The sequence below is a fragment of the Danio rerio genome, chromosome 10, assembly GCF_052040795.2.
Source record: "Danio rerio strain M-AB ecotype USA chromosome 10, GRCz13ab, whole genome shotgun sequence".
Classification (NCBI taxonomy): domain Eukaryota; kingdom Metazoa; phylum Chordata; class Actinopteri; order Cypriniformes; family Danionidae; genus Danio; species Danio rerio.
This window is the reverse complement of record NC_141030.1, coordinates 35,773,990-36,310,000: the sequence shown is the minus strand read 5'-3', so window position 1 is coordinate 36,310,000 and position 536,011 is coordinate 35,773,990. Positions and strand designations below refer to the sequence as shown.

The 536,011-nt window shown below is 35.5% G+C and overlaps 10 protein-coding genes and 2 long non-coding RNA genes across 28 annotated transcripts in view; 3 read left to right on the top strand and 9 right to left on the bottom strand.

Annotated features, from left to right (window-relative positions):
* Nucleotides 1–11,012, bottom strand: part of map6a (microtubule-associated protein 6a) — a 44,790-nt gene extending 33,778 nt beyond the window's left edge. For all 3 annotated transcript variants that reach the window (XM_087271018.1, XM_087271019.1, XM_087271020.1), the window contains exon 1: nt 10,056–11,012. In XM_087271018.1, coding sequence (XP_087127144.1) covers nt 10,056–10,741 — 686 coding nt within the window. In that variant the 5' untranslated portion in view covers nt 10,742–11,012. The remainder of the gene's footprint in view (nt 1–10,055) is intronic.
* The window catches only part of mogat2 (monoacylglycerol O-acyltransferase 2), an 83,096-nt gene extending 45,031 nt beyond the window's left edge, over nt 1–38,065 (top strand). Inside the window, 6 exon segments of one of the 4 annotated variants that reach the window (NM_001326700.1) lie at nt 13,463–13,680; nt 21,789–21,967; nt 30,699–30,903; nt 31,635–31,809; nt 33,881–34,080; nt 37,404–38,065. In NM_001326700.1, the coding sequence (NP_001313629.1) occupies nt 13,488–13,680; nt 21,789–21,967; nt 30,699–30,903; nt 31,635–31,809; nt 33,881–34,080; nt 37,404–37,558 (1,107 nt within the window). In that variant the 5' untranslated portion in view covers nt 13,463–13,487 and the 3' untranslated portion in view covers nt 37,559–38,065. 4 annotated transcript variants of the gene reach the window in all.
* A 10,591-nt stretch (nt 38,066–48,656) lies between these two features.
* dgat2 (diacylglycerol O-acyltransferase 2) lies at nt 48,657–73,658 on the top strand. Of its 6 annotated transcripts, none has more exons than XR_015500485.1 (9): nt 48,657–48,995; nt 50,789–50,917; nt 53,315–53,422; nt 53,507–53,577; nt 60,308–60,512; nt 62,502–62,676; nt 65,838–66,040; nt 68,527–72,190; nt 72,722–73,658. XR_015500485.1 is itself a non-coding variant. In NM_001030196.1 (8 exon segments), coding segments are annotated over 8 exon segments (1,086 nt in total). In that variant the 5' UTR covers nt 48,859–48,955; the 3' UTR covers nt 68,682–69,065.
* A 2,705-nt stretch (nt 73,659–76,363) lies between these two features.
* uvrag (UV radiation resistance associated gene) lies at nt 76,364–301,955 on the top strand. Of its 3 annotated transcripts, none has more exon segments than NM_201069.1 (15): nt 76,364–76,707; nt 90,401–90,518; nt 92,840–92,874; nt 108,441–108,602; nt 110,158–110,232; nt 110,404–110,439; nt 140,081–140,149; nt 155,832–155,958; nt 170,979–171,063; nt 175,856–175,943; nt 176,267–176,327; nt 183,393–183,558; nt 223,756–223,831; nt 284,767–284,858; nt 301,052–301,955. In NM_201069.1, coding segments are annotated over 15 exon segments (1,995 nt in total). In that variant the 5' UTR covers nt 76,364–76,599; the 3' UTR covers nt 301,749–301,955.
* On the bottom strand, nt 93,066–95,929 carry LOC147842131 (uncharacterized). Its single transcript, XR_015501322.1, has 2 exons — nt 94,475–95,929; nt 93,066–94,122 (listed from the first exon to the last, which is right to left on the bottom strand). It is a non-coding gene; the product is annotated as an uncharacterized LOC147842131 (long non-coding RNA).
* LOC137496547 (uncharacterized) lies at nt 101,168–106,169 on the bottom strand. Its single transcript, XM_087271024.1, has 3 exons — nt 104,091–106,169; nt 103,309–103,476; nt 101,168–103,175 (listed from the first exon to the last, which is right to left on the bottom strand). The coding sequence occupies exons 1-3, from the start codon at nt 104,173–104,175 to the stop codon at nt 102,694–102,696; spliced, it is 735 nt and encodes a 244-aa protein (XP_087127150.1). The 5' UTR covers nt 104,176–106,169; the 3' UTR covers nt 101,168–102,693.
* A 1,761-nt stretch (nt 301,956–303,716) lies between the features above and the next one.
* Nucleotides 303,717–305,474, bottom strand: LOC147835116 (uncharacterized). Its single transcript, XR_015501319.1, has 2 exons — nt 305,140–305,474; nt 303,717–305,071 (listed from the first exon to the last, which is right to left on the bottom strand). It is a non-coding gene; the product is annotated as an uncharacterized LOC147835116 (long non-coding RNA).
* A 65,843-nt stretch (nt 305,475–371,317) lies between these two features.
* The window catches only part of lhfpl6 (LHFPL tetraspan subfamily member 6), a 244,718-nt gene continuing 80,024 nt past the window's right edge, over nt 371,318–536,011 (bottom strand). Inside the window, exons 3-4 of one of the 2 annotated variants that reach the window (XM_087269397.1) lie at nt 532,845–532,998; nt 371,318–371,446 (exon numbers count right to left, since the gene is read on the bottom strand). In XM_087269397.1, the coding sequence (XP_087125523.1) occupies nt 371,344–371,446; nt 532,845–532,998 (257 nt within the window). In that variant the 3' untranslated portion in view covers nt 371,318–371,343. Of the gene's footprint in view, nt 371,447–529,027; nt 530,352–532,844; nt 532,999–536,011 lie in introns of those variants that run through there. The other variant, NM_001008653.2, reaches the window with a different exon arrangement.
* wnt11 (wingless-type MMTV integration site family, member 11) lies at nt 443,834–462,692 on the bottom strand. The gene is given in 6 exon segments (NM_131076.2): nt 443,834–444,760; nt 449,991–450,283; nt 454,398–454,678; nt 459,335–459,561; nt 460,690–460,891; nt 462,490–462,692. Coding segments are annotated over 5 exon segments (1,059 nt in total). The 5' UTR covers nt 460,773–460,891; nt 462,490–462,692; the 3' UTR covers nt 443,834–444,585.
* On the bottom strand, nt 483,720–500,961 carry si:dkey-250d21.1. 3 transcript variants are annotated; one of them, XM_087270706.1, is made up of 14 exons: nt 500,670–500,961; nt 499,981–500,101; nt 497,564–497,671; nt 496,412–496,448; nt 494,488–496,316; nt 494,359–494,386; nt 492,484–494,246; nt 492,343–492,391; nt 491,965–492,008; nt 491,720–491,768; nt 489,779–491,628; nt 489,564–489,600; nt 489,298–489,381; nt 483,720–489,211 (listed from the first exon to the last, which is right to left on the bottom strand). In XM_087270706.1, the coding sequence occupies exons 1-14, from the start codon at nt 500,756–500,758 to the stop codon at nt 484,455–484,457; spliced, it is 10,845 nt and encodes a 3,614-aa protein (XP_087126832.1). In that variant the 5' UTR covers nt 500,759–500,961; the 3' UTR covers nt 483,720–484,454. The 3 variants fall into 3 exon arrangements, with proteins under 3 accessions (XP_087126832.1, XP_087126833.1, XP_087126834.1); XM_087270707.1 differs by having other exon boundaries at nt 489,779–491,625; XM_087270708.1 differs by having other exon boundaries at nt 489,779–491,622.
* thap12a (THAP domain containing 12a) lies at nt 502,890–508,476 on the bottom strand. Of its 2 annotated transcripts, none has more exon segments than NM_213081.1 (5): nt 502,890–505,074; nt 506,110–506,146; nt 506,820–506,897; nt 507,374–507,494; nt 508,331–508,476. In NM_213081.1, coding segments are annotated over 5 exon segments (2,247 nt in total). In that variant the 5' UTR covers nt 508,420–508,476; the 3' UTR covers nt 502,890–503,152.
* Nucleotides 508,997–516,356, bottom strand: si:ch211-266i6.3. Its single transcript, XM_087270881.1, has 7 exons — nt 516,232–516,356; nt 515,029–515,101; nt 514,072–514,895; nt 512,261–512,591; nt 511,348–511,408; nt 510,956–511,253; nt 508,997–509,920 (listed from the first exon to the last, which is right to left on the bottom strand). The coding sequence occupies exons 2-7, from the start codon at nt 515,056–515,058 to the stop codon at nt 509,632–509,634; spliced, it is 1,833 nt and encodes a 610-aa protein (XP_087127007.1). The 5' UTR covers nt 515,059–515,101; nt 516,232–516,356; the 3' UTR covers nt 508,997–509,631.

Genomic DNA, 536,011 nt, shown 5'->3' with positions numbered 1-536,011 from the left:
ATAGGGCTACGTTTTCAGATTGAGCCTATGTCAGATATTTCAATTAACAAACAAGTTAGTTGTTGCTAACGGTAAGTAAGAGAAAGTTTCTATTCATTCATTCATTCGGTTTTTTTTTCGGCTTAGTCCTTTCATTAGTCTGGGGTTGCCACTATGGAATGAATCGCCAACTTATCCAACACGTTTTTACGCAGCAGATGCCCTTCCAGCCACAACCCATCACTGGGAAACATTCATTCACACTCATTCACACACATACACTACAGACAATTTAGCTTACCCAATTCACCTATACCGCATGTCTTTGGACTTGTGGGGTAAACCGGAGCACCCGTAGGAAACCCAGGCAAATGCTGGGAGAACATGCAAACTCCACACAGAAATGCCAACTGACCCAGCCGAGGCTCGAACCAGCGACCTTCTTGCAGTGAGGCGACAACTCTACCTACTGCGCCACCACATCGCCCACTTTCTATTCAATGCATACATAATTTAGGATGTGTTAGTTTCATCAATGAACTAATACACATCACTTGATGAATTGTACTTTGTGAAACATGCACTGAGAACCGAGCAGTAATATTACAGTGTTTTGATTTAGCTTCTCGGTTCTCTCCCTGCTGAGAGCACAGGGGAGTGAAGAGAAAGAACTGAAAGTTGTTACGTAAGACAAACGAAGCCCGGTCAGAAAGCTTGAAACAGCAGTACAAAGGAGCCAGAAGTCCAAGGCCACAGGCAGCAAACACTCACAGGACAAACGTGAAAGAACGAGAGGGAGGAGAGAGAGTTTGCACAGCATAAGAAAAAGACAGACAGAGAATGAGAAAAGCATAAAGACAGAGAGAGAGAGAGAGAGAGAGAGAGAGAGAGAGAGAGAAGTTGTTACGCACATACAATAGGACTGCAAACAATGAGCTTACTGTGCTTATTGTAAACCAGTGCTTGGTACCAGCTGTCAAATCATTCATTTGATAAATGGCATCAACACTTTTACAATTCAGTGTGTTGGTAGAAAAACACATTATTTATTTAAATGAGCTCACATTTAATCAACTGTTGTCTTCAAATGTCATCAGTTCACGGTGCCCTCTACTAATATTGGCGCCCTTGGTAAATATGATCACAGATGTCTGTTTAAAGGGGTCCTATTATGCTCTTTTACAAAATGTTGATCCAATCAGAGTATCATCTCCCATTCCCTTTAAGAGCCAGTTGGGTCGTGCCATGGTGCATTTGCTATGGTGGACTTTTAGTAGAAAAACTGAACACTTCACTTGCGAGAAAACTGTTTAACAGAGCATCTGCAGCGCGAGGATAAAGAATGAGCCTCCTCCATTCGACCTCTTTACTTTCTCTTTACTTTTACGCTTTACTTTACTCCTTTACTTTCATGAAGTAAGGAAGCAGTGGAAACTCACTCCGCTGAAGACATCTATTAGTCTACATATTTAATGTTGTTTGTTAAGTGCAAAGATTTGTTTCAAAACTATTTCTAAATTCAGTTCTAATTTACTGCAAACAAATAAATAAACAATAATAACAAAGTGTGGTCAAAAAACTGAGTTATATCTAAACACACATCCTATTCTTATGCCCCATATAGTGATGCATACTTCTCATAACGCGAGAGATCTAATTTTGTACCATTTTAATCATTTAATTTTTTTCATATGTAAAGATATGTGTGTATTGCTGTACATCCTGTGTATATTAAGCACAGTGTAAGCGTTAACTAACGCGCTTCACTGGACTTTAGACCAGCTTTCAATTGGTCAATGGCGCAGTCAATTTCAGTTCCTCAAAATAGCAACATGCCAACAATGCACCTCAACACACCTCCTTTTTAGACCGGCACACTCATAAGTCCACAAAGTGGCGCAAATGGATTTGCTATTTAAACAACGTGGTGCAAAACATGAAAATTAGTGTTGCTCTGGTCTCAAAATAGCAACAAATCGTGATGTACACGTCTTGCACCTTATTGTGCAGGGTGTATGATAACTTTCTGCATTTAATAAAGGCCTTCCTTATAAAAAACAAAATGTGTTGTGATTGGTTTGCTGTCCCAATGCATTGTGATTGGAGAACAGCTTAGAGCAAGATTACTACTCAAAGATCAAATTTTGGGTTGCAGATATTTGAATGCATACAGTATATGTAGTAGCAAATCAAAACATTTATGGCTGATGTCTATGGAAATGGCAAGGATTATCATTTTACACATCTGATAAACAGTTTGTAACCATGATTCTGGATAACTCTGTATACATCTGTTTTCCCGTTTTGACCATTGCCTGCCTGACTAATCTCGCAAATAAACTGCACCTGGATCCTCAACTCCGTTGTCCAGCACCCTTGTGTGACACTGACTAACATTCATAAAGTGAAAAGGCATAATAGGAGTCCTTTAATCATTCCTATATGTTTCTAAACATTACCCTAAATATTAAATTCCTAAATATTAACCAAAAAATGTTTAAAATTTTTTTTTATTATTAAATACTAAGCAAATATATTTTTAAATTCATACAGTCAGAATTATTAGCCCCCCTGTTTATTTTTTTTCCCCAATTTCTGTCTAACACAATTTCTGTCTTTTCAACACATTTCCAAACATAATAGTTTTAATAACTAATTTCTAAAAACTGATTTATTTTATCTTTGCCATAATGACAGTAAATAATATTTTACTACATATTTCATGACACCTCTATACAGCTTAAAGTGACATTTAAAGGCTTAACTATGTTAATTAAGTTAACTAGGCAGGTTAGGGTAATTAGGCAAGTTATTGTATAACGATGGTTTGTTCTGTAGATTATCGCAAAAAAAAAAAAAAAATAGCTCAAAGGGGCTAATAATTTTGACCTTAAAATGGTGTTTAAAAAATTAAAAACAGCTTTTTATTCTAGCCGAAATAAAAAAAATAAGACTTTCTCTAGAAGAAAAAACATTATCAGACACACTGTAAAAATGTCCTTGCTCTGTTAAAAATAATTTGGGAAATATTTTTAAAAGAAAAAAAATTCAAAGGGGGGCTAATAATTCTGGTTTCAACTGTATGTGCATCATTTTTTGCACCACTATGAATTAATAATTGTTATTAAATATTTTTGAAGTATATTTCCATTGAAATGTTCCTATTTTAGTACACAGTAGTATAAATATAAAGTAACGTACTGTACTGTAGGTCAAAATCACTCATTCATCTCAGTGGGTATGATAAAAAGCATAGCAGTGTGTTTAATGTGTGTATAGTGTGTTTATACTTTAGAATTGGTCTATGTTGAATCGTATTTAATGCATGTTTGATTTCTCTGTTGTGTTTTAGATTATAAATTATTATAAATAAAATGTATTATTATTAGCAGTGATTTGAATCGTAAGGATGTTGAGCCTCACAAAATGGGAACCGGCTTTAAGAAAATAGCAGAAGCACTGAAAACCATTAAGAGCAATCATTAAGAAATTCCAGTCAACTGTAAGTGTCAGTCAGGAAGAGAGCCCATGTCTGTCTGTTAGGATGACAGTTCGAGTGGGCAAGCAAATCTCCAAAAATCTCAGCTTTAGAATTAGAGATTTTAGTTGGATCTTGTGTTTATCGAAGCTATAATCCTTCATCACAAAAAACTGATTGAAATGGTTACAAGAAAAAGCCTCGACTATCACACAAAAACAAACTCAAGCATTATCCGTTTGTTGGCAAAATTTTGAGAAAAATGAATAAACAATGAAGCCTTCTTAGCTTATATTTATCAAGAGTGCCAATATTATGGGAGGGTACTGTATGTGAGGTTGGTACCTCTTCTTCTCCCCAGGCATTGAGCTTTTGTGAACAGCCTTGTCACTATGGTGATATTCTGCCACTAGAGAATTGTGTGCTGAGGCGCCAGAGCAGTGCATTATGGGTAGAGTAACATGTTGTTTAACACAAGCATGTAAAGCAGTTTTTTTTTTACCCTGATCCAAAAACAACATCCTCCTGATTGTTTTGATGTATCTAGACCTGTCAGAGGACAACATATTGCATTGAAAATAAAAGTTTCAAATGATTTACTAAATTATTTTAAGGTAAGTGGTTGCAAATACTTTTTATGGGCTGAATTTAAACAAATTAATGAACATTACTTTTAATTTGTTTGTTTAAATTCAGCCTGTATAAATTATTTGTAACCTCTTACCTTAAATAATTAAGTAAATCCAATTAATAATTATTTTTCAGTGTGTTGTGCCTGATGATCAGCTGGATGTGCAATTGCTCATTTTTGACTTCCATTTCTTTCTTTTCCTGGAAACAGACTTCCTCTCGAATGGGACCAGATCAATAGGTTTCCTCCAGCATCTTTTTTACTGTACGTACAGCATGACATATTCCTCCTGACATTCACTTTGGACTTGGAATGAATCTCAATAAGATTAGTGGTGTAATTCTGCCCTGTAAGGCAAAACTCCCTCTCATTTCTCTCTCTCTCTTTGCTGCTTCTTATCGATTCTAGTGCTTGAATGGTTACAGTGCCTTCAATTACAGCAGCACTAAACTTAAAAAGGGAGGAAAGACATAACAGTATGTTAATTCAATGCGTTACACTGTACATTCTGTATTGCACGCATTATATTGTGCCAATCAAGCTGTCATCACATGAGAAATTGCGAAAAGAATACAAAAAAATCTAATATTTGTTACTGTTTGCAGTTATTTTGTCCTTTAAACTCATGTTGAACGATATTGGAAAGATATGGCAAGGTGATATATATGTTTTTTTGTTATATACATTTACCGGCCACTTTATTAGGTACACCTGTCTAACTGCTCATTAATGCAAATTTCTAATCAGCCAATCACATAGCAGAACTCGATGCATTTAGGCATGTAGACATGGTCAAGATGATCTGCTGCAGTTCAAACCGGGCATTGAAAGGTGATTTAAATGACATTAAATGTGGCATGGTTGTTGGTGCCAGAAGAGCTGGTCTGAGTGTTTCAGAAACTGCTGATCTACTGGGATTTTCTTGCACAACCATCTCTAGGGTTTACAGAGAATGGTCTGAAAAAGAGAAAATATCCAGTGTGCGGCAGTTGTTTGGGTGCAAATGCCTTGTTGATGCCAGAGGCATAAGTTTTAATAGCACAATAATTGTTAGTTTTAATAGCACAATTCAACACTTTTCTGGGAAGTCTAACAGTATTGAGGTACAGAAATTGAATAATCACAATGCAAAAAATGCTTTTCTTACTTAGTTTGGTCTCGTTTCTAGTCCAAATATCGAAACATTCTTAAATCAAGTAAAAATATTGCTTTGCTTTCAGCTTCAGAAGAAATATTTAGGAGTCAAAATTAAGAGTTTTTTTCCTCAAAACATGTAAAATAAGGAAATTACCCCGAAAGTGCTGAAACGATAGAGTGTGCAGCTCTAGATCACATTGTGAAATTCATTATATAATTATCTTCCTTTTCAATAAAAAATGTTATTTTTGTGCGTGATTGTGATTGTGTTTGTGTGTGTTGGCTTTAGTAGGTTTAATGTTGACAATGTTCTTTTATTTCAATTAGTAGCATTAGTTTTCATCCAATTATTATATTTTATTTTATTCTTAATCTTATCCTAAACTATTTTAATATGAATACTTTGAATTAGATTTTATAGATCTCATTTATTTTGTTATTAATACATTGGAAACATTACCGTTTTTAAACCTTTCCGCTTTTTAAACTACACAGATTTTCTGCACAGATATACCCCAAAGATAGAAACTGCAGACCAAAACATATTGATCTGAGAGAGAGAGAGAGAGAGAACGAACGAACGAAGGAAGGAAGCAGCTTTTTCTCCACTGCATCCTGATAAGACACACCTGTGATTCCTCCAGCTCTAAATAAAACACCACCAAATGCTTTTTACAGTAAGAAGATCATTTTTTAAATATTATTTTTTCATCAGCTTGTCATACAGCTTAAACCCAGTCACTGCCTTTGAGCTTGACAAGTCAAAAGGCAAAACCAAGGACTAAACATGAGATTAAGTCAAACTAATCCTGCATTTTAAACGTTTTACATGTTGCAGAAAGCTGAAATGATGATGACTATGCATTTTATTCTTGTTTTTTATCAAAATGCTCCATAGTGCTTGAAAAGAATTTAAGGTAGGGCTTCTTGATGTTGCAAAAATCTGACATTGAGATATATTGTTCTGCTGCGATATATATGAGCAATATCACACGAGGAGCAGTGCAATATGGCTGTATGTCGGCACTGGTGGGAGGCCATATACAACCATATCGCACTGTTATGAGTGTGATATTGTGTTTATACTACAGTTTAAAGACATAAGTATATAAAAAGGAAAATCAAACAGGCAGAGTCTAAAATTCTTTTGTAAGAGAATCTACTTACTTCAGCCATTCCTTCACATCTGCAGCTGGTAGGAACAGCAGAAGCTGTTACTTAATCACCAACATCACTTTTTGAATGATTTTCTAGCGTAATGTCAAATGTGATGACAAAACAGGAGATATTGACCACATTTTAAGATTATAAAGCTGAACAGCATGAAATGCCATTAGTCTACAGAGATTTCCCAGTATTTCTTGGGATTTCACAATAATAAACCCTGATAAAGCAATGAAAAGCAAAAGCTACGAGAGTACTATGGCATAAATAGAGCGCTACAACATACAAAAGAGCGAGATCGACACTTATCTGTTTTGTAATTATTTGTTCAGCTCTAGTTTGAAACTAATGCTTAGAAAATGCAGTTTTTTTCCCCTAAGGACTTATTATGCGGTCTCTATCGCCATCTTGTGGTAAAACGTCAACCCTCTTTGCTCTGCTATGACAGGCTGATAGCTGCCGAAGCGCTTTATCTCCGAAATTATAAACATTTGAATTAAAATAGGCATTATCCTTATAAAAAAACTACATAGCTGCAATCTAAACAACTACATTCTTGACTAAAAAGCCTCAAAAGTACATTATGTTGTCCAACAGCTGCAATATTTGTCAAACAGTGGTGAGTTTACTGATCTGCTGTCACTCTATGGCAGAGTAACACACAATGTGAGGAGGCTGTATGAGTTCTGATATTGGAGAATATCCCAATCAGCCAGTCAGATTGGAGAACCAGACAGAACTGTTGTATAAATTGTCATATGAACATAATTTCACCAGGTGATTTGAATAGCTCTATTTGGAAAGATTTTATCAATTTAGATAAACCGAGATCAAGTCTGGGATGATCAAGTGCATCTGCATAAAATATAATAAACTACAAGCATATATAAATACAGCAGAGCAAAAATAAAAGTTAAATAAACAGTGCTTTTTCTGCGGAGTATAACAGTATTCAAGTACAGAAATGAAATCAAGCACAAAATAACATGGCCATCATATATATATTCATACATTTTTCTTTGGCTCAGTCCTTTTATTTATCAGGGGTCGCCACAGTGGAATGAACCACCAACTTTAAAGCATATGTTTTACATAGCGAATGTCTTTAAACTGTGGGGGAAACCGGAGCGCTCGGAGGAAACCCACAGGGAGAACATGCAAACTCCACACAAAAATGGCAACTGACCCAGCCGGGGCTCAAATCAGCAACCTTCTTGCTGTGAGGCCATTGTGCTAACCACTGAGCCACCATGTCGCCTTGTATAAATACATTCATTCATTCATTTTCTTTTCGGCTTTGTCCCTTCATTAATCTGGGATCGCCACAGCAGAATGAACCACCAACTTATCAGCATATGTTAATTCAAGGTGAATGTAATGAGGTAATTTTAACACCATATACTGTGTATATTTTCAAGAAGATTCATCCAAAGTAACTGCAAAATAAATTTTTCATAACTCCACAGTAAAAATAAATAAATAAATCTTGCCTTCAGCTGAACAATTAAGTGATTTGCAAGCACACATGACCGAGTGGGCAAATTAATTGCTACATCTCAATTAAACACAAATACTCCACAATGACGAAGACAGACTTTTGAATAGAGATCCATTAGCCAAATCTGAAAATAGGGAGAACATTTTTCCGTTGATTGATGGAGAACTGAATAGAAAACAAGCACATCAGAGCACCATACAAACTTCAGCTCCATCTGTTTTACACAAAAACAAGCAAATAAACTCAAACAGAAAAGCAGTGTTTTATATGAGAGCTGAAAAAACTCATTTTTAGGGCCCTAAAAAAGGACTATTTCACAAACCTGCCAATTTCACAGCACTTTCCACAGCAGATGGTTTATCTGGAGTTGGGACTATAAATGCATTTGACCAAAGCTACGCATTTGTTATCAGTAACCACTTTTATGACTTGCAACACTAATAAAAACAAAACATCTGAAATCTTGCGACTGCTGAGCACTAATAAGTCTCACACCCGTTTTGCCCTCACTTTGCCCTAAAACTCACTCTGAAAAAAAGTAAGTGATTTCCAAAAACAGCTTCTGCTCCAGTGCTCTCTCCAGCCCCCTGCATGTCCCGCCATCTGTAGGTGTTTGTGCAGCAGTATATGCAAGATTTAACCCACAGCTGACCTGCTTTATACAGCCTTTTCCACTCCAATATACACTCGCAAATTGGTACTTGATATTTTTTTTCATGCAGCGGATGCCCTTCCAGCCGCAACCCAGTACTGGGAAACACCAATACACACTCATTCACACAAAATACACTACTGCCAATTTAGTTTATTCAATTCACCTATAGTGTATATCTTTGGACTGTGAGGGAAACCGGAGCACCCGGAGGAAACCCATGCAAACATGGGGAGAACATGCCAAATCTACACAGAAATGCCAATTGCCCCAGCTCGAGACTCGAACCAGCTACCTTCTTGCTGTGAGGTGACAGAGCTAACCACTGAGCCACCGTGCCGCATGATATTTTTTTAATACCGAGTTATACCGAGTAACGACCCTAACATTAACCCCCATCAAATGATTACTCTTATAGTTTCATCAAGACAGGTGTCATTGAGCAATTTTGGAAACAGCGATCACTAACTGTATTTTAAAATGAAAAAGAAAAAAATAGAACTAATTTAAATAATTACAGATAATAGGGTTTAGTTTTTATTAATACTATAACTATTGTTATTGATGCCTGTAATTAAATTATAATATATTTTATGTAATATGTTTTTATTTCTGTTACTGTAAATATTTAAAAATTAGTGATCCCAGTTACTGCAATTATCATTATTATTATTATTATTATCATAAATGCTACTACTAATAATAATTCATTCATGCATTAATTGTCTTTTCGGCTTAGTCCCTTTATTAATCAGGGGTCACCACAGTGGATTGAACCACCAATGAATGAATGTAACATATTTTATTACTGTAAATATTCAATATAGAGTGATCCCAGTTTCTGCAACTATAGTTATTATTATTACTGTTTTTATTTTAAATGCTACTGCTACTATTACTACTAATAATAATACTTCTAATACAAAATACATAATAATAGTAAATTGCTGAATTAATAATAATAATAGCCAAATGTTTATTGCACCAGATAACCTTTTTTTTTGTTTACAGATAGCAAATATATAATATCTAATAAATATTTGTCCAATAAAACATTACAACAACAAAAATCCATCAGTTCTTAACATTATCTGCTAATTATTGCTATGAACATTTTATGTTTAAAAATCACACTAGAAGCATTAGCAACTATTCTAAAAGAATCAAAATGATTGTCAATGAGAAATTATTATTATATTATTAATAAATTCCATACTTTTTATACAGCTTGGCATACGTATAAAATAATTTAAAATAATAATGATGTGACTTCTTAACATTTCATTATCATACAGTACCATTCAAGGGCTAAATTACAATCAAACTTCCATGGTTGTGGGAGTTCTAGTTGCTAAAATGATTGAAGAATAGGAATTTAAAGTAAGATAAAAAGCTAACAAATGGTTTTAGCTTATTTCAAATAAGTTTAATTCATTGAGATCTCCCTGACATGTCCCGGACCCCAATTAAGAACCAGCTACTGTACAATATTACATTAATTCTCATGCAGCCATACCTGTAGGAGCTTCCAGAGGAGACTTCTCGTTTGATCTGCCGATTAAGGGCATCCACAGCCGCCCTTCCTTTCCCCTCCACAGCGCTGGCATCCCTATCCAACTTCACCCCTGCGTTGTTTTCAGAAACCACTGCCACTTTCTTCACCTGCCTCTTTTTCCTTTCACTGGACAGAATCTCCTTCTCTGGCACCTTATCAGCAATCTCACTCTTCTCCACGCCACTGTCCATCATCATCTCCGGGCTGCTGTGTTTGCCCGCTGAGATGCTTGGAGAGGGTTTGGGTATCCATGGGTGATCTCCCTTCTTTGGGATAGGCCAGGGCTTGTAGTCCTTCTGATACTGGGTCTCGGTGTTAAAGGGGATCTCAGGGCCGTGGTACTCGTTCTTGGGCTTGCAGCTGGGCTCCGGACGAACTTTCCAGTGTTTAAAGTCCTGGCGCATCACAGAGCCGAAGGAGTGCTCGTCGTGGCCGGCATGAGGTGCTCTGGTCACCGGCTCGTGATCATGATGAAGCGGCTGTGTTTCAATCGCGATCTTCTGCACGGGCTGCTGCAGGTGGAGATGCTGCATTTCGGACACGTCTGAGTATTTGGTGAAAACCAACGGCACCGCAATGTCGGCCTTGTCCAGCTGGCTCCAGAACCGAGCCATGCAGCAGGCTCTGGAGATACAGGGCCAAGCCATGGTGGTTTTGCCGACGTCTTACCTTTACTTATTCCAACCTCGTCCCTTCCCAGAAGCCGTTTTATATTCAGTTTGTAGGACTAAGCGCGCTCGCGAGCCGAGAAATACAAGATGTCCGATTCGCACGGTTTTTTTCCTCTCAAAACGATGCTATCAAAGATGACGGGACACAAATCCACCGTATAGGAGGCATTACGGGGTTTGGGGTGTTTTGTTAGCCAGGGAAATGTTCTGGTTTAGCTCCTCTTGCGCTCGTTACAGCGCGAGATTTAGTGAAGATCCAGCAGCCCCTTCTGCGCGCCTCCTCCGCTCAGCATCATCCATCCAGAGGAGCTGAATCACCTGCCGCGCGCATCATCACGCAGCGTCTGCAGTGGGCGGGGCCAACACGCACGCACACACACACACACACACACACACACACACACACACACACAAACACACTCGCACTCGCACGCACACGCCTAATACAGTAGATAGAGTCCCTGTGGACAAATGATGTGAGGGAGAGATGTTCCAAAAATAGTTCAAAGCGTTGTACTCTGCATATGTATTTAAGCGTGCGTGCGCGTGTGTGTGTGGCATTGGAAAGTTTTGACTTTGTGATAAATTTTTTTGTCCCAATGGGAAAAAGGAACTCATAAATCATACAGAATTAAGTATTTTGTAAAAATTCAGTGAGAGTTGGGGTAAAAGGACAGAGCAGGCCTAGTCTACTGTATAAAAATCATTATGTCTGTATTAAGTTCCCATATAATATGAAATCCCAAGTTGTGTGTGATAATTTGATTTCAAAAGTTGGAAGTATTTGTTATTCTGAACAATGTCATTTTCTGAAGAATTTTTGAAGAGTATTTATTTATTGTCTTTGCCATGATAACCCTATGCCATACTTGTTATTTTACCAGTTTAATTAGGTTAACTGAAAGTTTGGTTATTAGGCACAGACAAACTGCTTATGGTGGCACAGTTGCTCAGCGGTTAGCACTGTTGTCTTACAGCAAGAAGGTCGCTGGTTCAAGTCCCAGCTGGACCAGTTTGCATGTTCTCCTCGTGTTCAGGTGGGTTTCCTCCGGGTGCTCCGGTTTCCCCCACAGTCCAAAGACATGCGCTATAGAGGAATTGATGAACTAAATTGGCCATTGTGTGTGTGTGTGTGTGTGTGTGTGTGTGTGTGTGTGTGTGTGTGTGTGTGTGTGTGTGTGTGTGTGTGTGTGCGAATGTGTGAGAAATACATCTGCTGCATAAAACATATGCTGGAATAGTTGATGGTTTATTTCACCGTGGCAGCTCCTGATTAAAAAAGGGACTAAGACAAAGGAAAATGAATGAATGAGTGATTATTATCCCCCCTGTTTATTTTTTTGTGTTCTGCTCTGAACACAATGGAGCTGTTTTTGTTGCCTGTGCCTTTAATGCTAGTTCTAACCACCCGCCGTTCCCAAATGCCTGTCAGAGTATTTCCATCTCTGTCAGATAAACAGCACAGTGACAGACATGAAAGAAGCAGATCTCACAAAACATTTGTGAGAAATACTACAGTAAAAACTTTCCCAATGAATGTTTGATGTACTTTTAGAATTAATGAGTCGATGAGAATGATGAGTCACACACAATGTTGTTACAAAGTTCACGCACATACACACACACACACACACACACACACAGATTTAACGTTGCACTGTTTTTGCATGCAAATGTGACAGGATACACGTTAATATTCACGTTAATATGGATATCCGTTATGTTAATGTACAAAATAAACCTGATTTAATGTCCACAAACCAGGATTGAAGCATCTTCTTTTATAATTGAATTGATATGAGGCTGGGGTGATAAAGACGGTAAAATCGTTGTAATTCATTACACACATGCACTGATTTAAAAACCTTTTAAACTTGTAAAACTCATTCTTGATCACATTTGATGATGATTAATGATCACGGTGAGCTTAACAGATCTTTTAATGCCAGTTGTTTTGTGCATGTCCTGTCTTGTTGATATGATTATATGTGTTACTATGAAGACATGTTAATATACAGCTGTCAATCAATTCGATGGGCGGGGAAACCGCACTCCTACGTCACATTCGGTCAGCCTCAAAACGGGAGGGATTTGCATCCTATTTTAACATCAGGAAATTTAAAAAAGAGACTCATTGTGTTACTATCTCAACAATATGACTGTGAACACACTATACCTACACACAGTTCTGGCCAAACAGATGATTTTCCTCATAGGTGCTCTTTAAATAATAAAACTTTTTTTTTAATTACAAGCAAAACTAAAAGAAATAAGACTTCTCCATAAGAAAAAAAATAGGAAGTACTTTGAAAAATTTTCTTTGGTCTGTTAAACTTCACATGAAATATTTGAAAACGAATATATGCCTTCAACAGCATATATTATCTGCTTAACAAATCAGTAATTTGTGGACAATCTTATTTTAATGTATTTACTATATTTAGATTTATTTTAAAAAATTGATTGTAAACGTGGCATTTCTCAATTATTCCAAAGTATCATCAGAATAAATATGACAATTTAAAATGACATCATGAGCTTGGCAGATCTCATTTACGGTATATGCAGATTTTTGCGTTCATCTTTTCATGTAAGGTCTGCTTCTGCACAGCCCTTTGCCTCTGGGGTCAAAAGTCTCAGTGGTGTAAAATCAAGTTACTCTCAGGCTATAATCCTATCAGCCGCAGTGTATGAGCAGATAAGGATAGGATCAGATCAAGACATGGTGTCAGACTTTGACCGTAGCCGCGAGCATGAGAGTGGGAAGCGCGACGCTGATCCCTCGGCCTCTCGCCGGCTCTTGTCCTCTTCTGGTTTAGACATGAAGATTGAGTTTGCTCCAGCTGATGTGCCTCTGGTTCGGAGGCTCCAGACAGCTTCCGTGCTGCAATGGGTCTTCTCATTCCTGGCTCTTGGTAAGCTCAAAGGGCTTTTATTATATATTTTAAGCTGCCCTGCAAAGCCTTTAACTGTTGACCTTGAATGGCATGCAATTAGAATATGAATTGTATGTGTTAAGTGAAATGTATCTATAAAGTGTCTTAATATTTTATATGATCTTATTTTACCAAAATTGTCAAATTGAGATACAATATGTTCTTCCAGGGAGTCCTGGCCAACGTATTTGACATAATAACAGATATAAACATATAAAACCAACACATTTGTTCTGCTTTAATTCTCATACAACAAATTTATAAGAAAAAAAAATAATTTGGAAGTTAATGGTAACACTTTAGTTCAGCCCACAATTCATGCGATTACCTACTGGCTTACTACCTGCCTATTATTAAGATAAGAACTATTCATTAGTTGCTATAAAGTATGATCAATTCTACATCCCTAATCCTACCCAAAACCTAAACCCATCTTCTACCTTACAAACTATTAATAAACTGTTAATTAGTAGTTTATTAAGCTTGTAGTGTTGGTTAACGGTTTATTAATACAGTGAATTGTGACCTAAACTATAGTATAACAAAAAATATCAAACAATTATTTCATACTTTTAAAAGAAGTCTCTTCTGTTCACCAGTACTGCTTTTTAAAAATGAAAAATCCCCCTAAAATGAGCACTTTGAGTTTTAAAAGTCAGTCATGTCACAAATCTCATGCCAAATTAGTTTCTTAAATATTATAATAAGATCACTATACTCAAAACTCGGTCTATAAAGTACCTTTTGAATGTACTTAAATTAAGGCTGTGCAATATATCAAAATACATATTTATGGCAATTGTAGTATAATAATATTCATAAATGCACTGTTTTAATATTGTAATAAATTCACAAAATTCATTTGCTTGATTACATTTGAAACATATTCTAATAGGAATGCTAATTGAAGTGTGTAGGTGAGAGCGGAGCACACAGTAACACTTCTTGATTTTGGCCAAATAATGAAGAAAGTAATGGAGTTAGAAAAACCATATTTTTTTTTTTTACCAATAACACACAAGCCTCTCCTACAAATAAGCACTGATTGTATGATCGCTAGACCTATGGTTTCTGTTTAGTATTGCCAAAAGTGCCATGCAGAAGTAAAAATTGTGTGATTTACCCCACCTGCCGGGGAGTTTGTAACAGACAGAGGGTTAGTTGTAACACATGTGTTTAAAGTCAGATTTCACACAGTGAATTTAAATTCAGTTTACTTTAAATAGTGTATGTCCTCATGACTTAACTGATTTATTTTTCTTCTACATAGCACAGCATGTTTATTTATTTATCTACTGGATAAGCACATTTAGATTTATTTGCATTATTATCGATTATTGTACAATGCATTTATGTGCATTATTAGCAATATTTTATTTTAAAAGTTCTCAACATTACACTCAAAATTCAACAGTTATTTTGTTTGTTTAATTGGTGTCCAACAGTGTGTGGCTTATTAGTCGCACTGTTGTTACAACTAACCAGGCTGTGTTGTTTTCCTCAACTGGCTAGGAACCACTGTTTTTTTGCATCTTTAAAAATGGTTTCATTTTTTAGCCTAGAAGACGGTAAACACAACAATTGAAAATTTTAAGTACATATTTTCTCAGATTTTAAAAAATAAAACGTATAGAGATAATACAAAATACATTTATTCTGCAATTATCGTTTCTGTGTCTCGGAAGCATGCTATGGTAAACCCTGAGCAAATACCTTAACTCTGTTACATTTTACCCTGCATTACTTTGGGTTACTTTTGTTTTTGCATTACTTTGTGTCCCTTATTTTGATGGTCCATTTGAGTATTCTGTTGATACTGCTGCTAAACAGACATTTAACTGATTATAAGAAACTTATAGTGCATGTCAACTTACATTAACCCCAACTCTAACCCCAACCTAACAGTCTACTTACAACCTAATGAGAATTAGTTGGCATGCAGATGCAAATGTAACTTAAATTTAACAAACCAACCATCAAAATAAAGTGACCTAAAGTTTTTACAGTGAACTTGGTAGGCATGAAATACTCTCTTAAAAGATTATTATTCCAAATGTTTGACCACCAGTGTGTCTTGCATAAAATCTTGTACTTTAATACTGTCAAAGCATTAGCTTGCAATAATCTGCAATAATGCAGCCTATAAACTGATTTGTGATTGGCTAATTGCTTCTCATGAGTTCAATGTAATAAAAGCTGAAAGTAAGAAGATAAACTCGTAAAAATGGCTCTTTCTTGAAAACAAATTACTGTATTTGGGAAAAAAAATCATTATAAATTTTATTAGTGAGTGAGTTCTGTATGAGACTGTGATCAAATCACTGAGATCAAGGTCAAAACCTTCAGGTCAAAGTCTTTGATTCAAAAGATCCTGGTTATAAATGCATTTGTTCTGATGTGTTTCTTTTATCTTGTGCATGCACTCCAAAAACCAATTAGTTACTTAAAAAAGTGATAACACGTTGCCTTAAAACCAACAAGATTATTTTACATAAAGTCAGTAAACCCACTGACTAAATTCAACTTTTATAATTATGCACATAGTGTATTCAACCCTTGTAAAGGTGCACCCCTTGAAAAAAATATTTTTGGCCCACGCTGACATTGAATAAAATACTGAACCAACTCTGATAAATAGTAATAAGCAATTAAAATAATAATGATTTCCTATGGATAAAAGGTCGACCAGGTGGTTACGATGCTTGTTAAAGGGGTAATAACTATAGGGCAACAGGTTTATTGTCTTTTTTTTAGGTAAAGCCAACCAATTGGTTTTACAGTGTAAGTCTACAGCTCAAACGTTTTGTATATACAGTACACTTTGCATGACATGAATTTTATCACTATCAGTACAGTCTTGTGTGATTTTTCTAACCACATACATTACAAGCAAGCAGCTCATACATGCAGTTTGATTTGTTTTTTTATATTAATAGTATGTATACAACTATGTATATAACTATGTATACATTTGGGGTGTCAAAATATAGTTCCTGGGGGGCCACAGGTCTGTACAGTTTACTGTAGTTCCAACTCCAAACACACTTGACACTTATTGAGTACTTGACCTATTGAACTAAACTTTGTAGGGCTGCAGCCCTCCAGGAACTGAGTTTGATCACAGATCACAAGTCACAGGTGTCAATTCCAGTTCTTGGAGGGCCGCAGCTCTGCACTGTTTAGTTTCAACCCTAATTAAACACCTGATCAAACTAATTGTGCACTTCAGATTTGTTCGAGACCTACAGGTAAGTGTGTCGGAGCAGGTTTGGAACTAAATTGTGTTGGGCTGGTGCCCTCCAGGAACTAAGTTTGACACCTCTGGTTTACATGATGACCTATGTCACAAGTCTCCAAACTACGGTGTCCTGCAATGTTTAGTTTCAATACCAATCAGACACACCTGGGCTAGCTAATCAAGCTCTTACTAGGCTTTCTAGAAACTTCCTTGCAGGTGTTTTTTTGAGGCAAGTTGGAGCTAAACTCTGCAGGACACAGGCCCTCCAGGACAGAGTTTGGACACCTCTGATCTGTACATTGTTAGTTTATGTCACAGGTGTAAATTCCAGGTCTGGAGGGCCGCAGCTCTGCACAGTTTAGTTTCAACCCAAATTAAACACACCTGATTAAACTAATTGAGTCCTTCAGACTTGTTTGAGTCCTACAAGTAGGTAGGTAAGTGTTTTGAAGCAGGGTTGGCACTAAACTGTGCAGGGCTGTGGCTCGCAGGAACTGAGTTTTACATGATGACCTAAGTCAGGGGTGTCCAAAGTTGGTCCTGGAGGGCCGGTGTCCTGCAAAGTTTAGTTTCAACCCCAATCAGACACACCTGGGCTAGCTAATCAAGCTTTCTAGAAACTTCCTTGCAGGTGTTTTGAGGCAAGTTGGAGCTAAGCGCTGCAGGACACCGGCCCTCCAAGACAGAGATTGTAAACCCCTGACCTATGTACATTATTAGTTTGTCACAGGTGTCAATTCCAGTTCCTGGAGGGCCGCAGCTCTGCACAGTTTAGATAGAGTTGGAATTAAACTGCAGAGCTGCAGCCCTCCAGGAACTAGAATTGACACCTGTGTATGTACATTGGACTGTGTCTCATAGTGAGAAAATAGCTGGAGGAACAAGAGCGGCATCCAAAATCCCATACTGTAATTTCTAAAAGATCCATTCTATGTTAATATGAATACTACATTTACAACATTGTCACTGTCACGTGACACCTACTGGCATCAGTTACAGGTGTAATGTTGTATTTTTTGTAATTACACTATTTTAATAAAGTGTTTATCAGATTAACTCATAATTACAAACTTGTAGGTTAGAGAGCTATGACGTGTACCATGTGACCATTGAACCATCCAACTGCTGAAGATTACAGTGCATTGGGTGTTAATAGTATTGTCATAGAAGTGCACAGCTTCAACACACCTCAGAATAGAGTATCACGTTTTGCTATCTTGATATTATAATTACAACACACAATGCACTATGCACTCAATAGTGAAATGTTTGAAGTTATCTAGTCCTTAATCTAAAAGTTCCGCCCTCTCTGATGCATAAATAAAGCTGTGAAAGTTGAGTACATGAAGTGTCCCAACTGCACTACACGATAGGGAATCATTAGATTGTGATACTAATGGTTGGTAAACTTTTTAAACCACTAACGATTTCCACCATTTTGTGCTTTAGCTCAAGATGCTAACATTAAACCAGACACCATGGCATGTCTAAAACGGAATTTTATGCGTTTTCATCATATTATTGTGTTTAAAAAATGATTTCGAAGTTTAATTAAATATCACAATAACAGAGTTGAGAAATAATGAATCTATTGTTAGTGTGTTCCAAATATTTCTTATAAATTATAAAGAAAATAAAGAAAAATTTTCCACCGGGCCAATGTTATAGACAGGCAGGGCCGGCACGTCCATAGAGGCGACCTAGGCGGCCGCCTAGGGCGGCAGAATACAGAGGGTGGTTATATCCGTATATCCGATATATCAGTTATATCCGCGTCTAGGGCGGCGTCCGCGACACTACCCTCACCACCCGCGCCCTCAGTTATATCCACGTCTAGGACGGCGTCTGCGACACTACCCTCACCACCCGGGTCCCCTTAGTTATATCCGCGTCTAGGGCGGCGTCTGCGACACTACCCTCACCACCCGTGCCCTCAGTTATATCCGCGTCTAGGGCGTCAAAATAGAGAGGGCGGCGGCGTCCGCGACAGCTCCCTCGACACCCCCCCTCGCTTTTTACTTTAGGGTTGAGGGCATAACCGTCCTTTGCCTAGAGCGGCAGTTCAGCTTGCTCCAGCCCTGCAGACAGGTCACATCTGATAAGATCTAGAAATTGAAGACCGGGGTGTAGACTGACGTTGGGGTTGTTGTGCACGGCAGGCTAGAGTCATGCTGCCAGGCCACATCCAATGCGATCTAGAAAGTGAAGAGCGGGGTGGTGGGGGGTTAATGGGGGCACGGCAGGCCAGACTCTCTGTGGCAGGCTTGATTGACCCCTCAGGCCTTCGGGAAAAGTCCCGGTGCTTCCTATGGCCAGTCCACTCCTGCTCTCCACACTGCACACTACTCCTACAACTCCTACCCACCCGGAGTGAGGGTTTGGGAGCCATTTTATATCATTGACCCTGCTCATGGATTATACCATTTTAGAGTTTGGAATGGTAACATATAGGTGAATATACATAAAAAACACATTGAACAAAATATAAATTAGTAGAAGTAAATACGTATGCATAAATAACCTAAATTACAACACAAAAAACAACCATTATGAATATACACAAGAGAATAATGAGACATCTGATGATATCACTCCAAAATGGCTGCTCTGAATGGAAAGTGGGAAAATATTGTATAAATGTCCTGGGTTGCAATCTAAAGGGTTTGCTTCTGAGGAGTGGATACCTGTGATTGTGTGTAATCTTTCTATGTTTTGTTTTTAATAAATGGTGTTTAAAGGAACATGTGTATGTGGTTATTTCAGTGTGTATGGAACGATAATATGGGATATTGTTTCAATTGGTTTTAAATAAAAATGGTACATAAACAGTGAAAACCTTAGACAGCAGACAAAAAACTCACATTAAATAAACACACATGCACATTATACTGACAGTACTACACAGATCCGTGTAAACATATTTGTTTGCCGGCAATCTGACCATGTTTGAAAATGTATGCATGTTATGGGTGCAATACGTGTTTGCAACATTCATTTATTTATTTTCTTTTCAGCTTAGTCCCTTTATTAACCTAGGGTCGCCACAGCGCAATGAACCGCCAACTATCCAGCATATGTTTTACGCAGCAGATGTCCTTCAAGCTGCAACCCATCACTTGGAAACATCCATACACTCTCACACTTGAACTTTCTCTTTTGTTTTTTGTTTGAGTACTGTGGATTCAGATATACCACACTTGACTGTTTTTCACCTGCTATACTGTGTGTATTCAATTCCTGATGCAGCAGCTGTTGTTGTTGTTTTCTTTACAACACAGCTTGTTATTTCCTAAGTATGTGCAAATCAAAATTGCATACATTTTTTACTGTATATGGTGTAAAAAAAGTATAGTAAATGAGCCAAGTGCATGCATATTTATTTTAATGTACTTTATTCTCTCAATAGAGCTTCATCAGGCAATGTAGAACATTTCTGAATGGAGTTGCATGTTCTTGAATTTGTAACTAAAAAGAGAATGAATGTAGGAAAGTCAGACATATAGTACTGGATTGACCTGGCCCACAACAGTATAGCCAGGTGCATCAGGGAGATCAGGAGATGGTTTAGAGTTGTTTTATGCGTTATACTGGTTAAATGCCTGGGTTGTTTTGTTATAAACTTGATCTGTGTTTGTGTTTAAGTTGGCTTCTGTGTTTTAAGCCCAATATTTCTTTGGTTTATAAAAAAATATTGGCTGTCACCATTAATGAGAATGATGTGTAAAGGAAGCACCCTACTGGTTCGATCTTTATAATGTTTTGGAGCTCAGAATAATAGGAGAATTGTCTTTGCTGTCTCCTTCCTGCTTATTTTGCCAGATTGCTGCAAACAAAGACACTTAGAGTCGTGGGGTGTATGGTGCATGAGTGTAATTTTCTCCAACATGTGAGGAAACTAAGTTTTGCGCCTTAGATGCTAGCACCCTGCTAGCCGTTTTAGATTAAACAGTTTAGCTATGTTATGTTAGCTCCAGTTGCCCACATACAGCAATTGTTACAATACTTTCACCAGTACTTGTGTTGTGAAATCATTTAATCTAGAATAATAAAGCCTCTCCTACTATGTGGAAAATATTATAGTAACTTATAGTAAACACTATAATATATTTATAATACAATACATATAGGCTACTGTCGTTTTCTGCAGTTACTGTGCATATTATACTACATTACCATACAATTTTTCATTCATTCATTCATTTTCTTTTCGGCTTAGTCCCTTTATTAATCCGGGGTCGCCACAGCGGATTAAACCGCCAACTTATCCCAGCACGTTTTTACGCAGCGGCTGCCCTTCCAGCTGCAACCCATCTCTGGGAAACATCCACACACACTCATTCACACACACACACACTCATACACTACGGAAAATTTTGCCTACCCAATTCACCTGTACCGCATGTCTTTGGACTGTGGGGGAAATGAGCACACCCAGACCAACACAGAGAGAACATGCAAACTTCACACAGAAGCGCCAACTGAGCCGAGGCTCGAACTAGCGACCCAGCGACCCTCTTGCTGTAAGGCGACAGCACTACCTACTGCGCCACTGCGTCACCACTTTACATTTTACCATAGTAAAAACTAAAGTATGCAGTGTTTATAACCATTTATTCCTTCACTATAGTTTTATATAGTCTTTTACTATAAAATACTATGTAAATACTGCAGCATTTTTTCATGTACGTTATGTCATTTTGTCTTCTTCTGTGGTACTTACAGTGTTGTTTACCTTGCACTTTGCACTTTGAAAGGTTGCACATTGAGCTGTGCTTGTACACTAACGCATCTAAATGACATATAAGATAATTTTTATTCACTTGTTTATGATCTGTGCTATTTCTTTCAGCGCCCTGCTGTATTGTCCTGTTCTTCATCCTGCTCTTCACTCGTTTCTGGCTCATCAGTGTGCTTTATGCCACCTGGTGGTACATCGACTGGGACACACCTTCACGAGGAGGGAGAAAAGTGCCATATCTCTGCAAACTGCGTGTGTGGGAGTACATGAGAGATTATTTCCCCATCAGGGTGAGTGACCAGATTTACTGAAGCACAGCAAAATTCCTCTTGGCTGTTGACATTTTGAACATCCTCAGCAGCTTCACTTTTCTTTTTTTTTTACAGAAATTGTTTAAAATAAACTACTGTATCAGAGATTGACGAGTTGATTAGGAGAGTCGTCAGATTTAAGAATGTGATTTACAGGCGGAAAGAATGAGATTGCAACCCTATACTGCCATCTAGTGTTCATTCATAATGTGTATCATATATTCAAATTGATAAATAATATCTTATCACTTTGAAGTTGCTCATCAAGGACTATGGAATACTAATTTACATCATTTAATTTAAACTTTAATTTCAGTGAGCTTTTAACTTAGACAAACAAACATACAAACAAATAAACAGGGTTACATTAGATTTGAAATGACAATCTCTAAACCATGCCCATCTTTCTAACTCTCTTCTCAGATGGAATGGTGGGCCAAATCAAAGGTTACTGTGGGCCAACTTTGGCCCGTGGGCCTTAGTTTGGGCATCCCTCCCTGCTATAGAAAGTATTCGTTTAAAAGAGAGAAATGGTGTGCTGTAACTGTTGCGCTGTAGGATGAGGGAACATTATTTCACCTGTGTATTGACCTTCTACAGCAGGGGTGGCCAACCCTGTTCCTGGAGAACCACCTTCCTGCAAATTTCAGTTGCAACCCATATCAAACACACCTGCCTGTAATTATCACGTGCTGTTCAGGTCCTAATTAATTGGTTCAGGTGTGTTTGATATGGGTAGCAACTGAAATCTGCAGGAAGGTGGCTCTCCGGGAACAGGGTTGGCCACCCCTGTTCTACAGTATCACACTATATGCCAGTGGTCACCAAACTTGTTCCTGGAGGGCCGGTGTCCTGGAGATTTTAGCTCCGACCCTAATCAAACACACCTGAACAAGCTAATCAAGGTCTTGGTTTACTTGAAACATCCAGGCAGGTGTGTTGAGGCAAGTTGGAGCTAAATCCTGCAGGGACACCGGCCCTCCAGGACCGAAATTGGTGGCCCCTGCTATATGCTATAATGTTATGCAGAGACTAAAATAGGACGTCTTTAACTCAAATACAGCTTTTGTGAAATTAATGTGTCTATTTTGCTTATAAAAGATGGTGGTCTGTCTATCTACAGCCGTTAAGTTCATTTAAGTAAATACTGCTCCATTACCGGGCAGCGTGGTGGTGCAGTGGGTAGCGCTGTTGCCTCACAGAAAAAAAGGTCACTGGTTTGAGCCTCCGCTGGGTCAGTTGGCATTTCTGTATGGACTTTGCATGTTCTCCCCGTGTTCGCGTAGGTTTCTCCATGTGCTTTCCTCCACAAGTCCAAAGACGTGATATTGGTAAATTGAGTAAGCTAAATTGTCTGTAGTGTATGTGTGTGAATGAGTCTGTAAGGGTGTTTCCCAGTGATGGGTTGCAGCTGGAAGGGCCTCCTCTGTTTAAAACATATGCTGGACAAGTTGGCTTTTCATTCCGCTGTGGCGACCCCTGATTAATAAAGGGATAAATCCGAAAAGAAAATGAATGAATGTTCAATACTAACTCTTTATTAACACTGTAGATGTGCTCCCTCACAAAGATAGTGTTTTCTCGATTGTTAACCGTGCACATTTTCACAGCTAACAAAAACTAATCAGATTAAGCAGTTGAAAATACTGTATGTATACAATCACCGACCACTTTATTAGGTACACCTGTCCAACTGCTTGTTAACGCAAATTTCTAGTCAGCCAATCACATGGCAGCAACTCAGTGCATTTAGGCATGTAGACATGGTCAATCTGCTGCAGTTCAAACCGAGCATCAGAATGGGGAGAAAAGGTGATTTAAGGGTCTTTGAATGTAGCATGGTTGTTGTCGCCATAAGGTGCCTTGTTGATGTCAGAGGTCAGAGGAGAATGGCCAGACTGGTTCGAGCTGATAGAAAGGCAACAGTAACTCAAATAACCACTAGTTACAACCGAGGTATGCAGAAGAGCATCTCTGATCAAGTCCAACCTTGAGTCAGATTGGCTACAGCAGCAGAAGACCACACCGGGTGCCTCTCCTGTCAGCTAAGAACAGGAAATTGAGGCTGCAATTCACACAGGCTCACCAAAATTGGACAAAAGAAGATTGGAAAAACGCTGCCTGATCTGATGAGTCTCGATTTATATAAAATATGCATATATTTTTAAAGTAGAGTAAGTTTTCATAGCACAGATGGCGTTTATGGTCTTGTCAGGATAGGCGTGTAAATGATTGATATCCCTAAACCCTGGTTTGATAATGTATGAGTACACCTACTGTACACACACACACGGATGTTTCACTGTAAGGTGTTTCATCCAAATTTATTTAACACACTGTTTAACATTTTAGTTTTACAGTCTAATAGTAATTCATTTATAAATGATCTATTCATTCATTTATTCATTTTCCTTCACCTTAGTCCCTTTATTCATCAGGGGTCGCCACAGTGGAATGAACCGCCAACTTATCCGGCGTATGTTTTACGCAGCGGATGCCCTTCCAGCTGCAACCAAATACTGGGAAACATCCATGCACACTCATTCACACACATGCACTACTGCCAATTTAGTTTATTCAATTCACCTATAGCGCATGTCTTTGGACTGGGGGAAACCAGGGCACCCGGAGGAAACCCACTTGAACATGAGGAGAACATGGAAACTCCACACAGGAATGCTAACAGGTCGGTGCAATAGCCCAGTGGTTAGTGCACCAACATATGGTGCAGTAGCACATCAGGGCATCCAGGGTTTAAATCCTGACTCGAGGACATTTCCCATAATAATATATATTTTGAAGGACAAAAAAAAACTACTTACTGAAATATTCCTCATCTTGTTGAATCAGGAATTTCAGATTGAATGACAGCGCTCAGACTTGTTTAACAGAAAAACAGAGTTTGTATTAATCATTTAATCAAACAACTTCTGTTTCCTTCAACAAAATTCATGAGCAAAATTGTGTTTACTCCGAGATCTGAGCTCTGCTTTCAAATTTATAGTCTGCTTAAGGAGATGAGGAGAAATATTTCACCGGTGGTTGACGCAAAATTTCATCTTAATCAATTACTCACTTTGAATACAAATGCTCCATTTAGCCAACAGCAAGAGCCCTTTAATACAAATGACGCATTCAGTCATATGTTTTGTCTCCTTGAGAATCCTTGGACAAACCCAGATTTTGTACGGTGAATTTACAAAAATGGAATTTCCTCAGGAAAAAACCCCATTGTAAGTAAATTCTTGAGCTCTTGAAGGCCTTGAATCTATCACTAACCTAAGTGAAATTTAAATTAGGTGCAAAATCTATGCAGCAATCGCATCTCTTCAGTTGTTTTCATAGAGATGTCTATTTTTGCTTTTCTTCATAATCACGGCCATGACGTGGTTTAAAGCCCCCAAACTGTTCACAGTTACTGATTGACTCTGTGTCTTCTGAGGCCACATGTCCTCACTGTTGTTCAGTAGGTGAAAATACTGTCATTATGGATTGATATGAACAGATAATACACTAACGTTTCAAAGGTCTGAGTGATAATGTTTCCCCTGCTAATCAAATGAGAGTGTTTTTGATGTAGCCGATGCACTACACACTACACTACCTGACAAAAGTCTTGTCGGCAATCCCACTTGTAAGAGCAACAAATAATAGCTTCTAGTTGATCATTTGGAAAGGTGGCAGAAGGTAGATTTTAGTCTGTTGAACTGCATCCCAATCAAAAATGGCAGAAGACCTATTGGAACCCGCATGGACCCAAGACTCTCACAGAATCAGTCAAGCTTGGTGAAGGAAAAATCATGGTTTGTGGTTACATTCAGTATGGGGGCGTGCAAGAGATCTGCAGAGTGGATGGTAACATCAACAGCCTGAAGTATCAAGATATTTGTGCTGCTCATTACATTACAAACCACGGGAGAGGGCAAATTCTTCAACAGGACAGCGCTCCTTCTCATACCTGAGCCTCCGAGTTAGTTCCTGAAAGCAAAAAAGGTCAATGTGCTCCAGGATTGGCCAGCCCAGTCACCAGACATGAACATTATTAAGCTGGGCTGGGTCCTTCTCAGCCCTGGAGTTTCAAGCCTTAGACCGGCCCACCTCAGTTCACGACTGACTATATTAAAATAACGTCATTTCCAATTTAGTTCCTAATGACACTATCACGTCTTTTACTAGGAAACAGCTGCTTTAGAACTTCTAATGTTTGTCATAAATATGAAAAGATTAAAAGGTAGGTAAATCTCCAACACTATTCTTTAAAACATCACAACGTCCTTTCCTGTAATATCAGATTGTTTTGTGCAAAATTCTTAATAGATATCCAGTCCTTTGTAACAGTGGTCACACAAATCAAATATAAATGAAATATGTGCACCTACATAAATAACCCAAACAGTATTTTATGTCATAACACAAAAAAAAAAAAAAAAAAAAAAAAAAAAAATATATATATATATATATATATATATATATATATATATATATATATATATATATATATATATATATATATATATATATATGTATGTATGTATGTATGTATGTATGTATATATATATATATGTATGTATGTATGTATATATATATGTATGTATATATGTGTATATATGTATGTATATATGTATGTATATATATATATATATATATATTTATATATATATATATATGTGTATATATATATATATATATATATATGTATATGTGTGTGTGTGTGTGTGTGTGTGTGTGTGTAGAACTAATTATTAAAACTAATTATCACACAAATAAAATATAAATGAAATATGTACACCTACATAAATAACCCAAACAGTATTTTAGGTCATAACACTAAAAATGAAAAAAAATTTATATACATACATATATACATACATATATATATATATATATATATATATATATATATATATATATATATATATATATATATATATATATATGTATGGGTGTGTGTGTGTGTGTGTGTAGAACTAATTATTAAAACTAATTATTCCATCTTTACCAATTTACAAATAAACTGCAAGAAATGAGTACTCTAAATATATCCTTTGTTTCATTCACAACTCTCCAGCTTTAATGAGAGTTACCCAATGAACAATCAATGACAGTTTGACTTGATGTTCGTGAGAAGCGGAGCCACGGCAGAGTCTCTGAGGGCCATTGTGATTTTGAACGGACATTTGTCATGTTTTTAAAATGGCACGAACAGACTCTTAGTCACAGCCAGTGATTTGGGTTTATGTTATAGGTTGAATGGATATTACGATAGAAAGATCACTGAATGTCTATGAAAGCGTGTTTCACACTGGTGGTTGATTTTTTTTCATGGAAAATCTGCTGGAAATTCTTACACTGGTTCTCAGAATTGTCTGGTTTTCTGAATGTCAGTCCGAAGCTTTAACATCTAACCACAAAGAAACCAGTCTGTTGAGTGCTGTTGGTTTAGGGCTGAATCTGTTGAAGCTCTTATTAGTATTAACTGATCCTAGATCAGTGTGAAAGGTCAAAATAGAGCCTTTGCACTGCACATGAACAACACATGATCATTGACCTTTAACAACTGCCTTTTTTGTTTTCTGAAAATTTTTGCTTATTTGAAAACACAATCACCATGAGATCAGAAGATCATTTTTAATAGATTATCATAGTTTATTTGATCATTTTATTATTATTATTATTATTAATATTTGTATTATTATTATTATTATTATTATTATTATTCATTCATTCATCTTCCTTCGGCTTAGTCTCTATTTCAGAGGTCGCCACAGCGGAATGAACCGCCAACTATTCTAGCATATTCCTTTTACACAGCGAATGCAGTTCCAGCCGCAACCAAGTACTGGGAAACTTCACACACACACACACACACACACACACACACACACACACACACACACACACTCATACGGCCAATTTAGTTTATTCAATTTCATCTAAAGCACATGTCTTTGGACTCTAGGGGAAACTGGAGTACCCAGAGGAAACCCACATGAACACGGGGAGAACATGCAAACTCCACACAGAAATGCCAACTGGCCTAGCCTGGACTCGAGCCAGCGACCTTCTTGCTGTGAGGCGACAATGCTAACCACTGAGCCATCGCGCTACCCAATATTATTATTATTATTATTATTATTATTATTATTATTATTATTATTATCGTAAAACACTTTACCATAAGTTTGATTAAATAATGTATTTATTTACATGAACTAACAATGAACAATACACTTATTACAATATATATTCGTCTTTGTTAACATTAGTTAATGGATTGCAATGCAATCTCCACATTTTAGTTGATGATTAGTTTAATTTACAGATAAAGATTATAAATATATATATATATATATATATATATATATATATATATATATATATATATATATATATATATATACATATAAATGAGCTTGACTGCTCCATGATTTGGGGGTAATGGACAAATTTTTGCAGATGTATAATATTTTATTTTATAATATTATTACATAACAGGGCAACGTAGTGTCGCAGTAGGTAGCGATGTCGCCTCACAGAAAGAAGGTCGCTGGTTCGAGCCTCGGCTGGGTCAATTGGCAATTCTTTGTTGAGTTTGCGTGTTCTCCCCATGTTCATGTGGGTTTCCTCCAGGTGCTCTGGTTTCCCCCAAACGTCCAAAGATATGCGGGACCGGTGAGTTGGGTAGGCTAAATTGTACTGTATGAGTGTGAATGAATGTTTACCAGTCATGAATTGCGGCTGGAAGGGCATCCGCTGCGTAAAAATGTGCTGGATAAATTGGCGGGTTGTACCACTGTGGCAACCCCAGATTAATAAAGGGACTAGGCCGAAAATGAATGAATGAATGTTATTACATAACATTACTATAATAATATTATATTTTATTGTAAATTTTACTGAAAATGTATTTGTTTGACTATCACCGTACAATATATGATAAAAACGTGGCTAATTCGTATGAATTTGTACAATCTCATTCAATTTAGTACGATTTGCTCATATAGGCATATGTTTTACAGTTGCAATCAGAATTATCAAACCCCCTGAATTATATATATATATATATATATATATATATATATATATAGGTAGGTATATAGGTACAAGTTATACTTCTAGATATTTTTTGGGGCCCCCGAGATTTCCTGGGGCCCTAAGCAGCCGCTTACCTCGTTTATTGGTTAAATGCGCTTCTGGTATGGTTGTATGCTAATGTTTGCCTGAATTTAATCTGCGAATATTGGAGTTATTAAAATCAATAAAACCTTGCTAGATTTGACATCCCGCTGCTTTGTTTACTTTAGTAACCAGGGAAACAGTGCTATTTCTGCAGTTCTTTAGGCGCCACCTGCTGGATTAGCTTTTTTTATCAAAGTCCCTTTAAGGCAAGTCATTTCACTCGGTGGCTATCTTTGAAATGCCTCTTGGGCAGTATGCTCAGGCATTCTGTTTGAATAGGGAAACTACATTCTACAAAATTTCTTGCCAAGCTTACATTTAAATTTCATATTAGGAAACACCAATAAAATTAAACAGCAACTGTCTCTTTAGTTTAATTTCTAAATTCTAGTCATTCTAGTCACTAATCACAAAATCTGCTGAAACTTATGTCTGGTCCGAGTTCCTGAAGAATCATCAGTCTATAGCAATCCCTGATTGACTCTTGCACTCGTAGGCAGGACTTCTTTCACCACCCTGAAAAATCCAGCTTAAACCAGCCTAGGATGAGTGCCTGGTTTTAGCTGATCGACCAGCCTGGTTTTAGAGGGGTTTTGGCCACTTCCAGGCTGGTTTCCAGCCATTTCCAGGCTGGTTTCCAACCATTTCCAGCCTGGTTTTAGCTGGAGAGGATAAAATGGAAATGACCAGCTAAAACCAGCTTGACCAGTCCAGCTTAAACCAGGATGGTCAAGCTGGTTTTAGATGGTTTTAGCTGGTCACTTTCCAGCCTGACCAGCTAAGACCAGGCTGGAAATGGCTGGAAACCAGCCTGAAAATGGCCAAAACCCCTCTAAAACCAGGCTGGTCAACCATCTAAAACTAGCCTACCATCCTAGGCTGGTTTAAGCTGGATTTTTCAGCAGGGCATATCGATCGTTACACTTCTTCCCATTTAAAACTATACGAGTGACATGTCTTGTGTATTCTATAGTCTTTGTTTTTATACAGTATATGAATAATGTTTTAGTTTAGGATTAGTTTCTTACAAATTAATATTTAGTAAATATACTGTTGAGTTAAAATGTCACCAATGTTACCAGTGGAAACCTACAGTGGATATGAGGTCCTAAACTGTATGGAAAGAGTCTTAAAAATGTCTTAGGAGGTAATTGATTTTCACTCTCTCATTCCTGTTACATACTTTGTTCGTGGTTAACTCACATTGCATTTACTAATACTAACAAGCATGAATTTGAATTTGAATTGATCAAGCATTGGATTTGACGTAAATGTTGAACTGTGATTAGTAAATAGTGGACAAGTTCATTATTAGTTCATGTTTGTAAATACATTAATATTTACTATTATGTGACATGTGTAATGTGTGAATATTATTATTATTATTATCATTCAAAATCAAATTGACATGTCTAAAAATTATGCCGAAAACATCCAACATCTATTCTTGTCCATGAAGCCGTTTCATATGTCACAATAGGAAAGAGAACTTCTGTTTGATGACATTTATTTGTCTTTGTTGTTTTATTAGCTGATAAAGACGGCTGACTTGGACACTAGGAAGAACTATGTGATGGGTTTCCATCCTCATGGTATTCTCGTGGCTGGTGCTTTTACAAATTTCTGCACGGAGGCGACTGGATTTAGCAAACTCTTCCCTGGGATAAAGAGCAACCTTCTCATGCTGCCTCTCTGGTTCAGAGCCCCCTTCTTCAGAGATTACATCATGTCAGCAGGTCAGTAGTTTGATGCACTGTAAGATAAACAAATTTACAACTAACTTTATAATTAAAAAACTCTATTTGAGGTAAAGTGCCTCGAAGATGTTAACATTAGGACTTGAAAATGTAAAGATATTCACATCCCAGTAGGCACAAATGGCATTAAAGACTGATTTCAGATGACTGCCTTGATGTAAATTGACCTCATATTCAGTTGGTGCCAAAAATATCCTAATTCACTGCAGTTTTATTACATGTTTTTGATGTAAAAAAAGCTGGCCAAAAATTTACAAAATTCAGCGTACAGTACATTTTTCATTAGGAATTGAAGCTTTTAGATATGATAAAACCTTCCTTATATTATAAACCTTTTTGTGTCATTATTTTGGTGGTCAAAAGGACCCGGGGGTCGACACAGCGGAATGAACCACCAACTTATCCAGCAGGTTTTTACGAAGCGGATGCCCTTCCAGCTGCAACCCATCTCTGGGAAAAGAGCAGTTCAATCTCTTATGTAGTTTGCTGTATAAAAATATAACATTTTGAATTATTTATAATTATCGGCCTATACATATCAGCTATACGGCCTCCAAGTCTAAAGAGTTATCGGTATCGGCCAAAAAAATCCATGTCGATGCATCCCTAGGTAAAGGCATTAGAAAATACAGTTTTACCAGTATAAAATCAATGGAAACCTATGTAACATCCCTACTGCTCACAAAAACAAACACGTGTGTGTATTCCAGGGCTGGTTCCATCAGACAAGGAGAGTGCCAGTTATCTGCTCCGGAGGAAGGGTGGAGGGAATGCGGTGGTCATTGCAGTCGGTGGAGCTCCTGAAGCTTTGGATGCACATCCTGGTGACTACACCGTTCACCTGGCCAATAAGAAAGGCTTTATTAAGCTTGCAATAGAGCACGGGTAAGCAAGAGCTTTCTCCTGATCACTTAATAGTTTAACAGGTTGTCTCTTGTTGACACAAGAGTTTGTCTTTTGTGTTTGTGCCAGTTATTTGTTGCCATATTGCCAAAGTTGCTCATTTATGAAATGCAAACTTGTGCAACTTGCATTGGAACGTAATAGTTCTACATTTACATAACGCTCTGTGGCAAAAACTAAAGAGTTTGAAGGGTTAGTTCACCCAGAAATGAACATTTATCATTCATTCTCATGTCATTCCAAACCCCTGAGACCATCATTCACTTTCAAAACACAAATGTGACCCTGGATTTGAATTGGGTTTATTTTTGGCAGTAACCATAAATACATTATTGTATGGGTCAAACTTATAATTTTTTATTTTATGGCAAAAATCATTTGAATTTAAAGATAGGATCAAGTTGTATAAATACATGTAGCAAATTCCCTACAGTAATTTTATCAAAAGTCAATTTGCATTAGTTGATGTGCATTGCTGGGGGTGACACAGTGGTGCAGTGGGTAGCGCTATCGCCTCACAGCAAGAAGGTTGCTGGTTCGAGCACTGTCTGAGTCAGTTCATGTGGTGTAGGTGAATTGGGTAAGCTAAATTGTCCGTAGTGTATGTGTGTATGTCCTGGGCCTCCATGTTGAGGGTTGAGCGTTGGGCTGACAACCCACATCAGAAAAGTAGATTTTACGTAACACCAATATGATGCGACTAAATATCAACTTCGAAATAAATGACCTTGAGAGTAAGTAGATAAGTAATGTGCATTGCTAAGAATTTAATTTGGACAACTTCAAATGTGATTTGCTCAGTATTTTGGATTTTTTAAACACTTAGTTGTATACAAAAAGGTGTGTCTCTGCAAAATATCGTCCAAATCTAACAAATTATATATATCGTTTGTCATTTTCAGACGTTTTATTAAAAAAAAAAAATGGTCCCACTTTATATTAAGTGGCCTTAACTAATATGTACTTACACAGGAATTAATAGTTTGCTACAATGTACTTATTATGTAAATACATGTATTTACTGTATACTTATGCTTGATTAAATACCGGTATGTAATTACATTTGTAAATACACTGCTGACCATTCCCTACACCTTAACCCAACCATAAACCTACCCACACCACCAAACCTGTCCCTAACCCAACCCCTATCCCAACTCAAGAGCACCTTTATGAACAAAGTATGTACATTGTATTTATTTTTTGATGTAAGTACATAGTAGTTAAGGACACTTAATATAAAGTGGGACCAAAAAAACAAATGTTACACACATACTGTTGGCTATATGGAATGCAAATACTTTGAAGCTCAATATCTCAAAATCGTTCAGAACGCAGATAGAACCTTATAATTCCAAGGTGAGGATATATCAATGAAACGCTTATACAATATATTTTAATAAAATGTATAAATCTCTGTGGTCCAAGTTCAGAAATTGAGATCTTTTAAATGAAATCCAGGAGCTCTCTCTTCCTCCATTGACTTCAGTGGTCCAGAGAACCAAAGCATTCCATGTAACTTCGGTAGTTCAGCTGTGATCTTATATAGCTCCAAAAAATGTGTGTGACAAAATTCTGTAAACAAGACTGTGTTTGCTGAAGAGATTAACAGTTTTTCTTTATTTTGCCATGAAAAAGTGTTCTTGGAGTTTAGTATCATTCAGAAATCACATTGTTTTAATGAAGGGTTTGGTTCCTTTTCTGGACTTTGAACATCTCTAGAACTTTACCGTCTATGGAGGGTCATCTAAAATAAGCATTTTGTTTAAATTATATTGATTTGAGTAATTAAGAACAGAACTTTCAATTTTGGGTTAACTAATCATTTAGCAATCTGTACATTCTACCAATGACATAATTTCAATGTCAAGATTCACATCTGCATTAGATTTTTGTCTGCAAATTTGATTCTGACATTCTACTTTCAGATAGTTTATATGTTAAATCTGCACATGAATGTTTCATGTCTCTTTATTTATTTCATTTGTAGACATTATTTTCCTCTCTCGCTTCTGTTTTTAATCAAAACTATCTTATTTTATTCTTACTGTAGTGCAGATTTGGTTCCTATATATTCGTTTGGAGAGAACGAGGTGTTTGACCAGGTGCAGAATCCTCGTGGCACATGGCTGCGATACATTCAAGAGCGTCTGCAGCGCATCATGGGTGTTTCTCTTCCTCTCTTTCATGCGCGAGGAGTTTTCCAGTACACCTTCGGCCTGATGCCTTACAGAAAGCCCATCAACACTGTTGGTGAGTACAAGCAAATATTACTGAAACTTTATTAAGACTAATTTCAAACGACCCTTTGTCATGCTATACAGATGAAATGACCTCTCTCAGTTTTCTGAGTCATGTATTTTTGTATTTGTTCATGTATTTCATTGTAGTGTAGAAATGCTTAATCTTATCTATCTATCTATCTATCTATCTATCTATCTATCTATCTATCTATCTATCTATCTATCTATCTATCTATCTATCTATCTATCTATCTATCTATCTATCTATCTATCTATCTGTCTGTCTGTCTGTCTGTCTGTCTGTCTGTCTGTCCATCTGTATGCCAATTCATCTATCCATCCATCCATCCATTCATCCATCTATCCATCCATCCATCCATCCATTCATCCATCTATCCATCCATCTATCCATTCATCCATCCATCCATCTATCCATCCGTTTACCCATCCATCCATCCATCCATCCATCCATCCATCCATCTATTTACTCATCCACCAATTCATCCATCCATCCACTATATCCACTCCATCCATCCATCCATCTACTCTATCTTTCCATCCATCCATCCATCCATTCATCCATCCATCTATCCATCCGTCTGTCAGTCTGTCTGTGTCTTTTGGTCCGTCCATCCATCCGTCCGTCTGTCCGTTTGTACGTCCTTCTGTCTGTCCCTCCATCCATCCATCCATCCATCCATCCATCCATCCGTCTGTCAGTCTGTCTGTGTCTTTTGGTCCGTCCATCCATCCGTCCGTCTGTCCGTTTGTACGTCCTTCTGTCTGTCCCTCCATCCATCCATCCATCCATCCATCCTCTATATCCATCCATCCATTCATTTATCCATCCATTCATTTATCATCCATCCATCCATTCATCCATCTAACTAACAAACCAAAGCAATCTCACAGCAATTTATTACTTTTTGATTTATTTGATTTAAAAAATTCATATTAAACTGAAAGACTGAGACAGTCCTAACATCCTCTAAACTGTGAGTGTAACTGTCAAAACGATTTACTGGAGCTTCAGAACTTTATTGCATGTCTGCAAAATCTAGTTCATCACCCAAAACATTGAATTCATGCTTCAAAACCTAGTTATCCTGTCAGTGATTTGGCCAAGGCCACCAAAACATAAACTGTAGTTGTCATTGTGTGAGCCACACTGCTCAAAATGATCAGTTGTTTTTTCACCATGACAGTCAATCATGGAAAATAAGGTTTAAAAATAGCTGATATTTATTGAGAAGAGTGAATAGTACATAGAAAATCTAAAAAACAAATGAACACTTGTATTTATACAGTACTTCATTTGTGTACAAATGTATTACATGCAAAGTGCAATCTTGCTTGTCCAATTACTCTATTGCATATTTCTTATGGTAACACAAATACAGACAATAAACTACAAAATATCATCCATGAAAAAAAATCATTCTTGGTGGACATCCTGTCACTCTTGTTGACCTTGCCAGAGATGACACTACTTCCAATTGCTCTTCCATGTGGTACTGCAGTTCAGGATTGTGAATGTAGTGATTGTATGTCTGTACTGTAAAACCCAAAAAGTTAAGGTAACTCAAACCATTTGACGAAACCGATTGCAACAAACCATTTAAGTTCAAAAACTAATCCTAATGAGTACTGTGAACTTAATCCATTTGAGTAAACAAAGCAATTAAGGCACAGTAAAACCCAATAAATGAAGAGAACCTAAACCAACTGAGTACTCTATAACCCAATAAGTTAAGGCAACTCAAACCATTTGAGCAAAGCGATTGCTACAAACCATTTGAGTTAAAAAACTAATCTGTATGAGTACTGTGAACTTACTCCATTTAAGTTGAAGTAATAAGGTATTTAGAGTTCAAAACTCTTTTCAAGTGAGTAGAATTAACTTTCAGTCAATTTTGAGTTAACTTTACTCATTTCAATTGGTAAAGTTGACTGTTGGGTTTTACAGTGCATATATAGTTTGTATAAATAGTTTGGTATACTATATGATAAATATATGGTACAAATTGTATTGACTAGAGGTCATTTACCAATTTAGCAGACATTACAAACAACTTCAATATCAGATATTAATGGTGTAAACGTGCACATACAGTACATATGACTTAATATTTAAATAAACAGTTTTGAGTTGGCTTCCACAATGAGCAATGATTGAGAAGTTGTGAAGAGTTTGAGCGTTTAAAGAAGAATCGACTCATCAGTTTTGATCAACAAGCCATATGCAATTAGTTTTTGTCCAAACTACAGACAATTGACCTTACTGTTTCCACACATGGCAAAAAGATTTGCAATTTGCTTAAATCAGTAAGAAATACCAATCTGATGTAAAGAATAAGCTAGATATTCTGAGATCTAAACGTATTGTTTTGAAAAATAAAAATTACAATTGAGAATTGAGCCAAAGCAATTGAGGAAAAACTGTAGTAGGATTTGCTCATCCTTTAATACAGTGTTTCTCAACTGGTGGGTCGCAACCCAAAAGTGGGTTGTGGGAACATTTTCAGTGGGTGGCGGAGAAAAACAACAACAAAAGTTTAACTTTTTACTTATTTTGCTTGTACTGGACTTTTATTTTGAAATGCATACGCGACAACTCTACCGTTTGACATGTGAAATTTCATTTAATTATAGAAACAAAAATGTTGAAGCGCAAGTGCGACCCCGATTATGTAAAGTATGGAATTACATATTTTGACGACAAAAACAGACTTAAAGCCTTAGTGTCATATGTAGTGAGGTGCTCTCACAAGAGAGCATGAAACCTTCTGAATTAAAACGACATTTAGAAACCAGACATGTTTTATTAACAGTTCAGTTTAGTTCATGGTAACTGAACCTGTCCTTACCCTAACCACTGTTTACAGTATTTGTCGTTTTTACTGTGTAATATTTTTATAATTTGATACATTTTTGTTAAATGACAGCAATAAAATATTGTTTATTTGTAAGTCTTGGTGAATTTCTTATGATTTATCTGTCACTACTTGTGTATGATAACAAATGAATTATAATTCCTTTTATAGTTCCTAAAAATTTGGGTCGCGGCCTGATGAACATGTAAAAATGTGGGTCCTATGGCCAAACCATTTGAGAACCCCTGCTTTAGTAAATAGTTAGGTTTTCATATGTATATAATAGTTATTACTAGTTTGCTTTTTGTAGGAAAGATGGCTAATTTCTGGCGCTTTTCTGACAATACGTAAACTAGTTACATTTCATCATGAAGTTGATCTATCTCCGTCTGTCTTTCCACTTATTTTTGTGTTTCAGCTCTAAAGCTCATATTTAAATGGTCTCCTTTGTATTTTTCAGTGGGTAGGCCAATTCCAGTGGAGAAAAATGAGAAACCAACAGCAGAAGAATTGGACGTCTATCATCAGCGCTATATGGATGAACTGGCACGGCTGTTCGAGGACCACAAGGGAAATTATGGAGTACCTGAAGACACTCATCTGGTGTTCCAGTGAGATGATCACTTATGTTGACGATGAGTTTGTGTGTTTGTACCTTGTATTTCTTACATTGTAGGAACCAAATGTCTTCACATATATAGCAATACCACTACATTTGACCTTGTGGGGACATTTGTTTGGTTCTAATGTTCAAAATGGCTCATGAATCACACTGAATTTAATATTTAGAAAATGTAAAAATGCCGATTGTTTTCTGTGAGGGTTGGGTTTAGGGGTAGGGGGATAGAATATACAGTTTGTACAGTATAACAATCATTACATCTATGGGAAGTCCTCATAAAGATAGCTGTACAAGTTTGTGCATGTGTGCGTTGTTTATTGCTGACTTTTAAACCGTCATTATTTTGGTAGATATAACAACTGTTGAATGTACCATCAACATTTTATTTCCTGATAAATGACTGAATTACAGTTACAGTCATACTTTAGATACACTTCAACTTGTGGATATTGCAAAATGTTACTTTACAAGTAAATTAAAACCCACTTGCTTCAAGTTTATCATTGAATTAACTGATTTATTCACGTCAATCTGATGCTGTCTGCCTTCTTCTAAGGGATAGTTCATCCCAAAATCTAAATTTGGTCATCATTTACTCACGTTTACCTTTTCCCATGGATATATATACACTAGATATCGCATACGGACCCTGAGCATGCGTCAATACCTCAGCCATATTTGTACAGTGCTCCCAGCACAAACGTCATTCAGTTGCACTAGTCAAGACAACACTCAAAAAAAAAATTGTTGAATGAACATGATTTAATCGTGGCACCCTTTATGCATCTAATCCAATCAAGTAAACCTAAACTGCTTTGAACATGTTGTATGAACACAAAGCACATTTGTAGATAAAACATGTTTTCAATATGTCAGTCTAACTTCTTTGCAACTAATTGACTCAAAATATTTGTATTGTGTTATTCTAATTAAAATGATTCTAATTTATTCAATGTAACACTAAAGCTTTACTTTAACGAAATTATGTCTCGTTAAATCAGCTAGTAATCAGCAATATTGTTGTTTAAATTTATTCATTCATTCATTCATTCATTTTCTTGTCGGCTTAGTCCCTTTATTAATCCGGTGTCGCCACAGCGGAAGGAACCGCCAACTTATCCAGCAAGTTTTTTACGCAGCGGATGCCCTTCCAGCCGCGACCCATCTGGGAAACATTCACACACACTCATACACTACGGACAATTTAGCTTACCCAATTCACCTGTACCACATGTCTTTGGACTGTGGGGGAAACCGGAGCACCCGGAGGAAACCCACGCGAAGGCAGGGAGAACATGCAAACTCCACACAGAAACGCCAACTGAGCTATATTTTTTTTTTATTATAGCCTTTAGCAGGCACCAATCACATTTAAACAAATTTCTTCTTTAATATTCTGATACAAAATGTTATATAATATCCAAAATTGTAATATGTAATATAAAATGTATAAGAAACATTAAGCCAACAACATAACATGCATAACATTCAAGCTCTTGGGAAAACCAATTCCCAAACTGTGCCGAAAACACGCGGTGATACTTCTTCTTGTTGTTTTCGTATGGTGACATCCAAACGCACTACCGCCACCTACTGATATGCGCGAAGTGACTCTCCAGAGTGAGAGTTGTCGATTTGAAGCGTCTCAGTCTCATTGAATCAACATGTTCTGATCAAATTCATTTGATTATTTCTTGATTCAGTTTCAAATAACATGAATTAATCATTTAACATACGTAAACCTGATTTGTTCTTTTCAATCTGACAAATTTTTATTTTGTAAATCCAATACATGCCTAGTTGATTTTTTTGAGTGTAAAGCCAGTGTGAAGATGCTGGACTTTAGTGCTGCGTACAGATGTAGTAACTCCCGATCATAGATATATTTTTAAATGTTAGCATATGTTGGGCTCGGGATGGCCAGTCCTCCACTACACCTTGGTCCCGCATTCATTTCAAGGGAGCGCTACCCTGTACTAAAATGGCGGCTCTATTGATGCATTCCTTCCAATAGACAACAACAACATAGGCGACATCTAATGTAAATATCTGTAATTTTCCATGCCAGTTTGAGTTTATATTACTTCAATAGTGTTTGTTTTTCCTACGGAAGTCAATGCTTGCAGGTTTCCAGCATTCTTTAATACATCTGTAAAAGGAAAAACTCCAACTGGTTTGGAACAAGTAAAGGGTGAGTAAACGATGACATAATTTTCCTTTTTTTGTTTGTTTTCGCCAAACAAAAGTAATCCATTTTAGCATATTTTTCTTTATATATGTGCTTTAAAACTCCACAAATGTCTAAAATAAATCTTCTCCACTTACTACTACTCTCCCCCTGTCTGTTTGAATGACTCTGAACACACAGATCTGCTAGTTTCTCCACTGAATCCCAGAAGACAGTTTCAACACGTAGTGAGCCGAAGTTAAGATGAAGCTCATTGTAAAACATGAATGTCTTGACGTCAGATGGATAGGCAGACAGTTGCATCCCTCTCCCCTGAGGCCATTTCTGTTCTCTGGTTTGAAGCTTGCACCATGACAGTGGTGTTTCACAATGCATGCTGGTTTAAAGACTTTATCATGCCAAACAGCAGAAATTTCTTCACAACTAACAGTTGCCACAGGCTGTGCACTTAATCAAGCTTTGACCATTGCACTTGGACAGAGTAAGGGACAGACGTGCAGAGAGAAGTGCCAGAAACAGACTTTATTTCTGAAGGTCATATATTGAAGACATGGAAATTGCTGTATCATTGGTTCAGTAATGCAGATATGAAGTGCATGTGAATATCGTCAGTAAGTACTCAGTTGATGTGACTCAGAAGTGGGTTATTATAGTACAAAATAAAGCAGGACTTTGGGAATGGTGGGTTTAACAGGGCGGTAAGGGGGTATTTCACTAACCTGGCACTGGCAGCTTTTGGCTCTCAGACTGACAAGGTGGACAAGCATTAAATAATACGTCTCATGCCCTGTCATAACACACCGAAGGCTATTTAAAGATGGACAAAAGTTCAACTTGTCCAAGACAAATAGTGTTGTGTGGTTAGATTTTCCAAATGTCCCAGGAGTCAAGTATGTGTACGTTTATATACAAATGAGATTATTTGAATCCTTTAAATTTACCAATGCATCAAATAGTTTTCTTTTCCATTTGAGATTGAATTGCTGAACTCCATATAAGGAAGCTAGTTGTCAATTGAATGAGAATTGCTGATTTTTTTTTTTTAATCTCTTATTTTTTTCTTTTCGGAAATGCGAGTTTTAGTTATTATTTATTAAATTAATAACTATATTTCGTTTTTAGTTATTATTTATAAAATTATTTTGAAATAGAAAATCAGAATTGTGACATTGAATCGAGAATATAACTTAGGCGTACAAATTTACTTCTTGCAATTTAAAAATAAACCTTACGGATTTCGGAGAACTGAGATTTAAACTTGCAATTTTTAAAATTTTAATGTACAATTGAAGTCAGAATTATCAGCCCCCCTATTTTTACTCCAATTTCTGTTTAACAGAGAGCAGAACACATTTCTTAACATAGTAGTTTTAATAAATCATTTCTAATAACTGATTAATTTTATCTTTGTCATGCTGACAATAAATAATATTTTACTATATATTTTTCTAGACGCTTCTGCAAAGTGACATTTAATGGCTTAACTAGGTTAATTAGGTTAGGGTAATTAGGCAAGTTATTGTATGACGATGGTTTGTTCTGTAGACTGTCGAAAAAATATAGCGTAAAGGGGCTAATAATTCTGACCTTAAAATGTTTTTTAAAAGCAGCTTTTATTCTAGCCGAAATAAAACAAATAAGACTTTCTCCAGAAGAAAAAATATCAGACATACTGTGAAAATGTCCTTGCTCTGTTAAACATCATTTGGGAAATATTTAAAAAAAGAAAAATAAATTAAAAGGGGGGCTAATAATTCCGACTTCAACTGTATATTAAAGGAAACATGGCGATAAAAAAGCCAACATTGTACACTCAAAAAATGACTTGCTGCTTGTTCAAACTACTTAATTAAAATCAGTTAAAACAACACAATTCTGGAGTTTTTTTTGGGGGGGGGATAACTGTAGCCTGAGTCAGATCACACTATTTTATTTGTCGATTATGAAAGTCCAGCCTGATCTTACGAGAAAACGTAAGTATTTTACATTTTGCCAGTTTAGTGGCTAATGTGTACGAATTCGTACGAGTTCAGTCGCAAGAAATTGTACGATTTTAAAAAGGAGGCATGGCACCTAACCCCACCCCAAAACCCAACTGTCATTGGGGGATGAGCAAATCGTACTAAAATGTACGAATTAGATCGTACGAATTCGTACGAATTAGCCACTAAATGAAAAAGTTACGAATTGCCGTGAGATTGTGTTGGAAAGTCACTATGTCAGATTATGGGATTTTTGTCTTAATAAAATCTTGACTTTTCGTGGGTAACAAATGTGCCAGACTACACATCCCTTCACGATCAGTCATCCCGTGACGTCTACGACGAGCGTTATTTCCCAAAGCAGTCACAAGTGTTGCTATAACGATATTTCTCAATTTAAATTTATTATCTTATTTCAATCTCAATAAGCAATGACGCTTGCTGACAACCTAACTACATTATTTAAGAGCATTCATTACGACATAGATAGGATCAAACTTATGATTCCTTATTATTATTAAGATATTTTCTTTGAAATCTAAATGTATATTTTCCTTCCAGGGTTGCTTATTAAACACCCCCCACCTGAACTTGCCACGAGTGAGACGGAGAAAATAAAAGCACATCAGAAGCAAGGAAAAATCCAACGAAAAATCAGATGCTCAAGACATGATCTTTAAAGTAATAACATAATAAAAAAGCAAATATATGACAGAGGTTTGTGATGCAACAACTGCAGTTAAGCATTAATTAAATCCTTATTTTCCACAGAGTGAAACAAATCATCCACCCGCACAGTTGAGTAGTGGACGTAGTGAATCTACTTCAGTTTGTAAAAACAATTAAAACAAGTTAGCTTAATCAATTTGTGTTGAGACAACATGAAGGAATTGTATGGAACTCTGCAGTTTTTTTAAATTGTTTTTTGATGATTTTCAGTTTGTACCTTGAAAGAATTGGTCCGTTAACAAACATTTTTGTTCTCATACAAAACTAAATCATTTCCCCAAGAAACTGTTCCCGTGCACTCGACTTTTCTCCAATCTTTTGTTTACAATCTTTTTGTTTTGATAGTAAAAGCAAAGTTCCACAGGTATTTGTAGCTTTTTTATGAGACCACTTAAGCATTAACATACAGATTTTCATACAATCTTATCTTCGCTATCTGCATGTCCCTTTTTGAGCTGTAGTTGTCAGAACATTGGTCGAATAGCAAAGACAGCGTTGTTCAAGGACAAAATTCCTGATAGGAACTGCATGTGGTTTATCTTGATCTGTGTGTGTACTGAATGTAGGGTAGGGGACATGTACTGTATGTATAGCTACATGCGTGTTTATGTCAGGGTGTGGATGTCTACAAACAAGTTGGTGTTTTGAGAATGGGAGATTTCTGTACTTTGAGCCTGTTATGATCCTTATTTTGATCTTCAAGAAAAACTGTTGTGTAACATCTGGTATAGAACTGATTTATTTAGGTGTACAAGTCTCTCATATTACATACTATGGATATTTTTTTAAATGCCAACAATACTGTGTTATTTATGCTACTTATGAGACTGAAACATGTCATAAACATGATAGTAATGTGCTAAGACATGCTAGAAGCATACTATTTACATAATGCTAGCAATTATGAGAAAGGCCAACAACAGGCAAGAAGCATGTTAGAAATGTGCTAAACATACTTGAAAATGTTTTACTGACATGATGAAATACGCTATCAATGCGCTAAAACATTTTTACAATGTACTAAAACATGCTACTTTAAAGTTAGCAACAATGAACAAATGCTAACAAAGGGCTATTAATGTGAGGAAAATAACAAGAATGCGTCAACAGGCTATAAACATAAAACATAAACATGCTAGCAAAGTGCTATTAATTTGATGAAACATGCTAGCAATTATGATAAAGTGCCATAAACAGGCACAAAAACATGCTAGCAGTGTGTTAAAACATAATAGAAAGGTTTTACTGAAATGAAATGCTAACAATGTGCTAAAATATCCTTACAGTGTACTAAAACATGCTACTTACATGTTACAAACTAGAAAACAATATGCTAACAAAGTGCTGTCATTGTGATGAAACATTGGTAATGAAGATAACATTCCAACAGGCTAGAAACATGCTAGCATTTTCATATTGTACTACTACTACTACTACCACTAATAATTATAATAATTCCTTACATTTATATAGTGTATTTCTGGGCACTCAAAGTGCTTTACGCATAAATAGGAAACTCCTGATCCACCACCAGTGTGCAGCATCCACCTGGATGACGGCAGACATTTTGCGCCAGACCGCACGTCACACACCAGCTGATTGGTGGAGATGAGCCAGAGTGATGAAGCCAATTATGTTATGGGGATTGTTAGGAAGCCACGATCGACAGAGGCCAGTGGGCAAATTTGGCCAGGATACTGGGGTGAAACCCCCTACTCTTACTCTACTAAAACATGCACACCAAAACATGCTTTTAACACACTAGCAAAAGTACTGAAACAAGCTAGCAATTACGAGAAAGTGCTAACAACAGGCTAGAAACATCCTAGCAATGTGTTTCAACATTTTAACAATGTACTAAAAGAGGCACAATAAAACAAACTGTTAACATGCTAGCAAAAAAGAAAAAAGCATGCTAGCAAAGTGCTATTAATTTGATGAAACACGCTAGCAATTATGAGAAAGTGCCATCGACAGGCTAGAAACATGCTAGCAGCATGTAAACATGCTACAAACATGCTAGAAACAAGATAAAACTTGCTAGCTCTAGGAAATTAATAATACTACGTTAACAATTTGCTAAAGCAACCTTACACTATTACAAAAATTGATAGCTACACGCTAAAACAGGCTACTAACATGGTAACAGCGGGAAAAAACATAGTGACTATACTAGCGATCCTACTACATAACACTGGCCACTTTATTAGGTACACCTTATTAGTACCGGGTTGGACCCTCTTTTGCCTTCCGAACTGCCCTAATCCTTCGTGGTACAGATTCAACGAGGTACTGGAAATATTGATTTTGGTCCATATTGATATGATAGCATCACACAGTTGCTGCAGATTTGTCAGCTGCACATCCATGATGCGAACCTCCTGTTCCACCATATTCCAAAGGTGCTCTATTGGATTGAGATCTGGTCACTGTGGAGGCCATTTGAGTACAGTGAACTCATTGTCATGTTAAAGATACCAGTCTGAGATGATATATGCTTTATGACATGGTGCATTATCCTGCTGGAAGTAGCCATTAGAAGATCGGTACACTGTGGTCATAAAGGGATAGACATGGTCAGCAACTATACTCAGGTAGGCTGTGGCGTTGACACGATGCTCAATTGGGACTAATGGACCTAAAGTGTGCCAAGATAATATCCTCCACACCATTACACCACCACCACCAGCAGTTGATACAAGGCAGGATGGATTCATTCTTTCATATTGTTGATGCCAAATTCTGACCCTACCATCCAAATGTTGCAGCAGAAATCAAGACTCATCAGACCAGGCAACAATTTTTCAATCTTTATTGTCCAATTTTGATGAGCCTGTGTGAATTGTAGCCTCAGTGTCCTGTTCTTAGCTGACAGGAGTGGCACCCAGTGTGGTCTTCTTCTGCTGTAGCCCATCCGCCTCAAGGTTGGACGTGTTGTGCATTCAGGGATGCTCTTCTGCATACCTCGGTTGTAACGAGTGGTTATTTGACTTACTGTTGCCTTTCTATTAGCTGGAACCAGTCTGGCCATTCTCCTCTTACCTCTGTCATTAACAAGGCAAATGCATTGAGTTGCTGACATGTTATTGGCTGATTAGAAATCTGCGTTAATAAGCAGTTGGACAGGTGTACCTAATAAAGTGGCCGGTGAATGTATATTTTAGACTTTAAAAACTTCTTCAAACAGTCAAGATTTCTCAAACCAACATGAAGTCCGTCTTCACAAACATTTAGTTTTGTTCTTCATGCAGTTTTTGAGGTGTTTCCTATCCAGAGCAGAGCATTGTTGCATATTTAGGCAACAATATCATGTTTTTGTAGCTCAATCAAAATCTAGATACGAGATGTCTGATAGTATCAGACATATTTTTAAGACCGAGGAGCAAAGTACAAAACAAACCAGATACTTAGTAGACCTTTTATCAATTCAAAAACACCTTATCTCTACCTGACAGCAGTGGGTTAAGCATGCAGTGTGGATGACTGTTGCATATAGGACACAAACAATATCTACACACTTCTAAGTATACTTGTGTTATTTATATTTGTGCTGATGAAGCGCACCCTGAAGGAAAAAAAGAAAAACATTTACACTGGCAAACACATTATCTTTATATTATCTTCACTTTACCTTCAGATTATGACTGGCATGCTACATTAAAAGGGTTTATTATAATCAAAACGATCAATAGGTAATGCCAACAAATGAGCATTTGTCTAATGTAGACCAAAGTACAAAGGCCAGCTGAATTATTTCAGCCAAATGAACCTTTGATTTTGATACTGTACAAATTACAGTCAGCTTGTGCAACTCACAGTCTAGACTGAATTTATTTCCTCATTTAAGTTGGATGGGTGTCAAATAAAATGCTCATCATCCGTTTTTATCTATTTATCTATGAAAGCTGAAAGAACTCAAGTGAATATATGGTAAACTATTCAAAACTATCTGGCACAAGACTATTTCATTAAGTTGCTCGAATGATACACATGAACATAATGTCAGCTAATAATATTAGATGAGTTTTCTCATGAAAATTGTCCTTGGAGAAGGAAAAAAAAGTGCGAGGGGTGTGTGGTAATATTTGTATTAACTGTTTTTTTAAACTATGTGTAGGAGGACATGGAAAGATGACGGTGGACATGGATGTGGGTGGAAGAAAAAACAATTGTTTTTCGACCTCTCCAACAAATTTGTGGTTTTCAGAGCATCACTACGGTGTTTTGTTGCTATATTAATTTGTTTCTGAATGGAAAATGACAAAAGGACTGTCACACGCTTCATTTCTAAAAAAAAAACATCTGCAATATTCAACACATCGAATGTAAAGCAGGGACATGTCGCCACCTACTGGCAGTTTCAATGAAATTTATGCTGAACTAGCCTAAAAAGCATGCCAAAGTGTCAGCACAAAAACATGCAGCACTTTGTAAAAGACATAATCATTAGAATTTTTAATAAATAAAATTAAACTATTGAAACGGTGGCTAATTGTTACTGTCACCTCACAGCAAGAAGGTTGCTGGCTCAAGTCCCAGTTAAGCTGCGGTCACACTAGAGTTTGAGCTTGCGAAATTCTATTGTACTGTGCTGTGAAAAGGGGCGGGATTAAAGGAGATTATTAGACATTAAAAAAGCGAGCGATTGCTTCATATTTTACATTTTTGTCCAGAAAGGTCATGTTTTGACTCTCAATTAATATCACATACTCAAGCGATGCAATTTCGCAGGTCAGAGTTCATCAAGCTTGAACTTTGCAACCCAGCGAACTGCGAAACTTGACGCCCAAGCTTAAGTTTCCAATCTGAAGAATTCGTGTGTGTATGAATAGAAGCCTATGGAGAGAAAAGTCCAGTGTGACCGCAGCTTGAGACGAGGTCTTTGTGGAGTTTGCATGTTCTGTCCATGTGGTTTTCCTCCAGGTTCTCCAGTTTCCCTCACAGTCCACATGCGGCATAGGTGAACTGGATAAACTAAATTGACTGTAGTGTGTGAAAGGAAAAGTGTGTGGGAGTTTCCCCAGCACTGAGGGTTGCACATCCTAAAGGTAACCCATTCCAGAGTAATTGCTGGTTCATTTCGCGTTGGTGACACCTGATAAAGCAAGAATTAAGCCAAGTGAGTAATAAGGGAAGTGCGGTGGCGTAGTGAATTGCACTGTCGCCTCACAGCAAGAAGGTCACTGATTTAAGTCTCGGCTGGGTTAGTTGGCATGTTATCCCCTTGTTCGTGTGAGTTTCCTCCGGGTTCTCCGGTTTCCCCTACAGTCCAAAGACATGCACTATAGACGAATTGGGTAAGCTAAATTGTCCGTAGTGTATGAGTTTGAATGAGAGTGTATGGGTGTTTCACAGTATTGGTTTGCAGCTGGAAGGGCATCTGCTGCTTAAAACATATGCTGAATAAGTTGGTGGTTCATTCCGCTGTGGCGACCCCTGGTTAAGAAAGGGAAATGAATGAATGACTGAATAAGTAATAATAATAATAATAATTGTGTTAGGTCCAAAAAAAGGTTCATATTAGAACCCAAACAGGCTACAAATTTAAAAATTAACTTAAGGTACCATTAAGGAACCAATATGGACCTACATATTTTGTACAAAAGAGTTCTTTTTGAAAAGGTACTGCCCCAGTGACGCTATCTTGGCTTTATTTGTGAGAGGGTATAGCATATAAATAGCACATTATATTTAATATAGGCTATTGTTAATAAATAACAAAGCTGAAGACCGGACAGCAGCAAAGGTGAACGTTGTCTCTGCCATCTGACCGCTGGCCAAGCCTGGCATGAAGAACAGGGTAACGAAGGTCACTGCAGTAGCAACACTGGCCTTGACTTTGGGAAAAAGAGAAATAGGGACATTATGAAACAGCTAATGTCCCTAAAGGATATTCAATATCACTTTTTGCCCTTCATTTCTCAACTCTGGAACTGCTCTTAAGACTGCTGAAATTATGAAGGACGTGCAAATTATTATTTATTAATTTAAATGATTTAATTCTAGACTACATAAATCTGAAATAAGTTAACAAACTGAGGAAGCAATGCTTGTTTTTTTTAAAGTGAACACAGATAATTAGTGTTTGTCAAAAAAATCCCGTGGGAGGGGCTAAAGTATCCTCCATCTGATTGGCAGAGCGCCCAGTTTACCTTCACAAACCTTTAAAACCTCCTGATCAGATGAAGCGATAAGCAGTCAGAGCCCACAGCGTAACGCGTAACCGTGACCCCATCCAGTCAGCTGCTGCAGACAGAAATCTATAAGACAGAATAGTCTATTTTAATAAAGCTTGACAATAGCTCTTTTAACAGGCGGTTGCGGTTTTACTGACAGCGTGTTTTACGCTCCTCCCCCTGAGGTGCTTAAATGACAGGCGCGCGCCTGTGAGCTCGCGGCCGACGCCAGTACAGAGAGAGATGCTGTAGAGCAGCTCAACCTTCAGCTCACATTTCTTTACTTTACCTTAATTTATTCCTCTAGCCTCAACCATGAAGACCATACTTGCTGCATATTCCGGTGTCAAAAAGGGTAAGAAAAAATATTTGTGTTCTAAGTAATCATTGGCACAGTTGATTAAAAAGTAATATATTACAAGTTTAGGTAACACTATGGTCCATTTGAGTAGACTGTCTGCTTGATATCTGTTGATACTGTTCACTCAACAGACATTTAACTGACTATAAGAAACTTTGCAAGTACATGTCAACTTACATTAACCCTTGCCCCAACCTAACAGTCTACTTATAATCTAATGACAATTAGTTGGCATGTAGGTAACTTAAATTTAACAAACGGACCATCAAAAAATGTGTGACCCCAGTTTAAGCCTATCTTACTGCTTAATAAATGTTTAGTTATTTAAAAAAGTTATTTAAAATTGTAATATATTACTTTTTCCCCCAACACTCATCATTAGCATTGTATTGTCTATTTTTTTTCGTACATCATGTGTTTGTGTACATTTGTAATATGTGATTTATTATATCTAATAAATATAGGATGAAACAATCAATTATATGGAGTAAATGAGGAGACCACTTGAATATATATATCTGCAAAAAGTTAATTACTTTTAGTCTATTTGTCTGATCAGACTTTTTTTTTTCAATTTAAATGACAAAAATTGTCATTTAGAGGATTTGTTTTTGACTAAAAGTTAATTGGTCAGAATTGCAATTGTTTATATTTGGGATTTTAAAAATAACCAGCTTTACTCCACCAAATATTGCATTTTTTACTCTTCTGAAAAAAAAAAAAAAAAATATATATATATATATATATATATATATATATATATATATATATATATATATATATATATATATATATATATATATATATTTATATATATGTTGATAAAAAATAGAAAAGTTTGTAATTGGAGTTTAAAATCATTATAGTACAGAAAAAATATATATATATATATATATATATATTTTACTCAAGGAGTTTAGAGTCCAGAGATATTTGCGTGTTTATGTGTGCATTTGTAATATTTGATTTAATATATTTAATAATATCATATAAAATAATCAATCATATGGAATAAATGAGGATTTATTTTTGACTAAAATTCAAATGCTCAGAGTAACAAATGTTTATATGATAATTTTTTCCTTAGAAATCTCCATTATTCCATCAAATATTAAAATTTTTTTATGAAGTAAAAAAAAAAAACTATTATTCTGATTAAAGCGAGACAAAAAAGTGTGAAATTGGAGTTTAAATTCGAATCAATATACAGAATAAAACAAAAAATATCTTTTATCAAAGAGTTTAGGTTTTGCCTTTCCTTTTTTATTTAAAAGAACTTCTTCAGACTTGAGTGAGAATCAGAGAAGTGTTACGGTTACTGCTCAATCCTGATCGAATGAATGAGGGAGATAATAGCGTTACATGAACATCAGCTTCTGACTTTGCAGCGATGTTTGTTGTTATTTTGAGTCAGTTAAGATGGGATTAGGTTTGTCTTGTGATCTGAAGTCTTTCTGCTTCAGTACTTCATGCCTTATCTTTTCTGATCTGTAAATTATGCTTGGGCTTTATGAATAATGAATTTGAGGTATCACGTTAGACGTGGTTCCTGATTAAGCCTAGATCTTTTCTGTCAAAAATGCATGCTCAAAATTGTTTGTTGTTGTTCCGTCTTACGTGTACGTCAAAGGGTCACATTATTAAAGACATAACTCTCTGATAGACATCGATATAGTCACAGTATGCATGATATTATTTCTAGTTTCAGACAGACCTTAGTGTTAAGGAACAAGCATTCCTGTAACATTAAGCTGGCTAATTCCAGTTCTCCTTTAAATCCTGTGTAGGCTCGGGCTCCAGCATCCTCTCTGCCTTACACGACCTGCCCACCGTCCCGTGGCTGACCCGATCCAAAATGGTGAAGCATCTGCAGGTGATCTCCGTGCTGCAGTTTATCATGACATTTCTTACCATGGGTGAGTGGACGAGTGACGGAGGCTCTAAGAATTTACAGTGCGGGACATTCTGCTGCCTTATTCAATACGCTCCACTTGATTTCAGCGGTTATGATTGTTAAAGGATTAGTTCATCCCAAAATGAAATGTCATCATTTACTCAATCCCATATCAGACCCATAAGGCTTTCATTCATCTTATTTGCTACATCAAAAATGAAGATAAATGCTTTAAGATAAATCAAGGCTTCTATTATCACTCCGATAAAAGGCTTTAATTGGTGTATGAGCATTAGATTTTTTCTCCTTAGTTAAAGTTAGTCTTTTTAAACTTTGCAAAAAAGAAAAGAAATGTGATTTAGGTGCATTTCCAGCAAGTTATTAGAGCAGCCGTCTGTAGTATTGGTAACTTAGCAACCAAAAATAAACAAGACAAGTACACTGTAAAAAAATATTGGGTTCCACACAATTTCTTCACGCTGTCCCAACACAAATCAAATTAACTAAAGTTAACTTAATAGTTTTTACAAATTTAAGCGAATTAAACATAAAACAATTAAGTTGTCCCCCAAAATAACTTAAAGTGCACCTATGATGAAAATCATCTTTTGTAAGCTGTTTAGACAGAACTGTGTGTAGGTGTAGTGTGTCCACAGTCATATTGTGGTTATATAAACACAATGAGTCTTATTTTTAAAAATTTCCTGACGTAAAATAGGATCCAAATCTCTCCCATTTTGAGGCCGACCGCAACTTAACGTAGGAGTGCGGTTTCCCCGCCCACCAAATTGATTGACAGCTGCATAGTAACATGTCTCAGTAGTAACGCATACAATTTTATCAATAAGACAGGACATGCACAAAGCAACTGGGATCAAAAGATCTGTTCAGCTCTCTGTGATCATCAATGATCATCAAATATGATAAAAAAATGAGTTTTACGAGTTTAAAACTTTTTTAAATCAGTGCATGTTTGTAATGAAATACAGCTATTTTACCATCTTTACCACCACATCGTCACTTTGTCACCTTAATTATTCTAATTCTTTGTTTTAGGCATGATGATAGGTCACTGCGGAAATTAACAGCAGATTCAGTGAGCTAATCTGCGCATCTCTGATAGTACAATAATAGCCTAGGTTAATCGTAAATGTAAAAATTTATATTTATTTATAAAAACAAAAGTATGTCTTTGGACAGCATTTTCTTCATTTTCAAATACAGACAGTAAAAATAAGACATTTGAGCTTTTACAGATACAGGAACAAGATAACAAAAAAGGTGCCACTTCAGCCTAAGCGGCAGCTTAGTTGTGCTTACTTGGCCTTTTTCTTCGCACTGTGCAAAAAAAAAAAGTATAGCTTCTACTGTGTCTAAATTTGGACGATTCCTCCTCGCCTCCAAAACGCAGCCAGCTGCATTGAGTGAGTGTTCTTCAACCGCTTGTTGAAGAAATCTACAAGATTCTCCTCACAAGGTGCTGCAGTCGTGTAAATAAGCGATCTTGTTTCTCCCAGAAGGATAGCAGATTTTCCTCTGATGACTCCTCTAGCTTAAAGTTTGACCAGTACTCTTGCACTTCATCCATTATTTTGGGCGTCTCATCTTCCCATTCTGCAAAGCCCACTCTCTGCTTTTTCGCTGGTCCACTGCCATGTCCCACTACATCCCTCCGCAACCAATTAATCATAATGTATTTTTTTTTATCCAACCAGCCTGACCAGTGAATTATCCACAGCAGCCGCGGATATAACCGCCATCCGCGCATCACTAATACTTAATTTTTAAGGTCTCATGGAGTGCTTTGAAATGTACATTTTTATTTGATGTTTGACAAAATCTTAGCTAATCGTAGCTCCTCCCCTTTAAAAAAAGCAGCCAATAGTGTTTATCTTTATCACAGCTATGCCAGTGAGAGTGGTCTTGAAGGGGGTGGGGCATGTCAGAAACTAGAGAGCATTTGATTGGTTAATATTTGATAAGAAACTGAAGGTATGAGGTGACGCGAATAAAAACGTTGATCCATTTAGGTGTAGGTGACAAACTACAAGCTTTACATGTTGATATCAGTTGAATATCTTCTAAACGTGAATTGTGTCACTGTTTTGGAGCACACTAGTAACTTATAGACATCCTAAAAACTAAGAATACAGATACTAACATCTAAAAACTTCATTTTAATTTCATGGGATCTTTAAATCTCCTTAAATCTTCATTGGAGATTCACAGCAATAGTCTTTGAGTTGAGGGAATAACATCTCACTCTCTGATTTATATAAAAATGTCTTCATTAATGTTCAAAAGATGAACCCACGACACTTTTTGGATTGAGTAAATGAGGACAATATTCATTTTTGGATAAACCTGTCCCATTCATCATCATCTTCATTCTTCTAAATCCTCTATTTTGCTCTTCTAGGCATTGCTTGCTCTTTGCTGCTGATGTACATGTTTTGCACAGACTTCTGGGTCATTTCTGTGCTTTACGTTGCCTGGCTTATCTATGACTGGAACACCCCTGGACAAGGTAACTCTTCTCTTCATCTAGGGTGCGTGTTGTTTCTGTGTTTGCATGTGCATTAGTGTTAATATTCAGACATCTTTATCTCAGGAGGCCGCAGATCGACCTGGGTGAGAGACTGGACTGTGTGGAAATACATGAGAGACTATTTTCCCATAAGAGTGAGTGACTTACAGCTTATACAACAGTTTAAGGAGATACAAACACTGAAGGCTTAGTCACCGAATAGCTAATAGTTATGTAAATATGAAGATTATCCTCAATATAGAATTATGAAATGTATGGACTTTGCTAATCTGAAAGTGCAGAGTCCTACAGTGTTTATGTATAGATTTAAAGGGACATGCACTTTTAGAGCTATCTTTATGGGGACTTCCCATAGATGTAATGATTTTTATAGAGTATAGAGGCTGTATATTCTATTTTTCTACCCATAAACCCAATCATAACATGAACTAATCTGCATTTTACTGAAAAATACTGGAATACTTACAAACATACGTACAAAATACTTACATTCTCTGTGATTTTATGAGCCGTGGGACAAAAAAATGTCCATTTTGGTCACATTTGGTAACAATGTAAGGAATAAAAGGCACACACACATATTACACACACACACACACAATTATTCTGTGAATAATCCCATAATAATTTTATGTGTATGTACTAGGGATGGGCGATGTCGACCAATTTGGCAACGTGGCCTCTTCACTGTAGGCGGCGGTGAATTAATTATTTATGAATAATTAATTAATTTATAATGAATTAATTATTTGTAGCCTACCGTTTCAACTACTTTTTAGCCATAAACAAATCAAAAATAAATAAAGATAAGTTACACACAAATTACCACCTGTCAATCACTTTTTCAGCGGGACTCTGGCATGAATAGGCAGTGATCTGTGTCGTCATAATGCTGTCAACAAACTTAGTTGGTAAAAAAAGGAGCACAACCAACAGAAACCAATCAACAGTATCTAAGGTTTTGACTCAAATTAATTAATACAAACATGAAAGTGAAAGATTGAAGCAGTGTACTGACGTTGTGATATGTTACCTGATAGATTCAAAAGACTGAAGAGTCGTTAGATAGAGACAAGATTAAAAAACATCACCATCAACAACTATAGTGATACGTGATCCAGCGGTACATCCTTGATAAACTGTCCGAAGTGCACTGCTCTCAGGGGTTGTTTAAAGCACCGACTGACTGCCTGGAGCTCAGACGTGTGCATATGCTGCAGCGCATTCCAGAGTGTGTATATGTGTGTGTGTGTGTGTGTGTGTGTGTGTGTGTCTGTGGTCAAGTGATGTGCATTTTCCGTGGTATAGTGTGGAAGGAGGGCTTTTCAGAAAAGCTGGATGAAACGCCTGTGTTGACGTTTTCATTCTAAAACACCATTTCAAAACGAAGACGTATTAGTGCAAACAGGGTCTAAGTGTGTATTTTTCATGAGCGGGTTGCTGCTGCAATGGGGGTGGGGCAGAGGATTGCGTTGCCGGCTCAGCATCCGGATGTCTATCGGCCATCAGCGATGGACGATGGCATTGCTTATCGACCCAACCCTAGTGTGTACCTTGTATTCCTTACGTTATGGGAACCAAATTTGACTAAAATAATAAAAACAAAACAATAAAATAAAACATTAAAAAATTTATAAACTAATAGGTTTATATTAATATTTTTTATGTTTTAGGACATTTCTTTTGTAAAAATACAGAAAAAAACTGAAATGTTCTGAAATACAGTTTACAATTTAAAACCTATTTCTTATTTCTAAATATTTTAAAATGGAATTAATTTGTATTATTACTCAATATTGATTATAAAACTCTTATTTAGCTAAAGAAACAAATTCTTGTGATTATCTATGTATTATTTTACTAGGTAACACATTACATTCATTCATTCATTTTCTTTTCGGCTTGGTCCCTTTATAAATCAGGGGTCACCAAAGCAAAATCAATCGCCAACTTATCCAACATGTGTTTTACACAGCCACTGCCCTTCCAGCTGCAACCCATCACTGGGAAACACCTATACACTCTCATTCACACATAAATACTACAGCCAATATAGCTTCCCCAATTCACCTATAGCACATGTCTTTGGGCTGTAAACCGGAGCACCCGGAGGAAACCCACACGAACACGAGGTGAACATGCAAACTCCACACAGAAATGCCAACTGACCCCTTTACAATAAGGTTATATTATTTAATGTTAGTTGATGCATTTAGTTAGTTAACATTAGGTAATAGGATAGCACTTTAGTTTAGGTCACAATTCATGCTATTAACTTCCGGCTTACTACAGCACCTGCCTATTATTAGGTTATTCACTGTCCATTAGTAGTTATAAAGTATGATCTTATTCTGCATCCCTAATCCTACCCAAAACCTAAACCCAACTTATACCTTACTAACTAATAACAAACAGCGAATCAGTTGTTTATTAAGCTAGGATTGTTAGGTAATGGTTTGTTAATATCGTGAATTGTGTCCTAAACTAAAGTGTCACCATTAATAGAAATACAGTTATCAGTTTTAGTTCATGTTAACTCACAGTGCATTAATAATGTTAACTTGCATGACTTTGGATTTTAATAAGCCATTAGTAAATGTTGAACTATGATTAATAAATTCTGTGAGTATTGTTAACTAACTAATGAAACCTTATTGTAAATTGTGACCTTTTACTATAAACATTACGTCATTCATTTGACTTTTTATTATATCAATAATAAAGTCTTTACTTTCACTTTGGATTAATTCAATTCATCTATTTATCTGAATAACGATTTTTATGAATAAAAATCTTTCTGACCCCAAACATTAAGACTTTAAATATTCCATCTGATATAAAAATGTGTTAATAAGCATCGATAATGTTCCTGTTGGGTTGGGTGGATCTCGGTGTGTGTTGTACGTGAACTAGTAGACTTTGCTCGTCCTAATCAGCAGACGGTTAATCTCAGAGCACTGTTCTGTTTTCTGTTTATCTTGGGTCTTTTCTGTGATATTTATCCAGAGTACAACATCTAAGTGAAACAGGAGCTTCATGAGCACATTACTATCATATGCAGATTAGAATAGAATTAATATCTGCATGATAAAACAGTGGATTTTCACGAAGGAATTGTCTGTGTTTGCATGTTGGCTTGGACATTTACCTTACAGTACACGTAGTACATTTAGTCACATGATAAGATCAACACTTTGCCTAGTGATCCAGTGTATGATGTGCCAGCTGTGTTCTGATAAGTGTGAAGAGAACTATAAGGTCAATCTGATTAATTGTCTAATTGTCTTGTTGAAGAGTTAGAAGTTGTAAGAGTAAGAAAACAATCAGGCTTGTTTATAGATAAGCAAAGAAGAACATCATACAGTTTGAACCAGATAATTAATTTAAAAAATATTATAGTTAAAAATGTATATTTAGGGAAACACCTAGCAACAGTTTAACCACATAGTAATGCTCTAAATATCATTGAGGATGTCCTGCAATATAAACTCCCATAATTGTATTTATTAACCCTTTATTAGGATATGAAACGTACACACAGTATATTGTAACCTATTTAACACTCATACCAATATAAACAATATATAAAATAAAGTTAAAATAAATCGAAATAAATGTTAAAAAGTCATGTAATATCCTCAAATATCACTCTAAGTTCTTTCTAACGAGTGTTTCAATGAGTGCCCTATAAAGGGTTAATTTTAATAACCCATAATCTTTTAAAGACAGACCCAAAGGTTGATAATTGATTGTGCATGCTTTGGTTGAATCCATCGGTTTACATAATCTAACTTGTCATTGTTTATTAGCAGAATTTGTGCAGAAGAACTACATTGCCCATCATGCTGCACAGAAAATTCCACCAATCAGAAAGCTGCAGCAAGAAAATTCCCCAAAAATAGATCTTTAGCTCCACCCACTCCAATGAAGCATGGCGCATAATGTAATCAAATTGGCCACACTAATGTGATTGGCTGTGTAATATTCAATGCTTTATTCAATTGTATTTCTCTAAATCATTGGTATCAAACTCAATTCCTGGAGAGACGCAGCTCTGCACGGTTTTGGTCTAACGCCATTCAAACACAGCTGATCCATCTAATCAAGGGGTTCAAGTCTACTCGAGACTATTAAGCAGATGTGAGTTGGAGGTGGTTGGAGCTAAACTGTGCAGAGCTGCGGCTTGAGACCATTGCTCTGAATAAAGTTGAAAACTAACTGCTGTTTCTTATACTTTATATGCTTCAAATCAAAGTTGGCAAAATTTGAATCTACTCGTAGCTTGATCTATATCTTATAACACTTTATCAAAGACTTAAATAGTATTCCTATTGGGAATATTGATATTCTGCTGCAGTTTGTTATTTCATGCTGACTTCACTCAATTATCAACACATTTTTTTCACTACACTACCTGACAAAAGTCATGTAGAAAAAAAGTCTTGTCTTTTATCCTAGTTGTAAGAGCAACAAATAATAACTAAACTTCTAGTTGGAAAAGTGGCAGATTTTTCTCATGAATCATCTGTTGAACTGCATCTCAGTCATCACAAATACTGCAGAAAAACTATTGGCACCTATATGGACCTAAGATTCACAGAAATCAGTCAAGTTTGGTGAAGGAAAAATCGGGTTTGGGGTTACATTCAGTATTGGGGCGTGCGAGAGATCCGCAGAGTTAATGTCAACATCATCAGCCTGAGGTATCAAGACATTTGTGCTGCCCATTACATTACAAACCCCAGGAGAGGGCAAATTCTTCAGCAGGATAGCGCTCCTTCTCATACTTCAGCCTCCACATCAAAGTTCCTGAAAGCAAAGAAGGTCAAAGTGCTCCAGGGTTAGCCAGCCCAGTCACCAGACATGAACATTATCGAGCATGTCTGGGGTAAAATGAAACAGAAGGCATTGAAGATGAATCCAAAAAATCTTGATGATCTCTGGGAGTCCTGCAAGAACGCTTTCTTTGCCATTCCAGATGACTTTATTAATAAGTGATTTAAGTCATTGTAGAGATGTATGGATGCAGTCCTCCAAGCTCATGGGAGTCATACACAAATTTCATTCTTTTTCCACTGCACCATGACTTTATATTCTATACTGTACATTATTTCTAAGCAATGTCAGACTTTACTGTCCAAATTAAATAAATAATGGAGGCATGATTTTATTTTGGTAAAATAAGCGTAATCTAGAGGCCTTTGCCTTTCATATAAGCTTGTGATACCAAATGATCAACTATTAGTCAAGTAATTATTTGTTGTTCCTAAAACTTGGGTAAGCAACAAGACTTTTGTCAGGTAGTTTACTTGTTCAATTTTGTTATGAATTTTGGTCGTGTTGACTAACAAAATCTACATTTTGAAGAAGCTTTTATCTGTTCACCCTACACATGAAGAATCACACTACTTGCTGTAGATTACCAATGCAATCTCACGGCAATTCGTAACTTTTTGATTTAGTGGCTAATTCTTATGAATTTGTACAATCTAATTTGTACAATTTAGTACGATTTACTCATCACTCAATGACGGTTGGGGTTAAGGGTGGGGTTGGGTGCCATGCCTTCTTTTTGAAATCGTACATTTTCATACAAGTGAACTCGTATGAATTAGCCACTAATAAATAAAATACTTACGTTTCCTTGTGAGATCAGGCTGAGATTACTCACGTGATATTTTTCTGCCAAAAAAAGAGTCTCTGTTCAAGTAAATATTTTTTACTTGTATGTGCACAAGACAAGATTGAGGCAAATTAATTTCTGACATTAACACCTGCCATTAATTTGCCTGTATCCATGCATTAGTATTACATTAGGATGTAATATACTTGCCCGGATTTCCCATTGTTGGGTTGCAGCTGGAAAGACATCCACTGCGTAAAACATGCCCTGGATAAGTTGGTGTTTCCTACATTTAAACTTGTGTTATATAGTGTAAACCCAGCACAATGACAATGACACCATTGACTTATTTTTTTTTTTTTACCTTAAAAATTCCCCTAATGTGACCACAATGTCCCGGCAACCACTAACTACACCTCAGAGGGTTATGTCATCCCAGCTGATGCAGCATCTGTCTTAAACCCTTTGTTTTCCATCCATCAATGTAATTATGCAACACCGGCTGTTTGATTAGCTGCTCTTATGTACACAGGATACTCTCAGTGCATCTGCTTCCTTTTAAGCTGCTAACTGTTGCCCCATTGTAACATCTTCTTCCAGCCTTTTTCTCACCTTAATTATCTGCTGGAAAGAATACTGTATACGGATAGCAGATAAGTGCTTAATGAATTAATGTATTCACAGGTTTATTGACTTTACTTTGTAGTAAAACAATGCAATGACTGTTTAATAAGGGAATTCATGTTATATGATAATGCAAAATTGGAATACTATGGCTGTTTTATTGTTTAAATTAAAGAGATAGTTCATCCAAAAATGAACATTTGCTCACTATTTACTCTCCCACAAGTGGTTCCAAACATTTTTTCAAACATTTCAAACAGAGATTTTTTTTTGTTTTACAAAAAAGAAGATATTTTGAAGAATGTTGATATTTGGGAGACATTGACATCAAGTGTAGAAATAAAAAAAAAGATTTTTTTTTCCATTTTCATTCATTTTCAACATTTTTTTGAAACATCTTATTATTTTGTGTTCCACTTAAGAAAAAAAAAAATAATAAAAGAACAAGTGGAGAGTGAACAAACGAGGAAATAATTTACATTTTTTTGCTAAATAGTTCCTTTAAGTTGTTTGATTTTGCACTACATCCTATATGATTACACAGAAAAAAATATTTTATTCATTTATTTATTAATTGTACAGTTAAAATAATCTCCTCTCTGTTTGCTTATTTGCAGCTCATCAAGACGCATAACCTGCTTCCCAGCCGAAACTACATTTTTGGCTACCACCCTCATGGCATCTTGTGTTTTGGGGCTTTTTGTAACTTCGGGACAGAAGCCACAGGATTCACCAAGGTGTTCCCAGGAATCAAGCCATCTCTGGCCACATTGGCTGGAAATTTTCGCCTGCCCATGTTCAGGGAATACCTGATGTGCGGAGGTACCTATAACTTCATATTTGTTCCTTTTTACAAAGTAAATCTTTCAGGTATTCATTGCCTGCAGTTGCATCATTTAGTGAAGAGCAAACCGACTCATTGCATGAAGTTCAGTTTTGGCTGATTTAAAAAAAAGGAGCAAGCTTGTCCTCTGTGTGGTGTAGATAAGAATCCTATCAAAGACCTCTGAGCTTTGTCCTGTTGTGCAGAAGAGAGACACAGCCCTGCATGTGCTGATGTCAATATTTTGTGAAGAACTTGTGTTGAAACCTGCCCTTTGTACCTGCTGATCGAGAGACTCAATTGATAGGCTTTTCTTTGAGTCTCTTATAAGAAACAAACGTCAATATTTTTTTTTCAAAAGCAATCAAAAAATATTTTCCACAAAATAAGATAAAATAAAAATTGTTAAAATAAAATAAAGTAAATAAAAAAATAAAACGCAACAAAATAAAAGTAAATAAAACAAAACAAAAATAAAACAAAACAAAGTAAAGAAAATAAAATAAAATTAAAAAATTATAAAAATAAAATAAAACAATATAAAATAAAAGTAAATAAAATAAAGCAAAATAAAATAAAAAACTAAATAAAATAAAACTAAAAAATAAAGTAAAATAAAATAAAATGAAATACAAAATATATATATAAAAAAAAAACAAAATAAAAGTAAATAAAAGTAAAGTAAATAAAGTGAAATAAAAAAAATAAAAAAATAAAACAAAATAAAATAAAAGCAAATAAAATAAATAAATAAATTGAAGTAAAGGAAATTAAAATAAAAAGTAAATTAAATAAAACTAAATAAAATAAATAAAAATTAAATATGTATAGTAAATTTTATGTTAAGTAAAATTTTACTTAAAATCTGTATTTTTAAACTTGAATTTTGCTTGAAATTTGATTGCAGCAACACATCAATAATCCTCTTTTACAAGAAAAAAACTACCTTTTACAAGAGTTTTGTCTATTTTTATTTACAGCAAAATACCAAAATTTAATTAAATCATGTCATAAGGTTTTAATAAAGCTGTCACAAATTCAGTCATTTTAGGCAGACATTTATAAATAAAAAGATTCCCCTGCATAATCTTGGAGGGACTACTGTGTTTTTCATTTTCCAAAAGGAAAGCTCAAAACTCTGAGAATCCCACTTCAATGGCTCTGGTGGTGGTATTTGATTCACTACAAACATTGGTGATAAAATGATTGTATCTGTCATTTGATCTGGAAAACATCTGCTGTGTACAAAGATCTGATAAACAGCTTTAAATGGCCTGTTATTTTTTACATTTTAAATTATAAACATCTTTATAATTATAAACGCCCCAAAGAGAGATGTAAACAGAAACATCAAACAGACGTCCATGCGGTGTACATGTATAATCAAAATACAGTTTTTTCCCAAATCCCTGATGAGATTGTAAACTAAAATTTGCTAATTATATCCGCATATTTGCATGTTAATACATATCTTATGTCAATCATAGTCACATGACATGCTGTACATTTTATGTTGTTTGTTCTTTTTTTTAAAAAACTTTTTATTTTAAATGTAGAAATTTCTAAATTATTGTTTTAAATTATTTTTATATTTATGTCTTATATATTTTGAAATATTGCAAAAATCAATGCTTAAAAAAAAAAAAAAAAAAAAAAAAAATATATATATATATATATATATATATATATATATATATATATATATATTAATTAAAATTATTTTAAACATTTTTATTAATATCTAATTTATTTGATCATATAATAAATACATATTAGTAATTCCAAAAAATAAAATATAAAAAAGTAACAAAATAAATTTAAACAAAAATAACATTTATTTTATATACTGTATGTAAAACCCAAATATGAACTTGTATGTCATATGTAATTTGCATATATTGCCATATACTCTGATTTCTAGGACCTATTTTTAGACTTCATCACAACTATTGATCAAATCTCTGACCCTGTGGCCTTCTGTTTTTCAGGAATCTGCCCAGTAAACCGAAACTCTATCGACTACCTCCTGTCCAGTAACGGCACAGGCAACGCTGTGGTCATCGTGATCGGAGGAGCCGCAGAATCCCTGGACTGTGCACCAGGAAGAAACTCTGTCATGCTGAAAAAACGCAAAGGCTTTGTGAAACTGGCTCTAAAGCAAGGGTGAGAAGAACCGTGATGATTACAGTGTTTCCCTGACCACTTCACCAGCACTGTTTACTTGAGCGCTCTTGCTTTACTCCACTAAGCCAATCAATGAAGTTCAGTGCTGTAATGTTAAATTGTCTTTCCTGAAGGTCTTTAGTTCTGTCAAGGTTTTCTTGGCCTGCAGTAAAGTGGGACTTTTGCAAGTGAAGCAACACAAAGCCTTAAGAAATAAGACTGTGTTGGTGTATTAAGCCAGTATGTTGTGAGAAACAAAGTGATGTGGAGAAACAACACAAATTCTGCCCATAGCTTTGCTCAGAGTAGAGCTGCATCATGACAAAAGCAATTGTAATACACAGAAAATCCTCAACTATTCTAATCTCAAAGAAGCTTACAGGATAAAGGAACACATTCTTTAAGTGTGACCTGCCTCTCACAAGATTTACGCTGTTAAAAACCAGAAAAAAAACAGTGTTTACATTTACATCACAGTTTGTCTGGCTGCATATATATTTTCAGTATTGTATATTGTTACTGTAAAATGTACAGTAATTTTCGCATGCAACTTTAAAATACACTAACACTGCATTTGTTTATTTATTTTGTTTATTTATTTCACAACAAGGGACAGTGTACATTAATCAACGTTCCATAGAAGGAAAATGTACCCAAATAAGTTTTCATTGGTGGTCCCTAAGCCTGGTTTATACTCGATGCGTACGATATTTCGCTTGAGTGCGCGCAGCAAATGTGACGTCCTCGCTGTATTTCGCTTTGGGTGCAGGCGACCTGATTTCGGCTGGTGGAGCGTATAATTTTTTTGAGACACAAGTTAACAGTTTGTGTAGCGCTGCGTTTGATTTGAGTTGAATATGAACCACTTTGAAGAGATTTTGTGTGAAACAGTACGACTGTACACACATCTTTATGATCCGTGATCATAGAGATAACCAGATGATCAATAATTCTTGTCTAGAAATTGCAACAGCAGTGGGAAAGGAGGAAAGTTTTTGTTAAAATGTTTTGAAAAACCTGAGGGATATGTTTGTTAAAGCCAAAAGAGGCCATGGCAAAAGTGGAGCTCCGGGTACACAATTACAGAAATAGGTTTTATGTCATAGGTTTTACACTGATGTACGTACAATTGAAGTCAGAATTATTAGCCCCTCTTTGATTTTTTTTCTTTTTTAAATATTTCCCAAATGATGTTTAACAGAGCAAGGAAATTTTCACTGTACGTCTGATAATACTTTTTCTTCTAAAGAAATTTGTTTTATTTCAGCTAGAATAAAAGCAGTTTTTAATTTTTTAAACACAATTTTAAGGTAACAATTATTAGTAAATAGTTAAAAATAAATAATTTTTTTCGATAGTCTACAGAACAAGCCATCTTTATACAATAACTTGCCTAATTACTGTAACCTGCCTAGTTAAACTAATTAACCTAGTAAAGCCTTTAAATGTCACTTTAAGCTGTATAGAAGTGTCTCGATAAATATCTTGTAAAATATTATTTACTGTCATGAGGCCAAAGATAAAAAAATCCGTTATTAGAAATGAGTTAGTAAAACTATTATGTTTGGAAATGTGTTGAAAAGATCTTCTCTCCTTTAAACAGAAATTGGGGAAAAAAATAAACCGGGGGGCTAATAATTCTGACTTGAACTGTGTATTGCAATTTGAGTTTAAAACAATTGAATAGTTACAAAACTATAATTAAGGAACAAATTATTTCTTTGATAACTGGAACGAATATTTGAACCAATCAGTTTACAATATACTGATGGCCTGTTTTTCTAGGCTGTATACACCAATAAGGAGATAATAGTCCAGAATGTTGGACCATTATTGCCTTTTTAGCATATGTATAGGACAGAAACTAGCCAGACAATAATGTGTGGATTGTGGAGTGGGCTAAATCTAAAAAAAAAAAAAAACGGTAAAACGGTCTAAGACATAAACAAAAGCTACTGTTGCATCAAAGTTTGATTAAAAAAACTTGAATGGTAATAAAGATATTTATAATCAATTAAATAATTAAAATAAATAATACCAATAACTTATTAAAAAATCTTGAATGATATTAATGATATGGATGTAGTTCCAGAAACTTTGTACTTCTCTGTTTATCCGTCTGACTTTACAGTCAGTTTCTTTAGACCACCCCCTGTCGTTTTAAAGAATAACATGAATGCGGCAAGTATAAAAGCCTGGTCCGTTTCGTAAGGTGTGTGTGCAGTCAGCGGAGGAGCGCGATGCGGCGCCAGGCAAAAGTATAAATCCAGCTTTAGTCAGATGTTAAAGGCCATACCATTAAAAACACTAATCCAAACTAAAAACAATCCTCAAATGAACCAAAACAGAAACAATATCAAAAAATCTAGTGTTCACAATGATGATTACGAGCAGGCCTGTGCAGAGACTGTCCAAAGGGCATGTGCAGGATAAATGTGCAGGAGGACCAGTGGGGGGGTGGGGGGTTATTGTTGTCGTTGTCGTCGTCGCCGCCACCACCACCGCTGCGCGCGTACTGAAGAGTGGTGTTGTCGCACACGTTCTGATCAGTGGTGTTGTCGTGCGCGTACTGTAATGGGGGGGGGGGGGGCATGTGCACTGCACAGGTTGAGCCCTATCCTATGTGTGCACGTGCCTGATTACGAGGCCTTAATATATAAGTATGCAATATATACTTAATTATATTGCATAATAGTCCTACAGTAAAATACAGTTCATATTACAGTTAAATACACAAAATTCATTTTCCTTCGGCTTAGTCCCTTTATTCATCTAGGGTTGCCACAGCGGAATGAACCGCCAACTTATCCAGCAAATGTTTTACGCAGCAGATACCCTTCCAGCCGCAACTGAGTACTTGTTCATTCTGCTGTGGCGACCCCTGATGAATAAAGGGACTAAGCTGAGGGAAACCGAATGAATGTCAAAAATAAAATAATTTTGAATCTGTCTTTATGCAATATTTAGATTTTTGTGCTAGAAGTGTACGCAAATGTTCACTTATTTAAAGAAATAAGACCTCATTTGCATATTTAAACAACTTTTTTTGAAAACGTATTAAACAAAAATGGCTTAATTTAACTGGGGCAGTGTGGTGGTGACTGTTTTTATTCAAATGCTTGTTGTTTTATTAACTTCTGAATGTCTTGTTTCCCTCTCAGTGCGGATCTGGTGCCAGTTTACTCCTTTGGGGAGAATGAGGTTTACAAACAGCTGATTTTTGAAGAAGGGTCTTGGTGGCGTACAATTCAGAGGAAACTTCAGAAGTTTTTAGGCTTTGCCCCTTGTTTGTTTCATGGCTGTGGACTGTTTTTCCCAGAGTCCTGGGGTCTGGTGCCTTACTGCAAACCTATCACTACAGTTGGTGAGTACCTGCATATTTGCCACCAAACTGATCTGTTGTGGCCATGTTTGTTTTTTCTTAATCTTTTTTTGTTAACCATTTATTAAAAGACAAACAAAAGATTAAAAAAAACATCAAAATGAATAAAATATATAGCAAAATAAATTATATAACTAAATAGTTTGTATGTAGTATGTCTAAATAAATACTATATATATATATATATATATATATATATATATATATATATATACACACACACACACACACTGTAAAACCCAACAGTCAACTTTATCAAATTAAATGAGTGTAATTCACTCAAAATTGACTGAAAATTAATTCTACTCATTTGAAAAGAGTTTTGACGAGTGTTGAAGGTTATGAGATAATTAAATACATTATTACTTCAACTTAAATGGAGTAAGTTCACAGTACTTAGATTAATTTAGCTCAAATGGTTTGTAGCAATCGGTTTCCTCAAAGGGTTTGAGTTCTCTTCATTTATTGGGTTTTACTGTGCTCTAATTGCTTTGTTTACTCAAATGGAGTTCACAATACTGATTAGGATTAGTTTTTGAACTTAAATGGTTTGTTGCAATGTTTCCTCAAATGATTTGAGTTACCTTAACATTTTGGGTTTTACAGTGTATTAGGGCTGCACAATAAATTGTTTTAGCATCGAAATCGCAATGTGTGAAGTCACATCACAGGACGTGCAATGTGGAGTCAGGATTGTAGTTGACCAGGTACAACCCTTTACAAGACATGATCATTTTGGAGTCTGTTCAGTTTAACATGAACTATAAAGTGAAGGTCTATCAATTGTGATTAAGGCCTCTGTAAACATTTCGAGTGAGTTCAAAGCATTTTTAAAACAGATAAACTATCATGTTTGCAGCTTTAACAACGAATAATTGCACTTAATTATTTGAACAAGGAAGAATATACAGCTTTATTGTACATTTAACTTTTTTATTTATGTACTTATATAGTTGAATAATTTCTCCTTCATCTGTATATTTGCTCTATTTAATCTCTGCTTAAAGATTGTTTATTGTCACTTATGCAAATGCACTCCCTTACAAAATCATCAAAATCAATCTAAAATTATTAAGTTTATTAAATTAAGTTAAATAAAAGTTATCTTGTGAAATATCGCAATATAAATCACAGCGAAAGTGAAACGTTTTTTCCAGTATCGTGCAGCCATAATACACATATGTAATACATTTAAAAAAATACATGTTATAACTGAAATATTAATATCATATTCTCTTTATAAGGGATTATAAAGACATTTTTCCTGAAATAAATTGTCTTTATTTCAAAAAAATATATAATGTACATATAAATAATTCCATAATAATGATCTTTAAAAAAAAAAAAAAAAAATTATATATATATATATATATATATATATATATATATATATATATATATTGCTGTTATTAGTTTGTGTATGCATGATGTCAACAATTTGTATGTATTTCAATTTTAAAACCTTTACACTTAATTACATCCAGTCCTCCTAGCCTAAAACTGTCTGAAAACAGAAAGGGTAAATCCGTTCAAGGACAGGGTCTGTGTTTATAGAGCAGCTCTTTCAGTATACGTTCGATATCTGCTGACATCAAAACCACATCAATGGTTAAAATTTAGTCTTTTGTTGACATGATCTTTGTTTAAGTAGTGTTTAGTGTTCTGAGATGGACTTTTTTCTCTTTTTTAATGTTTCTGTGTTTTTTTCTTCTCTTTATCACTACATTATACGCTGTTTCACCAAGTTTAATGCTTCTGTTACAGTTCTTTGTTAGAATTTTTTTATTAATGAATTAGATATATGCATTCAGTTTTTTACAGCTAAAAACAATAAAAAATACATACAATATTGAATATATTACATTATTAATAATAAATCAATAAATATATAATAATAATCATAATATTTAATAAACATATATGTAAAAATATAGTATTTTTCAGTTTTCTTCTCCTGTTTCACCATGTGTAATGCTGATGTTACAGTTTTTTTAATGGAATTATTTTCCTAATGACTTAGATTTATACATTTTGGGTTTTTTTACAGCTAAAGATCTGCCATTGTTATTATTTTTATTTCATATTATTATTATTGTTATTACTATATTTTTAAACAATATATTAATATTAATAATACATATTTATATGAATAATAATAATATATTGGTTAAAATAATAATAATAATAATAATAATAATATTGGCGGTTCATTCCGCTGTGGCGACCCCTGATTGATAAAGGAACTAAGCTGAAAAGAAAATGAATGAATAATAATAATATCAATAATAATAATAATAATAATCCTCATTCATTCATTTTCCTTTAGCTTAGTCTTTGATTTATCAGAGGTCACCACAGCGGAATGAACCGCCGACTATTCCGGCAATTGTTTTACACAGCACATGCACTTCCAGCCACAACCCAGTACTGAAAAAATAATAATAATATTATTTTTCTCTATTCTTCAGTTGGTGAACCTATCACTGTGCCAAAGATAGAGGAGCCGACTCAGGACGTCATAGACATGTACCACGCCATGTACATCAGGTCCCTAAAGTCTCTCTTTGACAATTACAAGACCCGCTTCGGTCTGAATGAGAGCGATACCCTTATCATTCACTGAGGAATGATGATAACTGTCCAAACGAACACTCTGGAATATCATTCAGCCAACGTAAATGCCCATTCAGAGAAGGTGCTGTTTCTCTTCATTCAATACTGTATATCTACTGAAATCCGCTGCAGTGATTTCAGCTTACGATACTTCTGCTACTTCTGCTGATTTTTGCACAGACTGATGCCAAATATTCACCTTTTTCTTACGCCCCATGATGCTTTGCATGAATTATGGGAGGATCTTCTGCTAAACTGTAAATAATCAGCTATTTTTAAGTATTTTCTTTTATTTAAACCGTTTACAATGAGGTGTCCTCACATTACACCCATTAAATAGTAACCTTATCAAACCACTTTCAGCAGACCACAAATGACCCCAAAAACTCAACAGTAAAAAAAACTTTCCACAGAAATAGTATTGACGTCTACTGAGTATTACTGTACTGGAGGGAATACAAAGAGAAAATAACCTTGAAGAACAAAACACCGTGAATCATGAGAGCTTTGGCCACAGATATGCTTGTGATGCTAATGTTACTTTAAAATACCAAGCCTAACATTATTTTCATGAAGCATAAAAATAAAGCACAGATCTAATCTCACTCAGTTTTACTATTAATGTAGATTCTTTGTAGCACAATTTTATTATTTAAATTGAAAATTATTTATTTAGTATTATTTTTCAGTTGATTTGAAAGGAAGTTCCTGGAACCGGGAAGTACAACCCATAATCTGAAATGGAATATTAATGTCTGGAAAAAGGAGGATAGTCTTGATTTCACCGCTGGTGGATAATGTACAGTTGAAACCTGAAGTTTACATACAGTATAAAAAGGCACAGAACCATCTAAAAACAAAAGTCAGATGTTAATGTGACTAAACTTTTCTCTTTTAGGTAAGTTAGGATTAACAAATTTGTTTCTGTTGGCTTAATAGCAGAATAATGAGAGATATTTTTTGTTTGATTTTTTTTTTGAAGTCAAGTTTACATACAATAAGATAGTTATGCCTCTGAAAAAGCTCAGATGATGGTGTCAAGGTTTTGAAAGTTTCTGATTGGCTAATTGACAACATTTGAGTTAATTAAAGACACAACTGTAGAATAGTATTTAAGGAAAACCTCAAACACACTGCTTCCTTGTGTGACAACATGGAAAAAATCAACAAGCCAGAATCAACAAAAAAAGCCTGATTATAATTTGCTAAATTTCACTGGGGAAAAAAAAATGGAGACATGTCCTGTGGTCTGATGGAAATAAGATTGAACTGTTTGGCCATAATGACCAGTGTTACATTTGAAGGACAACAGGGAAAACTTACAATCCTAGGAACACCATCCCAACTGTAAAGTATGGGGGCAGCAGCATCATGTTGTGGAGCTGTTTTACTGCAGGAGGGACTGGTCCACTTCACAGCATAGATGGCATCATGAGGAAAGAACATTATGTGAAAATACTGAAGCAACATCTCAAGACATCAGCCAGGAAATTAAAACTTGGCCACAAATGGGTCTTCCAAACAGATCATGACCCTACGCATACTGCCAAATTGGTTAAAATGTGCTTTAAGGACAACAGAATGAATGTTTTGGAGTGGCCATCACAAAGCCCTGACCTCAATCCTATAGAAAATTTGTGGGCAGAGTTGAAAAAGCTTGTGCGAGCAAGACAGCCAACAAATCTGACTCATTCATTCATTCATTTTCTTGTCGGCTTAGTCCCTTTATTAATCCGGGGTCGCCACAGCGGAATGAACCGCCAACTTATCCAGCAAGTTTTTACGCAGCGGATGCCCTTCCAGCCGCAACCCATCTCTGGGAAACATCCACACAAATATTCACACACTATGGACAATTTAGCCTACCCTATTCACTTGTACCGCAAACTGCACACAGAAACGCCAACTGAACCGAGGTTCGAACCAGCGACCTTCTTGCCTTGAGGCAACAGCACTACCTACTGCGCCACTGCCTTGAACAAATCTGACTCAGTTACACCAATTCTGTCAGGAGGAATGGGCCAAAATAGTTGCAAACTATTGCGAGAAGCTTGTGAAAACCCACAACATTTGACCAAAGTTATACAGTTTAAAAGCTAAAAAATACCAAGGATATGTATGTAAACTTTTGACTCTCTAGAAATTATATATTAAAAAAAATACTCAAATCTCTCATTATTCTGGCATTTAGTAAATGTAAATCATTTAGGTAATCATAACGGACCTAAAATAGTAAATGTTTAGTATTTAACACCAGACATTTAAAAAAAAATGTTTATGTTCCTTTTTTTAGAGTGTATGTAAACTTCTGGTTGTATATTCTTTAATATTAAGGGTGTGTGATATTTATCATTGATGAAAATATCTTTGTTATTTTCCAGTTCGAATGACCCCATGATGAAGTTAATGAGAGCAGAAAAGCTCCATGTATGGGTTTTAATGTTTATGACACCGTAATGTGACATCACATAAGCAGGAGTGCCATTATTACAAACATCTGCATTTAAATATTAGCATACACATGTGATATTATACAACAGTTCAACAAACAAGTTCATATTGAGTTACAATTTATACACAAATTGAGTCAGAGCAACACCATTTTGTTTTCGAATTAATTTGTTTGTAAAGTCAGGGATGCAATGATTGTCCAAAATTGCACACTACTCAAGTAGGTGCTACATTTGTATTTCAATTTACTTCAGTACCATTTGAAAAGAATTTCTATATAGTATGAATATGAGTAGTATGGATGGAATTTGGACGTAGTACATGGACCATTTATCATTTACACTATTTTGATTGAATCAATTGTATCAGAGATTTAGTGAATCACTTATTAGGAAATTGTCGCCATCTACTGGCCGGTTTTGTTGTGATATTTATTTATTCACTAAACCATCCAAAGTACCAATACAAAAACATCATCTGCTAAATATTTCTTATGTATCATTATTGATAACACAGGAGAGGAATTTTTAAATACTATGAATTGCGATATACTGCTTGACTCAAATACTATATAGAAGGTGAAGTATGTGATTTTGGATGCACCTTTGCTTTGAGTCTTTAGGAATCAGTTGTATTGAATGAATCATTTGAATCAGTGATTTAGTGAGTCATTCATTAGGAACTTGTCGCCATCTACTGGCAGTTTTATTGTAATATTTAGTGATCCACACAAGATGCCTAAACCATCCATAATACCAATACAAAAACAAACTCTGCAAAATAATGTTCAATAATTATTACTCACAATAATTCCCCGAAAATATGAAACAATTTTTATTGTCAATATTGAAAATGGTTTGAATCTGAGAAGTGTGAATGGAAATTGAAAATTTTATCACATGAGCTACTACTGCGTTGCTTCACTCCATTTATGAATTTTCCCCTGTGGCTTTCTTAGATATTATAATGTCCATTTGATGCGCATTTCAGAATTTTAGAAGTAGAAGGTGATCTGCAAACTTTTCACCTACGACATTTCGAATACTATGAATCGCGATATACAGGGAAGTATGCGATTTTGGATGCGCTGTTGCTTTGAGTCTTTATGATTCAGATGTTTTGAATGAATCATTTGAATCAGTGATTTAATAAATCACTCAGTAAAATAGGAGCTTGTCGCCACCTACTGGCGTTTTTTTACTGTGATATTTATTGATCCACAAAATGCCTAAACCAGGCAAACTAACAGCACAATAAACATTCTCTGCTAAATATTGTTTAATAAATCCTCTCCTGTGACCTCATGAAATAGTAGTGTCCATTGGATGCGTACTTTAGATTCTTGCCGGAATCATTTGTTTTGAATGAATCACTTGAATCAATGATTTAGTGAATCACTCATTAGGAACTTGTCGCAACCCACTGGCGGTTGTATTGTGATATTAATTGATCCACAAGATGCCTAAACCTGTCACAACCACCTCTGGTGGTTAGAGGTCGCTGAAAAACATTCTCACTCGTACAAACTACAAATCTGCCAGTTTATGGACTGCAACTTCATACATGCACTAATGTTTTTCAGCGACCTCTGGTGGTTAGTTGTGACAAAACCTGCCATAGTACATAAAACAAAAACACTCTGCTAAATATTAAGCAATTGTAATTATTAAATATATATTTTATTCTCAAAATCACACACCCCTACATAATATGTATTTACAAGTAATGTATTTAGGATTTAAATTAAATCGTTGTAGATAAAAATAAATTTTTGTTTGCCCCATTATATATTTTGAAACGCACAAGCAATGCAATTGTTGTGTTTTGCCTCACTGCAAAGTGGAACCAAAGAGTGAATTTTGGCCTTCTAAAAACAAAGCGTGATTCAGCTGTTGTAAAAAGCCAAAGTGATTTTGACTGGGTGTTTAGTTTTTAGGAAAATGATCCAATTTGATCATAACTCGAAGGTAAAAGAGCAGGTGAAATGAAGATTATTAGTGGTATTATCAGAATGTTAATGAATGCTGGTCATTTTTTTTTCTTTAAGTGTATTGATAATTTACCACAGAAGTATTAATTTTGTGTCTGTAAGTTGCACATGCAGGCTTTGTTCAGCTACTGTTAAATAATATTTCATTTTTTTCCACAGTATTTCCTTACATGACATTCGGTTCAGGCCTTATTTTTTAACGAAATGCCAAATCAAACAAGCCTTTTTGGGTTAAATAACAAATAACCCGAAGTGAAGTGCCAAAATGTACAGTATATATGCGATCTTATGTTAAACCTGAGAGAATCAAGTGTTGATATGTTGAATGTGTATTTAGGAGGATTCAGGAGGTCTGCAGCTCTTGAATGGTGGATCATAAGCAATTACATGCTGATGTTTAACTGTGGACTATGACTTTCTGCCTTTAATGTTGTGTGAATATGCAATAAATGCCTCAGTGTGTCTCTGATATCAGCCTTCTTTCAAATCCTGATTCTTTAAATCAAACTTTTATATATTTTGTGAATAAATGTTTATGGAAAAGTATGATGCGCTTGTCTTTTGTTAAACCACACCACTGTCCTTGACACAACAGCAAATGTTTGCTTACTCTGTATATTTAAATCCAGTCATAGTTTTTGATTACACTGAAAATTAGACATAGATTTATGCAACAGTTACAGATTATTAGTCCAAAGTTCATGGGTCATGTAAGATATGTGTTACAATTGATCAATAGATAAGACTATAAAATCAAATGGCGGCTATATAATTTAAATATGTTCAAATATACCTTTGAGTTTCCAAATAATGTGCCTTTAAGACACATTATAAGATTTATTACAGATTTATGTAGCTTTATTCTTAGGCCTATTAACAAATCAACATGTGCTCATAGTGTGTGTGTGTGTGTGTGTGTGTGTGTGTGTGTGTGTGTGTGTGTGTGTGTGTGTACAGGAATCAATATCTGGGGCCCAGAAATAGAGGTGTAACGGAAAGCTCTTATTTCATTGGCTTATATCGGTGAGGTGGTTAAAACAGACATGAATGAAAGATGTGGGTCACTGACTTCTGCTAAGATATTTCTTTTACATATATCAAATTCTGTAAAGAAAATTAATGTGTAATATGTATATTTAAAGATTTAATTATTTGCAGATTTCATACTGATATACAGTACATATGAAGATGAGCGTTTTTCTCTGCCTCTTATGTTTATGTTCAGTTATTTTATGTTAAAAATCGATGAAAAAAAAAACATTCTTTGCCATAAACGTGAAATTACAGAATCAAGACATAGGAGCCTGAGAAGAATGCTAATTTTAGAGGAAAATTTCAGATGGTTTTTTGCATCTGAACTCTTCATATACAGTAGTGTGCAGTTTTGTGATGTGTGGTTGGGGGGTTAAGCATTTATTAGGGGGTCAATCCCCCCCCAAACCCCCCATCAATTCTTAACCTGAATACATGAATAAAACCTAATGTTTATAGTATATCCATCTGTAAATATCACTATAGTTTTTCTATAACTGCACTATATAACTTATACTTGTATCCTGCATTTGCTGCTATTGTACTCCTGGTTAGACCTAAACTGCATTTTGGTGCCTTGTACTTGTACATTTGTAATGATAATAAAGTTGAATCTAATCTAACCCTCTATGTCATGGTGTTGCCCTCAGGCAAAAGAAAATGTTTTTTAGCCCACAAAACCCTTCCTTTACATTTTTAAAAATAAAATATCACAAAAAAAGTGGAATAATAAGTTTGTGACCAATGAAATTTGAGGTGGATGTGTATTTAACCTTCCTTCTCGAGGCAAAAGAGCCTGCTTGAGCACACTGCCAGCAGAACATAAGATAGATTTACATTTTTAACATAAATTAAAATTTAATTATCTTTATATTAACAATATGTGTGTTGTGCATGGATATGTGGAGCATATTTGATTAAGAAAAGATACTTTTTGTTATCTATGTACTAAAACTGTAGTTTTTCATTTGTTGCCTCAGGGCAACATTGTGCAGTTAGACCACTTTTGTTAAAACAATAACATCCTATGGAAGGGAATGTGCAGAAATGTATAGTTATCACCATAATATATATATATATATATATATATATATATATATATATATATATATATATATATATATATATATATAGTCACCTTCCTTGGAATTATAAGGTTCTATCTGTTTTCTGAATGATTTTGAGATATTAAGCTTCAAAGTTTTTTGCATTCAATAGCAAACAATGTGTAACATTTGTTTTTTTTTAAATAAAACGTCTTAAAATGTAAATATCATTTAATGAGAATATGTAAAAAAACTCAATTCTGACAAAAATGTCAGCTAGAACCTTATTATATATATATATAGCAGAAAACAAAACTCTGCAGGGCTGCAGCCCTTTGATGTGCATCTGGACTCAGCCCACTTGATGGTCATGGATACACAGAAAGGGAGATACAGAGTCCATCTAAAGGAGGGGGAACAAATTCTGTCCTGGAGGGCCGGTGTCCTGCAAAGTTTAGTTTCAGAGTTTAATAGCCAAGCTGCCAATATGTTTCTAGTATGCTAGCTTGAGTAGCTGGTTGAGGTGTCTAATTGGGGTTGGAGCTATACTCTCAGAGGAGCACATTCTATGATTGATTTAATTTAATAGACCCACAAGGACCCAAATATTAGGGTGAAATATATATTATTTGCACTTAAAACAAAAATTCATGCTAAAGACTGCTAATCTAAAAAAGCTTAGGCAATGGCGCCCTCTTGTGGTTTAGATATTATTTTTTATTTTGAATTAATATTTTATTTATTTATTTAACTACTATTACTACTACTAATAACGTAATATAAAATAATATACTCACCAATTAGCCTGGTTATGATAATTAAAACTACTTTCTTTGTTCAGCGAACCATGCTGCTTTCGTTATTATTATAAAGTAACTCACAGTCTTATATCACGTCACACATTTTACGCTCGTATCAATAACATGCTTATCATCCCCAAAATAATACTAAAACTAAAATAATAAAAAACGGTTAAATTCAACAACCCGCCCGTTGAGATTACGTCCCCCTCACTTCCTCATATTTGTACGAACACAGCGCAGCGTGAGTTTCTAAAGGCCTCCTCCCGCCCTTTTCCCTGTGATCGACAAGCCCAACACCAATCGACCTAGATTATTCTTCAACGTCACCAAACATCTCTTTTATTGACAGCTTCCTCAGCCAATGGGCGTCACGCGAGGGTTTGCCGATCAAGGTCGCGGTAATGGCTTCCTCCTAGGCAGGACTTACTTTGTTTATATCGCCGCTGGGACCCAAGCAGTCGTGTTAAAGCGTGCTTATAGTGCTTTTTAGTATACGTCTGCACGTTTTGGGAAGCATATTCGGACTGGGACAGTATCCAATTTAGTCGCCTATTGGGCTGAGCTGTGTTGACTGAATGACGGGATAGCTTGTAGTACCGTAAAAGGATGAACTCCATCGCCGGTCGGGATCTCTCGGTGTCCGCGGGATCTGTCAGCGGCAACCCCGGAGCGACATCTTCCAGAGTCCTGCATGTGGAGCTCACATCACAACAGGTACACCTGCAGCATCATGTCATATAATCAGCATCATGTCTATAATGTGTAAATGTGTAGCGGCTCTGCGCGTGCATGTGTCACATGTCACCGGATGATGATCATCATAACACTGGGCCTCCATGTCCAGTCCAGCTCAGGTCAGCTTTTATGAGGTTTATAATATACATTTTCGAAGCGCTGTGTATAAAGCGCTGGTTTGTTTGTTTGATATGCTGGTATGGGTTTACAGAAGCTAATGTGTGGCTTGTTATTGCTTGGTCTTGTTATTATGGGTGCAAAAATAAACATACATGCATACATTAGACAACAGAGCTTAGTGATGTTTATTATTCATCTTTAAAACTGTTGGGAAAGGTGTTAGTGATGCTGTCCTATGGAGTGAAGTGCAGTTTTTCTGACAGCATTGAGGTGAATGGCGGTATATGATGTCATTGATCGAGGTAAAGTTTATAATATTATTAATTCATTAATTTTCCTTCTGCTTGGTCTTTTATTCGTCAAGGGTCGCCACAGTGGAATGAACCGCCAACTTATCCAGCATATGTTTTACATAGCGGATGCCCTTTCAGCTGCAACCCAGTAGTGGGAAACCCCCATACACACTCATTCACACACTCATATACAGACAATTTAGTTTATTCAACCTATACTGCATGTCTTTGGACACTGGGGGGGAAACAGGAGCACATGAAGGAAACCCAAGTCAACACGGGGAGAATATGCAAACTTCACATAGAATTGCCATCTGACCCAGGCGGGACTCGAACCAGTGACCTTCTTGGTGTGAAGCGACAGTGCTAACCACTGAGCCACTGTGTTGCCCTTTCATAATAATATAATTTCAGAATATTCAGCTAATTCTAAATAGTGAAATCATATTAGCACATTAGCCAATGACTATCAAACATGGGGAACTAGTGGCTGTGATGCCCATGAAAAGAAACCAAAAAGCCACTCTGCCGACCTTCTTACATGCTTTTTTTATTTACAATCTCCTCACTGCTGCTATACGCCACATATTTTTGCATGTGTTGTTATTCTGACCTGAAGTGACAAGTGCTAGCGCGTGATTTCCTTTACCGCTTTCAATGCACAAAAAAAGTAAAAAGCATTGTAGTGCTTGGATGCTCTGTGTTTGCCTCAGGTAATTAGTGTAATTTTACTGATATGTGTGTATTCCACAAAGTGTGAAGCAGATTGGTTAGTTCTACTTGTTGCAAGCGCACTGCGATTCATGCATTCGGAAAAGAGGTTTTTCATCTGGGTGTGCCTGGAAAATGTGCGTCACATGTGTGCCCTTGCACATCATATGAGCGTCGCTCCTATTCGCTTGTCGTGAAGTAGCGTGCCTCCATTGGAACCTGCACCCTAAGCTTATTGCCATTCCTTCCAAGGCACGCTTAGCAACCACATTTTAATAAAACTATAGTGCTTCATACTGAAACTTCATACCAAACCTTTTTTACTGTTATTGACATTGGTGTTTGGTCAATAAATTAGAGCCCTGCATTTGAGCACAAGCTTGTTGGGGCCCGACCTTTTTATGCCCCTAGGGCTAAGCTTCGGGCTAATTTTCACATTCTAGCTAGCATGCATATCGGGCCTGCATTTTAAAAAAACGTAAAAAAAAAAAAGTTTAATGACGTGTTATGCGTGTAGTCCAGAAGTGCCAGTGATGTCTTGCACATAGAGATTTCGAGCCACGTGGAACTGTGAAAAACACTGGAGGAAAGGCAAACTTCTGGTCAACTTTTCAAATAGTGACAACTTTAAATGATGAGCCAACTGGTTATGCACAATACACAACTTGTAAGTCCAGGGGAGCCTGCAGGATCTTATTCCAAGGTACGCACAGGGGTAAATTGAGTAAACTCACTTTGGACAACAGACCGTTTGAATATCGATGTCACTTAAACTAAAACTTACATTTTAAAAGGCAAACCAAAAAAAAAAAACCCTCTAAAACATTATTATCAACAAATTATTCTGATTAAAAAACTATTTTAATGGTTGTAACAGTATTTGATGTTTGCCGTAAAAACAAAAAAACAAAAAAGGGCTTCGAGTCGGACTCGGGCCAAAAATCAAGCCAGGGCTGGGCTAGGGCTCTACAATAAAGACTGATACGGATTTTATCGCCCTACCCTAGTCACATCTATAACGGAGAGGTGAAACATGCGTAATAAAGCTTTTTCCTCATAAACGCAAAAATATGAAATTTAATAAAGAGAGCCGACTCTTATTCGTTTGATTAGAATTGTTTATTTTGGGTTGTACTGTTTAATTCACAGATTTTTTTTTGTTGTATATTGTAAACTCTCAACCTTTTTTGGTCACATCCATAATGCATGTTTTATTGTCTTGTAATATAATATATTGTCTTTAATATATCAAAAATGTTTATAGATTAATATTATTCTGATCTTATAACTCTTGGTTAGTTGTTTTGGCAAATATAACAGATGTTTAATATAATGTTTACATAATCTTTCTTTGTGAATTTATATTCTATGTTTTTACTGCAAATCTCACATCCATAATACACAAATTTATTTATTTATTTATTTATTTATTTATTTATTCATTCATTCATTTATTTGTTTATTTTTTACTTTATTAAAAATCTTTGCAAGTTCAGCTTTTGAAACGTAGCATTTTAGGCAGACATTGCATGTACTGTAGCTGATGTAATACTTGAGATTGGCGTTAGAGAGTGGATGTGATTTTGTGTGTTGTAACAATTGCACTGTTGCAATGCACACATGCATGCCCTAAATCTGTCCTAACCGAAAGTGTAGACCTCAGTTATGTGGAAAGATAGTCATGTCCTGCAGCAGTCGTCTGTTAAATCACATCACTGCTTTCTGGAAAGTGTTTTGGGGATCCCAGGTTTTCCTGTTAAGCAGTGTCTGTTGATGACTGGGCATTCTCTGTAGAGAAGTGTTAGCTAACTTAATGTTGCAAACATTATGCTGGAGATGTGTTGTGTCATGGCTTTTTGTAAACAGCAGAAACGCACCTTGAATTTCCAAGAAAATCTATAGATATAAGTAGGGCTGCACAATAGATCACAACATTATTGTTATCGCGATAATAGTATATGCAATTTATGTATTGTAAATTACCTTTATTTTATGCATCTGTCTAAATGATCTATACTAGATCATGTTGGCCTTAATATGTTCATCCCCACCTCAATGTTTCTGCACAAAATAGTGTTTTAAAGACTAAATGTTTGCAAAATGTTTTTTTTAGTCTGAGTTAATCTTAGTATTTAGTCTTAGAATTAATTAAATCTGAAAATATATTTTACCTCTTTATTTTAATGTCATTAAATAAATGTTTTGAAGACATAGCTAGTATTTTCAAGAGAAATGTTATATTGTAATAAATCACAATACCCATCAGCAATATTGCATATTGCATGTCTTTCCAGTACCGTGCTGCCTTGTATACAAGTTATTTTATTTATAATGAAATAATTTTATGTACATGTCATTCTTTAAATGTTTATTATTTAACATAATGTTTAAAATACAGTTAATACATTATGTATTGTTGTTTTATATACAATGTTTACTGGAATAAACTGCAGTAGTTTATATTATATTGTGTGCTATGTGGGCCTGGCGATATGATATGTCATTTCATATTATGAAAAAAAAAAAAAAAAAAAAAAAAATATATATATATATATATTAGGGCTGTGCAATTAATCAAAAATCCGATTTGGATTTTGGCTTCTAACGATTATAAAAAAACAATAATCGAGATAAAAAATTATTGCATCATATACCGCCCCCTTTCCAGTTGTCACATTTGTTGCACTAAACAGTGCAAAAGACTGCATGCTTATTTGTGTGTGTGTGTGGCGCGCAGACACAATCAAAAGCATGCGGTCAGCATTTGGTCTCATTCACACACCGAGACGAGCAGATCGTAGACATCTAAAGTCATCTTAATGTGAGCGCTTTGATGGTCAAATAGGTGTCTAAACGCGGAGTTTAGTGATTATTTATATTAACCCTCATTTGTTTAATAAACAAACGAGTTGGGAATCTAAAGACATGTGAAAGAGAAACCACTAAAGCAATGGCGCGCAATTCCTATTGCCGCCTTTTTATGCTTATTGATCAGAAAATCCCTCACTGCTCTTGACTGAAGGACTGCTGGAGCTAAAGTGTTTTTCTTACAGTGAAGATGCTTAAAGCACAGTCTGTTTCATATTTTTATTATATTGTATTTATTTCTCTTTTCTTTGCAGAGTGGAGAATAACTGTATATATGCAGTTAAGGTCAGAATTATTAGCCCTCCTGAATATTAGCAACCATTTTCCCCCAATTTCTGTTTAATGAAAAGATTTTTAAAACTTTTTTATGAACATAATAGTTTTAATCACTCATTTCTAATAACCGATTTCTTTTATCTTTGCTCTGATGACAGTAAATAATATATGACTAGATATTTTTCAAAATACAAGCATTCAGATTCAAAAGCTTAATTAGGGTAATTAGGCAAGTCATTGTATAACAGTAGTTTCTTCTGCAGACAATAAAAAAAAATATTGCTTAAGCGGGCTAATAACATTGACCTTAAAATAGGTTTAAAAATATTTAAACCTGCTTTTATTCTAGCCTAAATAAAACAAATACGCCTTTCTCCAGAAGAAAAAAAATATTATAGGAAATACTGTGAAAAATCCTTGCTCTGTTAAACATAATTTGGGAAATATTTATAAAAAAAAAATTCTCAGGAGTGCTAATAATTTTGACTTCAACAGTAATCGTTTTGAATAATCGTGATTACAACTATGACCAAAATAATCATGATTAGGATTTTTCCCAAAATCGAGCAGCCCTAATATATAAAATGATAGAGTACCGTTTCTGTTAGCGATGTAATGATTCACCTGAAACACGATTTGATACGATTCACTATAATAATCTTACGATTCACGATTTAGTCATATTTATTTAACAAAATAATTTGAAACTAATTTTTGGTTCAATTTTTTTTTCTTAAATGCTGCACATTTTTTTTCCAAAATATTATATATTTTTTCTGCCACAACTAAATTGCTATTTTAAAAACAAATACCAATATTAATACAAACAAACTAAAACTGTGACTGTGTTGAGATTTTACATATTTTTAAGAAATAACGGTATTTCTCTCTTTTTTGGCATAAGCTGAGGTCTTTGCACATATACAACGAAAAAACGGTTTCACTGGAGTCTGAGATGGCTGGTGTGGAGAGAAAAGCCTTTCCTAAACCAGAGAGCAGTGTGTACAGAGTTGGTGAATAGGCCCTCCGATCCCGGTAAATGATCTAATACCTGGTTCTGTAACAGAACAACTTTCTCTTTTAGTCTGAAAACATTCTCACTTTCACTGAAACTGCAGTGTGTGTGATCTCTGTAGCACTATAGGAGAAAGCGGAGCTGCAAATCATCCGGTCAGTGTGGCTGGCTTATTAATCGTTTTTTACGTATATTCAATTAAATTCAATTTATCTTTATTTTTATACAAGCACTTTTACAATGTGGATTGTGTCAAAGCAGCCTCACATAGAAGATTATGGTGAATTGAAAGTGTCAGTTAAATTTTCAGTTTCAGTTCAGCTCAGTTCAGTTCAGCTCAGTTCAGTTCAGTTCAGTTCAGTTCAATTTTTAGTTTAAGTTCAGATCAGTTCAGGTCAGGTCAGTGTGGTTTATTATTCACTACTGAGAGTCCAAACACTGAAAAGCAAATCCTTTGATGCACAGCACTACAAGTTCCAAACCATGTAAGCCAGTGACTACAGCGCATGGAAAAAAACTTCACCAATTGGCAAAAGTGAAGGATAAAAACCTAGAGAGAAACCAGGCTCAGTTGGGCACGACCATTTCTCCTTTGTCCAAATGCCTTGTGCAGAGCTGCAGTCTAGGCGCTGGAGAATGGAGAACGCAGGATGTCATCGAAGCCTCGGCTGTCCGTGGAGTCTCACAGGAATCAGACGCATGTTCTCTACTACTCCAAGGCCATCACAGCAGCTGCTCAGGATACGGCCTGGTCCGGGATTGTGGAGACCTTGGGATCATCTCTTCACAGGTCTTGGATCGCATCAGTGGCACTGCATAATCTCTGGGGGCCTCGGGATGAGTATCCCCAAATGGAAATAGAGAATAAAGAAAATATTTAGCGTAGCTGCTGTTCAAAGTGTATATAAACGAGATGCGTGGGGCACATTCATGTATCATACCGCTATGTGATTCATTAAAGTGTATGCTTTACTAAATAGATAGGTCTTTAATCTAGTTTTGAACTGCGAGAGTGTGTCTGAGCCTCAGACATTATCAGGAAGGCTATTCCAGAGTTTAGGAGCCATAAATGAGAAGGCTCAACCTCCTTTACTCGACTTTGCTATTCTAGGCACTACCAGCAGCCCTTAGTTTTGAGATCTTAAAGAGCAGGTTGGATTGTTGCGAGACAGAAGGTTGGTTAGATAAACCGGAGCTAGATTATTTAAAACTTTATAGGTAAGAAGTAATATTTTAAAATCAATACGAAACTTAACAGGCAGCCAGTGTAAGGAGGATAAAATTGACATCTCTGACAGTAGTTTTTCCACTGTGTTTCATCATATTCGTTGTTCTGTTCTGTAAGTACACCTCTTTATTTACTATTTGCACACAGCTTGTTGTTTTTGTCTGGCGCACTTTGCTTGCCTCTGATGTGCAGGTAAAGCGAGCTTGCGCCTGTATGCACAGCGCCCCCTCTCTTCAAAAAATGTATCGGGATCCATTCAACATTTCAACTGGCTTTAATCTTCACATATTTGAATAAATTTAATCCAACTCGCGGTGAATCGTGAACTAGGGAATAGATCTCTAGTTTCTGTACATTTAATCAGTTAATAGTGAATGTATAAATATTGACCACTTAAAAAAAGTATTATTTTTGTTTTAAAGTATATAGTCAGAGAATAAGTCATTCATTCATATGTGATAATATTTCTTACTTTTGTTTAGAACTTTGTCAAATGTTTGATTTAAAAATGTAAAAATATAAAATAAATATGACTAAAATATATAACACTTTTCAAAAACAAATGAATACCGGCCCTGCATAAACATAACAAATATTGGTAAATAAAATATAACTTTCTCATGATGCTGTTATTCATGTTTCCCTCTGCATCCATGTAATGGCGTGTAATATTGCGCTTCTCTAAATTCTGAAAAGTATTATCAAAAACAATGTTTTTTGTGACACTACCAAATAAATGATAAAGCATAATATAAATTATGAAATGATAGGCATTGGTCGGTATAAGATTCTGACTGTATGATAACCATGGATACATTTTTTTTAATGTTTGTGTAAAAAACTAAAACTTGTTTTCCCTTTAAAACACAATATACTTTATTTTGAGAAACATTTAAAACATTTTGGAGCAGTATAGGTGTCAGGCTGAATAATGAAAATGAATCATTGACTTCTGCTGTGTTCATTAGTTTTTAAAAACACTGATTTCTTTACAATTTAAAACGACATCTTTGGATATCTTTTCGGCTAGAGATACTGTTGTCCTTAAAAAAAAAAAAAAAAAAAGTAAATAAACAAATCTTACACATACCTTATGAATGGTATTACAGAAAATGTTGGCGGTTTTAAAACCTTGACTTTTCCAAACCGTGGTATACATTAAATGGTTATCGTCCTATGCCTAAATGATAGTCTTTTAATGTTGTCTATATTGCACAGCCCTACTATGTACTGTATTTTGACAAAATAGCCATGTACTTCTGCAGTTTATTATCGTAACACAGGTGCTGTCAAAATGCTTGGAATATCCGTATGCTAAGCTGGTTTCATGTGGTTTTATGCTAAATGGAAAATAAAACAAAATTGTGATATAGTTTCAGGGCGATTGTTAAATGTCAGATCCTGTGGTGGAATTGGGGTTCAATAAGTATACACTGTAAAAAAAATAAGCTTCCACTTCCACACAATTCATTCATTCAAACAAAAATTGATTAAGTTAACTTAAATGTTCTGACAAATTTAAGTGGATTGAACATAAAACAATTAAGTTGTCCCAAAAACTTGCAAATATTGTGATTTATCCAGCTCATTATAAATAAGTACTTTGACCAAGCAGCACATTTTTTGAGTGTATGACAAACTTTCATTTGTAATGGTTAATCTTTGCAGTCTATCCTAAGGTCACATGCCTACCTAACTGTGTGGCCAATGGATCAGCTCCGATCTTACGCTGCAGATTAACTACAGTCTGTTTCAAACCTTGAGCTAGACTTGAGCTGAAAGCCATCAAAGCTCCACTTTAGATTTTATAGATGTGATTTTTTTTTTTTTTTTAGCTGTCATGATGCTAATATTCTGTTCTGCTTCTGGTAAAAATAGAAGGTGCCATTACCAAAAAAAAAAAAAAAAAAAGCTGAGATGTGAAACCAAATGTGAAGTCCCCATCATCACATGACATGTGCTTGACGGAGCTTGTAACACCTGTCTGAATTATTTTACTGGAAATGATTATGACAGCGGTTTTTTTGGCAGTCACTTGTGACACTCTACTTTTATGAGTCTGAATGGAGGATTATGGACCATAGATGACCTCTAGCTAACCAATAAATGCCATTCATTTGCATTAAAGAAAGAAGAAATATTTTGTTTTTAGTTCAGAGTGATCTGATTCATTGACTTAAGGGTGAATTCATGCTTGATTTGGTGTTTTGGCTTCATTTAGTTGTTTGAAATGTCTAATGAGGGATAATTTATCATGTGTTATCTGTGCTTTGTTCCTGTGCTAGTTAAGTAGCCTGTTAACCTACTAAACTTCACTACTCAATCTCTGTGGGACTGAATTATACTCTGAATGTTCCACTGAGTGGTTTTGTTTGCCTGAAACGAGACAGAAGTGGGGGGAAAACTGAACAAAGTGTGGTGTTGTTTCTGCTTCTTCAATAATCCTGTGGGGCATCCCATGACTTAGATTTAGTATTTAATTAATGCCTCACGGGCGGCGCTGGAAACTCTGTGGCTGGTCGTGATGAAAGCTGGTCAGGTGAAGACTTTAGTGTGGTGAAGTCTTGTAGATGAAGTGTTTTATTGAAACGGCGGTGGCTTTGTACCTTAAATCTGGCTTCTCCATCCCATGTTCTAGAGAGTTGCTATTTCTGCATTTATTTATTTCAATAAGTCAATGGGTTTCTTGCACAGGCTTTGGTTTCTTTCTCTTTATAAGACCTCAGTGTATCTTCAGGAGCCACAAGAAGCCATTGATAGTAAATGTATTTACTGTGATTGTTTGTATTCTGACTTAAAACAATTGCGATTAATTTAAGGTAATTCTTGTGCATTTTGGTGGCACGGTGGCTCAGTGGTTAGCACTGTCGCCTCACAGCAAGAATGTCGCTGGTTTGAGTCCCGGCTGGGCCAGTTGACATTTCTGTGTGGAGTTTGCATGTTCTTCCTGTGTCCAAAGACATGCAGTATAGGTGAATTGGATAAACTAAATTTACCATAGTGTATAAGTTGTGTAAAAGTGAGAGTGTACCCAGTACTGGGTTGCGGCTGGAAGGGTATCCACAGCTTAAAACAATTGCATAGTTGGTGGTTCATTACGCTGTGGTGACCCATGATTAATAGGGACTAAGCCGAAAGAAAATTAATGAATGTTGCGCATTTTGTCAGTAAATCCAGTTCTGTTATCAGCAGGAAGTCGCTAGCACTTTCTTCCAAATGGAGCCTCATTTGCTACAAGGATTCGTAGTTTAATGACAAGCTTTGCAGTATTGTATTCATAATTGCAGCTTATTTAATCAGTCTATGATGAAATATAAATTTTTTTGCAATCATGACAGCTGTTTCCAAAGATTCTTCGTTAACTAAGAGTCTGTTTTGCTGCTACATCTGAAAGCATGTGAAAACACCACATTTAAAACATGTTTTTACTTTATTATTTTAGTTTAGTGTTTGAAATATATATTTTTTCATAGTTGTGTGATTTAGTAGTCAAGCTGAATCAATAAAAGCAGTTAAATCTTAGGTTTATTCAACAATCGCTATGGGTGTTTCCTGTGTTTCTTTTTGGTTGTTTGGAGTTTCTGCAAATAAGAGCATCCTTTGGATATTTACTACTGATCACACAACCATATACTTCTCAGATGTGCATGGCAATTGCAGGTTTTGATTAATCGTTTTGTGATTTAATTTGGATTGCTCACGTAGTCACTTTCAAAGTCCTGCTAATCCATAATCTTACGTGTAGGTGCTGTAAGTTTTTGACTCTTCTAAATAGGGCTGCACGAGTTGGAGAAACAAAATCAAATTGTGATTTATCTGATCAAAATTGCGAGATGCGATTTAATATAATACATTTTATAAGAGTTGCAGATTTGATGTGGTGGTTTTATTAACATCAAAGAAAGACTAAGCATAAATGGTTTTAAATAAACAATTCATGCTTGGCCTTTCTTTCCAATAAAGTTGTGAGTTGTCATGACAAATTAAGAAAATAACTTTTTTTTTTCTTCAAATATATTTTTATTGAACATATTTAATGCAAAAACATGTCAGAAAATTACATTAGGAAGATAATATCTGTCATACATGTAATTTGAATTCTGACCCTCACATGAGAAATAAAAAAAGTAAATAAGATTAAATTATAATTAAATAAACAAAAACAATATTGACAAAAATACAAAATTATATTGCAAAATGGCATGCTACATTTCTTTTGTCCAACTACAGTATTTTAAACTCGATCAATTTTTCAAGATTTTATAAATTTCATTTATTTGATTGAATAAATAAAACCTTTACATTTAGATTGGGTTGCATTTTTCATATTGATTTCATGACATTCACGGTGCATTGACAATGCTTTTTATATACAATTTTAGATTTCACAGCACACAAATTATTGTATTAAATGCATAATTTGAAAAATATATTTATATATTATTTGTAATACACTTTTAAATGGCTACGGTTATGGTCTTTAATGTGTGGTAAACATGGCTGAACCTTGATAGATACGGTGGAAAAAAATTCGCTTCTGATGTAACAGTTTAATTAAGTTTTTTGGTTTAAAACTGATCAATCGTGCAGGCCTACTTCTAAATAATAGAAATACCATGATGTTTGGCGATTATTTAAGAAGCATCTTAAGTGAACATATTTGTTTATCTGGATCAGTTTTGGAATGTCAGTCTTTGTTTTGGTCTATATAACCCGCACACTGCCAGTTTACCCCTTTATAATTTATCATGCTGGGTTGCCTTGGTGGAAAAAACACTGCGTTTTAGGGCTGCTCGATTATGGGAAAAATCATAATCACGATTATTTTGGTCATAATTGTAATCCACTAATAATCGTTTTGAATAATCGTGAAGTCAAAATTATTCGCCCTTCTGTGAATTTATTTTTATATGTAAATATTTCCCAAATGATGTTTAACAGAGGATTTTTTTTTACAGTATTTCCTATAATATTTTTTCTTCTGGAGAAAGGCTTATTTGTTTTATTTCAGCTATAATAAAAGCAGGTTTAAATATTTGAAACCTATTTTAATAGCTCGATATTATTAGCCCCCTTAAGCAATATATATTTTTGATTGTCTGCAGATGAAACTACTGTTATACAATGACTTGCCTATTTACCCTAATTAAGCCTTTGAATGTCACTTTAAGCTAAATACTAATATCTTGAAAAATATCTAGTAAAATATAACGTACTGTCATCATAGCAAAAATAAAATAAATAAGTTATTAGAAATGAGTTATTAAAACTATTATGTTTAAACTGTGCTTTAAGCATCTTTACTGTATTTTTGATTTTATTATTGATTAATAATTAAAAAACAGTCGGCAGCAGCAGGGATATTGCGCGCTGTCACTTTAAGAATAGAGCGGTTCTGATATGGTTTCTCTTTCATGTGTCTTTTAATTCTCAGCTTGTGTGTTTATTAAACAAATGAGGGTTAATATGAATAATCACTAAACACCGCGCTCTGACACAAATGTGCATGTATTTGACCATTAAAGCGCTCGCATTAAGATGGCGTTAGATGTGCGAGTGCTCTGCTGTCCGAGGCCAACACACACACACACACACAGACACACACACACACGCTACCTGTCCGAGGCTGAGCACGGCACACACACACACAACAGCACGTGCTCTTTCGCGCTTTTAAAAATATGAATGATGCGCATACCGTGCTGCAAAAGTTACATTACAGCACATGCTTTTAGTCATTACAACGTGGAACTGAGCTTTGCAGAGCAACACATGAACAACTGGAAAGGGGGCGGTATGTGATAGAATAATCATTTATCTCGATTAATGGTTTTTCATAATCGTTACAAGCCAAAATCAAAATCGGATTTTCGATTAATTGCACAGCCCTACTGCGTTTCATTTCAGTTGTAAAGGCATGACTGCATCAATATAAAAACAAAATCCTTTATTGTGTGTCATCGCTTGTAGTAAAATACGGTGTAGGCTGTATAGTCAGGCACGCTCACTCTTGTTGGTGTCGTCAATCTGGCAACCTGCATTTGAGAAGGCTGGTTGAAAAAGTGTTTTGATTTTGCAGTGCAATACCTAGTTTGATCACTGGGTGTCAATCGTATCTACTGCACCATTTAAAAATCTTCTTTAATAGTATGTTTAAGATGACCTGACTGAGGATGATGGATTAACTACACATTTACCTTTTATGGTGAACTGTCGTCTTAAAGACCTGCAAAAGCATTTGCCTAAAACTCTGTGTGAAATCTAAATGAACAACTTTTATTTTTCTAGCGCTCATTGTTATTCTTTAGGTAAACAATCTAACCTTAAAGTGACTAAATCCACTGAAATACAATGTTTGTTATTGGTAATCTTCAATCTGACCATGTCCTTTTGCATTTGTAGTAGTGATCTTTTCCTGCTGACATCAGTTTGACTGCTTCAGCCACTATTTTCTGAACAACGCTTCTCTTACTGTTAGTTTGCTATGAGGGAATGATGTGCAAAAAGAAAGCCCCTCCCAGTAGGCAATATTCCATTTCAATTGGACATCAACATACTGAAAGTTTTAGCAACTTTTGGTTCATCCAGACTGTATAGAAAGTTTTAGGTCAAGTGCACTCCATGTGACGTGGTCAGCGATGTAAATGCTAAACCAATTCATTTGTGAAATATCTTTGCATGATAATGAATGAAGACTAACTAATAAACATGAAAACAGTAAACATTTCCACCCTATTCCAGCAACTATTTTCTCTGGGCTTCTTCAGAGTGGTGGATTTGTGCCCGATGTGCAGCATGTGTGATGTCATGTTTCAGTCAGGAGGACTTGGCTTTATAATGATGTGAGACTCACAATAATGTTTTGTGTCTGCTCTCGTTCACTGTCAGTTGTAAAGTAGAGAACTACAAAACACTCTTTCTGATTTTATGATGTGCATGATCTCATAATTTGAAAAAAAATCTAAAATAAAACATCCTAAACGCATTGCTTCTGAATATAAAATTTTACTTGAGGTTTTTCTTACATAGGATTGGCTGAAAGTGCCTGATTTGCATATGTAGGCCTGTTCTTACTCTGCTTTTAAGAGCAAATGTTTAAAGCATTAAATCATCTTTTTTACCATCTCTCACTAATCCTCTTTCTTTCTTTTGTCCCAACAGAGGCGTTTGCGTCACTTGCGGAGCATAGCAGCCCGTAACATTGTGAACAAGAATGGCTCTCCTCTGCTTGACACTTACTTCACCCTCCACCTCTGCCAGGATGATCAGATATCACGAGGTGACTGATGCCACTCTCTGATTGTTCCAATAATTTAGTGCTTAACGTTTCAGTGTCAGTGATCTGTGACCTCATGCAAAAGTAACTGAATATTTTTAAACACTGTCTTCCATTAATCATTCAAGGAAATGGCTCCGCCTCCAAACTCACCCTACCAACCTGTAGTTTGGAGGTGGAGCCATTTTCTTGAATGACCAATGGAAGACAGCATTGAAAAATATTCAGTTACTTTTGCATGGTAACATAGCTGTTGTTGGGCTGGTAGATTCACTCAAACAAACAGTGCAGTGTTTTGATTCTGCCTTAGTGTTTACATTTTACAAGACAACAAACCCGCTATATTTAATTGGTCAACAGCAGCCAGTGCTGTATTGTTGGTTTGCATTAATAGTTGGCTTGCGTCATGAGTATGTTCATGTTGTGTTTGCGAGAATGCCATGCCAGTATACCGATAAGTAGGTCATGATATCTAGATATATTGCACCAAAAAATATTGAGATAAATTATATTTTCTTTTTAGAGTCATTTTATGCCACCCAGGGATGTGATTCTCAATGGGGTGACCCCTGTAATTTGCGTAAATAAAAAGTTTTTTTTTTTGAGGGGTGGGGGTGGAGGGGAATGTCAGAAAGAGACCTCATTGATGGTTGGCATCTGCATTGGTTATCATTGTGCACAAGAAGGAGCATTAACTGCTTCATTCCAGTCGTCATTTAGGTATAATGATATTGTGTAGTCCTATAATGTGCGCATATGATGAAGCCGCAGACAATATGCAAGTATATGAAATCGATTTAAATGCGATCGCTTTGCATGTCACGACCACGTGTGCTCTATGTACTTTATAAATAAAGCCAGGGCGCACTTTTGTTATTATCCTCTGCAAGTCACCTGTTCTGTTTTCTTCATTTATTCAATAAACCCGAACACCTGAAATGTGATATCTGAAATTGTCATGAAATTGTAATACCAATTTATAAAATTCTATTTTATAATTAAACCTATTAAATAGCAGGGACTACGCTAAAGGAAAAGGAAAGTGATAAACTCTTTAACGATGCATGATATATTTTTCAGGGTGGAATGTTAAAGCATTTTAGGCTGCTCAATTCAACTGGACTTTCTATATTTACAGTTCGAATTGTTGACTGACTAGTAATTTATTTATCACGTGGAATAAAGAGTCGACTAAATTACCGGGAAATGTATATTTTTTGGACACAAGAGAACTAACAAAGTTAGTGACGCCATCTAGTGGCGGTGTGGATCTGTCCTGACATTCAGGTCTCGTCTTCCTTCTTTTTTGTCCTCGGCTGTTCACATGCCTGTATTTTTTTTTCTGAAAAAATATTTCATTTAATTATAGTCATTTTAATAATTTAATAATTAGGGATTCAGAATGTAAAAACGCATATCCTAAATAAATAAATAATAATAAATGTTAACAAAAAAGTGAAAGGTAAAAAGTAACAGAAGCTGCGATATCTGCAGCTAGATCAATTTTCAGTTGTCAGGCACCCACATGAAAATATACTTGAGTAATTTATAGTAAATACTATAGTGTTTTTTTAACCGTACTGACACTGATACCTCCAATAGAGATAGAGATAGAGATGTTGCACAATCATCTTAAGTGTTGCAATATTTATCGTCCATACATAAACACTAATTCTAGCTTCATCAAAAAGGATTGAGGTCATGTCTATGTGTTGTGCGATAAATCGATATATTATTTATTATGAGATAGGCCTACCGATAATCCCACCTACAGTATTATAAGCAGTACTGAACAGCTATTGAAATGCAAACTGAGCCCAGCAAAACTGAACTGAAGTGAGCTGTGCCTAATCATTCTGTACCTTTCAGTAGAGAAGTTTTAAAATGGGGGGCATTCGAGTTTATTCCATTTTTTTAAAGTAACTTTAAACTTTAAAAAAAAAACTAACCATGAGATGTTTGCAAACTCTTTTAAAATACATTTCCTGAATTTAGACTTCACGTTATTTATTTCACTTTCCATTATGAAAGGGGTAACTGCAGGTTGGAGTTTTTGAGGTTTTTGAATTATTTATTATTTTAGACTTTTACAGCTATTAAATAAATTGTAATAGTATATTCATTTAATGGTGCACAGAAAACAGTTTACTTTATAATACAGTACTGATTTATATTTAGTGGATTTCACTGTACATGTTTTTGCAGTTTTCTTTAAGTATAAAGTTAGAATGACGTTTTGTGGGGCTTTATGCTGTGCCTTTAACTTTTGAAGAAACAAAAATCAGAACCATAATATTTAACAGTGTTCTTTTTTCCTCATTCAGATTTTTACAAGAGTGAAGTCATCCGAGACTCATTGGTGAGTGCTTTTGCTTTCATCTGTGATTTACTGCTTTTGTTATATTCCACAATGTGAAATGAAAGACTGAACACAGTAAATCAATAGCATAATAGCATGGTGTAGAACAGAATGTATGTTAAAGCACATGTTATTGTTATTGTGGAGCATCAATATTGTCTCCTCTTCATTTTCTGCTGTAATAAAAGATATTTTTAGTTTTTTTTTGTTAATACATGTGGGTGATATTAGCAGAAACAACAGTGATTTAAGAAAAGGCCTGTTATCTGGTTTTACAATTGAGTTTAAATCTGATCACAACAGGAGGACAATCCTGAACATTGGTGTACTTTTTTGAGCTTTTTGACTTAAAAACACATTTGAATGGATTGCTTCATGAGTCATTGAAAGTATTTGATTAACCACAAACAATATCTCTTCCCCTAATGACTAAACTTTGCTGCCTAAAATCTGATGTTTGGTTTCAAAGCAAAAACAATTTTCGATGTTTTCTCCCTTAATTTTAACACAAACTCACTTCGTTTGTTGTAGATTTTAAATTATTTTGAGTGTTTGTAGTTCAGAAATGACACATTTCAAATTAAGATGTTGATGCCAACCTCAAAAGGCACTATTTTAATATCCTCTATAGCCGGAATATGATTGTTAGTTGTGTTAAATGGATGACTTGCACAATAAAAAACAACTGTAAATTAACATTTTTCAATATTTTGTGATTTATGTTTTTATTTTATTTTTCCCTGCTTATTTACACTTTTGCTTTTTGCACTACAGGATCTTGATCTTTGTTTCAACAACTTTTAACATTGAAGGGTTTGAAAAAATTACTTTTGTAATAGGTTAAATCAGTGTTTCTCAACCATGTCCCTGAAGGGCCACCAACACTTCATGTTTTGGATGTCTTCTTTGTCTGTCACACACATTACAGAACTTTTAGTCTTCACTAATGAGCTGATAATCTGAATCAGGTGTGTTTGGTTAAGGAGGCATGGAAAATGTGCATAGCAGAGCTGGTGGTGCTCTGAGAACGTGGTTGAGAAACGCTACTTGGAAGGGATATATTGGCTGTTTCTCAGTATGCGTTCTTTATTTGTCATTTTGTCTTTGTGTAATGTCATCATTAACTGGCAAAGTTCAGTTCCAATGCTCAAGAGCGCAAGAACAGAGGACTATTGAAGGTTCCTGCATGTGTTCTTGATATCGAGGATGCTTAGATGCAGACTTGAGCACCAAACTCGCTTTAGAAGTCTGTTACGACCCCCTCGTTTGAGTCGCAACATAAAAGAGTTCGGACAACAAAAGAATGTATATGCAACTTATTTATTATACATAAAACTAAATAGAACAACAAATCAACAAACAAACAAATGTCTAGGGGAAAATAAAAAAATAACTACTTTAACTACACAAATAATTAATGCTAAACAAAACCATAAGGTTGCAGAAATGAAGAGATGATCTTGACACGAGGACAGCCCGTAGCCACACCTTCCTCCAGAAGCTAGCAGACAAATCACTTTTATATGGTTTGAGCCAATTAGTGAACAACCAGGCACCCAATCAGGATCTGCCACATCCATACCTGTCCTGGGGTCGTCACAAGTCCCAGAAGTCGTTGTGACTGGAGGTGGGAAGCGCAGCATTTTATATAAATTTATTATTTATTATCTACCTCAGGAGTTTCCCTAAATGAAACGGTGAAAGTTACCACCAGAATCTTAATAAAGGCATAAACACATTTAGGGTGTTTATTTGCTGATTCGTATTAAAATTGTTTTATTTGTATTGTGCAAACTATATTTGTAAAGTCTTTATGCAAAGTATATATTGGGAAAAGGGGAAAACAATAAATCGTTGTATGAATGCTGTAATGTTGAAATAATTTGTGTGAAGGTCACTTGACTATCAAGAAGAACGCAGCATCTCATTTTGCACAGGACGTGTTCTCTGTTCTCGCGGTCTCCTGAGTTCGTTCTTCTGAGGTGACATGGCAAGACCGATCTTCACAAGAACACTAGTCCATTCATTCTCTGCGTTATTGGAATTGAGAAACAGCCGTTGTCTGTGTTGGTGTTATAAATTACGCTACAAAAACCTTGTAATAAACTGTCAGTACATTTTCTGTTATTTTACACACTTCTTTCTCTCTATATTATATATACATTATATTATTTCAAACCACTTAAATGTCAATAAAAATCCCTTGGTTAAACCAAAGAGATGAATTTTCAACATCAAAAGTCTTTAGCACAGATATCCCAAAATGCAATTCACAATGTGTGAACCACAATATACAGAAACTGTTAATAAACAGACATGTTTTAGTGTATGAAGGAACAGACCTGTTAATGTATGTCAAAATGAAATACTTTTTCCGTTTTTTTCTTTCAACCGGAAGCATCAGGGGCCAGTTCCATAAACCAAGCTTAGAGGAAAAAGCCAGGCTTATTTTAGTCAGTCAGGTTTATTAATAGCGGATTTGGTTTCATAAATTAAATTTACTATAGTTCAAACTCAGTTAATCTGGCAATTTATGCTGGGAAACTAGCCTGGCCCAGGGCAGGTTAACTCTCAAGCTTAGTCAAGATAATGTTAACATTCACCTGCCGTAATTTGATGTCATTTTATTCACTTAACCTTTTAATAATGAGTAAAATTTAATAGTCATTCAAAAGTTATTGCAAACAAAACAATTACAACATTTCAGCTATATTTTAAAGTTTTTTTAATCTTTCTGTTGATTTTTTTTTTCTTGTTTATTAAAATGTTATGTAATATTTTCTCTCAACATATTAATTTGAGTGTACAAATTTTTGGACTATGATCTTAAGTTTATTTTTTGTTAGATTTGTTCCAAATTTTTATTTGGTACTGAATAATCTAATGTATATGCACAAACATATTATTATAAGGCATCCTGTAGAAAATATTTATTTAAAAGAGAGATTTGTGAGAGGTGTTCTTAGCTATATGTGTGGTAATATGAATAACAAAATTTAATAAAGGAAATAATATTAAGAAAGCACTGACTAGTATAAGGAAGTAGGCTACATTTCTTAAAGAGCCCATATTATACATGAAATAGGGTCATATCTTGATTGTAAGGGTCTCCAACACTTGAAAATACAGACGACTAACTATTTTATTGAGGAAAAACTCCAAAAACAGTTGAGGAGATCTCCTAGCTTCTCACTCTGCTCTTTTCACAGACACACACACACACACACACACACACACACACACACACACACACACAAACACACACACCTCCGGACGACAGCCCACGCACACGCACACACAGACACACACACTACTCCTCGTCCACGGAGCTCCGTAAACAAAGCAGCACGCGTCATGTTTTTAACGTGACTTTGCATGCGATAAGAGAATATAGCGAGTTAACCTGATACAGTACACGCGGTTACAAGTAACAAATCCCAACTAAATACATTTGCAAGCTAGAGTCAACGAGGCAACTTTAATCGCACGTACTTACACTTGAGAAATGGAGGAAGAAACCCATCCTGACGTCCATCAGTAGGTTACTCTTTACTGATCCTTCCTTTAACAAACGCAGATGAAGTATTCTTTGTAGCATGTAGCTTCCAGAAGTTTCCAGTAGTTTCCAACTGCTTGGCTATAATGCTGAGGTTTCATCTTTGGGTAGAGACTCAATATATCCATCTGCAGTGTGACTTCAATCGACCGGCATGTTTGTGTGTGTGTGTGTGTGTTTGTGGGTGTGTGTGTGTGTCTGGGTTTCTATGTCAGAGGGCGGAGCCGCAGGTTTGAAATCTCCCGGGTTTGCGCGTGCACGTGAATAACTTGGTTTCGTTCGTACGTCATGGCGAAACACCTAATGACTCAGTATCAATGCGACTCGTTTGAAGCACTATGAGTCGACTCTTTTATAGATGAATCAACAGTTTTAAACACTGTACTCTTACAGATTTAAGCCTTAGCTGGATACTTCACTTCACTTAGAGCTGTGTTACACACTACATAGAGGGGAATTTTCAAAAACCCATAATATGGGCTCTTTAAAGATTGACTTTAAAGCATCAAACCCTGAGTGGACTAATCGGGAGATAGGTGTTGGCCGAGCTGTAGCCTCACTTTAATATTAAATATACATATTTTCCCATGCGGTGCAGGAAACGCAAGTGTCAAAGGTTTCACGACAGTAACGTGCACGAGCAGTTATCTAGATTATTTAAACTGAATTTAACTTGCTGTTTTGGAACCAATTTAAGCGTGGACGTTTAGTTCGGCTCATTCTTGTCAAGCTTTAAACTTTAATCTCCACTTTTTCTATCAATCTAAATGAAAAAGCCCCCAGGTGTTCATCTGCAGCACATATGGCTAAAAAATGCACTTTGTGTCATATACTGATACAAAACAGCTTTCTTGAATGGTATGTTTGGAGTCATATTGTCAAACTTATACTTTTTTATTTGAAACAATCCTGTCATTTGAGGAAGGCCTCGGAGGCGCTTAAACAGATGTCGTCATTGACTGCTGGAAAAGGATTTAATGAGCGTGTGGTCACTCTGTCCAAGCCTGTAATTCTGCTGAAAAACATTGACACTTTGCTCAAGTGTGAAGAGAATAAACATAACACATAAAAGAATATGATCATCATCAGTAATGAGATTTGTATAGGCACAATTAAAGGCTTCATTATAGTCTGCTGTTCAGCCGTTTTAATGATGACAGTGATGACTTGTAAATGTCATTGGCAATGAATACTATGTCTTTTGGTGTGTTTGCACATGAAATGACGCACCCTCAAAGACACTTTTATAGCTGGGGGACTGTGTGTGTTCTGTGTGTGTGTTTACCGAGTAGGAAGGGCTGCATAGAGTGCAGTTGTTGAATGCAGTATTATTCAATTGACAAATCAATGATTATTTAATTCAGCATAATAGCATAGCTGGTGGTCTGTTTCTTTGTTTATATACAGTCCCTGCTTGTCCTCAAGGTCATTAGAGCAAAACGGATCATAGTTGTACAAACAGCCTATTTGTGAGGTTTTACACTGTACCTTAGAGTTTGAGTCAATTTAAAGGTATAGTTCAACCAAAAATGAAAGTTGCTTCACCATTACTTTGAGAATATTGGAACGTTTTCGTTTTTTTATACATACGTGTAAACATACTCAATGTAAACCAAATTTTTTATTTTTAAGCGAGAATTGGAACTGTACTTTAATAACATTTGAGTACCATAACAAGAAAGCGGTGACAACTTATAAAACATCTGCTTTATTTAATATTCTGCATTAATCGTTATTTTTTTATTTGCCCTCTCTCTATTTATTTATTTATTTATTTATTTATTTATTTATTTATTTATTTATTTATTTATTTATTTATTTATTTATTTATATTTATAATAATAATAATAATAATAATAATAATGATAATTATTATTTTTTATGGTTTATTTTTTCTTTCTCATTGTTCTCATTGTACTTTAAAACTGTCAAAAGAAATATCTGTATTATTTGTACTATACTCACTTATTGTTATTGCAATTAAATATAACATTATGTAGATTTAAACAAAAGAAGATCTTTTAAAAATTGCTGGTTTAGTAAAAAGTACTGCAAAAAGTTGTCTTCAACCAGCATTCTTCAAAGTAGCTTCTTTTGTGTTCAGCAGAATAAAGAAACTATGGAACAAGTAAAGGATGCATAAATGATGGCAGAATCTATATTTTTATGTGAACTATTCCTTTAAAGTTTTGATTTATTTGCACCATCATCACTCAAAATGGCTTATTGCGAAAGTTCAGTGTGAAATCAAAATGCACAAGGTTTCAAGAGTTCATGCTTAACAGATGATTGATTATAAAACTTGTTTGTATTGCTGTACCAGCAGAGAGCCCTGAGCTCATTAGATCCTCGACCCTGGGGCTCTTTCCCAATGCAAGGCAAGAGGGGAGTTTGAGCTCAGGTAGAACTCAGGAACTTCTTTGCTGTAGGAATGAACAGATAGTTATTGCTCTTAAGAGATAACTACTTACCAAGTGCATGTCTATGGTGCCGACCTGGATTAGTCAGTTAACTTAAGTTGCATGTTTTTGGATGGTGGGTAGAAACCGGGGGAAACCTATGCGAGCACGAGGGAGAACGTGGAAACTCCTCACTGAAACGTTGGCTGGCTTGGTAATGACTAGAACCAAAGAGGTTCTTGCTGTGAGGCAACAGTGCTGACCTCTGGGGACCGTGCCACCCATCTAGGAAAGGAGGAGGAGTAGGGTTGGAAAGGGGGAATTCTTCAAAACGAAGATGACTGTGGGATGAAACCTAGGGCAGTGGTTCTCAAAGTGGGGGTCGGGACCCCCCGAGGGGTCGCAGGACAATGGATGGGGGGTCTCCTGGTGATTTCCAAAAATCTATTTATTTTTATTAAACCCAAGTTGATTATAGTTATACTATATAGTTACTATATACTAGTTCTATTGGACTGCAACCCCTGGGGTAAATACATTACATTAAAGACACAGCAATAGCGTCAGATGCAGCAGATTGATTTTATAATACCAGGTTAAACTTTCTGGCACATTTACAGCACTGACTGAAAATTAAACAAAGAATAGACTTCGGTCTGTTGGTGTGTGCGCGCGCCATTGCATGCAAGGTTTCTATATTTATAACCACCTCAGAGGATATTGGGGGTCGCGATTTACTGCCATTGTCATTTGAGGGGTCGCAGGCTGAAAAGTTTGGGAACCCCTGACCTAGGGCATTTATAGTGGCTTAGGAATCGTTTGATTGGTAAATCATCGATTGCATAATGTGGAGCCAGATGCAAACAATCATAAGCACATGATCCTCTCTAAATTAGTTTAGAAATAAACTTCACTTATTTTACTAGCTTACATTGTTGTTGTTATTTAGGTAAAATAAAACTTTTTTTTTTTGGTAATCTTCAACAAAAATCTTTCACATTTGGATTAGTGGTCCTTCTCTGTTGACGTTATTTTGAAAATTCCCTTAACTGAGCCCCTCTTACCTTTTAGTTTGCTGATTTATACTTCTGCGTCAAGCGCACACCGTTGTTCCGACGCAGCATTCACGCGGTCACATACCCTCACTGTGGCTGATGCCAATGCTGACAGTCACCTCTCAAACGTAACTACACTTCGCAATGACGTGTAGTGCAAGCTCTGTTATTGGTTGGCTTGGTAGCGATTACAAGCGTGGCTGGTGCTGAGAGAAGCATGCTTTATGGAGCGAGTGTTTACAAGTGTTGAGTACTGTGAAGGAGCTTTATGATTAAAGTTGCTGCACGTCCGCCGGTTCCTGCCTCTACATGAGCAAGTTTTAACTACATGTAGCATTCAGAAAAAACAAAACACCCATGAGTTAACTTGACAAAGAGGAACATTAAAACCTACTGCCAATTAGCGTTTTGGAAGTGTTATTGCAGAGCTACACAAACACGCGCAAGGCCGGCACCGTGAGTCACGACTGGGTAAAAAACAAAACCTTTTTTCCCCTTTGAACACAATATATTTTATTTTGAGAAACATTTAAAAGATTTTGGAGCAGTAAAAATGTCAGGCTAAATAATTCATTTGAATGATTGACTTCTGCCATCTTCATTTATTTCAAAAACACAGATTTATTTATTTATTTCAAATGGCATTTTTGGATTTTGTTGTCCTAAAAAATGAAAAAAAAAAAAAAAACCTTTAATAAAAAATCTTACACGTAACTTAGTAACGGTATAGCTGAAAATGTTGACTGTTTTAAAACCTTGACTTTTCCATACCACGGTATACTTTGAAAATGGTTATCATCCCATGCCTATTCTTAAGTGATGTGTAATCTAGCAATTTTCCCCCCCAGTATTAGCTATTATATTTTCATTGTGGAGAAAAGATTATTTCTCTTAGTTTAGCTGGTATAAAAAGTACATGTATAATATATTAGTATCTTTATATTAAATTGCACTTTCAGCTGAATACTAGAATCTTACAAAGTAACTAAAATATTTTTATATACTATCATCATGTGAAAGGCGAAAGAAAATGGTTATTAGAAGTTATTTATTCAAACTATATTTTGTTTAAAAGTGTTCAATCTTTTCTCCATTAAATGGCACTAAGGACATAAATACAATTTCTAATATTTTTTGTTAGTTGATTTAAAATACATGTTGTTTTTTGATATTCTCAAATTAGAAACTTTTTGACTTTGCATTATATTACATCCCATTACAGTTCTGTCAAAAAAATTTATTTAACCTCAGTCTTTCCCCCTTCCACGGCTTCCTGTCCATCTATACCTTTTGTGTGTGTGTGTGTGTGTGTGTGTGTGTGTGTGTGTGTGTGTGTGTGTGTGTGTGTGTGTGTGTGTGTGTGTGTGTGTGTGTGTGTGTGTGTGTGTGTGTGTGTCTGTCTGTCATGTGATCATTCCTTCATTTATTCTCTTGGTGGTCATGTTTTGTATGTATTTTCTGCTGACCTAGTCGCTGTGATAATAGTTTTGTCAGCTGCACATCCTTTTGGAGGAAGAGCCTCTTTAGCCTCCAGACTGCTTCTGCTGACAGAAATTTTAAAAGCTTGGCTTGGTTTTGCTGCATCATTGACAATGCTTACAGGCCACGCTCGTGGATTATTAATAAAACCGATATGTTTCCCTGCTGTCATGATTGTCAGAATTTGTGGGTTTTGATACATTTTAGTGCTAAAAGATCTTCACTTAGTATTGCTTACAAAGTAGGGTGAGGAAAAATATTAATACACCAGTGATGGGATGATTTCTGCAGCAATGTAATATCGATACAGTGATGCCAATATTGTATTATACAGTATTACAGTAAATGATGTTGATTTTATTTTTTGTCCTTTTAGTGAGCAGATCACTTTCAGCATTGAGAAAGTTATAAAATAAAGATGGCAGCATTGTGAATACAACATTTAAGATTGGTTTTCAAAATTCACAGCGGTAATAGTTTAATACATTGTGTTTACATGTCTCTACTTCCACTCCCAACACAGAGCTATAAAAAACATCAGTGAAAAATCATTTTCAGATGTTTAATAGGAAATTAAAAGACATTGAATTAGAGAAAGGCATGGAGTATATGTTGGCCTTTTAGTTAATGAAGTATACATCCTATAAAAATTTATTCGTCTATAGGAGGGGTCACCAACCCTGTTCCTGGAGAGATACCTACCTGCAGAATTCAGCTCCAACCCAGGTCAAACACACCCACGTGTAAATTTAAGTAAATTGAGTAAATTTAAGGCCTAATCCCCTATAGTGAAGGGGACACTACTGCTCAGTGAGTCCTGTCTTTGGGTGAGACGTTAAACCGAGGTCCTGACTCTTTTTGCTCATTAAAAATTCCAAATTTTAAATGATTGTTTTCTGGCATGATCAGTTTGCTTGGTAGCTCACCTGGTAAGGTGTTGTACTTGAGATGCAGAGCTCTCAAGTTTCGAGTCTAGTGAAGTATGGTTCCACAAAACGGCAAAGCAATGCAAAATCATGGTCAAACTATATTGCTGTGATGCAGTTTTCTCTAGCATTTGCTTTTGAAAACACTTTGTTTAGCCTTTAAATTTAAGGTCTAATCTTCAGTATCTAATGTAATATTAATCAGATACTAAAGATTCAACCTTAAATTTAGACACACTGCGTTTTTTCACAATTTTCAACACCAGACACAAAAGAGTACATATTTAAACAGATGTTCAAGCAGATAAACAAAACAAACAGGCAAAAATATTTTTTTTGTTTTTTTTATTGTTTTTCTTTGTTCTCCTCCATCATCACATCATCCTTCTCCTTCTCATCATCCATCATCTCATCCTGCTGCTTGTTTTCTTTTTTCTGTTTCTTTTATCGCCTCCTCCTTTTTCCATCTCAGTCATTTTTATGTCCTTCTCCTCATTTTTCTTCTCTTTCCTCCTGCTCCTTCTCCTTTTCCTTTGCTTCTTTTCCCCCTCCTTTAACTTGCCATTATCCTCCTCCTTCTCCATCATTGTCTCCTCCATCTTCTCCTCTATTTTTATTGTCCCTTTCCTTTCATCGTCCTCTTTAATCCTTTCCTCCTCCATAATCTTGTCTTCCACCTCCTCCTTTTTCATCAGTGTCTCCTCCATTTTCTCCTCCTCTTTCTCTCTTTTCCTTCTCCTTCTTCTCTTCTTCTTCTCTTTCAACCCCTCTTCTTTAATCTCCTCCTCCTCCTCTCGATCTCCATCCTCTTTCACACTAGGCTCTCTATGAATCATGGCAGTTACTATGATGAGATGAGGCTCACTTGTTGAGTGCAGGAAGTCATCTGTTAAAAGAGAAATGAAGTGGTTACACATTTTACTTAGTCATTATGTTAAATGTGTGTTAGGGGAATGCAAAAAATACAATTTATTAATATTATAATAGACTGATATATTGATGTTAATATGTTCATTTACCATCAGAGTCAATGTCTAGTAAGATAGGGAGCCGTTTCGGCTCTTCCTCTTTTACATCATCCATCTTCTCCACTTTATTGGGGGTGAGGCAGGAGATCCTGAGGTGTTTTTTTAGAGATTTGAGGAAAGACCCCAGCCGGCTCCTTTTCTTAGCCTTCTCCTCAATAACTGTTAAAAGAGAAATGATTGTAATTGAAACATTTTTCCACACATTTGATACTTCAGTTAGAACAAAAAAGCATTTAAATATTACAAAAAAACAAGAAATAAAGAAAAAGAAAATGTTTTTTGTTGAATCTGTACCATGATCATCACAAATGCACCATGGTTTCACTACACTGTCAAAAGTTTAACCGGTTAGTGTATTCCCTCACATGAAATAAGAGAGAAGAGTACATTTACAGCATTTATTAATCATAGTTCTACATTTACTAATACATTATTAATAGTTGTCCTTGTTAATATTAGCAGATGCACTGATTTTTTTTTAAACTTCTCATGACTGAACCAGGGAGAATTACATCTTGAATTCTAAAATAAAATTAATAAAATATCTTAATTTGTGGCTAGAAGATTAACGAAAGTCCCAGGGGATTTGAACTACACAAGGGAGAATAATTAATAACAAAATTAAACTTTTTGGGTGAACTAATCCTTTAAGGTCTGTCAATTTTAGGTCTACCATGAGCTTACACAGCCCAAAACTGGACAGAAGTGGGCTTAAATAATCTTAAATCAGGGAAACCCCTAAATAATCAAATTCCAGTGTAAATATGACTCACCTCTGCAGTTGTACGGGATTTGCACTCTTTTAGATTTCAGGGAAAAGGGTAATTTAAATGACTTCTTTTCCCTAATTTCCCCCATTCTTGGGCTATCCTTCTCCAGTTGAAAACTTTGTGCTGGCAGTCTTGGTCTTACAATATTGACAATCTCGGTCTTGCACCGTGGATTGCTAAACAAGTTTGACAATCTCGGTCTTGCACCGTGGATTGCTAAACAAGTTGCGATTTAACGTTAATATCAGTCAAAACCACAACTACAACCATTAAATACCAATACCACAAACGCACTGAGCTCTACACAATAGGGTGTGGCTTTGCATACAGCTTGGAACGCGTTCTAAATGATGCGATAAACAATCTACTGTAACCATGGTTACAAGACACTTCTCTGAAATGTTTTCTTTTAAAGAGAAATGACTGAGAATGCATGAAAAGTACATAAAAGCAGAAATCAGCTGAATAAATTCCTGTATGAGCAACAAAAACTGTTTTATTTTGGGTTTTATAACAAATACTTAATTGGAATTGATATATTTGACCAAAAAAAAGACAAAAAAAAAAGGTTTTGTGAAACCCAGATCCAATTTTCAATACAACACTTTGAAAGTTAGGGTCAGCAATACTTGAATTATTTGAATAATACTTTAAGTATTATTGCTATTAAAAACAACATATTATTATCGTTATTCTTGTTTTTGCACCACATGATGCTTGATTTGCTCTTCAGTGTTTGGATTTTCAGCAGTGAAATTTAAACCACATTGAACTAAACTAAACTGAACTCTGAAAACTGGACTGACACAGTTTCAATTTACTAGAACTTGTATGTTAAGTTGCTTTGGCAAAATGTACATTGTAAAAGCGCTATAGAAATAAACTTGTAAATAAAATTTAATTTTAATAAAAATGTTGCTCAGTTTTTCTGCTTAAATGATTTGCAGTTGCAAATCGTCCATTTATTTGCAGTGCTTCCCACAGGTAGAAAATATACTTGCGGTGGTAGATGGATTGAAACGCATTTACCCACGTCACAAAAATAGTTAACTATATGCGACAAATAAAACAATTTATTTTGAACAATAATTTCATTTGTTAGGAAATTATTAACTGTGTTTTCAATATTAAAGTAAAAAAAGACAGGTGAAATAAAAAAAGACATCCACTATTTCTCTTATGCTATTCAGGAGCCATGTGCACCCACTGACAGGTACAATCTGCTTCTTTTTCTCTCTCTCAAGTTCAAAGCAAACTTGAATGCATAATATTTATATAAAAGAGCCTATGTAACATAGGCTAATGACATCATCAACTTAATAAAATATGCAGCAAATAAGAAATAAATGACAGAAAAAGGAATAAAAACGGACAATATGTCAAAATTATAATATTTACAAGATTATAACGTGTAGATTATTTAAATAAGGTGAATGCATTGATTAACCATTACTAATGGTGTACATATATTTTTGCATCCAGTTTAGATCAGTCATTTTGTTCTATGAATATCTAGAAAAGAGTAGTTTAGATCAAAGAATGAATTGTTAAATGTTTCTCTTGCTCTTGCGTCCGCAGTCAGCTGCAAAGCCAAGCTAAAGTAAAAAGGTAATGCAAAAATGCATATGACTAACAACAGCTCTAGAAAGCAAAGGCTGAATCCTTTTAGGATTTTAGGAAACCTTTTAGGAGATTTAAAAACCCGGCTGGACTAATTTTTTAAGTGCCAGAAAGGTGCGTTTTTGTGTGTCTGTAAAGCACGCTGTCTGTGGGTGTGCTGACAGGTCTGGCACACACTCAACAAAACGGGAAAACAAGACAAGAATTTCCACTTAATCGATCGTGGATGTTTAGTTTTGTCAGGTGGGTACAAAATAGTGTAAAAGGATGATAATAATAGTAAAAAAAGTTTCAATTCCGGAAATGGGAATCCAAACTTAATAAAAAAAAATTGAGAATGATATTTAGGAACACATTTGTTCAGAATCTCATAAGGAGATCAATAGCCATAATTGGAAAGAGTTTGAATGGAAAACAAAAGATAGTTTTTTTTTAGAACACCATTGATGGTGTCAAAATATGAGTGCTGGAGGGGTTGCAGGAATGTAGGTAATCACGCACATATATTTTATGAATGTCTTAAGATACTTGCATTTTGGCGAGGGGCAAAGATTGAGATAATAAAAATTATGCAGTTAGATCTACCTTTTACTCTCCTGTTTTTCTTGCTTGAAGGGATAGAGAATGTGCCGTATATTGTAAAAACCAGAGATATATATTACATATACTTTTACTGAGCGCAAGAAAGACTATAACTATTAATTGGATGAAACCACAACCTCCAACAATAGTACAGTGCACAGAAAACTTGAATCAATATATAGAATGGAGTATATGACTGCTCAACTTCAATTGAAATTGGATATTTTCAAACATAGATGGGCACCTGTTACTATGTATGTGAACAGGACATAGTATTCCCAGCTCCTTTGAAATTTAAAATAATGTATGCATGTATGCATGTATGCATGTATGCATGTATGCATGTATGTATGTATGTATGTATGTATGTATGTATGTATGTATGTATGTATGTATGTATGTTTTTTTTTTAAATTTGTTATTATTTATATCTAGTGTTACTTTTTTTTTCTCTGTCGTTTTTTTAAGAATTGCTGCTGTCATTGAATGTTTTGTTCTGTAAAATGTTTTAATTTATAGAAATAAAGTAAAAAAATTATATGTATGTATGTATGTATGTATGTATGTATGTATGTATACTCGAGTGGCATGCCAATGTAAAGTTTTATGTGTGGGAACTATTGATTTGCACACATTTTATCATTTGCTGCAATAAAATTGGAGTGAGATGCAACTAAAATGTAAAAGATGTTTGCAAAGATGTCATTTGGGGACATAAAGTTAAAAAAAGTAATAAATTCAATACAGGTTCTTTTTGTGAAACCGCAAAAACGTATTTTAAAATAATATACGCTTGACTATAGTTTTCAGGCAAAATTATCATTATGGAGCATTTAACACTAACAACTTTTGTTCCTTTTCACACCACTGACAATTTCAGAGACATATCAACGGATAAATAATTCCATTCATGCAGTTCTTTGCACAATACCAAATAAATAGTACAAAACTGCTTTAAAATGTTTATGATTTGTAATGTAATACGTTTGCCTCAGCTGTAAATCTCCGTATGGATAACCTTTCTTAAAATAGAAGTTCTAGTAAATTTAGCTGGTTGCTAGCTCTCTGCAGCTCTCACATGGTCGTTCACTGAAGCTAAACAAGGCTGCGCCCGGCCAGTACCTGGATGGGAGACCTCATGAAAAATCTAGGTTGCTGTCAGAAGTGGTGTTAGTGAGACCATCAGGGGGCGCTCAACCTGCAGTCTGTGTTGGTAATAACGTTCCAGTATAGTGAAGGGGACTCTCCACTGCTCAGTGAGCGCTGTCTTTGGGTGAAACGTTAAACCGAGTTCCTGACTCTCTGTGGTTGTTAAAAATCCCAGCATGTCCTTCGAAAAAGAGTAGGGGTTTAACCCCGGCATCCTGGCCAAATTTGCCCACTGGCCCCTGTCTGTCATGGCCTCCTAACCATCCCCGTATTATAATTGGCTTCATCACGTTGTCTCCTCTCCACCAATCAGCTGGTGTGTGGTGTGCAGTCTGGCGCAATATGGTTGCCGTCGTGTCAGTGCTGCACATTGGTGGTGGATGAGTAGATTTCCCCAAAAATGTGTAAAGAGCTTTGTGTGTCCAGAAAAGCGTAATATAAATGTTTTAAATGATTGTTTTCTGGCATGATCAGTTTGCTTGGTAGCTCACCTTGTAAGGTGTTGTACTTGAGATGTAGTGCTCTCAGTTTCGAGTCTAATGAAATATGGTTCGGCAAAACGGCAAAGCAATGCAAAATCATGGTAAAACTATATGGCTGTGATGCAGTTTTCTCATGCGTTTGCTTTTGAAAACACTTTGTTTAGGGTTTAGATTAGTCCGTTCAAATGCAATATGTATGAAGAGCTCCACCTTTACATGGAAATGTACAAGAATGTCATATTAATTACACGTATAACAAAAGTAACATGTTTTAGATTCTCTAGTGCCCTCTAGAGCATTTGTCATTAGAAGCTTCAACAAAGCATAACTGGAGCAACATATTTTCACAAAACTGTAGCATGAGGCACATATTTCCAATGAGGCTGGCTTGAATTAGTTGCAATATTTTCCAGAATATTGCGATAATATTATATCGTAACACAAGTATCGCGATAATATTGTATCACCAAGGACAAGTACCCATATTCATAATGTTTGTTTGTTATTTGTGTGTTTTTAGAATCCAACATGGCGGAGCTTAGATTTTGCCATGCTGCCAGACCTCCTGGACACGTCGGTTTCGTGTTTTGTGGTGAGAATATGGGGTGGGAGAGAAGAACACTACCAACTGCTTATTGAGTGGAAAGTCAACCTAGATGGTCTCCGATTCACAGGACAGCAGGTATATATGCAGTCGAATATTCAGCATTAAGGCTGCACGATTCTGGCAGAAATGTGAATCACTTTTTTTTTTTTGTTTAATCAAGATCACGATTTTCTCACGATTCTGTAAATGTAAAATAAAAGTTAATATGATTAGCCTATTATTGTTATTTCTCAAACATATGGTAAAACAACTATAATAGTATTAGGGCTATGTGTAGGTCTACTGTTGCTTAAAATGCAAAATTTTGTACAGTCATTATGGTGTACTTGAACAGACTTTCAATATGTCCTATGTTTGAGACATGTGCTTGTCATCTGCCATCAACAACATTATTAGACCATTTGTTTTCACTGGTAAAATTAAAATTTTGACTTCTATAGTATTGGTTTTTCCTACTATGGATGTCAATAGTGACAGGTTTTTAAAAAACAGTTTTCAGTTTTGGTGTGAACTTTCCCTTTTAGTAGTTGCAGTGAAACTACACAGAGTCTGTGTTAACATCAGAATGGTTATATATTCCATCTAGAGGAGGAACAGAGTAATTGAAAAAGTCACCTGTGTCATTCAGATCACATGTATTGGAGCATTTTGTCCTCTCTTTAAGAAATAATGATGACGAAAGCATGGAAATTCACAATTTGTGCTTTTATTTACTTTTAAAATATCTTAATTTGGCCTAAACAAAGAGCTTAGAATCACCAAGAGACGACACTCAATAGAACGTTCCATTGCAACAGCAGCGCCCAGCAACAGCCCCGGATTCCACCATATTGGAGGGAAAGTGATCAGCTGTCCATTGGATCTTATTGCTGTTGCGATGGCAAGCAGCTGCTTTGTTTTTTGTTTATTTATTTAAAAAGCGCATTAGAGCTGAGATACAACCTGAAAAACGACAATACAACAATTACTAACACAATCATCAGCACTTTTTTTTGTTTTTTTTTTACAGACTTATAATATGCTGTTGTTCTATTGGAGTTTTCATTCCAAAATGGCCACCACGACATCTAGTGGCTGTTTCCCAAATCACACTAGAGTGTCGCCTCTTGGTGATTCTAGGCTCTTTGATCTGGATTGAGTTCAGCCCAGCACTTTCATAATGCACTCTGAAATATAAACAACATTTTTTATGGCTTTATTACGGTAATTAAAAATAGTTTTTCGATTTTGGTCTTGCAATTATTCTGCTACCTTTCTTTTTAAAGAGACGGTTCTCCTAAAAATGAAAATTTCCTCAACATTTATTCGCACTCAGTTTGTTCTAAACATTTATGGATTTATTTTCTTCTTCTCTTGAACACAAAACTAGATAATCAGAAACTAGCAGCCATTGACTTCCACAGAGTCTTCTTTTTCCTTGCTATGGAAGTCAATGGCTGCTGCTTTTCAGCATTTTTCAAAGTATCTTCTTTTGTGTTCCGCAGAAGAAAGAAAATCAGACTTGTTAGATACAAGTGGATGAATTTACATTTTTGGGTGAACTATCCCTTTAACACTAAATCAAGATAAAATTCAGGTTCAAACTCATCATTCGACATTTTCTCTTTTCTCTCTGTGTCTTTGCCTTCAGATTCGCTCCAGAAATCCGAATGAGATCATCTTTGGACTGAACGATGGCTACTATGCAGCTGAGTTCGATCAGAAGGTATTGTTCAGACTCTTGGGATGAGCTCCAATATAAATTCCAAGCCATCTTCTAAACCTTGTCATCTATCAGAGCTCGAATTCGCTCGCATCTCCTGGGTTTCCTGTGGAATCCTTTATGTTGTAAGAAGAGACACTTTGTGGAGCTCATGGCCTGTTTTCTTTCCCACAGGAGAGTTCAGACCGGAGGAAGAACAGTTTGCTTCAGGTGGACCAAAGCTCTGTCAGAAACTCCTACAGCGTTTTCTCTTTGCTGAGGTGAGACAGACTCCATTTAAACAGAACATTCTGTAGAGATCAGGGGCCTCATGTATCAATGCTGCGTACGCACAAAAACTTGAGACGGTAGCTGTATGAGACGGGTTCATCTAGTAGGTATGTAAGGTTTCCATACCATACAGTTGACCAGCTAAACATTAAAGCACAATTTGCAGCAGTCGCCTGTTTTCCCAATGTAATCTGAGCTATCTACTGCACGCACATTGCTATAAAGACACTATCTGAAGATGAATTTGCATGCGTGAATCAGAAACATTACCATTCAATAAATGTGCAAATAAAATATGATGCACAAACTTATTGATGATTCCTACTTGTCTTTCTCGTGATAAATAGTTGGCAAAATCTGATATGTAGCGGGGAAAAAGAGAAGAAAGAGTTCATCAGACGCTGGATTCGAGCCGAGTTTATGCTCGAACGTGTCAATACATGTTGACATGCGTCTTACGAGGTGTGCCACAGAGACTGCTAAGGGTACTGCAACATTTTACAGAAATAAACCACATTATTTATTTTTTTAATGCACTCAGTGCGATGTTCAGACCCAACTGTGTTAACCGCATCAGCTAAACTCTCCCACTCTATTTTTTTCTTTTGTTGTTAATTCCGGAGAACAAACTTGCAAATAACACCGCTTTTCTCCGGTCTACCTCCGAAAGCAGCACCTCCAATTGACATTCTGTTCAAAGTTTCTCTTTTTGCTTGCTTTTGCCATTGCTTTTTCGTTGGATTTTGCCATTAGCATAGTCATTAGCATATTCATACGGGGGAGGAGGCAGGGAGAGGTTTTGTGCTCGTGCATGTTGCGCTCAGTTTCACGTTCATTCGGATGTACAAAAGAATATGCGTAAGATTCGGCGTACGCAGTGTTTCATACATATGAATTTTTTTCTGCGTACGCACATTTACAACTTTGTGCGTACGCAATGTTTTAGTAAGATTTCCACGCAAGTTATCGTACATGAGGCCCCAGGACTTTTTGTTCTTATTTTTTACATTTAGTTTGAGGTCTACAGATGTAGTCTTTTATTAGGGTTGTAACGGTTCACAAAATTTAGTTTGGTTCAGTATGGTGTCAGTTTGGGGCTGTACATTTTCGATACAGCAAAACTAAGGTCATGTAGCATGATCTTTACTTTGTTTATTCATTATTTATTTATTTTTTACATTTACAACACAAATGCTACTTCCATAGTACTGATTAACTGCATTTTTTCTGTCATTTACTCACCATCATTTTGATCGATACTCGTAAGAATGTGGATTGTCTTTGTACCAGAAATGAAAATATTAGTATCTTCATCAAACTTAAATATTTCTGTTCTTCCATTGAAGGTCTGTGCACCCATAACTCTGACACGTCACAATATTTTCAAGAAGATAACAAATAAATCAATAAGAAATAGATCAATACAAATCAAGTAGTCTTTTGAATAGATGTGCTGTCTTTGAGAGATTTCATTCAGAAAGTTGCGCAAACCTGCTGGAGCGCATGTTTTCAGGTATCAAGTCCCTTGAAGGAGCTCCAGTTTTGTGTTTACCCTATGATTAAAGTTGTTGCACATCTGCCAGTTCCTGCATCAGATTGAGCGAGTTTGAGCTACTTTAAAGTAGCATTCAGAAAACTCTACACAGAGGAACATAAAATTTTTTTTGCCGGCCAGCGTTTCGGAAGTGTTATTGCAGAGCAACACAAACATCACACAGTAATATAAATGTACGACTATGTGGGTTCAAAACTGTAGAGCTGCAGCCCTCCAGGAATCCAATTTGAGACCTATGTGCTAGAGAAAGGGGGGGGATGAGTGTTTTTTTTTTTTTATAGAGAGAGAAGAGTGTTCTGTTTGTCAGGCCCACTCACCTGTGTAAAGCACGCTTCATAAATTCGCTATTGTTTTTAGGTGGCTCCAAGCAGTTTTTCTGATGAGCATATATGTGTGTTTGAATAATAGCTGAAATTATCACAGTTTGTCAGATAGAAATCGCGTCTAGGATTAGTTCACCCAAATCTGTCAAACTATTCTGCATCATTTACTCGTCCTTCATTTGTCACAAACTTGTTTGAGTTTCTTTATCCTGTTAAAGGCCAAAGAAGTTGTTAAAGGGCCATGAAACCCCCTCGTTTCAGCAGGGTGTTTTCACACCTCTACTTTGGAAAAAGTCAGAAAAGTGAGCGTGTCCAGGTCTGTTTAGGGGGGAGTGTCAGAGGAACTAAAGTGGGAGGGTGTGGGAGTGTCTATTTGGGCTTGCGCGAGTTTCAGAGTCAAAATAAACACAAAGGAGAAAGTGATGGCGTTTAACCTACATGGACATCTGTAGTCGAATTATTTGCCAAATTATTAAATGTTGGACTTTAACTGCAGTTTGGCTCTTTCATTCAGGGAAATCATTCATGCCCCTCGCGACAAACAAGGTATTTGATTCGAACTGCTCTAAGCGTGTATTTTTCATGCAATGTTTGATACCGCACATTGCATTTCATGCAATGTTGTATTTCCCGGAAACTTAGATGCACATGGCAGGTAGCGTCAGAAAGCCGCATGTGTTATTCCGGTCACAAAATGCGGTAAAAACCCTACACGAGGTTAAAGTTTGGTTGTGGTGCTAACATGTTTGCACTCAGTGCAATAGTTAACTTAGTTCGATACGAACTGAAAAAAACAAAGAGCACTGGTCGCTCACTTACCAAATCTGTAGAGACAGGACAATCACCAGCAACTAGAGCCGCGTCTTTATTAAGAGAAGACTACAAGCGAATCCGGATCTCTGCGTTTGCAGATGAGAACAGCTCTCAGGTAAACAATAATCCTCCTTAAGGCTGATTTATACTTCTGCGTCAAACGTCGGCGTATGCTACGGCGCTGACGCATAGCTCTTCGCCGTGGACATCGCAGTCACTGACGTGCACCTCTCAAAAAATGTAACTGCATACCGCAACGACGCGTAGCGTAAGCTCTGTGATTGGTCGGCTTGGTAGCGCTGACGAGTCTGGGCGGGACCGAGAGCCGCGCGAATGGCACGAGCGATTGTTTACAAGTGTGGAGTCCCGTGGAGGAGCTCCGGCTGGAAAGTTTTGTTCTGTGTTTACCTCATTGTTAAAGTTGTTGCACGTCCGCCGGTTCCTGCCTCAAAATGAGCGAGTTTGTCACTGGAAGTGTTCAGGAAAAGCAAGAAAGCAGCGAAGAAACTCGACACAGAGGAACATTTACACCACACTGCCCACTAGCATTTCAGAAGTGTTAATGCAGACCAACAGAGACAGCGCGCAGAAGTATAAATGCACAGCCAAGCGCGTTGCCTGCGCTGTGGGTTACACCGGTGACTTGACGCAGAAGTATAAATCAGGCTTCAGACACGTAAGTTATTGTTGTCGAGCGTCGCGTACACTGTTAATCCTCACGTGACTCCAGATGAGCTCTCACAGAGAGAAAATGAAAACAAAACTTAACGGCAGCAAACAATAAAAGCACCACTTCACGCTTGTTTTGCCAACACAATGTGGCGTCTCTGTCCTGAAAACACGGTGAAAGTAATGAATATTAATGAAGTTGCACAATAGAGCGCGCTGATTGGTTTGAACCAAGCCTTACTCATGCATTAATGTATCACACTGTAAGACGTAATAAGACACACTCTGGCACAGACGCCCAGTCTGCACGCTGGAATACAATACTATTATGTCATGACCGTGACGCAGCTTCAAAAATTTGTTTCAAACCGGAAATACGAATTTGCTTGAAATAACGCAAAAACAACCAATTTACACTTTTTAGTGAAATATAGGTGTCCTAAAAGTGTTTTTAGCAGTGTGTGACACATATACGACTGTCAACAGCTCAAAAAATGTGTTTTGATGTTTCGTGACCCTTTAAGAAAGATGTTGGGCACCATTGACTTTCATAGTATTTGTTTTTTCTACTGCGGAAGTCAATGGTTACAGATATCTAACGTTGTTCAAAATATCTTATTTTTAATAGTATGTAAATAGTGAGTGAATTTTAATTTTGAGGTGAACTATCCCTTTAAGAAGAGTTACAGAAAGAAGTCACTGAGTGACTATGTTTTCATGTTTTGAATCATCAAAGCTTAAAGATTAAGCTTAAGAATTCATTTGCGTCTGGTTTAATGATAAAATAAGTAAAATTATGAGGAAAACTATCACTGTAAATGAGTTATAAACAATATTATACTACGTATGACTTAAATATGGCCATTTCAAAGACTAATGCCTGAATGGAATTAGAAATATGATCCTTTTTTTTTTTTTATTAATGATGCATCATTATTAGGGATTCGACACTATGCAGACTATTGAGAAACAAACAGGAGGTTTTAAATTCCTTCAGGAATAGCCTTTGCTCTAAACACACGTCCAGCTCAGTTGCTTTCCTGATTTTTATTTCCTCCCATTTGAGACCCCAGAACAATTCTAATCTTGAGAGTCAAGAAAAGTTCCCTTTCTTGTCCGCCAGATAGCGCTCCGTGTTGCGCTTGTTTTTATTTTTTCCAAATTGGACCCCTGCTGCAGGGTGGCGTCTCATTCTTCAGCCAAAGATGACTGATGTTTTTGCAGTCTTGGATAACTGTAATCCTTGGATAAAAAACATGATGGATGAGGAGAGCAGGAAATCAAGGAAGAAAAATTAGTCCACCTTGTCATGGTGTTGGCAGACCCTTCCTGAAACTGGAAAATCCAATATTGGCTTGATTTTCAGCTGTAGCTTCTCCACACCACTAGATGGCAGCATCTCCCTTCTAAAACAAACTTTCAAACGCAACACAACCTATAAGAGGCACTTTATAGAGGAGTGTTAAGCCATTTTGATGCACCTAAATCTACAGAAACAGACCACACAGATGTTGTTAGAAAACACACATGCTGCTCTCCAAAGTGACTAGTTTTCCAGAAGGGTCATTCACAAAGTGGTGTGCATATTTTTGTGGTGTGGAATGCAGGGCTGTGATGTATAGATGTAACTGCAGGCTGCTGCTCTGTATGTGTGATGGTGTTTGTGAGTCTCTTGGTAGTCTTGATTGGGAGTCTGTGCAATATCTTGGCTTGGACCTGAGGTGGGCTCATGTCTTGGAAGAGATTGCGAAATCTCACGCATAGGTCGCATATTTGTACACACGCCGGCTGACAGAAACGTGCATGGAGTGCATTACTTTAGCTTTTGTAACTCGTATGGACTTTTTTGGGGCAATATCTGTTTGAACATGAACAATGGCTGAAAAAAAACGTGTTTAGTTCTGGCTAACTTCATTCCAGTTCTGCTTTAGAGTTATTATTTGCACTTCATTTTGTCATATTAATTTAGACGTTCTGTAAGTAAGGTTGCAAACACCTATGAGCCAACTCTTATTAGAGTATTAATAAAATATGTTCTATACTTATGTCTGTTGAGGGAGCAATCAAAATAAAGTGTTGGCAGATATTAAGCAAACAGACTGCTAACGCTTTAAGGGATAGTTCACCCAAAATTGAAAATTCTGTCATCATTTACTCACCCTTCACTTGATTAAATCCTATTTAAGCTTTTTTTTTGTGTTAAACACAAAAGAAGATATTTAGAAATATGCTAGTCCTGGCACTTATTGATTTTCATAATACATATTTTTTTCGTATTTGGAAGTCAATGCATAAATCAGCATTTTTCTAAATATCTTCTTTTGTGTCCAGATGAAGAAAGAAACTCAAAAAGATTTAAAACCACATGAGGGAGAATAAATGATGAGGTAGTATTCATTATTAGGTGAACTGTCCTTTTAAGGACTGATAGTTGAATGCTATTTCAAAAGTGAAACATCAAAATGAAGTTACACAATTTTTTTTTAGATCTTTTACGGTTACGTTTTGCGATATGAAAAATGAAATTCTACTACCTCTACTAAACATTTTCGTTTTATTGCAACACTTTACATTTGCTTTGGAGATGGCATGCTATCCAGTCACCCAAAATAAAAATCAGCTTGTTTGTTTACTTTTTTTCTTCTTTGAAAATTAAAGAAGATTTTATCTGAAACTGTCAGTGCAGGGTCATTCTAAATGTTGCCTCGGCCTACATTTTTACAAAATTTGTAAAATTTGTCAAACTTGGGTAAGTTCTATGTAGCACAGGATCATTAGGAAAATGTACCCTGGTGTTCATTTTTGAGAACTGACAAATATGTGCTCGCGGGTACATATTGTTGCATTTTTTTTATGTAAGCCAAACACTATACTCGCCGTTAATTGCTTACCTCAGTATGGGTGGCTTTTTGGGCGTGAGTGATTTGCTCTGTAGTTCATCGAGAATGGCACTAGATTCGAGAAGCAAAATGAAACAGACCAGGGTTCGAGTACAACACCTTACAATTACAAAACCAGGATATACAAAACTCCCAAAAAGCAGCATGAGGTCGCAGTAGAAGCACTCGGCTGTGGTGGCTTTTCTCTTGCTTTTGAAAACACTATCAGTTGTGTTTAGGGAAGGGGGTGTGTGGGTCAGTTAGATATCAAGCTGATATTATAATGGACAATGACAATATTGCACCAATATTATGCACAGCGACAAGCCGACCTTTTTCTCTCACAGATGCACACGAGAAGTACGTAATATGCACAGAAATGTACACAGCGGGCTCTGATGGATTTATGAGATGAAAATGTGCCTGAGGAACATAATTGAGATTGTCAAATTGGTACACGGCGGCCTCTAGTGGATTTGTGAAAACAAAAACTGCAAGAATACGTAGTCCAGGGTACATATTTGTCAGTTCTCAAATATATATCCTGGGCACATATTTAGATTGATGTTTTTGATGACAAATCTGCTGGAGGACGTGGTCTACATTTTTTCAGATCTGAAAAACAGTACTTATGGTACATTTCGCTGTACGGTTTGTTGCCTGATGCTCCTTAGCCAAAAGCAATGTATATTTTTGGTTCACATTGTCAAATTTTGACAATTTTTCTCTTTGTATGCAAGTAAAACGGATAGTAATACAGAGAGAAGAAAAAGTGTGTGTGTCTTTGTAGCCTGTTGGCAAAATCTCCTGGTTGTCGTATTCTGTGTTGAATGGACGGATGGCGGCGGGTTGTTATCAGCATTGAGGAAACATTTGCTTTTGATTCTCTGCGATTAACTCAACCTGACAAACTTAGAGTAGGAATAACACAGAAGAGCAAAGAGGAAAACTGAAAAAATCCAAGTAGTTGGTCTTGTAATAAAATGAATCATTAATCAGAAGAGAAATGTTTCCTCTGCATGTGCGATTTATGCTGCTCCAGAGTGAACAGGCCGTCCGTCATGTTAGAACAGGCCACTGGTGGGAAAATAGTGGCCATTCTGTGATCTAAATCAGTCAAAGGGCCGTTGTATGCAGTGTTTTCTTTTGCATTTTGCTTTATGTTTGTGTTATAGGCTTCTGTCTATGGAGAAAGGTGTTTGCAGTTTGTGGCCTCACTGGTTCTTTGGTTCCTAGTTCCTTCCTGTACTTTCTAATACAGGAAATGTTCTCAGCAAGGCTTGAGCAGGCCAAAGGAAATTCCTGCTTGCGTATGAATTCAACTTTTTATCTCCCATCAACCCCTCACTGCTGGTTCACACTGGGAATAATCAACACTTGCTTTCTAAAGTCTTTTTTGAGGTCAGAGAGCTGTCATAACTAGACGAGGATTCCATGTATCATGGCTAAATACACTGCTTTTTACATTTTTTTTTCCATCAGATTTTGTTTTGAAGGGCTTGTTCACTCAAACATGAAGACTCATGCCATTATTTTTTTGTTCTGTGGATTATTTTTGGTTAATAATTCTTTTTAAAGGTTAAATATGCAAGGTTAAATTTATATTTTTATGTCAAAAACCCATAAAAATTTAATTATTTCAAGTGTTCAGCTCAGGAACATAAATTATTTTTTTAAATAAAAATTTGCCCCTGGTATTAATTTCTGAGATGTTTTTTTTCCTTTTATACGTGCAATTTTTTGAATTAGCTGATTAATTTTATTTTTATTAGTTTTTTTTTGTAGTTGGTAAAATTTAGACCTTAGACATAAATCAATCAGTCCAATGGTTGTAGCGCTTCACTTTTTCCACATTTTTCTGTTACATCCTTATTCCAAAATGGATCAAATACACTTATTTCCTCAAAATTCTACACATGAATTATGAGGAAATAGATGAATTTAATCCATTTTGGAATAAGGATGTAACAAAAACGTGTCAAAAGTGAAGCGCTATGAATACTTTCCAAATGCACAAACTAACAAACCAGCAAAAAGTCATAATTAATAACGATTAATAGAATCTATAAAATGTATGTAGTTTGTTTAGAATTTAGTCAGAAAGTATTGTTGTTTCTATTATTATCATCACATAGTCATTATATCATCATCATTCGGCTCAAAATGTGCAAAGCTTTTTCTTGACGGGTTATTTTTTATTTTTGTCACTTATTGCTTCTGAAAATGTTATAATAAAGAAATAAAACAAACAAAGCAAAAGTAATAATTAATAATGATTAATAGAATCCATAAAATTATGCAAATTTATTCTTAAGAAAATGGTCATTGTTATTATTATTTTTGTCATTATCATATTATTAGTTATTCATTCATTTTCCTTTGGCTTACTCCCTTTATTCATCAGGGGTTGCCACAGCGGAATAAGCCAACTTATCTAGCATATGTTTTACACAGCGGATGCCCTTCCGGCTGCAACCCAGTACTGGGAAACACCCATACACACTCATTCACACACACATACACTATATAGCGCATGTCTTTAGACTGTGGGTGAAACAAGAGCACCCGGAGGAAACCCACGGTATCTCGGGAAGAACATACAAACTCTGCACAGAAATGCTAACTGGCCCAGCCGGAAGTCAAACCTACGACATTCTTGCTGTGAGCCGACAGTGCTAACCACTGAGCCACTGTGTTATATATTAATATTATTAATAATAATAATAATAATGAATAATATTATTATTACCATTTGCAGTTGTTAATGAAAATATTTTTATTTATATAATTCCACCAGATAACATCATTGACGCGGGCACAGCACAGATCACCCTCAAGCTTACCTTACAGATTTTTCCATTATTTTAGAAATTTGGACTTGTACTGAAGCAGCAAACACAGAACAGAGACGGTGTTGTAGAACAAAGCTCAGCGGCTACAGTCTGACCCCGTGGTTTCGGCGGTGATTATAAGGCCTTCCTGATTTTAGCAGCTTTCAGCAGGTCGACGGGTCGTTCGCTTCCCCACTGAAGGACATGGTTCTGGACCAGATTATCGGGTATGGCTTTAACAGCTGGGTTCACGCTGGACTCCCAAAACCCTAAAGAAGCAACCCAGAGCACCGGTAACGCCTGCCATGCCTCGCGGAAAAACAAACACAGCCTTAATCTCCGCATCGCCCTCTGAAAATGGATGTTGGTGTTTTGGTCTGTCGGGGCTTTGTGGGAGACTGTGGTAATAATAGTGTTGAGAAGGCATAGGGGGATATTGGAGAACCGCTTGTAGAGGAGCTTTATATCAAGGGATAAATTGAATCTCTTCAACACCTTCTATGAGGACTGCGGGTTTCTTAGTTTTTTGAGGGAAAATCTGAATGCTGCTTTTATTCAGCAAGAAAACATTCAGTTGATCAAAATTGCACATTTGTAGTATTAGAAAGGTTTAGGTTTCAAAATAAATGCTGCTTTTTTCCATACTGTTCAATAAAAGTCCTGAAAACAAATCAAAAATCAGTTGTTAAAAACTGAAATTTAATATTGAAATTTGTTGTGTTAATTGTTTTTTACATGCACTTGTAAAAGTTAGTTACAATTATGTTTTGAATGCATTGTAATGTTGAATTTATTTTTATTATTATTATTATTATTATTATTATTATTATTACTATTATTACTAGAGGTGTCAAATTGAATTGTTTCTTCGGTGCATCGCAATGCAGAGGTGGACAGTAATAGAGCCTAATTGGTTTTTATGGACTGACGTCATTTAATTTATACTGTATGTGCTATGGCGCGGTTGAATACTATAGCGAGGGAGGCAAGCACGAGTTATTAAAACGCAGAAACTCTGAACAATTCTCTGCATGTGTTTGCTGGACAGTCTGTCACTTACATTGAAGTTACAGCAGAAGCCCCTATTTCACTGCTGAGGCGATAATAAAAGTACTCTAATTCTCTTGGCGTGATGTTTGCTCTCTTGTCGGCTGTTATAGCGATACTTGTGGATCCAGACACGAGCGTTTAAATGATACATTTTAATACAAGACTTCTTGTGCATTATTGTGTATGGAATGCACAATGGAATGTGTGTGTGTGTGTGTGTGTGTGTGTGTACGTGTTTTTGTAACATCAGGACACAAAACTGTATATTGACATGGGTATGACACAGGTATTACAATAAGGAGGTGAAATATGAGGACATTGGTGACACACATATTTTGTGCATATAATTTAAATTTAACATTATTTAAGATATTTGAAACTCCCCTTGAAACTAAAAAAAAAAAAAACATTTCTAATTTGCCTAAATTCTAAGCACATTATAATCAACAGTGCAGAAACTACACATGCCTTTAATTTAAGTGTTCAATATTTTATTCTGAAAGGGGGCATAAATCTAGACTGCCTATTTTATGTAATAATTACACTTAAAGTACTGTGTTTAAAAAATAACATAATAAATTCATAATTTTATCAATACATGAAATAATATACTTTTTGTTGAACTTTTTATATAACTTTATAATAAAATTTGATATAACTTTTTATATTTTTCTATATTTCATTTTTGCATTTTGTAAATAGAACTAATTATAGAATTCAAATCTTAAATCTGAAATTCAGATCAATTCTAAAAAAAATAAGTGTGAATAAAATGCTGTTTTTATTGACATTAGTCTACATGAAACGTTGACGTAGACCATGTTCATTTAGTACTCCACATTCAATTCTCCGTTGGCATGTGCTGTAGAGGTGAACGTGCGCTTAATGTTTTTCCCTGTCTGTTGCTTTGGATGGTCGTAATGTTTTAATACAAATTTATGTAAAGCTCATAATGTAGCTCGGTCCCGAAGCTGTAGTAATGTCTGGTCAGCTGGATTTGAGTAACTCCTCGCTGTGAGTTGGAGGAACTGGACTTTTTGCGGGCCTAAAAAACAGCAAATCTGCAGCTTACATCTAGACCTCCTGTAGCTGGCTTTTCCAGAAAGAATTTCCCTGTTTGGTCCAGTTACAGGATACATGAATAACTGAATGCTTTTTGGCTCACATTAAGAAATTATATGTTTTCGTTGATTAATCAGCATGCTTGTGATTTGTCACACAATATGTAAAATTTGAAAAAACGATGAAAAAAATACTCTTTTTTATTTATTTATTTATTTTTTTATCGAGATTAACATATGAAAATGTTTATATTTGACAATAACTAGCATAAATGTTTGTTTTTGAAAATAAATTACTATAAATCACTGTAATTTGAAAGTGCCCATGTTAACAATATCATTATGGCCAGTAGTGCACAAATGGATCAGCCAGTGGAAAAAATACATTCATTGGCTGGTAATTAAATCTTTTTATTTATTAATAATGCTGATACAGATGTTGCAGACCTAAACTGAATAAAAAACAGAGAGAAACAGAGAGTTGGTCTTAAGCTGTGCTGTCCTCCTTGTTGACTTTAATCACACATGGCATTAAAAGCCATGACATCTCAGATATCACATTTATAGAAAGATGTATAATATATACAAATATATGTGTCAAATGCAGGATCATCAAACAATAACAATATCACATGCTAACAGCCGATTATCATTTAAAAATCAATTAACAAACCAGAACCAGAAACAAGAATAGTTTAGTTTTTTTTTTTTATTAAGTAGTTTAAACAAACAATATGCTGTATATTAATATCTTTTCTTCTAATCCCAACACACAAGAATGCTACAGAGTTTGTGCTATTGTTTAAGACATCTCTTAGTTCTATTTCCATTTAGTGTCAAAAACACTTATATATATTTTTTCAGTATTCACTTGAGCATCATCTCTGTTCTCAGTGTCTGCTATGCTTTGTTTAACAATCCAATCCCTCTTAACCCCACCTTTTTGTGAGCCTACTAAACTCTGTTTGGTCAGTTGGCCCAGTCTGTTTTGTAAGCGGCCCACTTATAGTGAGTTGGAATATAAATGGTCTTTACCATATCAGAGCTTCTCCAGACACCTCATCGGTACTTGATATGAACCGTAACAATGACGTCGGTTTTACTGTATCAAGTCAAGCCAATGCCCTAATCCTGCTGGCCTCTTCTTTCTTTCGAGAGACAGTAACTCTGTAATATTTATTGTTCAACTTACGCCTTGCAAATATGACAAACCAATATGCCAGGATGCATTCAACGATTTCAAGATGAGTTTTTTTGGGGGGGTTATGGCTATAACAATGCATTGAACATAGATTACAATATGCAGACACGAGAATATGCAATGAAATATTAATACAAATACAATAATCAAAATGAAAGAAAGAAACTAAAAGAAAAAGGTCATCATACTAATAGCTTAAGATTCATGTATAAACCTAGTGTATTTTGCTTAGCTATTTTTCAATCCAAGTAACAAATCAAATATAATGTTTCATAACAAAGGATTTGGTCAAGATGAAACTAGGGCTGGGCCAATAAACAATATTTTATCGAAGCGCGATAAAATTTATGTCAATACCAATGATAAACAATGATTTTGTTTACTCTTTATTGATCTAAAAGCTATTCACACAGTAGAAACGTGTAACAATGGAAATCTTAAAAGTGTGTTTTTTTTTTTTTGTTTTTTTTTGTTTTTTTGGTCACCGAAAATTTATCATCTGAATATGTAATGCCATTTAATGGACTCTCTAATTTTTGTGGCTTCAGTCATTGTTGCGGTATTCTTTTAAATCTGGAAGTATTAACAACTTATATTGAGATATACAGTTCAAGTCAGAATTATTAACCCCCCCCTGAATTATTAGCGCCCCTGTTTATTTTTTTCCCCCAATTTCTGTTCTGGGAAGATTGTTTCAGCACATTTCTAAGCATAATAGTTTTAAAAAATTATTTCAACTGATTAAATTTATCTTTTCCATAATGACAGTAAATAATATTTTCATTCATTCATTCATTCATTAATTTTCTTGTCGGCTTAGTCCCTTTATTAATCCTGGGTCGCCACAGTGGAATGAACCGCCAACTTATCCAGCAAGTTTTTACGCAGCGGATGCCCTTCCTGCCGCAACCCATCTCTGGGAAATATTTACACACACATTCACACACACACTCATACACTACGGACAATTTAGCCTACCCAATTCACCTGTACCACATGTCTTTGGACTGTGGGGGAAACCGGAGCACCCGGAGGAAACCTATGCGAAGGCAGGGAGAACATGCAAACTCCACACAGAAACGCCAACTGAGCCGAGGTTCGAACCAGCGACCCACCGACCTTCTTGTGGTGAGGCGACAGCACTACCTACTGTGCCACTGCCTCACCCCGTAAATAATAATATACTAGATATTTTTCAGCTAAGCCTAACCCTAACTTTTACAGTTACAGTTTTAACTGTAGATCTCCAACACCTGCATTAGACTATTTATGTAAGCACTGCTATTTTGCTTTTAACCACTTTTTAAGTACTCTAATCGATAGTATTTTCTAATTTTACCTGATAAATTCATGCTTATTGTCATTCTTTTGACTTGACACATTGACAGAACAAATCAACTCAACCACAGAGTTACAACTAAAGTACAAATCTATTCACATTTCAGACAGAACCCCTTCTTTCTAATTGGAGACAATAACTCTACTTATCATCCACCTTGATCTTTGCTGCTTTTTAAAAACAGCTACGCCAAAAATGTATTTTTAAATGCGACTCTTATTGAGCAGAAATGATCACGGATGATGTAAGGGCGAAGTGTGCAAAGGGATCGTTCGTACTTGGCAAACACCAGGCAGGAATGTCAGAGCTCAAAATATTTCCATTGAGCACAATCTTATCAGCTCCTCTAGTGCTGGAGACAATGGCGATCTCTGAGGTGTGTGGAGACGGAGGCGTGTGTTGACATTCTCCTGCTCTCAGCAGCAGGTACGGGTTCACTGTCCATTACAGGCCTGTTTGTTTGCTTTTCCGTTCAGGCTCACATCCCTACCAGTTGTTTGTGCTCTGGATTTTTTCTGTATAGTGTCACTTGCTCATTGTGCAGCAAAACACTTTTTGTTTCTTTTCTTCTTTTTTTGTTGATGGATGTAGGTGAACTGATGTGGTGTGTTTTTTTGTGAGCACCACCCAATATATATACGTATATACATATGTATATATGTATATATACATATGTATGTATATATATATATATATATATATATATATATATATATATATATATATATATATATATATGTATGTATGTATGTATGTATGTATGTATGTATGTATGTATGTATGTATGTATGTATGTATGTATGTATGTATGTATGTATGTATGTATGTATGTATGTATGTATGTATGTATGTATGTATGTATGTATGTATGTATATATGTATATATATATATGTATGTATGTATGTATGTATGTATATATGTATATATATATGTATGTATGTATGTATGTATGTATATATGTATATATATATGTATGTATGTATGTATATATGTATATATATATGTATGTATGTATGTATGTATGTATGTATGTATATATGTATATATGTATATATATATGTATGTATGTATGTATGTATGTATATATGTATATATATGTATGTATGTATGTATGTATGTATGTATGTATGTATGTATGTATGTATGTATGTATGTATGTATGTATGTATGTATGTATGTATGTATATATGTATATATATATATGTATGTATGTATGTATGTATGTATATATGTATATATATATGTATGTATGTATGTATGTATGTATATATGTATATATATATATATGTATGTATATATATATATATATATATATATATATATATATATATATATATATATATATATATATATATATAAATATATAAATATGTGTATGTGTGTGTGTGTGTGTGTGTGTGTGTATATTGGGTGATGCTCACCAAAATGCACGCATCTACATCTATAGCAGAGGAATGCGCTGACTGCTTGACAGCTCGCAACTTCATCTGGCACTTCATTTACATGGACACCAATACCCTGATTTTAATATGATTAAGATAATACTCTTATTAAGAGTCGACCATGTAAGCAGTGATTTTTGATTATCTCAAAGGACCACTGAGTCAAGAAATGCGGAGGTTTTTCTTTCCGCTTGCCATGCAGTATCAAACTTCATTAAAACAGAAGTCGAAAGTTAAAAATGAAACACCCGAAATTGCATGAAACTCTGGAGAAAACGCTGGAGAGCCTGGTGATGCGACAGTAATTGTTTTATACTGAAACTTGCCTTAAAAATGCGCTTCCTTGGTCTCCTTATCCATATTTGTTTGCATGTTGAACACACGTCAACCACAACAGGAAATAAAAAAACTGCAGCTGCGTTAATTGCATGCGTTAACACACTAATTTTGACAGCACTAATATATATATATATATATATATATATATATATATATATATATATATATATATATATATATATATATATATATATATATATATATATATATGTATATATATATATATATATATATATATATATGTATATATATATGTATATATATATGTGTGTGGTTTTTTTTGTAAATTTTATTAAATTTTTTTATTTATTTAAATTTTTTTTTGAGCAAGTTGTTAATGGTCCAATCCGATTCAGTGATCTATGCTAAGCTAAGCTCAAAGTATACCGCCAGACCCGGAGATCGGCTAAATGGATTCAAAAATGGTAAAACTCAACTGTGTAACTCTGGGTGACTTGTAAAATGATCCTATTTCTTGAAAAGAGTTATTGTTTCTTCAAATATTTTAACTAATAATTCAATAATGATTATAAAATACTCAGCAGAGCAAAGACTTTTTTTTTAACAAATAGGTTTTTTTTTTTTTTTCCAAGTTCCTTGCACTCTGCATTTTAGAAAATAGCAACTTTTCTTTTCCCGTAGGTCTTAGTACACGATGTAACTACAGAAAAGTCAAGCTTTAAATAGGAAAAAGTATCAAAATAACATTTTTTTAGCATTGAGATGCTAATGGTCTAATCCCATTCAATGATTTATGCTAAGCTAAAAGTGCTTCTGCCAGACCCGGAGATCGGCGGAATGGATTACAAAATGGTAAAACTCAACTGTCTAACTCTGGTTGACTTGAAAAATGAGCCTATTTCCAAAAGAGTGGAGTGTTTCTTTACATAATAAACAAATAATCCAAAATAATGAGCAGAATTGCTTGCTCTCTGGATTTTTTCGTGTCACATAACTTTCTCACTTTGTATTTTAGTTTCTTTTTTGTGAAGGATATTTGGATGCAGGTGAACAGATGTGCTGTATTTTTGTGAGCACCACCCAATATATCGCATTTTTAGCGTGTGTTATCTCTGATTTATGTACTGTGATTGTAATTATTAGCCTGTGGTGAAAAGTGTATCAATCAGTGACACAGGTATAATCATACCAGTGCAGTGCTTTTTGGCAGGTTAATTGTAAAGTTACTTTCGACTTTTAAGTAATTTAGACATGATATGTTAGCAGATCTTTGGCTTTTTGACTGTGTGTGACCTGTGTCTCCAGGAGGGGAAAGAGGATGTGTAGGAATGGCAAAAACAACAGAGGACTGGCTGTCACCTGATATGAGGGCATTTATCAGCATTTGTGCAAACAGAAAAAGAGACAGAAAACATTTTTCATCCCTTAGTTTTGCAGATACCAGCGAGACAGACTGTATTTCATTTCCTTTCTTTGTCTTTACACACACACTCATAGACACACAACGGGATCCATGGAATGTTCCGTAGAAGCAGCTGCTTGAAGGGACAGTTTAGCTAAAACTGAAAATGCTGTCATCATTTAGTCACTCGTCACTTTTTTTTTTTTTTTACTATTAATGTTAATGGTTACAGTTTTTTTTTTTTTTTTTTTGCATTCTTCAAACTATCGTTTTTTGTTTTTCAGCAGAATGTAGAAACACATAAAATGGATAAATAGTGAGTAAATGAGTAAATTTTCATTTTTGGGTAAACTATTAAAAAACAGGTGAAAGAATGAGATGTATTTAATTTAATTTAATTTAATTTAATTTAATTTAATTTAATTTAATTTAATTTAATTTAATTTAATTTAATTTAATTTAATTTAAAAAATAATTAATTTAATGAACTCAATAAAATAAAATGGAATTAACTTAATTAAAAAACATATTTAAATAAAATAAAATGTAATTTAATTTAGTGTAGTTTAGTTTATTAAATTTATAAAATTTTTAAAAAATAGTTTAATTAAATTTTAAATAAAACAATAATTTTATTTTGTTTTGATTTTTGTCTTTTTGTTTTGTTTTATTATTATTTTATAATTTTTATTTTATTAATATTTTGTACTTTTTTCATTTGAGCAATTAAGTTAGATAAGTTAACTCTTAATTACGGTTGGATGATGATGCCATCGTCCATCGCGATGTTTCACATTAGACATCATATGATACTAAATTGGTCGACATCGTCCAAACCTACTATTAATATACTGGTTTATGTTGTGCTTTCTGAAATAACATTCTTATGTATTAACAAAAATGTAATGTAAAAATGTTAAAATTAATAGGATAATTGGTTATTTTTTTCTGATATTTAAGCATTTTTCTATAATCTGTTTTGCCCATATCAAATTAACAATTTTATTTCATAAATGTAAAAAATATCATTAATTATTAATTTATATTATTATAATAATATTAGTTATACTATGAAATATTATAATAACTACTTGGTTTAGTTCAATTTTATTTTAGTTTTCATATTAGTTAACAGAAACAAATTATTTTTCTTTTATTTTGCTTTTTATGCTTTTAGAAACTGCTCAAAAATACAAAATTAAGTAAAATAAAGTTTTAGTTTAGGACTATGTAGAAAACAAAAAATAACTGCTACAAATAACTAATGCAACACACATATATATATAATACAAATATATATATATTTGTATATATACAAATACTTCAACATTATGAATAATTCAGTAAGATATAGCTAGGACAATATGTATAAAATGTAAACTAATTCATAAAATAAAATGAAAATGTTTTGCTTTTGCAACGTGTAATAATATTATATAATATTATAACAGCTAAAGGTAAAAACACTGACAAAAATTCCTACTAACTATAGTAAGATAAATTATATTAAACAAAATAAAAAAGTAAGCATAAGAACGACATCTAGGAGTTTTTGAGAAGGCACATCGAGAAGGAAAGGCAGCAACAAATGAACAGCAGTATGTTCTAATGTGTGTTTGTATCTTGCAGTTGGCTGTTCAAGATGTTCGTTTTTACCAGCAGCAAACAATGCAACATTTGGGCAGCAGAATGTAGCAGAATGGTTTGACAAGCTTCATTCTTTCTAGGACATTCAGGATATGACATAAGGTGGCCGTCAAAACCTCCCACAGCGCATCTTTGTTCTTGTCATAATGCATCTGTGCCTCTTTGTTTTCATTTGCTGTTGTATTTTCCGCCTGGCTTTACAAGGCTGCACTGCTGTCTTGCAAACAAACACTAGTGGAGATTTATTTGGTTGTCATTGAACGGTAAATACATAAACACACCGCCAGAGGTAAATGTGGGAGAGAAAAATAAAAAAAAGAAGAAGAAAAAAACAAAGTGTACTGTTTAAACTAACGTGTATCTGTTCTCATTCCAGCGACTCTGCGATAAATTAATGTGTGTCTCAGGTCATGAGTTAATGCTTTTCTAAATGTTAATGAAAAATTTCGTGAGAGATGAAAAAAAACTTTAGGATGTTGTCATGTATAGTTGCTTTTTTCATTTTTATTTATTTTTTCGCATACATTGTAATCTCAAAAGTCACAAGAAAAGCAAAAAGCTAGCAAAAACACCCCCCAAAAACAAGTTCCTTAGTCACTTATAAATGGCAATAATATTCTCTTCCCCCCCCCCCCCCCCCAAAAAAATCCAAAACAAATAAACTTGACTAAACTAAACTCAATTTTGGTTTTTGTTTTGTTTCATTTTTGTTTTATTGTTAAAACAGTCTGTTGCAGTATTAAATTAAATTAAATTAAATATAATTTAGTATTAAATTAAATTAAATTAAATGTAATTATTTTATTTTATTTTCACATACTTTCTAATCTCATTAGTATCAAGACCAACAAAAAGCTAGTAAAAACATCCCCCAAAGCAAGTTAAGTCATACTGAATCGCGTTAGAAAGCGTTAGAAAGTGTGCAATAGGCTACTCTAAAAGGCGTGAAGTCTACACAGTTTTGCGACCTTAAAGGGCTCCACAGACTTATAAAATAAGATGGTTTATTGTTGCACAAACGTGTCTGTGCATTTTCAAGACTTTTCCACATGCAACATTATCTATTGTTGATAAATCATTAATGACAATACTATCGTTTATCAACTAGTGGGACTGCCAGTAATTTGGACACATATCACGGTACTACCATAGTAATGGTAAACCTTGCAACCCACCATGTGAAAAGTAGTAAGAATAATACCTGACTTCAACAAAACTAGTAATCTATTTCTGCACTTAATTTTCTTCCGATGCCAATTTCAATTCTTTACCCCATTTTTTAAAGTATCCCTCACCAGAAAATAAAGTAGTTTTGATTGTTTATGTTTGTGTTCTTGCGTGTGTTTGAAGTCTGAGGTGAAGTTGTCCTTCTCTGAATGCCTTTCTCTGATTGGCTGAGGGAGATAGGTGTTGACTGGCAGATGGATGATAAGAGTTGGACCTGCATGAAATCCGATTGGACGATAACTGCTCACCTGGGGGAAGTGGCCTATCTGATTTTTTGATCTCAATCGTGGCCATGATAAATCTGTCAAATCAGCTTTGGCTTGACTTATCGATGTGCCATATCACCCTGCATATAACAAGAGAGAGAGACACGGCTGATAAAAAAAATAATAATAATATTTTTCCTGCCGCTGTGTGAACTTGTCACAGGGCAGGTTTTAAAGGCCTGCTGATTTATGCCCTGGTCAGCACATGCCGATGCTTCTGGGAAAAGTGTGTGAGGCCCCAAAATATGAACAAGAAGTTTGTCGTTTTTCAGGTTTTTTTCAAGAAACATAGATGCATGCATATATGCAAACATAGACTGCATGATCTTTGAAGGATCTGATTTTGTGAAAATTGAATAATTGCAATGCAAAAAAGCTTTTGTCTCGTTTCTAGTAAAAATGTCTAAAAATTCTTAATCAAGTAAAAATATTGTTTTGTTTTCATCTTAAAATGAATTAAGTCAAAATTAAGATTTTTTCCCTTTAAAACAAGCTCAATAATCTGCCAAAGTTCCACATTTTGAAAAAATAATTTTATACAATTGTATAAAATTTTTTATACAATTCATCTTTGTTACACCTGCGAACAATAGTGGAGTAACGGATCACAAATCTCATGGTTCGGTTTAATATTATACTTTTTTAGTCATGGATCTTACCATTTTTCGGATCAGTGAAAAAGGGCAACAGATGTAATTTGCTTTCCATTTATTACAAAAACAGTACTGAAAGACACTTTTGGTTTTAACAAACAGAACTTAGAACCTGTAATTTTATTAAGAATAAAATAAAGAAATAATCAGCTGAATTAAAATAAATAGTAAAATATTTAGGACTGTGAAAAATTCAATGTTACTACTACTGTTGCTGATAAATGTAGAAATCAAACATAATTTGTACAACCCATATTTATTTTTAGTCTTATTTTCAATAAAAGATTCAGTTATTCACTCATAAAACTTCATGTTTTATTGTTAGATGTGCCATTTTTAAAGAATATTTCAGTGGCATATTTTTGATGGCTGGTTGTCGCCACCTATTGGTTGAATAATGTAACTGCTGCCTACAACTTTCATTTTTGAGCGTCAAGTTTAAGGCATATGACGGTGATTAAAATTGTGTTGTTAGACTGTTTGTAACTAACTAACTAACTAACTCAGACTAAAGACTGAATCTCTTTCTTTATTTGTGTTTTCAAACACAGATTTAAATGCTGCGATTCAAAGGATTAATTAACGTATGCAAATCAGCATCATTTATAATGCATGTTGCGTAGGTGTTGAGATCTTTTAATGATGCAGCTTACAATGAATGCATAAATGCAGGCTAAACACATAGTAAATGAAAACACCTTTAATAACCAAAGAAACCCAGCACATCCCGAATAGCCAACCACAACTTGTTCTGTCATCATTATATTTTACAGGAAAGCCTAAACACTTTCGTTCATGTGAATTAAATGACACTAGAGGAGATCTCTCTGTGATCATTACAAATTTAGGACTAATCTACTAGTAAAAATAATAATAATAATCCGCAGGACACGTGTGTTCCACATTTGCTGTTTTGTGCCCAAATGTGTTAATCTCTTAAAATGATCAGTCACAAGCCTTATAAACACATGCAAAAAATAAACTTTCATTTTATTATGATTAAACTTAGCAGTGACTCTGTAAACTCTAAATGTCTTTTGTGGATCCTGGTCAACTATGATTCAGACTAAACACTACATATCTTGCTATGTGACTATCCAGGATGCACACAATGCGATATCGATGCTAAAACTAAATATTACGCAGCCCTAGAGGAATACATGCATTTATAGAAATGCTAGCTTTCATTATGTAGCATTATATACAAGTTATCACAATAGATGTGGTGTAGACAAGCATAAAACCCTTTCTTTTCCTAAACTTTATTCTGATTTAAATGGTGTTTCTTAACAATAAATCAGTCAGAATTATAAGCTCTCCTGAATTTTTAGCTCCCCTGTATATGTTTTTTCCCTTAATTTCTGTTTAACAGAAATAAGATTTTTTGTCAACAAATTTTTAAACATAATAGTTTTAAAAACTGATTTCTATTAAATTTTTTATTGTATCTCCGGCATGATAACAGTAACTAATATTGTTCAGGATACCAGTATTCAGTGCAATTTAAAGGCTCTAATAAAGTTCTATAAATCACTGTTTCTTTGGGGTTTGCGCATGCTCAGGTTGGTATCAGATTTTACAATATTGAGCCAGCAAGTTCTTGGGCGGCCTTTCCTCCTTCTTCCACTGACAATTCCCAGCATGACTGCCTTCTCAAGTGAATTGCTGCTCATGACGTGGCCAAAATAAGATCATTTCTGTTTGGTAATCTTCCAGCGAGGTCTTTGGCTTGATGCACCCCAGCACTTCCTTGTTGGTAATTCTCGCTGTCCACTGTCTGTGCAACAGTCTCCTCCAGCATCACAACTTGAACGCGTCGATCTTTCTTCTGTCTGCCTTCTTGATCATCTAGGTTTTGCAGCCATAGGTTGCTATGGAGAAGACGGTCCCATTGACTAGCCTTGCCTTAGTTGCTGATATCCTTAGTTTTCCAGATGACAGTCATGCTCATCATTATTAAACATAATTTGGGAAAAATTTGAAAAAACAAAATAAAATTCACAGGACGGCTAATAATTCTGACTTCACATTTTTGCAATTATAGAAATGCTAGCTTTTGTTATGTTGTGTTCTATACAAGTTATCACAATAAATGTTGTGTAGACGATCATAAAACCGCTCCATTTCCCAAACTCTATTCTCTTTTAGATGGTGTTTGTTAACAATAAATCACCTTTGTTTGAGCTCTGTGTAGAAATGACAGGTCTTTGCAGATGTAGAGCAGTTAAGCGTGTAGTTTTGGGCTTGTGTGGTCACAGGAGGGCCGAAACGTAACCCAGATGAATTGCTGAGGGAGTATTAGTCTGCATTGTTTCGCTTTGCTGATATTGGCGCTTAACCTTTGTCAACAAACTCTTTGAATTCTTTAACGCTAGTCATAGGAGAATCTCGATGGCGTGGATCAGAAGCTGGCCATCTCTCGGCTCATTCTTGGACGTCTAATTGGATCATTGCAGTTTGACGATTGTTAACGAATGATGTGTGCGGTAATGAAGTCATCAGACTGAGAGCTTTTGGGAAGAATGTGTGGTAGAAACTGCATAAAACTCTGTCACGAAGGAATCGCAGCCTCCACCAGCGGATTCAAAAAGGCCACACAGATGAGAAGATGCAATACATGGTTTCTTTCAGCATTTGGGAGGAAAATCTCTGTCTATTATATTCAATGTAGCATTTTCTGTTTCCCCAGGATTGATCAGAATCGAGAAACCTGGTGAAATTAGGGATTTTCTAGTACTTTAAAAAAATTACTATTCTATGAACAAATCCATCAAATTGAAGGCAAAATAATTTTTTTTTTTATCGATTTTATCTGCTTTTAACATTTTTCAAATCTGTGCCATTATGCTTTTTAGACATTCAACTTCTTTTAGGATGCCTTTCACATTTGTGGGTTCGGTTCATTTGATCAGGATCAAGGGCAAAAAATTATACATTGTAGCATTTTCCTGACGTTTTTGGGTCCTTTTCACACCACACTGATTGCTTTGGTCCAAACCAGTTGAAAAGAACCAAAATGCAGTCATCTGACAAAATCCACATCACTCATTGGCCAGATGATATTGAATGTATTTCCTAAACTGCTTTTTTTTACCATGAAGCGACGACTGTGCTGGCGGATTGTATCCCTGGTCATAGTATACTATATAGTTTATATACATCACTTTAGACCAGGGGTCACCAATCCTGTCCCTTCAGGGTTTTGCTCCAACTTGCCTCAACACACCTGCCTGGATGTTTCAAGTATACCTAGTAAGACCTTGATTAGCTTGTTTAGGTGTGTTTGACTTTGGGTTGGAGCTAAAATCTGCAGGACACCGGCCCTCCAGGAACAAGTTTGGTGACCACTGCTTTGGACAAACAATACATTTCGGGAATAAAGTGCGACTGTGGCTAAAAACAATGTTTTAATGCATTGCAAATGGCTAAGGCGCATCACAAGTCACTTCAGGAGGAGACGCGAATTAATTTAGCTAAAATTAAATAATCCAACGATCCATCAGGTAATGTTGCCCTCCCCCACCCCCTCTGTTTAAAATTGTTGGTAAAGCGATGTCAACAAATATTCTTCCTCTGTTCTAGTTCGCATCATGTTCTCACCACAAAACAAACTGCTTCAGGGTTTCGTTTGAAAGCGTACCAAGACCATCTCTTCAAGGAGGGCTCGGTGCACTTTTTTTGGTCCGCTTTTGGTGCGCACTCGAGTGCGATTGCTACATTCACACCTGCCCAAACGAACCGCACCAAGATTGAAAACAAACTCTAGTGTGATTCAACCGAATTAAATAAGGCAGGTGTGATAACACCCTTATTGTTACAACCTAAAAAAATATTTGTAAAGCACAAAGTTGGCCCAAATATTCTCTCTTGCAGTAAGCACTTAGTGTTCTTGATAAAAGAAACTTCGTAGGGTTTAATATATCAATACACACTTTAGTTTCTTCTTTAACTGTTTGTATTAGCAGACAAAAAACGAAAAAGGAAACAATGCGACAAAACAAAATAAAAAGGCCCCCTATGCAGCAGCCACAAAAAGGTCTATAAAGTCTCCTCCCCTACTGTAAAGTGGGCGTGGCACTGCAGCTCATTTACATTTAAAGAAAATCATGTCTTTTTTTTTTTTTTCCTGCTAACAGATTTTTAGCATTTATACATGTGATATTTGTAGTATTTTAGGCTGACACATACTAGGGAAGCTTGAGAGTTGGAAATTGTATAACAGGACTCCCTTAATGTGATGAAAGAAGTATATTTTGGTGCATTTATTTAATCAAATTACCCTAAAACAGTAATAGTGATAGATGCCAACCATCGAAGACTTTGGATGAATACTCTTCATTGAGCCTGTAGACATACACATCACCTATATACTAAATAACTGCAGGTTATATATAATAACTTTAACTGTAAAAGCTATTCATTACTAGTTAATTAGTTACAGTTATTAGTACCTAATAAAGTTATGGTAACTAATAACCTTAACCTTTCTGAATTTGATTGTAAGGCAATAATGTGCACATTTTGTAAAGCTGCTTTGAAACGATATTTTTTGTGAAAAGAGTTATACAAATAAACTTTAATTATTAGTTCATGTCCCCAAATATAAAATGTAGTTACAACATCGTCCAGCAGGGGCTTAACAGGCTAGCCCTCACTCCTTTGCTAAATCCTGGAATCTGAAGCCCTCATGAATGCATATTCTGCTATATTTTACTGCACAACAGCTGTGGTCTGTGTGCTTATTAACATCGGCATTGTTTCTAGTTTGTTTTCAAACCCGGCCATGTGCACTTCTGCTTCTCCTCGAGGGATTTCAGTGAGAATGTGCTAATCCTACTGTTCAGAAACACAGTGGAGGAACCATTAGCTGAGGTCGAGCAAGTGGAAAATGAGTGGGGAAAGTATGAAGCAAAGTAAATTGCACACCATCGCTGAAAGGTCATGTGGTTGAGCTCTCAGCCGCCATTCCTGAAAGGCTTTTGATTGGGAATATGATTGGCAAATATAGACATGGCAACCATTTTTAGCCAATCAAAAAACAGCAGCTATCCTAAAGTGTAAAAGTGAACAAAAATAAAGCCTTTTATAAATATTCTTATATTCTTTTCCTCAAGAGTTTTATTGGTGCTGAAAGCTCATATGAACACAATTTAGTCTTGATTGATGGCTCCTGTAGTTCACAGATTGTTGTCTTATACTGCTTTTATTGTTCTAGGAAAATATATTGTAATGTAAAAACAATGCTCTCCTTCACCGTAGGTTCATGCAGAGATGGTGTGTCATTTTTTTGTGTTCTTCGTGTCACAAAAATGGAATTCTGTTTTGATGTAACACTTCCAAACGGCTGCAGTTTTTGGAAGAAAGAAAATGAAATTGGCATTAGTTGAGTCGGTGTTGCTATGCTGAAATTCTCAAACAATAACAATGACTATTTTTTAATAGGATTGTGTGAGATTTATTGTCTGCAATGTTGTTTTTATGATGTGAGAGCTGCTGTTATCGAATATGTCACTCACTTTGCAAACATACAAAAAAAAAAAAGGAGAATGTTTTGAGAGTCCTCAAGTGTTTACTGCTCAATGAAGCCTACCTGAATGATGTTTGAATATCATTATAATTTAAGTTAGGGGACAAATACTACGTATATAAGGACTATTGAGGATGTGATGAGTTTTTACTACAGTTCAGCTAACAAGAAATAGTAAATCAGTCGCATTTCAGACTAGGACTAGGAGCAATTTAGCCTAAAATCTAAAGCTTGATTAATTGAACATTTTAACTCGATTATGATTAAGGAACACATGTTTTATGTATTCATTTAATTTTTTCGCCCTCATAGTTCGGACAGGTTTTGTACAGTAAATATGCTCCCAGAGATTTTTGAAAGAAGGGTGCATTACTTGTTTTTAAAAGAACTGAAAAAAACACACACTACTATCTGCCATCTATGATTATTTATTGAACATTAATGTTGAACAACTAAAACACACATTGAATAAAACCAGTAGTCGCTTATTTTTTTATAAAAAGTGAAATTAAATAACTTGCACTTGGAAAATAAAAGTAGAAGAAAAGCAGTAACTTTTCTAAATAAAATAACTCTTGTATATTCTGTTAATAATATTTTAAACAGTGCATTTCTTGCATCTTTTGTAAGCTGACCAATCACAGAGCTTGCACTATGCATTGTCGCAATATGTAGTTACATTTTTGAGAGGTGTGTGTCAGCGTCGGTGTCAGCCATGGTGAGGGGTCTCTGACCATGTGAGGGCTGTGGAACATATGCATGTGCTCAACGCAGAAGTATAAACAGAGCGGGGTCACGTGACTCCACACGTGGTAGGGAAAGTAATTGGAAAAATCGAACTGGAAAAAATGTTTTATTATAAGTTCTGAATGTCGACTTTGATTACTTTTTTATTAATTGGCCAGGCTTATTTCAGACACAGTTCTGACTTTTTGTTTTCCGGCATAAAGATGGTAACTTGCTTAGCTCTAAAGTTAACAGTTTGGAGTGAATTATTCCACAAATCACAGATTTAGACAGAAGCTTGATGCTACCAACTGATGGTTTTTGTGCCATTTTTATTATTATTCATTACAAAACTGGTCTTAACCAGTCAATTATCATTTTAAAAAATCCCAAATATATTATGATTTTATTTTATTGTCAATATTGCAGACATTATATTAAACGCACCAATATGTACACTTTTCTGTAAGAACTTTTTCTGTAAAATATGTTGAACTGAGCTAAAATCGCATCGGATTACATTACATAGTATTCCTTTTTTGATTGACATTCAAATTTTAGTTGCTTTGGATGTATAAGTTGCAACAAATTCATACACGACTCAAATTCTGGAAAATATTATGCTTTTTTTATTTGAAAATCATTATTATTATTATTTATTAAAATATAACATTTTTATAATTTTCCTCAAAAAAAATTCTGTTGCTTGTTTAAACGACTTATTTAAAATGAGCTGAATCAACGAAATTTATCCGTTTTTTTTCCCCATTAAACTTAATTGTTTTGTGTTTTTAAATGCAGTTAACTTAATAAATTTGTGTTGGGACAACATGAAGGCATTGTGTGCGACCCAGTATTTTTTACAGTGCTGATTTGACAGAATTATAAAACCTACATGCCCTACAATGCCCTTTAGGTGAATTTAGAATTTCACCATACCACTGTGATTAAAACAATGTAATATTAAAACCATTTGGTGTAGTTGTAAAACCAGATGATTCAGAAAACGAGGCACCAAATGAGAACCATGGTGCTCAATAAGAAGATCCATCTGCTGTGTTATTAATCTCCTAGCAATGCTGTTATTTATTAGAGTTTATCTTAACAAGCTCATTGCCTTTGGGCAGTAAACAAACAATGCAAAAACAACGTCTGACCTACCTTCAGTCCAGCGGTTCTTTCACAAGCTCTGGGTTTATTTGTTCTCTGTTTAATGCAAATATAAATATAAAATCGGTCACCACGTGAGATCATCTGCTCTTCACGCGCAAGTTCTGTTTCCATTACATCTGAGTGTGGGTTTGCACTTTTGTCCACTGTCGTCCTTCATTTGATTGCTGTATGTACCTTTTTTGACTCTCCTAAAGCATAAAATTATCAATATTATTATTAAACTTTTAAATATTTCCCAAATGATGTTTAACAAAGCAAGGACATTTTCACAGTGTGTATGATGATATTTTTTCTTCTGGAGAAACTCTTATTTGTTTTATTTTGGCTAAAAGGTCAATTATTAGCCCCTTTAAGTTATTTTTTTTCGATAGTCTGCAGAACAAACGTCGACATGGTTATTCAGTAACTTACCTAATTACACTAACCTGCCTAGTTAACCTAATTAACCTAGTTAAGCCTTTAAATGTCACTTTAAGCTGTATAGAAGTGTCTTAAAAAATACCTAGTCAAATGTTATTTACTGTTATCATGGCAGAGATAAAATAAATCAGTTATTTAAAATGAGTTATTAAAACTATTATGTTCAGAAATGTGTTAAAATCTTCTCTCCATTAAACAGAAATCGGGGAAAAAATAAACAGTGGGGCTAATAATTCTGACTTCAACTGTTTCTAAAATGTTTCTTTGTTTTTATATCATATTATAACCCTCTTATCATATTATAACTCTGCATGTGTAAAATAGAATTTAAAATTTGCAATTAGAATTTTCAATGTCATTATTCTGAAGCATGTACTGTAAGTAGAAAATCACAATATTAACAAGATAATCATTTCCAAAGGTTTATGTCAAATGTAAATCTTTTTTGCTCCCTGAAATAAAATAAATGTGTCCTGAATTTCTTTTTTTCTAAAAATAAACTGTAAAATCTATATTATTTTACATAAAATTTCGATATTATGTATCAAGTTTGTATGTAAATATTACGATATGTAAAATAATAACACTTGATATTTATAATATTTATGATATTGATGACTTGATATTTATAAAGACTTGATATTATAACTTAATATCATGATATATAAAATATAATGACGATGTTATCTGTCATATGATGATTTATGACCATAATCTTTTGTTTTGTAGTCTTTAAAATGTCATTATATTTTATATATATATTTTTTGTGCTAGCATTAGTTATTTTTTCTTTAAGTTTACCTAAATGAAAATAATAGACATTTGCATGATTTTATGTAGATAGATCAGCAGTGAGATGAACACAACAGAACATTCATTTTGTCTTGGTTTTGTATTCGTAGTGTTTTTCCTCATGCTCTGAAAGTATTTTATTACATACTTCAGTCTTCATTAATGTCATGAAGTCATTGGGCTCCAGACCTTAAAGTCAGTTCTGTCTCAGATTCTCATTAGTGTTTTTGTGTGTTTCCTTCCACAGGCTGCGCATGGCCCAGAGAGCCATCAAGCAGACTCAGGTGACTGTTCAGAAGATTGGGAAGGAAATTGAAGAGAAACTGAGGACAACAGCGTCCTGCACGGAAAAGGTGAGAGCCAGCAAATCAAACCAGTGAGCTGTATCATAAAACCGTACTACTTCTCTCATTCACTTAGCCCTTCTTAGTGCATGTCCCAAGGTGCTTTACATGAGTTAGTCTTTTTTCATTCATCGAATATTAAATAGCAGGTTATTAGAATTAACAATAAACTTTCAGCAGATTATAAATAACCACACCATCTTAAGACAAGTGATTCCACGACAGTATTAAAGACTAGAATATTACTCTAATATATGGGACGCAAAGAGAAAATACTTTGTAAAACATTAAACACAAAAGAGCTTTGCAAATAATCTTGCGTTAAAATACATATTTTCCCAACAGATAAAAAATAAAACACAAAGCCAAACATACCTTTCATTCAGTTTGCACTATACAGTATCTATGGATTATTTTTAGCGCAGTCTTATTCTTTAAAATTATTTGATTGATTACTTTTGAATAGAAGTTCTTCAAATCTGAAGTGCAACCATAATTTGAAAGACAGTAGTCACGTGTGTAAAAGCTGAAATGAGTGAGTGAATTCTGAATGAGTGAGTGAATTAGTGTGAGCCAGAGAACAGTCTGTCATCCACATTTTTCCAGTCCTTTTTTTGCTTCATAAATTAAAATGTTATTTTGGTTTCTTATTTAATGTATTATTGGATAATATAGATTTTTTTTCTTCTTTTGTATCATTAGTATCATGTTTTTTTTCATTTAAACTTGTTAAAGCTTTAATTTTTTTTGTCAATTTTTTTTGTCCTAATTTTATTTTTATATTAATTTAAAATAAAAGGTTTGTGTTAAACTAAATTGTATTCTAAATTTTTTTTGGGCAGCTAGGTTAGATAAAATATTTATTTATTTATTTATTTTCATTTTTAATCTGTTTATTAAACTTTTACAGATATAACAAAGCTTTTTTTACAGAGAAATTTAAACAAATATTATTCCCAACCCTACCATCTAAACAAGTAGAAATTACATTGGGGAAAAGAAAAAAAGAAAAGAAAAAACAAACAAAAACAAATTAAATAAATAAATTGCAAAAATAAAAAAAAACAAAAATCAATAAATTAAAAAAAAAAAAAACTGTACAGAACACAAATACTGTTTACCTTGATTACCCAAAATTACAAACATTAATCCTCAGGTATTTATACAAAGTACCTAATTACATTTGCACTTAAAAGGCCATAAGATTTAGTTTGACATATTGTAGAGATACTGACATGCTCAGAAAATAAAATTCTAAATGGGTCCCATGTTTCAGAAAAAGCCTTAATATTGCCATTTATTGTAAACCTGATTTTTACCAAAATGGATGAAGCTAATTGAATTCCAACCAGTTGTCCAACCTCGGGGGAAATCTTAGTGTCCATAATAAAAAATACACGGACTTGCTAACATTGTCAAAAATGCATGGGAATTTGCTGTACAACTCTTGATAACCCTGCTATATTCAGAGAAAGTCAAAAGTTTTTTTTATTTTATCAGTTTTTTTTTTTATTTTACGCGGGACTTTAAAGTCTCAATGTCTTAAATTTCAGAAATAAAATTTTAGGCCTTAAAAAGACTTTAGTGTTTAAAAAAAATTTAGTGTTGTAGGACTTAAATCATTTTAAACAGGTCTTAATTTTCCTATGTGCAAATAAAACTACCCAATTGGGCTGATGACTAGGGCTGGGTATCGAGTTCCATACTTTTTAAGCACTGACAGAATTGTCTCGATACTATCGAGTATCGAAAAAATCATTTTCGTTCGGTACCAAATTTCGATACCCAAGGGTATAATCTTGTCGACGTCAGTAAGCTAGAAAACCTGCGGCATCCTTAACGTGCCCGGATCAAATGCTGGTGATTAGCAGCAGCGAGGCTGTCTTGAAAATCTATAGTTTAAGCCCACTCGCTCAGAGCTCTTCAAATGTGAGGCTGTCATGTGTACACTACACTTTAAAACATTTTTGCATTGTTGACTGCAAGATCACGCCGGCGCAGTCATCATAACAACGTGCCCACCACAAGCGTCATTCCCCGTGACTGATGAGGATGACTGCGCGATGGCTGGGGCTCCGAAAGGTAAACAGACATGACGGCCCTTTCCCACCTCCTCCGCCTCAAAATCATTTTAAAATTGGGCGAACTTCGTGTTGTAACTTTTGCTTTTTGACGCTATTAGTACAAGCACTGCGAGCTACACATAGAACAACTTATTTTCTCTAACACCAGTGCGCACACATCTTCAACTACACACACACATCAGGGCTATACCATTACATAAACTGCGTGGGGGTAAATCAGGACTGAACCATTTACTGCTTATACTACTCTTTGCATATTTCGCAGTGACTAGTGTGGCACAGATGGCAGAACTCGCCCAACAGGTCTGCCACTTTTCACGCTCATAAACAGTCATAAAGTCCTCGTGCTGCAGGAATTATGAGGTTGCTGAAGGTGCGCAGCTGTCGTGCAGTGAGGGGTTTGCATCTTTAATAAACTATGACAGTTTGCGTTCACTGAACAGTATGAATGATTAATAAATCCATATGAAACAGCCCCTTAAAAGTCATGTCTCGCTTTCAGTTTCGAGGTTAGGTGCGTTTTGCACTGACACACTAGTGTACCACGCCAAAGCCCAAGTAAACCACGCTCAGGCCCACTGTTAGTGTGAGTACACCCTAAAAGAACGTGTAACGGACAAGCAAAAAAATTTGATATAGGCAACAAATCGGAATTGAGCATCAAGACCTGACAGTGTAAACGGGGTTTGTGCTGGGTACATTTATTAATCCCTTTTTTTTGGACCTAATGTACGCTGTGTTACCTAGCTAAGTTGATACTAAAATGCTTTAAGGTTAACAGTAAATGATGAAATTTACCTTCCATTAAACTTATCTTATTTAAATGTCCTTATCCTTGGCTGCATTAACAGTTTAGCTTTCATGTTTTTTCCAAATTAATGTTATAGTCTCTGCTCCTGCTGAAAGATGAAAGACACAGGACCGTTACAATTTTATTGTTAAAGGTTTGCTGCCGTTTTCTACTGTGGAGAAAGATTAGATTTACTGGATATGCATTTTTCAATGCCCAGAAAGGAACCAAAAACATAGCATAGTCAAAATAAGTCCATGTGATATAAGTGGTTCAATCATAATTATATGAAGCTGCGAGAATACTCCTGTGTGCAAAGTACACAAAAACAACTTTATTCAACGATTTATCTATGAGAGGATCCGAAAGCTCTTAGATTAAATCCAAAATATGACATTTGAAAATAATTAATGACAGGATTTAAATTTTTGGGTGAACTAAACCTTTAAACAGCAGTAAGCCTCACAAATACTTAAAATGGATTGACTGAAAACTGCTTGAACTTTATTAAAACTGTTTGCACTTATATATTGTGTGAACTACACTTTGTTCATTTTGTGCTTTTGTTCCTTTGTTTATTGGTCTTAGAGATAAGCCTGCTGTGAAAAGTGTCACAAACATCCTGAAAAAATAAAACCAAAGCTTCTCTGAGATTATGTGTTATGTAATCTTGTTAAAATATATTTCTTAAAATAAAAGTATTGAAAAACGTATCGTTCGGAACCGGTATCGAATGCAGGGTATCGGTATCGACAATTTGATGACCAATAACCAATAATCAATGTCAAAACTTATTTTTTTTATATACTGAATAATTTTTTATTGCAAAGAGATACAAAAACATCTGTTCTCAGAATTCAGATTAGAGAAAAATTCTCTAATCAGGGAAAGAAAACTAAAGCAACACATCCCTTTACATCAGGGGTCACCAATCTCAGTCCTGGAGGGCCGGTGTCCCTTCAGAGTTTAGCTCCAACTTGCCTCAACACACCTGCTTGGGTGTTTCAAGTATACCTAGTAAGATCTTGATTAGCTTGATCAGGTGCGTTAGATTAGGGTTGGAGCTAAAATCTGCAGGACTCCAGAAACAAGTTTGGTGACCACTGCTTTACATGATCTTCCATTAAGAACCTATTACAGAAGTAACTGGGCCATTAGAAAAAATCCTTAGGGCTTACTCACACTATGCTATCCGAACCATGCCCGGGTGCATTTCCCAGTTTGTTTCACAAGTGTAAGTGCCCCAAATCGCCTGAGCCCGAAACTAAAGCTGCGACATCACTTTTAACAGTCACATCATCGATGACGTAGGGCTCTATTTTGACAGTCCGTGTGCAAAGTGCAGGGCGCAAGCGCTTTCAGGGCATGTCAGAATCCACTTTTGCTAATATTAGGATGGAAAAATCCGCTTTGCACCATGGCACATGATCTAAAAGGGTTGAGCTTATTTTCCTAATTAGTTATAGGTGTTTTGAGAATAAACCAATCAGAGTCTCATCTCCCATTCCGTTTAAGAGCCAGTTACGGCGCACCATAAGCGCATTTGCTATTTACATGACGTAAAGTAAGTGTGTATGCTGAGAAAATATTATATACTTTTCCTTCTATGCTAATGAAGGACTACTGAGACATTCGAAGCATGGGATGGGTCCTCCTGGTGAGGCAGAGTTCCTCACAGCTCCGATACACATCTTTGCCATTTGCTTAGAGTAACCATGTGCTCTTCACCATACACAATTCATCTACTTGTGTTCTTCTTTCAGATAACTTAGTCATGTTTGGTGTCATTTGACAGTTTATGACTTCAGTGTTGTAGTGATGAATTCAACAGAGACATTGATTAATTGTATTTCAATCTACAATATATTTACTATTGTTGAGTCATGACCTGAGGAGAGTGTGTTAATGTTCTTCTCCCCCACTTTATCTCCTCAACTTTGCTCTCATGTTCAGCTGGTTTTGGGGGGTTGGTTTTCACTCATGTTTGACAATGCTTTGCTCAGGGTATAATAAGGAGAGGTAAGTGTTGATCTGGGAGAATGGCTTTTACTCTGCATCTCCCGCACACCAGTGCGTAGCCTCATATGCTAACAAAGGCAGTTTCACTGTCTTTGTTGCTCAGCAGTGCATACGTTACAGCTAATTTCTTTATACAGTATGTTAGTTTGTTTCATTCTTATGTCTGTATATTTGATCATGTAACTTAAACGACTTTTCCTGCTTTAAGCTTTGAGATTCTTTCTCTTTATCAATGATGATAACTTTAATGGAGTCAGATTAATTACAATGGAGTCAGATAAATATTTGATTTAAACATGCCATCCTTCAACTGCTTTCTGTTTCCGATTATTGGTTCAGAAAAGCAGCGTAAGCTTCAAGCCTTAAAGGTGTAATAATGAATGATATTTGCAAGTGTTTCTTCTCTTTTTGCTTTTTTCTCTTTGACTCTTCAACAGCAGATGTACACTTAAAATCTGAGTGAATTGTCTATAAAATATTGTGAACGAATGTCAAGAATGAAGTTGTTTGCAGAATTCGGACATTTGATATATGGTGCGTAGACAGTTTTGGACACAGCTCAGCTCTGCCCCTGTGCTCATATTCCGTCAGGATTATTTTTATATATTCTGAATACTTTCTGTGTTCTCTGACTTCATAAATCCTGTTGGGTTTTCTCTCTCATTTTTTTTTTCTGCACCTGGCACATAGGGCTGATGCTAAGATTCTGTAAAGCACCTCTGCAAGTATAAACGGCTAAATTTACAGTTGCTGTATGCTTGACAGAATTTTATAGCAGATTGTCAAACTCAATTTAAAATGAAATCCTTCACTCTGTAGTGGGGATATTGTCTTTCCAGGCCCACAAAACGACTCTTTCATGAGAGATGGCAGTATAAACCAGCCTTTGATAAGCTATCTAGACTAGCATTTCTTTATAGTTGAAAGGAAACGCAGTATTAAAAGGTTTAAAAAACAGTTAAACTATAAAGAAGTGAAGAGTTTGCTAGAAAATGGATTTTTATGATACATAGACCTTACTCACATTAAGTGTTTTAATTAGAATATATAAAGAATTAAAAGGAATCAGGTTTTTGTGTGTGTCATTTTGTAATATCATTAGTATATAGAGTAGTATACAGTTATTTGGTCAATTAATTAGTGAAATATGACTTTCTTTTTTATATTTTCTAATATATTTTTATATTTTATTTTTATATTTATTTTATTTAAAGAGTTTTATGTTAAACTAAGTGTAATATATTTTCTCATCAAGTAGATGAAATAAAATAAGTTTAAAAGTCTTTAGTCTTTTTTTAAATTTGAGTGAAAATTTGTAGAATTCTTTCTGTTTTCATTTCAGCTTTAGTTAAACCTTTAGTCTTTTTGTCAATTTGTAAGTTAAATATGACTTTCTTTTTTTATAATTTCTAATATGTTTGTCATTTTATTTGTATTGTTATTTAAACAAGGTTTGTGAAATTTAATGATCTTGTAAAATATTTTCTCAGCAACTAGGTGAAATAAAATAATTTTAAAAGTTTATATATATATATATATATATATATATATATATATATATATATATATATATATATATATATATATATATATATCGTACAACCAAAATCCATAATCTATAATTGTTGCTTACCTAATTGTTATGCAGTTTAAAATATAACATATGAATGTGTCTAAATGTAGAAGAAGTTTTTTTTTTCTGTTTTCATTTCAGCTTTAGTTAAAGCTTTAGTTTTTTGGTCAACTCAAGTTGATCAAGTATCAACTCAAGTTGGTCAAGTATGACTATTGCTTTTATTTTTTCTAATATGTTTGTCCTTTTATTTTTTTTGTATAATTTCTTTTTTTAAAAGGTTTATGATAAACTAATTGATCTTGTAGAATATTTTCTCAGCAACCAGGTGAAATAACATAAGTTTGAAACTCTTTTTTTTAAAATTCTTATTTTTTAATTGAATTATAATTTGTATAATACTTTTCTGTTTTCATTTCAATTTTGTTTTCAAAAATGTTGTCATTTTGTTAGTTAAATATGACTTTCTTTTTTAAAAATAATTTCTAATATGTTTGTTATTTTATTTGTATCATTATTTAAAAAAGCCTTTTGGCACATCCCATACTTTTTCTCTCACGTTCTACCCTTTGGCATGACCCATTATTTTGGCCACACCCCCTACCCTTTGATAGGACCCATACGTTTTGCTTTGCGTCCCACCCTTTGGCACGATTCATAATTTTGGCCACACCTCTACGCTTTGGCAGGACCCATACATTTTGGCTCACCTTCTACTCTTTGAAATTACCCATTATTTTGGCCACACCCCCTAGCCTTTGGTAGGACCCATACATTTTGGCTCACCTTCTACTCTTTGGCATGACCCAATATTTTGGCCACACCCCCTAGCCTTTGGTAGGACCCATACATTTTGGCTTTCATCCTACCCTTTGGCAGGACCCATCATTTTGGCCAAACCTCTACCCTTTGGCAGGACCCATAAATTTCGCAGCACCACCTACCTTTTGGCACGACCCATACATTTTGCATCATCTTCTACCCTTTGGCGCGATCCAAACTTTTTGAAGCGACTCCTACCCTTTGGCAGGACCCATACATTTTGCAGCACCTCCTGTTCTTTGACATGACCCATACATTGTGCAGCCCTCCTACCCTTTGGCATGCCAATTACTGACCTGCAGAGACCCACACTTGGCATTGTGAAAATCACAGAGCCCTACCAATGCAAAAGCACAAATCAATCTCTTGCTCAACTGCAAATAAGCCAGTGATTATAAATGTAAAAGTTGCCAATGCATTATGGAGAAGCACATGTTATGAACAAACACACCAAACACTATATGACATGCAGGAAATACAAGTTAATTTGAGTTACAATCTCCATCTGAAGGCCACATATGTTGGGAATGCTATTGCACGTCTACCTCAGGCAGTTTGTCACGTCTTTCTGAATGAATCTGAAGTCTGTTCCTCTCCAAAAAACCAACTGGCAAAGTTTCGGGAGTTCTCCACGAGTCAGACCTCAGTATCCGCTTACACTAATAGCTGACACTCTTCCTCAATCACACAAGCTCTACCTGGATCACAATAAAGGTCAGCGAGTTTCTGAAACTCCTGCAAAGTGGATCAGTTACTGCGCTTAATGAGCCAGAATCTGTTTCCAGTTTACCTTCAGGCTTAAGGTGGTTGAAGCTGATTGCAGATCAGGTTGTTCGCCTCTCCAACAGCCGTGGTGTCAATTCTCTCTGGCCTCGGGTCAGTTTTGTGCCTGTTAGCGTCTTTCCAGCAATCAATCAGCTGGCTATACTGTAATATAGCTAATTGAATTATTCAAGACTTTCTTATTAGTGGCGAGTAAAGCAAGCTGTGATGTGAATTGTGTGCTTTGGAGATTTGGGGCTTTTAGTCGATGTGTTTGAAGCCAAAATATATTCTAAACACTGGTAAACTGTGGAGTATTGAATGGTTTAATTGGACAGATTTATGTTCAGTCAGTTTTTTTAAGAGGTGTAATACAGAGAGGTTAGTTGATATAAATTAAGCCAAAAAATTACTTATTACTACTATTAATATTTTTTAGCATTATGTAAATATACATCAATAAATAAATGGTCAAATACAATAAAAGAAATATACAATTGTAATTTTATGGTAATTTGATACAATCTTTACACATTGTAAACTATTGACTTAACAGTATTAAATTACACTCACAGGTCACTTAATTAAGTACACCTGTCCAACTGCTCGTTAACGCAAATCAGGCAATCACATGGCAGCAACTCAATGCATTTAGGCATGTAGACATGGTCAAGACGATCTGCTGCAGTTCAAACCGAGCAACAGAATCTTCGAACATGGGATTGTTGTTGGTGCCAGACTGTCTGGTCTGAGTATTTCAGAAACTGCTGATGTACAGGGATTTTCACGCACAACCATCTCTAGGGTTTTCTGAGAATGGTCCGAAAAAGAGAAAATATACAGTGAACGGCAGTTCTGTATACACAAATGCCTTGTTGATGCCAAAGATCAGAGGAGAATGGCCAGACTGGTTTGAGCTGATAGAAAAGCAAAAGTAACCCAAATAACCACTTGTTACTACCGAGGTATGCAGAAAAGACTCACTAAACACACAACATGTTTAACCTTGAGGCAGATGGGCTACAGCAGCAGAAAAACACACTGGGTGCCACTCCTGTCAGCTAACAACAGGAAACTGAGGCTACAATTTGCACAGGCTGACCAAAATTGGACAGTAGAAGATTGGTATAATGTTGTCTGGTCTGATGAGTTTCAATTTCTGCTGCGGCATCAACAACAGGAAAGCATGGATCCGACCTCCCTATTATCAACATGTCAGGCTGGTGGTATAGTGGTGGAACGGTGTGGGGGATGTTTTCTTGGCACACTTTGGGCCCATTAGTACCTATAAAGCATCGTGTCAACGCCACAGCCTACCTTAGTATTGTTGCTGACCATGTCTATCCCTTTATGAGCACAGTGTACCCATCTTCTGATGGCTGCAGGATAATGCGCCAGCAGGATAACACGTCATGTCATAAAGCCTGAATCATCTCAGACTGGTTTCTTGAACATGACAATGGGTTCACTGTACTCAAATGGCCTCCACAGTCACCAGAACTCAATCCAATAGAGCAACTTTGGGATGTGGTGGAACGGGAGACAAATCTGCAGCAACTACTTGATGCTATCATGTCAATATGGACCAAAATCTCTGAGGAATATTTCCAGTACCTTGTTGAATTTATGCCACAAAGGATTAAGTCTGTTCTGAAGGCAAATTGGGGTCCAACTTGGTACTAGTAAGGTGTACTTAATAAAGAGGCCGGTGAGTCTATGTGCCCATAGTTTTGGTTCTCAGAAACATCTTGTGACATGCATGTGTGCAGTTTTGGAGCATTGCAGAGTGTGCTATGTGTGAAAAGTGGTGTTTTTCGTGCCAGTGGTATTGATAGTAAACACGCAAACTCTTGCTCTTCACCTGCTGTATGAGGGCTCAAGCTATCTGGAGATACAGGTGCAATCTTCCCAATCTCTGAGTGACACTTCCTCAGCTGCCAACTGCAAGAATACAAGATCCTGAGATGTTGCTCAAAGCAGATTTCAGAGATTTCAATCATGACACTTCACATTTTCTGTATAATATGAAACCAAATGCAGATCTTTTCAGTAAGTCTGTTTAATTGCATTTCTGAGTGTTTGTATATAGTTTATTGTGTTAATGATAATGAGCAAGCGGACACCGGCAAAGAAAAGAATCAGGGAGCGGCAAGTTCCCTACCCTCTGGCATTATTTAATCAATCTATATTAAAAAAAATGTCCATCGGAATGGGTACAGTGTCAATATAACCTATTATCTGAAGCAAATTCATAAAATGCATTTACTCTTTTATATCAAGACTCTAATAGGCCATATAAACGGTGTCATATAGGCCATATAGTCTGAAAAAGCTCCAAAATGGCAGTACTAGATCTGCAACTAGACTGTAAAAAACATTTATCTGGACTGCTAATTTTTTTTATGTTATGAATCAGTTTATTATCTGGACAAACTTTTAAAGATATAAATATAAATTATTTTACAATATTTATCAAAATTGATGGAATGTCTATACTGTTTTTCATTCTATTTATTATATGTTTTAAATGTTCTTCATGTGAAACAGGAATGTCAATATATCTGCCATTTGAAAGTCAATGAAGCTGATATAGCAATAAACATACACTGTTGGCCAATTATTAGCACACCTAACATATCTGAAAATGAAAACTTTTTTGCCCCCAAAACACAATAAAATTGTACTAATTCATAAATCATGCAGATGGTTGCTTTGAGCACAGCAATTCTATCAGATGAGGTGAACTGTACTTCTTTTATTTACTTATCAACATTGTAGATAAACAAAGTTATGATTGCAATACTGCATTTTGTAGAATAAAAAGTAAATGTGATTTATTTTAAATGTGTGTTTATTATTTGGATGCCACTATAAAAAAAAGGTGCTGTGATTGTGGTGAGGCAGGCTACAAGTTTTCTATGTTTATAATATTTAAGCAAATTATGCAGTCATATAGTGTAAACAAATGTGGCATTTACACATAGTAGAATAACTTATAAATATACATATCAAATATACTGTAAACACATTAAATATGTTCAATCAAATTGGTTTGGGTGTTGAAATACTTTTCTAAGAGGTGTGCATTTTTTTTTTTTGTGGGCAGTTTATGTCTGAGCACACTTTTATATGAAAAATGACTTAAATTTCATTCCTTCATTCATTCATTCATTTTCCTTCTTTCTTTGGTCGCCACAGCGGAATGAACCGCCAATTTATCCGACATAATTTTTATGTGGATGCCCTTCCAGCTGCAACCCAGCACTGGGAAACACCCACACACTCTCATACACTACAGGCAATTTAGTTAATTCAATTCACCTGTACCACGTGTCTGTGGACTTTTGGGGGAAATCAGAGCACCAGAAGGAAACCCACGCCAACATGTGGAGAACATGCAGACTCCACACAAATGCCAACTAGCCCAGCCAGGACTGAAACCAGCGACCTTCTTGCAGTGAGGCGAACATGCTAACCACTGAGCCACCAAGTCACCCTTAAATTTCTTTATGATTGCTCCATTTTATGGTCCATTCATAATGATGGCTATATTATACTATAATATATAAAACTATAATACAACTGAAGCCTCTCTTAAAGGGGTAGTTCACACAAAAATTAATTTTCAGAAATTTCACTTGTCACAAAGTAGTTTACGTTTCTATCCCCTGTTAAACACAAAATAAGTTATTTAGAAAAAATGTTGGAAAGTCAATGGTTACTGGTTTCTAACATTCTTCCATTTTATGGCCTATTCATATTAGCCCCTTTCACACAGTGATACCGGTAAATATCCGGAAAATTTCCGGAACGACTTTACCGGTATATCCAAAAAAATGCTGTTCACACAGGCGAGGACGTTACGGAAATTTTCCGGAAAAGAGCATTCACACATCCATTCCAAAATACCGGTTAATTCTGACATCATTCACCACAAATGAGCTTTAAACGGCTGCGCTTGTATTTGTAAACATTTGACTAAATTACAAACTCTGTGGATGATCAATATTGTGAACAACTTTCGCAGGATCACTTTCGCATGTCGAGATGTTCATAATATGTGCGTGTGCTGGCGCTCACAGGCTGTTTCACAGGCACACGAACGTAAACAAACAACGGCTTATCATAAGCATCTCATCGATGATTATTTACACAGTTGGCATTAAGAAGAACATATAAACGTGATCTGACTAACTTCTATCAGCTAAATGTGTCTGGAAAAATATTCAAAGGCTTTTATCCTCACAAACCGCGCGGACGTAAATGCGTCTGACTGTTGGGATTGGCTAAAGCAGACGTCTCACGTCAGCACATTCTAGACGTGCATGCGCTTATTACGGGAATCTTCCTTCTGCATTCACACAGCGCAGCATGTGTTTTTCAGAATTTACCGGTATTTTCAAAAAGGACCTGTTCACACATACAACCTTTCCGGAAAATTGCCGGCAATTTTCCGGAAAGGTCTGTATGTGTGAAAGGGGCTAATGATGGCTGTACACCTCCAGCAGGATAACGTGCCATGTCATAAAGATGACAGACTGGTTTCTTGAACATGACAATGAGAGTACTCCAATGGCCTCCACAGTCACCAGATCTCAATCCAATAGAGCACCTTTGAGATGTGGTGGAATGGGAGATCCACACCATGGGTGTGCAGCCAAGAAATCTGCAACTAATACTTTCGGCTACCAATGTATATATACTACTACTATTTCGAGTAATTCTATGATCTACTACTGTTTCTCCATGCAGATCGAACATTTGGAGCTGCTCTGCTCCTCATTAAACTTTGCAGTTAGTTTTCTGCTTATGATAGACATCACCAGCATAGTCACAATCATAGAGTTAAAAGATGTGGTGAACTTTCTCTTCATTTTATCTCTCTTTCTCTCTCTCTCTCTCTCTCTCTCTCTCTCTCTCTCTCTCTCTCTCTCTTTGTCTCTTTCTTCTCCTATCTGCTCTCGATTCCACTTTAACTCTCGTCAGATCACTGGTCCTCATTAGTGCGTTTGGCTCACTAACAGTCCAGAAAGCCGCAGGGCTGTAGATGTAGATTAGATAGATGTGATGGACTCATCCGTGCTGCACTGGGTGCTGGAGAAGCTGAGGGAAGATCTGGCACTGATGTCTGCCGTAATCTGCTTAAAAAATCAGCCCTTGCTGTTTTATTGCATTAATGTCGGTGTTTCTGGCTTGTGCTCTCCTTCTTAAGTGTTTTACAGGGCAGTGAAAAGTTATGTTAATGTCTGTTTTTGGGGATGTCTTCTATGCTCACTGAGACTGTACATTTGTGTTGTTAAATATTTTGCATCCAAGTTTACTCTCAGTGCTGGAAGGGTATTTGCCGAGTAAAGCGTATTCCAGAGTAATTGGCGGTTCATTCTGCTGTGGTGACTCATTATAAATTGAAGAGTAATCTGATCGAAAGTGAGGAGTTTGGATTTTTGTGCTTGACTGTGTTTAAAAATGTATTCAATTCTTGTGATGGCGAAAATGAATTTTTCATTGTAATTTCTTTTATGTTTCTTTTATTTAGTTAAATATACAATTTTAACAATGCAGATAAAGAAAAACAATAACAAAGAACAATAATATGAGATATTGTACATAGGCATATCAAATGTATAGTAGATAGAAGGATAATTGATGCATTATACTTGCATACAATATACACATTTCTCAGTGCATTCATTCATTCATTCATTTTTTTTTTCCGGCTTAGTACCATTATTAATCCGGGGTCACCACAGCGGAATGACCCGCCAACTTATCCAGCACATTTTTTACACAGCGGATGCCCTTCCAGCTGCAACCCATCTCTGGGAAACATCCATACATACTGATTCATACTCATACACTACGGACAATTTAGCCTACCCAATTCACCTGTACCACATGTCTTAGGACTGTGGGGGAAACCGGAGCACCCGGAGGAAACCCACGCAATCGCAGAGAGAACATGCAAACTCAACACAGAAATTCCAACTGACCCAGCCGAGGCTCGAACCAGCGACTTTCTTGCTGTGAGGCGACAGCACTACCTACTGTGTCACTGCGTCGCCCTATCTCAGTGCATAGAATTATAAATAAAAACAAACAAAATACTAATTAAATAAAATCTAACATGCACAACTTGGCAACAACGCCAAATTGGTTACAATTTTTTTTTTTAATTGCAGTTTACTTAACTGGGATGAATTTATTTTCTTTATTTATCAGCCACTTTTTTATTTATCACGTCCATTTTAAATGCGCGTTTTTCACCTTTAGCAGTAATTGTAAGCTCTTCTATCAGCAGGATTTCATCAATAATCTCATACCACTGTTTGCAATTCAGAGTAGCATCTTTAAGCCAATTCTTAATTACAGTTAAAGTTAGAATTATTAGCTCCCGTTTAGTTTTCCTCTAATTTCTGTTTAACGGAGAGAGTTTTTTTAAACACATTTCTAAACATAATAGTTTTAATAACTCATTTCTAAAAACTGATTTATTTTATTTTTGCCATGATGACAGTAAATAATATTTTATTAGATATTTTTCAAGACACTTCTATACAGCTAAAGTGACATTTAAAGTCTAACTATGTTAATTAGGTTAACTAGGCAGGTTAGGGTAATTAGGCAAGTTATTGTATGACGATGGTTTGTTCTGTAGAATATTGAGAAAAAAAAAAGAGCTTAAAGGGGCTTTATAATATTGACCTTCAAATGGTTTTTAAAAAAGTAAAAACTGCTTTTATTCTTGCCGAAATAAAACAAATAAGACTTTCTCCAGAAGAAAAAAAACGTTATAAGACATACTATGAACATTTCCTTGCTCTATTAAACACCATTTGGAAAATATAAAAAAAAACTCAATGGGGGGGCTAATAATTATGACTTTAACTGTACATGCTAGAAGGAAAATCTTACATAAATATTGACATATTGAATATCTACCCTTAATGTTTCTATTGAAAAAGTATTTATTTCTTTAATTGGCCATGTTTGCTTTTAAATAAATATGCTTTTTATAAAATATAAAAAAGTATATAAAAATGTTTTGCTGATATCTAATGAAATAAAAGTTTTGTTACACACATGTTCTTAATAAGTTTACAAAGCAAACAAAATTATGTTGTCAGAATGATGCAAAATTAACTGAAAATACATGCCAGGCCTCCCAGTGATGGGTTGTAGCTGGAAGGGCATCCGTTGCATAAAACATATGCTAGATAAGTTGGCGGTTCATTCCACTGTGGCGACACCAGATTAATAAAATGACCACCTAAAAATAAAATGAATTAATTATTTTATGCATGCCAGGCCAGTAGGGGGTGATAATACTCTGTTATGAAACATTGTGTTTGCATAATTGCTCATGCATATAGATTTCACAATATGCCATTTGTGTAGTTTGCATGGTCGTGACTATAGTAAATGGTAAATTAATGTATTTAAATAATTCATGCTTTTATGCTTTTTTGAAAACTAACAGATCAAAACACTTTCTATTTTGCAAAAGAGACTTAAATGCTTTGATATGAATGTAATATTTTTGTAGTTGTCTTTAAAATAAGCTAGTAAATAAAAAAAATGTTATTAAACAGAAATTCTTAATCCATAACATTGACATACCCTTCACTTTTTATCCATCTGCAGAAGAAGGAAAGGGAGTGCATGCAGCTGCGCATTGGGATTCTGAGGTGTGAGTTGGAGAGACAGAAGAAGGCGCTGACGAGAGAAATGGACGTGATGCAGAAAGAGAGAGCACAGCTTGTTAAGAAAGGTAATCAAATTCACCATTCAACTTCACACTTTGGTCTAAAACATCACTGTGTCTACTTAAATGACCTCATTAGTAGATACAAAACCTGCTAATTCAGCGGCTCATTAAAGGGATAGTTCACCCAAAAGTTAAAATTTACACTAGTTTCCGATTATTTGCAAGATGACGTGTTATCCTGCTGAAAGTTGTCATCATTTGCTACAACTAAAATTAGTGTCTTAAACGTGACATTGAATTCACTGTACTCAAATGGGCTCCAAAGTAGTGTTGTCAAGATACTGGAGTTTATAACTATGAAACTTTGATACCAATAAAAATAGAAAAATATCAATATTTGCTACCATTTTCAAAACTGCCAGGAAACCACGCCACATATAATATATAATTACTCAAAATAATTAAGTTATAAAAACGTATTTTCCGATTAAAACAAACATGATTTAGCAATACCGCACAAATGACAAGCCAACTGCAGAGAAAAAAGCAACCAAAGAAATTGCGTAAACTGCAATGATTACTTTTTCTGAAGTTATGCCTTTCTTTTTTGCACTTATAATTGCGTATTAAATGTTAAATAAATAATAACAGATAGGCCTACAAGAGTGTTTCGAGTGTGTGTGTTTTTTTCCACCAACTATTTGTGTTGAGTGTTTTAACACTGAACGCGCTTTTTTTCCAAAACTGAAAGTTGCATCATCTGACTGGCACCATTCCAGTTTCAATTGAGATAATGGTCAATTTAGATGAGCCAATATTCAAACATTTTTCAGAAATGCGGTCATACTTCATCTCACTCTCACTGTCATCCAGTCATCCAATCGCAGACGCCACACAAGCGTCAAGTCACAGCATTCATTCATTTATTCATTTTCTTTTCAGCTTAGACACTGGGTCGCCACAGCGGAATGAACCGGCAACTTATCCAGCATATGTTTCCAGCTGCATACGCTCTCATTCACACACATACTCTATGGACAATTTTAGCTTACCCAATTCACCTGTACCACATGTCTTTGGACTTGTGGGGGAAACCAGAGCACCAGGAGGAAACCCACTCAAACACGTGAAGAACATGCAAACTCCACACAGAAATGACAACTGACCTAGCTGAGACTCGAAACAGCTGTTGTTCACAAACCAAAGGCCTTCTCAACTAAAACTGGTAAAACAGCCCTTGCTGTCTTTTCACTGAATACCGAGGAGTTTGTGTTGTGGCGAGAGCGTGAGATAGCAAAGTCGGGACTGAAACTATCCAACTGAAAGATTGTATTGTTTTTAATATTCCAGTATCGATACTTATCGAAGTATCAATGTTTTTGACAACACCACTCCACAGTCACCAGATCTCAATCCAGCTTTGGGATGTGCTGGAATGGGAAATTGGTGTCATGAATATGCTGCCAATCAAAATCCAGTACCTTACTGAATCAAACCGCAAAAATTTAACAGAGTTTTGTGGGTAAAACCCAGTTGTAGCTAAATATACATTTCCGAACTTCTTTCTCTATAGTGTTGTTACACCAATGGTTAATATCCCCACACATCTGCAATCGGGCAGCGTTCTCTTCCAGAAGTGTGTGTCAGAATGAATGTGTTGCGAAACTCTTCATCTTGTTTTTCACTGATGTAAGTTCATGTGCACTTTAGGGAACCATATAGAGTTCCATCTGCTAAAATGTATTTCCATATCTAAAACGCCGGCTGTCCACATTCTCATGTAAATGGGATTCCGTGCCTAGAATTGAGCAAGGCAGTTGTTTTACGTCTAACCTGCCTTCATACAACATGAGTCCAGATTCAAGACATTTTTCTGTTCTTGCATAAATGGAAGAAGTTGTAGGAAACGACACAATTGCAGCCAATCAGAACATATGGATAGTCGTGGATTTGATTATTACTGAATGTCATTGCAACTTGATATCCATCTCTGCTGACCAAGAAATGATGTGTACTGTATGGCATTACTAGCATTTGTTTTGCAGATGAAAAATTTTTGTTGAAAAAATCTTTGCCAAGTTTTACACACCTATCTTGGCAAACATTTGATTTTACGGTTTTGTAATTGATTCAAGTACGCTGTAAAAATGAAGAGTTCCACTCAATTCCTTCATAATGTCTCAACACAAATCGATTAAGTTAACTTAATCAAGCATATTATGCTTTAGGAGACTCAAACACATACAGCAGATGTATAGTAACGAAGTAGAACTACTTCACTACTGTTCTTAAGTACGAAAAGGCAGTATCTGTACTCTACTGGAGTATTGTTTTTTCCTCTTAATTTCTACTTTAACTTCAGAACATATTTTTAATGAGTTTAATACTTTTACTCTTATAGATTTTTTTATGTGCTGCATCTCTACTTGTTACTAGGGGTGTCAAAATTATTGATATTGGTACAGTAATAGATCATAACCGGTTATTACGTACTGACGTCATTTATCTCCTATGCGTGATGTTGCAGTAGAATAGTATGGCAAAGGAGGCGAGGGTGAGTAAATAACGCTCTTACTACAATAAAGGCGGCACCGCACACAAGCCGCTATTTCACTATTACAGAGAAATGCTGTAAAACTCAATCTTTACATCTCTCTCACTTTGGACATTTGACCTGGCCTGGCCTGTTTTTGAGGTAACTTTTTCTCTCCTCTTGGCTGTTAAAGTGATACTTATGGATTCAGACACAAGCGTGCCAGAGGTGCAAGTTTTCTTCACTGTGTCTATTGTGGATAACCTGTGATTACTGTGTATTATGCGCATATAGACTGTAACCGTGGCTGTTCTTCTCTCCATCGGTGAACAGTGCTTTAATTTCTAAAGCCGATGGCAGCCCTTTCTGTTGAGCAGGTAAAGACAATGACCAATCTGTTGTGAAGAAAAATCTAATTGTGTATGGAAAGCATGATCAGTGCACCGAGATATTAAAATGAAACAAATCAATGGCATGATAATCGTGACCAAACCGAACAGTGAGACCAGTGTAGATTCACACCTCTACTCGTTACAATTATAGACCTTTTTCTTGGTTACTGCATGGAGGGTGCCATTGCGACCAGCATCTTCCAGTAGAATCTTTAGATCTCCGTTTACAACTGGTAGTTTGCTCACCGAAAATGGGTTTCAATAGTGTTTTGAGTGTTTTTGTGACATACAACTTTCAAAGGTGTGTGTTAAAGCTGTTATAATCTTTCAGATCTGTGGTTCAAGCGTGAGAGAAAAACGTTTTCATAAGCCATGTTTTTTTTTTGTTTTGCTTAATCACGTGCCCCAAAAAAGATGTTTAAAATAAACAACAAAATATGATGTCTTTTGACTGCTTTCTTTAATAACTACGTTACACAATAATTTTACTTTTAATACTTGAGTAGTAAATTTTAAAATAAACTAACTGCAATACTTAAGTACAAACAATGTTGAATACTTTAGTACGTCCACTTTAGTATGATGCTTAAAGAGCACTTTAACTTCTACTCAAGTCACTTTTTTTGATAGAGCACTTGTACTTATACTTAAGTCTGGGTCTCTAGTACTTTATAAAGAACATTACTAAATTTAATTAGGTTGTTTATATTCAGCCTATATAAGTTGCTTGCATTAAAAAAAAAAATAACAATGTAGTAAATCCAATGAATCTTTTTTTTTTTCCAGTGCATGCCGCTCACATTTCGCTCGAAAAAATGTTTAGTTGCTACAATGATAAATCTTTTTGCATGAAAAAGGCACTTCTGGCTGCTCCAGACCACCACCAGCAGCACCAGCAGCAGTCGTGTTTGTTGTGATTTAGTGCTCTCATTATTCTCTTCTGTTACTCTACACTGCTTCCATCAAAGATCCAGACTGTGCAGGCGGACATTGAACATTCTGCGTTTATCCGGAGCTTAAGTTCCTTACCGCCCCATTCGTCACTGCCCCCCGCCATTCATGTTTGATTTCTGCTCTTTATATTTGCCCAGTGTTGTGTATGGTGCGAAGAGGTGAGCTTGACTGATGTGCTGGCCGCTTGTTTGGCTTGAAGGCTGGGCTGCGTATTGTGGCTTCATAAAGAATACATAACGCACATGCTTGCTCAACCCCAGGATGATTGAGTGGCCTGGCACTTGGCATCCCACAATGCATTGTGTTGGTGACCTCCTAGTGTGTGGAAACAAACAACGGATTTGGGGTTCAGGAAAAGGTCTGTTGTAGATGGATGACGTGGAGAAGGATCTTGGCCTGTCCTGACTGGAGCTGAAGGGAGTGGCATGTTCATATTCACATTTACAGTCATATACAGGGACAGATTTTTGTAGAGCAGATGAAAAACTGTGTGTTTAAACTGGAGAGAGAGGAAGAGATGTTGATGGCACACCGCTTAACCCCCTGCTTCACTCACTGCTGGAGTTATTGGTCCTTTTTTTCTTTTTTTTTCTCTTTTCTTTTCTCTCGTTTCTTTCTTTCTCTCATTTCCCTTTCTTTCTTTTTTTCTTTCTTTCAATCTTTCTTTCTTTCTTTTTTTCTTTCTTTCAATCTTTCTTTCTTTCTTTTTTTCTTTCTTTCTTTCTTTCTTTCTTTCTTTCTTTCTTTCTTTCTTTCTTTCTTTCTTTCTTTCTTTCTTTGTCTCTGACTTTGTCTTTTTTTGACTAGATGTCTAAGAAATAAGAACGCAAACATTCCAGACCACAGTGTTTGACAAAAACACACTCACACCAACAGTTGGTCACTGTGGTAATACAGTAATACATACATGACACACACACACACATACACACACACAAAATTGAGTTTACCTACTCTCACGCTCTCTCTCTCTCTCTCTCTCTCTCTCTCTCTCTCTCTCTCTCTCTCTCTCTCTCTCTCTCTCTCTCTCTCTCTCTCTCTCACGCTCTCTCTCTGTCTGTCTCTCTCTCTCTCTTATTTCTTTGTTGTTTCTTTTTGGCTTTCTTTCTTTTTTTCTGTCTTTCTTTCATTAAATTTATTGTATTTCTAATATCCTTTTAACTACCTCACCAAGAAAGCAATTGTTTAGATTGCACTTCTTATAATGTCTCTAGTTAACATGTTATGCTTGTTAGATTTTTTTGTAAACCAACAATGCTGTGTTTGTAAACCATTATTTAAAACCGTCAAAGAGCTGGCAGTCAAAGGGTTAAACTGTTAAACTACTATTTTTTAAATAAAATATATAATTATATACATTATAAAATATGTGATATATATATATATAATTTTTATAAATATGTAGTTATTATTTTAATGATGTTTTATTCATTTTTTCATTGTTATTTTTCATAATCGGTTTCACTTTAATGTATTTATATATATATATATATATATATATATATATATATATATATATATATATATATATATATATATATATATATATATATATATATATATATATATATTTATATACATATATACATGTGTGTGTGTGTGTGTGTGTGTGTGTGTGTGTGTGTGTGTATATATATATATAGTACTTGATACAATAATTTTAGTTAACAATAACACTGTTGGAAAAAACATACAGTTTTTAATAATTTATGCACAGTTTTTGGTTTTGTCCAAAACAAATACTTACAAAGACTGGAACAAGGACCTTTATGTTCAAATTAAATTAAGTGAACTTTTATATTCCATTTCTACAGGGCAATGAAATTAATTTGAGGTACCAACCAACTAACCAACTAACTAACTATTCTAATGCTTTAAAGCAGTGGTTCTCAAACTGTGGTACAAGAACCACTAGTGATACACAGACTTACCTCTAGCGATACGTGGAGGAATGAAACATGTCATGTACATGCTACACACCTTTCAAAATTTATCAAAAATGATGTTTATAATATGCCATATATGACATATTGCCTATATTTCTGAGGTAATCTGCCATGTATTTTAACTGTGCTGAGTTGTAGCTGCTTTACTGGGCCTACTACACTACTGTATTTCAATACTGTTTATTTTGATGGTACTTGGAGAGACATTTTGTTTCTGAGGTGTACTTGATGAAAAAAGTTTGAGAACCACTGCTTTAAAGTACATGTATTTTAGTTAGTGTAATGATTATATTTGGGCATGTGTGAGGTTTGATTGTTAACAGTTAACGTAATATCCTGTAATGAATGTAATGTTTTGTGTTTCCTTTTATTACGAATGTCTGTTTGCAAGAAAACAGAGAAAATCTCTGTCTTCCGGGAGAGAAACAAGAGATCCCAATTTTTTCTTTTTTTTTGGTCCTGTCCCCCTCAGTTAATTCCTGCCTTTCCCATTCCTGCTAACAAATCCCCCACACCCAAATTTCATTTAAACACTAATGGTCCTTTAAGCTATTGTCAGTCAGCACTTATTTACTGTGATACAAACCTTGCCAGCATTCGGGAGAAAACTGCATGAAAGCCTCCCTCCCAAAACTACCGTAGTTTATCCCACTTACAAAGGGGAGATTGCCAGAAATTGCAGAAAATGACTTAAGTGTAACCACGTCTCATCTCTGTTTAATGTACAGAGCTGCAGTCATGCGCTCTCGTTCTGGTCACTGAGCGCTTCCTCATTTCCATTGAAGCCCGGAATAAAGCTTTACAGGGTCGAGCCTCCTGTCACCGTTTCCCTCGCTCTAATTTCTCCCCACGTTCGTGCACATGTTGTAAATTATGCCCATAAAGGCGGATTTGACATTGTTATGATCGGTAGTTGTGCTAGGGACCATGGAGCTGTAAACGTCAGATGTGGAGGCGCTCCAAAAATTAAGATGAAAAAAAAGTGTAACAGAGTGAGAGGACAGGCTTTTATGAGACTTTTTGGCCATTAGAACAAAAACACCTGCAAAACACCTGCTTGCTCATTTAGATTTCCTGTTGTTTAGATTGAATAATAATCACTGAGGCATTTTATTTTAGTCTTGTAATTATTGGTGAAAAGCAAAATCTTCACTAGTCAATGAAATTAGCTGGCTGTGTGCTAATTTGAATTTGATTATTTTATTACCGCGCTGTAAGCAAAAAGCGCATTTACTTACTACATGTACTATCACCACATAAATAGTTAAGATTTGATTGATTTGAGATGAATTTGTTTGAAAGACTATTACAAAAAGATGATTACCAATTTGGTGAGTTGATTCATTTCTGATTTTAATGGTTAATGGTTTCTTTCTTTCTTTTTTTTTTTTTTTTTTACTTATTGCAGTTTCCAAATTTACATAGAGATGTATGGTATATAGGGTTTTCCACAATGGGTACACAAAACAACCAAACATTAGAATCCAGAATTTGTAGAAATAGAATAAATATAAAATACAAAACAATTCCACAAGTAAATAAATACAAAATTGACGTTAATGATTCAAAAATAAACTATATAAAAAAATAATAATAATATCCATTTTCTCCATGTCTCATGAAACTCCTCAGTCTGTAAACAACGATTCATTGTTAGCCTCTCCATCTTCTAGATTTTATAAATTATGTCAAACAAGTCACTAATTTGAGTTATTTCAAGCTGTAACCTTTTTTTGGTTATGGCTTTTTTTTTTTTTACAGGATATCAGCAAAATTTTCATATATTTTTTGTCAGATTTTTCTTCAAACATAGGATATGTGAGGCCTACGTTTAGCGTTGTGAAAGAAAAATCAATGGAGATTTGAAAAACATTCTCTAAACATTTATGAATTTCTTGCTGATATGCCTGATTTTTTTAAACATTTCCAGAATATACAGTTGAAGTACGAATTATTAGCCCTCCTGAATTAATGGCCCCCCTTTATATTTCTAAACATAATTGTTTAAATAATTTATTTCTAATAAAACATTTATTTACTTTGCCATAATGACAGTTAATAATATTTCATTAGATATTTTTCAAGACACTTCTATACAGCTTAAAGTGACATTTAAAGGCTTAACTAGGTTTATTAGGTTAACTAGGCAGGTTAGGGTAATTAGGCAAGTTATTGTATAACGATGGTTTGTTTTGTAGACTATCGAAAAAACTGTAAAAATGTCCTTGCGCTGTTAAACATCATTTGGAAAATATTTCAAATTCAAAAGAAATTCAAAGGGGGGCTATTTATTCTGACTTCAACTGTATGTGTATGATTGGCTTCTTAGCGACGTGACCATTTGAGTCACATAGTCTCCAGCAGGCTGCATTTTGTAAGTATCTCTTTGGCTCAGGGGTGACCAAAAAAATAAATGATTTTTTCCAAACAAATTCCCTCCAGACTGAAGAGAAAACTGCTGATTTCAAGTAAATTTTTATATTTATATATAATTATAAATTATATATAATTATAATTGTAAATTTTATTTATATATATATATATATATATATATATATATATATATATATATATATATATATATATATATATATATATATATACATATATATATATATATATATATATATATATATATATATATATATACATATATATATATATACATATATATATATATATATATATATATATATATATATATATATATATATACATATATATATATATATATATATATATATATATATATATATATATATATATATATATATATATATATATATATATATATATATATATATATATACATAATTTACTTTTCTTAGGGAGTTAGTTTGCATTAAAGGTTTTTTTAAAGGGAGGAGCTACTAGGTCCCACCTTCTGTTTATTTTTCATTTGAGATTACATCAAACATTAAATAAAAAATGCACTTCCAAAGCACTTCACATGATCTTTAAGGCAAATCGAATAAACAAGTTTATTATTAGAAACCGTAATTTTTTACTTAACCCAATATAAAAATGTACTTTTTTTTCCTATACTGATCCGAACAAGCCGGTGGTTCAGATTTTACTTGCCTTGCCAACATTTTCACTCACCAAAAAAAAGAAGTTCGTAGCTATTTCTTAGCCACATGTTTTAAATAATGTGTCAAAAGCCAAACAAAATTGTACACAAACTGTACACTTTTTACAGTATTCAGCATAATAAAAAAATACAATTGTAACTAAATTTAAAAATCTATTTGAAATCTAAAAAAAACGTTGGCTGGAATTATGAATTATAGGCTTAAATTATAGAGGAAGAACAAATGAACTGAGACTGCAGTCTGATCATGAAGCAGATCAATGTTGATCTTTCTTTCGAGGTGTCAGTGCAGAAATGAACAAGACAATAGGTCTAATACAAAATATTATAAGATAAAAAATATGGAAAAATTATCAGATGGTAATTTCTGTCAATTGTCCTAAAGGATAAACAGCACTAGTGTGACATCGCGCCCCATCATAAATGACATCCCGCCCTATCATAATTCTCTCTTCATATAGCCGTATATATTACCTATCCATAATACACCGTGATAAAGCCTGGTTTGTTAGTCTTTTGGATCATTTTACTTTCTCACTACAATTGATCTGTTTTAATCAAGCTGGGACCACCTTATTCTGGCGATCTCAGACCATTTGATTTGGCACGGATCCGAGCGCCATTGTTGGATTCACATATGCCAAATGAACCGCGCTAACTGCGCAAACGAGACCGAAACAAACGTCAAAGTGTGAAAGCACCCAAAGCCTGTATTTGCGCTCAATTGACAAACAGTTGCAGCCAAATTAACCGTTAGTGACAAGGCCGCACTGACACGATTGGGCTAGTAACCATTCTGTCTACTGTCCTGAGCATCTTGGACGCTAGCCTCGGGCCATCGGGCAGTCCTTATTGTCGAGCCCTGATTTTGATTGAAAGACACTGTAGTTTCACTCTTTCAGTGTATAGTATTTTTTTTTCTTTCTGACTAATCTCAAATGTCTAGCAATTTCCAACAAAATATCTTTGAAATGTTTGGAACCACTTGAAGTTGAGTAAATAATGACAGTATTGTTTTTATGATCCCCAATAATTCCATCCTATGACTTCATACAACTGCTGAAACTTCAAAACATCAATTTTTCACGTTTCACCCCAGAACGAAGAGCGAGGGCAAGTAAACGCTGACAGAATTGATATTATTGGATGAACTCTTTCTTTAACCTCCGTTGAAGTCTTCCTGCCAGTAGTGTTTAGGAAAAGGTGCGGGCAGCGCAGAGGAGGCCTAAACCTGGTGCTGACAACTCTGATGGCCGACGGAGGCGATATTACTAAAGCAGAGCGCGTCATAGGGGATCGTTTAAACGGAACAAAAGCATTTAGGCCGCTCCGTCTTTTCTCCAAGCCTCTGGCACTTTCTTTTTTTCTCCTGCCGACTCGTCCTAATGAGAGGTTCAAGGCTTTGCATATGGGACCGCTTTGCTCGAGCGACAATGATCTCTCTTCCAATTTTCCTGGTTCACACCTCCCATGTCTTCCGAAAGACAGCACGAGGGTCTGGGACGTCCCGCCAAGCGTGGCTTTAGGACAGAAAGATCCCACAGAGTTGTAAAAAGAGAAGAGAATGTGAGGCATATTATAAAGCAGACGCGCTCTGTTTTTACAAGTGCGGGTCAGAACAAAGCTGTTTTATTTTTTTTAACCAGACAGTCTTGCTTTGATTTTTCTCTCTTTCCACTCATCTTCCCTCATCTTCCCTATTTTATTTAACTGAAGTGGAAAAGAACAGACAAGAATCAGCTCTTTAAAGAAACCGTTCACCCAAAAATCCTCATTGTTTACTCCTCCCTCATGAGGACAATCTGAAACAGTTTCTTCAATTTTCAGCCGTGGAATAAAAAGAAAATATCATTTTTTGATGTCAGTGTGCGTGCGTGCGTGTGTCTGTGTCTGTACAGTTTATGAGTAAGTATTTCAAAAAACCATTACACCAGCTTTTATTGTCACATAATCTGTCAGATATAATACTAATGGGATGATTTGATGATAATTTTTTGTTTATTTTAATATTGTTCATGCTGTAACAGTTGTTCTGCTTCTGAGCATAATGACAGTGGTCGTTAGAATAAATTAAACTTAATTCTGTACTATTTTTTATCATTTATCTTATTGTGCTACAAGTTCTCACACAATCATTACAACATTAAAAGCATTGAATATTATTATTTATAAACAAACTAAGTATTGTAGCTAAAAAGCCAAGGAGCTATCATTACCTTAACTGTATTGAACAACATAAAATACTAACATTTGACAATTTCTTAATTTATGCTGATGTGTGTTTAATGCATAACATATTTAATGATCTTGCGCCACCACCTCTCAAACAATGTGTGATTTTCTGCAAGGACAATATACAGTAAGACTGACTAGGTCATCAGTAGGCGGACTTGGAATCTGCGCATGCTGAAATCAGCAGATTTCCACAGATTTTTAGCTCATCGTTGAGTCTATTTCTTTACTTGTGTAAATGTGTGTACATTCATATTTATTCAGTTTTTAAATTAATGTCGGCAATATTATTGACTATTATGAAAATGTTTATATAATAATATGCATAAGATACAGTAACATTGAAAAATACAGTACAAAACATACAGAAATACTAAATCAGGGTGTTCTGCATACTATAATGTCTTTCCAGAATTCTTTCATAATTTAGAAGTTACCTAAAATATATATATATGTGGGCGCGACGGAGGCTCAGTGGTTAGCAATATCCCCTTAGAGCAAGAAAATCGATAGTTCGAGGTCCGACTGGTCCAGTTGGCATTTTTGTGTGGAGTTTGCATGTTTTTCCGTGTTTGCGTGGGTTTCCTCCACAACCCAAAGACTGTGGATGTTTCCCAGTACTGGATTGTGGCTGAAAGGGCATCCTCTGTGTAAATCATATGCTGGATGAGTTGGCAGTTCATTCCACTGTGGGAACCCCTGATGAATAAAGGGACTAAGCTGAAGGAAAAATGAATGAAAGAATGAATAAATGAATGATTGAAAATTGACCGTAGTGTTTGAGTGTGTGTTTGAATTCACTGCGTGAAATGTATGTTGGAATAGTTGGTGGTTCAATTCGCTGTGGCGACCCTATCAGGGACTAAGCTGAAGGAAAATTAATAAATAAATATATTTTTATACATTTTTATATTTTATTTTTTGCCATTATTCAACTTTTTAAATTATGACAGTAGCTGGACAGTCGGAAATAATTAAAAACAGGATCAGGAATGGTCCATGAGCCAGGACTCAAACTCAAGACAAAGTGCAATGGTGTAATACTGTGTGTCAGCAGATAGCCCGTGAGGCTATATGCACAACTGTTCAAAACAAATCAATGCCTTTACCGTCACTTTTAATCTTATGGTCTTGCTAAATAAAACTTTAATCTTTCCAACCCCAAACCCTTGAACGTTAGATATTTTCAGTATATATATATATATATTAATATTTATAGGTGCCATTTTTAAGACAGAGACCTGAGGCACACCACACTTTCTGTCTGTTCTTCTTTTGATCCGTCTACAGAGGGAATTTAAAATCTCCTCCTCTCTTTATTTCTCTCGCATTGATCTCTCAAGCTTTCAGGCTATTTTTAATCTTTTCTCTTTCCTATGGATATTATGTCTGAAACAAAAAGGTAGACAGCAGTGTTGCATAGAAGTGGGGCTGACATATGCATTCCTCTGCAGCTGGTACACATTCATACCTTCTGTGAAAAAATGGCTTTGATGACATGGAGGTGGTGTGGCCATGCAGGCTTGTATTGTTGAAAAATGTCTGAACACCATCAGCAAAACCCTTCGAGCCTGTTAATCTAGGCGGAGTGTATCTCTTTCCAGCAAATCAGATGGAGATTTACTGTTCCGTTTCCACTGAATGTGCACAAACATGCAGTGCCAGATTTCTGCACGTCAGTCCGAGACCATATTATTTTAAAACCTTCATAATTTAACGGTTTTAATATGCATTTTTTTGAGCTGTTTCAGGGTGTGTGTTCAATCCGGTACACTTTTAGCTTACTTTTGATTTCAGCGTTTTCATTTTATTCATACATAGCTTAGTCTCTTTATTTATCAGTGGTCACCACAGAGGAATAAACCGCCAACTTATCCAGCATATGTTTTGTGCAGCAGATGCCTTTCCAACTACATACATCCATCCATACACACTCAATTACACACATACACTACGGCCAACTTAGTTTATTCAATTTGCCTGTAGCGCATGTTTTTTGACTTGTGGGGGAAACCGTAGCACGAACACAGGGAGAACATGCAAACTCAGAAATGCCAAATGACCCAGCCGAGGCTCGAACCAGCGACTTTCTTGCTGTAAAGCGACAGTGCTAACCAATGAGCTTATAAGTTGATACGTATAAGTATAATGCAAGATTATTAATGCAATATTTCCATATAACAAAAGCGTGTGCATTATGTGTAATATGTTTGTTATTTAGTTAGTTATAATGTTTAAATTTTGTCATATTATATATTGCTTATTTTATTGTTGCAGACCCGGAATTATGATTATTATTATATGTTGAATGTGCATTTGCGCGCGTGCGTGTGTGTGTGTGTGTGTGTGTGTGTGTGTGTGTGTGTGTGTGTGTGTGTGTGTGTGTGTGTGTGTGTGTGTGTGTGTGTGTGTGTGTGTGTGTGTGTGTGTGTGTGTGTGTGTGTGTGTGTGTGTGTGTGTGTGTGTGTGTGTGTGTGTGTGTATATATAAATGTGTGTGTGTGTGTGTGTGTGTGTGTGTGTGTGTGTGTGTTTGTGGACAGATAGATGGATGGATGGATGGATGCATGATAGATAGATCGATCGATCGATCCAGGGTGTCCACGTGGTCTTAAAAAGTTTAAAATGTCCTCAATTTCAAAAACAACATTTTAGGGCTTAAAAGGGTCTTAAAGGACTTAAATCATTTTTAACATCTTAATCTTTCTTTGTTCATGTAAAGCTACACAATCTGTACAACTAAAAATAAAAAGTAACCATTTAACCAAAGTTTTTTTTTTTTTTACTTTATTTACCAATTTGGTTTAATTATTTTTCTTACAAAAAAATGTTGATGTGTTTGAAAAAAATGTGCTTGAATTTTAATGGGGCAGGTAAAAACATGTTCCATTGGCCATTAGAAAAAACCCTTATGAACCTAAACTTGAATTCATAATGATTTTAAGAGGTCTTAATTTTGTCTTTGTGAAATCTGCAGAAACCCTGATATATAATATAAAAAATATTTATCATTATAGAAAAAAATTATAGAATATTTATTGACAAATATGAAATGACAAGTCAATGAAAATATGGCTATAAAATATTATATAGATGTACATATTTATAGCCTGCAGGTATTGTTTTACCTTTGTTCCAGATCCATAAATTCTCTCTAAAAATATAATAAATGAAATCATTAATAAAATGCTGTTTTATTGTTTTATTGACTCTTGTGTTCTTACCATCATATGTGTTTTATTGTGTAATTTTGTTTTAATATTATAACGCACTTTTGGACAGCCTCCTGGTTGTAAAACGGTGCTATATAAATAAGGTTGTTGATAGATTAATTTAATTGATAAATTTTTAGGTCAAAGCAAACAACCAAATGTGCAAATCATTTAAGCATTAGTGTGAAAATGATTCTACATTGCAACTGTCGTTTGTTAAAATATTACAATTCTAAACTTCCATATTCATGTACAAATGTTAAATGTGAACACTATTTTATGCGTGTGTGAGCTTTTATACAGGTTCATAGGGCCACATGTCCAACAAACATGCTCAAGTCCAATTATAAACAAGTATGACATCATAAAAATACATCTTTATACACATTTTGTAATCTAAGCATGCCTTATCTTGCTTACCAATCATACAGAATTCAAGTTTCAAGGAGTGTTTTTGATTATACAGTCTTGTCTCTTTTTATTATTACACTGAGCAGTTACATTCACTTAAAAAAACCCTACAAGCATTTTTCGGTTCTCAATTAGTTTTATTTCGCCTGTAGAGGAAATGTTCTTCCAATGATGAAAGACTATGTTTTGCGGCAGTACGATTTAATAGACTGCCATCAAAACGAGACACACCTTCGCACCTGTACAAACACACACACACACATCTACCTGTTCATTCACCTCCTCCTTCTCTTCTCTCCACCTGTCTCTCCAGAAGAGGCGTCATCCACCAAACAGCAGGATCTGGAGTCTGAACGCACCACTTTGACCGACCTGCAGAAGGAATGCACCGCCAAAAGGTGAGCTTTTGTCAACCTGCAATTATGCATCCCACTCTTCTCTCGTTTTCATCCCTCGTTCTCCCTCGCCTCCAGTCCAGTGGTCTCACATCTGTCTGGCATTAAAGATGATGGGCCGCAGAACGGGCTTCTTTTTCATCCTGATGCTTTTTCTGAGCATTTTTGAGGCCATGCGGGATGTATTTTTCGATCAGTGTGACATTAGGCAGATGGTGTTGTGCCAGTGCTGATGGGTTTGACAGGACCTGAGGGTCACACACAGTGGGTTGACCTGTGAAATAATGCTTTTTGAATGTCTGACGGTGTTTCTTGATCTTGTCTACTGCAACAGACTTTGGTAATGCTGACTTATAGATTGATATTAGTCTTTTTAAGAATAGTTGCTAGTATTTTTTTCTCCTCCAAAATTGTGAATTTATTTTAAAACTGTTAGCCACGGTAGGAAAAAAATACTATAGAAGTTGCCAACTTCCAACGTTCATCAAATAATTCTACTTTTATGTTCAACAGAAGAAAGAAGTTTGAATTATCCCTTAAATGCTAATGTTGTCATCTGCAAAGTTGCAGATTAACTTTGTAGAATATTCAATTATTTATAAAATATTCATGAATTTCCGTTTTGTGTGTTCAAAATATAATAAATTTTGGTTTTCAACAATGATTGTTTCTGCAACCTTAAAAAACACTTGATCTTTTTTTTCCTCCATGGTAAATAAATTGCATCTTAATAAATGTCAGCAGATTGCATTTACATATGCATACAAATACATAATAATACAATAAAATTAAAATATTTGTCATTTAATTTATTTGGTATCATTTTTCATCGAGGCTCCATTAGTTCACTGTGAGTTGATTGAAAATCGATTCAAATATGGGACAATTCAAACCGGTAGAAATGTTGATCGAGTCGAGATACATGTTTTGAACAAAGGGGGCGCTGTGTTTACAGGCTCAAACTCGCTTTACCTGCATCCGTGGCGAGTAAGAGGTGGGGTGGCAGAGTAAAATGACCAGACAAGCACAAACTGTGTGCAAATACTGCAAAACGAAGTTTACTTACACTAACAGAACGACAAATATGATAACAAATATGATAACACATAGTGGAAAAACTACTGTCACAGACGTCTATATGCCAAAAAACTATTAATAAACCAAACCACGAAAACCAGGATGTGCAGCTCCGCTTGCTCCGACGAGTGCTATGGAGATCACACGGTGCTTCAGTGTTTTCATAGTGAAAGTGTGAAGATGTTTTTCAGACTGAAAGAGAAAGTTATTCTGTTGCAGAAGCAGGTATTAGATTATTTTGTCCTCTCAATTTTCAAATTAGTTTATGTATATTTTAATAAGTTTCTTCTTATTATTGAATATTTAAAAATGTTCAAGATTTTCTCTTCTTAAGTGTATCACACTGATACTTATACTAATTAATTATACAAGTAATATTAATCTTTCACCTTCACAATCATGTTTAACTCCTGTTTTTACAGTTCAGTTTTAGTGATCTTCATATTGACGATGGTTTTCGGAAACACACACAGACCATTAAAAAGTTCTTGCCATATAGCCCTGTATAAGTCTGAAATTTAACTCTTAATAGTCTTAAATTTGACATGGTGAAACCTGCTGAAACCCTCACATAAATAAAATAGCGACTAAATAGATTTGACAAAATAGTCTTTACAACACTATTTACAAAGTTGAAAGCGTACAAAGCTGAATCACAATCCCCAACATAGTCGAGGGGGGGTTCTCTCCACACCACCTCCAGTGTGCAGCATCCACTTGGATGATGCGACGGCAGCCACAGGACAACGGCGCCAGTGCGCTTACCACACACCAGCTATTGGTGGAGTGGAGAGACAGTGATAGAGCCAATTCGGTGGAAGAGGATGATTGGGAGGCCCTGATCGTAAGGGCCGATAGAGGGACTTTGGCCAGGACACTGAGGTTACACCCCTGCTCTTTCACTAGAAGTGCCATGGGATTTTTAATGACCACAGAGAGTCAGGACCTCGGTTTAACATCTCATCCGAAAGACGGTGCCCACTGACAGTGTAGTGTCCCCTTCACTTTTACTGGGGCATTAGGACTCACACAGACCACAGGTTGAGCGCCCCCTGCTGGCCTCACTAACACCACTTCCAACAGCAACCTAGTGTTCCCTAGTGTTCTCCCATCCAGGTACTGACCAGGCTCAGCCCTGCTTAGCTTCAGTGAGTAACCGGTCTTGGGCTGCAGCGTGACATGGCCACTTTTTAGTCATATCACTCATTAAAGTAAATTTTATATAAAATCTTGGTGTATACATCGGCCTCTGGACTTACTGCATCACAGACACCAATATTTGAACAATTTATATTAAAAAAAATCACTTTCTGGCCATCGGACATTAGGCATGGACATATATATTGCAAACATTATTTTGGAAAGTATTACATCGCTTTCTAAATGTTTATTATTACCATTTGAAGAGTCTCCCCATACAGTTTGATATAGCACTTACACCTGGAAGCCGCTTCGCGTGACGTCACACTTAACAAGGTCAGATAAACTGGAAGTAGAAAAAATTGATGTTACAGTAATATTGAAAACCAGTACCCATGGTAGGAAAAAATAGAAGTTCCACATTCAACATTTTTGTGTTCAACAGAAGACAGAAATGTAATATTGTCTGAAATTATCCTTTAAATGTGGAATACATTTCAAAAATCTAAATAAATACACATTTTAATTAATCCCTTTTAAACGACCGCCACCGGAACCACACACATTCAGACAGCTGTCTCTGGGTGTAGATTCGCATCTCCTGCTTTTTTTGGCTCATTAGAGAGCCACTTCCAGTAAAGACGGCTCCAGTTATGTTCACAGTTTAGCAGTGGTGGGATGGGGATTTGGGTGGTGGCGTAGAGCAGGCCTGCTGGACCCACATGGAAGGTCGATCCTTCAAACCTCATCATTATTTCCTTCCTGTTGGAGACTGTAAATGAACACCACATTACGCTCCATCATTACTCTTCATCTTCCTCCTGGAGTCGCGGAGCGCAGTAGCTGAACGCTCAACATGAAAAGTCAACATTTTCTCAACCCCTGGCACTTGCAGACCCAGACAGATCTTGGGTTTATTGTGGCCATTCTGAGGTAATGATGTGCTGCCCGCCTGACAAATGTGCCTGGACCACTGGAGGACTGATGATGATGATGATGATAAAGAAAATTATGAATATGATTAAGATGATGATGAAGAATATTAATTTCATGATAATGATGATGATTATTATAATGAATAAGAAGATGATGAAGATGATGACTATGAATAAGATGATGATGATGATGAAGATTATGATGATTAATAATTAGTTGATGAAGAAGAAGATGGAGATGAAATGAAAATGGGGAATATGAATAATAATAATATTATTATGAAGATGATTATGAATAAGATGATGATGATAATGAATAATAAGATGACGAAGAAGTTGATGATGATAAAATGTTGAATAATAATAATAATGAATAATAAGATGCTGATGATGAAAAATACAAAGATGAAGATGATGATGAATAAGGTCAAGAGGATAATGACAATGATGAAGTAGATGATGATGAAGAAGAGGATGATGATGATGAAAATAATAATTATAATATGATGAAGATGATGACTTTAAGAATGACGACCATGATGAAGAAGAGGATGATTAAAAAGAGGATGATGATGATAAAGTAGAAGATGATGATTTAGGATGATGATAATGATAATGAATAAAATGATGACGAAGAAGTTGATGATGATAATAATATAAAATTTAATGAAGAAGACAAAGATGATTATGAGTAATAATAAGGTGAAGAAGATGATAATGAAGAAGGTGATGATGGGGTCAGAGCAGAGGAAGTTCATGGTGATTTGGCAGTCATGATATTGAGCGGCTCTTACTAATACTAGATTACAGATGGTGCAGTGCTTCATTAGCAAAAAGAACATCCTGTAGCTAAACTAATGTAAACATTGCAGTCAATTCCTCTGCCTCTTCTTTTTCTCCCTTCTCTCTTTCTAACTTTCTTTGGCTTCAAAGCGTATTTAACTGAAGTCACATTTGAAGTCAGATTATTATTTTTTTAAATTTAGATAAATGTAATTATCAAAGCAAGCTACATCAAATACACACAAATGCCATTGGAGTTTTTTTTAATGGTTAGCTTCAAGTTTCTGAATCATTGTTTTTGAAACAATGATCCCAAGTTTGTGAGCACACAGGTTTCCTTAAATATTATGTGCACTTACTACTTTATAATTATATAAAGTAATTACTTTATAATTACTTTATAATTATGTACTGTATGTCTCCATTAATATTGTAAAGTGATTTTTTTGGAATAATTATTTGGTGTAAAATAAAAAAAATATATATGCAATTTTTAGATTAATCTTACATTTTTCTGACATTATTATTATTATTATTATTATTATTAATATTTAACATTGTATGCCTGTTATACCTAATATAAATATACAGTAAATTATGTCACATAAAGTGTATGAAATAAATATTTAACACATGATTTTTAATTTAATTTGTTATATAAACGTAGAGTTGGTTTTATGCCATAAACAATCTTGAATAAAGATAATATCAAATAAAGGCTGTCAAATACAGATTATTTAATATTATTGTTGTTTTTTGTATAATAACATTTTGTATAAATTTCTCTGTTTACAGCTGATTAAAGTACTTTGTAAAAAAAAAAAAAAAAAATTGAATTTCTTGTGTTTGTTCTTCAACAGAGAGCTGTTTCTGAAGTCTAAAGCCCAGCTCACCTTCCGCTGCCGGCAGCTCATATCAGAGCTTTCCTACATTTATCCCATTGATGTGGTGAGTCTTCAACTCCATACACACACACACAACTTCAAGCCATCTCGTGTTGTGCTGATGGCTGGAACGCGAGGCATGCTGGGAATGTTCGTGGTCAGAGATCTTTGTGGACTCTGGCGTTACTGGCTTTCATGCCGATCTAGAACTACTGTTCAGTGCCTGCTGCCAGTCAAATCAGTTTACAAAATAAAGCCACAGAAAATGAGCAGAAAACCGCAGTCAGACCAGAATGTCCTCAGCCAAACAAATGAAGGATCTGATGCTTGTTTCCAGAATGCTGTGCTCACCGCTGCTCTTCTGCTCTTTTTTTTTTTTTTTTGCAGAACAATCAGAACGATTATGTGATTTGTGGCGTCAAATTGCCCAATTCTGAAGACTTTCAAGGTAAGTTTGGAGCTTGGCAGTTTAATATAAGTTCTGCATTAATGAGAAGCTTCTGCTTCTGTTTGTATATTTGTTTCTGGTCATCTTATTTTTTAGGGCTAGGTGATATGGCAAAGATGTAACCTTGATAATTACTTTCCATATTGTGCGATAACGATATATATGTTTTGATATAAGTTGTTAATGCTTCCAGATTTAAAAGAGGACCCCAACAACGACTGTAGCCACAAAAATTGGAGCGTCCATTTAATGGCATGACATATTTTCGGCCGATAAATTTTCAGTGTGCGAAAATTTGATAAATCTCGAAATGTATCGTGTTCGATACATCTTGTAAATTCGATACATCTTGAATCTCTTCATCTTGGTGGCCGAAAATTAGATATGAACACACTTTTAGATTCCCATTGTTGCACATTTCGGCTGTGTAATTGGCTCTTAGATCAATATGGAGTAAAAAAGTCTAGAGCTTATCATTTTTATTAACATACATTTTATTGCGATTCAATATAATTTATCAGCCCAGCCCTAGTATTTTGTTCTTTTAATGTCTGTGTAGTTTTTATATATTTATATTCTTAATGAAACAATGTTATATATAATAATAGTTTACGTTATTTTTGTTTTGAGGTAAACTAATTGAAAATGAGAAATATTTTCTTGACATGTAACCAAAATAATGTTCGACTAAATCTACATGTCACATAGGTAACTTATTTTGCAAATATTTTTTTTTAATTGTTCTTTTAGAGTGTGTGTTTTTTATAAATAGTAAATGTATGTGTTAATTGTATTGAAGTTTAAAAGTTTGAATTGCATAATTGTAGTTTATGAGCTTGTCTATGTCTGTGTTTGTGTGTGAGATTTCATATCAGGGCTGGAAATGAAACTTTTTACTTGGTAGCACAGGTGGTCCCAACTTAAAAAATTTAGGAGCACCAGAAAAAATGTAGGAGCACCCACAAAAAAATAAATGAGTACCACTGCAAATTGTATAATAACTAAATTACCGCAGTCAAGCTTCTTTGGCGATGGTGTATATAGTGTTAGATTTTACATCGATTTTCCATCCATGCATCCATTCATGAATCCATCCATGAATCGATATCACTGATATCATTATTTGTAACTTGAGGTGGGTTTGAAAACCTGTCTAGCCTACTTTTCATTGCATCTTCCTCCATCAATCCATCCACCAATCCATCCATACATGCATTCATCAATGCATTAATCAATGCATCGATATCACTGGCACCATTATTTGTAACTTGAGGTGGGTTTGCAAACCTGTGTAGCTCACATTTGATTGCATCTTCCTCCCTCCATCCATCCATCCACCCATCCATCCATCCATGCATCCATCTATCCATGCATCCATCCATCCATTCATGCATCCATCCATGCATCAATATCATCAACACCATTATTTGTAACTTGAGGTGGGTTTGCAAACTTGTGTAGCCTACTTTTCAGTGCGTCTTCCTCCTTGCATCTATGCATCCATCCATGCATCAATATCATCGGCGCCATTATTTAAAACTTTAGGTTGGTTTGCAAACCTGTGTAGACTACTTTTCATTGCGTCTTCCTCCATCAATTCATCCATCCATCCATGCATCCATCCATTAATGCATCTATTCATGCATCCATCCATGCATCGATACCCTCGGCACCATTATTTGTAACTTTAGGTAGGTTTGCAAACCTGTGTAGCCTACTTTTCATTGCGTCTTTCTCCATCCATGCATCCATTCATCCATGCATCAATATCATTGGTGCAGTTATTTGTAACTTTAGTTAGGTTTGCAAACCCGTGTAGCCTACTTTTCAGTGCGTCTTCCTCAAAATTCAGCCGTTTGCATATCCCACGGTCATAAAAGCTCCCTGTCTTCTCACAGCAGAAAGCATTGAGTGATTGACAGCTAATATGAACCAATATAAGATCTACGCATCAGGGAAGAGCAATTCAGTATGTTTTTAGAAAAAAAAAATTAAACGGCACAATTGCTCAAAATGGTCGCAATTCAAGCCATCCATATAAATATTTACTGTCCTATATCAATGTTATTTTAATGGCACTAAGTAACTGTTTTGGTTTTTAATGATAGTTTAAATTGATGTTTATTTTGAGATTTTCTGTTTTAGGTTGAATTTTCTGTCATTTTTTTCTTTTGTTCTTTTCTATTTAAACAAATGTAAATAATGTTACTTTCATTTAATCAAAGTGAAAATAAGAAAAATAAAATAAGGAAAAATGTTTTGGTTACTTATAAAAAAATCTTTCAATTAGCATCTAAATAAAAAAACAAACAAACTTAAAAGGTTATGCTTTTAGATTCAGCTAACTAGATTAACCCTGAGTTGCAATACAATGATGTATATCAGCAAAAAACAAATAGTCAAATAAAAATGACCAAGTAACTTTAAAGTGCCAGTTGATCAAAAATTGTATTTGTGCAGAGCCATAAATATTAGAAAAAAGTAATAAATAAAAAATATTTTTAAAAAGTGTCTGCTTTTACGATGCTGATTACCGTGGTTTGCTGTCACTCTCTGAATTGACCAAAACCCCCATCAACAATCTGATCTAGACTCATCTTGAACCTTTGGTCGGTTCCGCTCGACTGGCTGAAATTCCCTTCATTTCTGGCCTTCTTCAGTCTGGCTGTAGATCACAGGCTCCAGGCCATCAATCAATCATGCTGTTCTGATCAGGAAAGCCTTCAGCTTGTGGTTGTGAGCAAGCCAGTTATTCAGCACAAACCCGTGGTTGGACCTTCTGACTTCTCACATTGTAGAAGAGAAAAGGATTTTATTAGGGCATTCATCTCCCACATCCCTATAGTTAGGCTTATGGGTTTTTTAATAGGGGGAGTGAATTGTGTTTGATGCCCACAAGTGATGTCCTTTGTTGTGCTGGCTGTTATTCATCTCATTTCCCATGTGTCCTTTAGGCAACACTGTATGTGTCGCAGGGAATCAGGTTTGGCTTTTTTCAGGCAGGGAGGTTTGACTTCAAAGGAAGCAAGAGGTTAATGGGAGCCAGGTTGAACCATGCACGCAAGGACACACATATTCACATACATGCATGTGCCGGCGTTCACATATTCATGTGGCTTTAACTTGGCATATTTAAAAAACACAAACAAAAAAACTATTTGTACACATGAAAGTTGCTTTATTATTACAGTGCCTGCATAAACTTATGACTAAATTATTTGCTGAACCTCTATGTTGTTTAATTGATCTATCCATCTATTATCCATCTGTCAATCATTTTTGCATCCATCCATCCTTCCATCCATTCATCCATCATCCATCAATCCATCCATTCATCCATTCATTTAGCACTCTGTAATTATTTTTTTAAATTTCTTCTATCAGTTGTTATATTGTTCTATGCATCATTTGTCATACAATCTATACATCCAATCAATCCATCCATCCATCCATCCATCCATCCATCCATCCACCCATTTAATCCATCCACTCATTAAATTCAATCCAATCTAATCTATCCTATCCATCCGCCAATTTACCCATCCTATCCATCCTATCCATCCATCCATCCATCCATCCATCCATCCATCCATCCATCCATCCATCCATCCATCCATCCATCCATCTAATCTAATCTAATCTATCCATCCATCCATCCATCCATCCATCCATCCATCCATCCATCCATCCATCCATCCATCCATCCATCCATCCAATCTATCCATCCATCCATCCATCCATCCATCCATCCATCCATCCATCCATCCATCCATCCATCCATCCATCCATCCATCCATCCATTCATCCATTCATCCATCCATCCATCCATCCATCCATCCATCCATCCATCCATCCATCCATACAATCCGATACATCCATTCAATCTATCCAGCCTACCCATGCATCCAATCCATAAATGCAATCCATCCATTCATCCATCCATCCATCCATCCATCCATCCATCCATCCATCCATCCATCCATCCATCCATCCATCCATCCATCCATCCATCCAAATTCGTCCATTCATCTATTCAAATCCATCCATCCATCCATCCATCCATCCATCCATCCACTCACTCCAATCCATCCACCCTAATTCAGTAAATCCATCCAATCCATCCATTTATGCATCCAATCAATTACATCCATCCAATCCATCTTGTCAACCCATCCATCCAACCAATACATCCAACCATCCAAATGCATCCACATCCATCCATCCATCCTTCCATCCATCCATCCATCCATCCATCCATCCATCCATCCATCCATTCATCCATCTACCTATCCATCTATTCCAACCTATCCATTCATTTACTTCAATCCACTCTAATCCATCCATCCATCCACCCACCCATCCCAATCAAATCCAATTAAATCCAGTACATCCATCCAATCCATCAATCCAATCCAATCCAATACATTCAATCCGTCCAATCCATTCAGTCTGCTCCATTCACTTCATCCAATCCCCGATCTAATACGATCCAAGTCAATCACACAATCCAATCACCCAATCCTATCCATCTCTTGTTCTTTTATAGTATGTTTTATTTTTCTTTTGTTCTGTCTATCATTCTGTCAATCTATCAATGCTATATCTGTTTTTTATGGTTTGTTCTCTCATTTGTTTTGTTGTTTTGTCTGTCATTCGTTTCATCCGTTTGTCCACCATTAAATGACTTGTTAAAAATGCTGATTCATACAGTAATAAAAAACTAGTGACTTAATGAGTCATTGAATCATTAATTCAGTCCATTAAAAAAAATATTATATCCAAATTAAATATTTTTGTAAATAAAGTTAAACAATTAACATATTAAAAAATTATTTATTTTCTATTCAGAATCATTGCAGAACTATGATAATTTTTAAGCCTATTTAGTGAGTTTGTGATTCAGAATACAGAACAGTCTGTTCTAAGCTGAAAACCTTTTGTAAGCTAAAGTTTGTTAAGGATTGTGTCTCAACCATGAACACACATTAATAACAAAGCACAAGAAGTGTTTTTTACAGCCACATTTTAGTAAAAAAATCTTTTTACAACATGTAATAACAGGTTGACCCGTTGTCCTTCCAGCTGCTTGGCAACCAAATGTTTTTTACTTGGAATTTGGGGGTTTTATTTGAATTTGCCTAAAATGCATAGAAAGGTTGTCGTTCAGACAGTAATGGGGCCCATCAGAGTGATTTAAGATTGCATATAATTATTTAGGAAATGTACACGTTGGAGTGTTATTATACACATTTAAAGACCAAACACTAACATTAGCCGATCCTTGTTTTCAGGGTAGGTTTTAGCCTCTGGTGATGCCTTTGACCCCATCAGGAAAGGGTATCGCTGAGGTGAACTTAAGTTTTGCGTGGTATTAGGTTATTATGCAGCTCCCTGTAACTTAAGGGCCCTCAGGAGACCTTCATCAACTACCATTGACTTAACAAACAGTCAATGATTTATAACTTCAGATTGGAGAGAATTAACTTAAATTGTTGTGACTCATCCTTTAAACCAGAACGTACAAATTATGACCTCATCTGAAATGAATGTTGTAGTTGTAGTGTATAAACAAAATGATTTTTGAACTAATACATTTATTAAAAATTTTTTTTTTCTAATTGTACAAATCTTCTGTCTGTCTTTTATTTGTTGTGGTTCATTTTGTTATTCATGTTCTGCCATTCAATTTGTCCGCTCATCCATCCTTCCATCCGTCCGTTCATCCGTCCCATCCATTTGTTTGTTCCATTCATCCATCCCTTTGTTTCATTTGTTTCTTCCATTCATCCCTTTGTTTGTTCCATCTGTTTGTTCCATTCATCCACCCATTTGTTCCATTCATCCACCCGTTTGTTTCATCCATCCATCTGTTTGTTCCATTGTTCCATCCGGTTGTTTCATTCATCCACCAGTTTGTTCCATTTATCCATCTATTCCATCCATCGGTTTGTTCCATCCAGTCCACCCATTCGTTTGTTCCATCCATCCATCCATCCATCCATCCATCCATCCATCCATCCATCCATCCATTCATCCATCCATCCATCCATCCATCCATCCACCCATCCATCCATCTATCCATCCATCCATTAATCCATTTTTTGTTCCATTAATCCATCCTTTTTCTATCCCTCCCTACTTTTACTACTTGTTTCTTCCATCCATCCATTTATTATTTGTTCTATTCATCTGTTTATCATTTGTTCCATTCCTCTATCTGTTTATCATTTCTTCCCTCCCTTCGTTTATCATTTGTTCCATCCCTCTCCGTTTATCATTTGTTCCGTCCATCTATTTATCATTCGTTTCATACCTCCCTTTGTTTATCTTTTGTTCTATCCATCCATCAATCTATCTTTTGATCCATCCATCCATCCATCCATCTTTTTGTCCATCCATCCATCCATCCATGCTAACTTTTGTCTTACCGTCCGTCCATCCATCCACTCATCCATCCATCCGTTTATCATTTGTTCCATGGCTCCCTACATATATTATTTGTTTTATTCATCCGTTTATCATTTTGTTCTGTCCTTCCATCTATCAGTCTATCTCTCTGTCCATTTCGTTTGTTCCATTCATCCATTTATCTTTTGTTCTGTCCGTCCATCCATCTACCTATCCATCTATCAATTGTTCTATCTATCCATTTATCATTTGTTTCATCCCTCCCTAAGTTTATCATTTGTTCTATCCATGCATCCGTTTATCATGTTCCATCAGTTTCTCAGTTTTTCCATCTATCCATTTATTATTTGTTCCATCCAACCATCCATCCATTTATCATTTGTTCCATCCTTCCAACCATCTTGTTCCATTTGTCACTCTTTCTGTATTGGTAATAGAAGCGATGTCACACTGAAAATTTAAATCTCAATATAAGTATTTGGTTGGAAAATGAAGTTTTATTCCTTCTTCATTCTTATGGTTAAATTTAACTCAGTGTTTTCTTCATATCATTTAGCATTGAATTATTTTAATGAGTTCTATTTGCAGTGCAGTCAAGTTTTCTATACAGAACATGTTCACATTTTCCCCCTCCGTCTTTTTCTCTGTTCTCTGCAGCAAAGGATGATGGGAGTATTGCAGTGGCTCTTGGCTACACGGCACACCTGGTGTTGATGATTTCATGCTTCCTGCAGATTCCGCTCAGGTATCCAGTCATCCACAAGGGTTCCCGCTCCACTATTAAAGACACCATCACTGACAAACTCACAGAGAAGGAGAGAGAGTAAGAAAGCTTTTATGACATTCTTTGTGCTTTTATTAATGACCGAGTGTTTACATACACGTTCATAACTCAATCATGCTTTACTTGCATTGCTGGGTTATTTGTTTGGATATAAACCAGGACAAGTTATCTTCAATGGAACAAATTATATGATATCATGCATTTTGATTTTAATTATAACTTTTTTAACCAAGTTAATTATGTTTCTAACTTAATTATTTAGGTTTGGAAGCTGTTTTTGTCAGTTTAATATATTTTATATTATAAGTTTAACCATAACGTTTATTTGAATTTACAAAAAAAAAAAAAAAAAAAAAAAAAATTAGCCAAGCAGGAGTTTTATGGGAAGTTTTTGTAAGTTATCGGCAAAGTTGGACATATATTTAAATATTGTTTACTCTTGTGCACTGTTTGTTTACTACCCTTTTGTAATGTTCGGGATGAAAACATCCACTGAATTAAACCGCTGTAAAAATGCATCAGATAAATAATTTGCTTCATTTTTTTTGTTTGCATAAATCTGTTAATCAACCTCAGTCCTGATAAAAAATACTAGATTGTTTATAAAATTACAGTATTTTAACTCTTTAAATGCCAAATTCACAAATGATGTCACTCATTTAGTGAAAAACACACACACAAAATCTATTTAAAAAGTAATTGTGGAATGGATTTATTTTTCCTTTTATCACAGTCTTGGACATGTGAATGATTAGTAACAACATTGGCTTCGATGCATTGTTAGATTTTCATTTGTTCTCCCTAATTTACTGTTGGTGGCCTTATTTTTATTTATTTATTTATTTTTATTTTGCACCATTGACGTCCATTATAACCACATTTGATGGTACATAAATAGTCTTAGTTTTTGTTTACTCCATGTAGTTCTGAAAGCTGAGATGCATATTTTGATTTTGTCAGATACATCAAGGTAAGTGTGTAAAGGTCACTCTCACACTCTTACACGCTCACAGACAAACACACACACTTTAATTAGCTGTTATACTCCATATAAAATCCAGAAACTAAGCTTTTTTTCAACTGTAAAAATTGCAAATTTTACCTCTTTCCCATAGAGAAAACCTCCAACAATGAAAAATGCATGATTATATAGTGTCATGGTTTTATAATAAAAAATGTGGTTATAATGGAATTCAATGGGGCAAAAACAGCCAACAACAGTAAATTAGGAAGAAAAAAATTTAAGTTTAAAAAAAAAAACAGTGCATCAAAGGCAATGTTGTTTCACGTCCAAGACTTTGATAAAAGATTTAAAAAATCCAGTCCACAATTACTTTTTATATTGAAATTTTGTCATTTTGTGTGTTTTTTTCACCAATTCGATGACATCATTTGTAAATTTGGCAATTAAAGAGTTTTAAATCTTGTAATTTTCTATGCAATTTAGAGGTTTTGATCAGGACTGAGGTTGATTAACAAATTTATGCAAAAAAAAAAAAAAAAAAAAAAAAATATATATATATATATATATATATATATATACACACATACATGTCTGATGCATTTTTACAGCAGTTTAATTCAGTCAAAGTATTACTCCCGAACAGAACAAAAGGGTAGTAAATTTGCCCAGAGAGTATCATTGGGGCTTTTTTTTTTTCCCAAAGCATTTTCTCAAAATTTGTGTCAAAATAAGATTTGTCACCAAAAATCGTTCCACTAGCTGAAAAGTAGAAATAATGTTATGGCCATCCCCCTAGAATGGATGAAAACATCCTCAACAGTACATAAGGGTTCATAATTTAAAATAGAAAACCAGCTAAAGCGAACCAATATACCTCCTGCACTTTCTAAAGAGGAATATTTCCACATATTTTTGCATTTGTGGTTTATGTGCGTAATTTGTGCACCTGTCTGGTTCAATATGTGTGTTCAGGCCTTCAGGGGTGGTTTAAAGGCCCTCTTGAATTAAACGCTACTCAAACGCAACAGGGTTCCAGCTTTCATGTGCCTGTCCTGTCGGGCCTGAGCCCTTCACCTAGCTTTCATCCATTCCTCTTTAACTCGCAGTCCTTTCATCTTTTTATCTCACCCTCCCTCTCTGTAGATTCAGCACATCTGCTTATGGGAGATAAATAGCATCCTCAAAAGAGAGGGTCATTGCATGCTTAGGTTTTTATTTACTGTAAGCATATTTGCGCATCGTACTACTTGATACATTCTGTTACATAAGTGGAACTGCAATACTTATGGGAGATAAGGTAGATCTACAGCTTTGATTACTTTAATTCTTTATGTTCCAGTTTTTTTTAATTGTTTTTTTATATATATATATATTTTTAAATCGTGACAACAGGAGTGATGGATACATTTGTTTACTGAGCTGTGAACATCATAAACACCATACATTTTTTAAATTTCTCTCTCTCTCTCTCTCTCTCTCTCTCTCTCTCTCTCTCTCTCTCTCTCTCTCTCTCTCTCTCTCTCTATATATATATATATATATATATATATATATGTATGTATATATATATATATATATATATATATATATATTTTTTTTTTATATATAATAATGAGACACTTTTTTCCTAAATTACCTTGCACATTCATTCATTTGTTCGTTCATTGGTTTATTTCTTTCTTTCCTTTCTCCGTTCCCTCCTCCCTTTTTTCTTTCCTTCCTTGCTTTTTTGTTCTTTCTTTTCTTTCTTTCTTTCTGCCTTCGTTCATTCCTTCCTTCCTCGCTTGCTCTTTCTTTCTTTCTTTCCTTCCTTTATTGTTTCTTTTATTCTTTTTTCTTTCCTTTGTTATTTTTTGTTATTTCTTTTTTCCTTCCCTCTTTCTTTCTTTCTTTCTTTCTTTCTTTCTTTCTTTCTTTCTTTCTTTCTTTCTTTCTTTCTTTCTTTCTTTCTTTCTTTCTCTCTTTCTTTCTTTCTTTCTTTCTTCATTCGTTTGTTCCTTTTTCCATTCCTTCCGTTCTTCATTGTTACGTTCATTGTTTTGTTTGTTAATTTGTTTCTTATTTTGTTGTTTCGTTTGTTTATTCGTTCCTTCCTTCCTTCATTTATTGTTTCGTTCCTTCATTGTTTTGTTCATTCGCTCACTTATTTCTTCATTGTTTTGTTTGTTTGTTTCTTCCTTTATTGTTTCGTTCGTTCATTGTTTCATTCCTTCCTCCCTTCCTACCTTCCTTCGTTGTTTCATTCCTTCTTTTCTTCCTTCCTTTGTTGTTTCATTCATTTGTTGTTTCGTTCGTTTGTTGTTTCGTTCCTTCCTTCCTTTCTTTTACAATTTTTGCAAAATGCTCAGTTTCTCTGGAATTACAGTTGTAAGTGTTTAAGTAAAGCAAGTTTTTTTTATTTTGTAAACTACTAAAAACATTTATTCTGATAATGCATTATATTACAATTAGTAAAAAAAAAAAGGTGGCATGTTTTCATGCTTGTTTATATTCAGTTTTAGAGGGCACACCAGGGTGTCCACGGGGTCTTAAAATCTTACATTTCTAAAACAAATAAATGGTTTTGTTGGTCTTAAATTATTTTAAACAGGTCTTAATTTTCCTTTGTTCACTGAAAGCTTCCCACTCAGGCCAACAACACCCATCTAATCACCAACAATTCATATTAATAAAACAAAAGTTGCATTTATTAACTCTATCTACCAATATGGTTTAATTGTCTTGCTTACATCCTTACAATAGCATTTGTGTAAAAGGTCTCCATTTATTTATTTATTTATTCATTTATTTATTTATTTATTTATTTATTTATTTAGCTCTCCGGGTGAGGACACTAACCTGGACAGACTGCTGTCCTTACGTTTTTATTATAGTTTTTAAAAAATTCATTCATTTTCTTGTCGGCTTAGTCCCTTTATTAATCCTTTATTAATTATTCAGCAAGTTTTTATGCAGCAGATGCCCTTCCAGCCGCAACCCATCTCTGGGAAACATCCACACACACATTCACACACACACACACACTTATACACTACAGAAAATTTAGCCTACCCAATTCACCTTTACCGCATGTCTTTGGACTGTGGGGGAAACCAGAGAGCCTGGAGGAAACCTACACGAATGCAGGGAGAACATGCAAACTCCACACAGAAACGCCAACTGAGCTGAGGCTCGAACCAGCGACTTTCTTGCTGTGAGGCGACAGCACTACCTACTGCGTCACTGCTTCACCCCTTTTAAAAACTTGTCTTTAAAATAATGCTAAATAAAATATACTGTATGTATATAACTAGAATTTGCTTGTCAAGACACATTATTTGAAATATGTGGCTAAATTGTTATTATTATTTTTAAATGGGACAAGTAAAAATATTTTCCACTGGACATTAGAAAAAAATCTGGCACACTACTACTGTTTTGACTTTGATTGAATAACGTTGATTTTCAAATTTCATCACAACAAATTAAAACAGTATTTCTATGCCAGTGCTTTATTGGCTAGTCAAAAGAAATGTAGAAAATATAAATTAAAATTAGTAATTTAATTTCAATAAATATGTATAGAATGTTTTTTCTTAAATATTACAATTTCACATTTCTCATCTGTTATAAAATTCAGAAAATCCAGATAAACTGAGAGTTTTCAAATGATTTCTTAATTTTTGTATGCATCACTCAATAGTGTGGGTGGCATTAAGATTTTAGCCCACAGTATATTGGTGCAAAGCTGTTTTAAACTTGAAACCAAGAACAAAAAGAAGTGCTTGAAGGACATCAGAGCCATAAACGTTATATGACTAGATTATTATTCGTAAGACTCATTCTATTCCTCCAGGTCTGTTTGTAAACAATTCTAACCTTTGAAATCCATGTTTACAACTGTTTATAAATGTTTATAACATTTCCTCATCTAATGAGATTCTTACGCAACCCTTGAAACCACCACGTTTGCCTGCTCTGCCACAAATGCAGGTCTTTTCCCCCCCATAATCTTCATAGTTTCATGTTAAATTGCATCCTTGGGGTGTGATGTTGTCGATCCGTGTTTAAGGTGCTTGTAATTTGACTTTTTTTTGTGTGTGCTTGCCATGGTAACGGATACATACTCTTCGGGCTTGGCCTGTGGGGTCCGAAGACCCTGGCATTTTGATGGCAGAATGTGTGGGCACTGCAATTACAGCGCCGGCTACCTCATTCAAATTATTGTTTTTGCTGTGTTTTGGTGCCGTAACTAAGCAGGAGCGATCCAAGAAATGAGGCTGCTGGTGTGTGCTGATTACATGTCTGTGGTGCACATGCCCAGAGAGGTATCACATTCCTGCATTCCGCACATGGCGAAAAGCCCCTTAATGAAACTCGCAATAAAATTGGATTGTTATAATCAGATGGGCCCCTTTTGAATGACGGCCTCAAAATGCCTTTCTCTGCTTTTGATGTAGGATTAATGGCTGATTTCAACAGCTTATAAATGAGGAGGAAGATGATGGGGAGGTAAGAGAGAGGGCGGCTGAGAGAATAATCCTGCATTGGGACAGCTCTTATCCTTGTGGTTTATAATGGCATGATGAAATACTCGGATTCAGATGCGTGATTTAGATCGATGTTAAACAATAAATTAAACTTTAATTCATACGGTCTACTGCATTGGCTCATATTTGTTTAACTTTTTATTGTTTATTTGTTGTATTGTTTATTCTACTGGAACCTTGTGGTCTGATTTGGGTGCTCTTAAAAGCAGGTGGTGGGACACACTATAATAAACATGCCAAACAGACACACAAAATATGTCCTTATAATAGTGTTAATCATAACTATTATAAGAAATATACAAAATAAATGCTGTTCATTTTTAAGTGTACACGCATTCAAATCTGTATACAGCAGGGAAAATAAGTATTGAACGTATGTAATGTTTTTTTTTACCTGGAAATAATATTTTTAAAAGAGCTGTTAACATGGAATTGAAACAGATTTTTTGGTGATGGCAGCTTAAAGACGCCTCTCATATGGCGAATAAAATCACATGCCATGATCAGGTGTGACTTTAACAAAGTGTAAAAATCTTGATGGTTTTGTGGGTGTCGTCTATCAAATCTGAGCTATAATTTGTATTTTCTATTGGATTCAAGTCAGGTGACTGGCTTGGCCATTCTACAGCTTTATTTTCTTTCTCTGATAGCATTTAAGCGTTTTCTTGGCTGTGTTTTGGATCATTGTCTTGCTGAAATGTCCACCCTGGGTTTTTTTTCATCCTGATACTTTAGATGTCGGACTGAAGCAGCGAACATTAATATATACTGACGAAGGGGAGAGGGTTGCTGAAGAACTACTGAGAGACTGAAAGTCTGGGCTTTTACTGCCTTTCTACACCTCCCTTTCTTCATGTGCTCAATATTTTTCTCCTTCATGTTTTCATTTTATTACACATAACTTCATTTGTAAACTAATTTGATTTGTTTTCTTCTCATATATGAATTTCTTTGGTTTTTATCCACATCTGGGGAAAAATTCAAGTCAACAGTACCTTTAGAAATAGGTTTTCTGGGAAACATAGTGATTTGTTTAATACTTCCCCGCTGTAAACACGTTTAAAATTAATCCAAACTAATGTAAAAAACAAAATCAAAAGTAAAATAAATAAAGGAATACAAAGATACAAACTTATTTAAACTGTTAATTTAAATTGCCCAAGTATCACTATATAGTTATTTTTTATTTAATTGATCATTGAAGAAGGCAATAACTCAGATAGGGTGTTATTATTAAAATGAATGAAATGAAGAAATATTTTAAAGGAAATTGCTTACCTGAAAACAAAAAGTCTGTATTTTTTAATTTATTTTTTCCAAGTCAAAATACAGGGTGGGCCATTTATATGCATACACCTATATAAAATGGGAATGGTTGGTGATATTAACGTCCTGTTTGGGGCACATTAGTATATGTGAGGGGGCTTGTAAATAACTCATGAAAGAATAAAGTTACGTTTAAAACAAAGCACACCAATGTTTTTCTTGTGAAAGTCCCAATAAGTTTATTAAGGTGTATCCAAAAAAAAAAAAAAAAACATGTATATGAACAGAAACATGATATATGATGGTTCTCCTTGTGTTTTCCATTAAAAAAACTAAGATAAATCATACAGATTTTAAGTAACATAAGTGAATACACACATTCTTGTCCATCCATCAGTCCATTGGCCCATCCATCCATTGGTCTATCCATCCATCCATCCATCCATCCATCCATCCATCCATCCATCCATCCATCCATCCATCCATCCATCCATCCGTCCATTGGTCCAACCTACCAACCGTCCAACCAACCAACCGTCCATCCAACCAACCAACCAACCAACCGGTTATCCAACCAACCAATAAAAACAAAACTTGATTTTAATAAGCTTGCACATACTTAAATCAGATATCTAGATAAATAATGTGCCTTTCGCATTTAAAAATGCTTTTTACATTTAAAAGCAAATTAGGAACAAAACTCTACCAGAGGTAGGTGAAAAATATGTGTAAGAATAAGTAATATGTGTTAGAGCAGTCTAATATAAGAAATGGCACTGTCTGATTCCATCAGTGGACTAAACGTTTGTTTCTATATGCATTTTCCACTCTTCAAAAACTCCAACTGTCTCATTATTAATAAAACAGTTTTGTGCTGGATTGAAGCACGATGAATGGTTATCTTTCTGTTTTTTTTTTATTTTTTTTATAATAAAATAAAAGCTATTTAGAAAAGTTTTAAAGGAAATTTCTTACCTGAAAACAAAAATTCTGTATTTTTTGTGCAAGCCAAAATAGTTTAAAAACATGTTATGCTTCCTAAATGACTTTTTCTCCTTCTGTATTCCATTATTAACTAAGCTGAATTATACAGATTTGGAATAACACAGGGGAATACACGTTCATTTCTGGTCGATCTATACCTTTAAATGAACAGCGTCAGTGCTTTTAGTTGGCTCGGACCTCAACTCCTCCACATAGACCAAATATTTAAAAAAAGGCGTCTAATTTATCTGAGCAGAAATGACCACATCCTTGGCTGCGGCTGGACTAGATTAAGCCGTGCACGTTTCCCATTTGAAGCTATATCAATTTGTTGCGTTCAATATGGCCGCTGAGACATTCTAGCCACACAACCATAACACAACAAGCCATCTTTCTCCGAGCACCAGCAAATCCTTTTCAAGGTTCACAGACAGCACATTCGTCCGCCAGTCAACAGCAACTCCCCGGAGACGGTGCTGTTATGAAAGTCAAACACCGATCAGGACACACTCTTGCTGACCCTCGGATTGTATGTTTGTGAATGTATGCTTGTTTGCCATTAGCTGCAGCTGAGCAGGGGGTGAAGCCGCTCAGCTGTTTAAACGGCCCCCAAATATGTGTGTATGCCGATGAATCAGGTGCCGCTGAGAAGATGAAGGTCTGACCCTTCAGAAGTCTTGACTCCAAAGCTCATTTAAGTATGAGTTACAAGGAGAAGGAGAACAGAGGGTCCTATGTGGCCCTCGTAATTAACTCCGCACGAGACCAGATCCTATTATCCGCGCTCCTTCCGTGACCCCTGTGACCTCCGCACACCATAACTTACAGCAATAAGAGCTGTAATCAGCCCCAATGTGTCATTGTTTAACATTGTGTCAGCTTTAGACTTGACAAATACTGTTTAAATCTTCCTCTCTATCTATGGGTTGGCGTCTATCTCTGTGTCTTGGGTTTTGTGTGGGTGTTCTCCGAGCTGCAGCCTATTAATCTCCTCCAGTTTGGGAAGATGCACCGGAGGTCCTCATAACTGCACTTAGTGTATGACTTTGCTTTGTAGCCTGTGGTCTGCAGCCAGACAGAGCGAATCAAGCTGTCATTTCCGAGCTCTAGTATGCAAGTAGTTATTTGAAAAAAAAAAAAAGCTTTTATCCAAAGCGACTTCAAGTGCTTTTATTACAGACGCTCACTCAAGGCCGGGCTGTGCTACAAATCTGAAAGTTGGATCTGGAAGACTGATTTCCTACATGTATTTGTAAGGAATAAACTACAATGAACAAGAATTTCAGAAAATCTAAATTAAATCATGTATTGTTTTCTGAAATATTTCAATCTGTTCAATCCATTATCTCTGTTCTATCATTCTGTTTGTATCTCAGTTAATGATGATCCATTTTGTGTATTGATCCATTTTTTCATCCGTTACTTTCGAATGCTTGAATGTTCCATTTATATATCCACCCATTGTTGATGTGTATAAAATGTTCAGTCAATTAATCCATTTGTCCGTCCATTGGCCCATCCATCTATCCATCAGTCCATCTGCCCATCGGTCCTTTCATCTATCTATCTGTCCTTCTGTCTATTCATCCATCCATTGGTCCATCTGTCCATCCGTCCATTCATCAATTGGTCCATTAATCGATCGTTTCATCCATCGGTCCATCCATCTGTCCCTCGGCCCATCCCTCGTCCATCCATCGGTCCATTCATCAGTCCATTATTCCATCTGTGCATCCATCAGTTCATTCGTCCATCCATCCATCCATCCATCCATCCATCCATCCTTCCTTCCTTTCCAATCAATCCCAATCATCCATCATCTATCCATTTTTATATCCATTCCTCTATTTATCTATTGGTCCATACATCCGACCATCCGTCCATTGGTCTATCCATCTGACCATCCGTCCTTTGGTCCATCCATCCAACCATTTGTCCATTGGTCCATCCATCTGAACATCCATCCATCCATCCATCCATCCATCCATCCATCCATCCATCCATCCATCCATCCATCCATCCTTCCTTTATTTCCAATCAATCCCAATCATCCATCATCTATCCATTTTTATATCCATTCCTCTATTTATCTATTGGTCCATACATCCGACCATCCGTCCATTGGTCTATCCATCTGACCATCCGTCCTTTGGTCCATCCATCCAACCATTTGTCCATTGGTCCATCCATCTGAACATCCATCCATCCATCCATCCATCCATCCATCCATCCATCCATCCATCCTTCCTTTATTTCCAATCAATCCCAATCATCCATCATCTATCCATTTTTATATCCATTCCTCTATTTATCTATTGGTCCATACATCCGACCATCCGTCCATTGGTCTATCCATCTGACCATCCGTCCTTTGGTCCATCCATCCAACCATTTGTCCATTGGTCCATCCATCTGAACATCCATCCATCCATCCATCCATCCATCCATCCATCCATCCATCCATCCATCCATCCATCCATCCATCCATCCATCCATCCATCCATCCGTCCATCCGTCCATCCGTCCATCTGTCCATTGGTCAATCCATCCGGCCATTCGTCCTTTGGTCAATCCATCTGACCATCCGTTCATTGGTCAATCCATCTGACCATCCGTCCATTGGTCCATCCATTCGACCATCCGTCCCTCCGTTCATTGGTCAATCCATCTGACCATTCTTCCATCGGTCCATTTATTCGTCCATTGGTCAGTCAGTCCAATCAGTCAATCGATTGAAGCACAATGAATGGATATCGCTCTGTCCAATCATCTTTGATTCAAGCGTGTCACCCGATTCTGGCAAATGTCATAAACTGACTGGATGTCATGATAACAGCATGACACAGTAAAACTATCACCTTCAGTTGCATTTCAGACCATCGCCAAAAGACATTAAATGCTAAAAAGATTGCAAGTTTAACATGGTTTTATAAAATTAGTAATCCCATAATTATTATTCTCTCACACACTATTAGTCTTCTAGTATTTCAAAGTAAAGCTGGGTCTGGATTGAAATCTCTGTATGTCTGGAATTCAGATGTTGAGAAGCCCTATAAAAAGTCATTCACGATTCATATCTTAATTCAAAACAGTAGATTTTTAGCTATATGGAGCAATATTTGGATTACATGCTATGAACATTAACCACTATGAACCCCAGATCTCTTGGTTTTAGCCATTTCTTACTATTATAAATAATAGGACCATTGCTGTTCCCACAATCTGTACATCATCTTAACTTTATCCAGTCTCTGTATACTAGGTGTCAGTGAGGTGGCCCATGAGCTGAAAAAACCTCTGACCTCACCTCCCTCATTTTGTTTAGAGCTCCATCCCATTACCCACTATGTGTATACACAGATCAAAATGACAATTTATCTAATTTATCTAATGGCAAAGCTGTCAAGACAGTGATTATGAATGAAGATGAGTGAAGTGTGAGCACTGTGGTTTGTTGAAAATCTCAGTAGATGGACTTCACCTTTGATAAACCAGTTAGCTGGACTCAAATGAACAATTATTCTGCAGTTTTCCATAACCATTCACTATTGACCTATTTCTGTAGGACCAGGCTTTTAACGGTTTGTGATAAATGAGATGCCGGAGCGATGTTATTAGGAGTTCGAGTTGTTATTCTGTGCGTTCACTTACTGAAATGATAATGTTATCTTCGGAGCTTTACTGTTGGTATCAACATTCTTGAATTTCCAGCCTACTGTGTACATAAATTGAGATCTCCAATTGTCAGGCCAAATTCCCAGTGTCATAACTGTGAAGCACTTGGAGATCTTGTTTTTCTTTGCTGTCACTTTTTGAAGTTATAATGGCTATGTTTCAAACCCTCGTTAGCTGAACACTTAGCCATGTCATGTTATGGCTTTATATGTGCTTTCTAAATAGTAAGCAGCCTAGAAGAGCCCCTTTTATGGGTTTTTGAAAATGACCTTCCATACAGTGTGTAGCACAGCACTAAGTGAATAAAAACATCCAGCTGAGGTTTAAATCTGTAAGTGCACCGTGTTCAAAATGACTAATTCTTTAATGAAACAGTTTACTCAGTATCGAATGAATGATTTGAGTTGGGTTCGGATCTTCAGCTTGAACGCATAGACGTCAATACGGTAGAATACCAAATATGTAGTTTCAGATCCAGTAAAATGTGAACACGCTTTTCCTTCAGACAATAACAGAGCGCAGGGGGGGCGGGTCACATGACTTATCATGATGCGAAGATGATGATCACTAATAGAGGGAGATTCAGCTGTGGAGAAAAAATGGTTAATTTTCTCAACAACACCACAGTATAGCTAACCGTGTGCTGTGTTTGCTCCTGTCATTTTTCTGATAATTGATACAATAACCTACGCTGCAACGTGGGAATTTCTGGCCATTTGCTATTAGAGGAAGGAGCAGCAGAGACTATAATGTATGGAACTTTTTCAGACTTTGACAGGGACTTTGTCAGTAACGGTTACAGTTCATATAGAACAGTTTCTCCCTCCTCCTTATCAAAACATGTTAGTGTCATTAAAATTGTTGCCTTGTTTTGTGTAGTATGCAAAATATGTGTTTAATTGCGTGTTATAAGTTGTAATCGCTCCATGTGGCTTGTAATTACTTATCTATTATAGATTAGGGCATGTAATGTATGTCTCAGGTTAAATCTGTACCAATTTAAGTGCGTTTCTAAACTTGTGATCTTCTGCCATTTGCCTTTGTTATGGCCACTATCAGCTGTTCCTACACACGCGTGGTCAATTTTGAAAATAGTTCAACTTTTGCCACTGTGTGGATTAATAGTGAATGTGTGTCGTTATTAATTGGGGTTAGTGTTAAGAGTCAATGAATATGCTCGTGTTTAACTGCATTGCTTTATTGCATTCCTGCATTGGGCTCTCATATACTCTGCTACTTCATACTGTAGCCATGGTGGGTATTTCTGTCTGTCTCGCACTGAACGCAGTCGACCAATCACAACAGACTGTCATCAGTCCAATCATCGCAGATTAGCTTCGCACTAAGGAGAGGTTTAGGACAAATGAATGGCTGAACAAATCAAATGGGAGTTGTCGGTATATTTAGGTAAAAATAGTTATTTTTGACCTTGCATGCATATCAGCATGTTGTTGGAGACCCCTAAAACCAAAACATGACCTTTTATAAGGCAAAAAAGTGGCTGTTTAATAATTTTAAACAACACAGTGCTCTATTATCCTTAATAATGCTTGAAGAATGCTTAAAAACTCTAAACAGTGATCATGTACCAAGAAAACTGGCAAATATTTCTAAATCTATTGCTATAAATCGAAAGCAATCCCTTTTGCAGTTCCTCACGAGGGAATATAGCATGTGGCTTTTTATATATATTTTTTTCTTTCTTCTCTATATGGGTAAATAGCACTCCATATCGCTTTAGGTGTAAAATCGTTTGACTTTTAGTGTCAGGTCACAGTCTGAAGCCACATTCCAAGTCATTTCCGTGTTTACGTCGTTTTACAGCTTCTTAAATTGAGCAGCGCTTGTCTGTTAAACCTGAACATTTGCTATAATATCGACCCGCTGGTCTCTTAAATGAAATCCGATAATCCCCATTCGGTTGTAAAAACCATAATTTTTCGACATGCTTCTTGTTAAATTTGTTCTTTTTACCATTGTTGTAATATAGCCAGATCTCAAACTTAAAATACACTAATTGAATTGACAGGAAAAGGATTTCCATAACTTTCCAGATCTAAGGTGAGGCCTACATGGGATTAGACTTAAACTTAGGGTTAGCAGTAATCACCATTATGTTACCACCATCTCAGATTTTTGCTTTCTTGCATATCTTTTACTTTTTTTTAGCCAAACCTTTAATAACACCCCCAAAAGTGATTCACAATGCAATAATAAAATAATGAGCCATGGGATTTCAGAAAAAGTTGTCCAAATCTAAGTTCAGCTCTACATACTGTAGAATTGGAGCTCATTGAAGACCACCACAGACCATTGTTTTGTTTTTCTTTTCTATCGCTTCATATCTATTACTTGTTATTCAGCCAAAACTCAAGTCTTAAGTGACTTGAAATGCATTAATTGGATGAACAGGAAAAGGATCTCCATAACTCTTGAATTAAGGCCAGTCCTATATGGGATTGAAGCAGCTCTGACCATTAAATTACCATCACCCCTAACCATTCCTTTTCCTTTCTTACTTGCATATATTTTACTTGTTATCGGCCAAACTGCCCTATTCATATGAAGTGTGATGACTATTAATATACATATCATTCATTTATTCATTTTCTTTTTGGCTTAGTCCCTTTATTAATCCGGGGTCACCACAGCAGAATGAACCACCAACTTATCCAGCATGTTTTTTGGCAGCCGCAACCCATCACTGGGAAATAATATATATATATATATTAGGGCTGCATGATATTGGAAAAAATGGACATTGCGATATTGTTTTACAGCAATATATATTGCGATATGAATTTAGTTTTACTAGATGACTTAATTAGCTCTATTTGGAAAGATTTCATAAATTTTGACTGACCAGGGTTATCGCTCTGTCGAATATGCCGTACATCTGCATATAATTAATTACAAGTAATAAAAGTAAACAGTGTTTATGGTTTCCTGGGGAGTCTAACAGTATTCAGATCTAAAAATTAAAATAACATTATTGTGTAAATAATTTTATTCAATAATATTTATTAATATCTTTTAATCTTTAATAAATAATCTAATCCTGCGATTTGACTATTGCGAATACACACATTGCGATATCGATGCTCAAATTATATTTTGTTTAACCTTAATATAATAATAAATATTTTTTCGTCCACACTAACGAACAATAAATATCTGTTTATTTTTAGTTTATGCTTTTCATTTGGCATTAGTTCCTTGTAACCAGCAGTTATCTAATAAAGCACATATGACCAGTGAATAAAATATATGTATATTAATCTAATCAAAGGAATTAGCAATCATAGTCAGTGTAGTCAAGTCAAAACAAACAAACTACTTTCTCCAGCTTTTTTAAAGGACGCAGGATTTGCTATCCTGGCTTGCATAACTTCTATGTATTTTATAATTTTCCCCATGTTATAACACCAATTGTCTTTCTAAATAGCATTATCTTTAAATAATCTTTGAAAAGAAGGCTTAACATCAAGCAGTGCTTCTGTTCAATGTCGTCTGTAGATTTAAATTGCGCAAACCCTTATAACAATGGCTTCTGGCTGGCGGTCAGTGATTTATTGTTTATTAGCTGAGAATAATCATTCTAAAAGTGGTCCCAGTGAAATGGCTTCTCTACATCTTTATCATTATAGCTGTGGTCTGAACTTGTTTTTTTACTTGAACTTGTTTTATGATCAGAGTTTTTTTTAGAACCCTGTCTTATTTATTTATTTCAGTTATCATGCTTGGTGTAAAAGGGCCTTTAATATGCCCTAATTAGATGAAGAGGAAGGGAATAATCAAAACATTCTAAATCAAGATCAGCACCAATGGGATTGAAGGTTTGTAAATTTAGGATCGACAGCTTTGACCATTACGCTTTCACCAGCACACGCCATTGCTTTGTTACCTTTCCTTCCTTGCATTTTTGAGCAATTGGGTCCCAATGAGACAGTCTTGGAGTGCAGTTCCTTCCTAATTTCCCCTCCACCTGGGATGCCTCATCTGTGACCAAAAGATGTGGTTTTTGACTTTTCTTCACTTCAGAAATACAAAACCCTTATTAATTTAACCCTCCTGTTGTCTTAGAAAGACAGGCTCTCTCTTTCTAAATTTTGGTTTAGAAAACCAAAGTATGGTATTTTTCAATGCTTAACGTAGCTACATTAGAGTACAATGCTTTTAAAAATGAGTTTTTATAAGAGTTTAAGCAGCAAATTCTTATTGTGTGTGTGTGTGCGTGCGTGCGTGCGTGCGTGCGTGTGTGTGTGTGTGAAAATTAAATTATTAATGAAAGTTTTAAAATTGAATCTAATGTTTGGGTCATTTTAGAAAAAGTCACCAAATTTCTAGCACAATATTGGAAAAAAACGACATTGTGATATTTGGAATTTTTCTATATAAATTGTATTATGAATATAATTTCACAGACATTTGCAAGCATAGATAAATTCAATAGAACAAAGTTTTATTTAAATATTTAATCTTTTAAAAACTCCACAAGTCACGTTCTGAAATATGGTTCCTGGTCATTATAATCACAACTCACCATTGCTGATTGTGCAATGTGGCTATTGCAGATTCACACTTACCAATGTTGATGCTGAAACGATATACAGTATTGTGCAGCCCTAGGTTAGTTTTTTTTTTTTCTAAATGGTGCTCATCTTTGACCCTTAATAAACCGTTTTGACTGAGTGGTATGGTACAGTATGGTTTAGTGCGCTTTTTTTGGCCGTTTGCACTGTCAAAAAGTACCAAAAAGTGAACCGTACCATACCACTTTTTGGTCAGGGTACCTAGCATGACAAAAGGGTACCAAAAGGCGCAGCTGAACGCTATTGGTAGAATCAATCCACTATTGGAAGAACAAAATAAAGCTTGTGCTGTTTTGTTTTATGAGGCCGTCTAAAAGTGAGAGCGGTTTCACTTTCTTAAGAGAGCTTGTGTGTGCGTCTATATTTGAAATGACAAACTTCTTGAGCTGATAATAAAAACATGCGTTGATTATTGAAGTGCTTCTGATCCTTTTAGAAATACACAAATGCGGGAGTGAAGTGCGGAAAAAAAAAGGAGAAGCCAGAAAATACACTGAGAAAATGATTCTTTCAGCAACCTGAAACATGAACAAACTGCCATGATTAACTATTATCATCACCTTTTCTAACAGAGGTTACATGTGCTGCTGAAGAATAAAGGTACAGATGAGAGGTTAGCACTGACTGGGATATATATTGTGTGTTTTTGAAGCCAAATATTGCCTAAATGTATGCTGTGTGTAGTTTTTCTGTAATTGATAACATATCGGAGACTGTAAAGATATATATGTTGCATTTATTTAATTTATTTTAAATAATTGCAGACAATACAGTTGGCTATTTCACTCTGCCATTGATCTGCAGTTATAATCATATAATTTTTATAGAAAGGTTAGTCATGAACATTTATACACAAGTATTTATGTGTATAAAGCATCTGTTTTGTGAGAAGTGCTTCTCATATGATATGTGAACCCGTACAGCTTTACTGAGACATTTGCTCGAGCAAGAATGCTGTTGACTGCAACTTTCTGTCGTTCATTGGTACCCTTTTGGCAGTGAAAACGCAAGCCTGATAAAGGTGACCCATACCGACCCGTACCGTACCACTCAGTGGAAACGGGCCATAAGTCAACAGAATAGTCAGTCTCCTGCTTCTTGTTCGTCCTCCATCCTTAATGTAGCAATAAAAACACACACGATTTCTTTTCGGAGTTGTTCTTTGCAATCGTAGAAGCTTCTTATTATCCCTCCTGCATGCATTCTCGAAATTCAATGGACTCGAACAGTGCGCTGCAGCCACATTTCTTCACTTCCAACCCATCGCAGCATGGCTGAATGCCGCAGAGCTTAGAGTGAGATGCGATCCAGATGTACTCTGGGTGATGGAGTCCAGAGATTGGCCCGTTAAACCCAAGCCCCCCTGCTCTCATTGGCTTTTATTGAGAACCGTATGATGCCGCTGTCCACTTTCAAAAAGTCTTTATGACAAGCGTAAAAAATGGAAGTAGGGATTGACAATGTCGCTTCACGAGTTGAAGAGTTTCCAGGTTGGCCATGAGGAACCATGAGCTCAAAGGAAAGAAAAATTATTATAGGATCTTTTGATGATGACTGCTAAGAAGGGCTGTTCTTCATTTTTAGGGTCGAACGGTTGTATTTTATTTCCTTCTCAGACAGGTTCTTCCTTGTCTGAAACCATTTCCTAAACAAAGACATGTCAACAAATTAGACGGTCAACAATTACGCCGTTGATTTTTAGTGATTTAGTAGTGAGATTGATAACAAGACGAGCTCTTTAAGGGCTGATATCATGTGAAGACAGTGGAAAGACTCTTCAGTCTTTTATTTGGCCCTCAGGGATGAAGTCTGGGTCTGCCAGAATCTGTTTGATGGGGCTGAAAGTTGATAAAAGCGCACATGAAGACAAAAGTCTGGAGCCAGGCTGTACCCGGCAGCTGAATACATCATTCCCTCTGGCTGTTTTCTCTTCGTTTCCATCATTTCATCTTCTCTAAACGTTCTCGATCTGCTGATTTTGCCATGTTTCCGTCATTCTTTATATCATACGGCTTTTGTTAACATCTTCAGCTGCAAGTAGTCTCCATCATTGACCATGTTTTGAGTAGCTGGATTAAACTTTTAATTAAATGTATGATTCAGGATACCTGTTTATAATGTCTGGAAAGTCTTCCTAGTTGAAATGCCTTTGTTTTGATTGGTAAGTTTATTTTCTCAATGTAAAAGAAGAGCTTGGAGATGTGCACAGTCTCTATTATTACTTTTCAGTCTTATTAAGGATTATGCCCTTTACAGCAATACATTATCTGTTATTATCGAATTCATATGCATGAATAAAATAATGATATAGTTTAATACTGTGCATAATATTTATGTGGTATAGAATAATATTAATTTTGATTATAAGGGCTGCGCATACTTGAATGTATATGGGTTGTAAATTAAATTTATATTATTATGACTTTTTAAAATTACTCTTGGGCTGCATGCCAGTGTGATATTTGTTGCTGCTGATTTATTTGCATTAATCTTTGTGCGTCATTATGGCCCATCTAAAACAGCTGTCATTACAAGCAAACAGTAATTTAATTGGTTAATATTTTTTCACTTATCATCAGGACTATGTTAATACAGAACTCCATGCTGGTGAAAGCATAACTTTTATTAATATATGATACGTTTATGACTATTTATGAGATATTTTTATCCTCTGATCCATATACACTTTTTTTTTAAAAATGATAAAAGGTTAATGAGGTAATAATTAAATTTCATTTATTCATTCATTTATTTTCTTTTTGGCTTAGTCCCTGTATTAATCTGGGGTCGCCACAGCGGAATGAACCGCCAACTTATCCAGTACACATTTTACCCAGCGGATGCCCTTCAGCTGCTACCCATCTCTGGGAAACATCCATACACACCCATTCACACTCATACACTACAAAAATTTTCACCTGTACCGCATGTCTTTGGACTGTGGGTTAAATCGGAGCACTTAGACGATACCCACACGAACGCAGGGAGAACATGCAAACTCCACACAGAAACTCCAACTGACACAGCCGAGGCTTAAACCAGCGACCTTTTTGCTGTGAGGCGATAGCACTACCTACTGCGCCACTGCTTCGCCAATTTCATTTATATGAATATTTATTTAAATGTTATTGTATTTGTTTATTTTAATTAAAGAATAATTGTTTTATTAAATACTTTTTAAAAATTTGTTGTAAATGATATATTTTGGTATTATAGTTAATATTAATACTGCTACTACTAGTACTACTAACATTAATAATAATAATAATAATAATAATAATAATAATCATTATTATTATTATTATTATTATTATTATTATTATTATTATTATCATTGTTATCATTATATTATTATTTTATTATTGTATCATTATTATTATTTTATAATATGATTTTCATTTGGTTTCCTTGTTTTTAGGGCTGTGTGATACAATAATTTTATATTAATATAATGATTATTAATATTCTATTCTATATATTATAACTGTCTCATATATTATTTGTAATGTTGATTATTTAAAGTATCAAACATTCAATTTTATTGTTGCTCATTTATATACAAGCTATTTAGCATGTTATTGGTATACTAAGATCTTGCATGTTATCTAGTCGTGATAGAGGATGGCATCGTCATTGTAGGCAGCGGTGAATTTCTTATTCATGAATAATTAATTAATTAATAACGAATTAATTATTTGTAGCTTTCCGTTTCAACTACCTGTCCTGCATGGTCTTTGTTTTACCCATAACCAGATCATAAATAAATAAGCATGAGTTACACACAAATGAACACCTGTCAATTTCTTTTTCTGCGGGACTTTGGCATGAATAGGCAAAGTGATGTGTATTTTCAGTGGTATAGTGTTGAAGGGAGGGCTGTTTTTCAAAAATGCCAGATGAAATACCAATGTGGATGTATTGTAGATCGTTTTCGTTCTAAAATGCCATTTCAAAACTAATGGGGCCTAACTGTGTATTTTTTCCTAGCGGGTTGCTGCTGCGACGGGGGCAGGTGCATGTTCACGATGCGGGCTCAAAATTGTGATGTCTATCGGCCATCATCTATCAACTCAATCCTATTATTTAGTAGCACATTTTAAAATTTTTTTATTTGCATTTTGATCAGAGGTGTTTGCAATGTAACTTTTCTTCAGGTCTTTCTTTGTCCTTAAGTCTGCACAAACTTCAGCTTTCCAAACTAGCTCTAATCATCGATATGAAGCCTCAGTCTTTAGTGTCTGCGTGTGACTGGGCTTCAATGAGTGTTAAGGGAACTCTGCAAAAGCCTGCCATTTGGTGGGTGGTCGGAGCAGATCTTGCAGACATCCAGAAACTGTTGAAAGTCTTCCCAGCTACTCTAAATGACCTGCGCAAATGTATATTCTCCACAAGCCATGGCACATGTGTTCTGTCTGCCTGTTTACACATAATAATTGATACCCCAAATGCACATAACAAAGGCATCCTAACACTGTTGTGTGCTTGTGCATTTCTCTCTCCATTAGTAAGCCTGTATTTATGTATTAACACACTTGCATGCACATGTACATTTTTATCCACATGCATGCTTGTTACTAATATCCCCTGCTTTTCTGAAAACACCTACGCTGGTGTAAATAAATACTATTAAATGTGTATGTATTTATTGATAAGTCATGAATAATTTGCAAGTAACAAACTTTGTTTAAAGATTCTTTACCTCTTGAAATGTTTTACACCAAAGACTCTGAAATACACAAAAAATGTCCAAACTTGATTGAGGGTGGAGGGCTGAATGTAGAGCTGCACAATCCAATTCGACCCCCTAGACAATCTTAATTCAGCATTTCTACGATTCTGTCAGTCATATTTTCAAGTTCAAGAAAGAAGCAATGGTGGCCACACATTGTTTTACATACGTTGTTCAGCAACATGGACACCTCCAAATGGTATTGAAAGAGTCACATGCTGTATTTATAAGATATAATTAACCTCAAAAATGCCATTTCTGTCTTCATGTAATGTATTTGCGACCGCAAAATCACACGTGACGTGAGCTGTTGACCGTCAGCTGTTACCACAGAGAGAGCGGGAGCCGTGCGCGTCTCTATGAACTAACAAAGTTGACTTTAGGGAAGAGAACCTGCATAGGCTGTGAATTACAGGTAATATAGTTGTAAATAACATTCTGTTTGTGGCACAGAGTGATCGTTTGGGGGCCGTGCGGGAAATGAACCGCTCTTAGCAGTGAAAATGAAACCGAAAGCGCGCACAGTGTTGCCAGATATAGCTGACTGATTCCAATCCAAAAATTATCCAAAACCCGCCGAAATGCAAAAATACCCACCCAGTCTTCTGTATTCACGAAAATCACATCAGTGACAGATTTTAAGCAGAAAATGACACGTCTCCAACACAATAATTCAACATCAGAATTATTATCAGCATTAGTGACCAGGACAAATCTAAGATCTGTTCAAGTCCACCATTCCAAGTCTATAAAAAATTTAGCATTTTAACCAACAGTACAGCTAAACAAAGCCTATTGCTGTTTTACCAAATGTTTGAGAATACCAATAATAATAGCTCACTCATATTAACCTTTATTTAACATCTACAGAATCATGAGAAAATCGTCATCTTTATTTTAGGATAAAAAAATCCCAATTCTCATTTTAGCCGGAATCATGCAGCTCTAGTAGAGATGCGCGGTTGCCGGTTATAGCCGCGGATCGGGCGGATGACGTTACGAAAAAATAATATTTTAATTAAATTCGGGCGGGTGGCGGGCGGTTGTACTGTTTTAATAGGCATAGCTGGCGCACCAACGAAAAAGCCTAGGACTGACTTCACAGAATGGGAGGAGGAATCGGATACACTAATTCTGGATGAAGTACAGAAGTATTCCTCTACAAACTTCCGTATAGACGGATCAGCAGAGGAAAATCTACTTCCTTTTGGGAGAAATAAGGCCAGTCATTCCCACGACTGCAGCACCTTTCCAAGAGAATTATATGCATTTCAGCAACAAGTGCTGCGAGCGAGCGCTCCTTCAGTGCAGCAGGAAACATTATAGTGGCTATGCAGGCGCTCCCGTCTGAATCCTGACACTGTCATACATGCACTTAGCCTGGTCAGACTTTATGTTCGCTCAAAGAGGGATGGCATATCTATTTTTCTAATTTAATTTCTAATTGTGGGGGTGACTGAGCCTACAAGGCTTAGGCACGATATGACGTTTTTATTAAAAAAATTTTCAACTGTTTGCCAAAGCATGCGACTATAGCCTATGCCTACATTAAGATATTTATGTTAATATTTTTTTACTGCCTGTTGTTTCTTTTGGCATATAAAATAGGTATTGTCTGATAGAGATATAAATAAAGGTTCATCTGTGTCGCAGAACTGGTGTTGTTTCCGATTTCAACAAGCTCAATAACATCCACAGCAAAAAATAAAAAATAATAAATAAAAAAATAGTCGAAAAACTGTGCCCATTAATTAGATGTGCAAGGCAATCAGGTACGTTTTGGGGGTTGCTATGGACAACTACAAATGTAAACATTATTAGGCTATAATGTAGCCTAAATGACTTATTATTCTATCTATTTACTAAAAAATAAAGTGAAATAGGCATTTAGTAGTAGGCTAAATAGCAGCATGTTGAATGATGTGTCAATGCGTTTTCTATTAGACTACAATAAAAAAAGTTGTACAGTACAGTGCGTTTAATTTAGGCTATTTATTTACTTTTGTCCCTGTGCGCTGATTGGAGACGGAGTTCACTGCTGATATTCTGAGAGCTCGGGTGCTTCTCATTTCTTATTTGTGCATCCTCGTTTCCTTTCATTGCTTTCTTTCCTCGTGTTTCCACCCCACCGGGATACGAGGGAAGGACGCAAGGAAAAGACTCAAGGACCGAGGAATCGAATCAAGTGAAAAGACACGTCCTCGTATCTTTAGCGTCACTTTAAAGCGTCGTCAATTAATGACTTGCACGTTTGGATTAACTGCATGTCTACATTAAAGTCATTCTCTATTCTATAATGATCAATAAAGAAACATTAATTTAATAATAAAAAGGAATAAGCCATTCAAATAAAGAGCCCAATCAGCAGATGGCGGGCGGGTGCGGTTTTAAAAATTGGTCAAAAATGTTACTGCGGATGGATGGCGGACGGATAATGAATTTTGTCATGCGGTTGCGGATGAAATAATAGCCCATCCGCGCATCTCCAAGCTCTAGCTAAATGTAAACATACCAAAATATTACATTAAAGTTGCCATGATAAGTACCTAAGTTAGTAAAATATTAAAATAAAGAGAAAAAATATTTAACCTTATTAATAATTATATATATATTTTTACATTTTATACGGAAGTTCTTAAAATAAAAACATAAACAATTCCATTTATAACACTATGGTGTTCAGTGCTGAATGTACAAGTAAAGATGCACCTGCCTTTGCCTTGATTTGCTCATTGATAATCCTCTGAGTGACAGTATTTACATAAAAAAATCGGATTAATGCATAACAATTTTTACTTTACAGATTTAATTTTAGTTTGCTTTTTGTAGCTTAACAATTAAGCAAACAAACAAACAAAAAGGTTACGTTAAAAGGCATTCACCCTCAACCTTCCCATTATGCTCCCTTTCTTCTCAGATGGTGGACCAATTCAGAAATTACCATGGGCCAACTTTGGCCTGCAGGCCATGGTTTGGGTATCTCTGCTGTAGACCAATGGTCTCAAGCTCCAACCACCATAAACGCACACCTGCTTAATAGTCTCTAGTCTTGAACTTGATTAGTTGGATCAAGCTGTGTTTGATTAAGGTTGAAGCAAAACTGTGCAGAGCTGCGGACCTCCAGGAATAGAGTATGAGTCCTATGCTGTAGATTGGTCATTCTCCAGGAGAAGGGCTCAGTACAGGCATGTGTTCTATTGGCAAGTTCTTGCAGCTTCATTTTTATAAAGCCTCTGGGGTCGACAAAGGGGCTGTCATCTCACTGAATACTTGAATACTTTAAAAATATATCTACTGTACAAAAAGCTTGAAATCTCCCTTGTACTAATTACACTATACAAACAAACAACTACACGCTACACTACACAAACAAATGTTCCCTGGTTTTGTTATCTGTATGAAACAGATTTGAGATACAGTCTGTCCCACCTGACTTTAAAAACATTATTTTAACTGAATTCCTGTTTCTACCATTCAAAAGCAAATCACACAATGAGAACTGCTTTAGCGTTCACAAACTTGTAAACAAAAAAGTTGTTATTTTGGAAGAAGATTCACTGTCAGGAATAAGTTGGAAATAACCTCAGAAGACCAGCGCGCATTGATAAAGTTACTGATTATTATGAGAGTTATGTAGTTTGATTGACAGGATGGGGTCTAATTGAAATAGCTAAAAAGAAAGTGTCTGAAAATAGTCTGTTCCCGTTGTATTAGCTTGGAAAAATATTGAAGTCAGAATTATTAGCCCCCCTTTGTTTTTTTTTCCTTTTTTAAATATTTCCCAAATGATGTTTAACAGATTCAGGAAATTTTACAGTATGTCTGATAATATTTTTCTTCTGGAAAAAGTTTTATTTGTTTTATTTTGGCAAGAATAAAATCAGTTTTTTATTTTTTACAGACCATTTTAGGGTCAAAATTATTAGCCCCTTTAAGCTATTTTTTATGTATTAAATAAATACATAATATATATACATATCCTGATTTGAACATTTAAAATAAAAATTTATGAGCAAACTGGATAAATGTCATTGGTGATTCCAAATATAAAATTAAATCGTAAAGTTGGCAAACATTTTTTTGAGAATTTGATGTTTTACCATTAAAGACTTGAGAAGCATTACCAAGATGTCTACCAAGTGACTTGACATGCCTTACCAGGACTTTGTTCACTTTTGTTCACTTAAGTCTTTTGCAGTTAATAGATTTTCATCTGAGTTTTTCAGTCATGCAGCTGCCCCAGAGAACATTTCTTGATCATTGCTTTTGCAAAAATGAAGCAGTTTCTATAATATTGCATTTTTATATAATAATTAATTTTATGATTTGACTTTCAACGTGAGAAACAAATCACTGTTTTAGCTGTAAACTAAAACCTGCTTAATAATTTATATAAAGATATGAGGCATTATTGACTTACTCTCCTTTTAAAAAAAAATTAATCGCTTGTTGGAATACAAAATGAATAGTAGTTATTAACATTTGCTTTGTAATTGCTACAGTGTGCTTTGGGGGGGAAATGTAATCAGAATATTGACTTGCATAATTATGCACACACTATATATGCAGCATACCTCTCAGCATTCCCTCTACACAAATTTTCCATTCATTCACTCAGGAAAAAGAGAACATTCCCCAAATACAGTGTTTTGGAGTAATAAATCATTCGTTCTGCTTTTAAACAAACACCTGCCTCTAAACTGTCGCAGCTAATGGCAGCACTTGCTGTATAAATCAGCCATAGCTGTAACTCTCAATATCACTGAAAGCATTACACTGAGCATCTGCCACACAATGCTCTTTTATTGGGCCCTTTTTAACATTTTCAGGGCTCTCTTAAAGAATGCGTGCGTCTTGAAAAGGTCCAAAAAAGATTTGTGGGTCACTTACTCTGTCGTCTTAGTTTCTTTATGAGCTGGTGTAAGAGAACAAGGTGCATTTTTTTCCCTCTCAGCTGTTTAATGAAGAACAGAAATGGGGCTGGAGGACAGGATGGGAACAATTTTTTTTATTGTTTTTTTTTATGCTCTTTGCTATAGTTATTTATTTGGATGTCCTTGTCAGAGACTGTGGGCTTGCATAATACTGTTTTAGATGTGTTCTAAGATGATCAAAGGAGGATTGAATAAAGTGTAGTGGAAGTTATGCCTAGTTTCCTTCCACTGAGTGGTAAAGTACAGTATGGTATGGTTCCGTACACGTCAGCTTTATCAGGGTTGTGTCTCCACTGGCAAATGGTACCAGTGGTAACCTTTTGGTAGGCGCCTACCATAACGTCTGCATTTATAAAATAAATAAATAAATAAATAAATAAAACATATATGAACACTGCGCTGAATGTATGTATGCATGAATGTATGTGTGTGTGTGTTATATATATACATACACATTTAGGCCTTTACATTTAGGTGACGAAACACAGTCACTACAAACCTCTTATTTTTATTCTTCACCAAACATGTAAGATTAACATCTTGTTAGAAAGTAATTCCTTCATTCTAATCTCATAATTGTCCAAAAGGTGGTAGTTTGTTCATGTTTTAGGTTGCTGAAAGAATCAATTGGTCCTTTGTTTTTTTTTTGTTGTTTTTTTTTCTGGCTTCTTCTTTGGTTTTTCAAGCTTCCCTCTCAAGTTTGTCTATTTCTGAAAAGATGTGAGAATCCACACTTTGATATGTTGAGCAATATAGACACATGGCGAGTGATTGCAAATGGAGAAAGTGAAACCACTCACGCTTAGACGGCCTCATCAACAACAACAGGACACATTTCAGATTTTGTTCCTCGTCTTGGCTTTGTGGCTGTTTATCAAGATGACGACAAGGTTTGTTTGAGCTCGGGTCGACCATAGCTTGTTATTGTAGGTATATATTATTACAATGTAATGTCTCGGCTGTGATTTGAAACTGACGCCTTTGGAAAGGGTACCCGAAAAGTGGTACGGTACTCTTTTAGTACCTTTTTACAGTGAAAACTGACCCGTACCGTACTACTTAGTGGAAACTGTTTGGACACTTTTGTATTGTCTTATGTGTTTTTGCATTGTATAATGTTGTTTAGTATATACTATTTATCTTAAGCAAAGACAGCAGAATCACGCTAACTATCATTTTATTTTAAAGTTATTATTATTGTAATTATTATTATTATTATTATATTAATAATAATAATTATTATTATTTATTAATAGTAATAGTAGTAGTAGCATTGTTATTGTTATTATTATCATTATTGTTGTCATTGTGTTACTATTATTGTTTTTGTTATTATTATTATTATTATTATCATCATCATTATTATGCCATTTTGCTATTAAAAGGTTAGATGTAGGAAAAATTTAGACATTTGCGTTTTACGTAATAATTTGTTTGCATTATACGGTGTACCTCAGCAAATAATGTTTGCTTCACTATTAAAGTATTACTATTGTAAGTATTTAATCAATGTTGAATTATATATCATTTTTAACCAAGTTTGTGTGAGAAAGATGTCTTGTTTTTTGATGTGCATAATTATCAAAAAATATGACTTTTATAATGCTATGCATCTTATTTTCTTTATATATGCTGCAAAATTCAAATAAAACTGAAACGCAGGAATGTTAGCTTGCATACTGTTCCAGATGTGTTTAAGATGATCAAAGCAGGATTAAGTGAAGTGTAGTGTAAATTACAGAGGCCCTGGAAGTGTTTGGACACTTGAGTCTCCCTTATGTGTTTGCATTATATAATGTAGCTCAACAAGTAGTACGTATTTTAAACAAAGTCAGCAGAAGCACACTTTCAAAGCAAAACATGCCACAGAAATATTTTTTGTTTGCTCAAACGCAAGATATATTGTTAGTAAGTGCTTGTAGAAGCATTATTTAATTATGACTTCACTCATTTACTAAAAAGCACTCCAATGGCAGTTTTATTATAATATCAAGAAATGCAGTTTTTTATTAATAGCTTGAAATGTTTTTTGTTGTTGTTGTTGTTGTTTAAAATGTATTTTCTGTATTTGTTTGATAACATATCTTTGAAATTATAGTTATTTGTTTATATAAACAAAAAATGAATAGTTATTATCATCATATTTTATTGTTGATTTGATAATGAATTGCAAACTTTTTTTTTATTACATGTTTTCTAATTGAGGGAATATTTAGCTAAGTATGTGTTGATTTGAGAACACATTTTGCCCAAAAGTCAGTGCTAAATAGTTGTTCAAATGTTTTTGACATTAGAGTTGGAGTTTTTACAAAGGGAATATGGAGCATTTCTAAAATCATTTCATAATTCAGAAAATTGTCTAATTTGTGGTAAAATAACGTTGCATGAAAATATACATTATAAATGTTGTCAAATAATGTATGAAGATGATGTGCACTCAAAAGTAGATTTTTGCTGCTTGTTCAAACTAGTTGTTTAAAATGAGCTGAACCAACACAATTCTTGATTGTTTTGGGGGACAACTTAATAGTTTGTGTTCAAATCACTTAAATTTGTTAAGTTAACTTAATTGATTTTGGTTGGGACAACATTAATGAATAGTGTGGAACCCTACATGTTTTACAGTGTATTTGTCTGTTAAAAATAAAAAAGAAATATAGTGCTATAAAAGTAATACTTTAAAGGGGATCTACACTGTATAGTCATAACAACATATGTTTTTAGTTACTTTAACTAAGTTTTAAGCTATTAAACTAATTTGATCATGTTCTAACTTAATTTTATGAGCTACACAAGCTGTCAGTTAATATTATAGTATAATAATAGTTCAAATTACTCATAAGGTTAATTTCATAAAGCTTAAAAATTAAGGCAACCTAGTTTTTTTTTTTATTGTATAATGCCACTTAATTTTTTTTGTTTTAAAGATTTAAAATATGTCTCTGGTGTCTTTAGAGTGTGTAAGTGAAGTTTCAGCTCAAAATACCCCACAAATAATGTTTCATAACTCTTTGAAACTGCCCGTTTCAGACTTTAATCCTAATTGTGCTATTTTGGTGACTGTTGCTTTAAATTTAAATGAAGTTGTGCTGTTTTTAAAAGAGGGTGGTGATACAAATGCCTGTGTCAGCATAGTGGCAGATTCAAAAACAAGACTAACGTCCAATACTATGAGGGTGAGATGGGCAGGGCTTTCTCCATCTGATGACGCCTGCAAAGGAAGAATGTCAGTCAAAGTGTTTCTGCAGACGGATTTTATCAAGTGTGATCATAAAAACTCTAATTAATACATTTTATTATTAGAAGCTGGTTATATTCACGCATTGCTGCCACACAACTATGTTTAAACCCCTTATAAAAGTGATTTTTGCACAATAGGTCCCATTAAAGTGCATGTTAAATGTTTCTTTCCATTTGACTGAAAAAAATCTAACATGTCCAAACTGTCAATTTTAGTGTGCTAAAGTACTTTTACTGTATATTTGCATCAAAAGATGTGCTCTCGAATGTAGTTGGTTTCCTGTTTGTGACTTTGTGAATATGCCATAAATTCGAAATTGAGCTCATTTATTCTGTTGAGTTCCCTTTAAAATGGTCAAAGCTTGGCTGAGCACCTTTACTTCATCTAAACACAGACCGTTGAGCTCATGTGCTAATATGAGGTCATGAAGTGATTATGAGGTGACACACGCAATAACATACACAGTGCAAACATCCGGCCTCATAAAAATACCTCTTTATATTCGCACAAGCCCATTACGGTCTCTATTCTCCTCTTGTGTGCTTACCTGATGATGTCACAGAGTTAAAGCAGGAAAGAAAATGAATGTGAGTGTGTTTAAGTTTACACACACTACAATATTCCAAAATGAACACGATTAAGACAATACTCTGGTTAAGATTCTACCATAGAAACAGTTTTTTGATTAACTTAATTCGTATAGTCCAGGGGTGCCCCAACTTTTTGTTTTGACGGGCCAAAAACCAAATTTTTTCTTATGATGGGCCAACATATTTCAAACTGTATTACATTAAAGTTTCCATGAGTAATTTCCTATTTTATTTCCTAATATTTTAAAATGACTACAAATTATTGCTTTAATGCAGTATATTTATGCATTGTATTGCCCTTTATCCATCAAGTGACAGTATTTACATTTTAAAATATCAGAATTATTTACAAAACAAAATGAATTTTAAAACAAACAAACAAAATATTACAATATATTTTCGAAATTTCGATCTCTGTCAAAGATAATTGCCCATATGTCCTCTCTTTTCAAATGGTATGGTTGGCCAAATCAAACTGTTAGCATGGGCCAACTTTGGCCCGTGGGTCCTAGTTTTGGCCATTTCTGCTTGTCATAACCTAAATAGACAAAAAGAAGCTTTCATCAAAAAAATAAAAATAAATAAACAACCAGGCGACACGGTGTTCACAGCAAGAAGGTCGCTGGTTCGAGCCTTGGCTGGGTCAGTTGGCCTTTCTGTGTGGAGTTTGCATGTTCTCCCCGTGTTCATGTGGGTTTCCTGTGTAGAAGCAGGTATTAGATTATTTTGCCCTCTCCTTTTCAAATTAGTATGTATATTTTAATAATTTTCTTCTTATTATGAAATATTTAAAAAATGTTCAAGTTTATCTCTTAAGTGTATCACACTGATACTTATACTAATTAATTATACATATTAATTATTCACCTTCAGAATTATGTTTAACTCCTGTCTCTATCCTACTATGTAATTAGTCATTTTATAATCAGTATTTTATGGCAGTGGTCAGTCCCTTGGAGCAGGAGGCTTATTGACCACCTCTGTACACACTGCTCTCTGGTTTAGGAAAGCCTTTCCTCTCCACACCAACCATCTCAGTCACCAGTTGAAGAGTTTTTTCATCAGTAGGGGACATTGTAAATGTGCAAAGACCTCAGCTTTTGCCAGAAAACACAGATATGATGATATTCCCTTAACATAAATATGTTAAATCCAAGCACAGTCACAGTTTTAGTTTGTTTATATTAATGGGTCTTTATTTTGTATTCTTCTTTTTTCTTTTGGAATTAGTTTTTTAATAGCACTTTGGTTTTGGCGGAAAATAAATTGTTTTGCAAAAACCTGCAGCATTTAAGAAAATTTGTTTCAGATAATTTTGTTAAATAATCGAGACTAAATTGAATTGTGAGATTAGTATGGTGAATCATATCGAATCGTGAGTCAGGTGAATCTCTATCTTTTATTATTTTAATTATAAAATCAGTCACTTTTTTTTAGTTTAAAGCATCAAAAGTGAATAGTAAAAAAGTGTGTGTGTGTTTGTGCGTGCGTGCGTGCGTGCGCCAGTCTGTGTTAGATGTTTGGGTGGGTTACTGTGCTTGTTTCAATGGCATGTTGTAAGATGTGTCTTTTGAGAATATTATTGGGACCAAATGATGTTTGCTTTGGGTTCTCTGACTGAATATCATACTAAAATATTCGGACAGTTTCTTGTGACACTTATTCAGTCACAGCAGAACAATGCTACTAAATGGACGGCCCACAGTTACTAAATATCGCCTTATGCTATCACATAATTTTAATCCTGAAATAGTAAAATATAAAATACTAGTATATTCAACTTGTGATTTTTGATGAAGTAAACATCTCATGTGCACGCATGCACGCACACACGCGCACACACACAGAGGCAAACACACCATCACCTACCAGTGATTAATGAGTGCTGTCCAGTATGTGTGTGTGCGAGAAAGTATGTATGTGTGTGTGAGATCATACTGCTGTGACTTTGGTTCACAGAGCACCAGGAATTCCTCAAGGGAACGTCCAGTCAAATATATTATAACACAGCAACAGGGGGCAGGAAGTGTGTGTATGTATGTGTGTACGTGTGTGTGAGAGGGAGAGCATGTGCATGTACATATGTGAAAAAGTGTGTTGGAGTGACCGGACAGAAAAGGAGAGAAATGGAGAGGAAATGAGAGTGTTTTTTATCACTATAGTAAATGTGAAGGATTACAGTGAGGCCTGGAGAAATGCTCACTTTCACATGGCAGAATAACACTGACGCTCACCCCACACCTCACAAAACACACACTTACACATCAGGGATGGAGAAATTGAGCTCGACATCAGTAGGCCTTAATGAAATCTGTTTCAGTGTTGCTCAAATTGCGCCGTTTCCTTTAAAAATGTATTTAGTTTTGATCACATTTTTTAGTTCAGATTATTTTTAGCAATCAAAAAGCATTTTGCTGTTAACAATGAACTCAATTTAGCAACATACATTCTAATAAACCCATACTTTTAATTTGACAGGGTGTCCTGAAGAGTGTGTAGTACATGATATGACAACAAAATCTCGCAGCAATTCGTAACTTTTTGATATAGTGGCTAATTCGTATGAATATGTACGATCTAATTCGTACAATTTGGTTCGATTTGCTCATCCCCCAATGACAGTTGGGTTTAGGGGTGGGGTTAGGTGCCACGCCTCCTTTTTAAAATCGTACAATTTTGTACGACTTAACTCGTACGAATTAGCCACTAAACTGGCAAAACGTAAAATACTTATGTTTTCTCATGAGATCAGGCTGGATATGAAGGTCGATATGGCATCATTTCTCACATAACATGTTAAATTAATGGCTGATAGTGATTTTCATAATGGCGTGCACAGAAGCTGATCTAGGTATTGTACGGAGCGGTTCTGTCAGTCTACGCTTATACATTCATTCACTGGTTCAGGGGTAGCATATGAAAGGTGACGATCGATGCACAGCTTTAATGTAAAGAAAGTGAATGCAGACATTTTAATATTTATATCAGTGGGCTTTCAAGATTAAAAATATATCAGAAATATGGGAAAATACCTAATGATGGGATGATAGTCGAATAGAATGGTAAAATATGGGAGAATTTCGGCAAAACGTGAGAGTTTACATGAATGAAGTGAACAGCAAGTGTTTGTGGAGAAATAGTTTTGTGAGATAACGCAAAACATCTTTGCGAGGAAACGCAAAAAATCTTTGCAAGGAAACGCAAAACTTAATAATATGTTTTCCAATCACTCCGTTTTTTTTTTTCCCGCTATCACGTCCCTTCCGGGTCTCCGTAGACCTTATATTAGTGTTTATACAACAGTTCTGTGTGGTTCTTGAATCTGATTCGCTGATAGGCGTGTTATATTTAAGTAATATCAGCACCCGTAAAGCCTCTTTACCCTTTGTGTATTACTCCGCCCATATACAACCAGCAAAAAACGGACACTACAGATCCAAATTTTGAAAGATGCTTGCTCAACTGTTTAACTGTCAGCTTATGGTTTGAATCCAAGGCGGAAGAAAGTAGTTCCTCATACAAAAGGGTTTTTGAAATTCTCCATGTTTAATTTTGTTTTTATATACATAATTATGCCGTCAAACTGTTGTATAAACGCAGTATCGCACTGCTACTCGTGTGATATTGCTCATATATATATTATCAGTGCTTAGATGCCAAAAGCACAATACATATAGAGAACACACATGCTAGAAAAGTGATTGCAACCTTATTCATGCAGTGTTTATTTCTGCATAACTCCTCTTGCGTTGTGCATATTTGCCCTTTTTGTCTCCAAAATAATCCAGGACACATTTAACAGGCTGTTGTCTCAATAGTAAAGGAGCTCAATAGGTTTGGGTATGTGTGTGTTCAGTCTATTGAGGGATTTAAGTGTGCACCTGCATTCAGATTATGCCCTCTCGCTGCTCAGACAGGAAGTGTGTAAGTATGTGTTTGTGTGTGTGTTTGAGACGCAGGATTGTTAAGACAGGAAGTGAAGGGAATTGCTGCCTCTGTCTCCACTCTCCTGCCATTAAAGCTCAAGCTCCAGGTGCTACTGACAAAAAAAGGCCTCCCGGATTACAGAGGAAACATCCGGAAGTTCACTCACACCTCGGGCTCCTATGGGTGTCTGTCGCCTGCGGGCTAAAGTTTGTGCCCCCCTGACCGGTTACAGTCCGTGACCTCTCCTACTGAGCGAATTTTGGGGAAATAATAGATGAAGGATTGTTCACATAATTGTGAAATACTACTACAATTTAAAAATGAATATTTAAATTAATCCTGGGATTTAAAGCTGAATGTTCAGCTTTAAATTGTTTATTGTCACAGGATTCTTCAGATGTCATTATGATGTGATGATCTGATGCTCAAGAAACATTTATTATTATTATAAACGTTGAAAATTGTTGAGCTGCTTCTTATTTTTGTGAGATCAAAATAACCATTAAAATAGTGCTTTACTAACATATATAAATTCTCAATATACATTCTGTTTATTGAGCACACATTAAGTTGGGTTAAGGGGAAAATATTTATATTGTAAAAAAGTTTAAAAACAAATTAAAATGTTTTTGTTTTGTTTATCGTTTTTCTTTTTTTTCGTTTAGTTTTTTTTGTTTTGTTCATTGTTTTTTTGTTTCGTTTTTCATTTAGTTATTTTTGTTTAATTTCATATTTAATTTTGTTTTTAGTTTTTGTTTAATTTAGTTTTTTGTTTTGTTTTTAATTTTGTTTTGTTTATCATTTTTCATTTTGTTTTTGGTTTGTCTTTTATATCATTTTTCATTTTTTTTTGTTTTGATTATCCTTTTTCGTCAGATTTGTTTGGTTTTGTTTTGTTTTGTGTTTAGTGTAGTTTAATTTTTGGTTTTGTTTTAGCTTTGTTTTGTTTTTCATTTAGTAATTTTTTTGGTTTAGTTTAGTTTAAAAAATCAATTAATAAATTTTTTTCTTAGTTTTGTTGTTTATTGTTTTTGTTTTGTTTTTAGTTTAGTTGACTTTTTAGTTTCATTTTGCTTCACTTTTCGTTTCATCAAAATACGAAATAAATGCAAACAAATTCTTATTTTCTCTATTAAGTTTTAATTAAAGAATCCTAAATAGTAAAATCAATCTATTTCACAATACTAACAAGCAAAAAAAAAAAAACTTTTAACATTGACAATTATCAATAGTAATTAGTTGGAAGCTGCGCACGCTGAAATCCCCAGATTTCAGCAGATTTTTATTCCACCGTTGAGTCTATTTATTTACTTGTGTACATTTATATTTATTCAGTTTTTAAATTAATTTATGTTTTATTATTGACAAATATGAAAATGTTTATATGATTGATTTACAATACAGTTTGTAAAGTAGTATTTTAGTAGATATATTATATTAGAGTCTTGCTTTGTTTACCAAATAAGAAGATTTGCATTGTAAACATTAAACAAACATTTAAAAGGTATTTTTTTTATTTAATATATTGAATATTTAATATAAATACTTCTAAAAATCATTTCACATAAATCTGCAGAATTATATATATATATATATATATATATATATATATATATATATATATATATATATATACATACATACATACGTATACATATATATATATTCAAACATATATATATATATATAATTTTTTTTTTTTCCTGCGCAGAATTATTAAAAAAATGCCTGCAGATTCTGTCTAGCCCTAGTTATAAAATAATTAATAATAATTAATCAGCAAATCAGCATGTTATAATGATTTCTAAAATATCGCGTGACAATAAAAACTTCATTAATCATACTAATATTTGAGCTTTAAATTGCAGAATTAATTAATAATAAATTTTGAACCTACACTCAATAATAAAGTAGTTACTAACCCAAAGACCTCCCGGATTACAGAGGACACATCCGGAAGTTCACTTACACCTTAAGCTCCTATGTGTGTTTGTCGCCTGCAGGCTAAAGTTTATGCCCCTCGACCCGTTACAGTCGTTGACCTCTCCTACTGAGCAGAATCTGTGGAAAATAAAAGACAAATGACTCTGCGTCTCACATTCACACTCACACGACTCTTATAAGCACATTCCATAGGTAGAGAGTCTTGAAAACACACAAACGCAGTGTTTTAACAAGCCTGACAGCGCTGTCACTGAAGCTTTGTGGTTAAAGTGGTGATGTTTTTGTTGATCACAGGTGCTTAATCTGAAGGCTTTGCTCTTTTTTTCCCCCTCTCGCTTGACTGTAAGCTTCTAATAACAGGGCAGTGGTGTTGTGCACTGATATTAGCGGGATGCAGTTTTGTCAGGTGGTGTGCGAGAAGAATTTTCAAGAGATGTCTTTCTGTGTTTATCGAGCCTTTCCCATCCTAGGTTTTTCTCAGAGGGACTTTCCAAATGGGTTTTTCAGGCCCTGTTCTGCAATAAAACTGAAGGATGTTTGGTTCAGGAAGTCTGCATGGGATTCAAACATGTCCATTGCTGCTAAACTTGTAATGCAGTTTGATATGAGATTCTTAGAAAAGTCTCCTGATGAATTTCGCTTGTCAGTCGCTATTAAAAATCAAACCGGTTCACTTCATCTGTGGTCCTGAATTTTTGATGTTCTTCACAGATGACTCTTTATTTTATTTTATTTTATTTTATTTTTTATTTTATTTTATTTTACTTTATTTTATTTTATTTTATTTTATTTTATTTTATTTTATTTTATTTTCGCCTTAGTCACTTTATTATTCTGGGGTCACCACAGCGGAATGACCTGCCAACTTATCCAGCATTTATTTTACATTGCAGATGCCCTTCCAGCTGCAACCCATCACTGGGGAAACACCCATACACTTCCATCCTCATACATACACTACGTACAATTTAGCTTACCCAAGTTATACCACGTTTTTGGACTTGTGGTGGAAACCGAAGCACCCAGAGGAAACCCACGCGAACACAGGGAAAACATGCAAACTCCACACAAAATTACCAACTGACCCAGCAAGGGCTCAAACCAGCAACCTTCTTGCTTTGAGGCGAGAGTGCTACCCACTCCACCACCATGCTGTACTTTTATTTTAATTTATTTTACTTTATTATTTTATTTAATTTTTTATTTTACTTAATTTTTTTTTTATAATTTTGTAGTTCCTTTTTTTATTTAATTGCATTTTAAAAAATATAATTTTATTTTAAAGAATTTTATTTGATTAGAATTTTTTTTATTTATTTTTATAAATGTATTAATATTTTTTGATATTTAATATTATAATGATATATACTGTTTTTATATAATATGAAATTTTATATTATTTGTTTATATGTTTTTATGTATGATTGTGTAAACTTACACTACTTTAATACTATTAAAGTTTAATTCTATTTTAATTCTTCAGACTTTTCCTTAACCTTTACTCTTTACATTTTTATAGTAAAAAAAGTATATACTGTATATGCACAGTTGAAGTCATAATTATTATCCCCCTGAATTATTAGCCCCCCTGTTTATTTTTTTCTCTAATTTCTGTTTAACGGAGAGAAGATTTTTTCACACATTTTCAACAAATTTCTAAATATAATAGTTTAATAACTAATTTCTAATCACTGATTTATTTTATCTGTGCCATGATGACAGAAAATAATATTTGACTAGATATTTTTCATGACACTTCTATACAGCTTAAAGTGACATTTAAATACTTGACTTGGTTAATTAGGTTAACCAGGCAGGTTAGGGTAGTTAGGCAAGTTATTGTTTAATGATGGTTTGTTCAGTAGACTATCCAAAGACAATATAGCTTAAAGGGGCTAATAATTTTGTCTTTAAAATTCTGTTTAAAAAATGTAAAACTGCTTTTATTCTAGCAAAAAAAAAAAAAAAAGCCTTTCTCCAGAAGAAAAAAATATTATCACACATACTGTGAAAATTGCCTTGATCTGTTAAACATCATTTGGAAAATATTTAAAAAAGAAAAATAAATCATGGGGGTATATATATATATATATATAACTTTCAAAAACAGTTACATCTCCATTTTGAAATGCAACTCTATTTTACTAAAACAAATGCATGAATAATTTATTTATCTTAAATCTAAAAAACCCAAAACCCCTTTAACACTATTAAACTTCTAGTTATTAAGCACTTATATTTTTAAGTAGCTCACATGTAGTTCTTCTTTATATGTTGTTCTCAAGTGATGAGTATTGACACTGGTGATGAACTGATCAGCTAACGATGAGTGTTATTTCCACATCAACAGTGATCTCTGGAGCAGGACGCCTGTTGTATTGCAATAATTCTGAAGTCTTACATTCTCAGTAAACGCTTCAGTGTGCAGCCTTCAGAAGTGCATTAACGGTCCAGCATGTCCATCTGTTGTGCATCTTGACCGGTTCCTTCATTATCTGCTGCTCTGATGTAGACATTGATATTGTATGCCGCTCGGCTATTTCTGAATCATGATTACGCCTGTGGTTTAAATGAGAACTGACCGAGAGAAACAAGCCAGAATGATGATTTGAATGGATAATAGATTGTGTTTCAGACATGCATTTGAGGAGCGGATCAGAACCAGACCTCCAGAGCTCCAGGCACTCGCTTCACATCTACACAAAGCTCTTACATCAGAAACACACAGTTTTTGAAAAGTTTGGCAGTCTGACATACACAGATATATTATAGATTGGACATATACAGTCGAAGTCAGATTCATTAGCCCCCCTGTATGTATGTATGTATGTATGTATATATATATATATATATGTATATATATATATATATATATATATATATATATATATATATATATATATATGTATATATATATATATATATATATATATATATATATATATATATATATATATATATATATATATATATATATATATATATATATATTTTTTTTTTTTTTTCCCCAATTTCTGTTTAGCAGAGAGATTTTTAGAACACATTTCCAAACATAATAGTTTTAATAACTCATTTCTATTAACTGATTTGTTTTTTCTTTGCTATGAAGACAGTACATAACATTTTAATAGATATTTTTCAAGATACTAGTATTCAGCTTTAAGTGCAATTTAAAGACTTAACTAGGTTAATTAGGCAAGGGTAATTAGGCAAATCATTGTATAACAGTAATTTGTTCTGTAGACAATCGAAAATATAATATTCCCTTATGGGCTAATAATATTGACCTTAAAATAGATTTGTAAAAAAAATCAAAACTGTTTTTATTCTAGCCGAAATAAATAAAAAAGACTTTCTCTAGAAGAAAAAATATTATTGGAAACACTGTTAAAACTATATATATATTTTTTTCCAAAGCAACTTACAATTGAGGAGGCATTCAGCTATTCAAATAGAAGAGGCAATACACGCAAGAAGGGTTCATTATACAAAAGAAGTGTTGTGTTCAGAGAATTAAGTGCTAGATTTAGGAGGAGAGTGTGTTATTTTCTTGTTTATTTTAAAAGAGAGAGAAAGAGAAAGTGATTCTACCGGTGGTAAAGCACACTATAAATGTTTTTTTTTTATCATATGTAGTGATTACATTCCAAATCATACATTTTGAAATGTTTTTTTTTAAAGAAGCTAATTTTGTATACTGTATTGATTTTAAAAACAGTAAAATTGTAGAAATATTATTACATAACAATTTTTATTGAACATAGTTGAAACTGTAATTTATTCTTTGATTTCAATCCAATTTGATAATCCAATTTGTCCAAATTTTTGTTTTGACATAAAAAATGTGCGTGCGTGCGTGCGTGCGTGCGTGCGTGCGTGCGTGCGTGCGTGTGTGTGTGTGTGTGTGCGTGTTCGCGTGTGCGTGTGTGTGTGTGTGTGTGATGCAAATTACATATGAATTTAAATATCTTTGTAACATAATGCTTTTGAATAGATTTGTTTTTATGTTTGTGTGTATATCACATATACATAGTAAATATAAATAACATAAACATATTATCTCAAAAACAAACATTTAATTTGGATGTGATTAATCTTTGCCCAGCACTAACTATAATATGAGGATTTGCTGCTGTTTCAAATGTCATATTATTTGTTAAAACCAATACAGTTACATCCAAACGAATCATTTAAATTGTGTTTACTGTCATTATTAAAGGACATATTAAAATAAAACATAACAAATAAATACTATAAGTAAATACTAATACTTTGTAAATACTGTTTTGTTTAATATTACACTATTATTATTTTTAACTTTTTTTTTTTTTCATAAAAAAATCCTAAAAGTTCAAATGGATCAGTTTCCTCAGAACTGTGAAGCAGAATTTTTTATTTTAATATTTGATCGTAGATTTGTGAAGGATCATGTGAGACTGATTACAGGAGCAATAACACTAAAAATTCCACTTTAAGTTGCAAGAATAAATAAAAATTAAACTACATTTAATATGAAAACAGCTATTTTAAATTTTAATATTATTTACAGTTTAAACAAAAAAAAAATTGTACTGATCTCAGACTATTATATCAGCGTTAGAGTAAATGCACTAGGACAATTGACTCTCTGTTGATTTATCAGTATAGTTGTTAGTTTCAGGCTTTGGTCCTTTGGTTAGCTGTTTATCCAGATGAACTGCTGTTTTTCTTGTTTTCAGTGAGGCTGTCCTGTGCACAGTTATGAACTGATTACAAGCTCATAAAAATGTTCTTGGTTTTCTTTATTATGGGAACCATGTGTTGTGGTGGCGAGGTGAGCGCTAAGGCGATTTCTCATGATGTCTGTTGTGTTTTTTTGCAGGTTCCCTCTTTACCCCAGAGGAGAGCGCTTCCAGTTTGAATATGGTGTCTATTTGCTCAACAAGAACATCGCCCAGGTAAGAGTCTCACTGTCAAAGTCAAGGGTGGATGTTAAAGCAAGTTTTTGACACAGTAGGTCCTTATATTGTAGCCTCATTAAATCAATGTTTTAAAACTGGTGATGCACCTGATGTTTTAAAACTTGCCACTGTAAATCCTTTGCTGAAGCAACCTAACTTAGATCCATCTGTTATAGCCAATTATAGACCCATTTCAAATCTGTCCTTCATCACAAAGATCTCAGAAAAAGTAGTATTGCAGCAGCTGCAAAGATTTGAAGATGATCACAAAATCTTTGAGGTTTTTCTGTCAGGTTTCAAAAAGTATCATTCAACCTAGACTGCACTTGTTAAAGTTTTAAATTATATTTTGCTTACTTGTGGTGCTGGCGATTGTGCTGTGCTTGTGCTATTAGATCTGAGTGCTACATTTGACACAGTAGACCATGCCATCTTGTTTGCCTGCTTAGAGCATTGTGTAGGGATAAAAGGAAGTGCCCTGGAATGGTTTAAATCCTATCTGTCCAATCACAGTTTAAAAGTCACTATTTGAGAACATTCATCTAAGGGAGCACATTTTTTTTATGTGGTGTTCCCATGTTATATTTTTGTGATGTGTACTGTGCAGCATATTGGTCAACCTCTGGTTGTGTTTAATAGTGCTATAAATAAAATTGACATTGGCGTTAAAATAGAAAAACTTGACTGCTACTCTTTATTTATTATTCAATTTAATTTAATTTTTATTAATTTATTTGTTTTTTAATTTTTTTTTCAATTTTTTACTTATATTTTTAATTTAATTTAATTTTTCACTATTTATTTTTCTTATTTATTTTTTTCTTATTTTTATTTTATGTATATTTTATTTAATGTTTTATTTCATTTAATTTAATTAATTAATTTATTTAATTATATTTTTATTTTAAAGTCAGAGATCACATATGTCCTTAATTAGACAGTTTTCTGACAGCATTTATTAAGTCAATTGAAAGTTTTATTAAAGTATTTTTTAAAAACAGTAAATAAATATAATCAATTACTTATTAAAACCACCTACTGATGGTTTAGTAGCATATTTAATGGAACAGTTTAATTGTTTTTTTTATTATTTAATATGTGTCTGTCTCCCTCCTGCCTGCTTTTTTTAACCCCCCCCCACCCTCCTTGAATGCAAAAAAAGATATTTTGAAAATAGTTGGTAAACATTGACTTCCAGAGTATTTGTTTTTCCTACTATGGAATCAATGGTTACAGGTTTCTAGGGTATCTTTTTGTGCTCAACAGTAGAAAGAAACTAATAAATGTTGAGAACCACTTGAGGGTGAGTAAATAATGGGTCAATTTTTGTTTTGGGGGGAACAATCCCTGTGCATGTAAAAATTGTGGTTTTGCTATCAAAAGTTGTCTGGAAGTGATGTTTACATCATGACTTTTACGAGCCACCACTCTAATCTAATTTCAATTTTAAGCCTTGCTCTGAATTATACAGCTCCTATTTAATCAGTTTGAGTGTAATATTAACACTCCTCCAAGTCTCTGAGAGAGAAATCCAAACCCCCTGTGCTCCAGCTGTTGCCCAAACTGAAGAAAACTGCAGAAAGAACAGAGAGATCGAGCGGATCGGTCCGTCTTTGACCCACACAAGCCGCATACGTGTTGCTAAAACGTTAGCGTAACTGTGCGAGGTATGGAGCGATATGTAAACCCAGCCAACTCTGAGGGGAAAACGTATATATCTGTCATGTTTGATCTACGCCTCCATTTGTAGCCTGACTGCGAGATCTCCGCAGCATGTTCTTCATACTGCCTGTCGCCCACCATTTCCATTCCTCATCCCCTTAATCAGAAGCAATGTAAAGCTTTGCACCTTTGCCAGAAATCTTCATTAACCCTGTCAGTGTTTCTCTGTAGGGCAGGCTGATTGAGCCTATCTTGAAATGCTGACCGCCAATTCAAGCACTTTTTATGCTCATTGTTTGTGAAACCAGTCAAGGCGATCCATATGAGCTCAGCGAAGTCAATATTTTGAGGCTTTCCAGTTGCGGGAACTCTACCAACTGGGCTTTTAATGTTAGCTAATGTTAGGTAATGTGGCTATGTGGCGAAACAGATGAGCTGTAACCCACTGCATTTCTCAGGGCTCTGTCTTAGGCCTGCACTCATTCTGTACACAATGTTTACATTTTTTGGGTTAAAATTTTTTTAACCCATCATGGAGTCTGTTTATGGAAATGTGTGTAAATATTTATTCAGTTTTATGTTCATGTCCATAATATTATGTGAACGTTTATAGAATTTTTTTACAGTACCATTTGCAAAGCAATAATTTCTTTCTTTTAGTCGATATATTATTTGAAAGACACTGTAAACCTTAAATTCAAGTTAAAAAGTTGATATTTTGATTTCATGTGTAGACGTTTTAGCTACTGTACTCTGAAATACTCTCAAATGAGTCTCCAGTTAATGATTTACTGACACAGTCAGTGTGAGTCTGCAGTTAACTATAGATTTAAAAGCTCCATACAGAAAGATTCCCCAGTAAATGGTTCACTGATTCAGTTGATACAGTCAGATTGCACCTGCAGTCAGCTTTTTATCGATTCAAAAGATCCATACAGAATGATTCCCCAGTTAATGATTTGCTGATTCAATTGATAAGTCCTGAGTGAGTCTGTAGTTGAATCATTCATTGATTCAAAACATCCATTAAGAATGATTCCCAAGTTACAGATTTTCTGATTCAAATTATAGTCAAATGGTATCTGCAGTTATTTATTTATTGATTCAAAAGATCCATACTGAATGATTCCCCAGTTAATGGTTCACTGATTAAATTGATAAGGACAGAGTGAGTCTGCAGTTGGACCATTCATTGATTCAAAACATCCAATCAAAATGATTCCAAAGTTTCCGATTCACTGATTCAATTAGTACAGTCAGATCATTTCTGCAGTTAACTATACATCAATTCTAAAGATCCATACAGAATGATTCTTCAGTTAATGATTCACTGAATCAATTAATGACGCCAGAGTGAGTCAGCAGTAAGACCATTAACTGATTTAAAACTCCATTCAGAATGATTGTCAAGTTAATGATTCAGTTGATACAGTCAGATCATGTCTGCAGTAACTATTCATCAATTCCAAAGCTCCATAAAGAATGATTCTCAGTTAATGATTCACTAAATCAATTGATGAGGCCAGAGTGAGTCTGCAGTTGTACCATTCATTGATTCAAAACATCCATTCAGAATGATTCTCAAAGTACCGATTCATTGACAATTGATACAGTCAGATCACGTCTGCAGTTAACTATTCATCGATTCAAGCGATCTATACAGAATGATTCTGCAGTTAAAGATTCACCTAAACAATTGATGAGGTCAGAGTGAGTCTAAATATAGTCAGATTCATAATTTATTTCCTGCAAAATACAAAAACAGTATGTACTTTTACTTCCAATATGAACATTAAATATCTTAAAGTACATCAAAATTTATTTAGCATTTTGAAAAAGGGCTTTATACATTTACTGCAGGGATATTTTAGTAGGTGATCTGTACTTTTGCTGAAGTCTCGCATCGCTAACCCTAAATATAGTAAAATCGACTTTTTCCTACCTAATGTGATTTGCGAATAACTGACAAATGAAATTCTGTTTGTTTTTATTTTTCCGCTTTTTTTATGCGTTCCGTTGGTTCGCCGTAGCCGCAGTGGCTCTGTATGTCCGGCTGCTGAATCTAAGCAGAGATCGGGTTTCACAGGCGCTCTTGTTCTGGAATGGAGGAGATTAAGCGTCTATCTTTTATTAAATTGTGTGTGTTTGAAAGCGATCCAAGCAGGCAGGAGGGAGAGCGAAAGGGGGGTGTATGAGTTTGCTTTGAAGCAGCGCTGACTGGATGTTGTTTTTATTTAGTCCTCGTGTCATGAGAGGAAGGCAGAAGAATGTCAGGTGGCCAGCGGGGGTTTGGCCACGCACTTTCAGCTGTGATGGATGAGTTGTTGTTGTTTTATTAATTATACACTGTTTCTTAATGTTGCAGATATATGGATGAGTCGGAATGGACATTAGGTCATCTGTTTGTTTTATTTTTAATATTTAACTTGAATGTTTTGTAACCTCTGATGGATTAGTTTTTAGAAGTATTTCAGCATGCTGTGAGACTGTCAGCATGCTTAAGATTTCTCAGAGATGTTTAGTTTTAATATCCATCATTTTTAAAGCACTGTTGCTGTTAAAGCTGGGCTTTATTACATTTTCACCAATATTAACTGTATATTTTAAGGAAAGTTTTGCATATTTTTTTTAGTATCAGTAAGATTTTTTTTTTCGTATTAGTAAGATGTATTTAGTATCATTAATACTAGTAAAATTCTGTGAATACTGACTTTCAATGAAAAGTGTATTGCAAAGCTTTATTTACTTTGAATGACATACATGCGTCTTGCATAACACATTTTTTATAAAAAGAGGTACATGGGGGATGGAATAAAACCAAAATGTAAACCTGACTAAAATTTGTTTGTAACTACATTATTATTTTAGAAGTACAACAAAGAAATAATGTATGGATTAAAGAAATAATTAATCCATAAAATGTTAATTACCTCATCATTTACTCTCTTTTATGTTTGTTTGTTTGTTTTTATACGTTATTGTCCCTCAAGGGGGAATTTTCTTGGATTCACACAGATCTTCTGACACAATAACAATTAAAAATAAGCAAACATGCAAAAGAATTACATACACCATCCATCAGTGTTCAACAGTCTGATTGACACTGGGGAAAAAAAAAGAGTTCTTAAGTCGGTTCCGCTTCCAGCCGAAGGTTCTGTATCTTCTACCCGAAGGTAAAAGATCGCAATGTGGTTTTAAACCTTTATGACTTATGAACTCTAACACTAAGATGATCGTAGCTGTAATATTTATTTGATTAATAGTAACTTTGTAAAGGGATAGCTCACCCAAAAATGAAAATTCTGCCATCATTTACTCATCCTTTGTCTATTCAAAATCTAATTAAGTCTTTTTTTCTTTTGTTCAACACAAAAGAAGATATTTTGAAGATGTTGGTTGCTAATACATCCATAGTTTTTTTTTTTTTTCTGACTATGAAAGTCAATGGGTGCCAGCTACCAGCATTTTTTTAAATATCTTCTTCTGTGTTCAACAGAAGAAAGAAAAAATTAAATAGATTTTGAATAAGCGAATGGTGAGTAAATAATGGCAGAATTTTTATTTTTAGGTGTGCTATCTCTTTAAGAATAAATTTTGATCAAACCATCATTATACTTTGCTACAGCTATCTTAAAATGTTGCTAAAATATGCAGAAATATGAAAGTTATTTACCAAAATGTAAACTTTATAGTAATAATACACTTTTTGAACGGGAACTTCTTCAGAATTAAACTTAAAGCCCTTTTTCCAAATAAAAGAATAAAATGTCAATCAAATGATAAAAGGAATGCATAAGATCATATAACACACTGTAAAAGATTTAATGACAAAAAGTCAAGACAACACATATTTTTATGTTCCTTTCAAACATTTTTTTTAAGTCATACAGAGTTTAACCTAATATTTTTAAGTCACTTTGATTTTGAAGAAATTAAGGCAGTAAGGATTGTTTTACATTGCAGGATTCAATTTGACCCTGTAGAAGCATGTCCATATCACATGATAAAGTAGAAAAAGCCTACTTGAGCAATGCACTGATTTTGCTATGCTTCGAAATACAAGATTTGAATATGTTTTTAAAAAATGCCTAGTGTATAATGTAGGGCTGCACAATATATCGTTTCGACATCGATATCGCAATGTGAGCATTCGCAATAGTCACATCGCAGGATATAAAATGTTGAGTTTGTATTATAATTCATCATTTTCATGTGTTTCTGATGTTGTGATTGTGTAATGATTTTATAAACATTCAGGTATAAAAAATGTACCGTTTGTGACCTTAACTACGATTAATTTATTGAATTATTTTTATGTTTATTATTCAGTTACTGTACTAGAATATTGTTAGTTAGACTAACGATAAAACACTTTTTCAGTTGCATTTTTTTTCTTGATTGTATTTCTAGATTGTCATGCATGAAAATACAACACTTGCAAATACTGAAATGCACTGCAAATAGCACCGACTCAAACAAAAAAGTGTCAATGGAAACCCAAAATAGTTATAGATTGTTTATAAGATTTTATGGCGATGCAAATAGTAAACATCGATTTATCTGACTAAACACGTGCATGAAAATACTCACAACACATGCGAATACAGAAACACACTGCTAGTAGCAAAGACAGCAACGGAAATGTGTTGGTGGACCCCTAAAAATGTATAAAATGTTATTAGATTTCATGGAGATGCACTCCCACTGCAGAATCATGCCATTTGATCTAACATTATTAACTATTTCCAAATACAGATATTAAGTAATCTGGGGAAATTGTATTCATATCTAAATGTAAATCGCACAATAAAAAATATTGCAATGTTAGATTTTTTTAATATTTTGCAGCTCTAGTTCAATGCACTGATGTTATATAGTTTCAGAATACAACATATTAACGTTTTAAGGTAGAAAAAAAAGCCAACGTAGGTGTCTTAAGGAACATAGGGGCTCTTATATTGCTGTTGTGTCATCACTTATATTGCAAGTCAGATCTCTCCGACCCCTCATTTTGGATACTTTTCATGAACTGGCCCCCATAACAAACTAGTTGAATAGCCCTGCTGTAGGATTAAAGCATTTATTGAATCCACAGACACAGCATTCGGTGTAAATATCTTCTTAGAAAACGTCTTATTGCCGTCTCATGACCCTACACTAGGCCTACATAATTATAAGGGCTTCCTTAGACTTGTTGTTCCAACAACCCTCAGACAAGCCGACCATGAAATTACTCTTAAATCCCAACCTTACGTGACTTATTTTAACATTTCAAAGCGGTGATTATGCCAAAAGGTAGTTTCCTAGTGTCATATTTGCGCGGTTTCTGTAGCATTATAGAGCATGTTTGCCAATACGCTCTTCAAACTCTTTTAATTTTCAACTTTGGCTCGTGTAATTCCTTTTGGCTTCAATGAAAACACACGAAAGACAAGCTAAACACACCGTAAGGAAAAACACAAGTCCATTTGTGTTAAATAACAAGAGTATTTAATCCATTACGCCGCTGCTGAGACTTCCTCCCACTGTCACAACAACATCTGGAATGTTGTGAATTTGCCTTTTAATGCTCATTATGTTTTACATTTTGCTCTTTTTGGCATCGCAACAAACACTTTCGCGCTGCTGTTGTTTAATATCTTTCAGATGGACCGTCCAGAACGTTGGTTTGATTTGGACACAGCATCACAGGGGTCAAAGCCTGTGTGAAATCCTTCCCAATCTTTCCAAACAGGAGACTTTTTTTTAACATGACTTTCTCCCTGTGTGTGACTTTCTAAGCGGTTCATCTTCCCCTAGAGGGCAGAAGTACTGAAGTTGTGTCAGTCCAGACTCTGAGGATGGATTAGCTGTATAAAGACGCTGCATAAACGTAACGTTGACAGAAATATTACAATTAGCAGTTCGGTTGCCAGGCTATCTTATTTGGCAAGAGGTTGAGCAGGAAGGGCTGTGCTGGGATTTGAGATTATTAGGGAATTTGGAGTGTGTGTCCTGTTCTCTGCAAAGCCCGGAGAGCTGGCAGTATTAGTACTGTTGGATGACCGGATTTACATATCTTTCTAATGCTAATACGCATATTTGGCTCACTGGTGATTGTGTGTTTGATAAGGAGGCATTGGTTGCACTTGTTCATTCAGGGATTTGAGGGGAAGTCTGTGTGTCTGGTTAAGAACCAAGCAGTGATGTTACTCTTTTTTTACTATATGAACTGTACATTCCTCTTATTTTTAGTATGTACTTTATAAGATAAATGTTTTTAGGCATGTTTGCATTCATTTTCAGACAACACAATAGCAGTGTTTTAACTTGAGAAGAGTTATAGCTGTGATTTTGAATGACAACCAATGATTATTTTGTCTAAAAATAAGTTGAAGTCAAATTAAAATTTTCTATGGCTTGAAATACAGTGCATCTGGAAAGTATTCATAGCGCTTCACTTTTTCCACATGTTTTTATGTTACAGCCTTATTCCAAAATGGATTAAATTCATTTATTTCCTTAAAGTTCTACACACAATACCCCATAATGACAATGTGAAAAAATATATCTTTTAAATTGTTGCAAAATTCATTAATTCATTCATTTACTTGTTGTCTTAGTCCCTTTATTAATCTGGGGTCGCCACAGCGGAATGAACCGCCAACTTATCCAGCAAGTTTTTACACAGCGGATGCCCTTCCAGCCTCAACCCATCTCTGGGAAATGTTGCAAATTTATTACAAATAAAAAATCTTAAACACATGTACATAAGTATTCACAGCCTTTGCTCAATACTTTGTTGATGCACCTTTGGCAGCAATTACAGCCCCGAGTCTTGTAAAATTTGAAGCCACAAGCTTGGCACATCTCTCTTTGGGAATTTTTGCCCATTTCTCTTTGCAGTACCTCTCAAGCTCTATCAGGTTGGATGGGAAGTGACGGTGTACTGCCATTTTCAGATCTCTCCAGAAATGTTCAATAGGATTTAAGTCTGGGCTCTGGCTGGGCCACTCAAGGACATTCACAGAGTTGTTGTGAAGCCACTCTATTGATATTTTGGCTAGTCTTCCAGTTCCTGCTGCTGAAAAACATCCCCACAGCATGATGCTGCCACTGCCATGCTTCACTGTAGGGATGTATTAGCGTGGTGATGAGCGGTGCCTTGTTTTCTCCAAACGTAACGCCTGGCATTCACTCTAAAGAGGTTAATTTTAGTCTCATCAGACCAGAGAGTTTTGGTTCTTATGTTCTGAGAGTGCTTCAGATGCCTTTTGGCAAATTGCAGACGGGGAGTGGCTTTAGTCTGGCCACTCTACCATGCAGGCCTGATTGGTGGATTGCTGCACAGATGGTTGTCCTTCTGTAATGTTCTCCTCTCTCCACAGAAGAACGCTAGCGCTCAGAGAGAGTGACCATGGGGTTAATTATCACCTCCCTGACTAATACATTATTATCTGTTTTTATTTATATTTTTAGTTTAGTGAGATGGAATTTAAATTGTTAACAATGTTAATGATGTTGACCAACAATTTCAGCTCTAGTTTCATTATTAACTCATTATTAATTATTTTTATTGATATTTTTAGTTACATTCATTTATTTTGTTTATTGATTATTGTTTTAAAAAATCATTTCAAGGATTATATTTCGTGGCAAATATTTCTTCCAAATAATAAGATACATTACCATTTACTGCATTCCTGTGATATAATTAGGTAAAATTCTACATTTATGCATTTTTGATTCTTGACACAAACGGAGCCGAAATTATAAATACCCAGATTACTGAAAATACAATTATTTTAAATGGTTCTTTCCAAACCTTTGAATACAGTACATGTGATTCTACCATACAAAAAAGGGATATTTGTTCCCCAAAGTTTTACAGGTGCGCATGAACTAGCTATAAAGAGGCTAGAGATTCTTGGTTGCAATTAGTGTCATCTAAAATGACTTCTCATGAATGGAAAGCACATTAACTTTAGTTTAGAGAGCTGATATACATACAAACACTCAAACGCTCATTTTCATTTGCTGTAGTAAAAGGCCACCGGCTCCTGAATGAGAAGTTAACTACTACTATTACATTCCTGACTCCCTATGTGAGTGTTTTTCCCCCCAATGCAAGAGTTAGCAAGGCCACAACGGCGCTTTGTGAAGGGAATCACCTCCCTATGATTAATCACTCAAGCTAAGTGGCTTTATTTGTGTATATTAAGCAGGAATTTCCATATGTCACATTCAACATTTACCTCCATAAGACTGTGTGCTTAACCTCCGAGTGTGAGTCGGGAATGACTTTTCGTTAGATGTGGCATAAATTCCCCGTATGTGTTCATACATCTAGTTTTTTTTCTTTTTGACTTTTAATTCCTTTTTCATATGTTCTCTTCATTCATGTTTCTTCCAGCACTCAACTTGCAGATTTCCTCATGACTGCGCTTTTATCTTATTTGATTTACTTTGGTCTGTGAAAGGAAGATCAACACAGTGTTGAATGCGATTGCCATCAAGGGTTGCTAAACTCAAGATGAATCCAAACACATGGAGAATTCGGGAATAAGGCATCCTTTTAGCCCTGAAAATGAAGATCTTGAAAAACATACTTAAGCCCTGCTTTGTGTATACACCTAGGTGTTTATGCATTGTGAGTTGTTTTTAGGTCTAATTTTGCACAATATAATCTGGTTTTAAAATTTTGACCACATAAAGAATCATTTAGAATGATGATGTGAAGTACAGATAAACATTTTCAGAGATCACAATCAGAAAGAGCTTCATTGCCAGGTATGTTTACACACATTCAAGACATTTGTTTTCATGACAGAAGTATACAGTAAAACAAAATGACAGTGACAGGACAAAAACACAGATAACAAAAGAGTTAAAAAAAAATAAGTAAATAGAGAATACAAAGTATACAAATTGACAGATTTATGTACAGGTATATTACTATATTCATTAATGTATTTATAGCTTAATTACACACAAATTATACAGTGGGGGAAATAAGTATTGAACATGTAATGTTTTGTCCTTGGCATAATATTTCAAACAAGCTGTAACATGGAATTAAACCAGATTTTGGTTAAAACCCAAACAATACAAGCGTAAGAATAAAACGAAACAAAGCAACCTGAAAAATGAGTTATGTGTAATAACAATGAAATGACACAAGGAGAAAATGCTGAACTACTGAAATGTATTTATTACTTTAAATAAAAGGCTTTTTTGGGGATGGCAGCTTAAAGACGCCTCTCATATGGAGAATAAATACACATGCATTTGACTCAGGTGTGACTTCAACAGTGTGTAAAAATCTTGATGGTTCTGTGGGTCTCGTTTATCAAGTCTGATCTTTATTTTGTAATTCTATTGGATTTAAGGCAAGTGATTGGCTAGGCCATTCTACAGATTGATTTTATTATTATTTTTTTGTCTGAAAGCATTTGATAGATTCCTAGACTGTGTTTTGAATCATTGTCTTGCTGAAATGTCCACCCTGGTTTCATTTTGATCATCCTACTAATGTAGATGCAGGACTGAAGCAGCTGATATTAATTTACAATGATGAAGGGCAGAGGATTGCTGAAGTACAAATGTGAGTTTTTAGCTGCTACACTTCCTTTTCTTCATGTGTTCAATACTTTTTCCCTGTGTCATTTAATTTTATTACACATAACTTTATTCTAATTCATTTGTTTTATTTGCATATATGAAGTTCTTTGGTTGCTACAAACATATGGTGAAAATCAACAGCACCTTTAGAAATATGTTTTCTGAGAAAATGGTGACGTGTTCAATACTTATTTTCCCTGTTGTATTATGATTTTTAAAACCAGGCTAAATATAATTATTTTTATAAGTGTAATGTTTATTGTGCATATTTTCCTATAAAACTTTTTATAAAATTATGCGGGTGAAAAAATGATCTTTTCTCTTATGAAAATGATGTATTTTTTATGTATTCATCATATGCAAAATTGGCAAGGCAGAAAAGCATCCATTTTAACCCAGAAATGTTTAACAATAAAAACAATTTCCACACATTACTTTTATGTAATATTTGATCAAAATGCTTAGAACTTTTAGAACAAATTGTGATGTTTACACACAGGCAATCATAGATATTTGTTAGTAGACAATTTTAATAACCTTATACGAGTATAAAAGCTGTTTTGTTTTCTAATGTAACAGTCCACAGGGCCAGAAGTGGTCACAGAAACGCCCACGTCTCCATTCCTAAATCCGCTATATCCATTGAAGGCGCCCTATTGAGTCAGAAAAGGCTGACTGCTCATATTCACCTATTTACTCTCCCACCTTTTAATTAACATCAGACAAGTAAATAAAAGTGGGAGTTGACAAGTGTGAAAGAGAACTCCCAAGAGAATGGCGCATTTAGCACAAACTATTCCCGGGCTATCCCAGAGTCCTTCCTCCTCGTCCAGCAGACCTGCCTGCGGTGAGTGATTCAGTCCATCGCGGTCAGCTGGACCCTCCAGAAAAAGCCGCCGTATTGCGTATGCGCCGTCACTCTCACAATGAGAGCCCTTCTCCTGTCGCTCTTCCATAAAAAGCCCCATCTTCACAAACCAGGCTCAGTGAGTCTGTCCAAACCAGCGCTAAGACGTGTTTGTTTGCGTAGCCATGAACCCTGGTCCTCCTAGCTTCACTGCCAAGCCAACATCACTAGGGACGAGAGAAGACCTGGAACTGATCAACTCTTTAACCAGCTCTCCTTCTCTTCCAAGCCAAACGGCATCCGCTTTCCATTTAAAGGAAGTTTGCTTTGGTAACTTGCGTAATGAATCTTGTTTTCTGTCCTTTAGCTTTATGAACGTTCACTTGCTGCACTGGTAGTTTTCATTTTTCTATAGAGGAAATCGGAATTCTAGTAAACATGTGTTGGTTATTACTGTTCTAAGAGCCACACTGTATGTGCAGCAGTCGTCTGTGTTATTGTGCAAAATGTGGTTTATATTTAAATACATTCAAGTGTTAAGGTTACATTTAGCCGTTATATTAGTTGCCCCCATGCTGTTTTAAACCCAAAAGACTTCATCTGTCTTCAGAACACAAATTTAAAGCATCTGAAAGATTTGTTCCTTCATTGAAAGTCTGTTCACACTAAACTAAACTCTCGAATAACTAACGTCAGTTTTGCTGTTCTCGCATCTCGATCAAGCATGTTTGAGTGTCTGTGAGCAAATCAAAAGGGTTGTTCACCCAGAATTTAAAATTCTGCCAGAAATTTCTCTGAGCTGGTGACAACTGTTGGTTGCCGTTGATTTCACAATCACTACACTAAAAAAAGCTAGTTTTACAACTCCCCTAGTTTAGTGTTACCATTTTTAATCCATTTGGCCAATCGCCAGGTCTGGCGGAAGCACTTAGCTTAGCATAGATCATTAAATTGGATTAGACCAATAGCTTCTTTAAGTACAAATCGTAGACTGTAAAAAATATGGACGTAGTATCCGTGATGTTACCTATAGTTTTCTGAAGAGCGCAAATGAAGCTAAAAGTGGGCGCGGCCAACCAGCATCATTTTTTTCAAGCGTCATCACTCCAACCAGGGTAACCAAATAAGGGCAAATTAGACAGAGATGCTAGCATTTTGCTTAGGCTGGCTTTTCTTTGGGAGAAATGCTTAATACTTCATTACCTGCGACTCGTTTGTGTTCTGACCACTTGTGCTTGATTGGTACTATATCGATAAAGTGTTTGGTCCTTTAAAAACACTGTACATTGAGCCCCTAAGCATTGTTCTTATGATGCTTTTCTACAGGAGGAAAATGTGAATAATTTCCAAATAGTTCAAATATAGTCTGTGTTAGTAAATGCAAGGCTATTGATGAAATCCAGGCATAACACTGTATGACAGTGTTTCAGATGACTATTCTATTGCCTGCAGTTAATCAATCTGTCAGATTCTGTAGTGCTTTACAGGTCTAAAGAAAATTACAAATGATAAATGATCTTAAATAAAACAAATACATTAATTGATATTCTATATAAGTTAATAACATCCTTTACCTGAGAAATGGAGGCCACGTGAATAGTTTGTGAGCACAATTAAGTGCACACAGCATGCCATATCATCTGATAATTGTAAGAAATAATTTCATAAAGCAACTGTGTGTGAAAAGCCACATAAAACAAAACAAAAATACGATGTATATGCTGAGTTCAGCGGCTAATTAGCCGGAATCAGCTGAGGTGAAGTGACAGGTACCAGTGAGACCTAGCTGTCAATCAAGTGGCCACGCCCTTAGTTATGCAGACTTAATAAAACCTAATATAAACGGAATGAATGAGTTATAAAAAAGATTAACCCCCCTCACAGTTGTCATGAAGGGTAATATTAGCTATACACACAAAAATAGTTCTTTGTACCAGGCTGTAAACACCGTTTTTCCTGCTGTAAAGTTGGCCATTTTAACAGTGCTAAATAGAAATTTGCTTTATTATGGAGCCAGGACTAGTGGAATTTCGATGAATTGCATTTTCAGTTACTTCCGTATTTGCTTCACGAGGGAGAGCAGGAGGTTGCCGCTTGGTACAAATGCATGGACTGTAAAATCAAATGTAACCAACTACTGTTACAAAATCAGAGAAAATCATATCGGATCATTTAAAGGCACAGTATGTAAATTTTGCTACTAGAGGCGCATGTTCACAACAAACAAATGCAAAGATTAATGAAATCATGGGATCATGGAAGTTGTGGTCTTCATTACATCCTATGGGATATTGGACCTTCATGGATCAGCTAAAGTACCTATCGGTAAAACTTATTGTCATGGTAGAACTAAGCAGATAGGGGGTGAGAAGAGACAAACACAGCCAACCCAAAGCAGTTTTTATCATGTCACAGTCATTATCATTTGCTTGAACACACAGGGCACAGTCCATATCACTAGTTGACGCTAAGTAACATTTCTCTGGATATTTAAATATTTCTGAAACATGTAAATACATAAGTCAGCAAAATATTTAACATTGTGCTAGTGTTTTTGTATATTTTACTTAAATGCATTTAAATACTGGGCAAAGTAAGGTAAAATTGTACATTTAATCATCCTTCACTTCATTATGTCTTTAATTAAACGTAATAAACTTTCATGAACAGAAATTTAAAGATTAAACTTACTGGGCATCCAAAACAATTCTGTGTGCCGGGCTTAATGTGCTTGTTTTATGTGCACACTGTACTTGTGATGATGTTTTTATTAGCTGAGAACTTGTGAAGAGCTCATAAAATGAGTAAAGACGTCAATAGAAATTCGTCCGTCACACATGAAAATGAAGATCTACTAAAAGGAGGTGCATTTTAAATACCCGTATTGAATTATAATAGGCTAAAATTGCAACTATGAAGAGTTTTATGGTCACATTTTTTACCATCACATGCTGTTATTTGTTTATTAGTTATCTTTGACCTTTGTTGCATTTATATTAGTCGAGCCATGCTAGAGTTCATCTGGACACATTAAAACTTGCCTCGTTTATCTCATCTTAGCTTCAGAATTGTTTTCGAGATAGTGTAAATAAGCTACACTAACATGAGACCACCCTATCCTCTCAAAGGTATGGGAACGAAGCCTACGGACTCGCCGTCTCCATATTCAGAATTGATTTATGGACTAGGGAGGGGAAAAAACGGATTAACAGACTACTGGACTCAACTAGTTTAGATGAAGAGATTACATCCCATTACACCCCACCGCTGCACCTGACTTGGGGAATTTCTGAGAAAAAGGCTGATTGTTTGGTTTGTCTCAACAGCTTCATGTAATAGAGCTCAACGTAATTGCATCGCAGCGCGGGTGCACATTTTCGCTGTTATCTTAGGAGCGATTTGTTTTCCATAAGTCATCAGGCTTAATAAGCTGAATTTCCTTCAGGCCTGGGAAGTGTGTTACACCTCATCCATTAGGGCTGTACATGCCCACCCAGTCAGTAATAAAACCTTCGCCAGTTATTCTAAGATAACAGATGGCTGCTGTATTTCAAACCCAATGAAATTATTGATATTAATGCAGCCAGTGATGAATGAATCCAACACTGGAAAAGAACAAGCTAAATTCTTTCTATTTATTTTTGTCCTCTGTTCTGTTTTATCTTTCTTTTAATTCTTTTTTAGGGAGGAACATTACAGTTCAAAAAGCTTGGGATGAGCTATTATTGTTAACTAAAACTTTTAAACCTAAATGTTTTAAATATTCATTAATTAAGATTTACCTTAAAAAGAATAAAAAATAAAGCATACTTTAATATAGGGATGCACCGATTTTTTTTCTCCAATTTTTAGAACCGATCCTGATACTGTGCCTTTTTTTTATACATACAGTTTCTTGTAATAAACTCAAATAATATATCTTCTTCAGTAAAAAAATAACAGGCCTATAGAGGAATTACCAACCTACGTCACACATGACGTCCCACAGATTCCCGGTTGCAAAAAGAGACTGCAATAGCAAACATGTTGTGCGGTAGGATGCCGTATTCGAAATCTTTTACCGTAAACCACACTGCTTTTAATGCCAACCGCAGACGTCTTTGGCTAAAAGGGAGCTGAATGGATTGAGGACCTAATTAAAAATGCTGGACTCTGCAGTTCTCATTTCATATCAGGTAAGTTCACGCTTTGCTGAATCATTTTTGATTCTCGTTTGATCAAAATGAAATGTAAAAATTTAAGTTTCCATACCCTGCCGTACAGGTGCAGTTCGCTGTCAGGATGCAGAAGTTTTCTTTGGCTAGGCAGAACCTCTGTTTTTAGCACTAAAAAGTTTTGAATCTGGTAATTATGGAACATTATTTCTTGCACATGACCACACAGAACAAATTTTTTGGCATCCAAAGACTTGTAGGCCTTGAACTTCTCTCTTGTTAAATCACTTGGAGTTTAAATGAGATAGTTGTATATTTGGGGCTGGATGCTTGGCCATTTCATTTTATTCAATATCCATTGGCAGGGTGCTATCGCAATTGGACCTGTCAGACAAACGCCACTCTCTTTACCATTCATTTTGCTGATTCACTGCGCTTATCCCTGAGTGACCAGCTGTTATAATACGCTGAAAGCATATTGTAAATAATACATTTATATAGTATGTAATCAATATATCTTATTTCTAAGACAACAACAAACTCTGTCCTGCATTGAATGTCATTCCCTCGCTGTAAATGTTAGTGCTCATGATAATGAAACATGATAATTTGTCTATAGGCCTACTGTATATGACGGATAATATATAATATATATATATTTTTTAAATCTTTAATAGGCTACCACTGTTGACACTAATCAAAACACAAACTGGCCTGTTAAATAAAAACGAATATAAATAAAATTACAGTGAAATATTCAGTTCCAGAGTAGTCTATATTAGGCTGAATCATTTTCCGTTAATGACAATCCATATTGCACCCGTCAGTTTTACTTTTGTTAATTTAATCAACTAATTTGACCACAATGAGCCAGGCTTTACAAACTTTTTCACAGCACTGAAAGTATTACCCTCGGAAGAACAAACTCAGTTGGAAGGATGAGAGAAAAGAAACTTTTAATATCACAGAATAATGTAACGGAGTGGTGCACATCGCGTCTACGCACCCGGTGTGTGAATGAAGCGATGGATACATCACTGAGAAATTGCTCGCAGCCCTCCAGTTTCTGTGGACACTCCCAAAACTTAGCAGCACAAATAGAAGACATCAGTGCATTGAGGATCTGTCCAATGTATTATTGTGCCTTGTCTAATGTAAAATTTCAGATAGGCCTACTTTGTGTGTGAAGTGCACGTAATAACCACCTCTCCTCCCATGTTGCAAATTCTGCTGATAACGGACACAGCGTAACATGATTTTGAAACGGCAATGAACCCCTTGTTGCAGGTCAAAATGAACTCATTAATAAAGCAAAACTAAATGCATTTCTCCACTGATTACTTAAACTAACATGAACAAATAGTCTTGAAGAAAGTTTTTTTAATTGTCATGAATGCGACACGCAGTTTGAACTGTAAATGAATGGAAAATGATTGACAGGCACAGCGGCAGGAAGCGTTGAACTGAACATGAATTTAACCACTTGAATATTCAACTGTACTTCACATTTAACTATTAAATGGGTTCAGAACATTTGAGATATAGTAGGCCTACATGACAAATTTCTAGTGCCTTATAATAGGCTACCTTCATGGCTTTTGGTGGCTTATGAATTACACAGAATATAGCCCAAACGCAAGATCAGATTTAGATCTGTATCAACTGGTCGAAACCAATCCAGCAAAAATATGCGGTATAAAACCGATATGCGATACAAGTATTGGGATCGATGCTTTCCTAATTTGATATTATCAATTGCAAAAATTTCAATTAAAGGAAATTTAAGAAATTTAAATCCATTTGAAATATTAAGATAGGAAATAAAAAAATATATATATAACATTTAAATTGAAGTAAATATACAATAGTTACTGTTTTGTTGTATTAATTTTGTCAATATGCAGTCAATTGTTCAGCGTTGGTTTACTGTTAATGAATATTTTATTATACGCATTACTACGGAGACATGTTAAAACGCGGCTTTTAATCAATTTGGTGGGCATGGAAAACTGCAGTCCTACATCATGTTGCGGTCGGCCTCAAAATGTGAGGGATTTGGATCCTTTTTTAACGTCAGGAAATTTAAATAAAGAGACTTATTGCGTTTCTGTCACCCCAGTATGACTGTGGACACACTATACCTGCACACAGTGCTGTCCAAACAGCTTACAAAAGATGATTTTCATCATAGGTGCACTTTAAAATATTTAGCTGCATAGCTGTTTTCAATTATAGTAATAAGAGGAAATGCTAAAATATAGTTTTATATTTAGTCCAGTGTTTAAAATGATATTTATAACCCTATGAGGGTACGGATTTATGTCTGGTGCACCTCAAGGCTATATCTTAGGGCCAGTTGAATCCTTTAATGAAATGTGTCTTTTTTTTCTACTTTTTTTAACTTTCGCAACCTTTTTTACCATTATTTCCGCTTTAGCTCCTCTCCTACTCCATCTTTCCTTCTTCTCTTTCAAGTCATTGACTATAGATGAAGTTTTGAGATCAGCTCTGATGCTGTGCCCGGTGTTTCTGTAATGTTTATTTTTTAATATGTCTGTGTCATGTCACTGGAGGAAGCCCTGTGCTCTCTTTGGCCAGAGTTTGTTCCTCTTAACTGTGATATTAGGTTCATGGATGCAAGATGCAGATGTCCTAAGAGATTCTCAGCTTTCTTCCCTCTCGTAGCTTTATATATGATCCCAGTTTCTTCTGGCTGATCTCTTGGCAGAACAACTCATTTTTATTAGACTTCACTCTTTAATGTAACCTTCTCATACAACACGTCTGTAGAGGTTTTCGCTGTTGGGAGAGATCTCATAAGTTCACATTTATCTTTTTTGTTTTGTAGACTTTTAGTTTAATCCACATCTGAAGCTTTATCCCTTATATATTTTATTTTATTTTGATCAAATTGACTTGACTTCCAATTTACACCTTGCATTTGGGCTGGTTATAAACTGCTTGAGCATGTGCTGTTGTGGTTGTTAGTCTGTCTGGTAACATTATGTGTTTTAGCACACACTCCTTCCTTGCTTTTACTACTCCCACTAGTTTTAGCTTTGTGTGGTCTTGCTTCCCCTCATAGGTTGTTTCTGTAGCACCTACAGCAGCATGTGGAGCGAGCTGGAAACCTCTCGGGGATGCCTTCCAGTACTCATAAAAGCTGCATCTCACCACAAGAAATTACCAAGCATGTCACCACAAGGAGTTGCCCACTTCATGCCTATTAATTTAGCACCCAGCAGCCAACTGTTGCCCAGATTGACGCTCTCTTGACTGTTTTCCCTTTCAAACGATGCTATCATTTACTCTTCTTCATGCCTTCCCAAAGATTCCTGGCTTTTATTTTGTAAAATGCAAATAGATAAATCTTCAATTACACAAAAACTTGAAATGGAGTTGAAATGGAGTTGTCCATGTAATGCACTATAGTTCAAGACGTTTGCAAAAAGTTGCAATTTCTTGAAAAGAGAAATAAACCGATTCGTTTTTGCATTAAGAGACAAAATAAGAAAGCTAAAGCTGGGATTGTTAGAGAGCTCAATAATATTTAAAAGTCTCCACAACATTGTGAGAGGAGCTTCTACCTTTAATAAACCCTGTCTGAATTTTTTTAATAATAAAAGGTAAAACTTTCTGTTATCTCAGTGCTATTTTTTTTTGTCTGAATTAAGCAACACTATAGGTGTGTGAGAGTTTTTTTTTTTTTAAACAATAAGAGATATATTCAGCCAATTCATTAAAAAGATCTATATTTTCTGTGAATATAATGACTAGCCTTCTGCTCTGTTTTTCACTCAAAGCTAATTAATGGCTTTAGAAAAGTGTCTTAAAGTATTTTAAAAAATTAATTTTGAAAATGACCTTATTCTCTCAGTAACATCTCAAGATTTATACTTTTGTGTCAAGTGTACGTGTAAGCTCTGCTGCAGCCTTCGCGCGGTTGCATAAAAAAAAGTATTTACACATCACAATGAAGTGTAGCGCAAGCTCTGTGATTGGCTGGCTTGGTAGCGCTGAAAAGTGTTGGCGGAATCAAGAGACGCACGAACCCGTTGGAGCGATGGTTTACAAACGTTAAGTCCTGTGAAGGAGCTTCAGATGGAAAGTTTTATTTTGTGTTTACCTTATGAATAAAGTTGTTGCACGTCCGCCGGTTCCCACCTCAGAATTAGCGAGTTTTACCTACTTGTACATTAAGGTAGCGTTGAGAAAAAGCAAAACACCAGTAAAGAAACTCGACACAGGAACATAAAAACCTCACTGCCAGCTAGCGTTTTGAAAGTGTTATTGCAAAGCAACACAAACAGCACTTGGAAGTATAAATGCACGTGGTTCACGCTGATCACTCAACACTAAAGTATAAACCAGCCTTCAGTCATTTAAGTAGCAAAATTTAACCCATAAGCTAGCAAAATGAGTAGGAAACAGACATCTTTGGAAAATTTCTTTATGAAGGGAAAAAGGCCTAGTGAAAGGCCTACGAATTGCCAAGGAATGGATCCGCAACCCATTGTGGCGTCTTTTTCGTGTGTAAGTTCACTATTTCAAATGGAGGTGCGTGGCTTGTGTTCGCATATTAGGAACGACTTTATCACGTTTTCCAGGCGCACCCAGTTGAAAACATCTCAAATTTTCGGAATGCTACGAATCACATGACAAGAATTGACCAATCAGCTTCGTACTTTGTATGGAATATACATATTACGGTAGATTACGTCACACTGTTTACCTCAGACAAACACAGAACACCCAAACACCGCAGTGCCTTTTAATTTTCTCCGTAAATAAAACTTAAAGTTGCATCAATGTTTTGTCAGCTTGTCGTCCTATGAGAAAACGGTTGATGGTTGCCTAGCATCTATGTCAATCCAACTTTCTTCTAACCCTCACCCCCCTTGTGTTGACCGATTCGTGGTGATAAAAAGCTTGGGGACATCTGCTTTAAAAGATTTTAAATATTGTACACAGGTTTTTTGATCCGCAAGCATATCATTTTGATGCTCAAAAGCCTCAGTCCACATTGGTACAAAAAGCAAGGAATAGTTTGATGGAAAACAATTATCTAATATTTTCTTAGTGCTCCAAGTAAGAATAACAGCTTTCTAACAGAGAAGTAACAGCTTTGGAAAGAGATTAGAGCGAGTAAACACTGACAGGACAAAAATACATAAATTGGCCTTAAGACAGAGCCCTGAGGCACACCAGATTTTTCCTCCAGCTTTAGATAAATTTTTAACTCTCTTCCTCTCTCCATTTCTTGCACATTTGTCTGTCAATGGATTCTGAAATGGCTAGTGTTTCCTGGATGTCCATGTGGGTCTTCCATATGAGCTTTTGGATGCGCGTAAAGCTCAGAAACAGCGGCCTACTCTTAGTACCGGGACTTCAGCCAACCCGCCGTGATTTACGAGTATATCTGGGGCTGTTGTTTTGTCTGTCATTGTCCTCCTGGTAACCCATTCAGTGTTTCTAAGCGAGGAAAGGGGGACAGATGGAAAGAGGGAGTATAAACTGAGAGCTACAGGGAGAGCGCAGGACCGTTAGCACTCGCCACCTTCACTTGCTCCTGGTTTTATAAGCATACCTCTGGCTAGCCTCCTATGGCTTTATGAAACACTTAAATGGCTGTAATTGAATTTCCACGGTTTTAGGTCGGCAGCAAGGGGTTCGCCTCACACCGCAAAAAGGAGAGAGAGCCACTAAATATATATGTGCCAGAAAAGGTAGTCCCCAGTCTCCAGTGGCCCACTAACGATGCGGGTGTGTCTGCATGTGTTTGTATGTTTGTTTACTGCTCTATGGAAAAAGGGAAAGCCTACAAACAGATGAAGGGTTTCCCTTGAGCCTCGAGTCTAACCAAGAGCCAGAAATTTGTTCCAAGAAGAGCCAATTCTATATCATCTGGTAGTTTGGTATTCCCTGCACCTTTTTTGGAAGCATAACTTGAATTTATGATCTTTTTGGTGAAAAAGCTAGACGTCTAAATCTGAAAATATATGATCTTGGGGTGAATACATATCATACCTTAAGCTTCCTACACTAGACTCCAGGTTTTTCAGGAACATGTTCTTTTGAAACCATCCAGTCTACGCCTGCCAAGTCCTTAGCTCCGCTGACAAGAGCTCTTTACCAAATAAAAATGAAAAAATGTTCTCACAGATGCAAAAAAGAGAGTTGGCGGACAATCATCGTCAATGACTTAATAGGTGGGCTACTGTTTCCAGCTGCTTTTAAATTTAGAGTTGTTTTCTGTGGTGTAAAGTCTCCATTGGCTCTCTTTGCACTTTTCCAACGAAGCGTTCCTTTTTCATATAATCGATAACCTCTGCAGCCTCTTAAAAATCATGTTTTTAACAAAGTTTTCATAATGACTGACAAATGGCGTGCTGGAATAAAGAAAACAAGACATAAGTGGAGAAGTCGTCATGTAGTCTGCGAGGGGTTTATTAAGTTCCTGTTATTCTCCAACTGTGTTTTGAGTTGTCATCTTATCAAGACAGTGTGGTGACGTAAAGCTGGCTGCCATTTTTCAGAGCTGTCATTTGTCTCGCTGCATGAACAAAGAGACTGCGGCAAAGCTGGGGCCTCTGTTTCACAAGGATTTTACAATGAAAATCTGTTTCAAAACTAATGTTTATTGATTCACATAACAAAATCGAGTTTATTCACACTCAGTGGTACAACTGACCCCACAAACACACTACTGAGTTTACAAATTGCCATCTTGTGGCCTGGCCAGTGTATTTCACATGTTTGGTTCCATTGTACATAAATAAAAAGGATTTTGTTAGCATTTCTTCACTCTCATGTTGTGCCAATCCTGTTTTTCTTTCTTACTGAACAGAAAGAAATGAAGAGTGCATGTTGTCCATCCACTCAGTGGGATTCTGTCAGTGGATAAAAGCTGTCCTTCAATATATGTTCTATTGATTTCCACAGATTAAAGGCTCCTACACACCGGGACGCTTTTCATTTACGTTTATCGGCAACGTTTTACGAGACGTTTCTCCGCATTCAAACTCAAGCAATTTTCACTGGCGTCAAGCAGAAGAGTATGCAAAACCACTCCTTGACGTTAGATGGCGCTACACAACTTTAAACTTCCGACACCCGCTTGTAACCCAAAAGAAGAGGAAGTTCAAACGCTTGTTGTTGAGGTTACTGGGGACTCGAACAAGCATAGATGGTTCATGTAGCAGCTCCAGCTCTAGCGATGACGAAATGATTATTGTTCACAGAGCTAAACGTTCATATCGCCTCTGGGCATCTTCTTCAATGTGCGTTAGCATTGACAGTTTTGAGCTTGAGCGCCTCTAAGTGCTGCTTACTGTAACTTTAGCAGCTCCGTGCACGTGAACAAAATTGCCAACCTTATTGGTGGAGAAGGTTTTAATGTGGTGCGTCAAATAAAAAAAATGAGCATGAGGCATTTTTTTTAAAAGACGCTTTTGCGCCTGCCATTTTGCTATTTGGTGTGTGTGATCATATTGACGGCCTTTATATAGTCTCGAGGTGTTAAACGTTGACGGAAAATGAGAGCAAAAAAAGTCTCGGTGTGCACGGGCCTTAAAAGTCATACAAGTTTGGAATAACATAAAGATAAGCAAATGCTGACAAAATGTTTTGATTTTATGGAAGTAAGAAACTACTTATGGAAGTAGTTTCTATCATAGGACTGCACATCTAAGCTTTATAGGTTGTTATTAAGTTCGCTAACTACACTGTGAAAATCCAACAGTCAGATTTATCGAATTTAATGAGTGTAGTTAACTACCCATTGAAAAGAGTTTTGAACTCGGTGTTGAAGGTAATGAGTTAATTGAACACTTCCTTACTTCAATTTAAATAGAGAAAGTTTACAGTACTCATACAGTATAGATTTGTTTCTTACCTCAAATGGTTTGAAGCAATCGGTTTCCTCAAACAGTTGGAGTTGCTGTAACATATTGGCTTTTACAGTACAGGTTTGAGTTCTCTTCATTTATTGGCTTTTACTGTGTTCAAATTGCTTTGTTTACTCAAATGGTGTAAGTTCACAGTACTCATTAGGATACGTTTTTGAACGTATATGGTTTGTTGCAATCAGTTTTCCTAAATGGTTTGAGTTACCTTAACATTTTGGGTTTTACAGTGTATGATCATGCTGATAATTTGACTAATTTTGCTGTTCTCTTAAAAACCCTTTTCCACTTTAGATTATTAGTTTTTATGGAAAATTGACCATAGAAGACATTATAAATTGATTTTGTGTAACAGTTTCGGGTGTAACAAAACAAAAACAAAGTTAAGCCCTAAGTATAATCACAAACTTATTTTTTCATTGTCCGCTTTAAACTAAAAAGAGGATTGAAATATCAAAGCATTTTTTAGTTATTTATTTATTTGTTAGAGGTAATGCTGAGAGCAACTTTAGATGAATATATTACTACATGTTTCCTTTTAGAAAACATCTGATAATAGCCAATTGACACTGAAGTCAAGACATTGAACATGAAAAGCAATGTCAGTGTTGATTTCAGTTAGTATTGAAATTCAGTTAGTACTCTGAAATTTCCAGTTTAAAGCTGATCTTCAATGTTGTTTTTACTCTGGGATGTCTGACCTCCAAACTGAAAATAAGTTAACAAGTGAAGGTTTTCTACTTTTAAGTTTGCTTGAACAAAAAATACTTTTGTTCAAAATGTGGTTTTCGATTAATTTAGTTTATGGCTGTTTCGATTCCGATATTGGTAAGGGTGGCATTTCCTAGCCTCAAGATTCTAGCATTGGTATCGGTACTTCAACCCATAATCTGATCTGTTACCATTTTCACTTAAATTTCTCTTCGACATTCAGAAGCAAACATAGGACAACGTGCTGTAAGGCTACAGGCATACACCGTTTACAGCAGCGCCAAGTCTGTTGTAAAGTTTAGTTTTAGTTTTGTAAACCATTAAATTTGTCCTCTTGTACTTTTATTTTAAAAGCAAAATTTGTTATGGACTATATATATATATATATATATATATATATATATATATATATATATATATATATATATATATATATATATATAATTTTTCGATTACTTTCCTGTTAAATTCATACTGATTTGTTTTATGTTCCCATATTTATTCATTGTAGTTTTTATAAAGTTATCCTGTAAAACTAAAATGTACTTTTCAGTTTACAGATTTGTCTCTGCATTTGAAGTTATTACTTTAATAAGGAACCGTAAATACTATTACTGTTTGGTAAAACTGTGTCAGATAAAAAGAAAATACTCTAGTTTATTGTATGCGTTTGTTCATGATATATGTCTGAAGCACATCATCAGTTAAACTAAGTCAGTCATTTCATACAGGCCTAGTTAACTTTACCTACACACCCAGATATCGGACCAATACTCTGTTACATTTAATACCATAAGCCCAGGTATCAGGAAGGAAAACAGTGTATTGGAACATCTCTAATTTCATTATTAAATATTGGCTCCTTATGCTATAGTGTTCTCATTTTGATGTAAAAAAAGCTGAATTTTTAAAGTCATTCAGATTTGTCATCGCCGTGGTCCCAGAACACATGCTTACAAAAAGGAAATTCGATTGGTTTCGAGATTTGAAACCGCCACGTTCGGCTCTTCTTTGTCCCAGCTGCAGATTGCCATCATGTTGTATTCGTTCTCATTGCAGGAAGGAAGACTTGTTGTTCTTCTTAATTCACACCAAAGCTTTGCGGGTTGTTTTAACGCGTCACGCTTTCCTTGCTTTACACATCTGTTGGCTAATTCTCCCTTGATGAAGTTAAATCGTCTCCCAGAAGAAGAAGAAAAAAATAGACTTCCATGTAACTTCCATCTGGTGGAGATTTGATGAGGATGAGGGGAAGAAAAAGGGAAAAAAAAACAGCAAAAGCCTGATGCTCTGGTAGTTTTCAGGCCTGTTCTGACCATTTTCTGAAGCATCTGGACTTTATTACTACAGATCTGCAGCTTTTCCATCTCATTTGGGCACAACGGATGAGCTGATACACTTTGAAGAAGTTCGTCGGAAGAAATGGACAAGCAGCTCGCTTATAATCTGGCTTTCTTTTTCCATCATAATTTATCCTTCAGTTTGATCCCTTTTATTCAGACTTTCTCCGTCCACATTCATCCCAATTGTCACATGCTTCTCTCTTGGGACTCATAAAGAATCACTCCATTAAGACGGATCATCTTCACCTTGCGTTTGTCCTGTCAGCCTGGAAGGGGAATGAATATTTATCAAGGATTTCGAAAAAAAAAAAGCCATCAGTCATGAACTTGACCCGGAGAGATTATGGAAATCTGTGTGGAGCGAATGAAGTGTTTGGTGATGGGGTGAGGCCTACCGGTTCCCTCTTCTCCCTGGGCCCCAGTAATGGTTTCACAGCTGATGAAAAAGAGTTAACTGGCCAGTGAAAGTGGCTGTTAAATAAACACCAGTGGAAGTTTAACAGTCTGGAATGGCTTAATTGGAGTCTCTCCCATGCAGACGCTCACAGGCCAACATGACTCCCTGACACCTCCGTATCGCCACTAATTGGTGTTAGATGTCATTCGGTAGTTGAGATGTCGTCTCTTATGCTCAGATGTGTGATGATTGGCATGGAAATGACCATCGAGAAATGAATTGGCGTTAGCTATAGGTACCTGCATAGAGGATGGTTGTGAAGCATTCGGGGCTGAACATATAAGGTTCCCACTTTGAATTTTGGGATGGATTATTTTGAGATATCAAATGTTTCCCAAATGATATATAATGGAGATTTTATTCCAACACTTTCTTTTACATATACATTAGGGCTGAGAAGTATATCATTTCACCATCGATATTACAACATGCGCATCTGCAATAGTCACATTGCAGGATCAGCAATGTCAAACTGGTTTTATAATTGACCCAGAGCTACATTTCAAAACATTGTCATTGCAATGTTTAACCATGAAGTTGTCAAAACATTAATTATATATGAGTGTTTTTAGGCCCTGTGACTGTGTAAACATTTATTAAAGTCAGTTCAAAGTATTTAGGCAAGTTTTTAACTTTAAGAAAGATTAATTGTATTTCTGTATATATGCAATCAGTTAAAGTTAGAATTATTAGCTCCTTTGATTATTATAATTTATTTTTTATATTTCCCAAATTATGTTTAACAGAGCTAGGAAATTTTCACAGTATGTCTGATAATATTTTCTTCTGGTGAAAGTCTTGTTTGTTTTGTTTTGGCTAGAATAAAATAGTTCTGAATTCAACTGTATATATCTATATAAATGCTAATCCAAGAAAAATTTACTTGACCTAAATATCACAGAGGATTCATAATTTTATTCTCAATCACTTTTGAGTATGAATTATCCAACTAGACTTCACATAATGCATCATAAAGTCTGTGTGAACCTGAAGTTGCTGAGACTTCCAGTATGCTGACATACCTTCAACTGAACAGAATATATTTACATTTACATTAAGTAATTTAGCAGACGCTTTTATCCAAAGCGACTTACAAATGAGGACAAGGAAGCAATTTACACTACTATAAGAGCAACAATGAATAAGTGCTGTAGGCAAGTTTCAGGTGTGTAAAGTCTAATAAGGAAAGCATTAGTAATTTTTTTTTTTTTGTAGTTAGTGGAGGAGTCAGAGAGGGAGTTTCATATATATATAAAAAAAAATAATATACATATATATATATATATATATATATATATATATATATATATATATATATATATATATATATATATATATATATATATATATATAATATCTTAAAATATATACATTTTTTGTTATATATAATTTGGGAAATATTTGAAAATTGAAGAATATAGATTTTAAAGGAACATTGAGAAGCATTCAGGGGTTAACATCAGGTTCTGAACATTATTTGTTCTAGTGTATGTATGATTGCAATGAGCAATGGTAGTTTTGGTCAAGTTTGTGCTTGTTGACCCTGTTTACACCTGCTATTAAAGTGTGTGTGTAAAATTTAAATTTACAATGTTTATTTCCTAGCGTGAAATGGAATTCTTTAGGCGTACAGTTAATCCACGAAATGATGTGGAAAAAGGAAGCCCCGCCCTTACTCAGTATTCTGTTTCAGTCGAAGCATGTCCGCATATTGAAAGTCTCAGCAATTTCAGGTTCACACTGACTTAATGATGCCTTATATTAAGGAAAGTAGGAGAATTCTTGATCATTTTCATTAGGTTTCATACAATAATTTATACTAAAAAAATTATTGAGAATTTGTTACATCTTTTTATTTTATTTTATTTGTTTACTTAAAATTATACATTTGGGGGCCTAATAATTTGCCTTCCCAAGCAATTTGAATTCTTTTTTGAATATTTCCCAAGTGATGGTTAATTTAACATAGTAAAGGCATTCTTTATTTTAATTTCCAATTATATATTTTCTTCTGGAGAAAATATGATTTCTTTTTAGTTTGGCAGAATTAATATAGATTTTTTAAGATCGATATTATTAGCTCTCCAAGAAATATTTTGCCTAAATTGACCTTGCCCTGTTAACCCAGTTTACCTAGTTAATCCATTTAATTTAAGCTAAGTACTAATATCTTGCAAAATGACTAGTAAACTATTACGTGCTGTCATCATGGCAAAGACAAAAAAAATATATATATATTTAAACTATTATGTTTAAAAATGTGTTAAAATTAATATATACATTGTTTGGGAAATATTTTAAAAAAATAAAAATAAAAGACATTTTAAACAAATCGACTTGGACTTACTCTTTTTAAAGAAAAAAACATATGCAACCACATTTTTTACATTTGTTTTTAGAATCTTAGCCTTAAATTTGTCAAATTTAAAGCAAAACATTATTATATTTCTTACTTTTCTGAAATAACAATGACTGAATAACTTTAGACAATGATGTGCTACAGATTTATCCCTATGCACTTATGTTGTATACTCAAAAATCAAATCTAATGCAAATACTTGCAGTGGACATTGGCCAAAAAGTATAATTCCATCCCCATTTCGAACTCGATTGTTACTCGCTCACGGTCTTGTAACAGTGTTTTTAAAAACTGGAGGAATATGTAGTCATTACACACATTCACTTCGGCCTCATTAGTCTGTTCCTGCTCAGAGCTGCCAGCCAAAGTCCTGTTTCCACCAATGGCCATTAACCAAATCACCATTAGCGTTACACGCTGTGGGTTTTGGCCTGAGCAAATAGGTGTGAGAAGCGGAAAAATGCAGGACGTTATTCATAATGTGGCTCTTTATAGCAGTCGGCTCTGCTTTAGTTTGCGCAGCTAACCATATTCGCATGGTCTCCTGTCGAACCGCTCGCTGAAAAGAGAATAATGCCCGACTGTTTCAGACGGCGAGTCGATCGAAAGGTTTAATCTCAATCTTACTGCTTTTTTCCTTTCTTGTTTTTCAGGAAGGGGAGAATGGGAACTTTGTGTGTAGTCTTTGCCATCTCTAGGTCTGCCCATGAAAATGCCCACATCTTGCGGTGTGTTGGATCAGGATGTAGTAGCATTAGGAAAAGCGATATCGGCTTGGCATTTATCTCAGTCTCTCAGGGATTAGTCTGTGTATTGGAAAGATCACAGAGTCTTAGGCTGGTATAATTTACTTTCTGTTTGATGTTAACCTGTACAAGCTTTTAACTAAGCTTTTAAGAGAGATTATGAGCTGGAATCAGGGCAAGAAGCCAAGATACAGTAGGAGTAGGTCCTCATTGAAGCTCTTAATTATAATAAAAACAATAATTATTTATTTTCAATTGTTGATGTATATTTCACATTACAATTTTGTTGGATATAGCCAGTGTTAAGTAATTTACTTCAAAAAAAGTCATTCATTGCTAGCTACTAATTACATCATTAAATATTTAATTTACTTTTCTAATTGCTGTGTGAAAGTAACTTTTAATCTGTAAAAACTAGCAATAAGTGTATTCTGGAGTATTTTTAAATCACTTTTGTACCAAACTTGTATTTTGACACGTCTCATGTATCTTTAAGTATCTGTGCATAGATGATATTGTGATCTTTTTTCTTAAATCACACAGAATATAATTTAGGAACACAGTTAAACTAATGGGGCTCTGCTTTGCTACAATGAATTTCCACAACTTTTAACGTTCGTTCAATTGACCCCCTCCCCCTCCTCTTCCTATAATTTTCCCTTCAAATCAGCTTAACAAAATACCCACATTATTAAATCATAATCAGAAAGCGTTCATATGTTGAGTATACTTCAAAAAATAGCTTTTGCTGGCCTAGTCACAATATCTTCAAAAACCTTAAATCGAGAAACATTTTCTAGACTAAGAAAAGATATTGGCTGCGTCCGAAACCGCATACTTCCATACTACATAGTACGCTAAAATCAGTATTCGAGCCGAGAAGTATGTCAAAACTCATAGAATTCGAAAATCAGTAGGCTAGAAGTACCCGTATGACTTCCTACTTCCAGCGAGATTCTGAAGTGCGCATTCCATGCACGCGGCGCTATCCCATAATGCCCCGTGAAAGAATTCATGAATGGAATTGAGGCGACGCAACTGACGCAGGTAGGTCACGTGACCATGACAAAATGGCGGATGTAGTACGTCCGAGTTCCCTTCATACTTTTCACATTCATACTGTATAGAACATACTTTTCTAACGGCCGAGTAGTACGTTTAAATTCAAATGCAGTACTTACTGAGTAGTAGGCGGTTTTGGACGCAGCCATTATCTTGTTTTCAGACATGATTTGTCAAGAATTGGTCAGCTTTCCTTAAAAATAAGTTTTCCTTTAAACAAAGAAAAAATAAGGGATTTTTAGGGAAAAATTAAAGGTTCAAAACAAACAAAATAATCTTCCAATGGGAAATGCAAAATAACCTTATTTCAATGCGAAAACATGATCATTTAGCTTCCCCTTTTGGCAGACTGTTTTGCTTGTTTTAAGGGAAAAACTCACTCACTTTTGACCTAAAATTTCTAAAAACTAATAATAATAATGCTTTTTTTAAAAGGCAATAATTTTTACTTGTCAAGAAAATGCTCCTTATTTTAGTATTTTTTTAAGATATTAGGACTAGAACAAGTCAAAATCTCTAAGTAGGAAAAGTGATTTATTGCAGTTTATAGTGGACAGTAGGTATTTAGTATTTCCAAAGTGTTCTACGTTTAATTTACTTACTTTCTTAAAGTACAGTAGTGTTGTTTGCCAGCGATCTCCATCTGAAGGCAAACATAAATTGTGGATGCTTATCAAAATCTCCCACTTTTGTTCACGTATAACTGACTCTTGTCTGGGCACTTTTCATTTTACAAAAGGAAAATAAATTGCTTTATCTTCAAAGATTATGCCAAAACCTAGCTGGACAAATCCTGGGAGTGTTTTCTGTTTTGTTGGAAATCACAAAAGGCTCTGGAAGAGATAAAGTCCTGTAGCGGGTGATGGTTTTGTATGGGAATGTGCATATTGATGGATATTCAATATTTGTGTAAAAATGCTGAACGACTGCTCTCTTTTTTTACTCCTCCGTTATGAAAACAACTTGGTTGGATATTTGTTCCTGTTTGTAATTTTTTTCTTCTTTGAGGTCTGATACAGGAGCTCTTGCTGGAGTGTTGTTCTTTTGGGAGGTATAATGTGGACTTTGTGCTGCGGCTGTTGTGAAGTAGACCACAATCCCCTGCTTCAGATATTTTAGCATATCAGCCTTCACTTTATCTCATTGTTAGCTTAGCGCTGGAAAGTCTGCATATCAGTAATACAGTACGCCCAGTTCTTATACTACTGTAAATATCACAGGCAAACACAGTTCTGTTTACCTAGTTACAGCAAGGTGCATGTGTAAAAGCTTCTTTTTTGCATTTAACAAATTTAAACTAATTTTACTCATTGTAAATCAGCAATTTTGTTTTATGTGTTACATTTTATTTATAATTTAAGCTGAAATGTTCTGTTGTTTTGTTAAAATGCATAATAAGAGCTAGAACTGAATTATTATACACTTTTAGAAATAAAGGTACGCAAGCTGTCACTGGTGTGGTACCTTTTCAAATGATACAAATTTATACCTAAAAGGTATATATTAATACATCAAGGGTACATATTAGTACCTAAACAGTACAAAAGTGTTCCTCCCTAAATTTTTAGGTACTAATATATACTTTTGAGGTACCAATACGGATCCTTCAGAAATCACTCTAATATTAATTCTTATAATTACATTATTATGTTTTTATGGTAATATTAATAAAAGTAATAACTGACTGGAGTAACATTTCTTTTTAAACTACAAACAACAATAAATCAATGATTTAATGATTTTAATGATTTTAATCAATATTTAACAATTTAAAATTTTTTTTACATTTAGTAAATGTTGATGAACTGAATAATTTTCTTTAAAAAATCTACATTAAAAAACTGACTCCAAACTTTGAATCAGTATTTTATATACTGTCAAGATTTTATTATATATATATATAAACCAGCCACTCACATGGCAGCAACTCAGTGCATTTAGGCATGTAGACATGGTCAATCGATCTGCTGCAGTTCAAACCGAGCAACAGAATGTGGAAGAAAGGGGATTTAAGTGACTTTAAATGTGGCATGGCTGTTGGTGCCAGACAAGCTGGTCTGAGTATTTCATAAGAAGCTGATCGATTGGGATTTTCACAAACAACCATCTCTAGGGTCTACAGAGAATGGTTTGAAAAAAATATCCAGCGGCATTTCTGTGGGCGCAAATGCCTTGTTTATGCCAGAGGTCAGAGTAGAATGGCTAGACTGGTTCGGACTGATAGAAAGGCAACAGTAACTCAAATAACCACTCGCTACAATCGAGGTATGCAGAAGAGCATCTCTGAATGCACAACATGTCCAACCTTGAGGCGGATGGGCTACAGCAGCTGAAGACCACTCCTGTCAGCTAAGAACAGGAAACTGAGGCTACAATTTGCACAGGCTGACCAAAATTGGACAAAACGATGCCTGGTCTGGTGTGTCTCTATTTCTGCTGTGACATTCGGATGGTAGAGTCAGAATTTGGCGTCAACAACATGAAAGCATGGTTCCATCCTGCCTTGTATCAATGGTTCAGGCTAGCTGGTAGCCGTGTAATTGTGTGGGGGATATTTTCTTAGCACACTTTGGGCCCATTAGTACCAATTGAGCATCGTGTCATTGCCAAAGCCTACCTGAGTATTGTTGCTGAACATGTCCATCTCTTTTTGACCACAGTGTACCCATCTCCTAATGGCTACTTCCAGAAGGATAACACTCCATGTCATAAAGCACGAATCATGTCAGACTGGTTTATTGAACATGGCAATGAGTTCACTGTACTCAAATGGCCTCCACAGTCACCAGACCTCAATCCAATAGGGCACCTTTAGAATGTGGTGGAAAGAGAGATTTGCATCATTGTTGTGCAGCCAATAAATCTGCTGCAACTGCATGATGCTATCATGTCAATATGAACCAAAATCTCTGAGGAATATTTCCAGTATCGTGTTAAATCTATGCCACAAAGGATTAAGGCAGTTATGAAGGTCAATAGGGATGCAACCCGGTACCAGTAAGGTATACCTCAATAAAGTAGCCTGTGTGTGTAAAAATACGTTCAAAACCTTTATAAAAAATGTAACATAAAATAAATGAATAGCTATAAATACATTTTATGTATTAATCGTTTTTGGTTTTGTCAGTTTTTTGTATTTATGTTTTATAACTTTTTTTAAATATCATAAGAATGAACTTTCTTACTAACCTTGTCTTTTCTTCTTACTGTACCTACCTCTTACTATCTATTGTCACGTGCAGTTTATTTTTTTGAAATCTCTGTTGACCCATTTTAATTTACAGTACTATGTACAGTATTTTTTTTTTTACAGTGTCTTTGATTTACAACCAAAGACCACCCAGCATTAGAAATGCGATTAGAAAACAATCACAAAGGGCCTTACAGAGTTCCATAAAGAATCTGTGTTTGTTTTGTCTCTGAAGAGGCACAGGCTGTCATACCTGCGTTGAGAGATTACACTTTGAGCAACACAGATTCAGGAACGCACAACCTACTGTTCAACTCCAAAAAAACAGATCTATCATCGTCTCCAAACAGGAGGTTGTCAGCACCCTTTAGCCTCAACTGCAATTACAATGATAAACCTTGCAATGCAACTTATCATTGGTGTAAAATACATTAAAATTTCCGGTTTGAAGTGTTTACTGTAAAATTCCCTCATCTCAGACTTTGTTTGATCCTTTGTCTATTGTTTTTAAGTTGTTTTAAAGGGGTTATTCATTTACACTCAGGCCAACCAAGATGTAGAGTAGGTGATATTTATTTTTCAATAGAACATTTAATAAGGCATAAAGAAGTAAATATATGTGGCTCCTGATGATTCATTGAGGCTTTTGCACAGATTTCAGTGTGTTTTTGTTTGTTTGTTTAATTTACTCCTACAGTGCCGATAGCAAAATAAAATGCTGTTCTTACTTCAAGTTTTTGTATTGTTTCTAGTCCAAATACCTAAAAATTCTTCTGTCAGTTCACTGTAAAATCCAACAGTCAACTTTATTAAAGAACATGAGTGTAGTTAACTCAATTTACTAAAAAGTTAATTCTACTCATTTCGAAAGGGTTTTGAACTTGGTGTTGAAGGTAATGAGTTAATGAAATACCTCATTACTTCAACTTAAATGGAGTAAGCTCACAGTACTCATATAGATGAGTTTTTTACTCAAGTTCTTTGTTGCAATTGCTTTGCTCAAACGGTTTGACTCATCTTAACTTTTTGGGTTTTACAGTGTTGTTTTGACAAGTAAAAAATGTCATTTTGTTTTAGAAAATAAGTTAAAACTCATTGAGTTTATTTTACTTACACCATTGGCAGATTATTTATCTTGTTTTTAGGATAAACTCACTTAATTTCTTAAATGCTATTTCAACAAAATGTGATTTACATTTCTATAAAATACTTCTTATTTGAAGAATTTTGTGATGTTTGGGCTAGAAACAAGACAAACTTGAAGTAAGATTTTTTTATTTTATTGTTAACCTTCATTATAGTAACCCAAGGGACCAAGGTTTCAGCTTAAAATCTTTAATATTCTACAAAATAAAAGTCACCTCCATCTTGTATGCCCTGAGGTTATGTAAACGAACATCACATTTTAATTTCTGGTTCAACTACCTCTTTCAACTGTTTATCCTAGCAACCGCCTCTAACATAACCGTAAATTATGTCAGTGCAGCAAGGCTTCATTTCAACAGATCCTTTTTTTTTTGTCTTGTATATCTTTACAGCCCCTTTAATAATGCTCAAGAATCTCTTAGTTGACACCGAAAGTGTTTATTTTACCTCTTATAGCACTAAAGATCCAGGAGGTGTCATCACCAAGAGAGATGGACAGGAATGTTCTCCATTCAGAGCTTCAGCACTAACCTTTGACCTTTGCTGAGTGGCTTTTTAAGCAATCCTTTGCTATAAAGTCCCTCTCTAAAAGCACAGAGCACAATTGAATTGGAGAATGGAGGTTTTATTGCAATAAGCAGTGATTGTGTTTGGCTCAGTGAAGGTTGGGCAACTTACATGTTTTTTTTTTTGTGCCCTTTATGGAACCCTAGAATAACAGGCCCAATAAAGAAACCCTCAACAAGTTCTTCTATTCCAAATTATATGACTGCGCCAGACTTTTTGGCTGAAATGAAAACAATGTTTTAATGGCTTTATTTGGCACTTGCGCACCAAATGAGGTTTTTTTTAAATGCTGTGTGGGTTTCCGGAATGAATCCATCTTTCCATATTGGGTTCTAAAAACAGAACGCAGTTAACGTCAGAGACACTGTACTGTTAATCCTCTTTTTTTCACAAATCTTTACAGTAAATACATTAAAAAACATTTTGTCGACAGTCAAAGAAAGGCGTCCTGTACACCCTCAGACTTGCAGGCCCCTCCATCCACTCTTGATGGGATGAATAGCCATCTTAATTTGTCACATGGTGTTAACAGGTTAGGCTGACCCCTGCAATTGGAGTGTTAGTTTAGTGTTACACCACCTTGGGTTAACATGGGCTGATGTTACTCTCTTCATTCAAGTTTACGACTCTGGTAAGGGCCCTGGGAGCGCCTTAGGGGAACTTTTCTTGCAGGTGTCTCTGCACCCCATGAGCATTTCTAAAGTGTTTATACTCTTTTAGCCTTCATGTAGATGACAGCAGAGACATGAGACTAGTTTCAGGTCATCGGGCACTATTATGGTCATCAGTAGTGGGTCTGATTATTGTCTTTTGTTTTCATCCACCTATTTTTATGCACCTTTTGGATATGAAATGCTGTGTTGGTCATTCTAAAACGCCTTAACCGTTTCAGGATTAGTGTTATTATATTATTAATTACCCCCAGAATTGTTAAGAGTCTTTGTGCTTCGTGTTTCTGCATTCAAACACTACTACACGTTTATTGCGTGTCGGCAGTCTCTTCTGAGGAGCAAGTCATTTATTAAATAAGGAAAATATTCACACAGCATCTCCTACCGCAGTAAAATCTGTTTTTACTTTTGATATTTGGCGCCAGTTACTCAGGAAGTGACGATTTTGTTGTCTTTGACCCACTGGATGGAAACGCTGCTATATTCACAAGTCTTTTATGCAATGTTCCATTTTTGTGGATGAATTTAATTCACGTCTTTGGATGGAAAACATAGCTGTTGACTGGATGGATGAATGGATTGATATAGATGAACGAATGAAAGGAATTTGAGTTGATTGACAGATGGATGGATGGAGTAATCAATGGATGGATGGATAGGTGGATGGATGCTCTTACAGAAAAAAAAGCATGTGAACATGTGGAATACATGTGAAATGTACATAAAACATATTATTTTATATCATGGTTTTTGGATCATCATGGTTTCCTAATAGTATTGAAAACTATATCAAATATCAATATTTTTCTTGGTATTGTATCGAAGTTTTAAATTCCAATATCATGACAACCATAACCAACGAGAGATAGTGAAGGACGTTATGTTAAATGTGATATGGTTGGAAGTTTGCGTACACCAGTGCAAAACGTTAGTCTAGAGCCCTGTGGATGGATGAGTGGGTAGTTGGACTGAAAAATTGATTGATGAATAGACGGATGAATAGAAATATAGAATGATGGATAGGGTCTATAGATGGGAGGTGGATGGACTTACCAATGGATAGTTGGAATAATAGATGAATAGCAATATAGATGGATCGATGAATGCATAGATGGGTGTTGGATGGAGGTATTGGTGAATGGATTGTTGAATGAATGAATGTAGAATAGAAATCTACATGAATTGATGGGATACATTGATAGAAGATGGATCGGTGGATGGATTCACATATGGATGGTTGGAAAAATAGATGAATAGAAATATAGATGGATTGATGAATGCATAAATGAGGGATGGTAGGAGGTATAGATGGATGGTTGTATAGAATTTTGGATGGTTGAATGAAAAGAGAGATAAATAGAAATCTAGATTGATGGATGGGATTCATGGAAGGGTGGATGGACTGATAAATGGATGGATAAAAAATAGATTAATAGAAATATAAATGGATTAATGAATGCATAGATGGGATGGATGGAGGTATAAATGGATGGGTGAATGGATTGTTGAATTGTTGGATGGAAAGACAGAAGCATAGAAATCTAGATTGATGGATGAGGTGCATAGATGGCAGATAGATGGGTGGATGCACTGATAAATGGATGGGTGGAAAAATAGATAAGTGGAAATAAAGATGAATGCATGGAAATGGATGGAGGTATAATGGATGGGTGGATGGGCTGATAAATAGATGGATGGAAAGGCAGATAAATAGAAATCTAGATTGATGGATTTGATGCATACATGGCATATGGATGGGTGGATAGACTGATGGATGGATGGATGGATGGATGGATGGATGGAAAAATAGATAGAAAGATGGATTGATGAATGCATCAATAGAGGATGGATGGGTGAATGGATTGATGAAAGATATATAAATATAGATAAAGATGAATAGATGTAAGGAAGGACAGGCACTGTAGATGGATGGATTTTCGGATTTTTTCACATACCGTGTCTCGTGATTGGCTGTTTGTGTCAAATTACTGAGTTAATTTAGAACATTTGCAGATGTAATGAGTATAATAGCTTTTTTATGGAAAGTTTGATTATTTTTTTTTAATGCTTTAATTTGGCATAATACTATAATTACTATTAGTTAAAAGTTGAAAGGAACAAAATTCAAAATGTTGGCTGTGTAAAATGTTCCTTTTAGCATCCAGTTTTCATTTTCTCGACATGTGCGATTAATTTGCACCATATGTAAGTGCCTATAATATTGCAAACCATAGAATATTGCTTTGCCATTATATTTTGTGACTCACCACTCAGTTATTCTCTTATAATGTTATGAGCCCAAATTTGAAAAGTTGTCGTCTTTCTGACGGCCTCTAATGAATAGGCACTCTCTCTGTACTTTTGATATAACCACTTGTACACCATAAAATAGCCTATAATAATATAATAAACGACTTTTTCCACCAAAAGATTTGTTATTACCATCTTTCACACCACAGATTTGGAGTAAAAAAAATCACCCCAAAAGTTTAAATGTTACATAAAATAACTTATTTGTTAAATTAAATGTGCAAAACTGTACTTATTAGGATTGTGTTTGTGTTTTTTTGCCCAAATCTCTGACCATTGACAATACATTTCGCACTTTCTTTCTCTAAATAATTTTTTCACACATTTATTTAGTCATTTTCCTCTGCTTTTCCGGGGTCGGGTCGTGGGGGCAGCAGTCTTAGGAGAGAATTCCAGACTTCCCTCTTCCCAGACACTTCCTCCAGCTCCTCTGGGAGATCCTGGGGTGTTCCCAGGCCAACCGAGAGACAAAGTCCCTCCATCGTATCCTGGGTCTTCCCTGAGGCCTTCTCCTGGTGGGACATGCCTGGAACACCTCCATAGGTAGGCATCCAGGAGGCCTCCGAAACAGATGCCTGAGCCACCTCAGCTGACTTCTATCGATGTGGATGAGCAGTGGCTCTACTTCAAGGGTGGCAGAGCTCCTCACCTTATTTATAAGGGTGCGCCTTGCCACTCGAAGCAAACTCATTTCTGCCGCCTGTATCCAAGATCTTGTCCTTTCGGTCGTGACCCAGAGCTCATAATCATAGGTGAAAGTAGGAACATAGATTGACTGGTAAATAGAGAGCTTTGCCTTTCGGCTCAGCTCCTTCTTCACCACAAGGGACTGGTACATCAACCACATTACTTCTGCCGCTGCACCAATACAACTGTCAGTCTCATGTTCCATCCTTCCCTCACTCGTGAACAAAACCCCAAGATATTTGAAATCCTCCACCTGAGGTAAGGACTTTCCTCCAATTTGGAGAGGGCAATTCACCTTTTTCTGGTGGAGCACCATGGCCTTGGACTTGGAGGTGCTGATTCCATTCCTAGCCCCGTCACACTTGGCAGCAAACCGCCACGAACCAATTTTTTTTAACCGGTGTTTCTCAATTTTAAGTTTTAGGTTACACTATTTTCAGTGGTTTTTCTTAATTCTTCATCATTTCAAATAATTTTATTCATATTAAAACTTGAATTGCAAATACATTTCTGCAACTCCCCACAATGCCAAAGTTGTAAATGCCCAGTCTATGACATCACATAATGATTGCCATCGTTTCCAGATATCTACACCTTTAACCACACGTGAGCAGATGCCCTAGCAAAACCTTTATCGGACAACCCTTTATTACATTATCACATGAAAGAACGAAAAGTATGCGCTTGTCTGAAAGTCAACCGTGTCAGTCTAATTATAGTTCTGTTATACAGCCGCATTAACGTGTGTGTGTCTGTCTTGTGACGACCTGAAAACACAGTGGGGCCCTTGTTACCGTTGGTCTCCAAATGAAATTTCCCATTCGTCTCAGTAAGCCTTTCCCATAATTATGTAAATATGTTGTCTCTATAACGTGTCCATATGATACTCAATAAAGTGTGAGGTTGGGTAACGCAATAGCTGGAAATGTTTTGAATTAAGCTTGTTGGCATCTGGCTACTTTCGACCGGAACGCATAAGCACACCTGTGTTTTATTATTATGGGATTGAGAAGGGAAGAATGGAGAAAGGAAAATAAGTAGTTTTGGAGAGGAAAAGAAGTGGTAGAAAGTGTTGCAGAGGACTTGATATATCAGGGGCAAAAGGACTGCGAAACCTGAGGTGACATTAAGGGCTTTTTTTTCTCCCTGAGCTCTCAAAGATAGAATTGTGAATTGGCATGCGCTTATTTGTCAATCAATAAAACAATTTTAGCATAATAACTCTAAATCCAATACTAAGTCCTTGTTAAAAAATTCTGTCAACAGTCAGTTATATGTTTGGGGAAACTATGCTTAAAAATAACCACGAGAAATTGTTAAACCTTGAGGCATTTGGACTTTGTGTTGACTGGAAATGGATTGCTTCTATTTTCGTGTACTTCGTACTGTGTATAAATGCTAATAATGTTCACATGATAATCTGAACTTTTGATTGGCTTAAAAACTGGTGAGATATCTGGACGGAGAATAGCTCAGAGGTATCTTCATGGCCACAGTCCACTGAAAGTTTTCATGGCTAATTTTGTTAGCGTTGCAGCCAGAGCACCTAGCATGTGTTTCCAAGCAGTCGCTGTGGTTTACAAAAGCCTGCTTCATTGTGTATTGGAGCCTTCAGCAGCTCAAAGGTCTGCATTAAACAAGTGGCCAATCTGAAAGTCCATTAAAGGATGGTTGCTTAGACGTTTGGTGATGGCTTGGGTGTTTTGTTGCATATATTTACACTCACGTTTTGGCTCATAGATGCAATAGGGAAAATTTCAAGAGCGCTTTCGGTTTCTTTTGATGTTTGATTCAAGGCAAGTTCCACTGAAGCCAAGACCTCAAATATCTCCAGGCCACTTTTACCTTCAAACCCTTATGAACATGTACTTGGCATGTGCATTAGCCTTTATAGGTAATATATGCATGCATTTCTACTGAATGTACTTTTTTTCCCCATACTATTTATTATTTATACTATTTAGATATGGGTGTAAAAAAAAAAAAATATATATATATATATATATATATATATATATATATATATATATATATATATATATATATATATATATATATATATACAGTTGAAGTGAGAATTATTAATTAGTTATTTATTAATTAATTCCTTTCACAGCATTTCCTATTTTTTTCTTCTGGAGAAAGTCTTATTTGTTTTATTTTGGCTACAATAAAAGCAGTGTTTAATTTTTTAAAAGCCATTTTAAGGTCAAAATTATCAGCCCCTTTAAGCTATTTTTTTTTCCTGATAGTCTACAGAATAAATCAGCGTTATACAATAACTTCCAAAATTACCCTTACCTGCCTAGTTAACTAAATTAACCTAGTTAGGACTTTAAGTGTAACTTTACGCTGTATAGAAGTATCTTGAAACTGTAGATATATAATGAATCTGAATGATTGATAGATAGTTTTAAATGTGTACCTATATATATAAATACATCACAAATAGTTTAATTAATGTGATCCTGAAATCAAAAAGAATCATTTTGTGATTTGACAGCTGTTTGAGTCGCCTCACAGTGAACTATAGCTCTTTGTTGCTCCCGATCTGAAAGCATGTTAAAATACCACATTTAATAACATATTTTTACACTAAACTCACCTCATAACTTCAGTCGAGCATTTGCAATAAGTCATTCTGTGAGGTGCTTATGTCATTGTGTATTTATTACTCTCATTTAATCAACAAATGCAGTTCAGTCTTCTGCCATGTTAGATATCCTGTGTCTCTTTTTTTGATGTTTTTGTGGTTTTTACATGAGAGAGTTCTCTTGGCTTTGGAAGAGATTTACTACTGATCACAGTGTCATGTTTCCCTACTAAGATGTGCTTGAGAATAGCGTTTTTTCCTGAGTCGTGATCACAATAAGATTTCAGTTAATTGTGCAGGCCTAATTAGTATAAACAAGTACCAAGTGGTTAGAAACAAGGCTTGTCCTAAAAGTCTTTCCTATACAGTACTTGTGCTGTATAATACCCTTTAAGCAGTCAAATTTGATGATATATGCTGTACTGTATGCAAGATTTTAGTATTACAGCAAGGCCAGTTTTACCTCAATTATCATACCCACAGACCATTGTTCTCTATGGGATCTGTATTTATGGGTGATGTACTGTAGGTTCTTTTAGGGTCTACCTGGAAACAAGGCCATTGTGATAGTGAATCACCTCATGAAAGAGCAAGGACATCGTGTTTTTAATTGCCATGATAAATAATTACATGAACAATTACAATGACTCATCTGATGATCGCATTCTTGAATGAATTATGTATTGGTTACACACTTGTCTGTTATAGTACTGACCTAGACTTGACATGTTCATGCCCAAACTGTGATTGGTTGCTTAACATGATGTCCAGGGGACCTCTTGTGCAACCCTTTTCCAATAAAAGCTGCAAAGGAGTCCAGAACTTCTGCCATCAATCTGAAGGTGTAGCTACAGAATATAGAGTTAGGCTACTATTTTATTCACTTACCATCTCTTTCTTTTTCAAACAAGAAGTCAATATTTGCGATCTGTATACCTTGCATATGACAAAAGAAAATGAAGTTAGACAGCAAGCAGAACCCTGATTGAGAACATTCAAAAGGTGATCGTTGATTGCGGTTTGTGGACCACTTTGAGAGATGTCTTTATGTGCGTCAGCGCCCTTAGTTTGGTTCTGGCCTCTTTGTATCTCTGACCTGGGCGGGTAACATAAGGACAACACCTGTGCTGGCTCCTCCTTTGCAAGCTAATAGGGGACCATCCGGGGCCCCTGATTACCGTCCCTTGGGGGGTCAAGAACTCGGCCAACCAACAAAACCATTCCCCGTGTCTATTTTTTATGAAACAGGGTAAGAAGGGAATGTTCTCATCTATACCTAAAGGACTCGGTTTGTGTTTTAATTTACTGCAATAGCTCACCGCGTTGGTCCACGGGTCCCTGGGTCTGGAGTTTGGATCCAGAGTTGCTGCGCAGCCATCTACGTTTGTAAAATTACTCCGCTGATGAAAAGTTATGGCTTTGCAGATATCCATGCTCCCCAAGCATCTGCTTCGCTGTGTTATCTAGAGATTCTCAGAGCCCCCTTCGCATTGAACTGTTTTGACTTTTTCGATGACAAGCCCTCATCAACTCAACCTCTGGTGGAATAAAAGAGGCTTCTTTTGGGATGCCTTTTCATATCCTGTGTCGCTTCTCATTTCCCTCAGAAAAGTTAGACCCACTTTAAGCTGTTAGTATGTAAGAAAATTGACCATGGCAGAAATGGGAAAAAAATGACACGGAAAGAAGAGGGAATGAAAAGTTACTTTCAATTAAGATGGTGGAACAAAAATACATCAGCAGAACCTTATTTTCTGTTAATTGTTTTTGTTATTTTGGAAATCTATGTATACATGGTGGTTTTCAAAAGTCACATTTTGGTTGTTAAATTAGGAACAACTGCCTCATACAGGATTCTATAAGATTGAAGTCATAAGCAGAGTTGGGTGTAACACTTTCCATAGTAATGCATTACTGTATTCTAATTACGTTGTTGAGGAACGCAGTAATGTAACTAATTATTTTTCAATTTGTGTAACTTGATTACAGTTATTAAAGTCAATGTAATTGCGTTACTTGCATTACAAATATTGTTTTTAGAAGGAAAAAAGGCTTCTTTTAGATCATGTTTTTCGCTTCAACGTCCGTTAATAAGTATGAGCTTTAAAAAGTGCTGAAGGAAGCGAACTGAAATTGTTGCTGATGAGAGTGCCTAATACTTCAAGTGGAAATAAAGAGAGTTCTTTGATTTGCTGTGAAATGCAGTCTATGTCCAGCCTCTAAAGAACTTTCGACTTCTTTTAACTCGACCAGCAACTAACATAGTAGGCATTCTATGACAATACACCAAGAAGAACACTGGTGCCCCAAAACACAAAGGTCCAACTCAGTCTAAGAGTGAATGAATCTTCTGAATGTGAAGAGAAGCATAGCTGCCTATCGAGCTGTTCACAGATTTATCCTTTGTGCGTGCAAGTTTGTTATTTTCAATGGAGGTGCACACACTTGGAAGGAGAGAGTAGGTAAGATACGACATCTCAGCCGTTGAAGGTTTGCTTTTTGTTTAATTTTGTAGTTCTAGAGAACGAGTTGAATAGGTTAGTTAGTTGATTTTTTATTTTCTTTTATTTGGCACAGTCCCTTCCCTTTGTCCTCATGTCTGTTAAACTTGGTTTATATATATGTATTTTTTGTGAAATCCTGGTCTTATTTCTAACTATTTTTGTGTGAAACTTTATTTTTCTAAGGCATTTAAATATACACAGCTTATTTATAGTGAACAAGTTCACTTAAATAGCACTTTCATGTGTTGTTGTTCCTTATAAATTATAAAAGCAGCAATAATTACAACTGGCTTAATGTTTTTTTTTTCATTCCACCTAGACCATTAAAAAGTTAAGGAAGGTATGTAACACTTGCACACACATATTCGGAGCACATACTGCTTGCGCTCGCATTTTGCAGCAATACCAGTTGAAAACCGCAAGTCACTCGACAAACACTGACCGATTAGCTTCATGCTATGTATGGGATATACACATTTCAGTAGACTAATTACCTCAGACAAAAAAAGAACACCCAAACACTGCAGTGCATGCTTTTGCATACCATGGATGTCAATGATTACAGGTATACAGTTTTCTTGTCTTCTTTTGTGTTAAAAAAAAAGGTTTGGAACAAGGGAATGATGAGAGAAAGTCTTTTGAATATGTCAGGCTGCTGTGATCAACCAATTGAAATGTTTTCCAGTGAATATTAAAGTACTGAAGGAGCTGCAGCTTATTTTTATAGGTATAATTTATATATTTCAAAAGTAACTTGAAATAAAGTAATTAGTAATCTGATTACTTTTTACATTAAGTAATTAGTAATGTAATCAGATTACAATTTTCCAGTAGGAGTGAGTATTTTGTAATCTATTACTTTTTTTTAAGTTACCAGCTATGGTGATAAGCATCTCAATTTTTTATTTTTATTTTTTTGGTCTATTTGTCACATTTTGATGGAAAATTGGAAAAGATCCTGCCGTTTAAATTTACTCTAGCGCCACATTTGTATGCTATTAAATTTGACCAGTATGTTAGAAATGTTCAAGTCTTGACCTAACTCATTCCAGAGCTTCTCATGTTACTGAGACACCAAGACACATTCATTTGCTGTAGTATCCTGTGCACCTTTGCAGTTGGAAAACCACCTGTCTTTTATCCACAACCAATCTGGACATTTCATTTATGTGGCTTTTCTCTTCCATTGAAGAAATTCAAGAACCTTGGTATAGTTGAGTCTGGAGAATGTGTGGTACGAGTCTGGAGCACTTGGGTCAAGATGGAGTCTCAGCAGAGGAAAGTTTCTTTATATATCGCTTTCATCCATACACAGCATACATTCACTGTTTTATCATGACCTGAGTCTAATACGACCTTTGAGAAGAAATCGTAAACCTCAGACAAACAACAACTGAGAAAATCCGGAGGAAAAGAAGATGAAGAAAAGCTTGTGTAGAATTAGCATTTTCAAGAGTTAGACTGTGCTCACAGTGTTTTTTCTGTCAAATTTTCCAAATAACTATCCAATATCATAATCGAGCAACACATCTCAACAAAAGTCACTTTCAAATGAAGCAGCATTCAGTTTTCAGCTTTGTAAATGTGAATTGCCAACTTGAACACTAACAAAATCCTTGATATTAGCCCAGTCTTTTAGATTCCTATTGGAATGACTGGGAACTATCTGTGCAATTTCACAGAGCATTAATAATTCTGACCTTAACTTTAGGGAGTCGAGATAATCTGTTTTATATACAATAGTGGCCATTTCAGGATGTCCTGGAAAGACAAACATGTTTAACATTATTTCAATACAAAATACACGTGTCTTTCAAGTCACTGGTTCCGCCTTCTTGATGACTTGACACATGCTGTTAGTAAAAACAAGTGACGTTTGGTCAGTGAGCAATCTTAAAACTAATTGTTAATTATTATACAAGAATTTAGTGTGGAATTTGCACAATGCTATAGGAACAAACTAGCATTAGTTATTTGTGTGTAGAAGTTTGTGTCACACTTTATATTGAAGTACAACTCTTGGTATTAACAAACTATTAAAGGTCCTGTGAAATTAAAGTTTTTTAGATGTTATCAATATGATTGGCAGCGCATTGGGTAGCACTATCGCCTCACAGCAGGAAGGTTGCTGGTTCGAGCCTTGGCTGGGTCATTTCTGTGTGGAGTTTGCATGTTCTCCCCATGTTCGCATGGGTTTCCTCCAGGTGCTCCAGTTTCCCCTCACAAGTCCAATAACATGCGCTATAGGTGAATTGGGTAAGCTAAATTGTCCCTAGTGTATATGTGTGTGAATGGGAGTGTATGGATGTTTCCCAGTGATGGGTTGCTGCTGGATAGGTTGGCTGTTCATTCCGCTGTGGCACTAAACAGAAAAGAAAATGAATGACTGATAGTTTAAAGAGTATCTATAACCTAGTGTGCTCTAAAACAGTGACAAAATTTTAGCTCAAACTACTAAGTTGTTGCTTTTTAATAGTTAGTAAGGTAGTATTTGGGTTTAGGTTTTAGGCTTGGGTAGGATTTGAGATTTTATAAGTGCTATTAAACAGCCAATATATTAATAATCGGCAATTCATAATCCAGCTGTTAATAGTGGCAATTGGAACTTGGAACCAAAGTATTACAGAACTCTCATATCCAACAATTCAGTGTGTGTTTTTTTAAATCCTCGTTATTCAGTAGCTTCCACATACTTTCACATGCCCCTTCGCTGCTATAATGTTTATCGAAATCCTCAGCAAGATTTGAAATCGCAGCAGATACCTCCGACGTTACACCAACAACACATTACTCACCCACAGTTCACTTTGCTCTACGTCTGTCATCACCCGCTTTGATTTAGCGCTGTCTGCGGTGCGAACGAGAAACCGAATATACTGTTGTGTTGCTCTCTCTCTGCTCTTTCCTACATTTCCAAATCTCCGTTTGCGAGACCCCCGGTGCCACCAGCTGCTCTGTTTGTTGCTTCAACTTGTCAGCAGGTCAGGCTGTCTCTTTTAATTAAAACCGATGTGCCAATCCACGCAGGGCCAACTTCCTCGGGACTCTCCTACTGTCTTCACCCATAGCACGTTTACAGTGGTCGGGATATTTATTTGTTTGTCCTTGAGCTCGGGGAGAGTTGTTTGCTTAAAAATCCAGGTTTATTGTATAATCTATCCCAGTACTGTTTGCCAAAAGCAATTCGCGAATGCTGCTGGTGTAATGCAAAGCACACAGGGGGAAAGAGGAGCATGCATACCTCCGTCATGCAGCACGCCAACGAGGGGCTCACGGGCCAGATGTGCTCGCCTCTTAAACACATGTAGCAAAAATCGTAAGGATGAACAAAGGAAGTAATGAAATCAAATGTGCATGCCAAATGCCTTTGACTTGCGAGATTGCGGGAGCAGATTTCGTCCCATAATGCATTGCTTTGTAGGGGTAATCTGCTCCAGGGAATGGGTGGGTGACTATTAATGACTACTAGATGAATTATTGACATGCTACTTGAGCTTTTGTGTGTGTGCGGGCGTGCTGGCTGGCGTGCAGGTTGGCGGGTGTGCAGGTGAGCGTGCGGGTGTGCAGGTAAACTTACGTGCGGCCATGCGTGTGTCTGTCCATCCGTATATCCCTGCGTCCGTCAAGTCCATCCTATCTTGCAGACGTGTGTGTGTGTTGAACATGGGTGGGTGATTATTAATGGCTACTAGCTGAATTATTGACATGCTGCTTCAGTTTTTGTGTTAAACTTTTGGGCGTGCAGGCTGGTGTGCGTAGTGAAGGCGAGCGTGAGGGTATGCAGGTTGATGTGCATTCGTGTGCGCGTGCAGGCATGCAGGTGAGCATGCGTGTGTCTGTCCATCCATCTATCTCTGCGTCCGTCTGTCCATCCATCCCTGAATCAGTGTATGTGTGCGTGCATGTTAGTGTTGAACATGTTAGTGTTATATAATAGTGTATTATTAATGACTGCAAGTTTATACCGTTATTTCACTGACAAATTACATGAGAGCAGTATTACAAGTCAAGAGCTCTCAATTATACACTGCTTGCCTGCAAATTTTCACACGCTCTCTTAAATATGCACTGCTCACGCACAAATTTTCTCGGAGTTCTCAGTACACTGCTCGCTCAGTGAGATTATATGCAGACTCACAATTTGTGTCTTGTGTTCCCTCTTATAAAGTGAACTAGTCTCTGTTGTCTTCCACATTGCTGATGACATTTTAGAGGGCATTTCCTAGTCATCCTCTTTATTTTAAGGAAAAGCTGTTCCACAGGGTCCCTGAACACATATATTGGCATGTACAGTGTTTTTAACAACACTATGGTAAAGTACTTCAATTAATCTGTTGTGGTAATACTATTGCTATGGTAACACAACAAGTGTAATATAAACAAATTACCCAGTGCTGTAGATTTATTTATTTTTTTTACAATATAGGGTGTATTATACTACAATTCACCACACTTTACTGTAGTAAAACTACACTTTCATGGCTTCCGCTACATTCATTCTTCCATGGCAGCCCGCCACTCCAAAATTCATCCCGCCACGGCTACAGCTTCTTATTAATTCAAAACATTCAGTCATTGTTGTTGTTGTTTTTAATAGCGGGTTATAATCAAACCAAAACGCATTCAAAGGTTGGTGAATTATAACAGCACAAACTTTTCTGTTACCGTAGTAGGGCTGTGCGCTGTTTGTTTAACCCTTTAAGATGACGTGCTGACAGACTGACTGACTTATTAACAGGTGCGCGATGCGTGAGGCCACGACGTAGCTTTCGGTTAAGATAAACACAGTTTCCATAATTCTACTTTATTTATAGATAAAGGGGTGTGATTCTGCATACAAAGACTTTAACATTATCTTGCTGGAGTTTCTTGCCGTTTCACTTACTCCAGGACTCATTAATACCAATCTGTAGGTTGGAGACATTGAAGACATTCATAAGTATTCCTAGCAAATCTAATAAATGTTGGAGACATACTCACTACATAAACGCACTAAATCGCACTTCAGCAGTGTTTATTTGAGAGCGCACAAAAAGATCTGCACTTGAGCAGCGTGTTTGAGGGCGCGCTAGAAGTTTTGAGCACGAGCAGAGGAAATTGGCGCGCAAGCAGAGATTGGCATGCTCGTATTAACATTACATAAATGCGATCCCGACGTGTAATATTGCGCTTACCACATTTTTCCATTTGTCTTTGAAATAACGCCATAGGTATTTGGTAGATTAGTGTGAAAGACCTGCCACCACAGCTGGAAAAAATCCTAGAGGAAACACTGACTTTGTATTTCATTTTATCAGTTAACTGTTCTTAATACTACAGTATGCTAAAGCCAATGAATGAATACAGGCTGAAGTATTCATTAACAAGTTGTAAATAATACAAGCCTAAAACATAGGCAGTATACTCAACACTCAAAAACACTTTATCATAGAATTTACCTTTTAGTTTTTTGTGTGTTGTTAATAAATAGTGTACCAATATATAAACCATATCAACATTCTTGGGATAACCAATTTAACAGGAGGATTTCGGGAGAGCACGAAAGGACGAGGAAAAACAAAGCACAAATTGTGAGTCTGCATCATCTGACGGAGCGAGAGCAGATCATTCGCACATGAGCAGCCAGTGCTTTTAGTGTGCACGAGAAGTTTTGCATGCGAGCAGCATATATTTGAGAGCTCGCGAGCAGTTTTGTCCATGAACAAAGGAAATCGGCGCGTGAGCAAAGAGTTTCACTCGCTTGTATTACATGAATGCGCTCTCGACTTGTAATACTGTGCTTATTTGTCAGTGAAATAACACCATGCAAGTTGAGTTATTGACAGGCTACTTGAGTTTTTGTGTGTGTGTGTGTGCGGGCGTGCAGGCAGGTGTGCGTGCGTCCGTCTGTCTGTCCATGTGTGTGCTGAACAAGGGTGGGTAATTATTAATGACCACTTGTTGAATTATTGACGTGCTACTTGAGTTTTTGTCTACGTGCGTCTGTCTGTCCGTCCATGCCTGCGTGTTTCTGTGTTGAACATGGGTGGGTGATTATTAATGACTACCAGTTGAATATTGACATGTTTTTGCGTGCATGTGTCCGTCCATCCATCTGTCTGTGCTTCAGTGGGTGCTAGTGTGTTGAACATATCTGTTCATACACTTGGGCTTAGGGATTTTGTCGTTGTGTGACATGGTGATTGTGTTTATTTGGTCTTAAAGGGTTAGTTCACCCAAAATTGAAAATGACCATTTCTTTCCTAGTGGTTTAAAACTTTTGAGTTTATGTTCTGTTGTACACAAAAGAAGATATTTTGAAAAAGGCTGCTTGATGGTCCCCGTTGACTTCCATAGTAGGAAAAACAAATGCCAGTGGCATATAACGTACTTGAAATTCACACTTGAGTCCATGGGTGGGGGATTATTGATGTCTACTAGTTGAATTATTGACATGCTTCACAAGTTTTTGCGTCTATCCATTTGTCCGTGCATATGTGTGTGTTTGTTCAACATATATACGTTCATATACTTGGGCTTAGGGGTTTTGTTGTTGTGCGATATGGTGATTGTGTTTATATAGTCTTACTGTGTTTATTAGGTTTATTTGGGTTTTGTTGATCACAAAAGAAGATTATTTGAAAAACGCATATTGATGGTACCCTTCCATAGTAAGAAAAACAAATGCCAGTGGTGTATAAAGTACTTGAAATTTACACTTTGGTGTAAAACATGGGTGGGTGATTATTGACTACTAGTTATGATACTTGAGTGTTCTTTGTATGTGTGTCAAACACATTCATTTATATGCTTAGGGATTTTGTTGTGTGATATGAGAAGGGTTGGCGTGCAGATAGAGGAGATGCTTACAATAGTGCTCTACAACACACACACGCGCTGACGCAAGCCTGCAGTCGAAACAATTGCGATTGTACCCCTTTCAATCCAAATGATGTCACCATTCCACTCTTCCTTTAGCTTCCTATCAGGTTTCAGATCAGCACCTTTGGCTGCGTTTCAGTTCTTGGTTTTGGAAGAATTACAATCCTTGAATGGATACACACAAATGCTTTGTTCCTGAGCTAGTAAGGCTGCATGTAAAGGCATTATGGGCATGTTCCCAAAACAAAGTCAAAAGGTAGGAAAGTTAATAGTGCCAATATATCATTCACTGGAAAAAAAAACGATCGCATTAGTTCTATTGTGGGTTCGGGGGAAAAATATGAAAATAGCAGACAGTTGTATTGAAAATAATATTATTAAAAAGATTTCCCACTTCCCACTTAACTTTGTAGTTTATTTTTGTGTATTAAACATATAAACTCTATATATTAAAAATAACCATTTACTTTCCCTCGGTTTAAAACCTTTTATTAATAATTTGTTTTTATAAAAAAAAAAAAAAAAGATATTTGTAAACATGCTGGTTGTTGGTACCCTTTGACTTCCATAGTAGAAAAAAAAAACAAATGCCAGTGGTGTATAAAGTACTTGAAATCCACACTTGTGTAAAAGTACAGATATTTAAAAAATGACTTTGGTAATAAAAGTTAAAGACGCTGTTTAGAATATTACTTGAGTAAACATTTTAAAGGGGCTGATATTTATTGTACTTAAGTATGAACAGTAACGGAAGTAAAAGTACAAGTAAACCTTTAAATAAAAACTTATTATTTTTTTAAAGTCAATAAATAATTAAAACTGTTCTATACAGTACTATAATTGTTCAATTTTAACTTTGTTTTTCTGCTTTGAAATAAAAAAGGCTAAACTTTTAGCTAAAATAATAATAAAAAAGGGATTTTATTGCTTTATTTAGTTGTTGTTGCTGTCTTGATAAGCTCTTGCGTTTTCTTTCATTTTTCTGTCTCATTTGTTTTTTATTCTTTATACTTGTTGACAATCTTTGGATTTTCAGAAAAGAAATACAAAAGAAAGTTTTGGTGTTAGAAGGTTTGAGCAATTTTTGTAAATAAAACCAATTGATTGAAATTCATGAGATTTATATTAACATTTCACTAAGCTAACATTGACTGCATTTACATAGACATCAGTAATCGAATGATTTGCCTTAATCTGAATAAGACAATAATACTGTATTATTTAAGGTGTTTACAGGAGTTGCTTTTTAAATGTTCCTTACGTGAACCTATTTTACATGTTATAGCACATTATTCGATTAGAATCGTTGCGTCACCACGCTATCCACATTTCTTCAGGAGTTTCGTGTAATTTCGGGTGTTTCATTTTATTTTTTTAAATTATGACCTAAGTTGATCTAATTGCTGTAAATAGGAGTACTAAAGACAGAGAAGAAAGCCGAATACTAAAGAAACATTTAACATATAAAAAAAAAAGAAAACAGTGATCAAGGAGTATTAAAAGTGAGAGAAAATAGAAAGATCTTCAAGACGGACTTAAACACAGAGATGGAAGGGAAAAGTTTAATGTGAATTGGTAGAGTGTTCCACAGTTTAGGGCCAGCAACTGCAAATGCTTGATCACCTCATTTTTTAAGGTGTGTTTTAGGCACTGTAAGTAAATTGAGATCAAAAGATCTCAGTAAACGAGAGGGGGTATACGGACTGAGCAAGACTGTCAAGATTATTGTCAAGTTTTAAGTTTTCATCAAACACAGCACAGAGACTTCTTGCACACTGGATAATATGTGGGGCCAAAGATCCCACATTTACATTTAACAAAGAGTTTTCTTTGTGCCCAAATAAAATTGCTTCATTTAAATTGTAAAAATTGTTTGAGAGACAAAGTGTAAGCTCATCTAAACAAGCCAGAAGTGGTTGTTAGGCATTTACATTTTTTTTTTAGGGAAAAGAGATCTGATTTAAAATAATCAAGAATCACTGTTTAATATATCCCATCTCATTTTCGTCCGCTTATCCGGTGCCGGGTCACAGTGGCAGCAGTCTTAGGAGAGAACTCCAGACTTCCCTCTCCCCGACACTTCCTCCAGCTCTCCGGGGAGATCCCGAGGGGTTCCCAGGCCAGCCGAGAGACAGCTAGTGTGTCCTGGGTCTTCCCCAAGCCCTCCTCCATCGACCACATTACTGCTGCCGCTGCACCAATCCGCCAGTTTATCTCACGTTCCATCTCTTCCTCACTTGTAAACAAAAACCCCAAGATCTCATGAACTCCTACACCTGGGGTAAGGACTTTCCTTCAACCTGGAGATGGCAAACCATCTTTTTCCGGTGGAGCACAATTGGCTTGGACTTGGAGGTGCCGATTCTCATCCCAGCCGAGTAACACTTCATTAAACCGCATGCTAAAGGTCCATGTTCGATCAACCCAACAGAACAACATCATCTGCGAATAACAGATATAAATATATAAATTAGGTTGTTTGAATGTCCATCCTATGATTGTCTTTACTGTGAAACGTATGAAGCGCCATTAAATAAAAGGTATTTTATCCTCCTGCAAAGCTTGCAATTTTTAGGTTTTGGAAGAGAGCACAGGACTCATCAGGGAAGCTCATCAGACAAACCGATAATGATCGTCTTCATCACCACAGAGCAAAAGCCACATTTCCCAGCATTAGAGACGCTTCGTAAAAAAACATTGACGCTTTACAAGGGGGTCGGATCGGATTGTGTGTTTGGCCGCTCAACCGTGTCCGTCCTACTTCATTTTCAGTTTCACTTTTCTGGAAACTCTCACTGACTTCGGGCTTTAATCTAATCAGTATCTTTGTCAGAGAAACACTGAACAAATATGGATTTAGGCTGTGGGCCAGGCGTAAGTGGTACACCCCGTTCTGAGTCTAATAGGAATGCTGTTGCTGTTGGCACGTACTTCCAAAAGTTCTTTTTTTTCCCCTTTTGGTCCGCATGAGGATCCCAGCACATGGTCATCTGGTTGGAGCCAGAGGTGTACTTTTATCCGTGAATGAATAAGGCTTTTGGTTCTGACCATTTCATCACCATTGGAGACTTGGAGCGGTGCCTTCTGTAAAGAAACAAAACGTTGATCCGGGGGGCTTTTATTGAAAAGAAACGACACATTCACAGTGATGTCAGGTTGCTGGAGGGAGGAAACGGAAATAGCATGATGAACACAAAGACTGGGGTTTTGAAATGATTGTTATGTTATATTTGCATGATATAGAAAAAAGAAAAAGGCCTAAATGTAATGTTTTATTATAATAAATATACTGATAATTGTTTTCTAGACAGGTTGGTTTTTGTGCTGTTTTATTTAAGCATGACTGGCAAATCATTTAAGGTGTATTAGTTTATTTATTGCTGAAACGCATTTATTTTTACTCATTTACTTAATTTTCAATTTTCATTTAGTTAATATTTATATTTTATTTCAGCATTATTTATAAGCAACATAAACAAAAAAACTGGTTAGAAACTGTGTCTTGTAACTGTATTTATTTATTTATAATTTTTTTATTCATCTATTAATTAGAATTTCTAATTTTTATTTAATGTTTTTTGATGTTGTTTTTATCTCTGCTTTATTTATATTAGATATACAGTATATGCATACACATCCTGACAAAAGTCTTGTCGTCGATAAGAGCAACAAATAATAACTTCTAGTTGATCATTTGGAAAAGTGGCAGAAGGTATATTTTTTTAGATGAATCATCTGCTGAACTGCATCCCAATATTCACAAATACTGCAGAAAACCTAATTGAACCTGCATTGACCCACGATTTTCACAGAAATCAGTCAAGTTTGGTGAAGGAAATATGGTTTGGGCATGCATTCAGTATGGGGGTGTGCAAGAGATCTGCAGAGTGGATGGCAACATCAACAGCTGAGGTATCAAGACATTTGTGCTGCCCATTACATTACAAACCACTGGAGAAGGCAAATTCTTCAGCAGGATAGCGCTCCTTACACTTCAGCCTTACAGGTGCTCCAGGATTGGCCAGTCCAGTCACCAGATATGAACATCATTGAGCATGTCTGGGGTAAGATGAAGGAGGAGGCATTAAAGATGAATCCAAAGAATCGTGATGAACTCTGGGAGTCCTGCAAGAACTGCCTTTCATACAAGCCACTTCTGATTCCAAATAACCAACTAGAAGTCAAGTTATTATTTATGGTTTTCAAAATTTGGGATTATTAAACTAACAACTATTAAAACTTCAGTTAACTTTTAAGATTTAACATTTTTGTTTTGATAAATGTTCTCCATCTAATAGGTTTATTAAATTTCAGCTTTAAATTTAACAAAAAATTAAATACTAATAGAACTTCTTTTCACCGCTTCACCATTTAAAGGAAATGGCTTTTGCTCCATTTTGTCATTAGTTATCACCTCCTCCTCCGTTTTCCAGAGTATTAATCTCTCAGCGCTGGCATCTCTGCTGAATTCCTGGCCTGTAGGAGTGTCATCGTGGCAGCGGGATCAGTGTAATTGAAATCACATGCGGCTCATCCGTCGCTGCTCTGATGATTGATCAGGTTTTATGAAGACATGCGTCGGGCGCTGCCATGCGGTCAGATAAACCAGATGTTCGTCACGAAACCCCCTTGATACATTAGTTGCCCTTCAGACCTCATGCACTTGCTCTTCTTTGAAAGTAAACAGAATGGTATTGTTGCATTTCACCTCAGGCGCTGTTTTGTCTTAAATTGTTGTTAGAATAGATTGTTACTGATTGAATTTTTGGTTATGGTTTAAATTGTCTTTGTAGTTGGCATTTCGGTTATTTGGAATGGTTGGCTGATATAATTGGATGGTTTTATTACCAAAGTTTTTGAAAAGTGCCTTAAAGTGCATGAAATGCGCAGCTTTGTTTAACGGCAGAGGCGTATAGATAAACTTTTGCCTTTTTTTTAGATATAGATAAGTAACGTTTTGTTTTATCGCAGTTCTGCCAGACAGAGTTGTTCTGTCTAATAAAAGCCAGTCTATAGCAACGCTGAGTCTAACTGTTTGCCCACTTTACTGTTATGTCCTTAAAAAAAATTAAAAATCCGATTTTTGCATCTAATTTGACTATTTTTGCACATTTTTCTGCATTTAAAAAAATCGTATAAAAATATACACATTTACTCAATTAAGAACAATTGATCTTTGTAATTCAAATAAAGAAAACACTGCGAGAAACGGAAAGAGTTTACACCTAAAGCTTTCTTGATCATATTTGTTTGAAAGTCGTCCATGTTGTTTTACTGCCATATGAACATGCTGATAGAAGTGATGCAGAGCGTCTTTGCTTTTGTATGTGTGTTATATCAAGAGAGTGAGAAAGAAGGCTACGCTTATGACGACAGATGCATATATACAATAAATAGTAGCTTTTTATGATTGATACTCATGCTGCCTAATTCATACAGGGTTTGAATGTGAATTGCGATAACGTCACATGACGCGGATATCACACCAGACGAAAAGTGTGTATTGACAACTTGAGGCTTTGCACATCGGACGAGCACATTCTGTTCGCGCATAATATAAAGTTTTTGAATGTGAAATTATGCAGTTGACATGGCAGGAATTTTTATAGTCCCGGCTGCCCAAAATATGCAGGAAATCTGAATATCACATACTATTTGCTTTTATTTGACGTTAAATTCAGCGATCGCCACATCCTTGAAGGTCTGACTTTATAATATAGCATTTAGCGTGATTCAAGTTTATCTGTAAATTCCACTACAACCGCTCAGTAAACTGTATGTAAATAATTGACCAATTTCAGCTGCTTCTTGTAAGGAGTGGAACATTCCAGATACTAGAAAGCATTTGATTGGTCAACAGATCTAACGAAAAGTTGAAGTGCTCAGTGATGTCATAAAAATCATTTAATATTTTAAAACTGCATATTTATCATGCTTATGTCTTGTAAAGCAAATTTTGATATAACATGGAAAATATGGATGTAGTATCCTTGACGTCACCCATAGGTATCTGAGGAGCACAAATGAAGCTACAAGTAGGCGTGGCCAACCGTTGCCATTTTGTTCGACATCATCGCACCAACCGTGGAATACCAAACAAGGGCAAAGAGGCAGAGCTTGAGCGAAGATGCTTAGACTGGCTTTTCTTTGGGAGAAACACTTCATACTTCATTATCTGCGACTCGTTTGTGTTCTGACCACATGTGCTTGGCTGTGTACTATACCAATTAAGTGTTTTGTTTTTTTTAAAAGCACTGTTGTAATACATTAACCAACTAAACATTGTTCTAATGATGTTTTTCTACATGAGGAAAACGTGAAGGGCTTCCAAACACTTAAAATGTTGTGTGTGTGAGTAAATGCAAGGCTATTTATTAAACCCAGGCATAATACTGTATGATAACATTTCAGATGGATATTTTATAACCTACAGCTAATCAATCTGTCAGATTCTGGAGTGCATTACAGCTATAAAGAAAATTATAAATGATAATTTATGTTAAATAAAACAAATACATTTTTTATGGTATATAAGTATATAATATCACTCACCTGGTAAATGGAGGCCACGTGAATGGTTTGTTAGCCCATTTAAGTGCACAACATGCCATATCATCTGATAATTGTAGGAAATAATTCCAAAAGGCAAAACAAAACAAAAATACGATGTATATGCCAAGTTCAGCACCTTATCAGCCAGAATGACATGACGGCGAGCAGCGAGACCTAGCTGTCACTCAAGTGGCCACGCCCTTAATTATGCAGACTTAATACAACTTAATAAAAACGAAACGGATGAGTTATAAAAAACTTCATCCCCCACACAGTTGTCATGAAGGGTAATCATAGCTATATGCACCAAAGCCATCTTTTGTACCAGTCTGTAAACATGTTTTTATCAGCTGTAAAATTGGCTATTGCAGTCAGTGAACATCTGGACTTCCTGAAGCCAGCCCCCAAAGGCGAGTCGAGGAATTGCAGTTTCAGTTACTTCTGTATTGGCTTCACGAGGGAGAGCGGGATGTTGCCGCTTGATTATGCCCCTTTTTACAAAATGTAAAACAACTCTCTAATGTCCCTTTTTGTGTTTGTGAAGTTTCAGCTCAAAATACTACACAAATAATGCTTTATAACTCTTTGAAATGGACACTATGCAGGCGTTTTGGTAACTGTCGCTTTAAATTCAAATGAGATTGTGCTGTTTTCAAAAGAGGGTGGGGCTGCAAATACCTGTGTGTGGCAAATTCAAGTGGCAAATTCAAAAACAAGACTAATGTTGTTTGCTAATGAGGGATCTCTTGTGGGCGGGGCTTTTCCCCTCTGATGACACATGCAAAGGGAGAATGTCAATCAAAGTGTTTCTGCAGTCTTATCAAGTCTGATTATAATAAATAAAATTAATTTGTTTTTACCATTAGAAGCTGTTTATGTTCACACAATGTTACCACAACTGTTTTTAAACCCTTTATAAAAGTGATTTTTGCTTAATAGGTCCCCTTTAAGACATAAAATATTGATGCTATTTTTAATACTGTTTTGAGTGGGACTTTAAGGAGAGCAAGAGAAAATCTCGCTTGTTGGGAAGAGATATGTGTGTGTGTGGTTTTTTTTTTTTTCATTTCGCGTCTTTCATTGATTCCAGATGTGTGCCATTTCTTACTCCTGCACTTCCTTATTTCTTATCTTTGTCTTCTCCCCTCCTACATCCCACTCCATCTCTACACACACAGATACACACACACACACGGTGTATTATTGTAGTTGTGTGATGGTGTTACCATGTCATTGAGCATTGATGGCCAATGTATTAGACTGAGTGATTGTACAAAAGGGGGAAATAAAATGCTCAAGCTTGTTGAGTCTTCGATCACATACTGTAGATCAGTCTCATATTTTCTTCCACACAAACCTCCTCTTCTTGTGCTCTCTTTCCTTTTTACATTTGGTGAGTGTGTCTTTTCTGTAAGGGTTGTGTTGCTGCATAAAAGTAAGAGTTTTTGCTGCTGCTTTTTTCTTTTTGTTACAGAGGTCAGCGTTTTTACGAGGCCGTAAATGTCTGAGATTGTCATGTGAAGACAGCTTGACTTTTTTATATCTGGTATCTGTCTGATCTTCCTAACTGGGATTTTGATCATACCACAATAATAATTTTTATTTTATTTGATTACATTTAATTTAAATTTTATTTATTTTATGTAATTTTATTACATACAATATTACTTTATATTTATTGTATTCATTTTGTTTTATTTTATATATTTATTTTATTAAATTTTAATTTATCTTTAATTATTTTACTTTAATTACATTTTCTTTAATTAATAATTTTTATTCATTTTTTTGTTACCTTATTTTATTTTGTTACATTTTATTTTAGATCTGTTTATTTGTAATTATTTTATTTAATTACATTTTTTTATATTTTTATTTTATTACATTGTATATTATTTTTACTTATTTCTTTATTTTATTTTATTACATTCTATTTATTTTATTTTATTACATTTTATTTTATTACATTTTCATTTTATATATTTTATTACATTTTATTTTACTTTTATTTAGTTTATTTTATTCATTTTATTTTATTTTATTACTTTATTCTTTTTTATTCTATTTATTTTGTTTAGTTTTATTTATTTATTTTATTACATTGTATTTTATTTTTATTTATTTTACTTTAATTACATTTTATTTTATTTATTTTATTTTTATTACATTTTATTTTATATCTGTTTATTTTATTTAAAAAAATTATTTTATTTATTTTATTACTTTTTGGATAGACTATAGAGACAACTAAATATAAAATAAAAGTTAAATGAAACTATTAATAATTAATAAAATGATATAATTATTTTATTGTACATATTTACTATGTAGTCATATAATAAAAAAAATATTTGTTATTCTTTTTATAGAGTTTTATAGAGTTAAAGTATTTTCACGAGACGCTTTACATGAAAATAAATGAAAACAGGGTTTATACATACAATAAGCTTTAAAAATGAATCAAATCTGTGTATAGGAATCATGTACATTGTGTTTTTTATTCAAAGGTTCTTGTCAGCTCTAAAGTTGTGAAAATCTTGAGTGTTTTTGGCCTTGTAAACATGCCTAAAAAGCTCTGGGAGTGCTTTCAGTCTTTGAAAAGTAATTTTTTTTATGCTCCCATCTTTATTAAATATTAATTTGAAACTTCAGGGAACCAGGAGCTGGTTAATGTCTTCTGTCAGAGACTCTGCAGTATGCAGACTAAATAACTTAAACATCTGCAGATGGAAAAATCCTTGTGTGTGTGTGTGTGTGTGTGTGTGTGTGTGTGTGTGTGTGTGTGTGTGTGTGTGTGTGTGTGTGTGTGTGTGTGTGTGTAGTGTGTAGTGTGTGTGTAGTGTGTGTGTAGTGTGTGTGTAGTGTGTGTGTGTGCGTGTACTAATGCATTAACCTGCTGATGGCATGATGCCCGGCTGATGCCATACGGTGATCAAACACTCATCGTTCAGAAAGGTGATGATGGTTGTAACAAACACATTTGCTGTGTGTGTTTTTCTTCTGCAGTTGAGGTATCAGCATGGACTCTCCACACCGGACCTGCGGCAGACTTTACCCAACTTGAAGAACTTCCTAGAGCATGGGCTGCTCGTACGATGGTAAGTTACAGCATTAATACTGCTCTATGTGAAGGTATGGATGTACATATTCAAAATCCCAAAGACTTCCTATAGACAGGGATCTTTGTAACGACACACCAACCGCCTGGAACATTATAACAACTCCTTAGTAACATTATGGCAAGTGCTTTACATTTTTGAAGACAATTTTAGAAACATGTTATGCATTTTTCTCATACTTCCCTCATTTGTTCACATATCGATAATGTTTTTACAGAAGTGTTAACATTATTTTTACTCTGTATTTTTAGGACAATGTTAAAATAGTAGCATTTTTAATAAGTTGAATTTTTATTTGCCGTTTTTATTTCCACAGAAAATGTGGAAATATTTTAATTATTTATGCCTATATTTTAACTCAGATTTTTCATTTGGATTTGTGTTTTTTATAATTCCGTAGTTGATTCATGTGTATTTATAATCTCCATTGAAATATGAATGAGCATAATTAATGTTTATATTAGTGGTGGGTAACCAATATTTACATTTACATTGATATTCAATTTCGCAATTCATTCATATTTGTAGCCATGTTTGTCAGAGGAAATAATAAGAAAGTAACAGTTTGTAGATATTTTTATATTTTCTTTTTATATTTGTCCACAATATTTTTCAGTGGATGTTGAAATGTTATCTATCTATCCATCCATCTTTCTCTGTCTGTCTGTCTGTCTGTCTGTCTGTCTGTCTGTCTGTCTGTCTGTCTGTCTGTCTGTCTGTCTGTCTGTCTGTGTATGTATGTATGTATGTATGTATGTCTGTTTGTTTGTCTGTCTGTCTGTCTGTCTGTCTGTCTGTCTGTCTGTCTGTCTGTCTGTCTGTCTGTGTATGTATGTATGTATGTATGTATGTATGTATGTCTGTTTGTTTGTCTGTCTGTCTGTCTGTCTGTCTGTGTCTATCTATCCATTCTTTTGTCCATCTATCTATCCATCCATGCATACTTTTATCCATTCATCCACCCATCCACCTATCCATCCATTCATGCTTTTGTCCATCTATCCATCCATCCATCCTTTTATCCATGCATCCATACATCCATCCTTCCTTTTGTCCATTCATCCATCCATCCATGCATACTTTTTCCAGTCATTCATCCATCCATCATCCATCCATCCATCCATCCATCCATCCATTCTTTCCTCCATCCATTCATTCCTCCATCCATTCGTCCATCCATTCGTCCATCCATCCATCCATCCATCCATCCATCCATCCATCCATCCACCTTTCCATCCATCCATCTATCCATCCAGCCATGCAAACATTTGTACCATCATCCATCCATCCATTCATACCTTTGTCCATCTATCAATTTATCCATCGATGCATACTTTTGTCCAGCCATCCATCTATTCATCCATACATACTTTTGTCCATCCATCCATCCATTCATCCATCCATCCATACATGCATACTTTTGTCCATTCATCCTTCCATGCTAATTTTTGTCCATCTATCCATCCATGCATGCATTTGTCTGTCCATCCATCTATTTATTCTTGTCAATCTATCCATCCATGCATATTTTTGTCCATCCTACGTCCATCCGTCCATCCATGCATACTTTTGTCCGTCCGTTCATCCATGCACACTTTTGTCTGTCCATCCATCTATTCATTTTTTTATTCATCTATCTATCCATTTTGTCCATCTATCCGTCCATCCATCCATCCATCCATCCATCCATCCATCCATCCATCCATCCATCCATCCAATTTTCTAAGAAAATTAAAATATGAAATATCTTGTTATGGATTTTTCAGAAAATTGTAAATGATGGTCCTACAGCACATTGTATGTGCACGTTTCATTTTCATTTAGTTTAGGGGTTAACAGGTTTATTAACAGTCCATTTGCTTTTTAAATCTAGCATTTGTTGATATGCACTGATAAACCACTCTAGTAACCAAGCCAGGTTTAGAAAACAACAAAAAAGCAATCTCACATAAGCCATGGTAAAAACCCACAACTGTATCCCTCTAAAAACCAATGGCAATGTTGAAGAAAGCCTGCTTTTGATCTCTCGGTTCAGCGATAGGCAAACCATCTATCCGTATGTTAATTTAATAATCTGTGTTTTGAAAGGACGGAGGCCAGCATAAGTGAAACGCTTCAGCGTCATCGTCTTTTCTTCCCCAAGTAATGTTTAATGGATTGTGGAAATGCTTAAGATGGAACAGATGAAAGTGTGACCTTTTGACCTCTTGAACCGTACAGAGTGGCAGGAAATAAAGAAGGAAGTGGAAGTCCGGTTGCGCCGCGTGGCTAAACGCAGCCGGAGGGCAGTCGTATTGAGTCAACCTTAAAACCATGAAAGAGCGGTTTCCGTCTCTCATGGGGAAGAGGAACTGTATACACAAACACAAAACTGCAGAACATTCCTCTCGACATCTTCCTTATAAAACCAACCCTGCAGACATAAACGATAACTTACAGCACATTGAGGCTCTCCAAAAGTCCAGAGCAGTGCATCTGCTAGCGTCCAGTCTCGTTCCCCAACACGGGAAGCAACATTCTGGATCCAGAGCTGAAGTATGAAATATAGAGTGAATGGATTCTCTTTTTTTTTCCTTTAGTTGCAGACTGCTTTTATTACTCTTGCATCCACTTCCTCTCATGCACTCCTTCCCCTTTGAGTTTAGATAATGTTTCCAGGGCAGGGGCCAGAGATGTGAATTATCTGCGCATAAAAGTCTGCATCAGGGCAGCTGCAAGCGTTCCTCAATGAAAAGAAGTGGAGGGGAATGGCAGAGAAGTGGGAGTGTTGCACAGGTGTACCTTGGGAACTTCTGCAGATCCTGAGAAGCACATTTGGAGAAAATTTTGGATTACAGTTCTTCTGTAATCCCAGCGGATGTTTATGTGGGAAAAGGGAGATGGCGGAGTTTTTCGTGGCTTAATGAAATTGTTTGATCCGTTCAGATTTTTTATAATAGTTGACAGAGTCTGAACAGACACAGTCCCGTCCCACAATGTGTGTGTATGTGTGTGTTCAGAGGTTTTTGCATATGTCTGCATTTCTGAACAGGGGTTACTAATATTTGATCGTTTAGCAGAACATTTGGCTCTGATTGATGGACTCAGCATGACTTTCGGCTCGATTTACAGACTGGACGATAAAGTAAAGATCTTTTTTTCATGGGATAACGACCTGATTCCAAGTTTTTTAGGATCATTTCAGACATGCAAAAGTTGAAATACTAAGTCAGAATATTAGCAGCTTTCCAAGATAATTTCTGTTATGATATTGGTTGTCACATACCTCTTTTTCAAATCCGTTCCTTGTTTTTCGACACCCAACGCACAAGGATAAGTAGCTCTTAAGTAGCACCAAAACACTGCTGGGCAATAAGTAAGAAGGGACCAAGGCGATGAACAGAAACTCACACAATCCAATCAGGTTGTTCCAATCTCCTAAAATCTTCATTTGTCTCCTGTACACAAATTAAGATATTTTAGATCAAATCAGAGCTCTCTCTCATCTTCCATAGACCGCAAGAGTCCCGAGATATTCAGAGTCCAGGTAAATCACCAAAAACATTTTGTCAGAACATTCCATGCAACTTCAGTGCTTCAACTGTAATCGAATGAAGCTCTAAGACAAGGTTACCCAAACTCGGTCCTGAAGGGTTGGTGTCCTGCATGGTTTAGCTCCAACATCTTTTAACACACCTGACTGGAAGTTTTTATTATGAATAGAAAAAGCTTGATTAGCTGGTTCAGCTGTGTCTAATTGGGGTTGGAATTAAACTGCAGCACACTGGCTCTCCAAGGCAGGGTTTGGCGACCACTGCTCTAAGAACTTGTGAGCCAGAACAACTGTAACTATATGTCGTTTACTGTATTTCAGACAGTATGATGTATTGCCATAAGAGCCTGCAGCACAACACTCAAGCGTGGTATTGCCCATTGAAAATGCACATCATGATCTGATATAGAAGACACAGGCAAATAAAATACAAAGTTGCTGTCAATAGTCAGAGAGCTCTCGGATTTCTTCAAAAATATCTTAATTTGAGTTCTGATGATAAATGAAGGCCTCGGGGGGGTTATAACAAATCAATAACAGAACTAACCCTTTAAAGCCCAAAGTATGTTTAAGTCATTGTGTCAAAGCAGCTTAACATAAAAGTTCTAATAGATTGAACCTGTCAGTCTTGATGTTTAGTTCAGTTCAGTGTGGTTTAATTTTCACTGCTGAAAGTCCAAACCTTAAAGAGCAAATTCATAGATGTGCAGCTCCACAAGTCCCCAGCCAAGCAAGCCAGTGACGACAGTGGTGAGGAACAAAACTTCACCAATTGACTAAAGTGCAGGAAAAAATACATTGAGGATAAACCAGGCTCAGTTGGGCACGACCATTTCTCCTCTGGCCAAACTTTCTGTGCAGAGCTGCAGTCTTGGCATCGGGGGCTGGAGAACGTCCAATGTGGAGAAGCGGCAGGTATGAGAAGGCCACCGGCTGGCGTACAGGCTGGCCCATGGGATCAGTGCGGAGGCTTGTCTATAGTGCAGAGACTGTCAGTAGTAATGAAGCTCAAATTTTTCTGTTCATGTAAATGTTCTGGGTCAATAGCGTAGACACAAGTTGAATGTTAAGAATAAAAAGGTTCATTAGGCGCTATTCGGATTTGACTCCATTTCACCCATAATCTCTTAACCCTGGGTACATGCAGAAAGAAAGGTCGTCTCAGTGTTAAAATATCTTTTTATATGCACTAGGCACAGAATAGTAAGTCATTCTAGGTTGTATTCTCCAAAAACAAAAGTAAATGGACATAAGTAGACACAAGGTGAATGTTGAGGTTGAGCGGGTCCATTAACTACTCTCATTTGACTCTGGTTCACCCATAATCTCTTAGTCCTGGGTAAATGTAAAAAGAAAGGTCCTTTCTTTGTTAAAATACCTTCTCATATGCATGTTAATAGCAGAGAATTGTAAGCCATTCTTAGTTGTTTTCTCCAAAATTAAAAGTAAATAGACAAGTACACAAAAGGTGAATGGTGAGGTTGAACGTGTCCATTAGGTAGTATTCTGATTTGACTACACACTTAGAGAAGACAGGCAGAGAGTGCATGGACCGAGGCTTGAAGTGGATAACTGGAAATATTTTGGTATGGTGGGGATGTCCACGGATTTTCTGCATTGATTTTGATAAATTTTTTTTTTTTTTTTTTAGAAAACAATCATGACAGACTTTCTGAATCAGCTTAACTGCCTGTGTGTCCAAATTGTATGCAGATTGCGCCATATGTTTTAGTTGCAATTAAATTGTTAACATGGCAGCGTCCTGTCGAACAAAATCAGCCTGCTTATCACACATCTCCAAGCAAGCCTTTCACCATCCTGTTGCTTTTTTCCCCTTTCAAACACTGATTGGCAGCGAGATTCAGTCTTCACCTCCTTCATCTGGAGCCATAATCACTCTCGTGCATTCTGGCGGTTTCCTCTGCGCGTCAGTCCAATTGGAGCGGGAACCGTCGGAGATGCCAAGTGGGGAAGAAGAGCAGAACGATGAGAGAAAAGTCACAATTTAGAGCCGAGGATGGATTGTAAAAAGAAACCGAGAGTGAAGATGGTGAAAGGCAGACGGGGGGTGCAAGACATGGTGCCGCTGTGTTAATGACGTGTCCTGCCGAGTTCAAACCGAATATGCGAAGCATTCTCTTATTTATGGCACAGGACTCTGGCAGCAGTTTAGACGTCCTGCAGCCCCACTGTGGAGCTCTTGAGAGCGGGTAAAGACGGGCAGGCGTAGGGGGTGAATGTGGAGTTAAAGGGGCTGATGTGACTCAACACCCCAGGATGGAAACTCTAGGGTGGGGTTGGAAGATCTAAAGAACCTCTTGGAACCTCGGTGAACGCAAAACACTAACAAACCATAAATTTTCATCTTTTTATAGCTTATTTTGAACTTTTGTTGTTTGCTTTATTTGGTTGGGTTTAAATCAGAACCCACCCAACCGATTGGCTGGCCCAGATTTCCAAACTCTGCCCATTCTATAACTTGGCACCATATTTGGAATTTTTTTCCATCTATTTGGGAACATGATTCATCAGGCAACTACTTTATAATACATCTTCATAACAAGCTTCTGCTAATCCGATTTATTAATGGCTGTCAAATAGTTTTGAAGGAAGGCCTGATTCATAACAAACAATGTGTCTGGATGTTCACCCATATGGTAATCCCTTAATCCTGGGTACACGTTGAAAGAAAGGTTCTTTCGGTGTTAAAATACCTTCTCATATGCAAGGATAATGTGAGAAGGCATAGAATCGTAAGTCAATCTTTGTTGTTTTCTTGAAAAAATAAGAAAATAATTTAACAGTTTCATTTTTTTAATTACATAATAATGAAATAAAATAAACATTTTCTGTGAAAATAAACTATTTATGGTTTAAATATATACACTTTAAAGCAATAATAACAAAAAATAAACAAAAATAAAAAGTGTAATATTATAGTAATTCAAATAACAGTATTTATAATACATATATTAATGTATAATATACAATAAATTGTGTATCACTTTAGTTTAAGTAACAATTCACACTATCAACTACTTATTACCTGCTTGTTGCAAAGATATTAAGTGTTTATTAGTAGTTTTAAAGTATCTTATTCTGCAGAAGGATTTTATTCTGCATCCCTAATTCTACCCATAATCAGACCCCCTAGTTTTTCACGATTCCGTGATCACTCTGAATCCAATGCAAAATTTAAAAAAAAGGTCGCAAATTTTTTAGATCCTACAAAACTTTTAACTTAAACGCCAAATAATCACAATCTAAATAATTTCATAAAGCATCCAATTCCAAACCATATAACCAAATTGTATTTATTTCAGTTTGCAATTAATTGTTTTACGTGACTTATAGTCGTTGCATACACAGCACATGTGATGCATTTGAGTGTCTCTTGAAAAATTACGTCTCACCTGCGCCCTCACAATCATAACATAACATGGAATAAGTTTTCAGCCTGTGCAGTAAGCAGACATCGATAAAGCTTGAGTGATTTACATGTGAAGTCAAAGCAACGTTGGGATTAGACGTCATGTTGCGTGAAGTGTTTTTTGCGTTTGACGGAAGCATCTAACAAACCAAGCAGTGGAACAAACAGATGGGGATTGGTTCATGGATGATGGCCGCTGGACGTGACCGAATCGAAGGGCATTATTTTTTACTTTACATCTATGGCTGGTATTATGATATGCGTCAAATCGATCAATTGTTTTAATTATTTTATTTATTAACTCTTTCCCTAAATTTAACAAAAGAAAACGCTTCTCTGCCGCTGACAAGTTTTACAGCAATCTGTGTTTTAGATGTTTTACTGTAGGGGAAGCCCTAACGCATGTCCTAGATCAGGTACATGATGTCAGATGCTCCTGTAAGTGAAATCTGAGAGAAAGATCATGCATAAAAATAAGAGTTATACAACCTTCCTTTGGGTTGATCACTGCCGTTTCAGATCTGTTTTAGATCTTGTATTGACGAGATCAAAATAAAGAAGCTTTATTTTTATGATTTGTAACATTGTTTCAGATTGCACACCTAACATAGTAGGCTATCTATTATGGTAAATAATATATGTATATTTTAATCACAAAATTGTCCACAAATTTCTGGGAATAACCACCACAAAATCAGTCATCTTTATCTCAAAAAAACACAAACATTTTTTGGGAAAAACTAGGGATACTGTATAATATCCATAATATTTTCTCAATGTTATTCTTTTCATTTGTAGCTCTAAAATGACATTTTATTTGTTTTTTGTTTTTTTTATAAGAAATAAAAATGTATACGCACATAAAACTTTTTGTTGTCAGAAAGACCTAATACAATGTTATAGAGCTGCACAATTAATCCAAAAAAGATTGCAATCTCGATTCGACCCCCTAGACCAGGGGTGGCCAACCCTGTTCCTGGAGAGCCACCGTCCTGCAGATTTTAGTTTCCACCCATATCAAACACACCTGCCTGTAATTATCACGTGGTGTTCAGGTCCTAATAAATTGTTTCAGGTGTGTTTGATATGGGTAGCAACTGAAATCTGCAGGAAGGTGGCTCTCCAGGAACAGGGTTGGCCACCCCTGCCCTAGACGATCTTAATCCAGCATTTCTACCAACTGCCAATCATATTTTCAAGTTCAGGAGAGAAGAAAAGGCAGCTGCACGAGTCTTTTCATTGTTTCACACACGTTGATTAGTGACATGGACACCTCCAAATCATGTTAAAAGAGTCACATACTGTATTTATAAGGTATAATTCACCTGAAAATGACATTTTTGTCTTCATATAATGATGTATTCGCAGCTGGGAAATCACACGTGAGCTGCTGACTGTGTGGGCGCGCGCCCTACTTAGTGATAGATGCATGCGCCTCTACTTTAGTGAACAGAACCCGCATATGCTGTAAGTAACAGGCAATAAAGTTGTAAATAATAGTCAGTTTGTGGAGAAGAGTGATCGTTTAAGAGCCGGGCGCGAAGTATGAACAGCACTTAGCAGTGAAAATGAAACCGAAAGCGAGAACATCATTTAAATAATCATATCACATTTTATAGTTATGACTGCGACAGGCATGTTTTTTTTTTCTTTCATAGCAAACACACAGTTTGCATGAAAATAATGTTTACAGTGTCAGTATAACTACTCTAAGCCTATATAATGTTGATTTTACTAGTGAATCAAATGGTCTAATAATGTTCTCAATTACAGATTTCAAGTATAGGCCTATATCTGATGCATAATTTAACCTCAGAAATATTATTAGTAGAATAGCATTATTTATAGAAACTAGTTGACCTACACACAATATTAATATTGTTGTATTACCATTTGTTTGAGAAAAACAATAATGTCATATTAAGCTGTATTTTACATCTACAGAATCGTGAGAGAATCATGATCTTTATTTTAAGCAAAAAATTGCGATTCTCATTTTAGCCAGAATCGTGCAGCTCTACAGTGTTATGCAGAATATTTGTTCATTTGTATCAGTATTTTCTCAATTCGTTTCGCATTCTTTCAGCTGCAGTTCACAAATAATGGAGTTGGCATTGATAGATTTGCACCGTGGGCTGAATCTGTCTCTCTGGATAACATATCGATAGGTGTTTGTTCTCACATCTGGTGGAGTGTTCCTCCAAAATTCCATCTTTATTCTTTACAATCACGCAGCCAGTCCGCCAGGAAAACGTTCCTATTACAGAACCCAGTGCCATGAAACCTGGGCCATGACGGCTTGCGCTTAGTTGCCGGAAACAGTCCCATATGTGTGATCATTCCTGTCGTTGTACATTTTATGAAGGTTGTCAGTGGGATATAAACACTGTACGGCTTTGAAGCGTCATTATTACTGGTGCATATCCAGAGCGGGAATACAGGAAACAATTTGTCACCCTCATAAACAATGCATTTTTATGTCAATAGGTAAATTAGTGCACAGGCATTTTTCAAAATGCAGGCCAGTCCTTCTATAATCTGAAAAAGATGCTTCGCTCATTTTTCGTGAGTGCTAAAAGAACAATGGATAATGTCATATTTTATTTTCTTTGTCATGTTCTCAAATAAAGAAGACAGGGAAAAACACTGCTCTACTTGCTGGCAAATGTTGCAAGATTTCTCTCTCTTCTTTTAAAAATCTTTCTTTAAAGTATCTAGGAAAATACCTAATGCACTGTAGAAAATACTGGCTTCCACACAATCGATTAGTGTTGGGACAACATGAAGGAATTAAGTGAGCTTTTTAGTTTTTGCTAATTTAAGTTAATTGGACATACTCGGTTGCAAAATAACATTCATAAACTGAATGTTGGTTTATAAAAAAATTACACTAATTATTGTGTCAGTCTTGTTAGTCCATTAAATAATAATAACAGACTTAGTAACAGATTAGTAATTGTTAAAATGATGTTAAATGCATTTTTAGCTTTCATTGATATGTCAAGTTAACTTAACCCTCAGTTTTAGGACACATAAAACAGAATAAAATGCATGTGATGTGACACAATCATCACTCATGCTTACAGTATATGTGTGTGTGTAATAAACAAAACTGTGGCATTCATTCAGCAGAACATGCAACTGCAGTTTTACACATTGAATTTTGATTGAGTACTATAAAAATTGACAAATTCACAGGTGTTTTTCATTTTATTCATGGATATGAATATGGATATGAATTGCATCATGAGAACTTGATCATGAGAAGGTTTGATGTCAAATCAAAGTGACTTTTATTGTCTTTTTAGTAGTTTGAAATGGCATATTGTATAATAAATAAGTCATAAATTAAATTTATATGAAGTCTGTACAATAACAGAATGAGTACTGGCAGTTTATTACCAGGTTTTATTACCATAGTTTATAACTCCAACGCAGACATTATTCCACTTCAAACTATTATTACATTATTATAGTGTTATAGCATCATGTAGTTGTTGAAGGAAATATTGAATTTCCATAATGGAATTGAAAACCATCAATACTGTAAATGATAAAACATGAATCAAATATTTCAGGTCAAACAAATAATTATTGAAAAGGATGTCTAACATTGTGACTAATATTTAAACAGCACGGTTTTCTACTAAAAATGGGAAATATTTTGTGTATCAGATATTCATGTAGATGACATCAGCATTTCAAAGGCGTGGAAATTATTGAGAGGGATTTAACATGCTCATTTTTCCCAATCTCATAATAATCTTAAGTACTGTATGGGGTAGTATTACATACATTTTTTTTTCTAAAAAGTCTTCAGTTTTTAAATCAATTTTAAATACAGCTACAGCTCTCTGATTTTCTCTGGGAAAAAAACAACAACAAATGCTATGAGCAGTCAATTTAAATCAAGTCTGTAACATAACAAAACGAGTACTGGCAGTTTATTACCAGGTTTTTGAACCATACTTTACAACACCAACCAGTAATTCTCTTTAAACTATTATTACAACATTATTTTAACATCAAACGTTTTTGGAGGAAAACGTAAATTCCCATAATGCAGTTGAAATCTAAGACAAAACATTAATAATAAAAATGGTGAAAGCTGCTTGTTTACGGATATACACACTAAGGAATTCTTGGTTATTTAAATCCATATTGGGTAAAATATAGACTAACTTCAAACATTTTGTTAAATCTGGTGCTATTAATTTAATTAAAAAAATTAACCCAGCAGTTGGTTTAGTCCATGTTACACCCATAAATGGGTTGACATAACCCAGCATTTTTTTTTTTAAATGGGAACTAGTTTGCAGTTTACATAATTCATTCATTCATTAGTTTTCCTTAGGCATAGTCCATTTATTCATCAGGGGTCACCACGGCGAAATGAACCACCAACTTATCCAGCATAAGTTTTACACAGTGAATGCCCTTCCAGCTGCAATCCAGTACTAAAAAACCTAAAAACATCCGCACACTCATTCACACACATACACTGCGGCCAATTTAGTTTATTCAATTCACCTATAGAGCATGTGTTTGGACTGTGGGGGGAAACCTGAGCACCTGGAGGAAACCCTGCCAACACAAGAAGAACATGCAAACTCCACACAGAAATGTCAACTGTCCCAGCTGGGACTCAAACCAGCGACCTTCTTGCTGTGAGACAACAGTGGTAACTACTGAGCCACCCTGTGGCCCAAAATTACAGTTTGCAGTGCTTGTTTATTTATTAATTAATTAATTAATTTATTTATTTATTTATTTTCAGGCAGGAATTTGCGAAATTATGCATCTAAATTCCATTTTCATTGACCGGATTCTGCAATTCTGTCCACGTTTTCCACATGGCGGAAGACATGGAGCCCTAAAGTATGCTGTTTATTTGCAGTGCCCCGTTAATGTAATTAAGTACATCCACGTCTACAGGAGAGGTGTAAGCTCTTAAGCAAACATTATTCAAACTATCTTTTTTTATTTACCGTCATCCTGCATTTATTTTTGCTTCTCACCCAACCGAGGAGAATTTGTGGTTTGCCTAAAATTCCTCCCGAGTCTGTTTCTCGTTCCAGAGTCTGTCTCACAAGACTACACACCTCAGCCTCGCCGTCATTCCTCCTCTCTCCCGGACCACCATCTCTATTTCCTCAAGGGACGTCCGTAGATGGGCTCCCTCTTCCTGCCAGCGAGGGAGGTGCGACGGCGGCCTAATTGGCCCATATTAAGAGCCAAGTTTAAGAAAATGTGCGGCGTGAAAAATATTATGACGGTTCTGGGAGATCAGTCTGGCATGCTTGAGCGCAAATAGCCCCTTTTTCAAATCTCCAGCACACACCGGCCCCTTGCTCTTGATTAAGGGCTGTGGTTTGACACATGTTTAGAGGAACTCATTTATAACGGAAAGCACGGTGTAACAAATAGCCTCCCGCTCCAAACAATAAATGCTTTATTTTTTCCCTGCAAGGGGTGTGACGTCTAAACACTTGGCTAGATGGAGCCCATATGTTTTGCATATCTACATAACACGTGCGTAAATGGACAATTTTTGAAGTGCCGATAGGACATTTTTTATAATCCGTAATCATATGTATTAGCCTGAGAGATGTAGCGCTGTAACTCACATAATCAGCAACTGTCATTAGTCAACATGTTTTTATAATGCTTTGCAGGAACATCTGACTGCTGTTTTTGAAACACTACGGTTTTGTTTCGGAGCAGCATTTAATTTGGAAACGTCTCTCCCAATTTCACATCTGAAAACTGGATCTGATTATGTGCCGGAGCGCTAGAAGAATCATTTGGGAAATGGAATACACAATACACGCTACGCATTAGATGTTTGTTTTCAGTGAACTGATGAGGAATTTGGGAGCATGTTTCTTTGCTTATTCTGGGTAATGAAATTCGTGGCTGTGGTCGGGGGACATTAACGCAGCGGCTATGTTGCATCGCAGCCTGTTCAGACACGCAGGAATTAAACCGCATATATCTCACTGCCACACATACTGTATTTGAAGGTTCATAGAAAACACATGGATAATGTGTATAGCGTACATTTGCATTCTGTGTAGTACTTTTTATTTAATATGTGACTTGTTACACATATTGATGTGAATTGTCACATGACTTCAATGCAGTGCAAATTTTGCAGGTCAAACAAATAATGATTGAAAAGGATGTCTAACATTGTGAATAATATTTAAACTGCACTGTTTTTTTTACTAAAAATGGGTATATCTGGGTTAATGTTTCAGTATATTAATGGGTATGATATGGGAATATTATAAATAATTAGTGTGGGTATAATATGGGCATGTTAAATGGGTATATTCTAAATATTTTGCGTCACACTTTATTTGATGGTCTGTTTGTTCAATTTAAGTTACATTGCATCTGCATGCCAACTAATTCTCATTAGATTATAAGTAGACTGTTTGGTTGCGGTTAGAGTTGGGGTTAGTGTAAGCTGACATGTACCTGCAAAGTTTCTTATAGTCAGTTAAATGTCTGTTTAACAGCAGTATCAACAGATATTAAGCTAATACACACACAGCTAATACTCTATTAATGCTCAAATGGACCATCAAAATAAATTGTTACCATATTTTGTGAATTAGATGTTAATTTACGTGTCAACAGCATTTTTAAGGCCTGAAAGTCATTGAAAGAGGTGTATCATGCTCATTTTGCCAAATCTCATATTAATGAATTACAGTACGTACTGTATGGGGTAGTATTGCATCAGTCTTTACTCTGAAAAGTCTACAGTTTTTAAATACATTTATGAAAAAGTTAAAGCTTTCTGATTTTTCTCTGGAAAAAAATGAATGCTTGGAGGCACACAGTGGGTGGATCAAGTCAACAGTGCTCAAAAATAAAACTTTGTGAAACTGACCCGGAAGTAGATTTTTGAAAAATAACTACTCTTTTGCATTCAAATACACAGTTGAAGTCAGAATTATTAGCCCTCATTTGAATTTTTCTTTTTTATTATTTTATTTTTATTTTAATGTTTAACAGGGCAAGGAAATTTTCACAGTATGTCTGCTAATATTTTTTTTTCTGGAGAAAGTTTTATTTGTTGTAATTCGGCTCGAATTAAAGCAGTTTTTTTAATTCCTTTTAAAGTCAATATTATTAGCCCCTTTAAGCAATTTTTTCCCGATAGTCTACAGAACAAACCATCGTTATTCAATAACTTGCCTAATTACCCTAACCTGCCTAGTTAACCTAATTAACCTAGTTAAGCCTTTAAATGTCAATTTAGCTGTATAGAAGTGTCTTAAAAATATTTAGTCAAATATTATTTACTGTCATCATGGCAAAGATAAATTATTCAGTTATTAGAAATGAGTTATTGAAACTATTATGTTTAGAATTGTGTTGAAAAAATCTTCTCAGTTACACAGAAATTGGGGAAAAAAATAAACAGAGGGGCTAATAACTCAGGGGGATAAAAATTCTGACTTCAACTGTATATATATTTTGAATCTGACCCATGCTTGACCACGAGAGTCTCTCATAACTTAACATTGTAAATTACTCTGAATGGATGAAACAGCATTACGTTCAATTTATACTGTAAATAAACTTTAATGAATTAATCTTTACATTTTTCGCCTGAAGTAAAACATTTTTGTGTGTGTGTGTTTTTTTTTTTAAAGTCTTCTCACCCTTTATCTCCATAGTAAGTAATATAATAAAATATTATCAACCCTTGGACTGCCCCTCTACCAAATGGTTGACCATGTTTATACTGTTAGAAGGAATGGCTGTTAAAGTCATTTAAAGAATGATGTTTTAAATAATGGCTTACACACACAGCATTGTTGGTATACAGAAAATTAAACAGACCATCCTGTTGTGCTATTACACTTATTTTTAGTTCTATTGTAAAAAAAAAAAAAAAAGAAATGTTAAATGAGAATCGGATATATTTTATGGCATACTTTAAAAGGTAAAGATGATTTAGTATTCAAAAATGTTTTGTTTTGAATATTTTTTTAAACAAATTAGTCTTACACTTTATATTTTCAGATTTTGCATTGTCTGGTACTTTTACCATTAACTGACATATCAACCATTAGCTAGAGGCTGATATTTTAGAGATTATTGGAAAAATGCATTGAGTGTGTTAACTAGCGACATTAGGAGTTAAGAAATGCAATGCAAACATTATTTTTCTTGATAGGGTAGTTAAAGGGTTAAAAAGAAATATATCAGTAATATAGGTTTAACTTCTTACCCATTTTTTAAACATTTTTGTATTAACCAATAGATTATATCAAAAAGAACACGACACGGTGAAGAAGGACTCTGATATAGTCTCAGAAAACCTAACACAGAAGTCTTTTTTTGCACGCTATCTTCATCTCAAATTTGAAATATAATGAGACACTTGGCTTTCAAGGTATATTTTTGCTAGGTTATTACATTCATGTTTTCCAGTGTTTGTATATAGAAAAACAAATATTGAACACAGTACAAAGTTTTCCTCATTACTTCATAATGCATAAGTTTTTATATGTTTGAGATTTCCAGATGGACCACAGTAAAGCTTAACTAGTCTTCTTAATACCCAATGATACCTAATGTTTGTTTGTAATTTTCAATTCAATAATTTTCAATAATTGTCACTATTTAAAGTTAAGTAGGTGTAAAATCCCCAAAAGTGAGGGCTGACTAACAGGTTTAAGAAATTGTTAAGTATAATGGCAAAGCTCTTTTGCTCTCAGCATTAGTACATCCAAGTAAAATCTAGTGAAATGTGTCTATCCTTCCCTCAAGTTTAACATGCTGTCATTTTTCCATGTAAGAGAACCTGGTTTTTGCATGTGCATGATGTTACTTTTATAACTGCACCTTGTTTCATCTCTCCGTGAAGGATGACGAATCCTATACAATTGTTTTACTTTCTAGCAGTCATATTTCAGATGATGTATGTAGTCCAACAGCTGTGTGTGTTTTAGGAGGGGGGGAGCGGAGCGAGTGTATTTGTCTGAGTGCGTGTGTGAGGTTGAGGATCAGAGCGCTCTCCCAGGCTCTCGGTGTGTGTAAATGAATTATGAGACGATCCATCAGCAACAAAGAAGCTCCACTGACATCAGCATCTTCACACTTTGAGTTCCTTTCCCATCTCAACACTGAAGATGATTGCAAGTTATAACCATGTGCCTCCGTTTTTCTCTTTCTTCTCTCTCCCAGCGACAGGCACCATGCCTCCATGTCCATCCCCGTCCCTCTGAAGTCTCATCTCAGCGTTTCCACCGCATCCGAAGTGGGATTTCCGGCTCTCTCCAGTTCTCCTGAACAGGATGTCCGGAGGCGGGCTGCTTCAGATGCGGATAAACAGAAATGCCGAACACCTCCGCCTAGTTACAACACCGCCATGGCTCAACCTGATCCCATGACCACTCCGGAGCTTCAGTCAGAGCCATCTGTTGAGGTATTGGAAGTAGGTAAGGCTGTGGAAACACTTGAGGATGGAGAAACTGTGTCAGAGGAACATCCAGAGAAACCTTTGGATGTTCCTACTGATATAGTTAGTACATTACCATCCGACTCCATCCCTCAGCACCCAGGGGCGATGAATGGTTCTGCTGTGCCCACCAGTGGGGGTGTGGGATTGGGCGTTGCGAGTGGAGGAGAGGTATGCTGCTCAGTGGAGCAAGCGGAGGAGATTATGGGCACTGAAGCTACAGGATTGGGATTGGGGTTGGGAGGTGGCGCCAGACTGGACGATTACCCCTGCATCCCAGTGGAGCACGCAGTAGCGGTTGAGTGTGATGAACAGGTTTTGGGAGAGTTTGACGCCGCTGGGATTGAAGAGGTCTCACGGCGCATCTATGCACTAGAAAACATGTCGAGCTTTCGACGACCACGGAAGAACTCGGAAAAGTGATGTGGATGTAGAGCGCGGAGCAACTGGTTGAGCTGCAGGATATTTCACCTCAACCACAAGTATAGATATTGCATAAAGAAATATATGATTAATGTTGTTATAATTATTAACGTTATTAGGAAAAATCCAGATTATTGACCAATTTGCACTTCTCAAAGCATTTCTATAATCCTTTCAAGTCAAATAAAGAGAATGTTTGTGGTTAAATTACTTGCTGGATCTCTTTCTGGGTGCATGGATGAGCAGTAGTAATGAGATCGCTCATTAAATACTGAAAGTTCTGTCATTATTTCCTCATTCTTCTCTTGCTTGTTTGAGTTTTTTTTTTCGTCTTCTATTTAACACAAAAGATGATATTATAAAGAAAGCTGAAAACCTGTAAACATTGACTTCATAGCAGGAAAAAAAATACTGTGGATGCTAATGGTTACAGGTTTCCAACATTTTCTAAATAACTTGTTTTGTGTTCAACAGAAGAATTTTATGAAAGTTTGGAACCACTTCACAGTGAATAAATAGTGAGTTAATTTTTAGGTGAACTATCCCTTTAATTGAATAGTTCACACCAAAAAATAAACCTTTTGTTTTCATTAAGTCAGCATCATGATGTTTTAAACCTGCATGACTTTTTATCTTCTGTACATCTCAAAAGAAGAGCTGCAGAAGAACTGTTTTTATCCCAAAACGGCTGGATCCCACATAAAGTCGTGCTGGCTGCAATAGCGGTATTATATATCGGCCGATAATTAATTATTTACAATGTTATTTTAACCAAGCTGATAAGAAAATTAACCTTCTTTTATGTGTAATCAGGCATAGAAAAATTCATATCAAGATTTGTATGTATTATATTTATATTTATCAATGATCCGTTTATTAGTAGATATTGGTATTGATCCAAATTTCCATATCATTACATCTAAATCTTTTTATTGTATGATTTAATAATTAATTTTAAATCATGGTTTGACCTTGTCCAAATGGCCATACCCATGTCTAAATGTCTGAATGTGTACAGTTACTTTATTTACTTCAGGGGTCTAAAACTCCAATTGGCAGGGGGCCATATCAGTGGCTGAACATAATAGCACATGACAAAGGTGGATGATGTACTGATGTAATTGATGCACTCAGACATTTTTCCCCTGAGTATCAATGCTCCTTCTTTTTGTTTCTTGTAGGGGTAGTTTAAATTGCTATATGAAAATACTACAATTAAATTATAGGAATAATAATAATGATAATTATTATATCCCAATCAGTTGTTGCTTAACCAAAAGTTTAACAGAAAACGTAAGATAGCAGAAAGCAATTTGGGTAACTTTATTGACTCTACTGACAATTGTTCTTCTCAATCTCTTAATTTTTTGTAAAACTACAACAAAGAGGGGAAAACATTTACTTTAACATGTTCAATTCAGCCAGCAGTAAAACTTTACCAATGTCCATTTTTTATACAAATCTTAATATGCTTATGAGGAAAATCTATTAATTGAGACCATTTAAATCTAATATTAGCAAAATGATCATATTTATACCACCAGCATAACGTGTAAGCCATGAAGAGATGTTTGTACAACAAAATGCAGGTGGTGTAGAACTGATTATAATCAAATGACCCTTAAATATTTTTAAAAATAGAGCTTTATTAATAAAAATAAAACACTTACAGACATATTTCAATGTTTAAATCGGGCTTTATGTGACTGCACAACAAATTTAGTGATTCAAAAATATATGTTTTGGTGGGCCAAATCTCCATAGAGAGAAGGAGGCAGTTTAAGACCCCTGATTTACTTGCTCTCGACACAAAAGAAGATGTTTTGAAGAATGTTGAAAACTTGTTACCATTGACATCAGTATTAGGATAAATAAATACTATGGATGTCAGTGGTTACGGATTTCCAACATTCTTAAAAATATCTTCTTTCATGTTCAATAGAACGGGAAAAAAAATCTTAAACTAGTTGTAACAAGTGAAGGGTGAGGAAATGATGGCAGAATTTTCATTTTAGGTGAATTCTTTCATTCAATACAATTTGCAGTGTTATGATTGTGAGTAAATGAAAACAGAACTGTCAAACTGTTCTTTTAAATGCCACACAGTATTACAACAGGAGCTTTGATGCACCAGGAACAACCTGAGAACAAATCCATACATTAGGCTCCAAACTATTAGTCAGAGTGGCCAGAAAGGGCGAGGAACACTCATGTGCCAATGATACCCTTTCTGAATCTGCACACACAAATGCTGCTTTCAGAAGATGAAAAACACACGCTCACCCATTACACAAAAACCTCAGCTATTTACAGCCTGACCCTTGGGAGACCTTGTATTCTCTCTGATTTATTCAGCCAGAATTATAAAATCCTGACAGCTGTGCTTCACAGTTTGACGCTGTGTCAACACCGGATGTGAGCAGCACGTCACCGCATTACAAACCTCCACAATTCTGTCTACACTCGAAGCGTTCATTACGTCGCATTGTTGACAGCCTGTTTCAGCTTTTACAACAGCTTTTATTTCTTTTAAAATAACTTTTTTATGACATTCTTGGCCATTGATCACTATATAGCCACTATTGCTTTTTTTCTGTTAAAATAAAATTACAATTCACCTTTTCTTGTCAGTTTTGAAAAAGTTAGAGATACTTCCACACAGGACAAATAATATCAAAGAAACAACCATCATATAAGTGTTATACTTTAATGTTTTTTTTTTTTTTTGTACAATTTTTTTATTATTAATGCAATTCAATTCAATGGTTAAAATATAAAATATGTTGTTTTCCTTATACTAAGTAGATTTGTGTTTTTGGATGATATATATTTGGATAGCCACACAATATACATCCACAAAATTAAATTAAATGATTTAATTTTATTTTCCAGTTTGTTTAAAAGCAGAACATAGAGAAAAGGCTATTTTTACTCCAAGATTTATGCAAAATATAATAAAAATCCACATAAAAAATAGCATTTTTGAAAGAATTGCCAATTTTTTTTTTTAAGCCTGTTAGCAAATAATGAGACTTTGCTTAAATGGCACTGAATTATTTTTGTTTCACAGGTTTTTACTAGGAATATTGGGTCTCACTTTATATTAAGTGGCCTTAACTAATATGTACTTACATAAAAATGAATAACTTGTTATATTGTACTTATTGTGTAAATACATGTTTAAACATTGTACTTAAGATTGAGTAAATACCTGCATGTAAGTACATCTGTAATCAATTTGTGTTATTACATATTATGTTAATACATCGTTTACACCTTCACCCACCCTTAAACCTTCCCACATCACAAAACCTGTCCACAGCCTTACTAGTATCTCACCTCAATGGCACAAAAAATACATTCTGCAATACATCATGAACACATTAAGTACATTGTATTTATATGTTGATGTAAGTACAAAGTAGTTAGGGACACCTAATAAAAAGCGGGACCCTAAATGTTATGCCTTGTGCAATATTGTGGAGATTTTTGTCTAATTTTATTGTCACATTTGGCTGCTTTTTCCACAAGATGTGCATCTACAGTATATTGAAAATTTCATATTTCAACATTTCCTTTCATATATCTATTTTAAGCTTTGTACAAATAAATGATAAACTCTACGTACACGATACCGGGTCCAAAATGTCATTTACTTTCGCAATTTAAAAATTTTAAAGGTCCTAATTTTACTGACCCAAAACCCCGATAAGTGGTTCTGTTCTCTCATCAGTTGGAATAGAATAACTTTTGCATAGATAAGGATAGAAGCATTTTTCTTTTTTCTTATGATTACTGACATGTGCAGGAACCACCAAAATTAATTACAGCAATCTAGACCACACAGAACCTGAAAGGTACACTTTCAAATTTGAGTTTCCAAAAAATAAAAAAGCGCCTCTTTTTTTAGAACAGTTTATTATAACACCGGCACCATATGCAATTATTTTACACACTTTCAATAGTGTTTTATGAAAATTTAAAGGGTTTTCTTTAAATGATACCAAACTTTTGCATTTACATCTCTGCATGTGGATTTCGGAAGCTTTTGAATTAGGCAAAATCTAGGCGGAAAAGCCCTAATAGCACTTGACTTTAAGAGGATAAATTCAGTATATTCAGCGCAACAATATTCGGTTGAGCTTTATATTAAGTGTCCTTAACTACTCTGCACTTGCTTCAAAATATCAATACAGTGTACTTTATGTGTTTATAGTGTATTGCAGATCATTTATGTGCCATTGAGGTGGGATAGGGGTAAGGTTATGGGCATGTTTTGTGATGTCGGAAGGTTTAAGGGTAATTAATGACCCTTAAGGTGTAATGGATGACATAATGGATAACATAATATGTCATAACAATTTAATTACAGATGTATTTACATGCAGGTATTTACTCAATCTTAAGTGCAATGTAAAAACATGTATTTACACAATAAGTACATTGTAAAAAATTATTAATTTCAATGTAAGTACATATTATTTAAGGCCACTTAATATAAAGTGGGACCAAATTGAGAATCTGTACGTTTATTATAAATTGTTTTCCTACATTTAAATTGAATCTGACTTTTACATTCATGATCTCAAGCTAACTTTTAAACCTTAAAATCATCATTTGCAGATAACCAATATTAACACGCACTAACATTTCTTCTTTCATCTTAAAATACCCAATGCATATCAAAATATTACGCCACTTTGCTTTTAAAATGGGAACCGTGCAACATCAGTCATTTCCAGTGTAGACATGGCATAAATGTTCTTAATGTACAGTTATTCCGAAATCAGAAAAACCAAAACACACATGATGTGCACTGTATACTGTTGAGGAGGAGAAGGTTTTCCAGTCTCTCTTTGTTTTTACGTCTTACACCATTCATATGTGTTGTTTTATTCTCTACAATTTCCAATTACCATGGCCTTGCACTGTTTTTAAGAGCCATTTTGTGTGTGTGTGTTATCCCCATACAGTATTCAGCACTTATTTTTGGATGACTTAGCTCCTCTTCCATAGGGATACCATCATGAATGTAACGATCACCTCTAAGAAAAGATCACAGTGTTGTCAGGAAAGACTGGTAATGATTGGATTGTACATGATCCTGACCTGAAACTCTTGGTTGATTTTCTGCCTCTTGTAGATATTGCTTGATTGACTGTTGATGTATTTAAGATGATAAATAAAAATGAATTGTTTCCATAAATTGCTGTGACACTGTACATATACTTTTGTATGAAAGGTGTTTTATTATTAAAGACTGCAATTTAATGACATGGCTTTTTGTGTGTACGTGTGCTTGTTTATGTGGTTATGAGGACACAACATTGTATAGTAACCCGGTGGATGACCAAGTTGTACTCTTTTAGATTAATTATGAAGACATCCCTTGTTTCTTCACAATGCATCCCACACATAGACTTTATTTGGGCGGGCCGCCCTGATATATCAGCCCAAGTATATTTGGTGACACTCCTTTTTTTATTATTATTGTCATCCTTTTACACTTATTTTGTATTTGCCCGAGATAACCAAACATTCGTGATCAGTTCGATCAGTTTTATTTTGACCTCGAAAACAGCAACTTTTCATTTTCCTTCCTTGCTTAAATAGTCAAGCTTTAAATAAAAAAATGATCAAAAAACTTTTTTAATTTTTTTGAGAGAAATGCTAATGGCCTAATCCGATTAAATGATTAATGCTAAGCTAAAGTAAAGTAGTTTTAGGCACTGTGGTTGATAACCACCAGATTGAACTAGTGTAAAGTTATAAGTACCTAGGTACTATTATTGATAATAAATTGAATTTAATGAGAATACGGAAAAAATATGTGGGGCAGGCCAACAGAGACTTTATCATCTGCAGAAATTAGCGAAGTTTAATATTGATAGGACTCTGATGGTGGCATTTTTATAGCCTACATGGAATCCATTTGAACATTTTCATTGATATGTTGGTTTGCTACATTAAAAGTAAAACAGAAAAACTCACTGTTTAAGAGTTTAAATACCTGCAGCAAAATAATCGGGCTAAAAGTGCCGGGGTTTGTATGAAAGCCAGGTGTTAAAGGAAGCCCATAGGATTACATCTGATAAAGCCCATCTTATTTTTGATTAATTTCAAATACTTCACCCAGGATCTCAGTATAGGGTCCCTTTCATTTGTACCTTGTGCTATTGGCTTGCTGAATTTTAATGGGAAGAGGCAATTGCTCATTTCTAGTACTATTAATGTCGTTTAATGTTCTCTTAAGTGTGTGGTATGATATACTGTATGTTGTAAATCTAGTGTGATGCAGAACAAATCGCCCCAAAAGGGGACAATAAAGTTTACAAACAAGTTTGCAGTAACCTTAAAAGTACATCTGCCAGACCCGGAGATCAGCTGAATGTATTTAAAACATGGTAAAACTTAAGTGTTTAGCTATAAGGTGACTTGAAATGGCTATTTCCAAAATGAAAAAGTGGAGTGTTCTTTTAAGGCTGTATATAGGAAATATCAGTTTAAGATTCTGATCCCATTTTATCATTAGTTTAAAATTGTTTACTTGTACCTCATAAATGTCCTGCATGTTTCTGTGATGGATGTAATCATTGTGCTGAAGTCTACAGATAAGAGCGAAGTGAAGTGAGGACTCTCTAATCCACTGCAGCTGCGAGGAACTCTGGGATTGAAGGCAGATCCAGCAGTTGGTTTCGCTGGACAGTCGCGTCGCTCGTCTTGGAAGACAGCAGAGAAGCAGGTGACGGCACTGCCATATTAACACAATCGCTGGAATGTGTGAATGTGTCTGATGTGGTATTATGGAACGGGGAGGCCGTATTATAAAAACCTTCAGAGCTTTTCATGCTGTCATAACAGGGCCACTGATACGGCACAGCTGAAACTAACAGAAACTGGCATTTGATGGATTACACTCATCTATTTTTAAAGAATGGACAGTTAAAGGTGCAGTCGGGGATTTTGTTTGGGTGGAAAAATGCTGTTGAAAGTCTCTTCACATCCTGATAGCAATAATTATGAAGTAGTCCAAATTTATTTACAGTTGATGTCAGAATTATTAGCGCCCTGAATTATCTGATTTATTTTATCTTTGCCATGATGATGACTAAATAATATTTGACTAGATTTTTTTCAGGACACTTCTATAAAGCTCAAAGTGACATTTAAAGGCTTAATTAGGTTGGTTTGGGGTAATTAGGCAAGTTATCGGATAATGATGGTTTGTTTTGTAGGCTATCAAAAATATATAGCTAAAGGGGCTAATAATTTTGACCTTAAAATGGGTTTTAAAAAATTAAAAATTGCTTTTATTCTAGCCGAAATAAAACAAATAAAACTTTCTCCAGAAGAAAAAAATGTCATCAGACATATCGTGGAAATTTCCTTGCTCTGTTAAACATAATTTGGGAAATATTTAAAAAAGAAATTTAAAGGTGGGCTAATAATTCTGACTTCAACTGTATATATATTTTAATATTCTGTGGAAGGTGTTTTACCAAGAAAAATGTGGCCAATCAAAACATACGGTCTGAACATTACCATATGCTGTTACCTCCCTGTCAAGATATAGAGTTAAAATCAGTATTATTAAACCCTGTTTCAATTTTTTTTCTCTTTTAAATATTTCCCAAATGATGTTTAACAGAGAAAGGAAATTTTCACAGTATGTCTGATAATATTTTTTCCATCAATTATATTGATTGTACGTTATAACAGTTTGCCTTACAGCTGTCATGTTATCATATACTTTAATTCTCCTTGTTAAATTATTTGTTTTTAAATCTGTATGTTCAGTTATGCTGGAGGTCAGTGTGTGCGTCTGCTCTTCTGTTCCTCATCAACAACACCTCACTAAAAGCGTCCAGCACCCAGCATGCTCAGACTGCACACCGTACAGTTAATCCTATATTTGGATTACAAGAGAACAAGAACCCTTCAGACTCCCCACAATGTGAGTGCAGCGTCAGGAGATCTGCATTTTTGACTTTTCTGAACAACTGTTAATATTCATGCAGTTGACTTTTTTCTTCTTCAGTAGTACATTAAAGAAGATTTGAAAGATCTCGTGAATTGATTTAAAATGTGCATTTTTTATTTTAATGTTTGACGTAATCTCAACTGAATCCTGAAAATTTGGCGGGACATCTCCTCCTTTTAAAAAACAGCCTGAATGCAAATTACCGGTTTGTAAACCGGCATTGAGGTTGCCGAAAAAGTCGGGAGAGCTAACATTTATAGCGAGGGAATGACATCTGATACGGTACGATAAGTTATATTGATTACATATTAAATATATTATTTACATTATGCTTTCAGCGTATTATAATAGCTGCTTACTCAGAGATAAGCACAGTTATTTGGCAAAACTAACGGTAAAGTGAGCGGAGATCGTCTGACAGGTCTATTTGCGATAGCACTCTCCCAATGGATATTGGATGAGACAAAATGGTCAAGCATCCAGCCTGAAATATACAATTTCATTGAAACTCCAAGTGATTTTACAAGAGAGAAGTTAAAGGCCTACAAGTCTTTGGATGTCTACAATTTTGTTCTGTATGATCATGGGCAAGAAATAATCTTCCATGATAACCAAATTTAAAACTTTGTAGTGCTTAAAACCGAGGTCCTGCCTTGCCAAATACAAGGAAAAAAGACGGAGCTATACAAGGCCTGGGTAATCATCAACAAGCAAAACTACAGCATTCTGACAGCGAACTGCACCTGTACGGCAGGGTATGTGAACTTAAATTTTTACTTTTCATTCTTAGCATTCAGTGCCCGCAGTTTAATCCACCATATTTAACTGTTTTTGCTGAAATTATTGCTGCAGTCAAAAACGAGAATCAAAAATGATCCAGCATTGCATGGACTTGTATATGAAATGTGAACTGTACAACATTTTTAATTAGGTCCTCACTCCATTCAGCTCTTATGATGGCTGTTAGCCAAAGACGTCTGCAGTTGGCATTAAAAGCTGTGTGGTGTGCGATAAAATTAAAATGTTATATTTTTAGACTTTAAATTTTGGCATTCTACCGCACTACATGACATGTTTGCTCTTACGACCAGTTTTTTTTGTAACCTGTATGCACGGTTGAACCCAAGTAACATGATGTGTTGGTAATTCCCCTATCGTCTGGTTTTTAATCGCAGCTCTGCCAGTGAGAGCGGTTGAGCTCGAGCGCATCAAGTGAAAAGCCAATGAGAAGTGTTTTGAAGTGGGGCGGGGCTTGTCAGATGACATACATCATTTGATTGGTCATAAGATATGAGGAGAAGCTAAAGTTTGAGATGATTAAAATATGAGGTAAAAAAAAGGTAATTCATTTCTGCTGAAGTGACAAGCTGCAAGCTTTGTATGTTGATATCTTCTAAATACATTTTCAAAATTGCATTTTCAAAATTGATATGCATTTCAGCGTTTCCATCACCCGATTTTTTATGTGCATATCCAAAATGTGCTTAAAATAGGTGGATGGAAATGTAGCTAATGTGTGGATCTCAAATAGACCTCCATGTTCAAATGATCAAATCAATTTTGGCATCAAAATGCTCACCAGAATAAAAACAGCCAACTTCAGAAAAAGCTCATAAATACAGCAGTCCCTCAGTTCCCTCAAAAATATTCAAAACAAATGTATAAAAGGTATCTAAAATAAACACTGTAATGTGACTTGCTTGTCTACATTTGATCCGATCACCTAAAACTCACCTTAAAACATCTGAAAAACCCACTGTAACCTTCAAGCCATTAGTCAAGCCAAACAGCTGAAAACCTGACATCAGACTCGCTGATCTTGAAAAAGGACGACTGCAATGGATCATGACGTTTGAAAGAAATCCATTTCATATAAACCACATTTTTCTCATCGACAAAGCAGCTGCTATTTTCACGAACCCTCTTCCATCTACTCAATCTATTAATAAATTTGTCCATTTAGCAACTACAACAAGTGACTCAAAGTCTTCGTTTAAGGCCAGTCCGTCTTACCATCCAATCAGCTGTCACCGACTCCCAGCAGAACAAATCGCTTCTCGAAAGCTCTTGGCATGCTGGACGTGTTGCTCAGTTAAGCCTCATTGCTTAAAATCACATCATGTTTTTATTCAAAAGCCATAATGTGACTGAACTTTGCTTGTTCTCCAGTCTCTTGTTTGGCCTCTTGAAACGCATCGGAGCGGAACAGATAGTATTGGATCGATAGCACTATTTAAATTGGACCGATTCAGGGCTCATAAACTCCGGAAAGAATAACAATCAGGTGACCGTAAGCGCTACTCAGTGACCTCTAAGACTGACATCACCTCACAAGCTGGTTAAATAAACACGTTTGCACAATGCAGGATTTCTATAATTATCTTTAGCAGGTGCCGATGATGTAACTGACACCCGATGTGTGAATGGACAACATGGAAAACTCCCCTCAGTTACAAAAGGCTAACCTTTGTTGAACAATAGGTAACAAAATCACTGTAATCCCTCTCAAAGGTGGATCACATTGGCAGCGTACGCTTTTGTGTTTGATTTTTTTTTTGGATGTGTATGTCATCTCAGACCATGCATGGATGATTCTTTGTCTGTTTCCGACATTATTTATGACTTTGCGATACATCTGTCATCTTGTTTCTTCCGTTCTCTTTTTATTCTTTTTTTGTTGTTGTTTTTGCTCTTCTCTCATTTCTTTACATTGTCATCTAGGGCGGTCATAGGTGCAATTTCTGTTCATTAAAAATTCATAATAAATGCTAGATTGTTTCTGAATCCTATTATAATAAAACATATTCTGTACTGTATACATCATGGTATTTAGAATTAACACAACATATCATTTAAAATACTTTGCTATAGGCAAAGTCTCTTTAAGGCAAGTCATTTCACTCGGTGGCCATCTTTGAAACTCCCCAGGCAGTGGCTGTTTCTCAATTCCAAGAACGCAGAGAACGGACTTGTGTTCTTGTGCAGACCGGTCTTGCCAGGTGTCCTCGGAAGAATGAACTCAGGAGACCGCGAGGGCAAAGAACGCGTCCTTTGAGAATTGAGATGCTGCGTTCTTCCTGATGGTCACATGACCTTCACGTGTTTTAAATGGTAAATTATTTAAATATTACAGCCTTCATACAACGATTTATTGTTTTTCCCCTCTTCAAAATATATACTAATATAAAAACATTATAAATATATGTTGCACACTATAAATAAAACAGATTTTAATACGAATTTCAGCAAACAAACACCCTTAATGTGTTTATTCCTTTATTAAGATGTCCATGGTAATGTTTACTTTCACCGTTTCATTTAGGGAAACTCCTGAGGTAAATAATTCATATCTCTGAACTTTTTTAATAAATCTAAATAAAATGCAGCGCTTCCCACCTCCAGTCGCAATGACTTCTGGGACTTCCAGAGCGAGTTCGGTGCTCAAGTCTGCATCGGTGCGTCCTCGATATCAAGATCACATCCGGGAAGTTTCACGCGTCCTCAGTTCTTGCGGTCTTGAGTATTGGAACTGAACTTAGGCAGCTGATGATGACGTTGCACGAGGACGCAAGACCGATGAAGAACGCATATTGAGAAAACAGCCCGTATGTTTGGAAATTCTATCTGAATGGGGAAACATCAAATTCTCCAAAACTGTTTGCCTTGCTTAAGATTACATTACATATTTAAAATCACCAATAAAATGAAACAAAACCATCTCATAAGTTTAGTTTCTAAACATTTGAATTAAAGGAAATCGTAATTTTTTTCAGGTTGCCAGAGATAATGTGCATTTGCAACTGAAAAGAACGAGATCACCTCATTTATGGCCGTTCCACACATTGGCTGCGTTCGAAATCGCATACTTCCATACTATATAGTACGCTAAAAACTGTATTTAAGGTCAAGTAGTATGTCCAAATTGATAGAAATTAAAATACAGTATGCGAGAAATACCTGGGTGGCCTACTACTTCCGGCAAGATTCTGAAATGTGCATCTGAAGCACTCTACTCTATCCTAAGATGCACCGTGAGAGAATTCATGAATGGGAGTGAAGCGACGCAACTGACGCGGATAGGTCACGTGATCATGACAAAATGAAGGATGTAGTACATCCGAATTCCATTCAGAATATTCACAGTCATACTGTATGGAACATACTTTTCTAGTGGTCAAGTAGTACATTTAAATTCAAATGCAGTACCTACTGAGTAGTAGGCAATTTCGGGCCAGCCATTATCATCCTTTGAATAATGTCTCATCTGATCGAGCGGCTCTTCTAAAGTAATTCACAACTACTCTTGATGGCGAATCTCCACCAGAAATGAAAGTAGCTGCATCCCAAATGGCACACTATAAACTTATGCAAAACGGACTTATGCACTACTTACTCAACAGCATAGTATATGTGTGTAGTATCGTCCCAAATGGAACACTAATGTTTTTTTTTACTGATCAAAAAATTCAAATCGTTTCTCTGATGACATTTGACGTGTGGTTAGTCCTGTCTTATATGTAATCTGAGCTTTTTTCCCCTTTTTTTTTCTCTCAATTTTTTGTGTTATATAATATTTAGTATATTTGTGTTATATATTATTTTATGTTTTATTTCATTTTTCTTTGCGTGCCTTTTGAAGATGCATTATGTTGTTAAGGATTTATTTTTCATTACTAAATACAGTGTTGCATTATTTTCAAACCCTTTGTATTTAAGAGTAGTTGGTGATTTTTAAGATCATTCAGAATGAGTTAGTAAATGATTAAACTATTGAAATCAACGTTTATATATCTTAATATTCAGGCATATATCAATGGTTAATTTGTATGTTAATAAATGCTTTTTTAACTCAACTTTATCCAGTTTCTAAAGTGAGGACTATGCTTTATAAATCCCTTACAAACAACTATTAAAGGTTTGGTATAAAATGAACAATTATCATTGCAATCTTAAACAATGCTGAATAACAGGAGTGTCGAAATACAACATAAAATTTAATAAAACAACAACAATATAAAAATTTAACAATATAAAAAGATGCAACGTTCAAACTGTACAGTAATTTTATTTTAGATAAGGTTGCAAAGATTTATTTTTTTCATTCAATTTTCATTTGTTTATCTTCATACGAATAGGAATGATTAATTTAGCGTGCCTTTAATTGTCATTTATAAGGGATTTATAAAGCATAAATAGTCCTCACTAGATTAGGTCACAAAACTGGAAGAAGTTGAGTTAATAAAGCATTTATTAACATGCAAATTAACTATTACTATGTGCCTGAATAATTAGAATTATAAATGGTCATTTGAATAGTTTATTAATCATTTACTAACTCATTATCTTTAAAAAAAAAAAACAACAACAACCAGCTATGCTTAAATAACTAGTTTGTAAGTAATGCAATACTTAATTTAGTCACGACAATAAATCATTACCAAGTATGAAAATACAATCATGAAGCACATTATAAATGTGGTTATAAGTCATAAAATCGAGCATTTGTAGCTGCAGTTAAACTGCTTACTAACGCCTATTAATGTAAAGTTAATGCTTAACAAATAATGAATTTACTAGATGCTAATACTTAACAAATGGGTCATAGTGGGTAGATATTATAATGTTACCGTTATGTCTGTATTATTGTGAAAATCCAATAAACATAATTATAAAAAATTGTTAAAGTAAAATACCTTAGTAAATCTTTTTTTTTCAAGTGTATGACAAGTGTGTTATATATTATATTATATTATATTATATTATATTATATTATATTATATTATATTATATTATATTATATTATATTATATTGTAATAATGTACACATTTTGCTTTAACCTTAATTTTAATATTTGAACTGCTTAAATTGAGTTGCAAAAGTTTCAAAATAAGATAAGATCAATAATAAGATAAATCAATAAACTGGGTGCTGAATATTTACCATTAGCAATAATAATCATATAATTATATTATAAAACCATTCTGAGAATTCGTAATTCTGTGTAAAATTGAAATTGTATAAACTTAACATTGTTATGTTCTCTTTACTTTGGCCCTGTTTTTTTCATCTTGTGAGTGATGATTTCCTCCCTGATCGATTGCCGAAACTACTAGATGTGCCCAGATTAAGATCACAGTTGAACGCTGTTTCCACATAACTGATCCTGATCTGATGATGCATTGCGGGAGTGAATTAGACGTTGAATTAATTGTCTATTGTTCTTTCCCCTCTAACTCACAGGCGCCGTCGCTTTCCAAAAGACCTCCTTAAAACTGACTGGAAAGCTCATGAAGGGCTGCTTGCTCATCTGTTTGGCCCACGCCGACACATCTGCAGCTCTGAATGATGGAGGACAGGAAAAACGGGGAGAACGTGTAGGAATGACGGATGGAGGTGAGAACTGATGAAGCTCAGAAGAGAAGATAGTGTTGGAGGAGAATGATCTACTTCATATTTAGGTTTCAGATCAGGAGGGTGGAAATCAAGCTTTGACACAAGATCAACTAAAGGTTATCTGGACTTCATGTGGGGTTTCTGTGGAGGTCTTTTACTCCACTACCATTGTCAAAAGTACTGATATTTCAATACCTTTCTTAGGAGTATTTGCTCATGTTTTGTTTCATGGTTTAATTCTGGCTATTAATGAATTATTAACTAAGACTATAACTATAAACTCCCAATTTGCTGCTCATTAAAGAGCCCCATTATGCAGTATAAAAGGTCTTATTTTCATTTTGAGTGTCTCCAACAACAGGCGTGCAAGGTCAAAAAACCCTAATTATTTTTACCTCTTGTTCATTTGTTCCCAAAACTTTCCTTGGCGCGATGCTAATCTGTGGTGATTGGTCTGATGACCCAATCTGTTGTGTTCAATCAACTGGGTTACGCAAAGACGGCTTGGCTTATCAACATTGGTAAAGTAGCCAGATATATGTGTGAGCCCAATGCACTAAACACCAGCATATTACTCTATTCTTTACCATAAGTAATATCAATGACACGCATTCAGTATTAATCCAATCAGTGGCAAATGCTGAACTATTTTTCTACTTGTGTAGAAACAGCTCATGGTGGCCATCGCAACGACAAACAATAGCGAGTAATAGAGAGCTCAAATGCAATTAATCAGGTAAAGATCGGACCAACGATGAGTCATTTAAATGACTCTGATTCGACTCTTTTTTTTTCCAATATTTTTAATCAAGGAGCACATTCAGATTTAATCCTCAGCTTGATGTTTTCATTCACTGAGAGCTGTGTTACACTCTGCACTGAAGGTCATTTTCAAAAAAACATAATTATTTAAAACACATTTTAAGGTCAAAATTATTAGCCTCCTTAAGTTATATACTGTATTTCTATGGTAGTTTACAGAACTACCCATCTGTCACCGACTCGGTCCCAGTCATTCCCCTCGCTGTCCAGCAGAGATCACCATCCCCGGAGTATTGACATTACGCCATCCACATACACTGATTGCCGACACACCTGAAGCACATCCAGTAATCACTTTCCACACACATATAAGCAGCACTCACACACAGCCTCATTGCGAAGTCTTGTTCTGCCCCGGCTAACACTACTGAGCGTTCTCTACCTTGCCTGCTTTCCCGTTGTCATCCTGCTTCGTTTACTGACCCAGTCTTGCCTGCCGCCTGCCTTGTACTCCAGCCTGAATCCCGACTTTGATCCTAGCCACCTGCCTTTGAACTCTAGCCTGCTTACCGACTCTGAGACTAGCCGCCTGCCTCTGACCCATGCCTGCATACTCATCCTGTGTTTACCAGCCGCCAGCCCAACGACTACATACTACTGTGTTTGATGTGAGTTTGCGCACGCACAACATCTGTGTTCTATTGTTTATTAATCTGTGTTTGATAAAAATACTGCAAATGGATCCCTCTGTTTCAGCCACTTCGTTACACCATCGTTATACAATAATCTTGCCTAACTACCCTAACATGCCTAGTTAACCTAATTAACCTAGTTAAGCCTTTAAATGTCACTTTAAGCTGTATAGAAGTATCTTAAAAAATATCTAGTCAAATATTATGTACTGTCATAATGGCAAAGATAAAATAAATCAGTTAGTAGGGATGAGTTATTCAAACTATTATGTTTGGAAATGTGTTGAAAAAATATTCTGTCCGTTAAACAAAAAATGGGGAATATATAAACAGGAGGGGCTACTGTAATAATTCAGGGGGTTTAATAATTCTGATGTCCACTGTATATTTGTTATTAAGGTAGTATTTACAGTATGTTTAGGTAGCATTAAAAAAGATCTTGCAGAATTTGAAAGGTAAGCACTTATAAACATCCATTATCTTAATAATTCAGGGTTTCCACGGTCATAGAATTTAAAAGATCCATTCCAGACTATGAAAGTCAGGGAGATTTTTTTATTCTACTTACTTTTATCCCATTTATTAAAATGCACTTTTTCTTTACTGTTTTTTTATCATGATGTTCTGCCTGCTGTTAAGGTTAGGCTATTTTTCTCTGCCATTTTATTCCTTTTCCCGATTACCAACCGGCATTCAAATGATGAACGAAATTTCAATTTTAGAAAAAACAACATGAATTACTGAAAATAATTCAATTCAATTGAGCTTTATTTGTATAGCGCTTTTACAATGTAGATTGTGTCAAAGCAGCTTCACATTAATGGTCATAGTAACTGGAACAGTGTAGTTCAGATTTTAGTGTTTAAGTTCAGTTCAGTTCAGTGTGATGTAAAATCATTACTGAGAGTTCAAACACTGCAAATTCATCGATGCGTAGCTCTACCAATCCTGAACCATGCGAGCCAGTGGCGACAACGATCACCTCAGGTTCACTTTTGTGCTTTATTCAGTGTTAAATGCTACCAATGTCTGTTTAAATGCCACTTTACATGACATTTATTGCCATACTACTGAAAGCAGCAGCAGATAGCTTACATCAGATCTTGAAAACAAAATAAGTAGCAAGTGGTTTAAAAACGAAAGTTGAATTGTAACCGCAAATCAACAACATCAATGTACTTTTAATAACGCTAAATAGGTTAAATACGTATTAATTAGATTATAACCTTTACTATTTCTTTGGGAGTGCAGTGGCTGATGTTTAAATTAATGGCTGATATTTAAATGTTTTTGTCATGTCGTGTTTGGTACAGAAAGCCAACTTTCTTCTTGGTGGAATCTTGTCAAGTCTTGTTATTTACAATATTTGCAAAATATCTCTGTGGTATCAACAGTGGTATTGAATATCAATATATAATTTAAGGTATCGTATCGAAGAAGAAATTCCAGCATCAAGACAACACTATTCTATACACACACACACACACACACACATTGAGTGTAATTGCTTCAGTGTGCTGAAACGCTTCACTATCTGTGGAAACGCTGGGCTTGGTTTTATTTTTAATATTTTTTTAACCTCCTGTTTCCAGCCAAACCATTCAAAATTTATTTGATGGGTCGGTCTTGACAGCTTCAACTTGAAAATACCAATTTATATACATATATATTTAAAACATTAGACCGCTCTGTCCTTGCCAAACCCGAAAGTTGGTTTTGTGTGTCTGGGAAATGGAGTTTTAGCCAGCCTTTTATAGATATTTCACCTTAAATAGAGTATAACAAAGTTTGATGAGTTTTTCTAAGCTGACAGTTATTAAATGAATAAACATATACATTCATTCCAAACTTTTTAGAAGGTGCATATATAAATAATTTCCTTGCTAACATGCCTGTAGTAGTAGTAGTAGTAGTAGTAAGAATAATAATAAAAAAATAAATTATTATTATTAATAATAATAATAATAATAATAATAATATTATTATTATTAATATTATTATTAATTATTTTATTTATAAGTGTAAGCGTATTGTTATAATATTAATATTATAACCATAAATAAAATAATAAATAATAATAGAAAATGAGTACACCTCTTGTGGATCTCTCTTTTAAATGAATACTTTCTATAGGATGCTATAAAATAATATATTCATGTATAAACATTAGATTAATGAGTTTCAATGCCAAAACTGGAACTAATCTAACAAAATAACTTTAGTACAACTCAAAGAATAAGTTATAGTAAATGAATAAGAAAAATATTAAATAAAATTTTAATTAAGAGGAAAAGTCAAAAGAACCATAAAATTAGATTTTTTTTTCATTTGAATTTAAATGAGTTATTTCTCCTAAGATGATAGGTGGCTAAACTTTATTTTGTTTAATAAAATTGTTTTATATATATATATATATATATATATATATATATATATATATATATATATATATATATATATATATATATATATATATATATATAAATATACCAACGTACACTACCTGGCAAAAGTCTTGTCTTTGTTGCCTTGTTCCTAAAAGCAAAGAAAGTCAAGGTGCTCCAGGATTGACCAGCCCAGTCACAACACATGAACATTATTGAGCATGTCTGGGGTAAAATAAAGGAGGAGGCGCTGAAGTTGATTTTAAAGTCATACACAATATTCATTCTTTATTCACTGCAGCATGACTTTATAAGCCACTTCTAATACCAAATGATCAACTAAGTCAAGTTATTTGTTGCTCCTAAAACTTGGATGGGCTACAAAACTTTTGTCAGGTGGTGTATATTGTCTATATTTACTGGGAAATAGATAATAACAATAATAATAATTATTATTATTATTGTTATTATTATTATTAATAATGATTTATTATTATTATTACTACTATTATCATTATTATTATTATTATTATTATTATCATTGTTATTGTTATTAATATATTTTATGTTTATATTTTCTGAGCTACATTTGAGCTTCTAGTTATGAGGCATTACATTTTCCCCTACCCTTGATGCAGCGGTACCAAGTCTTATGAGGAAACATAACCCTGATTTGTTCTTGATGGTGAGCAAGACCACCACATTCATTTGTTTTCATATTTCACTAACATGGCAGGATGTCTGGACGGCGATGAGCATCATTTCTCCAGGCTCTCATTGTTTTTGATTGCCTTTTCTCGTGTGTGCTTTAATACAAGCCTTCATTCCATCATCACAGGCACACATAATATATGATTTATACACAGACATATGGAAGATTTTGTTAATTTCTTCTTGCCAAGTTTGCGTTCTTGGCATTGGGACACAAGAGTTATCCGTGTCATTGGCAGGGGTGTAAAAAGTGCTTAGAAATGATACTCGAGTACAGAGACAGAGTGAGAATTTCCCTCAGTTGAACATACTGTATTTGGTTGAATTTATACTTGAGTGTATTAAAAATTATGTATTAATATGAACTTAAAATAGTCTGGCAAAGATTTAAAAAAAGACTAGGAAGTTTTGTTTCAAAATTTAGTAAAAATTACAGCATAAATTTATTTATTAGAGAGCAAATAGAATTATAATAAAATTTTAATATTATACACCAAATTATTAATGGAATGATAATTATTGAGAATTATTTAATGCTTCTGAATGAAAGCACTAGTATTAATAGTGTGCTGTCTTATAATAAACATAAACGTCTAAAAATAAGGGACGGCACGGTGGTTCAGTGTTTAGCACTGTCGCCTCACAACAGGAAGGTTGCTGGTTTTAGGCTCAGCTGGGCTATTTGGCATTTTTGGACTTTGCAGTCGTGTTGGCATGGGTTTCCTCTAGGTCAAGGATGTCAAACTCGATTCCTGGAGGGCCGCAGCTCTGCACAGTGTAGTTCCAACTGTAATTAAACACACCTGATCAAACTAATTAAGTCCTTCAGGCTTGTTTGAAACCTACAGGTAAGTGTGTTGGAGCAGGGTTGGAACTAAACTGTGCAGGGCCGCGGCTCTCCAGGAATTGAGTTTGACATCCCTGCACTAGGAGAAACGGTTTCCCTCACAGTACAAACACATGTGGTATGAGTGGATTGGGTAAAATAAATTGGCTGTAGTGTATAAATGTGTGTGAATGAGAGTGTATGGATGTTTTCCAGTACTGGGTTGCAGCTGGAAGGGCATCTGCTGCATAAAACATGCAAAAAAATTCTGGAATAGTTTGTGGTTCATTCCGCTGTGGCGACTCTTGATGAATAAAGGGACCGAAGGAAAAGGAAAAGCCGAAGGAAAATAAATGAATGTCTGAAAATAGCACTTTTTTGTTAATTTATGATATTTTAGGAATAAATAATAATTTCTTAAATCTGTATTCTATAGATTAAAGCAAAATAGTTATAATATATTAAATATTTTTTCATTTATTTATAATCATTATTAAAAAAAAATAAAAAATAAAATTTTTGATTCTTGCACATTAAGGCTCAATCCCAATTCTACCCCTTAGCCCTTCCCCTTACCCCTACCCCTTGTTTTGCGCGTTTATGTGAAGGGGTAGGAGTGTCCCAATTCTCTTTAGATTGAAAGCGTAGGGCTTAAGGGAAGGGATAGATAGCCCTCACAAGAGAGATTTTTCAGGACCACTCTCGAAACCAAGGGGTAATAAAATTTTCCAGAATACACCTGCCACAATGGCTGCATAGCTGCACCCGGAGATAAGCAGATTTACAAATTAGTATTTTTTGTCATTATTACGAATCTTTACAACAAATAAGCACATGTTTTAATATATTCTTAACCGTCTTGCTTTAAAAAAAAAACATAAAATAAAAAACGCTGAATTTCTCTATCTATAATCCTTAATCATAACTCCTATACAGCAGTCCCACATTATTCTGACCCTCGAGTACCCTGTCAGAAAAGTCTAGAGGCTGGGAACGAGCTTTTTACAGTGTCTGCTATATTGTATATTGTTAATGTTGTTTTTGGTGAGTTTACATTGATGAATATGGTCATTGTCTACATGTAAGGTATAGTTACGATCTTATTGCCACATTATATCATTATGATAACATGATATATGCCTTCAGTGATTTCCTGAAGACAAATACCAAAAAATAACACAACTGGAATTACTACCGCAGTCGCGATCGCCAATCTCACTATGACATATGATGATGTGTGCAGGTACTGTAGTGGTGTCCCATTTCTTAGGGGTAAATTTTGAAGTCCTTCCCCCTCACACTCTGTTTGAAGGGCCAAAGGGAAGGGGTACAGAAATAGAATTTAGATTAGGCCTAAGTGTTTAACGGGCACTTTTTTTAGCTAGTGCAATTGTTCTTCAGAAATAGACTCAAATATAAGAAGTTGTTTTAAATTGTGTGTGAATAAATTGTAAGTCCCCACCCCATAAAGAAAACAGGCCAAAACACTGATTTGCATGATGTAATTTTAGGATTCTGAACAGTTTGGATTCTCATGAAGTTTTTTTTTTTCCAGTCTAATGTAAGGAAATTGTTTTTGCACAGTATCAGTTGTTTTCTCAGTGCCACTTCATATTAAGTGGTCTCAAGTTCAACAACATGTATTTTATTCATTCATTCATTCATTAGTTTACGCCCCGGATGCCCTTCAAGCTATAACCCAGTACTGGGAAACACCCAACTCGGCCAATTTAGTGTATCCAATTCACCTAAAGCACATGTCTTTGAACTATGGGGGAAACCGGAGCACCTGGAGGAAACCTACGCCAACATTGGTAAAACATGCAAACTCCACACAGAAATACCAGCTGGACTCGAACCAGCGACCTTCTCGCTGTGAGGTGACAGTGCTAACCACTGAGCCACCATGCATTTTTCCTCCACTTCTGCATCACTTACTCTATATTCACCAAACTTCACACTCAAAATATCTTCTTTTGTGTTCAGCAGAAGAAAGAAACTCATAAAGATTTGAAACAAGTAAAGGGTGAGTAAATGATGACAGAATATTCATTTTTGACTATATTGTGCTTAATGTAATTATTTAACCGCGGAGGTGTGCTATTTGTTTACTTTATTCACTTGCAGTTTCTTGCCTTAAAGCGACAGTTCACTCAAAAATAAAAGTTCTGTCATTATTTTTACTTGTTCAAAACCTGTTTGAGTTTCTGTTGAACACAAAAGAAGATATTTTGAAGAATGCTGGTTGCTGGCATACATTGACTTTAATAGTATTTAATATTTCTACTATGGACGCCAATAAGTGTCAGCTAATACATGAGGGAGAGTTTATAATTTTGTAACTTTGATTTTTGTGTGAACTATCCCTTTAAGATCAGTAATCAAGTCCAGTTTTGCATCTCTGGTCAAAGTGGGTTTTGGCTCTGATGGTCTGTCTGGTGCACTCTGTGTTGTGTTTTTTCTCTGTGGAGATGAAGAGCACATCAGATGTTGTGAGCATCCAGCGCTGCGGCTGTTCTGGCAGGAAAAGCTCATTCCTCACTTCCTGCTCTGCTCTTTTTTTCTCGGCCCAAAACTCTCGCGCTCTGCGAATGATAGTTATTCAGGCTCTTCTGAAATCCATCATTGCGTTAGCGAGATACTTGATGATGTTTTTTTCTTCGCTTTTTTTAGAGGCTGCTTTCTTCTCTTTTCTTCTTTTCCTCTCACACATTATAGAAACAAACATTTGGTCTTGGCTGTGTGAATGTTTGCAGCTGTGGTTTATTATGGTGTCGATTTGAGAGGAGAACAGAGAGCCGTGACCTTGATGCCATTCAGGCTGGTTTGAGCTTTTTTGGTTTGATCCCGGGGGTCTGGAAGCTTCTCGATTGTGGAAATATTTTCAGTTCTGCTTTTGCTTTGGTTCTAGAAAGATAAAAAGGATAAATGCTGTTCTAAATTTGTGTGTTTATGTTATTATTGTTTTATTAGGTTTGACTGGCAATGATAGCAAGATAGAGTACATATACTATGTTTGCTATTAAATTATATTGTAAAATATATAGCATCTGTATTTTCATTTTTATTTAATAGAATTTTACCAATGTGCATGTAACTTATATAGAATATCAAATATTATGATATATTTGGTTTGTGTACAATATTGTAAAATATTAAATGTACTATTAATATCGATCCAGATCAGTCTCAAAAGTAATACATTTACAAAATATGATTTATACATCCACAACACAATTCATATTTACAAAATCCAATTTTTAACTTCAAAACACAATTCGCAAATCCAATTCGTAATTTTAAAACACGATTCAAAAATACACAAATCCAATTTGTAAATTCAAAAGGCGATTCAAAAATACACAAATCAAGTTTGTAAATACAATATACAATTTATAAATGCACAGATTCAATTCATAAATTCAAAAGACGATTCAAAAATACACTGTTACAATTTTTTGATTTCAAAATATGATTCAAAAATACACAAATCTAATTCATAAATTCAAAACACGATTCAAAAATACACAAATCCAGTTCATAATTTTAAAACATGATTCAATAATACACAAATTCAGTTCATAAATTCAAAACACGATTAAAAAAATAGACAAATCCAGTTTGTAAATTCAAAAGATGATTAAAAATACACAAATCCAATTCATAAAATCAATACATGATTCAAAAATACACAAATCCAATTCGTAAATTTAAAACACGATTCAAAAATACACAAATCCAATTCGTAAATTCAAAACACGATTCAAAAATACACAAATCCAATTCGTCAATTTAAAACACGATTCAAAAATACACAAATCCAATTCGTCAATTCAAAACACGATTCAAAAATACACAAATCCAATTCCTCAATTCAAAACACGATTCAAAAATACAATTAGTAATTTCAAATGACGATTCGAAAATATGCAAATCCAATTTGTAAATTTTAAAAGGATTCGTATGTACACAAATTTAATTAGTAATTTCAAAACATGATTAAAAGATGCACAAATCCAATTCATTAATTCAAAACATGATTAAAAAATATGCAAATCAAATTTGTAATTTAAAAAAAGGATTCATATATACACAAATACAATTAGTAATTTCAAAACATGATTAAAAAATACACTAATCCAGTTCATAAATTCTAAACACGATTTAAAAAATATGCAAATCCAATTAGTAAATAAAAAAATTATTTGCATATACACAAATTCAATTTGACAATTCAAAACGCTATTCAAAAATATGCAAATCCAATTCATAATGTCAAAAAATTATTCGTATATACACAAATCCAATTCGTCAATTCAAAACGCGATTCAAAAATATGCAAATCCAATTCATAATGTCAAAAAATTATTCGTATATACACAAATCTAATTCGTCAATTCAAAACACGATTAAAAATATGCAAATCCAATTCATAATGTCAAAAAGTTTTTCGTGTATATACACAAATCTAATTCGTCAATTTAAAACACGATTAAAAATATGCAAATCCAATTCTTAATGTCAAAAAGTTTTTCGTGTATATACACAAATCTAATTCGTCAATTTAAAACACGATTAAAAATATGCAAATCCAATTCGTAAATAAAAAAAATATTCGTATATACACAAATTTAATTTGTAATGTCAAAACACGATTCAAAAATACACAAATTCAATTCCTGAATTCTAAACACGATTAAAAAAAATTAGCAAATCCAATTCGTGAATTCAAAACAGGAATTGTATATACACAAATTCAATTCGTCAATTCAAAACACGATTCAAAAATATGCAAGTCCAGTTCGTAATTTCAAAAAATTATTCGTATTTACACAAATACAATTCGTAATTTTAAAACATAATAAAAAAATACACAAATCTAATTCGTAAATTTAAAACACAATTCAAAAATATGCAAATACAATTCGTAAATTTTGAACAATGATTCGTATATACACAAATCCAATTCGTAATTTCAAACAGGATTCAAAAATACACAAAAGAAATGTTAAATTACATTTAAATTGAATAAAATAAAAACACTATTAAAGCATATATTTATTTTTTATCATATATTTCACATCTTAGGACATTTTTGAAAAACTTTTTCTGTCCACTTCAAATGTTGAATACATTATATGATTAATTATATATAGTATTTGTGTGTACAATTTCTTATAGTATACATTTCACTGATTTCCTAATAATATCATGTCAATGAACTGAGAGAAAATATTGAACTTCTGTACTTTCATCTATTGAAAACAACATTAATGCTCCGGGCTCTTATACAGTATAATGAATTGAAAACACTGCCAGAGTCTAATCTTCAGCCCTGTCTTTATTCTGGAATGTTCTTATTTGTGCGTATTATAGCCGTCCTGCAGTGGACGTGACCTTATAATCCCTCGTCCTGATATGAAACATGATCACGCTTGAGCTCTTGAAGATAATGATCATGTGAAGACTGAAGCCTCTCATCTCTGAAGCAGCAGAAAAAACAACAACATTTAGCTAACCTGTTACAGATAAACAGCGTACCTTCATTATGAGGGATTTTCAGCCTTTAGCAGATGAAAGATGAAAGTTGTTTGGTGATAGAGTCAACAGTGGAAATGAGGATCTCTTTTGGAAAAACACGCAGCGTGTCGGGTTTCTCTGTAAAACTGGTAATAACTGTAATCCTAATGTTGTAATGAGGCTTTTCCAGACTTTAGGAAACGGGATACGAGGGATCTGTTTTCAAGGACTCCTAATGCACTGTCTTTCTGTGTTGTTTTGATGACCGGTCAGCTTTTATTATAACTCCTGTGGAAAGTTTTCTTTAAGATCATGCTGTTATATGTTCTTGCCCTTCACCTTAATGTCAGTCTGTGAAATCTAAATGTTTTTCAACAGTTCTGCTACTGTATGTGTTATAAAAGGTCTAAATAAATAAAAACAGTTATAATAATATATACAGTTGAAGTCAGAATTATTAGCCCCCTTTGAATTTTTTTTTCCTTTTTATATATTTTTCAAAAGATGTTTAACAGAGCAAGGAAATTTTCAAAGTATGTCTGATAATATTTTTTATTCTGGAGAAAGGCAGTTTTTTTTTTTTCAGCTAGAATAAAAACCGTTTTTAATTTTTTAAACACTATTTTAGGGATAATATTATTAGCCCCTTTAAGCTATATTTTTTATCGATAATCTACAGAACAAACCATCGTTATACAATAACTGCCTAATTACCCTAACCTGCATAGTTAACCTAATTAACCTAGTTAAGCCTTTAAATGTCACTTTAAGCTGTATAGAAGTGTCTTGAAAAATATCTAGTCAAATATTATTTACTGTCATCATGGCAAAGATAAAATAAATCAATTATTAGAAATGATTTATTAAAAGTATTATGTTTAGAAATGTGTTGAAAAAAATCTGCTCTCCATTAAACAGAAATTGTGGAAAAATAAACAGGGGGTCTAATAATTCAGGGGGGCTCATAATTCTGACTTCAACTATATATTTAAGTTATAGGCTAAATTATTAAGCTCCTTTGAAGTTGTGATATGAGTGCTTTAGGAAAGAAGATTTTTGCAACACACTTTTAAATATATTCAATGACTAATTTGTCTTTGATATTATGTCAGTACATAATTTTACTAGGTTTTTATTATTTTATTTTTATTTTTTTTTTATTTAAAAACATGTTCAAATTAACCAGGAAGGCAAATAATTTTGATTTTAAAAAGTAACAAGTTGGCTACTTGTGAGTAAACCCATAATTTGAATGTTAAGTAGACTTAACTTATTTTTTTTTAATTATGCAAATAGTGATTTACTTAACCTGAAGGCAAATTGTGAGTGTCAACTTATGTCAATTAAAGTCAACTAATTGCTTTTAAATGAACAGATTATGAAGTTTTTTTTAAAGTAATCACTTTTAAACCTAGTTTACTTACTTTTTTTAAGTGAAGTCAGCTAATTGCTTTAAAAGCAACAGGTTTACTCTTGTTTTTAATTCAACTAATTAGCTTAAAAGCAACAGGTTTACTCACTTTAATAATTAAAGTCAACCAATCTATTTAAATGCACTAGGTTTGGTCATTTTTTATGTAAACTCAACAAATCGCCTTAAAAGCATCAGGTTAACAATTAAAAAAAAAAGTAAAGTCAACTACTCGCTTTTAAACCAACAGGTGACTTACTTTTTTTTTAAAGTAAAGTCAACTAATCAAGTTAAATGCATCAAGTTTGCTCACTTTTTAAAAGTAAAGTCAACTAATCGATTTAAAAGCAACAGCTTTACTGATTGTTTAAAATGTAAAGTCAACAAATCGTTTTAAACACATCAGGTCTACACACTTTTTTTAATAGTAAAGTCAACTAATCGATTTAAAGGCATCAGGTTTATTCACTTTTTTATAGTAAAGCCAACTAATTGTTTTAAATGCATCAGGTACACACTTTTTTTTTAAAGTAAAGTCAACTAATCGTTGTAAATGCATCAGGTTTACTCACTTTTTTAATAGTAAAGTCAACTAATCGATTTAAATGCATCAGGTTTACTCAATTTTTAAAAGTAAAGTCGGTAACACTTTAGAACAACTATCCGTTATAACTAGTTAATAGACCATTAATAAACTGTTTAGTAACAAGTTTTAAATTACTTATTAAATAAAAGTTAATAGTTTGTTAATTATTTATAACTGTTCCTTATAGATGGCTAATGGATAACTTACAAGCGGTTAGTTAACAAGTTATAAATGACTTCTTAACTGTATTTTAATGATTTATAACTATACCTAATAAATTAGTAATAGATTATGAACAAGCGGTTAGTAAATAACTTAATAAAGACTTGTTAAGTATCAATTAATAGTGTGTATATGTTATTGGGACGTTATTCTAAAGTTGCCGCTTTTTTAAATTTATTAACAGTTAGTAAATGAGGAATAGTTGCAACTAGAATAACGTCCCAATAACATACATAAGCTGATAACTAACGCTTAACTAATATATTTACTCACACTTTACAGATCAGTTGTTCACCATCTAACAACACCAGTGAAACTTTGTAGAACTTTAATAAAATACATCTTTATTTATTTTTTTTCATGCTTAGCACTTCATGGGTTTGTATTCTTGTATACTGCTGTACTGCCATGTGATGGTTCAGTATGTGTGTTTCTATACATTAAACACAACGTTCAACATTTTATCTGTGGAGTTTCTTTGGTAAAACACAGCACACAGAAAAGCCTATAAGTGGAACAAGGTTAAGATACAAACATTTTATATTTTAATTATCACATCAAATTTCTGTAGCTTGAACTTGTTCCATCCGTTTGCTATTCTACAAAGTTTCACTGGTATTAGTAGATGGTTAACAAACGATGAACAACTGATCTGTAAAGTGTGAGTAAACATATTAGTTGAGCGTTAGTTATTAGCTTATGTATGTTATTGGGATGTTATTCTAAAGTTACAACTATTCATTTACTAACAGTTAATGAATGAAAAATATCTGCAACTTTAGAATAACATCCTAATAACATATACACTATTAACTGATACTTAACAAGTCTTTATTAAGTTATTTACAAACCGCTTGCTCATGATCTATTACTAATTTATTAGGTATAGTTATAAATCATTAAAATACAGTTAAGAAGTCATTTACAACTTGTTAACTAACAGCTTGTAAGTTATCCATTAGCCATCTATAAGGAACAGTTATAAATAATTAACAAACTATTAACTTTTATTTAACAAGTCATTTATAACTTGTTAACTACCAGTTTATTAATGGTCTATTAACTAGTTATAACGGATAGTTATAAAGTGTTATCATAAAGTCAAATAATTGCTATGAAAGCAACAGCTTTACTCTTGTTTTTTTTTTAAAAAAGGTCAACTAATCGCGTTCATTGCATCAGGTCTACGCACTTTTTTATTTTTTAGAAGAAAAGTCAACTAGTTGGTTTAAATGCATCAGTTTTACTTGCTTTTTTAATGTAAAGTCAACTAATTAGCTTAAATGCTTCAAGTTTACTCACTTTTTAATAGGGGAGACAAAATTTTTTCTTCGGTGCACCACGATGCAGATGCAGGACAATTCGATATCGGTTTAGTAATAATCATAACTGGTTATTAAGTACTGACGTCATTTATCTCATATGTGGTATGTCGACGTTGCTTACTATGGAGAGGGAGGCGAGAGTGAGTATGAACGACACTCCAACTACTTAAAAACACAGAAACTGTGCACAATTTCACAGCATGTGTGTTTGCTGGACAGTCTTTCACTGACACTTACAGCAGAAGCCCCTATTTCACTGTGATTGAGATAATGAAAGTAAACTCCTTTTCTCTCTCTCTTTCAATGTGGCCCATTTGACCTGCTGCCGTGACTTTTCCTCTCCCCTGTCGGCTGTTACAGCAATACTTCTGGATAGAGGTCTGCATTCCTGCGGCGGCACAGACCAGATTTCTTGGAGCGCGGGAATAAATTTCCAAATAAAGCGCGGGTAAGGTCGGTAACTCCAACTAATCAATTTAAAAACAAGAGTTACTCACATTTTTACGTAAACTAATCGCTTTGAACGCAACAGCTTTACTCACTTTTTAAAGTCAACTAATCACTTTATAAGCAACGAGTGACTCAGTTTTCTAAGTAAACTCAAGTAAACACTTTAAAAGCAACAGGTCTACTTACTTTTAAAAGTAAAGTTAACTAATTGCTTTTTACAGTACACAGAGGTAGAAAAAAAACATAATTGAAGATGCATTGAAAAGAGAAAACCTTTAGCAAAAAAAAAATTAAAAATGTAACTGCAAAACTCAAACTCATCCATTTTAAATCATTTATTTCAAATATAAAATATACGTCTTTTTAAGATTATAATTTCAAATGATCTACTTTAACTCAATTACTACATTTTCCTAAATCTATTTGCATCCTGTTCAGAGGAGATATCGGCGATCTCAGTGAAGGGCTCTTAGAGCGAGGTGAGGAAAGTTAAAAAGTTTGGTCCAGTGTTTCAAAACACTTGTGCTTCTGGATCTCAACAGTTTCATGTCAGCCATCCCTACACAATGGCCTCTGGTGGATTCATGAAAAAAAAAAAAAACTGCAAAAAAAACCTGCATACCTTCTGGGGCGTATTTTGTGATCTCCAGAAATGTATATAGGGGTACGTTTCAATAATGAGCCTGGCTTGGGCCAATTTTTATCTACGATTTTTTTATATTATATATTTTATTGGTGGATTTCTAAGGTTTATGTGTTATTTAAAAATTTGCCTCACATGTGTTTATGTAATTATGTGTTGCTTGTGCTCATGGAGGTTTGAATCTTCCTTGAAGGATTAATAAAGTATTATTTTATGTTATTCTATTCTATATTTTCTCACCGAACACATCCCAGTGCTTTTTAAGAAATGGTTTCTTTATTGACATCCAGCTTCAACTTTCAATAATTCTTGCACATCGTCACAGTTTCAGATACTGTAAGACAAAGCATAGAAAGATTGATTTAAACTAGAAAAAAGGGTCATACTTTTCATTAAGGTTCTACTGTATTAAAAAACATAATTGAAGATGCATTGAAAAGGGAAAACCTTTAGCAAAAAAAAAAAAAAATGTAACTGCAAAAGTCAAACTCATCAATTTTAAATCATTTATTTCAAATATAAAATATACGTCTTTTTAAGATTATAATTTTTTTTAAATGATCTCCTTTAACTCAATTACTACATTTTCCTAAATCTATTTGCATCCTGTTCAGAGGAGATATCGGCGATCTCAGTAAAGGGCTCTTAGAGCGAGGTGAGGAAAGTTAAAAAGACAGAAAGCAGGGCTCAGTGATTGTGTAAACAACAGCAGGGATGAATCTACACCGCATGAAAGCCTCTCTCAACCTTTACCTCTGACCCTTTCACCTCTATCTGCAGGAAACATGAGCTATTTACAGTGTCCTCTGAACACACACATCTGCCGCGGTTTAGCAGAAGGTGTATAGACCGCAATCAAGCCCACCGAAGACCCCGCGTCCATATAGTACGCACTGCAGGCTTTAATCATATTTCTGGCTCTTGGTCTGGTTTTGCTGTAGTTAATCAGGCTGATGTGAATGAGTCAACAAACTATTTGGTTTTATTGCTGGAATTCTTTCTGACAGCCTTCAGGAATCTGTTTATGGAAAAGATGAGTGATGAATTGAAGAAGACTCGACTTGTCGTTTGCAGACAGCGATAATGGTTTTAGACAAGACTATTTACGGGAAGAATTTGTATTCGGTCCAGCTGCAGATCAAGTTTTTTTTTTGGGAACAAAACATGATCATTTCTGATGTTCTGGTTGGATGTTTCAGTGATTTACAACAGCATTATATAATTAAGCGCTGTTTTAAAACTTAGTGAACTGCCTCACTGCTTCCTGTCTATAGTCAGATTTCTTCTAAAACAGCCCTCTTTTCATTTTTATAAAATGATTGTTTTATTGGCGGTTAAACTCAGCTTTGGCCAAGATGGTTGCAACTCGTTGCAGCTCATTGTAAAAAAGTACTCTTGTATACATATCTGGAGAGCGCAAAGTATGTGACAATATGATAAATAAAGCATCATAAAGATATGATGCCGCCGACGGCTTCTGTTTTTTTTTTTTTTTGCACTACCAACTGACTGCCTACCTCAGTGTAAACGGCTTTTCTGCTGTTACCAGTTTGCCCAGTAACACACCATGTACTTTGGCAGACTTCAGATGGAGAGAGAAGTTGACCGGGACAACAAGGTTCAAGTCGAACGATTATAGAAAGCAGGTAAAACAAAAACAGAAGTCAAAAAATTAAATAAACATGGTGAGAACGTGATAAGATCTGAAAGTGTGGTAAAAATCAGGCGGCCGCACATGGTTTTCTTTTTCTGGATTGCTTTTGAAAACACTGTCGGCTTGTTTTAGTATAGGCGGTGGGCTGGTAAATCGATACTTTTGAAAACACTATTGGTTAGGTTAAGGGAAGGGGGTGGGTTGGGGAATCGGTTGTTCAGTCGATCGGTCAGTCAGGCAAACAGTGGGCTCTGGTGGATTTACATGAGAACAGCAGGCGCGAATGCCGCTCGCAAGAAAAAAAATGAGATTTAACTGTACATAGCGGTAGTGGTGGGCAAAGTGAGTCTTCATGAAACACTGGAACAGTCGAAGCACATGTGTCAAAGCTTCGAAACGTTTTGAAACTCATCTCTACAGTGACATCTAGTGGTAATTTTTTATGTATTCCTCTGGAACAGCTTTAGCAAGGAAACAGTTAAGCAAATTGAGGAATTATACCCCACATTGTCGAGTTTTAAGTGATTTAGTGAAGTGGTGAGAGTTCCAGAGTTGCATGCCGAGATAATGGCTTTAAATCCAGGGAGATGCAGTTATAGATGTTAGTTCTTAAAGGGTCTGTTCTTGTAACGTGATTTGTTTTAACAATGGTCAGACATTCGAATGAACACACTGAAAAAATATGTCTTGTTTTTGTCATAAAAAACATTAATTGGAATATTATTAAATAAAAATACATATTATTTAATTGATTATTAAAGTGCATTAAGTCATAACTTTAGAGTGTTTGTACAACTTCGGAGTCAAATTCGGGCCATTTACAGTACAGTTACTGTGTACATACACACACAGTCTATTAGGCTACATTATATATATTTTTTGACTGTCATTTAAATGCAGATTTGCCAGGTCTCGAAATGCTTTGAAGCACTTTAAACATGTAACCTAGCCTTTTTTAATGCTTTAGTCGCGTCACCTGGTGTTTCAAAACTTTTCTGTCATGTGACTGTGTTTCGAATTATCTTTGTTACGCAACCTGGATGTTTCAGATTATGCTTTGGTCCAGTGTTTCAAAACACTTGTGCTTCTGGATCTCAACAGTTTCATGTCAGCCATCCCTACACAGTAGCCTCTGGCGGATTCATAAAAAAAAAAAAACTGCAAAAAAAACCTGCATACCTTCTGGGGCGTATTTTGTGATCTCCAGAAATGTATATAGGGGTACGTTTCAATAATGAGCCTGGCTTGGGCCAATTTTTCTGTATGATTTTTTTATATTATATATTTTATTGGTGGATTTCTAAGGTTTATGTGTTGTTTAAAAATTTGCCTCACATGTGTTTATGTAATTATGTGTTGCTTGTGCTCATGGAGGTTTGAATCTTCCTTGAAGGATTAATAAAGTATTATTTTATGTTATTCTATTCTATATTTTCTTACCGAACACATCACAGTGCTTTTTGAAAAAATGGTTTCTTTATTGACATCCAGCTTCAACTTTCAATAATTCTTGCACATAGTCACAGTTTCAGATACTGTAAGACAAAGCATAGAAAGATTGATTTAAACTAGAAAAAAAGGTCAAACTTTTCATTAAGGTTCTACTGTATTAGTTAATGTAATGTATTTGCTAACAAGAACCAGTAATGATCTTATTCTAGTTTGCAAGAACTTATAACAGTATTTATAGGGTATATGCAGAAGGACATTTAATTTTCAGTAACCTGGTTCAAATGCTTTTGCTGAATTGTTTGGCGTTACAAAAGCACTGCGTTTAAGGTCTGTTTTCTTTGAAATCATTGATGAATGAAACTGATTGATATAAGATATAAAGTAGGTCTCAGAATGTACAAAAAGCACTGCATAATTTTTTTTTTTTTTAAATATGAACTTTTATTTTGACCAGTATTTTCAATTAATTTTCTGCCCTAGCCTGCTGAACCTGACAGTGAGTACATATCAACGGCTTCTCTTATTTTACACTTTTACAACTGAATGAATACTGAATTATAATTGGCTGATTATATTTGTATTATATTATAACATTGATGCTGTAAAAAGATTTTTTTTTGTCACATTAACCGTTGACCTGAAGTTATAAGAAGTTATCGTATGAAAAGAAACACTAGCTATGCACATACCCCATTAAACTATGTCAATCGAAGCAAATGTAAATTCATTTTTACATGCAATTATTGTCATTTACTTTGAGTCACATACTGTCTACTTCACATTAGGAATTTATGAAAATAGTTTATGGAAATGCAAACAACCATGCCTAATTCATAAACTAAAATCCATATTTACTTTTGAAGAACATCAGAAACTCAAATCATTCTGGAAATGTGATGAAACTATACAACAGAAAATAAGATTAAGGTCCATATATCACCTCTCAAGATAAAAATTCAACACATGGACTCTTTTTTTTTTTGTTTATTAGTATGCAACAATTATATAGTAATAGCTAAGCTTCCTTTCTCTGAACATTACAATAGAATAATATTGCTCATTGCATTTCTCTTTCATAGTTGACTAGGGCAATTAGGTAAAAAAAACACCCTTTTTATTGCGTTTTGTGGAATCGTTTTGTATTATTTACAGGTAAGTTATATGGTGCTTTTATGATGTATATTATAATAATACAATGTTTTAATGTACTTAATATTTAATGTACTTGCATTAAAATGTATACTGAGAAGAAGCACACTTTTTTTCTTCTTTTTTATAGGACAGTCTATTGGGGGCAGCAGTGGGATCCGCTTTCATCCCTCCGGGTAAAGAATCATGGTAAATCTCTAAAGAGACTGTCAGGTTACACATTCACCCGAACAGTAGCGCAACATCTGTCTGTGGAGTGTGAGTCCAGCAATTATTTACAGCATCCCAGGTGGTCTGTGAGTGACCTGAGCTCCATCACGAACTGAAGAGTGACTGCAGGGTCACCGCAAACTGCTTCCACCTTTGCACTTTAGATTGAGCATTGGTCGCCACATCTAACTGGATTCAGAAGGCTGTCAGTCTTTTCCTGCTGTGCAAAAGTAGCCCGAGCTTCTGCGTTCAGTCTGCCATGGCCAGCGGGCACCTTGATGTCCAAACCACATCAAATTGGCATTGACGTTGACGTAAAAAACATGTCAAAAATGCTAATCGATTTGACATCCGTTTGACATCCACACATTGATGCCCCTTTGACCACCAAAATAACAACATAAAATATATAAAGAATTAATATTACCATGACAAATTTACACTGGATGTTTGTGTCCCTACAATGCATGTAAACTACCTTGATGTCAACATGAAAACTGTAAAAAAATTTTAGATTTTTTAATGTTTTTCCCCCATGTGTTAATGTCAATTTGATCAATTTTTTATGTGTTTTGGTGTGTTTTTAGATGTGGTTTTGACCTCAAGCTGCCCACTGTGTACATCTGTACAGGGTGGTTTACAAAAGCTGATTCCTTTACTATTAAATAGGACACTTGAAATGCTATTTACTTCCATCTATTTATTATTATGACTTCAGTACTACTGCAAGTTCTACGCCCAGTACTGCCGCTCCCTATACGCAGAGTATGCAGGATGCGCAGAGCACCAACTCAGGAGGGGGCATCATCTCGGTTGCTCAGAAATGAGAATGCATGTTCTTAGGAAGCTGAACTCTTTCTGTGTAGATATAAATATATACTCAGAACTTGATATACTACCTTTACTGAGAGTATATTAAGCTTAATTCCTTTTTATACTGGTTCTCCTCACTTTTCGTTAGAGACAAAAATCGCCTTCAAAGCTTAATCAAGACTTGCTCCAAGATTATTGGTTTGCCTCTGCGGAGTCTAGCAGAGTTACATGAACAGCAAATGACAAGGAAAATTCAAACATGTGATAGGAGATGATTCCCATCCTCTGAAGCCTTTTTTTTTTTTTGGTATTGTTGCCCTCTGGAAGAAGGTTCAGCTTTTAATGCTCTTCTAATAGATATAAATTCATTTTGTTCCTGAGACCATGAGGCTTTATAACAGAGGTCACCAATCTCGGTCTTGGAGGGCCGTTGTCCTGCAGATTTTAACTCCAACCTTAATCAAACACACCTGAACAAGCTAATCAAGGTCTTACTAGGTATACTTCAAACAATCAGGCAGGTGTGTTGAGGCAAGTTGGAGCTAAATCCTGCAGGGACACCGGCCCTCCAGGACCGAGATTGGTGACCCCTGCTTTATAACCTTACATTTTAGCAAGTTTTAGGTTTTTAAGTGAATGGGTCTGTTACGACCCCCTCGTTCGAGTCGCAACGTAAAAGAGTTCGGACAACAAAAGAATGCATATGCAACTTGTTTATTATAGATAAAACTAATTAGAACAACAAAATCAACAAACAAACAAATGTCTAGGGGGAAAAAAAGGAAATAACTACTTGAACTACACAAGTAAATAATGCTAAACAAAACCATAAGGTTGGAGAAATCAAGAGATGGTCTTGACTCAAGGACGGCCCGTAGCCACACCGTTCCCAGAAGCTAGCACACGCTTGCTTTTATATGGTTTGAGCCAATTAGTGAACAACCAGGCATCCAATCAGGATCTGCCACATCCGTACTGAAATCCTGGGGTCGTCACAGGGTCTTTTTTGTATTACTTATGAAGTTTTTTTTTTATGCAGCATGCTGGATTGTGTTTTTTAACATTGTTTGTAAGTGATTTGTCTCTTTATGTGTTTGTTGTATCATAATGTTACCGCCCTAATTTAAATGCCCCTGGTTAAAAAATAATAAAGTTGTTAAACAAACTAAATAATGACAGAGATTGTCATGTGCTTTGAAGCTGATATGAGGATGTTTTTGGGGTCACACTTTATTTTGATGGTCCGTTTGTTGAATTTAAGTTGCATTGCAACTAAATCTTATTAGATTAGATTATAAACAGTTAGGTTGGAATTAGGGTTAGGGTTGGGATTAGTGTAAGTTGACATGTACTTGCAAAAGTTCTTAGTAATTAGTTATCAGTATGAACAGATAGTAAGCAGACAGTCTACTAATACTCAAATTCAGTTCAATTCAGCTTTATTTGTATAGCGCTTTTACAATGTAGATTGTGTCAAAGCAGCTTAAAATAAATGGTCATAGTAACTAGATCAGGCTAGTTCAGTTTTTAGTGTTTAAGTTCAGTTCAGTTTAGCTCAGTTCAGTGTGGTTTGAAATCATTACTGAGAGTCCAAACACTGAAGAGCAAATTCATCGATGCGTAGCTTTACAGATCCTGAACCATGCAAGCCAGTGGCGACAGCGGAGAGGAAAACAAAGCTTCACCAATAGGAGAGTGAAGAAAAAAAAATTGAGATAAAAAGACTCAGTTCGGCATGACCATTTTAACTTCTCCGCTGGCCAAAAGTCTTGTGCAGAGCTGCAGTCTCAGCGGTGGAGGCTGGAAGCTGACCTCAGTGAAGACTCGTCTGTCCCTGGAGCGTCACTGGAATCAAATGAACCATCAAAATAAAGTGTTACCATTTTTTTTTGTACTGGAAGTACCTAAAAAGTACACAAGTTTACCTCTTAAAACTTATTGTTACTAATTCATACCTTTAAGGTATCAATATGGTACACATTTATAGTACTCTGAGTGAAAATATTCCATCACTGACAATTTAAAAAAAGTTAAAGATTTCTCCTCTTGTTCTTATGAACTCTTGGTTTATCTTATATTGCAGGATTTCACAGGTTACTTGTGACATTGTTTAGTGACATTGTAAAGATTTAATATTGTAAAAATCAGAGATTTTGAATTACCAAATTTTCTCCCTTTATTTTTCATTTGTTTAAGCTGCTGTCGGAGGCTCTCAGCTAGTCTAACAGCTCACCATCTTGCAAAATCAGTCAAAAACCTCCCTCCTTCTTTTCCACACCTGCCTTTTTTGTCTCCTGTTTTCCAGGAGCCGTATGAAATTAAACGGACAGATAGGGCAATAAATGTGCTCCGTTCAGCCATGGCCTGGTCTGTGTTAAGACCCAGCGTGGCCTGCAAGATCTGCCATCTCTCTGAATTCAGGACCCCTGCTGGCACAGAACATGTGCTAAATCCAAACCGGCCCGTTTTTCTGCATAGCGTCACAGAAGAAGCTGGATGAATATGCTCTTAAATCCTGCTAGGGGGGAATTGTATTTTATTTACTGTGTGTTTTCTGTGGAGCACGACCCGCCACTCGGGCGTCTACATGGAGATTGATGGACTTAATCAAAGCCTCCCATGGCTGATGTCTTTAATATGGTCCGCTTCTAAAACTCACTTCAAAGACTGGCTTTGGAGAGACCCGAATATGGAGGTTGTAATATTTCATTTGTGGTGGATGTCCATGAGCTACCTAATGGATTCCTACCTGACACAGATTCATAAATTTCCTTCGTTCTTGATCTCTTTTGGAGATCTTCAGGGAAATTAGCCTCTTTTTTTAAGATCTGTTAAACGTGTCAACATTGTTCTGCAGAACCTGTGTGTACTACCGACTACATTTTCCAAAGGGAGTCTCTTACGGTCATTAAGGCTGCATTAAAACGTGTAAAGCTCTTTGAGTGTCTTAAAATGCGCTATATACATGTAAGGAATTATTATTATTATTATTATTATTATTATTATTATTATTATTATTATATTATTATTTATTTATTTATTTATTTATTTATTTATTTATTTATTTATTTAATCAGAAATGCAGATAATGTAATATTTATAAATATTCTAATAAAAAATAACTTTTTCTGTTTTAGCATATTTTTATTGTATTGTAGTTTATTTTTCTCATGGTAAAGCTGACTTTTTAGCAGTACTTAATTCGGTCTTCAGTGTCACATGAGTTGGTGGTCAAGAAACATTTCTAGTTATTATTGTTGAAATCTGCAGCTTATTATTATTTTTTTGTTTAAGCCATAATACACTTTTGTATAATAAATACATTCTGTATAAATAAATTCTGTATAAATAAATGTCTTTGTTGTTTATTTTTTTTTAAATCAGAGCTTCCTCTTAATAGTACAAATCTTTGTTACATTATTCATTTTTGCAATGTATACATGAGAAACAATTGGGGACAAGAGTCGAGCAGGCAAAGTAGGCCTAAAAAAAGAGTTTTTCCTGCATTTATCAATTGGAGTTCACATATTTTCAAAACTGTTATCAGTATTGGAGGTAACGTTTTCATAGGTGTATTTGCGTTCAAGTGTGTGCCTTTGTGTACGAGGGAGGGTCAATATCCCATTATTTTGGTTGAAGAGCGCCACCCCTTCACTGCTGTATACTGTTTTCACAAATGTCGGTGACTTTCAAATTGAGCAAATTTAGTTTTTTGTAAATTTCCAGCCTGATCTCACGAGGACATTTAACTATTTTACGTTTTGCCAGTTTGGTGGCTAATTCGTAGAAGTCTGTATGAGTATATTCATATGAAAATACAGTATATAATTTTTAAAAGGAGGTGTGGTATTAAACCCCACCCCTAAACCCAACCGTCATCGTGGTATAAGCAGATCATACTCAATTGTACGATTAAGATCATTCAAATTCATACGATTTAGCCACTAAATAAAACAGTTACGAATTGCCATGAGATAGTGTTGAAATGTCACATTCCTTTCTTATGGTTGGTCACTTTTGAATAAAAGGGTACAAGTGTGACTTTTTGATGGCCACTTTGCCTGTTCAAATCTTGTCCCCAATGTATCTTATGTATACATTGAAAAAAATAAATGTTACAAAGTTTTGTACTATTCTTGTGTGTACATTCGAAAACAACAAAAGTATTATTGATAATAACAGATTTTTAGAAAAAAGTTACAATTATTTGATAGTAATTAAAATTCAGCTTTGCTAACACCAAAACTTTTATTAAGTACATTTTTTTAATTTAATTCAATTCTAATTTTTATGTTTTCATTTTTATTTTAGTTTTATTTTATTGAATTTTAATTAAATTAAAATAAATTAAAATATATTTTATTTTATTCAAAGTTTATTTCATAACTTTTTAAAATTAATTTAATTTAATTAATTTAATTTTAGTGTTGCATAAAAGACTACATATTAATTAGGTCTAGGAACATATGCTGTACACCAGATTATATATTTTGCTTACATATAGTTTTTTTTCTCCTTCAGTTTGCATCCTATTTGTGTTTTTGGGGTATGGTCGCCTCACTGCAAGAAGGTCACTGATTCAAGTCCCGGCTGGGCCAGTTGGCATTTCTATGTGGAGTTTGTATGTTCTCCCCGTGTTCACGTGAGTTTCCCCCACAGTCCAAAGACATGCGCTGTTGGTGAATTGAGTAAACTAAATTGACCATAGTGTTTGTATGCATGAGTGAATGCAAGGGTGTATGGGTGTTTCCCAGTACTGGGTTATGACTGGAAGGGCATCTGCTGTGTAAAACAGATGCTTGATTAGTTGGCGGTTCATTCCGCTGTGGTGACCCCTGATAAATCAGAGACCAAGCCGAAGGAAATTGACATGAAATGTCATATAGTAACGCTGCAGTTTTTCTTACATTTGTTGTGCAATGTGTGAATTGAAGCACTTGTACTAATGCAAACTATTAAGAAGCATGTTTAATTACTTTCACCGGTGAAAATGAACAAAAATGACAATTTTACCTAATTTTAAGCTGAAGATACTTGATTTTTTCAGATTTCCATGCTTATCATGTAGTTGAAACGTAATGTTGAGCAAATAATTTGATGAGATTTCCTGTCTCGCTCCATTCTATCAGAGCTGTGTTAGCGTGACTAGCTGTCGGCAGGCATCACCACAATGCGAATCAACTGTTTTTAAGGAGCTTCGACTCCATCTGGCCACAAAGATGTGTAGCATTACACAATTTTAGCGAATATATTTTCTGTCATGAACAAAAGGCCCTGCAGATCATCATAACTACACATACAAATCAGATAAAGCTAATGTAATCCAGCCCAACAGTCTTTGTAGGAGCTTTTCTTTATGACCTGCGTGTGTAAAAGTGACTTGTTGTGATCTTAAGTGGATTTTCATTTGTAGCCTGGAATGAATTAATTACAGAGGCTTTCAGTTCATATATTCAAACGATTTATGCGTCACAAAACATTTGCGTATTTTATGGGCTTTAATATTTATATCCCTGTCCTCGGTTTATTTATCAGCGCACGCTAACTCTATATGGATTTCTCACATTATTGGAGGATAAAGGCTTTTTTCCTTTAAAAAACAAATCTAAGCTATAAAATATAAAGTGAGACATAAAGGATCGAGCCTGTCATTTTCGTCAAGCTGCTTTCAGTAAGGCGATATTTTGATTGATTCTCGGTGTAATATACATTTGAACTTTCTGCTGAAATGTGACAAATTGTGTTTTGTTTCATTTTGGAGAGATTGACTGTCAGCCGCAAGGAGACGAATGTGGGATGTGATTCTGGGATTCTGGCTTCAGGAGGTGCGAGGATTCTTGTGGAAAGTTTTGGGTTGAGAACAGAGGCGAGAAGCTGGATATGTCTTAATGAGATGAATGAGATATATGGGTAAGATGAGCCAGATTGTAAAACACAGAAATCACAAATGCAGATTTGTTTTCGTTTGTTTGTTGTTTTTGAACATTCATTTTATTGAGATGTCATAGAAAATATGTTAATATATTAATTCATTTATTTTCCTTCGGCTTAGTGTCCTTTATTTATCAGGGGCCGCAACAGCTGAAAGAACCGCCAACTTATACAGCATATGTTTTACGCAGCGGATGCCCTTCCAGTTGCAGCCCTGTACTGAGAAACACCCATACACTATCGCATTCCCACACATAGATACGGCCAATTTAGCTTATTAAATTCACCCATAGCACATGTGTTTGGACTGTGAGGGAAACTGAAGCATCCGAAGGAAACCCACTCCAACATGCAAATTCCACACAGAAACGCCAACTAACCCAACCGGGGCTCAAACCATTGGCCTTCTTGCTGCGAGGCGACAGTGCTAACCACTGAGCCATCATGTCACTTATATTAAGATAATACAACACAATTGATTTACATCTTTCCATTTTGGTCTTGGATATTCTAGATATTAAAGTAGTAGATAAATTGTAAATATTTCTTTATTATTATTTATTTAATCATAATTTAATAGTAAAATTAATTATTAATAGTATATAATTGGAAATTATATCATATATACTACCGGTCAAAGGTTTGGGGTCAGTTTTTTTTTTCATGTTTTATTTTTGTAAAAAATTATTCTGTTCATCAAGGCAGCATTTATTAAATGTAAAAAAAAAATTAATTATTAAATATTTATTTATTAATTTTTTTATTACTTATTCTTTGTAATTTCATATGAAATGATTACTTCAGTCATTATTGCTTTTATTACTATTACCAATAATAACAAATAATAATAATAATAATAATAATAATAATAACAATAATAAATAATATTAATATTATAAGTGATTTCTGAAGGATTATGTGACTTTGAAGATTGGAGTAATGAAGCTGAAACATCATCTTTAAAATCACTGGAATAAATTATTTATTTAAATGATAAACTACTTTAGAGCAGTTACTTTATAGTGCAAAAACAATTCGCAACTGTTCTGTATTTTTGATGAAATAAATGCAGCCTTAGTGAGCAAGAGAAGCCCAATTTAAAACATTAAAAAATCCTGCTGACCCCAAACTTTTGACTGGTAGTTTATTTGCAGAAATTTGTCAAAGATTCTGTTCTGTTTCCAATTGGTTCCATTTACAATTTCATTCAGTTTCCATTGCAAACAATGTGCTTGAATGTAAAAAAAAATTATAGTAATAAACTTAATTTTTTGAGAAACATTTTAGGAAGTTTACATACTCTAAACATTAAGAGTTAGAACTCAAACTATTTCCCTATTTTTATTATTTTAATATCTAAAAATCCCATTATGAAAGGAAACTTTACAAAAAGACTTCATTTTAAATTCCATTTTGTTGTATTTACAATTCTATAGTTGCTATTGCAAGAACTGTAATGCTCGAGTTAGTGCCTTTTTATCTCGTTCCAACTGCATGAAATGAAGACTACATTATGAATTCATTTTTATTTCCATTTGATCCATTTATTTATTTATTTTTTACATTTTATTTTATTTCCGTTTATTTTGTTTCCATGTATTAAAGTCTGCGTTTTAAATTTCTTTCAAATTCCAGTTCATACTGCAGGCATGTGAATAAATCTACACTTCAAATGCCATTCTAAATTCACTTCCAATCCCACTTTGTTTCTTTTGCAAAGTTCAAACGGCTTTAGTGTAATTAAATTAACTTTGATTAAGTAAGTTGACAGACTAAAAGTAAAACTAGCTTTCCATTTTCTAGATCCCTATATACCCTACCGTTCAAAAGTTTGGGGTCAGTTTTTTTTTTTCATGTTTTTTTTTTTTTAAGAAATTATTCTGTTCAGTAAGACAGCATTTCATAAATGTTTATGTGTTAAATTTAAGTTAAATTAATAAATATTTATTAAAATTATTTATTATTGTATGTAGTTTTAAATGAAATTTTTACTCCAGTCATTTATTACTTTTATTACTATTAGCATTAATAATAATAAATTTCATAATAGAAGTAATAATAATAATAGTGATAACAGTAATGATTAATATTAGAGTGATTTCTGAAGTATCATCTGACTTTGAAGAGTGGAGTAATGAAGCTGAAACATCTTCTTTAAAATCACTGGAAAAAATTATTAAATTAAATGATAAACTTTACAGTGCAAAAACATTTCACAATTTTACAATTTGTTCTGTATTTTTGATTAAATAAATGTAGCCTTTGTGACCAGGAGAAGCCCACTTTAAAACATTAAAAAATCCTGCTGACCCCAAACTTTTGACCGGTAGTGTATATGCAGAAAAATAGTGCCACCCCCAATAGTCTAAAATATATAGATTTTTTTCAGTTACAGTAATTCTTTCATCAGTTTTTGCTACACATTTCAGTACGACACATTTCTTATATTATATTATTAAGCCACAAACTCTCTTCGAATCTTTCCACAGTAACAGGCCTTAAAATCACACAAAAAATATAAACTTTCAAATTATATGCATTCTGAATGGTTTCCTGATTAAATATAGCTCTTAGTCAACATCACACATCTGAGAGTGTCACTAAAGCGTACATGCACATTGCAAATGCAGTGTAAAATGTGAAGTGAAATTGTAAAGGGTTTGATTGAGTCCATCAAACCATGTGGGATGTAGTAAAATGAATGGGAGATATTAAGCACAGGGCTGAAATCATAGGAGAATCACACTAATTTGATGAATTAGATGAAGCCATTTGTTCCTTAATTCACTTGAGCAGTGCCGCTGGTTAGATGTATCCACCTATCCTCTGATGTTTAGTTAGTTTTAGAGGCTTGAACTCTGCCACTCTTTATCCCACCTTGGATACGCTCTTATTAAAATCACATGGAGTCATAGATGAGATCCTGTACGTTTATCATGCCTATTTTGAAAAAAGGCCTTGGAAAGGATATTGTGACATGGTGGTTTGGTGATTTCAGATGAACTTTAAACCGGTTTAGTTCCGTCTAGCCACAACATCCGCCTGTCTCCCTTATCACTGCATCTTTGACCCTAAAGGCCATTGAGCAAAGCGTCTGGACCGCTATAGGGCACAGCTCTTTTGTAATAGCATGTAATTTTGCAGCTAAGTGTAGGCGGTTTCACGCTTCCAAAGGGGTTCCATATCCTGTCCGGAGATTAGCATGCTTAACGTGGAATTTCTGCACACTGTTTCCATTCAGTTTGTGTGGAAAGTCTGATATTTGACCCCAAAAATGTCCCCTTGCTGCTGCTTTTGTGGCGGTTTGTATGTAGATGAGTTGTTGAGTACCAAAACTGATACATCATTGGGTAAGACACCAAGGGCAAATACACAGTTTTTCACACACCTGTCAATTATAGGATTGTGGGCTTTTCTTGAAGTGATATTTATTTTTATTTTTTTTCTGTCTAATGTAAAATACACCTTTAAAAGTTTTTTGTACTTTATTATTTTTTTTTTTATGTGTAGATTTTAGTTACATTATTTTAGGCCAAGACTCAATCTCGACTTAAGCAACACTTGCATACAGCAAACTTCAGTTTTATTCATATCTATATTCTGAAGATTTTTACAAAGGCCTATTGCCTGATTATATATACATTATATTCTACACAATACTGTTTCTGAAATATGGAAGGATAAAATTCCCAAAATCATCCAACTCTAATATATAAAAACTGTGACAAAAAATCTCATCCAGTGTGCAGATTTGTGTCCAAAGTAGTGCATATTTAAAGATGTGGTACCTTCTTTACATATTTAAACATTACATTTTAGAAAACTTACAACATACAAGATCGTTTACCTCACTGTCAGACCCTGTCTCTATGGGTGTGCCCTAGGGCTCTGTTCTGGGTCCCCTGCTGTTTAGCATTTACCTACTCCCCTTGGGTTACATCAAACGTCATATTGGCTTTCATTGTTATGCAGATGACACCCTGCTATACCTGTCAACCAAACACAACTACAAACTCATTAAATTCTGTTTTACTTTAAACTTCCTGAAATTAGATGACAATAAAACAGAACTTATTCTCATAGGCTCAATATCAATATTAAACTGAGGCTACAATTTGCGCAGGCTCACCAAAATTGGATAATAGAAGATTGTAAGACGTTGCCTAGTCTGATGAGTTTAGAGTTTTGCTGCCACATTCGGATGATAGGGTCAGAATTTGGCATCAACAACATGAAACCATAAATCCATCCTCCCTTGTATCAATGGTTCAGGCTGCTGCTGGTGGTGTAATGGTGTAGGGGATATTTTCTTGGCATACTTTGGGCCCATTAGTACCAATTGAGCATCGACCACTGACCATGTCCATCCCTTTATGACCACAGTGTGCCCATCTTCTGATGGCTACTTCCAGCAGGGTAACGCACCATGTCATAAAGCACAAATTATCTCAGACTGGTTTCTTGAACATGACAATGAGTTCACTGTACTCAAATGACCTCCATAATAACCAGATTTCAATCCAATAGAGCACCTTTGGGATGTTATGGAACAAGAGATTTGCATCATGGATCTGCAGCCGAAAAATCTGTAGCTACTGCTGGATGCTATCTTGTCAATATGGACCAAAATCTCAGAGGAATATTTCCAGTACCTTGTTGAAATTATGCCATGAAATAATTATGGCAGTTCTTAAGGTTAAAGTGGGTCCAACCCGGTACTAAGGTGTACCTAATAAAGTGGCCGTTGAGTGTATATTTGTAATTCTTATTGTAATAAATCAATTCAAGAAAAATGGTAATAACTATAAGTTTGCTTTTAACCTTATTCTCTGCTCCCTATTCTGCAGTGTCTAAATTGAAGACGCTGCTAACCCGAAGCTAATGAAAGAAGAAACGGCCTGACGACAATAAGAACTCCTAAAAATAACACCTGATACTCAGCTGCATCATAGCTAATGCTATTTTTGGAAAGGTGGGAAATCCGTGTACATCCCTGCAATGATCTCCGTCCTTTTATTTGACACAAAAAAACATGTGTAACACCCATTGAGCCTGAACCGTACTATCAAAGAGAAACCCAAGACTAGCACAGGCCTCCAAGTCATTCTGCTTCTCAATGACATGCTGGATAATACGTTTTACCTTTTGCTATCAGAAAAGCAGCTTGTCATGATCGGTTTTCATTGTGATTGTGTGAAACTGATGCCGTCATCTCTGTTTAACTGTACCTGTCAGGAGCTGTAAACTTGGTCAGGTGAAGAGGTGCCGTCGCTGTCCGTGAGCGGATGTGAAAGTGACCCCGTGTGATTTTAAAGGAAAGGAAGTAGCATGTGTTTTATTTTAAAAGCTCGGGAATAAATCTCAGTATATGAGCAGAATTCACATTGACCCCACAATGTCTTGCACACACTTTTGTCATGACATCATGTATGGATAGAAACGATGAAAGCGGAGCCCTTAAAGCTCGCTTTATATATGAGAAACACAGTTTTGAGCACATTTTATATAATTGATATCATATCTTATTCTAGGTATTCAAATATGATATTGTAATACCTTATCCATAATATAAAAATAATAAAAAATAATAATAATTCGCCTCACAGCAAAAAAGTTGCTAATTTGAGCTCCGGTTGGGTCAGTTGGCATTTCTATGTGGAGTTTGCGTGTTCACCTCATGTTGGCGTGGGTTTCCTCTGGGTGCTCCGCTTTCCCCCACAATCCAAAAACATGCGCTATAGGTGAATTGAATAAACTAAATTCTCTGTAGTGTATGAGTGTGTATGGGTGTAACCTGGATAGTGACTGGAAGGGCATCTACTGTGTAAAACAAATATTGAAATAGTTGGCGGTTCATTCCGCAGTGGCGACCTTTGAAATGGAGACTAAGTTGAAGGAAAATGAATAAATTAATGTATGATAATGATCATTTTATTATTAATTGTTTATTAATTATGTTTTAATAATGAATACACACATATGTAATCCACAAAAGTCTTATGTTGCATGAGTTTAATTGTGAGAATAGCAAAAAAAAATTATTATACACCAAAAATCATTAGATTAGATTATTGATTTTTGTACATTTTCTACTGAAAATTCAAATCACATTTTTGATTAGTAATGTGTGTAGCTAGGAACCTAGTTTAGTCAAATTTAAAGGTGTTTTTCTCAACATTATCTTTTCTTTTTACCATCTGGTTTCATATTTTTGTTTTAATTTAATTGGTAAAATAAATAAATCTAATAATTTCTTTGTAAAACATTGTTTTATCCAAACATACAAACCATATATCCAACCCAGGCTCATTCTAAAAGTGTGCCACTGTATACATTTCTGAAGAGCATCAAATACGTCCCAGGAGCAACGTTTTTAAGCACTTTTTATTTTCGCAAATCCGCCAGAGGCCGATGTGTATACTTTTTGACATCTCAAATTTCTCTCGCAAGGGCCATTCGCAACTGTTCTTCTCACACAAATCCACCAGAGGCCGCTATCGACTGACTGTTTCACTGACTGAATGACTGACCCACCCTCCTCCTTCCCTAAACCCAACCAATAGTGTTTTCAAAAGCACAGATTGACCCGCCTGCCACTTCCCTTAACCTAATTGACAGTTTTAAAAAGCAATCCAGAAAAAAAAGCCCTCGCCTGATTTTTACCACATTATACCACATTGCTAACTTGTTATTTACTTGTTTGTTTTGTTTTTTTGGCTTCTGTTTTTGTCTTACCCTATTTCTAGAGCCATTCTTTACTGGATTCAAACCCCATTGTTGTGGTCAACTCCTCTCTGTGTCTCAAGTCCGCTGACGTACATGGCGAGCTAACTGGACAAACTGGTAACAGTGGGAAAGCCGTCTATACGGAGGTAAGCGGTCAGCTGGTAAGCGTGATAAGGAATAGCGTCATATCGCCCTGTATTGTTAGATAAAATGCAGTCATGCAACCTATGGCCACATTATTCGCGATCTCCAGAAATCTATATAGGGCTACATTTTCAGAATAAGCTTACCTTATTTATTCAGCTTTTATATAATGTATTAATCTCACTTTCCAAAAAAAAAAAATACCCTTGTGACTGGTTTTGTGGCCCAGGGTCACATATATAATATGCATAACAGAATGAATGCAATACATGTATCACAACCAGGCCAGGTTCTCCCCACTTCCAATCACCGCTCTCAGTCATCCCAATCAGCATGATCTCCTTGACTTGAGTACTAATCACTCCCATGCATGTCATCCCCAGTTATCACTCCATACCCTAAAAACCCTGCACTCCGTTTACCCAGTGTCCGGCCTTGCTGCGTCAAGAAGGACGAACTCTCACGGTCAGTGATACCATTAGCAATTAGTTATACTTACCTGTCTGATACTGTTAATCTCCAGTGTCTGCGTCTCTGCTCCTTCCAAATGTCATTCCTACTGGTAGTGTGTTTCCCAATCTCCTCTGTGTCTATATCCATCATCTTTCTCAGGTTCAATTCCATCCTGGTTCATTGCTCATCCTATCAAGATAAAAACTTTACCTGTTAGCCAGTCATTCATACTCACAGTTTCATGGCCTCAGTCCTATTTCTGTGACAACATAAAAACGTTCTTATAAACTCTTATTTTATGAAATATTACACTGATTGTATTTTAATTATTCATAAATATAAAACAGTATATATAAATATTTTCGGTACAGTTTCAAATTTGATAGTAAATGCCTAAAATATTAATTATTTATTTTAAATAATTAATTAGATTCATTGAAAAAATCTCTGAAATATAGTTTTATAAATAGAAAATGTTGGAGGTCAATGGGGTTGTTTTTAAGATGCTAAAGGTGACTGGAGTGATGTCATTTTAGCTGACAATAATGATAACATACTTTGTCACGACATGAAGCAACACAAAGCTGATGATTCACCTGCACAAACTATTGTAATTGAACACTGATGTAGCCTACGTGTGTGTGCTCGTATTAGTTTGTTTTTGTACATTTTGTGTTAAGTTAAAAGCAGGTAAACGGAGACGATGGATATCCTCAGTGAAGCAGCTCTCGGCTCCCGTCCCGAGGGTGAAAGTAAGCTGGTTTTTGAGTGTGTGGTAATGACGATTCGGAAGTGTCAAAAATGCCAGAGAGAGAGAGAGAGTTATATTAGAGCTTGAGTTGAGGCTTGTCAACAAGGTGTGTGTTAGGAAATGAATACTGTGAGGATGCCAGCAGAAAAGGAATTCAAAACACTCATGAATATGCATATGGCCACACACACGACGTATGTTACATTTTTGTTTGTAATTGGGGTCCAAAGCTTTTAATAACCTTCTGGTTACTGATGTGTACTGCTTAGAAAGTTCACTAATTCTGTGTTTAGTTTAAGTAACTATTTAGTACTGACTTATTACCTGCATATTATTACTATATTAACAGTTTATTAGCACTTTGAGAGTATGATCTTATTTTACATCCTAAATCCTACCAATACCAAAACCCAACTACCCTACTAACTAAAATTAAGCAGCTAATACGTAGTTAGTTGAGCTAAAAGTCTTAGTTAATGGTTTGTTAATAGCATGAAATGTACATTAAAATTATTAATTTATTATTTAAATATATATATATATATGTCTGTCTGTCTATCTATCTGCCTTTTTTTCTATCTGCCTGTCCATCCCTCTGCTTAACAGTGTTGAAACATGCTAGCCAACCAACACATCATAGCACATAGCTAAAACATGCTAGAAAGTGATAAAACAAGTAACATACTAGCAATGTGCTAATGCATTTTACAACCACAACCAACAATTTTAGAAACTGTTAGCCGCATGTGATGTTGAAAATTGCTAGCTTTGTATTACAGGTACATTCTAACAACAATATTCAGCTAAAACTCTCTATACAGGCTATTTATTTATCTTGTGTATATCGAGCAGTCAGCTAAAGCATGCTAGCAGTTTGCTAAAACATGGGAAAACTATACAAATGTGCTAAAACATCACTAAAGCATAATGTTAATACATGTTAGATATCTTACTGTAAGGCATGGGGTTTAGCTGCTCATGGGTAGGTTCGAATAAGGATGATGGACTTATGATTCTGATGGCTAACAACTTTTGCTAGCGAAGGGGAGACCACATCAAAACGAAGAACAGCAACTTCTCAACTGAGCGGGAGGGTCACACTTGTATTTCCTCCTCTCTTTCTCACGTCAACAACAAAGTAATAGTTCTTCACATAAAAGTCTGTCACATAACCATCCCAAAACCAGAATGTAACTAATTATAATCATATATCTTCACATTACCAATATGCTAAACATGTCTATTATTTATGACTATATATTTGTTTGTGTGCTAAAACATGCTAGCAACTTTCTAAAACGGGGTAACAAAGTGTAATCGTGTGAAACCTTTTCTTTTGACAACATACTTGTATTGTAAGTCACTCTCTAAAACCCCTAGAAGCAATACCGATATGCCGTTTAATAAAACCTTCAGTGTTTCTGTTCACCTGCAGTCTCTCAGGTTTCTTCCCTCTGTAGTGCAGTAATGGAGCAGAGGAGACATTACTCTCCAGCAACTTTATGACAGATGTCTCTGCTGTCCTGATGCCGTCATCGTGGGAGCGTTTGCAGGGTCTGAATACAGCTTTATGATGGAGACGAGATGAATTGTTGTGTTGCTCTTAGGCTGTCACTGTGGGACCTGTTGCTCATTTTGATTTAATCGCCTCGCTCAGACTGAATAGTCTCAGATGACTGAAGCACAAGTGCTGCTTAATCAGATCTGTACTAATAATGCTGATGATGGAGGAGTACGGGGACTGCGTTTATAAAATTTTATTTGATTCAGTGCAAGAACAATTCTCTTATTAGATTTTTTTTTTGTATTCAATTTGTTTTTACACTTGTTTTTAATTATTTTGACCTACATATTTATATGCTAGTTCTGAGTTCAGTTTTGAGCCTTATGACAGTTGATGTTTTTAATGCAATGGGTGCCCTTTCCAATCAAGTTTCTGCATGTTTTAACCATTAACCATATAAAATAAAGAATGTTTATAATTGTTTGTAAGTTGCATAACGTCCACTCAAGATTAATGTTTATGCTTAAAAAAAATGATTACAAATATTCTACATCCCTAATCCTACCTAATGCATAAACACAACAAATAGTTAATAACCAGAGATAGAATCAGAATTAGTTTTATTGCCAAGTGTGCTTCATACACACAAGGAATTTGTTTTTGGCTACAGAAGCTTTCAGTGTACATAAAGTGACAAGTGACAACACAAAATAAATATGAAAAAAAAAATCCGATAAACATTAAACAGAGATGCAGTTAGTCAAAAAAATCTGGATGTTGAATTGTATGTACAGATTTGTTGTAAATATACAGGTTATATGGTGATGTGTACAAATACGAATGGAGAAAGTATTGCATTGTATATTGATAAAAGGTGCTGTGTACAAGTGCGTATTAGAAAGTATTGCGCATGTTTATTGCATAGTAGGGGAATATTTAACAGTTCATGAGGCAGATAGCCTGAGGAAAGAAACTTTTCTTGTGTCTGGCTGTTTTTGTGCTTGGTGCTCTGAAGCGCTGACCAGATGGTAACAGTTCGAACAGGTAGTGTGCTGGGTGCGAAGCGTCCAGAGGGATTTTGCTAGCCCTTTTACTCACTCTGGAAGAGTACAGTTCTTGAAGTGTAGGAAGGGTAGAGCCAGTGATACTTTCAGCAGTCCAGACTATTCGCTGTAGACTACGGAGGTCAGTTTTGGCAGCTGAGCCGAACCAGACGGTGATTGAAGTGCAGAGGATGGATTGAATGACAGCTTAGTAGAACTGTACGAGCAGCTCCTGTGGCAGGTTAAACTTTCTCAGCTGACAAAGGAAGTGCAGTCTCTGCTGGGCTTTCTTTACAATAGAGTCTATGTAAATGTCCCTCTTCAGATCCTGAAAGATGGTGGTGCCCAGGAACCTGAATAACTCTACTGCAGCCACAGTGCTGTTCATGATAGGGAGTGGGGGAGTACAGTGGGGTTTCTCCTAAAGTCCATCAAATAGGCAGCAAATTAGGTGTTTGCGAAAGCAAAAGTCAAATGTAATGCTAGTTGTGAGAATTGTACATTGACCTTTGTGTATTGTTGAAATATAGTACCCTTTCGTTATGTTCAGGATGAAAACATCTACTACATTAAACATTAAAATGTATCAGATAAATGTTTTTGCTTAAATTAGTTAATTAATCTCAATCCTGATCAAAACTAAATGTTTTTTTTTCCATGATGTCACTGATTTTGGGGAAAAACACACAAAATGACTTGTTATTTACAATATAAAAGGTAATTGTGGACTGGATATATTTGTACCTATTATCACAGTCTTGGACATGTGCAAAATTAGTAACAACATCGGCTTTGATGCATTGGTAGTTTTTGGGCAGCATAAGATTTTATGTTTTTCTCCCTCATTTACTGTTCATTGCTGTTTTTGCCCCAATTGACTTCCATTATAACAACATTTTTTTCATTGCTAAGCCATGACACCATATAATCATGATTTCTTGATTGTTATTGGCTAAACCAATTGGCAAGAGGTACATTTGTACATTTTACTGTTGATCATCAGTTGGCACCAATAACCCTTCAGACTTCTGCCTTTAATATGGAGTTCTATTGGGTATAAGAGCAAATTATTGTGTGGGTGTGTTAATACACTTACTTTGTTTTTGTTTACTCCATATAGTTCCAAGAGGTGAGGTGTTTATTTGGATTTTATCAGATGTATCAACATTAAAAAAAATGCAGGGTTCCACAAAATTCACTGATGTTGTCCCAACACAAATTGATTAAGTTAACTTAACACTTTTAAAAAATTTATGTAGCTTGAACATAAAAAATTAAGTTGTCTCAATGACTTCTTAATAATTGTGCTGTTTCAGCTTATTTTAAATAAGTAGTTTAAACGAGCAGAAAAAAAATTCTTTTGAGTGAAGATAAGTGTGCGGTGGTCTCTTTCTCACACACATACTATAAATATATCTCCATTTACCTGTGTGCTTTCGCAATGAGTGTTTGTGATTTGTGTCCGCTATGCCTGTAGATTCTTGCAGAATCCTGCTCTTTTTAAATTTTTTGAAGGTGACCATGCAGCTCAAGACAGATTTCAGGTTTGTCCCAGACAGAGAGCAGCTGTTACAATAACATATTTTGGTCCCGTTTACTTTGTCAGATCTTGATGCCCAATTTTAAATAGTTGTCTATGTCTGATATTTTTGCCTGTCCGTTTACACATTCTTTTAATTATGACCCATATTGTGTTTACACTTGCCATACAATTTACATCACACATGCGTAAAGGCAGGTTCTAGCATCTGCGCCACACTAGCCACGATGGAAGAAATGGTTTTGCTTTTAGCTTTGCGAAACATGCAAAGTTTGCCCAAATTAGGCCAAGGGAAAGGGCCATCATCGCAGATTGTGCCTATGGTTTATATATGGCAGGGGTGGCCAACCCTGTTCCTGGAGAGCCACCTTCCTGCATATTTCAGTTGCTACCCATATCAAACACACCTGAGCCAATTAATTAGGACCTGAACACCAAGTGATAATTACAGGCAGGTGTGTTTAATATGGGTAGCAACTAAAATCTGCAGGAAGGTGGCTCTCCAGGAACAGGGTTGGCCACCCCTGATATATGGTGTTCTCCACCATTCAAAGGAATTTCGGGGTACGAGAGAGATCTTAGGTCTGGTGGGAATAAATTGTGGCTACTGACCACTTTCCTCCTCCATGTTTCCTCTGTTCTTGTTGTTTACCATGTCGGCGTCTCCACATACGCTCCTCCTTCTACGTCATTAAACCACAGAGAAATACCCAAATTGTCACAAGTTTAATGACATACAAAATCAAATGCCTTAATAAATTCATTCTGCCTGGTTAGATGATAGTCACACTGTCACATATCTGATTTAAATCTGATTTATTTCCACATATGAAGGAGGCCTAAAATCGATCTTTGAATATCCGAATGCATGTGTTTTTTTTTAGAACAGATCCGATCTGTGTCACATATGAGCAAAATATCAACATTGGGTCACAATTAACTGGCAGTGCAAAGCCATAACACCACATAATAATGCTTTCTTAATTGTTATTGGCTTACCGAGTTGGCAAGAAGTACAATTTGTAAATTTTACTGTTGATCATCAGTTGGCACCAATAGCCATTTAGATAGGTCTGAAAAAAAAAAAACGTTTATATGGAGTTCTATTGAGTACAACAGCAAATTACAGTGTGCGTGTGTTAATGTACTTTGTTTTTGTTTACTCTGTCTAGTTCCAAGAGGTAAGGAGCTTATTTGGACTTTCTCTGATGTATTAGGGTAAGTTTCTCTCTCACACACACCCACTATAATCAATATAACTACATTTAAAAGTGATACAGAGATGCCTGTCTGCCTCAGCATTGAATGTAATAAGTGTTTATGATTTGTGTCCACCATGCCTGTAGATGCTCATGGATTCCCGCTCTTTTTTTTTTTTTTTTTTTTTTGAAGGTGACCATGCAGCTCAAGACAGATTTTCAGGTTTGTCCCAGATGGAGAGCAGCTGTTGAGTGAGTCTCTCTATAAATAAAAACACTGTCGTCTGCACCAGAATCAGCGAATTAATGATCCCATGCGACGGTATTGAAGTATTTGTCTAGCGAGGCTTTTCCTCCCCGCTATTTCCTCAGCTGCAGTCATTGCTGTAGTTCTTTTCTAAATGCTCCAAGCTGTCCTAAAACATGGCCTGTTTTCGGCTCTGACCTCTGCAGAGCCTCTGATCATGTGACGGAAGGGTGTGATGATGATGATGATGACGGCAAACTCGAGCAAGAACAGGCCTTTCTCCAGAGCAGCTGATTATCCATCTTATCCATCAGCGCTTTAGGGAGGAAACACATTGACAGGCTGATCTAGAAACGACACGCTAGATTACAACAGCTAGTCAACTAGAGGCCCTGAATGAGGTGTTAGTGATGTTTTGTGTTATTATTAATATTATTATTTATTTATTTATTTATTTATTTATTTATTTATTTATTTATTTATTTATTTATTTATTTATTTATTTTAATTTTGACTAGTTTTAGAATTAGTTTTTTTTCCCGCAGTTTGTCATCATAATTAGGAGCTCTTTAATGTTTAATTCAAGAAATAATTCACACACAAATGTCTCTATCGTCAGTGGGTCAATGATTGCTGTATTTTGAAAGTTTGTTTAGTTTTGATTTTCATTCTCTCCTTTCTTTTTCCCCCCATGTATTTTCAGTTTAATTTTAAAACAACAAATCAGTTAGTTTAATTAAAGTAAAATCTATTTATCTCAATTAAGCTTTTATTAAGTGAGGAATCATAAGTTTTAACTTCAATGACATAGAAAGCAATATAATTTTTCAAAAGACTTCCACCTCCAGTAACACTCAACCCCAGGGTCTTTATGATGTGTATTTCAATGAGTGCCCTATGAAGTAGAATAGCCATAAATAAAATGAATTGTGAACTGACATAATAAACATGTAGGTATTTCCCTAACCTCCACAATAAATTCTTTAAATCATATGCTCTTGAAACAAAAAAGGAAAGAAGAATAAGCATAAAATAAGCAGAAATTATAGTCACATTCGTTTATGTACACCAGTTAATATGACTGTCAACTGCGAATTGATTGAAAATAAAACTAACAGCATGACATGCTCTAATTCTACACTAATCCAAATTATATAATCTAATTTAAAGTTTAAGTCACTGCCAGTGTTTGGTTTAATGAGTTTAAACTAACTCATTACTGTAATTTAATTACTTTTCCACTAAAAAAGTAAAGTAAGGGATAACTGTTCATGTAATTCACAGTTATTTATAATATATTTCCCTTTAATAATACCAAAAATGCAACAGGTCTGTATACTGTAAATTAATTCAGAGAAGCAGAATAAGTGTATTTTTCATTTTCTGAAAAAAATATTTTGCAGAATAATTCTATTTTTTAACTATAGGAAGGAGGTTCAATTTATCAAGACGATTACACAAATTTAAATTTAAAGTTTATAATATATGGTATGTACAAAATGTTGTGTAATTGCTTTGACACATTTTGTGTTTTGATACATTTAATATTTAACTTTTAATTCTGTTTGTTTGTTAACTCGATTAATGTTATCTTTGCTATTAAAATATTATATTGCTAAAATAAAAATATTATCAGAAAAAATGTGAAAATTTCCTTGTTCTGTTAGACATTATTTGGAATATATATATATATATATATATATATATATATATATATATATATATATATATATATATATATTTCAAATAATGTCTAACAGAACAAGGAAATTTTCACATTTTATCTGATAATATTTTTTCTTTTAGAGAAAGTCTTATTTGTTTTATTTCAGCTAGAATAAAAGCAGTTTTTAATTGTTCAAAAAACATTATATGGTCAAAATTATTTGCCCCTTTAAGCTATATTTTTTCGATAGTCTAAAGAACAAACCATCATTATACAATAACTTGCCTAATTACCCTAACCTGCCTATGTCACTTTCAGCTGTATATAAGTGTCTTGAAAAATATATAGTCAAATATGATGTACGAAAAAAAATTCATAAAGGGCTAAAAATTCTGACTTCAACTGTACATTTAAAGTCTGATGATATTTGGCAGCTATGGACACCTTTTTTGCATTGCATTATTAATTTCTCTTGATTTTCTTTTCTATGGTGCATCTTTAACTCCTAAATACATAAATACATTAAATACACTGGTCACAACAGTGCAGTTTCACTGCAATCGTAACTTTTTGGTTAGTGGCTAAACTGTATCAAACTGTACGATCTCTTTCATGGTAATAAGATTTACATTTACATTTTTACATTTACATTTAGTCATTTAGCAGACGCTTTTATCCAAAGCGACTTACAAATGAGGAAAGCGACGTACAAATGGCTTACAAATTTACTCATCCCTCATTGAGGAGTAGGGTTAGGGGTGAGGTTTGGGGACACGCCTCCTTTAAAAATCCTAAATGTTGATCCAAATTAAATTATATGAATTTTTATTTTTCATTCAAATTAGCTGCTTTTGGACAGTGCAGTGGGTAGCGTTGTCGCCTCACAGCAAGAAGGTTGCTAGAGCCTCAGCTGGGTTAGTTGGCATTTCTGTGTGGAGTTTGCATGTTCTCCCTGTGTTTGTGTGTGTTTCCTCTGGGTGCTCCTGTTTCCCCCACAGTCCAAAGACATGCAGTATAGATGAATTGGGTAAGATAAATTGTCCGTAGTTTATAAGTGTGAATGGGAGTGTATGGGTGTTTCCCAGTGATGGGTTGCAGCTGGAAGGCCATCCGCTGCATAAACCACATGCTAAGAAAGTGGGCGGTTTATTCCACAGTGGCAACCCCAGATTAATAAAGGGACTAAGTCAAAAAGAGAATAATTGAAGTTGGCGCTTTTCTGACAGTACGTAAAATAGTTATGTTTCCTCATGAGATCAGGCTTGTCACAACACATTTCAGCACAAGTATCAGTGCCTTCAAACGCCTCCTGTTCATTCATGACCTTTGTGTAATCATTTAGGTTTGGTTTGGTTTGGTTGGTGCCTTTGCACTCAGTCACCCTGAAAGAAGTGTGTTTGTGGAGCCCTTGAGTGGGCCGATGTAGACAACACGTTCTAGGTTTACTGGAACACTGACTTCACAAGCTCAAATGAGGTTGAGGAAAAGCGATCCCTCAGAACCACCTTCAACGCCGCCATCCAGACCTCGCTCCTCTTGTACTGCCGTAAACACAAATAGCCTTGTGTTTTTATGTGCCAAGGGCGTTTGCTTGAATAGTTCGGCATACAGAATCCCAGCCAAAGCCCTGTGGCTGCCCCCTGCTCATAAACTCTGCTGTGTGTCCAGAGGTGTTTACATGGTCAGGTAAAGAGTCAACGAGTGCCTGGAGACGCTTGCTGACACGTTATAACCCCACACACACTGTATGTGTTAGTGACCTGTAACCACACAGGGCCGAATAACTCAAGGTCATGTTTATATGGTCAGCGCTGGACCCTTCAGCACAGGGCAGGCGCTTATCACAGAGACCTGACTGCTGCCGGACAAACATGAGGACGCTGAAATTCATAAGTGGGGTTTTTTTATTAGGAGAAGTCATGCAAAGATGAAAATTTGCTGGTAATTTAATAACCCTTGTGGCATCCAAGATGTAAGTGACTCAGTAGAGCATTAAAGAAGATTTTCAGCTAAAAGTTTGATCCTTGGTGATTCATAAAAAGCCAAAGTCAATATACTGACACTTTCGGAGTTAAAAAAAGACTGACTATGGATGCCTGTAGAGCTATTCTTACAATTAATAATGTTTTATTTACTGTCTGCGCATAATTTTGTAAAAAAAAAAAAACTAAAAAAAAAAGAATTTTGAGAGTGTACGAGCTGAAATCTTCACAAATAAAATAAATAACTTTTAGCTTGGCTTAGCATAAATCATTGAATCGGATTAGACCATTAGCAACTACTTAACAGTGAAAATTGGTCTCTGTTCAGAAGTGCTGCCTATCATCCCACTGAGTCATTAAAGTCATGAATAAAGGGGGGGAGGTACTATGTGTGCACGTGCCTGAATGTGGCTAAGAACTATACTCTCATTCTTTTTTCTAGTAATAATCAAGAAACTTTGCTGCTGAACCAGGCGTAAGGAGAAATATCTAAATTCTTTTTTTGAGCACGATGCTTAGTAACATGCCTATTTTTAAAATATTGACTGTTTATTAGTACTTATAAAACTCATTTTCTTTATGATCTATTCTACATTCCTAATCCTATCCAATAACTAAATCCAACTACATTAATAACTATTAATAAGCAGAAAATAAGAACTGTATTGAAGCTAAATTCATGGTAAAGCATTTATTAAGAGCAATAAGTGTATTTCAAATTAATGTGTGTGCGGATGATAGCTGTTGACTTCCCAGGCTCATTCTGAAAATATACCGCTATAAACATTTCTGGAGAGCAGCTAATACATCCCAGTATTAAGTTTTTTTTGCAGTTTTGTTATTGTGAATACACCAGAGGCCACTGTGTATGCTTTATCAGATCTTAAATTTCTCTGGCGAGTGGCATTACATCCTGCTGTTCTCGTGTAAATCCACCCTAGGCCGCTGTAGACTGACTGACTGACTGACTGAATGACTGACTGAATGATCGACTGACCCACCCTCCTACTTCCCTAATCCCAACCAATAGTGTTTCATAAGCACCGACTGACCCCCCTACCCACTTCCCTAAACCCAACTGACAGTTTTAAAAAGCAATCCTGAAAAAGAAAAGCCCTTGCCTGATTTTTACCATGTTTTCAGATTTTACCACAATCTCACCCTTTTATTTGCTTCTTTATTTTATTTATTTCTCTTTTGCTTTTGTCTTACTTGCTTGCTGAAACTTTACTTCACCAGACTCAAACCTCATCATCGTGGTAAACTCCTCTCTGCTGTTCGTTTTAAAGACAAAATGCAGCCATACATACTTCTGGCTACACAATTTGTGATCTCCAGAATTTTTTATAGGGCTAAGTTTTCAGAATAAGCCTATTTATGAATCACCCATGGCCACGTTTTCAACTGAAATCATTTAATAAAAAGGAAAATAAAGTCACCAACATAATGAATGGCCTGAGGGGGGGGTTCACTAAACAGAAAATTTCACTTTGGAGTGAACTGTCTCTTAAAAAATTTCCCTTGAACCCCAAATTTAGTCCACCTTGAAATAAAGAAGAACCCTTCTGCTGAGAGGGAAAGCAAGAAGTGAAGATTCACTTTTGGTTCTTTTCAAACACAGGCTTATGAGATGAGAAATGCTTGTCATTACCGAGAATAAACTTCCTCAGAGGATAAACACAATTGTCCTCAAGTGGAAACAATCTCAGCATGGTATCATGGGAAAATCATACCAGCCAAAATGTTTCCAGCACCATCGAATGCTTCTTTTTTTTCGCATGACACAAAGAAAAACCGCAAGACGACAGACATGGAGGCATAGGTAAAAGCTCTTCCGTTTTTCTTCAGAGATGCTCGGTCGCTGGTTTAAATCATAGCTGGCGTTAACAGAATTCTTCCAGTCCCTCGTGACAATTAAACTGGGGGAAAGTAATAACTCTTTGATCGCAAACTGTTGCCAGACACTTCTCCAGCATGCCCTCGTTCATGAATCTCCCGTTTTACCATCCGTCAGGGACGCGACAGTAAACCGATCCACCAACCTCAAGGTTTGGACTCGGCCAAGCAAATTTGACTGCTACACGCTCTCAACAGCAGAGCCTTTCGGGTGAAATATTGGAGATGTTTTTAATCAGTAGTTTGCCGTTTGTAAAATCGCGCTGTATTATGTTTTGAAGTGTAGTGGAGGAAGCAATATATGTTCTGGCCAGCAATCATCCAGTTTCTTTCAGAGTTGAATTGTGTGTATTTGCACCGTCTGCTCAGGTTCAATTCGGTTTGATATCGTGTTAAAACTTTGAGTTAAATGTTTAAGGCAAGTGTGTAGATTAATAACTCAATTGTTGTTATTTTGAACAGACACATGGGCTCAGCACTGTCGCCTCACAGCAAGAAGCTTGCTGGTTCAAGTCTCGGCTGAGTCAGTTGGCATTTCTGCATGGAGTTTGCATCACTGTGGGTTTCCTCCGGGTGCTCCGGTTTTCACCATTGTCCAAAGACATGCGCTATAAGTGAGTTGAATAAACTAAAGTGGCCGTAGTGTATGAGTGTGAATAGATGTTTCCCATTTGTGAGTTGCAGCTGAAAGGGCATCCGCTGTGTAAAACATATTCTGGATAAGTTGGCGGTTCAATCTGCTGTGGCCACCCCTGAAGAACAAAGAGATTAGCCGAAGGAAAATGAATGAATGAAATTTTACACCTGTTTCATGCACACACACACAAACACACACACACACAGACACACACACACACAGACACACACACAAACAAAGACAACATGCAAGCACATGAATAATATGTGTGTTTAGGCAATGTATAGTGTAAATAATATAATGGAAAATAATAATTACAATTCATATTTATTTTATATTTTATAATTATTTATTTATTAAAAATCTTTAAATCTTTATAAAAAAAACACTAGAAAAAAGAACCACCATCAAAGGTTGATCTAAATAAAACTAAATGTGGTCATCTTGTGAAATCTAAATCCATTCAAGTGAATCAGTCTGATTCTGATCCCACTGGCTTGTTGTTAAACCTGAAAATAATGATAATGATGATGATGATGATGATGGTCTTGATCTTCAACTTCAAAGCTGATCTGTGGAAAGCCTGTTGTTTGCATCAGAGCAGAGTTATGTTACGACACTGAGTACTTTGCAAGCTTTTGAGTGTTTTCTTTAAAACGAAATGTCCACACTGCAGCGGGATGTGTGTTTCAGGTGGCCTGTGTGAGTCTCTATCTCTCCCTGGAGGATTTCAGCTTGCGAGCCGAGAGGCCCCGACACAGAAAACATATTAGACAGACCAGTCCCAAAAGTCAACCCTCCTTCTTTCTCTTCCTCCCTCTCTCTTTCATTCCTCACCTCTTTTACGCCGTCGCTCTTCTCTCCTGAGAGTTGTATATACAAGCTGTGATGTTACTGAGGCTGTTACCCGACACACTCCTTTAAAAACACAAAAAAGTGATAGAGACGCAGCACTTTTTGTCGTCACTTAGAACTTGACCTTTGGCCCTTGCTCAGAATCCAAACGTTTTCCACACTAATGCTTCCCTGCTTTTATTATTGCTTGTTAAAATGTCCCTATTTCTGCAGAAAGAGGTATCAGCTGACACCTGACATCGCCTTCGCAAAACCAGCTACAGGAGAAAAGAAAGAGGTCATGATTGTGACCTCACAGAGATGCTGAGAAAATCCAGACCTGCGAAGGATGAAGAGGGAGAAAGTCATTTCCTTTTTCTTATGTGCAGAAAAAGAAATGATGCTTTCCGTCTGCATGCATTACAATAGTACAGGTATATTTTTCATTTGACTAACGATAAGCCAGATTAGATGTGCCTTCTTATTTTGTCTTTAATTGACTTTGAGTTGCATCCAAATGCTCTATTATAATCCAATCTAATGTTCCAAAGTCCCAGTTCTAGTTCCAGTATAGGTAGTAAATACTCAAATATCTAATTTAATTGTTTTTATGCATCTAAATTAAATTGTGAAATGTAAAAGAAAGTGGAAAATATTCATAAACACTTAATATTCATAAACACATACTAGATTTTAAATAGTATGGTTAAAATACATTAAAGAAATTAAAAATACATTTTGGATAGATTTAAGAGGGATATGGTTGTACTGGATGGGTTTACTTAGTTGTTAGCTGTTATAACTACAGACGTTATGTATGTATATCCAGAATTATTAAATGAAATTTAAAATAAATGTTTAATGAAAAACAAAAATTATCAAAATTGTAAACCTATTTCATTTGAGCTTTTTAAAGACTAAATTTAAATCTAAAAAAATGTAAAACAATTAAAATTTCCAAAACTTTCCAAATATCAAAATAAAGCTAAAAACAAACAAAAAATAAATAAATTAATAAATATATAAATTGGATTAATTGGATAAAATTATGGTATTGCATGCTATTCTTAAGCTGTATCTCTTTCACCAACACTCGTCTTTTGTGTAACAATGTATTTATCCCCATAGTAATTGCTGTTAATACTGTAGTTCATGTGTCTGTATGAATTGAGTGGAGATGCTGAGGGAGGAGAGAGGGGCAGTTTGCATTTAAATCATTCTGATACATCAGGTCAAGCCTCCTGGTTTTCCTCCTGCAACCTCGAGAACTCTTGGACTGGGATGAATTAAGTCATTATTAATTACCCTTCAAGAGCTCCATCCCAATCATAAATAATGTGGAAGAAACAGACCACCACCTACAGCACAGTAAAAGGGAAATATTTACTGCAATAATCAAAATACTTTCATCATCCTGTTTAAATGTCCACTTACACCTTGCATGTTTTCTGTTTATTTTGTTATTTATCTCAGAAGATGTGGATGAAACCGACTGCAGATTTCACAGATATTCATACCTTTTGGAGAAATTCAAAATATGCAGATCTACACACGGTTTGCTGCAGTTTTCAGCTGAAATGAAGAACTAGAGGTAATTAAAAAATAAAGTCACACAGATTATGATTACGGAGAAGACTCTTAATGATTAAACTCTGACTTCTGACTGGTTAAATATTTTTTTCAGCTAGTTTTCAAGTACAAGAAATAAGATTTTTACCAGAAGAAAAATTATTATAGCAAATGCTGTAAAAGGGCCCTTGGTCTGGTAAACAAAACTTATATTAAATATATTGGAAATATATTTAAAATATATAGAAAATATATTTAAAAAAATAAAAATAAAAAAAATTTCAGAGGAGGGCTATTAATTTTGACCTCTACTGTTTTTGTATGTGTTTGGAAAAAAAGTAATATATTACAATCTTTAGGCAGTTTTTTTTAGGAAACAAAAAGTTTTCAAAGTTACTAAAAGTAATGTTAAAAAGTATGTTTACTGTTATTTATGCACTTTTTAAAAGAGTTAGATAAACCTAATCTTAACCTTAACTCAACACTGTTGCCTCGTGTACATGGTATTTTGAAATGAGTGTTTCCATCGCATATGAAAATACAGATTATAGTTACATCATTAAAGAAATAACGGAAAAACAAAGAGAAATTTTAATAACATATTAATTTTTTTATTTGTATTATTTTATTATTTATTTTGCTTCGGCTTAGTCCCTTTATTCATCAGAGGTCGCCTTATCAGGATGAACTGCCGACTTATCCAGCATATGTTTTACACAGCGCATGCCCTTCCAGCTGCAACAACCTTCTTGCCGTAAGGCAACAGTGTTAACCACTGAGCCATCGTGTCGCCCAACATAAATACAATGCAGTTTTAAAAATGTAAGCAGGAAATATATGTATTAATAATTATAATGATTACAAATATCAGTCATACTTTGACTGATCAACGATTATTGTAATTTTTTCCTGGCATCAGGCATTTTCATTCCTTTCATTGCTCTACACTGTAAATAATGCAGGGTTCCACACAATTCATTCATGTTGTCTCAACACAAATCGATAAAGTTAACTTAACACTTTTAACAAATTTATATGGATTGAACATAAAAAAATTAAGTTGTCCCAATGAAATCTCAAAAATTGTGTTGTTTCAGCTCATTTTAAATCTGAAATTGAACAAGCAAAAAAATGTTTATGTAAATGTAATCATATTTCATGTTTTGTTTAAAGATTTTGGCTCCGACTGCCTTCAATTATTCCACAGTCAAGTTGATATGCTTATGAGAAGAATCAACAAGCTACATAATTTTTGCCAAAATTATGAAACGCATTTTTCATTAGCCTGGGTTGTTCATGTTTATTCTTATGTACATTATTTATGAATGCTTATATTTAATTATACGTGACAGCAAATGCTGAAATATATAAAAATATGTTTTATCTGAAAGCCCCTTATACACTGTAAAACTGTAAAAAATGTTTCACACAATTCATTAATTTTGTCTCAACACAAATTGATTAAGTTAACATAACAAATTGAAATGAATTGAACAAAAAAATTAAGTTGTCCCAAATAAATCTCTAGAATTGTGTTCTTCAAGCTCATTTTACATATGTCGTTTGACCAAGCAGCAAATCTTTTTTGTGTGTATTCTTAATTTTCAAACTTGATTTTATTTCACTTAATTTAAAGGTGGAGAATATCTTTTAACATCTATTGAACCATTTTATTCCACAAAAAGTATAAAAGAAAAGTTCTTTAGATCATTGAAATGTTTAAGAAATACAGTAATTGTTCCACCACAGCAAAAACCCTCTTTTAGAGCCTTTATTTTGTTGAGTGCATTCCAAGTTTTTGTCAGATTTTATTCAAAACGACAATACATCATTTCATTCATCGATTTTTTTTTCTTGAGGTACATCAGGGCCTCAAGCAATGCAGTAGCGGATATTAGGTTTTTAAAGCAGAACTTGTGCATTCAAACAAACATGCACATGTTTTACCACAGTTAACAAAGTTTTTCCTGCAATTTTCTGCATCTACTCTTGGCTGCTTCTAGCAAAACATGAGGTCGATTTATTTAAAAACCCATCCACCTCCATTTTCAGCTGTCATAAGGCTTGGCTCCACAACGTTTAGCCTTGGTTCCTGGACAAACAAATAACATTCCTCCTTTTAGTTTTTTCCCAATCGAAGCCAGAGGTTGTTCCCTATTTAAATACCGACCTGTTTACCGAAGGCTGTTCGCTTTAAAATCTATGAGAAGGTGAGAGCTGTGAAGTATAAACATTTGTTCTGTCCTGGCTGGTTTTAGGAAAGGTATTTTGTGTATTTTTATCTATTCCGTAAGCTCAACATACAGTCAGACGTTTGGTATTAGGAAGTTTTTCAATGCTTTTAAAAGAAGACCTTTCTGCTCATTAAGGCAGCTTTTTTTTTTTTTTTTTTTGAAGAAAAATACAGTAAAAACGTAAAAAAAAAAAATGTTTTTTCCCTGTGATTCAGAGCTGAACTTTCAGCATCATTCCTCCAGTCTTCAGTGTCACATGATCATTTAGAAATAATAATAATGTGAAGTTCTGATTAGGATTAATGGCAGCATGGTGGCTTAGTTGTTAGCACTGTTGCCTCACAGCAAGAAGGTCGTTGGTTCAAGTCCCAGCTGGGCCAGTTGGCAATTCTGTGTAGAGTTTGCATGTTCTCCACGTGTCGGCGTGGGTTTCCTCCGTATGCAAGAGTGTATGAGTGTTTCCCAGTACTGGGTTGTGGCTAGAAGGGCATCTGCTGCATAAGACATATGCTGGAATAGTTGCCATTAATTCCACCTTGGTGACTCCAAATAAATAAGGCAATAAGCCGATGGAAAATTTATAAATGAATGAACGAATGAATGATTATGGTTAATCGATACTGGAACTAAATCATTATTGATGGTTCTTATGATTATTTTCCTACTTCATAGTTGAATAAATAAATGCCTTTAGTTTTATTCTTGAACAATTTAGCATACTTGATGAATAAAAGTAATTACGTATTTAATGGGATTTTGGAATGTTTCTTTATCATAGTTTCCACCATATAAAACAGCCTAACAGTTTTTACCCTACTACTACTACTACTACTACTACTACTACTACTACTACTACTACTACTACTACCAGTAATAATAATAATAATAATAATAATAATAATAATAATAATAATAATAATACATTTTATTATCATTATTATTTATTATTATAGAGCAGCAGATCATCATATTATAATGATTTCTGAATGATTATGTAAATGAAAACTGGAGTAATCTTTAAATGCAGCTTTGAATCACAAAAATAAATCACATTTTAAAAGCAACATTAAACAAAATACCAAATATTTTATATTATAATAATATTTCCTAATTTTACTGTATTTTTATATTGTTTTTTTTATTAAAGAAATGCAGCCTTGGAAAGCAAAATATGCTTATTTTAAACAATTTTTTTTTTTAATGGTACTGCTCCAAACCTGACATAGTGTCTCCATGTGAACTTTCTCTCTCTCTCAATTCAATTTAATTCTATTTAATATATATATATATATATATATATATATATATATATATATATATATATATATATATATATATATATATATATATATATATATATATATTTTTTTTTTTTTTTTTGGCATGGCAAATGTTACAAATGTATTGCAAAAGCAATTATAAAGCATTTATAAAGTTCACATAAAAAAGAACATACACATATAATAAAAAACACAGTAAATAGTTGTAGTAGTAGTATGAATATAATATATCATATTATTCAATATATTATATATAAACAGTTTATATTCATTCATTTATTTTCTTTTTAACTTAGTCCCTTTAATCATCAGGGGTCGCCACAGCGTAATGAACCGCCAAATATTCTGGCATATGTTTTACGCAGCAGATGCCTTTCTAGCCGCAACCCAGTTCTAGAAAACACCTACAAACTCTCGCCATCGCACTCATTCATACACTATGGCCAATTTAGTTTATTCAGTTCACCTATCCTGCATGTGTTTGGACTGTGGGGGAAACCCATGTGAACACAGGGAGAACATGCAAACTCCACACAGAATGACAGCTGACCCAGCCGGGACTCGAACCAGCGATCTTCTTGCTGTAAGGCAACAGCGCTAACCAATGAACCACCTCGTTGCCTTGTTTGTTTTTTATATAGTAATATTTCATTATGCCATTAAAATAGTTCAGGGTTACATGTAAACCATAGACAGTTTCACTAACCTGATATAAGACAATGGAAGCCTATGTAATGTCTTTGCTAAAATAGACAAACCTGTGTTTCTGTATGTGTGTGTGTGTGTGAGAGAGACTGAATCACCTGCACAATGATGCCGCTGTGTGTCTTTACTGGATGCATAAAAGCACTCTGGCCTCCTCAAAGCTTTAGTCCTTATCTCTGTAAAACAGCGTGAGGTCAGAGAGGGACAAGCCTCTCACATTCCCTCTCACACACAGACAATGCAAAAGTACCACGGCCTTTGCCTGATCCGACAGATCTGGGGTCAGTGTGAAATAAAGGGAGGTCTGGCAATCCATCACAGTCGACGTCTCTTTAAAACATATAGCATTACTGTCCTGTTGAGGAGGGTGAGCCATCAGATAGACAAGATCAGTGCATCTGTATTACATTAGACTTGTCACGATGATTTCTAGACGTTCATTGCTAATTGGCGTGAAACTGTAAATATTTTAGCTTGAGTTACGTACTGTAGTGTGACCAAAAACATCAGGTTTCAGGGGAATTAAAGCTGTATTTCATGGTAAGAAATAAATAAAGAATATGAAAAAGTATAAGGGAAAAAAATAGAGGGGGAAATATTTATAGACAAATTATAGAAAAATTATATTTATTTTTTAATGCTTTTGTTAAATAAAAAACTTTTTTATTGATATTTATTTATTATTAAGGAATGATGATAGTGTTTAACACTGGCTAAAACATTGAATATTTTAGAATTATTAATAGTTATGCAGTACAAAATAACAAACTGATATGGAAAGTATAATATTTCAAATGTTTATTTATTTATTTTGCCTATTTAATAAGCAGACAAAATAGGTTAAAAACGACAAGTATTGATATTACAAAAATAAAATTCAGTCAATTTAGTCGTTTTAGTCATTTGGGATGCAGTGACACACACAGTCAGATATTTTGCTGAAAAGATCCACCACTTTTGATGCTCATAAACTATCATAAAAGTCCTCGTGCTGTACATATTAGGGGGTTTGCTGAAGGTGCAGCTGATGTGTAGCGAGGTATTTGCGTCTTTGCGTTCATTGAACAGTAAAAATGATTAGCAAATCCATAAAACAGTCCCTAAAAAAGTGACGTTGGATTTTCAGTTTCGGGCTCAGGCACAATTTGCAGTCAAGCATGCCGCGCCAAAGCCAAACCAAACTGCGCTCTGTGGGGGAAATAACCCAGAGGAAACCCAGGCCAACACAGGGAGAACATGCAAACTCCACACAGAAATGTCAACTGAACCAGTCAGGGCTCGAACCAACGACTTTCTTGCTGTGAGGCAACAGTGCTAACAACTAAGCCACCATGCTGCCATTAATCCTAATCAGAACTTCATATTATTGCTGTGAGGCAACAGTGCTAACCACTGAGTCACCGTGTACATATGTAAATTTACAACAAAAATAAAATAAAATAAAATTATGGGTTAAATATTGACAAACCCTAAGAGATTGTTTTAAATTACAAATGTAATTTAAAGAAATGACAAAAAATTAATTAAAGTAACTCATGTCCATATTTGATCCAGCATTGAGAACAACCAAGCAGTTTTTCAGTGTACTAATGCAGGTTTTTTTGGTATTTCTTGTTATATTAGATTTCATATTGCAATAGCATTAGTAAAACATTAGGATGTTATAACCCAATGCTGGGTCATACTGTACATGGACATCCCTAACAGTTGGGTTTAGAAATGTATTTAAATTAGATGCACTGTAAAACTGTAATTATTTATAATATTTTATTTTATGTATTCTTTTTATGAATAGAATTTTTTCATTCATTCAATTATTCATTTTCTTTTCGGCTTAGTCATTTACATTTACATTTACATTTACATTTAGTCATTTAGCAGACGCTTTTATCCAAAGCGACTTACAAATGAGGACAAGGAAGCAATTTACAAAACTAAGAGCAACAATGAATAAGTACTAAAGGCAAGTTTCAGGTCTGTAAAGTCTAAGAAGGGAAGTGTTAGTAGTTTTTTTTTTTTTTTTTTTTTTTTTGTACAATTAGTGTGATATTCAAAGAGGCAATTGCAGATTAGGAAGTGAAGTGGAGACTAAATTGTTGAGTTTTTAGTCGTTTCTTGAAAATAGCGAGTGACTCTGCTGTTCTGATGCAGTTAGGGAGTTCATTCCACCAACTGGGCAGATTGAGCGTGAGCGTTCGCGAAAGTGATTTTTTCCCTCTTTGGGATGGAACCACGAGGCGACGTTCATTCACAAGTCCTCTTTATTATTCTGGGGTCGCCATAGCGGAATGAACTTATCCAGCACTTTTTTTTTTTTTTTACGTCCTTTTACGCCCTTCCAGCCGCAACCCATCACTAGGAAAACATCCATTCCTACTCATTCACACACATACACTACGAACAATTTAGCCTACCCAATTCACCTGTACAGCATGTTTTTGGACACTGCGTCTATACATTATTTATTACTATTTTATTTTTTGTATGTGTGCTTTCTTAATTAATTGACTTTTTATTTATATTTACTGATTAATTTATTGAGTTTTACATGTATAATTTTTTATATTATTTATCTGTGTTTATTGGATTTATGTTAGCAACATCTAATTACTGAATCTGCCGCTATTAAAGAGGGGAGGAGAAAGGGAATGTGAAAAGGATGTGAAAATGTGTAAACTAATGGTACTGTTAAAATATTGAAGAAATTAAAAACTTGAATCATAAAAGTATTCAAATTTAATTCAAGAAAATTAACCCAACTTTGGCCTAGTTCATATTTTACCCAGCATTCAGTTAAAACAACCAAGCATCCTTTCGAGTTCATACACAAGTATTCATTTTTTTCTCTTGGAAGTTGTGAAGCTGTGATAAATATACATATAAAAAGGAAAATGTGTGCTCTATGCATCTTTAATGCTTTCAATATGAATCAATAAAATAGTCACTTTTAATAGAAGCTGAAAGTGATAAAAAGCCTCATTGAATTACGTTGTTAAGATAATTACAGTTACTATAAAAGAGCCAATTGTATGGCGATGCCATTCAAACCAATTGTTTTGCACAACAAGATACCAGAAAAATTGACTTAATAGCTGCTTTTCTAACAAAAAAGCCTGACTTCAAATCAGCATTGTGTTTTGAAATACACTGAAAAATCTGTTCGTCATAAGCTTAATTCATTCCACAGATTTCCATAAAATCAAAATAAATGTTCAAAGACTTCAGACCACATAGTGAAAATGGAATGACGACAACACTGGGCAATTAGATAAAGGCGGAAAGCTCTTTATTTATTTTTAAATCAAATTTAAAACACTTGTGCCCAGAATGTCTTTGTAAGTTGGGTTCATATTAACATTATTTTGATGGTCCCTGTTTTGCTTCAGTTCATTTTGCAGTCTTAGAGGTGCCATAGAGTGCATTAAATTGTTAAATTTTAAATCCTGTTAAATTGTTCTCTGATATCTTAATAGTAGATATGTTAAGTGTTCTGCGGAAACGTTTTTATATGCCTGTTTATAATCACAGAAAAGTGATATGACTCAATGCATAAATCACTTTACATGTATTTGTTGCCTCAATACAAACATGAGCAGCAAATTCAGCCAACTCGAATGTTATCACTCAATTGAATGGGCGTTATCAGTGGTTATCAGCTGATATATATGGGCCATTAGGGGCCTTCTGCACCCACTGTTAGGCTCTGAAAGCTGTTATCATCCATAATTGTCCTGTAACTAATCGTTCATTCAAACTTTATGAAATCAGTTTAGTTCCTAAATGGTGTTCTCATATTTTGAGTTTTATTGTACAGCCTCTCCTGACTGATGGTGTACTTGTCAGTGAGTGGTTTTTGAGTGATTATGAACAAGTTAAGAGCAAGATTTGTGTCATAATCCAACGTCAAGAACATTTAAAACAAAATAAGGGGAAAAGTATGTGCGCACGTGTGAAATGGAGTCAGGAAGCATGTCTGGGGATGTGGAATGCTAGCAGTGGTGGTGAAAAGTGCTGCTGGAAGGTTTTCCATGAGAGGTGAAGTTTATAAGGGAAACGGGCAGGTTGGAGTAGGTCACAGGAATAATAAAATAATGTTTGGGTGTGTGTGTTCTGGTGTAGTGGGTTTCCACTTTAAATTGTTGTGACACTGCTTTAAATCATCGCTCCAGTGCGACCATTTCTCCCTGAAAAAAAGTCCTTACACACACACACACACACACACACACACAAAAAGCCATTTGGCATACAGTTTGATTGAAAATATATAAATAAGTAATATCAGGGTAAAGAAATAAATGGTATTCAAGCATCAAAAAAGGGTTAATAAGCTTTATATATTGCTATTTTCAGACCAGTTCAACTTTAATTTTTATTTTTTGCATCATGTTGTTTAAATAGCAAATCTATTTGTGCCACTTTGTGGTCTCATGGGCATGCTGGACTAAAACAGAGGTTTAAGGCGCATTTTTGGCGCATTGCTATTTTGTGGAACTGAAATAGCACCATTGACCAACTGAAAGCTGGTCTAAAGACCAGCTCATAGTGTGTTAAGCTCGTATGTGGGTTTAAACACTTATACATTGCTTAATACACAGGATGTACAGCAATACACATATATCTTTATTATAACGATAAAAATCAAGTATTTATTATTATTTAAATACTTGTAAATAATTTATTATTATTAAGTATTTAAATTTATTATTTTACACATAAATATAAAAACCACAACCTCTATGCCTTCTTCATCCCTCCATGCATTTATTCAGTTCATTTATGACTTTGCATTTGTTTATTGTTATTATTATTATTATTATTATTATTATTATTATTATCAGTATTATTTTTTATATGCATATTTATATTTGTTTTAATAAAAACAAGTTTAGACTTGTCCAACTGTCGGGTTTGGAGATGTATGCATCACCATATGGGGAATAAGAAATGGATGTGTGTTTTGATCTAACTTTTTTGACCACACTTTGTTAATGTTGTTCATTTGTTCGTTTGCTGCAAATTAGAACTGAATTTAGAAATAGTTTTGAAACAAATCTTTGCGCTTAACAAGCAACATTAAATATGTAGGCTAATGGATGTGTTTAGTGGAGTGCACCGTTTCCTTATCCACATTAGTAAAGGAGTAAACAGGAAAGAGAAAGTAAAGAGGCTGAATGGAGGAAGCTCATTCTTAATCATCACGCTTGTTTTCTCGCTAGTTTTCTCGTTTAGTTATTTCGCTTACAGTAAGTCCGCCATGTAAAAAGCAAATGCACCTTGGCGTGGTGCAACTGACTCTTAAAGGGAATGGGAGATGAGACTCTGATTGGTTTAATGCACGTTATGCTCAAAACACACCCAATAACCCATTAAGAGAATAAGCACAACCCTGTTAGACCAGGGCGCAGAGCCTATTTTTTCATCCTTAAAATAGCAAACGTGCATTCAGACACGACCTTAATACTTTTGCGCCATGCACTTTAGACTGCACCTAGATTGTTAAAATAGAGCCCAATGTGTTTAAGATCACATGTGAATTATAGTGAGAAAGACATCAAAATTGGACATCTTTTATTTGCCTCATATATTAAATAAAAAACAAATGCAAACAATTAAAAATCATCCCATTTGTGGTTTCATACAGAGCATTGTCATTTTATTCATGCGGGCCTTCATCATCTAAGCATTCTCTCAATGGTTACACGCTCATGCAAAAATCCGCAATATAATTTAGAAATGAATCCAATCTACTTCTATAAAAATTCAAAACTGGCATGGTTTTGAAATTCAATGCCCCTATCTACCCCATCAAAGAACACTATGGTTTCATAGTGGTGCATTCTTGCTTTGGTGATTTATTTCAGCTTTCTGTCAATGATTAGCAGGCTGAGGGAGAGAGAGAGAGAGTTGAAGGAGCTTGATGATGAGGAAGATTTGTGTAAAGCTAAGTGAGAACAAAGAGGCTTCATCTTGAGGTCGTACCAAAGCATGAATGCCTGCCTTTTTGGAGAAAAAAAAAATACGAGACACGTGGAACGTTTCGTAATATGCAGCCACGGATTCTTTTCCGGACAGTTTGTCTTTTGTTTCAGATTAAATTGGGTTTAGAGGTGGACAGCAAATGTCTTATTTGGCTGTAATGGGAAACGTAAGTGTAAAATATGACATTCTGAGCTGGAGCTAAACTAAAAAAAAAAGCATCTCAAGCTGTGATCTTTTTGCTTCTCTACCGTAAGAAGCTCTCAAATATGTTTCAAATGTTCTGAGTGAAATTCCCTGAAGTGCCGCCGTTTTGTTTAAAAGCAATCGCCTCTAAATGGCAATTGTAAGGCCACTTTGCCTCAATTGATCACTTACACATTTTGTTATGAATTGCAGAAAAGCACAAAACGAAGCCTAACAGCCTCAGGACTCACAGCCCTCTTGAGTAATTCAATGCAATCTCTGGCCCTCTGCTAACACTTTGCCACGGACAGGGATCGTGTGTGAGGTTCGGGCTCATCGCAATATTCGAGTCGCTCTATGCTTTTCCACCACAGGTTCCAAGTCAGAAAGATCAGTTCAGGTCTTATCCTAAAAAATTCAAACCAGTTTCATTGGAAATGCTTCCACAACATGAAATACATTGCTCTTGGTACATTTCGTTGCACGTTTCAGATGACAAATCCAATTGAAATGCCAATGAATAGGGTAGATTCTGTTATACCTTTCATTTACACATCCTTTTTTACATTCCCACAAGAAGGTGGGCCTTAGCATACAGATCACCTAGTGAACCACTGACCTAAACCCATCCTTAAAGAGCCCCTGTTTTGCATTATGAAAGGTCATATTTTGGTTCCATTTCCAACAACAGGCTGATATGCATGCAAGGTCAAAAAACACTTCAATTGTCTTATACTATGCATTTATTTTTACCTAATTATCCCAACGTCTCCCATATGATTTCCTGAGTGGTTCATTTGTTCCCAGACCCCTTCTGTGCATGATGCTAATCTTTGCTGATTGGTCCAATGACCCAGTCTGGTGTGATTGGTCGACTGTGTTCAGACTGAGATTGAGAGAAGCACCCAGCACAGTTAAGAAGGACTCAGAACACAGAGTATATGTGAGAGCCCAATGCAGGAATGCATTGAAGCAATTAAACACCAGCTAATTCCTCTATTATTAACCAGAACCAAAAGTAATAACAACAAAGCCCATTTAGTTCTGATCCGAACAGTGGCAAATTTTAACTATTTAGAAAATTGACCGTGTATAAGGAACAGCTGATGGCGTTTTTAATGTGGTTTTGGGTGTGTTATGTGAAATAGCCCATATAGATTTAACCTGAAAGATACATTACAAGCACTGGTCTATAATAGATTTATGAATACAAGCCACATGGAGTCATTACAAGTTACAACACATTTAAAAACAAACATACAAACAGCAGAAAACAAGGCAACCATTATAATCAGACTTCACGTTGTGTAGGAAGGACAAAAATGTTACAGGATCTAGAGGAAGAAGAAACTGCTCCATTAGTACACTTCAGCACATTAGTTGTCTTTGCTTATCCTTTAATAAAAAACAACCGGCAGGGTAGGCTATTGTATCAATCATCAGAAGAATAACAGGAAAAAACACAGCACATGGTTGGTTGTGAAAATTAACTTTACTCCCTTTATTCCTCACAGCCGCATCTCTGACCATCTCTCAGTGATAGTAATCTTCACGTCATGATCAATCTCATGATCCCTCGCACTAGTGTCTGAAGTGAAAGGCATGTTTTACCGGATCCGGCAGTTAATATTTGGCGATGTCTCGTATTGACTTCGACGCATGCAGGCAAAAGATCTGCACAAAGAACAAATCATTCATTTGACTCTTAGTCGACAAAATAGAATCAATAGCTTTATACACGATGCATGGTGCACTTTCAGATTTAAGGGTGCTTTCACACCTGTGAATCGATTAAGTTGTTCCGAAACAGAGATTAAAATTGTTACATTGTTGCTCTTTGCTCTTGGAGCGGTTCGCTTTCACACTGCAAAGTTTCTAATCGGACCAAAAGAGCTAAAACAAGTCACGTGCGAGTAAACTCTCCTTACATTGGTCAGTGTCAGGGTTTATTTTGCAGCGTCCCGCTCAGCTGTTAGGAGAGGTGGTTTGGTTGTGATTGACAGGGTGCGCGCTTGACGTGTCTGAGGAGAGACACGGTGGGGAGGGGTGAGAAGGGTGCGCGACGATGCCTATTTGAGGACCGGGAGAGAGACGCGAGAGTACCAGGAGATCATCACTCGTTTGCGGGCATCCGGAGACTCGCGAAACTTCCCGCCCTACTTATAATTCTCTCTTCATATAGCCGTAAGCCTATTACATATCCAAAAAACACTGTAATATAACCGCGCTCGGATAGGATCGCTTTCTCACTGCAATCGAACCGCTCCAGGGTTCGTTTTAATCGAGCCGAGACCACCTCATTCAAGCGATCTCGGAGCGATTACTTTGGCGCGGAACAGAGCGCAATTGCCCTGTTCACATATGCCAATCGAACCGCGCTAACTGGGCAAACGAGATACGTTCCGAAACAAAAGTGTAGGTGTGAAAGCACCCTAAATCTCTGCTGGATGTTTCCATTAACTTAGAACTGTGTTACACACTGCATGGATGGTAATTTTCAAAAACACAAAATAGGGGCTCTTTAAATACAACCAATAGTGTTGTCAAAAACAAACAATTGCAACCCTTTGCTTTTATGTCTTTTTTTTAACCATGATTCACATTTACACTACACTGTTTTCAACTAAAATAGATAACCTTTTAAGGTTTTTGTCTATTCGTTTGTGTTTGTGAATTTTGGGGGCACAGAAATGTGTTGCAAAATTATAATTTTTTTTCTAAATGTTGCTATACTCTCTTCCTTAAACTACTTTTGATTGTATATATACTTTGTTTTTTACAATTTGACAGGTCATCCACTGTCCTGGCATGCATATTACAGATTTTTAAAGTTTGAATTGATGATTTTGACTGTTTTTAATTGTACACAAAACTTTTCAAAAAAAAATCTGTTGTGGATGATTCAAACGTAACTTTAAACGGTTATAAGTGAAGTTTCATAAACTAATTTCAAGAGGAGCATGTGATAGGATTGAACATGACTGCCTTCTCATTTGTAATCAGTAATAATCAAATCAGAGTGATCCAAGCTTACTATAAATGGATGGTTTTCTCCCTACTGCTCTATCTTTAATTTGGAAGAATCCCCCCTTCCACCCCATCTCCTTCTTTTCCTCCCTTTTCTAAAAGGGAGCTCTCGAGACCTACCTGATCTCGGATCCCCTTATATGCTTATTGACCGGGCGGGTGCCTTGGGCTGAAGTATCTCCAAGCTCAGGGTTCTTCTCCGGGACAGCAAACCTGCTATAAACCCTAAGCATATCTAAGTGGGAACTCTTGAAATCTATGTGCAATTATATGTTCTGTATTTACGTTTTTTAGTTTTTAATTTTTCCATCAAAGACCGAAGAGAGTACCAACACTGTATATAAGTGCCTAGGAATCATTCCTGGTAACAAAATGTAAAATAAAAAAAATTACAACTAAAATATTCTTTTTAAAAGTTACATAAAATATAAGCACAGAACAGTGTTTTTTTTAAACTATCATAGTTGTAGTAAGGTAAACAACACACAATATCACCAAGTCTGTGGATTAATGATCAACTGTCCAGTCCGCCTGTCTAAGAATGCACCATTATAATGGAAAAAGCAAGGTATTTGACAAACTCATCTTGCTTTTCTAAGACTCGGTTAAACATGAAGAAAGTGGCTCCTTAGATTTAATCCGCGGAGTCTGGTATAGAGATAAGAATGACTCAACAGGTCTCCACAGGCACCTGACCCATCTCATTCCCCTGCACTAAAATATAGCTTAGGAGCCGGGCCCCAAGGGCTTCAAAGCTCCTGTGAGCCCCAGGAGGGTGAGGGTCAGTGGTACTTTAGCGAGATGATTTCTCGGGACAGTGAGACCTATTTTACCAGCATGGACCGAAGTGAAGCGAATCAGTGCTGCTCTTTGGTGACAAAGACACAAAGTAGAGCAAAGTCATCCCAGGGGTCAATGTTTGGGTCATAGGGTGGCCTTGATGTCTATGACCTTTAACATGAAGCTCGTAGGGTGGCCAGGGTTGTGTTTCAGCTCCCGGGTGCATATGCCCAAATTCTGACCTGAAAGGAAAGCCAGGGAATGGCGAAGAGGCTTGACTTTAAGACCTACGGTTCATGCACTGGGGTTGACTAGACACTCGAGGGCCTCGGTAGAGTCGTAACCACCTGCCCCGGATTATTGAAACCATTCAGCACTGACACAACACGCTTAATGAGTTTCTGGAAAATGTAGAGCAGATGAATAGGACCACTAAAAAAAAAAAAAAAAGAAAAGTGTAGGCGGTGTGTTATGAAAAATGGAGTGCGAATATTTCCTCTTGGAGTGAATAGAAAGGCACACATCAGCGGCTCCTAGTTGGCTCTCGGAGAAATGGCATCTGAGTTGTGGCCGTGACCTGAGCTTGCTTTATTTTGCTACTTCTGTGGGTTTGCTCTTAGAACCGTCAGAGTTTCTGGAGGCTTGCGTTAAAAAGCTGTGGTACCTGGCAGAGAGTAGCATGCACACAAATGTATATCCCAAAAACACGCAGACTCAAATGGAGAAACAATATGGAAGGAATGTCTCTGTTTTATCCATTTATATCATCACTGGTTGGTATTAAAGTCTGAAGGATATTTTTCTAACCTGTGCAGGCCTATTTCTATAGGAAATCGGGGCAGGACATGTCTTTTCATATCACATTTCTTTAATCTATTTTGTAAAAGGTTGTTGTTTATCTTATTGCAATTTGTTGATTCATCAATCATCAGTAAATGTTTCTCTGGTCATTAACCCCATTTAAACTGCATTTCTATTGTTGCTAGTGATATTAGTAGGGCGGAAATTCCAATACAATCTCACGACAATTCACACATGTTTTGGTTTAGTGGCTGATTCGTATGAAATTGTGCAATCTCAGTCGTAACAATTTAGTACGATTTGCTCATCCTCTAATGATGGTTGGGTTTACGGGCGGGGTTGGGTGCCACACCCCCTTTTTAAAATCTTACATTTCCGTATGGCTGAACTCATATAATAAGCCACTAAACTGACAAAACGTACAATAGTTACGTTTACTCATGAGATCAGGCTGGGCATTGTCATTTTAGACAACATTTGATTGGACAAAAACCTGTGTTGCACAGGATGTGTCATCAGTATTTCATTTTTCATTCCTTCATTTTCTTTTTGGCTTAGTCCCTTTTTTAATCAGGGGTTGCCACAACAGAATGAACTGTCAAAATATGCAGCATATGTTTTATGCAGTGGATGCCCTTTCGTCTGCAACCCATCACTGGGAAACACCCATACACTCTCGTTCACACACATACTCTTCGGACAATTTAGATTGCCCAATTCACCTATCCCGCTTGTCTTTGAACTTGTGGTGGTCATTTCCACACAGAGATGCCAACTGACCTAGCTGGGGCTCAAACCAGCGACTATCTTGCTGTGAGGTGATCGTGCTACCCACTGCGCCACCCTGACACCCTATGTAATTTTCAGTTTCGGTTTTAAACTCACAGGCCATTTTATTAGGCATACCTGTTATAATTGTTCAGTGATTCAAATATTTAGACCACTTTGGTGCCAGTCCTACTAGAACAGGTGTGACCAACCCTGTTCCTGGAAATCGACCTCCCTGCAGATTTCAGTTGCAACCCATTTCAAATACACCTGCCTGTAATTATCAAGTGCTGTTCAGGTCCTAATTAATTGGTTCAGGTGTGTTTGATCAGGGTTGGAGCTGAACTTTGCAGGAAGGTCGATCTCCAGGAACAGGGTTGAGCACCACTGCACTAGAGGCTATAATTCACATGAGCTCACTAAAATTAGACGATAGAGGATTTGAAAATGTTGCCCGATCTGCCACATTTAGATATAAGGGTCTGAATTTTAAATAAATATCATGCAAACATAGATCCATCCAGCCTTGAGTCAGTTGTTTGGTTTAATGGTGTGTACTTTGGGCCTGAGCAGTGTTTAAATTATCTCCACAGTCACGAGATCTCTGTTCAGTAGAAAACAAGGCCGCATTTACACTGCATGGTTTAAGACCCTGTTTACATTGCCAGGTCTTGATGCCCAATTTCGTATATCTGATATTTCCTGTCCGTTTACACGTTCTTTTAATTGTGACCCAAATCTGATTCATGTGTTTACACTTGTCATACAATTTACGATGTTGCGCATGCTTAAAGGCAAGTTCTAGCATCTGCGCCACACTAGCCACAATTGAAGAAATTGTCTTGCTTTTAGCTCTGCGAAATATGCAAAGTTCGCCCAACTTTAAAATGATTTTAAGGTGGAGGAGGATGGAAAGGACCACCATCGCAGCTTGCGCCTACTGTATGGTTTATATATGGTGTCCTCCACCATTCAGAGGAATTTGTGGGTACGAGAGAGATCTCAGTTCCCTCTGTTGGTGTTTACCGCATCTCCACACTTGCTCTTTCTTCTACATCAATTAACCGTGGAGAAGTACCACATTGTAGTTAAATGCCTCAATGAATACGATCTGCCTGTTGACATGATAGTCACATTGTCACATATCCGATTTATATCTGATTTATTTTCACATGCGAAGGAGGCCTGAAACCGATCTCTGAATATCCGATTGGATGCGTTTTTTTCGTGTTTCCACAGTCATAGAACATAGCTGATCTGTGTCACATATGAGCAAAAAATGCGGCACAGATCCAATATTGCACATGAATGTGTAAGCCGGAAAAAATCACATGTATTCCGATTTACTTAAATCAGATTCAGGCCTTGTTCATATGTGGAAATTTTTCTGATATGAATCGGATCTGTGCCCTCATGTCTGTCACGCATCATTAAAAACAAATGACGTCAACTCTGATGCTTTCATTTCTGAACGTACTTCAGCAGAAGGTCAAAAACCTTACATTTCATAAAGTATGGCAAAAGGCTTTTATATTGTCATGTAATACAAAAGAGGCAGAGAAAGAGAGAGAGAGAGAGAGAGATGGGTATATAAACTAATAACTTATATAAACTAATTTAAAACTATTGCAAAATGTGCATAAAACTGCACTGCTTTAAAAAAAAAAGAAAACTAGATTAAAAGAAGATGGCCAAATGAGAACTTTTCTGTCATAAACGATAGTAAAACAACCCGTCAAAAATAATTTAAAATTAAACCCTGCAAACAGATTAAATTCAGGAATGGAGAAAAGAGCGTTTTTTTTATTACCGTCTGTCAGCACCCGCTCTTTTTTTCTGGTCATTGTGTCTTGTCATTGTGTGCCGTGTAAACATCGGATACGAGTCACTTTTAAAAGACGATGCAAGCAGGTCCTCAAAAAAATCGGATACTGTCACAAAACCAGAATTGATCATCACGATCTGCATTGTAAATGTCATGCCTTAATGGATCAACATTTTCAGAAATACTTCCAACAATTTGTTAAATAAATGCCAAAAAAAGAACTAGTAAAAACAATTAAAACGAGGGGATTAGCCTTGTACTAGCTGGATGTATCTAATAAAGTGTCCAAATAGGTGTATGGTGTATGTGTCATTCAAATAACAGAAATCAACTTAAAGCCACAAATTATCAATTCAATTTTTTTAGCATCTGTGAGCCTAAATAAACAGCCAGTTTACAAAATGCAAACTTCTTTTCGTTTCTAACAGTTTTCTTTTTCTAATGCTCTAAAAGAAGCTCTCGCCCACAAACACCCTTTAAAAAGAGCCCATTCTGAAAAAACAGTTCCCTGTGAACTGCACTTGGTCAAACAAACGTCATACCGGTTAACAGTAAAATGATATCATTCAGGTTGTGGTTCCAAAGTTCCTTTCCAAAACTTGTGAAAAATCTGTACGGTTGCCATGTTAGCTTTTTATTTTTTTCTTCCTCAGTGATTTAGGGAGCATAATTTATACCATACCATCAGGACCCATATAGATTTGGCTGTGAATGATACCTTATTGTATTTGCAAAGTTTGACTTACAGTTATGGTCTTATACTGGAGAATTCACTCTGGCTAAATCTAACTTACCTTCATAAAGTGAGACATTACACACTTTAGTTTTTGGTTAAGATTTAAGGTCTGACGCATGGCTGTGCATGGTCTCAGGCCAGCGCTGGTGCTGAACATGAAAGCAGTCGCCACTATGGACTTTGTGGTCTCTTATATTTTATGAGGTGGTAGTTTGAGTCATTATAGCCACACAAACAATAGCTCCACACAAACTCTAATGTGCTTCAGTATGCAGTGTAGTATAAGACATGTTAGTTTTACAGAGAGACACTCCATTGGGACATTTTCTGAACTTGAGTTTCTTTCATATACTGAACACTGAAGTTCGTTCATTCATTCATTTTCTTTTCAGCTTTGTCCCTTTATTATTCCGGGGTTGACACAGCATATGTATATGGGGTTGCATATGTTTTACGCAGCAGATGCCTGTTTAGCTTACCTAATTCACCTATACCACATTCTTTTGGACTGTGGGGGAAACCGGAGCACCCGGAAGAAACCCATGCGAACCCGGGGAGAACATGCAAACTCCACACAGAAACGCAAACTGACCCAGCCGAGGCTTGAACCAGCAACCTACTTGCTGTAAGGCGAACATGCTACCCACTGCGCCACCGTGCAGCCCATATATATACAACAGTTCTGTCTGGTTCTCGAATCTGATTGGCTGGTAGCCGTGCGATATTCTGCAATATCAGAACTCGTACAGCCTCCTCACCCTTCTGTATTACTCCACCCACATAGAGTGACAGTAGATCAATTAATGAAAATATTGTAGCTGTTGGACAACATAATGCACTTCTGATGCTTTTTTAGTCGAGAATGTAGTTGTTTAGATTGCAACTATGCAGTTTATTTATAAGGATAGTGCCTATTTTAAATATTTATAGTTTCGGAGACACAGAATGTCAGCATCTATCAGCCTGTCATTGAGCAGAACAAAGACGGGTGATGTTGTCCATCCACAAGATGGCGACTGAGACCGCATAATAAACCCTTAGATGAGTAAAGATTAGCATATTTTCAAACTACAGCTAATCAAAACATTATAAAATTAGTGAGTTTATCTCTCTCTTTTTTATCTTGCAGTGCTGTATTTATACCATAGCAATCGTAGTGGATTGAGTGTGAGATGGGTCTTGCAAATCAGGAATGTATGTATTTTGTGTTGACCACTCTTTGTATAAACCTCAGTTTGTTTCTAATGAGTCTCCTGTTTTCGTTACTGCAGACTAGTTCAGTAAAAAAAGAAGGAAGGAATACCTGCATGTTTAGCATTTTTCCTTATTGCAAACACAACAGTAACCCGGTAGTGAATAGTGACTGCACTGCTTTGGCTTTTTCTGGGTTAATTATTGTGATATCCGATTTCCCTCTCGGTAGACTGATGACATTTCATGACCTTCAGCCTTATAATCTTGAAATGTGATCTGTTCACCTGTTTTGTCATAATTTTAGACATTACACTAGAGAATCATTCAAATTTAGTTCTAAAGTGACGTTGGTGAATGAGCAATGGTTTCTGCTGACATCAGCTACAGGTGTGTATGAATGGCAGAAGAAAGTAGTTCCTCTTACAAAAGGATTTTTTAAACTCTTTGTGATTGATTTTCTTTTTTATATACACAATTATGCTGTCGAACTGTTGTATAAACGCAATATCAAACGACTAGCAGTGCAATATGGCTGTATATCGTCGTCACTGTTGGAACATAATGGCACGAGGCCACAACATACGCCTCTCACCACTGCTTATATACAGCCAAATCGGACTGCTACTCGTGTAATATTGCTCATATATAATAAATGTAATAATAGAAAAATTAATTATTACATATTACTAAATAATTTAAGTATATTATTTTTAAAATTGTGTTGAATAAATTTTTTTGTATATTTATTATTTTATTTATATTTTTTTGGTAACACTTTATTTTGATGGTCAATTTAAGTATTAGTAGACTGTCCGCTTAATATCTGTTGATACAGCTGCTACAACAGACATTTAACTGACTATGAGAAACTTTGCAAGTATGTCAACTTACACTAACCCTAACCCAAACCCCAATCTAACAGTCTACTTCTAATCTAATGAGAATTAGTTGGCATGTAGATACAATGTAACTTAAATTTAACAAACGGACCATTAAAATAAAGTGTGACCTTTTTAAAAAACATATTTTTGCATTTATTTTTAATTCATTTTAGAACTTGTATTTATTTTTATTTATTTTTTATATTTATATTTTATTTATTTATTCATGCATTTATTTACTTTTATTTATATCCATTTATACTTACAAAGCAAAATGATCAGTTTCTGCAACAACAACAACAAAAAAACTGTCTGAAAATAATTTACTACAACCCTGTTTTAAAACATTTTCCTCAGCATAACATTTGTTCTGTCTTAATTTCCAAAAAATTCTAAATATCTGTTTATTTCCACATCTAAACTAGATTTTGAATCTCTCTGCACAAACATTTCCTTTTCCATAACATTCATACTGATCCACTATACCTTAAACCAAAAAAGAACTAGAGCATGAGAACTGTCGAGTTAGGACATTTGATTTTATTGTATAATGAACCACAGATATAAATAATACCATCCAGGCACAGTTTACATAAATTCTTGATATGCAGCGAATAATGGATGCTCGAAAAGCAAATAATCTCCTCAAGAAGGAGTGCTGTGTACTCGACATGTCTAGAACTTGGTGCGGGACAAAAACAAAAGGAAAGCATGTAAGCACAGGTGCTCGGCAGATCTACTTTTGTTTGTCGATGTTTATATACAGTTTTTCGGTAAAACATTTCTGCAGATCGTGGCCATCCACCAAACGAATGGCCTCATTGCTTGTGGCCTGATGGTCAAAATCTGCTTCTGAGAAAATAAAGTTCCCACAGAAAGCGAGACAAAAAGCAAACACATGCTGTTACTTTTAAGCGAAGATGTTGCAGTGGTGTGAAGGCGACAGGCTTGGTTCATGTTTATTTTGGACACGTTGCCCTGACCCTGCCCATGGCCTGTTGTGTGCCACGGACAGCTCCAATGATTGGCCTTTACTTTGATCTGGAGCATGAGATATAGCTTATTACCTTCCAACCTCAGGACAATAATCCCCCATATGTCTCCCCCTACTGGGCTACATAGCGGGGCTTGACCTTTAGCTGTTATTCCCCAGCGATTCCAGTAACCCTAGAAAACAACAGGATTTGTCTATTTCTCTTACATCCATCTATAACAATAAAACGAATGCTGGTGGTTCTGCAGAGAGAGGCTAATAAACTCTTTTGTTGTTGCTTTGAGCGGCATATAGCAAACTGCTTTTAAAGGCTAATACAATACCATTGAGGATGCTTAGCCTTGTGTTTGTGCAAACAGCTGTATAGTTATCAGAGGTGCAGTTTTATAATTTCAAACTTTTTATTTGCCTGATTATGTGTTTTTTAAATCTCAAAGTACCGGTTTGCCATTTACTTTTATGAATTACGGTAAAATCTGACCCCCTAGTTTTTCACACACACACATACACACACACACACACACACACACACACACACACACACACACACACACACACACACACACACACACACACACACACACACACATATTCATATTTTATTATTTACCATTTTAGGTAGCCTACTATGTTAGGTGTGCAATCTGACACAATGACATTGCCACAAATTCTAAAAATAAAGCTACTTTATTTTTTATCTCTTGTCAAGACAAGATCTAAAACGGTAGGGATTAAGCCAAAGGCAGGTTGTTTAACTCTTATTTTTATCCACGATTTTACTTTCTCACTCAGAGGAGCATCTGAAATCATGTACCTCACTCAGGACATGCGTTAGGGTTTTCCCTACCATAAAACACCTAAAACACAAATTGCCACAAAATTAATTGAGATCTACCTGAGCTCAAACTCCCCTTTCGCCTTGCAAACGGGAGGGAGCCCTGGCTTGAGGATCTTATGAGCTCAGGGCTCTCTCCTAGGACAGCATACCAAACAAGCTTTATAATCAATCATCAGCCAAGTGTGAACTCTTAAAATGTAAAACACCTATCACTGGGGTGGTACTTTTTCAAAAGGTATAATTTTGTAGCTTAAATGTGCACATTGGTACTTGAAAAGTACAATTATGTACCTTTAAGGTACACTTTTGAGGTATGTGAATGAGTCTGAATGTTTTGATTGACTGGAGTAGACGTCTCACGTCATCGCGTTTTAATCGTGAAGGCACTCGTTCCGGCAATTTTCCTTCTGCGTTCACACAGTAATTTGAATAACTTGAGTAACTTGAATAACACCATGAACTTTCATGAACTCTCAGGTTTGCAGGAAGAACAAATACACCACGTAATTTCAGAAAGCTAATGTAGTAAACAATGCTAAGCTTTTGGGGTTTGACAAATAAAAGTGCGAGAGAGAGTAAACATAATAGAAAACGCAGTTTTTTTCTTGAATCAATGTTGGAAACGTCTCTCTGATTCAGACGGCATGAATTGAAATGTAACAGTTCAGGACATTGAGAGTTTCCTGCAAGGGTTATAAAAGTACAAAATCCAGACGTTATCTATTAGGCCGGAGAACAGAGGAGAACCCAAGGTTAGTTCTCAGGTCGCAGATGAAGTATGTCTGTTTTGACTAGAAGAGCGACTCTCGTTGTCTCTGTCATATCTTTGTTTCTCTTTGTCTTTTTATGTGTAATGATGCCACATGGGGAACTCTAAATAATGAGCAGTGAACACCAGAGCTGCATTGATTTGAGTTGCTAAAGAAACAGATGGGTGTTTATACTTCCAGTGGTCCGGTATGACCAGAAAAGAGAGAGAGAGGGAGAGTGAGAGTGAATGAGTGTCCCTTGAGTTCTCATTCAGGAAGGTATGTCGGGCAGATGGTTGGCCTCTGTAAAGATAGATTTACTCTTCTCTTTTTGTCCATATATAGTGGCTACATAGGCTTATAGTAAAGTGACGCATAAAAAATCACATACAAAATATACCAAACCAAACTACAAATAAATTACAGCTGAGGTTACAGTTATTGCAAGTCATTAGCCCTTCTGTGAATGGTTTTTTCAATTTTCAAATCTTTCCCAAATGATGTTTAACAGAGCAAGGAATTTTTAATAGTATTTCCTGTAGGGATGTCCAGATCTAATCACATGACCGGAAATCGGGCCCGATCACGCGGTTTCAGACTTAATCGGAATCGGAAGTTACCTTCCAAAAAGGACTCGAATATATATGTATATTATATATATATATATATATATATATATATATATATATATATATATTTATTCACCTTATTTTTATAATTACTTTTTTAGGGTTTTCTTCACCTTTATTAAGATAGTACAGTAGAGATTTCAGACAGGAAAGCATTGGGAACAGAGAGAGGGGAAGCATAGGCAAAGGACCTTGAGCCAGGAATCAAACTCAGGTCACCATGAACACATCAGTGCTATATGTCAGCACACAGTACCATTAGGCTATTAGTCCCAACCATATTCTCATTATTTTTTAACACATCTTTAGTTATACAGTGGCACAGACCTCTTTCTTGACTTCACACAGAAACAGCAACACATGTGGCATTAAGTCACATTGTTGCAGAGCCTCGATTGGTTAAATACCGGCAAAGCAGAACACGAAAGCAGCTTAAAGAGGAAAGCTTGAGTATATCTGCAGTCTGCACTGCAATCGGTGCCATTTGGTTTTATATTAGTTTTTTTATATTTATTGTTGCACTAAAGTCCAAAAGTGAAGAATTTATAATTTTTATTACTTAATTGTTCAAGCTATCTCCCAGAAGTGAACGGTTTGTTATCAGAGTTGTTGAATGTTAAAACAAGGTGAATTAAATAAAAAAATAGGGAACATTCTGGATGTTTCTTTGCTCATTTTTTTATGTATTATAAAAGTATTGTATCGTGTTTCGGTATCGCAAATATTCAGCTAGAAAAAAGGTTTTTTTTTTAAACATTTTAAGGTCAACATTATTAGCCCCTTTAAGAAATGTATATTTTTTCATTGTCTACAGAACAAACCATCATTATACAATGACTTGCCTAATTACCCTATCTTGCACAATTAGCCTAATTAATCTAGTTGAGCTTTTAAATGTCACTTTAAGCTGAATACTAGTATCTTGAAAAATATCTAGTAAAATATTATGTCCTGTCATCATAACAAAGGTTAAAGAAATCAGTTATTATAAATGAGTTATCAAAACTATTATGTTTAGAAATCTGTTGGGGGGAAAAATCCTTCTTCGTTAAACAGAGATTGGGGGGGAAATATACAGGGGGGGGGGGGGTAATAATTCAGGAGGGTTAATAATTCTGACTTCTGACTGTATGCTTGAGCTTTTCTCAGAGCTCTAGTCATTTTTAGTGATTTTTTGAATATTCCCGAGGTGATTCTGAGTGGCAGTTCTCCTCAAGTGTCCTGCAGGTGTTGTTCATCATATTAACTATGGACATGTTTTACTAAATCTTGACAACCAGATCCAATAGAGAGCATTAGTTTCTTCCGACTTTTTTCCTGGTGGTTCCGGAAGTGTTTTTCCTTTTAATTTTTCCCATAGGGGTTAAAAAAAAAAAAACATGAACCAACTTAACCAGCTATGAGGAGAATCACAGTGCTACAAACTTTGACTTCATATTGTGACGCAGTTCCTAGAGAAACAGAATATTAAATGTTTTTCAGGCTTGTTTTGTTAGCAAGCATTTCATTCTAAAAGATCGGGAAATGTGTTTTAGAAGAGTTATTACAACCTAACAGAAACCTCCTTCACTCCATTTCTGTTTGTTGTCAAAACTGGAGGTTGGAGGGGTGTGGTTAAGTATCTTAACCACGCCCAATACCTCAGACAGATGTAATCTGAGAATTTAATTGCAAACAATCAGGAAGTGCATTTTCAGATTTTAATTTTAAATGACAACGGCAGAAGGGAAATTCTTTGCCAGGGTACTGGGGAGGAAGATCCGGCCGATGGTTGAACCTATAGGAGGAACAAGGCGGTTTTTGTCAAGGCTGTAGTACACTGGACCAGCTCTAAACCCTCACCTGGGTGCTCGAGGGAGTATGCCCAACCAGTCCGCATGTGTTTTATGGCCCCGTGCATAGACTGTCCAAAGTGCATGTGCAGGATAAAATTTTTAAAGAGCACAGGGGTGTTGGGGGGAAGGGGGGGTGGTTGTCGCGCGAGAACTGAAAAAAAAAGGGGGGGGGGGGGTCGCTGGGGCACTTCAAATCATTTTGGAAGGGCACCTTCTATCCAAGACTAAAAAGGGCATGTGCACTGCACAGGTTGAGCCCTGTGTGTGCATGTGCCTGGGAGAAGGCATTCGACTGTGTCCTTCGTGGCATTTTGTGGAGGGTGCTCTGGGACTATGGGGTCAGAGGCACTCTGTTAAGGGCCGTCTCGTCTCTGTATGAACAGAGTAGGAGTTTGGATCGCATTGCTGGCAATAAGTCAGACTTGTTTCCAGTGCATGTTGGACTCTTGCAGGACTGCCCTTAATCACCAATTCTGTTAATAATTTATATGGACAGAATTTCAAAGCGCAGTCTTGGGCTAGAGGGAGTCTGGTTCGGGGACCACAGGAATTCATCAAAAATTGGTCATTATTCGCAGACAATGTTGTTCTGTTGGCTTCATCGAACATGGACCTTCAGCATGCACTGGGGCAGTTTGTTGCAGATGGTGATGTGGCTGGGATGAGAATCAGCACCTCCAAGTCTGAGGCTATGGTGCCCAACCAGAAAAAGGTGGTTTGCCATCTCCAGGTTAGAGGAAAGTCCTTACCCCAGGTGGAGGAGTTTAAGTATCTCTGGGTTTTGTTTACGAGTGAAGGAAGGATTAAATGTGAGATTGACAGGCTGATTGGTGCAGCGGCAGCAGTAATGTGGTCAATGTAACTGTCCATTGTGGTAAAGAAGGAGCTGAGCTGAAAAGCAAAGCTCTCGATTTACCGGTCAATCCATGTTTCGTCTCTCACCTATTGTCATGAGCTTTGGGTCATGACTGAAAGGACAAGATCTCGGATACAAGCATATGAAATGAGTTTCCTTCACAGGGTGGCAGGGCGCACCCTTATAGATTGGGTGGTAAGTTCTGTCACCCAGGAGGAGCTCGAAGTAGAGCTGCTTTTCCTCCACATCAAGAAAAGTCAGCTAAGGTGACTCGGGCATCTGTTTCAGATGCCTCCTGGACGCCTACCTAGGGAGGTGTTCCAGGCATGTCCCACTCGGAAGAGGCCTCGAGGAAGATCCAGGGCATGCTGGAGGGACTATGTCTCTCGGCTGGCTTGGGAATACCTCAGTATCCCCCCGGAGGAGCTGGAGGAAGTATCTGAGGCAAGGGAAGTCTGGGGTTCTCTCCTAAGACTATGGCCCCAGCGACCTGGCCCTGGAAAAGCTGTAGAAAATGAATGAATGAATGAAATACAAGGGCAAACTATTTTTCTTTTTTTTGTGGGTAATGACATTAAAACGGTCATTAAAAAATGTAACCGCTGTAAAAATTTTATTCAGTGGATGTTTTCATCCCTAACATGACAAAAGGGTAGTCAATTTGAACAGTGCACAAGAGTTTAAGTAAAGTCAGCTTGTCACTTTTAAGGCAACAAGTTAACTCTCTTTTTAATCATAAAGTAACTAATCACTTATTACAGTGAGGGCAAATACATACAAGACCACTGTATGAAAGAATAAAAAGGCAGGAATAGGCAGACTATTAATTCACCAAATGGGAATATAGTAAACACACAGACTTGCACCTGCGAGAAGAAAAGAAGCAATTAGTGTATTTTTATGTGTACTTTTGAGGGAAACAGATGAAAGTAGATCTAGCTAACCTCATTAAGGTGATGAAAGCTGTGTTTAATCAAAAGCTACGTTTGTTTTATAACAACGTAAAACACTTTCAAATAGAACCAAGTTGGAAACGTGCATGCGAGCGCCAAGGAAAGTGTGTTAGGACGGTTTTGCCAGATGACCTGGGCGAAGGAGTGTTTCAAGACGTGGTTAAAAGAGAGGAGAGAATGAGGGATGAAGGACGGAGGAGAGAATGGGAGGAACAATGAAGGAATGTAAATATTTGCGGTGTCTTTGTTTGCAGTTAAATCCACCTGTCAGAGCAGATGGATGACGTCGAATGAGGCTGTTTTTGCTCGGCGTTCGGGTTTGAATCTGCAAACAGGCCTCATTACATGAGCTGAATTTAATTGCAGTGTAAATATTTAGAGGTTAATTGCAGATATCTTTAAATGTATTTATACTGTTGCTAAAGGTTTTGTTGTTTTTCCTATTGAAATGCTTTACTGGAAAGAGCATTAACAGAAATGTGGTCAAGATTTCTTGACATGCATCATGCTACTACTATGCTTTTGCTGTAAATACCATGGTAAATGAATAGTAATCAGCAAAAATACATGTTTACTTTTAATATAATGATTTTTAAAATAGTGATTGCTTTTTAAAAATATAATATAATATAATATAATATAATATAATATAATATAATATAATATAATATAATATAATATAATATAATATAATATAATTTAATATAATATAATATAATATAATATAATATAATATAATATAATTTAATATAATATAATATGATATAATGTAATATAATATAATATAATATAATATAATATAATATAATTTAATATAATATAATTTGATATAATGTAATATAATATAATTTATTATAATAAAATATAATATAGTATAATATAATATAATGTAATACAATATAATATAATGTAATATAATATAATATAATGTAATATAATATAATATAATATAATATAATATAATGTAATATAATATAATATAATGTATTTTAATATAATATAATAAAATAAAATATAATATAATATAATATAATATAATATAATATAATATGATATAATATAATATAATATAATATAATATAATATAATATAATATAATATAATATAATATAATATAATATGATATAATGTAATATAATATAATGTGTAGGGTCCAGCCAGTTGGTCCAATGACGGTATCCAATGGTGGATGAAGGTTCACTGCATGTTCGGTCTTTCCAGTGCACAATGTTGATCTATATTAAACTTAACTCATATCTGACTCCAATTTTAGTATGAGGTGGTTTAGAATATTAATATGTTTATCCTCGTTTTATCTGACTCCAATTATAAAACATTGAGAAGGTTATTTTGTTTCCTTTCACATTATTTTAGATTATGATTGAATATTTTTTTGATTTGTTATTATACCTTATTCTCATTTACTCAGATTCCGATAGCATCTCGAGTCTTGCACCGGCCGGGTATACAATCTCTTAATACAAGCTTGTCAGTCTTGGTCATTAAACAGAGGCGATTAACCACTCTCCTAAAAAGGCAGAACCCTACTTACTCAATTTAGGAGATTTTTATGTGGTCCCCATAGATCTGTTATCTACTTAATCAAGACAAAGTATTTTAATAATAATCGCACAGGATTATAAATTTGTAGATGAAGGCCTAAATATCCACATTTAAAGTAGTTTCAACAATATTTTGTTGTTCTAAATAGAAAACCCATAGTTGGCCTTTTGCAGTCTACGTATACATGAAATAATGCCAATTTGCTAGTCGGATCTCTAACAACATTGTTTAGCGTGCCACGCTGCTCCGTCTAACATGTTTTAGTCCGTTACTAACCTGTACAGTGGCTTGCAGTGCTATGGACAACAACATTTATCAGTGATAATAACACGAGGTTTGAATAGTTCAAAACATAACAATTTATTAGTCAGGTAAATGTATTATGCCAATTCAATCAGTCAATTCATAAACGATCAATACAAAACATCAAATTATCAAAGATAAATCCAAGATTAAAAGATGCATTCCTGACTTTTTACATAACGTGTAAATTTTACATAACGTGGAGCCTAAGCTCCACGTTATGGGCTGATCTGGGTAGGCAGAATCGCGCTGAGTTTTTCTCAAACCTTGCCTTAAGTAATCCAAGAATTCCCTCAAGGAAGGGGGTGTGAACAAAAGGCATTCACACTTAGTGGCACACCCCTCTCAGTGGTTCAAAAGATGCCTGAAGTTATATATTTGTTGTTCTGATTATGTCTAATTCTGAGAGAATGAGACCATTGTACCAATCGCACTGAGACATTTCAAATGATATCAAACATGATAATTAAAGTCAGTTTGGTTAATCTAAAACATTCAAACATTGAAATGACCATATGTGTGAGTTGGGGGGATGAAGCAGACTCAGATGCAAATGCAGCAGGAACTGGTTTTTCCCGCATTCCTCCCTGGTGGGTTGTGAAGTCACCAGCCTCTGTTTTCAGCTCATGTTTTGAATTGTCAAAGACATCAGAATATTTGCAATATTTCAATTCTTACAAATGTATTTTAATATAATATAATATAATGTAATTTAATATAATATAATATAATATAATATAATATAATATAATGTAATGTAATGTAATGTAATGTAATATAATATAATATAATGTATTTTAATATAATATAATATAATATAATGTAATGTAATGTAATTTAATATAATATAATATAATATAATATAATATAATATAATATAATATAATATAATATAATATAATGTAATGTAATGTAATATAATATAATATAATATAATATAATATAATGTAATATAATATAATATAATATAATGTAATATAATATAATATAATATAATATTATATTATATTATATTATATTATATAATATAATATAATATAATATATGATATGATATGATATATTGTAATATAATATAATATATAATGTAATATCATTTAATATAAGGCGACCCCGTAGGTAGTGCTGTCACCTCACAGCAAGAAGGTCACTGTTTCAAGCCCCGGCTGGGTCAGTTGAGGTTTCTGTGTGGAGTTTGCATGTTATATTATTCTAAGCTTCTGCATAAGATTTGATGGCTTATAATAAGCCATTTTATGGTTTTGTAATAAGTTACTTTATGTAATTTATTATATTTATGTATATTATATAATACATACCGAAATTTGACATTGATCTGGAGTTGAGATTATTATTAATATTTAAACTAATATTATATTAATATTATTTTAATATTTATTAATATTTTATCCTTCTAAAACTGACACATTAACTATTATTGTTAAATCATCTTCATCATCAACATCACCATCATCAACAACAACAACAATATTAATTATAAAATAATAATATTACTAATAATAATAATAATAATAGTAATAATATAATTAAAACTTAGAGTATAAATAAATTATATATATATATATATATATATATATATATATATATATATATATATATATATATATATATATATATATATATATATGTGTATATGTATATATATATATATATATATATATATATATATATTAATATAATAAATTACATTAAGTAACTTATTACAAAACCATAACATAGCTTTTATAAGCCATTAAATCTTAAGCAGAAACTTAGAAAGCTTACCAGTTGTGCACATTATGTTCATTTACTCAATATACTTCATAAGGCGATTAAGCATAAGCCTTTTAAATGATCATGAGAGAGCTAAAATCAGTCATGTGTGTTCAAACATTTGCGCAGTAGTGTATGGTCATGTGTGACTGTTGAAATGTGTTTGTGCAGCGCTCTCTGTCTTGGTGAGTCCTGCTTTAATTGAACACTTAAATAAATCAGCTGTAGAGTAACTCGCTGCTGTCTGACGGCACACAGAGGAGCGGATGGATGTGGCATTGCTGTGTCAGATATGATTACTGATCACCCAGCCGGTCACATGGAAGTTTTTGGCCTTGTGTGAGGTATAGAACTGGGTTTTGATACAGATGATGATTTTGACCATTTTAGGGTCAAAATTATTTGCCCCTTTAGGCAATATATATATATATAATTTTTTTTTTTTCTACATCTATTACTAAAGCTATAAAAGATATTTAGACAAGAACACTGAATGTTTTTGTTCTTTGATTAATAATAACGGAACAAACGGTGTATTGTTAGACTTTTGTTGCTTTAAGAACTTATACACGGACATTTTTAATGTCTTGAAATTACTGTCATTTAAGACAAAATTGACTGTTTGATGAATACAAGATGGTCATTTCAACACTTAAGCATGTGTTTGTCTGTTCAAGCTGTAATAAGCCTCAAACGTGGAGTTAATTGTGCTCTTGCATGCTGAGGTGTCTATTTTTTTTATTAAACGCTTCCTGCTGTTTTCTCATTCTTCCATGTTTATTTTGCTGATCTAATGTATATACATGAACTGTACAGTGTCTCAATACCTCACCACACTGTAAAACCACACTGTTTTGTTTTTGTTTTAGTATGACGTGTGTTCAGAAAAGGCCTTTCAGTGACATGCAAAAGCGCAAAAAATGGTTTCAGCTGTAGCCGGAGCACTGATTTGTGTGGTGGATGGAGATGGACGTTGCATCCTGTAGAGATTAAGTGGAACGTAGCAGTTAAACAGGCATGTAAAGCTATACAGATCCATGTTTACACACAGAATTAAACTGATTTGAACTCTGCTGTGTAGTTTCAGGAAAGCGGCTTCCTGACGATTACTGCCTCAAAAAGCTGCATGTCATGTTTACCAAACTTTTCATCTATGTTGATGCCATTATCAGACTGATTTCAGAATAACAGCACACTGAATGTGGCCACACGGAACTGTAACAATGAGAAAATCTGACTCTCTAAATGTCTGAAAGCTATGACTGACCAAATTACTTAAGATCTGCAATATAACAATGTGTAAAAGTGTAATAAAGTGAACAGCAGACTCTAAATAATCACTGAAGGTACAGGTTATTTTGTTAGTTTCTAGGTTTTTGATTTTCACCACATTAATTTATTCATATTTGATAGTCAAGTGGTAATTTTGGACAGTGGTGGTGTAGTGAACTACATATGTACTGGCTCATAAGAATAAAATCACTGTTTTAATTTAAAACAATACATACATTTTTATCAAAACCCATTTCCTTTTTTTTAATAATTTCATCCTTCACCATAAATATTCAACCACACATACAGTGCATCACAGCGCTTCACTTTTTCCACAGTTTTTCATGTTACAGCCTTATTCCAAAATGGATTAAGGTCTGAGGTCAAGAGCACTCTGAAGCAGGTTTTCATTCAGGATGTCTTTGTACATAGCTGCATTCATCTTTCCCTCTATCCTGACTAGTCTTCCAGTTCCTGCTGCTGAAAAATACCCCCACAGCATGATGCTGCCACCACCATGCTTCATTGTAGGGATGGTATTAGCCTAATGATGAGCGGTGGTGCCTGTTTTTCTTCACATGTAACGCCTGGAATTCACTCAAAAGAGGGAATAGTCTCATCAGACCAGAGCAATTTTTTTCGTATGGTCTGAGAGTCCTACAGATGCCTTTTGGCAAATTCCAGGCGGGGAGCCGTTTCCGTCTGGCCATTCTACCATACAGGCCTGATTGGTGGATAGCTGCACAGATGGTTGTCCTTCTGTAAGATTCTCCTTTTTCCACCGAAGAACGCTGGAGCTCAGACAGAGTGACCATCAGGTTATTGATCATCTCCCTGACTAAGGCGCTTCTCCCCCGATCACTCAGCTTAGATGGCTGACCAGCTTTAAGAAGAGACCTGGTGGTTCCAAACATCTTTCACTTACGGATGATGGAGGCCACTGTGCTCATTGGAACTTTCAGAGCAGCTTTTCTGTGACCTTCCCCAGCTTTGTGCTTTGAGACAATTCTGTCTCGGAGGTCTACAGACAATTGCTTTGTCTTCATGCTTGGTTTGTGCTTTGACATGCACTGTCAACACTGGGGCGTTATATAGGCAGGTGTAAGCCTTTCAAAATCAACTTAATTTACCACAGGTGAACTCCAGTTAAGCTGCTGAAACATCTCAAGAATGATCAGTGGAAACAGAAAGTACCTGAGCTCAATTTAGAGCTTCATAGTAAAGGTTGTGAATACTTATGTACATGTGGTTTTCAGGTTTTTTATTTTTATAAATTTGCAACAATTTAAAAAATATTTTTTTTCACATTGTCATTATGGGGTATTGTGTGTAGATTCTTGGGGAAATAAATTAATTTAATCCATTTTGGAATAAGGCTGTAACATAAATAAATGCGGAAAAGGTGAAGCGCTATGAATAATAAAACTTTCCGCATGTACTGTATACTGTACTAAACTAAACCTAGATATACTAAACACACACACTTAAAAAAATCATTTAGGTTGTCGCAAGCCAGAACTGGGTCAAACATGGACAAACTCAACTCTAGGGATAAAAAGTGTCATTTAAATTTAATTGAGAACTTAACCCAACATTGGGTTTGTTTATATTTGACCCAATGCTACGTGAATTATAAAAACCCAAGTTTTTTTTTTTTTTTGAATATATACTGTATATTGTATCATAGTTTTGTAATTTTTATCCAATATTTTTTCCCTGTTATTATTGTTCTATTATTTTAACCATACAGTCCCTCTTACATTAACATTTAGCAGACACTTTTGTCCAAAGTGACTTACAATTGAGGAGGCATTCAGCAATTCAACAAGAGGAGGCAATATACACAAGAAGTGTTACGCTGTAAAAAATTATATGATTAATCAGTCATGACAGCATATGTTTTTATTTCACTAGAGTTTACCTAAACTAAGTTTTAAACTAAGTTAATCATGTTCTAACATAATTGTATAAGTTACGCAAACTGTTTTAAGTCAGTTTAATGTACTATAAGTTCAATGGACAAAAATCTAAGGCAACCTGGATTTATTTACAGTATATTTATTCAAAGGAACTTGTTTGTCCTCTGAGAAATTAGAGGAAGGAGAAAGTACTTTTTTTAAAAATGGTTTGTCAAGCCCACTCACCTGTATGAAACACACTCAGATTTTTTTTAATTAAGGGACTAAATCGACAAGAAAATGAATGAATAAATGTTGTTTGGTGAGGTGGCGGAGAGAAGAGGGGTCTTGGTTTTATCAACAAGTGATCTAGGAAAAGATGCGGTTTTGGTTGTCATTTGAAGGGAATGGGAAGATTATTCCACCAGCTTGGGACATTAAAAGAAAAGGTTTTATTTATACTTATATACATATATATATATATATACATTTTATAAACTTTAAATGAATATATAAGATTTATTAATACCTTATTTATACTGTCACTGTGTGTTTTGATGCCACCGAGAACATTAGCAGGCCCAAGTGCTTTGTCTCCTAATTCCCTTCAAATCAGGGCAGTGAAAGCCGGCTCAGGATGAGGAAATGAGGATGCGCTGCTGGCTATGGACATAAGCCGGTGCCATCCTCAACAGAAGCAAAGTATGCCTGATGGGGGCCGTGATAGCTCCCATATGGCCTTATCTCCTGCCGCAGGAATGCTCCTTCTGAAGTCCTGTCTGTGTTTATATTTTGATAACACGTGTTTGTTTGCGCGTTTTTGTTTATTTCTATGCTGATTTTGATAGCTCTGTTTGCTTTCCCGTTCACTTCACTCTGATACGCATTAGGATGTTTTGCGAAGCGTATTGGCGAGGACATTTATTGAAGCCCTTTTTTCAGCCCAGCAAAACAGCATTGATTTCTACGTAAACAACGTGAGAGGCAATCAACAGTCATAATTATCTCGCGTTGTGGTATGATAACAAACACTTCGCACTTTAAAAGAAATTATAATCAGACTTTGATCAGAATCAAAGGGATATTTCTTTGTAGACATTATTACAAATAACGTGCGAGTTCTTTCCGACTGCGAGACATATAGGGAATGATGTGGATAAATAAATGTCCAAACGCAGAAATAAATACTCTTAAAGTGACGTGCGAGGGTAAATCGGTGTTTAGCGATGTGGTCGCAAATGTAAGCAAGTCGTGAGAGATTTTTCTTTCGCATCTAAACTTAAACAACCAAACAATTGAGGCTGAACACCATTAGCGGCTGATTAATGCTAATGCTCGGACAGATGCTGAGCCGGTGGCTTTTCTTAATATCGTTCTGGAGCAACGCTTGCCCAAGAGAAATGATGTTGATGAAGCCTCAAAAATGGCCAGAATAGTAAAACACAGCAAAAAAAGAAGAAAGAAGGATGCAAACAATTACTCCTATTGTTTTTCCACTGTCTGCCATGTTTTCACAAACACACAAGCTTCACACTGGTTGGCTTTGTGTCTAAAGAATAAAATAATTTTTATGAATCTTTAGGAATAAGTCTGACATTTTAAATTGTGACATAAAATGTCTTTATTATGTTATAAAATGCCAAATGCACGACATATTCAGTCATAAATATGACTGTTTTTAACTGTTTTGTGGCATGAGCTAGTTTTATTGTATAACAATGGCATAAAATTTTACTATGAGACAAAATGCCAAAAGGGTGACATCCTAAATTATAAAATTAGCCCTGCCATTTCTTGAGCCTTGTTATACACCTGTTCTTGTATTCTGTTCATCTTTTATCGGTGCCATTACGGTTGTTAAACCTTTATAAGTTCAATAACAAAGAATGTATCAAAGATTTAAGCAAGTTTAAAGGATTTCTGTTCAAAAAATTAAATTAAATTAATTAAAAAATTAAATAAATAAATACAATAATATAAAATAGAATAAAATTTAAAAAAATAAATAATATAACATTACATTAAATTAAATAAAGAAATACAATAAAATTTTATTAAATTAAATTAAGTTTCAAATTTTAAAAATGTATTGAAATAAAATAAAACCTTTATGGCATAATTCAAAAAGAAGATGATGAGCTAATCACTGTTTTATCTCAAATAATACCGTGTGATGAAAGAGGTAAAAACTCAGAATTACTTTAAAATTATAAATGTGAAAAAATGTAATACTGAAGGAGTTGAAAATACTTGATAAAACAATCACCGAGATAAAAAGGCAAAGTTGAAACTTACTAAATAATACGAGAGTATTTTGAAAGAGCAAAGATGGATGTGGAACAACACTCCAAGCTTTTTTATGTTGATAAGCTCAATTGTGTATTTGTACTTCAACCTCAAAAGTCTCAGTATTCAGAAGATACATTAAAAAAAGGATGCGATCAATTACTTTTATTGTTTTTCCACTGTTTCTGTTTGTTTGGGTTAGATCTGCCATGTTTTCACGAGCACGCAGGCCTCCTCTGTTTGGCTTTGTGTCAGTGTGCAGTCATTTTCCAGTGCAGTGGTTGGCTGGGTTGGTTTAACAGCTGTGCCGGGTGAAATGTGTGCTGTAGGATTGTTTCCGGTGAGCCTCTCTAACCTTTTCTCTGCCTGACTGTGCCTCTAATCCACAGAATGCAGAACAATGCAGGACAGACACGGCAGGCGGTCCACAAAGAGAGATTCATGCAGCTCTTTACTTTTGAATTTAGTTACCTTTTTGGTAATGAGGCTAGTTTATTTTGAAAACAATTATTGACAGTCAAAGTAATGACATGCTGAATCTTAAAAAACATTAATTAAAGTTAAAATTTTGACATGGAAAGTCAAATCTATGCATTTGTGAAGTTTTATAAACTAATTTTGAGAGAAGTGATATGATTAATTGTGGCTGGTCTCTCATCTGCAGTCATTGATAAAGATTAATCAGATTCAGATTAGTCAGATCAGATAAATCCAAACCTACAATAAATAGCCCATTTTGCATTACTTACCTTACCTTCACTTTTTGAAGAATCCCCCATCCACCCCATCTCCCCCCTTTTCCTCATTTACCAGGGGTAGCTCTTGAGAACTACCTGATCTCGAAGCTCCTTACATGTTACTTTACCAGACGGGAGCCCTGGGCTCAATTATCTCCAAGCTCTCTCCTGGGACCGCATGCCAAACCTGCTATTAGTATCAAGCAATATATAAGTGTGAACTCTTGAGGTTAGATAAAAAAAAAACATGATGTAGAGCAAGAAGTCAAAATTATGATGACAAAATTATAGGATGCTTCATGACGCAAATCAAAATTGTTTTAAAAAGCCTGTTAATATCTTTATGAGATATAAGTCCAAAGTACGATCTTCTAAATCACAAATAAAATTGAGTTTATTACAGATTGAGTAATTATGAAAAAGTTGCAACATTAAAAAAAAAATCACATTTTTGACGTAAAGTTCCAATATTGTGATAAAAATAAATAATAAATGTGAAGGAAATCGTCCAAATTGGTTACTAATGAGATAAGTCAATATTATTAAAATGTGATGGTAAAAATCCATATTTTATGATGACAAAAAGAGTAAATTTTGTTATTTTCGCTTGACTATCTGTGCATGACAAGTTTTGATAATAAAATGTAAGGTTATTCAAAATAAATATTTATATTAGAAGTAATATTTAAAGGGGTAGTTCACCCAAAAAATTAAATCACTGTGTCATTTAATCTGCCCTATGTAATTTGAAACCTTTATGAGTTTTTTTTATTCTGTAGAACACAAAGGAAGATATTTTAAAGAATGCTGGTTGCTGGCACCCATCGAGTTTCATTATAGGAAAATAAATTCTTAGTCAATAGATGCCAGCTAGCAGAACTTTCCAAAATATCTCTTTGGTGAAAAAATATACTTCGAACAAGAGAAGAGTGGGTAAATTATGGCTGAAATTTCATTAAATTGACTACCCTATTGTTATATTTAAGATGAAAACATCAACTGAATTAAACTGCTGTAAAACTGCATCAGATAATTTTTTTAATTAATTATTGTAATTTTTTTTTTTTTTTTTTTGCATAAATCTGTAAATGTGGTTGTAATGGAAGTTTTGGGGGCAAAAACAGCTACCAACAGTAAATTAGGGAGACAAAATAAAAAATCTAACAATGCATCAAAGCCAATGTTGTTACTAATCATTCACATGTCCAAGACTGTGATAAAAGGTTAAATAAATCCATTCCACAATTACTTTTTATTCAGAAAATATGTCTTTTTTTCACCAAATCAGTGATATCAATCATGAATTTGGCAATTAAAGAGTAAAATGCTGTAACAATTTAGTAGTTTTGATCAGGACTGAGGTTGATTAACAGATTTACTCAATTGTTTTTTTTTTTTTTTACAAATGATTATCTCATGCATTTTTGCAGGGGTTTCATTCAGTGGATGTTTTCATCCTTAACATAAAAAGGTATTTTTGTGTTTTAAACTGCAAAGCAGGACTTTATACTATAACTGGAGTAGCATTTATTAGCTTATACAAGCATTTTTGTTTGTCACAATGCATATCCAAGTGCATGGTACTAGCATGGTGTACAAAAACACATAAACAGTAGCTAAACATAATAATTGTAGTAAATAATCGCATCCATTCAGACTGTGGTTCTAAAATTCCCAGAATTTATCAAGCGGCTAATAACTCACATGCTCTGCTTGGACTGGCTTGGAATTCCTAGAATTATCCTCCGCATGGAACTTATTCTACACAAGATTCTGATTTCCTTGGAGAAATCTGAAAGGAATATGTGTTCCAATTTCATCTCAGGTCTATCTTTCAGTCCTATGTTTAAGTTGTTCAAATGTTTCTCTAACAGCGTTTGCTTATCATGCTCAGCCACAGGACAAAGCGTATTTCATAATCACTCTATTTCAAGTTCATTCCAGCACTGTAGAGCCAAAGCAAAGGGATTAATGTAAATTTTCCTCCTGATATTTAAATAAATGAGTCTTTCAGCTTTGCCAGGACTTCTCTGGTCTTGTTAGCGTGGATGGAGAAGAAACAGCTGTTACGGTGCACCGATCATTACTCAATCTTACCGTGAGAGGTATAATTGGTTCTGACTTCATGCCAAGGTAAAGCTGGACAAGCTCCACTGCCTTATTGTCCAGGTTGACTGTGTTGATATAGACTTCTCCAAACACGCTCTCATTTCCTTGTTGTGAGGCCTCGGTGCGGTCAGTTCTCAGCTATGCTTAAGTCCATTACATATCACCTAATGTCTGCAGCTGAACCTTGTGCTGTGAACATGCTGCTCTTAATCTCTGCTAAATAATATCACTCTTTGTTTTCGACATTAGTGTATGTTTTAAAGCCTTTGCCAAAGGTTTACGTAATGTCTTTGCAGTAATATAAATCCAATGGGTCTTTCTCTCTCACTTGCTTTCAGATTGGTATATAGTTTACTTTTAGTTAGGCCTTTATATAGGGGTATACAGTTACAGCCAAAGACAGAATTATTACCCACTGTGAATATTTTTTTAAAAAGTATTTCACGTCATGCTTAAAAGAACAAGGACATATTACCACATATATATATATATATATATATATATATATATATATATATATATATATATATATATATATATATATATACACACTGCCTGAGAAAAGTCTTGTCATTGATCACAGTTGTAAGAGCAGGATTCTTCAGCAGGATAGCACTCCTTCTTATACTTCAGCCTCCACATCAAAGTTCCTCAAAGCAAAGAAGGTCAAGGTGCTCCAGGATTGACCAGCCCAGTCACCAGAAATGAACATTACTGAACATGTCTGGGGTGAGATGAAGGAGTCATTGAAGATGAATCCAAAAAATCTTGATGAACTCTGGGAGTCCTGCAAGAACATTTTCTTTGCCGTTCCAGATGACTTTATTTTTAAGTTATTGGAGTCATTGCAGAGATGTATGGATGCAGTCCTCCAAGCTCACGGGAGTCATACGCAATATCAATTCTTTTTCCACTGCACCATGACTTCATATTATATACTGTACATTATTTATGTTAAGACCTTACTGTTCTAATTAAATAATTTTAAAAATCAAGGCATGATCATATTTTATTTTGGCAAAATAAGCATTATATAGAGACTGTTGCCTTTCATATAAGTCACTTCTGAAACTAAATGATCAACTAGAAGTCAAGTTATTATCTGTTGTTCCTAAAACTTAGATAGGTGACAAGACTTTTGTCAGGTTGTGTATACAGTCAAGCCAGAAATATTCATATCCCAGGGTTATATATAACCTTAAAAAACCACTATGTCTGCACACACATGGACCTGTAGTCCACCATTGGTGTTTTGGTCGTCAAGCATGCACTTCCATACAAACAACAACATTGTCAAAACCAAATCCTCACAGACACTGAACTGCAATATCACCCACACACACACACACAAAAACAACATTATGCATGCCAGGGCAGTAGATGGTGACATTATTTTGTAACAAAACACCATTGTTGTTTTGGTTATCAAGTACTCAGTCATGCATATAGACTAAACAGAGCATTTGCATACACATGATGTCATTGCTTTTGTAGTTGAGACAGAAAATAACGCTGTTTTCCAAAAATGTACAATTTCAGGCCGTTGTTGTATAAAAGAAAGGTCAACATAATCAAAAAAGTTTTTATAATTGTAAAAGGTGTAATTTTACTAGATATTTAAAATACTAGTATTCAGCTTTAAGTGCAATTTAAAGGCTTAACTAGGTTAATTACGTTAACTAGACAAGTTAGTGTAATTAGGCAAGTTATTGTATAACAGTGGTTTGTTCTCTAGACCAGTGGTCCTCAACCTTTTTATCACCGTGGACCAGTCAATGCTTGACAATTTTACCAGGCATCGGTTTCGTAGGTTGCTTGGCAACCATCAACCATTTTCTCAGAGTATGCGCTGACAAAAGCTGACAAAAAAAACTGCAGTATTTCAAGTGTATCTGTCTGCCGACTGCAAGACGGGAGCATAAAATGAAGGGTAAGTCAGAGGCATAACTTGCAGTTATCGTTATCCCATTGAACCACGGGAGATGTCAAAACGAGATGTTGCTGGCAAGATGCTAACCAATCCACAACCAATTCATTTTTTAAATAATATTATATTTATTCAACTAGCAACTCCACAATGCAACTCCACTCGCTGACTTCTTCATCTGTTTTGTCATTACAGTAAGCCTACTCTTCATCGCCTTTGGTTGCAAATAACAGAACAATGGCGAGCATGTCGAGTATTAAAGCCTCCGCAACTCGCGGCTGTATGTTAAAAGCTGTTATGGTTGGGTTTAGGGTTAGGGAATGTGTGGACAATAATAACTGTGATGGTTGGGTTTAGGTTTGGGGAAGGTGTAGATGTTAATAACAATGATGGTTGGGCTTTGGGTTATGATAAGTATAGACGTTAATAAATATGATGATTAGGTTTAGGGTTGTGGTAGGTATAGACGTTAATAACTATGATGGTTGGGTTTAGGGTTGTGGTAGGTGTAGACATTAATAACTGTGATGGTTGGGTTTAGGTGTGGAGTAGGTGTAAACGTTAATAATGTACAGCGCCATCTTGCCGACAACATAGTTTTAACATGTCTCCATAAAGTTACACCTCTAACTTACCACAAGTTACGCCCCAAAGGCCCCTACAAGTTGTATCCCTGTCTTGCAGTCTGCAGACAGACCCAACTCTAGTGTTTTGGTGTTTTGTGTTTGTCTAGGATAATTTGTCTACCAAAATGTGTATATTCCACACAAGCTGAAGCAGATCGGTCAGTTCTTGTCACGTGACTCGCAGTGCACTCGTGGGATTTATTTAACTGTGTTGGTACAAGCCGCGCACCTCCATTGGAAATAATGAACTCTAGAAAAGATCCAGTATGTGAATGACTATCATTTGCAATCTCCAGCAGTTTATCTTCTCGCACAGACTTGGTGGATTTTACCTGATTTGTTGACAAATGGGTTGCTGATCCATTCTTTGGCAGTTCATGGATCCTTCACTGAGTCTTTTGCCCTTAGCAAAGAAACAAAGATGTCTGTTTCTTACTCGTTTTGCTGCTTGTGGGTTAAATTTGGGCGCTCAAGTGACTGAGATGTAAGTGTGAGAATATGTTCATTTTTCAAAACGATAGTTCAGACTTAGATAATAAATAAAATATAAATAATGAATGATTTCTTGTGCAGCCCGGTACCAAGTGATCCAAGGACCAAAACCCAATACTGTTTTTATTAAAAATAAAAAATAAAAACTGTATTTTTTGTTGCCAAAATAAAACAAATAAGACTTTCTCCAGAAGAAAATATATTATAGGAAATACTGTGAAAAATTCCTTACTCCGTTCAACATTGGAAATATTTGAAAAAGAAAAAAATCATAGGAGGGCTAGTAATTCCAACTGTACATGAGACGAGCAGTTAAAATCCCTCCAACAAAACGTGTAGACAGCGCAGGAATGCTAGCATTGACTTTCTGTGAACTCTTTTGCTGAGATACTCCGTGAGGGAGCATGTGACCCGTGCTGGAATGCCTCTGCCAGGAGTGAGCCATTTTAAGGGCGGCTGGGCAAGGGATTTGCCTGTAGTGCTAATCTCTATTTGGCAAGGCAGCCGGTGGACATTACATGAAAAGGACTATTGAAAAATAGATTAATGAGCGGGGCAATAAAGAGAGAGCGAGGGAGAGAATGAAAACGATTCATCATTTGTCTCGCTCTACATCAGAGAGTAATTGCACTTGGATGGAACTATTGAACCCCTAGAAAGGGCAGAGTTTAGTCCACATCAATCTACTTAGTGTACCGGCAGTCAGACCTGTATACACTTCACAGAGACAGACACAGCCATCTTTTCTTCAGTCCAAGCCCTTGTGATCTGCGCAGATGTTGTTTCCATATTTATTTAATATCTATTCATCATCGGCGGATTGCGTCTTGATGAATGATGTTTTTACGCGTGTTTGCGCAAACATCGCCTTTTCACTTGCCGTTTTATAAGCTTCCACATACTTTCGGTCAATGACGATACATGTGTAGACATATGAATTCCCACTCCAGTTCCAACCCGCCCATGCCCACTGAATGCATAGTCACACTAGAGAGATTATTATTATTTTTTCCCTGCTTGTTTTTGTTCTGCGTGACCATTCATATGTTGGATTACTTAATCGCCTGCATTGAAGTGCAATAAAAGCTGCTGTCAGTCTATACAGCTCCACGCGGTTCATAGCAGTACAGTGAAAAGGCAGATCTTTGTCCTGCTGTCCTCCGAGAAGCCCTGAATTAATGACGGTATCGGTTGGAGTGCTGATGGCAAAAACTGCACACTGTGCCCGGGCTTGAAATCCGAGAGTAAATATTAGGACACGCGATGCAAAATGAGCAGGAAACATTGTGACATACATTGAAGTACGTGACTGTGTGTGTGTGGAAGCTGGAGATCCTTTCTGACACTGAGGTGTTTCTTTAGCTACAGGCTCTTGCTGATTGAAGGAGTTTTTTATGATTAGTGAACTGTCAAAGTTCATGGAGAACATTATGAGGGGTGAAAAGACAAATGGGTCATTCTGCAGAGTCGGTGACATTTGTGGTGTTCATGTATAGCATAGGTCTCAAACTGAATTTCTGGAGGCCCGCAGCTCTGCACAGATTTGCTTCAAACCTGATCAAACACAACTGATCAAACTAATGAAGGTGTTCATGACTCTTATGAACATGTCAATTATTTGGATCAGCTGTGTTTGATAGAGTTGGAGCAAAACTGTGCAGAACTGTGGCCCTCCAGGAGTTGAGTTTAAGACTTACGATGTATAGTATTTATGCAGAAGAACTGGTACAACTGAATTTAACCATTTCTCAAAAAGAAAAAATCTATCCATCTAATTTAAATGATTTAGAACTGATAATAGATATAACCAGTTAAAAATATAAATAGTTATATAATAAGTTGTATTAAATTTATTATAAATAGCAATATACTTTATTCCTAATTTTCTTATTATTATTATTATAAAAGCCAATTACATCTTCAAATGACAATTTTTTTATTGTTAACTTGGCTGAAGTTATTTGTTTTAATATATGTTTTTATGTTTTACACTTCAATTAGGCTTTTTTATTATTAAAATAACAAAAATGTTTCCAGACATCCTTATATAAGTTTTTGGACAATAAAATTTGTTATTCTGACCAATTAAGAATTCATGGAAAAAAGCTCTAAATGGAAATATTTTTATTTGAAAATTGGAAGAAACGTATTGAATGCATTGAGCACATCACACTTGTCCTCAGGTCTTTGCACTGGCTCCCAGTTACATGTAGAATAGATTTTAAAGTATAATTACTTGTCTATAAATCACTAAATGGCCTAGCACCTTAATACATTACAGAAATGCTCACTGATTACAAACCTAACAGGTCAGATTTTTCAGATCAAATAAACTAAAAATTCTAAGAGTTCAGTCAAAGCAGGGTGAATCCACCTTCAGATACTACACCTCCTGCTGCTGGAATCAGCTTCCAGAAATGATCAGATGTGCTCCAACATTAGGCACATTCAAATCAAGACTGAAAACACGTCTGTTTAGCTGTGCCTTAACTGAATGAGCACTGTGCTACGTTCCACAGATCGCACTATTATGTTTTTCTTTTCTTTTTCATTTCTTTTATAACCTGTTTAACACATTTAATATGTCTTTATCTGTTTGAATCATTTTTAATTCCTTTAATAATTTTTACTTTCTTGTTTCTTCTTTTACTCTTGTTTATGTAAAGCACTTTGAATTACCGCTGTGTATGAAATGGGCTATATAAATAAACTCACCTTGCCTTACCTAAAACAAATACTAAATGAAATTATTTTATTCATAAACATAATCATTTTTAGTTTTTTTTTTTTAATATGCAATTTCTAAAACCAATTAGTGCTTAATAAATATATTTCATATATACACTGAACAGTTTGTGGTCAAGAAGTAGAAATGTTGAAAAATCCGTTTTTATTTCCATACTTAACAAATATCTATTTAAATGTGTTATGTATTAATTGTTTATATGGCTATAGGATTTTCTTTTAAATAATTTCCTGTTTCAATTAACTTTTGGGCGGCATGGTGGCTCAGTGGTCTCCTCACAGCAAGAAAGTCACTGGTTTGAGTCCAGCTAAACCGGTTGCCATTTCTGTGTGGAGTTTGCATGTTCTCCCCATGTTGGCGTGGGTCTTATTGGGGTGCTCCAGTTTCCCACACAGTCCAAAGACGTGCTATACATGCCCTAATCAAACTAAATTGACCGTAGTTTATGAATGCATATGTGAATGTGAGAGTGTATAGGTGTTTCTCAGTACTGGGTTGCAGCTGGTAGGGCATCCGCTGTGTTTAACCTATGTTGGAATAGTCGGGGGTTCATCCCACTGTGGCGACCTCTAATAAATAAGGGTCTTATTAACATCTCCAGTAACATCTCCGATCTTAACAGAGAAACGTCTGTCTTATAGATAAGACAATTCAACGCATTGCCATGAATACCAATACACGTTTCTAGAAGAACAATCAAAATCTGATGGTCGATCGTGTTAAATACTGCAGTAAGATCTAAAAGTAGAGGTATACAATAAATGTACAGTAAACAATTCACAACAAATTACAAGTAAAAAAACAACAACAACAACAACAATAACATCGACATATCAAACTGGAAAAGGCCCTGTTTTATAAAATGACCAGGTTGTCCTAATGAAAGTTAGTACCGAATGGCTTCCATGCGATTAAGCATAAACAAAAATCTTCTGTCTGGCTTCGATCGTGCTTTTAAAATGGTCGACATGATGCTCTCAGCAAACCTGCAGCAGCAAACATCTGATTCCTCTCTTTCTGTGTCTTCAGAGCAGCTGCTGCATTTCTCTGTCATTCTTTCATCTGTCCGCTCGACCCAAGCTGGAATAAGATGGATCCTCTCTGCCACACAGTCTCCGGTCAAATTAAGATGGATCACCATATTTGTCATCTGTTACAGCTGTGTTATGCTGGACCAAATCAAGATGAATAATGCAAAATCACACATCATGTTGGGTTCTTCAAATGCCCAACCAATTTTCATTTATCTTCTGCCATGGCTTGAGATGTTGTCATTCTTCTGAAAGCACAACTGCTTACATCTTTATTCATGTCACACCCGGCCGAATGAAGATGTTCTCTTGTGTTTTGTATTTTCATATGCAGTGTTTCCTATTATTGGAGACTCTTGGACTCGAGTGGCTTACCACAGATTCGTAATAAACCGAAAATATATTTAAACAACTCGTTTTATCACCAAAGGCTGTAAATGTGGAGTTTTGGACCATTGCGCTGTGCAGATGCAGATGATTATAGCTTTTCGCTGTAGATTTGTAATAAGATAAACTTGTTTTCACAATAACAACTATTTTCTGCTGTAATCAAAGCCCACCTGCATTTTTCAATCAAAATATAAACTCAAGTGTTTAACTTTTTCGATAAGGCAAGGAAAGTTTTTTTTATTTTTTTATTTTATATAGCACCTTTCATACATAGTGGTAATTCAAAGTGTTTCACATAAACAAGAATAAAAGAAGCAAGAAAATAAAAATGATTAAAGGAATTAACAATGATTCAAACAGATAAAGACATCAAAATCTGTTAAAACAGGCTATAAAAGAATGAAAAAGAAAAGAAAGACATAATTCTTCGATCTGTGGGACGTAGCACAGTGCTCATTCAGTAAAGGCATGCTAAACAGACGTGTTTTCAGTCTTGATTTGAATGTGCCTAATGTTGGAGCACATCTGATCATTTCTGGAAGCTGATTCCAGCAGTAGGGGGCGCAGTAGCTGAAGGTGCTTTGAACTCTTGGAATTTCTAATTTACCTCATCCTAATGATCTGAGTGATCTTGTTTGTATTCAGTGAGCATATCTGTTATGTATTGAGATCCTAGGCCATTTAGTGATTTATAGACAAGTAATAATACTTTAAAATCTATTCTTAATGTAACTGGGAGCCAGTGCAAAGACCTGAGTACAGATGTGGTGTGCTCTGATTTTCTGGTTCTAGTCAGAATCATGATATAAACCATGATAAAACCATGAACAAGTTCCTCACTAGAAACAAATCATCAAATTCTTGCGATGTTTTAGATTAGGACAAAAGTATGAAAGCTTGTTTCTGGTTAAAAGGTACTTTTCTAAAAGTCTGACTTTATATCTCACGAGTAAGACTATTTTCTGGCATTTTTTGGGGGGGGGGGGGGGGGTGTATATTTTGTGAAAAGTGTTAAGTCCTGCAAGTTATAATTTCAGAAAACTGGCAGTTGTGACAAAAATAAGTTGTTGTTCCCCTTTTTGAATTGCAATATAAAGTCCAATTCTGAGGGAATTGAGAAGTCAATAAAATTAGAATTGTGAGTAAACCAAAATAAAATTGTGGCATTTATGTCAATTCGGACATTTTTTTAATTGTAATTTTGTATTTTTTTACAAATTTGTATTGAATTTGGATTTTGTATAGTTCTAGGTATGTATCTAGCAATTCTGTCAATATAAAAATGAGCGTATCAGCCATATTTAGAACAAAAAATCCATATTAAAGTGGTCAAAATACTAAATTTACTTGACACTTTCTTTTAAACCACTAAAATTTACTTATTTCTCAGTATACGTTTTTATTATTTAAAATGATTATAAATTCATTCCATAAAATCATGTGATGAGTTATTATTTTATAGGTCAGAATAAGTATTTTGCTTTATTTTACCAAAACAATGTTGTAAAATCTGAATGAAGATATAACTTTTTTTCATCCATTGTTTTACCTTTTATTTATGTCACAAATGTTATGTTAAATATTAAAGTGGACATATACGTTTAACATGCTTTCTGTGTATATTAAATCTCTTTTTGTTGATGCAGACACTAATACATTTCTCATAATTCCCAAACGTTGTTGTTATTCTTTACTAAATAATAAACTGCAAAAAAGTTAAGACATTTTTATGTTAACCTATTTTTAATAATTCAAACAAGTCTAAACAAAACATTTTAACTGTACAGCGTTAAACTTAATATTTTTGATTGATGTAAGTTGATATTAAAGTCTGCGTGATCCGGAAGTTTTATTTCATTATGTTGATGTACTTTTAACTGAAACAGAATATTAAGTAGGGGGCGGGGCTTTATATTTGCACATCATACTCTCATAGCAAATCAATGATAAGAGGGACGTGGCTAAGAATATTGTAGAAGATGCCATCAAACTGACATCAGCCACTCAGACTAATGTGTCAGACTTTGATTGAAGATTTTTTTTTCATTGGATTAACTGCATGGATTAATTGTTCACCAAAAGAATAACAATGTCCACTAGCAAAGTAAACATAATGAATTTTTACCCTGACTTTTCTAATAGAAAAAAAACTTTTTAAAAACGTGTGAGCTCTGCATTTATAAGAAGCAGAAGTACAGTAAGTGCTGCCTTTCATGATGAACGCTGTTTGGTTTTGGTTTCCAAACACTCAGCTGAGTCCTTACAGAAAAGACTTTACCATCCGCCTCTTATAGTGCCGCCAAATATAGACAGAATCTGAAGCGGAATGCAAATAATGATTATTACAGTGCAAGCCGAAGACAGGAATGTTCGGGTGAAATCGAGGTGAAGTCAATGGATTTTGAGGCTTTTCGCAGAACATTAGCTGGGCTTCCTGCTCATATACGCGGCTGATACATTTCAAGAGTTTACTGGGCTAAAAGTGAGTGCCAGTTCACAGCTCTGAGAGTTAGTTCTCCCTCCAGATTTACCCACAGAGTTGTTTTAGCAGCCCAGGTGGAGGTTTAACACATTACTGTGCTATAATAAAAGTCCATAAATCAGAGTTTTGTCATGATATATGTGGCCTATGAATGGGGTCAGCTGCCCGAGATGTGATAGACTGCTGTTGCTGTCAAAACCCGGCTCTGCTCAAATGAACAGTAGAGCGATGGATACGCTAATGTATAAATCAAAGCACGCACGGGGAACCTTCACCTACTATAATAATTTACCCTGATAGATGAGTAGGGGGATGGCCAGTGCCTTCATTATTATATGAAATGTTGAGAATATGGTTGTTTAATAGAGTGACCAGAACATAAAACATTATGTTTTGCCCGGCATTTTACTTTTCCCTAATAAAAAAAACTTCATTGTTGAGCAAGTACTTTTTGTAACAAGAAAATGACCTTAGCAGTGGTTGCAAATCATGTTATGGTATGTTTTGAAGACCAAACTTCCATCCAATTACATTTCAATATTAGTCAATTTCATTTTTTCCACATTGTTCACATTTAAATTAGTCAATAAAGGTGGGACCGTCGCCATGTGCCTTCAACACAGTAAAGGTCATTGGATGAATGGCTCTATTTTAACAATTTTGGCGCAAAGTCTAATAAGCATTAAGGGTGTGTCCGATTACACTATTGCAATTTTATGGATGGAAAAATACAGTTTTCACCCTGGCGCATGGTCTAACATGGTTGTGCTTATTTTCTTAATGAGTTGTGGGTGTGTTTTGGGCATAACATTCATTAAACTAATCAGAATCTCATCTCCCATTCCCTTTAAGAGTCAGTTGTGTCACGCTATGGTACATTTGCTGTTTACATGGTGGACTTTGTAAGTGAAAAAACTGAACGCTTCACTAGTGAGAAAACAGACCATCTGCAGCTCGAGGATAAAGAACAAACCTCCACTATACTTATTTTCACTCTTTACTCCTTTACTTTCGTGGATAAGAAAACGGTGTTGCTCGTACTATACTGAAGATATCCATTAACCTACATATTTAGTTTGTTCATATTTAATTTAGTTTGTCAAGCTCAAAGATTTGTTCTAAAACTATTTCTAAATTGAGTTCTAAGTTCCAGGCAAATTAATAAATGAAGAACAATAATGAAGTGTGGTCGAAAAATTGAGTTAGATCCAAACACACCTTCTATTCTTATGCCCCATATGGTTCAAAACCCAACAGGTGAACAAATCTGAACTTGTTTTTAATAAACAAATATAAATATGCATATTATAAATAATACTGCGAATAATAATAACATTATAAAAATGCGAATTGTGATAAATAAACTAAAAAAAGCACCCTGACATGAGTCATAAAGGCAGGGGTATTTATATTTATGTAGAAAATTATAATTTTTGTAAAATTTTAATATATACATATGTGAAGATATTTGCGTATGGCTGTACATCATGTTTGTATTAAGCAATGTGTAAGCGTTTGGAGCTGCATAAGCGCATAACTAACGTGCTCTGCACCATTGACCAGCTAAAAGCTAGGCTAAAGTCCAGCGCAGTCGATTTCAGTTCCTCAAAATAGCAACTCACCAACAATACGGCTTAACAAACCTCCTTTATAGTTTAGCACAGCCATGAGTCCCACAAAGTGGCGCAAATGAATTTACTATTTAAACAACATGGTGCAAAACGTGAAAATAGCAACAAATTGCGTCATACAGTACATGTCTTGTGCCTTATTGCACTGGGTGTATGATAGGGCTTGAGGTCAGATAGAAAAAGTTTTAATTTAGTTATAGCAAGAAAACATATAAATGGATATTAGAGAAAGTTTAAAGAAGCAGTAAACCTTCTTGAAATCTATAGCATCTGTAAAAACTGTCCAATCAGTGTTTTAATTGTGGAATGACGTTTGTAAACCAGCTTTTAAACTGTGAGCTCAGGAAAGCAAGTCAGTATCCAGAACTCATTAGTTACCCTAGTAAAAATGTTTTTCGGCTGCAATGAAATTTTTGTGTCGATATATTTTAGGCTATAATGATAATGTTTGTGTCTATATATGTTTTAGGCCAGGGGTGTCAATCAATTCTTGGATGGCCGGAGCCCTACAGAGTTTAGTTCCAGCTTTGCTTCAACACACCAATCTGTACATATCAAACAAGCCTAAAGAACTCGATTAGTTTGACCAAGTGTGTTTAATTAGGGGTGGTAAACCGTGCAGAGCTGCGGCCCTTGAGGAACTGGCTTTGATATGTGTTTTAGTCTATAATGATAATATTTGTGTCTATATGTATTTTTGGCTATAATAATGTTTGTCTATATATTTTAGACTATAATGATAATTTTTGTGTCTATATATATTTCAGCCTATAATGATGTTTGTGTCTATATATTTTAGACTATAATGATAATATTTGTGTCTATATATATATTTTAGACTCTAATGATAATATTTGTGTCTATATATATTTTAAGCTATATTGATCATGTTTGTGTCTGTATATATATATATTTTTATTCAAAAAAACAAATAACTAGGTCACACTTATTAGTTATTGTATTTTCTAGAATGAACTTAGTATGAATAATACAGCATTGTACAGCATTTATTAATCATTAGTCAGCATTTACTGATGCATGTTTAAAACCCACGTCATGCATATTAATTTTAGTAATGCACTGTGAGTGAACATGAACTAACAATGAACAACTGTATTTTCTATAACTAACGGTAACTAACATGAACAAATACTGTAATAAATGTATTGTTCATTGTTTGTTCATGTTAGTAAATGCATTAATCAACATTAGCAAATACAACCTTATTGTAAGATGTTACCAATATTTACTTAACACAGTAAATGACAACATATTTATTGTAAATTTGGAAGTTTTTTGGTGTCAGACAACACAATTTTTATTTTGACCAATTGACCTATTTTTCACAAATTAAAAAAGATTTAAATACAAATATAACTACTAAACTAATATTAACATTGTATACAACCGCAGCCTACCAAGTAAAATCAGTGCAATCAGAGAATGTTTTAATTTTCTATATACAGTATATTAGTAGACTGTGGTGGCATAGTGACTCAGTTAACACTGTCGTCTCACAGCAAAAAGGTTGCTGGTTCGAGTCCCGGCTAGGCCAGTTTGGCATAGCTGTATGAAGTTTGCATGTTCTCCCCAAATTGGAGTGGGTTTCCTCCAGGTGCTCCAGTTGCCCCCTAAAGACATGCTGTATAGGTGAATATGGTCAATAAAATTGTCCCTAGTGTATGAGGGTGAGTGAATGTGATAGTGTATGGCTGCTTCCCAGTACTAGGTTGCAGCTGGAAGGGGATCTAGTGTGTAAAACATATGTTTGTATAGTTGGTGGTTCATTCCACTGTGAAATGTGAGACTAAGCTGAATCTGAATGAATGAATGAATAAATAAATAAATGAATGAATGAATGAATGAATGAATGAATGAATGAATGAATGAATGAATGAATGAATGAATGAATGAAAAGATTATTTAGTATTCAACTCTGATAAATTACCTAACAATGATTTGTCAAAATGTTTTTTTGGCTAGCCAGAGAAGAATCAACCCTGATTCCTGATGGGTCGAGTTATAATCAGAGCATTTCAGTCCACTATTCTCCTTGTAATCATTTGTAATGAGTTTGACTTGTTCTAAATACGTAAAATTACCTCATCCGGGCTGAAATATATGGAAGCAATTAATGGCAGAGCTACCTCTCACAATCACTTGCGCTTTCGGAGGCAGAAGATAAATTGATGTGAGTGTACATGTGTGTACGTTTTAATTTCGCCCCCTAATCAAATGGAATCTGATGTTTTCCTTGCCTTGCAAAAACGATTGAGATTCCAGGGCCGTATGATTTATTTACTGTGCAGTGCCGTTCGGATGTCAGAGATGGAATTAAAATCTCATTTTCATGCTTTTTCCATTTGCAGGTGCATGTAGAGTTAAAAGTTTACAGTATTAAATTTATAAGGTAACGTCTGGGAGCCAGAGATTGTAATGGTGCAATGAAATACAAGTGAATTAAATGACCCATGTGACTATTTTAATTAGCTACAAGTGCCTTGTTCGTGCTGAAAAACAAATGGTTTTGTAGATTAATGATTGGGTAAATTTGTTGCAAATCTAATCAGCATTGTGTCAGGGTTATTATAGCTACCTAAGAGTAAAACCACAACCCTAAAACCAAGTTTATAACTTTAACTTCAACGAACAATTATGTAAAAAAATATATGAAGGTCAAAGGATGTTATTTTGGTGTCCGCATTAAATTTACCAAAGTAATTTTATGTATATTATCTGCTTTAATGTTTTCAACCTTTTACGACATATACCTCTGCAAAGTTGTTCCAGTATTTTCTTTTCATTCGGTGTGTGGTATTAAATTCCATTAAAACAACACTCCTCCACCTGTCCTCACTCTTAATTCGCGTCCAATACCCCAGTTTGTCACAGAGGCATGAATGAAATGTTAATAAGTGGTAGTGAAACTGCCAAACTGCAGTTAAAGTTGAAAAATTAAAGATGAAACACCCAAAATTGCATGAAACTGCAAAAAACGTAGATAGCCTGGTGTTCAGATTAAGACAAATAACTAGATCACTCATGTCCATGAAAACGTAGTCAGTAGTGTTTTTTAGATTCGGAAGGGCATCCTGCTTATTTGATTCAGAAGGGCACTTTTTTGTCAGACGGCTTTTACCCGTTCCATTTTATTCAACCCAAGCTCATTCTGGAAACGTAGCCCCACGGACGTTTCTGGAGAGGTACGTATGGCCGCGTTTAGTTTTTTTTCGCGCAAACGCTGCGGGGCCGTGTGACGTCGCTTCGCTCCTCCTCTTCGCTCTCGCTGGCTGACGGCTCGCCTCCGTGTGGAGGGCTTTCCCGCTGCAACCAGTTTGTCCGCTTAGCTCGCAGCGTTACGTCAGCGGAGCGGAGGCCCGGAGGTGGAGGAGGAGCCAGCCACGGGGACGACCAGTATAGAGTCCGGGGAAGAGCGGTTCCAGAAATTAGGTAAGATGAAAAACAGAATCCAAAAAATAAGGGCAAGAATGCGGCAAATCCGAAAACGCGGTCGAAATCAAAAACAAGGGCTTTTGCTTTGTTTTTTTTCTGGACGGCTTTTGCAAACCGTCGCTTGGGTTTAGGGAACAAGGAGGAGGAGGAAGAGGAGGGCGGCCGGGTCTGCCGATTGGCCGGCCGCCCGGTCGATCGTTTAGTCGTTCAGCCAGTCAGTCGGATGGACGGTCGCTCCACAGCGGCCTCCGGCGGCTTTTCACCTGAGAACAGAGCTGGCGCGAACAGCGCGCGCTCCCGAGAGGCGTTCAAGACGTGAAAAAGCGCGCACAGCGGCCTCTCGTGGATCCGCAAAAACAAAAACTGCTCGAAAACGTACCTCCCGGGATGTATTTCGCGGTCTGCAGAAACGTCTGCGAGGCTACATTTCCACAATGAGCCTGGGTTGATTTTATTTGTGTATATTTAACTCGAACACATTAATCCACATGTCAAAATTTCTCTGGCCCAACTCTGGCCCACACAATCAGATTTTACTTGGCCCACATGCCCCAGTGAATTATGGTACATGACTGGGCCAAGTCTGGCTTCCGGATAAGGGCCAAACGTGGACCATATCTGGGCTAAGTCTGAGCCAAGTTAATAACTCATAACTGGGACTGAAGTGGGCCAGATATGTTGGTGTGTCACAATTGCACTGAAATTGATTAACCCATGAAGCAATGCGCTTTAGGCACACTGTGGGTGTGCTTTTTCTCAAAGCGACTTGGTCGGTAGAATTTGTTTCTTTACTCAAATATAATTTTAAAGTATTATAAATGTGGGCCAAACTTACATGGCCCACATATCAATTTTTAACATCTGTGCCAAATACTATATAATCATGTGTGCCGCCTTAAAGACAATGCCACCTCTGCCAAACCCGGGCCATATTTGGCCCACATGTTTTATTAAATTGTCAGATGAATGCTTCCTGTGCCAGAATTCTTTGCTACCTGAGAACTTTACAGGTACCTGATAGTAAGCAGTAGAACTAATGCAGATTTTACTCTGAACACTTAACAATAGTCATTATAATTAACTCAAGTGCATGCCTTCAAAATCTCAAGCCCCCCTTAATAGGTGCTGGCACCTCCACAGGTTGAAAACCGCTGCTATAGACAAAAACATGAACAACTTACTTATTCTGACGTGTGCTTGTGATAATATTCAAAAGAGTAAGTGTTTTATTTATATTTTTTTTATATTTTGATTTATAAATTTTTTTAAAGATTTTAATTTCAGTTAAACAGTATTATTATTATTATTATTATTATTATTATTATTATTATTATTTAATATGTCATCAATTGACACTTTTATTTCAGTTTTATTTCAATCTCTTTACAAGATTTGTTGGTTATTTATTGGTCTTTTGTAAATCATGGTAAAAATATGTATTAGTCAGTATTTTTGCTCAGATAAATAAATAAATAAATAAATAAATAAATAAATAAATAAATAAAACATGATGCATTTATGCGCAGAAAAGCCCCCATAAGTGTACATGTTTGAAAATTGAGATTAATATATCATCTGTATGCTGAACAAATCAGCTTTTCATGTTAAGATGGTCATGTTTGTTATTAGGTTGAGATACAACTACTTGTAAACCTGTAATCTAGTTAAAATGGTTAAAATAATAAGTTGTCTAGATAAAGTGCATACCAATGCACAACACTAATAAAAAAATGAGTTTTGATATATTTGACTAGGGCATTTACTAAATATTTTCACAAAACATATTTTTTACTGGGTTGGCTCAGTGGTTAGCACTCCAAAGACATGCGCCATAGGTGAATTAAATAAACTTAATTAGCTGCAGTGAGTGTGAAAGAGTGTGTATGGATGTTTTCCAGTACTGGGTTGCAGCTGGAAGGGCATCCGCTGTGTAAAACATATGCTGGAAAAGTTAGAGGTTCATTCAACTGCAGCGACCCCTGATGAATAAAAGGACTTAGCCAAAGGAAAATGAATGAATGAATGTTATTTACTAAATAATCTAAGTATTTAGGGCGTAAAATAAACTTTTATAAATTTGACCCACATGATAGAAGAGAGCAGGGACGAAAGTAATTATGCAATTTTCTCAAACCCCTGGCAACATTTGATTTCCAAGCTATGACAGCACATACAGCATGCAACCCTTGATGGAGCTGCCAAATATCAGCTGATTTTGCGACCATGCTCCGAGGTTAGGTCTGAATTTCCTTTTTTTAAGTGCAAAAAGTAAATTATTTAAGCGGTCCTTTTTTTCTTATAAGTTTTTTTTTTTTTTCATGTGTCACGCTAATGATCTATCTACCGATTATTTAGTGCAATAAAACATCCTTGAGTTTTCCAGTTTAAAATTAAATCAAGTTTAAATGGCAAGAGTTCCTGTGGGGACAAAAGTAATTATTTATGTCCCACTGCTATGCCTTTTTTTTCACTTACGAGTTTATAACTTACGAGTTCCGAACAATAGTTTTCACTGTTTTGACTCATATGTTTTAAAAGATTAATGCATATTTCAAATAATAATATATAATTTTTTTAATTTCAACATTTTGCATTGTTTGATTGGTTTTAAAACATTTGATGGAACTAAAATCTAAAATGAAATTGCAGTTTATTTATTTATTTTTATTTTTATTTTTTGCAACCATAAAGAACAAAATAAGTTTGTAGTTAACATTAACAAGGTCATTGTCAGATAAACTAAAATAAACAAGATTAAGCAAGTAAATCTAGCATATATTGTTGTGTTACTTTTGACACAATGTGTGTTACTTTCGTCCCTACTGACGGGGTCAAAAATTTATGTTTAGAGGTGAAATTATATTAGAGTTGTTCTACATTGATACAAAATAACTCCTGATTTTAATAGACCCCAGTTGTAACACAGCAAAAATGTATTTCTGCTAAAAACATTATCTTTTAAAATTAGGCTTTTATGACAAATGTTACTTTCGTCTCTGCTCTCCCTTATATTTTTGGCTAATCCCAAAAATATACCCATGCAATCCCAGGTCCAGGGTCACATATTTCAATGTCACTTAGTTAGAGGCTGTGATAGTTTAGCAATTTTGGTGACACAAATGATTCTGTACTTTGCTCTTAAGCCAAAGTTATTTGAAACCAAAAGCATCCTTTGGAAATTGGTAGATGGGAACAAAACACCACAGTAGAGTGGACGGCTGAGGAATTTAATATGGCACTTTTACAAGAGCCCTTCTCTGCCAGATTATCAAAGCATGGCCGGCTGTATATTCGATTAAAACAGCACAAATCTATCACACGCTGCACTGACATGAGAAGATGTACAGCTGACCGCACTGCCTCTCAGCTGAGGTCACATTCAAGCCCCAGTTCATCCGTCTCAGCGGATTATCACCGCTGATCTCCGGCCTGGCCGAACCGTGACCACCAGACTAGCTATCGTTGGCTCGAACACTATGTGTGTGTTCGAAGTGGACAGCGGCCATAACATGATAAGCATAATAATTCATTTCTTTAAAGGGGACATATCATAAAAATCTGACTTTTTCTGTGTTTAAGTGCTTTAGTTGTGTTCCTGCTGAATATATAAATCCTGAAAACATGAAAAAGGACAACCCTGTAGCCTTGTTTTGATAAGCCTTTCTCTGATGTAGAAAAACAAAAGCCGAAAGCGGAACTTTTTATGAACGGTGTAATTTAAAATCATATGCAAATAAAAACGCTATTACTGGGCAAGTGTAAGTACCTAATCTGAATACTATAAGTAAGAAGTAGCCCTCCTAAAAGTACTCAAGTGTAAATTATTCCATCTTATTACCTACCAATTGAAATATATAGTTGATATCAGTGCTATTTTATTTAAAGGTGTTTCTAAGTGTAATTTTCCCATTCATGGACTATGAATTAAAATGTGCGATTCATTCAATGTGAGAACACATTAATACATATGTCAAGCTGTAACATCATTTGACGTTGATGTTTGGTTTATTTTAGGTTGGATGTTGGACATTGACATCGGCCTGACGTTGGATTCTGACATCAACCGTTTTTCATTTCCACAAAATGCAACATTCCTCGACGTTGGGGTACAACCTCAATCTGATGTCATGTTGACGTCCTTTGCCTGCTGGTTACCTATACTTTAGTACCAATATAACCTATAGAAGCTGACAGAAAGTAGGCTGATGTGTTTACATGCTGAGTTAAATTTGTGTAACCTAAGGGACAAAACTCTAGCTGTGACGATATGTTAATGCTCAGGTTGTGCACTTTGATCCTTGACTAACAAAATATGAGTGTCCAGCAGTTGGCGCAGCAAACCAAGTTCATGCAGCACTGATAGAATACAATTTGTACATGTGTTTGAAAACGTAACATTCTGTAGTGCATTGAATTATTATTATAAAGGCCATTTGGTGGATTCAGTCATCATACAGTAGGCATCCTCATGTTCATCAGTGACATGAAGTCTAAACAGTCTTTCCGTCATTGCACATACCAATTTTGCATCTTTTTGCACACTTATTTTCTCCAAACTGTACAGGTTTGCTGCATTGATAAAGCATTTGAGTTGATGCAATTTTTCAAGATTTTGTTGGATGAGAAACACATGGGATTGGCTATTCTACTTAGCCAATTAATGTAGACAAGAACAAATAAAGTAGTGACTGCAGGTTGAAGGTAAATAGTGCAATAAAAGTACCAATACAGCACCTTAAATGTACTCAAATAAAAGAACATATTTTTAAAGCTACTTATTACAATCCCTGAGAAAAAACAAACAAACACTCAATTAAAGTAGTTAGAGTATTTGTAATCTTCTCAGCACTGGGTTGTGGCTGAAAGGGCATCCTTTGCGTAAAACATATGACAGAGTAGTTGTCGGTTCATTCAGTTGTCGGCGACCCCTGATAAATCAAGGATTAAGCCAAAGGAAAATGAATGAATGAATGAAAATCTGTATTTTGTTACTGATTACCACCCCATAATCAGGACATTCCCACCTACAGCATCACTGCACCATTTCAGTTTACTCTCTGCTGCACTCCACTAAAGAAAAAAACATTACAGATGTTATGATGTTGGATGTAGCAATAAAGATAATAGTCTAAAAACGTCCAATGTCTGCGCCACTGTGTGTGGACGTTGTTGTTGAATAAAATGCTGAAGAATGTCGCTAAATAATATATATAGGCACAAAATATACTTTATAGGCATCCACAGAAAATAATTTTGTGTTTAAAAGACATCTAACAGAAATCCAAACAAAGATGTCTTCGCTAAAACAAAGCTAACTTTGTCAGTGAAAATCAAATAGACTTCTAATAATAGTGCAAAAATAGGCAGGAATGAATGAACACACACATGAAGTCTGTCCATACTGTCTATTTGATTACTAGTCTGTTTTTGGACTATTGTTAAATGTGTATTAGATTTTTACTGACAGCCACATTCAGCCTATATTTGGAAGTCTATCTAATGTCTTTAAAACACAAAACACTGGATCTTTAACTCTAAAGCCCTGCTTACACTGTGAGATTTCAGCCACGATTTTGTCATCTGAGACAAATTTGGGAAATCCTGAAAGATTCCTGAAATCCGAAAATCGTTGATCTATGATTGCTGGTTTGACATGTTCACTGACAGCCCGTTGCGATCAGATTGTTCCTTCGATGAAGTTCTGGCAGTGTCAGAAGATTTCAGGCACTTTCCTGCTGTGTGACAACAGCTGCGATTAGCATCAATCCAAAAACCAATAGGAGCTCCTAATTTGATGACGCAATCCAAGCTACAATTCAAATGACCGCGGGTAAATATCAAAACAGTTTTTTTCTTCATGGTGTTATTATTGAGACACTGTGTGCAAAATTCCCACTACAGATTGTTTAAGTTTGCTGTGAGGAATCATTTCAGAATGCGAGATAGTGAACTCCGCGGGTGTTTTCTTTCATGTTTGGCGCGTCTTCATCGTCGTTCAGTCTGACAATATGACAGCTGAGATCTTACAGTGTGACATAAGAGCCATGTTTGTGCAGTCTGACATGCAACAATCATTCTGGGGTACGTTTCCTGAAACCATCGTTCGCCAACTAAGGTCGCAGGTTCCGTCGTTACAAGCACAGTTTGTTGATTTGTCGTTTCCCAACTTCATCGCTCCAACGAACATTCGCAAACTTGAGCGCTTGCAACTACAGATCTGGGGCCTCATGTACGAAGACTTGCGTGGAAATCTTACTAAAACATTGCGTACGCACAAAGCTGTAAATGTGCGTACGCAGAAAAAAATTCAGATGTATGAAACACTGCGTACGCTGACTCTCACGCATATTCTTTTGTACATCCGAATGAACGTAAAACTGAGCGCAACATGCACGAGCACAAAACCCCTCCCTGCCTCCTCCCCCGTATGAATATGCTAATGACTATGCTAATGGCAAAACCCAACGAAAAAGCAATGGCAAAAGCAAGCAAAAAGAGAAAATTTGAACAGAATGTGAATCGGAGGTGCTGCTTTCGGAGGTAGATCGGAGAAAAGCGGTGTTATTTGCAAGTTTGTTTTTCGGAATTAACAACAAAAGAAAAAAAAATAGAGTGGGAGAGTTAAGCTGATGCGGTTGACACAGTTGGGTCTGAACATCGCACTGAGTGCATTAAAAAAAAAATAGTCTGGTTTATATCTGTAAACTGTTGCAGTACTCTGAACAGTCTCAGTGGCGCGCTCGTAAGACGCATGTGGTCATGTTTTGACACGTTCAAGCATGAACTCGGCTCGAATCCAGCGTCTGATGAACTCTATCTTCTTTTTTCCCCCCCGCTACATATCATATTTTGCCTACTATTTATCACGAGAAAGACTAGTAGGAATCAATAATAAGTTTGTGCATCATATTTTATTTGCACATTTATTGAATGGAAATGTTTCTGATTCACGCTTGCAAATTCATCTTCAGATAGTGTCTTTATAGCAATGTGCGTGCAGTAGATCGCTCAGATTACATTGGGAAAACAGGCGACCGCTGCAAATTGTGCTTTAATGTTTAGCTGGTCAAATGTATGGTATGGAAATCTTACATACCTACTAGATGAACCCGTCTCATACAGCTGCCATTGCAAGGCTCAGACACTTTGTAGAGAAGAATTTAACACAACTGCCTCTAGGCGTCGCCAATGGAAATAAAACAGACACGCACAAAAAATGTGCGTACGCCTGCCAAAAAGCTGCCGTGAACCTGCGCACATTCCCACGTTCAGTTCATTGTTAGTAAATCCAAACGTGAGCGATTCTGAGCGTGAAACCTTGCGTACGCAATGTTTTTGTGCGTACGCAGCGTTGATACATGAGGTCCCTGGAGCTGTAGTTTGAAACGTAGTTCCTGGTTGTATTCTATTCCTACTTATCCCCCCTATGCCCTATTAATTTAGAACCTTCTAACATTTAAACTTCCAATGATTAAAAATAAAAAAGCATTAAAGCAGTTTTAGCGATCTTCATGTTTACATTTGTGCTCTCTTCGCAGTGCACTTTGAAAATATTGATGTCATCTTGAACACAGCCTCAAGCGAAAGATATAGGTGGCCTATTATTTAAAAGCAGAATTTGTTACGTCTCCAAAGTTTGTGAAAACAAAAACCATACATTAATTATTTTAATTTATACTTATTAAGTATCTGTACTGATATGACATGGGCCTGTCGGTTAAAACTTTTTGCTGTGGTTTACAAGTGTCAAATTGTAAAAGTAAACTTTTCTAAAAAAAAACAAAATAAAATAAACAATAACCAACTTAATAATAATAATTATTATTATTATTATCATCATCATCATAATTAATATTAATATTATTAAATTATGATTTTTTATTTCCTAATATATAATAAATATTACATTTCATTTTATAATAAATCGCCTCAGTATTTATTTATTTATAAAGTTTTTATGATATTAGAATATGTGTTAAATTTTGTAAGTGATTTTAGAACAGGATATGTCATTCTCAATAACGTTTGTAAAGGAAACATATATGTGCCATTTGCCATTTCAGTTAATATAGAAAACGAGTGCATTCAATCTAATATTGGATTTTATTTAAATGAGTGTTTATGTAAAACAATATAATTTGCACATAGAAATGATGGGGTTCTTCTGTAAAAAAGTAGTTTTTCCACCCTGTTTAGAGTGTCATTTTGGGCGTTTTACGTTATAACTAACATGGTTCAAGCGATGGATCTGCGACCGAGAAACTATGCGTTTTGGGAAACACTCGTCACTATGGCATTCTTTTCCCAAACGATGCATCTACCATGGTAGTTCAGCCCTGAGTTACGTCGTTGTTCGGAAAACGCACCCCAGGATTATAAAAAATCCCAGAGTGTGAGCCGGCCTTTAAGTTTAACTGTGTTTCTGAAGGATGGGACATTACCAACACTAGTTAGTTAACAGACTTTATATTTTAAATACTTACATTTTCTGTAAAGATGGGGAATATTAAATATTGCAAATAGTGTAATGTTTATTTGCATAGACGTGCACATTTGCACCACTTTTTTTTATGAGCACACTGGAATTTGTTCAGTAAAAGTGTTTTCATCATAGTTTATGTGCATCTTTTCTTATCAAATAAAAAGCTTATCCTACTCAGTTATGCGCATATGTTGTTTTTGCGCATGTTCAAAATTTATGCACATCTTGGCGATTCCATCAACCTTTTTTTTAGTCGCTTCTCTAAAATGTGCATAAAAATAGGTGGATGGAAACATAGCTAGTTATAAGTTACTATATGGTTTTAAAAGTTTATATATCCACAATGTAAAAAATATGGGTTCCAGACTATTTCTTTATGTTGTCACAACACAGTTAGAGTTAACTTAATTGTTTTTACAAATTTAAGTGGATTAAACATGAAACAATTAAGCTGTCCCAAAAAATCTCAAGAATTGTGGTGCATCAGCTCATTTTTTAAATAAACTGTTTAAACAAGCATCAAAAATATATATATCTTTTGAATACACGAACACCAATCACAAACAGTTTTGCTTGAATAAATTCAGCTCAGCTACAAAATACTATGAAGCATTAAGCTACTAGCCTAAACAGGGAAACACTGACCGAAGTAGACCAAAGTATACAGTACTGTAATTCAGCTTCTACAGTATAAAAACAGGAGTTGCACACATTGGGAAAAGTCAACATGAGTCTGTGTAATTGCTGTGAATCAGAAAGGCTGAGGTGAGAGTGAAAGGTTTCCACTTGAAATAATGGAGTTACAATCAGCGTGAGGGGGGGTATTAGAGGTAGTGACTGGTGAAAGGGAGGCGACCCTGGGAGCGTTTTAAATGGGCACTGTTTGACTGGGGCCTCTGCCAACCCCAGCTAGGGTTCCATATGTGTGCCTTTATTAGAACGGGATTGAACTTAATCACGTTTGGCTTATGTTGCGCCCTGTGATTGCTGAGAGTAATTTTCAGGGCCAGCTGCTCTTACGGACTCCACACACTTCCCTTCGTCCCTTTTAGAGGGGACATATTATGCCTCTATTCATAGCACATTTAATAAATTAAGATAAACCTCTGGTGTCCCCAGAATGTGTTTGTAAAGTTTCAGTTTAAAATACCACACAGATAACTTTTTATAGCTTGTCGAATTTAGCCCTATTTGGGTAAATACAAAAACATGCCATTTTTGAGTATGTCCCTTTAAATGCAGCTGAGCTTTCAACACAATCTCACGGCAATTCGGCGGGTTTAGGGGTGGGGGTTGATGCCACGCCCCCTTTTTAAATCGTACATTTTCATATGAATGAACTCGTACGAATTAGCCACTAAACTTACAAGACGTAAAATAGTTATGTTTCCTCATGAGATCAGGCTTTACATTAATGTGTTTTAATGCTGGAATAAGTGTTCTCACCATTGTTGCATTTATTTGGTAATATCATTTTTATTCAATATTATTTTAATTGATTTTTCTTATATGGTTATATTTTATCATGTAATTTATTCCAGTGATCCAATGCAAATTTTCTGGCAAATGGTCTTTCAGAAATCATTCCATTATATTTGTGCAAACAATTAATTATTTAAGAAAACATGTTGGAACATTAAAATCCTTTGCATAGTTAACTAAAGAGCAAAAACAACAGCAAAAATTAGGAGTTCAGATGCAAACCCCTCTAAATCCATCAGACCTCTTTTTTTTTTGTAAATGAGCAATTTCTATCAGGCTCCTATAATTAGGTTCAGAAGTTTTATTTTATAGGTAATGAAAAAGTTATTAGCTGGTAAATAAAATTACTTTTTTTCAGAAATGTCACTTTAGACAATTCTTTGTTTTTAACAAGGTAGATTTTCTTTTGCATCAAAACCAGCTAAATCCACTTCTGCTTTTTTTTTTTTTTGCAAAAACCTCTAAATCCAACTATTGGGACAATACATTATAGTTAGTTGAAAATCACAAAATATTTAATTACAAATTATTTTACTAAACATAAAACACCAAATATAAAAAATTCAAAATATAAAAAATCTGTCAAGTAAGTGGTGGTTCATTCCGCTGTGATAAACCAGGGAAAGAGTAGAAGGAAAATAAAAGAATGAAGTCTGTAAAGTAAGTGCATTAATCAATAACATTAAAACTGACATCAATTAAATCTTAACAATCTGTTGTCATTCCTGATATTTGGGATTTAGATTTAATGTAGGTAGAACAATGTAAACATTGTAAACTTGGTAGATTCAAGTATTATAGTTTATGTAAAAACATTGTGAAACATCAATATTTGTGCATTGTCCAATATTATAAAAAGCTTAATATGAAAAGCTTATCAGGCGTATAGGTAATATGAAGTAATATAAATAATGTATAGTTTTATACATTACATTTATATTTAAAAAAAATAGCTTACATTAGCAAATAAAACACAAGGTCTACTGTGCAAAAAGGGGATGTCTCTCAGACACTTTCAGCAGCTGTCATTCATTCATTCTCACTATACTCAAGGTCTTGGTCTTGGTTTTTCGTCTCGTTTTCAATTTTCGAACAGTATTTTAACTTCGTCTTTCGTGAAATGGAGTTGCCGTTTAATGTATAGTAAATCGGACACATTTAAAGTAGCACCACTGTGCAAAAAAACATTAGGAATGCAATTTACACTTCCGACTGTACAGTGTGTTTTCTTTTTCTTATAATGCACATAGTTTTGAGGTAAGGGACATTTTCTTTTGCCATTCACTTACAGTCAGACAGTCTCATTCAATTGCTCAAACCCCATTTTTTAAAATCTAAATATCTAAATTGAAAGTGGAATAAAACAGTCTCCTTATAAAAGACATATGATTCACTTCACGTCTTCTAATCTCAGGACATGTCGGCTTTTGTTGGCGAAGGCAAGTAGTAGCATTTAGAGACTTTTGTGCTGACGCTGCGATTTAGATGATTTGAAGCAAAACTATTTGTTGAACATGTACTACATGCCTAACGCATTCGCTCAGTGTCCTTATCTCATTTTTGGCAGAACTGGCATTTAGCGGCTTTTGTATCTGAACTCTTCAAATGTTGCCATGAGAAAAAGTTTAGAATAAAAGTATTTCTAAAATCAATCAACAATCCGCCTTCTCCTTTCAGCAGACTTATTTGAGCATCCAGAACTTTAATAAATTCTCTAGCTCAATCTGTGATCTAATAATCTCCATCCTGTTCCTTCAGACTTCCTTTCAAATCCGTGTCCACTTTTGATTCCCGAATGAGGAAGGACGGGAATGCTTGCATCAAGCTTCTCCATAGCAACATGCCTGAAGCCTGTCCCGAAACGCCTGGGGGTCACAATGATGACAAAACAGTATTTAACTGAGCACGCTGCTCCGGCTGCTGACAAAAGAGCCGGAGGGTGGAGAGAGAGCAGCTTCACAAAAGTCCATTTACAGTACGGGTCAGTACATCTCAATACCTTTACAATTCCAGTCAAATTCTTTGTGTCCCCCCCCGCTGACAATAAGTATCTAGCCTACGCCACACACAATAGGACGGCCGGCAGTTTATGGTCTCCGCTGACATTAACCCAATAGATTTGGGCTCCTCTCCATTAAACTGCTCTTTCTTTTCTCTGTCACGCCATTAAAGTTCTCCCGTGTCACGCGGGTCATTTTGAGTTTGAAGCAATCTGAGAGCGAGAGATGCCTTTAACAATAATTAGTTCCTCTGTACGGCGGAACAATCAGCCCTTTTCTGTGGATTCTGCTGTTAAAGAGACATTAGCTCCCGTAACAAAGGGGGTCTCGGCCTTTGGAGCCATTCGCCTCACATTAGCTCATAGTCCCGCTTCCGTTTTCAGCCTGGCTTTGAGTCAGGACACGGCGATGGGAGAAATCTCCCTGTGAGTTTGAGCTGCTCGCATTATGCTCCCGTCCCAGTCTAATCCTGCTTTTACAGGGGTCAAAATGAGGTCAATCCTCTGAGCATCCACACAGGACATGATGCTGGCACTTCTAAAGATGGGAAATCTCGCACATAATCGGGGTCTTAGTTCGAAAGAATCTCGGGAAAAAGAAACAGAGGTGTGCTGAAAGACATTTTAAATCTTTTGGTTAAGAGCAAATTCGATTACAAATTGTTCATAAAGCCAAAGTAGTTTTATATTTCAGCTTGCGCACACTGGGGCAATTTTAGGCAGAGGAAACACACTGCATGAAATTATGAGTTCAAATATATAAATGTGGTTTGGCTGTCCTGTTTTCAAGGTGAGCGGGTCAAAACTGGAGAAATAACACTCCGAAACTTCTGAATTGAATTACGCTTAATCTGCCGCAATGAAGCAGCGCTATTCAAGCCGGATCGAAAATATTTATTTTCCTATGATATTTTTAGAATGAGGTAGGTTTTCAGCACCTCTGCATTTGGCCATAGGGTGCACATTCTCTTGTTTTTAAAGAAACTAAATATGATATAAATTAGATAAAGTTGTGTTTTTAGCCAAGCACACATCCTCCGAAATTGTTTTTGGTTTAAAATGCACAACATATAACCATAACCAAATATTATTATTAGATTGTTTTAAATTATCAGCACAGGTTTGAATTAGCTGAAAACAGCTTTAATATCAAGACATATATTTTTTTTATTTAAAAATAGTGTACTGTTTGTGTTGTGTGCGTTTAATGTAGGTTACAAAATTTAACATTTTTGTATTTTTTTTTACACAGTGCTGTAATCTCCAGTTCTTCTTGCACCACTTAAAGGTAGAGTCGAACTAGCATTTCTGGCATGGGAGATGAGCACAATATCCTCACTTTTATCTGAGCCACGGACCAATGTTAATTTAATTTGCCTTCAACTTAGTCCCTTTATTCATCAGGGGTCGCCACAGTGGAATGAACCACCAACTTATCCAGCATATGTTTTACAAAGCGGATGCCCTTCCGACTGCAACCCAGAACTGGGAAACTGGGAAATTTAGTTAATCCAGTTCACCTATATCACATGTCTTTGGACTGTGGGGGAAATCTGAGCACCCGGAGGAAACCCACGCGAACACGGAATGAACATGCAAACTCCACTCAGAAATGCCGACTGACCAAGCCAGGACTTAAACTATCGACCTTCAGGTGCCTACAGGTGATTGTGTAAACCACTGAGCCACCATGCTGCCCGTTACCAATGTAGCCCCTCTGATTGTCCTCACACCATTCCAAGTTGGTTTTGAACTGGTTTCTTTGATGTGGAAAGCTGGCACTCTAAGGACACTAAAGACTCTCCAGCATTAATGACTTGTGTCCCTCTTGATGCCAAGGGAGTGAAATGTATTAATAATTAATATAATTAATAGCTTACCACTGTCACACTCCCCTTTTAACAGATTTGCCAAACTAAGGGTTAGAAAGAATCAAAGGGCCTTGATCAGGGTCTGACCTTAACCTTACTCCCATCCGGACCATGCCACTAATTTAGGGGTGGCCAACCCTGTTCCTGGAGAGCCACCTTTCTGCAGATTTCTGTTGCAACCCATATCAAACACACCTGGCTGTAATTATCACGTGGTGTTCAGGTCATAATTAATTGGTTCAGGTGTGTTTGATATGGGTAGCAACTGAAATCTGCAGGAAGGTGGCTCTCCAGAAACAGGGTTGGCCACCCCTGCACTAATTTAACCACTCTGATTCTATTCAAACTGCTCTAACTGAGGATCAAATTCATCATTATGGTTGTGTAGGAGAACCGCAAAACACAACCCAGGCTCATTCTGATCATGTACCCCTTTATACATTTCTGAAGAGAGCAAAATACATCCCATACGATTTCACCAGAGGCCGATGTGTACGCTTTTTCAGATCTCAAATTTCTCTTGCGATTGCTATTCCTTCAGCTGTTCTCACATAAATGCACCAGAGGCCGCTGTCGACTGACTAATTTACTGATCGACCAACCCACCAATCACCCCACCCCCCCTTTCCTGAACCCATCCAATAGTAGAGTAAAAAGCAGCGACTGACACACCCTTTCCTAATCCAAACCCCAGTATTTTAAAAAGTAATCCAGAAAAAGAAAAGGCCCCTGATTTTTACCACATTCTCACCATTATTTACTTGTTTTTTTTATTTTTTAGCTTTTGTTTTTGTCTTACCCACTTTCTGGAACTGTTCTTCACAGGACCTGAACCCTGTTGTTGCAGTCAACTCCACTATGTGTCTCAAGTCCGCCAACATACGTGTCAAGCGACCGGACAAACTGATAGCAGCGGGAAAGCCGTTAATTTGGAGGTAAGCATTCAGCTGGTAAGCAGGAAAAGGAACGGCATCATAACGCCATATTGCGTTTATTTTAAAGACAAAATGCAGCCATACGTAGCTCTGGCTACATAATTCACGATCTCCAGAAACATAGGGCTACGTTTTCAGAATTAGCCTATGTTGGCAAAACAGCCGTCATCTTTCATTAGATTGCCTATTTAGGCCAGAGAAGTGAGAACTCAGAGAACTTTATTAGCTGCCATAATGATATTATGCAGTGCTGTTACCTTGTTACCAAGCTGGGGACTATTTTCAGGTGCTGTGTAATATCATTGTGCCTACTCCAGCCATTATACAGCAGCAAAGTCCTTGGTTATTTTGTTGAAATGAGCGTATAGTTCTAAGCCATATCAACTTAAAAAATAGCAACTTTTCTTCAATCTTAGTACACTATGTAAATACAGAAGAGTAAAGCTTTAAATAGGAAAATCATCAAAACTCTATTGAATTTTTGGAGCGAGTTGCTAATGATCTAATCTGATTCAATAATCTATGCTAAGCTAAAAGCGCTTCTGCCAAACCCAGAGCTTGGCTGAATGGATAAAAAAAAAGGTAAAACTCAACTGTTAAACTCTAAGGGACTTGTAAAAATGGAAATATTTCCAAAAAAAAAAGTGAAGTGTTCCTTTAAGAAGATCCCAAGGGCTCTGATCAGAGAGGCTGCCAGACTCAATATACCCCCTGCCCTTAAACCTTCCATCTGGGTCACAGCAACAATGTAACCCCTCCAGTCTTGCACCACTCCAAGCCTACATTTCTGGCACGGGAGGTGGGCACGTTAACGAGGACACTAAACTGCAGCTCTTAATGTCAGTCACTAGTGTGCTTCTCGAGGCCAGGAGAGTGAGGTTTACCGCATAACTCTTTACTAGCTGGCCTCTGTTACGGTACACTCAAACCTCACTCCCACCCGGGTCATGGCACCAATCTAGCCCCTGCAGGTTTACTAATAAATGCTCCAAGAGGGATTTAGACTGGCAACTCTAACATTGGAGGGGTTGCTCTAAAATGCTGGGTTGTTTGGTCATAAGAAAAAGCATAATTATTTTACGGATTGGCAGAAAATTGCCTAACTCATATCATTATATGATTTAATTTGCATATGCACCCCAATGCATATTTCCAATAAGAGATGAGTAAATTGTACTGAAATGTAAGATTAAGATCATACAAATGAATATGAATTAGCCACTAAATGAAAAAAAAGTTACAAATTGGCATGAGATTGCGTTGTTTTAGACCCAACTTTTGGTCACATATGAACAAATCCAACTGTTTGGTTAAAAAGTCTAATTTACTTAAATCCAATGTAACCCATTACTTTTTCTCCTGCTGGAGATCATCAGTCTGTTTATCCATCAGCCAAAGAAGGATTCTATCCGTTGTTCTGTTCAAAAAAAAAAATGGTCCTGATATGGTTGGATCTTACTTGAAAACTCTTATCTACGGGACATTATTAGTTTGGAATATACCACAGCCAGATTAAATGGTGCCAGTTTTACTGTACAGTTTTCATGTTTCAATCCTGATTTTGTCTATTATTGAACTTAGGGTTAAGTGATGTCGAACTATTTGGTATTGTACAATGTCTAATGTGAAACATCGTAATAGACGATGGCATCATTGTCGTAGTCGACAGTAAATTAATTATTTATTAATTATTTATTTTATTTATAACAAATTAATTATTTGTAGCCTACCGTTTCAACTGCCTGACCCGCATGGTCTTTGTTTTACCCGTACCCAAATCATAAACAAAAAAAGATAAGTTACACACAAATTACCACCTGTCAATCCCTTTTTCCACATGATTCATTCCACGTGGCATGAATAGGCGGAGTGATCTGTGTCGTTATAATGGTGTTGACAAACTTGGTTGGTAAAAAAAAGGTGCACAACCAACAGTATCTGAGGTTTTCAGTAAAATTACTGAGTACAACGGTGAAAGTAAAAGATTGAAGCAGTGTACTGAAGCTGTGACACGTTACCTGATAGATTCAAAAGACAAAAGAGTCATTAGATAGAGGCAAGATTAATTAAATATCACCTTTAACAGCTATAGTGAGACGCCATCCAGCGGTACATCCTTGATAAACTGTCCAACGTGTACTGCTTTTTGTTTTTTTTTTTGTTTTTTTGCTCAAATCGCCCGCTGACTGCCTGGAGCTCAGATGTGCACATATGCACAGAGTGTGTGTGTGTGTGTGTGTGTGTGTGTGTGTGTGTGTGTGTGTGTGTGTGTGTGTGTTTGTGTGTGTGTGTGTGTGTGTGTGTGTGTGTGTGTGTGTGTGTGTGTGTGTGTGTGTGTGTGTGTGTGTGTGTGCACGCGCGGTCACGTGATGTGTTTTTTTAGTGGTATAGTGTGAAAGGAGGACTTTTGAGATGGATGTGAATTGTTTTTGTTCTAAAATGCCATTTTAAAAATAAGATGTATTAGTGTAAATGGGGCCTAAGTGTGTATTTTTTGCAAGCGGGTTGCTGCTGCTATGGGGGCGGAGCAAAGGAATGTGATGCCGGCTTAGCATCGTGATGTCTATCAGCCATCTGTGATGGACGATGGCATTGTCTATCGACCCATCCCTAATTGCACCTAATTACTGTTTTTATTATATTTGATCTTCTGTTGGGTGGATCTCGGGCTTTGTTGTATATAGTTCAAAATCTAATTTGTTCATTTAAAAAAAAAAAGAATAAAAAAGTGTAATTTACATATCAATGACAAATAATCCAACAATGGTTTGTCCATATTTGACTCAAGGTTGGGTTAAAACAATGCAGCATTTCTTTGAGTCTAGCGTTGATCCCTAAAGTGATTCCATCATGGATGGCAGGAACACTTCACTTACAGAGCTCATTTCTAGCCGGCCTCTGTTACACAGGCTATCAGTATCTGCCAAAATGTCTATTTCAGTTGTGTTCCCGTTATAGTTACTTGTGTCCGTCTATGATTAGTGGCCTACACTTCAACCTCATGACAGGAAGACCTTTGCTCTCTTTTAAAGGTGTGTGTGACAGGTATTGCTACTGGCTAAGAGAGTAAGTGTTTGTGTAAGACAGATTGTGGGACTTCCACATTCCCAGCACATCCATGTTAGCCGTCCTAGTTTAACGGGGTACCCAGTCATGTGTCTTCTCACTCATCAGTTGAAAGTCCCTGGTGTTGATGATAGCTCAGGACTCTTTGACAGAGAGAGGACAGGGGCGACCAAAATCCCAAACCCCCCCTTCAGCTGCCAGGACAGGGCACACAACTGACAGAGGCGTCCTTGAGTCTGTCGACAGAACTAGCTGTGGGTGCTGAGGTTCCCCTCCCACCTGCATAAGATGGCTATTTCCTCTCTTTTTCCCCTACCTGCCCCCACAAACAGGACAGAACTTAGACATGTACAGAGACCAGCCAGAGCCCGCTTTACACCTTTTAACAGTCCCACATTAATGCTGGGAACAAAGAATTCCCCTGCAATGATTTAAAAGCACTACATTATAATATCGGAATATAATGGCGTACTAAGGTTCAAAACCTTGCTGCATATTTATCAGCTCCAATCATTTTTCCTACGACCAGTGCTTAATTTTAGCCAGATCTTGCCAAATCCTTTTCCGGGAAATGTCAGATATTTGTGTTTTACGTTCTGTTTTTTTTTTTTTTTTTTACTTTATTCAGCATTAACTTTTGTGGTGAATGCCTGCATGTGTGTGTGAGAGAGAATGTCTGAGTGAAAAAGAGCAGTTCAAAGTTGTGTGGATTTTGTGAGTGTGTGTACACACGTAAAGGTTGTCACTTTCGACCGATCATTATTACATCCAATCATATTCGACCAATTACCATTTATGACCAATCAAATTTGACAAATCCCCGCACTGATTTCTTGACTACCGCAAATAAGCGAAACTTTCTTAAGCCTGATTTATACTTCTGCGTCAAGTTACCGGCGTAACCCACGGTGCAGGCAACGCGCATGGCTGTGCATTTATACTTCTGCGCGCTGTCTCTGTTGGTCTGCATTAACACTTTCGAAATGCTAGTTGGCAGTGAGGTGTAAATGTTCCTCTGTGTCGAGTTTCTTCGCTGCTTTTTTGCTTTTCCTGAACACTTCCGGGATGTACAAGTGGCGCAAACTCGCTCATTTTGAGGCAGGAACAGGCGTACGTGCAACAACTTTAACTATGAGGTAAACACAAAACAAAACTTTCCATCCGGAGCTCCTTCACGGGACTCCACACTTATAAACAATCGCTACATTGGGTTCGTGCCATTCGCGCGGCTCTCGGTCCCGCCCAGACTAAAGCCGACCAATCACAGAGCTTACGCTACGCGTTGTTGCGACATGTAGTTACATTTTTTGAGAGGTTCACGTCAGTGACGGCGACGGCCACGGCTGTAGCATACGGCGGTGTTTGACGCAGAAGTATAAATCAGCCTTTACTTGTCAACTTTTTTACGTTTACAATCACTCTTATTAGTTAGCAGCGAAAAAAAATACTTTCATAGTGGCCTCCCTTAATAATACTTGTATTTTCAAAATTCCAAAGAGGCAGTCAAGCAGTTATTATTATTTTTTTAAACCACAAGTAAATCTAATAATGAGCCTGATTAAAAGAGATCTCAAGAAGATCCTGGATCAGGATAGCAGGAGACAGAAGCTAAGCAATTCAAGTTAGAAGTAGTAGGCCATCCGGGTACTTCTCGCATACTGATTTTCAAATTCTAAAAATTCAGACATACTACTCGGCTCAAATACAGAGTTTAGCATACTATATAGTAAGGAAGTATATTTCGGGATGCAGTCATTGTCTATTAACCATGGGTGGTTGAAATGTGATTGGCTGCCTGGATATTAGCATTAACAGCATTAGCTGGTGAGTGTCAGACTGTCAGTAAAAAGTCATGCTGTGTATGAGATTGTTTTATAGACGAATTACTAGTTTGTAAACATTCAACAGATCTTCAACTGAACAAAAACAGGAGCGCTAGCATTTACAGCAAGGGAATGACATTCGATGCGGTACAAAGTTTGTTGTTGTCTAAGAAATAAGTTATATTGATTACATATTATATATATTAATACATTATACTTTCAGTATATTATAACAGCTTGTCACCCAGTCATAAGCACAGTTATTCGGCAAAATTAACACTAAAGTGGGCAGCATTCGTCTGACAGGTCCATTTGCAATAGCACTCTCCCTAAGGATATTGGATAAGACGAAATGGTCAAGCATCCAGCACAAAATATACAATCTCATTGAAGCTCCAACTGATTTTACAAGAGAAGTTAATGGACTTAAAGTTTTTCAGTGTCTGCAATATTGTTCTGTGTGATCATGAGCATAATGCTCCATGAATACCAGACTCAAAACTTTGTAGTGCTAAAAACCGAGGTTCTGCCTAGCCAAAGACAAAGAAAGAAAACAGAACTGTACAAGGCCTGGGTAATCATCAACGAGCAAAAAAACTACATTCTGACAGTGAACTGCATCTGTACTGCAGGGTATGGGAACTTGCACTTTTACATTTAATTCTAAGCATTCAGTGTCTGCAGTTTAATAAACCATTTTTAACTCTTTTTGCTGAAATCATTGCTGCAATCAAAAATGAGTAACGTGTATGATTCAGCATAGCGTGAACTTACCTGATATAACATGAGAACTGTAGAGTCCAGCATTTTAATCAGGTCCTCACTCAATTCAGCTCCCTTTTAGCCAAAGACTTCTGCTGTTGGCATTAAAAGCAGTGGGGTGTACGATAAAACTTAAGACTATTCTATTTTTGGACTTCGAATTTGCACAACATGACATGTTTGCTATTGCAACCGGTATTTTTTTTTTCTACCGGGCACCCGTGTGACGTCATGTTTTACATAGGTTGGTAATTCCTCTGTGGGTCAGGTTTCAAGTTAGTTTCAAGGCCTGTAGTGTAAACCCTAATCTGCATCAGTGTCTGGTTTAACACTGATAGGGAGGACAGGAAGTAATGCTCTTGCTGCTACTATCTGTAAATTGTATTTGGGTTGTAATGGCCTTTAAAAGTGATGTACGAGCATGTTGCTTCCTTCTCAGCGGTCCCTTTTTACAAATGATTTTCTGTCACAGGATTTTCCTCTTCATGTAAGAAAACAGCAGCGTTGTTCTTGGCCTGAGAGCAGTCTCCACATGAAAAACCCTTATGAGTCCATGACAACAGCTTGGCGAGCTAACAAGGCGAAACTGTTCTGTATACGAACTGCGCACTTTCATCATTAAAATCCTCTCAAAATACGTGCTAATCACCCCCGCACTGATTTCTTGACTACCGCAAATAAACTTAACGCTGCAAACCTCTGAAGTTTAACCGGCCTCTCTGTCTGGCTTTTCTGTCCGAGTTTGTGCTCTTACAGTCACGGTCAACATCGAGAACATGTGCTTGCCTGATGACCTCAAAGTGTTAAAACAGAGCTGAAGCCAAAAGTCTTGTCTTAACGCTAACCCCTTGAAAATCCCTTTCCGCCCTGGCCGTACCATGAGACGCAATTATGGGAGAAATTTGAAAGCGAGCCTGAATTGTTTTCATGAAATGTTTCACTCCATCTACCTCATCCTTTCTGTTGCAGTAAAACCCTGAATAAAACAACAGTCATACTCACGGGCCCTTGAGTAATGGATAATTAAACGCTGGAATAAGTTGAGCACGTTGTGCCAAGCGCTGAGGTTTCGCTAGTGCTATTTATTAGCCTGTGATGTCCAAACAAACACTTTCTCAGGGTTTTTGAGTTTGAGAGACCAGTTCTTGTGCACTTAGTCGGAACAAAAACAAGTGTGAGATGATTTATAGGAGCGTCACCAGTAATTGTGCTAAATTGTTATTTGCTCAAGACGAGGAACTTAAATTAAAGACAACTATGTTAAAACTGTAGATAGAAACAATTAGCCAGTGCGGTTTTGTTTTTGCAGTTCTTTACAATAAACCAATATAATCCAAGTTCATTTAAAGTACATTTATGCAACCATATGTGAGGTATGCTTTAAGTATGTGCTAGAAGTATACATGCAAGTGTGCTTTTTCTTATACCCTTTAGTGTATGAGCAGTATTTGTAGGATACTAGTAAGTGTAATTTGTTGTGTGCAGAGATGGGAAGTAACAAAGTACAAATACTTCATTACTGTATTTAAGTAGATTTTTTTTTCTGGTATCTTTACTTTACTCCACTACTTACTTTTCTGATAACTTTTTACTCACATTTTTACACAAATATCTGTACTTTCTACTCCTTCCATTTTTAAATCAGGCTCGTTACTTTCATTTTAATGCATTTTTTGCAGTGCGCAGCTTTTCGGCATGTTTATGCTGAGTGATAAGAAGCGTTTCGGATCACTGGTAAACAAGAGAAACATTTCTGTTTAAATCTGGCTCTCAAATGGGGTTAAATTATTTTGTCCTCTTCTAAACTTTTAGTCTAATACCAAAAAAAAAAAAACTTTAACAATCATGTACTTTTTATTTGTCAGTATTTGTACAGTTAGTACTAAAGCAACAATATACATTCTGAACACGTTATGAATTGAGATTTCTTTTCTTTGTTTCCAACAACTTCATATTTCCTAGTACAGAATTGATACGGTTTTATAGTTTTAACATGTTATATAGGCTACAATGTTATCTTCATTTAAATTTGTTAGATAGATTAGAACAATACAAGGTGATTAATGAATAAAAATATGATGCAAAACGATCGATTTATCACATGAAAAAAGATTATGTATATATATATATTAACCGCAATAATGACTTTATCCGATAAAACAAAGTGAAATCATATGGGCTGCAAGAGTTGTTGTTTAAAGAAAATGAAGCTGCTTTAGTATAATGCAAAAAACAAAAACAAATGTATTCAAATCATTATCAAACAAAAAAGAATTAAAAAATGAAAAAAATAAAAATATGTTTTTATGACAAAATAAAGTGTTCATTTTTAATACATTTATTTGTTATAAAAATATGGCCTACAGAATTATGTTCTAGAGTATATGAATGAGTATGGCAGCTTTTCTTAACAGCCGTAAAGTTAAGTTTTGTGTCCAGCTGATGATTGACAGGGCAACTTTTTGAGCAGTGTTGTTGAACAATACTGAATAATGATGTTTGCTTGGCTATTTAAAAAATAAGTAAATACATTTTTTAAAATGTACGTTATTTTGTATAGATGTAGATGAGCAGTGTAGTTATCACCGTAAAACCAAAACAGGTATAGTAATGAATACTTTTTACTTAAGTACATTTTTGAGCCCGTACTTTACTTTTACTTGAGTACAAAAGTGTAGCGAGTAGTGAGTACTTCAACTTTTACCAGAGTTGTTTTAAACATGAGTATCTGTACTTCTGCTTGAGTAAAGCAAATGTGTACTTTTGTCATCTCTGGTTGTGTGTTCTTATACTTGCAAGTTTACTGTTGTCATGTACGGGTTGCAAGTAGTTTACTTGTTGGGGATTAGTTAATTTTGAAAGTAATGCATTACAATATTGAGTTATGTAACTAGTTACCGTAGTGTTAGGTTTTTTTTTTTTTGTGTTACTTTTTCTTACCTGACTGAAGCTTGATCTCTTTCAAGACTTGCAGGAGTTTATTTTTGTACTCTATATATATATATATATATATATATATATATATATATATATATATATATATATATATATATATATATACCGTTTGTTTACAAGATTGTTAAAGGATGTTGTTTAGATGTGTTGTTAAAAAGCCAAGAAGAACAAAATTTAGACCAATATCTAAGCTTGAACTACTGCTTTTAGAATATTTATTAGAAGTAAAAAGCCTGACTGATCCCGTTACAATACTGTTTAGTATACTTTCAGTCTAGCTCAAAATCTTTGCTTTGGTACGCTTTTATGGTGGTTTCCACTGTCAAAAGGTGCCAAAAAGCGAACCGTACCATACCATTTTTCGAAAAGGTACCTAACACGACAAAAGGTTATCAAAAGTTGAAGCTACACTCGCAGCTGAACTATTTTGGTTTACAGAGATATGTCACTTGCTCGTGTACAAGCCAGGAGAATAAAAACAAAGAATTTGGCGTTCTTAAAAACACAGCCGAGACATTACACCATAATAATATATACATATAAGAACAAACCATGGACGACCCAATCTCAAACAAACCTTGTCGTCGTCTTTATGAACAGCCACAAAATCTGCTAGGTCCTGTTTTTGTTTTACGAAGCCGTCTAAAAGCGCGAGCGGTTTCACCTTCTCCAGAGAGCTCGCATGCACTCACCACAAGATTATATTTGAAATATTGAACTTGAGCTGATGACAATATCGTGCACGTGATTATTGAAGTGCTTCTGACATCCGATTCTTTCAGAAATAGATAAACACAAGAATAAAGTGCGAAAAAAACAGAGCCAGTGATTCTTTCAGCAATCTAAAATATAAACAAGCTGCCATGTTTAACTATTATCATCACCTTTTGGACTGTTATGAACTCAGAATGACGGACTTACTTTTTAACAGAAGTGACATGTGCTGGTAAAAATTAAAGACACAATAGAGAGGTTTGCACTGACTGTAGGCTATATTTAATGTTGTTTTTCAGCACAAATGAGGACTAAATGTATGTTGTGTGTAGTTTTTCTGTAATTGGGAACATATCAGAGACCGTAAGGGTCTGAATGTTCATATATGTTGCATTCATTTATTTACTTTAAATAACTGCAGACGTTACAGTAGGCTATTTCGCAGTCATTGATCTGCAGTTATAATCAAATCATGTTTATAGAAAGGTTGGTAATAAACATTTATACACAAGTATTTATGTGTATAAAGCATCTGTTTTTTGAGAAGTGTTTAAGTGAACGACTCGTACAGCTTTACTTTAAAATTTCCTCGAGCAAGAATGATGTTGACTGAAACCGTTGGTACCCTTTTGGCAGTGGAAACACAAGTCTGATAAAGATGACCCATACTGTACCACTCAGTGGAAACGGGATATTAAATAAACGGAAAAAAAAGTCTCACAGGTTTAAATGGTAAAGATTTTTTAATTAGTTTATAAATATTTCTTCTTTTAATTCAGCTTACAAAAAAAGACAGTATGTACATCCACAGAAAAGTGGTTCACGAAGGCCGCAAAGCGTGAGCCACGTACTCTGCTCACATGCTCAGAGAGGTTTTGCCGTTTCTTTTTATGCTGGATAAAAATATAACAAGGCACTACACGTACAGTCCAATGTCCTTGCTCATATATGTGGAATAAATACAGGTTTCTCCCTCAAGAACCAAATTCCTCATCCAAGAGCCGCAAGTTTCAAGTTCCCTTTGTCAGTGAGCGTAAAGTACCATCTTGAGTTTTGAATCCCTTAGAACTTGGAATGTGGAATCCTCCAGAACATCAAACATTTGGCTTCTAAAAATGAACGTCAAGCATCAAAACAGATCAAATGTACCTTTCTGTGTATTGTGTAAGAAAATAGAATCGTAAGATCTGAATTAAGGCGCATATGATTTTATATTTCTTTAAAAACGAGGCATAAAAATAGAAACCCTCTTGAGGACGGTAAATTGGATGTTCAATTGTTGTGCAGTAGAAAAAAAAAACAAAAGTACAAAAATAACGTCCAGCTTCATAAAGCCCAAAAATAAACCTCTTCTCGAAAGCAGATACGCATAAGACAGAAGTAAGCCATGCTTTGGTAAATCTGTGTCCGAGTAATTTACGCTCCACACCCAGGCTGAATATAACAGAAAGGAAATGTCTTGATATGTCCAGTAGCTCATTTGCAGACGTATTTCTCCACAGTCTTATCGCACTTCTTGCAGGTGACGTAGCAGCACCAGTGGTATTTGCAGTGGCATCGCTCCACCACTCGCTCCGTGTAAGGGTTGTAGCCTCGGCCGCAACACATCAGATCACAGCTGTCGCTGCCGCTGGATGTCTTATTGCACTGCCTGCAGACAAAATGTAAACACACTGATTTATAGAGCATGCTGTAACACAGTTAGCACTATGAAATGTTGTGCAGATTAAGTATAGTTTCAAAACAGAGTGTTTGGTTAATTGGCTGTAGGGGAGATTAGTCAAATTTGATATATGAAAACAAATCATGAGATGCATTTGTTTAGGGGTTTTTGAAGGGCAATTAAAAATAATTGTCTTTTTTATTGCGCAATTTAATTTATTTTTTGTAACTTTTTTAACTTTTTAAAGGGGAAGAGTGTATTTTTTGCCATTTTTAGTTATATCTCTCTATTTTTTAGTTCCTTGGAAACTATACCTAAACTAAACTGAATTTACATATATATTTATTTGTAAATATATATATGGTTGTGTGTCATATATGCAAATATACACTCGCTGACCACTTTATTAGGTACACCTGTCCAAATGCCTTGTTGATGTCACAGGAGAATGGCCAGACTAGTTTGAGGTGATAAAAAGGCAACAGTAACTCAAAAAAGCACTTATTACAATCGAGGTAGGCAGAAGAGCATCTCTGAATGCACAACACATCCAACTATGAGGCGGATGGGCTACAGCAGCAGATCACACCAGGTGCCACTCCTGTCAGCTAAGAACAGGAAAACTGAGGCTACAATTCTGACAACTCACTGTTTCTGTTGTGACATTTGTAGGGTCAGAGTTTTGCCGTCAACAACATGAAAGCATGAATCCATCCTGCCTTGTATTGACAGTTCAGGCTGGTTGTGATGGTGTAATAGTGTGGGGAATATTTTCTTGGCACACTTTGAGCCCATTAGTACCAATTGAGTATCGTGTCAACAGCACAGCCTATCTGAGTATTGTTGCTGACCATGTCCATTCCTTTATGACCACAGTGTACCCATCTTCCGATGGCTACTTCCAGCAGGATAACGTGCAATGTCATAAAGTGTGAATCATCTCAGACCGGTTTCTTGAACATGACAATGAGTTCACTGTACTCAATGTCCTCCACAATCACCAGACCTCAATCCAATAGAGCACCTTTGGGATGTGGTGGAACGGGAGATTCGCATCATGGATGTGCAGCCGACAAATCTGCAGCAACTTTGTGATGCTATCATGTCAATATTCACCAAAATCTCTGAGGAGTATTTCCAATACCTTGTTGAATCTACGCCACGAAGGATTAAAGCAGTTCTGAAGGCTACTGTGCGTCCAACCAGGTACCTATAAGGTGTACCTAATAAAGTGGCCAGTGAGTGTACAAATTTCTATTTACAAACACAAGTTCCTTTTGAAATCAGGGAAAACATTTACGTTCACCACATATTAAACCAGCAGCACTGAGACTCCTGAATATTGTTATGCTGTCCTTCATAGGGGGCTATCAGGAGTGACTGTACTGAAGCCTGAGGGATGAGGAGCGCTGAACAGCCCCTCATAAATAAGCTGTAAGTGCACTGTTTTATAATTGTGTGCTGTTATTGAGAGAAGACACACAGACGGAGAAATGTGCTCTTCTTTCAATCTCTCCGGTTAATGCTGAATGACCGAGAGGCTTTAGGGAAATGTGCTGAGTAGCATATAAAAGACATTTTTCATTTTTGATTTGCATGATTTATGTATGCATATATTCATTCATTCCGTCATTCATCACAATAATTTTTTTTATATAATAGTAATAATAATAACAATACATTAATTTTACAATAAATAAAATATTTAATTAAATAAATTTGGACTGTTTTTATGATTATATAAATATATTTTTTATATATAGTTCTGACTTCAACTTTAAATATATTTCCTTTTTCATTACAAATTCAGTTTTTTTCATTTAACAGTTTTCATTTTTTTTCTTACAAATATTTTTTTTGTTATTGTTTCGATTTTTACCTCCTGTTTTAGAATTTTTGGATTTCTTGAATTTTCCTTTATTTTTAAATTATTTATTATTTCTTTGATTGCTTAGTTGTTGTTGTTTTTCTTTTCTTTTTTTTACCTCTTTTTACTATTTTTGGGGTTTCTTGAAGTATTCTTTTAACCAATTACATTTTCTGGACTTTTATTATTATTCTAATTGAATAATACTTTCAATAATGAAAAAAAGATTACATATTTAAATGACATTATTAAATTCAAACAATTTATATGTATTTTGTATAATTCTTTTGTTTAGCTTTATTTTAGGTCCCTTTGAATTCATGATTTTATTTTTATGTTTAAAAAATTAGATTTTAATTTCATGACTTTCATGTTTTCTTTATTTTTTTTAATTAAAAGTTTAGCCCCTTCATATAATCATATAGTGAACTGCTCCTGTGTGGAGTTGTGAAGTCTACAATTAATGAAGAGCATCAAACCGTTAAAGAAAAGGGTGTAAATTGAGTCCAAATGAGCTCAAACCCCCAGAGTTCTCCGAAGTGATCTGGTTTTGGCATGAGTGGTACAGTTAAACAGCTGTGAGTGAAAACACATTTAAAGCTCGTCTCTTGAACAAATTTAGTGGCTTTAGTGATAGCGATCATCTCTGAGCCTCTGGGATGTGGTTCTGTCTGAACTCCTAATGGACAACTTCATTAACAGCAGCCTTGAGGCCCACAGAACAGCAGAGGAACATGGAAAGCAGTTAAATAATATTTTATTAAAAATCATATGTTTTTAATATTTGCTCTAAAGAAATTCATTAATACCAAGGTGTTTAAGTCAATAAAATAAAATATAATCTGTTATAAAATGATCTGTTCTCTTATAAAAAGTAATTCCTCAATATTAAAAGAATATATTCATGATTTTTAAAATTACAGTAAAATAATTAAAGTGTAAAACAAATAAAATGTAGACTATCGAAACTACAACTACGATTAATTCGTAAAGACATCAGCCCCTGATAGTTTTAATGTTAGATAATTATTTTATAATCATTTTATCATTAGATTCCTAAGCAGTATGCGGTAATATAGAAACTCCTTTAATATATAATTATAATATAAAATATTTGCAAAAACAACGTATTACAGTAAATATATTTGCATAATACTTATTGTACTTCTATTATATATAAGCTCCACAGACCTCACGCATCCTCTGTCTTGTGTGCGAGTGTAAGCACTAAATATATGAGCGCTGAACACGTGTGATGCTCTTATCTGCACTAATGCTGAAGATGCTTTCTGTGTGTTGAGTGCACTTGATGTATCACATGTCTGCAAGTTATCTGTGCACTGACTGACCTACAACACAACCTAAACATACATAATGCTCAAATAACTTAGTCACAACTGAATAATACAAAATTTAAAGACATTTTTTGTTCAAGTTGTAAATGTTATAATAACTTATACATTTTTGTTATAAGTGTCAGAGAAGTCCCTTTAAAGCCAGTCTATTTGCTTGTGTTTTTATATGTTTGGCATTAAATAATATCACTGTTTTGATCATGTTTTGGGTTAATTAAAAAATACATGGAGTAAAATACTAGTAAGTAAATTGTAGTAAAATGATTTTAAATATATTAATATATTTATAATATCATAATATAATATAAAAAATAAAACGAAATCTGACCAAAGAAACAAAGCAAAACAAAAATATATTATATAAACTAATAAAACACAAAACTTAATATAAATTAATATAAAACAAAATTAAACTAAATTAAAAATAAACCAAGACAACATGAAAACAAAATATATTATAAACTAATAAAAAAACTAAACAAAGCTAAACTAAATATAATATAAAGTAATATAAAACAAAACCTAACAAAAATAAAGCAAAACAGAAATATTAAATGTAAACTAAATTAATATAAAACAAAAGCTAACAAAAAACAAAGCAAAACAAAAATATATAATATAAACTAATAAAAAACAATACATAGTATAAATTAAAATAAAACAAAACTAAATAAATAAAAAAGAAGCTAAATAAATAAATATAAATAATAATAATAATAATAATAATAAAGTGATTATTTTTATAAATAAATATGAATATTATTCCAAATCAGCAAAAAAAAGTGATACCAAAAGTTTTTCATAAATTAAAACAGACACAATACTACTACAAATAATAAGGGTTTTACTCCATGGAAGACTTGTAATTGTTGTTTTTATTATCATTACTACTACTATTACTACTACTATTTTATACTACTACTACTATGAGTGCCTTTTATTGCTGTCTCTGTCATTATTTGCAGTTGTTGTTAATGTCACATGAAGTAAGTTCCACGTGTCGGAGCCAAAATCAATTCAACAGAGTACATTTAAGGGCACAACTAATGCAAACAAGGAAGCTGAGCTTATTTGAGTTTTACCTAAAGCTCCACCTGTGTGTGCAGTGATAAAGCAATAGGAAATGAGCAGGAAGAGTCCACAATGCTGTTAATCTGTGTGTGTGTGTGTGGAGCTGCAATCAGCTGAGAATAGCAGCATTAAACACACACACACTTTATCAGGGCTTCTCAAAACAAAACTGTGCCACCAGAGGAGGAAGTAAAAGGAATTTGCTTTGTTAAAACTCAATATGTGTAATAATGTCCTTTTAATGTCCATCCAAAAATAAATCCCTGCCTATGTCATTATTTTCTGGACTTCATATAGTGTGAAAAACATTTTACTGCAAATGACTGGGTTCTACACAATTCTATCCAAACATCATTTGAAAATCCTAATGGCACACAAATAATAATTATAAATTTTTTATTTTATTTTAATAAATAATATTATTACTCTTAAAATAATAATGGTAATAATAATAACAATGTGCAATATGTTTGTATTATTATTTTGATTTATTTATTTATTTTGCAGATTTTTTGCTAATATATATGATTACTATTTTTTAATAATAATAAATAATAAAAATAATAATAAAACTAACAAAAAAACTAATATTAATAACTAATTATATTATAAATAGCTAATATTAATAAAAAATATAGTTTGAAAAATAAGTAAATTGGGATGGGTATATATATATATATATATATATATATATATATATATATATATATATATATATATATATATATATATATATTATTTGGGATGGGTATATATATTTATATGGGTATAATAAATTTTTTTTTTTCATATAAGAATGTGGGGAGAATTGTTGGACTCTCATGGTGCAAATGAATAAATAAATCTGATCACACTGGGCTCAATGAAGAAAAATGAAAACAAATTTAAAATGAGAAAAAACAGAGGTATATAATTTATGATTTACCTGTCCTGAGTCCCGAAAGAGCCCAACTTGTCGTTCTTCATGCAGTAATCTGGTGAGCTCTGCAGATACACCAGCTCATTCTCTCTCACGGGCCGGATGTCGATGTCTTTCGGGACGAGCTGCTTGCGTGTTCCCATTGGCCGATGGACCACTTTAGTTGCGGACAAGTATTTGGTCTTTAGATCTATGGCGATGTCCTTTAGGTCCAGTAAGCCCCTCCAGCAGGTCCGTATGGAGCAGGAACCAGAAACACCGTGGCATTTGCACTTCATGACCAAAGCATCTCGCAAAGCCTGTGGAGATGGAAAAATGCACGATCGATTAAGATAAATCCAATAAAAAAAATTACATTATGACACAGGGAATGTAACATATTAGTGACTTTGGATGGCTTTTGCATGACTTCATGTGTCCCAAATAAAAAAAAGACTTTGAAATTCAATCATTTTAATCGCAAATGTGGTTCCGATTGTTTTTAATTGACATCAGACTTCATTCGTGACTGTCCTGTCATACTCAAAGCACAGTTCACCCTAAAATCAAAATTTACTCACTACTTACTCGCCCCTCAAGTCCAAACATTTATGAGTTTTGTGTTTCTGCTGAACACAAAAGAAGATATTTTGAAGAATGCTCGAAGCCGGCAACCATTGACATACATAGTCGGATATATACATACAGTTGAAGTCAGAATTATTAACCCCGCTTTGAATTAAATTTTTTTTTTTCTTCAAATTTTTTCCAAATGATGTTTAACAGAGCAAGGACATTTTCAAAGAGTGTCTGATAATATTTTTACTTCTGGAGAAAAGTCTTATCTTGTATCTTATATCGACTAAAATAAAAAAAGTTTTTAAAAAATTAGTTTAAACTATTTTAAGGTCTAAATTATTAGCCCCTTCAAGCTATATTTTTTTATAGAACATATTGTATTGTTATACAATAACTTGCCTAATTACCCTAACCTGCCTAATTAACCTAGTTAGGCATTTAAATGTAACTTTAAGCTGTGTAGAAGTGTCTTGAAAAATATGTAGTAAAATTTTATTTAATGTCATAATCACAAAGATCAAATAAATCAGTTGTTAGAAATGAGTTATTAAAACTATTCCGTTAAAAATGTGTTGAGTTGGTGCCAATAGCATAGTGGTTACTGCCTCGACACATAGCATCAAGGTGCTCACGGTGACTCAAGTGCGATTCCTGACTCGAGGTCCTTTTCCGATCCTTCCCCTATCTCTGCTCCCCTTACTTTGCTATCTGTAAATCTTCACTGTTCTGTCAAAATAAAGGTGAAAACCCCTCAAAAATAATTAAAATAGAAATGTGTTGAAAAAATCTTCTCTCCGTTAAACAGAAATAATATATTTATTTGGAAAGTCAATGGTTCCAACATTCTTTAAAATATTAAGTTTAGGCTGAGTAAATTATAACAGATCTTTAATGACTAGGTGAACTGTCACTTTAAAGGCCCCCGGTATACTTTAAACAAAACCAAATTAACTTAAATGACGTCGTTTGAAAAAATCCAGCCGAATTCAAGTTATTTTTGAGTTTGTTTCAGCAGCTCAAAACAGATTACAAAAGCAACCTTTTGGGGGAGGTCATTTTGTCTTCTTAACATCTTTGAGCTACCATTGATGCATGACTATTATGCAATCGGTGGGTGTGTTCTGGAACTCCTTATGTTTGTCTTTACATGCGATTGATTCATATCTCATATTCATGGTGGACAGAAGAACAAAATTCAAAACAGCAACACAAAGTTAAAAAAACATGAATACAATGAAGAGACCAGTAGCAGAGTTGGTACAGATGTATCCACACCTGTAAGATCACCTACGGGGGAAATTTTAAAAACTCAGAGGGGGTCTCTCACCAAACAAAAGACCCAACCTCCTTCCTGCTTAGTTGTTGATTTATCAAACATCGCCATAGTCAAATAAACAGTATCTAAATAATAAGAACAAGTATCTAATAAATAGATACTATCTCATGAATAAGTGTGATCTAATACTTAAATACTAGTATCTATTAATTAGTTTTAATGATTAACTTAATTAGGTAATTAATGATTAACTACTAGTACATAAAAATATGTATTAGTCCCAGCTGGAATACATACTTGTCAAAACTGAATAGTTAATCTCTGAATGACAGATCCCACAGAAAACAATGGAAAAAATGTATTTGTTACTAGTAACAACAAAATAGTTACAAGCCATTATTAAAATAAGTACTAGTATCTAATAAACAAGAACTAGTATCTATTTAATAAGTACTAGTACCTATATAATAGATACTAGTATCTAAGACATAAGTACTAGCATTCATTTAATTGGTGCTAGTATCTAACGAATGAGTACCAGTATTTAATGAAAAGAACCAGTGTCTAATGAGTAAGCACTAGTGTATTTTTAATAAGCACTAGTATCTACAGAATAGGCACTAGTATCTAAGGAATAAGCACTAGTAGCTGATGAATAAGCGCTAATATCTGATGAATAAGCACTAATATCTGAGGAATAAGCACTAATATCGGATGAATAAGCACTAATATCTAATGAATAAGCACTAATATCTGAGGAATAAGCACTAATATCTAATGAATAAGCACTAATATCTGATGAATAAGCACTAATATCTGAGGAATAAGCACTAATATATAATGAATAAGCACTAATATCTGATGAATAAGCACTAATATCTGATGAATAAGCACTAATATCTGAGGAATAAGCACTAATATCTAATGAATAAGCACTAATATCTGATGAATAAGCACTAATATCTGAGGAATAAGCACTAATATATAATGAATAAGCACTAATATCTGTGGAATAAGCACTAATATCTGAGGAATAAGCACTAATATATAATGAATAAGCACTAATATCTGAGGAATAAGCACTAATATCTGAGGAATAAGCAATAGTATCTGATGAATAAGCACTAATATCTGATGAATAAGCACTAATATCTAATGAATAAGCACTAATATCTGATGAATAAGCACTAATATCTGAGGAATAAGCACTAATATCTGAGGAATAAGCAATAGTATCTGATGAATAAGCACTAATATCTGATGAATAGGCACTAATATCTAATGAATAAGCACTAATATCTGATGAATAAGCACTAATATATGATGAATAAGCACTAGTATGTGATGAATAAGCACTAATATCTGAGGAATAAGCACTAATGTCTAATGAATAAGCACTAGTATCTGATGAATAAGCACTAATATCTGATGAATAAGCACTAATATCTGATGAATAGGCACTAGCATCTGATGAATAAGCACTAATATCTAATGAATAAGCACTAACATCTGATGAATAAACACAAGCATCTGATGAATAAGCACTAATATCTGAGGAATAAGCACTAATATCTAATGAATAAGCACTAGTATGTGATGAATAAGCACTAATATCTGAGGAATAAGCACTAACATCTGATGAATAAGCACTAGCATCTGATGAATAAGCACTAATATCTGAGGAATAAGCACTAGCATCTGAGGAATAAGCACTAATATCTAATAAATAAGCACTAATATCTGATGAATAAGCACTAATATCTGATGAATAAGCACTAGCATCTGATGAATAAGCACTAATATCTGAGGAATAAGCACTAATATCTGATGAATAAGCACTAATATCTAATGAATAAGCACTAATATCTGATGAATAAACACTAGCATCTGATGAATAAGCACTAATATCTAATGAATAAGCACTAATATCTGATGAATAAGCACTAATATCTGATGAATAAGCACTAATATCTGAGGAATAAGCACTAGCATCTGAGGAATAAGCACTAATATCTGATGAATAAGACCTAATATCTGAGGAATAAGCACTAATATCTGTTGAATAGGCACTAATATCTGATAAATAAGCACTAATATCTGAGGAATAAGCACTAATATCTAATGAATAAGCACTAATATCTAATGAATAAGCACTAGTATATGATGAATAAGCACTAATATCTGAGGAATAAGCACTAATATCTAATGAATAAGCACTAGTATATGATAAATAAGCACTAGTACTTAATGGAAAATACACTATCTAAACAATAAGCACTAGTAACACGAAAATAGATACTAGTACGGGTTTTAGATTTAATGTCAAAACAGCTTGCTGTGCATGGCCGTCCATCAAGTGCATGTTTACATTGAAAAACAATGGTAAAAAGTAGCACAATAGAATGGAATAATGCATTCTGTGTAAATGAGTGCTGGAGTGTTCGAAAATGATGTACAGTCACTCAGCCTTTACAACCTTTTCTTTGCCCTCAAAAGAAGAGCACTTCACTTGAAATTTACCAGGACATTGAATCATTAACTTTAGCTTTTTTGAAGTGAATCTGTGAGGTACTGCTTACCTGTCTGCCCACTTCGCTGTTGTGAAGATGCATGAGCTTGTTGGCGTGAGAGCCAGACTTCTTCTTCATCTTCATTGGGGCATCAGAAAACTTGGAGCCCATGAGGAGACCATAATGTATGTTATCAGCACAGCCGCCCCACCTGTAGCCCGGCTCGGGGATTTCACCTGGGATCGGCCCACACGAGCACAGCCTCAGGTCTCCAGAGGTGCAGGCGCGTGCTATAGTGTGACTTATAGCAGCTGCGGAGAGCGCATACACAAATGCAGACTCCCTTGTTCCTGAGAGATAGCAGGGGGAAAAGCATAATTAGTTGCTTATATAAACAAATAAAAAGAGTATAATGAATAGTTCACCCAAAACTGAAATCTCTATGATTTACTTGTTCAAAAACTGAGATCTTTCTTCCGCTGAATGTTAAAGATTTTGAAGAATGCTGATAGCTGGCACCAGTTGACTGAGGCTTTTTTTCCCTATATGGAAGCCAGTAGGTATCATCAACCAACTTTCTTCAAAATATCTTTGTGTGCAAGAGAAAAAGAAACTCAAAGCTTTAAAACTGGGGTGTCCAAACTCTTTCCTGCATAATTTAGCTCTAACTTACTTTAACACTTGACTAGAAGATTATTTTTATACCTACAAAAAGCTTGATTAACTGGTTAATTGGAGTTGGAATTAAAATATGCAGGACAACGGCCCTCCAGGACAGAGTTTGGCACCCCTAAACAGCATGAGGGAGAGCACATGTACATTAAAATTTCTGGGTAAACTAACCCTTTAAAGATTTAGTTCACCATTATTTTTTGTGAATAAAGACCTAAATTAAATCCACTCATCATCTAAAGCATCTCAAGAGATTGTGTATCTTCAGAAGACTTGGTTTAAACCGCTGACTCATCTGGATTTATTTTTGATCTCTTTATTAATGTCAAGATTTGGGTGAACAGTGTCAATGGAGGAAGGGAAATCCCTCAGATTGGGTTACAAATATCGTCATCTGCCTTGCAGTCTGAAATATTGCCATGGCTTTTCAATCTCTTTTCTTCATCTATGTTATCTGTATGTTATCTGTATAGTATGGTTTTGCTAACCACTTGATTTACATGGATTTATTTATTAGCTCTTTTATAAACGTTTCAAAGCATCAGGGTTATGAGTGAGCATGTTTCAATGAAGGCACAGAGGTCTCTATCTTTATTTGTTTTCTGGAGATGTATTCATATGGATTTTTTTCATTAAAGTTATGAAGAGAGTTTTGGGTAAACAGACTTTTTTTACCCAAAGAAGAAGAAAAGTCTTGTGGGTTTAGAACAAATCCATTAGATTCATATGGATTTATTTTTTATTCTTTTCATGAATGTTTTGAAGGAGGGACAGTTCTCAAATGAGTTACAGAAATCTCACAGATTGGATTAAAAATATCTTCATTTGTGTTATGAAGATAACTTAAGTCTTATGGGTATGGATAATAATAAGCTGCTTATAATAACATGGATTTACTTTTTATCCTTTTCATTAATGTTTTGAAGAGTCCAATTTGGGTGAAAAGAAGTCATCTTTTTCTTGCTCCCGAGAAAAACAGTGGTTTATATGCATTTACTTTTATCTCTTTATAAACATTTTAAAGCGTCAGAGTTTAGCGTAGATCTGAGATGCCTAAAGTAGGGCCCGTGGGCCAAAGTTGGCCCTTTGATTTGGCCCTCCATCCTATCTAATAGGAGAGTGAAAATGATGGAGAGGGATATCACACAGATATCGTCATTTTTAATTTGACATAATTGTTTTTTTGGTTGGTTTATTGCTGAGCTACAAAGGAGCAAACTGAAATTAATTGTTGTAAAAGAATCTGATTTTTTTTTAAATGTAGATACTGGCACTTGATGGATAGAGGCCAAAAACTAGTGTGATTCTGTTATAAATGAGATTGTTTTGTTTTTTACTGTAATGAGTTTGTTATAAAATGTTTAAAAAATACTGTATAAGTTCATATAAAGCAATATTTTCTAGTCATTTTTAAATATTATTAAAGAAATTTGGAAATTGCCCATGACAACTATGATATATTTACCTTCGCCCCACTAGCCTCAATCAAATTTGATTTTTGGCCCTTCATAAGAAAAGGTTTGGACACCACTGGGGTAGATAAACTTTCAATGGCAAAAAGAAATCAGTATGTTAATCTGTGCTTAAAAAATGAATGAAATTTTTATAGGTTTGCAAGAACGTGAATGCAAGAACATGATGACAGAATGTTTTAACACTTAAACTGACATTTTCCTGTCAGAAATGCAAAGCAATATAAGAAACAGCAGTATTCAGTGCGAAAGGATAATGGCGGAGATTACTGAACAGTTCTCTCAGTGCGCATATGTCATGACAAGATAATAGGTGCAGAAACAGGAGAGGCTCAACTTGACCCCGTACGAGCGACATCAAAGAGCGTCTCCTTAGCGCTGTACTTATGAGACGCAGGAGTGTTTTAACTCTTGACAAATGCAGACGCTCTGCAGTGAAGGACGTCTCTAGAAGATTTAGTTTGACCATCCTCTGTGTTTGGAAACACTTATACCTTTCAATAAATAATTAAGGAGGACGATTAAACCAGCCATCAGAACGTATCACTGCCGCATGTATCGGTATAAGATTCTATGAAAACCTTGGATAAAAATATCAAGGATTTAACGGTATTGTGATTGAATACTACTCTAAAATATATATTTTTTAATGTTTGGGTAAGAAACACCAACTTTTTTTCCCCACAATTTAGTTAATTTGACTTCTGAGGTCTTAATTAGTTTTAAAAACACAGATTTCTTTACAACCTGAAAAGGCATCTTTGGATATCTTCCTTTTTTTCCTGAATCATGGGCTGACCAGTACATTTTAATGTGTAGGGTCCTTTTCAAATGCAGATACTGTTGCTTTTAGAGAGAAATTAAATAAAGTTGTAAAAACACGACAAACCCCCCCCCCCCCCCCCCCCCCCCAACAAACCTTTTACATACCTTAGGAATGGTAAATTTGAAAAAGTCAAGGTTTTAATATAGCTCAAAAATGTTCTAACCGTGGTAAACCTTGAAACTGGTTATCGTCAAATTCAAGATGAAAGGGCAAGACAAAAAAAACTATTTAATTTAAAGATACAGCCTATATTTTCACCATTAGAGGGTGCATAATTGCAATAAACAAAGGTGTATTTTAATGATGATGAGACTGTGTGGGTAATCATGGGATTTATTATCTTCTTTACATCATACTAATTTAAAATTAGTTGAAGCAACTCAACTCTTACGTTTTTCTTTGGGACAGCTTAATTGTTTCATGTTCAAAGTTAACTCAATCAATTTGTCTTGGGACAATGTGTAGGACTGTGAAACCCAGCATATTTTACAGGTAACACTTTAATTTGATGGTTCATTTGAGTATTAGTAGACTGTCTGCTTAATATCTGTTGATACTGCTGCTACAACAGACACTTAACTGACTAAGAAACTTAAGTCAAGCAAGTAAGTCAACTTACACTAACCCTAACCCCAACCTAACAGTCTACTTCTAATGTAATGAGAATTAGTTGGCATGTAGATGCAATGTAACTTAAATGCAACAAACGGACCATCAAAATAAAGTGTGACGTTTTTACATCCTAGAGGACTCAGAAATCATGTTAATGGATGAGCTAAGATATTTAACACTTATTATCATGCCATTATGAACCAGAGTAGGTCATAAAGCCATTAAAGGAAAACTTCAAGTGCATTTTAAGTACACATTTTAAGGTTAATTACATTTTAAGGTTCTGTTCTGTTATAATGCTGCTCTGTGAAGCATCTTTGGAGTTTCCCTGTTTGCAAAATCAAACCAGAAATTAAAGGTTATTAACATGGCTTTACTGGACAATGTATGTGACACAAGATAAAATTGCTTATTTCTCTAGATTTAAAAACACTGAATCATTTGGGATGATGTAAGTAAATAAGCAAGGAATATACAGTTAGAAGTCAAAATGACCGGCCCTCCTGGGAATTGTTTTACTCAATTAATCTTATTAACCTAGTTAAGCCTTTAAATTACACTTTAAGCTCAATACTTGTGTCTTGAAAAATATCTAGCAAAATATTATGTATGTCATCATGGCAAAGATAAAATAAATCAGTTGTTAGATAAGAGTTATTAAAACTATTATGTTTAGATTTGTGTTGAAACACAAATTGGCATAAAATTACACTGGGGGCTAATATTTCAGGAGGGCTATTAATTTTAACGTCAACTGAATAACACAGTGGTTAATCAATATTTAAATTCTTTAAAAATCTTACATATTGTTCCTTTAAGTGATTTCATAGTTCCAGAACTGGTTGCAAGCTAAGAATTGCATCTGTGCCGCAAAGGTCGGATGCAGGGTAAAACTGTAGGCTTTAAAAGCCCGTCAATTCTCTGTCCATTACTGACTAACTGGCTCAATAGCATCTCTCAGTGAATAGAATGGATCCTATTGTTCGTCCTCACAGTAAACGCAGCTCCTCTGTGAAGGATCCCATCAAACGGAGCCTGAGAAAGAAGAGCGGCGTGCAAGAATCCTGCGGGTCGGGTGAGCAGGGCTTTCTTTTATCATGCAGCGAGGCCAAATTGCAGCATTTTAACTGGCATAGTCTGCGTTACCCGGAGCGAGAGTGTTTGGAGATCACCTTAAAGCTTTGCACTCATAAAGTTTTCCTCCAACAATTAGATGGGTTCCTTAGACCTATTAAGGCTGGAATGGAAACCACACTCGGGTATAAAGTGAGGTGTGTGGTCACTTAAGCTAGCTGGCAACGAACGGACACCGGCTCTTTCACGATTTAGGCTCTAAACAGAACATCTGCGGAGAGACTTCAATTGGAAAACAGACTTCGATTGGAAATAAATGCGTTTAGACACGGTTTTTCTCAGTAACTCACCTCGTTCCAGGTCTGGGAGGAATTTCGGTCCATCAATAGAGGAACAGTTCCAGCGCATGTCTGTGAAGGTCTTTTGGCAGACCTTTTTAACCTCCCGTGCTGCTTGGATGATGGTTTGCATGAGTTCCAGGTTACTCCTACAGAGCTGAGCCTGAGAGGAGACGAGGCCTGGCAACGTCTTGCAGTGCTGGGTCTTGTTGATGTGTTGTGCGGTCTGTGATAGCGCCCTGCATGAGAAAAGGCATATGTTTGAATATTTACATTCACTGATTTAATATTTCAACTTTTGCCAATCAGACACTTGGAAAGTTATTAAAAAGTTTGATGGAGTAAAGGTGGATAACATTGTTTGTGGCCAGCTCTAAAATATTAAGAGTAAGATCAACAGTTTGCGAAAGCATTTAAGCTGCGGGCTAAAATTGTTCAGTGTCTCGCTCACAAAGGCATGCAAACAACAACCCATTCCCAGAGATAATCAATCAAGATTAGACCAAAATGGAAGGAGATTATTTCTGCATCGCTTGGATTTAAGAAAGGCACCAAACAGCAATCGCCAATAGAAAAAAAAAAGTTTATCCGTAAGATAATTTGGTCATTGTTAAAACTTAAGCAAATCTACCATGGTCAAGCTGCAGTCAAACAATGCTAGATGTCACGCAAATCATGGATATTAAAATTACTTTTTTATCTCAGACTTTAATCACATAGGCCTAAACTGAAACTTCTGTAACCTTAAAAAAAACCCAATAAATTCAATATGACTTCAGAGTGAAATCTGAAGTGAAGCATTAATTTCCCTCCTCTTCGACTAACACACACACACACAGACGTGTATCACTATTCGTGAGAACCAACTAATGCCTGCTCTACCTTTGCCTGTTTCAGATTAGGGGCCGCGACTTTATGTTCCATGATATGCTGTGACTGACAGACCCCTGTCTTAACCTCCACACACACACACATACACACACAGTCTTTGTTATCCAGGGAACACAGGTGTTTATGGCGGCATCTGTTTTGCATTTCTTGCCATGCAATATCAAGACTGCGGAAACCCCAACCAGCATCTTGTGCATGCAAAACAGCCCCTTCACGTCCCAAATTCTCATATTTTCCATCACGACGCACCAAAGGATTGCATGAATACATTCTCAAGAAATCAAGTTAGCTTTGAACTGGGTTTACCTTTGATTTAATTTTAAGATCAAATTCTACCAAGCTTAAACTTTTCTAAATTAAAAGCCACTGCAAAGAAATTCCCTTTCAATTGGTTCCAAAATTGGTTTACGAATCAATCATCACGCTAAACCCATTTCAGTTTCAGCATATGAAGAGTAAAAAACAAACAAACTCACAGCCATCTGATTCCTGTGCACTGCTGAGACAGGAGCAGGAATGTGAGGAGACAAAGCGGGAGGGAAGGGAAGGTTCGCTTCATGCTGTACAATAAGATCCAGAAGACACTGATGCAGGTGCTCGCTGACCCCACTGCTTCTTGACACAGTTATAATTAAAAGCCAAAAGCCATGGCACTTATTCCGTCTTTCCGTCCCTCTTCTGCTTGGGGAGAAAAAAAATCTGATTCAGATTAAATGCAGTGGACTCTAGGTGCATGATATACTGATGAATGCAGCGCACACATGACATGAAGAATATTTAAAATATATATGTATAAAAAAATTAAAACATTTGGTCACTTTAAGTTACAATTTTTGCTATTTAAAATTCATTTATTATGACTTTAAGCTCAATAAATTAATAATTTTCAGCTTATTAGTAGTTATTAAGGTAGTAGTTGGGTTTTAAACATGTCGAATAAGATCATGCAGAATATTAACTTAATAATTACTAATAAACAGCCAATATCTTAGTAATAAGCAGGTTATAAGCCACTAATTAATAGTAAGAATTGGTATTTGGAGACATTTTCCATTTAAATGCCATATTGTTGTTTTATTTTTCTATTACAATACTTTTACAGTCCCATTAAGTAAAAAAAAAAATTTTTTTTTTTATTTATAAGAAGCCTTTAAAATCAACTTACAAACAACCAACGATTCAATCACTTTCTTTTTTTTTTAACAATGCTTTCCAACTTTCAGTGTTTATGAAAATCGCAATGCAAGATTTTCTTAAGCTCTATGCAACTTTCTGAAATATAGGTGCGGTGGTTTTTGGAATGTTATCAAATTTTCTCAGATTATTCCATCTGCTGGAATAGGAGGGCAATAAACAGACACTACCTCCCACTGGACCTGCTGTCTGGCCTCAGGCATGATGCATTCACATACAGACAGTGATTGTCCAGATTGCAGGGGCAAGCTTTTTTTTCCAGAAGTTATTTTTTTCCTTCTGGCTATTGACCTAAACCTAGAAAACTATACATTAAAAGTGCAATTACAATTACATAGCTAGTAATTGCATCATAAATTATAGTACTCAAAGTGATATATTTAGTTTTCCACTTGCTGCTATCATTGCTGTTTTAACCACTTCTACAGTTTTATAGATTTTATTTTGTCTTTAAGAACAACAAATTGCAAAGTGCAGACTTCAACACCACTTTAAGGAAGCAATTAAACTTCTAATTTATATATAAATAAATAAATATATATATATATATATATATATATATATATATATATATATATATATATATATATATATATATATATATATATATATTGTGAGTTTAAATGTCCTAATTAAAGAAATTAGAACAAAACGTAGTATAGTTTAGCTGTTATATCCATTATGCATAATCTATATACCATTCGCATGGCCAGCTACACGCAATCCAGAAATTTGTCAAGCTCATGTATATTATAAAACAAATCCTAAAACATGAATAAACATGATTAAAAAATTGAAGGCTACCGTTTGTATATAGCACAATAAAACTGTTGCTGCATTTCGTAAAAATTAGTACAGAAGACATTTCGTACAGTTTTATCTCTGATCTGCTGCATTTTTACCTTGGAGCGATCCGAGGTGAACATAAAATGTAATTAGCTCACTTATAACCCCTCTGGGTGGTCTATAATATTGCATACTACAGTAGTCTCTTGTAGCTTTAAATTGCAAAACAAAATAATAAATAAAACAGCGTTTAAATAGAAAGCACCAACTTTGCGCACAATAAATGGACTCCTCACCTTTATCAGAGACTGACGCCAAAAAAAAATCCGCTTGTACAAAGTAATCCAAAGGTGATTTTCATTTAAATCCAGCCAGAAATGCTCTAGCCAAAGCTCTTAATGAGAGTTAATCCGTTTGTGTGAAGTCCGAGTGAGAAAGCATGATGCTGGAGCGCTGATAAAGAAATGAAGAGAGGTGGGTTTGTGGTGCTGCTCGCGCGCAGGAATCTGCAGGACTGAAGGCGCAGCGCGAGCGCGAGTCTATATGAGGCCGCGCGCCGCTTTGATCTCGCGCTGATGTCAGGGACCATTAGCATAACAAAGTGGTTAAGGTTTCCAAGCCAAAGAAGACGAAGGTGAAAATATGATCTGCGATACTCAGACATATCTCGCTACTTTCCGCAAGGAATTTCATTTTTTTTTCTTGGAAGAAAGGAAAAGGGTGTTTGAGCCCCTCATGAATATGAGTGTAAACACTGCATGTATAACGAGGGGATTGTTTTGTGTGATTTTAGTTTACCGTATTCTATAACTATCCGATAGACTATGGGTCTGGATGAAATGAGTTTAAAGTGTCAGAACAATCAAAGTAAATATAAAATACAGCTTGCTATTTTTAGGCACTGTTTATTTATTTATTAAATTTTTTTTACATCCATCACGAATGAAATATCATCTGAAGATATATTAAAAACCTTGCATAGAACAAGAATAATTTCATGAGATATTAGATAAAACATGCTTAACGATCACATGGCTGCCCCAAAATACCAATCAATTGTCATTTAAAATCTTTATGCTTTGCCACAATCCTTAAGTTCACTAGGTTTTACATATTACATATTTTTAACAATATATATATATTTCTTAACTATTTAAAACAGGATACAATTTTGTATGATTACTTATATTAGGTATTGCTTAGAATAAGTATGATATTTAATTTCTACTTAAATATATAAAGAGTTCGGATGTAAAAACCTTTAAATGCCATAAACTTTTTTTCCAAAGTGAGCATTTTTCTTAGACTCTTGTGGGTAGGTTCAGTAAATTCACTTTTATGTTGATGGATATTGTATTTTTCTCGTCTGTGAAGTAAAATCATTTAGCATAAACATAAAAGGTTTAGAAAAATGTTTTTAAAGAAAAAATCAGCGTATCTAGAGTTTTTTTTTTTTTACATTTAGCACTGAGTAATGCTGGAACATTTTTCCTGCACATTTGACTTTCACACAGTTATCTGAAATATTAATTAGACACACCTTCAAATGATATGTGTTTTTTTAATGTATATAAAATCACTTTGCAAATTTTATTAGATGCTGACACCAACAAAATAAAGGATTCTTCCTTTTGTAGAGGAAATTAATTGTCTCAACATATAAAAGTTTAGATTAAAAACTATTCGCATGGTAAATGTACAATTCTATGATTAAAGATGTAAACACATCAAGGACATTTGCAGTATTTTTGATTACTTTATTTTATATTTTGTTAGTTTTAAATAATGTTTTTTGTTTTTTTTGTAAACTGCATATTTGGCGTTTTAAATCATTCTTAATATCATTGCAGTAGCCACACTGTAAATAAATCCTGGTTGCCTTAAATTTTTAAGCTGAATCAAATTAACCTTGAGTCTATTGAACTTATATTATGTTAAACTGACCTAAAACAGCTTGCGTAACATATAAAAAAAAGTTAGAACATGATTAATTTATTTCAGTAAGTTACAATGGCCTAAAACATATGAAGTGAGGACAAATTGATCATAGATATTTTTACAGTGCAGTTAATATAATTTTAAACACCACTTAAAATGCAAAAGGCCATTTTCTGCAATGCAATGAAAGGTAAAACGCGTGAGAAATCATGGGAGCATCAATTTCAGGAAATAAAAATCACAGATTTCACTACAAAGTTGGAAATATTGCAATTCTAATGTTTGCATGGTCCATAAAATTAAGTATGTTACACGGCCATAAGCCAGATTTTCCACACTCATGCCATTTACAGCGCTGTACACAGCCCATATTGGCCACTGCAAAAACAAGGCAGTTTTCCAAGCACGCTAATAATGATTTCAGCGTGATGGATACGTCCTCATATTAGCCACTATATGACAAAGGTTTCACACAATAAATGATTTCACCTCCAGAAATACTCCTAGTAGCCCATTGAAGTCCACATCTGAGCAAAGATATTTCCTAATTCATAATAATGAGCTATTAAACTCTCTTGTTATTTTTGGTCCATCAAGAAGTATAAAAGAGGCCATTAAAGGATTCATTATCGTTACAGATTGCTAATAATAAATATGAATGTGTTGAGAAAATATTTTTGCAGAATAAAAAATAGGCCAATACGTGTGTCCATTTATTACAGATCCCACCGCGCTCTATGGCCAAGTTAATATTTTAACCATCGAAGGTAACTGTCTTTTTAATAGTGTCTAAGGTGTAATAAAAGTCAAGATGTTCTCCGGCCATATGCTTCTCTTATTAACCTGGCTCTCCAGTCCAAAATAACGCCTCCTGCCACGAAATGCGTAAGACTCACAAGTTTCCCCCTGTAAAACACACCGCACAAACCAATTTTCGAATAACGACGCAATTAAAATACAATCATTAAAACTTTTTCCACTGTTAACAGTATCTACTGTTTTACATCAAGCAAGCAATTTCACTGATTTTGTGGTTTAGTGTGAAAAAAGGAGGAGTGAGACTTTCAATTGGAGAGGGAAAAAAAGAAATGAAGAAAAACAAACATCAAGGCTTCATTACAAAGTACCTTAAATGAACATGAAATCTAAGGCAAATTATGGTTGAGCTTATTTTACACTACGTGCAGTTAAAAAAAAGAAGGGTTTGCATGGTTTAAGGTCAGCTTTTAGGCTAGAACCTATTGTAATTATCAGAGGTAAACAAATATGCAGCTCTGGGGAAAAATAAAGAGACCACAAGAGAAATTCTCTGAATTTATGATGTCTTGGGCAGGGACGGATTTAACGAATGAGCGAGAAAAGCGGACGCGTAGAGCCCCAGGAAATCTGAGGGTCCCCAAATAAATACCTAGATGTACAGTTGAAGTCAGAATTATTAAACCCCCTGTTCATTTTGTTCCTCAATTTCTGTTTACGGAGAGAAGATTTTTTCAACACATTTCTAAACATAATTTTAATAACTCATCTCTAATACCTCATTTATTTTATTTTTGCCATGATGACAGTAAAGAATATTTTACTAAGTATTTTTCAAGACACTTCTAGACAGCTTCAAATGACATTTAAAAGGCTTAACTAGGTTAAATGGGTTAACTAGGTATAGGGTAATAAGGCAAGTTATTGTATAACGATGGTTCATTCTGTAGACTATGGAAAAAAAAACATAGCTTAAAGGGGCTAATAATTTTGACCTTACAATGTTTCTTATAAAATAAAAACTGCTTTTATTCTAAATAAAACAAATAAGACTTTCTCCAGAACATCATTTGGGAAATATAAACAAAACTGTATAAATGATACCGATAAATTAAATATAACATTGTTTTATGCCATATTTTGTACGGTTAGGGTCTAAAAATATTAGTTTAAATGTAATTATCTGGGCACCTTCAATCATGGATCAGTCCAGCAGTCAAATAATTAAAGGTTTAGTTTTAAAAACTACATACTTCATTTATTTTGTTTAGTTGTGAATTAATTTTAAGAAAACAAATTTTTTCAAATGTTTTACAATATGCTTCACGTGTTATTATTATTTTGCATTAATATAAAAAGTAGAAAATGAGATTTAATGACATATGAAAAAAAAGTAAAATAATAAAAAATACAAAAGGTGCATTTTAGAACTTTTGGGCCCCAAAATGACTAAATCCGCCTCTGATCTTTGGTGGAAAACCTTTTGTGTGTGTGTGTGTGTGTGTGTGTGTGGCTTTATTTAACTACTGATAACATTTCCCCCCAAATAAACTGATGTCACTTTGTCATGTTTTCCTACATTTCTATTAATTTTTAGACAAAATTCCAATATTAAATAATAAATATTTGATGAAAAAATTTGTTATTCCAAAAAAAATTATAATAATTTTTGGAAAAAGAAAATGATGAACTAAAAAAAGCTCTAAATTACAACATTTTAAAATGAAATTCAAAAGAAATGTTATCAAACATTTATAGAATAAAAAAATGATTAGGTTATATTACTAATTGATGTTTTTCTTCTGTAAACTACTTATGACATTTCCCTCAATTTAACAAATAAGTTGATGTCCATTTGTCTCACTTTCAGAGATTTCTATTCCCTTTTAGACAACATCAGAATAGTAAAATATAAATATTTGATGGAATAACCCTGATTTTCACTCAAAAGCAATGAAAACACTTGCCATTCTATAACAATTGTCATTTTCAAAAACAAAAAGGATAAACTAAACAATTAAAGCTCTAAATTACAATTAATAGAAATTTAAAAGAGCATTAATAGACTTAAACAAAAATGACTATAGGTTATATTAGTTGATGTATTTACTTAAGTGAACCAGTTATGAACAATACTTGTATAGCATTTATTAATCATAGTTCATAGCATCCAAATTCATGCTTGTTAACGTTAGTTAATGCACTGTGCCTTGAACAATGGCATTTTATGAATTAACTTTAACTAACATGTACAAATACTTTAATAAATGTTACATTGTTTGTTAATGTTAATAAATGCAATAACTAACATAAACATATGCAACCTTATTGCAATTACTATCTTACCTAAACCCATACCTAATAAATCCAAAGAAATATATATTTTAGATAAAGAAATAAAGAATTATTAAATAAAGTTTCTTGATTTATTCCACAGCTATACATGCGGAACTGGACCGTAAAATGAAGTGCTACACAAATCACAGTATTATTAAGCTAAAGATCTAAGATATACTCCACATTCTCTGCAATAAAAGTCTGCTTTAGTGTTAAATAATGCACTTTTTTGTTCTCAGTAACACATTTAAACAAGATTTTTTCTAAAAAAAATATCTCAGCTTTTAAGTTGAAAAACAAAACTGCGCAGATTTCATTTGTTAAAGGCATGGCTGGCATGTGTAAATGCCAGGCGATGGTTATTATCTTCAACTGTATTTACTTATGAGTAATAAATCATGTTCTGTAACCTCGCTTGACCCTCTGAATACCTGTCCTATTGCATAATGAGATGAATTTAGGGATATCAGGAAGACAATGTCACACAGACTTATATCGTTTACTCACAGTGAGGCCAGCGAGAAGGCCATGATACTGGAAACTGTAGGCACGACTATTTTAGTTTAATTGATTTAAGAAATAATCCAATAAAGCAACAGCTGAAAAACCAAAGCAGCGAAGAACAGAAAAGAGGGCAGCGTGTATATTTAGAGCTAATCTGATACTCTGAAGCGGTACCAGTGACAATTGCCGAAGCATGACTTTTCCATTCGCCGCCAAGCTGCACCATTTCGGCTCAATAAAACGTGAAATGTCCATGGAGTGCTAATCTTGACCCAAAGCGATGGGAAAGCAAATATAAGCGTAGTTTTGCTAAATACATCTGCCCACAGCAAATGATTTAAATATGCGGGAATGGGAATTAGCCAAGCCGAGGGGGATGTGCTGGAGATAATAAGAGTTTAGACATGAATAAAAACCACGAGGGCTTTAGTTTTGGAAATCTAACACATTGGGAACATTGGGGATGGATGGTGGCGTCAATAAATGGGTCATTAGTTCACCCCAAATTGAAAATTGCCTATATTTACTCAACCTTACAGCGTTTCATATGCCGAAATCTACTAATCTTTCGAGCATTCTCAATGAAATCAAAAAAATAAATCCACTGAATTGACCGTATGCATGAAGCGTTCTCAAGATCTTCCGCCTTAATACAAGACATCTGGAAGACGCCTGGTGAAAAATCAGTTGCTAGAGTGACACCATCTTGAAATTTCTGTGTCAGCTTTAACAGTAATACTTAAGGTCATTTATAGGAACACTCTTTTTTTATTTATTTATTTATTTTTAAGATGGGTCTTTTCACTATTCCCGTAGAGTTAAACAGTTGAGTTTTACAATGTTTTAATCCATTAAGTCAATCTCAAAGTCTGAAAAGAGCACTTTTAGCTCAACTTAGCATAGAGCATTAACTCAGATTGGACAAAGACCATCTCACTTAAATGAGTGAAGAGTTTCGTGGATTTTCCTCTTTAAAACTTGACGCTTCTGTAAATATATCGTGAACTAAGAGCTATTTTCTAGGTCAAATTTTCTAGGTTGTGTATCATGGCTGAGGCAGGTGCAATGATGTTACACAGCATCTTAAAATAGTCCCTTAACACCAAGCCCTGAACAGTGAACCAATTATGAACAATACTTGTAAAGTAAAGTACTTGTTAGTAAAGTTCAACCTTTACTAATGCATTATTAGCATCCAAATTCATGCTTGTTAACATTAGTTAATGCACTGTGTCTTGAACAATGGTATTTCATTAATTAACTTTAACTAACATGTACGAATTCTTTAATAAATGTTACATTGTTTGTTAATGTTAATAAATGCAATAACTAACATAAACATATGCAACCTTATTATAATTACTATCTTACCTAAACCTCACAGCGTTTCAAATACCGAAATTTACTCATCTTTCGAGCATTCTTCTGTAAATATGTCGTGAACTAAGAGCTATTTTCTAGGTCAATTTTTCTAGGTTGTGTATCATGGCTGAGGCAGGTGCAATGATGTTACACAGCATCTTAAAATAGTCCCTTAACACCAAGCCCTGAACATGCATCACCAGTTAGAATCTGTGTAATATTGTGCATATTGCAGCAACACCTTCACGACAATACATTTTTTATTTAGTGGGTATTCATAAATTTCTACTATGTAATTTATACAATTTAGTATGATTTGCTCATCCCCCAATGATGGTTGGGTTTAGCGGCCTAGTTTGGTGCCACACCTCTTTTTTAAAATTTGACATTTTTGTACGACTGAACTCTGAATTCGTAGTTAGTTATGTTATAGTTTTAAAAAAAAGTTACGTTTCCTTGAGAGATCAGGCTGATTGTAGTCATGATACAGCAGAAAAATCCTTAATTATTACGCCAGAAGTATAGTTCCTAGACATATCGCCCTAGGTTAAAAAGAAAACTAGTTTATTTTGCTTTACTGTAAAATAAAAAATAAAAAAATAAATAAAAAATAATGGTCAAGACAACAAATATATATATATTTTTTGCTTTAACTCATTTTTTAAGTTATACAAAGTTAAACCTAATATTTTAAGTCAGCTTGATTGATATAAGTTGAGATAACTAAAAAAGTTTATTTGATTCAACAAAAAAAATAAGATGCAAGAATTGTTTTTACAGCGTTTAGTAGTGCACAATGTATACAGAAGAGTCAAGCTTTAAACAAGAAAATTATTGAAAAACTAAGCGAGATGCTAATGGTCTAATCCAATTCCAGGAACTATGCTAAGCTAAAGCGAAAATGCTCCCACCAGATCCAATCATTGGCTGAATGGATTACAAAAAAATGATAAAACTCAACTGACTGACTCTAAAAGAGTTGTAAAATGAGCCCATTAAGAAAATACATAAATAAAGCAGTGAAGAAATAAATGACACAAACAACGCAAATCAAAACACAATAGATTGCTATACAGCTATTCGCAGCGGTAACAGCAATCCATTGTGGCTTGAAACACTGCTATGAAATGGTTAGATCCAACAATTTCACAGAAATTTGTGACTTTTTAAATTAGTGGCTAATATGTTTGATCTCATTCGTACCTTTTAGTACGATTTGCTCATTTCCCAATGATGATTGGGTTTAAATGTAGGGTTTTGGTGCCAAAAATTATACAAACTCATCCGAATTAGCCACTAAACAGACAAAACAGATCAAACTGGTTAGATCTGAACTTTAGATCAGAAATTTTGGTGTAAGGGGTTAACAATAGCCAAACTTTCAATCTGTTATGATGTAAATCAAATGACTGCATTCATATCTTTCAGAGAGCTCATTTTCAGTCAGCGTGGAGCTATAATAACAGAACAGTCACTTTCACGAAAGCTGTGAAAAGCATCTAGTAGCAGTGAGATGTGAATGGGCATGAACTCTTAAATATCAGGTCAAACTGGCCTGAAAGCTGACCAACAGAGCCGTGACCTCTCTGGTGTGTCTGTGTTTGAGGTTTTAGCACGGGGACTCTCAATTCCTGCCAGTACCAGGATCAACACCAGTCACTTTGATCTTACATAGCTTTAGGCTGGTTCAGAGAGGGCAAAAGAGCGACTTCAGTTTATATAACCGAAATTATGCACGGGCCGGGGAAAAAGCGCATGTGCTTTGAATGAGAAAATGTCTTTTTCTGACATTTCTCGTTTGAAATGTTAACTCGATTTAGCCTTTTTAGATGTTCTGTTGTGTGTGTGAACTTTAGGGCCGCTATTGAGATAATGGTTTAACGTTTGCATAATGAATCATTGGCAGCAGCTGTGCCAACTGCTCCACGCTATTTGTCTTTTCTCTGAGGGATCATCAGACACGTAGCGCCATTTACCCTGACACATATTCAGATCATTCATTCTGAGCTTGTTGAAGGAGTGCAGAGACGCAGTGCCCCCTCCCCAGTTCCATGATGTCTGGGGTCTCGGGCATGCTCACAGCTGTCTCATGTCAGAAAACTAAGCTGCACGTCTCGGCCATGATAGCTATCAGTAAATACGGAAAGGTAAATTAACTTATATAATTAGAAGACAAAATAATGGGTTAATTTTCATGAAAAGCTGTAATATTAACTACACTGTAAATAAATCCTGGTTGCCTAAAACGTTTAAGCTCAATCAATTTAACTTTATGAGTCCATTGAACTTATATTATGTTAAACTGACATAAAACAGCTTGCGTAACATGTAAAATTATGTTGGAACATGATTAACTTTAGATTAGTAAGTTACAATGACCTAAAAAAAAAAAAAACATGCTGTCAGGACTAATTGATCATATAATTTTTTTACAGTGAACAGTTATGCAGGATTTTTATTACATATAAATACTTAATTAATAATATACCTTTTTTTATAGTAAAATAAGCAAAAATATTAACAAAAATTTAAGAAAATAACAAAAAATCTGTTTGAAAGCTGCACATTTTATATTTCTTCCAAATTTAAGTTGCAAATTAAAGCTTTTTGTGTTGCATAAAATACATATTTCATTAAAATACACATTTTCATACATTTGTATGCATTGTTAGAAAGACAATCTCAATGTTTTAGGTTCAGAAGAGTAAAAAAAACTACATTATTGGAATATGCTAATTAGTTTATTGCTAATTATTTATATTTAATTTTATATTTATTGCAAATTTATATATATATATATATCTGAATTATTCACATATTTCTGTTCAGCAGCTGCAAAGTTATATTTCTTCCAAATTTGAATTGAATTGTCAATAACAGTTTTTTTTCTGAATGAAATAACAAAATGTGCTTTGTTTTCAGACATTTATATGCGTTGTTAGACAACACAATCCCAATGTTTTGGCTTCAGAGGAATTAAATCAATAATGTTTTGGCAAAATAATAAATAATAAAAGCATTAGTTATTGTATATTAAAAAAGCTCTACAAATGATAATATGTTTGATTGAAATTTAGAATAAATGTATTAGATGACATCATTAGGCTTATAGAATGAAAATATAACACATTTACAAAAATACATACATCATAAATTTAGTAAATACAGTAAAACCTATATTTAATTAATTTTAAAATTAATTAAAAGGTTTTAAACATTGTCATTACAATGTACCTTTTTATATTATACCAATTATTCTATCTGTTTTAAACCAAAATTTTTGTTGAACAATTTTGTTGAATGTATTAAATGTTTTAAACTTTATTACAGATGTATCCTTTTAAATTATACCTATTACTATATCTGTTTTATGCAAAACTGTTTGTTGAATAAAACTAAACCAATATTTTTATTAAAATTTAGAAGTGTATTAGATTAATAATTAGACTTATAGAATAAGACAAATATTTTAAATGTACTCAAATACATACTTCATGAACATAGTAAATACAGTAAAACTAAAATTGAAATAATATTAGTGTATTAAAAGTTTTTAAAATGTATTACAGATGTATCTTTTTAGATTATAGCTTTTATTATATCTGTTTTATACCAAATATAAAACTAAACCAATATTTTGGATTGAAATTTAGAAGCAGTATATTCGATTGATTAATTAGACTTATAGAATAAAACAAATATTTCAAATTTACAAAAATACATAGCTCACATATGTAGGAAATACAGTAAAGCTAATATTGAAATAATATTAAAGTACATCAAAAGCTTTTAGTATGAATGTATCTTGTTATATTACACCTATTATTATATCTATTTTATACCAAATTGTTTGTGGACTAAAACTAAACACACAGTTATTACTTAGTTATTGACTAACAATTTTATACATTTAAACCTTTAAGTTTCATCAAACCAAACATGTTCAAATGTTTCACTAAAGTGAATTTAAAATGCTGCCAAGAAAAAAAAAAGTTTTGTTTAACTAGAAATAAAAACTACAACTAAAATAAACACTAAAATAAAAGTATTACATGTATATTTTAAATAACCGATTAACACATGCACACACACACACACTTACATACACTGAAAAAAATTATGTCTGCAAAATTGGTGCAAACAATTTATGTTAAACAAAAATAAAAATAATTTAGTAATGTTCAACTTAATTTGTTTGTTTAAATTTAGTCAAAATAAATACAAACACTTAAAAAAAATGGCAAATCCAAGAAATCATCTTTAAATCTTTTTTTTTTTTTTCCAAGTGTAATGGAAAACATGTAAAATGTAGAAAATGAACCTGAACACCACCTCAGTGATCACTTAAAACCACTTTAATAGAAATTCTCTTTTACTTGTACATGAAAAAGGGAGACACGTCGTTCTGCACAAACACACAGTGCCAGCAACAAATGGTGGGAATCATTACCAGTCTGAGGCCTACCCTCGACACAGTACAAACAGAGCACAGCAACATTGTTGATTTGAAACATTGTTCAGCAGCCCTGCGTCTCCGACAAATACAAAATCCATTTGTTTGAGACACAAGAAAGGCGGCAGCGTCTGTTTGGTGCTGCGTGATGGAGAGTCTGTCGTTGACTGGCTGTTTAAACTAAGAGGAAATGCATCACTTTGGCTGAAGCGCCACATCCAACCAGTTTATTTAAGCTAAGGTGGGAGAAGCTTTGTTTTGGCTGTTCTTTAGAGACCTGTTTTAATTAGGCAATCTCATAAAAACAAATCATGATTTAATAGGCCGAACGAAGAGAGACCTGACAAACAGCTTATGTCGCCGTGCCAGTATCCTGAGATTTTGTTTCTATTGCAGGCATGGTGGTGCTAAAGTTCAAATAGACTGAATGTAAACAAATTACTGTTTAGGAGAACATTTTCGGAAGTTTACATACACTAAACATCATGAACTTAACAAGTGCTCTCCAGTAATTAGGACTCCTTTTATAAACAGACACTTGTCAAAAAAAGCTGCATTTTATTATTTTTTTCAGGGAATTCTATTGTTTGTATTGCAAGCATCCAAAAAAAAAGACTACAATTTAAGTTACATAACATTTTCATTTTGTTATGGTTTCAATTAAGTTTAGATTCTTTTGGCAAGCATTTGAAAGCTCAAATGGCTTGGATTTAATAGCATACTGTTTGGGAGAACAACAACAACAACAACGATACTAAATAAAATAAAAAGAGAAAATAAATTATTATTATTATTTAAATTTTGTTCTAATTCCTTTTTATTTTGTTTCTATAGCAAGTAAAAAAAAAAAGTACATTTTAAATTCCTTTTTATTTCCATTTTGTTCCGTATGGATTCAGTTTTTTAGCAGTGAATATCAAAGAGAAATTCCATTCCCATTTCATTTTGTGTTATTTCCATTTTTGTTCTTTCCATGTTTAAAAAAAATCAGCATTTTAAATTCCATTCAAATTTGTTTGTACAAATTCCATTCTAATTCCATTTTCAATACCATTTTGTTTCTATAGAAAAGTTCAAACACTTTTAGTGTAATCAAATTTACTTTAATTAAAAAAATGGCCAGACTAAAAGTAAAACTAGCTTTTCATTTTTACGATCTTTACATATGTAGAAGTTTATCAAAGATTTTGCTCCATTTCCAATTACATTTAGTTTCCAATGCAAACAATAAGCTTGGATGTAAAAAATAAAATGATAATAAACTATTTAACATTTTAGGAAGTTTACATACTCTGAACATCAATAATTACAACTCAAACTGCTCTCCACTTTCCCCATTATCATTATAATATCTAAAATTCCCATTATAAAAGGAAACTTTTCAAAAAGACTACATTTTAAATTTAATTGTCTCATTTTCAATTCCATAGTTGCTATTGCAAGATCTGTGCTTGAGTTAGTGCCTTATTTTGTTCCTATTGCATGTAATCAAGACTTCTTTTTATTTCCATTTTGATTCACTTTTTTAGAAAAAAAATGCAACATTTTAGATGAATTCCATTCCTATTTCATTTTGTGTCATTTACAACTTTTAAATATATATATATATATATATATATATATATATATATATATATATATATATATATATATATATCCCCCCACCCCCCCCCCCCCCCCAAGTATGAAAGTCTGCATTTTCAATTTGTACAGCAGGCAAGTAAATAAATCTACACTTTGGAGAACTATTGACAAGTAAAAATTGCTTTAATGTAATCAAATTTTATTTAATTTAGAAAGTTGACAGACTAAAATAAATTTGGCTTTCCAGTTTTAAGACCCCTGTATATGCAAAAATGTGTCAGAATCCGTTCCGTTTCCAATTTGTTCCATTTCCAATTACATTTAGTTTTCATTGTAAACAATGAGCTTGAATGAGCTTTAAACATCTTTACATACTCTAAACAAGAATTAGAACTTAAACTTCTCTCCACTTTCCCCATTATTAAGATCTAAAATTACTATTATAAACAGAAATTTATTTTGTAAAAAAACTACATTTGAAATTTCCCTTTGTTCTATTTCTGATTCCATAATTGCTATTGCAAGAATTGTAGTGTTCAAGTTCAAATGTCTTAAAATGTAGCCAAACTACTGTTTAAGAGAGCATTTTAGGAAGTTCACATGTTTGTAGAGAAATCAAAACAGCATTCCACTTTTCCTTAACATTTCACAATTTAAAAAATTCAATCTATGCCCATTTTCAGTGCACAAAAAAAAGCACAGAACATGCTTTTGCCTCTGTCTTTCTGTGTTCTCAGGTGCTTTTTGCTGTAAAAACACTAGGACAGTCACACTCAGCAGGAGAACAGAGAGAAAAAACGTTCAGCGTCCAATTCAGACAGTTTGGACCTGTTCTTCAGAAAGGGACCATTTGTTTAGGACTGGCCCTCTCGGTGCTCTTTGAAGGCGATGGCCCCTTTCATGTACCAGATGGGAGGTACTTTCAAAAACACAAGTGACTTGTCTCACTGTATGGGAACATGCACCCGTTTGTTTTTCACTATTTGAGTCTGGTAACATTTGCTACTTCAAAGAAGTCGCTCAGATATGGTTATATGCAGAGTGATTGGGAAAATGACAAGGCTCGGTGGAGATTTCATGCAAGCAAATTCTATAATGATGAACAAACACGCAGGGAATATGATGCTCCGTGTATGGTCACTGCAGTGTTGTAGCTGTGTGGGGTTTGATCTTTCCACTTGTAAATGATAAAATAGGTGGGAAAGACAGGGAAGTGAAGGGGAGGAACAATGAGTGCTTGTTCACAAGCCAGCATGAAACATGGAAGGAGAATTAAGCTACGGCTACAAACAGCGGGAGCATGAAAGGCCTTACAGACGTCGCCTTGTGTGCATCCAAGTTGTCCTGCGTGCATTTGAGAAAGCGATGGTTTTCGCTCAGCACAACATCAAAGTCTTTACTCATCTGCCAAAGAGAATGCTGGGACAGGCGATACAGATGAGATCAAATCAGTATCACAGCGACTTTATCGCTCAGAAGAGACCCACTTGCGGTGAGAGCATTTTCTGCTCAAAACAAGATCAAAAGAAGCCGCTCATCAGCCAAAGTGAGCGAGTTATGGAGGTTTATACAGATGAGATATAACCACTGTCATCGGAAATGAGACGGCAGGCAGAATGCATGCTGTTACAGGACTCCTAGTAAAGGTTAGATCAAAAGCCACTACAGCTAGATGAATAGTTGGCTTTAAACCAATACACCACAATCATAACTGCATTTCATGTATGCCTATAAAATAGCAACTCAATATAGTGCTCGCTTCAATTTCAGAAGATACGGTCAGGAGTATCTCTTTTCGCAAGCGTTTGGGATTAACAACAGGTGTGATGCTAGTTGGATCATATCTCCAGCACAGAAATATCGGATCCAACAGCCCGGCACAAAATGCAATAAACCCTTCAAATGGACCCGTTCCCTTTTATCGTTTAATAATGAAGCCGTATATTACATGAAACCGCACTATTAACCAGGAATTGTGAGCATCACAAGAGTAAAGAAAGTTGCATTTGAAATGATAAACTGGTTTAAGACTCAAACACGTGTCCCCTTTTAGTTTCTGAATACAACAAATCTTACAAAAGCAATTTTGATTAGGAATGCATATTAAGTGCAAGTGTCTACTTTAATGTTTCAAACATTTTTGATGAAAATAAAATGTTGAAATATATCCAAATTAATGTTTCATCATCGTTCAGTGTAAGAGAAACTTAATCTGACCTGTACTTATGAAAATAATTCAAAACAATAAGTGATCATTAAAAAAATACACGATTAAAATGTTATTGCAGACAAATGGATAAAAACCTAGATGGAAAGATTTAAAATGAACAGTTAATTAGTATTTGGGTGTTGAACTGTAATCTTTATTGCTAATTTTTAGAAATTATTAACACATTAAGCAAGATTTTAGCAGGTGTATGATAGGCTGTGGATTGAAGGTAATAATGTTGTAAATCATATAAAGTTTTTTGCACAGAACAGTTGTTTCAATACAAAAGAGTTTAACACAAGCAACAGGTATTAATGTAGCCTGTTTTTCTTTTCTTTTTTTGGACTCAAAGTGCCAGCACTTGGAAGTTTAAACTCAAAACTTGGCCAAAAAATGGCATTTGCTGTTTTTCAAACTACTAATTTATAATGTGCTGAAACACAATTCCTGAGTTTTTTGGGGGACAGCGTAATTTTTTTATGTTCTATCCACTTACAAATGTAAAAACTGAATTAACTTAATTCCTATTATTTATTCATTAATAATTAAATATTAATTATTTAATTCAGTTTATGTGGAACCCGGCATATTTTACAGTGAGTAGCCATTGATTTGCACTTCATAAATGTACCAAGGACCAAAGTTTTAGGTAAAAATCTTATTTATTACAACTGAAGAAAAATATTTACTGGTAGTCTTGGATGGCCAAAAGGATTTAAACAGCAAATACTGGTTTTTGGGTAAATCATGCAATCTGTGTTGAGATGCATCTAATAACTATTATGGATCCAAGACTTTGTTTCAAGTGAGAAAAGTCAACAGCGATTTGAGAGCACTATTTACAGCACATACAGTCAAGCCCGAAATTATTCAGACCCCTGGCAAATTCAGACTTAAAGTTTTTGTTCAAATGTAAATAAAAGCTGAGAATTTTTCCCCCACAATGATGCCTCTTGTACACCGTCTTATTTTCTTTTTGGGGGGAGCGGCATGTGTCATTTTTTTGTTTGATGGTGGAATAAAAGCAACTTCAAATCAGAATGGATATGAATTATTTTGTGCTTGACTGTAGTTAAGCTAAACATTTACAAACTCCCAGAATACAGTATATTTCCCAGGCACAAATATTGCAATCATATAAAAAAATATAATTTGCCAAGTGGAAACAAAGATTATGATCTGTAGTACCACAACAAACTGCTGAGTCCACGTTAACACATTGTGTTGTTTGCTTTGTAATTGATAAAAATGTTTGGTCCCAGAACTTAACAACCAGATAGCACATTCACAGGAAATGTTTTAGGTTCATATTAAGAAATATTATGATCAGAATGGCATGAACACCTTAATACATGTGAACATAACCAAAAATACTTAAAGGTTTAGATATAATTTACTCATCTTTAACTTGTTCCAAACCAGACTTTTTTTTCTGTTGATCCTGAAATAAGATATTTTGAGAATTGCTGTAAACCTCTGATCATTAATAAGCACAGTATAACAAACACATTCTGCAGAATGTAATTGTTACCAGTTTCCAACACTCTTTATAATACATTGTTTTGTGTTTAACAGAAAAAAATACAACTTAAACTGGTTTGGAACAACTCTAGGGTGAGTAAACAATAGCATTTTGTGGTAGCGTGTGTGTGTACTATTGCTTTAAATACAGAAATAACTGACTAATGCATTCTGCTGTTGTGTGAACATGGCCTGTTATAACAGGCTCTCACCTGACTTGCAGATTTGTACTGTATATCTCCCCTTCTGAAGATTTAGGGAATTTGAGCGAAATGAAAGAATGGAGTTAGCTGTCTGGGTGGTAAGGGCACAGACTTGGCAAAAGCTTTGGGTCTAGATGAACACTGATCTACTAAGGCGGTGGAGATTAACAGGGCAGAAAGAGGTAACAAGTAGAACAATAGATAAACTGTACGGACACATCTGTTTTTGATCAATAGCCTGCAGTAGGATTAAAGCAAAAAAGAAACCAGAGTACCAGGCTCGGTTATAAGTAGTAAGTACTATAGCCACTCCAATCTGAAAGCAGAGTAGTTGGGAGAAAAGGGAGCCAAAGTGGTAACCTAATCACTCCAAATCAGGAGAGAGGTAATCCTACTTGCCCTCCACTCTTACAGCGGGGCATTATTCATATCGACAGGCACTCTCAGACAACCTCAAAATCTCATAGGCAAATGAATCAGTGACACACACATTCTTAATACTCTTGATTTAGAAAGCCAAAAAGCACACAGTTATTTCAAGAATCCTAATAGGCATACTAATCTGTCAAAGATATGCCCATTTTACCTCCAACATACTCTGGGGGAGAAAGCCGAAACACTAAAACTCCTTAAAAACTCACAGGTTAATCCTTGGTATTAAATACATGAAAGATCTAATGTTAAGGTCTCGATTTACATGCAAAGTGCATGGAAAAAAATACAAAGAAAAATTCCAAGTGTTTCCGGATCTGACCGGCATATTTGACATCGGAATAACTCGAACCAAATGCGTTATTTGTTGGTGGTTCTGAGATTTTGACTAGGGATTGCTGCCGCGGAAACCTTGAAATAAAATCCTGTTAAGCCTTCTGCCTCCCTCTCAGGAGTATAGTTAAAACCATGCTGTGCATGGACATGATTATGCACCGCCACAGGTCCTACGGCATGGCCCAGCATTGACTTCCAGCAGGAAACAAGCTCAGGAGTTCAATTAGGGCAATTCTTGGTTTGGCCAGGAGATTAGCAAATGATGTAATACAATGAAACAGTGAGTGAGGAAATATATAACATCATTTTTAATCAGTCATCTGATTATAAGATAATCTTATAACAACAAAAAATAGAATTAAGAGATTTGAGGTGGCTTTGTACACCCAGGTTGCAGGCATAGTTCACTCAAAATGATTGTGGTTCTAAACTTTTAGAATTTTTTTTTTTTTATGTTGAAAAAAGGACTTTAATTTAACAATGCTGGAAACCAGCAGCCATTGACATCCATAATAAGAACAAAAAAATATTATGCAAGTCAATGGCTGCTGCTTTCCAACATTCTTTAAAACAAATTAATTTGTGTTCAACAGAAATGTAAAACATGTAAATGTATTCAGTTTTCATGTTTGGCATGAACCATACCTTTTACTGTGTCTATTAAAATTAGAACACATCATGCTACAAAAGAACCTCTCTTCTGAACCTCATTAGCATCATAGCATACTGTTATTGCTAATGAGTAAATGCAAAATATCGACTATGAAAATTAAATTTCACTTCAGAAGTGCTTTTATCTCTTGGTTTGCCGCTGGATCCCTCCTCACATATTGAGTAGACGCCAATGGGGCCTTAGTTTGCTGGACATTATTTGACTTTCAACAGCGCACATACATGGAGCTCGGTTAAAAGCTGTTAAGTCCTGGAATATAGCTTTTGATATGGTCAAATCTTTTGTTTCTAATTTCTAATGGACAGCTTTTCTGTTTTTAAGTACTTTATGTATATCTCATGATGTAATAGATATTTATTTGTACTTTAACTTCTACTCTTTATTTGGTTTGACTTTTTGTTTTCTTTTATTTCTTACAGCAATCTTTTAATTTCTGTTATTATAGAATATATGTCTACCTGGGTGGGGATTCGGGGTTGTTTAACAATAAAGTCAGCCATATGCTGTATTCTTTCTATATTAAACAAAAACTGAAATAATCAAAACAATTAGTCACAAAAAGAAGTGCTTTTTCCCCAGTGTTATTATTGCATATGGAGGAGCATATATTTGAATTAAAAGCTGATGTGGGAGAGTCTTGGAAAACTTGAAGAGTGGAGAACTCAGACATAATCCTGTCTGCAAACAGCGCTGGCCAGCCGACAGAGGAGACGGATCCGTTTGCTCTGTGGATCAGCATGGGGAACACGAAGAGATAGCTCTTTCACACCAAGCTGAGCAGACACAATCAGACTCTTGTTCAGAGAGAAGGCAGAGGGCAGCTCTGTATCGGCCTACAGACAGAGCATACATGAGCCCTCTTCAGTGTGATCAGAGCAGAGGATGCTCCAGATGAACACACCAAGCGAAACAACGTTCAGACTGAGTGCTTTTGGACATGAGAGAGAGAGAGGAAATGCACTATTCTCAGATAGCGGATCGCAAGAAAATAAAGTATCTCAGTATTTCAGCTGCTGTTAATGGCTCCTGAGGTATTAAGGCTCCTGTTATTAGCCTGGAAAAGGCTTACAAAACAATGTGTGTGTGTGTATATATATGTATGTATATATATATATATATATATATATATATATATATATATATATATATATATATATATATATACATATATATATATATACGTGTATATATATATATATATATATATATACATATATATATATATATACATATATATATATATATACATATATATATATATATGTATATATATATATATATATATATACATATATATATATATATACATATATATATATATACATATATATATATATATATATACATATATATATATATATATATATATATATATATATATACATATATATATATATACATATATATATATATATACATATATATATATATATATATATATATATATATATATATATATATATATATACATATATATATATATATATATATAAGTGATCTTTGTGTAATATGTTCATTGTAAACTGTTTAAGTTGGACTTACATGGCCTTTTTAAGTTAAAGAAAAAAATGAACAATAATAGTACTGTATTTATAAAGAGCAGGTTGCAACTGATTTGCTAGCTATTTAAGTCGGATATGTCTTCCGATCTACAGTAAAGTAGCTAAAAGTAACAAAAATAGAAACTCACCTGACACTGAGTGTTGCAACTTTTTTTCTTCATTTGAATTTAAGGGGGGGCTAAAGATGAGAAAAATGAGTTAAATATTTAAATACTGTATATAACATTGTGCACAATGAGTATAACAAAACATTCACAACAATCTGGCCAGAAGATCACACAGATGATAATTTATTTCTTGTGGAAAATAGGGAGAAAATCAAAACCACCATGGTATGCAAAATGCATTTGTCGATGAAAGACGGACAAGGACTTGGCTTGTCAGGGCATTATCCAATGCCGCATCAAAAAATCCTTTGGGAAGCAATTGTTTTTGGGATAGACATGTGTTGCGCTATTGTCTAACCACTCTTTACCAATTAACAACAGAAAAGGATAAGAGTATGAATGCATTTGAACAAAATGGTTTGATTAAGAGTTGATTCTTTAAAAAAAAAAAAAACGACATATTTGTCTTGGAGTAAACTTAGGCCCTTGGCGGAAACTTGAAAGTCCTACTCTATGGCGAAAAGAAATAAAAATCAAGTATCTTGCATTCTTAAAGAAATAGTCTTCATTGATTTCAGACCACTACTCTACTACTTTCTTTGGACGGCAAGTCATAGTCATCTTGACTCTGTCATCCTGCCACAATAAAGTGATAAACAAGGGCTTGATTGATTTGTAGTTGCAATTACTGTGACGTTGTCTGTTAATAGCTTTATGTTCCTGGCTTTTCAACCACATCTACTGCCGCTCTCACAAGATATGACCCTAAAAGGTCAAAAGCTCTAGTCCCCAAGGGTGAATCATAGGTCCAAGGTTACATGGAAATGAGAGACTGATTGCTTCTCAACGACATTTCAAATTCTACTCCTGAAAACAATATTCTGTGATGGATCTGCAGTCCATGAACCAAGGGGTTAAAGAATGACTGCAAATCATCAACAGGCTACAGGGGGCCAAAGCTACTTTTTGAAAAGCCTAAACTCTTTTTTTAAAAAGCATTATAAAGTGGAGACATTAATCATTAACTACGTTGACTTAGTGGGAGAGTAGAGGAAACCGGCAGGAAGTAGTGAACAGAAACAAGATTTTTCTTAGTTTAAAGAAAGAAAAAATGGCAAAGGATAAATCAGTACGCATTAAAGAACTAAAATCTACCTAAGTAAGGTACTAAATAAATAAGGACAATGACATGAGATGTTAGACAACAACCACAAAATTGTTAAATATTATACCATTAACAATGGAGTGAGTGGCTATTATTAAATAAAACAATAATGAACCTGCCAGCATTACATTCATGGCATTGGAGAAAATGAAACAAAATCTAATCAATCACTAATTAATAAATTTCAAAGACATTTTTCTTGATTTATAGTGACTAAATGAATCTTCTTGTTAAATTAGTGGAGGTAAAAATCCTAGTGCAAAAATGGATGAACCATTACTTACTAACAAGTACTCCCAAAACTGGGAAAGGCATACACTGCCATCTTGTGAACACCCTTAAACATTACAGCGTCAGACAAAAACTTTAAAATAAATGCATGGCTTATTTTCAACAATTTTGTTTATTTTAGTCAAATATATATGAATGCTTCCTTCATGAGGAGGGCTTATGGGAGAAATGTTTACAGAAAAATCCATTGATCTAAATAAAACTGCAAACAAATCAACCATTGTAACACATAATGATACAGAGACAGACTCGTTTTTTGTTTGTGCCATGGGATGACATTGTGACAATATAACACAACCAGCGTAATTCATTGTGATGAACTTCCCCCCCAATGCATTTTAGAGGATTTACGTGATTTGAAGTCTTTAAAAGTTCCTGAAGATATTCGGAAATTTCCAAAAAGTCTGGGGTGAAAATGTCCATCCAGACTTTTTGTCTCTTGATTTAAAGACTTATGTAGGGTTTTTGCATAAAGGCACAAAGCAGTAAGAGCCCACAAGGGCATCCTATTCTCTCTCTTTCTTTCTTTTTTTTTTTTTTTTTTGGCAAGACATTGGTCCCAATTGGCAGTCCTCTTTTTTCATGCCACATATGTAAAAGGAAAAACAGATAATAATAAAAAAAGACAAAACACCAATAAAACAATCATGTGATTATACTTAAAGTGTACAGGTCTAATTTGTAATCATTAACTAATAAAACAAACATACTGAAACCTACAGTCAGATGTGATCTACAGTTTAGCGAATACAGTGGGACATTCTGAAGTTTCAGCAGTGTATGACATCCTAAAGGACAGCTTGTTTGAGGTCAACTAAGCCAAGCCTATTACAGAGGGTACAGCTCAGAATTCACCTTTCCTTGTCTACTCTGCATGCTGGAAAAAGGCAGGACTGCAAGGAGCCGAAGGATGGTTAAAATGTTGGGAAAAGTCTGGATGTCAGAAACTTTCAGTGTGCCAAGGACGGTGTCAGGTAGGTGTTGATGAGTAGCGATAGAGTCTTGCCACCTGTCCCTCCACCTTTGCAGCTCAGCCTGTAAGGAGCTTGGGTCAGGCAAGTCATCCTTAAACACTTTGACAAACTCTGTGTCCTTGCAGCATCCTTCCACTTTGGACATGACATAAGGCACAACCTGCAAGCAGCGAAGAGCAGACAGAACATCCAGGGAGACTCCTTTCACCTCGGAAATACAGTGCTCAATGGCCCCTTTACTGATGTCCTCTTTGTAGTGCACATTTATTGGTGTTTGTAGTGATGGTACCTGCAGCTTAGAAGCTAAAGAAACTGCTTCTTGAAACCAGGTTTCATGGTGCGACTCAAGACGGTTCTTCATTTCACTGAGAGAGGGCAGGACATCAGACAGGCGGTTTACAGCTTGATATACATCATGAGAATTTCCCTGAAGACTCAGGCTTAGGTTTTTGGTGAGGCTCAAGATGTTTTTCATAATCAAAACTGTCAATATGAAGTCAAAGTTTTGGATTGCAGAAAGGAAGCTCTGGGCCTGTGCTGCGTTTGGCTCATTATCTTGGTTTCCTTTCATCTCATTCAAGCAAAGGACGATGGCCTCTAGAATGTCTGTAGTAAGTTCCAGAACCTCATGGCTCATTGCCAGTTGATTGCTGCTGATCATTGCCTTTAGCTCTCTGGCCTTCCTTTCGTCCTTCTGGAACAAATGTACAACAGCATCCTCTAGTCTTACACGACGCTGATGATCCTCAGAGAACCACATAAACAGCTGCTCTAAGTACTCAAAACTTTGAGTTACCTCTCTCAGGGAGGATAAACTGGCTAGCAAAGACTTCAGAGGTATAGGTTTCGGGAAACTGAAAGCATGAGGGAGTCTCTGGGAAAGCAAAGCTGACGCCGGAGTCATCTGCGAGGCATGGGTATCAGATCTTGCCAATGTTTGACTTCTACAAAGTGCCAAATTTAGCCCCCACTTCTCAGAGAGGACGATGATGAGAGAATCCACAAATGAAGCAACGTTTGTGGAAACTGGGAGAAATGCTAATATTTTTTCACACTGAATATCTTGTTTGTCCAGGTAGTGTATTGCTACAGGGATAAATGGTTGGCCATCAATTATCAACTCGTCTTCAGCGACTATAGAAAAGAACTTTATCCTGCAGAGTTCTTTGAGCAAATCTTCTCGAGCAACAGCATCATAGGGAGTAAAAATATTTTGTTTATGCGCAGAGTCATCCGGGGTAACTACTTGTTCTGTACCATCCACAACCTTTACTTCAGACTGATCTGTGACTGAATCTGCAGCTATAGGATGATCAGTAATATCCTCAGGTGAAGCAGGTGAGCAATAATCAGTAACACTTGGAGTTTCAAATGGGTGACTGAGGCAAACGTTAACTGCTGCAGTTTCTTGGGCAGAGCCATGTGAAGCCGTTGAATTAAACTGATTTGTGCCACGTTCTGCAGTTAATTTAGGTTGATTGGAGCCATCCTGATCTACTGTAATAGACTGATCAATTTCACTTTGATTCCCTGGTACTATCTGGTCTGATCCCCCCTGACTAACTTCCATAGGCTCATCAGGTACACTTTGATTAGTTGCAATAATAGCTGCTCCTTGACTTTCTACAACAGACTGACCATTTGCACAGGGTTCATCAGCCACAAGCTGATCTCCATCATGATTCCCTGACACTACCTGGTTATTTCCACCTGCATCTGCTAACCCAGATCCACTTGGACATTCTACTATAGGCTGAGAAGCTGTAACTTCAACGAATGCATCAGTTAAATTTTGATCTGAAGATGACTGATTGGTTAGATTTCCTGTTACAAGCTGATCACTTCCAGACTCAACTACCATGAGCTGATCAGATTCACATTGATTACCCAACACTAAATGACTTATTTCCGCTGTTTGTGGTAATACAGACTGAACATCTCCACTCTGAACTGATGTTACAGCCTGGTCATTTTCAGAGTCAACAACCATTAACTGATCGGATTCACATTGATCCGCCAATATTAACTGACTTGTTCCTGCTTCGTTTGGAAATACACTTACAGCCATACCACCTTCATTTTTACCTTCAACTATGGACTGATCTGACTCAACATGACCAACTGCTATGAACTGATCAGGTACACTTTGATCTCCTGTAACTGAATGGCAGGTAACATCTTGATCTGCTGTTCCAGACTGATAATTTTCAGACATATCATCCAGCATCAGCTGATCAGATCTTTGATCTTCTTGTACTACCTGAAAAGTTTCACCTTCAGTTGGAAACCCAGTTCCTATCTGACTCGACTGTTCTTCACCATCTTCTGCAGAATGATTATTTTCATCTTGACCAACTACCAAGAACTGTTCTGTTATATTTGCATCTCCGGTTTCTGACTGCTCAGTTACATGGTGATCTTCTGTTCCAGACTGGTCATTTCCAGAGTTAAGTACCATAAGTTGATCAGATTCACAATGAGCTACTGACATAAATCCATCTGTATTCACAGACCCTGTTTCTGCCTGACCAGTCTCATCAGGACTAACTACTACTAAATGACCCGTTTCCAAATTATCATCTGTCATGACCTGATCCTTTACATTGTGATCTTCGCCTACTAGCTGACCTGCTTCACCCTGACTAGCTGCTACAGAATGATCACTTCCAAAGTCACACACAATAAGCGAAGTAGATTTACTCTGATTGCCTGACATGAACTCACCTTCATTCGCTAGTCCAGTTTCTGTCTGATCAGTTTCATCTTGACTCTCTACTACTGAATGATGAATCTGTAATTGATCGTCTGCCACGAATTGAGCCTTCACAGTTTTAACTTCAGTTACTGACTGACCAATTTCAGCCGGATATTCCGCTACAGACTGATCATTTGCAGAGTCACATACCATAAGCTGATCATTTTCCTTTTGATCATCTAATATTACCTCCCCTTTATTTATGAATGCAATTTCATTTAAACTCTCCCCTACTGAATGATTTGATTCCAAATGATGACCTGCCACATCCTTTTTCTTTACAGTCAGATCTTCGGCTACTAATTGACCAGTTTCTCCCTGACCTGCTGCAACAGAATGATCATTTCCAGTGTCAGATAACCCAGTTTCTGTCTGACTAGACTCTTCTTGATTTTGCACTACTGAAAGATTAGTTTCCAAACGATCATCTGTCATGTACTGATTCTTTACATTCTCATCAGTTACTGGCTGACCAGTTTCACCCTGATCTGCTGCTACAGAATGATCATTTCCAGAGTCAAATACAATAACGTGATCAGATTCAATTTGTTCCTCTGATTTTAAATTGTTTTCATTTATTAACTCGTCTTCTACTTGGCTGGCCTCATCTTGACCTTCTGCTACTAAATGATCAGTTTCCAAAACAACATCTGTCATGACCTGATCATTTACAGTTTGATCTTTAGTTACTGACTGACCAATTTCACACTGACCTCCGGCTACAGATTGCTCATTTTCAACATAAGACACCTTGAGCTGATCAGATTCACTCAATATTCCAGTATTATCTTGACTCTCTACGACTGAATGATTTGTTTTCAAATTAACATCTGTCATGACCTCATCCTTAACAGTATCATCTTCAGTAACTGACTGGTCGGTAACTGACTGACCAGTTTTACCCTGACCTGCTGCTACAGAGTGATCATTTTCAAAGTTATCCTCAGCTTCATGTTGATCAGATCCTGATTTTGATGCCAACTGATCAGTTTCCCTTGCCATTCCTGTTTCTATCAGACAAGCTTCAACTTGAACTTTTTCCACAGACTGATCGGGTTCAACTGAAGTAACTGCCAATTGCTGATCCTCCAGTTGTTCCCCTGTTGCTGGCTGGCTATCATCACCTTTGTGATCAACTACACATGGAGCATTTCCACTTTCTTCAAATTCCATAACTTGATCAGCTTCACTATGATCCACTGACACCAACTGATCATCTACACTGAGATCAACTGCCATAAGCTGAACAGATTCACTCTGATGCTCTGAAATAAACTGACCATCTGCTATTTCTGTAACTGTATGATAACTTCTGTCTTGAGCGACTATAGAAGAATCATTTTCAAGAATTTCAGATTTGTGAGCAGCTGCCTGCTCAGGTACAACTTGTTCCTCTGCTGTTGGCCTGTCAGTTTCATCTGGTTCTGCTGCAGCAAACTGATCTACCTCCATGAGTGGACTAGATTCACTTTGATCAGCTGATACCAACTGAACACTGTTAACTGGCTGTTCTTCAATAAATGGCTCAGTTACACCTTGACTAGTTATATCAGGGCCTCTATCTACTGGTGCGTCATGAACAACTGGAATCAGCTGATCACAATTGTCATGTTCTGCTTCTGCAGTCTGCATTGTGGCATCTTGAACCGATTCTGTGGGTTGGTCAAGTTTGCTGATTGGCAGTGAGCTGCAAATAGGGATAGCTTGAGCTGTAGCTGTGTTTTTGTCAGAGCTTTGGATTATTAAAGACACTGGCTCGTCAGGTGTACTCATGACAGATGCTTCTTCGGCCACGTCTATTTCACTGGAGCCATTGGTTTCAACTGGAGCTTCCTCTTGAGCAGCCGTTTTAAGATCTAAAAAGATAAGACATGATTGTGTAAAGACAAAAAATGGATTCATGATCATCTACTTTATTTCATACTTATTTAACATTACTGACCAATCACAGCATCCGTTGCTTCTTGTGTATTACCAGAACCATTTGTGTCCACTGTAATCTCCTGTGGTGCCATGGCAATAACTTCTGAGAGAGGACAAAAAAAAAAAGTGTCAGAATAAAAATAACAGCCGCTGGACTCAGTTGACCATTTTAATTTCTGATTAGCTCAAATAATCAAGAATCAAAAACCAAATGATCCCACAATAATTAATAATTAGAAAGCAATCTCTCTTTCAAATGTTGTTTGGAGTAATTAATTAACTTACCACCTTCCATTCTCAGATGATTAACTCTTGCTTTTACCTGCATGTGTAAAAAACAAACAAAAAAAATGAATTTTTAGAAACACTTTTGCATTTGTGAATACTCATAAAACAGATAGCTACATAAATTGTAACAAGACTTAAATGCATCTTAAATATTAGAGAATTAATCTAACTTTTTTTACACTGAGGATTAATAAAACTGAAATTTACCATACCTGTGCAAGAAATTGATGACTTTCTGGATCGACCTCTATGCATTTCTCAATTACCTCCTCCAGGCTCTGCAGTGTCTGGCGGTGCATGAGAAGCATGACTGCATCAGTTTTACTACCCCTGCTAAAGATACCATCCCTTAGTAAGATCCTCAAGGAGTTTAACGTTGTCTTCATTAGATCACACTCCATGCTAATGCTAGGCAGCACAGCCGCTATCTTGAGAAGAGTTGCAACATTTGGAAGGCTTTTGGCTTCATTATGGAGCAATGTCTCAGAGATGGAGGTGGGAGGACAAACATCTTGATACTTCTCCCTCCAAACTGTGGCCCAAGTGTTAATGTCTTCTTCAGCCGTTTCTGGCTCAGGGAGATCGCTCAGGTATATAGTGTGCAGTTTATCTGTGGATTCTGGAAGAATGGGCAGAGGGTTGCACGTTGGCAGGAGGGATAACACTTTCAGGGCTTTTAGATGATTCTCTGAGAAGTTAAATTTCATTTCCTCAATCAAACCGCTGAGAACTGGCAAGCTAACAGCTTCCATGTAGAATGTTTCTGGTGAATCATAGCTACTGACAGATTCCGCATATGACAACAATCCAGTGACCTTAGTTGCAAGTCCCACTGCCTCCTCAAACCAGACACAATGCACTCCACTTATATTGTCCAACATCTTGCTGAGAGAATCTATTATTGGAATAATCTTCTCAAGCTCACAAATAATGTCAGCAGGGTTTCCACATCGGAACACAGTGCTGCAATTCCTTAAGGGAGCGCAGGCATTTTTCAGAATCACAAGGGGTACGACAAAATCAACCTGTCTAATAGCTGTAGACAGGGTCTGAGATTGCAGTGACATATTACTGCTCCATGACCCATTAGAGTTGTTGCTAACAGAATCTAAGCAGTTTAGGACTCCCTCTAGCATATCCACCAGAATATCAAAAAAATCTTCTCTTTTCTTCCATCTAGACAAGCAGGTCTCTGGAACTTCTGCAAGTGCTTCCCGTGGGGTATTCAAAAGCCCATCCATGGTCTTGGCAAGCTCACTTCCTAATTTAGGTGACTGATCAAAAAACTGCAGCAGATCTTCAGTTGTTTCAAGAACCTTTGTAATGTAAGCATTCTGTAGGCTTGAAGCCAGCCAGTAGGCAAGTCCACAAGACTCACTGGGAGTGTGCACAGCTAGTGGATAGTTTTCCAAGAAGCCCAGAGCCACCTTCCTGAGACTTTGACTCCCTGTACCAATGCACATGATGGACTGGCCACGACAGCAGCCCATCTGAAGTCCCCATTTATCCTCAAGTGTGGCTGAAAGTGCCTTTGCTTGCAAATCCACATCAAAACTTTCATCAAAGGGCAAAAATCCAATGAGTTCCACTTTAGGAATGCAGTCATTCACATATCGAATAAAGACTGGTAGGAACTTTGCCTCATCCACAGAAATAACTCTATCAGTGATGATGGAAAAGAAAGGAGAGTCCTGAACTTCACAAAGGACTGCTTCTCTTATGGCCTTCACAATACTTTGTAGCATTGCCCCCTCTGAAATTTGTGTCATTTCCTCCTGTACCCAGTGACATGAGGCAAGTATCTGAGCAACAGCATCTTGCTCTGGTTTGTTTAAGTCAGTCAATGAGCAGTTACTCCTTGCAAGCATTGCTGCCTGTTTGAAGACCTCTCCACAGTTCTTTATATTGTCTGCTGGTTCACCAGGATGGCCATTCTCATCCACAACCTTGTCTACTTCTTCAATCTTTATGTGAGGGTCCTCTGCAACAACTTCCACTATGTTTTCAGACTGTTGCTGCTCAGTCTCCATGATCTCAGGTCTCTCTTGCTGGACATTTGCTTCTAGAAGGCAGGTTAAACATTATATTGGATAAATATTACATAACAAACTCAAGATACTCAAATATTAGTGCATTTCAAAACAATTCCATACCTTGGCCTTGTGTCTCAGCGTTTATCACTAGTGTTCTGGAGTCTTTGTCCTATAAAAGTATTACTACTTATTAATAAAACTGAAAAACCAATCAACCAGTAACAAATGGCATAGCCCAGATATACCCAAAATGGTTAAAACGGTTGTTTGCTCTTCTATAAATTAGGGATGAAATATTAACATATAAAAATACCCTACTACTTGTTAATGAAAACTATATTAATCATTATGAAGAATTTGCAAACCTGCTGAGATACCATCCCCTCAATTTCATCCATGTGGTTGTCATCTGCAAAGTTGGCAAAGCAGGTATTAAACCGGGCATGAAATAAAAACAATGCAATTTAATAATCGGATTGTAAACTATTATTTTTTTTATTTTTCAAAACTCAATATTGTGAAAATATAACTTGCTCTATTGGTGAAACAACAGACTTGAATATGCAAGACATCTCTAATGACATTTTTTTTTTTTTACACAAAAGTATAGTATAAAGGTAGACATTTGATCAGTTATTTTCCTGGAGATCAAACCCATCACACTGGCATTGCTAGAACCATGCTCTAATTTGAGCAAATATTTACAATTTAAGGCAATTATAATGATTATTAAAGTTACATACCCTCTGTTTTTATTTCAACAACCTTTCCTAAGGTTTTGGATTCTTTGTCCTGTAGGGAACAAAGTACATAAGAAATATATTTAAAAAGTGATCATTTAAAATGCCTAATTAACAACAACAAGAAAAAAAAATTATCCTTACCAGGCAAATGCCTTCAAGCGTCTTGGGTGTAAACTTCAAGCACTGTGCAACCATTCTGTCCAGGTCTCTGTTGAAGTCAGTGCTCACCTGAAGCATGGCTAAACAAGGCGATCTGTCCATGAATGACGAGTTTCTCAGGTAGTCTTGATACATGTTGTGGCGGATCACCTCACCACAATATTCCAAAGATGTGCTTGGCAAGACACACATGATCTTCAGCAAAGTGTTGATGTTTACAAAGTACTGCATGAGGGGTAAACGTAGAGTCTGAAAAATGGTCTCTGGTATGGTTACACTAACCACTTTTGTTTTCCACTTCACTTTCCAGCAGCTCAGTTCTGTGAAGAAGTTGTCAGGATCTGGAAGGTCACCAATGTACAAAGGAGGTTTTGCCTTGAGCGTTTCAAAAACGCAACTCATTGTGACAGATGACGGGACCAAAGACATTAAGTTGAGAGCCTCTTTGTGGTCATCAGAGAAATAGTCTTTGACCATGTTGATGAGGTGGTCAACTAAAGGAACACTCATTGCATCTTTGTAGTAAGAATTGGGTTTTAATAGGCTGTCTCTTGGAACAACTACACTATCAGGCACTTTAACCTGTACACCAAGACTCTGAGCAAAACCACAAGCCTCATCAAACCAGTTCTGGTGGAAAACTTTGATGTTGGTCTTCACCCGGTTAAGAGTTGCCACAATACCACTGATCTGGCTGAGCTGGGAGGCAGCGCTAAAATGATCTTTCTGCAGTGCTGCACTCAGTTCTCTGGTGAAGGATGAAGCATTCTTTAGTGCAACAATAGCCACAATGAAGTCAAAGTCACCTATTAACTGACTTAGTCTCTTGGCTCGATTTATTACTGCCAAACTCCATTTTTGGGGCTGGCCGTTTTCAATATTTGCCAGCCAATCAGTAAGAGGCTCCAGAATCTGAGCAAAGACTTCATAAGAGTCATGCTTCTCAAGCCAAGAGGAGCAAAACTGTCCTTGAAGCTCATGGATTTTCTCATAGCTTTCTCTTAGGCCTATGGCTAAGATCTGATCTAATTGTTTCTCTAGTGCAGGCATGCTTTGGAAAAATGACACTATCTCCTCTAAAGTGTCTATGGCTCTCATGACTGCAGCAACTGGAACTGACCTTGACCACCAAGTATTGAAAGAGTAACAAGAGCAGTGTGTGCACAGAGCAAGAGGATTCTTCTCCTGTATTTTACATGCAAAGGCCCTGAGCTTGTAGGACAGCTCACCAGAGCCAAGGTAAGCTTGACCTCTGCAGTAGCTCAAATCCAGATGCCACTCGGTGGTAAGGACATTATAAATATGTTCGCACATAGCCTCAGTGTCATTAGTAACCTCAACAAATCCCAAAAGCTCAAGTCGCATGACATCGAAACTGTCAACAAATCTGATGAACACGGGTAAGTATTCCATCTCTCCAAACAGGATAACTCTGTCGATAAACAGGGAGAAAAATGCAGTTCCAACCTCTGAAAGAATCCTGTCCCTAACAACATCCTCACACACTTTAAGGACTTCATTCATCTCAGATCTGGTCACATATTCTACTTCTTGATCTTGATCAGTGACTCTGCTTTGCCTGCTATATGCTGCGGTGAGAGCGGACTGTAATGCAGCTTTCAATGCCTCTTTATTAGTTTCTGCACATTCGGGTGGTTTCTGTCTCTCAACGTCCATATTTAAAGTCATCTCTCTTGGTTCTTCAGCATCTTCTTTAGAGGCATCATTTGCACTGGTTTCTGGATCTGTATAGGGATTGAAATAAAAAAATATCAACAACGACATCTAATAATTCATTTTAAGTTTTCAAAACCATGAAGATGTTAACATTAACAAGTCATAGGTGAAAGGTTTTACCTGAAGGTTGCACTTCCATTGCATCATCCTAAAAAAGCAGGCAGATAAAATGGTTATGAAATATTCTTCAGAAATCAACTGTGATCTTACACAAACACATTTTTATCTGCTATTAAAAAATGTATTAACCTCATGTATCAGCTGAAGGATTTCTGGATTTTTCTTTACATATGCTTCCACCATTTCCTCAAAGCTGAAGTTGACATCTTGATTGACATAAACAAAGGCCATACTGCTCAGTCTCTTTTCCGCTGTTACTTCTTTCATGTAGGAATGATACCGGTTCAGCACCATGTCGTACTGCCCATATACATCTGCTTCGGCGTGGACGCAAGGAATAGTGCCTAGCACTCTCAAAAGGCTCTGTATATTTGGGTAAAATCCTATATCTGGAATCTTAAGGGTAGCAAACACACTGGTGGGAAGAATTCTCCGCTTGCTAGCATGCCTCCATTTCACTTCCCAACACCCCAGTTCATCGTAAAATGAATCTGGACGAGCCAAGTTATTCAGGTTAGCATCAGCAACTTTGTCTTTCCGGATGCTGAAATTGTGGTCAGCCATGTATGAGGGCACCAATGACAACCATCTAAGAATTCTTGCCATTTCAGTGCCTAGGACTCTTTTGACTTCATCAATAAGGTACTGCAAAACTTTCTTGCTCAGTGCCTCCCTGTAGTAATCCTCCAATGCGGCTTGAGGATTTTCTGCGCTTTCACCATTTGTCACCATGTCTGCTGGTAAATTGACTGGCACCCCCAACTTCTTGGCTCTGCCCAATGCATCAGAGAACCACTTTCTGTGAAAAATGGGAATCTCCTGCATATGTTTGGTGAGAAGCTTTAAGGCATTGGAGATGGTGTACTGTAAAGTGCTGCTTATGCTGATTATTCCCCTAAGGCTGGGGTTCAGAATGCTTACGCAACACAGAGTGTTCTTCAAGACCACAAGAGTAATGATGAAATTAAAATTCTTCAGCTTCTCTTTCAGTTTTAGAAGTGCTTCAACAGTCTCTGCATCCACATCTGAAAGAGCACTGGTGCACATCTCTCCAATGCTGCTCAAAAGCGGCTCCAAGATGTCAAGCATTGTCTGGAAAGCATCTGTGGCATATTCCCAACGGTTCTGGTAAGAATCTTTGACTCTGTCCACTTCACCTTTGATATGGCCGTATAAGGTGGTAATCTTAGCATCAAGTTTTTTCGCCAGAGTTTCTGACTGCCTGATAACATTAGCAACTTGCTCTACGGTATCAACAACCTCTTGAATGGGAAGGATAGGCATGGAGCGAATCAACCACACATTAAAGGCATAAGGCTCGCTCGGGGACAGAACTACCTGTGGAAAATCCCGCAGCATCCTACAGGTGAAATCCTTCAGTTTCTGACACATGACACCTGATGATAAGTAGGTGAAGCCACGGCAGTGCTCCAGCCGCAGGCCCCACTTATTACGAATCTCAGATATAAGCATGTGAAACAGACTTTCAGAGTCAACATCACAGGGGAGAAATGCCAGGAGGTGCTTCTGTGGGTAGCCTCCACTTGTGACAGAACGGATAAACACAGGAATCTGGTCCACACCGTCAATGTTTGTTTTGTCTTCCAAAAGTATAGAAAAGAAGCGTGCAAGGCGCAGGCTATTGCGGATCTCTTCACGCATCACTTCCTCGCCTAAGGTTAGCACTTCTTTTTGGTCAATTTTCTCAGAGCACATGGTATTGACAGACAGCGTCCCACCTGGGTTAAGGGATGCCTTGTTATTGATGCTGAAACCAGTGAAGGCTAACGTCTCCTTGAAATACTCTTTCAAAATTTCCTTCGCTTTGGAAATAGCAGGATCCTCCTTCTCCGTTTCATCATGTGCAGGAGGATTCTGTATTTCGCTGATCTCAGCTGAGACACCCTCAACTTTAACTTCCATCTCTGTAGCAGAGAGGTTTGGGTCATCGGTGGTACCTTAAAAAGAGAAAACATAAGTACACCTAAAACAAAAAAGCAGATTCTCCTGTTGTAAAGTGACAAAAAGAAAATACAAATCATTTATAATTTACCTTTAGTTTTCTTTGGGACAACTGGCTCCTCTCCAGTCTGAACAAATAATGAAAAAAAAAAAAAAAAAAAAGATACATGAGAATCACCCATGTAAAGACGAGACGCTGCATTGTGTGCAAACCTCTTTAAATTCCCCAGATAACCATAAAAAAAATAATTATTTCCAAACAGATATATTCAACTCATCTGGTAAAATGATACGCATACTGCAATATAAATTTTTTTCAAATATGCACTAATAAAAACCCAATTCATTGCTTAGTCATCATGGCTACAAATTCTAAAATGCTTGTTGAGGGAATGGGCCAATGGAATGGACTGTTCAGAAAAATCAATACAAAATAAAAATTCGTAAAAGAGAAAAAAATCATGTTTACATTCAAATGGTAATTGATCTATATAGAACTCCATCTTCAAAGATTGTGTACCTTATTACTGCATAATAAATGCAGTTCACTCCTTTATTTTATGGTGCTTCACTGAAGTCTATAGGTTTGCTCTTCTGTGTTTGGACTTTCAGCAGTGAAATTTAAACCACACTGAACTAAACTTCAACTGTGAAAACTGGACTGAGTTTCAATTTAATAGAACTTCTATGTTAAGCTGCTTTGACACAATCTACATTGTAAAAGTGCTATAGAAATAAACATGAATTGAAAGTCTAAACTGTATTGTGCTAATAAGTCTACAGCGCATTTGACGAAACATGGAAATCACAGTAAAAAGAGCATTGAAACTTACTTAAATGTGCCAATATTTTAAAGCATGTTGAATTCAAAACAATTCACGTCTTTATTACGCTTTATTACATTAGTTGTGGTGTTACCATGTGTGTTACCAGATGTGGGAGCATAAATTTTTATATTTTTATGCCTTTTATTTGATCTTATTTAAAGCCAAGCAGAAATGGAAGAAAAAACTTTTTTGCTTGAAGCTTATAACAATGACTACATAATAGAAGCACATATCTATACTTTGGGGAAAGACAGGCATTGGGAAAAAAAGTGTATATTAGAGTTTATATTATACATTTCAGTTTATTCACAATATCAGAATTGTCATGCAAATCCAAATGAAAACATTATATAAACCTATTTATTTATATACATCATATTTGAATTAAAATTTAAGTGTTTAAATCAGACACTGACCTTCTCCCTTGTCCTTTTTCTTTTGCTTGTTTGTGCATTGTCCTGGTTGGTTGAAAAATTGAATAGAGTAGGAACGGCATCATCCTTCAAAATACACTTAACAGCACTCTGGAAAACAGAAATACAAATATCACTGCAGAAAACAACAGTATTTTATCAGTTATTTTTAATTGAAAAATAATGACATCTTCTCGCTTGACATATCTGATTGTGAGTTTTCTTTCGCCATTTTAAAAAGGCAAGATAATACAAAAAAAGGTACAAATTTAAAATAAAATAGGATTTAATTTGGATGAAAAACTTACAGTACAAAAAGTCTATCTAAGTTGAGCCACTGAAACTGCATATACTCAGCATGTGGCAAACTTTATGCAGCGTTACCTTTTCAGAAAACATGCTTAATTGAATTATCTGTTACTACAAAAAAACTAAACAACTAAAACTGACAATGACCTTAATGAAACTTGTTTTAATATGTTGAAGAGATATTTCAAGCAAAATTAAAAACTCAAAATTCACTCAATATATACTCACATTTAATTGATTCAATTGATGAAAAAGAAGATATTTTGGAGAAAACTAAAATTTGGTAACTATTTACTTCAAAAGAAGGAAAAACAAATACTACGGGAGTCAATGGTTACCAGTTTAAAGCCTTCATCAAAATATATTTCGTGTTCAGGGGTAAATCAATTTGCAGTTTTGTGTGAACTATCCCTTTAAATATTGTAGTTTTCTTGAGGGCAACACAGATTGCTACCTATTGACATGTCAGCACGCTTGGTCAACATATCAATACTAGGGATCCTCCGATCGACCAGCCAGAGATCAGTATTGGCCGATATTCATATGTAATGACTCGATCAGTACTCGCTGATATGGTCTCAGGAACCAATCACAAACGTTTGTACATACAGCCACTACTGCATACGTTTAGGCCTTTTTACATAAAGAAAAACTGAGAGTTCTGTGTTTTAGACAATATTCCAAGTTCACTAAAACCTGGCGGGAAATGTTAGATGATTTTTTTTACTTTAAAATTAGATTTTTTTACGAGAATATTTAATAATATAACTTCTTGTAATTTATTTATCGTAATAAACAGTAGTTTATAGACTTATTTCCTTTTAGTAAGTAATGGATTTATATGTGTGCGTTTTAACTTCTTATGCATCAAATATGCGCTCCAAACTTTTCCATGATCGAGACGGTGAATTCTTCTTCTTCATTTCTAAATTGCATTCAGTAAATTTTCTTACAATTATTTTTTAATTTATCAGTGCTATCTACTAAGTTCTGTAAAGCTGCTTCTGACCATGACATGCTCACACCTAAATGGTTAAAATAGACATATTATATGCATATTATAAGCATTGTAAAGCTTGAAGCATCGGAATCAGTTCAATGACAAGGTATCAATACTAGGCATGGGACGATAACCGATTTCAAGGTTTACCGCGGTTTGGAAAACTCAAGGTATTCAAACCGCAAAAAATGATTTATGATACCGTTTCTAATGTGTATAGACATGTTTCTTTAAGTGTTGTAAGGAAATCTGTGTTTTTGAAGCTAATGAAGATAGAAGTCAATGGTTTATTTTAATTATGTAGCCCGACATGTGTATTGTTCCAAAATATTATATTTTCCCTAAAATGTAATATATTGTGTTAAATGAGGAAAACATTGCTAGCAAAATTGCAAGTAAAATAACAAAATAATATTACAAAATAAATAAATAAGAAACAGCTATTTCTTAGCCGCATATTTGAAATAATGTGTCAAAAATAATGTCTGTGAATCTAGAATTTAAATATTTTAAAATGTTAAAATATTTAGCAGTAAAATACCGCAGTATGGGAAATGTGTAGGTATTTTAATGCAAACCAAAAGGTGGCAAACTTAACAGTGACAGAAAACTATGCAAAAAACCACTTCATTTTTTTCGTTGTGTTTGTACCCATTTAAATATCGATTTACACAACGTTAGAAACAGATGTTTTTTTTTTTGCCTCATAATTTGATGTTGCCTTCTCTTCACTGAACTGGATTTTACCACGTTGTGGAAAAAAATAATGTGCTTACAACATCCAATCAGATAAAAGGAACCAAAAAGCAATATGGTGTTCACGACTTCACAGAAAAGGTAGCATTCAAAGACTGTATTTGCACATAATTGACAAATAGTCGCAGGCAACTGAAAATTTTGTTACACGGCAGCACTGGCCTGATCGGGCCAGCGACGGTTCTTTCTACTGTCCCAAACATCTCTCACCCTGGCCCATCGGACAGTCCTTATTGTTGAGCCCTGATATATATATTTGAATGGTCTTAATGGTGCTTACATCAAACAGAAAATGCCACAAAAAAACTTATAAAACTAAAAACTAAATTCCCCTAACAAAATAATTCAAACTTACTTGTTGACATATCATCGACGTCTCAAAATGCCTAGAGCACACTTTGTAGTTTTTGTGTAAATCCTCAGGTGTTTTGGTCTGCAGATCAGGCCTGTTGCATCTACCCACCCATTGCCTGCATCTGAAGATGTAAAATAAAGTTACTGCAGTGCAAATATGATGCTTCACTAATAGATTAAACAGCAACCAAAAAAATATAACAACAAGATTAAAACAAAGCATAAGCGTTTTATAAGCATCACAACTGCACCTCTGTCACAAAAAAAAACCCACAAGAAGAAACCACAAACAAACACACAATAAAACGTATTCTGAGGGAATTCAATTCCTGCCATTTTGGGAAAGGCCTGATGATGGCGAACGTGTACAGGAGTCATTTGCTTACAGTAACCCCATAAAAGTTGCAGCAATCACTTAGAAGAAACAAAAGGCTATTTCACAACAGTCGACACAAAATTAATCTTCGCAAAAATCATTACATAACTAGATTAACCAAAATAACAAGGGGAGAATTAGCTGAGAAAAAGGGTACCATGCATTCAATGAATCATTGTAAAAAGGGGGCAGAAGCTAACCAGCTAACATATAATGCTAATTTGCTCAGTCTGCGCACAAACGAAAATCCACACAGGAAAAAATAACATGTATTGAATTGCAATTGTTTTTACGCCACAAAAGTCTGCACTCACCGATCTGGATCCAGCGGGAACTCGAAGAAGGAAACACTGGACTGGTCCGTGCTCTGCTTGCAGTTTGCTGCGGCACAGCAGTCGGGCATTTTGGACTTAATCAAAATGAATATTGCATTGCATGAATCCTCCGGCGCAAAAGGAGAGGCTTTGACAGTAAAAAGCGCGCGTGCGCGTCTTTGTAGATTTCAGACAATCGAGCGTTATTTCCAAACGTCGCGTGCTTTCTGCTGTAACTTGCTCATGGCCGAAATGTTGCTACTTTCACACAGAATCAACAACCAGGAAGAACACCTATGTAGAGCGGAAATGGACTAAACCGAGGACGGATCCCCCCAAAATAACGTTATCACCGTCATTCGTTCCCCTTCTCGCGTGCTTTCACAAAATAAGTCATAAATGCTGCACAACTGTTATATTATCATGAAGAGAAATCACAAACAAAGACTCAAAAACACATTTCTTTCTTTTCTCCACGAGGCGCCAAGGTTTTTTTGTAACCCACGTGAACATTCGAAGTCACACCCATTTAATAACGCTGTTAATACTTTTAAGTCGCAATTATTTTATAGGTGTAAATATGCATGCATCAATTAGTTTAACCCATTAAATACCATATTAACATTTGACTGAATGGTGTTATTTAAGTGATATTGGCAAAATTGTGTTTTACATGTCAGACTGTGTATATAGCATAGATTAATACATACTATAATTTCTTATATCTCACTTTTACGTCATTACTTACCTTGAGTTCCCATACAATGAAATGTTGACAACGACTTCGTTTATTTTCTCATCCTTCTTTATATTATGATTAATGTGAATAGGGTTTATGTACAGTGCTCAGCATAATTGAGTACACCCCGTTTTGAAAATAAATATACATAAGATTTATTAAACATATATTTAATATAGTTATATAAAATATTATTTTAGTCACCAAACATATTTTAAAATTGAAAGATAATACAATTCAAATCAAGTAAAATATTGCCAAAAAAAAAATTATATATATATATACAACCTTCAAAATGTCAACTATTTTTTTTTTTGCTTCTCTTGATTTTTTCTCTTTTTAAAAATTGTATTTAATATTTTACTATAACATAAATTTGGTGTACTAGTTTTTAGGCCATTATTGTAAAATATTTTGTTATATTAGCTCCAGATTTGGCTTCAATACTGACAAATCTATTGTACATACATAAATATAAATTTTTATAGCTTCCTATAGAAAATATTAATTTAAATGATAGATTTGTGGGGGTGTCCTTATATATGCTGAGCACTGTATATGTATTACAAATATAAACACTTAATAAACAGTGGAGCTTGACTTATGGACATATTCAGTTCAAGACATCCAATCCTAATTTTCACAGAGGGATTACTTATTTATGCAGGTCACTGTACATATGTATGTATGCAGACATGTATGTGTGTGTATTTTATAAACGATGTTAACATTTTAAAAGGATTATACTACCCATGGCTACCTACTGTAATATCAGGCAAAAAATATTAACTATTTTAAAGCATGCAATTGTTTAGGGTTACAATTCATATTGCTTTGTGCTGACTCACCTGTGGTAAATGAAGGAATAAAGTCAATAGTGTTTTGGTTCTACAACTGAAGTCCCGGAAGTAGTTAATAATCTACAAGTAAAATTTTTAATTCAATATTAATATTCATATACAAGACTATGTGCCATAATTTTAAAACGCCAATGCGTTATAACCTGTACATTTCACTCATTTTCTTTTCGGCTTAGTCTCTTTATTAATCTGGGGTCGCCACAGCAGAATGAACCACCAAATTATCCAGCCTATGTTTTACGCAGCGGATGCCCTTCCAGCTGCAACCCATCACTGGGAAACACCTTACACTCTCATTCACGCACATACACTACGGACAATTTAGCCTACCCAATTCACCTATAGCGCATGTCTTTGAACGGTGGGGGAGACACAGGGAGAACATGCAAACTCTACACAGAAATGCCAATTGACACAGCTGAGGCTTGAATCAGCAACCTTCTTGCTGGGAGGCAACAGCGCTACCCTCTGTGCCACTGCGTCGCCCACCAAAGAAATGCATAAACTATTGATGCAATGGCACTTTGAACACGTGTTATTATTTACTTGACAGTTAAAAACAAAACCAAATATAATTTAATATCAAATTATACCAGGAAATTGTACAAGCAAACAAAAAGGTTTACCCTTATCAGAAAGGTATTTAATTCTGAAAAACAGCTTTAACAATTTCAACACATTTATGGAACTGGACAGGAGAAGATCATTTTCAATGTGTTCAAATCAATTCAGACTGGGAGTCCACTTTTATATACACAGTGGGAGTAGAACAATAGGAAAAGTCCTGGTAATCTTGGATGACTGTACATAAAAAGCAAAGATAACAAAATGATGCGAAAACTACAAACTGCTCTTTGACTAGCAGAGTCATCGTACTGCTATATTTAAGACTGCACTGCTTCCTGTGATGAATCCTGTTTCTCTGTTGGCTCACTTTCTTGATACATTTTCAAGTAGGTCTCAACCATGCTGTCCAAATCATGCTTAATGGCACAGTTAATATAGAACAGGGCCATACTCTTGTTTCTGTGATTCACAGGTGTATCTTGCAGGTACGCCATCAGTCGCTGTTTTGCAGTGCTGCATTTGTCATTTGTCAGAGCGAAGAGTGGCAGATTGTACAGAACTTTCAGTAGAGCACAAACGTTGGGAAAGAACTTCACATCGGACAGCTGAAGCGTCTCGTAGATGGTCGATGGCAAAATCACATCTTTGGTTCCATGTTTCCATTTGATCTTCCAGCAGTGCAGCTCAGCAGGAAAGGTGTCTGGGTTCAGCAGGTCATCTTTGTAAATGTCCACGCTGGTCTCCTCTGTGGTGTTGAACTTCAGCTGTCCCATGATGGCAGGGACAAGAGACAAGGACTTCAAGGCCTTCAGATGATTTTCAGAGAACAGGTCAGACAGCTCCTTGATCACATGGCTGACCACAGGGATGGTTACTTGGTCTTTGTAGTAGGTCTCAGGTTGGATTTCCTCACCAGACGTTGGTCGTTTTCTGAAGTACAGCCTTGGTACTTTTACTGGGATTTCAAGAGATGCGGCCAGATTTACAGCCTCTTCGAACCAGAACTCATGGTAGACCTCGATATTCTCATAAACTTCATTCAGTGAATGCAGAACTGCGGTTAGACTGCCAGAAGCGAAGAAGACCTCATTGGTTTCCCCTTGCAGATTCTTGCCAAAGGCTCTGGTGAAGGAAAGGGTGTTTTTCAACACCACTAATGTCATGACGTATTCAAAATCAGCCAATGCCTCGGAAATGACAAAAGCATTGTGCGCCACTTCATCGCTCCATTTGTGATCTTCATTATCATGCACGCTGTCCATACACAGCAGGAGAGACTCCAAGAGGTCAACCGCCAATTCAAAGGTATCGTGTTGCTCTGTCCATTTAGAGCCGCACGCCTCCTTAAGGACATTAGCCTTCTCTTCATTTCCCTGGTAGTAGATCGAAATAGCACTTTCCAGCTGATTTTGCAACAAGGGCGATTTGCTGAAAAATGCATCCAGCTTTTTCAGGGTAGACATGACGAGATGCACTCCGGTGAACGTCATTGTGTTTGCCAGGCAGATGTTTAGGGAGCAACTGGAGCAAGGAGTGAGAACTGCGAGCGGATGCAGCTCAGCTATTTTTGCCACCATCGCTTTGACCTTCATAGCGGACACCCCAGAACACAAATATGCCTGTCCTCTGCAATACTTCATGTCCAGGCCACATTTCTCAGTCAGTTCAGTCACAAGCCTCTCTGTGATGGCCTCCACGTCGCCTTCAAAGAGCAGGAAGTCGACAAACTCTTCCCGGAGACAGTTGGCCTTGTCCACAAAACGTACAAATAACGGGACATAGTTTTCTCCTTCTATCTCAACCAGGTTATCTACAACTAAAGAGAAGCAGCGTCCTTCTTTAGCTTCAGCCAACAGCTCTTCACGAATGCACTTTTCAATCACTTCTAAGATCTGTTGTAACTGGGTAGAGGAGCAATGCTCGAGGTTTACAGGTGACCCCTCAAACTTCTTTCTGAGGAATTCGTCACCTGCATTGATGCGGTACTCCAGCAGAGCCTGAAAGTTGCTAGGAGTGAAGCTTTTGCTTCTGGGTTCTTTGTCAGAGTGGCCGTGCAGAGGAATGTTCTGGGTGCCCATCATCACAACAACATCAAACAGAGACTTGAGATACTCTTTATTCAGCGTCTCTTCATCAATGACCGGAGGGCTGCTGTCAACCCCATCGCCATTTTTGTTCTCATTCACATCTTTGGTGGCGGCTTCACTATTATCTTTAGGTTCCTCACTTTGAGAGTCCGCTGGGAACATAAAATGAAGTAAATTGAGAAATATTTTTTTGTGGAATACATGTAAATATGTGTATATTCAGCTTTATCACAGTATTACCACCTTAAAATTATAATAATTTCTAACATTTTATTCAAAACACTGAGGGTAAAACTGGAAGCATTTTGGCAATTCATTCACAACGTTTTGAGGCCTGAAAATACAAATTTTAGATAATAGGCTTTAAAATTCAAGTTTTTGGGGAAAAAAGTATATAATCTGTGTAAACTATAAAAAAAAAAACATGACCAGTTTGTGTGAAAACAATGATATCATAGGCAGTCTTATTAAGTGATCTGATCAGGTTTAGTCACCACAGTATCTCAAGATACATGGGTAACCTTATTTTTTAATTGTCTATTATTATTATTATTATTATTATTACTAATTTCTTTAAATGAACATTTAAAAATTTATATATGAATAAGCTTTAATATATAAAGCCTTTAAAATGGCTGTTTTGAGCTGTTTGTGAACCTACATTAATAAAATGAATGATTGATTTGCAATTAAATACTTTTTTCTTTACATTGCCTTCTCAAACTTTCACTGCATCAACAGCATTTATTTTGGCTTTGCATTTGTGTTTTATAATTATATTTCTGAAAATGATAAGAGATAATAATATTGAAATAATAAGGACAGTTAACCTTGAGTTTACAGAGGTTATTAATCAAGCATTGTGAAACTATCTGACCTGATCTTAACCAGTATCCATTTCTTTGGATTTGTCAACCTAAAATGTATTCTACAACCTGGAGAACATTCAACAAGTTTTGTGCAACAGGCCTCAGGCATGTAATGTCCATTTCTCAGATCTGTGTGAATAGAGATTGTTTTGCCAAAAATATCATCTGTATATCAAATGCAACATTTTCTGTTATCAAGTACATGTGCAAACACTCCAAACAAAAGAGGTATGTTAATATGTTAGAAAAAACAATACTGTAATAGCTAGATCTTTCTTGATCGTAACAGAATTAACAAAACAAGAGAAAAAAACTCACATTTATTTTTCTTCGCTTCAGGGGCATCCTTGTCTGCCTGTTAACAATATACAGAGCTCTTAAGTAAACCACTCACATTCAGTATTTACACTCAACTGATTTTTACATTCACATGAAATGAGTCAGCTATAATATAGTAACCTTAGTTGTGTAAAGGCAAGACTCATAAATTAATAGGTTAAAGATGAGACAAATTTGGTGCCCTAACCAAATACATTTATAAACCTGATTTCATATAAATAGGAACGTTAAATTTAAGTAAAGCGTCTACTTCAATGTTTTGTAAAAACTTAAAAATATAAAACAAGAAAATAAAACAAATTAAAAAGAAATTTCCCATAGACTTTCTGCATTATACAACATACTTAGTACATGTAAAACTTGTTAATGTAAAAATATGTAAAATAATTATTGATTGTGCTAAAATGTATTATATTTTTAACAATCAAAAACATCTTGCTCACAAATGATTATAACCAAGTTGTTGTTTTTTTAAATAGTGACAAGAAAACGATTAACAATTACAATTAATTAGCATTTTATGGATAAAGAAAGTATTTTAATTCGTCAGTGTTGAATTCTTCTTGTAAACATACAAAGAATGTGTCTAAACTTAATTTTACACTAAATGAAATATGTATATAGTAAAATGCATTAAAACACAAAACACTAAATTTCACACAAAGACCTTTGAACAGAGCAGCTCTTACCTCATTATTTGACCGCTTAAAAGGATTGTCAAATATAGTTGGTACAGCACTATCCTTCAGAACAGTCCTGAAAGGGCTCTAGAAAAAAAAAAAATCACAATGTGCAGTGTAATTTAAAGAAGGAAAGCTGTGGCATCCAGCAGTTTAACAATTTTTAAACAATATTGGCCTTAATAATATTTGACAATTCACACTTTCTATCAGTTCCCAAATATTGTGTTCAATGTTAACTATGTTATTCCACTCCACAAAAAAAGATATTGAGGTAAAGTTGGTTTCATATTCACCCATTTGTTCAGTGAAAACTTGTGACACGCTCCCTATATTGTTTCCCATGGTACTTTGAATATTAGGTCTAATATTACAGGTGAGTTTGATTCAAAACAACATCAGCACGATTTATTTGACTATGAACAATGTTGTACTCTGCTAGTCTTTGGCTGCTAACATGATTTCACCATTTAGAATCTTCTGAAATTATATTATTAAGGAGAAAGCCTAAATGTGTGACAATAAAACCAACTTTACCCCCATAAAAAAGATAAACAACTTACAGTTTTGGTTATCAAGTTAGGCTCAAAGTGTCTGGCACACAGTCTGTGGTACTTGTTCAGATGATCCGGTGTTTTGTCTTTCAGGTCTGAGCGACTGCAGTTTTCCACCCATTTCTTACATCTAGGAAATAAACAATCCACATGTATTATGTGCAGTGATATTGAGGTGCAGCAATAAAGTATAGCTCATATTTCGGTAACACTTTATTTTGATGGTCCCAATTGCATATTCTGTTGACTAGACATTCCATTCCAACTACACGCCGATTACTTCTCACCATTTGTCTCATTTGAGTGTTAGTAGACTGTCTGCTTAATATCTGCTGATTCTGCTCCTTCAACAGACATTTAACTGACTATAAGAAACTTTGCAAGTAAATGTCAACTTACACTAACCCCAACCTAACAGTCTGGCAAGAATCTATTGAGAATTAGATGGCATGTAGATGCAATGTCACCTAAAATTCAACAAAATGCATTAAAGGGACCATCAAAATAAAGTGATCCTCATATATTTAATGTCATGTTTTTCCTCTAAAGCACAGTTGACTTTGTCTGGTTGCAAATAAATAATGTCTACAATAGGATCAAGAAAGTTCACATCCATGTCACACCATACAGTCAATCAGTACAGTACTGTTACGGCTAGTTTGGCTAACATTTACACTTTCTTATCTTAACTTACATTAACATCCCAAAGTAGCGTACAATCAGACTGCTTAATAAACAACTCCTTAAAGCTTCTACAAAATACTTAAATTGTATAGAGAATAACCTTAAGATGTGACAGACTCGCTCAACTTTACATCTAATCTGTCTGTCAGCAAGCTAACTCATAGCGCCGTGCACGGACTCTGCGCTGGTAAACAAAAACAGATTAAATGCAGTTTAAACGCAAAAATATATGGTCTGGTTAACAAAGAGTAACTTAGCTGATGTACACATGTACAAATTTACCTCTCCGGGTCCCGTGGAAACCTGAAGAACGCCAGCACCGAGTGAGTGCTGTTCCTGGAGCAGTTGAGCGCCGCGCAGAAATTAGGCATCGTGCGTCCACCCGGAGTCGAATCTTAAAAGCGAATCTAGTTCATTGGATTAACAGTGATGTTATTTTGGACAGAAAGTTTAAAAAAGATAGTTTTGAAGACTAATAAAGCAGTAAATTGATAGGCACTCTAGTGCTTTGTGTGGCCTGGAGGAGAAGCGCGTTGGAGTCGGTCTCTGTCCCACAATGCTTTGCTCGAGCATGGCGAGTTCAAAATCCCAGCCAATCAGCGCACGCCTACTGGATGAAATTGGCGGCAGTCATGGAGGAGCGGGTTTAAACGTGGAAACTATTTGCCTGAGGAAATTTAAAAAGTAACATTTAACGAATAAACATTAAAATAAGCTGAATTAGTTTATCACGTAACTTTATAATCTTCAGTTTACCGTCTAACTTACCAATGTTATGAATTTAATCTTATTCTATGGTTTAAAAGCAAAAATATTTATCCTGCTAAACATTTAATTTTTAAGTTACATAAGTATCAAGAAATCAATTTCATTTTATGAATCTAAAACAAATAAACTCTATAATATATGCAATAAACACAGTTCTGTTATATTAATGACGACGTTGAAGACATTGAACTGAAATAATCTTTATTAAAATGCCTTATATTGCAGTGATCAACATGGTTAAAAAAAATGAATGCTCATCTTGCCTTTAAAAAGACATGGTCAGAAATGAGGGATGAATTATATCCTCAGGGAACATTTCAAAAAGTTTTGTGAATTAAAAATGACTGTTTAGAAAACAAACAAGTTTAAAAAGCAAGAAAATGAACAGCAGAACAATAACATTTGCAGTACTGGAAGTATCTTGGAGAAAAACAAATGCAAGTTAAGAAAAGGGAAATTTTTTTTGGTTTGTTAAATTCGATACTTGCCAAAACAAATCTTACTTTTTACAATTTTTTCATCTTCCACATTTATAAAATGAACAAAGCAGTTATAATAAAGTGGTACAAGGCACAGAAATAGCTTTTCATATATATACACACACACACAAACATAAGCCTTATGCAAGCACAGAAGATGCTGACAGAAGTGCCTAAAGTCATATTGTCAAGCAGACATTAAGATATTACTCTATGTAGTAGCAGCACAATGCAAACAGTTAAATATTAAATTATTTTTTAGTGTCACAAAGAATACCTTAAAATGCAGCCATTACATAAGCTATAAATGTGCAATTTCAAAGAGACTCATTTTGTTTAACTGCATACTTTTGCCAAGTCTCCAGGGTGATTAGGCAAGTCTTCCAGTAGTGCTGGGTTTTTTCTGTAGATGTAAGCATTCGCATCGGCATCTTCCATCTGTACCAGCTCAGCCAACGAGGAGACGCAAGTGTCGTGATCGTTCAGCATACCTGGCAGACGAGAGGACTTGCGTTGGATTCTTGTTGATCGTCGAACCGGTGTCAGAAACTTGAGGTCTTTAATGGTGCTTTTGCGTCGAGAGCCACTGCCTGGTGCCTCCTCGCATTCGATTCTCTTTTTTACACTAATAGGACAAGACAAGGAAACATTCGTTTACACCCAACAGTAGTCTTCTCAAAAAAAAAAAAATAATAATAATAATCTTCTAAAAAGGAGTGTAAGTCTTGAAAAAGAAATTTGAAAATATATCATGTTAGAGAAAACTTTGAGTAAACTAACAATTTAATAATAATAACAACAACAACAAATCCTTTTTGAGCATACTGAAGCCCACATTACAACTATAAAGTTAATGCCACAGATAAACAATTTAATTGGGATTCCATTCAGATGTTTTTATTTAGGTTATGAACAATATAAAAACATTGATATCCAATCAAAATGTATTTAACTTTAAAGTGATTAAGCATTTAAAGTAACAGAAGGGATACGAGCACTTTATAATAAAAAAAATTTTTTGCTTTATTGGTGTGGACTAGGCCTGCACAACTGAAGTGAAACCAAAATGTGCACATCATTTAAATGATCATATCGAATTTAAATGATTCTGACAAGCATTTGTTATGTTATTTTCTCTTTCATAGTGAACACAAAGTGCTGTGCATGAGAATAACTGGGTTTACTGGGTCAGTACATATACTGTAGTCTATATAATGTTGAATATAATGCAAGAGGGAATCTGATATTGATAAATGTTTCATTTTACCAATTAAAAAATGGTCTAATAATGTTGTCAATGACAGATTGCAAGCATATGTCTCATATTAACATAACTCAACTTTATAATAATAAATAGTTGTATTCTGATGTCATCACTTTATTGGCGTTAACAATCAAGAGAACCTAAAGTAGTCAAGTCTGCACCATTCCATGTCTATACAAAATGTAGCATTTTAACCAGCAGTAGACCTAAACATAGGACTATTACTATTATTGTTGTTTTGGCATATGTTAAAAAATAAATAAATAAAATAATAATATAACAGCCTACACATATTAACCTTTATTTTACATCGACAGAATCGTGATCTTGATGTTAAGCAAAAAATATTTACAAATAAATGTATTTGTGTACATGGTTGAATTTCCTCAAACTCACCTTTGCAGATAAGGAGTAGTTTTTACATTGTATTTCACAATGGATGCTCCTTCCGTCTCTGGAGTGGTACACCTCATCTCCTCGCCATCATCATCTTCACTATCAAATAGTTTCTTCTCCTGAGGTTCCAGATCATCCTCATTCTTTATGTCAGCCTTTTTAATGTCATCAGTAATGTCTTCCTCATCCCCAAGTTCTTCCTCTTCTAGAATTTCAAACACTCTATCTGTTGTGTGCTCCTCTACTTGCATTTCCATTCTTTTATCTGCCGGTGCATCACATTCGTCAGCATTCATAGCTATAAAGAATGGGTAAGAGAAAAATAAAGAAATGTATTAAAACCACAACACAGGTAATAATACTAATGCATAAAGATACTGAATGAGACGCACCATCCTCACAAGATGAGGGTGTTTCCATCGCCTCCAGTTTATCACACAAGTTCATCACCAGCTGCAAAACAGAAATTCACATTGTATAAATCGCTGTATAAACATGCGTTATTCCTTTTTCACCAAGGCAGTTTGCTGGTTCGGAGCAAGAGACTAGTTCCATACTATTCATTTTTCTTTCGACACTGAAAGCATCCAATAGTATCTGGATGTGCAAGTTGAGACTGCACATCTCAGACTTACAATGTTAGACAAAATGCACCTAATATAGCTAGTGACATCATTGTGAGGGGTGGAGGTGGGGTTAGATGTGCGCATTAAAAACATTGCATGCAGTGGCACAGTCTGCATCCAGAAGCATCAGCTCTGAACCAGAAAAAAATGGTTCTTAAGTAGCACCAAAATAATGCTGGGCTAGAAGTAAAAAAAAAAAAATGCTTGAATCAGAGCTTTAAGCATGATTACTGGTGACCAATGAGACTAACAGAAACGATTTTGAGTCCCATTTGTGAAATAGCAGCTGAAAACAATCCTAAAAACATTGTTATTACTTGTAATTTACAACTATACAAACTAAGGCATGCTGCACAAACATGTTGATTCACAATATTTGGCTACAGATCGAAAATTCACAAAGCTACTACCATTATTAGCAACTAAACACTGATGGTGTGTTTTAATTCGGGGGTTTCTGTGCATTGTTGGGAAAGATGAGATTATACAATGTCTGATATGGATCTACGGTGGCGCTCTAGCTTTTGGAAAAGCAAAGTGGTTCTAAAAAGACTTCACTGGTGGACTAGCTCCAATTTGGCAAAAGAACTTGATATAAACTAGCACCCGGTTCATGCTGGTGGAAAAGGTGTATATGCGTATGTGTGCCTCATAAATAAGTCTATTTCATGGTTCTTACCGACTCCATTCTTATCTCTGGGTCAACTGGCAGATCCATGTCACTATTGTCCAGCAAGTCTAATGTAGTATTCATAATATTGCTTGATTCACTTGTATTCACTGGTTTTGTGCCAGGGACTTTATCAGTTTGGTTGCTGGTCTTCAATGCAGGGGCTGGTTTTACAGGCTCTGTCTTCTGCATGACAGGCTTCGATTGGGCACAGGTAGTAGCTTTGGGTCCAGGTTTAGGCTGTGGAGCTGGTTTCCGTGAAAGCACAGCTGAGTTGTCTGAGATCGGAGGTCTCTTTAGAGACTTTCCTTTAGAAGCCAGCCACTCTGCAAGCTTTGCTCTGAAAGGAGAGTAGAAATTAAAATCTAGATATCCTCTGCTATAACCATACTGTCCCATTGTTTAAACTGCTCCTTATGCTTAATTCTTGCATTGTTCAAAACATTTTTAATTTGACATTTTTGAGAAAGTCTGCATACATTGGTGCATTTTCATAATATTGCTATCAACTAATATTGAAAAACATTTCTGTGCATTTAAGTTATACCAACACTACAACTGCATATTTGGTGGCCTGACAACAAGATCTAGAGTGCAAGATTTTGAAAATAATACCCTCATCTGTAAACTGTGACATCAACCATATTACATATTCAGCCTATATGTAAACAAAAGTTCTTGATCACTGTGTGGAGCTTCTTTCCCAAGAGCCTGGTGAAAAAAGTTCTCTCAAAAAGTGGTCCTTTTTGCAGTAAACGCCTTATTTTCAGTTTAATTATTTACAGTTTGATACCTAAATACTGCATTTTAGTGGGATTTTAAGCACAAATTTTAGCTGAAATAGCTTATCTGATAGTCATCATAACCACACTTTTTGATGTACCAAAAATATTGCCTAAAGAATAAAGAAATATGAAAAAAATTCAAATGCATTACATAATTTATCATTAGGAAAAAAAAAAAATTGGGATTTGGAAAAATTTCAGGAAGTTTTAAATTAAAAACCATGACCTACTGTCATAGGCATGGGACGATAACTGGTGTCAAGGTTTACCACGGCTTGGAAAAGTCAAGGTTTTAATAAGAAAAAAATGCTCTGTTATACCGTTCCCAAGGTATATGCATATGCAGGTTTTTTTATGTATTTTTTGTGTAGTAAAGAAATCTTATACCAGCACATGCCTAGTCCTTTATTAGGCAAGTAACAAACTGGCACATTAACTTTCCTTGGTCACGATTTGGCCATTTGAATTTGAAAAGTTATGAAAACAAAACAATAATAAATTATGTAGAGCGTCACAATTTTTTTGCCTCTATTGGTAAAAAAAAAAAATAGAAATTTTTAAAAAATCATGGATAACAATAGTTAAAATAATATTAAAATTCATCTTAATATTTGGTGCTTCACACATTTTTATTAGTTATTGTTTGTTTCAAGAATAAGGTCCACGATTTAGAATAAAAGTCACTAGTAAAATGTTCTTTTTTTTTCTATTTAAAATCAATACAGTAGCAAAATATGACTTAATTTACGTCAGATTATAAAATGAAAATATTTGTTGGCATTGGGCAAAACTGATTAGCTGAAGTCCTGCCGAAACAACAGCAAACAGAGCATTCTGCTTGGTCTTAAAGCCTTTTTTGATGGTTTATTTTCACTATTTAATGATGGCATAGAAGTCAAAATAGGATAAATGAGCTCATGTATGCGACAAATTCTGGACCTTTGACAATGAGGGTTGGGTCTTCCGAACAGCCCGAACTCCCTCTGGTAACAGGCCTGAAATCATTACAAATTAACAAAACATAATACAACTCACCTTCTTTCTTCAGCCGTTTCCATTTGTACTTTGTACTGGCTGACTGTACTTGTGACAGGCCTGCTGACGTTTTGATCAGTGAGAGGGGGCTTGGGTTTTGGCACCTGCACAGGTACCTTCTTCTTCATAGTGAAGGCTTTGTTGGTGGCTGAGCGCCCTGTAGCTAAAGGGGCTGGCCTAGGAAGAACACAAGCTCGGTGGGCTCCTGTTTGGGAGATGGAGCTTGGCACCTTTTGAGGTATTTGCTTAAGAGAAACAGACTTATGAACTGGTTTTTCAGTGACATTCCGAGGGACATCAGAGACCGATTTTGATCTGGATGACAGAGCGGAGTTGACTCTAGGTTTAATAGAGGTTTGCAGAGAAGTAACAGACTTTGACCGAATTTTGGACACCTCAGGTTTTGCTTTGGTCTCATCCGGTTTTGAAATCACTTTCTTTTCTGTGGTCTTCACGTCCCCACTGGGTTTTCTGAAACAATCGATTTTTGACTGTATCACACGGCCCTTATATGTGCCAGGTTTGGATTTCTGGACAGCAGAGACCGTAGAAGGTGGTTTCTGAACTTCTTCCACAAGCTTTCGTTGCCTTATAGTCTGCTGTGTACGAAAGGCCTGGCTTAGAGTGTAACGCTTAGCAGGATCAGCATCATTACTTTTGTTCTGAGCTCTAACATCCTTTCCCTTCTTTCCAGAGTTATCCTCCTTTAAATCATTCTTTGACTGAAGGGGTGCCGTTTTACATAGGACTCTTTGTTTTGATGCAGTACTGCTGATGACTTGTTTTTTAAGGCCAGAAACTGGTTTAGTGTTCTCCTTGTTTCTCTGAAAAGACAATGTTTTTACAATGAAAGAACATTAGGTAAGCTACATATCAGGCAAACACTTATTTTTCCACATGTAGATGTAAAAAAAAATGTTTAAAGATTTGATCTGCTTTATAGAGTGTGGTGTGTACCTTTCTCACCACAGACTCCATTATGTTCATCTACCAGTGTAAGGACAGTTCTTCAAAGATGACAATCTTTCCCCTGCAGGGTATCACATTGTTATAAAACTCAAACAAAGAAAACAACAACAACACGAAAAAAGTCTGAATTTCACATCATTTTAAAAGATGTTTTTCTTTTTAAAGGCAACATTTCTACTATGAAATTAACCAGAGTGATTGGGGTTGATTTACAGCCTGTTCCTCCTCTTCTTTTTGTCATTGTCCATATGATACAGTATCTGAGAATTGACTGACACATCTCAGGAATGTAGTAACATTAATTAAGCCAGTGAATAAATATGCACTCGTTTCATAATCTATTTCATACAGAATTCCAGAGTTTGACGTTTTGTTCTGTTCCATTGATTGCCTATTGATTATTTAAGTTTATCTAAGGTGTCTTATCTAAGGATAACAGCCCAGATGAGAAGAGTCCTTCCAGATGTTTTCAGTCACCTATGATCTTTTCCAAAGTTGCGTATGTATACTCTGCTTTTTGCCCATTAGGGAGACCACACCCTGCTACCCAAATAGCTTTTCCACCCCAGAAAAATACAACTGGTAATTTGTCAATTTAAAATAGTGTAAATCCAGCAAATACCATTTTTTTAGAAGTCAAAACTTAGGTTCTGTGTAGTCTAAAATGAATATAAAAATGTCTGAAAACTCCTTTTTTGGTTACTTAAAAAATGTACCTGAAACTTGGTCAAAAGTAGTTCAGAGAATAAAACAAAAATACGTTTTAGCCTAACACAAAAACCTTCTCTTTGGATTCCACATTTAATACATGTACGATATGAATAATATTAATCCCACTTGACTTAATTCATTATTAAAATGCTTGTTAGATTTGTCGATATTTATGACGAATGTTTGACAGGACAGATGTATCCCGACGACGCTGGATGCTAGCCTATGTGCAGCACTAGCTTTTACAAAATAGACACGGAGTGTTGCTCAAAGCATATATCAACACATTTAAACGTCTCAACACGATTAACTCAAAAACAGTTTACATTTTATTCAACAATATGCTTTTATTGCGCCAACTTACTGAAGAATCAACAAACACTCTCTGTTATTCTAATGTTGCCCACGCGAATAAAGTGCCAAATCATGACAATACTCACATAGCATTGTTAAAGCTGACAAAAACGACATATAGCTTACGTTATCTCTGCCTTCTTCTGTCAACGAGGAAAGACACGAACCTCAAACTCAGGCCAAACCTGAACTTGAAAAATATTTGAAGGAGATTGAAGCACAACACGCGCTTTTTCAACAGATTTGAGTTCGGCGCGGCGAGCTCTGCGATTGGTGATGACAGTTTCTGAGTCACTCTAGCTGACAAATCGTATTGGCTGCTTTGAATCACGTGATGAAAAACAGAGTTGGCTCCACCCATTTTACTGAAAACTGGGTGCTGCCTGTTTTGAACCAAAATAAAATTCCTCTTATAACTGCTCACGCAGTCGTTTCAAAACCAATCCAGTTGAGCAAAGACCTGGTCTTCGTTTATTTTTTTGATTACTGTAACGGCTTTATGTGAGAAATAAAAAGGTGTGGGAAATAAATGTTCCTTAATGAAAACAAAACCTGTCAGACAGGGATTATTAGGTTCAGTAGTTGATGCTCAAGAGTGTCTGCTATTAAAAAGATTAAGATAAATTTAATCTGTTTTGGTGATTTTTGTGAGTTGATAGAAAAAGCACACAATCTCTTCTTACGTTCCACGGTTAAAGGGATAGTTCACCAAAAAAAAAAAAGAATATATATATCTATTCTTATATATATATATATATATATATATATATATATATATATATATATATATATATATATATATATATATGTATATATATATATATATACACACACACACACACACACTCACCAGGCCTGTAGCCAGCCTGGTAAAAAGGGTGGACCAATTTTTGCAGTTATGTGTGCCTTATTTTCTGTTTTAATTCTGAGATTTAAATGCTGCATTTTAGTGACATTTTAAGCCCTATTTTTAGCTGAAATAGGTTGTTGGATGGTCATTAAACCCACATTTTTTGATGTACCAAAATATTTCCTAAAGAATTAGAATGAATGAACAAATATGAAAAAAATACTTATTTTAAATGTAATAAATCATATATCATTAGAAAAAATAGGAATCTGTTTTAAATAAAAAAATGTAGCCTATTGTTATTTATTAGGCAAATAACAAATGGACTTAACTTGTTAACAAAGGTTCGGCGGCGGAACCACGCTTCACGTTGTCTCCTTGACCAATCACCTACTTCCCAAAACTTAATTAAGGCAGACCAGCCCTCTAGCACTGTTCTTCTCGTTCCCTTAAATCCACTCTCCCTCCATTCACAATCCTATAACCCTTTATTTCAATCACTCTACCAAAATGTAACAGAGACGGTACACCTACTCTGAGTCTCTGGGCATCATTGTAGGAGACCCGATCAACCCACCTACCTGTTCACTGTTTATCCTCTTACTTCCCTTCCCCTTCATCCCACTGTTGTCTTACCATCCCTATCATCCCTAAAACAAGCTCAAATTGTGGCGTGGTCCATGCCGGTAAAACTGCCAGTCACATTCATCTTCCCTTTTAAAGCATTTAAATAAAAAATTATTAAAACAACAACAACAACAACAACATATTACTACTACTACTACTAATAATAATAATAATAATAATAATGTACAATAAAGCCTCTTGTCAAAACGCACATTTGAAAATTCCTGGATAACAACAATGGCCAAAATTGTATTCAAATCAAATCAATTTTTTCAAATCAATAGCATTGGCCAAAACAGATTAGCTGAAATCATACCGAAGTGACAGCCAACAGAGAGACTCTTAAAGCCTTTTTCGATGGGTTATTTTCACTGTTTATGTCCCATTTATTTAAAATAGGACAAATGAGCTCATGTATGAGACAAATTCTGGACCTTTGTTTATGAGGGGTGGGTCTTCCGAACCACCAGAACCCCCCTGACTATGGGCCTGCTAGTTATTTGTTTACCCTCAAGTTGTTTAAAAACCTTTATGACTTCTTTATGCTAAACAAATTGAAGTCGATGGTTACCAATTTCCAGTTTCAACAAAAAAAAAGAAACTCATAAAGGTTTGAAACAAGTAAAGGTGAATGAGCTTTTATTTTTGGGTGACCTATATCCCTTTAAGACATTTTTGTCACAGCCAGATAAATCTAAATAGTACATGTGAAATAGGGTCTAAATTGCATAGGATCAGGGGCCTGTACCGCGATGGTGGTGAACAAACTCTTGCAGTATTAGTTTTGAGCTGATATGACCAAACCAGTGCAGTCAGACTTTGTTGGTACACTGTTAACTTTCTTTGTTGACTCAGGCTTTGATCTTCCAGAGGTTATGATGAGCATGCACATGAAAGCGGGACATCAGTAGAAGACAGCCAAACACATGCCTGTTATTGCAGGTCAGGGAAATTCACAGCCCAAAATTAAAAGGTTTTGAACAACGCATTTAAAAACATGTGACATAGCTTGCTTAGTTAGTTAGCAAATAGCTTGCTTAATTAGTGCAAATAAAGTTTTGAAGTTTGTAAAATGTATAGGTGGCGGCGCAGTGGCGCAGTAGTTAGTGCTGTCGCCTCACAGCAAGAAGGTCCCTGGTTTGAGCCTCGGCTGGGTCAGTTGGCGTTTCTTTGTGGAGTTTGCATGTTCTCCCTGCGTTCACGTGGGTTTCCTCTGGGTACTCTGGTTTTCCCAACAAACCAAAGATGTGCGGTACAGGTGAATTGGGTAGGCTAAATTGTCCGGAGTGTATGAGTGTGAATGAGTTTGTATGGATGTTTCCCTGAAATGGCTTGCAGCTGGAAGGGCATCCGCTACAACATATGCTGGATAAATTGGCGGTTCATTCCGCTGTGGCGACCCCAGATTAATAAAGGTACTAAGTCAAAAAGAAAATGAATGAATGAATGAACTTTATAGGTTTACAGAGACTTGGAAACTATAAGCTCTTGTAATCTTTTTTAAAAACCTTTATATACCGATTAAAAAATAAAGCTTTAATTTGCAGCTGTATGTCTATAAATGTATATATAATTAAACAAAAAAAAAAAAAGATTATTAAAGTTGGTTTGAGCCAGAAGTTAAATAGGCCTTTTTGTATTATGATTTTACTCCATATACAATTGAAACAGTTTCTGAAATGTGAAAAAAAAGTTGGCTGGTGCTTGATTTCATCCTTTGCGAACTGATTGGATGGCTGGGAGATGAGCATTGCTAACAAAATGGAGGAGGAATGACGAATGAAGAAAGAAGAAAGAAAAGCATAAATAATCTATGATAGCTATAATAAATAATCCTCATTAAAACTGCAGACTATTTTACCTTTACAATCGTTTTACTAAACAGTGGCGCTGCAGCAAGAAAAAGGGGAGTTGGTTGATTTTCTTAAATTGCTTTAATCTCAATCTTTAAGCCAGAACCAACACAAATATTGTCCCCGAGCAGCTAGCCTTGTAGCATGACATACCATGGCAACAAAAGAGATTAAAGCCAGCAAATCTGGACTCATGGTACAGCCAAATATCACAGGATGTGCAAATGTGAAGTTGCAACTTTGGTTAAAAGTCAAAAATATTAAACACAAACATCCGATTTTAAGCCAAGAGAGTTCAATAAAGTTCTGTGTTTCTTAGGGCAGAAATAAAAAGTGACGCAGAAGGTAGTGCTGTCACCTCACAGCAAGAAGGTTTCTTGGTCGCTGGTTCGAGCCTCGGCTCAGTTGGCGTTTCTGTGTGGAGTTTGCATGTTCTCCCTGCATTCGCATGGGTTTCCTCTTGGTGCTCCGGTTTCCCCCACAGTCCAAAGACATGCGGTACAGGTACATTGGGTAGGCTAAATTGTCTGTGGTGTATGAGTGTGTGTGTGAATGTGTGTGGATGTTTCCAAGAGATGGGTTGCGGCTGGAAGGGCATCCGCTGCGTAAAAACTTGCTGGATAAGTTAGCGGTTCATTCCGCTGTGGTGACCCCGGATTAATAAAGGGACTAAGCCGACAAGAAAATTAATGAATTAAAAGTGGTCTCTCTTTGTTCATATAAACATTTTCCAAGTTTATTTAGCAATATTAAATGCAATAATCAAGAAATCCCTGTAAGTCTAGCCTAAACACCATTAAACCAAATCTTCTCAAAGAAAACAGGAACTCAAAGTGGATATTTATTCATTCATTCATTCATTTTCCTTCAGCTTAGTCACTTGTTTATCAGAAGTCGCCACAGCGAAATGAACTGCCAACTATTCTGGCATATGTTTTACACAGCGGATTCTCTTTCAGCTGCAACCCAGTACTAGGTAACAGCCATACACATAAACATAGGCACTCATACACTACGCCCAATTTTGTTTACCCGATTCACCTATAGACCATTTCAATGTGGTCATGTTGTTGGCCCATAAACATGTAAGAATGGATTTTAACCACAGCAGTTCGAACTGTAGTTCTGCCGAGTGACTAAAAAAGTTATCAGCATGATGGTAAAAACTATACATTTCTAGTCAAACCATTCTTTTGCAATCTCTTAGCTAAATATGAGAGAGCGCTGATACTATGTGATTGTATTGTATTGCAATATGGAACAATTAAATGTTGATGTCAAATCAAAAGCAATTCACAAATACTTGAAAATTAGATGATTTAATGACAATAATTCTCTATGGTTACAACTGAATTAATTACAAAATAACTGTATAAAATGATAAAACATAAAATGATAAAAACATATTATATAAATTGTATCCAGCTTAAATGTAAAATTAAAGATACCAGAGGTAGAAGGAGAGACACAGAGGGAGGGAGAGAGAGCAGGCCCGGAAGTTAGCCTGATTGCAGTAGAGTCAGAGAAGATAGACTAAAGAAGAGGAGAGGAGTAGAGCAGGACAGCGCAGAGACAGAAAAGAGAGGCCAGGAAAAGAGACAGTGCAGAGTTTTACAACTATTTTGTATTTTTCTTAAACCATGTGACCAAAGCCCAAATGCTGAAACATTCAAACTGACCAATCAACATGTGACCACATCATAAAACCCCCAAAGTCCACATATCAGGCCCTGATGTTATCAGTATCTGCGTTTGGAGTCAATATGGACCTTCTTGAGTCAAAAAGACATGTTTTGTCATATAAACAAATGCATATAATAATGTAGCCTCTTACAACCATGTCTTGCTTGTTATCAAACTATTTCATAACTCTAACAAAAGGTAATTCAATCACAACTTCATGTTAAAACCTCCATCATAACATTATTTACCAATTTGTGGCTCTTTTTTGGATTCTCAGGAACTATTAAAAATGTAAAACAGGAAATACTTTGGGACCATTCTTTTTGTTTACATTCGTCAAAATGGTCTATACCGTATGTCTTTGAACTGTGGGGGAAACCGGAGCAACCAGGGGAAACCCACGTGGACATGGGGAGAACATGCAAAGTTCACACAGAAATGCCAACTGACTCAGCCGGGACTCGAACCAGTGACCTTCTTGCTGTGAGGCAACAGTGCTAACCACTGTGACGCCCAAAAGTGGACATAAAACACCAAGATTTAAAATTTAAAACACCAGGTGTAAATGTGAATGCATCTCCTATGTCATATAGTGATCCGACAGACCAAAACACGTCCAGGTGTAAACGACCAACGCAAGGTCTTCCATGTTAAACTAATCACATTCCTCCACTAGATGGCAATATATTCCACAGTCTTGATGCTCCAAGCCTGCTCTGCAGAATTTATGAAACCCCATTTAAACACTATGCGCCTTCATTTCAATGTGATAATGAGTAAATAAGGAGCTTATAGCTGTTGGGCTACGACTCCAACTGTGATCTCAAATTGCTTCCCTGGAGGGTTCCACTTTAATTAATTCAATATTTAATTCATGAGACATCCTGCTGACTACATGATTATATGAAGCCTTTCACATGCGTGTGGTCATTTCTGCCAGTTAATTATGAACTTTATTTATTTTAAATGAAGAAGGGTAACTAATTGTATGCTGTTAATTGTCTCTCCAGACTCCTTTATAACCTTTCATGGTGCAAATCTGAGGCAAGGTGGATAATCAAGCGTACCCAATTAGGTTTTAAATTTCAAGTAGACATGGAGTGTGAAAGCTTTACTTTTAGCTTTGTGCACAAAAACATTTGCTTATTTTTAAAAATTATTTAATATTAAATGTAATCGAGTCCCACAGTGCGAATGAGAAAACAAACACACAAAACAGGGCCTACAGTCGCTCACACTTAAAAATGGAAACATCTTTATTTAGAGTTGCTCTTCAAATCAAACTGCACATATGGCACTAAAATCAACCACATGCCTTGAACTGTACATCAAGCAAAGCATTTAAATCAACCATTTCCCATTCTGTATTTAATCTACACACTATGTTGAGCACTATTAGAAAACATCTAAGAGAAAATAATATTACTGATGTGGGATGAAAATCAGACTCCCAGTGAGATTGAAGTCTGTATAAAATCTAACAGCATGGAGCATTATACTTTAGGTAAACAATTAATCCACGCAAGGTAATCCACTGAAAATTGTTTGTTTTGGTAATCTTCAATCAAAGGCTGATCATTTTCAGCTGTGTTTGGAATGGCGGTATTTCTCTGTTGACATTAGTTTGACAGCGTCTTCAGCTATAATACTCTTAACCACGCCCTTCTTATCATTAGTTTGCTACAAATGAATGATGTGCAAAAAGAAAACCCCACCCCTACTCAATATTTTGTTTCAGTTGGAAGAAAATCAACATACTGAACTAAAAATCTCAGCAACTTCCGGCTCATGAAAATGTAAAATTGCATACTAGGCGTACATATTGACCTGACCATATTCTTCATATAAGAGTGGGCACAGCAATTGGAAACCATTCAAGCTACAAAAAACGAACTAAAACCAAACCTCCAAACTAGTCCGACTCAGGCTGCTATATCTATTCAAACTGATCCAATTCACGGTTTTTCGAAAACTGACCTGGAAAATTTAGAATATTTAGAAATCCCATTGACTTAACATTGGACATAATTTTGTAACCTCATAACTTTGCGCCAGACTGTCATAAAGACTTAAGGTTGAGCTCTTTTAACTCAGACTATATCTGCCAATCAACTTTCAACCTACTAGCCACACCCTAGCAACCACTTAAGGCACCCAAGCAACTGTCCCATAGACTTCCATTGTAAAAAAAAACTGCCATTTACTTTACATTTTACATACTAACATTTTATATACTAATTCATTCTAAAAACATACTAATGACATACCAATCCATACTAGAAACATACTTATCCATTCTAGAAACATAAGGACTAACATACTACTTGAAACTTACTTACAATATACCAATCCAAACTAAAAACATAATAACAAACGAATCATCCTAGCAACATGCTAATTCATTCTATAAAAATACTAGCAACATGCTAATTCATAATAAATTCATGCTAATTACATGCTAGTTTATACTAGAAACATGCTAGCTACAGTAGGTATAGCATTTGAAGTTTGCTCCTGTTTGACAGATCTGGGCCACAATTAAGCCATGGCAATATCACATATCAGCCAGAATTTAACCAAATGAACCAGAACTGACCTTATTCTAGGCCAGTTTGCTTTTATTACAGCCCAGATCCGGCCCACACCAAACACTTACGTCTTGACCACATCCTGAATGGAATGATGGCTTTAGGGCGGTCCACTCCTGTTTGTCAGATCTGGGCCACAAATAAGCCAAAGCAATACCACATTTTAGCCAGAATTCAACCAAATGAACTGACCCTATTCTGGGCCACTATTACTTCTAATAATGGATTAAACATGGGTAAACATCAGTGAAGTACATTATTTCATCACAGGTTGTGCCTTACTTCATTTTGTTTGCTGTAATGAACAAACTTTTCAAGCAAAGTTCTTAAAAGTTCCAAACGAAAATGTATATTAAGAGGTTCAGGGCTATGAGCCCAACCACAGCAAACACTTTTCTCCATGATCGTGACTTTGGTCGATGTGGTCCACATATGTTTTAAGATAACTGGGCCACATTTGCCATATCTTTGCCATATCATATCATTTGCCATGTCATATCTCTGGGCCACTTTAGGCTCACAGCCACATTAGCCAGAGCTACCTGTGCCAAATATTTGCCAAAAGTGGCCCACATTTGTTTTAGGATAACTGGGCCACATTTGCCATATCTTCTCTGGGCCACTATAGGCTCAAATCCAAATCAACCAGAGCTTACTGTGCTGAATATTTGCAAAAGTGGCCCCACATATGTTTTAGGATAATTGGGCCACATTTTCCATATCTTCTCTGGGCCACTAAAGGCTAACGGCTGCATTAGCCAGAGTTTACTGTGCCGAATATTTGTCAAAAGTGGCCCACATATGTCTTAAGGTAACGGGGCCACATTTGCACTTACATGTGTGAGCCACTTTAGGGTTAGACCCAGATTACCCTTGAAATGACTATGCCACTATTTTGCCAACTGTGGCTTACATTTGTTCTCTGTCATTTGGGCCAAATTTATCATTTTCCACATAGGCCACATTGGGCTCACATTCAGACTACATTTTGCCATAAGTGCCTAATCTTTGCCTTAAATGGCCCATATAATAATTAAAATGTTTGGCCCACCTTTTCCATTGTACAGGTGGGCCACTTCAGGCTCACATTCATTTTTTCTGGGCTGAAGGAATACAATCAGTGCCACATAACTGCCAAAAGTGGCCCACATTCGTATGCTATCTGGGAATAGCTACTTAGTGCAGTCTAAAAACATGTAAGCATCCCCATTTCCCTGTTTTCTATAAAACCAAAAACTGGAAATGGAGGGTGTATGATGTCATTAACATGATGAAGCAATGACACAATCTGTCTTAATACTCCCCTAGAGGTCTGGCATGAGCACTTGAGCAAAAAATCAGTCATGTAAAACTGCTGGACAATGAAAAGTCGTGGTTTTCTAAGTTGATACGGCTAGGAACTATTCCAGCTAATTCTACTCAATTCACCTATAGTGCATGTCTTTGGACTGTGGGGGAACTGGATCCATTTTTGTACAAGTTGCAACTTAAATAGGAAAATGATAGAAAATCTTTTTTGAATTTTTTTTTATCAACATGCTAACGGCCTAATACACGTCAATGATCTATGCTAAGCTAAAAGTGCTTTCGCCAGACCTGGTAGTTGTAAAATAAGCCTATTTTCAAAAAGAAATTGTGTGTTGCTTTAAAATAGTTGATTTCTTAGGGTTTTAACATCCTTCAAAACACTTAGGATAATGCAAGTACACAAGTCAGCAAATTACATAACACTGTCTGTTCTACTTGTTTTTAAATATTTTAAAGGTGCACTATGTAAATTTGACACCCGGTTAAACTATGTATTGCACTCCCCTGCAAAACAATCCAGCTTAAACCAGCCTAAGCTGGTTGGCTGGTTTTAGCTGGTCAACCAGGCTGGTTTAAGAGGGGTTTTGGCCACTTCCAGGCTGGTTTCCAGCCATTTCCAGCCTGGTCTTAGCTGGTCAGGCTGGCAGATGACCAGCTAAAACCAGCTTGACCAGCCTAGTCAAGCTGGGAGTCCAGCCAAAACTAGCTATATCCAGCTTAAACCAAGCTGGTCATTTTCCAGCCTGACCAGCTAAGACCAGGCTGGAAATGGCTGGAAACCAGCCTGGAAGTGGCCAAAACCCCTCTAAAACCAGCCTGGTCGACCAGCTAAAACCAGCCAACCAGCCTAGGCTGGTTTAAGCTGGATTTTTTCAGCAGGGTCCTGGTTTAAAACGAACTCAGGTTGCAGATTGAAAATATATAAAAGCAACGGCATCCGATAAAACTAATATTCTCCATATTAAAAGGAGTTTTTGTTCTGACCAACACCTCAAATTGATATATTAGAAACGGCTTCCATTTCTTGCAGCTGAACAACAGAAAACAACGACAACAATCATCTCAGGTAAACCTCATATACTTTATTCAGTATTCAATGCTAATAATGTGAGTTCAAATGCAATTTTCCGTGACATTTATTACTGAAAGCAGCAGCAGAACCTCAGATCTTAAAAACGACATAAACCCTTTTGAAATTGAACTTCAAAACTAAACACAAGTGATTCAGCATGTACATTTAATAATGTTAAAGAGGATTAATGTGTATTAAATAGGTTATAAACATTACCATTTCGTGAGTGAGTGCATATTCTGTGCTTCTGAAGGGCTGTATTTAAATTCCTGTCATGTTTCGTCTGGTGCAAACAGCTAAATTGCTTATCAACGCATATCTCATCACAAAGCGTGTTGTTAGGACACAGTGTTACAATGTAACCTGCTCACCAAATGTTTGCGTTGGTAATATTTATAATTTGCTAAGTAAAACCTCATCATGTGGAATTCTGAATCTGGGTGTCATTGCGGAGTCTGCTACTGTCCACCAGAGGTCGCATTCGGTCACAGGCGCATGCTTAGAAAGCCTTTTTGAATGAATAAATGAAATACACGGTTTTCCACCAAGGCAACCCGGAGTTCTGAAATATATAATTGGCTAAACTGACAATGTGGGGTTGGGATGGGGGGGTGTATTAATATTACCAAAACAAAGAGTGTTCCGCCATGGAAAACAAAGCAGAATATCTGACTTTAGCATTGTTTTTCAGATAAACAAGTATGTTCACTTGGCATGTTTCTTAAATATCTGCACACATATTATCGGATTTTATGCTTTAGAAGAGTCAAAAACTTACATACAGCACCTTTAATGAAAAAATGTTACACATCATGCCTTTAATAAACACTTACCTGACTCAAGAAAAGGGAAAGAAAAAGTGTCTATCAAAACCATTGAAGTAAAGGACAAACAAAGAGCAGTGGCAAGATGATCTTAATACATACAGACAGCATGTTTTCCCTCAAGTCCCCCATATTCTGCTTGTCTTCTGTGAAAACCCTCCAAAGCAATTCATTTGTCAAAACTCCACCACGTGTGGCATTGATTTTCTGCTACCTTACATTTACCGCGGCTCTCCACATTGACAGATTTAACGTAATTAAAATGGAAACACTGTGAAGCTTTCCTGCACGCAGTCAAGTGTGTAAACCAGGGTGAGGTTTGATGAAATGCTGTGATTATCAGCATCAGTTCATCTTCTTAAGGAGCTGCATGGACTCCTAAAACAACAGCTGACTGCAGCGCATGTGTGAAGCCTTGCTGATAGTGCTAAACGGGAACAGCAGATCGTCAATAACTTCAGATCGCCCATTACATCTTACACATTCTAGCGGCGGATACTTCAGCACTGCATCACCCTGTCGAAAATTAACACCAGGCAATCCATCACTCTAAAAGAGAAAGATACACGCAGGTTAAATATACACAGATCATGCAGATCAGGAGTGAGTCTCTTTGCATATACAGTGCTCAACATAAACGAATACACCCCATTTTGAAAATGAATATTTTTATTTTCTATTTCTCAGTGAATATGGATGGTAAACACTCACCGGACACTTTATTAGGTACACCCTTACTAATAGCGTATTGGACCCACTTTTGCCTTCAGAACAGCCTTAATCCTTCGTGGCATAGATTCAACAACTGGAAATATTCCTCAGAGATTTTGGTCCATAGTGACATGATAGCATCACGCTTTGTCGGCTGCACATCCATGATGCAAATCTCCCATTCCACCATGTCCAATTGTGTTCTTTTGGATTGAGATCTGGTGATTTAGGAGGCCATTTGAGTACAGTGAACTCATTGTCATGTTCAAGAAATGACATGGTGCGTTATCCTGCTGGAAGTAGCCTTCAGAAGATGGGTCCACTGTGGTCATAAAGTGATAGATATGGTCAGCAACATTATTCAGGTAGGCTGTGGCGTTGACACTGTGCTTAAATTGTGCTAATGGGTTCGAAGTGTGCCAAAAAAATATCCCCCACACCATTACACCACCACCTGCAGCCTGAACCATTGATACAAGGCAGGATGGATCCATGCTTTCATGTTGTTGATGCCAGATTTTGACCCTACAATCCGAATGTCGCAGCAGAAACCGAGACTCGTCAGACCAGGCAATGTTTGCAATTTTGGTGAGCGAATTGTAGCTTAAACCAGTCTGAGGAGTCCATTCTCTTCTGACATCTGGCATCATCAAAAAATTTGCGCCCACAGATCTGCCGCTCACTGGATATTTTCTCTATTTTGGACCATTTTATGTAAATTCCAGAGATGGTTGTGCATGAAAATCCCAGTAGATCAGCAGTTTCTGAAATATTCAGACCAGCCCGTCTGGCACCAACAACCGTGCCACATTCAAAGCCACTTAAATAACCTTTCTTCCCCATTCTGATGCTCAGTTTGAACTGCAGCAGATCGTCTTGACCATGTCTACATGCTTAAATGCATTGAGTTGCTGCCATGTGATTGGCTGATAAGAAATTTGCGTTAACGAGCAGTTGGACAGGTGTACCTAATAAAGTGGCTACTTAGTGTATTTTGGTCCATTTGATCTACATACATTTGTTAAAGGGATATTTATTAAAATAATATTTTAGTAACCAGACATTTTTAGAAATTGAAAGAAAATACATTCAAAGAAGTCGTGCAAAATATTGGAAAAAAATATATAAATTTAAAATTAAATTTAAAAAAAATATTTTTTCCAAACATATAAATTTGGGCTACTAATTTTGGGCCGTTATCATAAGACATTTTGTTAGATTAGTTCCAGATTTGGCTTCAGTGACTAATCTATTGCATTTGCATAAATAGAATATTGTAAATCTTCCTATAGAAAATATTAATTTAAGCAAGAGATTTGTGAGGGGTTTACTTATACATGTTGAGCACTTAATATCAGCAATCCAAATAAACATTTTTTAAGCGCTATACAAAATGATTCCACTAGTTTTTAAAATCACAGTATTTATTTACAAATGCGGTGAAATATAATGGACATGTATGCATGTGCTATATAAAAGTTGTAAATATCAAACAAAGATCACAATATACTGTCAAACATACAATTATTAGCAAATACAGTCTGTTGGAGATGTGTTATTTGGAGTTGAGACATTTAAAGGGATAGTTCACACAAAGATATCACCAAAAACTGAATATTCTCTCATGAATTACTCTCCTTCGTGTCAAACCCCTGAGATCTTCGTTCATCTTCAGAACACAAACCAAGACATTTTAGATGAAATCAGAGAGCTCTCTCGTCCTCTATAAACAGGAAAAGTCTAAAAAACAAGCTTAAAATATTGTCAAAATATTCCATGTGACTTTAATTATAATCATATGAAGCTCCAAAAAGGTGGCCCAGTGATTAGCATTGTCGCCTCACAGCAAGGAGATCAGTGGTTCGAGTCCCAGCTAGGTCAGTTGGCATTTCTGTGTGGAGTTTGCATGTCCTCGTGTTGGCATGGGTTTCCCTCACAGTCCAAACACATGTACTATAGGTAATTGGATTAACTAAATTGGCCGTAGTGTATGAATATAAGAGTGTATGCGTGTTTCCCAGTACTAGGGTGCTGCTGGAAGGGCATCCGCTGCACAAGACAAGTTGGTGGTTCATTCCGCTGTGGCGACCCCTGATGAATAAAGGGACTAAGCTAAAGGAAAATGAATGAATGAATAAGTTTCAGCAGAAAAACAAAACTCATAAAGGTTTGAGGATGAGTAAACAGTGAGTAAAAAAAAATTTTTGGTTGAACTATCACTTTAAAGCAATAACAGGACATAAATGAACGCGTTATATAGACTAGGATATTATAATAATACAATGTACCGATACACAACAACTTAATCCACCAAGAATACCGTACTTACACAAACACAATCTAAAAAAAAGATAAATGAGAGTAATACAGTAGATCCTTTTGAACATTAAAGTCAATAGGTCGTCTGATATATTCCCATTACTGATACTGGCATCACTTAAAATGCAAAAGATCCCGATGCAGGTCAAAGGTCAATCAAAGGGAAAATCTCAATTGGGACCTGACACAGAAAGGTCAACGTTCAGTCTTGAGTCTTTGTATATATGCATTCAGGAAGCATGATGTAGAAGTCATGCCCATATACATTATGTAGTGTTCATAGTTATTGTCTTTAGTAAGGATAGTGTTTCTGCTTCTTCCCTGCGAAACACGCCATCCACGTGCACAAAACCATGGCCGCCGCTGCTCCAGCCCCGGTGCAGTAATAAGCCCATCCGATCTCACAAGAACCTGAAGAAATATAAAATGGATAATTAGGACTTATTCATTATGTTCACATAACATAATATGCAATACTCAATATATGTGTTTTTATATAGTTTAAATGAAGCCAGTACATTATTACCAACAATCATCTGTACTTAAAAAGATGGCAAACATACTTTAAACAAAACTATTAAAGAGGTGCTCTACTACGATATATTTCAAACTTTAGCTGATGTGTAATGTAGCTGTGTGGACATAAACAACATCTCTGAATGTGATACGCTCAAAGTTCAATCCAAAGGGAGACATTGGCTTTTACAGAGTTAGCTTAGCAAAGCCTGCAGCGAACAAATTTTGGGGACTACAAAAAAATACATCCGGGTTAGTGAGATCACACATGCTTTAGGTTACATGCATTCACCCCACGCATACACAAAAAGCGCAGCGAAGGGGCGTGGCCAGAGGCGCTGTAATGTTATAGCAGAGAAAGCTAAAATGCCGTCCAAATGCTGCTTTTCCACAGAGCTTCCTCTGTTTCTGTATTTGGGCTTCCGAAGGACACGACACAAAGAGAGAAGTGCTTAAAGATTAATTTAATTTATGTTCCAGAGAATTATAAAAAATATATAGCTAGCATTTGACAAAGGACAGCTTCCAAAATTTGATATTGTAGTGGACCACCCTTTAAAAAAAAAACTACAACAAACTTAATGAATGCACAACAGTCTGTCCAGGTCAGTGTCCTCTCCGTATATGGTCTGTGTTATATACATGGAGAAAAATTGAACAAATGTTATTGTAATGCTGCCTTCGCACCAGACGCCAAAGAAGCGTCAAGCGCGAGTGATTTACATGTTAAGTCAATGCAAAGACGTGAATAGACGCGATACGCACAAGTGAGGTGGCGCGAGTTGAGCATTTTGTGAGACTGAAGCACTTAATGCACGTATCGCATATAACATGCCGCGTTAATCAATAAGGAGCTTGCTCTTGTGGGGGCGTGATTGTGACGTAGTGCCTGTTGTTGGTTTCCCAGAGGGAAAATCCTACTTCCGACACCAACAACAGTTCATCAAACTGGGCTCGGCTCAGTCAGAAGCACCGCGGAAAGCCTCCATCATCCAGGTATAGTTTCTAGAGGAGTAAACTCAAATTGTTCATGCGTCTATTTACGCGCAAATATCGTGATTTATCCATGCTCTCCACATCTGGTGTGAACAGAGCATAAGGAAGATAATTAAACTGTATTGGTAAATGGAGTCAAAACTGATTTTTGTTAAAAATTTTACTGAGATGGACAGTTCGAGATATGGTGCAGTGGTTGAAAGAGTACTGAAAAATCATACTATCAACATCAAAAGTAAAAGTACCATTACTTGCCTAAAAATGTAGTGCAAGTAGAGTAAAAGTATCTGTTGTAAATATTACTCAAAGTATGAGTAAAATGTAGTCCTTTCAAAAGTACTCAAGAGTAGTGAGTAGTATTACGCTGTGAAAAGCTGGTGCATTTACATGCAGATTGTGCAGGGATGTGTAAACGTAACATTCTGTAGTGCATTTAGTGATCGTACTATATTCGTTCATTCCTTCCAGCCTTCCTTACATTGTTTGCTTGTTCTGTCCTTCCTCCCTTCATTCATTCGCTCGTTCAGATTTTTCTTTTTTCTGTCATTAGGTTCTCTGTTCATACATTCATTCATTTAATCGTTCCTTCCTTCCTTAGTTTGTTCACTTCTTCCTTCATTCATTCAGTCCTTCCTTTGTTCCTCCCTTCATTCATTCGCTCATTTATTTGTTCGTTCATATTTTGTACCTTCCTTCATTAGGTCCTTTGTTCATTCAATTATTCGTTTAAGTCAAGTCCTTTCTGGAATCCTTCTTTCATTCAATTGGTCCTTCCTTCTTTCAATAGTTTAGCCCTTCCTTCATTCGGTCCTTCCTGCCACTCTTCATTCTATGCTTCCAAAAGGTGTCCATGTCATGAGTTTGTTCAGTATGATTTGATTGACTTTCTATGTGCGATTTGATAAGACAGAAATCGCAGGAATGACTTTTCTACTTTAGCCAATCACCATAGACAAGAAATAAATTAAGTAATGACAGGTTGAAGGAAAGAAGTAGAGTAAAAAGTACCAATACTGCACTAAACATTTACTCAAGGGAAAGTAAAAGTGCACATTTTTTAAAAACTACTTAGTAAATTACAATTCCTGAGAAAAACGACTCAATTATAGTAGTTGGAGAATTTACAATTTGTTACTTTACATCACAGATAGGGTGTTGGCCTGATTAAATAGCTTAACATGGACATAGGAAAATAATGAACCATTTAAAATTATTTTTGGACCTACAATATAATATTTCAGCGGATCTTAGAATTTTTTCAAAGCCTAAAAGTTTGTTTTTTAAAATTTAAGACATTTTAAAACTATATAGGACTTTGTGAACCCCCTGTTTACTGGTAAAATGTGGCACAAATGTTTAACAATGGCATTTTGAAAGTGTTTTTTTTTTTGCCATATATCAGTTATAGCTAGGTGTAATATATTCTGAACATATATACCAAACATACCAAGATCAAACTGGTCAGAACTGTTGCTGCAAGTCTGTCTGACCTCTTCACTGTCCCAGCCTAAAGGGTACAGGGCACATCCAGACCCGATCAGCAGCCCTGCAGACACACAAATCACACACATCGTGAATACAAACACACCCAAGAGAAACTTTAAAACAAGACTGAAAGACCTCTCCAATCGCTACGAGGAGAAGAGTGTGATATCTCCTGAACAATAGACCACAGGCATTAAAAACAGCACTTCATGCATTTTGTCACTAGTCTGAAAAGCTATTATTTGTTTTACTGCAAACAACGCTGGGATCATTAACTCGTTTTTTTTTTTTATTTGACACAGATACTCGATCACACGCTAACCCAAACTCACACCTCCGCAGAGACAGAGAAGCACAAATCTAGTGCTTCATCAGGACTCAAGATCCAAACAGCCATGAAAATATGATAATGAATGCAGCAAGTAGCTTATTTATAAACAAGCTTCTTGGGAATTCTTTCACATTTCTCCTTTTATGTTCTTACCAATTCAGCAAAAATAAACAGGCATGTAATTCCCACCAGAAACACATAAAGCTGTAGGTTCAATACGGCTCCTCCTCCAGTGCGCTCTAAATCTTTTCCAGAACGTTTCCTAATAAAATGAACAGTAAACCATGAGCCTTCGCTCACCCTGATGCTCATAGCTCATTTTATTATATATCTTTTTAATTTGTGCATTCAAAGAAACACATTTTAACTGTTTAGTGGTAAGGGATCATGTTGGAAAATAATTTATACAATATTATGTAGTTTACACTCACCGGCCACTTTATTAGGTACACATGTCCAACTGCTTGTTAAAACAAATTTCTAATTAGTTTTTGATTTGCTGCAGTTCAAACCGAGCATCAGAAGGGGGGAAAAAGGTGATTTAAGTGACTTTGAATGTGGAATGGTTGTTGGTGATCTTCTGATGATCTATCCAGCAGGATAACGCACCATGAAGTCATGAATCATAACACACTGGTTTCTTAAACATGACAATAAGTTCAATGTACTTAAATTCTCTATTTTCACCTGGGGATACTCATCCCGAGGTCCTCAGATTAGGCGGAGTCACTGATTGGATCCAAGACCAGCGACGTGATGATCCCAAGGATTCCATATCCGGGACCAGGCCATATCCTGAGCTGCTGCTGCGCTGATGGTCGTGGGGAGTGGAGAACATGTGTCTGATTCCAGCAATGCTCCAGGGACAGACGAGTCTTCATTGAGGCCATCTTCCAGCATAAACCACGGCGAATGAAGTTCTGCACAAGACTTTTGGCCAGCGGAGAAATTAAAATGGTCGTGCCCAACTGAGTCTGGTTCTCTCAAGGTTTTTTTTCTTCACTCCCATCAGGTGAAGTTTTTTTTTCCCTCTCCGCTGTCGCCACTGCCTCGCATGGTTCAGGATTGGTAGAGCTGCGCATCGATGAATTTGCTCTTCAGTGTTTGAACTCTCAGTAATGATTAAATCACACTGAACTGAGCTAAACTGAACTGAACTGAACTTAAACACTAAAACCTGAACCACACTGTTCCAGTTACTATGACCATTTATGTGAAGCTGCTTTGACACAATCTACATTGTAAAAGCGCTATACAAATAAAGCTGAATTGAATTGAATTGAAATGGCCTCCACAGTAATCAGATCTCAATCCAATAGAACACCTTCGGGATGCGGTGGAAACAGAGACTCGCATCATTAATGTGCAGCAGACAAATCTGCAGCAACTGCGTGATGCTACCATGTCATTATGGATCAACATCTCTGAGGAATATTTCCAGTAGCTTGTTAAATCTATGCCACAAAGGATTAAGGCAGTTCTGAGGGCAAAAGTGGGTCCAACCTGGTACTAGTAAGGCATTCCTAACCACTTCACCTCACTGCAGCACCCATCACAGTTACAAATGACCTGCTCTTATCGTCTGAATGTGGTTGCATCTCTCTTTTAGTGTTGTTGGACCTCAGTGTTGCATTTGATACTGTTGCTTATTATATTCTCCTAGATGTACTTGAAAATGATATTGGTAATACTGAAAGTTGGTTCAGGTCTTACTTATAGGAACGTTCTCATTTTGCATCAGTTAATGAAGAGGCATAATACATATCAAAAGTACACTCTGGGGTACAACAAGGCTCAGTTCTTGGTCTCTTGTTTTTTTTTCTTCATTATATATACTTTGGCTAGGCAATATAACATAAACATCCTTTCACTGTTATGTTAACAATACCTAACTGCATCCCCTCAAAATATGAGAATATATGGCTGATGACAGTGTATAGCACTGTCACCTTACAACAAGGTTGCTGGTTCGAGTCCCGGCTGGGTCAGATGACATTTCTGTGAGGAGTTTGCGTGTTCAAGTTGGTTTCCTTAAGATGCTCCGGTATTACCCACAGTCCAAAGACATGCACAATAGGTGAATTGGATAAACAAAATTGTCTGATTGTCTGTAGTGTATGAGTGCATGTGTGAATGCCAGAGTGTTTGGGTTTCTCAGTACTTGGTTGTGGCTGGAAGGGCATCCGCTTATTAAAATATATCCTGGAATGGTTGGCGGTTCATTCCACTGAGGCGACCAATAATAAATGGACCAACAAAAACTTTCAAGGAAATACCTAGAATGCTGCCCTTGATGGATGTTCAGTTCAGTCCTCCACAACTGTCAAGAATTTGGGGTTACATTTTGATAGCAACCTGCAATTTGAAGGCCACATTTCAAGCATAGATAAAACAATGTCTTTATATCCTAATGATTTTGAGCAGTTCACTCATGTGCTTCGAAATGTTTTTACACTACTTAGTTTGTCCACAAGATGTCAACATTACACCAGACCATTGTTTACAAAAAGAGGTAGAAAGAACCGCAAGAAAGCACTGAAGATGGCAAAAACAATAAAGCATTTGCATTTACACTCCTATCTTTACTGGAGAGAATTTGTGTGTGTGTGTGTGTGTGTGTGTGTGTGTGTGTGTGTGTGTCTCTCTCTTTGGGGCCTATTCTCTATTCTTTGTCTCTCTCTCCTTCTGTCTCTCTCCCTCCATTTCTCTTTCAGGTAGCTTTAGTTACATTTAAGCTGGGTAC

Excerpts from the sequence above, each read along its gene's own strand:
- si:dkey-250d21.1 (XM_087270706.1), bottom strand. The coding sequence starts at position 500,758 with ATGCCCGACTGCTGTGCCGCAGCAAACTGCAAGCAGAGCACGGACCAG. Across the intron at positions 491,769-491,964 it reads AGGGGATGGTATCTCAGCAG|GACAAAGACTCCAGAACACT; the intron begins GTTTGCAAATTC and ends ATACTTTTATAG. Across the intron at positions 491,629-491,719 it reads CGCTGAGACACAAGGCCAAG|AAGCAAATGTCCAGCAAGAG; the intron begins GTATGGAATTGT and ends CCTGCCTTCTAG.
- si:ch211-266i6.3 (XM_087270881.1), bottom strand. The coding sequence starts at position 515,058 with ATGAACATAATGGAGTCTGTGGTGAGAAAG. Across the intron at positions 511,409-512,260 it reads CAGAGATAAGAATGGAGTCG|CTGGTGATGAACTTGTGTGA; the intron begins GTAAGAACCATG and ends TCTGTTTTGCAG. Across the intron at positions 509,921-510,955 it reads ACTACTCCTTATCTGCAAAG|TGTAAAAAAGAGAATCGAAT; the intron begins GTGAGTTTGAGG and ends TTGTCCTATTAG.
- thap12a (XM_087269156.1), bottom strand. Across the intron at positions 506,898-507,373 it reads CTAACTTGATAACCAAAACT|AGCCCTTTCAGGACTGTTCT; the intron begins GTAAGTTGTTTA and ends TTTTTTTTCTAG. Across the intron at positions 505,075-506,109 it reads TGAAGCGAAGAAAAATAAAT|CGGACTCTCAAAGTGAGGAA; the intron begins GTGAGTTTTTTT and ends TTATGTTCCCAG.
- uvrag (XM_087269117.1), top strand. The coding sequence starts at position 76,600 with ATGAACTCCATCGCCGGTCGGGATCTCTCGGTGTCCGCGGGATCTGTC. Across the intron at positions 92,875-108,440 it reads AAGTCATCCGAGACTCATTG|AATCCAACATGGCGGAGCTT; the intron begins GTGAGTGCTTTT and ends GTGTGTTTTTAG. Across the intron at positions 176,328-183,392 it reads CAATTCTGAAGACTTTCAAG|CAAAGGATGATGGGAGTATT; the intron begins GTAAGTTTGGAG and ends TGTTCTCTGCAG.
- LOC137496547 (XM_087271024.1), bottom strand. The coding sequence starts at position 104,175 with ATGGGGGAAATTAGGGAAAAGAAGTCATTTAAATTACCCTTTTCCCTG. Across the intron at positions 103,477-104,090 it reads AATCCCGTACAACTGCAGAG|TTATTGAGGAGAAGGCTAAG; the intron begins GTGAGTCATATT and ends CTCTTTTAACAG. Across the intron at positions 103,176-103,308 it reads ACTAGACATTGACTCTGATG|ATGACTTCCTGCACTCAACA; the intron begins GTAAATGAACAT and ends CTCTTTTAACAG.